The 576716-nt window shown below is 44.9% G+C and overlaps 2 protein-coding genes and 1 long non-coding RNA gene across 4 annotated transcripts; 2 read left to right on the top strand and 1 right to left on the bottom strand.

The window, feature by feature from the left end:
- Positions 1–107432: 107432 nt before the first annotated feature.
- Positions 107433–354764, bottom strand: SLC67A2 (solute carrier family 67 member 2). 2 transcript variants are annotated; one of them, XM_078656131.1, is made up of 6 exons: positions 354537–354764; positions 291109–291196; positions 210173–210216; positions 161112–161241; positions 148081–148290; positions 107433–108552 (listed from the first exon to the last, which is right to left on the bottom strand). In XM_078656131.1, the coding sequence occupies exons 1-6, from the start codon at positions 354621–354623 to the stop codon at positions 107744–107746; spliced, it is 1368 nt and encodes a 455-aa protein (XP_078512257.1). In that variant the 5' UTR covers positions 354624–354764; the 3' UTR covers positions 107433–107743. The 2 variants fall into 2 exon arrangements, with proteins under 2 accessions (XP_078512257.1, XP_078512258.1); XM_078656132.1 differs by having other exon boundaries at positions 148189–148290.
- LOC144771895 (uncharacterized) lies at positions 232645–233885 on the top strand. The gene is made up of 3 exons (XR_013599539.1): positions 232645–232697; positions 232835–232895; positions 233344–233885. It is a non-coding gene; the product is annotated as an uncharacterized LOC144771895 (long non-coding RNA).
- Positions 354765–465526: 110762 nt separating the features above from the next.
- Positions 465527–570884, top strand: TMEM182 (transmembrane protein 182). Its single transcript, XM_078658002.1, has 5 exons — positions 465527–465835; positions 468183–468291; positions 515811–515909; positions 546864–547001; positions 569944–570884. Exons 1-5 carry the CDS (start codon positions 465695–465697, stop codon positions 570165–570167), a joined length of 711 nt encoding a protein of 236 aa, XP_078514128.1. The 5' UTR covers positions 465527–465694; the 3' UTR covers positions 570168–570884.
- Positions 570885–576716: the final 5832 nt, after the last annotated feature.

The following is a 576716-nucleotide window of genomic DNA, read 5'->3' as shown; positions in this document are numbered from 1 at the left end:
CTGATTTACTACATTTTTGCAGGCAGGTGTTCAGAGGGCACGCCCCCTTTTTACAACACTCTGCAGCGCAGTTCCATGGCGCTTACTGGAGATACCTGTTGGACTAGTTCCCTCTAGGGGACCTCTAGATTAAACAGGAATTAATTCCCCAACTTAAACTGTGCAAACACGCCCTGTGGAGTGTTCTAAATTGGTGGATTAAGTTCCCTTGCATACTGGGGGTCCCTGGAGGCCAACTAGCCCACCATGAGCCTCCATTATGCGCCAGGGGGCTGCGTTGCTTTTCCCCGGGGGGTGGCGATCCCCGGGGCAGTGTGGGGGGGATTGGGGCCCCCCACACTTCTTTATCACTATTCTCCCGTGATTTTGTCCCCCCGGGGGTACTTTGAAAAAAAATAAACAGGTTTTAAAAAAAAAAACATGTGGCCTTGGGGGTCCTTGCGGGACCACCTGGGCAGGCCTAGGGGTCAGGGTGTTTCTACCATGCTGCCTTTTTGTGCTCTACACATTTTTTTTCTGCTTTCTTGTGCCTCGGTCTACCGATATAAACAGTAAAAGGCCTGTCCCACTGGACACGCTTGTTTTTATTTTAATATTTCAAGGATTATGGTGGTCTAAAATTTTTTATTACCACCAGCCAAGTATCTTCTGGCTATTCACACCCATACAAGTGTCAGAAACTAACATGGTACACACACAGTACAGATACAATTTGTCGTGATACCATCACCCACCAGACAATTTTTGTAGAAAAAGTGTGGAGAAGAGAGTGAGCCCCTCACGGAAGAACCGCCAATCGGGTTATCTGGCTAGCAATTGCCAGTATACCCAATTATCATCATCGGTGACTCACTCTCATAACAGTGGAAAATGAAGACGAACACCAGAAAAAGACCGACAACATATAACAGTGCTTCTTCTCAACATCAGCCCCACAATCTGCTGACTGTTCAAATCATAGCAAGTCAACATAAAACCTTGCTATTCTCATGTGCACGTATAACAAAGAAACCCCCTAGTGAGAAAAGAAAATGTGAATCTCACACAGTTAAAATAGAAGAGTTCACTGGCCACTCTGGATTTATTCTGGGCTGTGAAACCTTCCAATCTTAAAAATGACTCACACCGTGCAAAGTCTCAGGTGGGTCATAGTCGCCAACATGTTTCGTTGCACTTATTTTCCGCAACTTCTTCAGGGCAAATGGGGGTTACCCACTTCAATTGCCACTTTCTTTCAAAACACACCTGGGGTTAGCGTCTCTCACGCATACCTGCTACCCCTCTTAAGCTTTGTAAGAAACGAAACGCGTTGGGTTTTTGGTTGTTAATTAAACCGCTGTCATAATACTGAGACCTGGGGTTAGCGTCTCTCACGCATACCTGCTGCCCCTCTTAATCGGTATGCCCGTGTCCTCAAGGATCACGTGTTTCTTCCGAAGACCCGCTACCGATCTTGATCTCAAGAAGTGCCGGTGATCCAGTGTGGAATACCCGACAGTAGCAGGTCTTCGGAAGAAACACGTGATCCTTGAGGACATGGGCATACCGATAAGGAGGGGTAGCAGGTATGCGTGAGAGACGCTAACCCCAGGTCTCAGTATTATGACAACGGTTTAATTAACAACAAAAAACCCAACGCGTTTCGCTTCTTACAAAGCTTGCTCCCGTGAGCAAGCTTTGTAAGAAGCGAAACGCGTTGGGTTTTTGGTTGTTAATTAAACCGCTGTCATAATACTGAGACTGAGAGAGTGCGTTTTCATTTCCCCTCGGGGAACCCCTAGCAATATATATAAATATATATATATATATATATATATATATATATATATATATATATATTACCTACTGGCGGTCGCCAGTAGGTATATATAGTTAGGATTTTTTCTCTATGGGATTTTTGAAAATTCTATGTCTAATAACTTTGGCGTTTGTGGACGGAATTGGCTGAAATTTTTAGGAAAATGGCACATTTTGTTTCTGAGCAGCCCTTGAAAATTTGGGGGGGGTTCGTCAAGGGGGGGCCGAGAAAAAAGGGGGGTCCCAAAACGTGTTTTTAACATTGAGTTTTCCATAGGGCGGTTGGCCTCACTTTTAGCCCGAACGGCTGAATGGATTTGCACGAAACTTGGCAAAATTGTAGGGACTGGTAGCCCGATGTGCCTTTTGTAGGTCTCAATATATGTGCTCCAGTGGATTTTGAGAAATTAACGTTTAAAAAAAGATATATATCTGTAACAGCGGACCTGGCAGCGTCCCAGGACGCGTACTTTACGCGCAACGGAGCTTTGTGAAGCGAAGCTGATTGGTTCTCCGGCGTCTGTCAACATTCCAAAAAGTCCGTAGCGGCCGCCATCTTGTCTCTCGGTAGGATCGAGAGACAAGAGGAGGTCAAAACAAAGGGGGAAATAACTATAAGGGGGCATAGTAGATCCTCGCTGACCCCCTAGGTTTGATGTGGAGGTTTTAAAAGGGCCCCGCGGGGCAAAAAAAAAAAATAATAATAATAATCGAACGGCTGAATGGATTTGCACGAAACTTGGCAAAATATTAGGGACTGGTAGCCCGATGTGCCTTTGCTAGGTCTCAATATATGTGCTCCAGTGGATTTTGAGAAATTAACGTTCAAAAAAAGATATATATCTGTAACAGCGCTCCGCTTCGCGTAACGGAGGTTTGCGAAGCTGATTGGTCATTCTGTCACTGGGCTATAGTTGGGCTACATCTGGCTGATATTTGGGCTACATTTGTTTTTTTGTGTGTCTGGCGGCCATCTTTGGGCTACATTGGGCTACATTGGGCTTCATTGGGCTACATTGGGCTACATTTGGGCTCCAACATATATATAGGCCAATGTAGCCCAATATATATTTTTCAAAGTTAATTTTCGTAAAAACCACTGGAGCATATATCTTGAGACATAGCAAAGGCACATCGGGCTACCAGTCCCTACAATTTTGCCAAGTTTCGTGGAAATCCATTCAGCCGTTCGAGCTAAAAGTGAGTCCAACCGCCCTATGGAAATGAAGGAAATGAATGGGTAATTTGTAATTAGCAAATAGCTCATCGCAAACTAGGAATGGTAAAGAATCGCTATTTATTCCTTAAAGTTCGCTATTTAGGAAATGCAAAAAACTTTGATGATACATATGGCGGTTCATCTCTAACAAGATAAGAAGCATAGGGATACATTTATGATGACTGGCGCATCACCAGGGATGTGTTAGTCATTCTGTGCCGCTGTTCCGTCACCTATGGTGTGCTGCATTTACAATGCGGCGCATCATGGGGCAAAAACAGCACAGATGCGTGATGTATCTGTGCCGTAAAGGTGGCGCATTGCTGGAGTTGTATCGCAAGTGTGATGAAGCTCCAGCAAGGGTCGGGGGTGCCCCTGTCGCAGGGTTTCTGTTCTCACACAGAACTGTGGACAGAGGATTGGAACCTCGGCGAATTAGGGTGTCCCAAAACTCACGTTAGTAATCAAAAACTCCTTAGCAAGCTAGGTACAGTGTCACATTGGATATAACAAACTCTCAATGTTTAGACAATCCAGAATATGAACTTATAGTACCTCAGGATACGTGGAACTCATGAACAGTCGGTCGTTATATATTTCTTAGAAACCAGAACATGGAGTTAAGAAGAACACATGTGTATTTGAAATGTTTATTTACTAATGCCGTCTTCTCAGGCGTAGTATCTTAGATAATAGAAGTACACATATTATCAGTAGCAAAATTTCCAGCATAGTTACTAGTACATAAAAAGCGAATGGTGATAGTATGTTAACATGCTGTAAATGAATAAGAGTTAGCAACACTTATAAGCAGCCGCGGGCCGTGGAGGGAGTTACGGTGAGGCAGGGAGGCGGGGAGGGGGAGAAGCAGGGTGGAGAATACAAGTACACATATTATCAGTAGCAAAATTACCAGCATAGTTACTAGTACATAAAAAGCGAATGGTGACAGTATGTTAACATGCTGTAAATGAATAAGAGTTAGCAACACTTATAAGCAGCCGCGGGCCGTGGAGGGAGTTACGGTGGGGCAGGGAGGCGGGGAGGGGGAGGGGCAAGGTAGAGAGGGCTCCACCCTGCTTCTCCCCCTCCCCGCCTCCCTGCCTCACCGTAACTCCCTCCACGGCCCGCGGCTGCTTATATCTCACCCTCCCTAATACACATATTATATTATTTGCTAAGAAGGTCTCTTTGTGTTGGTTTAGGGCGTGCCCATACTTTAGTGTCTTAGATTTGAAGGAATCACATCAGCATACACCAGCTCTCTCTTCATGTGAACCGCATCAACTGTTGTGTATGTGTGTTCGGCAAAGCAATATAAAACCCGCCTCATGCCCAGAATTGGCAGAAGTTGCACTTATGTTATGAGTATGAAGTCGTGGAGATCAGACCTCATAACAATTCTGTATCGTGTTGTTCTTGAAACTTCAGCACTCGCTGTACAGATATAGTTTAACAAGCAAAGCAGATAGTAGAGCAATAACATATTATTCTCATGTAAACCACGATGAACTACTAGGTGGAAAGCTAAAGCAACAACTAAGTGTCGTGTGCAGAAGTTGCAAAAAAGGAAAAATGGCGTTTAAACCGGTAATGAGCCCATGCTAACTTAACACGGTGTAAAGATATCCAGGACCTAGATGACACCTCCCCATGATCCGGAAACGAACTGAATAAGATAATAGAAGTGCCATCTCATGAGAGCAGATTGCAAGTTTATATGTGGACGGTCCGCAAGGTAAAGCATTAAAAACTAGGAAAATGTAATGCTAAAGAAAAATAAAACAGCCAAGTACTTTATCGAGTCTTAAGCCAATAGGCAAGGTAAATAATAAAAACTTGACAAATAAGTCAATGAATTGTCAATGAAATGCTAGTACTCAGCATATCAAACATGAAAAAGGTCTATGACATAACTGTGTATGCAAAATAAGCTGCAACAGCCTCCAATAGGAAGTCACCGTCTTCATCCGAAAACAGTTCAGCCATCCAATTTAAAAGCGGAAAAGAACATACGTGCTCTCCCAGCACCGGATCCTCTATCACCATCAGAGGACAGCTCGGTGGGTTTTCAAGAAAGCTCTGTTCCAAGAAAGACTGTGCTGCCGCCAGTAAATTCCAGGGACCAAGTAGTCCATGCATCAATGCCACAGCCATAATCCTTTCGCCAGGACAAACCAACTCGTGAGTAATGATAGGAGTCATCAGCTGATTAAAGTCGACGTCAGGAGAAACCGGTCCGCAGAGACACAAATCAATGGCCCAATCGAAATCACAGGTCAGGCAGTGAAATACAGGCTGGACACAGGTGAAGTAGGAGAATCGAAAAGATAATCCATATGCCGTGCTTAATATCGCCAACGGCATTGTGCCATAATATTCTAGCATGCGATTGCGGAACAGTGTCAGCAGCTGCAGGGTGGGAGGTTGCATAGGAGGGACATCCATATTTAAAAATGTAAAAAAGCACAAGAGCGTCCGCTGGTAATGCAAGTAAAAATGCCAATCCACGAACCAGAGTGGAGAAAATAGAATGAAAGGAAGCAGGGATGACTCCAAAGATTTTCTCAAATGAAGTCACGAGACCACTGGTAACAACTTTAAAAAAGTGCGCCAGGGTCTTTGTGGAGGATGCGTTAAAGATAGTCGGAACCATCTTGCTGAAATTGAAAGGCAAATCTGAATTAAAAGTATTCCTTTTATCGTAACAGTAAGTGAACGGGTTATTTGCTGCAGAAATGTTCTATTTCCTCCCACACATGAACATAGGGAGTTTTCAATCTGGCCACAAATACCAACCTTGGGACAGATTTCAACGGCATGGCAAGAATAAGAGCTCTTTTGTCTCAGAGAGAGGTGGCCTTGAGTTCGGCCCGTGAAACTTTCGTGCTTCACATAGCGAACACCCGTACAGAGGTGCAGACCCTTTTCAATTAACTCAGAACAATCTTCATTATTGAGCATCAAATAACTACCATTTTCCAACAACTTGAACGTGGGGATGATAGCAGGAACTGGCGTGCCTTGCAACACGCAAGCCATATTTGGTCGGTGTTTGTTGCATGAACCGTGTAACTGTATGTGCCTACACATTAGTGAATGATCTGGCGTCTCAGTGCATTCCTCTCCATTCAGATAAACTTCTTGATCATCTTTGAAACATCTGTATGTGTATGGAAGCGACCAGACCTCATGAAGAAAAGCACTACCTAAAGGTTCATAACGACCTATTGGTATATATTTCATACAATTTGAAAACTTATATAAAGCAAAAGGCAGCGTTATTAAACCGTGGATAAGGCACGTTGCCAAAAAACCCGCAATCCTCTGCTGATGATGTCACTGAGCATGTCATGAATGATGTAATATGTGACATCATCAGCAGTGGATTACGGGTAATAGTATCTCTAGTTTACTCCCCTATAGCTGTCTTTCTTTTAACATAAGTGTCTGTTTCCTTCCCTTATACTTACTGTTTTTGGTTCGCTTCTAGTTCGCGTACCGGCGAGCGAACTGGGAAGCGAACTAAGAGAAATAGAGGTTGGCACAGTTCCAAATATTGTACCAATTTTTTAATAACGGGGAGGTAGTTCTGAAAAGAACTTTTTTTTTTATTGTTTTTGTTGTTTTATATTTTTTTATTATTTTTCGGAACATTTTTTTACTTTTTTTGAATTTTTCTGAAGTTTTATATTTTTTGGGGTTTTTCTTGGAGGGGGCAATGAAAACGATTCATTGTAAAGGGCTCAACAGGAGCAACAAAACAAAAAAAGAAGTATTTATTATTTTGGGCGTTTCGTACAAACTTGCATATGATAGTCAATAGCTCTGTTGATCAGAGTGATGCTTTTTTCTCCGTAGGAAATGAATCCATCGCAAAATACGCAGGTGTGTTTTACTTCACCAAATTTCATTTGTATATTTGGCACCATCTCCCTGCCCTCTGGTCCCGTTACTTCCGGTACAACAGATCTTCTGGCCATAATAGGGAGATTATCTAGGTCGTTCCGAAACTGTGCAGCACTGTAGTTGTTAGGATGCCACCTAGTCATATGGCGATGCATTGTGTAGTTTCCGAAACTGTATTTTTTCTCGGTTCCTCTGGACAGTCTATCTTGACATATAAGGCAAGTTACGTATCTTGCATTTACTTTTTTCTGACCTTTGGGAATTTTAAAAAATTGCCAAATGAAGTTTTCTTTCCGGTGAGACGTCCTGGGCTGCTCAGGCAAAAACTGCCTCTCTTCGTGCTCGTCGTCCTGTTCCTCTTCTTCTTCTTCTTGTTGAATTATAACTTGAGCAGGTGGTCCACTCTTCCTTGGATGTGGTGGAGGTGGTGGGGAAGCACCAGCTGAAGCTACTAAAGAAGCCATTGCTCAGTGATCACAAAGGGTCTTTCTCTCACAATGATGAAAGTCAGAGTGAGGAAAGAAGGAGGGATTTTCATCATTTGGGAAAAACAAGAGTTCTCAACCAATCAAAAGTGTTCATTTTAGATTATATGACCTAGTCTTACATCATTAGGAAACCAAAAGTGAAATGAACCAATGAAAAGTGTTATTACCAAGTCACATGACTTGCTGTGTTTACGTTAAGCGCTTTGCAGGGCCTCCCGGTTTGCTTCCAGAAACCTGCGCTTTGCGACTCGCTTCGCGTACCAGTTCGCTAACGTAGCACGTCATATGACGTATCACGCGACAACGTGAAACGTCATGCGGACGGGAGGCGTCACGATGTTGTTTTCTAACGCGGCACTTGCGGTAAAGAAACGTTTACCGGCTCGCGGTCTATTTCGCGGCATCAAGGTCAGCTAACGGGAAGCTTCCCGATTCGCGAAGCGGGAACGAAGAAAAAAAAATATGTAAAAAAAAAATTATTCATAAACATATAAAATATATTTTTGGATTTAAAGAAGAATACATTTTACAGCTACAGATATTAGCTGTTAAAAAACCAATGAAATTCACAGAAAAAACCATAGGTTATAGACCATATATAGTTAGGAATTAGCATTTACAAAACCTTGAAAATTCACTGAAAAAACCATAGGTTATAGACCATATATAGTTAGGAATTAGCATTTAGAAAACCTTATTTTACTCACACAAAACCATTGAAATTCCATATATAGTTAGTTGCACTAACTATATATCGCGCACCCGCAATCCACTGCTGATGATGTCACATATTACATCATTCATGACATGGTCAGTGACATCACTGATGACATCACTGATGACATCTCAAATGACATCACTGATGACATCACTGATGACATCTCATTTGACATCAATGACCACATCACTGATGATATCATTCATGTGACAATACAATGCATCTCCTCACATTTTAATATAACCTCTGTTTCACCCAGTGTTAAAAAGAGAGTATAATTTTTGAAACCATTGACACACCAATACTAGTTACTACATACGCACTCACTGATTGCTACGTCTACACACACCTTCACTCATTCACCCATACAATCATTCATACATACAATCACTCATCTTTACAACACTATCATATGCACTCATACACCTATACAGACACTCACAGTCTGCCACTCATCCATGGAGTTACTCACACACCTAGTCAGTCCTGTAAAGAATCAATGACACTTCCATTTTCTTGTCTATACAGTTAAACATAGAGCACCTTACATTTTCAAACATATATTAACACATACTTACCTTCTTATACAATCATTGATACAAGTACAGATTGATCTGCACAGAGTCACACACCTCCCAGCTAGCCACACACACACTCAGTCTCCCATACAAATACTTGGGCAATCAATCAATAACCCATATAGTTACTCATATAGCTACTGATCAACACATGCAGCAGTTTACAGAACAACAGACATAATGATGCACAAATTAAGACAGTTTAGTCACTAACCCATGCAGTCAGTGAGACACATTTAATCACTCACTCATACAGTCAGTCATGCACCTACTAAATCCTTCGTCCAGACACTTACACATCCACTCATTCTTCAATATGTAAGACATATTTAAACTTTATAGAAACAAAAAATCACTGGATGTTGTTATCAGTGATGTCACTGACCATGTCATGAATGATGTAATATGTGACATCATCAGCAGTGGATTGCGGGTGCGCGATATATAGTTAGTGCAACTAACTATATATGGAATTTCAATGGTTTTGTGTGAGTAAAATAAGGTTTTCTAAATGCTAATTCCTAACTATATATGGTCTATAACCTATGGTTTTTTCAGTGAATATATATATATATATATATATATATATATATATATATATATATATATATATATATATATATATATCAAACAAGTGCAATCACCCAGGCTCCGACCACAGCGACCCAGGAAATTACGCGGATCCAGTAAGTATGAAGCACAGATTTTTATTTAAAAGCTGAACCAAGCAATCTGACGCGTTTCGGGCATCCGCCCTTGCTCACAGACAGTCAGAGTTGGAAATGCTTGCGTTTTAAATAGTAACTGCCAAACAGTGAAAAAAGTGCATTTTTTTCTCTCTTTTTTTCATCATACACCTCGTGATAGTAGACAGCGAGGACAAACTACTTATAATGAGTAGCCTAGTCTGTTTTCCAAACAATTTTAAATGGCAACAGTTCGAAAAATTCATTAACTGGTTTAAATCCACATTTTAAATTTGACAAAAACGGAAACCCGTGAAATGTAAAAAGAACTTTTTTAACAGCTTAGAATGCAAATACCAAAAGGTTGTATATAGCAAATATATATACACACATAAAGCCCACGCCAACATTCAAAGTTGATAGTGCAAAATAGCAGAATAAAGTGCAAAGTGCAACATTTAAAAATTAATTGCTGTTCTTATAACAGATGCATTTAAAAAAAAAACACAGTAATACTGTTGGTTAAGTGCAAAATACGTTTGAATGTAAACAGTATAATGTTGCATCTATATTCATCAAAGTGCAAATCAGCGTAATATGTAAACATACGACTGTAGCAGCATAATTATGAGGCATGGGCTCATTGGTATAGTAATCAAGGGGATGTTATTGTCAAAATGCGAACTGTAGCAAAAACATATTAATCAGGGACTACAGAAAAAAACTGTTGTCTATGTCCTCAAATGAGTGTACCCAAAAAATTAAATACTAATACATAAGTAATGAACCACCGTAAAATAATATATACAGATAATACGTGCAATAACCCAACAAGGAGACAAAATATTTATCACATGGGGGAGGGCGGCAACCAAGAGAACCCTACCACCCAAAGTAATACAGAACGAAGTGGAAAAAGCAAGGCTTGATTTACAGAAACACATGTAGGTCCTCCGTGTTGTTAAGGCCATTTGGAGATCTGCTGTCTAGCTCAAGAATGAAGTGAGACTCCATTCTTCTCAGCAATTTGACCCTATCTCCGCCTCTTCTGGGTTTGTCTATTGCAGAGATAACAAAATAAGATAGGCACTCCAGATTGTTGTTGTGTATTGCCTTGAAGTGCCTAGCTACAGGGTAGGCTGGGTCGTTGTTAACGATGGCACGCAGATGCTGGAGGATCCTAACGTGTACCGGTAGTCGTGTGCTGCCGACATACCTGAGTGCACATGTGCAAGTTAAAACGTAAATGGCAAATTCAGTTTTACAGTTATATTGACCCTTGATTTGGATTGGGTCTGGACTGAACGGCGTGCTGTATTGCCTAGTGCTTTTGCCAAATTTACAAGCCCTGCAAGAGGTGCAGCGTATAAAACCTGATCTTGTTTTCATCCATTCCTGCTTTTTTCTAAGTTCAGGAAATTCATGGCAGATGTGAGACCTGAGTGAGGGACCTTTCCTAAAGGTGACAATAGGGACTTCCGCTAGTTCAGGTTTTAGTACAGGGTCTGTGGCAAGAACAGGCCATCTGTTAGACAAAATGGATTTTATTTGCCTGGCCTGTCTGCTGTATGGCGTGAGGAACCTGGGGTTCGTCGTATCTCCATCTGAAGTGCAAGATGTATCAGCACTGCTATTAATCTCAAGCAAAGAAGCACGAGATCTAGTTTTGGTTTTTAGCATTGCTGTTTTAAGCACTGATTCACGATAACCCCTAGCACGAAATCTAGTCAGGGCTTCATTAGTGCAAGATTCCAAATCAGAGTCTGTACTACAAATTCTCTTGATTCTTAAGAGTTCACCTAGAGGAATATTATCTACCACATGGCGCGGATGTGCACTGCTAGCATGCAAAATGCTGTTGCCCGCAGTACTTTTCCGATGAAGCTTAGTGGTGAGCTGGCCATTGCGGATAAGGATTTTAACATCCAAAAATTCTGCCTCACAATCACTGATGGAACTAGTGAATTTGAGGTTCACATTGTTAACATTGATAGAGTCAATGAACCGTTGTGCACTGTTCCTGTCACCCTGCCATAACAAAAAAACGTCATCAATATAACGAAGCCAAAGCAAAACATGATCAGAAAAGATTTGGGCGTGTTGCCGCCTGAGGACCTGCTCCTCCCACCAGCCCACGTGCAAGCACGCGTAGCTGGGAGAGAAACAGGCCCCCATTGCCACCCCACGCTTCTGCAGATATAAGTCACTCCCAAAAAGAAAGAAATTGTTATTGAGACACCATGATGTAAGCTCAATCAGTACTTTGTTATGCTGGTAACAATTAATAGGCCTTTTTCCTAGGAAAAAACCAAGTGCTTCTATACCACATATATGCTCTATGCTCGTATAGAGCGATTCAATGTCCAAAGTAATCATGAGCATTCCATCATTCCACTGGGTGTTTTGGATTTTAGCCAGAAAATCGCCTGTGTCTCTTACATACGTAGGTAGTTCTTGGACCAGACCTTGCAGGAAATAATCGATGTATTCTGTGACGTGTTCAGCCACTCCTGCAATAGCCGAAATGATTGGTCTGCCAGGCACTGGTCTTGATAGTTTATGTATCTTAGGGAGTAAGTAGAGTTTAGGCAAAACAGGGTACTCGACATGGAGGAATTCAAATTCTTGCGAGGAAATCATGCCTTCCCTTTTATATTTGAAAAGCAATTTTTTGAGTGATTCCTTGGAAGATTCAAAGTGTCTCATGGTGGTAATGGAATAGCAAGTACCATCACTGAGCTGCCGCTTTGCTTCCTTGATATATTCCTCCTGGGGCCAGATGACCACATTGCCCCCCTTGTCGGCCGTGGTTACTATGATGTTGTGGTCATTACTTAACTTTTTAACCAAAGCATGATATTCAGTTTCCTGTTTGCTTCTGTATCGCTTTTTATGCTTAATCTGATGATGTAACTGCTTCAGGTCTTCAATCACCACGTCCTGAAAAACATCAATGGAGTCTCTGGGCATGGTAGGATTAAATTTGGACGTTTGTTTGAACGGACTGGTATTGGCTCCAATTTGGGGAATGTCAGCTGCCCTCAGCTCATCCTGTGTGGATGCAAGATCGTTGGTGAGTGCGTCATTGCTCATAAGATTCAATACTGTAAGTGCTGTTCGGGTGTCACTGGCCGGAAGCATGGGCACAATTGAAAGAGCATTGGTGTTTGCTCCAATTCCTTGTGGTGTCTTGTTGTTCAGACCTTCCTTTATTGCAAAGAATTTTTTGAGCTTCCATTTTCTTATATACATGTAGACATCTATGCGGGTTTTGGCATAGTTGAAGTCAGTGACTGGACAATATGAGAGACCAAGGCTTAAAAGTTGTTGTTCAGCCTTGGTAAGGTCAACGGAAGATAGGTTTACTACAGTATTATCACTCACTTGTTTTTGCGCCAGTATTGCCGCTTTGGTTTTTTGGGCGCTTTTGTACTTTTTCCGGCGCTGGCCCCGTCTTCTGTTGTTCCTGGCACGCTTTGCTGCTGCTGCTGCCCCTTTGTCTGCTGTTTGTGCCGGGGCCTTAGTGACTGCAGTCTTTCGTTGGATAAAAAAATCCATTTCTTCCCCTAAGTCCAGGATAACTGAGCTTGCCTCCCAAGTACCACTGGCATCATCATCCGAGGTAGGGGCACTTGTCAATGACTCATTGTCGCTGTGCATTTGGTTTATTCCTGCTGTTGTGGGGCCCAGAGCTTGCCCAGAGGTCGGTGTTTGTCCATCTGGTTTACCCTGTTTAGCCAACTGCGTTTGTTGCGCAAATTTGGAGCGCTTCACATTATCGAATTTGCGCGCGAAAGTAAATATTCTTCCCTGTGCATAGTCTTCCTTATCGCGCGCAAATTTAAAAATCTTGCGGGCTTTGATTTTTTCTTCCTGCTTAGCTATGCGCTCATCAATTTCTTTTCTGCTTTTGGTTATTAGATCATGAGGTTCGAATTTAAGCAGCTCCTCATTAATTTCTGAAATCTCTTGCATGAGCTGTTCACGATCTATTACTGCGTATTTAACCAGAATTTTCAACAACTTAGCAGATGATTCCAAATTAGCTTGGCCCCACTCCTTAAGCATGTTGGGATTAGGCCTGTCGTAACTTGGTGCCAGTAAAATACGTAAGCCTCTGGGAACTCTATTCTCTTCCAGATACATAGTCAAAGATTTGTGCTCCCACCATTTGGACATTTCTGAATACATGCATTTTTCAAGTCTCTTTAATGCAGCACGTATTTGGGTTTCTGTCGTATTGGAGCTACCAGTTTGATCGGTTTTACTGCTGCCTCCTCCCACACCCGTTGTTACCTTGGGTAAGTTGGAGTACAGAGCGGCCGCCGCCGCTTCCCTGCCACGGAGGGTCTCCTCTGACATGGCGCCTGGTTCAAATTGCTTCAAGATGTTGAAAGCACTAAATTACCCGAGCTCGACAATCCTGCTCCCAGGGTAACGTGCAAGTGCTTAATATTCCTCTCCACCGTGCCGCCGAAATATTTGAGCGTTTTCCGTTGGATTCCGACTGGACAGGCGTTTTTGGCGCCTTCGTGTCTTTTCAGATTTACAAAAAACACCGCCGATATTTTCCAACTTGTAACCGATACCTCCGCAGGCACAGGGGCTGTCGTTGACGAATTTTCCTGACAGGAAAGGCTTTTGTGGATGATTGAACACGACAGCCGACTTTAGGAGAGTGGATCCACCTCAGAAGCAATCACCTTCCGAAATTAACATCAAACAAGTGCAATCACCCAGGCTCCGACCACAGCGACCCAGGAAATTACGCGGATCCAGTAAGTATGAAGCACAGATTTTTATTTAAAAGCTGAACCAAGCAATCTGACGCGTTTCGGGCATCCGCCCTTGCTCACAGACAGTCAGAGTTGGAAATGCTTGCGTTTTAAATAGTAACTGCCAAACAGTGAAAAAAGTGCATTTTTTTCTCTCTTTTTTTCATCATACACCTCGTGATAGTAGACAGCGAGGACAAACTACTTATAATGAGTAGCCTAGTCTGTTTTCCAAACAATTTTAAATGGCAACAGTTCGAAAAATTCATTAACTGGTTTAAATCCACATTTTAAATTTGACAAAAACGGAAACCCGTGATTAAAAAGTTAAAAATGTAAAAAGAACTTTTTTAACAGCTTAGAATGCAAATACCAAAAGGTTGTATATAGCAAATATATATACACACATAAAGCCCACGCCAACATTCAAAGTTGATAGTGCAAAATAGCAGAATAAAGTGCAAAGTGCAACATTTAAAAATTAATTGCTGTTCTTATAACAGATGCATTTAAAAAAAAAACACAGTAATACTGTTGGTTAAGTGCAAAATACGTTTGAATGTAAACAGTATAATGTTGCATCTATATTCATCAAAGTGCAAATCAGCGTAATATGTAAACATACGACTGTAGCAGCATAATTATGAGGCATGGGCTCATTGGTATAGTAATCAAGGGGATGTTATTGTCAAAATGCGAACTGTAGCAAAAACATATTAATCAGGGACTACAGAAAAAAACTGTTGTCTATGTCCTCAAATGAGTGTACCCAAAAAATTAAATACTAATACATAAGTAATGAACCACCGTAAAATAATATATACAGATAATACGTGCAATAACCCAACAAGGAGACAAAATATTTATCACATGGGGGAGGGCGGCAACCAAGAGAACCCTACCACCCAAAGTAATACAGAACGAAGTGGAAAAAGCAAGGCTTGATTTACAGAAACACATGTAGGTCCTCCGTGTTGTTAAGGCCATTTGGAGATCTGCTGTCTAGCTCAAGAATGAAGTGAGACTCCATTCTTCTCAGCAATTTGACCCTATCTCCGCCTCTTCTGGGTTTGTCTATTGCAGAGATAACAAAATAAGATAGGCACTCCAGATTGTTGTTGTGTATTGCCTTGAAGTGCCTAGCTACAGGGTAGGCTGGGTCGTTGTTAACGATGGCACGCAGATGCTGGAGGATCCTAACGTGTACCGGTAGTCGTGTGCTGCCGACATACCTGAGTGCACATGTGCAAGTTAAAACGTAAATGGCAAATTCAGTTTTACAGTTATATTGACCCTTGATTTGGATTGGGTCTGGACTGAACGGCGTGCTGTATTGCCTAGCGCTTTTGCCAAATTTACAAGCCCTGCAAGAGGTGCAGCGTATAAAACCTGATCTTGTTTTCATCCATTCCTGCTTTTTTCTAAGTTCAGGAAATTCATGGCAGATGTGAGACCTGAGTGAGGGACCTTTCCTAAAGGTGACAATAGGGACTTCCGCTAGTTCAGGTTTTAGTACAGGGTCTGTGGCAAGAACAGGCCATCTGTTAGACAAAATGGATTTTATTTGCCTGGCCTGTCTGCTGTATGGCGTGAGGAACCTGGGGTTCGTCGTATCTCCATCTGAAGTGCAAGATGTATCAGCACTGCTATTAATCTCAAGCAAAGAAGCACGAGATCTAGTTTTGGTTTTTAGCATTGCTGTTTTAAGCACTGATTCACGATAACCCCTAGCACGAAATCTAGTCAGGGCTTCATTAGTGCAAGATTCCAAATCAGAGTCTGTACTACAAATTCTCTTGATTCTTAAGAGTTCACCTAGAGGAATATTATCTACCACATGGCGCGGATGTGCACTGCTAGCATGCAAAATGCTGTTGCCCGCAGTACTTTTCCGATGAAGCTTAGTGGTGAGCTGGCCATTGCGGATAAGGATTTTAACATCCAAAAATTCTGCCTCACAATCACTGATGGAACTAGTGAATTTGAGGTTCACATTGTTAACATTGATAGAGTCAATGAACCGTTGTGCACTGTTCCTGTCACCCTGCCATAACAAAAAAACGTCATCAATATAACGAAGCCAAAGCAAAACATGATCAGAAAAGATTTGGGCGTGTTGCCGCCTGAGGACCTGCTCCTCCCACCAGCCCACGTGCAAGCACGCGTAGCTGGGAGAGAAACAGGCCCCCATTGCCACCCCACGCTTCTGCAGATATAAGTCACTCCCAAAAAGAAAGAAATTGTTATTGAGACACCATGATGTAAGCTCAATCAGTACTTTGTTATGCTGGTAACAATTAATAGGCCTTTTTCCTAGGAAAAAACCAAGTGCTTCTATACCACATATATGCTCTATGCTCGTATAGAGCGATTCTATGTCCAAAGTAATCATGAGCATTCCATCATCCACTGGGTGTTTTGGATTTTAGCCAGAAAATCGCCTGTGTCTCTTACATACGTAGGTAGTTCTTGGACCAGACCTTGCAGGAAATAATCGATGTATTCTGTGACGTGTTCAGCCACTCCTGCAATAGCCGAAATGATTGGTCTGCCAGGCACTGGTCTTGATAGTTTATGTATCTTAGGGAGTAAGTAGAGTTTAGGCAAAACAGGGTACTCGACATGGAGGAATTCAAATTCTTGCGACTATATATACCACGTGACTCTCCTTGAATCTCTCTCGGCGTCTCCGGCCCAGCCTGGCCTCGAGCACACACCAGCAAACAAAGGGAGACGGACCACAATGATTCAGCTTCGGCAGATTTTATTTGAAGCACAGAGCAGCTACGCGTTTCTGGCAAGTTATGCCCTTGCTCACGCCGCAACATGAATGCATAACACAAAGCTATTTTTAAATGCAAATCCACAAGGAAACACCCCTCACAGTGACGTCATGTGTCATGTGACATAATTTTTAGTGAAAAGACAAAACATACTGCCGTTATTTATTCCTTGGATCACAATTTGACTTCTATATATATATATATGTATATATATATATATATGAAAAAAGCAGCACTCCCCGCAGATAAGGAAGGAGAAGAGGCCACGCGAGGGAACAATGTAGGAGCCGTTTTTATTGACAGACAGCGTAGCAAGATGCATTTCGGCAATGAGCCTTCTTCGGTTGCTGTTGCTGACACGTGATGACCCCACCTGCATTTTCGAAATGTCCAGTACCACCCTCATTGGAAGGTAAGTAAGCCACCGCCCCCAAGTCACATGTTGATTCTACCATGGTGGCGCAAAATGAAACTTCAACTCCCAGAAGACAGTGCGACTGGAGAGTATTGCAGGGGACGGCAGACAGGATTAGAGGAAAAAATGCAGTGATGAAATGAGGAAAAAACGTAAAATAAAAGTCTTGTGCACTCCTACACGTCCCTCTCAGTTCAAGCCTCGAGCATAGTGCAGCCCAAAATTAAGCCAAAATGCAGAGCCGAACAAACAGTGCAGTCGACTCCTCGTTAAGTAACAAGCTGCCAGCTGGCAGAAGGCTGAGGCAAACACTAACTTGAGGCGGGCAGAAACTGGTCCGGGAAACGGTAATTATTGATGCTTGGAAAGCAGGCGCCAGCTGATTTCTGCCACTTGAAGAACCGGAGCCTCCAACGCACCTCTGACATGTGCGTGAATCTGAATGAAAAAAGCAGCACTCCCCGCAGATAAGGAAGGAGAAGAGGCCACGCGAGGGAACAATGTAGGAGCCGTTTTTATTGACAGACAGCGTAGCAAGATGCATTTCGGCAATGAGCCTTCTTCGGTTGCTGTTGCTGACACGTGATGACCCCACCTGCATTTTCGAAATGTCCAGTACCACCCTCATTGGAAGGTAAGTAAGCCACCGCCCCCAAGTCACATGTTGATTCTACCATGGTGGCGCAATATATATATATCCACACTCACAGGAACCCCTTTGAAATAGAGACACACGAGGGTAAGTATAAGGTCCACTTTTATTGGAAGGCAGGGTTCTTAAAACGTTCATCGGCGGCACACACGCAGGGTGGGCTCGCGCTGTATTTTCAGATGATTAGCTCCTCCAGGCAGCACAGCACTGCAGGCGGAGGCTTTCCTCCCCTCCTGGCCAGTATAGACAAGCGCTCACCAGGCGCTAGACAGCAGGCAGGGCACAGTCACTGCTAGAATAAAGTTGTAGCACTTCCCAGGTGCTAGGTCCCACCAAATAAAGCTGCAGCCTCCACAAGGCACTAGGGAGGCAGGCAAATATAGTCCCTTGAAATATAGCACTCACGGGGCGCTAGGGGCCAGTTAATGCAGGAAAAGATCCGCAGGCAGTAGGACAGCTCACCAGACCTGAAGCCGCAGTTCCTAGGAACCGTCATCCTCCATTGCGATGGCGATCCTGCTAGTGTAGCAGTCTCCATTCTAGCAGAGTCTCCCACTAGCCCTGTGGACAGTAGAGGGGTTCAGATGGGCACAGGGGCCAGCACGCAGGCTCTTGCGGCGGTACCTCCTGGTAGAGTGTCCCCTCTCAATCAAAGTCCACGCACAGTCTGAGCACATGGAGGCACAGCCCCCTATAAATATACCCCCCTCACCCCACCTACCAGCAAGGGCTAGAACCTTCTAGAAGGCTCCTGGCAGTTCCAGTCCCAACTGTCACTGTGGGGGAGGTGTAGGGCACCCTGTGACTTCGAATACTGGACCGCCAACCCACCGCAGGCAGGTGGCACAAAGCACACAGCAATGGCATCCATTTTAAAAGTGAAGGGCAATGGTGAAAATAAAGGTGTGTATACCATTGCACAGCATTTATTATTTTCCTCTCACACCACACATGGCATATACATTTCCTACCATGGAGGAGATGTCCCCTAAAGAGGGGGGTGATAATATAAGCCTATGTAGGGCAGAAAGCATACACACTTGGCAGTGCTAACCAGCGCTAAAGTGTCCAACGTCCTACAACCACTCAATCCACAACAGCAAAAAGGCTAGAGGGAAGGTAAAACAGTTCAGGATGACCCTGCAAGCAGGGCCAAGTCCAACACCCCCCCCTCCCAGCCAAAAGCCAGGGTAGACCAATCAATGCCTTGATGGGCTTCCCTGCTTGGGGCGAGAAAACATGGACGTGGGTCCGCAACTGCAGGGGCACTCGCAGGTTCTCCACCATTTTGGAACCCGTGGTTCCCTCTGTCAACACTACCTGGACCAACTAAACCACCCCACTGGTACTCTCTATTCAGTTGCGGCCAGAACTGGACCCTAGGCCATCCAGATGTCTCTGGCCCTTGCTGTTTCACAGAGTGGGGGGCAGTAGTCCCAGGCCCATAGTACCCGTTGGCCACCGTCCTCCGTGCAGTGCCAACCTGCCACTGGTCCTCCCACCTAGGGTCCGCACCCTCAGGCTGACCAGCAGTCTGGGGAAAGGCTCTCCTTCCCATACCCCTCCTGCTGGGCTGTGACCCTGCACCTGATCCACCAACCCAGGGTCTAAACCCTTAGGTTTAACCGGTGCCAGAGGCAAGTCCTCCCTCTGCAACCCCTCCATGAAGTTCTGCACCCTCCCAACTGGAGTAGTACCCCTGGAAGACAACTCCGGGGGGACACTGCTTACAGACGTCCCTCCCACCAGGTCAGGCAGTCCCCTGAACCTGGCTTCCCAGCCCAGTGTCTAAACCCTGTGACTGAGCAGCCACCCAAACCACTGGTGCTCAGTGTACAGACCCCCGGGTTCTCCTGACACTAGAGGCTCCCCTTCAATGGACGGCCTATCAGGACAGCCTAGGCTCCCCACCTGGGGCTCCCTTATAGAACTCTCCAGGCCCTGACACTGTGGTTGGGGCACCTCAGGACACCTCCCCGTCTCACTCCTTCTTGTAGATAGGATGTGAGGCTCTACAACCTTCTCACTACACAGGGACCTAGCTGGGCTATTCTGCACCTCTCCCATCTCTCTGGGCTGGGAGACCCCTGAGCCACTCCCTTCAGTATCACTCCCCAATGCTTCCCCGACTCTCTGGCACTCACCCAAAGGTCTGCCTCCCATGCAAGCTCCCTGGGATCGGAGAGCCCATGGTAAGACAGGTGGTGGCGCAACCTTGAGAAACAATTTCTGAGCATGTGCTCCCTGATAATTACATGGAACAGCCCTTCCCAATCATTCACCGCGCTACACACCATCCAATCCTCCAGTGCAGTCCAGCACACCTCCACAAACTCCTCCCAGGACTGGTGAGACAGTTTTCCACTGCCCTTGAACTCCAACCTGTCCCCCTTTTCCTGGGAATCACGCACCGTCTTCCGTGCCCTGGTAGTGGGACTCCCTACACTGGATTCACTCTCGCTGCCACTACTGGATCCCACCCTCACTGGCGAATCCAGACCACAGAAACCACTTTCAGGGGACAACCTACCCTCCTGAGCTAGTCTCTCCCTGGTGATGGCCCTTTAAGTCTCAGCCATCCTCTCCTGCGCTAGGACCTTTTCTATCTCTAACCTTTTTAGTTCAACCCTCAGCGGTGCTATCTCCTTGGTGTGCTCTAACCGAAGCTTCTCCAAAGCTAGCTGATGTTCCCTTTCTTCCCTTTTATCTACCCACTCTTCTGGGGACAGGGAAAGAGATGGGGCATTACCCCCGGACTGGACCCAGCAAGGGACTCCCTATCTATGGGGTCCTCACTACCTACTGGTGTCCCCGCCCTGACATTTTGTACCTCCTGTTCAGGATCCTTAGGCCCACCCTCCTGGCATACGGCCAGGGCCCTCTCTTGCTCATAGTGCTCGCGGTCCCACTCATCCTCTTGCCATTTAATCAGGAATCCCTGAAGGCCTGGCTTGGTGTCTGACCCACTTACTATTATATCTCTCTCCTCACAGAACCCCCTCAACTCCAACATACTGTACTTGAACAGATGGTCAAAATCAAAGGCAGATTCCATTTTGGCAAAACACCAAGACGCAGTGCAAGACAAAGGACCTAGGGCTGCTACAGGAGTGCACAATTCAAAATGCCACTTTCAGGGCGCAACAAAATCAGGAACAATAATCCCCAAAACCTGTTATTACTCTACGTGTAGAATTTGTAGTGCCACCAGTTGTTGCTATGTAACTGCGTGAACACAAGTCCTATCCCACTGCTCAACACCAATGTTAGAAACGGGGTAGCGTGGTGCAGAGCAGGTAGGCTAAACCAGGAGCATTGTGTAAAACATCTGCGCAGCACACTCACAAGCGACACACCAGGCACACTACAAAAAGAGACTTCACAACAGGTTAGGTAAAAAAAACAGCATATGTATTTGGCAGAACACGTTAGGATATTATCACAGGTATGAACACGGTGCCAACTGACACCCAGCAATCACTTACATGGGGTGATATACAGGGCAGGGCCAGCGGGCCACTGCCAGAACCATCACCAAAGTACAAAGATAGAGGTAGGACCGTCAGTAATAAATGTGAACCAGCCAGTACCTACTGACAGGCCCCTGAACTTAGCGATATTTCCTGATGGGCATGAACATAAAGCATATACCACATCGGCACTAGGCATCAACAGGTGGCCATAGAGGCAACATCATCAGGGCGAAGGCATAACCTTAGGCATAAGAGCGATAGGTATAAAACATGGGCAGCACATTAGGCATACCTCATTAGCGTGGATTCCTTGGACACCGAACCAGTAGGCGTAAATCATATTATGTATCACGTTAGGCATAACCATATTAACATTGAGGGAACAGCATTAGCATGCGGCATCTCCATAGCATGAAAACAGTAGGTCCAAAACCTGTATTAGCATGAACACATTAGCGGAGGCCTGGAATGAAGACATTAGGCCTAGAATCAGTGGGCACAAGATCTAAAGCATAACATTAGGCAAAATGGCATGAGGCATCTCTCTAGGCATAAATGCACAACACCATCGGCAGTGTGAGCATCTTATCAGCAATACTAGCATAAGTCCATTATGCCTAGCCTTAGCCACATTGCCATAAACCTAAAAGCATTATCATAGGCATAAACAACATGAACAGTGGGCATACACAGGTGAGCGTAGAGGCTTCATTAGGGGGTGAAAAAGCATTAGACATAAGCCTTAACAGCAGTGGTGAAGCCCTAAACCTCCTGGCATGAATACATTAGGCATTGGACTACATTAGGCCTATCCTATGACATTAGGCATATCATGGGGCATCTCCGTACTACATTATACCAGAAATCAGCAGGGCCATCCTAGGAACGCCACAGTTACTTGTCCTTGTCATGGTATCTATCCACGCTCTTGGGGTGCAGTTGTAGGGACAGGGACTAGCACTTCCGTGCCCTCTGGAGCACCCACTGGCCCCTACTCAAGTATGCGCGATGTTGCAGATGCTCGTTCTGCGGCGCAGCTGTGTCAGAGTCAGTCCCACAGAAAAAAGTCATTTCTGGCACCAATGTGCCCGTTGGAGCCCTCCCGCCCGGGGGCTCTAAAATGTTACGATGCCTAAAAGCAAAGAAAACGTTGCAGCGGCCCGCTACTGCGGCACCGCCGGGTAGCCCCCAGGGCAAGATGGCTCGGTTCGTGCTGGAGTCCCCCAGGGACTCCCTAAACCAATATGGCCCCCAAAGATGGAGCGGCCCGCTGTTCTCGTGGGGCCGATCAGGCATTCAGGCTCCGGTCCTGTGCCACAATCCCCCCTCCAGCTCCACTCACCAGGTCTCTTCTCCCTCACGCCGGGGAGGAATCCACGGCTCTCCCAGGAGGCGGCGGGAATCCTAGGCGGCGAGGGCAGGCACCGACAATGTGCCTCCGCCCCTCTCCGCCTCACTCCTGGGCAGCTGCACTTGTGGGGATCTTTTCATCTCACGAGAGCCCCGCCCACAGCAGCACCATTCAGGACTTCACCCGGAACCCCTCCTGGGACCTGGGGCTTCACTGGGCAGATGTGCGGGGCTCCCACCGGCACACCGGGACCCCGCCTTCCTTCCTCTGGTCCGCCTGGCTTCGGGGTTGCTCCTTCTCCTTCCGGGTCACTGCAGGCAGAGCGGGGGCCCTCAGTGGAACCTCGGGCCGTGGCGGTGATTCCGGAGATTTCGGCAGTGCAATGCGGGGTGGGCACCCGCTTTATGATGAAGTTCAAACGCGGGGTGGGCACCCGCTGGTACAAATAAGCATAAAGAGTGGGGCAGGCACCCGCGTAACTGCACATATGCGGCACGACAGCGGGGTAGGCTCCCGCCTTAGATTAGAAGGTGTCTACATGCGGAGTTGGCTCCCGCTGGTTCTTAAAACGTTCATCGGCGGCACACACGCGGGGTGGGCTCCCGCTTTATTTTCAGATGATCAGCTCCTCCAGGCAGCATGGCGCTGCAGGGGGCAGGCGTTCCTCACCTCCTGGCCAGTATAGACAAAGCACTCACCAGGCGCTAGACAGGAGGCAGGGCACAGTCACTGCTGGAATAAAGTTGTAGCGTTTCCCAGGTGCTAGGTCCCACCAAATAAAGCTGCAGCCCCCACCAGGCGCTAGGGAGACAGGCAAGTATAGTCCCTTGAAATATAGCGCTCACGGGGCGCTAGGGGCTAGGAGACAGTTAATGCAGGGCAAGATCCGAAGGCAGTAGGGCAGTTCAACAGACCTTTACTTCCAATTCCAGTAATGTCAAGATCGATTTCTTGGATCTCACTATCTTTCCACATAACGGTAGGTTGTCCACTAAATTGTTTACCAAGCCGACAGCCCGTAACACTCTATTGGAATATTCTAGCAATCATCCAAGAGGGCTTAGAGATGGCTTACCCTTCGGGCAGTTTCTGCGGATACGTAGAAATTGTTTTTTAAGGAAGATTATTTCTGTGAGGCAGAGATTTTGGCCAAGAAACTTCAACAACGTGGTTACCCATGGAAATTGATAAAAAGATCCATGAAACGAGCATGGTATAACCATTGTGAATTCCTGTTGACCCCTAAAGCTAAGAAACAGACTAAACGTATTCCGTGTGTAACCACATTTGGAACACGAAGTAATCAAAATTCCGGTATCATTAAAAAGCACTGGCCTTTGGTTATCTCTACCGGAATCACGCACGAACAGCCGTTATTCTCGTACAAAAGAGGAAGAAATCTTCGTGACCATTTGGTCCGAGCAGCTCTACCCCGTGCAGAGAGCCCCAATTTAACATCTTTGTGGGGCCTCAACAAACTAGTGGGACACTACAAATGTGGTGGTTGTCTCATGTGTGGGACAAGTATGAATACAAAACAGTTCACCCATCAGAACATTACCTATGATTTACGAGATTTTTCAAATTGCAACACAACAAATGTTGTGTATGCGATTTGGTGCCCATGTGATCTGATCTATATTGGTTAGACGACCCAGAAAATTACAACAAGGTTTGGGCAACACAAGAGTAGAATACGTTGCCAAACAGAGTACGCCCCCTCTGGTAGCTCACTATCTAGAGCTCAATCATGCACCCAGCGAAATGCGCTGGCAAGTGATTGAAGGGATACACATTTCGGCCAGGGGTGGTAGTATTGTGAATATCCTCAATAAGAGTGAATGCCTCTGGATACTTCGATGTGACAGTATAAATACAAACTTAACTCGATGGAGGAGTGTCACTCTGTTATAACCGGCTAAGATAATCTGTTTAAACATCTAAGTATTCATATAGATCGGATGGGTACCATAAGGCTTCATATTTGTCAATTATTGCTATGAATGTAATTTGTTTATAATTGCCAAGTGGTATATGTCTAACAATTGCAATTGCTGTTAATCATGGAGTATGCTGAACTCATGTTTTTGACTTTTTTTGCAATATGCCTAAAAATTGTAATAATTAGTCTTCTTGCAATACAATGGACTAATTTATTTATTTATTTGGCTACTTTTTGAAGTAGGTTTCATTGATTATGTGTCACTAGGCCTCATAGAATGAAAATGCTTTTTCTTTCCTGGAGCTCTTCACTTTTTTTCTTTCGAGAGGGGAAGTGACTATATTACCGCCGGTAATGAACCTAGTGTTACTATTGACATATTACAGCCGGAATTTTTCCCTTCTAACGTTGGATTTTAGAATTACCAAATACCTGGACCACTTTGGCTTTATAAGAACTTTTTAGCACATACTTGAATTTTCCCCATATAAGACCTGTTCGGTTCTATTCCAAGATGGCGCTCGACTATGTTGCATGGGCATTTATCGATATACATGATACGATATTGATTTAGAGTAATTGTGATTCGGCAATCATGTTGGTCGCACTTCGGCTTATTGGATTATTTCCTGGATGTTTTTTACGCCCATTACCAACTTGTTTACTTATATATGCCAACGGTATTCGTTACGTTCTATTTGTATTTAGTATTGTGTTAGATCTCTGTGCTTATGCACTTGGCTGGTACTTTCGCCCGAGTTGCGGCACAATGGCTGCATAGTTGTATTTATCGTACACTTTGCCCCACTCTAAGATGGCGCTTATTCGCCCTTCCGATTTAATCTATGGTCCGTTATCTATGTCTATGCTCTTAGAGAAGATTGATTTATTTACGGCAATATGGCCGGTGGGACTATAGCGGGTGGAATTCGCCGCTGCACTATCTCTGCTGATATCCTCTTGGAGTAGGTAAGTCTAACCTTCTCTATACATACAATCCGCACTTTATCTGACTGTGCAGTAACTGTGTCCTTTAGAGGTGTGCGTGGGAGTGTATTGGGCTAGCACAGTATTTACGAGCCCTCTTTTCGAAGTCTTTTGGCTTTGATTGCCTGCTTCATTTAGTGTTTGTTGATGCAACTTATACACCCGATATTTCTTATTTTCTGAATGTGACAATTGCATGTCCATTGCAGGCAATTTTCGTTCGTTTTCTACACTTATAATGGTGTATAAACGATGACGATCTGCCTTTGTTAAGTTGTACGCTAATTACATTGCGAAATGACGTGTTGGCCCTTGAGCCTTTCTGGGTCTACACCTATATATCATGACAGTAGCCGTATATTTGTCTGTCCAAACACGGTTGAAGAAAAGGATTAGTCAACTAAAATTGCGTGCAATGTGGTTTGTACTATCTCTAGCGTGGAAACATAAGGGTGTTTGTTTCCCTTTCTTTCATAGCCAATTAAATGGGCGTTCAGTTTGGTGGAAGTTTGATGCCACTGATAAGACTCCTCTAAGTTTTCATGACGCAGCGTGTCTCCACACGCCAGTGCCAGTAAGCTTCTCTACCTTGGTTTACTTTGAATTGAGCTCTTATTCAAGTCATCGATATTAAACTTGATTCTTTTTGTCGCAGTATTTTTTAGAATTCCTGTGGATGACCATAATGAGTGATTGGTCCTAACTATTTTATACAGGTGACCTTGCCCCGTTATTGTATATTTTGGTGATGGACTGGTATTTCTTTTTAGTCACATTGGGTTTGGTGCTGGCTTGCTTTACTCTTTTCTGACTGATTTGTCACTTGGTGCTTTAACCTTGTCTACTTTTGAAGCCTTTTCTTTCAAAGAAGTCTATTGAAATAGAAGTATATGTATAACAGAATAATACAATAAAAATGTATATTTTTTCACTGTACAGATATATAACGCTCAAGTAAACTGTGAGTCCTGAAGATGACCGCACAATAATATAGCAGTCGAAACTCCGTCGACGCTTCTTGGTGGCCCAAATTGAAATAAGGACACATTATTTTTGTTTGTGTTGTTCCTTTACCATAATATGTAATGGTTTTGTTTGCTACATGTCTGGTTTGTGATATGTTTTTTTGTACACAAGCACTTTCTCTTGAGCGTAATTGGTTTTAGAACCCTTTGTATTATGTATAATAAATAATGTCTTTTTGATACTAGAAACACTGTTTGAAGGGCTTCTTCAATTATCCTTTCTTATCCTTTATTTGATTAACTGCTTTTCTATACTGTTTGTAAACCTAAAGTTAATGTGTTGGATCACATATAGTTTTGGGTGATCCCTTCCCTGAACCTATTTTTAGATGTATTGATAGACTGTCCCGGGTTCGGGGTGTTGGACAGCCCCTGTGGTTGTTAATGATCACCAGACCTATAGCAGCAGTTCCTAGGAACAGTCATCCTCCATTACGATGGCAATCCTGCAAGCGCAGCAGTCTCCACTCCAGCAGGGTCTCCAACTAGCCCTGTGGACAGTAGAGGGGTTCAGATGGGCACAGGGGCCAGCACGCCGGCCCATGCGGCGGTACCTCCTTTCAGAGTGTCCCCTCTCAATCAAAGTCCACGGACAGTCTGAGCACATGGAGGCACTGCCCCCATATATATACAACCCCCTCACGCCACCTACCAGAAAGGGCTAGAACCTTCTAGAAGGCTCCTTGCAGTTCCAGTCCCAACTGTCACTGTGGGGGAGGTGTAGGGAACCCTGTCACTTTGAACACTAGACCGCCAACCCACCACAGGCAGGTGGCACAAAGCACACAGCAATGGCGTCCACTTAAAAGTGAAGTTACTGCAATGGTTAAAATAAAGGTGCGTATACCATTGCACAGCATTTATTATTTTCCTCTCACACCACACATGGCATATACATTTCCTACCATGGGGGAGATGTCCCTTAAAGAGGGAGGGGTTCCTAATATAAGCCTATGTAGGGCAGGAAGCACACACACTTGGCACTGCTAACCAGCGCTAAAGTGTCCAACGTCCTACAATCACTCATTCCACAACAGCAAAAAGGCTAGGGGGAAGGCAAAACAGTTCAGGATGACCCTGCAAGCAGGGCCAAGTCCAACATAAGGTTTATTCAAGAGGTCTTGAATGCTCGACCTAAAAAAAATTGTAACTCATAATCATTCCTGCAATTACATAAAGCTGTGGAAAAAATAAACATGTTGCCATAAATATCTGCTTTCAGCTTATCATTGTTCTAGAAAAACGAAGCAACATAAGGAAGAGCCATATTTCATTTTTGTGCCTTACCCTTTGTCTGCTGGCGCTGGCAGAAGGCATTGTGGCATCAGAACTCAAATCTAATAGGTTATTGCACTTGAGGAGCTATGTCATGTCTTTATTAAAGGCAACTAAGTGTGTCACATCTCACTTGTAACAAGGAAATTAGAAACTGTTTTTTTTACACAAGGAGTGCAGGCTTCCATGGTTTATAGTTTATATGCAGTAGATCTGGCAACCAAACTTAATAACAAGATCTCTCATTCGCCCAATCTATGTAAGGCAGTACACAATAGCTTTGCTGTATGCGGACAATATCGTCTTTTTAACATATACTGCATTTTGAAGGTTCATAACAACTTTAAAAACCTTTCGCGATACAGACTTGATGACAGTAAATGTACACAAGCCCAAACTAGTATTCTTTGGTAGGAAAGAAGAAAAATGGGCTCTTGGCATATAGGCAACAATAAAGCAGAGGAAGCATCATGCCATAAAGATCTTTGGGTTTAGTTTGAGGAAAGAGGTGGATTCCAACAGCACCTCTCATCAATAAAACCAAAAGCCAACTCTTTGCAGTGCCTGGAGCACCTTGGCAAAAATCACCGGTCCACAGAACAGAGGCATCGCCAGGAAAATTCACAAGATTCCCGGACCTCCGCCATTATAACTCACATAGATGCCTGTTCGGACCTCCACCATCGACCTTGCAGGCAGAGATTAGAATCGAGCATGGATCAGTAAAGCAATGATGTACAAGGAAAGCTTCTTGTGCAAAGACATACAGAATGCCCAATATATTGCTTTGTAACATTGTTTAATGGAAGAGATGGTTAAGGACAACAGACAGAATGGAAATCCATGGAGGAGTTACCTCCTCTATGGATGGTTGGATTAGGGCTCTTGGGCTCTGGGATACACCCTGCTGCTGCTGTATTTAATTGTAAGGTAAACAAAGCTTTGCAATAAACCTCCTTTATGGAAGATCAAATTGTCTTCAGCAAAGGAAGTCACATTTAGGCTGTAATTAACTCATACAAACAAGCAGTCAAAAATATCTTAGTGACTCATTTCCGGTGTTCTATAAGCAAAAGACATTGCACATAAGGTTTGGGCTTATTCCAAATGTATGTTATTTTACTAAGTTGGGCCTACTACGCATCTTCGGAAAATTGCCAACTCTGTGAAAACATTTCACATATTCTATCAATACCTGTCCAGCTTTTAGGATTGAACACAAGAGGTGGATTTATGAATCTTTTATTCCTTTTGAGATATGCAACAACCTTCAAGCCTTACTGTTCTGTTTAAAGGGTGTCAACAGCAAGTATAACAAGGTAATATATGGAATTCTTGAATTAATCGCAGCCACTGATAATTCTTCAGAGCTGCATTCCAGCTCATGTTTTTGCTCCCACCATTCCACAATAGACAAAGGCCCACTTTTTGTAAATAAGTACTGACCACGCTTCTCATGGGGACAGATCCTCCCAAAGTGCCAGGTGAGGCCCATTCCAGAAAGGACCACAAGCAACCCCAGACCAATTTCGACCAAGTTAGGTCTCATCAGTGAGACATAGCTTGAGTTTTGATGCACAGTGGGAACAGGACCTACGTTTGAGAATTCTCGTCAGACTTAGGAAGTCATAAACTCAGGGAGTCAACTATAACAAAAAGGTGATGGTAGGAATGCTTGAATGAATGTCAGCCACTGGCAATCGCTTGGGTCGCACTCCAATGCACTGTTTTCAACCCACCATGCCATGCTAGACAAAGCCCACCATTTGACAATCGGTATAGACCTTGTGTTCCTTTCGGGAAGGGGTCTTAGCTGTTAGATTGGGATGGGCTGTTCCCATGAGAGCTGGGTCGGAACTGATTTGCCTAAGGCGGGACTTTGCCTGGAGGGGTTTGGTGGATGGAAAATTATGACTCAAATGTGACATGGTGATTGCCAGTGGCTGAGATTAATTCAAGCATTCCATCCATCACCTTGTTTCTGTTGCTGTTAAAGGTTAAGCACCTGCAAGTTGTAACCAGATTTGTCAAGTTCAGGGAGATAGAAATTGCACTACTAAAATAACATGACATACTAGTAGCATTATTCTTTGGGTAAGCATGCATTGCCCGTGAATGACAGTCTTTTATTTTCTGTAAAGGCATACCCAGTATCACACTTTTCCTTTCGATGTCCTTTCTATGTCTTTTGATATTACACGACCAGGGTCCGTACTAGAGAAAGTGCCCGGGGGGGGGGGGGGGGGGGTCAACGGGTCTTTCCAAGGCTGGCGCACATATCACCAGTGCTATCACTAGAGTGTGTTCCCTCATTTGCATAGGGGTATGGCCCCATGCAAATGAGGAAATCTCTTGTCTCTGCATCTACGGCATATGGGTGCAGAGGCAAAGAAGCTCTAAGGAGGCACACTTACAGTGTGCCGCCTATAAAGTAGACTGTCAGTGCGCTCCCTGATAGCAGCCCTCTGGAAGGGGGAAGGAGATCCTATGGGCCACCCAAACATCCCCTTGCAGGCAGATGCAGTCACTCATCGCGCAAGAAATCACTGTCCACACTTCTTCAAGGAGCAAGAAAGGCCACTTTATTTTAAGACAGGTGCATAATACATTTCTTGAACACATTCATTATTTATTTATATCATAAAATTCCAATCTACACATTATGCCTAAACTCCCTACCTAACAGAACCCGAAACTAACTCTTGACTAATACCCCCAGGATTACCCAACGAGCTACCCTTCAGGATGGCCAACCCGCTCCAGGCTGCCCACCCCACTAGCAAAAACCGCCTCCTAAAAGAACAAAGACACCTGTCCTAAAAGTGGCAAGGCCTGAAGACCAGAGCAGCGCCTAGAGCACCGCCAAGTAAAACCTAACTAAAGGAATAAAGGGAGGGTGGGTGGGGCAAAAAGAACCTCCCTTCCCCTGCCTCCCGCTACGCAGTACCCAACCACCAGCCTGACTTCCCTTTATTACCTCCCCCTAATCACCCCCACCTGTTCCAGCTCCCTCGCGCGAACATACCCAGGGAAAGACCAGCTCGCGCCTGGCTCTCCCTGGGTCCCCCCTCGCGCAAGAAATCACTGTCCACACTTCTTCAAGGAGCAAGAAAGGCCACTTTATTTTAAGACAGGTGCATAATACATTTCTTGAACACATTCATTATTTATTTATATCATAAAATTCCAATCTACACATTATGCCTAAACTCCCTACCTAACAGAACCCGAAACTAACTCTTGACTAATACCCCCAGGATTACCCAACGAGCTACCCTTCAGGATGGCCAACCCGCTCCAGGCTGCCCACCCCACTAGCAAAAACCGCCACCCAGGAAAACCTTTAGCGTTTTCCTGCCCCACCCAAAGAAGGAAGGGAAGGAGCACACCACCACTGCACCTGAAGAACTGTGGCAATTAAATCTCTGAGCTCCAGAAGGTAAAAAGAAATGCCTAATGTAGACAGATGGACCCCGTCCTCACAGAATAAATGCTTCTCTGAAACTTTCAAATGATGATGAGCCAAACTGTATATACATAAATGGTTACAAAAAAGTCGCATTGTTCTATTCACTTTGCGTCTTGCCTTCTCGATGGCGGAATAGCTCCTTGCCCCAGTCCATTGCAATCGAGGCACGAACTCAGTCCATATCACCATGGTGCTCACCCATGTGGTCTTGATGACTTCGAGATCTTGTTTCATAAACTGTAGCAAAGTCAAACCTGATAGAGAAACTAAGTCATTTTCCCCAAGATGCAGCACCAGTAGATCCGAAGGGCCCCCCCAACCCTTTGAAACCATATAAGCCAAGGCGGGAAAAAGACCGCCCCAGCGCATGCCCCCTGTGCCATGCCAGGAGACTTCATGTGTCAGACTGCTTAAACCAAGAGTTCTCCCACAAAGCGGACGCGCAGCGGCTACAGCAGCCCGTTTAACAAAAGAGTGCCCCAGGATCCACACCCTCCTTTGGTATCCAGCGACTGAGGGCCAAGGACCTAGGAGAAAAAGAAATGTTAGGCAAAGCAAAGGCGGACTACTTTCTCACATACTTATCACAACATCTAGAACGCCAACGCCCAATACGACGAATTTGAGACCAATCCCACCCCAACCTGGCGGCCACGGTCGCCGCGCCAATCCTGAAGGAATGGGTGCCGAACTGAGAAGGATCCCTCCCCAGGCCCAACAAAACCTTGCGGAGGACAGCTAACAACTGAGAAACAAGGATGGGACTGCCATCAGCATGACAAAAAATTGCCCCCGGGATAAAATGAGAAGACACAAAAAACCTCCCATTCCCCCACAGGGCAGCATGCAGACACACCGCTTCTACCCAGAAACACCCACCTACCCCTCCCCATCTGATCAGTTTTGGACATCCTCAGCCACAGGCGTACCCTGTCATGTTCCACCACCACCTCGCTGCTGGTCATTCCCACTCTACCCCTCAAACCCAGCAGTTCAGAGGCCCGAAATGCCCCAAAGAATAACCACACAAAGCACAAACGACATTTGTGGCACTCCAAAGCATCATAGCAGCACACCTCCAAGTACGATAAAAGCAACTGAAGCAAAGCAAAGGTCACCGGCTGCCGTAGCTTCTGACCACCAGCCCGAAGCCTACCCAACCCTTTCAGAACTTACGAACCAACACCCCCCCAACCGGATCCCTCCCCCACCAAAGCTGACCATAAAAAGACACCCTGGCCTACTTGCCCGAAATGGTCGTGTGAGAGAGGCCTATGCCCGCTAAATGTAAAACAAACTGCAATAAGAATTGTTCATCAGATAACCCAGCCCTGACCAGACCTGCCATCTCCTCACCAAACTGCAAAAAACTCATGCCAGGCCTTCAAATAACTCCGCCGTGTAGAGGCAGCTACTGAATGTTCGACCAAATGGTGGACCCTCAATCCCCCAAGTCCCATACGTACTGTGGGATCGCCGTTGGTTCCAGGTCCGCCCCGGGAGCCAATTTGCGGAATTCGGACCACTGAAAGCGAGATAAAGAATCAGCGATACAACTAGTGGCTCCAGGAACATGCCGAGCTTTAAAGACAATATTCAGTTGTAAACACCGCAACATGAAGGCGCGCAGGAGCTTTAGTACCTGCAAATCGCGGGCCCTTTGTTGATTAACAAGGTCAACTACTGCCATATTGTCCACGTGAAACAATACGGAGCGATTCTGAAATTCCTCCCCCCAGATACACAGAGCAACCAACAACGGGAAGAGTTCCAAAAACGCAATGCTGCGACCCTGTTCTTTCCAGGGCACTGGCCAGCCAGCCGCGCACCAACGACCTTCCCAAAAGATGCCTAAGCCGTGAGCTCCTGATGCATCCGTGAAAAGCTGCACCTGCCACACCATGTCCTCATCTGCAAAAAACAAGGACACGCCATTGAAATCTTGCAGGAAACGCAACCAGATATTCAAATCAGCACGGACAGCAGTTGTAATGCGCACACGATGATGAGGAAGGCTGGCGCCGGACATCGAGAGGCCCAGACGTCGACAAACGTCCTACCCGCCCGAACAACCCGACAAGCAAAATTGAGGTACCCCAAAAGCTACTGGACTTTCCGGAGCTCCACTTTACGGTCTCCCAACACCAAGCGTATGAAATCAGTCATCTCCCGCACGGTAGCAGCAGGCAGCGCGCCATCATAGTCGTGGTATCAATTTCAATCCCTAAGAAAGTCAGGGATGTACAGGGACCTTTTATCTTATTCGGCGCCAGAGGAACGCCCAAATCCCTGGTCATAGCCTGAAAGATTGCCAAAGCCGCCTGACACTGCCCAGACTGACCCCCACCAATGAAAAGAAAGTCATCAAGGTAATGGCAGACCAGGACGTGGCCGCTGACAAAAGTGAAGCGCCACTGCAGAAATGGACTGAGGGTCTCAAAGAGGGAACATGACACCGAGCAGCCCATGGGTAATACTTTAACGACATAAAAACATCTCCCAAAATGCATGCCCAAGAGACCAAAATCCCACTGATGGATGGGAAGGAGCCGGAAAGCCGACTGAATGTCACTCTTTGCCAGCAAAGCCCCAACACCTGCCCTGCGAACGAGCCGTAAGGCGTCATCCACTGAAGCATATGGCACGGTTGAGTCAGCTGGGTCAATGAAATCGTTGACGGATGCACCCTCAGGCCAAGACAGATGATGGATGAGGCGAAACTCCCCCACCGCCTTTTTTGGGACCACCCCCAGCGGAGAGACGATCCAATCAGGGAGAGGACAACTCAGAAAAGGCCAGCAATCCGACCCGCTGCAAGCTCAGCATCCAACTTCTTCTGCACAACCTGAGGGCACTCCTTCGCAGACCACAGATTGTCAGACCACCGACCCACCCGGGGACCCTGATATCCAATCCGGAACCCAACCCTGAAACCCCAGGACAAAGTCGTAGCAGCCTCAAAGTCAGGATAGTCCACCAACCACCAATCCAGAATGTCCTGCTTAATAGGAGTAGGAGCCCTCATGTACAAAGTGCGGAGGTTGTCCCCTACCCCCTGAAACCCCTCCCCTGGTCTCCAACACGCTGTCGGGAAAAACACTGTGTGAGAGCATGCCGCCCCCCACACTGCGCACACTCATGGCAATCTTTTTGGCAGGATACTATCCTCCGTAACCAGTTTTGGAACAGCCACAAAATCCCCAACTGTAGAAAACTTCCCCTGTAGTTTGCATATTAGAAACATTCAAAACCACTGGCCGCTCAAGCCTCGGTGTCAGAGCGACTCGCTCACCAACAATCCCATTCCCCGTACCAATTGATCTTGTACTCTTAAGAGGGAGACTCTCCCTTGGTTTCCACACAGCCCACCATCCATCCTTACCTCTTGGCAACTGTGCCGACTGCTTCTGAAAATCAACATGATCCCCTTTAGAAGGTCTAGTCCTCGCTGCCTCACGTACCGCTGCGTGACAGGTGTTTCAGCAGCCACCCCATCCCCAACTGTAGAAACATCCCCTGTAGGTTGCACATCAGAAACATTCAAACTCACAGGCCGCTCAAGCCTCGGTGCCAGAGCGACTCGCTCACCAATAACCCCATCACCCGTACCGATTGATCTGGTACTCTTAACAGGGAGACTCTCCCTTAGTTTCCACACGGCCCACCAACCATCTTTACCTCCTGGCAACTGTGCCGACTTCTGCTGAACATCAACCTGATCCATTTTAGCTAGCCTACTCCTCGCTGTCTCACGTACCGCTGCGTGGTCCGCACATGACTCCCGCAAAATACGAGAAACAGGGGGTTGCCCCAGCCCACCCCTCTGGGCCCGTGCTGCCAAAAGCCCAACCTCCTTATCCCTCAACTCCCCTTCTTCCAAGTCATCATCTTGTACATCCAAAATAGAAAGCTTCCCCAGAAAATAAAACTTTTGCACTGCCACTTGGCAGCGCCCCATCACCAATTCCCCCATCATAAAACTGCCAGTCAACGTCATGAAAGCTCCGCGCGCGCAAAACTGCAGAAGAGAGATCCGCTCCAGATAACTCTCCCGTGATCCCACCACTGGAAACAGCCGTAGGGACAGTTCCCAAGCCCGAAGAACCAGGCAACAGCCGCCCAGCCGGAGGAACAACTTGAAAAAACTGCAGCCGCTCAAGCCAGACTGTGAAGAATCAGCAGAAAGACCCCCCCCCCCCACAGAGGCAAGGGAAACATCCCTTGAAGACCCAGCAACCGGCGCCAACCCAGAGACACCACCCGACCCGGTCGCCAAACCACCCTGAGAAGCACCCGGCTGGACCCGAGGGGCCGGGAACAGCACCTGGCTGGGGACAGAGGGCGCCCCCCCCCCGAGATCCATACCCAACCCACCAGAGGCCAGGGACTGATGGGAAACAGGGGGAGGAGGGACAAAACCAGGAGCCATGTACCTGGAGACCAGGGGGGTGGAGGGGGGGACGCCTCACCAAAATAAACAGAGTCAGTGGCCGGGGGGGTGGGGGGCCAGCTCTGGGCAGCCCTGAGCCAAATCACTGGGGAAGTGGGGGGGGGGCTTGACCCAACACAGGGGTGGCAGGAGACAGCAGGTATCACTGCCCATTTACCCATAAATAGGGCGAAGCCCCGTCTTGCAAACCATACACAGCAGGGGAGGGGCCCCCCGGGAACAGTAGCAGCAATATGGGCCCGGGCGGAGCACTTCGAATCAAGGCTCCGCCCACGCTTTGCCCCAGAAACCAAAGAAGGCTTCCTGGTATTGACAGGAGGAGGCCCTGTCGAGCGCAGGGCCTGCCGGCCCAAAGAGCGCCCCCGCCTCCCCCCGGGCGCCCCACGCAATCCAGCACTCTACAATGGTAAAAGACATACCTGCTGGTGGGCGCCCGGGTCAACCGGCGGGGGCCCCGAGTCTGTGGGAAACTGGGCCGGCAGCGGCAAGACCGCCGGAGTGGCAGCCTCTCCATCCTCGTCCACGTCCGGGTCGGGTGACAAGCAGGCAGTCACCGCCCGCGACACGCCCCCAGCAGCCTTACGAGGGGGGGGGCGGGCCAGCCCCACCCACGCCCCCGTCGTCACACCGGGCCGCAGAAGGTCCTCTCGTCCTGCAGTGCACAGCAGCTGCACCGCCCTCCGCACCTTGGCCGCCTCCTCCATGGCCCACTGAGGTAAACAATAACACAAGCCGGCAAAAAGAACCTCCCTTCCCCTGCCTCCCGCTACGCAGTACCCAACCGCCAGCCTGACTTCCCTTTATTACCTCCCCCTAATCACCCCCACCTGTTCCAGCTCCCTCGCGCGAACATACCCAGGGAAAGACCAGCTCGCGCCTGGCTCTCCCTGGGTCCCCCCCCTTAAACCCACCTTCAAGGGACTCTCTAATCCCCTTATAAGTTCAGGCGGGTTGCCACCTGCACTGAGAAACATGGAGCAGACTTTGAAGGAGCCGCTCTATATTTGGGGGCAGCACATGTTCGCTGCTGTCCGGGGGGCAGTGCATCCATGTAATTCGGCACACTCTCCTTGTTACTGCAGGAACGCACTTTTTGAAAGGTGCGCTCGGCCCTAACAAAGAAAATGCATCACAATGCATAATACATAGGCTGACCAGGTGTCCCGGATTTGCCAGGGCGGTCCCTGTTTTTCACCAGCTGTCCCGGTAGATTGAAAAAAATGTTGCTCATGTCCCGGTTTTTAGAGAGGGGTCGACTGAAAACGGCGGGATGTGTTTTTTATGTTTTACAAAGCAGGGAAAGTTGGCAGTTGTTTCAAGAAAGCAATTTAATTAACAGGCAAGCTACTGGGTATAAAAACTGCTTTTTATGTATGTTTTACTGCCTGTTCTGTAATTCTCTGCCGAGGAGCGCTGCTATTCTGTGCGCTCGCTTGAAGTAACATTGTAGTCTTTCGTCTATTTTTGTGAATTGTACCGGTTTTTGGCTTTAAAATTCTGATCCCCCTAATAATAGGGCCTCTGGTATGTTATTTTTAATCTACTATAAACAGCTTGTATTGCTAGCACATAATCACTTTCAAAGGCCACTCAGTGGAAGACGTATTAAACTTGCAGCTGGCTACAGCGACCAACTACTTTATGTAATACAGAATAAATTCACGCAGTGAATTTGCTATTTTAACCTTTGCTCTCCTTGTTTCCTTTTATTGTCTTGGATTTATAATGGTTTTAATTAACTGTACAAATAAAAAATATATCCTGAAACCGATTATTGTAGACCTCGCAAACAAGACGTTGCACACACAATTCTAGGGTTAATACATTTAACTTGTTGACAAAGGTTTTGCTGCGACCTGGTGGCAAGTCTATGCAGCTGCTCTATTAAACTAGAGTGAAGCTATAGGGAATTGTAACATTTATCACAGGAGTTTTACAAAGCTACTCTAGCGTAGCAAAATTGATAGATAGTGATGACGCGCGCAAGGATGTCTTTTTTGTACAATATCGGAACCGTCCAGAAGGTCTGTCATTGATATGAAAAAAGCATCCAATAATGGCCTTTTGTTCATTCGCGAAGTATATGTCCATATTTACTGAAATAATCTCTTCTGCTGGTAAATCAATAAAATGTAGATTTCTCGCACTCACAAGGCCCAATAAGGTAATTATTAATGGAGATGCGTGCAAGGGCAAGGAACGTGCAAGATTGCTGACGTTTTTCAATATATTCAATGAGCAATATATATGGCGCCGGAAACGGTTAGGGATTACAGCGACTGATATAATGTATATAATATGAGAATAGCTTTCAGCACACATGTTGGCAGCCATCGAGAATTTATCGTCATGAAGTCTGCACAAGTAATAAACAAACACTACAAAGATACTGTGCCAAAAAGGAAGGCACACCTTGTATGCAACATCATATTTGACCCATTTAACAAAAAAAAATCAGTGACGTAAAGCTGACCATCTCATTTTGGACTAATCTAGTCAAAGACTTACGAGGGTTAGCTGTCAGGTACGAAAATTTCTATAACCACAAGGCCATTAACAAACCTGCGTTAGACAAGTAAAAAAATGGCAGCTGAATTTGACTACAAACGTCTAATTAATGTCTGTGATGCTAAACCAAAGAGGAGGGGCGAGGGAAGGCGAGTTGTACACTCATTTTTCATACGTGGCAGTTCAACTGTACTTAATACATTTGGCCAGCCGGTAACCAAAACACTCACGTGTTCTAGATGTGTGAAATATGTCTTCAGTTACCGGAATCATAAAAGAACTTTATCAGACAAAAAAGAGACATTATTATTTTGGTGAACATAAAAACTTGGGCCCATATTTACTACAGATATACGTTAGAGCGACGCAAAGCCGCACATGCTATTTTCTATGCAGCACAAAAGGTGTTTTGCACTTGAAAGGTGTAATTTTATAGCATAATGTGCACAGGGGAGTGCTACTGGGAGCGATCAGTGCTTAACAGCCATGTTTTGACTAAGCACGGGCAGAGTTGGCAGAGTGCCACTACATGTATTTCCACAGAGTTGGAAAAAACTCAGTGGAACTCCGCTCCGCTCCCCTCTACTCCCCCTAAAATTAAAAAGCAGTAGAAAACAAGCATTTACAATGCAACGGTTTCGCCTTGGCAAAAGTTAGAGCTATTGGCATTGTAAAAGACAACATTTTTATTTATGTGTTGGTTTTGAAAACAGATAAATAAATGACATTGTCATTTACATTGCCAATAGCTTAATCTCTCGCAAATGTGAGACCTATTGTACCCTACTGGACGAGCTCAGCAGACAGCAATTACTACCACACACACACACCCAGAGCCACAGACACCCAGAGCCACACACACACAGCCAGCCACACACACCCAAAGCCACACACACACACACACACCCAAAGCCACACACACACACACACACCCAAAGCCACACACACACACACATCCAGAGCCACACACACACACCCAGAGCCACACACACACACCCAGAGCCACACACACCCAGAGCCACAGAGCCACACACACCCAGAGCCACACACACACACAGAGCCACACACACTCACACACACAGAGCCACACACACTCACACACCCAGAGCCACACACACCCACCCAGAGCCACACACACCCACCCAGAGCCACACACACCCACCCAGGAGAGCAAGCACAGCGAGGGGGCAGGGAAGCAAGCACAGCGAGGGGGCAGGGAAGCAAGCACAGCATGGGGGCAGGGAAGCAAACCAGGGGGCAGGGAAGCAAACCAGGGGGCAGGGAAGCAAACCAGGGGGCAGGGAAGCAAACCAGGGGGCAGGGAAGCAAGCACAGGCAGGTTGCAGGGGAGCAAGCACAGCCAGGGGCAGGGGAACCAGGGGGCGGGGGAGCAGCACAGCCAGGGGGCAGGGAAGCAAGCACAGGCAGGTTGCAGGGGAGCAAGCACAGCCAGGGGCAGGGGAACCAGGGGGCGGGGAAGCAAGCACAGCCAGGGGGCGGGGAAGCAAGCACGGGCAGGGAAGCAAGCACAGCCAGGGGGCAGGGAAGCAAACACACTAGTCACTAGTAGGTTTCAAAAGAGATCCTGGGCTGCACAATTTTGAGATCAAGTATTTGTGCAACAGCTGGCCGGAGATCCCTACTGGAATACTGGGAGAGGGCATGAACCCTCTGCCTACTCAGAAACGCAGATAAGGAGCAAGATTACACTTTCAAGCAGGATGAAACAGAAAGCATGATGATCAACGCATAACCAGTGCTGCTGCCACAGCCAGAGTTAAAAAGGTAGAATAAGGTACGAACAATTAACATCACTTTTTTACTGCTTATAAATAAAAATCACCTGGCTTTAAAACACACTGTACTCTAATACAACGATCATCAAACCATGTTTCCTCATGTAAGTAATGAGGAGTGCTTTTCATAATGAGGTTTACTGAGTTACTGAAGGGCACGTAGGTAAGCAGCCATTCATACTCTGTAGCACGCAAAATGTATTTAATTACTTTCATTCAAGTTAAGAGGGGTTCAGCATAAGCGAGTGCGTGCCAAACTCACGTTTTGATTCACGCGTTTAGTTTTTGTACCTTCCACAATGCCTCCTATTTGTTCATCCTTTTTCACAATAGTAAGCGGTTTTTACAGCACGTGTCCCATACAAATACTTAACAATGATATACCTTACACTGATCCCCACGCCCAGAATTCTTATATTTTCGCCTTGCCTGATAAGTATTATATGAGACACCCCAAACATTTTCTCCGTTAGTGGGCTAAAGGTAGAATATCTAGATTAATCCCCTCAACTGATTAAGAGCTACTACTGTAGTTCTTATTGGATGCATTCATAGTGGTGCAATTGATGCCAATGAATGCGTGTTTACAGCCTTCTCCCCATAGTGGGAATCTCAGGGTGTTGGTGCTGTATTTGTTACCAAGCGTATACTTGGCAGTAGGAAGTAAGCTACTGCTTGCCGAGTGCGCCAACCTTTGGGTGTATCATGCCACCTGGGTAGCTCCCGTTTAGTGCATCATAGGATACTCTTGATCAAGTTGCCCGTCTCTAATTACGTGCAAATGTAGATAGTTACTAATAGAGTCCCTTACTGTTCACGCTCATTGATTGCCCTCCATATGGATGGGAACTGTAGAGCGAGCAGACCAACCTCTCGCTCACTACACTCAATCTCCCACGATATTCACAAGGCGCATCCTATATGCTACAAAACATTGATTGCTCGAGGCATATAGGCTGGAGGTTCCTGTTGTACTATTTTTTCCTGAGATGGGGGGACACCATGCGTAGGACACACACACCATGATGCTCAGATGGGGTACCCTGCCCATGTCGGGTGTGGTCTCTCTAAACCTGCTGTCAGCTGCTTCCCCTCCTGGTTTCATTGCAAAATATGAAGTTTCCTTACTCTCCTTACCTCACTGTCCACTACTTCATGATAGGCCGGTGGAGGGTCGAAGCCTCCGCGCCCGCTGCGACTGCCCTCGCCACTGTCCCCACGAGGGCCGCCGCTATCCATGGGCTCATACCCGCCGTAGTCCAAGCCCGGCCGCTCGTTTGTGAGCAGCGCCACCGCTTCATTGATGTCATTTTTTGCCAAACGCAATGCTTTCCGGATGGCACCAGGGTCAGCGAATCCCATGCACAGCAGGGTCGTGGTATGCTGCTCTTCTTCGCTCTCCATGTCACCCGTGCGCACAATCTCCTGGCCACTCACTGAGCTCCGCACCTGACACTTACGCTCCTGCGCGCCGCCATCTTCCCGGCCCTCCCACTTCCTCCCACTACCTCCCTTTCGGTGAACAGAACGAAGCCACTGGAGATGCCAATCTCTTGTCACGTGACCCGACAAAAACTGATGGAGAGCAGGGAGTAACATCGTGATGAGAGACATAGAAGTAGGACACAAAATAAGCACGTTACCCAAGGGCTCAGAGACTGGAAAATGCACCCCGAGGCAAATGCTGTGCTTTGGATACTTAACTACGGATAGAAAAATAGGATATTCTATTTTTTTAAATGATGTGACCAGACACTGTTCGTGTTAAATTAATGTACATTTTTATCCGAAGAAACATCCCACTTCTTACTCATACCCTGCGGAGGACAGCCGGGTGGGGAAGGATGGGAGCGAGAGCACGAGACGGAGCAGGCAAGGTAGGACAGGAGAGATGAGAGAGAGGGACAGGGAAGCCAGAGAGGCGGGAGAAGCGAAGAAGTCCCGGGCCGCGCTGTGATTGGCTGACGTCACGGGGTGTCCCGGGCCGGCAGCCAATCACAGCGCGGCCCGGGAATGACGTCACGGGGGTGTCCCGGGCCGGCAGCCAATCGCAGCGCGGCCCGGGACAAAGGGGCGGGGCTTAAAAAAAGCACCTGAAACGCCCCCGAATCGCGTTTTCGTGAGAAAGCGCGATTGACAGCCTCTGCTTCCCAATGGCTAGCCTCCATTTATGGAGCTAGCCAATTGGAAACAGAGGCTGTCCTAACCTCACTACTAAAAACAATAGATTTCGACTGGGAGGGGCTTCGCCCCTCGCCAAAAGTCGAAACCTAAAAAAGTCACTTCACTGCTGTGCATGCGCAGTCCTCCCAAGACGTACATTGTAGAGATTTGTGTGGATGAGGACGGTGAGGAGGACGTGGAGGAGAGACCACGGCGAGGAGGAGGGCAGTCTGGACACGCCACAGCAGGTAAGTGACTTTTTTTTTACTGCTTTTTTGTTTTTTGGGCGTGGGCAGGGGCCGGCTAACTCCGCTCCACTGCGGAGTCGGAGTTTTGCCTGAACTCTGCGTTCCCAACAGAGCACGGAGTTGGCAAAACTGCAAACTCCACTGGCAGAGCGGAGTTCGCTGCCCAGGGTTAATTTTGACGCAAAATCCGACCTACTCAGATATACCAAACACTGTTACTTGAAGAAGATGTAGACAAGAGGGAATGTGTTAATTTCTCCAATTAGAAACGACACATTGCATGTGGGCTGCAGAGCACAGAACACAGTAAGTATCTGAGGCCCCTGAGAGTTTGTCTATTGTAAGAAAGTAGGATCTGCTTCTTATGGTTACCCCCACTTTTTGCTGGATGTAATGCTGTTTGTGACTAGTCTGACTGGGATCCTGCTAATCAGGACCCCACTCTATCTGCTTTCTCCCTAAACTGTTATGCATGTACTTGGGTACACCCCAGATTGGATAAGGGGTAACCTTCTCCGTCTCTAGCATATGGTACACATGTACCCAGGGCATCGATACCCCAGAGGTCTCCCATGGGCTGCAGCATGTATTATGCCACCCATGAGAGACCATTCAAAATGGAACTACAGGCCTGCCATTGCAGCCTGTGTAAGTCAATGAATGCACCACTTACTTAAGATATAGGCTTACTAAATCTTAGGGTCACTTAAAACCAATAAGTCACCCCTATAGCAGGCCTTTATAATCCTGAGGGCAGGGTGCTTGGTTCTAAGTGAGTGGGTGCCCCTGCATGAGCAGGACACCCCTGCAGCCTATGGAGTCAATTCTACCAGGTTGTCAGTGAAGCAGCAATTGACTAACATAGAGGGGCATTACGTGACCGTGTGATGACTATCTCGAAAACTGCTGCAACCAACCCTATCGTGTTTGGTGTCAAACATGTTGGAATCATACACCCACACAGGTCACCAGTGTGAAAGGTATGATTCTACTCACCTGGAAGGCCCTTCGTGGGGCCCTTGGTGTTTCCGGTACCAGCCTTCTAGCTCCGGACAGCACAAAAAGGTTGCTGCCGACCAGAGACACATTTCTGCCCTTCTGCTGCTAAGCCAAGCTCAAGCATGGGAAGGCAAAACAATAGGCATCCTGTCACAGGGAGCTGTGGCCACCTCCCAGACAGGAGTTAGTGTATTAGGGCTGGGAAGGTGCGCTTGCCAGAACCTGAAAACCTGTGGGAGGGGCACATTTGGTGTCCCTGTGCATAGTCCAGTTCAACCAGTCCAGGGAGCTGTTGGCTACCACTCTGCGGCAAAACTGGACTAAGGACTGAGGACATGGGAGTAACCTCCCCCCTGTCCAGACCCTCCCCTGGGAGGGTTCCGTGAATCTTTCCAACCCGCTCCCGTGGGTTCTTAAGGGCTTCAGAACTGAAACCACTCTGGACTTCGCTGGACATCATTTGGGCCTGACTTTGTCTCCCTCTCAGTCTGCTGCATCGTCTGTGCAAGTGCACCATACAGGATCCATGTAGGACTTGTGAGCATCCAAGACACCTGAAGATAATCTCCCTTGGAGTGAAGGAGTCACTCCTCTGCATTCGCAGGCACCACAGCACTGCTGACCAGTCTGCTGATCCCGAGCTCCTATGGACTCCGAAAGGCTCAGCAACACAGGAGGTAGGTTTCTACATCCCTCGAGGCCCGAGCTGTTCTCTCACTGAGTTTGAGGCCAGTATCCCTCGTGGGGGCTGCAATACCCGTACCCCTGTGCACCGCGTACTTTTGCAAGTGCATGTGCTTGTTGGCAATCCTGTGACAAGTGCATTGGGCTCTAAGTACCCCCAACCTCAGGCAACTTTTCCTACAAAGATCTTCAACCACCTCGCATGGTGTGCTCCATGGCCTGTTGTTTTGTGAAGCTGCTCGAGGTCTTCTAGCGACTCCTGTGCTTCCGGCCTGTGGGTCCAATTGTGGGTCATCTTTATGTTCCTTGGGCTCCCCTGATTGCTCTGGTCTTGCCTTGAATCCCCTGCTGGTGGTGAGTCTCCTGGACCTTCCTGGTCCGAACCATACGCTTCCTTGACTTTCTGCATGGGTTGCTTTTGCCAAGGGTTGTTGGTCCTCCCACTGGACACCGACCCCTCAGCACTCTACATCCTTTGTGGGACAGCTTGCATCCGGCTCCTGGTTGCCCTCATGGTCGCCTGGTCCCCGCAGTTTCAGAGTCAAGGTCACTGTCAACTATCCTGAAGCACCCAACATCGGTGGGCATTCGTCTACCGAGTCCCTGGCCACTCTCCAGTGACCCAGACTCTGTCCCCTCAGCTTTCAGGTACTCCTTGACAAGAACCCACATTTGGATTCCAATAAACACTTTCTCCTCTTCCAAAAGCGGTATTTTCCTGATGTTCTCCATTGGGTTTGACGACGGTTTCAGTTGCCACTTCACACCTGGCTTCCCTGGGATAGGTAACTTGGGTACCACGGTATCCATGGGTGGGGTGCCTCTCCAACCTTCGGTGTTCCACTGGGTTTCTTCAGGGTCCACTGTAAAGGGTCCTTAATCTTTAAAATTCCAAGCACGACTTGCACTTAGACTTGTACGGAGCACGTGGTCGTGTTCACACACTACACACGCACTCTGTGGGGTCTCTATCTACTCACCTTGGGTGGTTCCTTGGGGTCCCAGCAATTCTCGACACTGTCCTGACTTGAGTCGTGGTTCTTATACCACTTTCTTAGTATATGGTTTGGTCCCCCCCTGGGGCCCGCTGTGTATTAGTGCTATTTACTGTGAATTCTTTGCTAAAGTATTGTGTGCTTTGTGTCTATCTCTGTGTGGGAGATACTGTAACATACTAGATAGTGTTATATAATAAATACATATTATTATAACTACTGTGTGGTTTTCTTTTCATTTAATCTATACTGTTAGACCTGGCACCATTGGCGTGGGTCTCCCTTCCACTTTTTCTGTTGCCTCATGTGTTTTTCATGTGTTTTTCTGGTGTTAGATGCTTTGGGCACTGTGCCACTGCTGTCCAGTGCCACAGTGCGAGTGCTCCCTACTGTAATTTGATGTATTGATTAGTGGTTTCATGATTGGATATTTGGTTTACTTGTCAGACCCTAGTACAGTGCACTGAGTGTGCCCAGGGCGTGTAATTGCAAATGCTGCTAGTGGGCTTGCAGCACTGGTTGTGCCACCCACAGAAGCAGCCTTGCAAAATGTGTCTAAGGTACTGTCATGCTGACTGGGCAAGTGCACCCACTTGCCAGTCCCTAAACTTTCTCTTGTCTTCATATTAGTCAACCCTAAGGTAGGCCGAAGGGCAGGGTGCATTGTAAGTATAAGGTAGGACAAGCCCTGATGTGTGTGGCATGTCCTAATAGTGAATTTCAGCCATTTTCGTTTTTCACTATTGCAAAGTTACCTGTTCCCCGTAGGATAGAATGGGCTGCTGGATTGTTACATGTTTATAATCCTAGCAGACTCATGGAACATGCTAGAAATTCGAGTTTAGTATGCCTGGACTCAGAATAATAAAATACATTTTAGTAAAGTTTATTTTAATATTCTGTGTTTGCAAATACCACTTTTAGAAAGTAGCTATTTGTTTGCCTAACCGTTTGAGCCCGCCTCTGCTAGGTTGTGGATTCCTTGTCTGGGTTTGTGTGTGACAGGACTGAGGAATTCCAGGAGACATGGCTGGGGCTGCCCGGTGGTGAATAGGAAGATCTGCATCCAAGATGGGAGGGAGGAGTTGCACCTGGGACCTGAATAGGGCTGGGCCTTCCCTCTACAATGCTGGCTCCACCCCTTGTGGTGTGTCTGATGTCTCTGCCCTGCACACTGAAAGAAGAGAAGGAAGACTGTCAACAAAGTGCTCCTGGCCTGTACTTGCCTTCCACAATGCTGACTCCACCTCCTGTGGGGCGTCTGATGTGCCTGCCCTGTGCTGTGAAAGGAAAGGAGAAGTCTGGTAAACAGAGTGCTTCAGAACTGGCTTGAACTGGGAACCGGCCCCTCTCCCCTCGGAGAAGAAAGGATTTTGGGGTATAAGTATTGGGACCCTGAGCATATGAAATTAGATCACTCCTGGAACTGACAAGAAGAAACGTCTGCTGAGGAGAAGGAACCTGAAGAAACTGAGGAGAGACTGTTCCCAAGCTAAAGGGCTGCTTGGGGGATTGGCCTGCAGTGGTTGCCTAGCTGCCTAGAGAGGAGAAAGGACTTTGTGGAATTTACCTTTGCTTTTCAACTTGTGCTAAAAAGATCTCCAAGGGCTTGGAAGAGAGCTTGCCCCCTGACCGATGTCCCAGGACCAGTGGACTTCACCAGCCTTTGTGAATTGCAACTGTTCCAGTGGCTACAGAGGCAGGGAGCTGTGACCGACTCTCACGACCGGCCCGGTGTCATGTTGGCACCGCACAGAGCACCGTCCGCCTCGAACAACGCAAGCTCTGCGCTCACCGACTCCGTCTCGACGCCGTTAACGAACCGCAGCCTGCACCGCGATTGGAAGGACACCACAACGTGCAACGCCTTGCTACACCGAATCGAATTGGTCTGACCGACGCGGTCACTGCTGCTGACTTCGAGTCCTGTGACCGCACCAGAGTTGGACACCGCCTTGCAGACTTCGCGAAGCACCGCCCGACTCACACAGTTGTCCGGACTGAGTGACGCCAGCTCCCGAACTCCGGCTCAAACGCCGCACCATGAAGCAGGAAGCACCGCAACGAGCAACGTCCGCCCCGAACAATGCAATCTCCGAGCTCACCGACGCCGTCAATGAGCCGTAGCCTGCACCGCGACGGAAGGGACACCGTGACCTGTAACGCTTTCTTTTCCTGCACCGCGACGATCACCGGAACCGGCTCGCACATCCATGCCGGCCGCCCCAAGGAAAAGGTACTGTGTTTGAGTCTGTCGACATTTGAGTGGGCCCGGACCGCCGCGGTCCGCTGGATTTGTTAGACTCTGTGGGGCATATTATCAAGGGGGGCGATAGGCAATTTTCTCTCCTTTAGCGGCCGTTTTCGGCTACTAAGCGGAGATAATACTATCGCCCTTTTAGCAAGCTTCGCTAACAGCAGTTAGCGACAGCTTGTAGGCGATAGCGAGCGGTTTGGGGCCCGCTTTGCATGTCAGCGATATTTATCGCTAATGACATGCAAAGTGGGCGTACCCAACCTGTTAGCGACTGAAAGCAGTCGCTAACATCGCTATCACCTACTACCAACACAGGCGTAGCGATGGAAATATTCGCGCTAAGAGCGAATATCTCCAAAAACGAACACCTGCTCTGATCAGTTCTTAGCCATTATATGCAATGGGAGGTGGATATAATGGCTAAGACCCTGTTAGCGATAATTTGTGAATATTGCTGTATTCTCAGCGATATTCACGGATTTTGCCGCTATCGCCGGGAATTTTATCGCTTTTGAGATAAACGTTGCTAATAGCACGTTATCTCAGCGATAAAATCACATGATGCGCGGCGATAAAAAAATTGCCGCTAACACTACTTAGCGATAAATATCGCTTTTTGTTGATAATATGCCCCTGTGTTCTTTCAGCACGCTGTAGCCGGACAAGGCTACCGACTCGCACAGAACTTTGATTTACACCGTTTTAACCAGAACTCTTGAAATTTGATAGTACTGTGGATTCTTTTTGTCGTTTACTGGTCTTGTGGTAACTCTATATAAAGTATAAATTATTTTTTAAACAAAACCTTGTGTGGTGTCCATTTGTAGTGTTGTCACTGGGTAACTGTATGTGGTCACAAAGGCTTAACTTACATCGCCTCTGAACTAGCCTTTACTGCTCGCGCCACGCCGCCTAGAGGGTGAGCAAGGGTTATTTTAAGAGGGTAATTTCCTTGCCCTGACTAGAGGAGCGGGTCCCTGCTTGGCACAAGTACCTACCAGTGCCAACCAGAGACCCCCAATTCTAATATATTCTATAAGATTGCATTCTGGTAAAACAAGCTGCTTTACACTCCTTCAAGACTAAGCCTGAAGGCTGCTCTCCACAGCTACCACTTGGATAGCTTTCTGAGGTTGTCTGAGACCTTTAAATCACCATAAGGGTTGTCTGGACTGGTGCAAGTTGCCCACTTACATTAGTGGACATCATATACCAGGCCAGCTTCTCACATCTATGTAAAGGAATCTCGGCTAGAAGAGTAGGTCTCCAATGTTCTAGTGATGGTGTAAAGATGCAAAAAAAAAAAAAACCCGGTAGTATACTGCCCTTTTTCCTTTTGAGTAACTTCACTATGAAACAAACGACTGGGTTATCACTAAGTTATCATTGGGAGACTTTTTTTAAGAAGTTGTTATATGTCACAGCAATACCCTCACCGGCTTAGATTGCTGCATAAATTATGCAAAAAATGGAAGCAGGGAATTCTGGGTACTTTCCCAGCTTTCGGTGGAGAGCAACTCCTTAATGTTGAACATCTACAGCAGCACAGACATTCTAAAACTGCTCACCTCTTTATGACATAATTTTTAAGCATAAGATTGGCACAGTGCTATCCACACAATATAGGATTTTTATGATCATTGTTTGCCACTACTATGCTGTTCTTAAACCAGAGAGAACATGCCATTCTCTCACCACAAAAAATAACTCCTAAAAAACTGTTTGCAGTTGCTAACCATCCATGAACACCAGAAAATCAATGACAATAATAAACATAGATGACACAAGGAGTATGGGAGGAAGAAAAAGTTGTAAAAAATTTCACAGTCATGAGTCAAAGTAACCGGAAATCTATTTATCTCCAGGTTAAGTGTCAAGTTATGTCCTTGCCTCTCCAATTTGTCATCTCCACTTTCAGGAGAGAGACACATTAAGGCACTGGAGCTGAGAACAGTGGACTGATCCTAATCACTGTCTGCACCCTCATCCTCTGGCCTATAGCAAAAAGGGTGCACCTAGGACCACTTAGCGGACCTGACTTGTCCACAGGTCACCTAAATGAAGGACCTTTGCATAGCAGAGTTGGTTAGGGGGCTCAAAGCATGGCACAGGGACATTTCTTTTAGCACCAAGGATGTTGGCTGGATGTGCCTGTGCTCATACCATGTGGGGTGGAGGTTAGTGGGTACTGGTTGAGAACAAAATGATAAGGGGTCCCACAAAGGTGAACATAAGCACAAAAGACGCAGGGAGACAGTGCGCTTTCAGATTCATCACTGATCTCATTGAAACATGTAGTTGGTTGTTCAGTTCTCATTTGTTCTCCATTGAGGAAGAGAGGTCTTCTTGGTGCTTCGTCTGCGTCGCTACACTCCTGTGATCTTGCACGTATGTAGGGCGCGCCTGCAGGCAGCACGCATGCGCTGTCCCTTGGCGAACTATTGTGTCTAAAAAAAATCTAGAAATAGGCTTTAAGCCCACACCCTACTTACTATTCGTTAACATCATTATCACTCTGCTGCTTCTCATTCGGGAGCGCGTGCGAGGAGTCACTTCTTGGGTTGCTTAGTTTACTTTTTGTGGTGCACAGACCAAGTACAGATTGGTTACTCTTTATTACTGTACACCCTCTGCTCTCGCTGTGATTGAGGTACTATTTCTTCTTTTTTAAGTATTTTTATATAATGCAAACTCGACTCGATCCAAAGGTAGTAAGTAAAGCACTTTACATGAGCACCAGTTTGCATACATTTTTTTAGGCCCGGAGAGATTGTGATTTTTTTTTAACAGTTACCATGGATGAACCTTTAATTCCCTCCGTGAGATTTGTGGCGCAGCGGCCAGAGCGGCTGACTCCAGAGCGCACAGTGCTCAAAGTGCGATTGCCGGCAGCAGCTCAGCACCATTTGTCTCTCGGCAATAGCTGACTTAATCTCCCTGATGGCCCCAGCGCATTGAAACCCTTAAGGGGGTGATATATCCGTGCTTTACAGATAGGAATTATTATTATTATCTTCAATGGAACCTCTTTTGGAATAATAGCTTACTTGCTGTGTGCTGAATACCTTGTACATTGGCAACATTTGTCCAAGGGCAGTTAACTCCCTGCAGTACCGTACGCATGGCAGGCATGTGGACAGTTTTGCTTGTGGAAATGAGGGCCGTGCCTCACCTTACAAGCTTTGGTGCTTTCTTTTTTTCATTTCAAAAGTTTGGAGTATGTTCATACTCAATAGTTCGTTCTTTTCAGTTGAAGTGTGGCAGGGATTTGATTTGTCCAAGAGCACACGGAGTACCAGTAAAGAGATTGGACATTGCGCTATTGACTTCAAACCGGTGCGACAAGCACAATAACAATTCCTTGTCATTTAAAACAAAACAATCCACATAGCATGTCTTGGACCCCTTTTGGAGTTTTCCAGCTTCCCGTCTCATCGTTTCACTCTTATCTTAATAGCGGGTGAGGCCAGAGGGGCTGAAGCGTAATAGGCTGTAAATAATCTACTGCCTAAAGCCTACCCTGATTTGTCCAACGCAGCAATGGGAGGGGGGTTGTATTTTACAATTCCATGGAGACCGCCCACTAAAGAGGAGTTCTCGGCTGAACCCCTTTGTGGAAAAGTGAGCAGTTGTAAAAAGAACACACAAAAAAACGAACAACGAGCAAATACATTTGATTTGTTTTGTCTTGTTTTTAATGGCTTTATGATTTTAATTGGCACAACAGTGCCAAACATTATAACAGTTTCTCCCACGAGACCACCCTTTGCAATTTGCAAACCCCCCCCCAATATTGTGCATTATGTAGAAAGTAATGTGAGAGAGACTGTGCAAGAAATCCAGCATGCACCTCTTTAAATAACATTGCTCCAATCGTAAACCAGTTTATGGGAGGGAGTAGGATTCATAACTATCATTGCAAACAATGTTTATACAAGCCAAGGCCTTTTAGGTAAATGGCACTTTTTGCCCCATCTCGTTTATTGTTGCATTGCACATTAGGTTTTCTTTTTTGATTTCAAAGTATTTTATTACTTTTTTAATGCATACAGTTATCATCGCTTTACCATTACAGGGTGACAGCCCAAACTGGCTGTTCTTGTCAATGATAAAGGTGAGTGGTATATATATTTGGCTGCCCCCCCATTCCACTGTATTGCTAGAAGAATAAGAGTGGGTGAAAAGGGGAAAGATAGAGAATAGAAGAGAGAGAGGAGACAATAGTATACAAGAAGATTACTTCAGTCGTGTGTCTGTTCTGGGGATATGCTTGTGGGCAAAACGCCCTTCTCCAGCCGAGTTCACCTGGGATCATAGGGGTCCAGGTACTCGTCCAGTGAAGCCCACATTCCCCTGGTTGCTGGTCTCCAGGGTGAGTTCCGCAGGGCGATACTGTCCCCGCCTCTGAGGTACGTTACCCAGTTGAGCCAACCTTTGAATGTCGCTTTAGTTGTAGCCTTCCATTTGGAGAGTACCATTTTCACTGCCGCTGTCAAAAGGAGATCTAACAGGTCTCTGTTGTGTTGTGAGTCTAGTTCTGCAGTCATAAACGCAGTGGTAAGGGTAGAGAATTCTGGTTTTAGTGTGCACCCCAGCGCTTTTTTTATGAAGGTGAATACAATATGCTGGGCTTTAAGGCTACGCCAGAGATTGAAAACCTCTCATGCATAGGCCAATCAGATACAGCAGAATTGCAAGCTTTCCCTATCACTCATTCCCATATATCATTTCACTTCCCATTAGATCCGTGGCAACTCTGCTGACACTTTCAAAAAGTTAGATTAGTGGCAAATGTCAGAGACGTTTTAAGGTATGGGCAGAGTGGCTAATTGCCCAGAGTCCCCTTTGGAAAAGAAAATTTGGCCTCACCTCTGCCTACTTCTGTATGTCTACTTTTCTTCCCTCAGCCTACTTCTAACACTCTCTCTCTTTGACCAACGTCATCTTAATGATATTTTGGGCCCCTGGAAAGCATATTTCAACTATTTTTGAGTGACCTCCATTTCTGACATTGGTTGGCATCACGCAGGCATGAATCAGCCCAAAATGGTTACTACAATGGACAGATGTTCCGATCAGGGGACCCCAAAAAATATCATGCTCATCGCCCCAAAAATTCTTAAAACAAGACTGGAGTATGTAATGGGGATTTACATTGATATGGGCCTTAGTTCAACAGAATGTGTGTAGAGCACAGCACCACCTCATTTTACATGCACTGCCAAGCGCACCTCATATTTTAACGGGTTTATCGCATCACCAAGATGTGAGGCATTTAAATCAGCCAACTGATGTCTTGCTTTATTCCAACCTTAGTATGACCCCTTGCCAGTGCTTACTTTGTAAACAAAAAAAGTGCCAGGGTCCTAGTCAGCAGGTCACTTCTGCTTGCACCGCACATTGCTGCTGTCAATTACAGTAACTCCATAACTAATAACTATCACACTCCAACAAGTGTGACAATTCTGACAATCCCAGAACTGCAAAGTTTAAAGAATAGTTTCAGCAGCAGGTCATTCTTAATGTATATTGAATTAATACACAAAAATAAAAGAGCCAAAGTATACGAGATATTAAAAGCTATTAACCCAGACATAATCTGCATACAAGAGACAGACATTCCATGGTTCAATAAGGATGCTCTTCAGATAATGGGATACGAGCTAGCTACATGCTCTATCCTGCATTCTATAATTAGAGGGGTAGCCATACATATTAAGTCGGAGTAGTAAAGCGTACATTAGCCAATAAGTGGGAGCGCTGGGCAATAGCCGCACTAACTACCTGATTGACAATAGGGACAATATATGGATCAAACCAGGATGATCCCAAAATCGGGGAAGATCTGGAAATGGAGTTAGCCTCCTGGCCGAACCCTCTCACAATATGTGGTGACCTGAATATACCTGTCGGAGTCACTAACATTGGATCGTCAAAATACAATGGGAGGAAGCCCCGAGTATATAGAGTGCCTTTAAGGATAGTCATGGCTTGGCTGAAGTCTGGGCAGGTAAGAATTCTACTGATCCCGGGTACACCTACTTCTTTCACCCCACAAAAAGTACGCTTGGTTGGACAATTTTCTGGCTTCAATTAATATGCACAATGAGAAAGAGATTATGAAACTCCCCAAACCCTTTTCGGATCATAATCCGCTACTCCTGGAACTAACAGGTCAAGGAGTAGATTTGAGGCAGCGCAGCTGGTCATTCGATAGGAAGCTATTAGCTAATGAAGAATTTCTTGCTTATATAAAACATTGGGCAGTGGAATTCTTTGACATGAACCAATATAGCGCCTCACGTTGGATAGTGTAGTACTCCTTTAAAGCTGGACTGAGGGGGGATCATTAGCTATGTGGGCCAGCGCCGTAAGCAGCAGAAGGATGAGGTTAACTCATTGATAGTACGGTTGGCACAATTGGAGGTGGAACATCTGAATTTGATCAGCAAGGGGATGAGGAGGAGGAGGAAGAATTAATGGAGCACACAGCAAAACGAGCTATAATAAAGGCAGGGAACAATAGCTATTTTCAGGAAAAAGTGGCCCAAACCTACCAAGCACATAAAAGAGAGATGTACGAGTATGGAGAGTCAGTAGGAAGGTAGCTGCCCCATGCGCAAGGCAGGAAGCTGTCAGAAACAATATAACCAAAATTTTAAAAAGTGATGGGCAATATGACAAGAGGCCCGTCGAGATCATGTGGGTCTTGGAACAATTCTATAAGGAATTGCATCAAGCAGACCCTCTCAGATCTAGCCTAATGGGAGAAGAAGGTATACAGCCGGAACTCAAAAGAGTCCATGAAGCAGCATATTTCGATTTGGAAGAAGATTTTGCACCAGAAGAGATTCTGGATGCTTTAGGCTCCTTGCCTTCTGGAAAGGCTGCTGGTCCGGAAAAAAACCCTTTGGAGCTATATAATCTACTTCAACACAAACTAGCCCCGATAATGCACAATATTTTCTTAGATGTACAGCGTAAAGGCAGGGTACGGATATAGTAATATTTGTTAAAAAGGGGGAAACCACCAGAACTACCTCATATCGTCCTATCTCTCGGATAAACTCTGATGCCAACGTACATTCAAAGGTCTTAGCCAATCGGCTCCAGAGGATCATAGCCAAGCTGGTCTGACCGTGGCAATATGGCTTTGTACCGGGTAGGGGATCACAAACCACGTCAGAAGAGTTATATCACTACTGGATATAGCTGAGACAATAGGGCAGATATGGCTGTGATCCTCTTAAATGCCGAAAAAGCTTTCGACCGGTTATCATGGCAATATCTCTGGGAAGTCTTATCGGAGAGAGTGTTTGGCCCATGACTCATCACTGCTATCTGGGCAAAGTACCAAAAACCTTATGCATGACTGCAAATTATGGGTAATACATCAGGGAAGATCGAGGTAGCTAGAAGGACGTGGCAGGGTTGCCCATGCTCCCCAATTTTCTTCGCTATGCACATAGACCCTTTTATTAACCGGAACTTACAAAACCCCGCAATTAAACCCGTAACAATTAACGGACATAATACCAACGTCTTGTCATATGCGGACGATATTGCTGTCATTACAACAGAGCCAGAGAAGACAATTAAAGAAGTCGAAAGCATGGCGGTGGAATTTGGTAGCAAATCTGTGTATCTCCTGAATAAAGGAAAGACACAAATAGTCTGCTTGCGGCAATGTAATACTAAGATCAACATAAAGCTGAATCTGCCACATACCTCGGGGTTAAGATAAGCTCTAAATTGGACGCGATATGGCCCATTAATTTAGATCCGGTACTCGATAGTATAAGCGTAGAACTGAGGCGCTTAGATAAGCTGCATTTATCAATTATAGGGAGGTCCAATGTATTAAAAATGAAAATCTTCCCTAAATTGTTGTATCTGTTTCATTTAGTCCCCCTTGAACTAGCAGATACACCTATGAAAAAAAAGTTAATACAATATTTTCCAACTTTATATTAAACTACCAAAAAACAAGACTGGTGCTGAAAACTCTGAAGCTTCCCCGAGAAAGAGGGGGGGCTGTCCTGAATTTGTAGTTTACTATTGGGCAGCTGCACTACAACAGGTGGGTACCCTGCTCGTATCAGATAGCTTGAGAACTGGTGACCCAGATCTGCCCACTATTTATCACTTAGCTTTCGGAAAAGTGGCGGAGGGGCTTTTTCTTAGACAACTTGAACCTAATTATTATAAAAAGACACACTTTAAGTGTATAAAGGTGTCCTTGAAGATCTGGATAAAGGTCAGCAGACTGTTAAAAATCCCAAGGTATAATAGGTACACACCCATATGGCACCCTCCCTCTTTCCGGCTGTGCTGTACAATGCAATGTACAGAAACTGGGAACAGGCCGGAATTGGTAGGATAGCTAATTTGTACAATAATGCAGATATTATCTAATTTGCAGATTAGGGAATGTCTTATGTGTCTGCCCACTGGGTCCTTCAACTTGGCTAAAATTCCAATCTTGGAAACAGTAAGCCAAGGGGATAGTAGGATCAGGGACTTTTATAAATCTTTAATAGTAACTCTCCCTGATGACTTGGAAAAAACGGAGGTAAAATGGGCAGCAAAGCTGGCGGATGGGGAGGTAGACTAGGATAGGTTGATCAAAATGGGGATGAAGATCTTTCTATCAGCCAATTTGAAGGCCCTGCCCTAGATGCCAAACAGGTCCTGCTGACAGTATACGTATGTTCTATGCATGCAGTAAGCTGGTACCCTTAAAAACTGGAATAGTTGATGTGACTGGGTTGGGCCTGGAGTTGGTTGTGTGACTCGGGGGGGGGGGGGGGTGGTTGGGAGGGGATTGGGAGTTGGGGGGGGATGGGGGTTCGCGGTGGGAGGATCAGGAGGGGGGAGGTTGGTTAGGAGGGGTTGTTTCTTTATTTGCAAACATACGTTTATACTGTGAAAAGTCGATTGCCATTGATGCTGTCATGTTTATGCTGCAGTCATCCCTGGGGTACAGGGCCCTACTTTCCTGGTGCAATCTGACAATAAAATCGGTTAAAAAAAAAAATAGAGAACTTTTGGCAGCAAACATTCAACAAGGTAATTCCTATTAGCCCAGTTCTGATGTTATTAGGATATGACGGCCAGGTTAAGGTAGCTGTAGCACAAAGGGATTTTGTATTAATTACAATAGCTGTGGCTCGGCTACTGATTGTCACTGCATGGAAAGATGCTGAACCCCCCCCACATATCAGGCCTGGCTCCATCGCCCATTAAGCATTCATATGCAAGAAACAGCACTATGTAAAAGCAAAGGCCTACAGGCCGGAGAGAGGGGTCGAACCATCTGGGCACCTATGACAGTATGGCTCAACAGTAGGGTAGGATAAGTAGGGCAGCTCAAAGTTATGCTAACTGCAGAATAGAAGAAGAGCTATATGATCTGCTTCAGGACTCAGTATGATTTCATGTGTGTACGCCTAAAATGAGAGAGACTGCAAGTCCTACTCAATATGGTAACGCAGCTCCCCCGCTGCTGCAAACTAGAAATGCAGCATTATCCATGCTTCCGATGAACTAAGGAAACCCCATGAGAATATATATAGCTATTTAAGTATTTATGGAATTATGACTGAACTATGAATTATGTAACCTATTTATGGAAGAAACGATTTCTGATGTAACTGAATATCTTTTTTGTACCTTCCTGGTGATAATAAAAACATAAATACATAAAATATCAAATATGGGAATGAATTAATAAACAAACAGTGCTACCATGTGGCATACCGTCGTAGGTAACAGTGCTGGAAATTAAGTGCCGGTGCAGAGCACCGGAACACACTGGCTCAAATTAAGCACTGACCCCGGTAGATTTGCATTAAAGTTCCAATCGAAGCTTAGGGACGTGTACTTCCAGTGGGTAATAGTGGAGTTCACATTTGCAGGTGATGCTGTTTATAGGCAGTGATACTTTTGTGGCCAACAAACTAAATACAAAGACGCAATCTCGCAAGCTTCAATTGGTGCAGAACCAAGCCGCAAGACTTGTTTATGGCCAGCCTAAATCTCTCCATGTGAAACCATTACTTAAGAGCCTCCATTGGCTACCCGTGATTCAACGCTTCCTTTTTAAACTTGGCTGCATGACCTTCAAGGCCCTCCTGGATCAGGGTCAGGCTTTTATCTCCACCAAGATACAGCGTTATGCCTCTACTCGTGAGCTATGCTCATCTAATATGAACCTCTTGATTCCCTGTCCATTTAAACGCAAAAAACACGGCGGTCTTAGATTTTCGGCCTTAGTGCCACAATTTTGGAACTCCTTCCCTCTAGATCTTCATCTTGCTACCTCTTACCCCTCTTTCCGGAAATCTCTTAAAACATGGCTGTTTGTTCAGGCCTACAATTAGAGTATCCCTTGTGTTTGTTTGCATGTGGTCTGCTCAGCGCCAAGAAACCGCTGGTGAACGTGCGCTCAAGAAATATTTTTAACATAACATAACATGCAACATTTATCATTCAAAGTGAGTGCTTATATTGTCAGACATATAAAATACATAACTTACACAGTACAGGAATCTCATTTTAATGGTCAAAAGGATAAGGCACCTTTTATGGCTGGTGATGACTACATGTGGCAAGGCAGGGTATAGAGGGCTGATAGTATGGGAAGAGCCACCAATACATTTGTAATAATTTGCCCTCGACAGTCTTCCACACCTCGCCAAATCGGAACTGCAGGCATTACTAATGACTGCCGAGTTCAATGCCTGTGCCCATTCTCCCTGCACAGACGACCAGTGCAAATGGTTCTTTGCCTCCTGCTTTACTCGAGCTTTCCTTGCACCATAAACGTAAAACCACTGCTTTAGAGGTAAGCTCACTCGCCTGTCGATGAAAGGTTTTTAACCCCTTGGCTGTGGTGGTAATTCCGCAGCGGCTCCAGGGGGGGAGGAGGGCCGCGCGGCGCCGCCATGCTCGTGACGGAACCACTCCGTCACGAGCCGCGGAGGCGCTGTGCTTGTGACGGAATGGTTCCGTCACGGCCCCGCCCACCTAATAGAACGCTCAGCACAGGCGCGAAATCAGCGCCGTGCAGGCGAGGCGGCCGGGCCGTGACGGAACCATTCAGTCACCAGCACAGCACCACCGTGGCTCGTGATGGAATTGTTCCGTCACGAGCATGCAAGGGGTTAAATAATGACTCACAACATGGCTGAAAAATACTGACAAAGCGAATAAATCTAGCATAGGCAAGACCTACTGGCTTTGTCGATGCTTGTTCCCCAAGGGTGCTGTCAGTGAGTGTACAGGGTATCTTCTATGTAGACCACAGCAACTGCAGATGAGAACATGTGTTATGGGTTTGTGGGCAGTAAACTGATGCACCACACTCCTTGCTTACTCCAGGCTGTTGTGGAAGGAAAGGATGCAAAAGACACAAATATGAATAATATTATGGGGTGTGGACTAGAGGATGCTATACAGAATATAGGCTTTTTATTGGTGCATTTAAAGTCTGGCCTCGAGTCAACTTTTGCAGTCTCATGTAAACAAAAAAATTCATTAAAAATAATAAACATTACACATAAATAGAGGGGTTTTCAGTAAACCATCTACATTCATTGGAATGTTCACGTCATTCACATTTTATTTCCACCCACCACAGCTACCGACCGGAGCAATGGATCAGCATATTTTGCCAGTGGCTCTCTGGCATTGTGAGCGACGGTATTTTGTCCCATCATCACATGTGCACATCTGCCTAAATAGTAGAGTGCTTCAGTATCGAGGATGGTTATTTAAGTTTCTCCTTTCGAACCTGGGTTTTCCTTTTATTTTACAGTACTGGGTCAACCTTTTACTTTTCACAGTAGAAGTGTTAGCGTTCTGACCTCATTTGTGCCTTGTATTGTCTTGGTATTTGTTGCCCGTGTTAGCGTTTTCCTTCCTGGTTTCCCGCCTATCTCGCCGCCCTCCGTCTCCCCTCCCCGCTCCCCGCTCCCGCCACCACCGCTGACCCCGCCCCTTTTTCCTTCTGTTCCCTCCCCGCTCCCGCCTCCCAGCTGCTCCGCCCACCCGCGCACTTCGCCTTATATGGCGACCGTGCGAACGCGCAGCGTTGACGCGCAGCGGGCGCGCCGATTGTGCGCCGAAGGCGCGCCAAAGGTAAGCCCGTCTGCGCCCGTCCGCGACCGGACCGCGCCCAGCGCCAGGACCCCTGGCCCCCACCGACGGAAGCCGACCCGACGAACCTACAACGCCGCCGATCTCATCGCATTCAACACCGGCCGCATCCCAGGATGTCATCGAGCCACCCCGAAGCACACCCACGGACCCTTCAGCTGCCACGCCTGCAAGTTCACCTGCATCCGGACTCATCCTGCACCAGCACTCGCCAAGCCGAACATCAGCAGCAACCACCTCAAGTGCATCCTGCTCAACACCCGCTCCGTCCACAGACACGCCGTAGAACTCTGGAACCTCCTCGACACCACCGCCCCCGACGTTGCCTTCCTCACCGAGACCTGGATGAACGCCTCCTCTGCCCCAGACATCGCCATCGCCATCCCGGAGGGCTACAAGATCATCCGGAGGGACCGCACCGCCAACCTGACGGGAGGAGGCATCGCCATCATCCACAGAGACACCATCCGCATCACGACCAACACCGACGACACCCTAACCACCGCTGAACACCTGCACTTCCAGATCCACACCAACCCGAAGACCACCCTCAGAGGCACCCTGATCTACCGACCCCCGGGTCCACGCACACGATTCAGCGAGGACATCGCCGACTTCATCAGCCCGCATGCCCTCCCCTCCGCTGACTACATCCTCCTGGGGGACCTCAACTTCCACCTGGAGAACAACAGCGACCGCAACACCATCAGCCTGCTCGACAACCTCGCCAACCTCGGACTCAAGCAACTGGTGACCACCCCCACCCACCTCGCCGGACACACACTCGACGCCGTCTTCTCATCCAGCAAAGACGTCACCTTCAGCCACGCAACAGGACTCCACTGGACGGACCACAGCTGCGTCCACTTCACCTTCAAAAGAACGACGATCCACCACCACCAGCAACAGGTTGCCCGAAGAAGCTGGAACAAGATCACAGCCGACCAGCTCACCGCTTCCCTGAGCCAGCACCCCCCCGCCAGCTCAGCGAACCCCAGCCAGGCCGCCGACAACCTCACGAAGTGGATCAACAACTGCGCGGACGAACTCGCCCCTCTGAGAACCCCACCCAGCAGACCCTGCAGCAGAAAAACACCATGGTTCACCGACGAACTCAAGAGCTCCAAGAAGAACTGTCGAGCCCTCGAGAAAGTCTGGAGAAGGGAACCAACTACGGACAACAGGACTACCCTCAAGCTCGCCACCCGGAAACACCACCAACTGATCCGCGCCACCAAGAAAAATACATACAAGGACCGGCTGGGTAACAACGCACACAACTGCAAGGAACTCTTCAACATCGTGAAAGAGCTCTCCAACCCCAACGCCGGAAACAACGACATCACCCCGTCGCAAGACCTCTGCAACTCCCTCGCGTCCTACTTCCACAACAAGATCGCGGACATACACAACAGCTTCAGCAACCAACCAACGCAAGCCACAACCGCAACAACGCCACCCACCACCGCCCTCCGCACCTGGACTCCGATCAGCACCGAAGACACCATCCGCACAATGAACTCCATCCATTCCGGATCTCCGACTGACCCCTGCCCTCACCACGTCTTCAACAAGGCCGACGCTGTCATCGCACCCCACCTGCGGGACATCATCAACACCTCCTTCGACACCGCCACCTTCCCTGAGAGCTGGAAGCACGCCGAACTCAGCGCCCTTCTCAAGAAACCCACAGCAGACCCCACCGACCTCAAGAACTACCGCCCCATCTCGCTCCTCCCGTTCCCGGCCAAAGTCATCGAGAAGACCGTCAACAAACAGCTGGCCGCCTTCCTCGAGACTAATGGATCCCTCGACCCCTCACAGTCTGGCTTCCGAGCGAACCACAGCACCGAGACCGCCCTCATCGCTGCCACCGATGACATACGAACCCTGATGGACAACGGTGAAACAGCGGCCCTCATCCTCCTGGACCTCTCCGCGGCTTTCGACACTGTCTGCCACCGCACCCTAGTACAGCGCCTCGGCAACATCGGAATCCAGGACAAGGCACTGGATTGGATCACCTCCTTCCTCGACGGAAGAACACAGAGTCCGCCTACCACCGTACAAGTCAGAGGCCACCGAAGTCATCTGCGGCGTCCCTCAAGGATCCTCGTTGAGTCCCACCCTCTTCAACGTCTACATGAGCCCCCCTCGCGGCCATCGCACGCCAACACAACCTCAACATAATCTCCTACGCCGACGACACCCAGCTGATCCTCTCCCTGACCAACGACCCCGCCGCCGCCAGAGCCAACCTGCACGAAGGGATGAGAGATGTAGCCGAATGGATGACGACCAGCCGCCTGAAACTGAACTCAGACAAGACGGAGGTCCTCATCCTGGGCTCCTCGCCCTCCGCCTGGGACGACTCCTGGTGGCCCCCCGCCCTGGGCACCGCACCCAAACCGACGGACCACGCACGCAACCTGGGATTCATCCTGGACTCCTCCCTCTCCATGACCAGACAAGTCAACGCCGTCTCCTCGTCATGCTTCAACATCCTACGCATGCTACGTAAGATCTTCCGGTGGATCCCTTCCGAGACGAGGAAGACGGTCACCCAGGCCCTCGTCACCAGCCGACTGGACTACGGCAACGCCCTCTACGCCGGAACCACCGCCAACCTCCAGAAGAGACTCCAGCGGATCCAGAACGCCTCGGCCAGACGCATCCTCGACATCCCCCGACGCAGCCACATCTCCGGACACCTGAGAGATCTGCATTGGCTCCCGGTCAACAAGAGAATCACCTTCCGTCTCCTCACCCACGCGCACAAAGCCCTACACGACCAAGGCCCGAGCTACCTCAACAACCGGATCAACTTCTACACTCCCAAGCGCCTCCTCAGATCAACCAGCCACGCCCTCGCCGCCGTCCCCCGCATCCGAAGAGCGACAACAGGAGGAAGGTCCTTCTCCTACCTGGCCGCCAAGACCTGGAACTCACTCCCGACCGACCTGCGCCTGACCCAAGACCACCTCTCCTTCAGGAAGAAGCTCAAGACCTGGCTGTTCGAGCAGTAACGGCACCCCCCCCCCCCCAACCCAGCGCCTTGAGACCCTACGGGTGAGTAGTGCGCTCTATAAATGACCTGATTGATTGATTGAAGGCAGATTTAATTTCTGCCGACCGTCATATTTCCCGTGCATCCGTGCTCAGAGCTACAGGTTTGATTTAATTTTCATCAGATGTGGCAAAGTTATCCTCTCTTAAATTATTTTCTTAACTTGTCTCTTTAAAATGTGTTTTTCTATGGTAGCACTGAGAGACGCAAAGCCCTGATGCAATCTTTAAATTAAATATGAACTTTAAAGGAGGACAGAAGGAAACCGATTTTATAAGGAAGAGGAATCCTTGCGAAGCAAAATTATTGAGTTTTAGTCCAAAAATAACGAGAACTTAACCAGTTAGGGTCCTGAGGAGAACCCAAAAAGAAATAGGAGGTTTGACACCAATCAACGGAAAACCTGGGGAGTGTCTTCCTTGGTCGAGAAGGAATACAGTAGACCTCCAAAAAAGACTTAAGAACTCAAACCTCTACTGTAACAGAACTGATCTAGAACCCAGCAGGGACATTAATAGAAAGTGGGTAACTGCATATATATTAATAGCAATTGCAACCTCTGCATTTTGGATCTTATCAGAGTGGTCATAAGAGCAAGTTTTTGATTTTATGTTATCATGGTATTAGTAATGTAAATGTCATGAACAATCCTAATCGGAATCAAGTTTATTTGCATAGTTAATTAAAACCATTGCATACAGTAAAACCAAATCAAATGCTTCAAAATATAAAAAAAGTGTAAAAATGTAAAACGTCTCAAACCAGCTCTAAAAACTATTAGCATTTTTAACGTTAAGCAGTGCATTCTAAATTTGTGCAAAATATCCTGCGATTAAAAAAACCCTTGTACAAAAGATTCTGTACAGTAAAATTCGAAGTTATTGTGTGTTCTTAGGGGTAGCCCTCAATGGCTTGGTATTATAGCAGATCGGCCGCAACCCAGTTCTTAATCGGGGTTTAGTTCAAGATGTGTGTGCATCCTGCAGGGGTAGTTCCAGTGAGGTTAGGAGTGAGACCAAAAACGTGGTAATTGTTGGAACGTGTGCCCATAGATAGGTGGAATGCATTGGCAGATCCTTGTTTGTCTTACGTGTTTTTGGGCAGTTTTTGATCGACTATCATTAGGAATTTTACTAGCCGGCAATTTAGTTGGGTATTTTCTGGGTTTAGACAGGCTAACACGGCTTGCCTCCTAGTACGAATGCCCTTCAGATTAAACGTTTTTTTTTTTAGTTTCCACCGTGCTTGAAGCATTTCTTTGCATAGGCAGATTAGATGTAGTACATCGCCTTGCTTTGCATTGCACAGTCTGCAGGTGACTTGTGATGATGGCCTTTGCCATGGTGGAGGGTGCTAAATTCAAGGCAGAATTCCCAGTCCATGCCTCATAAAACTCATTTTGTTGCCTTGGGGTACCCCTGGTTGAAGTATGTTTGGGGAGCAAGTGCTTTGTATGTGTTATAGGTCATCCATGCATGAGCTCTGTTTGCAAAGGTTGCCTTCTCTTCCACCAATGAGATTTGTTTGATAGCCTTCCAGATCTGTTTTTTGAAGTTATGATAGCCAATTTGGGCATCCCATATCCCCTTGAGTTTGGTGTATTCCAGAGCTGACTGGAGATAGTCTCTGGCTTGGGAGATCTCCCTATGCTGTAGATCGTGCCACAGCAGATGATCATGAACAATCCAGTAATAAATACACAGGTTAAGACAATTCATTTACTTGACCCTGACTTTAAAGAGATTGCTTGAACAATTACATCTAGGGTAATTATATATGTGTTTTTCTATGAGACATGTTTAGTAAGCAGATCCCCAACTAACATTGCCATTTTAGAAAGGGCAAGTGCGCTGAAAACTGCGATTATCTTCCTCCCTCTAGTTTCATTTTATGCTTAACTCACAGATTTGTTCCTGTGGCTTGTATGAAAGTTACTTTTCCTATTAACCCGTTTGCTGCTTCCAACGTTCAGCGCCAGTGCTGAACGTTCAAAGAAACGGGTGCAGCCGCGTCGGCCGTTGGACGTGCGCAGCACCAGGGAGGTAGCTCATGTGAAAACCGATGGCAGCAGCGAAGGGGTTAAAAGCTGCAGCATTACACACACTTTTAGGCATTATTTCATATTGCTTTCATCCCCCGAAAAACACACAATGGGCACCTAAGCTTTATAAGAAACAGTGCTGTCCTTACGCAAAGGACGACACATTTCTTTATTAGAGTATGAGCATGTTTTATGGTGCTTGGGGTTTGTCTACCAGGGGCACATTATGGAAGTGCCCCAGGGGTGCAACGGGCGTGAGAGCCTGCTTTTCGTGACCCTGGGGCACTTTGGTAATATAGAAGGGGCCCCAGACGCGTGTACGGCCCCTTCTGTGATACTGAAAGCACTGGTACGCACACACCGCTTTCTCAAGAGGGCGCTACCTCATTTGCATGGGGGTATGGCCCCATGCAGTTGAGGGAACACATTTGCCTCTGCGCCCACACTGTATTATAGACGCAGGCTTAAAGGCAAAGAAGCTGTCAGGTGGTGCACTGACAGTGTGCCACCAAAAAAGTGGCGCACTGTCAGTGCGCCCCCCTGATAGCAGCCTGCTGGAGTGGGGAAAGAGGGTCCTATGGACAACCCCAGAAATCCCCCGGCAGGTGGATGCAGTTACTCACTACATCCGCCAGCATGGGGATCTCTAATCCCCTTTAAAAGTGCAGGCAGATTACAGCCTGCACATTGAAACACAGAAAGGCTGCTTCAAAACCACTCTATTTTTCACTTGAATGTGCTACCCCAGGGCAGCACGAGTTTGCAGCAGTCCTGGGGGCAGCGCATTCCCTGTGATAGGACGCACTTTCACTGTTTGCGTATGGGGCACCTGTTTCAAGGTGCACCCTAGCACAAACAGGGAATGTGGGGCCCCAGAACTTGACTGTCTGCATTTATTTCTGAAACATTTTCATAGCTATGTAGCTCAAGCTCTTGTAAAGAAGCATTTAAGTTATGCTCAAATAGAATCGGAAATCAAACCAAAGCTCTTTCATAGCTCATCAACAGACTGAATGTCTGTTGTAGAGTGCCACCCAGCCTCTCCCCTACATTGTAGCACACATACAGCCAGAGGGCCAGGCGTGGACCAATGGCATAAAGAAAGGCTGGGTGATAGCTCATGGCAACTCAGCAATACCCAGTATCTAGCGTGTCTGTCTCCTGTTATTATATGCCCGGCACTTTCAAAGTAAATAATATCCACATTCCCAGTTTTTTTTAATAATTCTTTTTATTATAAACAAATCGACATTACATACCATTGTGCGACATGAGCAAGAGATTATACATCCTCCAAATCTCCGATCTGGGTTACAGTGAATCAAACACAAATATACAATGTACGACAATTAGGGGGTTTCAAGAGTCTCATCGTCATTTAGTGATGCTGGTGGGATATAAATATTTCCTCTATACAAGTTTCAGGGCCTTAATACTTTACTCCACTTTCTGGGACTCCCTCTGGCTACATATACTGACTTTTCCCTGAACATGCACCAGTCCAAATCTTCCTTCCATTTGTCAAGCATTGGCAGTTAGTGGGCTCCCCAACTGTGTGCTATGTTTCTTTTAGCCACCATTAGTGCCAGGATCACCCATTACTTACTATGAAAGGTGAGGTCTGTCGGCTCCCAAATGTTTAGGAGGCACCTGCGGGCTTCGGGCTGCAGGTCAACTGCGAGCACATCTCGGAGAGTTTGGTATAGGACTCACCAGTACGATTGTATATACGCACATTCCCATATTATGTGGATGAAAGTACCCACATCCACGTCTGCACTCTCCATTGTCCATTCTACCCATCCGTACCAAATATGGCCCAGTGATGTATATTCTGTGTAGAATCTTTAGCGGTACCAAGCGCAGCCTTGCTTGGACTGCCACTTTCCTCGGGGAGGAGACCGATGTTTACCAGTCTTCGTCATCCAATTCAATGCCATCTTTAACCCATTTGTCCTTAAGTGACTGGAGGGGGTCTTCAATATTATTATACTTTTTATAGATCAGTGAGATAGACCTCTCGGGAAGATGGCCATCCAATATCCTTTCCTCGGGAGGGGATGCTTCGGGGGAAGGGGATCTACTAGTAAGATGAGTCTGAAGTGCGTGTCGGACCTACAGATATCTATAGTGCTCAGTACCAGTAGTTTATATTGCTGTTTGAGAGAGGCAAATGGGAGGACAGCGCCCTCGACCCAGAGGTCCTTGATCTGGGAAATGCCAATAAGATCCCACTTAGTTTGCCAGAGGCTCCCCAGCTTCTCGGAATTCCAGAAGGGAGTTGCCATTGTGAGCCTATGGTCCCACCCCAAATGTTTGGTCACTTCATGCCAAACTTGAACTGAGTGTGCGGTGGGACCCGTAAGGGGGTATCTACGGGGTTTGGAATAGAGTGCTCTACTGTAGTCCCCACCTGGGAGGAGCCACCTATCCATGGTATTCTGGATCATCTGGACGACCATACGTCCCCTGATTGATCGCAGCCAGCTGTGCTGCCCAATAATATTTCTTAATGTCGGGAAGACTGATGCTGCCATCATACCAGTTGAGGGTGAGGTTCGCTAATGCGATCCGAGGTTTCCCGTCCCATAAAAGAGTTCTTTGTAGAGTTTCTATTTCTTTAAAATATGATTTGGGGACTGGGTCCATTGAGTTCTGGAGGGCTTAAAGAAAACGTGGTAAAGCCATCACGTGGTAAAGCCATCATTTTAAAAACAACGGCCTTAACTAATAGGGAAAGAGGCAGGGCATTCCAGTGGCTAATATCACTCTTCATTCTCTGAATGGGTGGCAGGAGATTACGAGTGAACCGGAGCGTAGTGTTTAACGAAATGGAAATACCGAGGTACCAAAAGCCTTCTATGGCAATTTGTATCAGGCAGCCTTTCGGGAGAATTGCCTCTTTACCGTGCAAGATATAAATCACAGATTTAAACCAATTTATGGTAAATCCAGAATACCTGCCAAATATGGCAAGGATCTCAAGCAAGCATATCAAAGAGACCCTCGTGGAGGTCAAGTACAACATTACATCGTCTGCATATAATGATATTCTATCCTCCAAGTCTGGGGCCCGACACATACCACAGATCATCGGATCTCTGCAGATCCATGCTGCAAATGGCTGCAATGCCAGGGCAAAGAGGAGTAGTGGCAGTGGACACCCTTGACGCGTTCCACGGCCAAGCTCTAATACCCATGATTTTCGATTGTTCACTACAACTTGGGCCATCGGTGTAGTGTATAACAACCGGATCCAGCTCACGAACTGGGATCCAAATACCATCTTATTCAAAACTGCAAAGAGATACGGACACTCCACCATGTCAAACGCCATGCTGGTGTCCAGTGACACCAGGACTGCGGGTTCCAAGATCGTTGACACTCTACCCAAAACCCCATGGAGCCAACGCAAATTTAGGACGGTGTTACGGAGTGGCATGAAGCCGGACTGGTCAGGGTGCACCAGGGTATCAATAACTTTTACGAGACGTATAGCCAGCATTTTAGCTAGAATCTTAGGCTCAGCATTAAGAAGCGATATCGGTCTATTGGACATGCAAAGAGTTTTGGGTTTGCCTTCTTTACGTATGACCACTATTTTAGAAATTATCTGATCTATTGGAAATGTCCCTTTGTCCCTACTGTCCATGAACATTGAATGGAGGTAGGGAGCTATCTTATTCGGTCTCAACTTGTACAACTCGATCGGGATACCATTAGGACCCGAAGCTTTACCGACTTAATAGCTCGTATTGCCTGAGCCACCTCATCAATCGAAAAGGCGAACTCCAGGTACTCGCGATTCTTGTCAGCCAGGGTGGGGAGCAAAATATCTCGAAGTAGTGCAACATTATACTCCTCCGTGTACTGCCCCTCTGTTCTGTAAACTTCCTGATAGTAATCCGCAAACTGGTCTGCTATACGTTGCAGGTCTGTGATGGGCTCATCATCCTCACCGGTGAGTTCGGGTACCAGTCGCGAAGCCCATTCCTTCCTATCCAACCATGCAATCAATTTCCCCAGCCTTGTCCCCATGCTTATAGAGTCTATTCTGCAGTTCTCTCACCTGTGCCCTGGCCTTATCCATCGCTATGCTTCTGAATTCATCTTGTTTTAAGCTTAGCAAGTGTACTTTGTCAGGGGTCACTATATGTTCTAGTTCCTCCTCCAATGTAAGCACTGCATCCTCCGCCGCCTCCAAGTCTTTTTGCTTGTCCATTTTCCTACCCGTAATAATGGATACGGCTTCCCCACGGACAACTGATTCATAGGCTTCCCATAACTTCTGGGCTGAGTCTACTGATCCCTCATTTTCCCGGAAATAATGATACGTGGCCTGAATTAATTTCTTACGAATGTCAGGATCACGTAAATACCCAGGCTTAATGGGAGCAATTCTCCCTACACTAACTTGCCCCAAAACCAGTCGCATCCAGACAGGAGAGTCTGCTGCGCAATGTCTGATCAATGTTCCGAAAATCAAAAGATCACGATGGGGGAGGCAAGGGTTTCTCCCATCTGGCCTCAAGGTTATGGAACTCAGCCCCATTTCACCTTAGACAGATCACTAACCGCAGACTGTTTAGGAAGGAAATTAAGACATGGCTTTTCACTCAATGATGCACCGGTTAGCACCTGGTTTGTTACCTTGCTCAGCGCCAAGACGCCTCAGCATTAGTGCACTTTAGAAATACCATCAGTCAGTCAGTCAGTCAGTCAGTCAGTCAGTCAGAGTGGTCTGAGATGCTTCTTCCCAGATGGCGAACCTCTCGGATATCAAAGGCCTGCGCCGCCGTGACTAAAATATAATCTATGAGGGACAGACTCTGATGGGCGCCGGACCGGAAGGTGTATTGTACTCTGTCTGGGTTATGCATCCTCCATCCATCCACGAGCCCCACTGCCTCAAGAAAGTTGGAAAGCCACCGCTGCGCCGGCCTGATGTACCTTGGGCAGTAGCGATCCAGCTCACCGGACACCACTGCGTTAAAATCTCCCCCTACAATTAAGAGACCCGGCGGGAATGTCAGCAGCACTGCACCCAGATCTTTACACGTCTCACTTTGAAGGCCAGGGGGAACATATACTGAAACACAAATGATAGTTCAACCCTCCCAATGCCCTGATATTTCCACATATCTACCCCTGTTATCGGACCATGTAGATTGCGCAGTGAAAGGGAAAGATTTCCTGGCCAATATGCCCACCCCTCTGGAACCTGTTGTAAAGCCTGCGTGCGCCACCAATTTCTATCCCCCTCTATTCATCGCTTGGCATATGTTACCAATCAAATGAGTTTCTTGCAACAGGATAATATCTGGGGCTTGCCTTTTGAAATTCTGATGCACCATACTACGCTTAATCTTATCGCCCAGCCCGTTAATGTCCAGCTAAGGACTCTAACCCCTACATCCCACTGAGTACCCATCTGGGACCATGTGTGTACCCCACTCCCTCTCCGTCATCATTCTGCGTAGTCGATTTAACCGTACATTCAAGAAAAACAATTGCAAACAACATGACTATTCCCTCCCAACTGCCCTCCTCCCTGCTCCCCTGCACTCTGGGCTTTGAACTGCCCATGATTAAACTTGCAGAGTGCCTGTCGCCCGTACAATAACTAAAGGTAGAAACTCTTGGTACGTGGTGCCCCCCCTCCCCAACTCAAAAAAGACTACCCTAATCTCACGATCTTATATAGGTAAATCAGATCACCACTCAATAAGATGCACCAAGAAAGGCCCAAAATGTCTTGGGTCACTCGCTGGCTCGGTCTCTTTCAAGATCCCAGTCCCGGCCCACTTAGGTCTGCTTGAAGGACCACTATGGGACCCGCTCCACCCACCAGCCCCCACCCACCCCCCCACTGGTCTCACCACTGTGCCAAATGTTCCATATGTCAGCGATTCTCAAGCCACTCCGCCACTGATTCCGGATGCTCAAAAATCCAGGCTCTACCATCAGCCTCGACTCGAAGCCTGGCCGGGAACAGCATGGCATACTTGTAGCCTTTATCTTTCAATGCCTTTTTTATTCTCAGAAAGGAGCATCTCTTGTCTCTGGACTAGCTGGGTGTAGTCCGGGAAGAATGTAATGTTTGCATTTTCGTACTTCAAGGGTGGTCCCGTCCTGGCGTGTTGGAGTATGACATCTCGGTCACGGAAGTTGAGTACCCTGGCAAGAATCGGACGAGGGGGTCCCCGGGCTTAGGCCGAACGCCAGGAACTCTGTGGGCTCTCTTTATCACGAAAACATTTTCCAAGCCCTTGGGCTGCTGGTGCTTCAGAATGAGATCTTCCACAAAGAGATTTGTAGACTGCCCCTCAGATGTTTCCGGGACGCCCAGGATTCTAACGTTGTTGTGACGCAAGTGTCCCTCATAGTCATCCAGCTTGGATTCTGGCAATTTCTGGAAGGTTTGTAGGTATTTAATGACTTCTCATTGCAGTTTGGAGGCGTCTTCCACCAGACTCGCAGTCGTCAGCTCCCCCTACTTGACAAATTCATTGTTTTTGTTCATATCTGCCTGGAGTAGGTTAACTTCAATGGTGATGGTGTCCATCTTGTGCTCTAGGGAGGTTTTGATATCCGCAATCATTGCCAGGACGTCCTTCAGTTAGGGTTCGGGCGCTGCTTCTCCTTGCGCTGCGCTTCACTTGCCACCAAAGGAGGAATCAGGCATCGAGGTCTTGGGGAGAGTGTATCTATCCAGCCAGTTCTGTTGCACTGGTTTGCTGCCCCTTGATGAAGACATAGTACCACTGGGTTGTTCCCGGTGTGATAACAGTGAGATTTTGTTCCCCAAGATAGTAGGTCACTCTGTCACTCCACCCAATCCTTCCAGTGTTCTCGTGGGTTCCGGCCTATGAATCAGCGACCGGGCAGGGAAGTTCTGGTAATGCCAATGGCTTGCCCGCACTTTATTCTAGTGTGCCACTGAGTGTATGCCTGCTACAGTCCAGGGGGGGGGAGGGCTGATGTGCTTCAAAGTGGCAATGATTTATACTCCCTAAGGGGCAGCAGGGCCTATCAGGCGACTATGAACCATATCTGGCCCTTCCAGATGGGGGCCCAGGTCAAGCACGACACCAGTCACTACCTCTGTGGGGCAGGCAGCGCCAGGGAGTTAGTAAAGGCGGTCAATAAGCTTACTCTCAATGGAAGCGCCACAATACAGGGACAGAAGGCGCTACTGCAAGCGAACTGGTGATATGGCAGTTGCCGTTGGTCTATGCCAGCGAGTTTTGCGAGTGCCTTAGCCCTCAGGAAAGGCCTCCACAGTGTGATTCCCAAGGCCATCTGCGAATGCCGTAATTTTGCAGACGTGGGCTTGCTGTCGAGGCACTAGCAATTCCGCTCCCGGCTGATATCTGGCAATTCAAGCGCTGTTCAACCCCAATTCAGGCCGCCACTCTTCGTCTGGGCCTCTTTTGTCTCCCCGAGGTGCCGCAGCGGTGCCCAGCTCATCCGCTCCTGGAAGTTTTCTCAGCCCGGCATCATTGATGTAGGAAGGGGGGGGGGGACACCCTGGATGGAGCCTGGTCCGCTGATCTCGTTTCCCGGCCACGCACTAGCCGTCTCAGTAATCTAGGCCCCGGCGCCAGATCTTCCTCTAGGCCCTGGGTGCTTCCAGGTTCGTTCCAGGACTCCCGGCGATGCACTGTGTCAACCGCAGCCTGAGATACGCCTCCAGCAAACACCGGTACCAAACCCCTAGCCGGGGGTATTTCCGGAACAATCCTCGCTCTCCGCTCCGGCCGCCACGCGAGGCCCCGGTCTCTTCGTAACCACAAAGCCGCACAGCAAACACGCTCAAACTGCAGCCACTGGTAATTCTGTACGGTTTGTTATCCTGCCAGCGTGTACCGGATAGTTTCCCCTGCGAAGACCGTGAGATTAGACCACAGATGAATGTAGCTTATAGACAGGGGAGGAGAGGGATCGGCAGAGCTCCGCTAAGCTGTGGCCATCGCGATTCACGGCTTAGCCACACACCCCCACATTGCCTGTTTTTATGCAAAGTACACAGTCATCATGCAGCACTCTTTATTGATGGACTGCACGATTACTTAAAATCTTTACAGTATAAAAACTTAATGAACCCCCCCCCCGACGTGCAGCACTTTATAAGCACAAATCCATTAAACTTCACTGTTATATCCATTGTTTGCTTTCCACAAATGGTAGTCTGCATGTAGGTTCATTTGTTCCCTTCTCATACATTCAACATATAATCTAAAGCAACTGACAAGGGTGGAGCCTTGCCTTTCCCTTGAGGCATTACCTTTTCCGTCATACATTTTTCTACAGCACAATGTGGCTTTGTAGCCATGTTCACGCATTGTGAGTCCAGGACACTGCTTTGTTTAATGATGTTGAATTACCTTTTGGAGTTTTTACGGGAATATTTGACTAGATAGGCCCTATATATTTCTAAAATATTACAAACAAAACAGACAAAGCGTTAATACATTCCAAAAAAGTCTGCCATTCCCCTCTGTCTTTTCATACAGAGGCTCCCTTTCTGACATACCGGCCTGTCTACATTTCTGAAGGCCCATAATTGCATTGGCATGCCGTACTATGGTTTTCTTTTTGTGGGATAGCAAACAAATCATCACCCATTATGGTGCAATATCTGCCAGAGCCCAAGTGTTATGTCACTTTTAGAATGGGTGTGTCAGATGAGTAATCATCTGCTGGTACTAGACCTTTTTGCAGTGTTATCCCCAAACTTTTTGCCTTCCTCCTGTACTTTTTCTGACCTATTTTTGTTGGTTTTATGACTCTGGGCATTTTACCACTGCTGATCAGTGCTAAATAGCATGTGCTCTTGCCTGTAAACTTGGTAAGATTGGTCTACACCTGTTTAGCATATTTAATTTACCTATAAGTACCTTGTACAGTGGTTTCCTATATACCCATCGCCTGTAAATTAAATGCTACTAGAGGGCCTGCAGCACTGCTTGCAGCCCTCACAGAAGTATCCTTTCAAACCTGACTCAAGCTACTACCGACTGCAAGCACCGGGGACAATTAGTGTGGCCTGCGAGGCCACCCAGGTACTGGGGGCCTCCCGTGCTCTTAGCAGCTACATCGCAAGTTAACAGGTGGCCGCCCCTGATCTCCCTGTATACGGGGCGAGGTTTGCCCGCCAACTGCACTATGGGGAGAGTTTGTGCAGGCTGTGTTGGCCAGCAGCTGCACTGTGCGGACGCGGGCAGTTGGCTTCGGATTGATCTCCAGATGGGGGCTACCCACTGATGGGGGAAGGGTGTGTGTGTCCTCCCTCCTCCTTCTGGTGACATAACTGTGGGGAGGATTGAGACCTGGTTTTGCTTGCAGCTGCACCGCATGATAACAGGCAGCTGCCTTGTCACAAGCCTTCGGGCCATAGTGGGCCCCACTAGTTGGGGGAAAGGGAATCCTCCACGGAGGTACCGCTCGGTTCATTCTCCTGCTGGAATCCCCTTAGCCCTAAGAAAAGGTTTGCATGAGTTCTGGTGCCCTATGTGTTATTGGGGAGCACCAGATAAAATGTAGGAGTGCAGGGACACTGCCCCCTACCTGCTCATGGTGGTATCCAGCAATTTAGGTATCCTGATCCTAAACCAAAACTGCTTCATTTTCTTTATGGCCTGATCTCATGCTATGAGTCGTTTTATGCCTTACAGTGTCTGGCCAATGTGATTTATTTCAGGAGCGGCATAATATGTACAGCGGTGGTGTGAGGTGATGTTTTCCTCATATTTGTATAACGTGCGCAATCTATCTTATTGCACTATCTATGCTGCTATGACCACTGCCTAACGGCAAAGTGATTTTATGATCTATGGGAGGTTATGACAATTTGCTGGTTGGTGAAGTGATTTATGTGATTGTGTTCTAATGTGTTTTATGTAAAATACAAAGGATATTTTTATATAACCTTGTGTGGAGTCTCTTTTTAGGGTGTGCCTAGAGGGTTACTGGAGTGTGTGTTGTGCAAATGCTTTACACATTGCCTCTGGGATAAGCTTGACTGCTCTGCTAAGCTACCAAGGGGGTGAGCAGGGGTGATCTTGTGTGTGTAACTCACTTACCCTGACTAAAGTGGTGGGTTCTGCCAGGCTTAGGTGCAAACCCTAGCCAACCAGAAACCCTGTTAATAACATCATCCTTCTGTCTTTTGCCCATTATGAGAAATAATTCCTGCCTTTTTAAGTCTCGCCTGCCAACAGCACATGTGCTGTCCCCTTGGAGAGGTATTGTTTACAAGAAAGAGCTTGGACTCCGCCCATTGCTTTCCATTTGTTAGATTCATTGTCACTATTATTTGCTGTCTTCTAATTCACCGGACATCACTTCCTGTTTCTTCTGTGGAGCATGGACCAAGCACAGATAGATTCATCTTGATTAGTGTCTGTCCACTGCTCGAGCTGTGATTTAGCTACTAAGTCTTCTTCCTCTTACCCCCCCCCCATTGTCTGTGGTGCTTTTTCCCCCTCCCACCCACACCTTCTCAGTGTGTTCTCATTCATTTGAAAGAATTTAACTACCGTCCATAAAAATGCCCTAGTAAACTCGCCTGTCTTTTCACATTCCTAATGCTATGCTCATGCTCTACCTAATTCTCAAACTGGTATGGTGCTTCAATAATCAGAAGAAATTGTGGCTTTCTTAATATCTGAAGTGTGCAACTCGAATGTCCAGGACTTTGCATTTCATTGCTAGAATTTAATCTATATGCAAACATCCGACGTCTTTGAGGACATACACTATTTAACATCTACATATATATATATATAGACATGGTACAAGACACAGTTATACCTGAAAAGATAGAGCCTGAGTGCTTTAGGTTAATAACGGGGTTCACTAATCAACATCGACAAATCAGAAGAATAGTGAACAAACACTGGCCTACAGTGCTTAAAGACAATGTGATAGGCAGTACTTTGCCTAAACAAATTTCATTAACCTTTAGCAGAGCCCCCTCTTTAAGGGATCATATTGTTAAAACTAATCCTGATCCCTTTGTTAAAACAGAGTGGTGGCAAAAAAACAAAGGCTTCTATAACTGTAAGGTCTGCAAGGCATGTACACATGGCATTAACATGAAAACATTCAAGGATGGATTTACTGGAAAGAACCATGTGATAACCCAAGTCTTAACATGTAAGACAGAATACGCCATTTACGTCCTATGCTGCCCATGTGGATTACAATACGTGGGCAGCACGAGGAATGCTGTCCATAAACGTATATTGCAGCATTTGCGAGCAATAACGAATGAGGACAGCACTTATCCAGTGGCGCGTCACTTCAGAGATCAGCATCAAAGTAACAACAAGGGTCTCAAATATTGGGTTATCGACTCGGTGATTAACAACAGACGGGGTGGAGACAGGGAAACCAGGCTCAGGAAGCTTGAAACAAAATATATTCTTCTGCTGAATACTAAGGCGCCCTTTGGGCTCAATGTGACAGAGGATCTCCACACTTGCTTGCTCTAAATTAGAAAATAATTTTCTGGTGGTGGGCTCTCCCCCACGTGGGTAATGTCCAGGGCGATCATCCGGCTGGGTGATTGTTGTGACAGACCTCGTGGGGGCTGCGAGCACACACCAACTAATACTGAAGGAATTGCTGCTATAGGAAAATTATTCATTTAGATCAATTACATTTTTATCACGGTGCACAATTTTAACCAGGTTAGGAACCAATATAATGGAATACTATGGGGATCCTAACATTGGATATTTTATTGTTTTTTATTTAGGGCTGGGTTTTTGGGTCTTCAAGACCCGATTTACTTTTACTCACTTTTTTACACTTATATTTTTAGACATACTAACAATGGCACCCACATAATGAAGAAAGTTTACAAGTTATATGCAAACAGGATTGAATCGAAATGTGACTTAGGAATACATTATTAACAGTATGACAATGCAATATTTATGGCTATATTAGAGACAGTATTCGGTTAAGAACCTTTTTGAAATCCATACCACTTTTTACACCAGATGAAGTTAAAAATCCAATTTCTAAAAATATCCAAGTAGGGCCTAGGAATTGTAAAATATGCATATTTGCACAGTTTTGCTAGATTTGCACATTTGTTAGGATGATGATGCACTTTAGCACGAATTTGCACTTTATAATGTTGGCACATAGCACTTTATATTATTCTGCATTTTTTTAGGTCCACAAGCGATGTCGCTGATGTATATAGTTAAGTGGTAGACAAATGATATATGTTTTTAACAATAAGGTCCTTTTATACTATTTATCCGTTTTTACAGTCCATGGTATTTTACAATAACTGTTAGATGAACGAGTTTTGGATTCCTATCAGCATTGAAAACAACATTTTATTGCATTATACATGTTATTCTTTAAATTTATTCTACATTGTATAGAGGTTACGGATTCTGATTAGCATTGAGAACAGCATTTAATGTATTTCACATGTTATTCTTTAAATGTATTTTACATCTATTGAAAATACCGTATTAAGACTGTTGGGTGCCCTACCTAGTATGTCGTTTATGTTTATTCACGTATTTGCACAGGTGATTTCAGTTAAATCACACACTAGCACTTTAAAAGGTGTACCTTGCATTATAATCGCTGTCATGTGATCAAGGCTCCGCTGAGCCGAAACGTCTGTGACTCTTTCTGCGCAATAAATTTGTAAAGCACCTCGAGGTCCGTGTCCGGTGTCTACTTGCTGGCAGAGGAAGCTGCATGTGCTTGTGAGGAACGGAATTTAGGATATATATATATATATATATATATATATATATATATATTTATTAAACAAAGGCTCAGCATTCGGAAAAGCACACGACAGCAGGTGAAGTTTTCTTCATTTTTATTTGCATCAGAAAGTTACTTCCATCCGTCATTTATTCCTGTAGCCAACGCGTTTCGAAGCTGTCTGCTCCTTCTTCCTGGGCAATGGACTCGTGGCTAGTGAGGCTTGTCCCATGCTAGTGCTGGCTTTAGTAGTCGCAGGTGTGCTTGCTTAGTCATTTCTGCACCCTTTCAGTGTCTGCTGGGACATGTAGTTTAAATCCGCCGCATTTTTACCATTAGTGGGTTCCATCGGTCCATTTGATAGTTCAGGTTTACAGTGATTAAGTGCACATCACTGTATTGCTCCGGAAAAAAGTTCACTTTCGTAAATCTTGCAAACTGCTGTGCCATTACCAGCGTGAACAGTTCTTGCCGGCGGCCCCTTGCTCTCAGAGGTTCCCTCCACCTCTCTTCAGCAGGTGGTGCTCTCCCCACGACGAAGCTGTCGTGCAATTTGATTATTAAACAAAGGCTCAGCATTCGGAAAAGCACACGACAGCAGGTGAAGTTTTCTTCATTTTTATTTGCATCAGAAAGTTACTTCCATCCGTCATTTATTCCTGTAGCCAACGCGTTTCGAAGCTGTCTGCTCCTTCTTCCTGGGCAATGGACTCGTGGCTAGTGAGGCTTGTCCCATGCTAGTGCTGGCTTTAGTAGTCGCAGGTGTGCTTGCTTAGTCATTTCTGCACCCTTTCAGTGTCTGCTGGGACATGTAGTTTAAATCCGCCGCATTTTTACCATTAGTGGGTTCCATCGGTCCATTTGATAGTTCAGGTTTACAGTGATTAAGTGCACATCACTGTAATTTGAAAGCACTCCAGTGTGCTCCGGAAAAAAAGTTCACTTTCGTAAATCTTGCAAACTGCTGTGCCATTACCAGCGTGAATCACTGTAAACCTGAACTATCAAATGGACCGATGGAACCCACTAATGGTAAAAATGCGGCGGATTTAAACTACATGTCCCAGCAGACACTGAAAGGGTGCAGAAATGACTAAGCAAGCACACCTGCGACTACTAAAGCCAGCACTAGCATGGGACAAGCCTCACTAGCCACGAGTCCATTGCCCAGGAAGAAGGAGCAGACAGCTTCGAAACGCGTTGGCTACAGGAATAAATGACGGATGGAAGTAACTTTCTGATGCAAATAAAAATGAAGAAAACTTCACCTGCTGTCGTGTGCTTTTCCGAATGCTGAGCCTTTGTTTAATAATCAAATTGCACGACAGCTTCGTCGTGGGGAGAGCACCACCTGCTGAAGAGAGGTGGAGGGAACCTCTGAGAGCAAGGGGCCGCCGGCAAGAACTGTTCACGCTGGTAATGGCACAGCAGTTTGCAAGATTTACGAAAGTGAACTTTTTTTCCGGAGCACACTGGAGTGCTTTCAAATTACAGTGATGTGCACTTAATCACTGTAAACCTGAACTATCAAATGGACCGATGGAACCCACTAATGGTAAAAATGCGGCGGATTTAAACTACATGTCCCAGCAGACACTGAAAGGGTGCAGAAATGACTAAGCAAGCACACCTGCAACTACTAAAGCCAGCACTAGCATGGGACAAGCCTCACTAGCCACGAGTCCATTGCCCAGGAAGAAGGAGCAGACAGCTTCGAAACGCGTTGGCTACAGGAATAAATGACGGATGGAAGTAACTTTCTGATGCAAATAAAAATGAAGAAAACTTCACCTGCTGTCGTGTGCTTTTCCGAATGCTGAGCCTTTGTTTAATAATCAAATTGCACGACAGCTTCGTCGTGGGGAGAGCACCACCTGCTGAAGAGAGGTGGAGGGAACCTCTGAGAGCAAGGGGCCGCCGGCAAGAACTGTTCACGCTGGTAATGGCACAGCAGTTTGCAAGATTTACGAAAGTGAACTTTTTTTCCGGAGCACACTGGAGTGCTTTCAAATTACAGTGATGTGCACTTAATCACTGTAAACCTGAACTATCAAATGGACCGATGGAACCCACTAATGGTAAAAATGCGGCGGATTTAAACTACATGTCCCAGCAGACACTGAAAGGGTGCAGAAATGACTAAGCAAGCACACCTGCGACTACTAAAGCCAGCACTAGCATGGGACAAGCCTCACTAGCCACGAGTCCATTGCCCAGGAAGAAGGAGCAGACAGCTTCGAAACGCGTTGGCTACAGGAATAAATGACGGATGGAAGTAACTTTCTGATGCAAATAAAAATGAAGAAAACTTCACCTGCTGTCGTGTGCTTTTCCGAATGCTGAGCCTTTGTTTAATAATATATATATATATATATATTCACTGAAAAAACCATAGGTTTTACAGACGTTATAGTTAGGAATTAGCATTCAAAAACCTTTGAAATTCACTAAAAAACCATAGGTTTCAGGGACTTTATAGTTAGTTGGACATTTGACTCATATAAAATCAGAGAAATTCGCCTGTTATAGTTAGTTGAGCTAACTATAACTCGTGCGCCCGCAATGCACTGCTGATGATGTCACATATCACATCACTCATGACATGGTCTGTGACATCACTGATCACATCACTGATGACATCATCCAGTAAATGTGTGTTTCTGTAAAGTTTAAAAAATTTTCATATATATCTATGCCAAGGTGTGTTGAAGAATGAGTGGATTTACAAGTGCCTGAAGGAATTATTTAGTAGGTGCGTGACTGACTGTATAAGTGAATGATTGAACGTGTCTTACTGGATACATTGGTTAGTGACTAAACTGTGTGAAAGTCTGTATTAGTCTCTCAGTTGATGTGTAAGCGGCTGCATGGGTTGGTGAGTAGCTACATGAGTGTCTATATGGGTTATTGATTTGCTGTCTGAGTATCTGTATGGATGCCTGAGTGTCTGTGAGAGTGGGTCAGGGTGTGTGTGTCTGTGCATAGATGTCTAAGTGGGTGATTCACTGGTGTATGGATTCAAAAGTGCATCTGGGAAGGGTTGTATGGTTGAATTAGTGTGTTGGTGAGTGAATCAATGTCTCAGTAGTATATGTGTGAGTAACTACATATGTTTTAAGGCAGTATATGTGAGTGTTGGAGTATATAAATGACTATACGTGAGAGTAAGTTATTTGAAGAGTTGGTGTATAAATGAGTGTCTGCTTGTATCAGTGATTGCATAAGACAGTAAGTATGTGTTAGTCTCTGCATAAATAAGAGATGTGGTGTGTGTATAAATAACTGAGTTGGTGTGTATAACTGTATACATGAGTAAATGGATATGTGATTGATTCTTTGCATGACTGACTAGGTGTGTGAGTAACTCTATGAATGAGTGGCGGAGTGCGACTTTATGTATAGATGAAGGAGTGCATATTATAGTACTGTATTGATGAGTAACTGCATGTATAAGTGACTGGATGTGTGTGCAGACATAGGAAATAGTGGGCTGTATGAAGTATCTGGCATTGTTGCGTGTATGGTTTTAAAAATAGTAGCCTGTATTTTAGAGTGGGTGTATCAAAGTTTATATTAGGGCACCAGTATGTGCATCAGATTATCACATGGATGATGTCATCAGTGATGTCACTGACCATGTTATGAGTGGTGTAATATGTGACGTCATCAGCAGTGGATTGCGGGCGCGCGAGTTATAGTTAGCTCAACTAACTATAAAGGGCGAATTTCTCTGGTTTTATATGAGTCAAATGTCCAACTAACTATGGTTTTTTAGTGAATTTCAAAGGTTTTTTAAATGCTAATTCCTAACTATAACGTCTGTAAAACCTTTGGATTTTTCAGTGAATTTCGAAAGTTTTTTAAATGTTAATTTCATATTTTAATATTTATAAAACCTATATTTTCTCTATTTTTTTGTATTATTTTGGAACTCTATTTTTTTTAACTTGTAATGTAATGTTTTATATCTTAAAAAAAAAATATGTATATATTTTTTGGGGGGAGAAAACTGGAGTTCCGTACCGGTAGTGTACCAAGCTCTATCAGCACACGAATCCTATCCGCCATATTGCTAAACTCGTAAATGATGCACATTTCCTATCCAACGGGTTCGTGGCACCCCGTCAGGCGTAATATCATATACCTATGAGGTCCCGCCAGCTGCTACTTTGGTATGCGACGGGTACGCAGTACAAAGCCGCGCGTTACGTCATGTACGTATGGGTCCACGCCCGCTGCGCGTTGCATATGCGACAAGGGCACACTGCCAGGCCCTGTGTTAAGTCATAGACGAATGGTGTCACGCCGGGAACGTCATTCCCTCATTTTTTTTGATGTCTCAAAACTATAACTAAATAAGTTTAAAGTGTATATGAGAGCAAGCGATAATCTAAAATATTTTAAACATTTATATATTTGTAATTGTAATAAACTTATATTATGGTAAATATATTTTCCAAAATCGCGTCGGGTCCGCCCTTTTTGCGTCTTCGAGCGAATGCCATGTGACCTTAAAAAAAAAGCATTTGATTGGTTCCCATTGTAACAGTTGGAGGACCCCACCCATTTTAGTCATTCTTTCCACAGCGTTTGATAAGAGACACCTCTTCTGCTTGGAGAGCTTTTTTGAAAAGTTTTTTACTGTGTACACATATCTTATACTACACACAACATGCAACGATCATCTTATCAATATTCATGGTCTGTACAGTAGCCTTCCATGTGTGATGGCCATGCATCTGAAACGTTACATCAAAAAACAAATGTGTGTTACACGATGCCCCTGGTGTGTATGTGCGCATTATTGTGCTGCCTTTCAGCCTGGGTATTGGTGGCTCGAAGGGGTATCATTAGCCACAGGCAGAGTGCACATCCTACATCACATGTGACAAACAGTAAAGAGTAATGTGTAGATTTGTGTTGCTGTATGCTCTGTTGTCAGTCTTTACCAGTTTAGCAGTGTGTCATATGTGAGGCTTTCAGATTCACGTTTGACATGCATTGCTTGACTGTAATGAGCGTGATCAATGTGTATGACGTAGCCTCACTGCTGATCCTCTATCCGAGCACAGTCACATGTGTGCACTACGCGATAGCAACACTTTCAATAATACCGCACACCACTGACATGCGTGTCTACGCATATCCACAAACTTGACAACGACATGTGATGACCATTTAATGTTTTCGGACAGCATCTCATTAGCAATAGTTGCCGCCTTCCCGGTACATGCTACATTAATGTAAATTGCGGATTGTGTGACGTCAAAACTGCAACAGGAACACACACATAAGTACACTTCCTGGCCAGCCAGGAACTGAACAACGGCCAGGTCCCCGGAATAATAATTCACACCCCTACGCTGGCCTGGCATACGCAAGCCCAGCCCACTTTACGTACGTATAAATAGGATAACGACGACGCCACATGTTCCAGTTCTAATACACTGCGTCAGGTGATATGGCCGCATCCACCTCGCATATCACAATGCGCAATAATAAAAAGGAATCCATGAGGTGTACACCATCCTGGCAATCAAAACTCCATCTGAATTGTGAACTCTGGTGGCCGTAGTGTTTGGACACACAATAATGACAACAGGTGAGCTGTGCGGCCTGGGTGCACAGGGGCTGCAATTGAGCACGGTGCGGTGGGAGGGGTGGTGTGCATCAGCTTCGATGCGCAGGTGCAAACAAGCGATTTTGCCGTGCATAATGATGTGATCGCTGACCTCATTCAGTCACATCTCTATCTCATTTTAAGGACCTCCTGGACCGTACTGTAGGCCTGAGCCAACGGGCAACGCTGCCCTACAGACACATGGCGTTGGCTTTTGGGGCACTGTAGTGAGCTGATTACTAAGTGTACATGCACACAGGCTTCCGCCACTGCATTACACACATACATTATGCTTCTATCATGCACTCTGTTCCTTTGTATGTGAACGTTGGCATAACATATTATTATTTAACCTACTGTATTCTCATGCACTCCAACTCCTCTTTGAACCACGATTACCACTTACAGTTGGTAGATCGTACTTCAAGAAGGAAGGATCCACTCAACTGCTGTTCTCTATTAAGCTTGAAATATACCTTCATTTACCTCAAGACGTTTCCAGCATTTTATTATTTCTCCCTTTTCAGACACTGAGTTGGTTGCACCAATATGGGCAGAGTGGGTGCTCAGCCAATGATCATGCCCTGGGCATTCTGACGCCTTCCATCATGGTATCAAGACACCGTCCCCGACTGGAGACCTGATGTGCCACCCTGAGAGAGGCACCCCAGTGTCGGAGCTCGCATCAGCACGTCATTGGACACATCAGTGGTGGCAGTTGAGCAGTGAAGCCTTGGTGCGCAGGAGCTGCAATTGAGCACAGTGTGGGGGAAGGGGCTGGGGTGCAGCAGCCTGGCTGCACAGGTGCAGGCAAACAATGTTGCCGTAGATAATAATGTAATCTCTGGCCTCATTCATATCTCTGTTTCGTTTTAAGGACTTGCTGGAAGGCATTCTTTCTCGCGGACCCCAGCGTCCCAGACACATGGGTTACAGGAGGTGAACAGTGAGGGCTGGGTTCAGTATGCCGAAGCACTGTCTCCACCTCTCTCTGTTCTTTTGACTCTCCCTCCCCTTCTCCCTTCCACCCACTCGCTCTCCGTCCTATTCTCACTTTCTTCCTTTCATTCTGACTACCTTTCTTTTTCTCTTGGACATGGCACACATATTTATGTGTCTTTTTTGTCTTGCAGGTTTTGTACGCTGCTTCCGGAGGAGTCCCACCCACTTACTTCATGTTATACTGTTGTTTGTTCGAATAAAGTTGTGTTTCCATTTATTTGTGTTGTTTTAATAAAGGTAAATTTTTTTTACCAATAAATAAGTGAGTGTATGGGTCTTCTTTTTCTGACACGTGTCTGTAGCTTATTGTCAAATTCGGCGGTTGATAGGTTATGAGGGAAAACATTTGTAATTTTGCGGTGCATCTACCAAATATAAACCAACAGACTACTACATAAATGAAGCCTGGGTAATTTTACAACTGCAAGGGTTCTATGAGTGCATCACTTTATAACAGCATGAGTACTGCCCGTGTGATTACAGAACCAATAAGGCACTGCCTAGGGCCACCAAGGCTTCAGGGACTGGCGAGGCCCACCCTGCATATTTAAGTAAAGCCCCGGAGGGTGGTGATCCCCGGACTTGAGTTGGCCTCGAAGCCCTCCAAACAATTAGTAAACAATACCCGGGGACGTGGCGATCCCCTAGGCTGCAAAACGTCTCTGTGCCCTCCCGCGCCTAATTTACATGTGAGATTAAGGTCCCCAGTGCTGCAGAGACCCCGCAATATAAAAATAGGATTTCCCCCGGAACATTACCCACCAGGGGACTCATTTAAATGAAAGGGTGAGACCCTCCATTTTTTTTCCCATTTTCACCATCCGGATCCGCTTTATAGGTTTCCCAACTAGGCAAACAAGGATTTGCTATCACAGGGTGGAAGCCATGCTCCCGCCCTGTAATAGCAAACAAAAATGTCCCGCGGATGCACACCCCGGGACATTGTATGAGCTGTGCCTGGGAGGTGGCGCTCCATAGGGCCATGATGCATTGGTTACTGCATAACTACAGAATTAGTATAAACGCATACTAACACTACTTGCACGTGTAGTACAGCGACCAGAGTGTAGTGAAGAGGCAGAGGAAGCCCAAAATCAAAAAATATAAATCCTACCAGAGGTCGGATGACATAGTTTGATGAGCCGACGTCCCTGGGGTGAGGAGAAACAGCTTCACGAAGAAAACGGATCTTCATTAGAACGCACGGAAGCTCGAAATATTGATGAGTGCTGCCTTTTTACATTCTCAGGCTCGTCACCAAATTTATGTAGTGAAAAGGCAGTCAGCAGTGGATCCGATAAGTAGATTTATTGCAGGAAAAAAAGACAGCTTAAACAGCCACCAACAGGATGCAGACAGCAAGTCAACCGTCTTTTCCAGCACCGTGTACAAACTCCCCAAGATTCCCCTTATGACAGCCCTACATTCTAACATTACATACTTACATTCTAGTAGCATTACATACTAACATTCTACTATGACTTACATTGGAATACTACACAGACCACATGACTTTACAGCAATGAGCTCATGGTTTCATCCACGAGTCTTGAGACCGGTAGGGGTGAGTAGTTTGCTTCCCACTCCCTGTATTATATAAACGCAAACTAACTCTACTTCCACAGGTATACTACAACGCCCAGAGCACATCACTTTACAGCAATGAGCTCACAGTTTAGGCTCACGGTTTAATCCCTGAGTCTTCAGATCAGTAAGGGGGAGTAGTTTGCTTCCCACTCCCTGTATAAACGCATGCTAACAATACTTACACAGTTATACTATAGCGGCCAGTATGCTACAGCGCCGAGAGCCCATCACTTTATAGCAATCAGCTCGGTTTGCTCCCCGAGTCTTCACACTGGTAGGCGTGAGTACTTTGCTTCCCACTTCCGGTACAGTATAAATGCATGGTAGGGGTCAGTAGTTCGCTTTCCACTCCCTGTATGGTAGAAACGCCAACTAATACTACTTGTATACGTATGCTACAAAGACCAGAGCACATCACTTTACAGCAATGAGCCCACGATTTAGGCTCTCTGTTTCATACCCAAATGTAGCAGCATCTCATCTCAGCACCCATGTCACTCTGAGCAACACCGCACTTTCAGAACAGTAGGAGTGACTATTTCGCTTCGCACTCCCCCACAGAGGTTACAGTGCTCCTATCCTCCTGTTTCCTACTCTTTTCGCCCTTTTTTCCCCTTACTCGTTTCAACGAAATCACATAATGGCTGCCAACACTTCCTAGTTGCAACAGCTCGCAGCCAATAAGGAGCAACCTCGTGCTCATAACGCCTCTGCCAATCAGATGGCAGAATTCCCAAATATCGATATCTGTAAATTTAGATATTTCTCCAAAATTACTGAACGGATTTACACCACATAAACAAAAGCGTGCTTTCTAGGCCAAGACCCGAAAACATGTTTTGGGAACCCCCTTTTTTCTCTGCCCCCCTTGATGAATCACCCCAAAACTTGCTGATATGAACAAAGAATTAGTTTGTAACATTTCATCAAACGGCCCCAAAGTTATTAGCAAAACAAAAAATGCTCTTCCTATGGAAACTTGGTCCCAACTAGAACTTCCTACTGGCAACCGCCAGTAGGTAATATATGTTAATATAGGTCTTACTACTTCTGACGAGACATTGAAGGGCTTTGTGGCATGCCACTCCACATCAGTCAATGTCCCTCCACTGCATACAATGGCACTCCACTCAACATCACTCTACTGCACCCCACATAATGCCGCTCAACACTATTCCGCACCATTCCACACTGTCATTCTACTCCCCAGAATGCCACGCCATACACCACACCACTCCACCAACCACATCACTCCACTCCACTCAACACATCACTCCACTCCACTCCACACATCACTCCACTCCACTCCACACATCACTCCACTCCACACAATGCCACTCTAAACCACACAATGTCACTCCACACAATGTCACCCACTCCACACCAATCTACTCTACCAAAGCCAATAAATCACACATATGTGCGACTTATTGGTCTTTGCAATGCTTGTTCCAATTTTTATTTACGAAAAAGAAAGTATAGCAACCTATTTTTTTATTTGGAAGCACGTGAAATAGTGCTGTAACAGAAACAATGAAAAAAAGGGAAAACAAAATAAGCATATTTCTGTGCAAATACCACCAACGTATAATGTTATTGCATGGGGAGTGAACATTCCGTAGTGCCTTACAAAAGGTACCTCCAAGCGGTTACTGGTGTATTATTGTTATTTTTCTGCTTTTTATTGGTAATGGCAGGTTTCAAAAAAGAATGTAACCACGCCCTGAAACAAGCATTGCCAGTAGTGCGATGTTTAGTTTATAATTGTATTGTAAGCATACAACCACCAGGTTTAGGCATCCTCATTTTCTTAATATACATTTTTTTAAACTTTTCTTAGCGGTTGGTTGCCTATATAGGTAAACATTAGAAAATATTTCAATATGAATTTTGAAAAATGGTCAGTGACGTGGTGTGTCATGCTCAACACGCACGTCCTTTCTCTAGCTACTGGGAACCTCCAAACATAGCATGCACAGCCTTTATATTTACATTCTCACTAGTACAGAGATTCCTTTCAAATATGTGCACACTAACTCTGGAAGACACCAATGTTGCAAAAACACACAAAACAAATTGTTACAAAATTTATTGGCAAACTTTCATTTTGCATGGTCTACTTCAAATGCATATTCAAATATTGATATGAAAAAACATGCCCAAAAACCAAACGTTTCATTACACCCATTAACAACTCTTCCTCGTGAGATATTCCTACTGATGTTTTCAACCGTTATTTTCCCAGTGATAGAAGGTATTGCTAATGAAAGGTTTCGATTGCATAGGTTTTGGGTGAATACATTAATTTGTGCATAAAATATATCTTTGTGTGAGGCTCAGTAACTAGACAGCAATAATACACAGTGCAAAAAACACAAAACGAACATACAGGCAAGTGAACCGATCTAAACAGTTTTGCTACCATCACTAGATTAGCTACATAGTGGCAACAAGTTTCACTGAAACCATATCTTCAACTCTGTAAATAAATACATCTTTAACATGAGACACCATAAAATATTGTGCTTTTTGTTCCATCATTAACAAACTACCTTCAATAGCATACATTCAATAAAGCTGAAACGACCAAGTAATATATAGCCATATAGCCCAACACTGCGTGCAGGCTACTCTGGCCAGCAAAGGCGAGTTCCAGTGTTATTGATCCGAGTTGACTGTAAAAGCAAATAACACAGGAGCAGGTCATTAATGGCCGGTAGAGGCTGCTGCGGTAGGCTCCATGTCTACCAAGACATTATGCCCTAGGAAGGCAGAATGTTCTAATTTGAAAAAAAGCGTACCGATAGACAAGATATAAAATCTACAGTGGCTCTCTGGTTCTTTCCTCCTCCCTTTTTTCACAGCCACCGCTGTTGTTCTTGTTAGTTGCTGTTGGATCCTTGCATGCCACTGTGCGCATCCTCAACAGTACTGTCCTCAATGGAAGTCTTGACATTTCAATATTCCATAAAATATTTAAAAACACTGTCCACATGAATAACGTAATTGAAGGAGTAAGCTGTCACTATGTGGTGTCTCCAGAAAGGACATGCCACCAATTGCCATATTATTGCACATGTAACTTCATGAGCCCCTAAGTAAGGCTTCAAAAGTGGGCAGTCAGCAGTTTGTTCTAAGAGTATTGACTGTTTATGTAATGTTTGAAATCCTTAGATCTCAGCAATTTCAATATTTTCTTCAATAACCATACTATTTATATAACATTATATGTGTCTACAGCTATCATTATCTATTTACATATTTCTATACACATATAATTCAATCACCATCAAAATATATGGCCTATATCAGAACATCTGTGAAATTGCAGTTTACATTATACATTCATTCATTTAGCAGCCTACATTTTCTTTAGTACTACCCAAAACAAATGAAAAAAAGTAAAACAACGAAAGCAGTGTAGCCTAACTTACTGTAAGTTCTGACAATACCAAGCCTGCTTCAACTAGAACAAAACTAGTGAGCTAGTTTTGGATTCGATCATTTCCATATTCCTATTGAAATATCCTAACACCCCATCACATATTGTTTTTTCTTTGTCACTGAAAACTTACTCTCACAATTGTATTTGTTGTATTCTTTAACGTTGTTATAAATATAATGGGAAAAACACATTGTGTATGGATAATACCTATGCAGGACTAGGTGCACACAGTCACATTCTAAGCAGAACCAACAATGTGGCAGAGGACATACATTTATGACTGTACTGAAATACCCCAAACCAGTCAACAATAACAGTGAAGACTTGTTTTTTATGTAGTGTTTGTTATCACAATGTTGTTTTGTTTGCCTGAAATTACAGTGATCAGTATTACCTAATTTAACAATAATCAATGTATCAACACAGAATAAATGCAAGACTGAATCAGCCATGGCAAGATTCAAATCTGTTTCCTACATCCACATACAGATAGATCTCCGCAATGAGTCTTATCTCGCTGAACTAACCTAACAGCGAACATGTCGAAAAACCTTACACTTTGTTTGGGAACACATTATAACAAATCATTAAGTTAAATGTATATGTTATATGAATTTCTCGCATTCAACAAATGTATAATTCACTTATTGTGGAGGGCGTATTTATCTTCGGGCTCCTTTTTGCCGCTGATATACTTCTGTCCCCCCTGAATGGAAAGCTATACTCTAACCAAGATAGGGTTACACAATTCACACCTCATTCCTATAAGTATGTTTTGCTTGAATCTGCATTAGAGGTCTATACTTGGACAACTAGAGTTACACATGGAAGTGAAAATGAGGCAATTCTTTGAGGGTTTATGTAAAACAATGCAGCTGCATATATGACTAAAACCAGTGTCAAAGAAGAATTGATGTAACACAAAGAAAACATCAAAAGAACATTAGGAAAACATCTTCGTTTAGCATGTTTTCTACTTAAAACAATTCACAAATGTGTTTTTTATTGAGGTGGTGTAAGAAACTGTTGGTGTACAAGAACAAACGAGGAGGTAGCCAGGTTATGAAGGGTGCTCACGGAATATCAGGGACCAGTAATAGGTTTCTAAAGCAATTTGGTGGTGGTCTGGACCGTATTCCCTGGTATAGTTATGAACGTGCATCATTTTTGACATGAATCTGTTTACATGTGATGAAGGTATCTCTAGGTTTCGGGATTATTCCCTCACACCCTTTTCATTTTCACTGACACCTTTCTGATAGGGAATGGTGAGTGCTTTTGTAATGAACTAGTAGTTCATGTACAGGCTGTTTATGATTTCATATTTAAGCTCTGAGGAAGTCAAAGGCACATTTGCTGTGTTGACTAAACACATGTGGGCTTTTTTTGTGGTGTTATTCATGAATGCTTATCTTCTCACCAACATTTGATGAAATACTGGATGAAAATGGAATAAAGAAATCTTGATCTCACATACCTTTGAAAATTTGATAACTGACTGAGTGTTCAGGACCCTTCCTTCATAAGAAACTGTTTGCAGGGTCATCCCTAAACCTTTTGCCTTCCTCCTCCTATTTTTCTTGCCCTCTTTTTGTTGGCTTTAAGACTCTGGGCAATTTACAACTGCTAGTCAGTGCTAAAGTGCATGTGCTCTCCCCTCTTAACATGGTATGATTGGCTTACACTTGTTTGGCATATTTAATGTACATGTAAGTCCCTCGTAAAGTGGTATACCATATTCCCTGGGCCAGTAAATTAAATGCTACCTGCAGCCTGCAGCGCTGACTGTGCCACTCACAGGCGTAGCCTTTCAAATCTGTCTCAAGCCTGCCAATGCAGGTCCTGCATGTGCAGTTTACTGCCACGTTGACTTGGAATTTAAAACTACTTGCCAAGCCTTAAACTCCCCTTTTACTACATATAGATCACCCCTAAGGTGGCCCTAGGTAGCCCTATGGGCAGGGTGCTGAGTAAGTAAACAGTAGCACATGTGCCTTTAGGGTGTGGCATGTCCTGGTAGTGACAATTAGCCTATTTAGTTTCTCACTGCTGGGAGGCCTACTCCTCTCACAGTCTAGCATTGGCAATTCCCTTATATATACTTAAGCGGTAATTCCTGATCAGAAAGTAGTAATGTTGTTATGTTAGGAATAGTGGTAATAAATCCTGATAACTGGTTAAGTTGGATTTTACATCACTATTTTAGAAATGCTGCTTTGAAAAAGTGCCAAAAACAACTAGGGTTTTGACTCCAAATCAGTACGGCTGAGTCCCAACTCACCAATAAAGTAAGATATGTCAGTACTGATAAACAATTTTCCTTTTATACATACCACATTGAACTCAAACAATGTGACCACAAGACCTTTGGTCTCTGTTTGAATTAATCAAAATGTATTTATCCACATAGTCATTTATATGGATTATTGAAAATCATTAAAATTCATCCACATCCACAAATTTCCTTGGAAAAACACATATCAATATATCTCTCAAACCATCTGTAACTAATTTACACACTTACAGCTACACTTTTACACAATTCTGCAACCATACCATACTCAATCCAGCAAACTCACTGCCATACTCACTGAAACGTAGCAGTAAGTATGTAAATTAGTTACAGATGGTGGTTTGAAAGATATATTGATTTGTGTTTTTCCAAGGAAATTTGTTTATGTGAATGAATTTTTATGATTTTCAATAAAACATATAAATGACTACGTGGATAAATACATTTAGATTGATTCAAACAGAGACCAAAGGTCTTGTGGTCACATTGTTTGAGTTCAATGTGGTACGTATAAAAGGAAAATTGTTTATCAGTACTTTGAAAAAGTGGGCATTTCTATGTACGTATAACTCTTTGTGCTTTGCAGTCTGCCTCAAACCCAGGTTTGGGCCAGGTTGACAGCTACACTTTGTGCATACCTTCTGGACAGCCATCACACAGGAAGGGTTGGATGTGACAGGGTTACATCTGCATACTGATAGCTTTCCTGGGCTGGGAGAAAGGGAGGTGGACACACTTGCATTTGTACAGGCTGTGTCCTACCCTTACACAAAGGGCTGATTTTACCCCCTACATGCCTGGAGCCAGGACTGGGGTTGAAATGGGATGTTGTGCACTTTTAAGGTTTCTTTTGAAGTCACCACTTGAACAAATACATTTTGGAGTACAAGTACAGGGGCTCTGAATCCATATCTTTACACACTGCTTGGGACTTGTAACCAAACACTGCAGCTCTACATAATACACCAGAGGACTGTGGTGCCGCAAGGAGAAACTGTCATTTGGACAACTTGTTGGTTGTGTTGGTCTGCTGCCTGGTGGGCTGCAGAAGGGACTGCCCCCTTGCAAACCTGCCTTATGAGCTGGCCTGCTGCCTGTTCCCTGCTCGTGCCCCAAGTGTTCTTCCAGGAGCTCAGTGCATGGTGAGCGCTGTCCAGTGCTCCCGGCTCCTTTGTGCAACCTGCACTTATGCTAGGTGAGGAACAGTGCTTCAGGTGGCTTTTGCTTGCCCGTTACAGCTTTAGGGGGTGTTGGCCCACATCGAGCAGCACATGAGGAGCGGGTCACCCCTCACAGAGAGCAGCTGATGTTTCAGTGCCCCCAGGGGCCACATTCCATCTGCTTATGAACACGAAGTGCTAGGAAGAGAAGCTGTGCTTTCGCACAGCAGAACCCGGATCCAGCCTTGCGTCACTTTGAAGGGCTGCAGCCTTCCCCTATCTGTTATCAGGGCCAGCAATGACGCTTTGCCGCCTTTGCCGCCCGGCCGCTCTGGATCCGGCTACCGAAACCTTCACAGCAGCGTACATGGGGCGCATTTCTGGGGAGAGCAGCGCTGCGTCTTGTACCCCTGGGGACCAGCATGTGCTGGGCACTTTGTGTCTCTGTGTTTTGCAGCAGCGTGTGGTGAGCACTGTTTTGCTGCCCTGTGCTTCGTTTGTTTGTCAGGAATTGCCACTCTGGCAGGTGCCTCAGAAGCCAGCGGGTGTCCGTGTCCCCGTTCCTGGTGCCTTCCCCACTCAGGTGCTTGTTGTGGGACAGAGCGGCATGAGAGGCTTGGGCAGCGCTTCACGCTGCAAGAAGGAAAGATTTTCTTGGCTGCCCGTCACCGTGTTGGAAGCGGGGCTGCCATGACCAAGGCCAGCATCCACACAAGTGTTTCCATGAGAGTATGCTGCACACCCTGAGGAAGGCTCTGTTCGCTTGGGCATTTCTGCACAGCAGTCGGCACAGCCCTGGAGGGCTCCGGACACACTGCAACACCAGCAATTATTGCTGGAAGCTGTGTGATACCTACAGCAACATTGTGTGTTTAGCAGCTGTACTTACATACTCTGTATACAGAGGAAGGGGGTCCAGCAAGGTCCTCCTGTTGAATTAGACAGGGCGTGTTCCCCACCCCCGCCTCATTCACTTGGTGTGCTGGGGGAATTTGGCATGCATTTTGGGGTGAAACCTCTGGAAAGGACCCCGGGAACAAGGCAGGGCCGTATTTCAAAAACTAAGTGCACATGAAATTACATTATACTGTGTAGTAGGTGCGCACTATGTTCTGGGATTAGTTACCGTATAACACACTAAAGGAGCGTAGGTGAGATGTAAAGAAACAATCAGAGGGAGGTAGAGTATAGAGGTAGGATTCTTACTCCACGGGCACTGTTTCATAAACAAGAAGAATCCTACTCGCAGTGAGAGGGACAGTGAGTATACCACAAGTGTGGGGACACTCAGTGTTGTGTTAAATACCCCTCACACACCAACAGGCCCCTTGGTGTCATGCTTCATCATTGGGGTCTTCGCACCCCTCTAACGGGATGCGGCGTGCTGCGACCAACGACTACGCGGGAGCACTTGCAGTTGGACTATGTGTGGTGTGTGTGATGCAAGTGAAGGGGTAGTCAATGTGAGTGGTGGGGTTGGTGTGGGTTAAAAAGTACCTGGCTCGTGGGTATTGAGAAAACTTTATTCGTTACCCCGGGCTGGCACTATTAAAAAGGTGCAGGGTGAGGTAATTAGCTGTTGTCACTATGAACAGTACCTCTAGTGTGCGTCAACATGTTTCGGAGCTGGTGCTCCTTCTTCAGGACGGGGGCACAACTTCCCACCTTACTCACGTATTTCTAACAAAGTGTATTATACAAAAAAGTGCAGGACTATATACAGTGAATTAATATTAAATACAGGCTATAGTGTGCCTACAGCGGGTTTTGTTTGTGACCATGCACTTGCATGACCTACAAAGAAAATAAAAATAAAAATAAAATGAGTGTGGTGGCCCTATTAGGGTAGCTCAACATGGTGCAGTCACCTGGAGCACCACTTGGCGTAGTCGCCCTGTAAAAGAAGGGACAAACAACACAAAACACACAGACACATAGATAGTAGGTTTGAAACATTTGGTCATACTCAATTTGTGGTGATGGCTTGCTTCATGAGCATTTCTGGACGTCAGGGGGTGATTGCTAAATGTGCAATCTACAGGAACAAAAGAAAAAGGGGGGGAATTTTCAGTTTGTTTACTCACTTTTTTGCTAGGAAAAGGGTGTTTTCTGCAGACTCATACTCACTAACTCAGGACAGAGTTTGTCTCCGTGTTCCCCTCACCCTGCTCCGCTGATTTTGACTGCGAAATGGGAGCTGGGCGCTATATATACAGTGAATTTCCTAGGGATACTCTCTTGCTATTCGTTAATTGTCGGATCTCGTTAATGCCCATATTAGGCAAATCCGCTCCTTGTTACCGTCATACCATGTATGGCATGTCCGGTTACACGTGTGGTGCCAGGTGTGTTTCTAGCCGGTTAGAGAGTGCGTGTCTCTAAGCTCAATGGTAATCACCTGCGTATGCTAATGATAAGCCATGCGTGCGCATGCGCCAGGAGAATAGTAACATCGCGCCTGTGCAAACCAGCGAGTGTTAGTGATTAGCGGGTCGTGCTGGGCGCATGCGCGTCTCTTGTGGAGACGTTGACAACGCGCATGCGTTTAGGTCGGTCACCTGAAAGAAAGAGCTGTACATTGGTGTGATATTCCCCAAACACTGAAAGCGGTTAGCATTATTTTCGATCATTGGATATGTCTTGATCATAATGAGGCATATCCATAGTAGGAGACACAGAGACTGTATTAACCGCCTATATAGTGGTGGAATTGCAAAGCGTTGTTGGAAAATGGTTTCTTTATACACTACTCAATGGTATAGGGCAAATTAGGTGGTCACTTATGTTAGTTCCCACCGTGGGTGGAAAAGCAGGATTTGATTCGCGGGTTATCATGCAGATATCAACTGGTTAGTTGCCCCCAGGGCACATCATCATTCAATCCCTCGATATGTGTCCCTAGATGGAACACCCACCGTTGTTCCTTTTGGAAAAGACCCATTTCTGTTGGTAGGTGTTCAATAACTGTCCATTTCAGGTCATTCACACCATGTTGTTCAGTCAGATAGTGTGTTGCCATTTTCGTCGATGACTTTTTGCAACGGACATTGCTTTTATGTTCGCCTATCCTTGTTTTCACAGGTCTCGTGGTCATGCCCACATACTCTAGACCGCATGGACAGGTGATCATGTAGACTACGTTGTTGGTGTTACAATTTGTGAATTGTCTCTGTTCCCAATTAGTGCCATTTCTGAATGTTAGCTTGTTGCTTTTCTTCGTGAGGTGACAGCTGCTACAGTTCCCACAAGGAAAGTGTCCCTGTATTCCAATGTTGGTTTGTCTGATGGTGGTATTGGGCTTGGGTCTGGTGTGTACCAGTAGGTCTCTCAGATTCCTACCACGGCGATGTGCATACATTGGTTTGTCCAGATTGAGATTACCACAGTTCAATATCCTCCAGTGTTTATTTACAATTTTGGAGATTTCGTTTGACATGGTGGAGTACGTAGTGACACATATAGGTCTTTTTTTCTCATCAGGTGACGGTACTCTTTCCTCCAAGAGCGCATCCCTGTGGTTGTTTTTGGCCCTCTTCATGGCCTTCTCAATGATTTTAGGGGGGTATTTTCGCTGTAACAGTTTTGTTCTTAGTTCCCCAGCCTGAGACTTAAGTTGGTCAGTTCTGTGCAGTTGCGTCTCAACCTTAAGAATTGTCCATAAGGGAGATTTTCTCTGAGGTGCTTGGGATGGAAGCTATCATACCGCAGTAAGCAATTTCTCGCTGTGGGTTTAAAATGCGTGGTACTTTTAAGTCTGTTTCCCTCAGCATAGATATTGAGATCTAGAAACACCACGGATATGTTGGAGATGGTGCTGGTGAATTTTAGGTATTTGTTCTGGTTATTGAGCCAGTTGACGAATTCCACGGCTGTATCTGTCACCCCATCCCAGATGATCAAGATGTCGTCAATATACCTTTTCCAGGTATTGATGTGGGTTCTGTATGGGTTGGCGGTATGGAGTATCCTGTTCTGCTCAAGATGGTGGACGTAGAGCCCCGCCAGGCTAGGAGCAAAAGTACTGCCCATACTCGTCCCACGGCTCTGTACGTATATGGTTTTCTCGTATTGAAATAAGTTTTGTTGCAGTGCCAAGGAGATACATTCCAGAACCAGACCTCGAGGTGTTTGGTACTTCCATTGGCTAGAAAATAGTACTTCCTCTATTATTTGGAGTGTCTCGTCGTGGGGTAGACTAGTGTATAAACTTTCCACGTCTAGGCTCAGTAGCAGTTGTGTCGTTGGGTCGAAGCTTTTACTTTCCAACAGTTGGAGGACTGATTTGGTATCTCTTAGGTAGGTGTCGGTAGATTGTACCAGGGGTCGAAGGAAAGCGTCCGCAAATTTGGAAAGCGGCTCAAGGATGGAGCCGATCCCTGATACTATGGGTCTACCTGGTGGGTTGTCAATGTTTTTGTGTATTTTGGGGATACAGTAGAAGTATGGGATTCTTGGTGATGGCTGTTGTAAGAAATCCGCTTCTTTTTTACTGAGCCAATCGTGGGCTAGTGCCTCTTCCACCATGCCTCCAATTCTGATGCGTAGTTTCTCAGTCGGATCTTCCCGGAGGACTCTGTAGTTCCTTGTATCAGATAGTAATCTGGTGCATTCGTTGTTGTATGTCTCCAAGGTTTGTAGGACAATTGCTCCGCCCTTGTCCGCTGGTTTTATGATCAGTTCCTTGTTGTTGGATAGCTCTCTGATTGCCCTTTGTTCATCTCCACTGGTGTTGTGATAAATGTTGACATCTCTCATGTTGAGTTTGTTCACTTCTGTGATCACAGCTTTTTCAAAAGCTAGTAGTTCTATTGGCATGGCGGAGTCAGGAGGAGTAAAGGTTGACTTGAGTTTCAGGCCGGTGTCCGTCCTCTCCGTGGTTGGTGGTTTGTCTTGGAAGAATGCTTGTAATCTCAGCTTCCTAGTGAATTCTTGAAGTTCTATGTTCAATTTGTACACATCTGGTTTTTGAGTCGGTACAAAACCTAGTCCTTTATTAAGCACACTCCGTTGTGCATCTGTTAGTGGCCAGGGTGTAAGGTTGACTATTAGGTCCCCCTCTTGCTCGTTGACGGCTGGTTCGGGAGAAATCCGGTCATGCTTCTCGTGGTTCGTGAGTTGGCTTGATCTTGATCCTCCCATCCTACGTTGTTGCCTTTCCGGTTCCTTCCACGTGTTGTGGAACGCGTGCCTAAAAAAGGCTGCTGTTGGCCATAGTATCCGTCATTATAGTCCGGGTTCCATTGCTGGTAATTTTGGCCAATGGGCGGTGGTCCATATTGGAAGGGATTAAATGGTCGTGGGCCTAGGAATGGTTGTGGATATTGCTGAGGCTGGGGTTGATAACCTCTCCATCCTCGTTGTCTCGGGAACTGTTGTCTCCTTTGTCGCCACCCTCCTCTCCATTGTTTGGATCCTCTCTTGCCACTAGAGTTGGAGCCAGAGGATCCGTTGTCTGAAATGTCGCTGTCAGCATCACTATTAGTGTTAGTGGGAACGTGATCGGCTTTGGTATAAGGGTACGCACTTTCAGGTGTAAATTTAGCTTTATCTTTAGCCAGTTTGTTGGACTTGCTCTGTTTCAGTGTAAACTCAAAGTCCGTCATTTGTTGGTTTAGTTCATCTAGTCTTAATTTCAATTCTTCCGTTGACATATAGGTTTTTAATTGGACTGGAAAATGAGTGGTTCATTCTTAACTATTAATCCTGGCACCACCAGGATTCATAGTTAAGAATGAACCACTCATTTTCCAGAACGATTTAATTTTCAAAAAAGAGTGGTCGCTAATATCCTGGCATTGCTCAAGGGATTGGCTAGTCCTTATAATAAAAACAGCAGCGAGAATCACCCATGAGCTAAAAATAGAAATCAACAAAATAGAAGTCCAATTTAAAACCTATATGTCAACTAATAGTGATGCTGACAGCGACATTTCAGACAACGGATCCTCTGGCTCCAACTCTAGTGGCAAGAGAGGATCCAAACAATGGAGAGGAGGGTGGCGACAAAGGAGACAACAGTTCCCGAGACAACGAGGATGGAGAGGTTATCAACCCCAGCCTCAGCAATATCCACAACCATTCCTAGGCCCACCACCATTTAATCCCTTCCAATATGGACCACCGCCCATTGGCCAAAATTACCAGCAATGGAACCCGGACTATAATGACGGATACTATGGCCAACAGCAGCCTTTTTTAGGCACGCGTTCCACAACACGTGGAAGGAACCGGAAAGGCAACAACGTAGGATGGGAGGATCAAGCTCAAGCCAACTCACGAACCACGAGAAGCATGACCGGATCCCTCCCGAACCAGCCATCAACGAGCAAGAGGGGGACCTAATAGTCAACCTTACACCCTGGCCACTAACAGATGCACAACGGAGTGTGCTTAATAAAGGACTAGGTTTTGTACCGACTCAAAAACCAGATGTGTTCAAATTGAACATAGAACTTCAAGAATTCACTAGGAAGCTGAGATTACAAGCATTCTTCCAAGACAAACCACCAACCACGGAGAGGACGGACACCGGCCTGAAACTCAAGTCAACCTTTACTCCTCCTGACTCCGCCATGCCAATAGAACTACTAGCTTTTGAAAAAGCTGTGATCACAGAAGTGAACAAACTCAACATGAGAGATGTCAACATTTATCACAACACCAGTGGAGATGAACAAAGGGCAATCAGAGAGCTATCCAACAACAGGGAACTGATCATAAAACCAGCGGACAAGGGCGGAGCAATTGTCCTACAAACCTTGGAGACATACAACAACGAATGCACCAGATTACTATCTGATACAAGGAACTACAGAGTCCTCCGGGAAGATCCGACTGAGAAACTACGCATCAGAATTGGAGGCATGGTGGAAGAGGCACTAGCCCACGATTGGCTCAGTAAAAAAGAAGCGGATTTCTTACAACAGCCATCACCAAGAATCCCATACTTCTACTGTATCCCCAAAATACACAAAAACATTGACAACCCACCAGGTAGACCCATAGTATCAGGGATCGGCTCCATCCTTGAGCCGCTTTCCAAATTTGCGGACGCTTTCCTTCGACCCCTGGTACAATCTACCGACACCTACCTAAGAGATACCAAATCAGTCCTCCAACTGTTGGAAAGTAAAAGCTTCGACCCAACGACACAACTGCTACTGAGCCTAGATGTGGAAAGTTTATACACTAGTCTATCCCACGACGAGACACTCCAAATAATAGAGGAAGTACTATTTTCTAGCCAATGGAAGTACCAAACACCTCGAGGTCGGGTTCTGGAATGTATCTCCTTGGCACTGCAACAAAACTTTTTTCAATACGAGAAGACCATATACCTACAGAGCCATGGGGCGAGTATGGGCAGTACTTTTGCTCCTAGCCCGGCGGGGCTCTACGTCCACCATCTTGAGCAGAACAGGATACTCCATACCGCCAACCCATACAGAACCCACATCAATACCTGGAAAAGGTATATTGACGACATCTTGATCATCTGGGATGGGGTGACAGATACAGCCGTGGAATTCGTCAACTGGCTCAATAACCAGAACAAATACCTAAAATTCACCAGCACCATCTCCAACACATCCGTGGTGTTTCTAGATCTCAATATCTATGCTGAGGGAAACAGACTTAAAAGTACCACGCATTTTAAACCCACAGCGAGAAATTGCTTACTGCGGTATGATAGCTTCCATCCCAGGCACCTCAGAGAAAATCTCCCTTATGGACAATTCTTAAGGTTGAGACGCAACTGCACAGAACTGACCAACTTCAAGTCTCAGGCTGGGGAACTAAGAACAAAACTGTTACAGCGAAAATACCCCCCTAAAATCATTGAGAAGGCCATGAAGAGGGCCAAAAACAACCACAGGGATGCGCTCTTGGAGGAAAGAGTACCGTCACCTGATGAGAAAAAAAGACCTATATGTGTCACTACGTACTTCACCATGTCAAACGAAATCTCCAAAATTGTAAATAAACACTGGAGGATATTGAACTGTGGTAATCTCAATCTGGACAAACCAATGTATGCACATCGCCGTGGTAGGAATCTGAGAGACCTACTGGTACACACCAGACCCAAGCCCAATACCACCATCAGACAAACCAACATTGGAATACAGGGACACTTTCCTTGTGGGAACTGTAGCAGCTGTCACCTCACGAAGAAAAGCAACAAGCTAACATTCAGAAATGGCACTAATTGGGAACAGAGACAATTCACAAATTGTAACACCAACAACGTAGTCTACATGATCACCTGTCCATGCGGTCTGGAGTATGTGGGCATGACCACGAGACCTGTGAAAACAAGGATAGGCGAACATAAAAGCAATGTCCGTTGCAAAAAGTCATCGACGAAAATGGCAACACACTATCTGACTGAACAACATGGTGTGAATGACCTGAAATGGACAGTTATTGAACACCTACCAACAGAAATGGGTCTTTTCCAAAAGGAACAACGGTGGGTGTTCCGTCTAGGGACACATATCGAGGGATTGAATGATGATGTGCCCTGGGGGCAACTAACCAGTTGATATCTGCATGATAACCCGCGAATCAAAACCTGCTTTTCCACCCACGGTGGGAACTAACATAAGTGACCAATCTAATTTGCCCTATACAATTGAGTAGTGTATAAAGAAACCATTTTCCAACAATGCTTTGCAATTCCACCACTATATAGGCGGTTAATACAGTCTCTGTGTCTCCTACTATGGATATGCCTCATTATGATCAAGACATATCCAATGATCGAAAATAATGCTAACTGCTTTCAGTGTTTGGGGAATATCACACCAATGTACAGCTCTTTCTTTCAGGTGACCGACCTAAACGCATGCGCGTTGTCAACGTCTCCACAAGAGACGCGCATGCGCCCAGCACGACCCGCTAATCACTAACACTCGCTGGTTTGCACAGGCGCGATGTTACTATTCTCCTGGCGCATGGGCACGCATGGCTTATCATTAGCATACGCAGGTGATTACCATTGAGCTTAGAGACACGCACTCTCTAACCGGCTAGAAACACACCTGGCACCACACGTGTAACCGGACATGCCATACATGGTATGACGGTAACAAGGAGCGGATTTGCCTAATATGGGCATTAACGAGATCCGACAATTAACGAATAGCAAGAGAGTATCCCTAGGAAATTCACTGTATATATAGCGCCCAGCTTCCATTTCGCAGTCAAAATCAGCGGAGCAGCGTGAGGGGAACACGGAGACAAACTCTGTCCTGAGTTAGTGAGTATGAGTCTGCAGAAAACACCCTTTTCCTAGCAAAAAAGTGAGTAAACAAACTGAAAATTCCCCCCCTTTTTCTTTTGTTCCTGTAAATTGCACATTTAGCAATCACCCCCTGACGTCCAGAAATGCTCATGAAGCAAGCCATCACCACAAATTGAGTATGACCAAATGTTTCAAACCTACTATCTATGTGTCTGTGTGTTTTGTGTTGTTTGTCCCTTCTTTTACAGGGCGACTACGCCAAGTGGTGCTCCAGGTGACTGCACCATGTTGAGCTACCCTAATAGGGCCACCACACTCATTTTATTTTTATTTTTATTTTCTTTGTAGGTCATGCAAGTGCATGGTCACAAACAAAACCCGCTGTAGGCACACTATAGCCTGTATTTAATATTAATTCACTGTATATAGTCCTGCACTTTTTTGTATAATACACTTTGTTAGAAATACGTGAGTAAGGTGGGAAGTTGTGCCCCCGTCCTGAAGAAGGAGCACCAGCTCCGAAACATGTTGACGCACACTAGAGGTACTGTTCATAGTGACAACAGCTAATTACCTCACCCTGCACCTTTTTAATAGTGCCAGCCCGGGGTAACGAATAAAGTTTTCTCAATACCCACGAGCCAGGTACTTTTTAACCCACACCAACCCCACCACTCACATTGACTACCCCTTCACTTGCATCACACACACCACACATAGTCCAACTGCAAGTGCTCCCGCGTAGTCGTTGGTCGCAGCACGCCGCATCCCGTTAGAGGGGTGCGAAGACGCGTAGGTGAGATGTAGCCTTCACGTTTATGTTGATATTTGGTAATTCCTAAGATTCCTTCAGAATCTGATTTGCATTCGATAACCTAAGTATTTACTATGGTTACTGATGTGCTTATTTATGTGTTTAATTCCTTACATGCTGCATGACAAGCCCTAAATGTTATTGTATGTCGTTGTAGACTGTTCTGGATAACAAATGCTATATAATGTAATTGCATAGTAATGGTGTTTTCAAGAAGTGTGCAATATATAAGCTTTTCTCTTATTGCACTCATTGTGATGTTGACAATTGTCTAGTTGGCAAAGTAATTATTTGTTCATGTTGTTTTGGTCTCTGTTATATGCACAATATATGCTATATATTTTTCTATAATCCTGTATGGAGTCTCTTTTGTGGTGAATTAATTGTGTTACTGGTGAGTGTGTTGTGCAAACGCTTGACACATTGCCTCTGATGATAAGCCTGACTGCTCTGCGCCAAGCTACCAGAGGGTGAACACAGGTTAACTTTGGTGTGTAAATTACTTGCCTTCAGTCAAGTGGTGCGTTCTGCTTGGCTTAGGTGCATACCCTAGCCAACCAGAAACCCCATTTCTAACATTGGTGATTAGCTGTGAGGATAGAACTTGCATTTACATGATACCACAGTGACTCATTGTCACCCTACAACTCTTCATTTAGACCATTACGTGTTTTTTTCTCCTGTTCTCTCTTGGGTCATTTTTATTGTTTATCACTGCTTCTGCTCTTACGCCTGGGAATCTTGTTATTGCACTTGTGTTTTTGTACCTTACCAAAATGGAGTTAACCTTTAATCCTCATAACCTGGGGTGTTACACAAAGGGGGAGGTAAAGGATTTCTGTACGGAGAGGGGTCTAGCAATGCAAAAGGTAGATACTGCGTGGGTTCTACGAATAATCCTAGGTATGTGAAAGGAACCACAAGGAAGCAACCATAACAGAGAACCAGTGGGCAGTGTGGTTTTGAGGAAAACCCTGAGGAGGACCCCGAGATTAGTGAGAACTCTGAAAGGAATGTATTTAAAAAGCAGGACATTTAATTTTAAGTTTTACATGTCTCAAAATCTTTTTTTACTACTGCAAGGCCTATCTCTCTCATAGGGTAACATTGTAGTTACCTTATTGCATTTAATAAGCTGTAATTTCCAAATGGCAGCAGGTAACCAGTTCATGATTGGTGTTTTTGAAATGCTAACTTATGGTAAAGGCAGAAGTCTGAAAATGCCACTTTTAGGAAGTTGACATTTTCCAGATTTAGCCTTTTTTGATGCCTGCAATCTCTCTCTGGCCCACGTGACCAGGTGTAGTTGACTGTTGGCTTTGTATATTCCTCCTAGACATCCACACGCAAAAGGGAACTTAGATGTGCTTGGATGGGCCAACACTGGCAGGATCGGAGGGAGGAGCTGGTCACTTGAATAGGCTGTGTCCTGCATCCACACAAAGGATTGCATAACCCCAGTAGTTAGTCTGGTACCAGGACAAGGAAGGCAGGGCACCTGTGCATTTCGACGGCAAACTCTCTAGAAGCTTCTACCACTTCAAAGGCACAACTGGGTATAAATATTGGACCTCAGACACCAACTCTTCAGTGCACTTCTGGACCAGTGGATACTCTGCCAGGAAGAAGGACAGTTGTGCTGCTGGAAGGACTGTCCCTCTGCAGGACAGCTGATCTGAAGGATTCCTGCCCTGCTGTGCTGACCTGTTACCCTCTCGCCTGGGTGAGGATTGAACCTATATCTGTTGAACCCGGGACCCCCAGAGTGACTTCAAGAGCTAGTTGGATGGCTTCTTGACTTCAGCCTCAGGGGCAGAAGGCTCCAAAAACCACGAACACAGCACCTGGACACTGCCATCTGTGATTATACCCTGCAAAATGGTGCCACATTATTCCTGGACCCATGGAAGAGGGCTCAAGGTGCTCTGCCGATCTCTGTGGATCCAGCACAACTGACGCATTGCCTCTACTGCATGGGTCACCCTAGTCGCAAAGACTCGCATCGCAGCCTCATCGCAATCACTGCTGTGCAATGCATCCTCGGTGCAGGCCCTCGCATCCCTGATCGAGGGCAGCCTCAATGATGATGCCGACCTCCACATAGCAGCCTTGCAGCTCCTTGGAACCAACAAATCGCCCCGATTGCACGTCGCATCCTTGATGCCAGACTTTGTGTTTCAAGCCGTCGACGACTGAATCCTCGACGACGACCCATGCCCATGTCCCCACGCCCTAGCCTTGCCACAACTCGGAATTGATGCCTCACTTTGGCTGTGCAACGCACTTGTGACACAGACCCTCGCAACGTCCTGGAGACCAGGATTTAAGGTACTTTGTTCAGCGATCCTATCTGAGTCCCTGTAGCCGGCCTGTGATCCTTACAGTCGGCCTGAACTTGTGACTTTGTCCCGGTCCAGTGCGACCAGATATACACAGTTGGCAGTAAGTGCTTTTTGGTGCTATTTTCCCTGAAATCTTTAAACGTGCATATCTGCTTGGATTTTTGTTCTTTTGGTCTTATTTTATTTCTTAAAACTTACTCTATTTTTCTAATCTGGTGCAAGATTCTTTCTGTGTGGGGTTTTCACGATATTACTGTTTGAAGTGTTGCACAAATACTTTACATATTGCCTCTGAACCAAGCTACTAGAGAGACGAGCACAGATAAATTTAGGGTTAGCTTGTTCATCACCCTGACAAGGACAGCGGTAGCTGCTTGACCAGGGCTCACTAACTAGTCAACCAATAAGCCAATTTCTTACATATATGCACCTCACAATTGCATCCCACCAAATGGTACATTTTCAGCGTAAATAAAAGTGATTATAACATCCTCATAGCTCCCCCTCATTCGTCTGCCAGTTCTTTCGTTATCCCACAACTTTACCTCACATAGTAAACTCACCCTAATTTCCGAGCTGGGTAAACCCTAATGTGCTTTGCACAGACACTTTTGGCCTTCAAAGTATTTACACTTGAAAATATTTAATTAAGAGTTATTTAAACTCCTGCATTATTCAAGACAGCTTCACATATTCAACTGTCCTACTGACTGACTTGCATATTCAACTTGCCACTCACATGTGGGTTTCCCTAGTGCTTCAAAACAGTCATTGCCACCGCAGCACTAACAATGTATCCTCCTTGAAAGATATGAAAACTCTGTCTTCAATTGAGTCACCCAATAATGGACCACCAAGAAAATGTAAGATCCTCTGCAACATGTGTCCACTGTAAGCACTCCACTGTGACAGAGTTAACTCTTACTAAGTCAAATGTTGTAACCTTTTCTCATGTTCTACCATTTTTCCTCCATCCACTTTTTTCTCTGCTCTTCTGTTTACATTGCATCAGCATGACATACTCTTGATGTCTTTCTTAAAACAGACTATAGGAGGCATAGCTTTCTTGTGGCTCTCCACCTGTCTTGGTGAATAATCTTATGCGGCACAGTGGTAATACACCAGCTACACACCCACTTCACTCCTAGTTAGTGTCTGCCCTCTTCAAATTAAAAGCTTCTCAACATTACCTGCTTATCATCAGTTTTCCCCTGTTAATTTATTTCCACTGATAGGCAAATCTGGTTGTTCCACCATCCCATTAAAAAATTATTATAAATTAGTGCGACTGACTACCATGCTGTCATTTGATACTGGATGAGTTCATGCTGCTTGATTCTCTTTGGCATCGTTAACTGAGATAGTCTGCTGATCCATATGCACTGCTTTCAAAACCAGTCTCTCTTACCTAACCCCAACTTGGTGGTTTATTTCTTCAGCAAAATTATTTTCTTCACCATCATTACCTTTTCAAGCTACTGTCTACATTTCTCAACGCTTCCCACAACTTCAGTTTACAGTGAGCTTAGACCAGAATTAAATCTTAAATTCCCGTCAAACTGAACTATTGCAAGAGTATCCTCCTGTGTCTCTACTACCCCTCCTTATAGCACCTTGGCAACTACTGAAATTCATCATTTGCACACTGCTCACCATCCTAAGTCTAAACATACAGGAGAGGTCTCATTTATTATACCTAACTATGGATGTTAGGTTTCTCATTCATTTCCATATTGTTGTGGCCAATTCCAAAATGGCTTCACTGAAATTCTATCTTGCACACACTATCCCACAACATATACAGGACATCCTTTTGCCCCACAGTACTTCACAATATGTGAACCCTCTCCTCCACCTCCAGATTCAGTACATTTTCTAGCAGGTACTCTTCACTGAAACCTTTTTCCCAGGATTGGAGATCTGGCAACATTTAAAAACTTGATCATCAACTTCATTTAAGGTTTCCTACATTTCCGCTACATCACAAAGTTGACATAAAGTGCACAGAACACACCATGAATTCTCCCTGGACTTTACACTCATGGTAAATGCTCTTCTAATTTTGCAATACCTCACTCACCACATTCTCTACTAGACAATGTTTCTTTTCATGCAATTCACCACGGACTTCTTGCGTACTGCTAGGTGGCTACCTTTTAAAACCAGCGCTCAGCGAAAACAAGGAAAATGCGCCATATGTATGATAGTGCCCCTGGAATCATTGGTGCCAAGTACCTTTGGAGCCAAAAAATAAGACTGCTCATAATGCCTCTGGAAGTTTTTTAAATTTTACAAGGTGCACTTAAATATCTCTCAAATATTACCAAGCTTGATCTTGTATGTGAAAATCTTAGACAAAAATTGCGGCATTTCTTAAGGTTTCATAGAGGTATGTGGGATTCCCTTTACTCAAGCATCTCAGTGTTTTATGTGTATTACACAATGAGGTATAAAAGTCTAACTCCAGCATTGGTACTGGAATATGAGCTAATGAAACCTAAGGAAAAACCAGCTCTGGCTTACCTTGTTTCACTGTTTTGCCCATCAGCAACTATATGTTAGCTTATAGGAAAATCTCTATTGTCTTTTTAATTTGGAGTCTGTATGAACACAATAGCGTCGTTGATTTATGAACATCATCATTACAGCAGACAAAGCCAATAATGCACCGAGGAGTGGAGGTCCACAAGGGCTAATTTCTTGAGCAATTCCAGAAAGAAGAGGGGCAAATATTCGTGCAACTGAAGTTACGGACTGCCCAACGCCTAAAAGGGTGCCACTGGCCTGATTTCCACCTAAAGTCAGCTCAAGGTCAATGATGCAGGTCCTTCCAATAGTGGTTGAAAATTCCAAAAAAGTAGAAGATACAACAACCAGCCAGATGGTGGAGGCAGCAGAATGCAGCAAAATTAAGGAAAAAGTTAGAATGCTTGAATGGAGCAACATTCGGTATGTGTTGTACATGTAGAGTCTTGTTATTGGTCCAATAATGAAACCAGCGAGGGCACCAAGTATGCTGCTGTAGCTAAGGAGGTAGCCAGTGACCTTCGGTTTTATTCCAAATCTTTCTTCAATTCCAAGTACAAAATTGCTGTAATAAAGCATTAATGCAATAGCCATTAGCATACGTACCAAAAATATGTCCCATAACTCGGAGCATGCTATCTTCATCATCTTCCTCAAAACAGAAGCTACTTCAGTCCAGAGAGACGGGGGTGTTTTGTAATGTTGTGATCCATTAGCTATTGGCTTAGATTCTTGGTTCAACTGCATATTTTCTGGAATCATCTCCACAAATTCGTTGGAGTGGACAGCCGCTGCTCCAGTACTCAGACTGCCTTTGTTTAAACCCGAATTATCATTCCATGGTAGTATCCATACGAGACCTGAAACATAAAAAGTACAAGTTACACTACGTATTGACTCTTCTCCGAGGTCTGTATGCCTGTTCTCTCAAATCAAGTAATAATCTCGCCAGCAGTGGGAAGAAACCGGAATATGTTGAACAGTAATAAAAACAAGTTTGTGAAGCACTATCCATTGCCCATGCACAGACCAAAAATATGATTGTATTTACCTCAGATTGGCCTGTATTTTATTCGTCTACGTAGTGGTATTTACTGATAAGCAGTCAGTCAAGGGTGAGCTGAGGTTACATTTGAAACAGATGTACCCGGATTTCTCAGTTTAAAACCTTAAAAATACCTGAAAAAAGTATGCTTAGGTGGCATTAGGGTTATTGCTCGCACCTCTACTTTAAATAGACCAAGAAAGGCCCTCCAGTTCATTCCAAAACAATCCCGCCCATCAGTAATTGATGCTCCTATTCTATTTAGGCTGGGTAAGGACAATGCTATCTACCTAGGCTTGCTCATCTTAGCTGAAAAAGCTTCAACGTATTCAAGATGCAGCAGTAAAACGAATCTTTGGTCTTTGCAAATTTGACCAGCTGCGGTTCCTCCATAGGAGCGGAGGAGTACCCCCACACTCCTCCCCTCGCACACACACACAAACACACACACTGCTGCACAGAAAGCAGGAAAAATAAAATGGTAATAAAAAGGATTTTATCACCATTTTATTTTTCTAGCTTTCTTCTGAATGGGAAGGGCACAGGGGGCCAGTGCATCATTGCTGCTGATTGGCAGCAATGATGAGTGGCCTCTTCAGTATGAATTGCGCATGCCGGCTTGACTAACTACCTTGCTACGACCAAACTGCCAATGCGCAATTCAACTCTCCAACCCAGCTGTCTTTCACAGCTGGGTTGTAGAGCAGGCACAAGTCTCCAGTGCCTTTCAGAGAACCGAGACAGCCGGCCCCAGCCAATCCAGATGCTTCACAGCATGAGAGCAGCATCTGGTATTTGGCTCTGTGACGTCAACTTGCGCTCGGAGGAGTCTAGAGGCAGGGACTTGTTGAGCATTCAGGACGTGTTGCAGGAAAAGGTAAGTATATTTTATGTTTTGTTTCTTCTACTTTTATTTTAATGTGTTTTAATGTAGTTCTTTAATGTGTGTGTGTTATAATTTATGTAGCGATAGCACCCCACCGTATTTTTGTGTCACCAATCACCACTGAATATGCCCTGTAAGAAATTGGGTTATTAGTTGTGTAGAATGTGAGTCTGGCACAAGTAGTAAGTCTACAATTGGCTTTTTACTGAGAACCAAGTATCCCATTGTAGCACTACACAGGGTAGCACGGCGGAGCATTCAAAGCCTACTCACGAGAGGTGGTGTGGGCTAATAAACCACAGTCTGCTGGTATGCAACAAAACTCAATAAACAATTGTGTAATCAGTGCTTTTTCTTTTAAAAAGGAAAAGTACTTTTATTACACACACACTACTAAATACTAAGCATTAAATTACAAATATGGACATCCACTTGATGGAAATACCTTTGGTGTAATCTTTGTATCACAATATACCAATAGTTGGCCCTGGACGACATAGCCAGAATAACCCCCACCTATTCAGAAACAACACCTCAATATAAGGACTTATTCTTATCAATAAGGCAGGTAGAATGTCATCATATCAATATAGGAAACCCCACAAAGAATGCCAGTACTGATAAACAATCACTCAGCCTTCCATTCAAAGATCACATACACTAATTACTATGATCTAAAAACATGATATCATCTCTTAATTTGGATTTTTCTGTTTGTTTTAGATTCAAGTCCTTTTTGAATTCTTAATTTAGCACATACAAAACTTTTTAAATCATTGGATATACACTGAAATCACAATAAATAATAATAGAAATACATATTACATATTACATTTTCAATACACAAATACATAACATTGAAGATAAAGAAATGCAACACATAGATCGCTCAGATTCTGTATAAATTTTGCAACCACAATAATATCGAAAATACCTCTGGCTAAAGTCTTGCTCGGTTATATTTCTGAATGATTTCTGAGGTAGTTGCCAAATAGTGACCCTCCTTCTCTCACTCTAATAATTTTTTTAAAAGAAAAACTTGTATTTTGAGTGAAAGTGGTAACACAACAACATTAAGACCTATTTGGCCAATAAAAAACTGTTGACGCGTTTCAAACCCAAATAAGTTTCTTGAAGGGTTCTCCTCATGACACAGAACACTTGGAGGTGTTTTCTTCCACCTGGGCATCCTTTTGCCATAGTCATTCCCAGGTACAGTGTCTGCTCAACTGTCGCTCCCTTGTGAAAGGCTTTTAAGTGGGTTGGAAAGTTCTAGAACTCAGGCACCCCTGGCCAATCATAGGATGCCACATCATCCCTCCAACCATGTCCGAACCCTCCTGCACAGCATTCTGGGACAAACCAATATGGGGACTTCAAGTTGTCAATAGAAGAGCTCTGCCTCATCGAGGACACAGCTGCCCGATCGCTTCCCATGAAAAGTTAAAAGGTTAGTCCTTTCTGTGTTGGCTCCAGAGGTCTGGCCCTTCTCCTTTGCTTCAGTGGGCTTCAGCTGTACAACCCAGGTGCACTCTGAAAAGCTAATTAACAGATAAAGATTTCTTCCCCACTCCTTTATTTGTCAGAAACTAAGTCAAGCACTTCCTGAATTGAGAGGAGCACAATGAGAGCGCGCACATGGAGGGAGGGCGTATAGGTAGATTATTGGCTTGACTGACCTATCCACAGTATAGAGGAAACCCCATTACCCAAATTGTTGGACTAATGGGAGAAAGGATGTACTTTCAAACCATTGTCCATGAAGCCTTTACAAACCACTACCGGCTGCTTTACGGCACTGGGGACCCCATTGCTGCTGATCATTTGAGCACCTTTCTTGACAGGGTGCAGTTATGGCAGTTTCCGGGGGGGAGCTTTGAGGTACCCATAATGGAGCCAGAGATCAGGGAAGATGTCAAAGGCATGGCGAGGGACTGCCGAGCTGCCGGCTGAATGTTATCACACTTATGCCCCACAACGTATTCCTAGACTGGCTGAAATGTATGCTGGCACTTTTGCAAGCATCTGCTGGCCATGACTAGAGAGGTTCTGACTGTCTCAGTCCCTACACCCTTAAGCGACACCACTGATGTGATGGCATATTGTCCCCTCTCTATTCTGAGTTTGGACTATAAGATTTTTAAGTAAAATCATGGTGAATCGGCTGCAACCCCATTTGGCTGAGCTTGTTCATGAAGACCAAATTAGCTTCATCCACAGGCAGAACACATCCCATAACATCCAGCGCTTATACTGAGAACTAGATAAAATGGATAAGGCCCTGCTGCCCAAGGCTCGGATACTTTTCATAGGCATATGGAAGCCCTTCAATACCCTCTCATTGGACTATTTGAGGGTGGCTGACTAGAATGTCTTTGGGAGAAGGCTGGAATAAACAGATCGAGGGATTGTATAGAGGCGCAAGGGTGCGGAAACATTTCTTACCCTTTTGTGGTCTGCCGGGGCACGAGATAGGGGTGCCACTTCTCTCCCATGCTTTTTGCACTAGCAAGCTAGCCAATTGCCTGCTTCCTAAGACTGGACAGCCGTGGCATAGGTATCCTGCAGTGTGATGGGGAGCATATTTGCTCCCAACACACAGGGACATGTTGATCTTTTTGAGAAACCTCCGAACAGTAATCCCATGGAGTGTTACATTATTGGATAACTTTGGGCTGGTTTCCAGGCTCTGCATGACTTGGAAGAAACCATGTGCCTTGCCGGATTCTCTGGACTGCATGTGTGCCCGGGGACCGGTTGGAACCGAGAACCCTTAAGTACCTGGGGTTCAGAATATATGCCAAGCTGCGGGAGGGCAATCTTGGAGGTGTACTGGGCAGTGTCACATTCTGGACATCATTGCAACTCCCCTTCATAGCCCAAATAGCACTATTCAGATGGTGATCATGTCAAGCTTCCTTTTCTACTTTTAAGTCTGCCAATCTGGTATCCGGGAGCCTGGTTCCATTTCTTGAACACATTGCTCAGGGAGCTAATTTGGGATGGCCAGTGTGCTAGGGTATCAGTGCGCACACTCCAGAGACCCACATCCTTGTGTGACCTAGGAGTCTCTGATTATGAACTGTACTATCCTGCAGTGCAGCTACAAAGGATCGTCGATTGGCTGGAGGGGCTTTCACAGGCTGAGCTGGGAGAGTCTGGAGACCCAAGTAGGGAGGGCATGTTAGTTGTGAGTTAAACTTGACTCACCTTGTAGACCACACCTGCTTTGCATCGCACTCTGTTGCTGGAGAGGGGCACACCGATAGAACTACTCGACTCTACCCTGGTGGGACTGCCAAAAAGTCAGAGAGGGTTACGTCAGTGCTCGGCGCATCGTGCCTTGGACAGCTGTGCGGGTGGAGATGTTAGGGGACTGCTAGTTGGATAGTACTTTCCGCACCCTAGATGACCTGACGGCCGAGGATAACCTAACTGGGGCAAAGTTCCTGATCTATGGTGCACTGACTGGTGCCCTGCGCCACTTCCTGGCACCAGAACCTCCAGTCCATGACCTCCTACAATTCCTACTCACCTTTGGCTAGGGCAGACACCTGGTCTCCTGGTTGTATAAAAATGTACTACGGATGGGGACAAATGCCCTTCCAGCCTTAAGGCTTGGTAGATCCTACACACAGGGACGTAGTGGGATCGAACACTACAATATGCCTTCACCTACACAAGTATTATGAGTACAAGTATACTCAGTTCAACTACTTACACTATACATGCCTCACACCGCACAGATTAAATGTCATGCTAGGTACCATGGAGCAGAGCTGACCCAGATACGCTCCTCACCCACGCACACAAAGCACTCCACAACGACGGACCAGCCTACCTGAACAGCAGACTCAGCTTCCACACCCCCACCCGCCAGCTCCGCTCCGACAGCCTCACCCTCGCTGCTGTCCCCCGCAACCAACGTACGACCTCCGGCAGCAGATCCTTCTCCTACCTCGTCGCCAAGACCTGGAACACCCTCCCTGCCCACATACGGCATACCCAAGACCTACTCGCCTTCAGAAGACTCCTCGAGACCTGGCTCTTCGAGCAGTAGCAGCACCCCCTACCCCTCCCCCCATCCCCTCAGCGCCTTGGGACCCTCACGGGTAAGTAGTGCACTTTACAAGTACTCTGATTGATTGATTGATTGACAAAGGCTGGTTTCCTCCACATGGTGTGTAGCTGTCAAATAATTTATTGCTTCTTGTACATGGTTGCAAGTGATCTGGAGCGTATGCTTAGTTGCCTCCAACTTCACACAGTGGAAATTTACTTCTGGGGCTGTTCACTTGGAAACCATAGAAAAAAGTGGGGAATAGGTTTCTGGACCTTGAATTGGGAGGTGCCCGCCTGGACATTGCCCGCCACTGGAAATCGCCACATGGCTCCCACACAGCCGGTAGAGTCTGGAAGTAAGTAAATTGGCTGGTGCCAAGGAGCCCATGGGGGTACAAAAACAACCAATTGCGGACTTATGGGCTAAAGTAGCTTCCTTGAATATGACCCTTGATTACTGGTGTAACATCCTCAGGCCGAGGACTCCCCTGCAGATCTGGTATTGGTCCGGTGCGCTACGCCAGACCCTGACCTACCCTTGCGGTGGCCCTACCCTGTGAACCACTGGAATGAAATACCCAGAGAGAGTCCCCGCCTGAGCTGCTGCCTCGGAGTGTTCACAGTCTCCCCCGCCTCCCCTTCTGCTGGCAATTTGGGACACCTCAGCTGCTAACTACACTTGCTAGTCCCTTTTTTCTTTTTTTCCCATCTGTTTGTTGGAAGTTGTATATTGGTTAGAACAAATTTCTTAGTTGTTGAAGGGTGTCATTATTCTATACATATACATCTGTACCACAGATGATTAACAACATGGTGGAATACAAGCAGCAAAAGCAGTAACCTATGAACAAAAAAAGAAAATATCGAGACTGAATCATATTGTGATCGTAAGATGTATGCACTTATTACACTAATACTCCTGTCACAACAACCATGTACAAGAGGGTGGTAATTTATACATGTATACCTGGGATCGCTTGACATCAATAAAGAAACTTAAGAAGCCAGAAAAAAGTTCAGGTGAGACACGAGGGGACTCTTCCGGGGAGAAGGGTCTTTTTTTTTACCTTCCTTCTCTAGTAAGAAACAGAGAGAACTTCTTGGTACTGGATTTGTGTTTCTGCAGTCCTTATATTGGCTGTGGGCTTCCATGCAGGTACGAGTGATGCCCATCAACAGGAGTACCCTGCAGAGCTTAAGCAGGGCCTTTTAGCTTTTTGCCTGCAGAGAGGAATGGGAAGTGTTCTCAGCTCCACCCTCAGAAATCAAGATAGCACTAGTATCAATGCAGGTCATTATTAAACAAGCATTTACAATGCAATGGTTTCGCCTTTGGAAAAGTTAGAGCTATTGGCATTGTAAATGACAAAATTTGTATTTATGTGTTGGTTTTGAAAACGGATAAATAAATGGCATTGTCATTTACATTGCCGTTAGCTTAATCTCTCGCAAATGTGAGACCAATTGTACCCTACGGACGAGCTATTACATGGACACTAGACACCACTGCCCACTTTTAAGCGTTTTCCACCCACGTCTTCCGCCCTACCTGTTGCCTCCACTCCACTTCAGTGTTGGCTCCTGCCCCACCCTGCCTCCTGCCAGCAATAAAAAAAGCGCTATGACGTTGCCAGTACTGACTGCATCATAGTGGGGTTTTAAAATAAGTTCAGGTATTTCTGCAGAGCAACAATACTGCTGTACAACATGGCTAAAAAAACATTGACAAAAGCAATATCTCATATAGGTGAGACCTATTGGTTTTGCCAGCCAGCGCTTGTTTAAATTTAAACATACGTAATTATGCAAAAAAAAATGCAAATATATAAAAATAAAGAAGTGGCCCCAGCAGCTTGACTGCTCTGTACTTGTGATAAGAAAAAATGCTGTCACTCAAAGTGCAAGAGAGCCAATAGATGGTGTGGGCTGATGCATTGCTCCAAGCTGTATGCTATGCACCCCCCTCCGTTTATTGGTCTATTCAGTATCGATCACATTTTCTTTCTGCTCACCTACACCATACTGCATGAGGTGATGGATCGCCCACCTGAGCCATTATCTCTCTCCACGGTGAGTTTTACATAGAGTGTGCCTATGCCTAAAAAGTAGTTCACTTCTGTGTAGGGCTAGAAGGAGGTCAGAGTGACTGTCACAAATACTGTGTGTGGGGTTGGTCGCAGTCTATGTCACTGTACCATTATCCGGACTGGAAGAATCTCTCAGAGACATGATTGGCAAAAACAGGCGAGTGGGCATTTTCAGTTGTGGGTAGGGTTAGGAGGAGGTCACAATACCCGTCACAAAGGTTGTGGGAGCAGGCCACAGTGACCGCTCCAAGTGCTGCCTGTGTCCCTGTACCTTTATTCAGGTTCGAGGAATCTCTGAGGAACCGTGGGCGAAAGCATGCACTGTTGAAGCCCGGAGGTGATAGGGAGGGGCTTCGGGTAGAAACATTTAATTGGATCAGCATATTTGCTTTTTACATAATTAAATCAAACGTGGTTTACACTTTGTAAATCCATTAGGCATGTGTACAGTTCGAGGCAATCGGGAGCAGGTTATTTGCCCAGGATCACACGAGTTAGAACCTCTCCCACCCCAATCAGACCAGTCTGCGCCAGAACTGTGCGAATATTTTGGGGTGGTACCTAGCGTTGTATTTAGGGGTTTCTCCGATTTTTTACACCATGCAGATAGTGTGTTTTTTTAATTATTTTTCTTGCAGGTTGAAAGGAGGCCCGATTTGTAGTGTGTGTAGGTGTTAAGGTCACCCTGATTCACATAAGAGCGCTTTGTGACTCCGTCGGGATTCTGAACCACTATACAGATGGTACAGTGCACTATGAACTGCGGAACAAAGATCACCGTTTTATATTCCCAGTTTTTCTCGCGTAGTGTGATCCTCGGGAAATCGCTAAATCCCCACGTACTATCGTTACCTTCTCTAGTAAAAAATTATGAGTGCCTGTGTTGGAATCTACTACCAACAGATACGCATTTCACTGCTTTACTGCACATAGATTTAGGCGGGGCAGACCACTTACGTGCAAAATAATTCACCGAAGAGCTTTAGGGGCGGTGGGAAGAGAGAACTGAAACTTAGGAGGGAGAGAAGCAGTCTAGAAAGTGGGGGAGGGGCTGGGAAGAGGTGGGGATGGCTGGGAACAGGAGGGCGTGAGAAGTCCCCATAGCCACGGATGGGGTTACGGAGCACTGCACGCAGGATACAGGAAGGCCATGGGCTGACGTGCTGCAGTGGTCAGTCCTGGTGTGCGGCTGTCGTGCGGTGGCTGTAGCCTGGACACGGTTATTTACGCTGCACTAGTGGGTCGGGCGTCTTGCTAGCGCTCTTGATGCCGAGAACTTTGAAGCGCTAGTGGTCTGGACATGTTTGCATATTACTAGTGGCCTCGACGTCGCTGTGAACTGCGAAACACTAGTGACCCGGTCATCTTATGAACTGGGAAATGCTAGCGCGGATGGACCCCAAACTGGGAAGTACTGTTGCCCGGAAATCGTCAATTTCAAGACTCTGGTGGTCCTGCCATTGTACACTGTGACACCGTGTGAAACTGCAAGTTCGGACTTCGCGAACCTAGAAGCGCGGTTTGCGGGTCTGGACGTCACGAGCGAGAGACCCCAGAGACGACGGAATTGCCGAAGGATGGTGGACTCGTCACTGGATTTCCCCCACTCGAAAAAGACAAAAACATCACGGGAAAAAAAAAAACCCGCCCACAGCTGCATGACGTGAGAAAAGGGGCGGGATGAGAAAAACATCGCCGGAACGCCCATGAATCGCCTCGAACCATAACAGACAGATCTCACTTCCAATGGCTAGCCTCCATTTATGGAGCTAGCCAATGGAAGTGAGAGGCGGTGACCAAGCCACATACTCTTCTCAAAAGTTTTCGCCTGCGCCAAAAAGCTGCGCGGCGCAGCTTTCCATGAGGCGAAACCTAAAAAGACTCAGAAAAGGAGACAAAGGGGACCAGACAATACTGGAAGTAGCTCCCTTTACACCCCCAGACTAAATTAAATCTCTCATAAGCAGTCACTGGAAAAAAATGAATTTTGTACAGCAAAATCGCTGCTTCAAAACATGCCAACATAAGACATGTTAGAACAAGTGTGAACACACCATAAAAGGCACTGGGGGCTTAACTACAAAAGTATGGTATGGAGCTACAAAAGAACATCATAAACATGGTCTCACATCTACAATTCATACCAACCAAAAGCGTTTTGAAATACAAGTCCATTGGGAGGGTGAGTCATGCCCACATAGGATGCAGCATTATTTCCAAGACCGGTCTGAAATGAGTTCTAAGACAGTAAGTGCAGCTGTTTTTAACCACTGCTACCAACAGGGATTTGTGGGTAAACGTACAGTACTTCCCAGAAAAGTTAACTGAAGTTTTAATTTTCTTCAGTCAGAATTTCAGCACTCAAAAACAATGGTTTCATACACAGTAATTAATCAGAGACGTCAACGGTGCTATTAACACATGTTTATAAACAAAAACCTCCAGAAAGTCTAGAGTTTACTGAAAACCCTTGAAATAGCGTATATGAGTAGTCAAGTATAGCTGGAGGTACTTTGAGAAAACAAGTCAATGAACATACTCAGCTGACAGGAGGTGGGATAATGTTGTGTAACACTACAAACTAAATTAACAATCGTTATAAAGCACATTTTCTTTTAGACTGATTGTTCAAATTAAATAGTGAATTGCACAGTAACTTTGCACATGAAATAATTATCAGAAAATCAAATCGGTTGTTACGGAGCTCAACAGGCACGGTGCCTCCATAGGGGTTTCATGTATCAGTTTAAGAAATACGATGTTCTTAACGAGGGCTCGGCCATGAGCACAAAAAGACTGCAAATCATGTCAAGGGCCCTAAATTGGACGCATATTTCACAGGAGATCAGCATTTTAGTCTGAATAGGCTTTAGGTTCAACAATAAATTGTGTGCGATTCTCTCCGTCCAAAAACAGCAAATGTTTCCTTAAAAGTAACATTATACCACATGTGCTTGAAATGCATTAATAAAAGACACCAGACTGATACGGTAAAGTTACTATGCATGTGCATTGTGCACCATTTTTGTTTGTATAAAGTTCAACAAGAAACACGTCTACATAACTACTCATGAAAATAACTGTGCTGATGGCTGACAAACATCGCTCCACGTTTCCTCGTGTGCATGCAATCTGCAACTCCATCCCCCAGCCAAAGTTTAAAGTAACCATCGCAAAGCTAAAATGAATCAGTATGTACGATTAATTCGAACTAAACTCTTTATAGAATAAGGCACAATAACACAACTGTTGCGATTTTTCCATTTGCAAAGTACAAAAAACGGCATTTTCGGAAAAACACAAATTCTAAAGCACTGCCTTGGGGAGAAAAAACAGACAAACAGAATCTATGAAGCGTGTACAAAGGCGCTAACATTTGTATTTATAAAGTTGCCCATTAGAAATCGCTTCCTACCTGGGAAAGGTTTCCGTAAATCCTGTGTTTGCGGTGATGTGTATATTAAAAGAGGGAACTCCTCCCGTGGAGCTCTGCTTCCCTCACAAACCCGCAGCGATTACCGTCTTGGAGCTGCCAAGCCTGCTGCATCTGTGCACGCAGCCGTTCCCCGCGGACCCACGTGTGATGTAAACTAATACACTTTAATAGTCTCGGGAGAACTTGTTAAAATTTATAATTTGGCGCGACAAAGGGGGGGAAAAGACACCGCCTTTCTGCTTACAATTACTGCATTAGTTAAAAGAGACTTTTAAAGGGGGTTATTATTTTTTAATTTTTCCAGACACTACTTAGCATCACAATAGTTGTGGTACACATGGATAAACGGCTTGTGTTATATAAGACTTTAAACAGTAAGCGCAAATAACTACCTAATACATTTGTTAAATTCCGGTTGAACATATTTCTTTCTCGAAAATTCTGAGAATCCGTGACCAATAGAACGCTGGAGGATAAAGCTTTAAAAGTATCTTACACATTGCAGACAGCCCGGTGAACGTTAACTTATTCCCGCAATCTACCTATTTATTTTATGTCTGATGACTACCGCCCAGAGAAGTGTATGTGCCGCCCCAAGACCTATGTATATTTAATCCGAGGCAAGGGCTGCGTTTTAAATTAACGTTATTGTGGCTTTTGGAAACAAACATTTATTAGTAGAGCGGGTATTATTATTAAGAGAGATGTCGGCAAAGCAGTGACGCTAATAAATTAGCAACATGAAGTCGTGACTTTTTAAATGTACTTCCTCCGGACAATACTGAACCGCATTGTTTTAAGTTGACACTAGCTATAACAATAAACTACAACAAATGTCCATGTTTAAATTAACCAAATGAAAATGTGTTTCAGGTAAATTCTATCTTTCCGGCTAACGCGCTAAATAACAATTAGTGACAGGAACATACCGCAGGCGCTTGAAAACAGAAACGTGGAGCATGCCGACAATTGAGTGAAACAAGCCCCGTACACGCCGCATTTCCTCACCAGTGCCATTTCCCCGAGTGATTTTTGAGAAATTCAGTGCACGATTACTAAATGTAACCAGTTGCACCTTGACATTTAAACATTGAATGATACTAAATTGTGACTGCGTCGTTTTGAAGAGGAAGCTCTCATTTTATTCACACATAAGGCTGTTGCACTTCACGGAACGCAAGGGTCAGATATGTAAAAGTTTTACGCCGAGCGCTACAATCTGTTTAAAAAACACACTGAGCCCAGGCACTGTAGAGTGATAACCGCCCCCATAACGCTGGCAGGGATAACGCTTTGAAGAGAATGGCAGAATAACTCAAAGATTAAAACGAACAGTATATTTGCGGCAACTCAAGCGGCTAGAAAAGACAACGCCGAACCAACTTTAATTAGCCACACATCTGGTCGCAGATATTTGTTTGGTCGTAGAATAATATAGCCGACACTGCTCCCAAAAACAACGAGCCACTTTAGCGCACAACACACAGAAAACAAACACCGATTGTGAAGTGTAAGGCTTTTGGAAACAGAATATAGGGACCAGAACTAACGTACTAGCCAGGAATAAAAAACAAGTCTGGAACAGAGCAACAGGTCGATTCGGGGGCGTGTTTGCGTGCTCTCTCCTTCTCATTGGCTGGAAGGTAAAATTCCAGTCAATGGGAAGAGGAGAGGGCGGTACTTAAAAAAAAGACACGGAAACGCCCCCGAATCGCGTTTTCACGGGGAGAAAGTGACTGACGCTGATGTCTTCCAATGGCTAGCCTCCATTTATGGAGCTAGCCAATGAAAGACAGAGGCGGGACTAAGCCCCACACTGTAGGAACATAAGATTTCTCCTGGGCGGAGCTAGGAGCTCCGGCCCAGGCGAAACCTAAAAAGGAGTTTAACATGCTGGAGAGAAGCTCCAGCAAATATGTCCAAGTGCAGTCAGCTGGGTACATCACACTGCCTATCAGAGTCCATGCATCCTCCAAATTCAAAGAGTGAATTGCATCAGGATGGATCACAGGTTACCACGTCACAGTGGGACGTTCCTCTCCAAGAATGCAATTCAGTGATCACTACCTACATACGACTACTAGTTACACATTTAAAGGAGCTTCTCTGACTGGAAATCTTGTGAATTCCCCCAGGGCACGAGAGGACACAAAGAACAGAACATGAGGTAAACGTAGCATTTGGGCTTGACCGCTATGAAAAGTATCTACCCACAGCCGCATTATGCATGGGCAATATGGACAGCAGCCTAGGCACCTGAACTTAACCCACCAACATGGGCCCTGCGCTCCCCTCCCATGGGACTATGGTGATCAACCATCCCGTATTTTGCAGGTTTTTTCTGCAGTTGCAGCTCTTGTGCCACTGCCCACACTGAGGCACTGTGGGACACCCCTATGCCCAGTATTGTGGTATCCTGCCACTTTGAATCCTCTACAATGACAAGCAACTCTCACTCTTTCAGCCGTTAATCAGCTGTAAAACAGGTAGGTGCATAATAAAGACAGCTGTGGCCAACAACAAAAAAAGAGTAGCCTTCTATATGAGTCCAAAACTCAGGTGCTCATTTTCCCGGTAATCAGTAGCCACGAGTACCTCTGCAAATATGTGCAGAAGCAGTCCATAAATCCAACTGGAGGAGAGCAAACTCCTAAGTGTAATTAAATGACAAGTATTCCAAAGTATCAATTAAAATGTATTTCTTTATTCTTCATCGAAACAACATAACAGCCAAAGCATTTCATTCCTTTAACAACACACACCTTCTTCAGGTCAAAAAAGAATGCATTATTTTTCCCAGGCAGATTCAACCGTTAGAGCCGCAGGTGAAGTGCCACTGGACCCCAACGGTCTTAGCGGCCCAATGTACACAAAAGATGGCTGTATTTTACAGGACAACGGCTGCAGCGAGGCTCGGGGCCCTCTCGGGGTGTAGTTATCATTAGTGCGCAGGTACAGTGGCACCAGAGCCAAGGAGTGTTTTGGGCCCAATTTATCCAGTCAGTGGGCTGGAGAAATAGTGGTCATTTTACCTCGCTTTCACCCAGTCCGAGAAACTTCTGATATACCACTAAGGGCCAGATGTAGGTCACTTTCATTTAGCGAGTCCTTAATAGCGATTTTTACCGAATCGATATTAAGGACTCGCTAAATGGAATGTAGGTAGGAATTGCTAAAATATTAGCGATTCCTTAACATTCCTTAATAACGAATCAGTAATTGAGATCCGTTATTAAGGAATACTTAGCCATTCATTCCTATTGGCTAGGAGGCCCATAGAAAGGAATGGGAAGAGATTCACTATTAGCGATTCGGTATTACCGAATCGCTAATAGCGGGAGCTATTTCAAGGGTGCCAGGGTGTCCAAAGGACACCCTGTTGCACCCCTGAATGGTGCATGTGTGCACATGTGGCGCATATACATGCCCTAAGGGCACATATGTGTGCCACATGGCACATTTCAAAAAGCAAAAAAGTGCTTTTTGAAAGGAAATCGCTACTTACCACCAACTTGAAGTTGGTGGTAAATAGCGATTCCTTAAGACTGAAGTGCACTGTTTTTAGTGCTACGTACATTGAATTTAAGGAATCTGTATTTCCGATTCCTTAAATGCAACAGCAAAATAAGGAATTGCTATTTTGCGATTCCTTATTTTGCATGTAGGTTTAAAGTCACCTACATTGCACTCAGCCAAATACCGGTCAGTAACGCAGATATGTAACGAATTTCGGCGTTACCGACCAGTATTTAGCCGCCTAAATCTGGCCCGAACTCGTCTGATCCTTGCAGCCATGATCCAGTGCTGCAAGGATTAGGAGGACCCTCCCTGGGTTCATAGCAATGGTCCAGAATTGTGAGACCAGTGAAGCAGGGTGGCTGGCTAAAGGATTCTTTGTTAATTTAAATGTTTGTCCTGCATCCTGCAGTGAGCTCCCGCAGGACGCCACAACTTTTTTGCACGCAAAAGGACTAAAACAGATAAGCAGGCTAGTGAATAGCGGATATAAACTAAAAAGGTCAGCTGGAAAGCCTTAATAACCCAGCCCAGTTGGATATCCCAACACTGACTATGGGAGCAATCACTGTGCAGAGGTGCAAGGGGCCAGCATTTGTTAATGTGGTACCTGGGAGGAGTGTCATTTTGCAGAGGAGGCGACCTAAGCAGGCCTCTTTAATAAACTGCTTACCTTTAAAGATTCTAAAAAGGTGCATAGTAAAAACTGAACATGAAGGTGCCCTGAATGAGCCAGCAGCCACCCTAAAAATGTGACTAAAAGATAATGGCAAGTCTGCCCATGAGAAATGACAGCTAGGAAAAAAAGGCCCACAAAGAACATAATTTGCCCAAGATCAAACAATGTGGTCAAGAAGGATAACCACGATTGCCACAAAGGACTGCTTGTGTCAAGATACATAACTTTCCCACTATACAACATGCTTCATCTGTTAAAGAGAAGAGAGTTCTGATTTAGGAGACTGCGTAATAGTGGGAAATCCCCAAAATGAACAGCTTCTTAGTGAAACCACAAGCATGGAAAAGCGTCCTGTGAAGGGATAATGAAATGTTTGCTACTATACTGGGGAGCGAGCCCTAGGAAAGGAATGGGTAAGAGTGGATCCCATTATTCACTTTCGGTAGTTAGGGATTGATCCAGAACCGGAGGAGGATCTTTCTCTTACCTCGCTGCCAAGACCTGGAACACCCTGCCCCTCCACCTCAGGCAATCCGCGTTGTTGACCCAATTCAGGGAGGACCTCAAAATCTGTCTCTTCAACTAAACATCCAAACTGAGACAGATCAGCAGCCCCCTCTTGCCCCCCTCAGCACCTTGAGACACTCACGGGTGAGTACCCGCGCTATATAAACTCATGATGGATTGATTCTGGTAATCAAATGCCCCCTGCCATGCCCCAGCACTAAGAGCCCAGGGAGGAAGGGCCCTCCTCTAAACCCTGCAGTGTGGGATGATGGCTAGAAGCCCCGAGATGAGATTCTTCCTCTTTTGAGTCTCATATATATGGTCAAATGGTAGCCTGTGCAGAGTTTTTAGGAGTAATGATATTCTCCCATGTCTTGAGATGCCGAATAGGAGGTGGGCAGCGGCTTTTTTTTTAATGAGTTAAATTTGATAGAGGGGTTTTTCATGGCTGGCTAAATAAATGACATTATGGTTATCCAGTCTTGACTGAATGAATGAATACACTGACCACTGTTATATGTCAGTTGCTGAAGATGTAAGGTGAAAGTTTGCTCAAGACCTTGAGGTGGCCAAAGCACACCCGGAATACTTTAGTCACTTGTGTCTGGAGAGATGGTGTGGAAATGGTGTTGGGTTAGCATGTGGTTCTCGTGGAACCTGGAATGTGGGGGTGCAGGGATTCGTGGGTCGGCAGTTATGCCGTGGGATGGAAAGAAGAATAAAGGACTTTACCTGTAGTCCCGACTCTGCCGCATTTACATCCTTTCACCCGAGGAGTGCTGTGTTGTAGTCATCGGCATCCTTGTTAGTGGTTTCTGAGAATCCTAAGAAAAACACCGTTCTCGGATGCCACAAATTCCTTCAACGCTCCCAGCTTCCTGGCGAATCTATTGATTACTTTGTTGCCAGCCTCAGAATGCTTGCTGCCACATGCAACGATAGGGAATTCAGAGATGAGATTATCAGGGATCAATTAATAGAAAGGACGAATAACAAGAAGATTGAGGAGAAACTTTTGTCAACTGATGACCCGTGCTAAAGCTTGCGAGAAGTGTTGAACATTCACAAGCCTGCATGAAGGAAATTAATTAAGGTACCAAACATACGGAGGTTAGACACTTGAACACCAAATCCTGCCCCAGACAGGTCAAAGAAACCAATTTTAATTCTTCAAGTAGTAGTAATTACCCACACCCAAGTGTGAGAAGCCAGAAAAGTGTGAGAACTCATGTTTCCATTGTGGTAGCAGGTCCCATCTAGGGAATGCCAGAATCTACTCAGCATTATCTTAAACTTGCTAGTGCAGGAGGAAAGGCCACTGTGCGCGTATGTTCAGAGCTAGTCTTAACCAGCGTTCTGTTCCATCGCAGTCAGTCAAGAACATTAAGGAAGGTGTCTCCGATTCTGACGAAGAAAACAATGAGATCCTGATGTTGTCCTCATCTAATCTAGTGGAAAATGCAGTGGTAGAAATATCATCCATGGGTGGTTTACACTAGAGGAAGCCTCCATCTTGCACAGTTTCAGTAAACGAGAGAAGCGTAAAACTTTTAGCAGATTCTGGTTTGCCTTTCACTTTGTTGAATGAAAAGGACTTTAGTGAACTCAAGAACATTGTTGTGCATGAATCTCGTATTAAAATCTTTGCCTACGGGGGCAAGAGGGTAGAGGTCATGGGGAGATTTGATGCTAATTTGCAATTTGATGGCAAACATGCTGTGCGGCCTCTGTACGTTGTGAAAGATGGTGCAAATGTGTTGGGGTGGGATGAACAGGGTGAGTTGGGAATAATCTTAGACCCCAATTACCCCGACATGGTACTGTCTAAACAGAATGTGGACTATGCATTGTGTGGCCAACCATCAACCAATTTAGAGAATTCTTGCATGGTTAACCACATGGGAATGGAAGAATGGGCCAAACACTATCCCGAAATGTTTTCTGATGTTTGGGTAAACTCAAGGGTTTTTAACACCGCATAATTTTGAACCACAATGCGAAAGCTGTACCTCACAAGGTGCGCAAGGTACCACTAAGCTTACGGGGTGAATTAAAAATGGAGCTTGACAAACTATGTTCTGCTGGAATCATAGAGCCCATTGAAGGTTCAGAATGGTTGGCACCCATTGTCCTGGCGTGGAAGGGAGACAAGTCGATGAGACTTTGTGTGGATCTCAGGGACCTTAACTCCATTATCTGGGGCGACCAGGAACCCTTGCCCAACACAAATGAGATGCTATCGACTTTAGGCAAGGCCAGATACTTTACCTCTCTGGATGTATCTTCAGCATACCATCAAGTCGAATTAAGTAGAGATTCCAGGCACCTGACATCATTTGTTACGGCTGAAGGGGCATACATCCGAATGCCGTTCGGGTTGGCATCAGCATCTGCTGTATTCCAGCGGTTAAGGAATAAACTTTTCAAAGGCGTTAAAGGTGTCGTGCTCTTTCAGGAGAATATTCAAATTTTTCGTGAATCCATGGGCAAGCATGACACAGGGGGAGGACAGTTCTCGATATATCAAGGGGATTGGGTTGAACCTAAGAAAAGATGAATGCAAGTTTGCTCAGGAGGGCGTTGAATATTTAGGTCATCACGTGTCTGGGAGGGCAGTTGAGCCCAAGGTAAAAATACTTGATGCCATAAATCATGCACCTAAACCCACAAATAAGGACCAGCTATGTTCATTTCTCGGGCTGGTGGAATATTATTCTAAATTTATCAAGAACTTTTCTGACAAAACTTGTAGGTTACGTTGTCTCCTGAAGAAAACCAAAAAGTATGAGTGGGATGATGATTGCGACAAGGAATTTGAGTCCATCAAGATGGAAATTGTTAATGCTGGTCCACTCAAAGTGTTTGATATTAATCAAGCATGTGTTATAACCACTGGCGCTAGCAATGTGGGTCTGGGTGCATTACTTATGCAGGTGAGAGCTGATGGAAAGGAAGAGACAATTGCTTTTGCTTCCAGGACATTACGAGGTGCAGAATCATCTTACTCCATGATAGCTAAAGAATCACTGGCCGTGTGGTGGGGTGTCCAATACTTCAAAAATGTTGTATGGGGAAAATAATTTACCTTGAGGACACACCACAAACCCTTGTTGGATCTGTTTACCACCAAAGGCGGGGGTAGAGCAACTCTGCGCATCGCTAAATGGCAGTATAGACTACAGGGATATCAATACAAATGGGAATATGCGCTTGGAAATAAAAACGATGTTGCTGATTGTCTCTCGAGGTTGCCCTTGTTTGACAACGATGTAGATATGGACGATGCGGAGGAGCTAGAAATTGTATGTGCAGTGTGCTCTATCAGAGACTCTACGAATGGCGCGTTGTCGGAGCAAGAATGGTTGGATGCTGTATCTTGTGATGAAACTCTTCAGGAAGTGATGAGGAGTATGGCGAATGGTTGGCCTCCAGTCAGGAATATCCCTGCAGCGTTAGTTCCTTTCAGCAGAGTTGGAACAGAGTTGTCTATTGTAGGGTGCTTACTGTGCAGGAGTGGGCAATTAGTTGTCCCCAAGTGTGTTCGTGAGAGAGTTCTAGTGTTACCTCATGAAGGGCAACCTTGTATTTGGGCCATGAAAAGAAGGATAAGGGAGGATTTCTGGTGGCCTGGTGTTGACAGGGCGAGCGAGCATTACGTTAGAAACTGTTGTATGTGTGTTCTTAGTGACAAGTCACAGGTGACTTTTCCATCCCCCTTCAATCCCATTGTGGTAAAAAATACGCCCTGGTGTAAGGTGGCGTTTGATGTTGCTGGTCCTTTCGGGGTTGGGGGTAGGATTGTAAAAAACAAGGACCCCCTGGGTAGCAGCATAAGACAACTCCTAGGACAGGGAAAAGCAATGTGTGAAATAGAAGTTCCTAGGCAATTATATACTGGAAAAACAAGTGGCAAATAATGACAGCAAAGGAAGGACCCAAAAAATGTATATAAAAAAGGACCGAATTTTAATAAACACGTTTAAAAATCATAGTTAAACACAAGGAAAACACTATATGATAACAGACAAATAAATGTTTTTATATAAAAAATCATACATTTAATAAAAAGACACTAATCATAAAATCATGGACAACCAAACGAATTACATGAACGTTGTCCAAGAAAAGCAGTGGCGATTACACTCGACGCGCGTTTCGGCGTACACAACACCTTCTTCAGGAGCCACACAGTTTTAGTCTGAAACATATACATAAAAGAATTGTTTTAACAAAGAGAGTCCAATAGTATTCAGTCATCAATAATATCACAGTACACTTCATATATTTCATCATACAATAGAAATCTAAACACCGTCCTATTGTCATCATTACTTGATACCAGCCATAACTTGATTCCAAAGAGACATTTGATGATACATAATGCAATTCACAGAGTACCCACATATCAAGGAACGATGGGTAGTGGGGGGGGGGGGGAGAGAAGAAAAGGGATTTGATAAAGACATTATTACAACAGACACAGTGCATGAGCGCCACAAGGTAAGGGTGCTTTCTTTACACAAAACTCAAAAGGTTAATTCATCATAACCATGTCATTTAAAAACAAAGTGCAAACACGTCATAGTGTAAGAACAATTGTTTATACAAAATTCAAAAAATTGAAATAAAACTTCAATGTTATACACATCAGATTTAAGGAACATAGGACTTTAACTGGTTTCATATGTATGGTTAGATAAAGGAAACTCACTATAGGTACAAGGAGTCACTGGATTTGACGATATTTTCAATTTCAGTCCGTTGATAAAAAGGTTCAGGAAACGATATAGTCCTGACTCTATAATAACATAAATAATAACAGAAGTAATTATTGTAAATCCAAGCGATCTTCGGTGGTGGGTCAAAAAAAGTTCAGTCGTTTGATTCAATGAATATCACATAAATGCCGACTCTAAATGGTGTTTAATTTAAGTGAAAAGAAGAAGACAATTCCTCTATAATCACAGGGTCAAAGTGGGCTAAAGGAAGTAGGAGTAGTTTCTGTCCTGTAACTCCAGTTCTGTAGTAGGGGTATCTCTGTTATAGTCATAATCTAGTGAATAGTCCCGCTCATGTGCGTGGACCCCGGCAATCAAAAATAATCTCTTAAACTGTCAAAAAATTGCAGAACTGAAAAGACACTTAAGAGATAATTTAAAGACAAATACTGCAGCCTATATCCACAGGCTACACTGTCCAGTACTTCAACTAGAAATTCCACCAAGAACACACACAACAGCACAGCCTTCCCAGTTTCTTCCATAGAGAAACTTGCCTCTACCAGTAAAAGCCTCTGGAATGATAGAGAGGAAGGCATGGACAGACAAGCCCCATAGGCTGCCATTATGTGGCTTAAATAGGATACTGTGCCTTTAAGAGAACTTTCCAGAACTTCTCCCAGTATCCCAGAATGCACAGCAGGTCCCACTTACTTTCAGTTATTTTTGAAGGCGTACACGCCAGACCTGTAGCATTCCTTACATGAATATCTCTCCACCGGGGAGGAGGGCGGGCGCTTATGACTATAACAGAGATACCCCTACTACAGAACTGGAGTTACAGGACAGAAACTACTCCTTCTGTAGTAGGGGATCTCTGTGTATAGTCATAATCTAGTGAATAGAATGGCAAGCCCATCCCCACACCAAAGCGGCGGTGGAGAAAAGAGAAATAACCACTTATTGTGCGAACAGATTTCGCAGCGAAGCCTGCCCAACCTGAGCGTCTGCCCTGGCATCAGTGTCCAGGCAGTAATGCTTAGCAAAGGTATGAACCGACTTCCAAGTGGCCGCCTTGCAGATTTCTGCAATCGGAACATTACGGACCAAGGCTGTCGTGGCAGCTTTGCCCCTGGTGGAATGAGCCTTAGGTTTACCCCCTAAGGTCTTATTAGCTTTTTGGTAACACAACTGTATGCAGGACACAATCCACCTAGAGATGGACTGCTTAGAGGTCGCAAGACCTGTCCTAACTGATCCATAATTGATAAACAATTGGTCTGATCTACGAATATCTTTGGTTTTATCCAGATAGAATTTCAACACCCTCCTGACATCCAGGGAATGTAAAGACCTTTCCGCTGGAGATGAAGGATTCTGAAAAAACGTAGGCAAAGTTATGGTCTGGTTGACATGAAAATCAGAAATAACCTTGGGAAGAAATTTAGGGTGAATACGCATAACAACTGTAGCAGCATGAAATACAGTATAAGGTTCTTGGCAACACAACGCCTGAATTTCACTCACCCTGCGGGCCGATGTAATGGCCACGAGGAACGCCGCCTTCCAGGACAGATGCTGTAACGAAGCCTTATGAATAGGTTCAAAAGGCTCCTTCATCAACCTGGACAGCACCGCATTCAATTCCCATGAAAGCGAAGGGAGCCTGACAGGAGGTAATACTTTCTTCAAGCCTTCCAGAAAATCTTTGATCACAGGGATCTGGAAGAAGGAAGTCTGTGAAGGGCATTTCCTGTAGGCAGTCAATGCAGCGAGATGGACCTTAATGGAATGAACATTAAGGCCAGACTGCGCCAAATGTAGAAGGTAAGGAAGGAAGACATCCTCCTTGCACGTCGCCGGGTCAAAGTTCTTAGACTTGCACCAGATACAGAACCTCTTCCAATTGTAAGCATAGGAAGTCCGAGTGGAAGGTCGCTTAGACTCCTTCAGAATGTCCATGCAATCTTCGGGCAGATTCAAATGGCCATATTGCACTATCTCAGGAGCCATGCCGCCAAACTCAAAGACGATAGGTTGGGGTGTAACATCTGTCCCCCGAACTTCGTGAGAAGGTCCGGCCTGCACGGCAGCCGTATGTGCGGAAGGAGAGACCGGTGAAGCAGGTCCGTGAACCACCACTGCCTGGGCCATTCCGGAGCAATAAGTATCATCCGCGCCCTGCACCGGGCCAGCTTGATGAGCACTGCTGGAATCAGGGGAATGGGTGGAAAAGCGGACAGAAAGCTGTTCGACCAGGTGATCCATAGCGCATTCCCCAGCGTCCCCCGCTGGTAGTACCTGGAGGCGAAGTCTCGGCATTTGCTGTTTTCGGCGGTGGCGAACAGATCTACGTCTGGAGTTCCCCACCTTGCGAAGACTTCTCCTAGTACTTCGTCGTTTATGACCCATTCATGGTTTTCCTGAATCAGTCTGCTCAGTGCATCCGCCTGAACATTCTGCACACCTGGCAGATGGGTAGGCGTTATCGTCAGTCCTCTGGCCAGAAGCCAGCGCCAGATCGCCTGCGCCTCCTGCGACAGAGTGCGCGATCTCGAGCCCCCCTGCTTGTTGAGGTAATACATCGTGGTCGTATTGTCCGTCTGTACAAGCAGCGAGTTGGTCTGGAAGGACGGATGAAAGGCCTTCAGTGCCAAGTGAACAGCTCTGAGTTCCAGGAAATTGATGTGGTACGTGGACTCCGTCGGGGACCACGTCCCTTCAATCTGTAGGTCTCCGGAGTGCGCCCCCCAACTGTGGAGAGAAGCATCCGTCACGATAGTCTGTGTGGGAATGTCCTTGTGGAAGGGAACCCCTCTCAGGAGATTCTCCGCTGAACACCACCACTTCAGAGACTGAAGAGCATGCAGAGACAGTCGTATCCTGTCGTCCCAAGATCCTTTCCTCTGATCCCACTGGTCCTCCAAGCACTCCTGCAACGGTCTCATGTGCAGTCACGCGTGTGGCGTCAGGATGATACAAGAGGCCATCGATCTCAGTAGAGAAGACACCGTCCTCACTGTTGTAGATGGAGTGGTCATAAGAGCCTGAGCCTTCCGAAGGAGTGATAACCATCGCTCCTCCGAAGGAGACACGCTTGCTGACAGCGTATTGATGGAGGCTCCCAAGTACTGTATGCACTGGACTGAAGTCGGGACAGACTTGGACATGTTGATGTGCAACCCCAGCTTGTTCAAGAGAACGCACGTCCACTGTGCTTCCGAGAAGGAGGAGGCCTTGATCAACCAATCGTCCAGGTACGGGTAGACAAACACCTTGTTCTTTCTCAGGAGCGCCGCTACCACCGCCATGCACTTCCAGAATGCTCTCGGCGCAGACTTCAGTCCGAATGTGAGTACTGTGTATTGATAGTGATTGGCGCCGACTTGGAACCGCAGGAACTTCCTGTGTTTGTGTGCAATGGGCACATGGAAGTACGCATCCTGTAGGTCTATAGCACACAGCCAGTCCCCTTGTTGCAACTGAGGATAAATCTGATGCAACGACAGCATGCAAAACTTTTCCCTGCGAATCCACTTGTTTGCCTGTCGCAAGTCCAGAATGGGCCTGAACTCGTTCTTGTCCTTCTTGCGAACCAGGGAGAACCTGGAGTACAGACCTCTTCCTCTTTGAGACAGAGGTACGTCTTCTATCGCCCTTTTTCCTTAACAGGATATCGGCCTCTGCCTGGAGCTCGCGCAATTGATACTGCGAGCTGACCGGAGGGATCGATGGAGACGGGCTGGTGAACCGAAGACTGTATCCATTGCAAACAATATTCAGCACCCACTTGTCCTGAGTAAATTTTCTCCACTCTGCCAGAAAAAATTTAACGCTTCCCCCCACCGGAGTGGGTAACGGATGTAGGGAAAGTAAGCGCTCAGGGCCTAGACCCGGCCGGGCCTTTAGTCGCTGTTGCCGACTGGTGGCCTCCTCTGCCTTTCTGGCGCTTCTGGAACGGCCTTCAGAACTGCTGCTGTTGTTGCTGATGCTTTTGTTGTCCCGAAGACTGACCACGCCCTCTGCCCTGTCCACCAAACCTTCTCTGGAACGGGCGGTACGACTTCTTACTATCCTTGGGTTTTTCCAAACCCACAGCCGTGAGCGTCTCAGCCTCCGCCTTCATGCGGGCCATTTCGTTATCCGCATGTTTCCCAAACAGGGTTTCGCCAGAGAATGGGAGATTGGCAACCCTTTGTTGTGCGTCAGGTTTTAGCGGCGTGAGGCAGAGCCAGGCGTGTCTTCGCTGGTTAATCCCATGGCAGAAACCATGCGCCGCCAGCAGGCAAAGATTTGTTTAAGGCTCAAGCTCGATCTCAAGCCAAAATAAGGTTTTGTGTAATCATCAAATACCCTGACCCTTGACCCAAGCGCCATTACGTAAATAGAGGGCGACCACCAGCCATGCTTTCGAATCGAAACTAGAAGCTGGTTGGAAGCAGGGAGGCCGGTGTATACCGCGAAGGTAAGCGACTACAACGAGAACGCCACCAGATAGTTAAAGGGCTGTTTGTTTTTTGATAAAATACGTAGTGGTAAACAAACGGGCATATCCCTGCTACCCGTCGTTTATTATTATTATTATTTTTCATCGTTATCTTCATTTAGTCTGATTTTTCACCTAAAGTAGATGACAGTGGTGAGATAACATCTAGAGACTAAATGCACGGAGTCGAGAGGCATTTTATCTCAAAAGACATAGTGAAAGTATAGCCCTCCAAAACATCTAAAGGAAATGAAACCTTTTTTGGATCTACGGTAACTTGCTGGTAGAATTTCGAGTAAATTAATTAAGAAATCTATCAAAAGACGAGTCTACTTCGGTTAGATCTCTATTGTAAGCGATGAGAAATGGAAGTATAGTCATCAGTTGTCCGTTCTCTTTGCAGGTCCTGGCAAGAAGGCATTATCCGTCTGCCCTTTCCTGCATAAATATCTGAATCTTCACAGGATCAGGTGAATATAATAATATGTTGTACTTTATATTTAGGTCATTATCCGTGACTTTTCTGAAATATTTTCAATTGTCCCCCTTATACTAAATCTACATATAATATTAATTTAGATTCAGAACATCTCATGAAGATAACTCGTGATGGCATCTTGAGAGGTTAGCAGTATCCAAATGCGACCTGCACCTAGCCCGTATCTGGCTTCGTGATTTATTTGCCAATTTTAGGCAAGTCTTCAATCCATTATTCAGCTACCTTCTCTTTTATTCTCAAATTCTGGAGTCCAACATTTTAATTTTCATTTATGTTATTAGCTATTTGAAGAGATCGACATAACACGGTGGCTCCAACCAAGCTAATCAGAAGCACAATATTGTTTTTTATTGGTATGTATAAGAGATTGTTTTGTATATATGACAGAAACAAGGAGTGACTAAATGTATATGATCATGGTAAAATAGCGTTGTCTATTACCTCAAGACCTACCGCATGAAACAGCGTCTGAGAAATTAGACCGACCATCAATCTTTGATGTAACTTCATGTACATTAGAGTGACTTTGCGAGGTATGTGTACAATATAGTGATTAGCGCATTAGGGTATCATGTATTAATGTCAGGAATTTTAGGGCTGTGATTTTAATGCAAATATTCTCCATTATTCAGAAAACTGTCCTGAAGAAGGTGAACATCATCGAAATATCACCGAAACGCCGCGTCGACTGTAGTTTTCTGTTTTAACAAATAGTTTAATTGCTTCGTGATGTATAAAATATTTTAATGCTTTTATGAATTTGTATTTTTATTAAATTGTATAATTTTTTCAACATATGTGGAATAAAATTGTAAAACTTTTTTGACAAATTTTCTGGTGGATCTATTTGTATTATCTTTAAGCCTGCTGACAAAGATACATTGGTATGTGGTTAAATCTGTACATAAGTCTAGTGCTATATGTATATATGTTATATTAATTTTCTTTATAAGTTGTTGACATATGTGTGTCCTTCACATTGGGACATTGTACTTTCTTCTCTTGCTCACTTACCCAGTCCCTATCTTAAACTGTAGGGTATCTCCCTTCTTTTTAACCACAACCAGAAACCATGCGCCGCCAGCAGGCATGAATCGGCTGCAGCACTGATGACCTGATTCGCCACCAACATCCCCTCGTTCAACACTTCCTGGAAATCTTCCCTCTTCTCACGCGGCAGATGTTCCACAAACTGCTGGAGGGATTCCCAGAGGGCTCGATCATATCGCCCCAACAAGGCCGTGGCACTCGCAGCCTTTATGGAAGTTGCCGATGTCCCACAAACCTTTCTTCCAGACGAATCCAGCCACCTAGATTCTTTATCTGGCGGAACTGTGGACGATGGAGTAGTGGCATGCTGTTTGCACGCTGCCGTCACAATCACAGAATCCGGAGGAGGATCCATCCTCAGGAAGACCGGATCCGAGTCAGGAGCCTGGTATTTTTTCTGTAGTCTCGAGGGGGCAGCCTTGGTCACCGCCGGGGTGAGAAAAAGGTCCATGGCCGGTTCTTCCAGGCCCGGTACCAGTGGCAGCAATGGCCGGGACAGATGCTTCTGGTGCAGCGTCTCAAAGATCACCGACGTCTTGGGCATGGGCACCGTCAACGAGATGCCCAGTTTTGCTGCACCTCTTAAAAGGACATCCTGAAAAGACACCAGATCATCAATTGGTGAAACCCTTGTCTCTGGTGATTCCGACAACGTCGGAGAATAGTCCCTGGTCCCTGAGGACCTTGTCTGTGAACGAGACCTGTGCCTCCTGTGGCGCCGCCTCGACTGTGTGGAAGACCGGTGGCGCGATCTTTCCCTCCTCCTGGAACGTGATCGCGATCTCCCAGTACGTGGACGCTCCGTAGGTTTCTGTGGAGGCGTCTTCCGTGGTTTATCCTGGGGTCAAGGTTTTGGGGTCCCCTTAGGTGGTGTAGGTAGCCGAGGCAATGACACCGACCGTGGCGGAGGAACCGGAGGACTCTCCGACTGAGGGGCAGGCCCATGTTGTGGAAGTGGTGGCGGTGGTTGCCCCGCTGGAGGAAGTGGTGGTAGCGGGGGTTTATTGGGCGGATCCTCTGGAATAGTGCTACCTATCAAGTTTGATAGTCGAGTGTATACTGAACACCACCAGGATAAAGAATCCATTACAGTATTAATTCTACCCCTGGTATGTGTTTCATCACCCTACCCGTTTGTTTTTTCTTATCCCGTCCATCCAGAATTGGACGAATTGAATAGATAATACGAGACATCTTTAACGGTCCCCTCCTTATCTTATATGTAGGAACCATATGACCTTTACTGGTGGTGCGAGTGGGGCGTCCGCCGTGTGCGTCTTCCCTGTTCGTTTTTTTTTTAACAAGGTATTTACCCGAATTATGTTTGAAATTGGTATCCGTCCTACTAGATGTTATTTCTGAGATTGAAACAGTATCTTGTTGGAATGCAAATAGCTAGATACTATATTACTTCCTTTAGCCTACTTTGACCCTGTGATTATAGAGGAATTTTCTTCTTCTTTTCGCTTAAATTAAACACCATTTAGAGTCGGCATTTATGTGATATTCATTGAATGAAACGACTGAACTTTTTTTGACCCACCACCGAAGATCGCTTGGATTTACAATAATTACTTCTGTTATTATTTATGTTATTATAGAGTCAGGACTATATCGTTTCCTGAACCTTTTTATCAACGGACTGAAATTGAAAATATCGTCAAATCCAGTGACTCCTTGTACCTATAGTGAGTTTCCTTTATCTAACCATACATATGAAACCAGTTAAAGTCCTATGTTCCTTAAATCTGATGTGTATAACATTGAAGTTTTATTTCAATTTTTTGAATTTTGTATAAACAATTGTTCTACACTATGACGTGTTTGCACTTTTGTTTTTAAATTACATGATTATGATGAATTAACCTTTTGAGTTTTGTGTAAAGAAAGCGCCCTTACCTTGTGGCGCTCATGCACTGTGTCTGTTGTAATAATGTCTTTATCAAATCCTTTTTCTTCTCTTTCCCCCACTCCCCATCGTTCCTTGATATGTGGGTACTCTGTGATTTGCATTATGTATCATCAAATGTCTCTTCGGAATCAAGTTATGGCTGGTATCAAGTAATGATGACAATAGGAAGGTTTTTAGATTTCTATTGTATGATGAAATATATGAAGTGTACTGTGATAATATTGCTGACTGAATACTATTGGACTGTCTTTGTTAAAACAATTCTTTTATGTATATGTTTCAGACTAAAACTGTGTGGCTCCTGAAGAAGGCGTTGTGTACGCTGAAACGCGCGTCGAGTTTAATCGCCACTGCTTTTCTTGGACAACGTTCATGTAATTAGTTTGGTTGTCCATGATTTTATGATTAGTGTCTTTTTATTAAATGTATGATTTTTTATATAAAAAAATGTATTTGTCTGTTATCATATAGTGTTTTCCTGGTGTTTAACTGTATGATTTTTAAACGTGTTTATTAAAATTCGGTCCTTTTTTATATTAATTTTTTGGGTCCTTCCTTTGCTGTCATTATTTGCCACTTGTTTTTCCAGTATATAATTGCCTAGGAACTTCTATTTCACACACACGGGTTGGGGGTAGTACACCCAAGTACGCAAAAGTCTTGATTGATTATATGTCAAAATGGCCAGAAGTAAGATTTGTAGACAGTGTGAACTCAGATGCCATCATTACATTTTTCAAAGAGACATTTTCCAGGGTAGGTTTTCCTGAGGAGCTGATAACCAACAATGGAATCCAATTAACATCAAGGGAAATGCAGAATTTTCTTGTCAATTCTGGCATTAGGCACATTTTAACTTCTCTTTACCACCCTCATAGCAACGGTCTTGTTGAAAGGTTAAACCGTTGCATCGTAGACCAGTTGCAACTCGCACTCATCAATGGTCAACATTGGAAAGAAGCAATAGATATGTTGTGGGACATGAGAACCACCCCCCATAGAAGTACTAGAATGTCCCTATTTACCCTGTTAAGGGGAAGGATTGCTGGTTCCAACCTCAATAAGGAATGGATGTAAAGGAAAACTGTTGATGCTGCAAGGTTGGCTAAAGTAGAGGATGTGAGAGCTGCAGTGCAGGAGAAGTATGATTCCACGGATCGTTGTCACCGTGTTTTGTCGGTTCAAGTGGGTGATTGGGTGAGAGTTAAAAGACCGTGTTTTTTTCGCAAGGGTTGGTCACGTTTTTCTTTACCTGTAGTCCCAACTTTGCCGCATTTACTTCCTTTCAAATGGATAACGAGAAAATCATTTTCTCAGGACAATAACAAAATCAGCTTTCCATGAAGGATATCAATGCCCTGTTCCCAAACACTCTACACGGATGATAGCTGCGAAGCTAAGTGGAACTTTGCATCTGTGTATTGGAATGGGCTTCATTGTGGATTATAATCAACTATGACTAGAACATCAAACAAAAGCAAAACCCTCAGAGAAAAATACGCTTAAACAAATCAAGTGGATCTTAGTTTTTGATGAGCACTCAAAAGCTAATGTACCATTTAGACAGACACCTTACTAAGGATAATCTACACCACCATTTTGAAATGTGTATCACTCAGTTCGATTAGATTAGTACTCTCCAGGAGCTGGCGGCCCATACAGCAAACAACACTGACATTGGCAGTTTATTTTGTGCACAAAGGCACAGACACAGAAAAACACATCTTCAGGCATCAGCACACACAGACCAAGACACAAATGCACATATAGACCAGACCAGTGGTTTGATGTACATGACAGTGGGTCTGTGTGCACTTCCTTCTCCTATTATTTCTTGCTTTTCTTATTTCCACACTTCCTTACTCTTTAATGCTCAATGTTTGCACGCTCCTACTTTCTTCAGGGAGATGAGATGTAATGTGCAACAGTAGCTTAGATGAAAAAAAGACAAAGGTGTTGTGGAAGAAGACTACTAAGGAACAACGTTTATCTGCTGCCCAGATGCTGATAAATGTCACACCACTATCTTTTTAATGTTTCCTGCTGATTCTGAATCATGATAATAGTTGCCTAAATGACAGAATCAAGGTGGGAGCTAAGAGTTCAAACCCAGGTCTCGTGGAAGAGTAACAATAGCTAAACTAGGTCATGAATATCCATATAAGCCTTCATACACTACTGACATGAGCTAAAGTTCAACACCTTATCAGGTGGAACCAGCACTATTGTAAAATATTCTTAGAATGCAAGCTCTTGGTTGCTGAAGATGCAAAATGCTGAATTATTATTATTTGGGAAAGGTCTGGTGCAAAGGAGCAAGTGTTTCTAATTGGTATTCTTTGACACAATAGCCTTCCTCTTGCAGCTAGAAGGGGTCTGAGTGAAGACCATATTAGATCACCTCTTAAAGTTTCCACCCGAACCCTCTAAAAAAAATGATAAACCTTCTCAAGCTTCACAAACTCACATCAAAGACAGCAATGCTGTATTCCCCCATAGAGTGGATATTTTTTTTAATTTTTTTTTTTTTTACAGAGTTTTATATAGCGCGAACTTGACCTGAAGGTATCGGGTATCAGAACGCTTTACATAGCACCAGTTGCGTTACATGAGGACATTCATTTTTGTTAGGCACGGGGGGATACAGCTGAGCAAAGCAAGGTTTTCTCACACACAATTGATACATCAAGACAACAGGAGAGCAAGCTTTTGTCATCCATATGGAATTGGTATAGTACAATAATTATCAGTACAAGCTTCATCACACATAGACAGCTCTAGCACCAGCTACAGCAGTAAATCTTTCTTTCACCAGTAAGGTATAGCACAGACAGGAGCAATGTAAGCTTTTCCCAAACACAGGACTGATGCTAGCCTCAAAAACATCACAGGTTATTGAAGTACTGGAGGCACCAAGAGTGCAAGCTTCAAGATCACATGGAGACTCTGTTCTACGGCATGTTTCCACTAGGTCCATAGCCTGGACATAATAGGGAGTTAAATTCCAAGGTGCCTAGTCTGGTACACGTGTCATGGAATAGGTACAAACTCTGCTGCCTGACACTACTTTGTAGCACAGTATCAATGAAATGGGTTTACAGTGGGATGGAAAAGCCCCATTCTCTGAGCTGGATCTCTAGAACTGCTCCCCTCTATCTTGCAAGTGAGGTGAGCAGTACCGGCAGGTGTTTGCCACCCTATCCCAGGGGTTCCCATGGAACCCTGTGACAGCTGTGTGGATGGGTAAGGAGAGAAATGAGGATGGGTGGGCGACGTGAAACCCACCACTGCCAACAGGAGCAACAAATAAATACAGCCTGGAGCTGTGACATCACGGAGGTTCCCTTTTCCATCAGGTGGGAACACAGATCGAGAAGAAGAGAAACTATCCCTGGTCCTGGTTAATGCTCTGAACAGCAGCCACAAAGAGCTAGAGTTTTCCCTCATCCTGTGGGGGTAGGTGAGCGTGGTGCTGAATTAGAGTTCCCCACCTCAACCAAGCCCCTGCACTCGGACAGCCTGGAGCAAGGTCACCGACGCCACTTGCAGGATATTCAGGGCATATTTTAGCTGCCAGTATACATTTAGGATGCTGAGAAGCATGGAGTTAAACGCCAGATGTAATATTCTAGTCAGGGTGCTCTGTTTTAGTTTTCCTATAGGGTACCTGGTGAACCATAAAGATAGGTTTAAGAGATAAACCAGTGAGTGTCTGTAACCTGAGGCAAACCTGTAGGTGGAAATCCCTCCAACTTTATTGCAATTGAACTTGCACATTTGTACGTAAGCCAATTGTTCACCCAATTGTTCACGTCTTTGCTGCTCCAAAAAATATACCCAGGACTGGTCATCACTGGGGATGTACATATGCATGTATTACATACTTGTATGGTTGAAAGTAGTTCCTTTATAGCACCAAATCACAGAAAATAGGATCAAAAAGCATGACCCTGCATTTTGATTTAATCATTTATTTTTTAGGCGAACACATATAACAGAGTCTCTGATCCATGTTCTCCTGAAGGGAAGGCTGGTCACAGCTGTGGCTGTTGAAGGACCAAGGGAAGAGAATTGCTTTTAGGGCTGCTTTGAATCCAATGAGCCTGGACAGGCCCCTTGAGAATGGAACTAAGGAGTTCAATCGTCAGAGACACTGTCCTTTTGACAGTTGTATTCAAACATACCTACGTTTGACCCTAGTTGTATTCTAGCTGCTAGGAGCCATGTAATCAGCGCCTATGTAGATGATGAGCATTATGAAAACTTAACTTAAACTATTCAAAAGAACGAACTTAATTTAACAAAATTGTTAGAAGCACATATTTACAGTGATAATGTAGCGTACATTCTACACATTCTAACCTAATCAGTATTACCCAGACTTTAATGCAAAGGAAACTAAGGGGAGTAGTTCTGCAAATTGACTCACAAGAATGCCCCAAAGGTGCAGTGTACCTACTCCTCCACCTTCCATGTATTATATACTTGAAAAACTGGATGAGCTCTATAGAATTGTTTTCAGCCTCTAAATCTGAGGATGAACTCTTTTTATTTATTTATTCAGGACAATAGCTCAAATATTTTCATATAGCATTGCGTGAAAATTCGGATAAAACATTACCGTCAGGGCACTAAATGTATTTTAGTGATCGGGTTAGTTATGCATCGAGTTTGGATAGCAAGCTTGATGACTCAACATTCCTAATGTTCTGCTTTAGCGGGCATGATATCTACTTTGTAGGTTAAGCTTTGGTTTGCCGAGTCAGGAAAGCACCCGTATATGCCATTATCTGTAAACGATGAGAAACAACGTACATCGTTACTCTATGAAATGCAATACTTCTAGTTTGGTGCTGGTCTGGTATAACTTAATGTGCTAAATTCCAGTTCTATTGTGAGGTAGCATGTAAAATGCAGCTAGATGTATCAAACAACAAGCATTTGCAATGCAATAGGTCTCGTATTAGGAAAGTTTGAGCTATTGGTCTTGTAAATGACAATTTTTTTATTTAGGTTTTGTTTTTGAAAATAGCGAAATTAATAGCTTTGTCATTTACCATGCCAATAGTTATAACTTTCGCAAATGTGACACCTATAGCATTTGTAATGCAATATGTGTTGTATTTACGTGACTTACATGTATTGATATTACAAATAACAATGGTTTTTTAATTTTTTTTAATAATTAATACTTAAATAAAAGTTATTGTAATTTATAATGGCAATAGCTTAAACTTTTGTAAATAACATGTGTGAAGATTATGTTCAGTGTATTTTATTGTGATGAAAATCCAAGAACATATGTCAAATATTAACATCTTTTGTTACATTTGTAATAAAGCTTGAAACATTGAGATAACATATTTGAACCAGTTGTTGTTGAATGGTTGCACAGATTGATGCTGTGGTGGAGCTCAGTGATGTTGTGGTGCCACTGAGTGATGCTGTGGTGGTGCTGAGTGATGCTGTATGCTATGCTATGTTTTGATATCCTATGTTTTGTTTTGTTATGCTATGCTATGCTGTTTTGTTATGCTATGTTTTGTTATGCTATGCTATGTTTTGCTATGCTATGCTATGTTATGCTATGTTTTGTTATGCTATGCATTGTTATGCTATGTTTTGCTCTGCTATGCTATGTTATGCTATGCTATGTTTTGTTGTGTTTTATTATGCTATGCTTTGTTTTGCTATGCTATGCTTTGTTATGCTATGCTTTGTCTTGCTATGCTATGCTTTGTTATGCTATGCTATGTTTTGTTGTGTTGGTATGCTGTGCTGTGTTTTGCTATGCTATTATGTTTTGTTATGTTTTGTTCAGCCATGCTATGTTTTGTTAAGCTATGCTGTTTTGTTGTGTTTTGTTATGCTATGTTTTGTTATGCTATGCTATGTTTTGTTTTGCTATCCTATGCTTTGTTTTGTTATGCTATGCTATGTTTAGTTTTGCTATCCTATGCTTTGTTTTGTTATGCTATGCTATGTTTTGTTGTGTTTTGTTATGCTATGCTATGTTTTGTTGTGTTGTGTTTCGCTAGGCTATGCTTTGTTATGCTATGCTATGTTGTGTTATGCTATGCTATGTTTTGCTCTGCTATGCTTTGTTATGCTATGTTTTGTTATGCTATGTTTTGTTATGCCATGCTATGCTTTGTTATGCTATGCTATGTTTTGCTGTGTTTGGTATGCTATGCTGTGTTTTGCTATGCTATTATATGTTTTGTTATGTTTTGTTAAGCCATGCTATGTTTTGTTGTGTTTTGTTAAGCTATGCTGTTTTGTTGTGTTTTGTTATGCTATGTGTTGTTGTGTTTTGTTATGCTATGTTTTGTTATGTTATGCTATGTTTTGTTATGCTATGTTTTGTTATGCTATGCTATGTTTTGTTATGATATGCTATGTTGTGTTTTGTTATGCTATGCTATGTTTTGCTATGTATGCTATGTTTTGTTGTGTTTTGTTATGCTATGGCTTGTTGTGTTTTGCTATGGTTTGTTATGGTATGGTTTGTTGTGTTATGCTATGTTTTGTTATGCTATGTTTTGTTATGCTATGCTATGTTTTGCTATGCTATGCTTTGTTATGCTATGCTATGTTTTGCTATGCTATGCTATGCTATGCTATGTTTTGTTATGCTATGCTATGTTTTGCTCTGCTATGCTATGTTTTGCTCTGCTATGCTTTGCTATGCTATGCTATATTTTGTTATGCTATGTTTTGTTGTGTTTAATTATGCTATGCTTTGTTTAGTTATGCTATGTTTTGTTATGCTATGTTTTGTTATGCTATGCTAAGCTTTGTTTTGCTATGCTATGCTATGTTGTGTTTTGTTATGCTATGCTATGCTTTGTTGTGTTGCTTTGTTATGCTATGCTATATTTTGTTATGCTATGTTTTGTTGTGTTTAATTATGCTATGCTTTGTTTAGTTATGCTATGTTTTGTTATGCTATGTTTTGTTATGCTATGCTAAGCTTTGTTTTGCTATGCTATGCTATGTTGTGTTTTGTTATGCTATGCTTTGTTGTGTTTTGTTATGCTATGCTATGCTTTGTTATATATGCTATGGTTTGTTGTGTTTTGCTATGTTTTGTTTTGCTATGTTTTGTTTTGCTATGTTTTGATTTGCTATGTTTTGTTATGCTATGTTTTGTTATGCTATGCTTTGTTGTGTTTTGCTATGTTTTGTTTTGCTATGCTATGCTATGTTATACTATTCTATGTTTTGTTTTGCTATGCTTTGTTTTGTTATGCTATGTTTTGTTATGCTATGTTTTGTTATGCTATGGTATGTTTTGTTGTGTTTTGTTATGCTATGCTATGTTTTCCTATCCTATGCTTTGTTTTGTTATGCTATGCTATGTTTTGTTATGCTATGCTGGTGAGGGTGAGTGAGGGTGAGGGTGAGTGAGGGTGGGTGGGTGGGTGGGTGAGGGTGGGTGAGTGAGGGTGGGTGGGTGAGTGAGGGTGAGTGTGTTAGAGCGAGGGTGAGGGTGAGAGGTTGTGTATCCTATGCTTTTTTTGTTATGCCATGCTATGTTTTGTTATGCTATGCTGATGAGTGAGTGAGGGTGTGTGAGGGTGTGTGAGGGGGTGTGAGGGTGAGGGTGTGATGGTGTGTGAGGGTGAGAGGGTTGGGAGGGTGAGGGGGGGTGAGGGTGTGAGGGTGAGTGAGGGTGTGTGAGGGTGAGGGTGTGTGCGGGTGAGGGTGTGGGGGGGTGAGGGAGTGTGGGTGTGTGAGGGGGTGTGGGGGTGTGAGGATGTGGGGGGGTGAGGGTGAGGGGGTGTAAATCGCATAACTCCAGTTTCCTTCATATATATTCTGTGTGTGTAAAGAGATATTAAGTGCTCTGTCTACAATTAGAGGTTATACATTACCATTACACAATTAAACATGTTTTTAAAATTTGCACATATGCAAGTTTAACCGTTAAACACTATCCCCCTCCCCATTTGTACTGTTCGTGAGTTTTGTGTTAAGCAGGGTAAACAAAACACACAGTGTAAAGCTGCTGCCTCAATTAAAGAACTGGACCTTTATATTCTGCAAATTAGGCACTATGAAAGCGGCGGTAGCCACGTGTTTGTAGGGACACATATTTTTTGTTGTGGCGTAGCTCTTTAGGTGCACTTTTTTTGGTCATTTGTATTTTCTCCTTAGCGCTGTTAGTCCCTAAAAGAACACTTCAGTCATGTTTAACTTATTCAAGCTAGCTGGGCACAGATGCATTTGCACTCATTGGAAAGGCTAAGTAAATCGCTATGTTTTTCGTTATAGTTTGGTAAATAGCAAGGGTGGGGTAAAACAGGTCTATGGTCGTCTTTTTAGACAGGCTAACCTACAAAAATACTTGGTGTGAAGCTGCTGTATGTCCAAAGCCACAGCACATTTCCGCCTCAAAATAAACAGAGATCGCGCAATGCTGCATATAAACTGGTGAGTTGTGGCGCTCAGCAGCAGCAGATAATTGCTGTCTGATATTAGCCCGAGCACATGTTTCCTTTCAAATTAAGTAGTAGAAAAAAACACTGCAATTAATACAGTTTACATTTTTGGCTTATATGCTCTTTGTTCTGCTAATAAAAAAAAAATACAGTGTAAAGGTGCTGCCTCATAAAAGTACCGGCCTTGTATTCCTTGCAAGTTATGTACTAGAACAGCGGCTGTAGCCGAGTGTTTGTAGGTACACATAAATTGAGTTGGTATCGTAGCTCCACTAAAGGCGATATGTGTATTTTTTTACTAAGTACTGCTATTCCCTCACAGTAAGAAGCACACAAAAAACCTTTTTATTTAAGAAACAAAACAACAAATGTAGAGTTACATGCATGTTTGTAGTAAAATACATATACAATGTAAAGCTGCTGTCTATTTACAACACCAGCACTTCCTTTCTTAAAAGGAAGGCTGGAGCTACGTGTTTGCAACTAAACTCAAATTGTTTGGGGTAAAAAGGCAGACTAAAAGTATACTGGAGTGTGACTGTATGTGTAAATCCCTACACTTGAGAAAGGAAACCAGGCAGGCTAATTAAGGGCGAAGTAGATGAGCGAGAAAGATTGTAATCTTTCCTCTGCAACATCTGTGGTATGCAAATCAAGGACAGCAGGACGCTGAGGTTGTTAAACTTACAAAGGGCACCACTAAACTTAGGGAAAAAAAACAAAGTTTGCTCGCAGATTCACTAAATAAACTAGGTATGAGAACCCACACACCATAATTTTGAACGGTTTAACCTTAGACCAGCCCTCTCTGCATTAAATCACTTTCAACTTCAACATCACTGTTGTACCTTTAACAGAACGTTATGTTATTGATATTTAAAATTCATGCAGATGTTTCAAACTGAGAGGATGTGGCATTACGGTCAGACAAGCCGGCTTTGGAACTGGTGAACCTGGTTCGAGTTCTGGCGTCGGCTCAACATCCTGTGATTACGGGAAAATTACTTAATCTAAAAAAATGAATATGACCCTGTATAATATAACAGATGCTCGTGTACAGCGATGCAATATCTTCGGGTCGAGTTTACTCTACATACAGATACAAAAAAACACTGACCTGTGCATGATGTTAAAGAGTGTATGATGCTGGTGCAAGTCTAAATATGATTATAATATGAAAAATTCAAAACAGATTTTACATTGTGAAAGCTTATTTTTTCTATAGGCCTTTGTTGTGACCCCGTTCTTGTGTATGAACCCTCACACAATCATGACAGCGATCCAAACCCTCCCTCCGAGCACAGGCCGGCGGCGCGCATCATCCCTCCACATTTGCGAGGAAATGCCTATATTTTCTGCCGCGATATGCAACCGCGCATGCATGTAATGCCTCCCTGCCCTGGTTTCTCGGGTGTCAGCTCATGAAAGAAAAGCCTCACCGAATAAATCAGGTTTAAAAACCAATTGCTGACTCTCAGGCATTGGGCATTTGTGTGAATTGGGTTTAATTTGGGACTTCATTGTTGTCATTGTTTTCGTGCGATATGAAGTGATAAAAGGAATTTGTCAGGTAGTGTTGAGGAAGCGCGTCACATGGCATGAATTAGCAGCGATGCTGCGGTGGAGGTTTTTTTTTTTTAGCTGTGGAGAAGAGAACCGACAGCCTCACCTCGGAGGCAGGAACTTACTGCTTAGCTCTCCCTCCTTCAGACAAAGTTAGTGTGCAAGCACGTGGACACACATTTAACCCTCTCCACCATGGTGGGATTTTCAGCTGAACAACTGCAACTGGAATTTGCGCCCAGTTTGTGTTCCCTCATCTCCATTCTTACATTTTTAACATCAATCGTGTTCCTTTGGCAAGAAAAGAAGGTGATGTATGTATTACTTAAAGCTATTTGGCTACAGATGTCGAACTGATAAACACAATGTAGACATCTTCAGTGTTTATTACAATTGATGGCGGATTCGTGAAACATATGCTCGTGTAATACATTTTTTTTTTAATTTCAGCAACAGTACCTATCCTATTTTATTAAACCATTCATAGGACCAGTAATGATACACGATTAAACAATTACAAATGAACAAGTTACAAAAGCAAACGTTAAGTTACATGTTTGTAGAAGCGAGGCACGGCCTGCGGCCGTGAATAAGTGACGGCGGGAGGCGGGGCAGCTGAAGCCTTTGATGTGGCAAATGCTGCTGGCAGGGGGAAGCCTGTGGGGAAATGCAAGCTCGTGCACGAGGAGCTTGTGGTCACGTGATTTCACGTGAACTGTTGAAAATCCGGATCGTAAAAAGTCAGCTTTGTGGATGGACGGCAAAAGGTCTCTCTACGAGACCTAAAAATCCGCTCGCAAAGGGGCAGATTCTCAGAATCTGCCCCTTTGCGACCGGTATTTTTGCATTTGGGATGTATCATCCCAAATGCAAAAATCGCAAATTGAGAAATCGCTAAATTGCGATTATTTGCATTTAAGGAATCTCAACTCAAGTTTCATGTTGCGCATGCCCTAAGGGCATGTGTGTGCGCAACATATGTGCACAGATCAATTTCAGGGGGTGCAACAGGGTGTCCTTTGGACACCCCTGCACCTTTGAAATCGCAATCTCAATTTGCGATTCGCTAATTGCGATTCGCTAATTGAGATTGTCTTCCCATTCATTCCTATGGGCCTCTAGGCTGATAGGAATGAATGGGGAGGTATTCCTTAATTGCGAGTCGCAATTAAGGAATTCTAAGAAATCGATATTTTTTTTGTGAATTCTTGATGCATTCCATTTTGCTATTCCTTAAAAGCGAATCGGAATTTTTCGCTATTAAGGAATCGCAAAATGGGTTGTTGATGCATCTGGGGGTTGATTTTTATCTCACACAACAGACCAATTTTATTCATGGAAGTAAAGAGCAAACCATTCCCCTACCAACTCCAATTTCACAGTATATTCACGAGACAGAAAATGTAAACAGCAAGATGGTAGCTGTTCCAAACACGATAACAAAACCTACCTGCAAAATACCTACACCATGTGTTCATGAGAATGATGCAGAGCTTACCTGCATTCAAAACGAATATGGAAGCACAGAGGAAGGACGTAAGGTAAAAACCGCCCTCTAGTTCTGTAAGGTAGCCGCCAACCACTGGTCCAAGAATGAAGCCCATACCTGAGGCTGAATTAAATTGTCCAATCACAAGCGGGCGATCCCTCTCGGTCACGAGATCAGAGAGGAGTGCTTTAGAGATGGAAATTGAGTGTTTGAAAATACCTGCAAACGAATAAAAACAGACAGAGACAGAGCATTATTAGTATTTTTCCAATAGGTAAAGCAACAAAAAAAAAGTGCCCCCTGTGTTCGTTATGGTGTGCCCGTGCCCAGAAACATGAAGGACAAGCCCATAGGCATTTTAGAGTCCGTAAAGTAGTACTCCTGCAGTATTCTTTTACAAACTCTTACATGCCTTTGTTAATTGGCTCTAAAACATTAAAAATATGAATATTCAGCGACTATTTGTGCATAATTAGTACAATCAGAATGGACTTTGCCCTCCTTGCACTCTTACTAACAGGAAGTTGCATATTTTTGGGCCAATTCACAAAGGCATAAAGGAGTACGTTCCAGTACTACTTCCCTTAGTCCTAAATACTTTTGTGAAATGGACCCATGGCATTGACAAATAATATGTGTAGATTTCCAAGTGCAGGTATATGCCCGCACATCCCCTTAGAACTATGCTAACAGGTAGAGGGAAGACATACATCTAAATCTATTACTACCCATAACATTACAATTATAGTTTATCTATACCTTCAAGTACATGGTATTGATAGCATGAAGCACAGTATACATATTGTCTATGTATGAGGAGTGGTTGTGAACTTGTACACATGCCAAAGAAGAAAAGAAGGCTAACACCCACTCATGACACTAGTTTTCTACCATGCAATACAAAGCAGGGACAGAGCATCTACTATAGGGTCATTTCTATAGGGGCTTCACAAGGCTATGACTGGCATTTGTGTCACACTGAAGCAAACACCTTTCTCAGAATGTCTGGAGAGGATGGAGGTTTGTTCTACATTTTATTGACTCAAGAGGGTCATTTCACTGTGATACAACAAACAGACATGCAGCTTAGCTGAAAGGTGAATCTACAGATTAGTTACATAAATACAACCATTGACCTCAGGAGACTGGGTCCACTTGAGGACCTGGATTGAGAACCCTGGGTGTTGGTCTGTGTGACACTGTGAAAATTGTAACAAGCAACGCTGATCTTGAACAAGTACAACCCCCAATACCCCACATTCTGTGATCAAGGCATCTAAAGTGGAGGATGCCAAATGTATGCCCTATGATGCCTCAGGACAGTATGTGTGCTCCGTTTGATCTCTGTGAAGGTACAGTGAATGGCCATATGAAGCGGGTGAGGAGATGGGGAGAGGGCCATATGCAGCATCCTCTGGAAATAGCAATCCATAATTACATCACAGTTCCTCTAAAATCACATTTCTTGTCATTTCACTACATTTACTTCTTAAATCACAGGTTATGTAAAGAAGACCACTGTGACATGTTCCGGTCACTGTGATGTTACTGTCCAAGTCAACACACAAGTGCTACACGTGCTGCGGTATTGAGCAAGCAGCCACTTCTTTCCTGGATCCCAGGAATCAAGTGATGTGCCACTAGACAAATGGAATAAGCACCATTAACGTGCCTCCCCAGGAACCGTGGTGTGAACATGTCTCAAGAGGTCCTAGCAATAGACAGATTGGATATTGATGCAGTGCGAGTGGTGTCGACTGGAATAATGGTGTGATATCTTTTGGGGTGTCTGAAGCTTGCCAATGGTTCCGAACTTTTCAACTGCAACATACATTCTGAGGAGCAATTTTTTCATTTCTGGATCCCTTCCTAATTTATGCCCACATTTCCTGGTTGGTAGTCCTTTCCGGAATATTATGATGACTGTTCTGAAAAAGGAAGACAGGCTACCACTGCACATATGTGTTCTAAAGGTGGCTTTGTAGATAGCCATTGACTGTACACTGCAGATGTACACTTAAACTCTTAAAACACATTGCTGTAATGGATTTTTGGACCTGTATCCATGGTGTGTTAATTGTGCCATTGCTTTCTCTCTCGATCGAATAAAGCAAGTGGGTCCATACTCACAAATAAAGTTTAGAGAGGTTTGATATCACTGAATGAATAGATTTAATCCCATGGCTATGGCTCTGGTTACAGACATTTGTTCCTAACTTCACCACATACCATATATGCAGATTCCTGAAAATGAAGCGGATTGGCAGCATGAGCCACATGACACTATACCTCTAATGAGTTGAGGCTGCTCCAAAAATTAACAATGGAAATAAACATATTATTACACTAGCAGCCCGCCCCGGCGTTGCCCGGGGCAGAAGGGGCCTGGGGGCAGCATTTTCGGATTTTGTGCAGTCCCGGCCGGGCCCCCGCCCGCCCCGACATTGCGTAGACCGCCTCCCGCCCCCCGCCCGCCTGCCTTCCGCCTCCCGCCCGCCTCCCGCCTCCCGCCAGCCTCCCGCCCGCCTGCCTCTGCCTTACCTGAGCCGCGCTCCGGACTTCACCGCCACTCCCGGGCCCCCGCCCGCCCCGACATTGCCCAGACCGCCTCCCGCCTCGCCTTACCTGATGCGCCGCTCCTCTCCGAGCTCCGGACTTCACCGCCACTCCTCGCCGCTCGTCACCGCTCCTCCCCTGTCGTCATCACGCACGTCGAGGTTGCGGTCAGCACTACGTCGCGGCCGGCGCTAGTTTTAGGGGACTACTTTGTTTATAAATTAAAAATTTTTTATTTACGTTTTATTTTTATTTTATGTCACCTATGTCCATCTACACACCCTGAGGATTCCAACAATGTATTGGGTGTGTGGATTGGCGCTGAGGTTCCCGAGTTTACCTTGCCAAAAGGTTTCTGTTCTCTCTTTATAATAGTAGTATAGATTAAACTCACAAATCTCAGATATCTATACCGACATGACAGGATCGCCAGACCTAATCTCCAAAGAGAAATTTAGGCATTCTGATTATCTCCCTAATTTAAAAAAAATAAATAAAAGAACTCTCTCATTCCACCGCGTGATCCACATTCCTTACATTTGCAACTTTGACTCTTCTAAATTGTATGTGAGCTCCTGATCACGCCAGGATCTGAAACCGAGATCTGCATTGAAGATTTAGGCAATCTTCTTGACTTGTTATGTTTTATGGAGGAAGCTGGATTAGAAGACTCTTATTGGCTTACAGGGCTTAAATTAATATCAAATGCTCCAATGTGTGGGAGTGTGGACGAGAAGTTTAGGCTTATCAGAGGCCAGTGTTAATGGTTTTGTTGGACACACACAGTCAATAAAGGAGACATGCACTCAAGAATAAACTCTAAACCAATTTAGAAAAATAACACGTATTTTTATATTTATGTTAACACCAAGAACTTTGTAATATGGTAAGTATTTTTTGGAATAGCAATTTTTGCAGGTAAGTGCATGTATGCTGTAATGCTTTCCAACAGAGAAAAAAGCATATACTGCATACAGGTGTTTGCAAATAATTCTCAAGGTGCCTTTTAGGAAATAAGGGGCTAGGAGGTCAAGATCCAAAGTATCAACAGCCCTGCCCTGCCCTGGAGTGTCTGGGTGCAGAGGTGTGTGATGGGTTCATAGCCTTGCGCGCTTCACATCAGGCAAGGGGGGTGGCCACCTAGAAACAGGCTAAAGGGAAGAACTTGAGGACTAGATCAGGAGCTCCCAACAGGAGGCTCGGGTTGTGGGGGTCCTGGCAGCAGGGGAGCACTATCTATTGTTAAGGATCTGGGCCCAGGAGCTTGGGTGCAGGGGATTTTGGTCGGCTGATGCCCATGCGTCACAGGCACCCACGGTTCCTGGTTAGATCTGAAAGAAGGACAAATCAGGACAGTTGGGCAACTCTTGGTGCTGGCCTCTGGGATCCTGCTTGGCCTATATGGAGTTGAAGTCTGGATTGGACTCAAACAAGGTTTGGTTGCTACAAAAGGTCTGGTACCCCAGGTATTGGTGCAGGGGTGCTCCAGTTGTTCCTGGCGTCTGCTCACTTGGTGGGGAAGACTATTTGACCTCTTGGAGCACAGTGACCTCTTCCTGGGTGGCTGCTGCATTGGTGGACCCGGTGAACAGCAGAACGGTGACCCAGATGTTGCGGCTGGTGCCTGCACAAAAGCGACTTCTCCACTTCAAGGGAGATCTTGATGTTTTGGCTAAATGCTGGGGGTCATCCGAGAGTTTTGGAGGCTTCATACCTGCAGGATGAGTTGGGTTGTTGCAACTGTCGGGACAGGAGCAAGTAGGCAAGCAGGGTTAGGCGCCAAATTCCACGAGGAGTCAGAAGTTCTAGCTTCTTCGGCTCTTTGTCCCCTTCTTTCTTCAGTCCGACAAATATAAGTTCCTGGTGTCAGGGGGCTACCTAAATACTAAATTTAGGGGCATTAAGTGGAGTGAAGGGTAGTAGCCAATGGGCTACTTACCCGTGGGGTAACTACATCCCCCTTATTACTTACCCTTGGGGTAACTACATCCCCTTTATGAACAACTTGCTGTGGGGAGTGGGAATAACCCTGTCCTCAAATTCCTATTTCAACCAAAATCAAAATGGTGGAACCCTTCATTCGTGAAGCACATCAGGCAGTCCACCTTAGGGGTGTGACTGGCCTGGTAGTGCACCACACCTCCTAGTATAGATAATTCCAGCCTGTACTGGTGGCAACTGGGCCTCAGGGCAGGTGGTAGCATCTCCCAGGTCTGGGGGAAGCCAGGGTCACATATCAAAGGCAGCAGGAACTTTGAAGTCCCTGGCCCTGGTATGAAGATCCACTAGTCACCCTGTTGGAGGAGGTGTGAACACCTTCCTCAGGAGCAGGCATTGTTTCTGGCCTCAGAGTGCTGGCTCTCACCTGCAGGGAGTCAGAAGCATGTTTGTGGTGACAGGCTGGACAATACCACTCAGCCAGCACACTTAGAGGCTGTTACTCCAGGGGGCACCTCTAAGGGGCCCTCTCGGTGAATATATTAATAAATCCACTACTGGCATCAGGATGGATTTATTAAGACAAGGTGGTTTATACCAAACACCATAGGTTTCAGTGAAGCCATCATGTAGCTGGGGAACTCATAATGACCTGTGTCCAGTACATATACTAAAGATGGCCTCCAGATTCACAGGTACTATCTAGCAATCAAACTAGGCGGTACAGGGGCATATCTGCTCATGCAGATATTTCCTCACGTAGCACAAGTTACTACTTGTGTAACGATATATCTGTAAGAGACATTAGTTAGTGATAGATTCCTTACCTTAGAATATCCCCAGGCGTCAGACTGGATCCGGAAAGTTCTGCTAGCAGTACCCCTGCGTGTCAGTAGGTGGTGTTGTGCGGCTCTGCGTCCATCGCTGGCGTTGTATGGCCCAAGATGACGTCCCGGAGACTACTTAGGAGCCACCCCTGCATGCTGACCTCAGTTCTGCACACGACTTTCTGCGCCAGGAACGCAGAGCCATGCAAGAAACTGACCACTGGTGCCATGAAACTAGGGCCCTGAAAGGGATGTCCTTTACCCTAGTAATTAGTTCGCAGAAAGGGGAGGATGGGTGGGGCGGTAAGGAATCTATCACTAACTAATGTCTCGTACAGATATATTGTTACACAAGTAGTAAGTTGTGCATCTGAAAGAGGTGTGTTAGTGATAGATTCCTTACCTTAGAATAGATACCCCAGCAATACCAACCCCGGTGGTGGGTCTGCGAAAAAGATTACACCAGAAAGTCACAGAGAAGAGAACGGCCAAAGAAGCCATCTCTCCGAACTTGACTGTCAAGGCAGTAATGCTTGGTAAACGTGTGCAGCGAGGCCCACGTAGCTGCCTGACAAATGTCCTGCAAGGGAACGCTGCGTCCCTAGTCAGTAGTAACTTCAGTTGCCCTGGTGGCATGCGGCCCCACAGGAGGCTCCTTCTTAGCCAACGAGTAACAGGCTTTGATGGAGGGAAAGACTCACTGAGAGATGGTCCGTTTGTGCACGGCCCAACCTTTTTTTGGCACCTAAGTAGCCAACAAAGAGCTGGTCATCCACCCGGAACTGTAGTGTGCGGCTCAGCTAGAAGGAGAGCGCACGTTTTGGGTGCAGACGGTGGAGCCTCTCTTCCTCTCTGGAAGAATGCAGAGGCGGAAAGAAGGTGGGCAAAGTGATGGTCTGCCTGATGTGGAAGGGCGTGACAACTTTTGGCAAGAAAGAAGGATGGGTCCTCAGAACCACCTTGTTCGGATGAACAGAAAGGAAAGGAGGTTTAGAAGAAAGAGCCTGGAGCTCGCTCACTCTTGTGGTAGAGGTGATAGCTACCAAGAAAGCAGTCTTGACAGTGAGAAGATTCAAAGGACAGTTATGAAGGTGGCGAATAGATCTAACCAAGGCTGTTCCCACTGCTGAAAGAGACCTTGCGCCACACAGTTCAGACGCCATTCGTGATCCATCATGCACCGGCGTCTGAGTTCATCCGCCCTGGCGTTCAAAGCACCCACCAGGTGTTGAACCAACAAGGTAATGCCTTGATGTTCCAGCCATGCCCAGAGGCGCAGAGCCTCCTGACATAGGGTCCAGGACCCCACCCCGCCCAGTTTGTTGCAATACCACATGGCGGTGGTGTTGTCCGTGAACACCTGCACCACACTTCCCCAGATAGAGGGAAGGATGCCTTCAGTGCGAGTCAGATCGCCCAAAGCTCCATAAGATTGATATGGAGCCGGGACTCCGTCGTAGACCAGAGGCCTCTGATCTTCGCCTCCCCCAGGTGGCCTCCCCATCCCAGGAGGGACGCATCCATCACCACTGTGTACTCCGGGTGGGGAAGGAAGAGGGATCTGCCATTGACCCAATCGCGATTTGTGAGCCACCACTGCAATTGACGTGCAGTGCCCTCCGAGATCTGGACGTGATCGGACAGGTTGCCCTGATGCTGTGCCCACTGGAACTTCAGGTCCCACTGCAGAGCCTGCATATGCCACTGGCATGTTGCACTAGCAGGATGCAGGAGGCCATCAGGCCCAGGAGCCGGAGGGTCATACTGACCGAAACCCGGGATAGAGGCTGAAAGATTGGAATCATAGCCTGAATATCCCGGACTCGCTGCTCGGGAGGATAAACCCGAAACCACGTTGAAACCAGAACCGCTCTGAAGATGGGGAGCTTCTGAGAAGGACTCAGGTGCGACTTCAGCATGTTGATGGAAAACCCCAGCAAATTCAGGAGGTCAGTAGTAGTCTGGTAGTGGGTGACAACTAACTGGGGCGCCTTTAACAACCAGTCATCGAGGTAGGGGAAGAATGACACCCCTGACCTGCATAGGTGAGCTGCGACGACCACCATCACTTTCGTGAACACTCGGGGGAGCTGGTAAGGCCAAAGGGGAGTACGGCAAACTGAAAATGCTCCTGGCCTACCGTGAACTGCAGGTAACGCCAGCAGGTCGGCAGGATGGGGATGTGAAAATTTGGGTCCTGCATGTCCAACCCTACCATCCAGTCCCCAGGGTCGAGGGCAGCCAATACCTGAGCCAGAGTAAACATCTTGAACTTTTCCGCAGGAAGAAATTGACGTTCCTGAGGTCCAAGATGGGGCGCAAGCCCCCCTTGTCCTTCTTGGGGACCAGAAAGTAGTGGGAATAACAACCACATCCTATCTCTGGCCCAAGAACATTCTTGATGGCCCCACATGCGGTGGAACTGAGGTGGCATGGCGGGGGTAGCCTCGAAGGGGAGGGAGTAACCCCTCCGGACGAGTTGCAGCACCCACTTGTCGGAAGTGACAGAACGCCAATGGGGAAGATGATGTTGAATCTTGCCACCCACTTCGTAAGGTGCCTTCTGAAGCTCAGACTAGGAAGGCTTCAAGGCGGTTGACGTGGGGGCGGAGGTGGACTGACCCTCACGCCGGCCCCCGGAGCCGACACGGCGGCCTACACGCCCACGCCCACGCTGAGTTTGGTTCTGAGAAGGCTTTTGACTGAACGAGCGGTTGCCCCTCCCTTGGCCAAGAAAGGAGTGAAAAGTAGACGTGGCAGGGCACGTGGCGGAAAGGCCCAAGGACTTGGCTGTAGCACAAGAGTCCTTAAAACACCCCAGCGTACTGTTGGCCTGATCACCAAACAGGCAAGTGCCATCAAAGGGCATGTCCATGAGAGAGCTCTGAACATCTGGGGAGAACCTGGTAGATCTCAACCAGCCGTGGCGACGAAGCCCCACAGTCGTGGAAATCGCCTTACTGTGGGAGTCCGCGGTGTCTAAGCAACAACGAATGGCGAATTTAGCTGTGTCCTTACCCTCGGCCCCAGCCTGGAACAGCACAGCCTGGACCTCTTCGGGACACTGAGGCAGCACCTGAGCAACGGTATCCACACCGCATGGGAATAGCGGCCCAATAGACATGCGGTGTTCACCAATCGCAGCCCCAAGCGGGCCGAGGAGAACAACCGCTTGCCCAACTGCTCCAGCTTCTTAGAGTTCTTATCCGGCGGAGCCGTGGGAAAGGCATTCTGGGATGTCGAAGCTTGAATGACCAGGCTCTCGGGCATAGGATGAGTGGTCAGAAAGGCAGGATCACCCAGCGCCGAGCGATGACCCCTGGCAACGTTCTTATCCACAGGCGCCCCTGTCGCCAGGAAGTGACCAAGTGCCCAATAAGACGTTGGTGAGGGCCTCATTAAATGGCAGCAGTGGTTCCGATGAAGTGGACGCCAACTGGAGCACTTCAGTGAGGAGATTAGTCTTCAGGGCCACTGTATGGAGATCAAGGTTAAGGAACCCAGCTGCCTGACTGAGCACCACGTGTACGAGGCACCTTCTATAGAGCACGGGGGAGAGGCAAACCCCAGGTCAGAGGAGGCGTCGAGGCTGCTGGCCTCCTCTAAGTCGTCCGCCCAATCCTGCTCAGAGTCGCACTGACAAGCAAGAGGGTCCTTGAACCCCTACCAGTCGTCCTCAATCTCTGCCGTGTGCAGCGCAGACCACAGCGGCCGGCAGGGACCGGGGAGGAACATATGGCGTCGCAAACGGCGCCGGCTGGGGGCCAACCGGTGCCATGTCCCAATATGGATCGCAGGCGGGGACAAAACCGCCTGGGAACTGGGGCAGAGGCGGAACCAACGGCATCCACTGCGGCACCTCAGGGGGAACTGAGGGTGGCGCTGGGGTCGGAGCTGGAAGCGTAGGACCTCTTGGCGCCGTGGCCGGAGCCAATGGCAGCGCCGGAGCCGCTGGTGACGCAGGAGCTGGAGCCGCCGATGGAGTCGACGGCCCAGCAGGATCCTAACACAGGACCGCGGGGCCCAAAGGCACACCGGCAGGAGCCCGAGGCCTAAACAGGTGGTCCATGGCAGAGGGAATTCTTGCACCTGTGCGGGAGTCACCGGCAGACCAGGGAAAGGCGGGTAGGCCGTAGGGGCGGAACCCCTGTCCCCCTCGTCCATATTCGAGGACCGACGGGGGGACTTTGGAGAGCGACAACACTTCTTCGACTTCTTTTTGTGTCGTCTCTTACCCGAATCCGAGGGTGAAGAATTGGAAGCCGAGGAGCGGTAATGGTGGCCCCACGAGCATTCTCAAGAACAGCCCCTGGACCGTGAAAGGCGCTGGGACGAGTGCCAAGGCCCGACAGTCCAGACAGGACCAGAAGTCGTGGTCACGTTCCAGGCAGTAGAGACAGATGACGTTGGGGTCCGCCACCGACACATTGCGACAGCAGGTCCCACAGGACTTAAAACCAGGCATACCTACACGCACCAGAGAAGACCAACAAGATACAAATGTTCAAAAAAAGATAGTCAAACAGTGACTAAGGTGCGTGCTCTAACCGGATCTGAGCTTACAGGTGTGGAAAAAGAAAGAACTGACATCGGCGCGCATGGGTGGCGCCTAAGTTGTCTCCGTGACGTCATCCCGGCGCATACGATGCCAGAGTTGGATGCGGAGCCGCACGGCGCCTCCTACTGACACACAGGGGTACTGCTAGCAGAACCTTCCTGATCCAGTCTGACGCCTGGGGATATTCTAAGGTAAGGAATCTATCACTAACGTGTCTCTTTCAGATTTATAATGCACCCTGCCTTAGGGCTGCAAGGCCTGCTGCAGGTGGGACTTACATATATTGCATACAGTGTTTGAGGGCAAGGCACACAGGGTGTGTGCCTTGTTGTGTTTTCACTTTTGTCTGCACAACTTCACAAAACTGAAATTTCCCTTAGGGTGTAAAAATTCACGCTGCACCCCTTACAGACCCTTTTTAGTACCCATGCCTTAGATACCAAGGGTACCATTTACTAGTGACTTACAGGAGTGCTAAAGGTCTTGCCAATTGGGGAACAAATGCACAGTTACCTTATTTTCGGTAAAAAACACTGGCACTGGGGACCTACTTAGCAGGAGCCCTGTGCACTTCTGTCAAAATTGAATCAGGTAACAGGTAAAACATGGGGGTGACCATGTCAAAAAGGGGCATTTTTGTACATTTTCCAACTATGTACAAATCACTAAGAAAGAATTAGTAACTCGGATTTATTTACAGGCCCTAAGGAATATCAACAACTCAGGGTAATTCCTAGAGAGATTCAGAAAACAAATGAGCAGAGATTTTCCCAAGTGCATACACCAAATACACTGTTTAGCTGTGGAGTTCAGGTGGGTGGGGTCTTCAAATCAAAGCTTTAGAAAAGAATTTCAAGACAGTTCATTAATATTTTTTCCCTGCAGGAATATCCCAGTCTCTGATGGCAATCTCAAATGTTTACATTTATGCAGAAGCAAAACAGCTATAGCTTTTCTTAGAAAGCAAGCGTGAACACATTTCTCTCGGTCAGAATGTCATTCATAATCGGATAGTTGTCCTTTTCCGGGCTGGCTTTGGGCAGCGTGACTAGAATAGTGGGGGGCGCTGGGTTTAGAAATAACTTATGGATTTAAAAGTACCTGCTGCTGTTCCTTGAGTGTCCAGCAGTTTTCAGACAACAATAAAATGTCAAGATAACTCTGGTGATTAATGTTCCTACTGGAGAGATATTGGAGTTGTGTCTAATGGCAGTTTTAACTCATCATTAAGTAGTGTAGAGGATTAATATGCCTGCAGCAAAGAATGTGTAACATGCACATCACAGAACTGTATTTTATGTGTCTAGATCAGTGGGGTACAGCTTTTGTCACAGAGTTCATTTTCTTGCACGCCAAAGGCAAGCCCGTCTCCGCCTGTCAGTGTCCTGGAGGCTGCGGGGGCTGGATACTCTGCCGGTTTTGCTCTACAACAGACTAAGGGCTTAACCTACAGCAGGGAGGGTCTTATGGAGCTGGGCTTCTCTCCCAAATGCAAGAACGTTATTAATATATGGGAAGGCGATTTACTACCGCGGTGTCAGTACTGCAGCTGGGGAGCCACAAATTACACCCCGAATAGAAGGGTAGCGCCCAATTTACTGAGAAAGTACGCGCCATTTCCGGGATTAATGCCAAAGAAACAAGAAGACATTAATGCCATGCTCCTAAATTGCCGCTCGCTAAACAAACATGATCTACACATATATGACATGTTATGCAAGACCAAGCCGGATTTTCTGTTCTTGACTGAAACATGGCTATCTGATTCATTGAATCCGACTATAGCCACAGCCACCCCCCTGGGTTACTCGACTGTGAGGAAGGATCATGTTGGAAGCATGGAAGGTGGAGTTGCTTTTATTAGCAAATTAGATATTTGCCTTTAAAGCACAGGGGCACATTACATCCATAGATGAGTTTCTTACTACGTGCCTGGCAGATCCCTTAGATCAGCACACCAACACTTAATCGTTATCCCTAAGTGTCTTAGAGCCCGCTGCGGTGGACGTTCTTTTCAAGTGCTAGTGGCTAGATTCTAGAACAAGCTGCCTCTTTCGCTAAGACAGGCCACAAGCATAATGGTTTTCAGGAAACAATTGAAAACATGGCTGTTCCAACAAGCAGTATAATGGCCAACAGCCCTGAGACCATTGCTCCTTCTTTGTCCTCTGCATCTTTCTGTCTTAGCGTCGGGATACTCTTCTGAGTAGTTGTGCACTCTACAAATCCAGTCTTAACATATCATGACATTACTTGGAGTTCATAAGTTACAAGCGACCTATGAACCGTCAAAAAGCTGCATGCAAACTGCATGGAACAAGTTTGAATGTTATGTATTTAACCAGTCTTTTATTATGCTAATATTGAAACAAGGTCTCGCCTCTGGGACCTTATAAGTGTATTCCCATGCAGCATGTTATCCTGGGTGCTAGAATATCTACTGTTACTTCACTTGCCACTGGTGAACGGCCGCAGGCACCTCCGGTCAAGCTTTTGTGCTATTTAATGAACACTGGAAATGCAATTCATACCCAGATAGAGCAAGTATTCAGCCCTTCCTTCATCAACATCAGAACGCTCAATGGAGTCAGTGTAAACCCTTCTCTGAAACCTCGTTTGAGATGAGTCCCCCATTTGAGATGAAGTCCAAATAAAAAATTGCTGAAGACCCCACAACTCAAAGTAAGGCCTGATATTTTGACTGCCGTTGGGCAATGGGTCAAGGAAAATAAATATATGCTTGCCCTAGATAAGATTCTGCCCAAACCAAATTGGCTACTGTAGTCATATCGTCAAAGGTGACAACTGCCTTCATTTGGAACCAACTTGCTATTGCTGACCTCTCTGCATTTGGGGGTCCTCTTATTCCAGGAGAGGTTAAAACAGACTGCACTGACCAGTAGCATCTTCCTTCAAAGTCTTATTTACTAGACAGAAATTCTCACCCCTTTCACCTTACTCAACAGAGAAGGGCTGGAGAGAGCAGAGAAAAGTTTCTTCTCCATGATGTTAGGTTAGATTTTCCCTGTCACTTAGGGCAATTCTTTAACTTTCCATTGCATCAAAAATGGATGATGGCTTTCGAAAATGTCTGAAATGTGCCTCTCTTTTAAAATTAAAACACAATTTTATTTAGCCCCAGCAAAATATTAGTTACTCACCAACAGGAATTCTTGCAATAGCAAACAAATACATGTTTGTGGACAGACCAAGAAGACCATAACCAAGTGAGCTCAGCAAAATGCAGACAAGAAGGGAGTGTCTTCTTCCAACTACGTCGCTCCAACTGCCCTGTTGTGGATTAAAATATAGATTTATTTAAAAAAACACAAACCTATGCTGTCAATGCATGATAGAATGTAACTCAGAGAAAATGCTTGGTACAGTACAAATACTGTTTGGCCACTCTTAAACAACGACATTGTTATGACAAGCAATACCAAATTTGTATTTTTTTGCAGAACAAACTCATATATTTTATTGCAATAGTACAGACCATCTCACTCTGATGTAAGCTCTATCTAGAATATCCATCAGACATCTCCTAAAAACATGTCTTAGCCATGTGACACCTTCCAGGCAGTAGCTGTGCATCTGACTGACAGCGGTATTGGTCAAGTAACAGTCCACGTCCAGAATGAAGTTACCTATCAGATTTTCATGATAAGAAGATAGGCAACCATCAACGGATTCATTTGTTGTGGAGAGAGTGTGAAAGTCCACAGCTTTCAGGGCCATCACAAATAATCCTTCTCTTATCTTGGAAGAAGAACGAAAGATAAACACTAACAATGGACACCAGTAAGGTGCAGAGCTTGTCAGAAAAAAGTTCTTAAAAGTCTTAACAACTGGGAAGACAATGAGTGAACAAGGTAGGGGAATATATAGGAACACCTTGGAGGGAGGGCATGCTGTAGCGTGCCCAATTTACCACACCACAGATACATTGCCCCCTCAATAGAGTATTTGAAATTGGATAAATGTCATTGTTAAAGACAAATTGTGCTAATTTAATTTCAGATGGGGAGTAACTGAGGTAAAGAAAATAGGAGGAGGGGTGATTCTGAATGACGTTGACATTTTTGTAGAATTTCTGAGTGGTGCATTGCCACAGGTGACCTAAATGTCCACCAGATTATTGGATGGGCATACAGCACAGAATGCTCTTAGTTGTTCAAGATGTTATACATCTAGGGACTGAGAAACATAGGGATGGATTGATGTATTTTCAGTAAGACAAGTATATGAGCATATGCAGAATTATACTTGGGAGGCTAAGTGGTGTTGCTAATATTTGGCTAAAGTACACTATTCAGTGTATTCAGTGTAATAATACATCTCAAAATCTGAAGAATACTCTCTATTTGTGAAACACAGGTCTTGATACCAGTTCTATATATGTGGACTTGATTACCAGTCTAGGATAACCTTACTCCTGCTGAGCAGCAAAAGAGATGTGCAAGTGAGTAGTAAACACTTTGAACAATGGCATCAGCTTAGCTCCCTCAACATCCATCTTGATTAGACCACAAGTAAATATTGGCCCACATTTCAACTTAAGGTGTTTATCGCATTACCCCAGAAAAAAAAACATTTTAATTTCCTGTTACCAAGATGCTTCCAAGGGCCTTTGGTTGACGTAGTGCAGTTGCCCAGATAACAAGGCGAGTCAAACTATTCGTGTATATATGGAGTCCCACCCCCTTGTTGCCATCCAAGTAGTTTGTAAACATATAATATGGATTGCTAATAATCCAAATGTGGCTCTCAATTTTTCAGGTTAAGTTCTGTATTATGCCCATCTCCTTACCTTACTTTATCCAGGACAATTAAATTCCAGTTAGTGAGTTTATGCTCCTCCATGTGGAGCACTCGCCATGTCAATCATATGATAGGCTGTTATTAAAGAACGTAAGATTTATTGTGCAGTTCAGAAATGTAAAATAACCTTTGAACTACTTCCCTTGTGTACCTCTCTTGCAGATATGATAGTCCTCCATTACACTGTGGAGGATGGCAGGTCTAACCCAATTACATAAACAACAATACAAACAAGACCGGTGTGACACACAGTGAGATAGTCATCAAAATCAGGCCAAGGTTCAGTTGTTTAACTAGGTACTTCAGGAACTGCATGACTCACAATCTCTTGGGACATATCTCCCTTTTATCTCTACTCTGTATCTCCAACCTAAATTTGACAAGCTCTCATGTTAACCAATTTTAAGTGGGGGCCATTACTTTCTAAAGCTTTCCGTAGACTATTATTAGGATCTTGTCTCCATAGCCTTATTCTATGAATAACCCATCCGCTTTTGTTCTTCCTATCTGACCTATCACCCAGTCTCTAGTACACATTTCCCTTCTCTAACATCCAGACATTCTCCGCTGGAGTCCCTCTGCTTCAGCACCTCTGTGTCCACATCCTCCTAGGGCTTCAAGAATGCTTTAGCAAAATCAGGATACAACCAGATAGAGTTATCCACTCCCTTGTTGGATGACAAACAAAGACAGGAAAATATAGGTCAGATGAAAAGGCAATGGATCCCGCACCCTGAATCTTCTCCCTTTTGTCAGTATCACACAGGTGTGTGATCACCATGGACCCATTCTGCCCTTCTATCTAGTGATAATGTCTCCGGAAGCCATGCTCTGACAAAGATTAGCAAGTCATTGCTGTCTACGTCTGAAGAGAAACAGCCTTCTGCATATATTATTTTGCAATTTTCAAGCTAGATTAGTCCTTTGCACCAAGGTTTGGTAAAGGCATTTGTGGCCTTTAATTTCTTCCCAGTGCTTCATAGACTGAACCTCTAGTTGTCAAACCTCATCTTTGACTTGCTTCACTATGGAATCAAGCGTGTTTAATGCTTTATTGACCTTGTCCAACGTGTACTCATTTTAAAATTTCTTTCGATACTCTGAAGCATGGCAATAGGTGTATTTTTTGATGGGGAGTGGTTTTAGTATGATCGCCCAGAGATGTATCGCTGGTAGCACTTTGGTTTTGCCAATTGTTGGAGAAAATGTCAATGCGTAGGTACTTGATTTATGGCTTTGTCCAATGGCTGCTGGAGGTGCTGGGCCCCTAATCTTAATTAAAGCTCAAGCTAAGTAATGAAAGAAGAAAGATAAAGCCTTCAGCAACCACCACAAGGTATGTCCCATCAGCTGCAATGGAGTCTCCTGAAAGAGTTGGAAGGTGGATTTGAGAGCTGAGCTCTGACACCAGCCTTTGAAAACTGACTCTGTGAAAGGAGGAACCCTATTGGAAGTTATGAGGCTTTAATGTCATCTTTAATTTTCATCCGATTACAGAACTATACACAATGTACCAGAGGTGGCCTCCACAGCTGGACCAAATAAGATTTGGTATTTGTAATTGGATGTGGAATACAGATGAGCACTTTTAAACTAAACCTCCAGATAAGGCCGACAGAACTGGAAACAATATTCCAGAGGTAGATTCCATAACTGGTCGAAACACTCCTTATGCTGCAATATTCCAGAGGTGGTCTTGAGATTAACACCCAGTGCTACACAGGAGGCAACCAGAAGAAGGTATTTCAGAAGAGAGGTACCCATCCTCATTGTGAAAATGTTGCAAAAAAAATCCGGAAACAGAAGGTAGTTTTGCTGATTTATTCTTGCAGAACTGGCACAGGACAGGCAGCGACCGGCCGGCTCGGATCCCAGAGTGAACTCACCAAGTCCACTGGAATCCTTGCCAGCCGCTCCTTCTGCCAGCACGGGCCTCATTCGAACAACAACATGGTATATTTGAAAAAGAACAATAGGTACCTGAGTAAAGGAGGTGCAGCTCGTGCGTGGAACATATCGCACTAGCTGCATCACGCATAACAATACACTACACCATGGAAGTGTAAGGAGTACAATAGTAATCAAACGTACGGTGCTATCTGGCTTTCTCTTTTGCTGCAAAATGAAATTCCTTTTGCTCTCATTTGGGAGCTTGTCATGAGATCCACAAAATATCAAGGAAATCATGCATTGTTACTAGGCATGTCAGAAGGTTTCGTGGGGGCCCTGGTCAGCTAAATCAAGTGGGACCCCTATAGGACGAAGCCTTGATTCAAAGTTTAAAAAAAAGTATTGGATGCAAAGAAAAAATACAGGCGATCCAGGATCTGACACCAGATAGTGCTATTAGCCGTGGTAGCAGTCAAATCATTAATACATTGGGCAGGCTTGTTCAAACTCTATTATTGTGGCAGGAGCACAGGGCCTGGGCAATAATGCAATTTGTCTTGCAATTGGGTACATACAGTGGCGCAAACAGTTATGAAATCTGTTGAACCATACATCCATAAGAGGTCATGTGGTTTGTCATTGTAGGTGGTCTTTCAGGTGATTGCACCTTTAGTTGTGTGGTGATCATCTGGAAGGTCATGCAAGCATATATTTACCATCTTATAGTAAAGGCAGCAGTGAAATAAGATATTCAGTCATCCTAGAAGCGCCAGAGTTCCAGTTCATGGAGATATGCTAAAGCATCAGGAAGTACAATATTGATAATTTGTTGAAACCATGCTTCTACTGAAGTTACAGACATTATTTAATAGGCAATTTACTGGTCAATGGTTTGTTGTTGACCGAAACGTATTTTAAAAAAAGTCCATTGTAAGGTTTCTTATAAATCCTCATTATCTCCGCAGACGGTCATCAGTAAAGGGTGAATTTACTTTAAGTAGTTTACCTAGATAGTGGTTTTTATTAATTTGTAGCCTACGTTTCCAAGATGGCAATGTTTGAAGTCTCACAGCATATGTATGTGTGCTGTTTCCTAACATCCTACAGGTTTATATTTACACTTTGCTGTAAATAAGACTAAAGAGTGCACATATTGGAGGTCTACGTTTTGTGTACGAGGTGTCCATTTTTTTCACTATTATATCCTCTTGCATTAGTAAAATTCACTGACTCCTTTTGTATATGTATGTCTTATGAACAGGACATGTTCACTATTATTTTCACGATTAGTGTCCGCTTTAGAACTGATGGCGCAGGGTTTTGTGAAAATAAAACCTGCTAGGATTGAACCCTCAGTAACATTCATTAACAATATGCTGTGAAAAATATTATTAATAAAACGCTAAAATAAGGGGCAATGCTTTAGCGCATGCGTGAACTAATGCATGGAACTAGGCCACAGATACTTTTGGCTTTAAGGAAAATAAAAGACTAATGCTGCTTTTGTGCACGTTAATAACGATTGCTAGGAAAATAATAAGGGTTATGCATGGGTTAGTGCAATGCTGGGATGGTGTGCAATGACATTACATTTCATGAAAATAATAATGTTATGTCTTTGTTTTCTGTAGAAAATCAAACATGGGCATACTCTTCTGCATGCTGGTCTGGGGTTAATATTTGGTAGAGAAATTAAAATGACCAAAAGAGGGTTTCGAATGAGAAGGGAGAACGCAAAGGCATGAACGTGACCTTCGTAGTTTACTATATGACTGCCAAGCTACGGAAAAGAAAATATGATATCAGTGGAAGCGGACAACTTCCTTCTTGAGATGGCAGAGGCAAACAATGGAAGCACAGGAAATATATACTATGATTGTGTTCGAAGTTGTTTCCTGGGAAGAATCTGTCGTAATGCTGAAAGTTTAAGACAAAAGGACATTGAATAAAATAGTCATGCTGAGTGGTGTGACAGTACACCCCCATACTTAGCCAATGAGAGACAGAGTTTATTCTCAAATTGAAACAAATGTGGGTTGGACATTAGGGTTTTAGGGTTTAATTGAGGTCCCCGGAGGTTGGGGTTTTGTAGGTGTCGGTCAGCTAGCGGGAGATCGTCAATGTCGTCGGTTTGCTATTTCCAGATAGAGGCCTACCTGTTTTCTGTTTCCTGACTTAATCTTTGCCACTCAACTCTTCTTGAGGGGCCTTAATGCCATTTGGCCAGAGGGTAGATTTCCTGATTCTTACTTGGGTTAGCATAGATAATATCCTGAATTTGCATATTCATTTGCAAATGTATTTTGTCTCTGAAACTTTTCTCTCATCGCCTATTCACTCCTTCAATGCATTATTATTTGACATGAGTTTGGTTCTGTACATTGCGAATACTTTGTCTCCGTGACAGTCTATGATTTGCATTGTATAGTGGTCCTTGATGAGCATTTATTTCACATTATTTACGATAAATATTATACATTATACACTGAGACTGTTATTATTTTGTAGTATTGATAAGTACATATTATTGCTATCAACCTTTAAACTCCCAAATGTCTGTCGCCACAAACATATACATTTTATAAAGAGAAATGCAGGTTCAATTACGTATTTGGTAAAGTTGGGTGTAAACTTGCATCACACTGAACCCCAGCGTGAAGGGATTAGTTGGGTAGTGTAAATGGGCCTTTGTTTGTGAAAAAGTATCGATCTCTGATCACTGGATCAGTTTTGGTAGCAGAGGATGGTTAATTATGAATTAGTTTGGCAATCATTATTGATTATTGATTTATTGGGTATAAATATGAAAAGTTAGTGTCTTTGTTTTATGTTGTCTGGAAGTACGGGTACGGAGTTACCTAAGATCCTGGGATGGTGATGTTATTTTAGCCTATGTGGCAGATGAATAGTGTGGAAAAGGTATCACACTGCAGAAGTACTATGTCTGCTGTAGTAATATTGAACAGTGAAAGGCTGTTGATGTTATTTTAGGGACTATTCGATGGAAAGAAGATTGCATGAAATAGTGAAAGGTCCGCTTCCAAAACTTTGGCCTTACAACCCCGAAGGAGTACCAAGACCTCTTTCTGAAAGGGAAAGTCCCCTTCCAAAACTTTGGCTAGTGACCCCAGAGGAGTACCAATTCTTCCTTTAACTTGATTGATAGTAGAATAGCGTTGGTCGTTATTTTACTAGAAATGAAAGAATCTCTTTTTGAATAAATTAAACTATCTCTTTTACTAGTGGAGCAGACAAAGTAGCATTGTTTTGTGTTGTTTTTAACAAGAATTTAGTTGAGAAAAACCTAGAAATACATTGCTGTATTATTTTGTAAAGGGAGGGTCAGCAGCGGGAGTAATATGGACGTCACAAAAAGCAGCATTGACATTGGTCAGACAGCGGGCGCATAGAGAGCTGTGATTGGTTGGTTCTGTGAACTATGCTGGTATTGGTTAGAATAGTGGATATGTAGTGAGCCGTGATTGGTGTGAGTCGCGCTGGTATTAGACATGTGCTAGCAAATAGAATAAGCAGAATTACGGAAGGATTTTGTTTTTGTTTGCTGAAATGTTTAGCGTAAGAGAGTTGAAAAATGAAGATGGTAAAGAGAATAAAGGATTTCTTTAAAAAGGACAAGTCGATAGTTACTAGAGAGGGACTTCCTATACCTCCTCCAAGAACGCCCGATTCTTTTATGATGTTGGAGCATGGGTATCATACGTGTACATAGATAGAAAATTGGATGAGTAATACAGAAGATGATGGCGTTTTAGCCTTTACAGAGCATGGTACGTTTAACATAAGGATTTTGGAGAACTTCACCCTGCACAGACCTAATTGTTTCTACTTGGATTATATTCTTCCTAATGCTACTATGTTAACTGTCATATGACTAAATAGATATGCAATGTATAACTATGTATGAACCTATGCAATTCATGTATTGTAACTAACTTTTGGTTTAAACAGAAAATAAAAAAATATTTAAAAAATAAAAGGATTTTGGAAAACATGAGGGGAAAAATTAATTTTTTAAAACCAAATCCTAGACCTATGCAATATGAAGAGCTTGAGAAATGGGAACATGAGGCTTATAAACAGGAGAGAGACAGGAATGGAATAAAGTACAGGAATATAATATCAATCTCAATATCAATATCAATTTTATCTGCATGCTGGGCCAGACACGTAGCGGATAGTGGATCACCCTGGTCAGAGGTGCCACGCTGTTGCGCTGCAACTTTGCACATGTTTTAAAACTGCCTGTATTTTTAAAACACTATTAAAATTACTGTGTGCTCTATTACGGGGGAATACTTTTAAAATTAGTTTATTCCTTACTTTTGCCGCATTTTACCTGGGCATTCTTCCGCTTCTGTTCTCTGGCTTTGGGGGTCTGTAAAGGGTTTCGCTCCTTCCCTGGTCCACCACAGCTTGCCGATTGTGTGGAGGAATTGAGTACTTCACTCTTGCTCCTCCCCTCCACTTCCTGCTGTAGCTCTACGGGCGGTGCTCTAGTTGTTTCTGGCCCCAGCTAGCTGGGCCGGACGCGCAGAGGATAGTGGATCACCCTGGTCAGAGGTGCCCGCTATTGCTCAACTGCTTTGCACATGTTTTCAAACTGCATGTATTTTTTTTTTAATTATTAGAATTACTGTGTGCTCTGTTACGGGGGAATACTTTAAAAATTAGTTTATTCCTTACTTTTGCCGCATTTTACCTGGGCATTCTTCCGCTACTGTTCTCTGGCTTTGAGGGTCTGTAAAGGGTTTCGCTCCTTCCGTGGTCCACCACAGCTTACCGATTGTGTGGAGAAATTGAGTACTTCACTCTTGCTCCTCCCCTCCACTTCCTGCCGCAGCTCTACGGGCGGCGCTCTAGTTGTTCCAGGCCCCAGCTATTTAATCTGCATGCTGGGCCGGACGCGCAGGGGCATGTCGAAGGCGCACCAAAGGCAAGCCTGTCTCCTCCAAGTTTGCGCCTAGCGCCAGATATTCATTTTAGACTCCGGTCAGCCCCTGGTTTATTCCAGGGAACAGCTCCTGGAGCTTCAATCACAAAAGGGCTTGCACTGAAAGCCTATGAACCTTGAGCCTCTGGCCGGCTGTCAGATGTACGAGTGTGCCAACTGCAAGGCAGCTATCACGCTGGGTGCAGCCAAGAAATCCCATGATGTTCGCTGTCAACCCCATCCTTTGTCTCTGAAACAATCCTTTATGGGATATCTCCCGAATGCCAGATCTCTGATCAAACATACATCAGAATTTAGCGACTTTGTGTCCCTTTGAAAGTCTGATTGGGTTTTTATTACTAAAACCTGGGCCAGAGATTGCTCAGGGCCAGATTTGGTGGAGGCCATTCCCTCCGGGTATGCCCTGTCCAGACTCGATAGGGAAGGGAGGGTGGGAGGTTTAGGAGTACTCTATAAAAACATCTATTTGTGCTTCACTGAGGCCCTCACCTCTCCCTCAGATCTCTATCAGGCCTTATACTTCTCTTTGAAGGTCCTACCCATCGAAAGTTTCGTTGGAGTGGTCACCTACTGGCCTCCTGGACCCAGAGCAATGTTCAATCAGGACTTCAGTAATCGAATTGAGCCCTATCTGGCTAGATCTAATGTAACGCTCTAGGGTGATTTTAACTTTCATTTGGAGAAAACTCTGTGTTCTGAAACGCAGGTTTTCTTGGAAACTATGGACTCCTGTGGTGAGGAGCCCTCGCATATGGCAGGACACATCGTGGACGGGATCTTCTCTAATGACCCTGGGATAGAGGAGATGGATCCTATCCCACTCTCCTGGTCTGATCATTTTGCCATCCCATTCCTTATGGAAATGCTAGCATATCACCAAGATCCAAGAGTAATTTCCCGTGGCTGGGGCAAAATGGCGGCTGCGTGAGTCTTGCGGGTAGCTGCCTCCCAACCACGGCCCGACAACTGTCTTTGGAGAAAATTATGACTGCCTAAAAACCCGTAAAATACTGACAACTGGAGATATCGGACATCGGACACTGGAGCACTCATAAAAAAACAAAAAAACATTTCCTACCTGGCTTCAGACGGATGCGGCTACGACTCTCCCCAGCGGCGCTGACTCTCGCAACTCAAGTGCTGCGAGTGTGGAGAGCAGCAGCAACAGCTGCGGACAGAAGTGTGGAGCGGCGACGGGTCCGGCGATACTTTGTTGTGGATCCAGAGGACTTGGCCCATTCCGGCAAGATAACCTGCATCTGCGCAAGAATGCCCCTGAAAAGAAAGCCGGCGGTGAAAGACTCGGACGGTGCTGGTGTCAAGCAGGCATCCCTGACTGCATCCTCAACTCGGCGTGCCGGCGAAAGCAGATCCCTGGATTCCAGCACCGATGCTCGTCACTCTGGCCTGCTCAGAGAAGGTGCACAGGGGGGGGGGGGGGGGGGGGGAGAACAACGCCGAGTGAGCAGAAGGTGGAGAAAGAAGCCCGAGGCAAGGGTCCAACTGTGCCAGGGGTGTTCGCAGGCAAAGGAGTCAACATTATTGCCTCTTCGCAAGTGAACACAGGTCAAAATAAAGGTAAAACTGCTGCCAGCACAAATGGTAAACCGCTTAAGGATACGGGGGAAAAAAAGCAAGTAGCTGATAAAGGGGCTGATAAAGGGGCACAAGACAATGGGCTGATTACCACTGTGGGTTTGGTGTCTGGTGCGGAGGAGATTAATGGCCTTGCTGATGATTTGGCAAATATTTTCACTATGGCTCCCCCTAGCACAATCAGCGGGTCCGTAAATCAAAACACAGAGGAACCCATGGAGGACAGGGAGCATAATGCAGGACAGCTCAGGGGTACAGACTACAGGCCTCCACAAATCCCGGCTAAGGGATTATTGGACATGTCCTGTCAGGCACTAACGGAAGAAGCTGCTGCAGGAACCCCTGAGGTGGATAATTTTTACTCAATGACAGATGAATCTGAGGCCTCAGAGGATAGCTGGAAGAACAGTCCTGACGAGTTCTCATTAGACAGCGGAAGACCTGTTCGGAAGCCTGATACTCAGAAGCGCATACCCTTTCGCAGTAGAAAGAAAACCCTAAAAGACGTGGGGAAAGATCATGGTTTTACTTCCGATGTTAGTCCGTCTCACATCTAGAGGGTGCACTAGAGCCAGAAACCACACCTGGACAGGGTATAAAAATTGGTGCTGATAATGGAGCAGAGGCACAAGGATGCCCACCCTCGATGGAATTAATCTATGCTACCTTAAAACAAATGTAGACAGAAGCCCGATAACGCAGCTACCAGAAAACTCCAGGGCGCGGTCAGGAAGGTTAATAAGGCCTGTTCCGAGATCAACGATCGGACCACTGCACTGGAAGAGCGCATAGTTCATCTGGAGGCAAGTGTGGAGACTCCGACAAACAATCCACTTCTAATGAAAACAGAATGACCGATGTCCTCTGGAAGCTGGAGGACTTTGAAAATAGATAGCGCAAAACAATCTACGGCTACTAGGAATTGCGGAGAAAGAGGAAGGCGACGACATCCGAGGCTTTGTTTTGAGACTCTTTCGGGAGGCCTTCCCAGAGCTGTCTCACTGGAACTGGGACGCAGAAGTGCAAAGGGTGCGTAGGTTCCCCTTAATGCTTAAGAAAAGGCTAGGTCAGGAAGACAAACCTAGAGCCATATTAACATTCTTTGGCAATTTTCTTTTACGTCAAGCTATTTTTCGGAAAGCCAGGCCCGACGCAAAAAGAACAGCAGCAGGACACTCCTCTTTCGTCCGCCCTGACTTCTGTCACTCCACGATAGAGAGGAGATGGAGACTTCGCTCTCTGATCTCTCCCTTCCAGCAGCAGGGGTGTGAAGTTTTTTTGATGAATCTGGCTAGGCTTAAAGTTATTTGTAAAGGCATGACTAGAGTGTTTACCTCTGAAATCCAAGCACGGGAATACCTGAATGAGCTTAAGAACAGGGAAACTAGGAAATGAGGGTTAAATTGAAAGACAGGCAGTATCACTTAAGGGTTTGGTGTGGGATCAGGGCCGGGAGCGGCTGGGGGTGCAGCCACATGCAGGAGGCATCACAAGGGTCTCAGGACCTTTTTTGCCACTTTGAAGGGAGGGGGAGGGATGAGTTGGGGAGTGGGGGGGGCGGGACCACGGGAGAAGGAGTATGTTACAGTAGACAGGCGTGCACAATGTTGTATTATAAGTTGCCGGACCGCATTTTTCTGATATCACTTTATGTCGTAAATGGAGAGAAAAATTAGATTTGCCTCAGTTAATATTTGTGGATTAAATAACCCCCAAAAAAGGAGGCAGGTTAGTATTGATGTGCAAGCTTTAAGAGCTGATGTCCTATGCCTCCAGGAAACTCATATCGAGGGAAGCAGGAAAAGACTTCTGGAACTGTCCGGGTATTATATTGTAGCAAATACATCACAAGAAACTCGCACAAAGGGGGTGGCTATCTTGGCACCGAGTGGGACAAGGAGATTCCTTAGCTTCCCTCGATGTCAGGCTGACAGCTTGGGCAGGTGGGTGATCGAACAAGGGTGTATAGAAAATAAAACATTTACCCTATGTTCAGTATACGGTTCAGTATTGGATGACCCAGCTCCGCTGGATTGGCTTAGAACGGAATTAGTAGGCTGGACTTTACCTTTGATTTTCTGTGGAGACCTAAATATTCATTTGAATTGCCAAGTTGCCTCTAGGAAGGTCCCCTATCAGGGTAGAAAGCCCAAAGTGTTTAACTCATTATCTCAGCTGCAGGCACTACACGGGTTAGAAGATGTATGGGCCTTGAATAGGGGGGCAGATCTAGGATACGCATACTTCTCCGCTCCTCACAAGGTTTTTGCTAGGTTGGATTATTTTCTAGTTTCACAAGAATTAGCCTCAAAAAGTACAATTGACCTATTCCCAAAGTTTATGTCAGATCATAACCCCTTGGTGATCGAGTTAGATATCGAGCTTCCTCTTAGACAGACACAGTGGTCTTTCTACAGGGCTTATCTAAGCGATACAGAATATATCCAGCAGCTGGGCGAGTGGATCCCCAGGTTTATTGAAGATAACTACGGAAGTACTAACCTAAGCAATGTGTGGGACACGCTGAAAGCAGGGGTAAGGGGAGAAACAAACAGGTTTGGGTGGGAATCTCAGAGGGAGGAGAAAAACCTGTTACAAGTACTATATCAAGATCTAGGAGCAGCGGAGGCTCAGCTGATAGAGGCTCGCCCTGCTGGAATAGACTTAAAGGCTATGCAGATAAAAGTTACCACTGCAAGATCTGCAATCACACAAATCTCAGGGAAAAAGGCAGCTGGTAAATATCTGGCATGGAAAACACTGGCTTACGAGAGTAGTGAAAGAATTGGGCACCTACTTGCAACACGCACTAGGGAGAAAACAGTGCACGCCAGGATAAGAGAGATCAGGGCATAGGGCTGGTGACCGAGACAAAGGCAATTATCACGGCTTTTCAGAAATTTTACCAAAATCTGTACACCGAAGATACTAGGGGTGGGAGCCAGGAAATTCAGGATTATTTATCAGGGGTGGTTTTGGGTCAACTCTCGGTAGAAGAAAGAAATCGTCTAGAGGGACCAATCACCTGGGAAGAACTGTCAATAGCAATAGATCAGACCCCAATAGGCAAAGTCACAGGCCCAGACTTAATCCCAGGTGAATTGTATACAAAATGTAAAACACACATTATGGGATCGATGTTGGAAGTTTTCCAAAGGGCACAACAGGACCAGATCACGCCAGACTCGTGAAAAGGGGCGAATATCATAGTATTCCCGAAAAATGGCAAGCCAACTGAGGAACTAGGATCCTACAGGCCAATAACCCTGCTGAATAGTGATTTAAAGATATACTCTAACATTCTGGCAAATAGGCTTTCAGTAGTTACAGAAAAGCTAGCCTCTCCGTTCCAGCACGGATTTGTACCAGGCAGGGAAACTACAGATCACATAAGAAGCATAATTACGCTGTTTGATCTTGCTAGAGTGTCAGGGGACCCTATGGCGGCCATACTTCTGGAGGCTGAGAAGGCCTTCGATAGGGTCTCCTGGCCCTTTCTGTGGGCCACCATGGAAAAACAGGGATTGGGTAGAAACTATATTAATGCAATAAGCTGCATGTATCAAAACCCTGAGGCCAGGATTAATGTGATGGGCGCCTCATCGGACCCAATTAAAATCACACGCGGCTCTCGTCAAGGGTGTCCTTGTTCTCCACTATTATTTGCATTATATATAGACCCTTTTATTAGGATAATAGTGGAGAACAACGACATCTGGGCAGTTCAAACCTTGGGGGGAGAATTAAAGATCTTAGCATACGCAGACGATCTTGCTATAACAACTTCTAATCCTGCGGATGCAGTCAGGGAGGTAGAAAAAGAGGCCGAAAAATTCGGGAAAGTCTCAGGTTTCTTTCTGAACAGGGAGAAAACCATGATCATTAAAAATTCCCGGGCAGACTTGGTTGATAGCAGGGTCACAGAGAAGGCTAGATATCTAGGGGCTGAAATCACAGCAAATGTGGATGATGTAGTGCAATGTAACCTAGCGCCCTTGCTACTCAAGACCAAATCAGACTTCAATAGAATGAACAGCCTTCACCTGACACTACTTGGAAGGTGCAATGCTATCAAGATGCTGTTTTTGCCCAGAATTTATATATTTTTTTAGATCCATCCCACTGGAAGTAAACAAAACCTGGCTCTCTGCCTTTAACCAAGCCATCTCTAAGTTTTTATGGGCTGGGAAGCACCCACGGAGAGCTTTGAAGTACATGACTCTACCCAAGGGCCGGGGTGGGTGGTCTGTCCCAGATATTCAGATTTTTTATTGGGCTGCAAATTTCCAACAGATGTCCGAGCTGTTGGGTAAAGGATATTTTAACACCCAAGACGGATTTTACCCCCTCCATATACAAATTATTGTTTGGGGAAGTGGCCCACGGATGCTTGGTGCGGCACATCGATTTAGCCTCCTTCAAAAGAGTAAAATTCAAGGTTTTGCTGGGTGCTATTAAAATATGGACCTCAATCAGGAAAAAATTGAAATTAAATAGGATACATAGGTATACGCCTTTACAAAACAACCAACGCTTACCAGAAATTTTTCACGATGGTTATATGGAATCTTGGAGGGAGAAAGGGATAAGACATATTGGGGACTTAATAAGGGATAACACAATTCTGTTGTTTGCTTTAATTAAAGAAAAATTTGGTGTGGGAAATAATCACTTTTTTAAATATTTACAAATCAGGGACTTCCTTTTTAAAAAGATGATCCAGGGCCAGAAAATACCACTAATGGAGGCAGCCCTAGGAACTCAAGGGGCATCAATTTCTAAGCTGTACACACTACTTAATGATATAATGGAGGATGATCTTGTCAAGCACAAGGACTGGTGGCAAGAAAAGGTCCAAGCTGACCCGGGGGTCTGCGAGAACTCTTTAATGTTAAGCTCTACTGCAGCAATCTCAGCAAATATTCAGGTTCAATGCTATAAAACGTGGCTAAACTTGTATATTACTCCCGCGCGGATTTTTAAGTGGGGAGGTACCTCAGGTATTTACAGCTTGCGCTGTGGAGAGCTTCCCGCCGATAGTGTGCATATATTTGCTACATGCCCCTGCTTAATGAGTTTAATTGGAAAAATGGGCTATTGCGTTAAACAAATATCGGATAGTGATATTGAGCTGTCACCACAAGTTATCCTGTTGGGGGTAAGCAACCAGGGCTGTCAACACCCAAGAAGACACTGCTTTTTATTATGATGGCGGTGTTTAGGCTTACCATAGCGACAGTGTGGCTTGATAAAGAGACCCCTTCAGTTCACTGCTGGCTGGGAAAACTGCTAGCTACATATCGCTGGGAGAAAGAAATATACAAACGTAGAGGCTTAAGAGCTACAAAAAAAGGGGCTGATATTTGGGCTTCAATTAGCTCATGGATTAATGACTCTATGTTTTAAGCTTGCGGTCTGGTTAAGCGGTCCTATAGGTTAGGAAGAACTGGTAAGAACCAGAATCTGTTAGATTCTAATTTTAAGAGCAGGGTGGAGTTGAAGATAATCTTTAGCCGTATTAATAAGGAGGACCTTCATAATAAACTTGACAATTATTGTTGCCTCCCTTACTTGGATGTCAACTCTATCTGTGACGACTTCTCCAACTGGCTTTCGGCGGCCTTGGACTCTCTTGCCCCTCTTAAGGAGCACTATGTGGCTAGGAAACGCCCGTCGGCCCTATGGTGCTCTGAAAGGCTGAGAAAGCTTAGACAGGTTTGCAGACATCAGGAAAAAAAGTGGTGCTGCTTTTTACCTTCTTCTATAACAAAATTAAGGACAGACTGAGATGTCCAACACTGGATGATCTAAGTCAGATGTTCTATTGGATCCTCTGGCAGTTCCTCTGAAGGATTTCCGCTTGTGGTCCTTTCCTCTCCTACTTCAAGAGGACACTGAGCGGATGTTAAGTGGAATTTGATCTGGATCCCCCCTGGAGTGCTGCCCCTGAAGATCCTGAAATTAGGAAAGGAGGCCATTCCTCCACATTTGACCTCTATCCTTAATACTGTCATTACCTCTGGCCAAGTTCCCACCACATGGAAAACTGCAGTGGTTAAACCTCTCTTAAAGAAGCCCTCTCCGGACCCTGCGGAACTAAAGAACTACCGGCCTATTTCCCTGTTGCACGTCCCAGCCAACATTTTGGAAAAACACCTGAACCTCCATCTTAATACCTATTTGGAGGAACACCAACTGCTTGATGGCTCGCAGCATGGGTTCAGAAGTGAACACAGTATTGAGACAGCGTTAACCGTTGTTTTTAACAACATTGGACAACAGTTTGACGGTGGTCATACCACCTTACTGATCCTTCTGGACCTGACAGCAGCCTTCAACACGATCTCCCCCCTTAGACTGTCTGGGAGGCTCCGGCTGTCCTTAATCTGCTTACAGCCTTCCTCATGGACCGCTCACAAAGAGTCACAATGGGCCAATCCTTCTCCGCCCCTTTAACAATTGTTTTGTGGAGTTCCCCAGGGATCCTCATTGAGTCCTACCCTTTTTAGGTCTCGCGCCTGCGATGCATATGGCGAAGCCATATGCCATCGCGCAGGCGCGATACTATTGCTGCCGGGTCTGCTTCCCAGGAGACAGGAGATGTCACGCGCACGCTCTGGAAAGCGATCGGCGCCGGCCGCACGCGCGCGTTCCCAATCTCCTGTCTCTCTGGGAAGCACACAAACAAGCCCCGCGAAGGCACCACGAGTGAACGCAGTAAGAGTTGTGCAGCCCAGTTTGTGCACTAGTGACGTAATCTCTGCGCGTGGCCTCTGTCGTCCATCTACGCGAGATTTGTAGATATACCGACTGGAAATGACCTTCAAACAGAGATCGCGTCCTGCTTTAGCAGTATGAGTAAAACGCATTCGAGGTGTACTGCACGCAAACGATCCTGAAAATAAGGCATCGCCGGTGCTGTTTCAGAGATATGTGTTTATTTTATGGTAAAGACCAGTCAAGATAATACTTCTCTCCGGTAGGGGTTATGCAAACGGTCATTATTAGCGCACTTGGAACGGAGCTGCAGCGCCATCTGCAGACCTGCGGGGGTGTTCAGGGAGGGAGTCACCCCTGGCAGCGTTGGCATGGGTTAAGTGCAGTGCAAGCACTGAACGTTACCAAGCCTGGGCACGAGATATTGCCAGGCATTTGCGACCCCTGCACTTCAGCGAAAATACCAGAGTGATGTCACAGAGCCCATGCAGATGTGCCGTTGTCTTTCTCACTCAGCTGGCTGCGGTGTGTAATGGGGCCTGGCAGGGCTCGCGCGCGCATCTTTGCCTCTGTCCACTTTCCCCATAATTACACTTCCGAAGTGTTCCCCACCTGTGATCTGTGAAACATCAGATTCTGACAAACGCAGTGGGCCCGCTTTGTCGTTGTGCGTATGAGGGGGGTGAGCTGGGGGTGAGCTGGTGGTGCTGTGGCCGCACGTCTCGCAGCTCCTTCCAGCACTTACATCAAGCCAATTAGCGAAGCTCTCCACTGCTGGGGTTTGCAAATTGTTGAAAAGGGGAGTTAAATCCCAGGGCAGGCCTCGTTCTGTGCTCTGCCTCGCCTCCTTCCCTCTCGCTGTGTATGATTGGCTGTTGTGGTACGCAAACTGCAGAAATTAGCTAGGGTCAAACTGCAGTTCCAGTTGCGCTCATCAAAGCCTGCACCAGGGAAATGCTTTCAGTGTGCTTGAGACAAATTAATATTTGCGTCACTTCAGTAACAGTAGAAGCCTGGCCATTGGCGAAGTCTGGTCTGCTGCCACACCTGGTTATAGTTGCCAAGTATCTTTGACCAGCCCTAGTTTATTGTTTAGCCAACAGCAAATGTAATCTCTGTAAATACTTACAATGTTAAAAAATAAACTACAAGCCCCAGAATGCAGTATGTTCGACAAACGCCAGAGCTAGCTTAAGAAGTTATCATGGCATGCCACAATAGTTAAATTATGCTAGAATCAACTTCGTATTCCGGACTTTCCTTTCAGAATGTGCTTGCTTTCTTGCGCCTATACAAAGTGAGGACAGAGACCTACATGCACAGCTTATGGTAGAGAGGACCGGAGGTCTCAGCCATTGGCTTCTGTGTCATTCACATGTTAATCAGCACATGTAACGCTAATAGGATTCGGACCTACTGTCCCTTGACTGGAGGGAGCGGACCCAGTACTCGCGAGTGCTGGTTTACAACTCCATAGCATGAAACACGTGCATGTAATGGTGGGTAAGTGTGACGCATTGGGGGAGGGGGGTGTTCGGTGGTAGCGGCGTGGATGTGCTTTGTCGTCATTAGTTGAACAGTCCATGTAGGTGGCCCAACAAAACCCCCAAATTTGCTCATCCAATTTTTTAGTCTGGGCGAATGAATGCCCAAAGATCTCTTGCCTGGGACAAAGTTATGGCATATTATTTTCTTGGTAGAAATGAAAATGAGCATTTAGAAAATGATGACTGATAACAGGATTTAGAAGACTGAAAAGTTGGTACATTGCGAGTCGCATTGGTGCAAAGCCTGCACGGAGGTAAACTTGCTACATTCACCTTTCAGCACCTTGTAGTAGTTTGGCGGTGTATCCCTCCATGGAAAGGGCAGTTTGCAGAAAATTATGGCATCACTTTCTTGCAGTTGCAAGGATTAACACGCTATGAATAGATTATTATTGTTATTATTGCTCTGCTCTCTGTATATTTGTAAAGCGCTCCGATACCGGCAAGGGTCATGTTTGCGCTATATTAAAAAAAACATCAAAATAAAATAAAAATGAAGTAGGATGCAAAGGGAAACGGGTAGTTTGATGTCGGGGGCGCAGGCAGATGGGGCAGATCACGCTGCCATTAACAGAGTACACATGCCAGTGTGACATGCCGACATGACAGCATGCACCCGGACTGTGAAATCAGAGCACCAACACAATATAGTCATTGACGGGTTGGACTGTCTCGCGCTTTACTTGGCAGAGTGACATGTTTCTCTAGAAAACATGTCTCTCTGGTGCTGTTTGGACGTCTGAGGCCAATGGTCCATCTTTTGTGTAATCGTAATTAAAGCAGGACTGACACAGTCACTAGATATAGGTGTGTGTTCACAATGGAATGGTTCGTGTGAGGAGGTCGGCCCTGACTACATAATTCAGAACAACTAACCAAGGCATAAGAAGAACATAAACTGCATAATTCTGTAACTCAGATTCATGACGACGAATTGGGCGAGCTGAATATGTTTGCAGATTCACAGAATCCATTCGGAGTTTGCATGGAAATCTACACAAAGGGACGGTTTCCAGGCACACTCCCTGATACCAGGTGTCACCGCCGACTCTTTGCTCACTGAGACATGTGTATGACATCACAGCTCTCCCCATGATCTCACAGACAGTCTCGCCCCACACTCCATCCCTCGCCCCACACTCCATCCCTCGCCCCACACTCCATCCCTCGCCCCACACTCCATCCCTCGCCCCACACTCCATCCCTCGCCCACATTCCATCCCTGGCACACCCTCTATCTCTCTCTCGCCCTCCCTCTATCTATCTATCTTTCGCCCTCCCTCTATCTATCTTTCGCCCTCCCTCTATCTATCTATCTTTCGCCCTCCCTCTATCTATCTATCTCTCGCCCTCCCTCTATCTATCTTTCACCCTTCCTCTATCTATCTATCTTTCGCCCTCCCTCTATCTATCTATCTTTCGCCCTCCCTCTATCTATCTTTCGCCCTCCCTCTATCTATCTATCTCTCGCCCTCCCTCTATCTATCTTTCGCCCTTCCTCTATCTATCTATCTTTCGCCCTCCCTCTATCTATCTATCTTTCGCCCTCCCTCTATCTATCTATCTCTCGCCCTCCCTCTATCTATCTTTCGCCCTCCCTCTATCTATCTATCTCTCGCCCTCCCTCTATCTATCTTTCGCCCTCCCTCTATCTATCTATCTTTCGCCCTCCCTCTATCTATCTTTCGCCCTCCCTCTATCTATCTTTCGCCCTTCCTCTATCTATCTATCTTTCGCCCTCCCTCTATCTATCTATCTCTCGCCCTCCCTCTATCTATCTCTCGCCCTCCCTCTATCTATCTTTCGCCCTTCCTCTATCTATCTATCTTTCGCCCTCCCTCTATCTATCTATCTTTCGCCCTCCCTCTATCTATCTATCTTTCGCCCTTCCTCTATCTATCTATCTCTCGCCCTCCCTCTATCTATCTTTCGCCCTTCCTCTATCTATCTATCTTTCGCCCTCCCTCTATCTATCTATCTTTCGCCCTTCCTCTATCTATCTATCTTTCGCCCTCCCTCTATCTATCTATCTTTCGCCCTCCCTCTATCTATCTATCTCTCGCCCTCCCTCTATCTATCTTTCGCCCTCCCTCTATCTATCTTTCGCCCTCCCTCTATCTATCTATCTTTCGCCCTCCCTCTATCTATCTATCTTTCGCCCTCCCTCTATCTATCTATCTTTCGCCCTCCCTCTATCTATCTATCTTTCGCCCTCCCTCTATCTATCTATCTCTCGCCCTCCCTCTATCTATCTTTCGCCCTCCCTCTATCTATCTATCTCTCGCCCTCCCTCTATCTATCTTTCGCCCTTCCTCTATCTATCTTTCGCCCTCCCTCTATCTATCTATCTTTCGCCCTCCCTCTATCTATCTATCTCTCGCCCTCCCTCTATCTATCTTTCGCCCTTCCTCTATCTATCTATCTTTCGCCCTCCCTCTATCTATCTATCTTTCGCCCTCCCTCTATCTATCTTTCGCCCTCCCTCTATCTATCTATCTCTCGCCCTCCCTCTATCTATCTTTCACCCTTCCTCTATCTATCTATCTTTCGCCCTCCCTCTATCTATCTATCTTTCGCCCTCCCTCTATCTATCTTTCGCCCTCCCTCTATCTATCTATCTCTCGCCCTCCCTCTATCTATCTTTCGCCCTTCCTCTATCTATCTTTCGCCCTCCCTCTATCTATCTATCTTTCGCCCTCCCTCTATCTATCTATCTCTCGCCCTCCCTCTATCTATCTTTCGCCCTCCCTCTATCTATCTATCTCTCGCCCTCCCTCTATCTATCTTTCACCCTTCCTCTATCTATCTATCTTTCGCCCTCCCTCTATCTATCTATCTTTCGCCCTCCCTCTATCTATCTTTCGCCCTCCCTCTATCTATCTATCTCTCGCCCTCCCTCTATCTATCTTTCGCCCTTCCTCTATCTATCTATCTTTCGCCCTCCCTCTATCTATCTATCTCTCGCCCTCCCTCTATCTATCTTTCGCCCTTCCTCTATCTATCTATCTTTCGCCCTCCCTCTATCTATCTATCTTTCGCCCTCCCTCTATCTATCTATCTCTCGCCCTCCCTCTATCTATCTTTCGCCCTTCCTCTATCTATCTATCTTTCGCCCTCCCTCTATCTATCTTTCGCCCTCCCTCTATCTATCTATCTTTCGCCCTCCCTCTATCTATCTATCTCTCGCCCTCCCTCTATCTATCTCTCGCCCTCCCTCTATCTATCTATCTCTCGCCCTCCCTCTATCTATCTTTCGCCCTTCCTCTATCTATCTTTCGCCCTCCCTCTATCTATCTATCTTTCGCCCTCCCTCTATCTATCTATCTTTCGCCCTCCCTCTATCTATCTATCTTTCGCCCTCCCTCTATCTATCTATCTTTCGCCCTCCCTCTATCTATCTATCTTTCGCCCTCCCTCTATCTATCTATCTTTCGCCCTCCCTCTATCTATCTATCTTTCGCCCTCCCTCTATCTATCTATCTCTCGCCCTCCCTCTATCTATCTTTCGCCCTTCCTCTATCTATCTTTCGCCCTCCCTCTATCTATCTATCTTTCGCCCTCCCTCTATCTATCTTTCGCCCTCCCTCTATCTATTTATCGCCCTCACTATCTATCCTATCACCAGAGCATCACTCGGCACCACCACAGCATCACTCAGGGGCCCCACAATATCACTATGCGCTACCAAAATGCTTATAAGTACAACAGTAACTTACAATATTATTATAAAATAATATTATAGCCCACATTGCTTAATATTTTGCAACAGCTATCATCTTGCAAATCATCTTTACACCAATACAGACTTTGCTAAAAATTTAATGCAACACATTGTCATATACAATGCCAATAACTCAAACTTTAATGCTGCGAGACCTATTGCATTGCAAATGCTTGTTAATATTTATGTAGCCCGATAGCCAGGGTGGTAAGATCTTTTGGCCTAGAAGTATTATCCCACGCTGATGACACTCAAATCATGATTACCATCACTCAGAGTGTCGCAGCGTCAGCAGCAAATTTTACAATCGAGTGCTAGCGGTGGCTTCATGGATGGTTGACAATTATCTAAGACTCAATTTCAACTCTGGAAACACATTCCTCGTTCCATAAGGCCCTGAAGACCTGGCTCTTCACCTGCTCGAATCTGTAAGCCCTGTTACCTATGGACATCTCTGATCCTGATCCCTCTCCGTAGCGCTTTGATGCCCCTGGGCTAAGTTTGCGCTTTATAAAGCCTATATTCCTTCATTCATTCAAGGTATTCTGAGGCTTGTTGGGATGATCAAATGAAAAGATGGAGGAGAGATGTGAATGCAGATGGATTATATCCAGTAATAGTTGCTGAAGATCGGATCACTGACAAAATATCAACCTAGAAAATATCGACCTACAGGAATATCGATGCAGAAATATCAAAGGCAAGAATAGCCACATCCTATCTACAACATGGTAAGTACAAAAATATAGAAAAAAAATGTCGATGTTAAAAATATCGATGTTAAAAATATCGGGTTTTTCTCTGTAAAAATATAAATGTAAAATAAAGTAAATAACACTAATAAATAAAATAAACATAGTTAAAACTATCTAATAATCTTTAAAATTAATAAATAATATATATATAGTAATAATAATACATTAATTAAACATATACAGAAAACATATAATATATACGTACTTAACAATAAATTGTAATAATTATTTTAATAATTTATAAATTAATAAAAAATATTATAAATTACAAATACATTTACAAACAAAAAACAAAAACAAATAAAAAGTAAAGAATTATGTTTAATAAATGAAAAAATATATATAATTTTATGATTTTTAAAAATTAATTATATACTACATTATCTAAATTTATACAAAAAAACTTAAATATCTAAATAAATAAAAATACTAAAATGTTGGATAGCATAGAACTTAAAATTACCATTCCCACTCCAGAGAGCGCAACAGTAGAGAAACCGTTAAATAGTGTAGGGGTAAAATTACTATTCCAACTCCAGAGAGTGCAACAGTAGGGAAAGTGTTGGATAGCGTAGGGGTAAAAATTACTATTCCAACTCCAGAGAGTGCAACAGTAGGAAAAACGTTGGATAGCGTAGGGGTAAAAATTATTATTCCAACTCCAAAAAGTGCAACGGTAGGGAAAGCATTGGATAGCGTAGGGGTAAAAATTATTATTCCAACTCCAAAAAGTGCAACGGAAGGTAAAGCGTTGGATAGCGTAGGGGTAATAATTACTATTCCAACTCCAGAGAGTGCAACAGCAGGGAAAGCGATGGATAGCGTAGGGGTAAAAATTACTATTCCAACTCCAGAGAGTGCAACAGTAGGGAAAACGTTGGATAGCGTAGAGGTAAAAATTACTATTCCCACTCCAGAGAGTGCAACAGTACGGAAAGCGTTGGATAGCATAGGGGTAAAAATTACTATTCCAACTCCAGAGAGTGCAACAGTAGGGAAAGCGTTGGATAGCGTAGGGGAAAAAATTACTATTCCCACTCCAGAGAGCGCAACAGTAGGGTAAGCATTGGATAGCGTAGAAGTTAAATATAACATACTTATAAATAATTGTTGTAAAAAAAATAATTAAAAATTTACTTTTTAAATAACTCTACATTTTTTGCAAATACCCATTAATAATTACTAAAACATAATTACAATTGAATAATTAATTAACAATAAATACCAATAAATACCAATAAATATTAATTAATATTAATTACCAAATAATAAATATTGAACACTAAAATATATATTTTTAAACATATTAAGAATTAAAAATTGATTAATTAAAAAATGGTAAACAATAAATTTATTTTTGAATTAAAATATTTTTTATGAAGAATTAATTACCAATTAATAAAATACATTTCCAATAAAAATTAATTAACAATTAAAAGAGAGTGCAACAGTAGGGAAATCGTTGGAGAGCGTAGGGGTAAAAATTACTATTCCAACTCGAGAGAGTGCAACAGTAGGGAAAACGTTGGATAGCGTAGGGGTAAAAATTATTATTCCAACTCCAAAAAGTGCAACTTTAGGGAAAGCGTTGGATAGCGTAGGGGTAAAAATTACTATTCCAACTCCAGAGAGTGCAACAGTAGGGAAAGCGTTGGATAGCGTAGGGGTAAAAATTACTATTCCAACTCCAGAGAGTGCAACAGTAGGGAAACTGTTGGATAGCGTAGAGGTAAAAATTACTATTTCCACTCGATATTTTCAACTCGATATTACTGTAGGTCGATAATTAGGAATCGATATTTTGACTGTGCACCGGTGAAGATCAGAGAGGAGGAAAATGTAAAGAAAAAAAAGAATAACGTTGAGACTTCAGAACTAGAAATAGAATCGAATGAAATCGATGATAAGTTAATTGATGAAATACTATTAAAGAGACCTCCACCATATCAGGAGAGTTAAGGAGAAACAATTCCAAATGCACCACTAATTGAAATTCAGGTTCCTCAGGTTCCACAAGCTCTGCAAAAACTACACGCTTCACAAGTTTCATTAGGTATTCGAGTGTTACAGAAGAGTGAGATTGACATAAGGCGAGAGAGGAGTTAACTCAGAGAATTAGTCAGATGAATGTGAATGCAGAAGCATTATCGGTACCAGTAACAAGTGGTCCTATAGTTCCATTGTATAGTGAGAGCCAAAATATATCGAGAGTACATGCATTGACAATTCCCATTCATAATGCCAGGAATGCTAGTGGATCGGAACAAGCTGAGACGAGTACTTCATTGATTGATCTTCCAGTTAGTGAAAATGTGACTGAATCACCCAAGAAAGGTGTACAGATGGATCCTAGAAAAATAGTGCAGAATGTCAGAGGAACGACTCCAGTGTCAGGGAGTTCAGTAGGTCCTTCGCCAGAGGAGTTAGATGACTGGATAAGAGGAATAGAAAATAATAAGTCACAATCGAGTCTAAATGTAGGAAGACTGAGAGTGGATCTGGAAGAAATGATTATTGGTACAATAAGTCCAGAGAGATTGAGTAAGTACTGAGATGAGGAATTGATATTTTTGTGTAAGAATATTACATGGAAAGCAAAGAATTTGCATGAGAAATTGGCAGAAGCTTCACAAGAATATGCAGTGGATATAGAGAAGGCTAAGGTTTTGCAGAAAACGTATACACTGGATTTTACTGATAAAGATTTAGAGAGTTTGAATATGTCTGGCAAACGATTGCAAATAAAACAATGAATGAATACGTTGAAGAAATGGGGTGAGTTAGGAAGGTGGAACGGTAGATGGACGAAAAAGAAGGAAGAAATGCTTGCAAGTAAAAATGCGTCTTTTTTTCCATTAAGAGAAACAGGATAGGCTGAAATGGTATGTCCGATGAGAGAAGTTCCAGGTGATGGATATGTTCAAGTTCCTTGGTCAAAACAGGATATATTATCCTTTACGAATGATTTCCCCAGGTTGAGAGAGAAACCTGTTGAGTGGTATAAACAAGGTTAGTAGAGAGGTTTGTTAAAGTTTCAAAAATGATGTTGAAAGATTTAGATGGTTTGTTTGAGATTGTAGTTCCAGCTAATTTGTGTAAAATAACTGTTGATTGGCGTAAAGAAGAATATCCTAGAGATGTGAAAACAGTAGCACCTTCAGCAGAAGTGATGAGAAAATATAATCAAGTAATTACTTTCTTGAAAAGTAAGATTTCTAAGAAACAAACAGATAGGGTTAAAAATGACAGGACAACACAAGAACCCAAAGAGTCAGTACAGGCTTATTATGAGAGGTTGTTACAGCTGTTTAAACAGAATAGTGGTTTCGAGAGTATAGGTGACAAGAATATGGGACATTTTGTACATAATTTTGCTTTTGGATTAAAACCTGAAGTCTTCTAACATGATTCAGCAACATTTGATGTGTTGGCAGAGTGTAACAGTTTATGAGATTCTGAGATATGCTAAATATTGTAGTGATGATACTGAGTCAAGGCATAAAAAGCACAAAGAGAAAATTATGTGGGTCCAAGTGAAAATGGCAGAACAGAAAGATGGAAGCAATGGTTCTCAAACAGATTTTCAGATGAAAGGACAAAATCAAAACGGTCAGGTACCAAGTGGAGGTAGAGGCAGAGGTAAATTGAGTAGAAAAGGAATGGAAAATTAATTTCCTTGTAATGCGTGCAGAAAGTTAGGATATTGGAGGAATGAGTGTAGATCTTTAATAAAGAATAATGGACTGAATCAACAATTTAATCTGCAGATGCAGAATGAGGTGATTGTGAATAAATAACAGCAGCAGCAGGTAGTTACACCGCAGATACAACAAGTACAAGTGTCTAAAGCTCCTATGCCAAATAATGTGAATGCTAAGGTACAGAGATACAGTGTGAATACTGGATTTCATGCAGATGAACAAGTTGGTAAGAATCAAAATGTATAAGTAGTTTCACAATATGTGTTGTAATGTTCTGAAAGTGATTCAGACTCCTGTCAATGACGGTGCCTGAGGGGGGAAGAAGAGCACATGCTTGGCGCATCTCTAGAGGTAGATCAATCAGGTTCATTTATTGATGGAAAAGTGGAAGGTAATGATGTTACATTCCATGCGGACACTGGTGCTACCTGTTCTACTGAGAGAGCTGCAGAAATTCCAAACCTATCCTCTCGGGAGAAACTATCCAAGTAGTGGGATTCTCAAATATACATATTAAGACTCCAATAACGAGACCAATAGAAGTTCATATTGGAAAATTCAGACACATGCATCGGTTTGTGGTATGTGATACAAGTCCGGTGAACCTTTTAGGCAGGGACTTGCTATTCAAAATGAATTGCATCCTTTATTGTACACCAGATGGTATTGCTTTTCAGACACTAGATGAGGATGTTGCTTTTAAAATGATGCTAGCAAAGCAAGGGACAGAAGTGAATGATTTACATTAATTGATTACAGAAGAAGATTTACCTGCAGAGTTGAGAAATACAGTAAGATCAGATGTATGGGATTTTACAGGAAAGGACATTGGTTTAATGAAGGGTGTGGATCCTATTCAGATTACAGTTAAACCATGTGTAATATATCGCAACATACCTCAGTACAGGATGAGTCCTGAAATCACAGCAGGAGTGATTCCTGTAATTGATCAAATGATTGAGCAAGGCATTCAAAAATAAATACTTGGTAGTCCTTGTAATTCACCTATTATGGGGATTAAGAAATCAAGTGGAAAATACAGAAAAGTACAAGATTGGACAAAGATTAATAAGATTGTGGTACCCTGTTGTTCAATAGTGTCAAACCCAGCAGTGATTCTTTACCAGATTCCTTGTGATGCGGAATGGTACATAGTGATTTATCTGTGTCAAGCATATTTCTCAATACCTTTACATCCAGATAGCCAATATTTATTTGCATTCTGGTTCGGAGACCGTGTCTCGACATGGTGCCGAGTTCCTCAATGGTATACAGAAAGTCCATACATTTTTTATCAGATTTTGAAAATGTGTTTGGAGTCATTGATCATGCCAGAAAATTCAGTGTTAGTGCAGTACATTGGTGACCTGCTAGTGGCATCCAAAACACGAGGCCTGTGTGACAGATACAATTGCCTTACTGAATATTTGTCAAAAGGTGTGCATAAAGTATAACCAGAAAAATGACAGTTTTGAAAAAAGGGAAGTTCAATATTTGGGACACAAAATTAAGAAAGGAGTTAGAAAAGTAACGCAAGACCGAATTACTGTGATTTTGCAAATAGGCACTCCTAGGACTCAAAAGGAAGTTCGAATGTTTTTAGGAATGGTTGGATACTGTAGACAGTGGTTCTCGCTGATTGCAAAACCTTTACAAAGGTTGACACATAAAGATGTGGTTGATCCGATTGAGTTGGTTGAAGAGTGTATGAAAGCTTTTATTGAATTGCGAGATAGTCTAAGTTGAGCACCTGCATTAGGAATGCAAGAATACACGAAAGATTTTGCATTATTTGGTTGTGAAAGAGATGGAGGTGCACTTTCAGTCCTAACACAAAAACATGGAATGGCAAGTCGTACAGTGGCATATTTTTCTGCTACTTTGGATTCAGTGGCTGCAGCGTTACCAGGCTGTTTAAAAGCAGTAGCTGCTACTTGTGTGAGTCTTGAGCAGAGTGAAGCAAGTGTTATGGGCCATCCAGTGAAAGTATATGTGCTACATTCTGTTTAGATCCTTTTAACAAGGACCTGGACTTAGCATATGATGTATACTCGGCTGACTAGATATAAAAGAGTGATTTTGGGTGCTGAAAATGTTACAGTAACGAGATGTACAACATTGAATCCAGCAACTTTGTGGCCGAGTTCAAGTTGTGGAGAGGTGAAGGATGAAGCAGATTATGATTGTTTGGATGTGACAGAATTATGTGCGAAACCAAGACCTGACATAAAGAATACACCATTAGAAGAATCAGATAGTGTGATGTTTGTGGTTGGATCTTGTCTGGGAGATGAAAAAGATGTGTTTAGTGCTGCTTATGCAGTATGTACAGTGGCTATGGTTCTTGAAGCATCCTGTTTAAAGGGTATACATAGTGCTCACATTTCTGACTTGGTTGCTTTGACAAGAGCATGTATAATTGGCAAAAATCTGAGAATAACCATATTCACTGATAGTCAGTATGGTTTTGGGGTGGTGCATGATTTTGGTCAGTTGTGGATGCAACATGGATTCTTGACGTCTTCAGGATCCCCACTTCAGAACAGTAAAAATGTGAAGGATCTATTGAATGCATTACAAATGCCCAAAAAGATTTCTATGGTAAAATGTTCAGCACATAAGTCAGGAAATTATTATGTGACAAATGGAAACAGATAAGCCGACCAAGTGGCTCGTTTCTGTGCACAAAATTCAATTTCAATCAACAGAGGGCAGGAGAAAAAAGATACACTTGATGTTTTCTTCATTGGAAATATGGTAAAAAATTAGACAGTTACAGGAAAAGGACATTTGGATTCAATCAGGTTGTAAAAAGAGAGTAGAAGATGAAGTGTGGGTGTATGTCAATGAAAGACCAGTAAGGCCGGATTGTTTACTCTCTCAAATGGCAAGGATGTACCATGGAATTGCGCATGTTGGAAAAGATGCTATGATCAGACTCTTCCAGCAGTCATGGTATAATCCAAAGTTTAGGATCATTGCAGAGAGTCTATGCCAAAGGTGCACAGTATGCCAGCAGCAAAATCCAGGTAGAAAGACAGTTATTAGTTGGGGTCGAATTGGAAAAGCAGTAGGACCATTTATTAGGCTACAGTTAGATTTCATTGAACTTCCCCCTTGGACTAAAATATGTGTTGGTGGTTGTTTGTTTGTTTTCTCGTTGGGTAGAGGCTTATCCAACAAAAAGGAATGACAGCATGACAGCTGCTAAATTACTTTTAAGAGAGAGATAATTCACAGATTTGGATTTCCAGTCTCTTTATAAATCGTTAAAGGAACTAATTTTAAAAATGAGATAATTTGAATGATTTGTGCAGTATTACAAATTGAGCAAAAGCTGCATTGTGCCTAACAACCAGAAGCATCAAGAGTGGTCGAGTAAATTAAGTGCACTATTAAGTCCAGACTATGAAAAGTGTGTGCGTCTACAACACTGAAATGGCAAGATGCTTTACCCCTGGTATTGATGTGTCTTAGAAGCATTCCTATTGATGATCTAGTGCTTGATTATTGCAAAGGATTGGCTGATCTGGTGTGTTCTGTGTCCCACCAGGTTGGAGAAATTGCAACCACAACACAGCCGGATCAAGCACATGATTGGAGTCCAGAAGAGTGGGTTCTGATGAAGAAACACATGAGGAAGTCATGTTTACAACCCAGATGGCTTGGACCATATCAAGTAGTATTGGTACCAACGACAGCAGTAAAGTGTGATGGCTTGCCTAATTGGATTCATATGAGTTATACGAGAAGAGTCCCAAGTCCACTTGAAAAACAAGAAGACCAGCAACAGGTAAAAGAAAAAAAGGTACCGGAAGCTGAGGATCGTGAAGTTATAGAATCTAATGTTACAGATTCTGAAAAGGTTGAACATGAAGAAGAACCAAGCACAAATCGAATAAAGTGGGCACCAATTACTGGGTCTCAAAAGACTGTTGTTGAGAAAGAAAAAGAGAAAGTGATCGATGAAAATCAAGAGCAAGTACAACAAAGAAAAAAATGTAATATAAGAACTTGCAAAATTGACAGCAAAGGTGAAGAAGCTGTTCAAGTAAATAAAGCAAGAAAAAGTGATGTGTGGCCAAAAGGTGTGAAAAGACTGAAATACATTCTTGAAAGGAGAAAGCCAGATTTAATAGCTGAAATATAAAGTCAAACTGAACAAAGTGACTCAGAAGAAGAATTAGTATGAAAAACAAAGAGTATAAGAATTCCGATTAAGAAATACACAGCTCCAGAATAGACAGACGTGGTGTTAGAAGAAATTGAAAACACAAATCAAAACAAAGAAGCTGGTACTGATCAAAGTGCTGAAAGAAAATGAAAAGCACCTTTAAAAGAACTGTGAAAATTATGGTGCAATAATTTTATTAAATACTATTTTGAAAGTTTCAAAAGATTTGAAGAAGATATAAAAAGAAAAAAAGGGGGGAGAGGTCTAAAGTGAAAGGATACACTACTCTAGATGGTTTTTGGATAAGCTTTTAGAAATCTGAGAGTTTTTTCTTAGATTTCTAATTATTTCATATATAGTGTCTAAAATGACAAAGGTAACAGAGACTGATGTCAAAATCATAGTTTTAAACGTAGATGTATTAATGCTTGCTTATGTGGTGTTTTATTACTAATGTTGGTGTGGTTAACACTTATTGATATTGTGCCTGTTTTAATGGTGACTAATCACAACAATAATAATAATGATGTGGGAAGTGAGAGAATGGATTCTATTACTAAAGAACATGTAAATACTAAAATAGAAATGATAGAAGATGAAAGTATTTATCATCATGATAAATCAATTAATGATTTGTTATTACATTTCTTTACTAAATTGTTGTATGAATATGTTAACACAATGAATGCGACAGATTGTTATGTGTGTATGCAATTACCATTGTCTTTTTCAGAGGGGGTGACATACCATCACCTACCTTTAACTTATGGTGTATCTTGTAGTGTATTAACCAGTTTATTTTATGAGAAAGAAGGATTAGTGTATTATTACTCTTATTTTGATTTAATATTTTCAGAAATTCCTAATAGGAAGGATTTAAAAGTTGTTTATGGTCCTGTTTATGCAGCATACATGGGAGATTTTTTCATTAGTAACAAACCAATAGATGCACATAAAAATAATCTAATCTGTAAACTACAACATGAAGAAATAGAATTTATGAACATGGTAGAAGATACAAGATGAAATTTCAAAAAGAGAGCTGCTGAGCAAAAGCTTTGTGTACCTCCATGGGCTTTCAGAGAGGGTGATTACAAAAAGGGTGAGACTTACACTGCAATGACTCTAGATTTTCAAGACAGAGGAAAACGTTATGTGTTTATGGAAAAGACTGAACTTAATTAGTAGAGTTAATGAAATGAAACAAGGACTAACACGTAATAAGAGCGGAGTGAGTTATTCTGAAATAATTGTGGATATTTGTTGGAGCACTGGTGCCTTCAGTTGCAGTCATTTTGAATCCACATAAAATTACAAAATTGGCCATAGTGGTTGATCTTTTATCAACAGATACTGCTGGTGGGTTCTTGATGATTGATACTGAAATGGTTGTGATTAGATCAATGGATTTACAAAATCGACTTGCCCTTGATATATTATTGGCAAAAGAGGGTGGAGTCTGTAGCATGTTGAAAATACAACAATGCTATACTTATATTCCTGATAAAAATAAAAATCTTGAGGGGTATATTAAAAATATTACAGAACTTCATGAATTGAAGGTTGATGGTGCTTGGGAGAAACTTGGTAAGAGTTTTTCCTCAGTGGTAAATTGGTTTTCTACTTTAGGGAGTAGCCTATTAGGAAAGATATTAAAACCATTTTCATTTCATTTTATTAACTTTATTTCGGCCACTAGGGCCATAAAAGTGCAAGAACAAGAAACCGATTATGTACACTTGTAGTTAAAAATGTGGATAACTCCCAATCATCCTCTTGTACAGAGTTCATCCCAAAAGAGAGCAAAGAAAAAAACACACAGTGTATAAGAGTTACAGCAGAGATATAACATTATGTATACAACTATCTTCAACCCATTAAAAATGGAATAAAAGCAACCATCTGAAGATAAGCTGTAATCTAAAATGTTTACAAAGGCTAAAAATGTAGAACAGAGGTACAAATCCCCAAGCATTAGTACACAGATACTCGACCTGTGCAAATTCAGTGCAATTGTTCTTCCCCGTGGGATCTACTTTAGACAGGCCCGCCAGGTGCGCCACATGCAATTTAAAAATGGTGATACGGGGAAAAGAATTGGTGGATGGGTGTCATACTTTAAAACTCTGTAGGCCTCTGTGCAGCACACAAAGCCTAAATTCTTGCATAGTTGGAGTAACTAGCGCTTACGCGGCAGCCGATAGGCAGGACAGAGGAGCATAACATGTAGTTCAGACTCCTCCTTATAGTTGCATGCAAGGCATTCACCCCTTTGGTCTTTCACCCATTTGCTAGGGAATGCTAGTAGTGGAAGGGTCCCTAGTCTGAATTGTGCATACAATTTCCTGGCCAATGGGGGTTGGATGGAATCCAGGAAGTTTTCCTTGCCGTATACATCTTTTACTAGCAGGAATTCTGCAGGCAAACGACCACATGAGGTACTTTCTTGTATAGATGTTAATTTGGCTAGTCTACAGCTTTTGACTAGTTCCAACCTAGAAATCATGATACATGTTGTCGTGGGTGTTCTCCAGAGGTCCGACTTGCCTAACTTAGAGGCAAGGTCCCTTATGTGGCAAAGCCATGGAATTTTCTCGCTGATGCATATGGCTAAAAGGTCATTTAACTCGGCCCTGTATACAGACAACTCTGGGGTCACCCATAGCCTTTGCCAGAAGGTCAAGGGTCTCAGGGCAATCTCTTCATCAAGTGGCCTATTACTACCTACCTAATAATACCTATTACTTCTGAAGTTGCAGTGATATTAATGATTCTCATGATTTATAAATGTTGCAAATGTAGAAAGAAAAAGGTATCAGATCTTAAACGTAGAGCTAGAAAAAGAAAGAGAGAAGAGATAGAATTAGACACCATGAGAGGAAATTCAAGTCAAGTCAAGATGCTTTATCCGAGTTTTTTTCTCATGAAAGCAAATACAATCACAAATATATATAAAACATCGCTAAAAAGCACCAATACCTTCAGAAAACATTAATACATATATAAAATTGTCATGAAATATACAAATAACTAAAATACAGACGATCCCTGAGAACAATAAAAACAATCAGCTGCCTAAAGCCCTCTGTCTGATTGTCCATGCCCATCCAAGATATTTAGCTGTAGCTGTGACTAAGGGCAATAAAGTGCTAGTGCAAATGATTCTTAAGGCTACACCACTTCTAGTGGTACCTAGGTTTTTGCACACTGGTGTTAACCAAATGTGCCTTGGTTCAGCATAGGATTTACAAACAAATAGGATATGACCAATTGTTTCCTTATGTGCTCCACAGGCTGGACAGTTGCTATTGGATGAACCCCCCGCATGCCTGTTAAAGACCTAAGGGGGAGAGCACCAGCTCTAGTTTGGAAAAAGAGCTTCCTGTCCCTGGGTGAGGTTATAGTATCCCAATAAAGTTCTAAACTGGGATACAATTTAGCTTCTAAGAAGCCTTCTGTCATAGAACCAGCTTTGGTGACTCTCCAATTCCGGGTAGCCACGTGTTCCCAATAAATTTCCTTTAGGGCTTTTTTACTTGGGAATGGGACACCTACCGGGTCATCCCAGAGTGGTTGGAGACCAAGAACACCCAGCATTGTTCTAAGGACTTTTAGCCAGCCTATTTTATGGAACACATCCGCTTTAATTATAGCTTGAAATCCCTCGGCATAGTGGAGGAGCTCGGGAGTAGTCCAGAGCCTCCTCCAGTATAGAACTGGACGAAGCCTCGCTAGATCTACTACAGCCTTTCTACCCAGATCGTACCTAAGTGGGAGTAAAGGAGTACTTTTGGGGAAGCCTATAATTGCCCTGAGAAACTTATTTTCTGATGTTTGTAGCGGCTCAAGCTTCTCAAAGCCCCACAACTCGTCTCCATATAATGCAGAGCCGAGGGCCTTCGCCTCGTAGACCTCCAGAGCTGGCCTAATTGGTTTAGTCCTAGATTTTCTGTGCTCCGAGCCAAGAGCACTGGCTAGTTGTCTATGCCTTAGTACTGCAATATTTATGTGCTGAGACCATCTAAAATCATCTGTTATATAAATACCCAGATACATAAAAGCTTTGACTATCTCTAGAGGGTGATCATTCATACTCAACTTTGATCTAAATCTTCGATGGGGGTTAAAGGCCATTAGCTTAGTTTTCGCCACATTGACTTCTAAGCCATGCTCCCCACAAAAGTTGTCAAAGATAAGTAGTGCGCGCTGCAGGCCGCTCGGAGTCTTGGATAAAATCAGGGTATCATCTGCAAACATTAAAATCGGTATCTTAGTACCTGCCAAAGAGAGGGCATCCACGTTAGCAGTTAGCATGCGAGTCACTACACCGTTAATAAACAAGGAAAAAAGTGTGGGGCCATTGAGCATCCTTGCTGGACACCCAGCTCCACCGGGAAGTCAGTGGTGAATACTCCTTGCCCCCCCCCCCCCCCCCCACACTGGATCTTGGCAAAATTTGCTTCATGCAAACGCATTATCATTGTCAGTAGATCTTCTGGTAGACCCAGGTTCCTCAGTACCGACCACAGCTTCGTCCTTGGCACCAGGTCGAAGGCAGTCCGCAAGTCGACAAAAGCCGCGTACAAGCTGCCCTCGCCCAGCAACACAGTACTCCACTGCAGTAAGGTAAATCGGAATACCTGGTCCATCGTACTAGTGCACTTCCGAAACCCAGCTTGGAACGGAGACAGGGCATTGTTCTCCTCCACCAAAGTCAAAAGCTTATTGACAACCATCCTCCCCACCACCTTTTGGATGGTGTCAATTAAGCTTATGGGTCTATAGTTCCGGGGTTTGGATCGATCTCCCTTCTTGAATACAGGTATTATAATTGCACCATGCCAGGATACCGGTACGGGAGCACCCTGTGCCACTGCGTTAACAAGAAGAAAAATATATTTACACCACAGCTCTTTGTCATTGGTGAAGAGATCCGCCGGGACCCCGTCCAAGCCTGGGGCTCTGCCGCTAGTCACTGAGCTGAGGGCCAACATTACTTCATTCTTACTAAAGGAGGTGTCCTTAAAGTAAACCGGCCATCTCCCTACTGACCTGCGTTTCAGCGTACTGGGGCTTAAAGTAGTTGACCCAGTCCTCCTCTGAGACATTGTTATCGGTAGGTTCAGGAACTCCGCCCCTGCCCCATTTTACAATGTTCCAAAAAAGCCTGGAGTCTTTCTTCTCACTCGCATCCTTTAGCTCACTCCAGTGGAGCTCGTCCCACATTTTCTTGGCTATAAGTATGCTATCCTTGTAAACCTTCCTAGCAGTGCGAATAGCCATCAAATCTCTCCTCTTAATTGCGGAGCCTAAAGCCAAATGGGCTTTTCTACACTGCGAATTATACCACTTTGCTGGTTTAGTAATTACCCTACTGGTCCCCTTAACAGATTTCAAAAAATGGTTCCTAATTTCGGAAAAGCAATTAACGTGGGTTTCCGTGACTGTATTTAAACATGGAATGCTTGGATTGACCTGCTCCATGGCCATTATTGCTTTAGCCGCCTCAGCCTTGATGATATCCATAGACCGCTGAAAATACTATGCTTTCAGGTTTGGAACAGTCTGCTGCATGTTCTCACACAGAATTGTATGAATATTCAACTGATTATGATACAATGTTCTGTTACCAGCATTATGGTCATCACTTCTTGCATACAGCAAGTGTCCCACGCACTGCTAACACTTACCATCAATGGGAACATTGTACGACACCACCAAAGGGTAGTTCTACCACATTCGCTCAGAAATTCGCAGACTTTTAAGGCTTCTTTACATCAGACCCAGGATCGTTTTACTACATCTTGCACAGACTAATGCAACAACGAAGAAGATTATGCTGACTAATACTAAGCTGATATATTCAGCACCTTTTATCTCCCAACTGTCTATAAAGGGTTTTGACTAATGGAGAGACACCATAGACACAAAATCTATTTGAGGGACAACAGAGTGGTAAGTTCAGGGATGATTTTCCTGAACAGAACAGTGCAACAGACTACCTGTTATGGCTTTGCTAAAATGTAAGACCTGAGAACACAGAGCATCCCCTCACCCACATCTATTAAGCGTATCTTAAATAAGACACTTACAAGTGAGGGGACACATGGTATAAGTACATACAATTCATCTCCCGATTGGAAGGGTTGGTTGGTTTGGCCTCTAGACACGAATATGTGTAACTCAAGATTCAAGAGTACCACCGAAGGGTTTAGTATCCATAGACCCGCCCCACGCTATGTACACACAGACGACCCAGGGGTAGTGATTTCCTTTAGCGCCGGGAAGTTGTGCCTAGATTTGCTTAAGACCTCAACACTATCACAGGTGAAACAACACTTGTCCCTTCTGTCAGACAACATGGAACTTAGGGATTTCTTGCTAGGCCCCAAGAAACCACATAGGAAACACTTGTTATATACCATCTTCAATGAAGTCTGGAAATTCTCCCAACAGGAAGCTGCTGAGAGACTTCATGAATTCAATAGAATTAACTTAGAAAATGCCTTAGCTGTGGTAGACAATGGCATGACAAATAAACATGAAAGGGGGTTCCCAATGGTAAAGAGGAGGTATTCAAAACTCTCTAAATAAAGAAAAAGAGCCAAAAGCCCACAGAAGACCTAAAGTATATATCAAAATGTTTCTCTTTATTAACATAGAAAGATAATACAGTTATTGAAATTTAATATACAGTACATTTCTTTGTCTTAATTTTGTATGAGGTCATCATAAAAAGTACAAACAAGAGATAAAGACACAGCCTAAGGACAACAAGGAGAAATAAAAATTGGCACACAGCTCACCCACTCCTACAATCAACCCAAAAACATACCCATACCAGAACTCACACTCACATTCAAACACGAATCATCCAAGAAAAGCGCCGACGCGCGTTTCGGAACAGTGCCAATACAGGCTTCCTTCATCAGGGCGCAAGGTGCTGATGGGATGGATAAGCGAGGTCTTACAAGATCCAACAACCCAATCCTGGGAAGGAGTCCTAATAACATTCAAAGGCTGTCAAAAATTGTCATACAGAAAGTCTGCAAGCAGGGCCCTTAATAAGTCATGGGTATTCAAGGTGAGAGAAGTTCGCTCTCAGTCTTAACACAGATAGCCGGAAAAAACAAAACTTCAAATCCGGAGGAGCCACAAATAATAGATGAAGACGGTCAAGGCTTAGATATTAGTCCGAAGTCCTGAATGTGCAATCACTCAAAACTAAAAACAAAATGCAGAGAACGATAAGGTGGTAGCTGTACACAGTGGGGTTAAGGATTCGAGACCTGAGAGGCACCAGGGGTCAATGCGAGATCCAGACCATGTTAAATCAGTGTACCGGAAAGGAAAACAGCGTGACTGACGGACTTCGGGAGCTTTTAATTCAGGGCATCGTGTTGCAAATAGGAAGCCTTACACAAAGCAAATGTACAGCCCAATCAGAAATCCAGCCGCAAACGCCCCTCGACTGTGCAGACCGTTTCCGGGCGTTTCCGGTCTGCACAGTCGAGGGGCGTTTGCGGCTGGATTTCTGATCGGGCTGTACATTTGCTTTGTGTAAGGCTTCCTATTTGCAACACAATGCCCTGAATTAAAAGCTCCCGAAGTCCGTCAGTCACGCTGTTTTCCTTTCCGGTACACTGATTTAACATGGTCCGGATCTCGCATTGACCCCTGGTGCCTCTCAGGTCTCGAATCCTTAACCCCACTGTGTACAGCTACCACCTTATCGTTCTCTGCATTTTGTTTTTAGTTTTGAGTGATTGCACATTCAGGACTTCGGACTAATATCTAAGCCTTGACCGTCTTCATCTATTATTTGTGGCTCCTCCGGATTTGAAGTTTTGTTTTTTCCGGCTATCTGTGTTAAGACTGAGAGCGAACTTCTCTCACCTTGAATACCCATGACTTATTAAGGGCCCTGCTTGCAGACTTTCTGTATGACAATTTTTGACAGCCTTTGAATGTTATTAGGACTCCTTCCCAGGATTGGGTTGTTGGATCTTGTAAGACCTCGCTTATCCATCCCATCAGCACCTTGCGCCCTGATGAAGGAAGCCTGTATTGGCACTGTTCCGAAACGCGCGTCAGCGCTTTTCTTGGATGATTCGTGTTTGAATGTGAGTGTGAGTTCTGGTATGGGTATGTTTTTGGGTTGATTGTAAGAGTGGGTGAGCTGTGTGCCAATTTTTATTTCTCCTTGTTGTCCTTAGGCTGTGTCTTTATCTCTTGTTTGTACTTTTTATGATGACCTCATACAAAATTAAGACAAAGAAATGTACTGTATATTAAATTTCAATAACTATTATCTTTCTATGTTAATAAAAAGAAACATTTTGATATATACTTTAAGTCTTCTGTGGGCTTTTGGCTCTTTTTCTTTATTTAGAGAGTTTTGAATACCTCCTCTTTACCATTGGGAACCCCCCTTTCATGTTTATTTGTCATTTATCTCGCCCTGGCGGGTTGTTCCCCTCTTACCTTGCGTAGATATCAGGGCCCCTCTTCTGTTTTTTGCATTGTAGACAATGGCATGACCACACTCTTGTCTCGTATTTATTCACTGGGCAACATTGTGTCCTCGGCTATCAACATAACAGAACAAGATTCGTCTATTCTACAACATGGGCAATCGCAGCTGTGCACTATTATGCTTTTGAGCTGGACGCTTCAATCATTGCGTGTTGACCACATTCCATGGTGATACATTAAAGACACAAATCTGTTTTCGGCATACAATCTAACCGACAGACAAATAACCATGGCACGCAGAGATGCGAAGTACATCATGCTGCTCATTGAAAAACTAGAGAAGTTACCTTTTACTGTAGCAGAATCACATTCTAAGTAATGATTAATCCCTGGCTATATCACACTGCCTATCACAACATTTCAATTCCAATACTGCCTGAAATATTACCCATTCGGCAGATATGAAGTATTGGGCGAAGAGTGCATACAAGCAACCTGGGAGTCGCCATACACATAGGTGCAGGGACAAGGACAAGGAGGTTTTCTTGTGGTTCAAACAGCGAAAAGGCCTTAAGTGGGTCTTTAGTGTGTAAAGAAGTATCGCTTCACGGAGCATGTAATGTGTCAATAGCGAACTTGTCCTGCTACCTGAAGGGTTCCCAAGCTGCTGTAATTCATCCAATTTTTGAGTGGGAGGTACTTGATGCTGAATGACCAAGGCTGTTGTAGAATGACGCCAGACATCAAGTGACTGAGAACTACAGGATTATTTGTTGTAAGCAAGTATTGTTCCCCCAGCTCGCAAAGTTAAGGAGGCACCACTGTGGCCTTCACTGAATGTTTCCAACATAGGGATTCATTCTCTTAGCAGGCTGAAAGCCATGCTGTTTCAGCAAAAGTTGGCCTTAACTTCAGCCCGAGAGATCTTTGATCTCCAGGTTGCAAGGTCCTCAGCAGAGATGTAGGCTCTAGTCCGTACGAACTTCCCGCTCCATTTTGGAGAAATGGTCCATCGTATTTTTAACTTGTCTGATATGCTGGGGAATAGTACACCTTTCAAACCATTTTCGGAGTGATTCCATCATTCATACACGCCAAACTTGGAAGCATTTTTGGAGGGCTTCCTTTGGTCCAGCTTTCAGTGGCGGGCATCCTGGTTTTAATTCTATTGCTTCAAAATGGATTTCAGCTTCACACGAGACATGGAGACAACACTGCTGGAGGGACGTTGTCGTGAGCGATTGATGTTCTTTGTGGGTATACCTCTGCTACGAGAGCAGAGTAAGCATTGGTTCCTATCTTTCAGACCGGCCTGCCTTAACTGCATCCTGCCAGTATTCCGCTGCCTCTTTTGCAGATTCGGACGCGTGTTGGACCTCTGTCTGACCTTCCCATCGGTTGCGCCGCCGCACATAGAAATGTTCCTGGCACCTTTGCGGGCCCATGTGCACAGTTGTCCACAGCGTATTCCCATGTTGATGGTTGCGTTCCTGGAGCCACTACGGGACGCTTCAGCTCCTGCTGAAACGGAGATCGGCTCCACCACGGATGTGCAGGCATCAGTCTCAGGTTCACAGGCACCTAATTCTTCCCCGATGACTGCCGTGGGAACTAGAGATGACCACCTCTGCTCACTGGATATCATACTGGCAGTACTGGAGGGACTGCCTCCTGCAGATTCCATGTTCAATGATGTTGAGTCTTCAGTTCAGGATTCTTAAACAATCTGGCCTCTCCTGTGCTGGGAACCATTTGGCAACTTTTTAAACATGTACCAAATTGAAGGTTGCACTGACTTTGTTTTATTCTTCTCTGCTCTATCTGAACATAGTGGCTTTCAAGGTGCTGAGAAAAACAATGACAATATATTCAACCATATAAAGGATTTAAAAAACAAAAATGTAACACTTTTTTAGGGAAGAATGTTTTTACTAAAGACATTGCTTTTTTGGGACATTTTTAAAGACTGTTCAAGTGCTTTCAGTATGTTTTAAAATAGATGATCGTTATGCATTTGTTAGCTTTGACTATCATTACCTAGCTGACCTTGTTGACCTTGTTGACCTACAAATACATGTCCCAGGCACAGCAGATTTATTCTGAATAAGGGGCAGCACTTTTTTCATCCATGCCCAAACAGCCACCTATGCATGATAATTTGTTTAGAAAAGGGTTAGCAGAGGATTAGCGAATGTTTTCAAAACATATCGATTCTAGAAGAAACCTTGGAGTGACCACTTTAGTATAAAAGACCCTCACTCCCCTTACAGAGAGAGGAGAATTCTTTCCATGCTGGACAGAGGCATTGCAGGCTGATCCTTCCACAAGCAGAGACATGACATCCCTTGCAGGGTGTCATGCTCGACACAGAGTTGGGGTCCTTCATTCAGAACCATCAGGTGAGGGGTTAGCATTTCCCCAGGGGATTCTTGGCTCCATTAGGATATATCCTGGCACTTACATATACAGGCTTCACCTACATATCTATGCTAGGTACATTTAGGTAGGCTACGTATCATAAGAATACACCAATGCTATTGTTTTATATAATCTGCTTTTACTCCTCTTATTAGCACTATTGTAGAAATGGATCTACTTTTTACAATATTGGTACTAGCGATCACATGTGTCTGCTCCTGTCATTTGATTGTTGCAGCAAATATTTTTATACTAGACTGACGCTTGACTAATAAATAATTATCGAAACCGGTCTAATCGTCATTCTATGTCTATTCTGAGAAAAGTAAGAACGAGTGACTGGGTGAAAGATACTGTATTGTTTTCCAGGAGACCTGACGAATCAGGGTTGTGATGATCAGTCTTTGCCAAAAACTACCTATACCTCTGTAGAATACAGGGGGGTAGTGGTACTGTAGAGCTAGCTGGCCTAAGAGCTGACTCATCCTGTGCGGGTGTCCAGAGTCTGTCTGCCCACCAAGCTCTTGGTTTAGGTCATCCAAAATGCACAGGTCCGGGGGGGGGGGGGGGGGGAAGGTTGGGGGATGGGCCTGGTCCTAGAAACAACACAACACTATCATACGCACAAACAGATTTGCCCCTTTATCTGAAGATGAACCAGCAATGGTGATGGAGTCATTGGCTAGGATTGGGGAAGATACTCAGGGGCTCCAAATAAACACCCTGCTTGGAGAACTATTAGAACAGATTAAAGGGCTAAAGAATGAGGTACGTTATCAATAACGGGGTAACCCATTAAGTCAACCGTACCAGGGTGCAATATGGGAATATAACAATGGTTCGTGACCAATTCTTCAAGCAATATATTAATTTGCAATCCCCAGTCTGTAGTGTGTGAATCCACTACAATACCGATAATCAATATCCATTACCAAAACATACGCATTCAACATAAGTTTCAAGAGTGCACATATTTCTCTGTAACCAAGAAGGATAATGCGCCAATTGGATTTCAAAACATTCACAAATCATTTATTTACACATTTGGAAAGCGTGATTTGAAAAATACAGGTTGCGCGCAGGAAAAAAGAAGGGGAGGGTAGTGGTGGTGGTAGGTGATGAAAGTGTGAGTCAAATAATCTAGGCAAAGGTAACTATTTCAATATTTCAAGAAGACTGGTAATACAGTCCAGTCAAGGAGACCTGTCCAATGTACAATTAGTCATTTACATGCAATCTGTAAATTTTACAACATGCACTCAATGCATCTTCTGTGGTAGGAGTGGGGAGAGAGGTACAGGTCTCAGTGTTGGAAGGCGTCGACATTTCGACTCGACTAATGCTGTGAGGGAGTATGTAACCTCAGCGGCGAGTCTTCCTCAGGACGGGGTGTGGGCAACCTAGGGCTGGTGCCAGGTTGGCTACACAGGAGGGTGATACAATCAATGGGCAGCTCTGGGCTCCAAGTCGCCTCAGACGCTGCACCTGTAGGTGAGTGGTTAGTTGAGTTCCATGGCCTGCTTGTCATCAGCAAGGTACGTATGAATCAAGTACCTAGGCTGGAGGAGAGTCTCACGGCTCCAACGTGCTCCGTCAACAGTGGGCTCACTGTTGATTGTATCACCCTCATGTGTAGCCAACCTGGCACCAGCCCTGGGTTTTCTCAATCAACAGGACTAGACTATTTTTGTAGTAAGGGCACAGGAACTGGAAGGAAGGAGGATTTCCTAGAAGCTTGCCAAATTATAAAAAGTCTCCCATTGGACTGGGGTTAACTAATCAATTTATTTTATGGTTACTACTAGCAGCTTATTCATAGAAGAGATCAATGCAGAAGGCTGTAGAAACCTAAATTTGCTGCTAGAAAACATACCAAGATACAGGGAATATAAACATGATAATACTTTACCACAGACAGAGCACAGAGACATCCAAATGGCAAAATATACATCTATGAAACTTCTCTCATGGAATGTTGCTGGATTAGGATCCAAGCTAATGGATCAATAATGAGGATCCTTTATAGAAGGATGTGACTTATGTCTCCTCCAGGAAAAATGGGGTCTACTGATCATTTATGACATTGGGTTTACATGCTTCTAGAAAACAGCACTCCACTCAGAGAAGGAACGCCCTTCAAGGGGGCTAGCAATCTGGGTCAAAGTAACCCTCAACTGTAGAATTAAAGTTATCAATATGATTCTAATGATATTATGTACTTGAAGTTGCAGTTCCAAGTTATCCTGGGAAGTCTTGCAGTGCACAGGATTGTTTGCTAAATGATCTGCTCAAGTGACGAAAATCAATCTTTATATAACTTTCATTTCTTCCTTTATTTTACTCTTCAATAGTGATATTTTTCTTCACAAACATTAATTCATCATGTTGCCATTTCCATATTTGCGCAACCGTTTAAATCATAATCGGTCTGGATACTTTCTCAAGATATATTGGTTATTCCCAATGCATTTCGGCTTTTTTATGCCTTCATCAGGGGATGTCTAAATGAAAAATACTTGTTTTAGTTGCAGGAAACCTCCTACTGAATGTGCCGCCACCATTACCAATGTGGGTTTAGTATTCGTGAACACCATTACTTTCTCTCTTTGCATATCGGAGTATGTGCAATGTTAACAGCTGTTCGCATGTGTCTATGTCTAGTTTCAAAATCATCTTAATGTTTTATGTATCTAACACACTGGGTTTGTGAGTTAGTGACCATTATGGTGCCATTGCTTTAAGTCGTGATTCATTAATAATCACTGTGTCGATTCGCTGTGCGCTTGATATTGTGTTAGTTCTAATACCAAACTATTACTGGCTAACAATCGCCCTGTTATGTTTTACGGCACTTACCGGTTGCTCAGATGTGCATCTCTCCTCTGTTCACCGGCGTTACGCGTGTGTGGCTTGCAGAGAGTGAATTATCGACTGCTGTTGGTGTGTGACGTATATTTCCTGCACGCCTCATACGTTCGAGTTTTAAAGGCACAGAGTCCTTAATGTGTGTTGCGCCGTGTGTTCTAATAAAGCTTGTTGCAATCTTGCTCCCTTATGTTAACCACCGTGAATATCAATAAAGTGTATATCTATGATGATTCCTAACACTATATGACACAGGTTACATTACTAGAGTATAAAAGCATGGTATCCTTAATGTGTGTTTCGCTATTTGTTTATATGGAACATATTGCATTTTTTCATTGTAAATACAAGTAACGTAAATACCTCTGCTCACTATTGACATTTTATACCACAAGTTACATTGCTAAGAAGCGGAATTTAAAGTTATTTCGCTCTGATAATATTTTGTGCTGATATATATGAGCTTATAACAGTGTGTAGAAAACCTTGGTATTTCACAAGTAACACATAAATTCCACCCTTTCATTCCATCCGTATGGTTTTAAAGTATTTATATGAAAAATCCAATAATTTTCTCGCTGCAACAATGTCTTTTTGTTATCCCTTCCTTCTGTTCGTGTGATCACTTCCAAAATACAGGCTCTGAGTTGGCTTATCTGATGACTGGCTTCCACAAAATGAGAAGCGATAGTTGATTTCAACATCTTGGTTCTTATGTTACTTTTATGTTCATATAGTCTTGTTTTTAGTTTTCGTTCAGATTGTCCAACGTATGCCTTACCACAAGGGCATTTTAATAAGTATATAATGTTAGAAGTGACGCATGTAGCATTGACTTTCAAGTATATTTTCTGTCCTTTCATCGGATGGGTAATTACACTACCAGTGATGATATTGTGACAATTGCTGCAATTCCAGCATGGTTTTGTTCCCATGTATTTCGTGGTGTCTTCCTTTGTGTGAGTTTTTAATATTTCACCTATGTTCTTAGATCTAGTATATACAAACAATGGTTCTTCTGAAAGGTTGTTTTTAAAGTCTGGTTCTAGTCTTAGGATTTCCCAGTGTCGCTTGATGATTTGTCTGTACTTTTGGCTTGATTTTGAATATTTCATAACACATGTTGTTCTGTTGTCTTTCTTTGTTGTTTTGGTTTTAAGTAACGATAAGTAAATGATATTATGATATTATGGCAGTTGCACTCAAATGTCCAAGGGCCCACATCTTAAAGACTTCATAACTAAATTTTAGCTCTGGACCTGCCGGCTGGTAAATGGTCACAAAGGCCATTCATATGGTGGCAATAACACTAACTTGGGATCTAAGAGCATTTAATGGTAGGTGCAAGCCAGACAGCCTGGGTAAATGAACATACAATGGACCAGGCCATGACACCAGGGCTCGAAAAATCCGAAAAATGGTACTAGTCCTGCAGGTCTAGTACCTTGGAAAATCCCCTCGACCCAACTGCAACCTACTTGACTTCCGTCTCTGAAAACGGAGCAAAAGTGACAAGTTAACAAGATTTAAAGGCATCTTTATTGCTCATTCCCTTTGTGAGCAATAAAAATGCCTTTAAATCTTATCGTGTCACTTTTGCTCCGTTTTAAAAGACAGAGGACAAAAGTTAGTTTGTCTTCCTACTCGCCAGAAAGGGCGAGTAGGACCTAAAAATAGCTTGTCCTCATCAATTCTCCCTCGCAAATGCGAGCGGGCGAGTGGATTTGTCGAGCCCTGCATGACACACATTAGTTATATTTTAGTAGCCTTGGCCCTATGGGATATGCAGGATGATATGGTAATTTATAGACCGTAAGGACAGTGATCACAACACACTTGTAATGACAATCAGTGGAATGCTGATTCCTTGAGTAAAGGTTCCCTCTTTCAATTGTCCAGAATTCTGATGCCCCAACAATAGAAAGAATATAAGATGGAGATGTGTTCAAAGAAATCCTGGGATTCTGTTAAATATCCAAGTATTGGTAGGAGGCCCTGCCCTGTATGCAGAAGGGAGTCAATCTAGGATAATGGAACAGCACAAATCTTCTGAATAACATTAGATATTTATTCTTCCAATGCAATCAAAAGGCAAAAAAAAGCTATAATCACTTGGTATAACAAGACTTCTAGGAAAGTGAAGAGAATGCGAATTCATACTCTAAAAATAGAGCAGATACCCTACTCTCTTGTAAAGCATATATATATATATATAAAGCAAATATATAAAGGTACGCTCATAAGGGTTAAAAGAGAATGAGAGATTTCTATGTCGGAGGACTTGATGGCTGTGGATAAATCCAATAACAACAAATTGTTTGGGACAGTCCCGTGTTAATGCTCTACTGCAGTGCCACACAACTACATTTTTCCGTTCAGCCCCAAGAATAGTGTAACCATTACAGTAGTTCTTGTAAACTGCAAAACGGTATGACACAGGAGGAGTTCGATTTCAAACTGCAAAATATAATTGATAAAAGCCCCACATTAGTTGTCTCAATAAAAATGCACATGCTGCTATAAAGGTTCCAGGTCCGAACATTGTGAGATAGCAAGGTGTAGTAAGGGGGGAAGTGCTAGTGATACATTCAGAATGATTTGATCTAATGGTTCTAGCCATACATACTTCCTCTTGTTGTTTTTAATCCTAGCACAAGGCAGCCAGAATAAAGCAATGTAGTAAACCATGAAGCTAGTTTTAACCCACTCCACCACTAGCACTACACCCCTCACTACACCTTGCTATCTCACATTGGGTTTTGGTAATAACCCCTCTGAAAACTAAAACATCCCTGAGCTCCTCCCTCGCAGCGAGGAGGTCATAGCCCGCACCATGACTAGGCTTCATGGTGCGAGGAGGATTCCCGATGATGAAGCATGCCACCTCTGGTGGGTGAGGAAAACCGTCCTTTAAAGGGAAATTCCCCTCTCCATTTGGCCAGACTCTTTCTTTCTCTCTCACTCCTTTGATAGGTCCGAGGGCCCTTTTGCGACTGATGATAATATTGGGGAGTCCGCCCTCGTAGGTCTCTGAATCTCTTCTGCCCCCCCCCCCTCCCACCCCACCCTTGTGTGTATACAGCAAAGGGTAGAAGCCACAGGCAAGGGTTCTCATTAGTTCTCCGATGCCTCGCTGAAGCTGTGTTTTCAATGTATGTAATTTTAAAGTTTTCAAACAGAAAGCTTCATTGCTAGATTCTAAATGTATCCAATAACAAGCTGTTCATGCTTTTCATGTCCAGCTGTATGTTTGGTGTATGTTATACCACTGTTGAAAGGCCCAAAAAATTATGTAAGCAAAACTCCATAGTGAAGGCATTTTCTATATGGAAACAACAAGCCATCTCTGTATTATTGTGCATGGATGCAGCCAAATTATTTACAGAGAAATAATTTGAGCTGAAAATCTGTCTCACCAGAGGGTTGTACCATTGATTTGTCCACAACAAATGTCACTGCATTCGCGATTACAATGTAGAGAGATAGGAATTGAATGCTTGGTTTCAACTAATATATTTGTGGAGCAAACATGCTGCAGTGGAATTGTGCCACCTCGTGAATTTTATTAACAAGAATGATTATAAACAAAAACACCACAACAAGCCGCCATGGTCATTTCATGTTTGGCTGTAGATAATATATGTATGGGTGAAACATATCAGCCAGAGATGGGCAAATTCAATAGATTACTGGATCTAATGTGTTAACACAACGCAGGGATTATTTATACGTTCACGTTTATCAGTTCAACAGGTTTGTGGTGCTGCTGTCATGCAGGGCACAAAAGAATAGAGGAGGCACAGATCCTAGCTACTAACAGTCTGTGTGCATTTATGCATATCTGTTTTCACCCTTAGCCCAGGCCAGACCTAATGGCTTTGCCAATGCTTTTTCATTCTCCCAGCTTAATTAATTAAGAAGCTGGCAAAGTAAAAAAAAATTACAGCTAGTGATAAATTGTTATGCAAACTGTCAGACATAAGACATAGAAACGTCACATGTAAGAAAACTTGCAAATCCGAAAATGTCCCATATAAGCAGACTTGATACTTGACAGCTAGGATGTATCTGTACCAGCGCCGGACTGGGAACCAAAACCGGCCCTGGCAAAGAGCTCGGCTGACCCCGGGGAGGGGGTTGAGGGATGGAGGATGCTAGCTGAAAGCTTTTCTGCCCTTTTGTTGCTGGGGGCTGATATTGCAGCTATGCTGCAAAAACTGGCCCCTGGTAACAAAAACAGCCCCCCAGGGGTCTATGACCCGCCCACACCCTGGCGGTCCACAAGTGAAACACCCGGTGCCCGCTACTGCCAGTCCGGCCCTGATCTGTACAAGGCTTAATCAATGCGCATGTATTCAGCTGCCAATGAGAGCTGAACTTTTCTTCAGCCAGCAGTAAATAACTGAGGTAACGTCAACTCAATCAATGGTCGCCTACATTGAAAATTTAAGACATAGCTGTCTGCTTACAGATGTCTTTAGAAGTCCTCATTAGTCTCAATTCACCTAGTATCCCATTCATTTAAAGACAAAGCATAACTCAAATCACTGATAAATATACAAGAACTTACCACCAAGGTACTGGAGAAAAACTGCAAAATTCCATAAAGAGAACCTAAGGGAAAATTGGAAAAAGGGTACATCGATAAGACTGAAAAGTATTTGAGATTAGACGTTTATTTGAATTATACATGAAGTTCCTCAGGTTTTTAACAAAGTATAAAGGTCTGAACAATTAAAGAGAGGGCTGTTAAATTGTGACCAATGAAATGTGAGCTTTAAAATAGTATAAGGTTAGATCATAGCATTCAGGCTAAATCAAACACGGATTTCCCCCTAACTCTGTAAAATGTAGCCCTAGGGCAAATTTGATTAAACTATTGTACAGCATGCCATTGCTTCATAAAAGCCAACTGGTTAATTGTAATTAAGGTCACAGTCAACCTCGGTTTTGACATCAACAGCACAATGGATTACGGGACCAGGGATATTATGCTCAATGTACTAAAAGTCCCAGCATGCAGAGCACTGATGATTTTAAATAGGCACTGACAACGCCAATAGGTCTTGCCTATGCAAGAGCTACTGGCTTTACCAATGTCTTTTAGCCATGTTCTAGAGCAGCGTGGCTGTGCAGAATGGTTAAAAAAGCGTTATGATGCGCCCAGTGCAGGCTGTGCCACTGTGCATTTTATATTTCACCTAGACAGTGTATGTGCGATCTCTGCAAGACATTTTGTTTGCATACTGTGGGCTGCAGCTCACCCATAGCTTACCATTTGTTAGCTTCAGCATTGCTGTGATTTACTTCATTTCTGTTTGTCTTGGCATGCCTGTGTCATGTTTGGACCTCCCCTGGAGCATGGACCAAGTACTAATGTTCTTCCACTCTTCATTTTTTGAGCTATTCTTTTTTTTTTTGGGGGGGGGGGGGTTTGTTCAAGCTCACCATAGGTTTTCATTCCGTCTCACAGATCCCCATTCATCCAGCTTCTATTCTCTCCCACCCACCCCCTTCAATGTTGCTACTTTTTCCTGACACTCCCCTCTCCTCCTCCACAATGTAAGCAAATCAGCTCATCTATGACAGCAAATAGGTCTGTCTTTGTGGCACAGAAAACGCATATCCTAGTACTGTAAATTGTGACTGTGACTGTGTGCCTTCTAAATGAAGAATGGTGCAACATGATTTCTTGTCCACCAATTATCATTTACCATGTAAAATATGGTGTCAGCTGCATTTTTCTACTTTGTCCAAAATACAGGGCTCACACCTATGTGAAACATTGAAAAGAAATCATGAGTGCCTTCTCTTCAGAGATTAAGGACCCCGTAAAGGTTAAACTGAGGCTCCGACATAGGCCTCCGACTGCAATCCTCTAGGCCACTGCACTCAACGTCCATGCACTGTGCGCTCCTGCACTCTATGTGCCAATCTAGTCTACTCTGCACCACTCTACGCCACTGCACTGTATGCCACTCTGCACCACTTTACTCCACTCCAGTCTATGCCACTCCACATAGTGCCACTCATACCACTCTACCCCACTCCATGCCGCTCTAAGCCAATCTACTCCACTCTATGTATGACACGCTACTCTTCACCATTCTATGCCATGCCACTCTACAACATTCTATTCTATGCCACTTCAGTCTACCCTACACCAACCAACTCTACACCCCTCCACCCACCCCACACAGCTCCACTCTACGATAATGTTCCTGCTAATTATTCCTCCTCATGTGCTTCAACAGAATGTTTGAGTGAACACTTTTCTTGTGTGCGCAACCAAGTGATGTGACTCCTTAGTTACAGATTGGTTTAGGCTATGAATAAGTCAGTACTTTATGCTTCACTAACTTACTTGCTTATTTACTCACTTGTAAACTCAAACTCATCAAGCCAATATCATGTGCTCAGTCACTTACTCATTTGGTCACTCCTTCACGCACCCCAATCACTTGCATAATTGTTCAGTCACTTACTGACATTCACACTCTTTCATTTGCTTTTTCACTCATTTATTTGCTGCTCACCCTTTCACTGATTTTTTACTTGCGTGTTCACTCACTAATTTGCACACCTTCTATCCATTAGCAAGTGTGCAAATACCAATCACTCACTAACTGAGTGTCCAATCCCTCACTGTTTTATTCACATACTTCTCCATGTCCATATTCAACTGCTCACCCACTTGCTCATAACTTGGACACTGAGCAGTGGACGAAACCTCCACATTTCGCCTTGTTGTTCTCGGAGACTGGCTGAGCAGAGGGACATGGTAGACTGGACTCAGGCTGCGAGGAAAGCTTTTAGGATTCTCTCTTGCTGCTGCTACCCGACAGTCCTTCGGGTGTCTAAACCTCCTCTATTGGAATTTAAAAAGACAAACACACATCTTTAAAAATGCATTTAGCAGCGCAGCTTCATCACCATCAGCAGCACTTCAAAGGCTCAAATCAAGCATTTAATTAATGTAGTGGCGTCCTTTATAGTGAGCGCTGACTGTACTTCACTCGCAGACGGAAACCTAGCAGTGTGAACCCACTCCGGAACGCAGTTTAGATGGAATTATGCTCTAAGACACTCCACTCTTCTCTACCAGGCTGTACAACATGGCTAAAAGACATTGGCAAAGCCAATAGCTCTTGAATAGGCGAAACCTAATGATATTGCCAATGCTTCTTTTTCTTATGGTGGGTGTGGATGGGCAACACAGACAACAGGTGGGAGGGTAAGGGCAGTGGGACAACAAAGGCACTATGACAGAGGGCCAGCGCTGGCTGAGTCATAGCGTTTTTTGTTCTTATGGTGGGTGGTAGGTGGCAATCACGGACAACGTTAAGGAAATAACATGGACAAGACGGGTTGCAGGGGGAGGAAGCAACATGGAGAAGGGGATGTGTGAGGGGGAAGAAGCAGCACGAATGGGGGTGGGAGAGGGAAGAAGCAACATGGACAAGGGGGGTGGAAGAAGCAGCACTGAAAAGAGGGGGTGGGAGGGGAAGAAGAAACACTGACAAGGCAGGAGTGGGAGGGGAGGGGAGGGGTTGAAGCAACGCGGAAGCGGGAGATGGAAGAAGCAACACTGACCTGGGAGATTTGAGGAGGAAGAAGGAACACTGACAGAGGGTGCAAGAAGGAAGTAGCAACACAGACAATGGGGGTTGGGTAGTAGGTGAAGTAGCAACACGGACAAGGGGTGGTGGGAGGTGAAGAAGCAACATGGACAAGGGGTGGGAGGTGAAGAAGCAACATGGACAAGGTGAGTTGGGAGAAGAAGCAACAAGGGGGGCTGGGAGGGGAAGGGTATGTTAACACACATGTCCGAATATGGGGCATCTCTGCATTTCATGGGCTTTACTATTTAAACTCATTGGAGAAATACAGTCTTATCAAACAGAACAAGAACACAGCATGTCAACTGGAAAAAAAAGATCTTACATGAGAATAAAATGGGACTATTCAGTGTATATTTATTTACAATTAGTGCAAACAGAAAAGACTGTGCCCTTTTTGCATTTTTACTAATAAAGGAGTTGGATATTTCAGGACCGATTGACAAAGGCATATGAAATTTCACATGTAGCACAGCGTCCCGTACTCATTCATGATGCTGTTAATCAGCCCCATTATTCTTAGCAAATATATTCTATCACTGACTTGGTGAAGGTTTATAAAACCCCAGATTAAGATGCAGTCACAGAAGAAAGGTATGGAGTAACTAGAAAAAAACGTGCTTCGCAATTTAAAAAATCTATAATTTGAGCCATTATTACTTAGCGGATAGTGGCACACCGCTGAACAGTCTATTTTAGATAACACTGGTGGAGACCAATGGGTGCGGGCTGGTCAAGTGATGTGTGCCCTGGTACCAGCTAATACACAGAAGTACAAAAAGACAAATACGCACAAGTCAATTAATAGCACCCATTTTGGGTGCAGATAGGGATATTGAGCCAATGGTGAAATGCGGGTTTGTTAGATAAAAGTATTGTCTGAATGGGGAGTACCCTGTTATGTTGGATCTCTGGACTATCAATTAATCAATCAAACATACTTTATTTTGGTTTCCATTTAAATCTTCCCTAAGAATCTCATACAATGCATAAAATGTATTATAAAGTGCAGATACAAAAAGTCATTGTAAGTACAAAGGCAGAAAGGAGAAAGAACCCAGAGACCTTATCTTAACTATAAGTGTCATAAAAGTAACTAGTGTAGAACTATGCCTTTGAAGCCACTAATAATTAGTCCCAACAGGCTCTAAGCTACACTGCTGATTTCAAGAAGATAGGAACAAATAAAATAGAATATTCATGCAGTAGTTGTAGATAAATAAGGGCTGGTTGCACCTGTTTAAACCCTACCCTCTTAAAAATAGGGATAATAAACATTTGATAATGCTTACAAAATATAAAAAAATTAAGCATGTCCATGTCACTGTCGCAGCCACAGGGGTCTAAGAGCTGGCCTCTGCTACACCCCGCGGCTGGGCAACCAGGAGGTATAAAAGATCCAAGTGGAACCTAGACAGTAAAAACATTCATAGGTCCTAAAAGGCCCCAGGAGATATGGCTCTATCGATTGCGTTGTTTTCCAGATTAGAAACTTACTGACACTGGGTTTCCTTAGTTCCAAGTCTTCCCTCTCTAATCTCCTCAAACTACAGAAAGACTCCCTAGCCCACCCCGGATCCTTCTTAGTCACTGCTTCTGGATTTGTGAATAATTCAACTCTTCCTGATCTTTCAAAGCTTCTCTTTATGTATCTAAGCCAAGGAATGTGATGGGCGTAATCCAGAGCCATACACTCCTTCAGGATCAATTGACTCAAGGATGATCCTTCATTCAGCAAGATTTTCAACCAAAATGTTCGGGGGTGAAGGGACAATAAGTCAGAGAGATAGGGCGCCTCCAATTCTTCATGTACTACCATATTAGACATTCCTCGGGTCACATCTAACAGACGTTTCAAAAAGGTATTCTCTGCCACTTGTAACTCGTCCATAGTGACATGACCCAATATTTCGCTACCATAGGAGGCTTTAGCGACACATTTAGCCTGTTATATCTGTAAAAGTGCCGCAATCGGTCTCCTACCCAATTTGGAAGCAAAATGACAAACGGCTGTGTTAGCGCAGACTAGGTCTCCTCTCATTCTCTGTTTTAGTGGACCCCATTTAATTATCTCATCTATTAAGACCCCCAAGTACGAAAAGGCATCTGACGGGGACCCTGAATGATCCAACCATGAATTGATAGGGCTTTTTAGGATGGCGTCCCACCTGCATCACATAGGATTTGGAATAATTTATTGACAAGTCCAAATCCACCATAAAAGAGGGAAATTAACTAAGCAATGTTTGTAACCCTCTAGCGGTCCTAGACACGAGGACAGCATCATCCGCATATAATAAAACAGGCAGCTCACGCCAACCTACCTGGGGGTAATCTACCATTGTCTTCATTAAAACTTTTTCCAAATTATTAATGTACAAATTAAACAGAAAGGGGGCTAAAGTACATCCTTGAAGTACTCCTCTTTTTATTGAAAAGTGGCGGGAAACCCATAGATCTTGAGAGAATCTGACCTGAGGCTTTGTTGCTTGGTGGAGGTCTTCCAGAAAATAAACAATATTTTCATCCACCCAGATAGCCAACATGGTCTGCCAGAGTTTAGCTCTATTCACGAGAACAAACGCAGATGACAGATCCACGAAGACGAGATAGATAGAACCGGAGCGGGTGACTATATATTTATTAAAAATCATAAATAAACGAAGGCACTTGGCTACGGCTGACCTCCCGGGATGAAACCCACACTGGACGTCCAATAGAATATCGTGTTTCTCTGTCCAACTAGTCAACTTGCTGAGAAGAACTCGACCCACCACCTTAACCACAGAGTCCAGCAGTGAAATTGGTATATAACAGTGGGTGCAATCTCGGTTGCCCTTTTTAACAAGCATTTGCAATGCAATAGGTCTTGCAGTTGTGAGAGTTTGAGCTATTGGCATTGTAAGAATGGTGGAGTGGCCCTAAGGATGGTGGAGTGGGTCTAAGGATGATGGAGTGCCCTAGGGATGATGGAGTGGCCTTACGGATGAATGAGTGGCCCTAAGACGGTGGAGTGGCCCTAAGACGGTGGAGTGGCCCTAAGGATGGTGGAGTGGTTCTAAGGATGGTGGACTGGTTCTAAGGATGGTGGAGTGGGTGTAAGGATCGTGAAGTAGGCCCTAAGGATGGTGGAGTGGTTCGAAGGATGGTGGAGTGGCATGCCCTGGATCTGCCTCCTAGTCCCTTTTGTAGTTTGCAGCTGTAGCACACGGATGGGTAGTGCCACTGTCCTGACCTGAGATCAAGGACATGAGGTGCCACCAGAATAGTAGCTACAGAAGAGGGCTGACAGCTGTGCAGTTGCTTACCCCACAGCGGGTCCAAATAAGCTTGAGGACTCCGCCCAGAAGTGCAGCATAAGGACTATGACACATGGAAGTGGAGGACACATTTCCTTTGAGACATTCTAGTCGCCTGTCCCCTTTTACTCGCCAGAAACAATCCACCACTGTCCCAGCACATACATGTTAAACAAGGAGCAGAACTGGTGACTGTGCAGTTCCTATACAATAGTGTATATTTCTACATGATAAATGAGGACATATTTTATTTCAGCGTTGCTAACAATGGCAATATGTGCATAGTAAATACTTAAAAACTGCAAATAGAATATGTGTACACGTGAAACCGGAAACTTTGAAAGTCAAAGAAATGTTCAATATTGAGTGTATTTGTACACATACCTTTCTTTGGTGACCAGCGGGCGGTTCTGTGACTGTGTCACTCTCTCTCCCTGCTCCGTCATCCAAGCTTTTTTTTTGCTGATTTATATAGCGCAAACTCGACCCGAAGGTGTTGGAGCGCTTACATGTGCACCGGTTACGTTACAAAAGGACACATTCATTTTTTTTTTAATCTTTGGTAGGCGCGGGGAGATTAAGTGCTTTCGCTGTTCAAATTCTGAGTGAAAATAACCAATAACAAACTTGTGTTGCTCACTGGCTCGATGAAGGGGAGGGTGTGTCGGCAGCAGCAGCAGGAGATGTCTGCTCCTGGCACGGCTCCACAGTAGAGCCCCTGATCCATCACACCGTTGACCACATGAGCAGCATTTCCATAAAGATGATGGATGGCAGTCAGCAAGCTCATCCGACACTAGCTCTCTTTCTCCCCAAAGCTTTGAAATGGAAATGCTGGATGTTAGATTTGGGGGTCTCTAGTTGGCATAGGTAGGTACCTCTGACAAACAGGGACCCTTGCATCTAGTCAGGGTAAGGGGGTACACTCCAAAAATAACCCCTACTCACCCCCTTGGTAGCGTGGCACGAGCAGACAGGCTTATCTCAGAGGCAGTGTGTAAAGCATTTGTGAACACATACAGTAACCAAGTGACAACACTACAGATGGACACCACACAAGTTGTTTATTAAAAATAATTATTTTTTATATATTAAAAATAATTATCTTTTATATAGATTTAACACAAGACCACAAACGACAAAAGTCCACAATACTGTACTTAAAATGGTAGAATTGGCTTAGTTCTCTTTAGATCTTAAAATGCGACACTTTTGAGTCAATGTACCTGAAAATGCATAATGCGATACAACAAAAGTGTTGCAGGGAAGGTGATGCGTCGGTTCCTTGCATGCAAGAAGGGTGATGCGTTGGTTCCCTACTGCTGAATAGGGGACGGTGATGCGTCGGTTCTCTGTGAGGGAAGGTGGTGCGTCGGTTTCTTACTGCGCTTCCGTGGCGATGCAGCAAGCAACGCCGTGATGCGATGAAGTTTTGGTGCAAAGAAATAAAGATGTCGTCTTCTTCTTGATGTGGACTGCGACAGGCACTGCGACACGCTTCCCGGTGATACGGCGGCATCTGCTGCGACGTCGATCCTCTTCTCCAGCAATGCGTGGTGCTTTGACAACAATGCGAGCCGCGACAGGCCCTGCGACACGCGTCCCAGTGATGCGGCGGCATCTGCTGCGACATCGATCCTCTTCTCCGGCGATGCGCGGTACTTTGGCAACGATGAGAGCCGTGACAGGCCTTGGGACACGCTTCCTGGTGCTGCGGCGGCGTCTGCTGCGACGTCGATCCTCTTCTCCGGCTATGCGAGGTGTTTCGGGGGTCCTCCGATGACTCAGCGGTTCTTGAGGACCGTGACAGGCCCGGCTACACGCTTCCCGGTGATGCGGCGGCGTCTGCAGCTATGTCGAATCTCTTCTCCAGCGATGTGAGGAGCTTTCGTGTTGTGAAGCAGCAGCGGCAGTTCGGCGTCACGCTTCTTACTTGTGAGTCGCGCTTCCAGCTCCTTGAGATGCGCAATTCCTCAAAAGGTCCCGCACAACTGCAGACACTTACAAAGAACTCTTGGGGAGCTGGTGGGTGAAGTCTGCTGTCCCTAAGACTTCAGCAGGAGGCAAGCTCTTTTCTTAAGCCCTTGGAGATCCTTACAAGTTGATGAAAGTACACAAAGTTCCTCTCTTCTTTCTTTGGCAGTCAGGTAACCAAAGCAGGCCAATCCCCCAAGCAGCACTTCAGCTTAGGGATAGTCTCTCCTCAGTCTCTCTGGTTCCACTTCTCAGCAAAGGTTTCATCTTGTTGTCCAAAAGGGATCTAAAGTTCTGGGGTTTGCGTTCCCTCTTTTATACACAGTTTCTCTTTATTCTCTGAAGGCAGAGAGGCCTTTGCCTCGTCCAAACCAGTTCTGGTCAGTCTTGGAGCACTCTGTTTACATGACTCCTTTCCTTTCACAGTGCAGGGCAGAGACATCAGACGCAACACAGGAGGTGGAGCCAGCATTGTGGAGGGAAGGCACAGCCCTATTCAGGTCCCAGGTGCAACTCCTCCCTCCCATCTAGATGCAGATCTCTCTATTCAGCACTGGGCTGACTCATCCTGTCTCCTGGAATCCCCCAGCCCCTCTCAATCAAACTCCAGACAAGGAATACACAAGCAAGCAGATGAAGGCTTGGATACTTAGAGAAGAAAATACCTATTTTCTAACAGTGGTATTTTCAAACACAGAATGTTAAAACCAACTACACTAAAAGATGCATTTTATCATCCTGAATTCAGGCATACTAGATCCGAATTTCTAGCTAGTTCCCTGAGTCAGTTAGGATTAGAAAATGTAATAATCAAACTGCCCATTCTGGCCTATGGGGAATAAGTAGCCTTGCAATAGTGAAAAACGAAAATGGTTGTAATTCACTGTTAGGACATGCCACACACATCAGTGCTTGTCCTACCTTACACTTACAATGCACCCTGCCCTTGGGCCTACCATAGGGGTGTCTGATATGAAGAAAAGGGAAGGTTTAGGGACTGGCAAGTGGGTGCACGTGCCAAGTCAACATGGCAGTACCAGACTGCAAACAGGCTCTGCAATGGCAGACCTGAGACACACTTTTACAGACTGCTTCTGTGGGTGGCACAACCAGTGCTGCAAGCCCACTAGCAGCATTTAGTTTACAAGCCCTGGACACACAGTGTACTGTACTAGAGTATGACCAGTAAAATAAATCAGCCAATCATGGAATCACTAATCCATAAATCAATTTACAATAGGGAGCACTTGCACTGTGGCACTGGACAGCAGTGGCATAGTGCCCAAAGCATCTAACGCCAGCAGAAACACATGAGGCAACAGCAAAACTGGAAGGGAGACCGCCGCCAAGGTGCCAGGTCTAACACGTGTCGGACCTCTTCAAATGGGGCTTCAGGCGGTTGACATGCAGGACCCTGAAGGGCTTCCTGGGACACCGCAAGTCCACCAAGTAGGTAAAAGGACTTTTGCGCTCCACTGCCTCAAACGGTCCAGTCCACTTATCCTGGAGCGCGCAGGGCTCCACTGGGGCCATGACCCACACTTTCTGACCAGGCTGAAGCTCTACCAGAGTGGCGTTCTGATCATACCACCGCTTCATCTCCTCCTGGCTGGCTTCCAGATTCAATCAAAAGAACGGAGCCACTGCCTAGGTCTGATAAGTATACAGGCTCATATAGAATCCCAAATTTGTCCAATCAGTCAGAAGCTCACTGGAACAACGAAAATAATATAAAAAAGGCCAACAAAGCTATTGGAAAAAAAGATTTCATTTTTATTTCATTTTTCACACTGTCAGTTCAAACATAAAGTTACAAAAGTCATTATATATAAATGATAAATAAATAATCACCGCATTCAAACAAAGTCCCACTCATCCCTTCAAGCACTCATACAAAATCACACATACATCAACACAACTCAGTCAACCTTCTCACAACACAATCAAATCGCCAACTGGCGTAGATGACTCGTGTCCCATGGGGTCTCATTAACGGTATAGACCAGGTGAAACAAATATGGGACTATCTTCAAGCGCCAACGCGCGTTTCGGTGTTCGGCCTGGACTTGGGCCACACCTTCATCAGGGCACAGTGGGGAAGGGAGGGGGACAGCCGCACAACTCTAAGTACTCAGAATTGAGATTTTATCAAGAGGGGTATCTATTGCGCCTTTCCTCCGACTATTTCGCTACCATAGGAGGCTTTAACGACACATTTAGCCTGTTATATCTGTAAAAGTGCCGCAATCGGTCTCCTACCCAATTTGGAAGCAAAATTACAAACGGCTGTGTTAGCGCAGACTAGGTCTCCTCTCATTCTCTGTTTCAGTGGACCCCATTTAATTATCTCATCTATTAAGACCCCCAAGTACGAAAAGGCATCTGACGGGGAACCTGAATGATCCAACCATGAATTGATAGGGCTTTTTAGGATGGCGGCCCACCTGCATCACATAGGATTTGGAATAATTTATTGACAAGTCCAAATCCACCATAAAAGAGGGAAATTAACTAAGCAATGTTTGTAACCCTCTAGCGGTCCTAGACACGAGGACAGCATCATCCGCATATAATAAAACAGGCAGCTCACGCCAACCTACCTGGGGGTAATCTACCATTGTCTTCATTAAAACTTTTTCCAAATTATTAATGTACAAATTAAACAGAAAGGGGGCTAAAGTACATCCTTGAAGTACTCCTCTTTTTATTGAAAAGTGGCGGGAAACCCATAGATCTTGAGAGAATCTGACCTGAGGCTTTGTTGCTTGGTGGAGGTCTTCCAGAAAATAAACAATATTTTCATCCACCCAGATAGCCAACATGGTCTGCCAGAGTTTAGCTCTATTCACGAGAACAAACGCAGATGACAGATCCACGAAGACGAGATAGATAGAACCGGAGCGGGTGACTATATATTTATTAAAAATCATAAATAAACGAAGGCACTTGGCTACGGCTGACCTCCCGGGATGAAACCCACACTGGACGTCCAATAGAATATCGTGTTTCTCTGTCCAACTAGTCAACTTGCTGAGAAGAACTCGACCCACCACCTTAACCACAGAGTCCAGCAGTGAAATTGGTATATAACAGTGGGTGCAATCTCGGTTGCCCTTTTTAACAAGCATTTGCAATGCAATAGGTCTTGCAGTTGTGAGAGTTTGAGCTATTGGCATTGTAAGAATGGTGGAGTGGCCCTAAGGATGGTGGAGTGGGTCTAAGGATGATGGAGTGCCCTAGGGATGATGGAGTGGCCTTACGGATGAATGAGTGGCCCTAAGACGGTGGAGTGGCCCTAAGACGGTGGAGTGGCCCTAAGGATGGTGGAGTTGTTCTAAGGATGGTGGACTGGTTCTAAGGATGGTGGAGTGGGTGTAAGGATCGTGAAGTAGGCCCTAAGGATGGTGGAGTGGTTCGAAGGATGGTGGAGTGGCATGCCCTGGATCTGCCTCCTAGTCCCTTTTGTAGTTTGCAGCTGTAGCACACGGATGGGTAGTGCCACTGTCCTGACCTGAGATCAAGGACATGAGGTGCCACCAGAATAGTAGCTACAGAAGAGGGCTGACAGCTGTGCAGTTGCTTACCCCACAGCGGGTCCAAATAAGCTTGAGGACTCCGCCCAGAAGTGCAGCATAAGGACTATGACACATGGAAGTGGAGGACACATTTCCTTTGAGACATTCTAGTCGCCTGTCCCCTTTTACTCGCCAGAAACAATCCACCACTGTCCCAGCACATACATGTTAAACAAGGAGCAGAACTGGTGACTGTGCAGTTCCTATACAATAGTGTATATTTCTACATGATAAATGAGGACATATTTTATTTCAGCGTTGCTAACAATGGCAATATGTGCATAGTAAATACTTAAAAACTGCAAATAGAATATGTGTACACGTGAAACCGGAAACTTTGAAAGTCAAAGAAATGTTCAATATTGAGTGTATTTGTACACATACCTTTCTTTGGTGACCAGCGGGCGGTTCTGTGACTGTGTCACTCTCTCTCCCTGCTCCGTCATCCAAGCTTTTTTTTTGCTGATTTATATAGCGCAAACTCGACCCGAAGGTGTTGGAGCGCTTACATGTGCACCGGTTACGTTACAAAAGGACACATTAATTTTTTTTTTAATCTTTGGTAGGCGCGGGGCGATTAAGTGCTTTCGCCGTTCAAATTCTGAGTGAAAATAACCAATAACAAACTTGTGTTGCTCACTGGCTCGATGAAGGGGAGGGTGTGTCGGCAGCAGGAGATGTCTGCTCCTGGCACGGCTCCACAGCAGAGCCCCTGATCCATCACACCGTTGACCACATGAGCAGCATTTCCATAAAGATGATGGATGGCAGTCAGCAAGCTCATCCGACACTAGCTCTCTTTCTCCCCAAAGCTTTGAAATGGAAATGCTGGATGTTAGATTTGGGGGTCTCTAGTTGGCATAGGTAGGTACCTCTGACAAACAGGGACCCTTGCATCTAGTCAGGGTAAGGGGGTACACTCCAAAAATAACCCCTACTCACCCCCTTGGTAGCGTGGCACGAGCAGACAGGCTTATCTCAGAGGCAGTGTGTAAAGCATTTGTGAACACATACAGTAACCAAGTGACAACACTACAGATGGACACCACACAAGTTGTTTATTAAAAATAATTATTTTTTATATATTAAAAATAATTATCTTTTATATAGATTTAACACAAGACCACAAACGACAAAAGTCCACAATACTGTACTTAAAATGGTAGAATTGGCTTAGTTCTCTTTAGATCTTAAAATGCGACACTTTTGAGTCAATGTACCTGAAAATGCATAATGCGATACAACAAAAGTGTTGCAGGGAAGGTGATGCGTCGGTTCCTTGCATGCAAGAAGGGTGATGCGTTGGTTCCCTACTGCTGAATAGGGGACGGTGATGCGTCGGTTCTCTGCGAGGGAAGGTGGTGCGTCGGTTTCTTACTGCGCTTCCGTGGCGATGCAGCAAGCAACGCCGTGATGCGATGAAGTTTTGGTGCAAAGAAATAAAGATGTCGTCTTCTTCTTGATGTGGACTGAGACAGGCACTGCGACACGCTTCCCGGTGATACGGCGGCATCTGCTGCGACGTCGATCCTCTTCTCCAGCAATGCGTGGTGCTTTGACAACAATGCGAGCTGCGACAGGCCCTGCGACACGCGTCCCAGTGATGCGGCGGCATCTGCTGCGACGTCGATCCTCTTCTCCGGCGATGCGCGGTACTTTGGCAACGATGAGAGCCGTGACAGGCCTTGGGACACGCTTCCTGGTGCTGCGGCGGCGTCTGCTGCGACGTCGATTCTCTTCTCCGGCTATGCGAGGTGTTTCGGGGGTCCTCCGATGACTCAGCGGTTCTTGAGGACCGTGACAGGCCCGGCAACACGCTTCCCGGTGATGCGGCGGTGTCTGCAGCTATGTCGAATCTCTTCTCCAGCGATGTGAGGAGCTTTCGTGTTGTGAAGCAGCAGCGGCAGTTCGGCGTCACGCTTCTTGCTTGTGAGTCGCGCTTCCAGCTCCTTGAGATGCGCAGTTCCTCAAAAGGTCCCGCACAACTGCAGACACTTACAAAGAACTCTTGGGGAGCTGGTGGGTGAAGTCTGCTGTCCCTAAGACTTCAGCAGGAGGCAAGCTCTTTTCTTAAGCCCTTGGAGATCCTTACAAGTTGATGAAAGTACACAAAGTTCCTCTCTTCTTTCTTTGGCAGTCAGGTAACCAAAGCAGGCCAATCCCCCAAGCAGCACTTCAGCTTAGGGATAGTCTCTCCTCAGTCTCTCTGGTTCCACTTCTCAGCAAAGGTTTCATCTTGTTGTCCAAAAGGGATCTAAAGTTCTGGGTTTTGCGTCCCCTCTTTTATACACAGTTTCTCTTTATTCTCTGAAGGCAGAGAGGCCTTTGCCTCGTCCAAACCAGTTCTGGTCAGTCTTGGAGCACTCTGTTTACATGACTCCTTTCCTTTCACAGTGCAGGGCAGAGACATCAGACGCAACACAGGAGGTGGAGCCAGCATTGTGGAGGGAAGGCACAGCCCTATTCAGGTCCCAGGTGCAACTCCTCCCTCCCATCTAGATGCAGATCTCTCTATTCAGCACTGGGCTGACTCATCCTGTCTCCTGGAATCCCCCAGCCCCTCTCAATCAAACTCCAGACAAGGAATACACAACCAAGCAGATGAAGGCTTGGATACTTAGACAAGAAAATACCTATTTTCTAACAGTGGTATTTTCAAACACAGAATGTTAAAACCAACTACACTAAAAGATGCATTTTATCATCCTGAGTTCAGGCATACTAGATCCGAATTTCTAGCTAGTTCCCTGAGTCAGTTAGGATTAGAAAATGTAATAATCAAACTGCCCATTCTGGCCTATGGGGAATAAGTAGCCTTGCAATAGTGAAAAACGAAAATGGTTGTAATTCACTGTTAGGACATGCCACACACATCAGTGCTTGTCCTACCTTACACTTACAATGCACCCTGCCCTTGGGCCTACCATAGGGGTGTCTGATATGAAGAAAAGGGAAGGTTTAGGGACTGGCAAGTGGGTGCACGTGCCAAGTCAACATGGCAGTACCAGACTGCAAACAGGCTCTGCAATGGCAGACCTGAGACACACTTTTACAGACTGCTTCTGTGGGTGGCACAACCAGTGCTGCAAGCCCACTAGCAGCATTTAGTTTACAAGCCCTGGACACACAGTGTACTGTACTAGAGTATGACCATTAAAATAAATCAGCCAATCATGGAATCACTAATCCATAAATCAATTTACAATAGGGAGCACTTGCACTGTGGCACTGGACAGCAGTGGCATAGTGCCCAAAGCATCTAACGCCAGCAGAAACACATGAGGCAACAGCAAAAATGGAAGGGAGACCGCCGCCAAGGTGCCAGGTCTAACACGTGTCGGACCTCTTCAAATGGGGCTTCAGGCGGTTGACATGCAGGACCCTGAAGGGCTTCCTGGGACACCGCAAGTCCACCAAGTAGGTAAAAGGACTTTTGCGCTCCACTGCCTCAAACGGTCCAGTCCACTTATCCTGGAGCGCGCAGGGCTCCACTGGGGCCATGACCCACACTTTCTGACCAGGCTGAAGCTCTACCAGAGTGGCGTTCTGATCATACTACCGCTTCATCTCCTCCTGGCTGGCTTCCAGATTCAATCAAAAGAACGGAGCCACTGCCAAGGTCTGATAAGTATACAAGCTCATATAGAATCCCAAATTTGTCCAATCAGTCAGAAGCTCACTGGAACAACGAAAATAATATAAAAAAGGCCAACAAAGCTATTGGAAAAAAAGATTTAATTTTTATTTTATTTTTCACACTGTCAGTTCAAACATAAAGTTACAAAAGTCATTATATATAAATGATAAATAAATAATCACCGCATTCAAACAAAGTCCCACTCATCCCTTCAAGCACTCATACAAAATCACACATACATCAACACAACTCAGTCAACCTTCTCACAACACAATCAAATCGCCAACTGGCGTAGATGACTCGTGTCCCATGGGGTCTCATTAACGGTAGAGACCAGGTGAAACAAATATGGGACTATCTTCAAGCGCCAACGCGCGTTTCGGTGTTCGGCCTGGACTTGGGCCACACCTTCATCAGGGCACAGTGGGGAAGGGAGGGGGACAGCCGCACAACTCTAAGTACTCAGAATTGAGATTTTATCAAGAGGGGTATCTATTGCGCCTTTCCTCCGACTATTTCGCTACCATAGGAGGCTTTAACGACACATTTAGCCTGTTATATCTGTAAAAGTGCCGCAATCGGTCTCCTACCCAATTTGGAAGCAAAATTACAAACGGCTGTGTTAGCGCAGACTAGGTCTCCTCTCATTCTCTGTTTCAGTGGACCCCATTTAATTATCTCATCTATTAAGACCCCCAAGTACGAAAAGGCATCTGACGGGGAACCTGAATGATCCAACCATGAATTGATAGGGCTTTTTAGGATGGCGGCCCACCTGCATCACATAGGATTTGGAATAATTTATTGACAAGTCCAAATCCACCATAAAAGAGGGAAATTAACTAAGCAATGTTTGTAACCCTCTAGCGGTCCTAGACACGAGGACAGCATCATCCGCATATAATAAAACAGGCAGCTCACGCCAACCTACCTGGGGGTAATCTACCATTGTCTTCATTAAAACTTTTTCCAAATTATTAATGTACAAATTAAACAGAAAGGGGGCTAAAGTACATCCTTGAAGTACTCCTCTTTTTATTGAAAAGTGGCGGGAAACCCATAGATCTTGAGAGAATCTGACCTGAGGCTTTGTTGCTTGGTGGAGGTCTTCCAGAAAATAAACAATATTTTCATCCACCCAGATAGCCAACATGGTCTGCCAGAGTTTAGCTCTATTCACGAGAACAAACGCAGATGACAGATCCACGAAGACGAGATAGATAGAACCGGAGCGGGTGACTATATATTTATTAAAAATCATAAATAAACGAAGGCACTTGGCTACGGCTGACCTCCCGGGATGAAACCCACACTGGACGTCCAATAGAATATCGTGTTTCTCTGTCCAACTAGTCAACTTGCTGAGAAGAACTCGACCCACCACCTTAACCACAGAGTCCAGCAGTGAAATTGGTATATAACAGTGGGTGCAATCTCGGTTGCCCTTTTTAACAAGCATTTGCAATGCAATAGGTCTTGCAGTTGTGAGAGTTTGAGCTATTGGCATTGTAAGAATGGTGGAGTGGCCCTAAGGATGGTGGAGTGGGTCTAAGGATGATGGAGTGCCCTAGGGATGATGGAGTGGCCTTACGGATGAATGAGTGGCCCTAAGACGGTGGAGTGGCCCTAAGGATGGTGGAGTGGTTCTAAGGATGGTGGACTGGTTCTAAGGATGGTGGAGTGGGTGTAAGGATCGTGAAGTAGGCCCTAAGGATGGTGGAGTGGTTCGAAGGATGGTGGAGTGGCATGCCCTGGATCTGCCTCCTAGTCCCTTTTGTAGTTTGCAGCTGTAGCACACGGATGGGTAGTGCCACTGTCCTGACCTGAGATCAAGGACATGAGGTGCCACCAGAATAGTAGCTACAGAAGAGGGCTGACAGCTGTGCAGTTGCTTACCCCACAGCGGGTCCAAATAAGCTTGAGGACTCCGCCCAGAAGTGCAGCATAAGGACTATGACACATGGAAGTGGAGGACACATTTCCTTTGAGACATTCTAGTCGCCTGTCCCCTTTTACTCGCCAGAAACAATCCACCACTGTCCCAGCACATACATGTTAAACAAGGAGCAGAACTGGTGACTGTGCAGTTCCTATACAATAGTGTATATTTCTACATGATAAATGAGGACATATTTTATTTCAGCGTTGCTAACAATGGCAATATGTGCATAGTAAATACTTAAAAACTGCAAATAGAATATGTGTACACGTGAAACCGGAAACTTTGAAAGTCAAAGAAATGTTCAATATTGAGTGTATTTGTACACATACCTTTCTTTGGTGACCAGCGGGCGGTTCTGTGACTGTGTCACTCTCTCTCCCTGCTCCGTCATCCAAGCTTTTTTTTTGCTGATTTATATAGCGCAAACTCGACCCGAAGGTGTTGGAGCGCTTACATGTGCACCGGTTACGTTACAAAAGGACACATTAATTTTTTTTTTAATCTTTGGTAGGCGCGGGGCGATTAAGTGCTTTCGCCGTTCAAATTCTGAGTGAAAATAACCAATAACAAACTTGTGTTGCTCACTGGCTCGATGAAGGGGAGGGTGTGTCGGCAGCAGCAGCAGGAGATGTCTGCTCCTGGCACGGCTCCACAGCAGAGCCCCTGATCCATCACACCGTTGACCACATGAGCAGCATTTCCATAAAGATGATGGATGGCAGTCAGCAAGCTCATCCGACACTAGCTCTCTTTCTCCCCAAAGCTTTGAAATGGAAATGCTGGATGTTAGATTTGGGGGTCTCTAGTTGGCATAGGTAGGTACCTCTGACAAACAGGGACCCTTGCATCTAGTCAGGGTAAGGGGGTACACTCCAAAAATAACCCCTACTCACCCCCTTTGTAGCGTGGCACGAGCAGACAGGCTTATCTCAGAGGCAGTGTGTAAAGCATTTGTGAACACATACAGTAACCAAGTGACAACACTACAGATGGACACCACACAAGTTGTTTATTAAAAATAATTATTTTTTATATATTAAAAATAATTATCTTTTATATAGATTTAACACAAGACCACAAACGACAAAAGTCCACAATACTGTACTTAAAATGGTAGAATTGGCTTAGTTCTCTTTAGATCTTAAAATGCGACACTTTTGAGTCAATGTACCTGAAAATGCATAATGCGATACAACAAAAGTGTTGCAGGGAAGGTGATGCGTCAGTTCCTTGCATGCAAGAAGGGTGATGCGTTGGTTCCCTACTGCTGAATAGGGGACGGTGATGCGTCGGTTCTCTGCGAGGGAAGGTGGTGCGTCGGTTTCTTACTGCGCTTCCGTGGCGATGCAGCAAGCAACGCCGTGATGCGATGAAGTTTTGGTGCAAAGAAATAAAGATGTCGTCTTCTTCTTGATGTGGACTGCGACAGGCACTGCGACACGCTTCCCGGTGATACGGCGGCATCTGCTGCGACGTCGATCCTCTTCTCCAGCAATGCGTGGTGCTTTGACAACAATGCGAGCCGGGACAGGCCCTGCGACACGCGTCCCAGTGATGCGGCGGCATCTGCTGCGACGTCGATCCTCTTCTCCGGCGATGCGCGGTACTTTGGCAACGATGAGAGCCGTGACAGGCCTTGGGACACGCTTCCTGGTGCTGCGGCGGCGTCTGCTGCGACGTCGATCCTCTTCTCCGGCTATGCGAGGTGTTTCGGGAGTCCTCCGATGACTCAGCGGTTCTTGAGGACCGTGACAGGCCCGGCAACACGCTTCCCGGTGATGCGGCGGCGTCTGCAGCTATGTCGAATCTCTTCTCCAGCGATGTGAGGAGCTTTCGTGTTGTGAAGCAGCAGCGGCAGTTCGGCGTCACGCTTCTTGCTTGTGAGTCGCGCTTCCAGCTCCTTGAGATGCGCAGTTCCTCAAAAGGTCCCGCACAGGGAATGGAAACCAAAGACAAAGACAAAGAGGAGGATTTAGAGGACATTATCAATGGCCACAATACAACCAACCTCCTTTCCCGACACCATTCATGCCAGATCAATCATTCCCCATGTATGGATGGCAACCACCATTCCAACCGCACTTCTTTCCACCCAGCCAGTACCGCCCTCCTTTTCAGAACAGAGGCAGGCGCGGCAGAGGTCGGAAGAGAACCGGAAACAATGTACAGTGGGAAGACGAGGACCCAGTGGGCAACAATACGAGGAGCAGAGCAGGAGTGAGCAAACCAGGACCAAGCAACAAGACGAACTAGTCACCAACCTTTCCTCAAGGAGTCTCACTACAACTGAAACTAAAGTGCTGAACAAGGGCCTGGGCTTTGTACCCACGAGACATTTGGACAAATTCAAACTACATTGCGAACTGGCCAATTTCTTTCGGAAATTGAAACTCAAAGCATTCTTTGAAAAACACCCTAGCAGTGAAAATGACGAAACACCCAACGAAACAGGCCTTAAAATTAAGTCAAAGTTCACACCACCTCCACACACTATCCCTGTGGAAATCCACACATTTGAACAGGCCGTGTTCAAAGACATTGAAGAAATGAGGGAACCCAGACAATTTGAAAACAATAGCAGGGCAGAATGCGACGCAATTTTGCAATTGAAGAATGACGCCTCAGTCATAATAAAACCAGCTGACAAGGGCGGTGGCCTTGTTGTCATGAATAAGAGTGATTATGACACTGAATGCAGGAGGCTACTCAGTGACATCAAGAGCTACCAACCCCTATCAAGAGATCCGACTGAGGAATTGAGAGCAGAAATTTTGGAACTCGTTGAGACAACTGAGGCCTCTGGTGCAATCTCTAAACAGGAAGCGGACTACCTCTGTAAAACGGAAGGGAAAATCCCGTATTTCTATACTTTGCCAAAGATGCACAAAGGTAAAATCCCACCGCCAGGAAGACCGATCGTGTCAGGGATCGGTTCACTCTTGGAACCCCTCTCTCGGTTTTGCGACTTTTTTCTGAAACCGATCGTACAAACTACCCCGACGTACCTCAGAGATACAAAAAACCTGCTGACACTCCTGAACAATGTACAAGTAGACGATGAAACCATCCTACTCAGTTTTGACATTGAGAGCCTTTATACGAGTATTCCTCAAGATGCCACCCTGGATGTCCTTAAAAGCGTTCTGGAAAATAACAGTTGGGAACACCAGACACCAAAGGCGTTTATCCTACAGTGTGCCATGCTCGCACTCAAAAGGAACTATTTTGAGTACGAAGGCTCCCTGTACCTCCAAATCGGTGGTACGTCTATGGGCAGTGTCTTTGCTCCTAGTATAGCCGGGCTATATGTCCATAACTTTGAAGAAAGGCACATCCTTACACAAGAGAACCCCTACAGAGATCACATCAAGTTTTGGCGTCGTTATATCGACGACGTCATGGTAATCTGGCAAGGACCTGAGGAAACACTCAGAGACTTTACCATCTGGATTAATACTCGAGATCCACACCTCAAGTTCACTCACACGTTTGACAAACGACAGATGGTCTTTCTGGACATAGAAATTAAGAAAGAGGGGCAGGAATTAACAACCAAAACACATTTTAAGCCCACTGCCAAGAACAATCTACTGAGGTACGAGAGTTTCCATCCCCGTCCACTCAGAGAAAACCTGCCATATGGCCAATATCTGAGACTACGGCGAAATTGCAGCAAACTATCAGATTATAAACTTCAAGCTAAAGACCTCACGTGCAAACTGAAACAACGTGGGTATCCAAACAGAATAATTGAGAAGTGCCAAAAAAGAGCAAGGAATCAGCCTCGTGATTCTCTACTTGAAGAAAACATGTCCCGGAATGATTCTATTCCCCTCACTTGTGTTACAACGTACAATTCCGTTTCAAACAATGTGAGCAAGAGCATCAAAAAACATTGGCAGATCCTCAGCACAGGCGCATTGAAATGGGACAAACCACTTTTTTCTTATAAAAAAGCACCAAGTCTAAAAGACAGCCTTGTCAACACAAGACCAAAGAATGCAACGATCATCTCTAACCCTAGCATTACTGAAATGTGGAACTTGCCACCAATTATTGGGCACTACAAATGTGGGGATTGCAGTGTATGCCATCTGACAGAGAACACGAAAACACTGAATCTTGAAGAAGGCAGAGTGTGGGAACAGCGTAAACACACGAATTGTAATAGCACCAACGTTGTGTACATGATCACATGCATCTGCGGAAAGAACTACGTTGGTATGACGACCAGAAAGGTCAAACAACGTATTTGTGAGCATCGTAGCACAATACGCTGCAGAAAAAATGCCACCAAGTTGACTGACCATTTCCTGGATGCGAATCACACTCCTAATGACATGAGATGGACTGTCATTGAGCAGATTCCAAACGGACCCAACTCTCACAAGATCCTACATGAGAAAGAACAACGTTGGGTGTACCGACTTTCCACTCATATCACGGGCCTTAATGATAATGTCCCTTGGGCCTCAATACTGTAAGCCTACCCACTACCCTTTGAGCAATATTCAGCCTACTCCTAACCATCTAATGAGTTGTCCATAAACATGACTGTAGCACTCTTGTAATTTTAACTAGTCATGGTCCGTTCTGGTTAGTATGACCACGCCTAAATCATAACATTGGTCTTCTGTCGGGGTCTTCTGGTAATATACACCCCAGTTCTATCTCAGAACCCCCCTTTAATATGGCTATCTAGGATGCGATTACCAATATTTCATCAGCCATTCAGGTCTTTGTACACAATTTCTGAAATACTCCTTATGATCTTTTAAATTTTGGAATTTTGGAATATTGTACCTCCTAGCCTGGGATTTACCCCAACTACCCAACACGAGATTCGATCTCTCGCCTTAAATGCAACCATTTGAGGCTATGCGGCCGCCGTCCTAGTATCCCTGTCGGCCTTCCGCGCACGTGATCGCGGCTCAACCACGCCCATCACGGAAGCGCCGACACTCTATTTCACTCGCGCCTTCACCCAGCCCAGTACTAGCGGGGCGGTGCAGGCAGTAGGTTACAAACTGAATACCTCGGCAACTAACTGTGAGTAAAAGTACCCGTTTTTCTGCGGGCGTGTCTTTTTTTCAACTAGCGCCAAAAACGAACGCGCCCAGGACACGAGTTGGATGATATTCCTTACCCGCATTTATCTACCTCTTAATAATATCACTCTCTTTCAGAATACGTTTTAAAGAGGGTAACCTCCCCCGTCCCATGAAGTCCCTGAACACTCCATTGAGAGTGAGCCTTGGTTATATATACTTTCTGTCTGTCTTGTGTCTATGTTGTGTGTGTCTTACTTTGTGTTGTACAGTTTCTCTTTGACAATGCATGCACGATCGAATTGGATATAGTCTCGCACCAACTAGTCGGTATGCGAGGATGTAACACGCGGTGACCATTTTATGAACCACGTGTGAGTTGTGAATAGAGAAAATTACGATATTCCCTCTGTGTGAAAGTTGTGGGTAATCTACACTGTCCCACATTTCGCACCTGCACTTCCCTCCTCTAGAAGTATGCTGGAGTAGAGCCCAACACTGGTAACGCTAGACGTATGATGCTACCACTGAATTCACCATGTAACTGGGTGTGACAGCATGCTGACACAACATTGAAGCACTGCACTACGTTACAGGCTTGTAAATATGTTCAATACTTTGACAAATGTCGGTATTTTCTTTTACAGGTTTTTTGATTTTTTAGCTCACCCAGTGTGGAGCGAGCTTACACCACGGGCGCATTTTCGCCATCCAGTGGTCCCATGTGGTAGGATTGGGTGCGTCTTTTAGGGGACGCAGACCGTCCACCACTTGGTTGTATGGTCCTGACGAAAACCTGGTTAACCTTAACCATTAAGGTTGAAACATGTAGACCTAACACATAGACCCTATTAATTATAGAGATACACGGGCTCATTGTTGCCCTATTTTATCTCGCCACGATTTTAATATTGTCCAGTTGCTTGCCAATAAAAAATCTTTATTTTACAAGTTCAAACCAGGACAATTTTTAACTCACTGATTTTTTTCATTTTTCACGCACCACCACTCACAACCTGCTCCACTGCAATCAGGTGTTGAAGCACACCCTGATGACGCTAGGTCATTAGGGTGGACCCCGATGATGAAGCATGTCATCACTAGGTGATGAGTGAGGGGTTTTTAAGAAAAAGAGTTTTCCTCTATTTTGTGAAAACCATCCACCGACACAGTGACTTGTGAATTCTCACTGGTGGTACTCCTTCATTTTTTTTTTTTTTTTTCCCGCACAACTGCAGACACTTACAAAGAACTCTTGGGGAGCTGGTGGGTGAAGTCTGCTGTCCCTAAGACTTCAGCAGGAGGCAAGCTCTTTTCTTAAGCCCTTGGAGATCCTTACAAGTTGATGAAAGTACACAAAGTTCCTCTCTTCTTTCTTTGGCAGTCAGGTAACCAAAGCAGGCCAATCCCCCAAGCAGCACTTCAGCTTAGGGATAGTCTCTCCTCAGTCTCTCTGGTTCCACTTCTCAGCAAAGGTTTCATCTTGTTGTCCAAAAGGGATCTAAAGTTCTGGGGTTTGCGTCCCCTCTTTTATACACAGTTTCTCTTTATTCTCTGAAGGCAGAGAGGCCTTTGCCTCGTCCAAACCAGTTCTGGTCAGTCTTGGAGCACTCTGTTTACATGACTCCTTTCCTTTCACAGTGCAGGGCAGAGACATCAGACGCAACATAGGAGGTGGAGCCAGCATTGTGGAGGAAAGGCACAGCCCTAGTCAGGTCCCAGGTGCAACTCCTCCCTCCCATCTAGATGCAGATCTCTCTATTCAGCACTGGGCTGACTCATCCTGTCTCCTGGAATCCCCCAGCCCCTCTCAATCAAACTCCAGACAAGGAATACACAACCAAGCAGATGAAGGCTTGGATACTTAGACAAGAAAATACCTATTTTCTAACAGTGGTATTTTCAAACACAGAATGTTAAAACCAACTACACTAAAAGATGCATTTTATCATCCTGAGTTCAGGCATACTAGATCCGAATTTCTAGCTAGTTCCCTGAGTCAGTTAGGATTAGAAAATGTAATAATCAAACTGCCCATTCTGGCCTATGGGGAATAAGTAGCCTTGCAATAGTGAAAAACGAAAATGGTTGTAATTCACTGTTAGGACATGCCACACACATCAGTGCTTGTCCTACCTTACACTTACAATGCACCCTGCCCTTGGGCCTACCATAGGGGTGTCTGATATGAAGAAAAGGGAAGGTTTAGGGACTGGCAAGTGGGTGCACGTGCCAAGTCAACATGGCAGTACCAGACTGCAAACAGGCTCTGCAATGGCAGACCTGAGACACACTTTTACAGACTGCTTCTGTGGGTGGCACAACCAGTGCTGCAAGCCCACTAGCAGCATTTAGTTTACAAGCCCTGGACACACAGTGTACTGTACTAGAGTATGACCAGTAAAATAAATCAGCCAATCATGGAATCACTAATCCATAAATCAATTTACAATAGGGAGCACTAGCACTGTGGCACTGGACAGCAGTGGCATAGTGCCCAAAGCATCTAACGCCAGCAGAAACACATGAGGCAACAGCAAAAATGGAAGGGAGACCGCCGCCAAGGTGCCAGGTCTAACACGTGTCGGACCTCTTCAAATGGGGCTTCAGGCGGTTGACATGCAGGACACTGAAGGGCTTCCTGGGACACCGCAAGTCCACCAAGTAGGTAAAAGGACTTTTGCGCTCCACTGCCTCAAACGGTCCAGTCCACTTATCCTGGAGCGCGCAGGGCTCCACTGGGGCCATGACCCACACTTTCTGACCAGGCTGAAGCTCTACCAGAGTGGCGTTCTGATCATACCACCGCTTCATCTCCTCCTGGCTGGCTTCCAGATTCAATCAAAAGAACGGAGCCACTGCCTAGGTCTGATAAGTATACAGGCTCATATAGAATCCCAAATTTGTCCAATCAGTCAGAAGCTCACTGGAACAACGAAAATAATATAAAAAAGGCCAACAAAGCTATTGGAAAAAAAGATTTCATTTTTATTTTATTTTTCACACTGTCAGTTCAAACATAAAGTTACAAAAGTCATTATATATAAATGATAAATAAATAATCACTGCATTCAAACAAAGTCCCACTCATCCCTTCAAGCACTCATACAAAATCACACATACATCAACACAACTCAGTCAACCTTCTCACAACACAATCAAATCGCCAACTGGCGTAGATGACTCGTGTCCCATGGGGTCTCATTAACGGTAGAGACCAGGTGAAACAAATATGGGACTATCTTCAAGCGCCAACGCGCGTTTCGGTGTTCGGCCTGGACTTGGGCCACACCTTCATCAGGGCACAGTGGGGAAGGGAGGGGGACAGCCGCACAACTCTAAGTACTCAGAATTGAGATTTTATCAAGAGGGGTATTTATCGCGCCTTTCCTCCGACTGAGAGCCTGTTAATAAGTGGTGTCACCTCCAGTTTATTTGACCGGGGATAGCACTTAAGTTCCACCAGCGTTCGTTTGGCCCACCTGGGCTTGGAACAATGGAGGAGAGGGGCTATACGATGAAAGCCCATATACATAGATTTATCCCGGCACTGTCGTCGGGTAGGCGAGGTACTTTACGATGGTCCCAGGAACGGTAATGTTTTATTCTTGACAGCCGGTGAGTAAATACACTGTTGCTGCGGCCGAACAGGATAGTGCACACGCTCGAGGCTGATAGTTTAGAAGCTCGGTCGCGTAGAGGGCAGCATCACAGCTTACGGCACGATGGAACCAAACTAAAGGCTTCCAGATTCACCTCAGCGAGTTGTCTGATACGCCTAGTCTTGTTCCTGAAGGCCAGCATGCAGCTATATACATCCTGGAAAGGTTTCCTGGGAGATTGCTTCCAGCCTTCCTTGACCAGACTCAGAGGTCCTCTCACTGGGTGACCATAGAGAAGCTCAAAGGGACTGAACCCTAGAGATTTCTGTGGCACCTCACGGTGTGCAAACAACAGGCATGGTAAGAGGACATCACACTTATGCCTCATAGGTTCCTCAAGACCCATAATCCTGCCTTTCAGGGGTCGGTTGAATCTATCCCATTTACTTGGGGGTGGTAAGGAAGGAGTGGTAAACTTGTAGGTTACCTCACACTCAATCAATCAATCAATCAGTACACTTGTAAAGCGCGCTACTTGCCCGTGAGGGTCTCAAGGTGCTGGGGGAGGGGGGACGGGGGGCTGCTATTGATCGAAGAGCCAGGTCTTGAGAAGTCTTCTGAAAGCCAGCAGGTCTTGGGTCTGTTGTAGATTGGTAGGGAGGGTGTTCCAGGTTTTGGCGGCGAGGTAAAGGAAGGATCTGCCGCCGGCAGTTGTTTTCCGGTTGCGAGGGACTGTGGCGGGGGCAAAGCTGGCAGAGCGAAGGCTGCGGGTGGGGGTGTAGAAGCTGAGTCGGTCGTTGAGGTATGCTGGTCCGGCTTTGTGTAGGGCTTTGTGTGCGTGGATGAGGAGTTTGAAGGTGATCCTCTTGTTGACGGGGAGCCAGTGCAGGCCTCTCAGGTGGGGTGTGATGTGGCTGCATCGGGGGACGTCGAGGATCAGTCGTGCAGAGGAGTTCTGGATGCGTTGCAGCCTTCTCAGGAGCTTGGTTGTTGTTCCTGCGTAGAGGGCGTTCCCGTAGTCCAGTCTGCTGGTGATGAGGGCCTGGGTGACGGTTTTCCTCGTGTCGGAGGGGATCAATTTGAAGATTCTGCAGAGCATTCGGAGGGTGTTGAAGCAGGATGCGGAGATGGGGTGGACTTGTTTGGTCATGGAGAGGGCAGAGTCGAGGATGATCCCCAGGTTGCGTGCATGGTCGGTGGGTTCTGGGGCTGTTCCTAGCGCTGTTGGCCACCAGGAGTCGTCCCAGGCTGATGGAGTGGGGCCGAGGATGAGGACCTCCGTCTTGTCTGAGTTCAGCTTCAGCCTGCTGTCCTTCATCCATTCGGCCACGGCCTTCATTCCTCTGTGGAGGTTGGTTTTGGCGGTGTGGGGGTCTTCGGTGAGGGATATGATCAGCTGGGTGTCGCTGGCGTAGGAGATGATGTTGAGGTTAGGTTGCCGTGCGACGTGGACGAGTGGTGCCATGTAGATATTGAATAGCGTCGGGCTGAGGGAAGATCCTTGTGGGACACCGCAGATGACACAGGGACTGCATATACTTAAAAATGAAGTTTGTTCCTTAGTCAGAAACTACCACTCTAGGGAATCCCACTTGTGAGAAAATTCCCATCAGTTCCCATCCCATCCCACCATGGGGCCGTCACTGTCCTCAGAGGTATAGCTTCCGGGTACCTTGTGGCATGGTCCACCAAGACCAGGATGAACCTGTTGCCCATGGCTGTCTTGGGGTCCAGTGGCCCCATAATGTCAATACCCACCGGCTCAAAGTGGGTGATGACCACAGGGAATGGCTGGAGAGGAGCCTTCTGCTTCCTCCCACTCTTTCCACTGGCCTGGCAAGTCTGACATGTCTTGCAATGAGTGTCTGAACTCTTGTGCATTTGAGGCCAATGAAAGTGGGTGAAAAGTCTCTCAAAGGTCTTGTCCTGTCCCAAATGCCCTGCCAATGGCACATCATGAGCCAGCCCCGGTAGAAAGGCTCTCAAATGCTGGGGTACCACTAGCACACGGGCTGACCCAGGTTCAGCAACCTTAGACTCACTATACAAGAGACCATTCTCCCAGTATATCCAATGTGATCCAGACTGATCACCTGCTGCCTGGCTTGCAGCCTGTTGCCGCAACCCCACAAGAGAAGGGCATTCTCTCTGCTTCTTGAAGAATTCTTCCCTGGAGGGTCCTCCTTCCTGCTGCCAATGGGTCAGCTCAGGCAGGTCCCCCAGTTCAGCTACCTGTTCCCCTGTAGGCTCTATGTCATCCCCCTCAGGGTCTACCTCCTCCTGGACCGTGGGAACTTCGGGAGGCGGTTTCCCACGCCCCCTGCCTCTTCTCTCTAAGGCAGGTCCCTGGGCTTCCCTCTCATGCTCCAGGTCCTCCTGAGCACCCCTATGGGCTGCCATTGACCGCGTGGTCACACACGCCCAGTAAGGCAGACCCAACATCTCCAAGTGAGTACTCCGCTCCACTTTTCCCCAAGGTGAGCTCTCCAAAGTCAGTCTCTCTCTCTCTCTCTCTCTCTCTCTCTCTCTCTCTGTCAGTCAGTCTCTCTCTGTCAGTCAGTCTCTCTCGCTCTTAGTCAGTCAGTCTCAGTCATTCTCTCTCTCTTTCTCTCTCTCTCTCTCTCTCTCTCTCTCTTTTTCTCTCCACTCTCTCTCTCCACTCTCTCTCTCTGGAAGGCCATGGGAACATTACCTGCAAGGTCTGGTGGCCGCCAAGGAAGGCCTGCCGGGCTGCTGGCTGCCCGCGGGCCATACTATGAGAAACACGGCCCTACGGCATGTTCTGACTAGTGTGGGGTCTCTTGGTCTCTTGGTTAAAGCTTCCTCAACTTCTTGGCCGCAGAGGAGCAATAAGAATTGAAACATCTAGGAGGCTGAATGGCGGCTCTCTGTGCCAGGGCACTTAGAAAATCCCTTATTTTAGCGGAAATAGTCTTAAAAACACTGATGACCTCTCCCGGGGTCGTTATTGGGGAAGTGCATAATGCTAACCAATTAGCTCACGTGATGGTTACTGATTCATAAAAAACCTCTGGGGATATCTGGGTCCATTTTAGCCTTCTTTCACCATCAGTTGGTCTCACCACCCCACTCCGCCCGCCCCCCCTATGTGCCAATAGGGACCCACTAAAATAAACACACAAAGGATTATGGTCACTATGTACACTGGCCTGTATAGTGAATCCCGTAAATAGTTCAAGAAGAGGCGTTGATACCAGTATGAAATCAATAAATGACACCTCCCAGCCCATCGAAGGACGGTGCAAGGGCCTTACTACGGGGACCTATTGTGCACATAGGGAAAAATAGGTTAAATTCATGTCAAAAACCATTCAATATATCGCCTTGTGGAGTAGGTTCAAAATGAATTCCCCCTCACACGTGGGCAGCCCAAATCAATCAGACTAGAGGTCCCAGGATCTCCACATAGAGGAGTATTAAAATCTCCAGCAATCACAACGTTTTTAAAAATGACATCGAGATTTTCCCTTAGAAAAGACCCCAGCATAGAAATGTTACTTGTGGCTTTAGTGTTCAACAATAAGGGCCTCACCCACCTCACACCTAATCTCATAGACACTACTGGCGGAGATATGCAGTAATGTATACCCCTGTCCACAAATTGTGTTAATTAACACTATTCTGTTTAGGTCATGGTGTGTATATTTCTTTGTAATGAGATGTCACAGACAGGTCTTATCCCACTCTGAAATACGTAAAAATATAAATAAAGTGAGCAAAGAGAGCACCTCACGATAGCGACACCCGAGGGGGTTCCTCGCAGTCAATTGCCAGTTTACCCACTTCTCATCATCGGCAACTCTCTCTTTGTAGTGAGTGAAAACTGGAAGAACAAACAGAAAAAGGTGAATCCCTGAACTAATACTAGTGTAGTGCAGGAAACGTGGACTAACCCTGTACATCCACTACTTCCAAAAAGAAAGTGAGAATATGTGCACCTAAAACCCCTGTGATAGCCGAGAAAAATGGTTATCACTGCTAAAATGTGATAAGGCTTGCTAGCTTGGCAACTTTATTCTGGTGCTGCAAGACTTCACAATTTAAAAATGGTTACTACTATACCATATATTTTTTATTAAATGCCCATGTGCCATATGGCTTTTGCACAAGACATTGCGTTATAAAAGTTGGTTTTGCAGGACCCTTTACACAGTAGCAAGGACTGTGTAGCTGGAACAAAGAAGGACTTATAGCCCTCCAGTGGTAAGCTGCTCCCGGACAACCACGTTTCTTGCAGGCAAATCACACTGAGCTGTTTTATCAATGAAATCCACAAGGGGTCAAGAAACTTATTAGCTCCTTGTGATGGCCAATGCATATAGTGCAGATTCATATTTAGATTTTAATTTGTGGGCCTGGGGGGAGGATAGAGGGGCTTCTGCTTTTCGAAAGAGGCCCTAATGTTGTAAGGCATGTTATTCCACCCAAATGACTCAGGTTTGTAGAAGAATCCGAGAGGTAGGACCATAATGGACAACTGGGCCATATGGACAACGGGGGCCAAAAAGTTTGTTAGTCGAAGCTGCAGCCAGAATCTTTTCTGCAATGTGAAGTCTGTTAACGTTAATAACAACACAGTCTCCCTTGCGGGACTTATGAGAGCTTCCTACCCAACTGACCATTAGCACCATATTAATGTTTTTCTTCTCCCTTGTGCCTAGGGAAGTATTACAATATAACCAGTGCAGGACTTTGTTCTTTAATTGAGAGTATTCTTCCTTAAAACCCTGGGCAAGATGAGGCATGTTCCCCAGGATCACAACATACAGAGTTGATTTCCGTGGGAGATGTATATCAGCCAGATTCCGAGCGATGCCCCCCATCCCCCCTCCAATGGCTCCCCAGCCTTATTATTCTCAGGGATGGTTTGATCTCACGTGTGTGCCTTTATGCAGGTCCCTTACTTGAACCGGGACTTAAAACTGTGTGGTTCTGCAAAGAGGACGGGAACTGCTGGTTCTGTACTGGGCCCCTTAGTCGCTTTGAAGGGGAAGATGAATGCTCCCTGGTGTTTACATGTGAAGCTGCCAGAATGGGTCCTTCGGATGCCAGGGGACCCATTTGGGACCTCGGTTCCATATGGCAGCCTCCCCCCTCAAGGGCATGCAATATTTAAGATCAGGAAGTCCATTTTCAATTAAGGACAGACGTTGGAATAGTAGAACCAGTTTAGAGTCCAACATAACCTTTAAAGAGTCCTGTAAGGATTCTAGTACATTCGCCAAGTCTGCCTTTGTGATTACTTGATCAGTTGGTAACTTCTGGGTTGTCACCTCGGCTCTCGGACCTTTAGCCTTTCCCCCAGATATTTGGCCATATCTTTTCGTGCCTTAACATCGACTAACAGTCTACTCTTCCCGGTTTCTCTTGCGAGGTGAATCCAGAAGTTATTGACTGCTTAACAGGTGTGCCCATCACACACCCCCTGGTGTTATTGACCACGAAAGTGGGTGTAAGAGGTAAATGCTGGCCCCCCCATACAGCTGTCCAGTCCATCTGATTCTTGCACTCCAGGACTATTTAATAAACCGTCAACGCTATCCGTAATTATATGTGGCCTGGCCAGATTAGAAGGGGGCAATTGACAGGGGACTGGGAGAGACTCAGGACCACCAGCTCTATCTCTTTGTCAACCACTCCAGCTGCCCTATGTAGGAAAGAGTCCATAGTTACTACTGTGGCTGCCGCAGGCCCCCCAAGTATCTGGAGTCCCCTTGCATTTCCCCATGGCACACCCAGACCAGTACACTCCTGGCGCACTTCAACCGTGAACACCGATGTAACAAGGCTCGGGTACTACTCGCACATTCACCAGGAATAGTGGCCACACAAACCTGAGAACCTTGAAACCAAGACACAAAGTCCATAAGTGACCTGGACGCTGTAAAACCTATAACCAGCCACAGACAGAGGTTTTTACAGATGCCAATAATGAAATGTGAGAAAACGCTGCCCCCCTACCTGTTCCTCAGCCTCCAAAGGTGAAGTAATGGCCAGGGTATAAAGCCCACCTGAGACCTCCACCGTGCAATGAGATGGAGAAACCTTTTCTGACGAAGTCCTAATGATGATTAAAAAGAGAACCAAGAGGGTGGGTCCAGCCGCTTCTGATGGGCATGGACGGCCCCGTCCTTGGCCCAGGCCTGGGCTTTACCCGGGCGTGTCCCCAGGCGTGTCCTGTGCCGCTGTCGATGGATTTAAGAACCTCCAGGCACAAGAACATGCGAGAAGTAAAGTTTCCAGTGGCTTACTTCAGCAACGCAGTAAAGTGCCCAGCAGGTCTATGTATGGGTATCTTTCTAAGCAGATGGCACTCGTGAGGCTTTTTCTTTGGGGCCTGATGCAGCCAGTAATTACATGGCAATATCTGTGAGTGGTTTACCTTTGGTCTACCTGCCCTCAGGTACTACTAGACTTCAAATGAAAGCCAAGATGGTTACTTTGCACACTTGAATCTCCGAGGACTAATAGGTCAAACAAGGTTTCCTTCATGACGTGGTAGTTGGTCAGGAAATCTAACACAGTTTGGCACTCAAAACAGACTCAAACCCAATGCCCAGCCAGATCTAAATTGTTTAAAAATAATTTGTCTTTATTTACAAATGGGTTGGACAACATAAACCAGAAATAACACAAAAACCCAAAGAGTCCCTAAGCACCAGCACGGCTGAGCTACAACTACAGTTTTCTAGTGTTCAAATGGAAAGGAATGATATAGGACTCAGGTGGGCTGGAGGTCTTAGTAGTATATGGAATCCTTTAAATCCAATTACTTTACCACAGCAAGTGTTTCCTAATGAGTGAATGGATCAGACTGAACGTTAAAAATGTATGATGCATGTTATGGCTATGACTGCCCTTCGTCCTTGTTTCCGAACATCCCTGGGTGCAAAAGAGAATCGCTCTGTTGGTCTCACCTCAACACAAGGAGTTGTGAATATGAAAGATTTTGAGAAACCCAAAATTAACCACTGAAAGTGGACTGTGATGTAAACCCTAATTCACAAAAAGCATTGGCATAGCCAATAGGTTTCACCTATGTGAGATCTGTTTGCTTTCTGAATGCTTGTATTGCTATAGTTTTGGAGTATTCAGGAAACACTGACTTTAGGATTATGCGCTTAAGCCCTTTTCTATTACTTATGCATGTTTTTTTCTGTTTGGGGATGAGGCGTTGGTAAATCAACAATGCAGAAGGATGTGGTGTTCTAAAAGCAGGTTTGGTAAAGACAGTGGCAGTGGGCGGGGGTGGTGACTTAACATAATGAAGGCATGTGAAAGGCTGAGCTGCCGTTCTTGGAATTTGGGATGAAGGCTCAGCGTCTGATCAACATCTTGTGATCCTGGGCAAATGACTTAATTCTTGTGAGCAATCGAAGAAAAAATAAATAAAATAGAAATCATCTGTGTAATGTAAATGGTGCTCATGTAAAGCACCACAAAACCTTCAGGGACGCGACTGAGGGCGAAGGAGGTGCCCGAAGCAGGGTGGTACGTAAAATAACAGAGAGAAGGGAGTAGGACGTGGTGGGTAAAAGCAGCAGGAGGGGTGTTGTATGAAAATAAAAATGGTCTGCTGCTTGGTAGCAGGGACCTAGCTACATAAATATAATAAAAACATGCACACTGTCCGATAGTGTGGATGGTTTTGCAAAAACTGTAAGCATTTAGATATAAAAACTGCCACAACTAATGTAGGGTAGAGTTTGGATATAGGGTTTATATTCGTTTATGGTCTGTGCCCACCAACACGATTACAACCATGGACTGGGGTGGTAAAATATAACAAGTATTTAAAAGTTAAAATATCAATACGGTAAAGCGCGGCGGACCAATCTAAATGTGGAAGCTCTATTGCAGGCCTGAGCAACAAGTACAGGATGGAGCTACCGACTTCAAGGAACTGCGTTTTTAAGGTTATTCTTGTAAAGTGCATCTTTTGATTATTGTATGTTGTATTTTTATCGTTTTGGTCTTGTTTTACACAGATAAATATTGGATTTTTTTTTAACTCATGTGGTGTCCTTTTGTATTATTTTTTATTTATTCAACTTGTATTTATTTATTTATTCAACTTGTATAGCGCAATTATCACCGATAGGTCTCTAAGCGCTTATGGTGTAAACAGCCGAATCAGTACAGAGGAGAAGATCACCCAAATCATGCCAAGCCCCAGGCTTCTCGGAACAGAATCGTTTTTAACTTGCGCCTAAAAGGCAGTAAGTTTGGTTCTTTCCTCAAGCAGAGCGGTAGTTTATTCCAAGCTGCCGGTAGAGTAGTAGAAAGAGCACGCCCACCATAGGTGGTCGTGCGGTAGCGAGGACAGACTAGAAAAGACTCCTCAGATGAGCGTAGTGTTCTTTTGGGGAGGTAGTGTCTCAGCTTATCTTTGATGTATCTAGGAGCATTGCCATAAACTGCCTTATGCGCAATGCACATGCCCTTAAATAAAATCCTTTGCCTAATTGGAAGCCAATGTAGTTGGCATAGGAGAGGGGAAGCATGTTCTCTTCTAGCCTTTCCAAAGATCAACCTCGCAGCATCATTCATTACAATCTGTAATCTTGAGAGTTGCTGCTGAGGGAGTCCAACATAAAGGGAGTTTCCATAATCGAGGCGCCCTAAGATTGTTGCAGACACTACCGTTCTCAAGGTAGAGAAAGACAGCATCTGCGAGATTTTCCGCAATTGCCTAAGAAGGCCGACGCATGTACCCACCACCGACGACACCTGATTCTTCATTGACAGTTTCCCGTCAATGTGGATGCCCAGGCTTTTCACCACCGCAGCTGGTACCGGAGTCCTCCCCAGCTCCTTAGGCCAGAGGCAATCGTTCCAAGGGTTTCCCGAGATGGTTATGGGCAACACCTCAGTCTTCTCTGGGTTAATTTTTAAGGAGTTGGAGGACATCCAGTTGCTTGTGAACTTTAAGATGTTATGTAATCTATCCTGGGCTCCAGATGTATCTTCAATTTGTATAATGATCTGGGTGTCGTCGGCGTAGTTGTAGACTTGGCAATCCATATGGTTAAGAGCATAAATCAGAGGCTGGAGATATATATTAAAGAGGAGCGGTGAGAGAGCTGACCCCTGCGGAACTCCGCAGGTTAAGGCTGCTGCAGTGGAGACCAAGTCCGACAACTGGACCCTCTGCGATCTTCCCTGCAGGAAAGAGGTCAGCCAGCCTAACACAGTCCCCCCAATGCCCAGATCTCTCAGCCGCTTCAACAATAGTTTATGGCACACCGTGTCAAACGCGGCCGAGAGATCTAAGAGCACCAGGGCTCCAGGGATCTTCTTGTCAGCTCTACATCGTAGTTCATCCAAAATGGAAACCATCACCAGCTCAGTGCTGTGGTGTTTACGAAAACCAGCTTGATTTTGCTCTAGCAAGTCCCAGGTCTCCAGATGTTGTGACAGGAGTGCTAGGACGTGCTGCTCGATTACTTTAGCTAGGAAGGGAAGTTGGGAAATGGGCCTATAATTCTTTAAAGTTTTTACATCAGCCCCTGGCTTTTTTAAAAGCGGAATCAGCCGAGCTTCTTTAAAGGACGACGGCACCTGTCCAGTTTCCAGCGACTTGTTTAGGAGAGTAAGGACATCTCCTTCACAGCCTAAAATAGCGACCTTAAAGACGCTAGGGGGGCAGGGGTCTGCCTGGGAACCTGAATTAACTCTTTCCACCAGACTGGAGAGCCTCTCCTTAGTAATCAAGGGGAAGGTCTCGAGTTGTTGGCGCACGTCCTGAGTAGTTGGCAGAGTACAGGGTGGACAGTCAAAGATAGGGGTCCGTGCTATCTCATCCTGGAGATCCTCTATTTTACTTGTGAAGAAATCTTGGAAATTCTGACAGTCATCCTGGGAGAACTCCGGCTTTTGTTCTTTAACATTTTTCAGTTCATTAAGAACTTTGAAGATTTCTTTCTGTGGGATCCGGGCTGTCGCTATCCTAGTTTCAAAAAAGACTGCTTTACAAGACACGATAGCTTTTTTATACAATGCTAATTCTTGTACATAGCTTTTACGTGCCACCGAGCAATAATCCTTCCTCCACGCTCTCTCCAGTCTCCGAAGGGCTTGTTTCTTGGCTCTTAAGGTCTCATCAAACCAAGGTGCCCCTGGCCCTCTGTCCGCCCATTTCACCTTTTCTGCTGGAGCGACCACGTCCATGGCTCTCATTAATTTATCAGTAAGCTTTTGACTGCCCACCTCAACGTTTTCGTCGGTCATATTTAGGGCGGTGGCATTCGCTAGGTGTTCAATCAAATCTGTCTTATTGATGTGATTCCATCTCCTAACGGTTTTCCATTTCATTTTCTGCCTATATGTCCCCTTGCCAAGCTTCTTGTGACCTGTAATTAAAAAGTGGTCTGACCACACACACGGCACAGAGGTGGGTTGCCCTGATGCAGAGTCAGTGGTCCATACCAAGTCCAGAGTATGGCCTTTGGAATGCGTAGGGCCAATTACCAATTGCGACATTCCTATAGCCCCGAGGGCCTCTTCTAAAAGAAGAGCCTGCCCTTCCTTTGGGGAGAGCTCCCAATGGAAATTGAAATCTCCCATGATCAACAGATTTTTATAACGGGATCTAAGATCATGAGCAATTTCCAAAAAGGAATCCAGAAAAGTAGGTTTAGCCCAGGGAGGACGATATACTAATAAAACAATCCAGCAGGTAGCACCTATCTCGAATTTTACTCCCAGCACTTCTGCGCCTCCGCAATTTTCTGCGCACACCCTCTCAGTGCGCCGAAGGCCATTATAGAAGAGCGCCACCCCCCCTCCTCTCTTGGGGCCCTGGCGATTAAAGCAATAGCTGTATTACTGTATGTTATGTGCAAATACTTTACACACTGCCTCGGAGATACGCCTGACTGCTCCTGCCAAGCTACCAAGGGGGTGAGCAGTAGTTATTTTAGGAGGGTATCCTCCCTTATCCTGACTACGAAGAAGGTCCCTACTTGGACAGGGTAACAACCTGCTAACTAAAGACCCCCATTTCTAACAGTACCTTTAAAAAATTTCATAATACATTATCCATGTATTAATATTTTGATTATTTGCTTTCATTAGTAACTTTCATTTTGATTGCTTTCTTTTATTGCTGGTATCACTGGTATCTTAAGTGCATTTAAACCCCCTGGAGCATCCCTTACCGTCTTGCACGCTCTGTAAAGACCAATGTCAGTCTTTTTCTCTCTCAACGTGTGTGTTCAACGATAATTACTTCCTTAAGGAAGACATAGCCTGGTGTATCCGCTCCAGTCAAATCGAACAGACGCCCTCCTTACTTTATGCTCAGCAGTGAGGTGCGTCGGTTTTTCCCCACCTTTCCCCAGGCGGCGCTTGCAACTACTCTGATGCATTTATAAAAGAGGTGAGCAAATATGTGGTTAGTTTTGCAAAAAAAGCTCAATTCTATTTGAAACATTAAGAATTTGACATTTTTCGCAGGGCTGGGAAAGGAAGAACTGAAAAACTATATGCAAACATGCTTCTAGAACTGGAAGGAATATGTTCCACTTGGCTGCCAATATGGTTTGTCTTCCACTGCTTTAATGTTGATGGCAGTTTTTTTTCTGTGCAAGAGTAGATTTGTTTTTCCCATATGGAGAAAGTTAAAGTCTGTGCCCGCTCTAATTAAGAGCTTCACATTTTCTTTTAAGTTAGAGAATCATAGGTCATAGGGGTATGTCAGATGTATGGACAGGGTGCTGAGTTCTTGGGCTAATTGTTTTTTTCTATTCTCATGCCTTATACAGGTAACGACTAAGTAAATTAATGTTATCTTTCCTAACTTTTATGTGGCTTTACAGAGCGCAAACTCTCTCTAAGTGGTGGGAATGTACATTTGGTTAAGAGAGTGCGTGATTAACGGGTATATTACTTCCTGTCCAGCAAACTGTTGTACCTAACCGATTTCGTGAGGTCAGAGGAAGGGGCAGTTATCTTCTACGTTTGGCACACTCCAATGATTTCACTCTTCCGAACACCCTTTTAGGAGACTGCAGTCACAGCTTGAATGGTGAGGCACAATACAATTCTCTCGCCTACTGCTAAAGTCCATCTTTTTTGAAGGTGCTGGAAAAGTCAGAGCTGACAGACTTCTAGTTAAGGCTCTTACCGTCCAGGTTTCTCTCCAGCAAGTACTTCCGTAAAGTCCAGTGCAGCCTACTTCCAACTGCACAGATGGTTCTATCACACAGTATGGCATTATATTTTAGCCATTTGAATCCCCTAAGGCAGTAGAGAGGGCCAGCCAGCTGACCCCTGGGGGGAAAACATCCAGTCTCTCTGTCTAAAGGCAGACAGCAAGCAGACATTATCTTCTTTCCTTCCATTTCCCAAGGTCCTGAAATATTCTGAAGAGCTGGTGATGGGGTGCCACTATTGTTCTCTGCACTAGTCTGGGAGCGGCGACTTCCTAGACTCCATTACTCTAGATTTCTCACTCAACCCTCAATGTTATGGCTTTCTGGCTTGACTGTGAACCTTTCCAAAGAACTCCATTTAACAGGGCAGGAGCCAGGCTCCCCTCTCAGGAGCACCATGTTCTTTCACAGTGGAGATACCTCCTTCCTTAAATGGAAACACATTTCTCTCCTCTTGTGAGTAGAGATGAATACCTGTGAGGATTTTCTCAATGCAAGGCTTCTGTGACTATAGCCTACTTATTCTAAATTTTACAGGAGTGTAACCCATAGACCAGTTCAGGACAGGGTAAGTAAAGTGCATTAGAAAACAATGTCCTGATCGGTAAGAATGCGTAGACAATTAGTTGTGCATGCATACAGCATTACGTGCAAGGAAAGAAGGAGACACTACATCAATTTAGAAAAAAGATAGTTAATCATCTTTATATAGTAACATGTGTTATGGTCGGAGGATATACAGTTAGAAGCAGCACTGCATAAATAAATTAATGACAACCAAAAAACACTTGGTGCTTAAAGTGATTGTGATATGGGTGGCGACGCAAGTGAAGAAGTGAACAGCGAGAACGGCGCACTGTGACAGAGTGCAGATAATTTACAGTGAGTGGCTCCAAGGCAAGTGACAACGTGATATCACAATACATAAATTTTCGATTGGTTGTAGAGCCACAGCGGAAAAGTACGCCTATTATTATGCTGTTAGGTCGACGGCGTTTCGATCCATGTAAGTTTGGATCGTCATCAGGACTGGGTTGTCTGGATTGGGGCGTGCTGCAAGGAAGGGAGAGAGATTTTATCAGGGAAGGTTATGGGCTGGCCGCACCAGGATGGGACAAGGGGTTCCAATATATTTACCTTGATTCAAATCTGTTAAATGGGAAAGTCATAGGTACATTAGGCAATTCCCAAGGATCCAGTGTGGGCAGCCTGAAGAATAATGTGGATCGCCAAGCAAGGTGATCCAAGGTCTGCAAGGGTGCACTGTGGGGAGGAAGGGGGGGGGGGGAAGGATGTTAGGTAGGTGTGACACAGGGAAGCTATAGATTTAGGTAGGCGGACGATTTAATAAAAAATTGCAGTTTTCACAGAGTGGTCGTTTTAGGAACAAAGGCAGCTGTTGCCCACTTGGTTGCACGATCCGATCAGATGGTTCGCCAAACCAGACATACGGGCTACCAGTAACAGCTGCCTTTGTTCCTTCCCCAGATGGCTTGCTGACAACACGGCCGATCACTGACGGCCGCGCCAAATCCGACCTTGTCAGGTACGTCTCGCCACCACTTACCAAGTCCACACTGAATACACGTATACTCCAAACGGAATACGTATATATTTTGCTGTAACTGCGGTTGTATTAAAACGACCACTCTGTTAAAACTGCAATTTTTTATTAAATCGTCCGCCTACCTAAATCTATAGCTTCCCTGTGTCACACCTACCCAACACCCTTCCCCCCCTTCCTCCCCACAGTGCACCCTTGCAGACCTTGGATCACCTTGCTTGGCGATCCAGATTATTCTTCAGGCTGCCCACACTGGATCCTTGGGAATTGCCTAATGTACCTATGACTTTCCCATTGAACAGATTTGAATCAAGGTAAATATATTGGAACCCCTTGTCTCATCCTGGTGCGGCCAGCCCATAACCTTCCCTGATAAAATCTCTCTCCCTTCCTTGCAGCACGCCCCAATCCAGACAACCCAGTCCTGATGACGATCCAAACTTACATGGATCGAAACACCGTTGACCTAATAGCATAATAATAGGCGTACTTTTCCGCTGTGGCTCTACAATCAATTGAAAATGTATGTATTGTGATATCACGTTGTCACTTGCCTTGGAGCCACTCACTGTAAATTATCTGCACTCTGTCACAGTACGCCGTTCTCGCTGTTTCACTTCTTCACTTGCGTCGCCACCCTTATCACAATCACTTTAAGCACCAAGTGTTTTTTGGTTGTCATTAATTTATTTATGCAGTGCTGCTTCTAACTGTATATCCTCCGACCAGAACACATGTTACTATATAAAGATGATTAACTATCTTTTTTCTAAATTGATGTAGTGTGGAGAAGTGTGGCTCACTGGTTAGAGGAGGCAGACCTGGAAGCAGAGGTCAGCCCGGGACCAGGGTTCAATTCCCGGCTCGGCGGGGTCTAGAGTCCTAAATTGTCCATGTACTCGACAATTCTCGCTCCGGTGCCTACTCGATTCACGGGTTCACACTCTGCGACTCTGGGCAATAGCTTGCTTAATCTCCACAACGGCCCCTCGCGGCGGGATGCCTGGCTTTCACCTTGCGGATACCCTGCCGGGGTTATCTCACAGGGGAATACCAGGACGGGTTCCCTAAGCAAGTGCTTAGAAACCGCTTGGTGATTTGCGCTATATAAATTCCTGTACATTTACAGTGTCTCCTTCTTTCCTTGCAAGTAATGCTGTATGCATGCACAACTAATTGTCTACGCATTCTTACCGATCAGGACATTGTTTTCTAATGCACACTATAGCCTACTTATGGCATGGTCATGTCAAAGTCCATGGTCTGGTACTTTGTGATCCCATCAACTGCTGTCTGATTTGAAAAATGGCACATCCTAGCTAGATGTTCTGTGACGGCAATACATTAGCCTACCTGCCTTTAGAACTTGGTCTATTGTTTCTTGGCAGAGCACCTTTTCATAGCTCATCAGGACACTAATTCCTGCCAATGATATGTAAAGCCCACAGGACTGGTTTATTACTTCTGCTTCTAGATAGACCTAAGTTCTAAAGAATTTTGAAGATTGTCTTTATACTATACAATTTTCTATCATCGCCGCCAACCTTGACTTTTTACTAATGGTAAAAAGTAATTTTTAATCAAGTTTGTAATGTTCTCTTGGCTGAAACTGGAAAAATACCTTTAATCCTAACTAGGCTTTTTCACAGAAAATTGCATATTATTTATAGCTTTTCACTGTAGGGGCATGTTTAGTTTATCATCTAGCCTGTTCCACATTTGGGCAATATGGTACACTTAGGAATGGCTTAAATATGTGAAAAGTACTTTTTCCTACGTGGCGGAGAAATATATTCCGACATGTTACGGCAGGGTTTGAAGCTGCAGTCAGTCAGGCCACAATTGTGTATCTGATTCGTAGTTATACACTCACAGATATAAGTGTTGTAAATATATTATGCAGCCACATCCAACACTTCACTTATATGCCAATGGTGCATTTCAAGTACCAAATTACCATGGCCTTACTGGAAAAGTAAATAAGCTAAATTAATCTAGTAAATATTACCTCACATTATAGGTGCAGAGCAGAAACACTCGAAGACTGAATAAAAGTTTCTTGGTGCCCAGACCAGCAAAAAACAGTCTTAAAAAAAAAGAAATCTTGGGAGATCACACAAAAAAGGACACACGGCAAAAATTATGGACACTGCCTTAAAGGAGATTCAGTGTGAACTGAAAGGACACCACTGAAGTGTCAAGAGAGCCTCAGTAATACGTTCACAGCAGGGGCGGCCTTAGGCATGTGCAAGCTGTGCACCTGCACAGGGCCGCCAAACCCCAGGGGCCGCCACGCCAATATATATTCTTAATATAATAATCCTCTGAGGATGGATACATATTTGCATGGCGGCCCCTGGCAGGGATTTTGGAGGGCCTCCGGTTCTGTTGGGAGCAGCCGCAGGTACTGGTCATCTAAAGCCTTTTCTGGACGTTTTATTAAAACACCTTCCTGAGCTCTGGGGGGCTCCGCCCCGCCCAGACCCCCTCTTCCGGGGCCACCTACCTACGCTCCCTGCCCAGGGCCGCCATGAGCCTAGAGCCGCCCCTGATCACAGGGTTTAAGATGCAGCAGACTTACGGCCACTGAGCTTTACTGCAATTTGGTTCGGAGATATTTTGATGTACCTGTGAAAAGCCTATTCACATAGTCCAGGTAACAAGAGTGTAAGAGCAGCTGTGGCTTGAACTCCATGCGGAAAGTATTGTTAGCGTAAAATCCACTTTAGGATTCGGAGCATGTTCGTTGAAGATTTTACTACGGTCTGCATTTGGGATTCATAAATTAGATCAGAATCCAACAGGTATCCAAGACTTTTTACTGTGCCTTTTATGGGGGTGGCGGTCCTATATGTGAGAGTCTGGAGGTGATATCATGTTCAGGCAAACTTCAGCATGGAATTTGAGTTGGACATTGGCAATCCAGTTTTGGGCAGTAATTTAGCAGCATGTAAGTGTTGATGTATGTAGTCATTGGTGCTTGGAACGTATGTATTATCCACATATCATTGTGTAGTTGAAAAAAAGGTATCCTACCAAGCCTTGCAGAGGGCTAAAGTATATATTTAAAAAGAAGTTGGAAACAGACGAGCCCTGAGAAAATCCAGCATTCAGGTAGTACACGACAGAGAGTATTGACATAAGAAGGTAGTGTTGCCTCGGTTTGTCAGGAAGGATGCCAAACAATCAAATGGTTTAGAGGGAATACCCGCATTCAAGAATCGAAGATGAAGTGATGGGTGACAGACTGCACAGAGTATGGTACAGTGATACTCAAAGTACGGCCCGGGGCCGCATGCGGCCCTCCTGAACTTCACCTGAAGCCCCTGCTGAACGACCGCACTGGGCTGAATTTACTTGAGAGCGAATTAACATTTGGCAATATATTAAATAAACGGAGAAGCGTTTATTTACAAGCTAACTGTATTAAAAGAAAAGCAAATAAGGTATGCTACAGCACATTACTTTAGAAACATTAATTTTTTAAGACATCATGCAACAAACGTTTAAAAATGACAAATTCTCTTAAAAATGCAAAAAGGTACATTTCCTTAACATGCAGAAGCGTTTCGCCTTAGTAATCAGATTATATCAGTGCATTGAGAAGTATTTTATTTTTTTATTTTTTTAAATGAACAAACAAGCTATACATGCCTACTCCCACCATAAAACAATGTCAATAGTGAACTTAGAGGCAAATCAGTTGTCACTTCGAACCCTCCGAGTGCCCTGGGTTGTATTATACATGGAGACCATTATAGTTTCTTAAATCAAACACATTAGGTTTTGGTACCATGCATATCCTGAAGAATATAATTCAAGGTGGCCTTACATATGATAATGAGGAATAAAACAATTGTCAAGGATCACACAATTTGGCCAGATGGGGAAGCTAGGATAGATTCCACGTTTTCTGGTTTCACATTATGCAATTCTATTTTATTTCAATCAATAATGAAATTACTACTTACACTTGACTCTCCCAAGATAGTTCTAGCACGTAGAGAAGGCTTACCCGAAGTTGAAGTAGATGGATAGCAATTCAAATCAAGCATAACACAACACAGCTTACTTTAAAGGACGGGATGGAATGACAACCTCATAATAGCTCCATGACACACCGACCATGTCATTTTCATTCTTTCAATGCCAAAACTAAAATTCTTAATGAATGCACATTTAACTTCCTTTGGCATGGAATGAATACTGAAAGGAGCACTCATGATAATCTGCACTGCCTGTGTGATAGATTTTGCCTTTTTGCTCTACAATATCAGTTCTTTTAATACTGAGAAAAAGGAGAGAATTCCTCCTTTTATATGGGCACTTTGTCAGTTTGTACTGTAACTACACTTCTAGCTTATGAATCCTGACAAAAAGCAGGTCAATGTGCTTGGTTTACTGGCGGTTCCCACATGATTCCCTTCTTTACAGGAAGCTGGCATGCACCAGTTAGGGATGCCAATGATTGGCATACAAGTTGCATTATATGTCAATTACTCAGATCACCCAGTGAATGGTTCCTCAAGTGAAGTGTGAAATCGGAGGTGAAATGCTAGAACTCTTGATTCCAAAGTGAAACTCAAAGGTCTAGCTGAGGCGGGAGATCCATGCCGCTTTCTTGCAGGAGCTGCATCTAACAAATTCAGCCAATATGTCCCTTGTGAGAAACTAAGTCGCAGACTGTAATGTTCATCTAATGCTTCTCAAGCTCAAGGTTTGGGACTTTAGTTCACAAATAATAAACCTTCTATGTGATTGAGAAGGGACAACACTAATGGTAAGAGAGGTAGCAGTCACTGGTGCCTAAAAGGGACTGTTAATTGATTTTCTTCAACATCTACACATCCAACACAAAAACTAGAATTTTCCAATGAATCTGATTAGCATCTGGTAGTTTTATCGACAGGAAAGGTGATTTCAACACCATTCAGAATAGTGCTTTGGACAAGTCTGGACCTCTATACAGATTGTTGATGCAAGCTGTAAATGATTCGAGCTTATATTATTTTGTTGTAAAATTGAATCTTAAATATTGTCTAAAACAAGATGCAAGGACATACCTAAGCTTTAAGTATGAATAACATATTGGTCTAAACAGGGCATGAACATTCAATTGCTGGATGCAATTTTCATCCCTGCATGCACTCTATCCAATTACTCTCCTGTTACTTTATTCCTGGCCATAACTAAACATCTATACCACATTCTTACTAATGCTGTCTTTCAGAACTGGAATAGAGGACATTCAGGTCTTTTTTGACTTCATAGAGGTGTCAATGGAGCATGCATGCAGACTATAAGAGATTTTTGTGACATACACATGGATATATGTATCAGCATGCATTTCACTGATGGCGCTCACTGAGGCAAGAACTTGACAGCCTTATGTTTTTTAGGAACTAGGAGAAAGTCCATATGTGCACAATGGATGCAATTGCGTAATTCAAGCTATCTGCAACTCTAGAAGCAAAATTCCCACATGCAAAAACACAGCCTAGAAAGTTTGGTGAGGGCGAAGTGCCAGACCTTTACCAGGCTAATTCACGACAAATGCAGTTCTAATTCTCTTGATGTGTTGTCTAATGCCAATGGGATGATTGTTACTCACATGGGATCAGAAGGTTGCCAAGCCAGTATCATACTCAAAACGTCAGCAAAAATGGGTTACTTTTGTGAACAACTCATATTAGCAGCCATTGACTGACCATCAAAAGACGTATTAACACATTCGATGATCCATGACAAAATTGGGAAAATAATTAAAGGCTAACCTTCATTTAAAGCCCTAAGCCCACATTACCTACCAATATATATATCTTTAGAAGACCACATTGACTCTATGGCTATAAGACTTCTGAAAATGTATAATGAAGCCCCTGGTAAATGCAGAACTATGAAGAAGTCGAGCTGTCATAGATTTTAAACCTAATAAACCAATTAACATTTGGTTTCACATCGAACCCTTCCCTTAATAATTACTAAACAAGTAATTGTATTTAAGGTGGAAGGAATTTGGTTAATGCCTTGGATTCTATTTCACTAGTAAGATCGCATCCCCACTTGCTTTACACAACATAAACTAACCTGTATTTTGCTATAACACAATGAATAAATTGAGTCGGGTCCAATACCCCTGGCCCTCTGAATGCAAGTAACGTCTTTAGTTCTGTGTAGTGGCCCTTTCTTTTCTACGTTCTACTTAGGAGGTAGAAGCGATTTCCTATTATTGGTTAGTTTATAAGGTGATATGATGGCAAGTGTTATATCTGCCAGAGAGATGTCTGAACACTTTACATCCTACAGGTGACCTAAAGAGGCATTCACTCCACCACTTCTACTCCTGGCTCCAGTGACAAGGACTATGGCTTAACATCCAAAAAACATTCACCTGGGAATGCAGATCACTTGTCGCAAGTCTATAATATCTGTACATATGCTACTATATACATTAACAACCCTGACCTCCTAATACATCAATTTGTTGATGAGGACGATACCTTGCCGCTGGAGGTAAAATTTTCCTATTTTGAGGTCTTCACCCAAAAATGTAAAAAAAGCATGCAAATTCAGTGTTTATCACATCTACGAATAGTTGTGCCTTTTTACCGGGCATTCTCCCCTAAAATATTTCACCAGTTTTACCAGGCAAGCTATGAGGGTCTATACTTTACTGATAACTTGGAATTTACAACTGAACCCGTAATCAGAACTCTGTGGTCAGTTTGGATTATAGCACTTCGAAATGACAATATTTTATTTATTTAAAACAAATTAATCCGCAATGTGTTTTACTATACTTCAATGAGAGGAGCATAATGCTCTTGCATTAACTTAATGCACAAATACAAAACACTACATTCAGCTTTGAATATGTAAGTAAGTCCGTATTGTAAAGCGCAAACTACTCACCCTTACGGGTCTCAAGGCGCTGGGGGAAGTTGTGGAAGTTAAGTGAGCTATTGCCCAGAGTCACATGGTGCTGAGCTGAGCTGAGCTGAGCTGCTGCCGGAGCCAGGGATCGAACCGTGAGCCCTGTGCTCCGAAGTCAGCAATACTGCTGCAAACTTTAAAATGTAGGGAGAGGGGCCATTTTTTAAACTTTCTGTTCATATTTCTATTATTGAGAAAATAATCTACACAGTGTTTATACAGACAATTAAATGAATGGTCCATAAAATCTCCCTTTGGTAACCCCTCCCAGGTGCTCTGTGAAGACCTTGCCACTTTTTCCTCATCCAAAATCAAGTGCATCTAGGATGAGATTACCTTAGGTAGCACTAACAATCCGGCTCGATCAGCTGGTCCACCAAGCGATCACAGCCTATTTAGTAACTTACCCACATTTCAATTGCGGGGGTCCTTTCTGTCCTCCTTCAACTCGAATCGGACTCACTGATCGATCTACGTCCCTTGATGATTCTTAAGTCTCTGCCCCCTGCTCTCTGTCAGACTATATTAATGCCTCTTTTAACTATCATAGATGGAGCGGTACTACACTCCAATCCAGGTGCACAGCGGTTGTGATTATCACATAATCCTTTTCAATAGCTCTTTCATTTTCGAAAATAATTACTCCATGTACTCCAAAACTTTTACTTCATGCCATTTTATTTTCTTAGTTCTTATCAGACGTGATTTGCTTATATGTTTTAACAACTTCTCATGCACCGGATATGCCCATCCAGGCCTTTTTCCGTGCACGTCAAAAACATAAAACATCTTTGGTTGCAAGTTCATGTATTGCCCAATGCATTTCGGACTATATAAAGTCCTTTATCAGGGGTTCTCTGCAAAGTTAAAAAACTTGACTGTTAAAATCTAACTTCAAATCTTTTAACACTTTATATTTACATTCGAACAACATCATACTATGTTTCTATTTACAGCGCTTTACCTCTAAACCCAGAGCCAAATGCCTCCGTAATAAAACTCGAGGAATGCTCTAGCAAACCACTTTGGCTTGTGTTTTTAACCTTCCTTTACATTAAGTGACACCGCAAATCTTTACTCCAAGTTGCCTCCTCCCACCTCCTTCATATAACCGGCTTTTCATTCCCCAGATATCGTTCATAAAGCCTCGTACCTTCGCAACTTGAAATGGCATTCTTCCTTACTCCAACACATTTCTCTCTCTAACGGTGGTTAACAACACGCTGTATTTTTCAACTACTTTATCACCTGATCAGTTGCCCCACCTCTTAAAGCTGAGCCTATCTCAACCTTTCAATTAACACTGTTGTCATCGCTCCTGCCTACATTCCCCATAATTCACCTTTACATCAATCTATCAACCTTAGAGTTTATCGTAAAACCTTCATTTGTCACTTTTTTAATCTCGTCATTCCTCAGTTAAAACAATACTTTACCCCGCCCTCCCTTTTGATGTTTACTGTTGCGCCGTAACTCCAATAATAAACGTTCACTTCATGCTGATAATGCTTCATATAACACATAATGTACAATATTTGAAAGATGTTACGAAAATGATGTTTCAAAATATAAATCATGTCCATCAACTGATTGAAACCAGATATTCACACGCGCGTATCTTCAGTTCCTTGGGTGTGCATCTCACGTGTTTAACCATATCCATTATTGATCTGTTGTGCTTTAATCTTCTCTGTGGGTGCTACTCGCAGGTAGGGCAGTTAATCAAATGTCACTATAGGAAATTGCCGTGCACTCCTATTTACACTTATTTTAACCAGGTTTTTCCAAACTGTAAACTGCATGCGTGCTACCTGGAGTACGTGATTTGCCCCTTTTCACGTCGGTAATTCAACATCATAGATGGAGCAGTATTACACTCCAATCCAGGTGCACAGCTGTTGTGATTATCACATAATCCTTTTCAATAGCTCTTTCACTTTCGACATTAATTACTCCATGTAATCCAAAACTTTTACTTCATGCCATTTTATTTTCTTAGTTCTTATCACACGTGATTTGCTTATGTTTTAACAACTTCTCATGCATAAGTGAAAGAGCTATTGAAAAGGATTATGTGATAATCACAACAGCTGTGCACCTGGATTGGAGTGTAGTACCGCTCCATCTATGATGTTGAATTACCAACGAGACAAGGGGCAGATCACGTACTCCAGGTAGCACGCATGCAGTTTACAGTTTGGAAAAACCTGGTTAAAATAAGTGTAAATAGGAGTGCACGGCAATTTTTAATAGTGTCTTTTAACTATCGGCACATTCCTGATTTCTGTAAAAAAGGGTATTACTATTTCACTTCTTAAAAAGCCCAGACTGGAGTCCAAATATCTCAAGATCATTCTGTAAATCACAGTAGTTTAGGTTTTTGTTAAAAGTCTTGGAACACTTGCATACAGTCTTAAATCTCATAATTTCCTAGACTGCACTCAAGTAAGTCTCCGTACAGGACACACATTTAAGCTACTGACATTATGTATCAAACAACGGACTTGCCGTTGGACCGGTCTTCTTGTGATGCACTACACCATTCCATCTTACTCAATCGCCTCAAGACAACCAGATTTACAGAATCAGCCTTAAACAGATTAATGTCATTGTTATATGGGTGTATTCACACAGTCTCACTGCTCCCTTTCAGTTATATGTCTGGTCTCTGCTGAACAAAGTTCCATAGGGCTTCTAACTCTCACTTTGTCTTTATTTATGAGAGCGTTCATCTGCCCAGTTTCAAATGCAAAAAATAATAAAAAATCTAGGTGTCTGTTTCACTAGCACCTCTATTGTAACACTCATTTTCTGGCATTGAAATACCTCAGAAAAATCCTGTCCATCTTCCAGGGTTGAAGGGTCTGCAGCTCAATCAATAGAGCTGAGCTGGACTACAGCAATGCCCTACATCTCATTTGGATTTTCATAGCTGCAAAGGATACAAAACATGGTGCTATGCCCCGCAGCTGGTATTCACAAATGCGATCACTTATCTGAAGCACGCCAGTTGCTGCATTGGTTGCTAGTCAAGAAGGTCTTCCAGTTCAAAGTCCTCTGCCTGGTCTCTCAAGGCTATTATCTCAAGAGTCACTAAATACTACCTTCTTTGATTTCTCTCCATCATCCAGGAAGACTTCTCAGATCAAGTTCAATACCTCACTTACATAATGCCTGATCCAGTGGACAGTTCTTCAGAATCCTTGGGCCTAAACTCTGGAATGAGACCCATACACCTTCGCCTCACCTCCTCCCACCAGATATTTTGTAGAATGCTGAAACTTTTTGTTGGAAGGGGTGATCTCAGAGGGCCAGGTTATGCTCACCCGACCACCCCGTGACCCACCTCTCCCACAGATAAGGCCGAGTCTTGGTATGAGGTCCTCACCGGGGAGGACTTCGGGTCTAGGATCGTACACACTGAGCTCACACCACACTTACGAACGGACACCACACCGTAGGTTTTCAGTAACAAGTTCTTTATGAACAGTAAAAAGGGATCAGCACTCTAAATTTACAAGCGATCGAGGGATCGTAAAGTCTCAGGAACTCGGGAAGAGGGAAGCGGGACAGTCTCAGTCTTTAGGCCAATACCAGGCGTACCCTGCGCAAAGCTCTCAATCCTCGAGCCGGGGGATACGGAAGATGATGGCCGTACTGGCTGCTTCACTCCCTTCGAGTTGACTCAGGTCGTGTCGGTAGCGTCGATGGTCCAGCCGGACCAGAGTACTCCTCGTGCCGCGACGAGGTCAGCAGGGCTCGATCCGGAGGTCAGTTCTTGAGGAGCCGCGACCACGTCAGCAGGGCTCCGGATGTTCCACGAGGGTCTCTTCAGAGTTCAAGATCGAGCCGCGACGAGGTCAGCAGGGCTCCGAAGTTCTAGTTCCGTTCTTACGAGGACGAGCCGAGTCAGCGTCAGCAGGGCTCCGATGTTCCAGTTCCGTCTTTGCGAGGATGAGCCGCGACAGCGTCAGCAGGGCTCGAAGAGTTCAAAGGTTCAGTTTTCCCGAAGGTTCAGCCGCGATCAGATCAGCAGGGCTTTCTTGTCCAGGATACAACTGCCCGCTAGTTGTTGGGCGGGCCTTGATATAGTCCAGTGGCCCTTTGATGTCCGGACCTTCGCAGGCGGAGGTCTCGTGCCTTGGGGGCTGGTCGTTGGGGAGGTCCGCCGGTTGGCCCTTTGATCCTTTTGAAGATGCGTCCGGGAATTCCCAGATGCCCAGCAGGGTCTGGAGCCAGCACTCGGGGAGGCTAGAGGTGCGATCGAAACCGGCCCACGGGGGAAGGCCAGAGGTGTGATAGAAACCAGTATCTCGGGGGGAGGCCGGAGGTGCAATCGAAACTCCCTGTCTTATCTCACTCGGAGATCCCTTTACCCCCCAGCCGGGACTGGCGCGCCTTGGAGCCTAAGTTTCGTTGGGGCCGGGGTCATGCTAGGCCCAGGGAGTCAGGGACCTCGGGAAGGGAAAATGGCTGCCGTGCCCTGTGGGGTGATGCAGATTCTGGGCGCTCAGAGCCGGGAAGTAGGACGGGGGCATGCGGGGCTGGTCGTCGGTTACGGGGTCGTGCAGGGAGCTGGGCGTACAGGGACAGGATGACCAGGGGCTTCTGAGTGCAGGGCTAGGCTAACGGGGTGCTAAGGAACGGGGGGAACCACGCCACGAGGCCAGGTCCAACACGCCCCCCCCCCCCAGCTGAAAGGCAGAGAGAACTACCCATCCCCTTAGGGGTTCTCTTCACTGAGGCGGAAGAATCGGGACAGGCCGTCTGCGTTGGCGTGGTCAACACCAGGCCGGTGCTCAACAGTGAAATCCATTCCCTGGAGGGAGATGGACCATCGCAACAGTTTGGGGTTCTCCCCTCTCATTTGCATTAGCCACCAGAGGGTTCGGTGGTCGGTTTGGACTCGGAAGCGAGTACCGAACAGGTAGGGCCTCAGCTTCATCAGGTCTCAAACCACCGCGAAGGCCTCCCGCTCGATGGTGCTCCACCTTTGCTCTCGAGGGAGTATCCTCTGGCTAATGAATGCCACTGGCTGGTCTAGACCGCTCTCGTTCATCTGGGATAGGACCGCTCCGATGCCATGCTCAGACGCGTCCGTTTGGACCACGAACTCTCGGGAGTAGACGGGGGCCTGCAGTACGGGGGCAGTACACATGGCGTCTTTCAATGCTTCGAACGTCTCTTGGCAGGCGGAGGTCCAACTAACTTTCTTCGGCTGGTTTTTGGAGGTTAACTCCGTGAGGGGGACTACGATGCTGCCGTACCCCTTTATGAATCTCCGGTAGTACCCCGTGAGCCCCAGGAACAACCGCACTTCCGTCTGGGTTGTGGGGGCCTCCCAGGCCACGATCGCATCGATCTTGGGCTGAAGGGGTGCCACTAGGCCGCTCCCGACCTGGTGCCCCAGGTAGACCACTGACCCTTGTCCGATCTGACATTTACTGGCTTTGATGGTGAGGCCCGCCCGCTGCAGGGCCATCAACACCTCCCAGAGGTGTTGGAGGTGCTCAGTCCAGTGGGAGCTGAATACCGCAATATCGTCAAGATACGCGGCGCTGAATCCCTCCAACCCAGCCAGTACCTGGTTAACCAGCCTCTGGAAGGTGGCGGGGGCATTTTTCATTCCGAAGGGCATCACCCAGAAATGGTAGTGACCATCCGGGGTGGAGAAGGCGGATCTCTCTCTGGTCCCCTCGGTAAGGGCGATCTGCTATTATCCGCTGGTCAAGTCGAACGTACTGAGATAGCGAGCAGACCCTAGGCGGTCAATGAGCTTGTCTGCTCGGGGAATGGGGTGGCCGTCGGTCCTGCTGACGGCGTTGAGCCCGCGGTAGTCTACGCAGAACCTCAGCTCGGGAACAGCGCCGGGGGCGGCCGCCTTCGGAACCAGGACCACAGGGCTGGCCCATGGGCTGTCAGCGGCTTCGACCACTCCCAGGGCTAGCATCTTGGAGACTTCGGCCTTGATGCAGGCCCGGACTCTGTCAGGGACGCGGTAGGCTCGGTGCCGTACCGGAGGGCTGTCCCCGATGTCCACGTCGTGGACACACCAGCTGGTGACGCCGGGGATGAGAGAGAAAAGGCCAGCGAACTGTCCCAGTAACTGGCGACAGTCCTCGCGCTGCTTGGGGTTGAGGGAGGAGGAGAGACTCACTCCCTCTACGGAGCTATCTTTCTCTTTCGCACACAGGAGATCGGGGAGAGGCTCCGTGTCCTCTTCCGCCCCGTCGTCGGTGGCGAGGAGCAAACTCAACTCGGACCGCACGAAGTGGGGTTTGAGGCGGTTCACATGAAGGAACCGCAAGGGGTTCCTGGGGGACTGCACATCAATGAGATAGGTGACCTGGCTCTTGCGTTACACCACCTTAAAGGGCCCGGTCCACTTGTCCTGAAGGGCACAAGGTTCCACTGGGGCCGTCACCCAAACGTGCTGCCCGGGTTGAAACAGAGTGGCATTCTGATCATACCAACGTTTCATTTCTTCTTGACTGGCCTCGAGGTTGGCCTCGGCCAGTTCTCGGAACTTCCGAGTCTGGTTTCGGAGGGCCAGGATGTATTGCAACACATCTGGAGGGGGATCCTGGGCCGCCGTTTCCCAACCTTCCTTGACCAGGCTGAGGGGCCCCTGGACGGGGTGCCCATAGAGCAGCTCAAAGGGGCTAAACCCCAAGGATTTCTGGGGGACCTCTCGGTAAGCGAACAGGAGACAGGGAAGGAGAATGTCCCACTTGTGCCTCAGGGGCTCTTCGAGACCCATGATCATTCCCTTGAGAGTTCGGTTGAATCGCTCAACCAGGCCGTTACCTTGGGGGTGGTAGGGGGTGGTGAACTTGTACGTAACCCCACACTGTTGCCAGAGGGACTTCATGTACTTGGAGATGAAGTTCGTCCCTCGGTCGCTCACCACTTCTCGCGGGAATCCCACCCGGGAGAAGATCCCCATGAGGGCCCGTCCCACTACGGGAGCCGTCACCGTTCGGAGGGGAATGTCCTCGGGGTACCGGGTGGCGTGGTCCACCAGGACGAGGATGAACCGGTGGCCTAAGGAGGTCCGGGGGTCTAGGGGCCCCATGATATCTATTCCCACCCGTTCAAACGGGGTACTGACCACGGGGAAGGGTTGGAGAGGAGCTTTGCGCCTCCCTCTGCTCTTCCCGCTGGCCTGACACGTGGGGCAGGACTTGCAGTGGGCCTCCACATCGGAGCGCATGCGGGGCCAGTAAAAGTGAGTGACCAGGCGGTGGTAGGTTTTGTCTTGTCCCAGGTGTCCCGCCAGGGGCACATCATGGGCCAGGTTCAGGAGGAAGCCGCGGAAGCGTAGGGGTACCACCAGCACCCGGGCTGACCCTAGTTCGGCGGACTTCTGTTCACTGTACAAGAGGGATCACTGACATAATATCGACGACACAAATATCTAGATACACAAATATCGAGTCAAAAATATCGATTGACAAAATATCGACTCCCTATCTTCAAACAGGTAAGTACCAAAATATCGACTCCAAAATATCGACTTACAAAAATATAGACTGTCAAAATATCGATTTTTTTAAATGTCTTAAAATTAAGTTAAAACTAATATAGTAATAAATATATTTAATATAAACTTAGAAATAATTAATAAAAACATTTAATTTTAATAAATAATTTATATAATTAAAAAAATTATATCACCAAAAATTACACACATATATATATATATATATATACAAACATATTATTAAATAAACATATATAACATTTTAGAAAATGTTTAAAATGTATTGTTACAACTATAGTGAGTTCAACATTAGCAAAAGTGTTGGATAGCGTAGAGGTAAAATTTACTACTCCCACTCCAGTGGGTGCAACAGTAGGGAAAGCGCTGGATAGCGTAGAGGTTAAAATTACTATTCCCACTCCAGGGATGTATGACGTTACAACGCATACTTTTACAACGCCTACCATTACAACAAAACTTTTACAACGCAAAAACTTTTACAACGCATATACCTTTACAACGCATACCATTACAACGTAAGTATTGGTAAGTATATAATAATATTTTGAATATAAATTAATAAAAAATATTATAATATAATTTAATATAATTTAATTGTATTAAATAAATTTAATTTAAATGTAATTTTACTTTATTTTTACAAAGTACCCCTGTACCCCAAAAACCCAAAACTGACCCTGAACCCTAAAAATACCCCTTTACCCATAAGCTGAAAACTGACCCTGAACCCTAAAAATACCCCTTTACCCGAAAACTGACCCTGAACCCTAAAAATACCCCTTTACCCCAAAAACTGAAAACTGACCCTGAACCTTAAAAATACCCCTTTACCCAAAAACTGAAAACTGACCCTGAACCCTAAAAATACCCCTTTACCCCAAAAACTGAAAACTGACCCTGAACCCTAAAAATACCCCTTTACCCCAAAAACTGAAAACTGACCCTGAACCCTAAAAATACCCCTTTACCCCAAAAACTGAAAACTGACCCTGATCCCTAAAAATACCCCTTTACCCCAAAAACTGAAAACTAACCCTGAACCCTAAAAATACCCGTTTACCCAAAAACTGAAAACTGACCCTGAACCCTAAAAATACCCCTTTACCCCAAAAACTGAAAACTGACACTGAACCCTAAAAATACCCCTTTACCCCAAAAACTGAAAACTGACCCTGATCCCTAAAAATACCCCTTTACCCCAAAAACTGAAAACTGACACTGAACCCTAAAAATACCCCTTTACCCCAAAAACTGAAAACTGACCCTGAACCCTAAAAATACCCCTTTACCTAAAAACTGACCCTGAACCCTAAAAATACCCCTTTACCCAAAAACTGAAAACTGACCCTGAACCCTAAAAATACCCCTTTACCCCAGAAACTGAAAACTGACCCTGAACCCTAAAAATACCCCTTTACCCAAAAACTGAAAACTGACCCTGAACCCTAAAAATACCCCTTTACCCAAAGTCCCAAACATATAACCTTTTAAAAATAATTATATACTTACTAATACTTACATTGTAATAGTATGCGTTGTAAAGGTATCTGCGTTTTAAAAACATGCTTTGTAAATGTATGCGTTGTAAAAGTTTTTGCGATTTAAAAGTTTTGTTGTAATGGTAGTGCATAGTAAAAGTAGCGTTGTAAACGTTGCATACCCACTCCAGTGGGTGCAACAGTAGGGAAAGTGTTGGATAGCGTAGGGGTTAAAATTACTATTCCAACTTCAGAGAGTGCAATAGTAGGGAAAGTAAATACTTCACAAATAGATATAAATAACATAAATAGTAATACCAATTACAAATAATTAAAATATTAAAAAAGTGTATAAAAATATTAAATATTTATTTATAAATACAAAATAAAATTATTTAATTATAAAAATTGCCTACTCATACTAATTAATTACCTATTAACAATAAATTAATTTACAATTTAAAAATTAATAAATTAATTTCAATTACCAATTATATTTTAATAAATTACCAATTAATAATTAATTAACAATTAATTCTAAATAAATATCAATAAATAAATTAACATATTTAATAAATTATAATTAAATTACTTCCCACCCTATTCCCCTATAAACCCACAACCCGCTACAGAAAATAAATTACTAAAATTAAAATATTTATCAATTAATCAATTATAATTAATGACCAATTATATTTTAATTAATTACCAATTAATAATTAATTAACAATTAATTCTAAATAAATATCAATAAATAAATTAACATATTTAATTAATTCTAATTAAATTACTTCCCACCCTATTCCCCTATAAACCCACAACCCGCTACAGAAAATAAATTACTAAAATTTAAATATTTATCAATTAATCAATTATAATTAATGACCAATTATATTTTAATTAATTACCAATTAATAATTAATTAACAATTAATTCTAAATAAATATCAATAAATAAATTAACATATTTAATTAATTATAATTAAATTACTTCCCACCCTATTCCCCTATAAACCCACAACCCGCTACAGAAAATAAATTACTAAAATTAAAATATTTATCAATTAATCAATTATAATTAATTACCAATTATATTTTAATTAATTACCAATTAATAATTAATTAACAATTAATTCTAAATAAATATCAATAAATAAATTAACATATTTAATTAATTATAATTAAATTACTTCCCACCCTATTCCCCTATAAACCCACAACCCGCTACAGACTTATATTACACAAAAAATAAAAATTATTATTAACTTACCTTAAATTCGATATTTTTGTTGTCTATATTATGTCTAGTCGATATTATGTCCATTCTATATTTTTGATTCGATATTATGTCCATTCTATTCGATATTAATTTTCTCTAGTCGATATTTTTGTTGTCTATATTATGTCTAGTCGATATTATGTCCATTCTATATTTTTTACTCGATATTCTGTCCAGTCGAAATAAAAGACTCGATATTATGACTGCACACCGTACAAGAGGCCGTTTTCCCAATTGACAAGGTGGGAGCCGAACTGGTCACCGGCGGCCTGGGCGGCGGCCTGCTGCCGCAGCCCAACCAGGGAAGGACAGGAGGTCTGTTCCAGGCAGAATTCTTCTCGGGAAGGTCCTCCTTCCTGGCGCCACTGGGCTAACTCCGGAAGGTCGTCCAAATTCGGGGTCTGTTCAATGGCAGGGCCTAGGGGACCTGCGTCGGGGTCAATGCTTTCACCGGGGGAAAGCTCGGGGACTTCTGGTCTCCCGCTGCCCTCTGGGTCGTCAGAGACCGGGCGAAGGTTCACTGAATCCACCCCCTCGGGGGCGGACACTCGGGCAGTCATGGATCGAGTGCTCACGCAGGCCCACTCGGGTAGGCCCACCATCTCCAGGTGAGTCCTTCGCTCTACCTGCTTCCACGGGGAGCTCCTCAGGTCGTTACCCAGTAGGCAGTCCACGGGCATGTCGGTGCGGACCGCTACTCGTAATTCCCCGGAGACGCCCTCCCACTCGAATGGGACCTGAGCTATTCGGCAGGTGCGGACGGAATGTCAGCTGAGATCACCCTGCAGGAGGCGTGGGGTATAGTTTGGTCTTCGGTGACACCTTACTGCAGTAATGCTGGCCCCTGTGTCTCGGAGGGCCCCGATGCGGTGCCCGTTGACGGTCACCTGCTGTCGGTATTTTTCAGTGTTGTCTGGCAGGGGGGCTCCGGGGACCATTTCCCTATCACCCAGGGAAACTAATGACATGGCTGCTGGTTCCCACCCCTCTGGGTCCTCTATCTCTTCCTCTTCTAAGGCTACTGTGGCTAGCTGGCGCACTGGGGGGCCTGCAGCAGCGGGTTTCTTGAGCATGGGGCATTGGGGGCCATTGGCATAATGCCCTGTTTGCTGACACCTGTAGCAGGCTGTGCTGATTCGGGGTCCTTGTCTAGCTGGGGGGAACCCTGCTCTCGCTGCCGGAGGAGAGGTTCCGGACTGGTTTCTGGGGGGGCTTCGTTGGGGCCCTGCCTTGGACCCCCTTTGTCTACCCTGACCCCCCCCTCCCCTATGTCGGGAAGATCCGTGCTCGTTACCGCCATAGTCTCCCACGGGCCCCCGTGGGACTCTGGTGCTCACCCAGCGATCTACTTCAACAGCCAGCTTCCGGGGATCTGCCAACTTGCTGTCCAGAAGGTGCTGTCTCAGCTCCACAAAGCAGTTGGTGCGATAAGTGCTCATAGGCGATGAGATCAATGAGTCCTTCGAACGTGGTCACCTTGCTGCCTTTGATCCACCCTTCCAAGGCCCGGCTGTAGAAATTCACATATTCCACCCAGGTGGTGCTGGGGATTTTTTTGCAGTCTCTAAACCGTTGCCGGTACATCTCCGGGGTGAGCCCATATCGGAATAGCAGGGCGTCCTTCATATGGGTGTAGGAGTTCATGACTGAGAAAGGCAGGTCCAGCATGGCGTCTCTTCCCTCACTGAGGAAGCGGCCCCATAATCCGGCCCCCCAATCCTTTTCGGGCACTCGGTGGGAGGTCATGGCGACCTCATACGCCTTGAACCATTGCTGGATGTCGTCCCCTTTGTAATACTCCTTCACGACATCCTTGGGTATATGTACTTTGGCCTCCGCCGGGGAAGGGGCTTCTCTGTTCCCCGGGGGTCGGGTTTCTTCGCTTCTGGCTTTGAGTTCTAGTTCCTTCAAGCTGCGCTCATGTTCGAGCTGGAGTTTCTTCCCTTCATGCTCCCTCTGGAGCTTCTTCTCCTCCAGTTCTCCTTGTAGCCGTAACTGCTTGACGGCTATTTTCTTTTCGGCCAACTTGAGTTCTCCTTCCATTTTAAGGCGTGCCAGCTCTAGCTCGTGGCTTCGATTGCGTTCTCGGTCTGTCATCTCCTCCGGCGACAGACCTCTCTCCGTGCTAGGACTCTGCATCAGGGATATGGTTCTTTCACCTTCTTGGTCGCGCTCTTCGGTCTGTGGTCCTCCCTCTACGCCGTCTGCTTCTGGCGGGGGGAGGAGGGCCCGGCCTCTGCCCAGGCTGTCAGGGCTTTTTGGAAGTCTTCTTTGGTACTTAAACCAGTGGGAGCGATGTGGAAGTCTTTGCAGAATTGCTTCAGTTCTCGGTGGGTATACTCTTCCAGAAGGTCCTTCGGGAATGTGGTCTTTTCGCTTGTTCCAGTGAGACTCATGGTTGTTCTTCGTTCAGGTGTGTGTCAGTCGTTTTACTGTACGATCTCTAGACGTAGGCTCTTATCCCGTCGCTTGCCACCAATGTTGGAAGGGGCGATCTCAGAGGGCCAGGTAATGATCACCCGACCACCTCGTGACCCACCTCTCCCACAGATAATGCCGAGTCTTGGTATGAGGTCCTCACCGGGGAGGACTTCGGGTCCAGGATCATACACACTGAGCTCACACCACACTTACGAACGGACACCACACCGTAGGTTTTCAGAAACAAGTTCTTTATGAACAGTAAAAAGGGATCAGCACTCTTATTTACAAGCAATCGAGGGATTGTAAAGTCTCAGGAATTCGGGAAGAGGGAAGCGGGACAGTCTCAGTCTTTAGGCCAATACGAGGCGTACCCTGCGCACAGCTCTCAATCCTCGAGCCGGGGGATACGGAAGATGATGGTCGTACTGGCTGCTTCACTCCCTTCGAGTTGACTCAGGTCGTGTTGGTAGCGTCGATGGTCCAGCCGGACCAGAGTACTCCTCGAGCCGCGACGAGGTCAGCAGGGCTCGATCCGGAGGTCAGTTCTTGAGGAGCCGCGACCACGTCAGCAGGGCTCAGGATGTTCCACGAGGGTCTCTTCAGAGTTCAAGATCGAGCCGCGACGAGGTCAGCAGGGCTCCGAAGTTCTAGTTCCGTTCTTACGAGGACGAGCCGCGACAGCGTCAGCAGGGCTCCGATGTTCCAGTTCCGTCTTTGCGAGGATGAGCCGCGACAGCGTCAGCAGGGCTCGAAGAGTTCAAAGGTTCAGTTTTCCCCAAGCTTCAGCCGCGATCAGATCAGCAGGGCTTTCTTGTCCAGGATACAACTGCCCGCTAGTTGTTGGGCGGGCCTTGATATAGTCCAATGGCCCTTTGATGTCCGGACCTTCGTAGGCGGAGGTCTCATGCCTTGGGGGCTGGTCATTGGGGAGGTCCGCCGGTTGGCCCTTTGATCCTTTTGAAGATGCGTCTGGGAATTTCCAGACGCTGGGTCTGGAGCCAGCACTCGGGGAGGCCAGAGGTGCGGTCGAAACCGGCCCACAGGGGAAGGCCAGAGGTGTGATAGAAACCAGTCTCTCGGGGGAGGCCGGAGGTGCAATCGAAACTCCCTGTCTTATCTCACTCGGGGATCCCTTTACCCCCCAGCCGGGACTGGCGCTCCTTGGAGCCTAAGTTTCGTTGGGGCCGGGATCATGCTAGGCCCAGGGAGTCAGGGACCTCGGGAAGGGAAGGGAAAATGGCTGCCGGGCCCTGTGGGGTGATGCAGGTTCCGGGCGCTCGGAGCCGGGAAGTAGGACGGGGGCATGTGGGGCTGGTCGTCGGTTACGGGGTCGTGCAGGGAGCTGGGCGTACAGGGACAGGACGACCAGGGGCTTCTGGGTGCAGGGCTAGGCTAACGGGGTGCTGAGGAACGGGGGAACCACGCCACGAGGCCAGGTCCAACACTTTTCCTGTTTTGTTGAGGCCCCCACTGCTTTTCTTCCTTCTCCTGTTGCAGTCAATTTGTTTTTTGTGTTTTGCACTTCTGTCTCAATCTCGTGAATCGCTGCCTCTGAGTTTTAATTTCTCCCCTCCCTTTGTGTCTCTCTGCAATTATAGCTCCATGATGCCTGCAGGCAAAAGTTTGCACTCTACAAATAAATGAATAAACAGAAAGAAATTAAATTGAAAGGGTTATTTGACACATGTTCATGAGATATCCTATACAACACAATATATAACAGAACACAAATATCGGACACTGAACAAACCGCATGAGTCTCTCTCTTTTGGAGCCCCTCTGGTTATGTGTTGCTTTTATAGGAATTGAATGGACAACACTTCAAAAAGTCAGCTTCCTAAAAGTTCCTTTCCTCATCAACTCTTTGAAATCATTAACCTCTGTTAAAACAAAGCTAAGCTTAACAAGTGTGCTCAGTAAAAATCTTTTTTCATTTGGTGAGTTAGAAACAGAAAAATGAGAGCGCTTGTCCATGTAGTCAGGGTGGGTTTAACAGACCTGAATAATGTATACATTTTTCAAATTATCACTTTAAAACAAACAATTGAAGATAAGAAGTTTATGTTCTGTATTTAGCTTGACAGAAGAAAGCACCAACATGACATTGAAAGCTTTGTGTAAATGGTCAGTGGGATATATTGCGCCAGGCGTTAACAGAGATCCATGCCTTCCTCGACTTCTAAGCTTCTGATTAATGCAAAATGTTATTACTTGTTTGGAATTGATCGGCATCTGCAAATATAGGGGCATATGTATCAACCAAATTGTAGTCGCTAACGCTGCGAATCGCAAAAAACAGTGCTTGCGATTAAAAATTCGCAATTTCATATCTATGAGGCACAATCACATCGCAAAATAAGAAATCGCAAAAATAGCGATTTCTGACGTTGCGAAAATTTGAAATCTGCAAATAATCTTGTGATTTCCTATTTAGCGAAAGTTGCAGAGAGGAACAAAAATTCGCAAATTGCGATTTGGACAAAATCGCAAATTAAGAAATCGCAATTACCACCAAGTGCATGCAGGTGGTAACCAGGTGCCAGGTATTTAAAGCAGCCCACAATGCAACTGAAACTTCCACAATGGCAGCACTATATGTGATAGCCAGGAAGCTGCATATTCGTGCCCTTGCACAGAGGAGAATGAGACAGGAACGGATTTTCAGGCTGCGCATCACGCTGTTCCAGCAGACTGAAGAGGACATCCATGAGAAGTACTGACTGCACCCACAGACCATCTTGGACCTGATTGAGGAGCTGAAACCCTTTTTGGAACACCCAACACGCAGGACCCAAACAATTTCCACCCATGTGCAGGTCTTGTGCTCACTGCATCTCCTGGCCTCAGGGAGTTTCCAAGAAGTCAAGGCAGAGGTTGGCGGGGTGTCACAGAGAGCCCTATCTCGCTTTTTCCATGCCTTCCTGGATACAATGCTACAGAGGCTATCACATCATATATATTTCCCCAGCACCCATTACAGCAAACCAAACTTGACTTTTACCATATTGCATGTTTCCCCCATGTCATTGGCTGCATTGATGGGACCCATGTGGCCCTCACACCCCCAGCAGCAACTGAATATGTGTACAGGAACCACAAATGCTACCATTCCCTGAATGTACAGATTGTGTGCAATGCTAAGTACATTATCAATGATATTGTACCAAAATACCCTGGCAGCACACACAACTCTTTCATATTTAGACATAGTGGGATACACAGACGTCTGAGTGCTGGAGCATTTGGAGAGGGATACCTGCTAGGTAAATCAATGGCACACATACATACATCCGCTACATCTCTTGGGGGGGGGGGGGACACATTGACTTACCTATTATTTGTATCCCTGCAGGTGATAGTGCCTATGCAGTGAGAGACTTCATTCTGCCCCCGTATCTGGATCCAGCAAATGCAAGGGAGAGGAGGTACAACAGGGCACACAGATCTACGCGCAGCGTCATAGAGCGTACATTTGGAATCCTAAAGAGCCGTTTCCGATGCCTGCATAAAAGTGGAGGGGCACTGCAATACATCCCTGAGACATGCTGTAAAATCGTGGCAAGCTGTGCAATGCTCCATAACAAGGCTATGAGGAAAGGCACCACAATTGATGTGAGTGACACAGACACATCAGATGACGATTGCCCACCTCTCCCAGGCAGGGCAGCAGCAGGAGTAGGGGCAGCTGCCGGACCTCAGAGACGGACTGAGATCACACAAAACTACTTCTAGGTAAGAAATTAAGCTGATGAGCCAAAATGATTTTTTACATATGTGATGTGTTTATTCACACTTCACAAACATTAACTGTTGCTGTACCCAGCACATTATGTACACAGTGCAGGTACTCCACAATAATGTGCACAATCTGTTTTGGTGGGTTGCTTCACCCCTTGCCACAAATGTGTCAATGTGCAGTTCACCTCCTCCGGTGACGGATCGGTGCTGGTCTGTGCCCAGTCTGAGTGCCCTCCGTTGTGTGCACCTTGTCTGCCACTGCGATGTCGTGCATCAGGCAAAGTAGGAGTGTTGCTGCTCCTACTTGAGGTCTCTTTGCTCTCTCAGAGACCAAGAGTGTGCTGCCACCAGAGTTGGCGGTTTGCATTTGTTCCACTGCACTTGTGACCTGTTCCAGCTTTCTCGCTATGTCCTGGCAACTGTGTGACATTTGCAGCTGCTTTATAATGCTGCGACGGGTGAAGTTGCTGGTGGTGGTGCAGAGGCGGTTCACCGCCTTTGTGTAATTGTGCAGTTGTGCGTTGGCACGTTGGGCCCTGGCATCTTGGGTCCCTGGCATCTTCATTTTTGTTTTTAGAGTGTCACATAGGTCACGTATGGCACCTGCTGATGGAGCGAGATAGAAAACAAAATTTTGTTTAAACTCGCAAAGTCACATTTCCATAACATGAATAAAATTATTAATGATTTGTGATATGTCGTGCTAATATAACCTAGATTAAATTTTACACGTGGGGGGACTAACATGTGTGCTCATAAACGTGCATAAATGTTGCATCTTTTTGTTCGTGCAAAATAATAAAATAATTTATTGTTTTCGTTTTTGTCATTACTAACTGCTGCAAACTTAAAAGAAGCATGTGCTTGTTTTGCTTTTCCTTGTCTGTGTGATGTCATTTCTACTATTCTAGGTGCATATGGGTCTCATTGAAAAACGGAGACTGGTAAATATAAACGCTGCTTTATTTGTTTGCATTAGCTAGGTAACATTTTGATTAATCGGGTGGGTTAATTAATTAGTAAACCATGGGGTGGATACAGAATATACTTTATTTCTTACATTAATACTTTTCTTGTGTTTGTTTTATACTAGAAATCATAAGTTGCCTGCTTTTGAGGCCTAGTTATTTGAGCCGCAGAAAAAGAGCTGATCTATAATTCTGCAGAGAGTCACGAGACGCCCATTCTGAATTAAAACGTTTATTGAAGCTGCATTCACAAAGCAAAAACTGATGAGCTGACATCATTCTGTCGGACATGGCCAAGGTCGAAAGTGAACTTTTTGTCAGTCCTTAACTTGGCATCCGCGGAAGTTGCACTGAAAGACTATGGAAGCTGCGAGGATGACTTAATACAAAGTTGCAATCGCAGGAAGCTTTTGGCTTCACGTGGAAGAGACAATGGTCTTTGTAAGACATGATTTTGTGGAACTTTTTAAGAATCGGGTGACATGTCACTTGTCACTCTCAACCAATGGGACGTCGTAGATTTCTGAAAACTTTCCTTTGCTAGTTTAGTTAGCGTAGAAAGGTATAAAAAGTCATGCCCTTAGGGTTGGGCTGGCTGCTGCTTTCTGACTTTCCGATGAGGGTGATGTGCTGCTGGACTTTGCGTGGAGCACGTAAGAATCCTCAAAGATCTTTACTTTAATTTCTGTCTATTTAGCTCAGTTAGGGAAATAGGTTTTAGAAATGCTAAACTTTATATAATTTCTTTAAAATTGATTCAATTGCTTAAATTGTATTTTTCCATATTTCTTACCATCATGCTTGCTTTATTGCAAATAAATTTCATTTATAAAACTTACAACATATATACCATAATTTAGAAAATAAAATCTTACTTTTGACAAACAAGCTGGTCTTGATTATTTAGAAGTATAGGTTACCATTAGCTAGATCACGTCACCTATGGTGGTCGTTTAAATGGTTGGGTTTTATTCTAATGACAATATTCTTTCTGCGATTGTATAAATATGTATATAGAGTGTAGATAATGTGTATATAGATTTATTCTGACCACCTGATTCAGTAGGCCAAAAATATATCAAGTTTATAAATGGGTCCATATTTAGTATAGAATTTTGTTTATAGGTTATGAAGTTGGGTAGCGTAGTTTATGATATATTTTCTATAGCCCGCTGGATCAATTCTCTGGTAGCAGAAATTGATGGTTGCTAAGAGGTAACCAAGGTAATATGTTGGTTGCTAAGGGTTGCGTCATGGTATGGAAATAGGATCGATGTTTTAACACATGTTAAGTTCGTTTTTCGTGCCTATCTGTAAGCTATACCGGTATAGATTGTGTGGCGAGAAATTAGTCACGCAAGCCATCTGTTCAGTTTGTAGTGATATCGCCGAGTATCACAAGAGGTATCGCCGTGTACCATAGTGTTGTCGCCGAGCAGCACAGTTTTAGGGCTAGGTCCGAATCTTGTATAGTGAGGATTTTCTAAGAAATCAAAGCAGCATGAGAATAGGGACAAAGCGCCTTCCATAAAACTCACTGTGATGAGAGTATTAGTTATATCCGAGCTTGAGTGAAGGGTAAAATTAACGTCGGTACATGATTATCTATAAACAGGTTAGAGTCCTGTACGGGTACATGTTTCATATCTATAAACAGGTGAGAGCCCTGTACGGATAACGTCGTTATTTTGCTAACGGTGCATGAATTCTATAAACAGGTGAGAGTCCTGTACGGATTTCATGTGTGTTTGAATTTAGGGAATTTTCCGTGTAAAAGTGTGAGTTTGAATTGTATTTTATGTTCAAGTGGAACTCTTAGAACTTTCACTTCGCGGTGGGTTCAGAGCAAAGCGAGTTCATAATTATACGTGTTAGAAGGGTGGGGTAAGGTTACTCTACTGACAATTGAATATTATCCTTAGTGTGAATAGCGCCGTCTATTCCGAAGTGTGGATACTTGAATGTATGTAAACTATCCTAAATAGTGAAACGAACAGATATTGTCTTTATAGTCATTGTTAAGAATTAATTTACACTGAAAAGTGTCCTTAAAATGGCGCTGTGAAAAGATTTTGTGAAGGAGGGATAAGCGCAAGGAGTGAGAAGCGAGAAACCGCAGCTGCTGTGTACGTCACAGAGCCGCGCTGGGATTGGGTGACCTACGTCACAAGCTGTATTCTGATTGGCTCCTGAGTCTCTGACGGCCTGTGAGCTGATTGGTCTTTCGGAAAATCTCCAAATTTATTGGTCGAGCTGAAAAGTGACGCAGCTCAACTGCCATTGGCCTGTTGGTGTGTTTCGCGCACGGATTGGTTGTTTTGCGGAACATCCCGGAAATATTTTACGAACGATTTTGTGAATTAAATTTAACTCTTAAAAATGAGTTATCATTTTAAACATGTTGAGAAAAAGACAACATTATTTCAGAAATTTAAGAATTTATTTTCACCTGACAAGAAAATCGAAACGCGAGGTGGTAAACTACTTCATAAGTATAAAACACCTGCAGCGTACATGGAAGGTGAATACGGATATCATACTGTCTTATGGTTCGACAGTTGGAAACGTTATACTAAAAACGATGGTGTTTTAGCTTGGCCTGATGATGGTTCATTTAATGTAAGAGTTTTAAGAAACTTACGAGAGAAAATGAATGCTCTTGTTCCAAAACCGAGACCAACTCAATTTGAAGCTTTAGTTGAGTGGGAAGACGAGATGTATCAGTTACAAAGAGAAGCTAGTGGAATTAAAAGACCTTCTAAAAATCCATCATGGAAAAGAGAAACTCATGAAGATAGATTGCGAATGTGGAGACAGGGAAACATGAGTGAAGGATTATATTTAATTCATGAAATGGTAATGGGTTCTCCTACAGGGAAATCTATGGAAAGTGAATCTGAGGATGCAGTTATGGAAGAAATATATACAACTGCTAGAAAGAAACAGCCTAATCAGCCTTTGAGACCTCCTAGATCATGGTCTACTCCGGTGGTTTCTACTGAAACTTCACCGAGTGCACCTCCAATTAGTGAAGCTCCTAAACTTTATCCAAATAATAGTGAAATCACTGAAACTCCTAGAAGATCAGAATTTGAGAATGCTCGAAATGAAGGTAGACATTTTTCAATGACTCCAAGAGCAAGGGAACCTCCAAAAGATTATGCAAGAGAGACAAGAAATGTTGAGGATGTTGATTATAATGAATATTTAAGGTCTAAAGAAGAATTAATTAAAAGAATGACAAAAGGCATGGAAGCTGTCACAGTTCCAGTAACAATAGGTCCTGTTCAGCCTGTATTTGATCAAAGAGATACAAACAAAAATGGATTAACTATTCCTTTAAATACAGAAATTCAAAAGCCTGTTGAAAAAAATTATTCAGACTTGACTGAATTAAACACTTCTAGATCGAGAATGCCTGATTTAACCTTTAATGAGGATTTATCTCCAAAAACACCAATGGGTGCTATGTCAGATGTAGGAAGTCCTGAAGTTAGGGTAACCACACCAAAGCTTGATGTAGCCAAATTAAAAGCGAATATCGAAGAATTAATAATTGGAACAATTGGCCCAGATAGTTTAAATTACTATCGGGATGATGAACTACTATTCATTTGCAAAAGTATTCAGTGGAAAACGAAAAATAAATATGATCAATTAGAGGATCTAGCTGCAGAACTTGAAATCGATGTAAGTAAACAAAAGAATTTTGCAAAGCATTACAGATTAGATTTTTCAGAAAGTGACATTGAGAGTTTGAACTCAATGGGAAGAATAGTTCACATTAAAGATTTGATTGTCTATATCAAAAAGCTAGGAGAACTGAACAAATGGAGAGTGAAATGGACCAAAAGGAAGGAAGATGAAAGATTGGAAAAATTGTCAAAACAATTTCCAATGAGGGAAGTTGCAGGTGGAGGATATGTTCATGTCCCATGGTCAAGACAGGACATTCTGTTATTCACAAATGACTTTCCAAAATTAAGAGAGAAACCAGTTGAGTGGTACAGGCAAGTCGATAGATTTATCAAAGTGTCAAAGGTTCTGTGGATTGATTTAGATGGATTTTTTGACATTGTAGTCCCATCTGATCTTTGGACAGAATGTAAAATATCTATTAGTTGGCCAAAAGCAGAACCTGAACGAATCAAAGAAACAGGTGCCCCAAATCCACTTGTAATGGATTTTTACGAGAAAGTAATTGTTTGGATGAAAAACAAAATTCCACCCAAAGAAGTTGATTGGGTTAAAATAGAAAGAACAGAACAGGAAACAAAAGAATCAGTTCATTCTTTTTATGAAAGACTATTGTTAATCTTTAAACAATACAGTGGTTATGAAAAATTAGATGAAAAAGACATGAGTCATTTTATCTATAGATTTGTTTATGGACTAAAACCTGAAATTGGAGAAATGATCAGAACTAGTATTGTCGGATGGCAAGCACTATCTGTAGATGATATTCTAAGAAAAGCAAAATATTGTAGCGATGAATTAGAAGTAAAACAGAAGAAGCTGAAGGAGAAAGCCATGTGGGCTCAGGTAAAGGTGGCTGAGCAACAGATTGCCAGCATGGGAAACAAGAACACTAATTTTGTTCAAACTGGAAATACAAACCAGATACAAGGAAAGTTTAAAGGTAATAATTTCCCAAAGAAATTTAGCCCAAAGATAGAAGAGCTGAAACAAAGATTACCTTGTTTTAATTGTGGCGAAATTGGACATTGGAGGGACGAGTGTCCTCATCCTCCTAGAAACTCAAAGAATCCCTTATTGAATCCACAGATGCAGAATGGTGTTAACCTGCAGCAACAGCTACAGATGCAACAGGGGTTAAATGAATTTAATATTCAGCGACAGTTACAACAACAGCAACAACAACAGGTGAATAATCGTCAAGACCAATTGCCACAACCACCTTTTCCGAATTGTGGGGGAGTTCAAAAATATAATCCAAACGTGGGATTTCAGGGATGTGAACAGGTAATAAAACCACAAAAACAGCAAAAGCAGCAAAAGGTTCAAATGCAAAATGCTTCACAACAATTTTTATTAACAGAAAGTCAAGACAGTGATTCTGATGATTATTGCTGACGGTGCCCGAGAGAGGAGGAAGAGTGTGTTGTTGGAGCAACTCTTGAGGTTGACCAGTCTGGTCCTTATGTAAACGGGAAAGTTAATGATGTAGACATCACTTTTCTAGTGGACACTGGTGCTACCCGTTCTACTGTTAGATCAGTGGAAATTGAAAACCTACCTCTCTCTGGGGATACCATCCAAGTTGTGGGAGTAAGTAATCAGCAAATTAAAACAGACTTAACTGATCCAGTACCAGTTGAAATTGGAAATTACAGAGACAAACACAGATTTGTGGTTTGTAACAGTAGTCCAGTAAATCTATTAGGCAGAGACATCCTATGTAAAATGAATTGCAGAATATATTGTTCTCCTGAAGGAGTTGAATTACAAACAATGGAGGAAGATGGTTTGTACAGAATGACAATGATGATGATGGAAGCAGAAGAAACAAAATTGTTTCCTGCATTTGAAGAAAAGGATTTACCTGAAGAGCTAAAAGAAACAGTGAAATCTGAAATATGGGATTTTACTGGAAATGAGATGGGTCTAATGAAGAATGTAGATCCTGTAAAAATTGCATTGAAACAGGGAATAGAATTTCCAAATACTCCACAGTATAAAATGAAAACAGAAACAATTGAAGGTATTACACCTATAATTGAAAAGTTAATCAAGCAAGGTGTATTAAAGGAAATGAAGAGTAGCTCTTGTAATTCACCAATTATGGGAGTTAAAAAGTCTAACGGAACATTTAGGATCGTACAAGATTTGAGAAAGGTTAATCAAATTGTCATTCCATGTTGTCCTGTGGTTCCAAATCCAGCAGTAATTCTATTTCAGATTCCACATGATGCTGAATGGTACTCAGTCATTGACCTTTGCAATGCATTCTTTACTGTTCCCTTACACCCAGACAGTTATGAAATCTTTGCTTTCAGATTCCAAGGTAAAACCCTTGGATGGACAAGAATCCCTCAGGGCTATACAGAAAGTCCTTCAATCTTTAATGAATTGTTAAAAAGATCACTAGAAGATTTAGACTTACCAGGTAGGTCTACGATGGTGCAGTATATTGATGATTTGTTAATAGCTGCAAAGACAAGAGAAAATTGTGTAACAGACACAATAATTCTGTTAAATCGCCTTGCAGAAGAAGGACATAAAGTGTCCCCAGCAAAACTACAGTTTTGCAAACAAGAAGTAAAATATCTTGGTCACAGAATTGCAAAGGGAAAAAGACAAGTAACAATAGAAAGAATAAAAATGATTCAAGCAATGTTACCGCCAAGAACACAAAGACAGGTCAGAATGTTCTTGGGAATGGTAGGTTACTGTCGACAATGGATAAGTGGATTTTCAGTAATTGCAAAACCACTACAAAGACTGACCAAATCAGATGTAAAAGATCCAATTATTCTCAATGATGCTGAGATGGAATCTTTTGAGAACCTGAAAAAGAGCTTATGCCAAGCTCCTGCTTTGGGTATGCCAAATTATGAGAAAGATTTTGAACTGTATTGCAGTGAGAGAGAAGGATGTGCATTATCTGTATTAATACAGAGACATGGAAATTTAAAGAAACCTATTGCATACTTCTCTGCAGTTCTTGATCCAATTGCAAAAGCATTACCAGGTTGTTTGAAAGCAGTTGCAGCTACAAGTATCAGCCTTGAACAAAGTGAAGGAATCATTATGGGATTTCCTGTGAAAGTTTTTGTGCCTCATTCAGTTGAAATATTACTGACAAGAGGTAAGACTCAACATTTGACAAGTAGCAGATTGACAAAGTATGAGAAAATCATACTGGGAGCAGATAATGTTTCGATTTCAAGATGTTTGAATCTGAATCCTTCTACATTACTGCCTGATTCCGAAATTGTTGATGACATTGAGACAGAACATGAATGTTTAGATGTCATGGAATTCTGCACAAAACCAAGAAAAGACATCAAAGACAGACCTTTGTCTGAATCGGATTTTGTCTACTTTGTAGATGGCTCATGCTTAAGATCCGAAGGAGGTGTCTTGAAAGCTTCATACTCAGTTTGTACAGTCGAAGATGTTGAAGAAGCATCATGTCTTGAAGGAGTTCGTTCAGCACAAGTGGCTGAATTGATTGCTTTAATTCGTGCATGTGAAATATCAAAAGATATAAGAGTTACCATCATTACTGATAGTCAGTATGGGTACGGAGTTGTGCATGATTATGGACAACTCTGGTCACAGAGAGGATACATGACATCAACAGGATCACCAATTAAAAATGCAGTTTTCATTAGAAGATTAATTGAAGCAATACAATTGCCAAAAGAAATTGCCATAGTCAAGTGTGCAGCGCATACTAGAGGAACTGATTATATTTCCAAGGGAAATGCCTTCGCAGACGAAACAGCAAAGTACTGCGCAAGGAAAAATTATTCTTACAATCGGAATAGGAGTAAAGAAACTGATTCAAATTCATTAATGCTAACAACTGTTGTAGAAACATGGAATGAGATTAGAGATTTACAAAACGAAGCAGATGATGAAGAAAAAGACCTATGGTTAAGATCAGATTGTAGACCACGTGATGAAGATGGAGTGTGGGTTTACAAAGATGGCAGAATAGTTTTACCAAATTGCTTGATTTCTGACATGGCCAGATTATATCATGGTCCTGCACATTTAGGAAGAGATTCTATGGTCAGACATTTTAGAGAAACATGGTTCAATACAAAATTTAGAACCATTGCAGAATCTTTTTGTCAAAGGTGTTTGTCATGCCAACAAATGAATCCAAACAGAAAATCAGTGGTGGGGACAGGAATAATTGGTCGAGAAGGTGGTCCCTTTACCAGGTTACAAATAGATTTCATTGAAATGCCCTTACACAACTGTTTGAAATATGTACTTGTAATTGTATGCTTATTCTCAAGATGGGTAGAGGCTTTCCCTACACGACATTGTGATTCAATTACAGTGGCAAAACTAATGCTCAGAGAAATCATCCCAAGGTACGGTTTTCCAGTCACTATTGAGAGTGATGGAGGAAGCCATTTTGATAACAAACTGTTGAAGTTAATTTGTGAAGCTTTGAGCATTGAGCAGAAAATACACTGTGCATACAGACCAGAGGCATCAGGTGTAGTTGAACAAATAAATGGAACTATCAAAAACAGAATTGGAAAAATGTGTCTAGAGACAGGAGTTAAGTGGACTGATGCTCTTCCACTTGTTTTGATGTCATTAAGAAGTACACCAGATAAAAAGACAGGTCTGAGTCCTCATGAAATTTTAATGGGAAGAGTTATGAGGCAAGCTTTTGTACCTGTAGGTAAACTGTTGAGCATAAATGACAGTGCAATTTTGGATTACTGTAAAAGGTTATCTGATATGGTAACTTCTGTGTCTAATCAGGTGGGAACTGAAGCTCAATCAAATGAAAAAGTTTTGACTCATGATCTGAGACCTGGCGATTGGGTCAGAACGAAAGTACATCGGAGAAGGAATTGTCTATCTCCTAGATGGCAGAAACCTAGGCAGGTAATCTTGATCACTACTAATGCTGTAAAGTGCAGAGGATTGAAGCGCTGGATTCATCCAAGTCATACTATTCCAATACCAACTCCTGAGAATTCTGATGTTGAAAGTGATACTACAGATGATTCTGATTCTGAAGCAGAAGACAGAACAGAAGGTGAAGTAATTCCAGATTCTGAAGATCGACAAGAAAGTCGACATCTGGAAACTGTGCCAGTGAATGGAAATCTGACAAGAAAAGACTTAGAAATAATTGAAATAGATTCTGAAGGTGAAGAGAATCTGTTAAAAGGAAAGATAACTGAGGATTCAGTTGTCTATATTGAAGACAAAGAAGCTAAACCAAAAGAAGTTTCAGACCAGGAGAGTATCGAAAGGCAGAGAACAAGCTCTGAAGTAAGGAACAGAAATCCGAAATCTGGGAAGCTAGAGGTAATTGAGGAAGAGGAGGAGAACGAATTACCGAGTACCAGTGATGGAAGACAAAGTGAAGTTCCTGAAGGAGTAAAATTGCCGAATAGAGAAGTTCCTGAGTCAATTGAAATTTCAGACTACGAAACTGAAGAAAGTGACGTGGAAGGTGGAAGTGAAAACGGAAAGAAAAGGACTTGGAAGTCAGAATCAAATAATTCTGAACCAAAGAAGAAGTATGTGAGAAAAGCAGACTACTGGCCTGGTGGAAGACTAAGAGTCAGATTGATCAAAAAGCCAATAGAACAAGTTGAAGAAATAAGTAGTCAAAAGAGTCCAGGAAAAGAAATTGGAGTTGGAAGAAAAATTGAAGTGATATCGAGAAAAGGAAAGAGAATAATTAGACCAAACCAGAAATACAAGTCTCCTGAGTGGACTTACTTAGTAATTCCACCTGTTATTGACATATATGATAGTAGTGAAGAAGAAAACGAAATCCAAGAAATTAGTGACAATGATTGAAGTACAAAATTATTAATTTGGCAAAAGGCTGAAGAAATCCTGTTAGTTGACACAAGGTCGAAGAAAAACTGTTTAGTAGAAGAAAACTTATGTATGACATAAGGTCGAAGAAATCTTGTTCAGGGTTATAAAAGAAAAATATATTTTAAAAGGGGGGTGTATATAAATTTTAAAATTTATTTTTATTTTGAGGCTAAAACTAACCTAAAAATGCCTTACGTTAAGGAGAGTACTTCAAAATGTTCTGTTTTTAAAAGATGCTGTAAGATGACTCTGGTGTGTCTGCTCATTTTAGTTCTGCTCTGGTTGATACTAGCTGTGATTATACCTTTAGAAATGAATAGAGAATTACACAAAGTTAACATAACAAGCAAAGCTTTGGTTAGCCAAACTAAACATAGTACATCTGCAAAAGTAATTGATCATCAGCCTAACATTCATCAAGATAAATCAATAGGTGATTTTTCAAGCAATACATTCACAAAACTATTGAGTGAATATGTAAAGGTAATGGATGCAAAGGACTGTTATGTATGTGTTAAGTTACCCGCTTCTGTTTCTGAGGGAGTAACATATAATATGCTTCCTCTCACTTATGCTGTTACATGTAGTGTATTAACTAGTTTATTTTATCAAACTGGTCGTTTAGAATATTACTATTCAAATTATGATGAGATTTTTGCTAATATTAAAATTGATAATGTTTTAAATAAGCATAAGAAAGCTAAACAATTGAGAGAATATTTCCTTGTTACTAACGAACTCACTTATGAGTATGCTTATAAGAATAATCTAACATGTAAATTAAGTGCTGAAGGAAAGAAATTTTTGAATATGGTTGAGGAGAGAAGAGCAATTTATAAGAGAAATGAATTAGTCAAGCAGACTAAGTCATCCTTCTGGCAAAAAGAGGATGAGAAATTAAATGGCAAAATGCTTGAAAATATTGCAATTCACATAGACAAACCTGTTAGTGGAAAGCTTTGCATTAGAAGAGATAATACACTTTTTGATAATTATTTTGTAGGTGCAAGCAACTGTGAAGATACTTATCAGATTATGGGAGGTTGGGGATTTAAAGGTGGAAAAGATCCTATCTTCCCTGGAATTTATTTTGTTTGTGGTGACAAAGCTTACTATAACCTTCCAGACCATTGGTATGGAACTTGTTATGTGGGAATTGTTTTTCCTAAAGTGTTTCATGTTGACAGAGATTCAGAAGGATTGTTTAAAATTCATAATTATGTAAATAGAGCTAAAAGAGAAACTTTTACCGAAGTTCTGGGAGATATTTTCCAAGCTGTAATACCTTTTGTTGGTATAACCCTAAATGCAGGGAGAATTAGAAAATTGTCCACTATAGTTGATAGATTATCAACTGACACTGCTGATGGGTTTCAATTAGTGAATGTTGAAGTTATTGCTATTAGATCCATGGTAATTCAAGATCGTCTTGCTTTAGACATTCTCCTAGCAAAAGAGGGAGGAGTCTGTGGCATTTTACATGTTCAACATTGCTGTACATATATTCCTGATGAAAGTAAGAATATTGAAATGTATATTAAGAATATTACACAAATGCATTCAGAGATAATTCCTTTAGAAGAAGAAGATTTTACAGGGAAACTTTCAAAAAGGTTTCAAGCAATTAAAAACTGGTTTCATAATATCGGAAGTTCAATTCTTGGCAAGATTCTGGCACCTTTGATTATAATAGTATTCATTTTTATTTTGACTAAAGTAGGTTGTTTGTTACATAAAAGAAAGAAACATTTGAAGGAAAAGAAGAGAATCTATAAACTCAGAAAAGAAGAGGAAAGGGAGATCGAGTTACAGGAGTTACATAGAGAGCGTCATGTTAATTGCAAAGATTATGCTGAAACAGACTTTTAGGTTTACTAATACAAATGAATTTGAATCGATTTCTTAAAAATTTAATTTACCAAAATTTTGAGTGCTGGTGTGGTGATTTGTTAATCACCAGATGAGGGAGTTGATGGAGCGAGATAGAAAACAAAATTTTGTTTAAACTCGCAAAGTCACATTTCCATAACATGAATAAAATTATTAATGATTTGTGATATGTCGTGCTAATATAACCTAGATTAAATTTTACACGTGGGGGGACTAACATGTGTGCTCATAAACGTGCATAAATGTTGCATCTTTTTGTTCGTGCAAAATAATAAAATAATTTATTGTTTTCGTTTTTGTCATTACTAACTGCTGCAAACTTAAAAGAAGCATGTGCTTGTTTTGCTTTTCCTTGTCTGTGTGATGTCATTTCTACTATTCTAGGTGCATATGGGTCTCATTGAAAAACGGAGACTGGTAAATATAAACGCTGCTTTATTTGTTTGCATTAGCTAGGTAACATTTTGATTAATCGGGTGGGTTAATTAATTAGTAAACCATGGGGTGGATACAGAATATACTTTATTTCTTACATTAATACTTTTCTTGTGTTTGTTTTATACTAGAAATCATAAGTTGCCTGCTTTTGAGGCCTAGTTATTTGAGCCGCAGAAAAAGAGCTGATCTATAATTCTGCAGAGAGTCACGAGACGCCCATTCTGAATTAAAACGTTTATTGAAGCTGCATTCACAAAGCAAAAACTGATGAGCTGACATCATTCTGTCGGACATGGCCAAGGTCGAAAGTGAACTTTTTGTCAGTCCTTAACTTGGCATCCGCGGAAGTTGCACTGAAAGACTATGGAAGCTGCGAGGATGACTTAATACAAAGTTGCAATCGCAGGAAGCTTTTGGCTTCACGTGGAAGAGACAATGGTCTTTGTAAGACATGATTTTGTGGAACTTTTTAAGAATCGGGTGACATGTCACTTGTCACTCTCAACCAATGGGACGTCGTAGATTTCTGAAAACTTTCCTTTGCTAGTTTAGTTAGCGTAGAAAGGTATAAAAAGTCATGCCCTTAGGGTTGGGCTGGCTGCTGCTTTCTGACTTTCCGATGAGGGTGATGTGCTGCTGGACTTTGCGTGGAGCACGTAAGAATCCTCAAAGATCTTTACTTTAATTTCTGTCTATTTAGCTCAGTTAGGGAAATAGGTTTTAGAAATGCTAAACTTTATATAATTTCTTTAAAATTGATTCAATTGCTTAAATTGTATTTTTCCATATTTCTTACCATCATGCTTGCTTTATTGCAAATAAATTTCATTTATAAAACTTACAACATATATACCATAATTTAGAAAATAAAATCTTACTTTTGACAAACAAGCTGGTCTTGATTATTTAGAAGTATAGGTTACCATTAGCTAGATCACGTCACCTATGGTGGTCGTTTAAATGGTTGGGTTTTATTCTAATGACAATATTCTTTCTGCGATTGTATAAATATGTATATAGAGTGTAGATAATGTGTATATAGATTTATTCTGACCACCTGATTCAGTAGGCCAAAAATATATCAAGTTTATAAATGGGTCCATATTTAGTATAGAATTTTGTTTATAGGTTATGAAGTTGGGTAGCGTAGTTTATGATATATTTTCTATAGCCCGCTGGATCACTGCCATGGCCTTGATGCTCTCCCCCATGCACCGCGGATTTCGGTTGAGGGTTCTCAACTGCCTGTTAATGGAATGTAATGATTTTTGTTGTAGGCGCTGAACTTCAAGCATGTTGTTTTCAAGTCCTGCAAAAACAGTATGCTCCTCTTCGGTGGCAGTGCTGCTCCTGGGCCTTGATCTCCGTGCTTCCATTGCTGCCACACTGATTTGTGCCTTTTCATGTCTAAGGATGTCAGACACTCCCTGGCTTGCCTCTCTGTCCTCACTTGCCTCCCCAGTGGCATCGAAGTCATCCTCCAATGGAGATAGTGGGGGCACATATGTGAGCTTTCTGCGCGTTATTGGTGTGTGCTGTGAGTCATCACTGGAGTGCCCATCATCAGGGTGATCCAAAGTAATTGGGACATCATCTCCTTCTGCACTGTCCTCAAGTGCCCTGGATTGTGCTGTGGAGGTCAAGGGGAACACATGATTTTGGGTTTTTGTCTGCGTTTTGGACTCAATAAAGTTTCAAACTTTTCAGTTGTCTGACTTCTGATACGGTCTTTTTCCCTTATCTGTAACCCACATTTTAAACATGATTTCCTATTTGTCATTGACAGACTATCCTCCATCCAACTACAAATCCCATGATGCATTGCTGTGTGTGATTTAAGGAGTGGAACGGAGTGACATGTGTTGTTTCTATTTTACACATTCTAGACAGTGTGCATGCTATGGGAAGGAGTGCAAAAATATTTCCCATGCATCTTACCTTGCCTGCTGGATGCAGGGTCGGAGCTGTCAATGTCACCCACACCACGTACACTCTCAGGCAGGAGAGTGGACTCCACAAGCTCTTCATGGGGTGTTGGCTGTGCTGCTGTGGATGGTTCCTCCCCCAGTCCTGTTTGACTCCTTTAGTCTGGCTGTGACCCTCTCCTTAGACCTTTGGCGCATATCGTACCACCTCTTGCGAAGTTCTTCGATGATACGATGGGTTACACCAACTGCATTCTCTTTCTCGAGTATTTCCTTTTTCTTGCTTCTGGGACTTTCAAAGCTTTCTTCCCAAAGAGGAGCTCATGGCTGCAGACCATCTCCTCTATCAGCAACTCCTGCTCTTTGTCTGGGAATTTATATGACCTTTTCCTCTTCTCACCCTCCTTGCCCTCATGTGGCCTCTAAGACTCCATTGGGGTTCTTGCTGTGCTGTGCAGCCTCCTCACACACTCCAAACTGCCTCTAACTGTGGCTCAGGCAAACAGGTGCAGCTAATCACTCCCACTTCCTGGTTGTGATGTCATCAAGCTGCACCTGTATTGTAGATTCCCGATTTTGCGATGTCTTATTTTGCGAATTTCGCAATTAAGGAATCGCAAATCAATAGTCTGAGATTTGTTTGCGATGTATAAGATATCGCAAAACATTAGCGATTTTTAAATACATCCCATTTTGCGAATCTGAAATTGCGAATCGCAAAATCTCGCTATTTAAGTTTCGCAAAACGGGATATTGATACATATGCCCCATAGTGTTTAAATGTGGGTATAATTCACTACTCACACCATGCTAACTTTTACTTTTCACTTTCTTGGTATTTTCTTTTTTCACTTGATTTAATGGGCTTTCTTTCATTGGTGTCATTTGGGCATATATATTCTTTGTCCTATACTATTTTTGGGACTTGTATTTTGTATTAAACAAATCAGTGTTTATCACCCTAGGTAAGTATGAGTATATTTTGTATCTGTTTTATATAAAAAAAATCACTATTCTGTGGTGTATACAACTTGGGATTCATCTGCTCTAGTACGTCAATTTTTTCAACAAGTAAGTATAGATTTGTATTGTTTTATTGAGTCATTATAAGTGATTTTTATGTTTTTTCTTTAGGACCTTCCTCTGCGACATGCCTTAGCTCCTCCCTTTTTCAGTTGACTATTAACTATGTTGCGCCCTGAGGAAGGTGCAACTGAAATTTTGGTCTTCACTGAAACGCGCGTTAGCACATATTGAAAATTAAAATATGAGGACCAAAATATTTGAACACTATAACTCATGTAAACATATTGATCCATCAAGAAATATGAAAAACATATGATTTTTGTTTAATATATTTATGAAGAGCATCTATAAATATATGAGAGGAAGGATCGCTATTTTGATCCTGGTTAGCCTTAAAATTATTGTTTTTTAATTTTATTGCTGTCGGGTGTATATTTATAGAGGAAGGATGAATGTGGTTTGCATGATATGTATGTAGTTTGAGGAGGGGTATGATTGCTACGGTGCAGGATAATGTTTGGAAGTCTTCAGAGCGAAAGTGTACTTTCATTAGCGAAGTAAGCATTTAGTCTGTATCCTATCAGACATTGTTTGTATTTGTGCTCATTTAGAATAATTTATATGAAACACTGAAGATTCAGAACTAGAATAATATTTGTCTTATATTAAATGTTTGGAGTATTATGATGTGCATGTTTAGAATCACATGGCTCTACTGTGACTTTGAGCATTTCCAAATTTATGACGAGATATGCTGCCTGACTTTTAAATCAGGCAGATTGTTCTTGTTTACTGTATGTTCTTTTCACCCCTGCTTCCTTGCTTTTGCATTGATAAATACAGGGGCCCTCCTTTCTTTTGTAACGATCACAGGGATAGTAGCCTGCTGGGGGTCAGTAGACCATCATGCCTGTGAGTGCTTTTAAATAAAGGTTTGTTTTTTTCAAATGCAGCCCATTTTCTTTAAAGGAAAACTAGGTTTGTTAAAAAGAAAAAAAAGAAACTTGAAAAGTTTCACTTTTTAAAAGTAGACACAGTCGATCGGGCCACTGCCTACTCTTAAAAAAGGAAGAGTTCCATTCAGATTCAGTATATGGAACGAATGCCTAAAACATGCCCCTTCCAATTACCGAATCGCAAACACAAATTATGATTTGGTAACATGTTAACGAATCGCAATTTGTGCTTTGTACATGTGTAAAAGCATTTATGCGGTATGGACCCATTAGTGATGGAGTCAAAATAGTTACACATCATCAAACCACAAACTGGCGAAACCAATAGGTCGACCTCTGATTTAGCAGCACATTTACACCTCATCATGAAGAAATGTATTTCGATACCAGACCTTATTAACTCAAGACCTACTGGCTTTGGCTTGGTGGTGGTGATGCTCTATTGATTTTCTGTTGTTGGTATTTGTGGCATTGGTAGCATTGCTAATGACAGTGGGATTGCATGTATGAGATAAATAATTTAACATGACCAAAGGTATGATGATTGAGTCTAGTTTTTACATGCAGACCGACTAATTCTCCAAACAACCTTAAGTTGAGAGAGCATTACTCTTCTGAGAGGAGCCAGAACCCACATTAACTTTAAAGAGTACAGAAAAATAAAAACCCTGCACCCACTTGAACGAAACTGCTGATCACTTTCGTGACAGCAAGTATCTGTTTAGTAGCTGTGCTGAAGAGGTTTTTAATAAAGGCACCGATCAGAGAACAGTGTATTTCTCTGCACTGCGTGCAGAATTTGTAACCAAAACCAGGCATTTTTCAGGACAGATGCCTTATAGCTTATGAATCATGGCTTCTGCATGAGACCTGTAGTAACCAGATCTGCTCTTACAAGATCAAAATACAGAACATTCGCATATGTTATTCTATGAATCGTTCACACGCTCTACTCACCTATCACTCCAGCAGCTGTTGGGCTCACTCCAAGGGACTTTATATGATGGCTCAGTAAAGGGACCACCATGCTCACACCAAACAAATCCTGCAAGTGAAAAGATGGTACTGTGTGAAAACATATTTTCTTAACTGGATAGTTTCAGGAGTTAGTCTATGGTTGCCAAGTTAGTTTTCCACATTCTGAACTAAATGCAAATTTATTCTAATTTGCAATGAGAATTATGTCGGAATATCACCCCAAAATGTTTGATCTACGAAAACATTGATTCCAGAATGTCAATGGCAAATATATTAGCAAGGAATGGATACTCAATATATTCTTAATTCCACATTTTAGCACCGTGAAGATATGCATATCTTCATGGTACATACATGAGGAGTTAAGAATAATAGATTTACACCTACATATTTACTTACTTGGACTATTTAGTGGTAGTTTATTTTCTGGTAAATATTTTGGTAGGTTATTATTAAAAAAACTATATTCTGGTAGTAGATCAAGTTACTTTCCCATATTTATGAATTTTGGAGACACTCATTTTGATTTGTTTTCTGCATGCATCCGTTAATGGTGAAGGAGTCGCAAAACGTTGTAAGATGTGCAACTGTTTAACTAAATAAGTGCTGACAGTGCTAGTCTCACTAATTTAGCACATTGGTGCTATAAATTTGTGATTTTAAAAAGTTAGGCTCGTAGAGCTAAGAATGCACCTAGAGAACCAAGTACCACCCTTTAGTACAGAAACTACAGGCTTAAAATATAAGTCGTCAGATTCCAGAAAGGTCTTCCTGTTACAACGCACTCAGGGCCAGATGTAGGAACCCTAATACTGGTCGGTAACGGCCGAAATTACCGAATTTCGGCCGGTATTAGGCATTGGGGATGTAGGTGGCTACATTTCAGATTCGGTTACCGAATCGGTATTTAAAAATTCGGTAAATTACCGAATTCTTAAATACCGAATCGGTAAATTACCGATTCCGAAATGTAGGAAGTGCTCAAGTGAGTGCTTTTCATCTGTAAGGATTCGTTATTTACCACCAACTACAAGTTAAACAATTTTTTGCATTTAATAACAGTGCCATGTGGCAGACATACATGCCCTTAGGGCATGTATGTGTGCCACATGTGCACCCATGCACAATTCAGGGGTGCAACAGGGTGTCAAAGTGGCAGCCACCCTTGAATGTTTCCCCCCTTTTACCGAATCGGTTAATACCGATTCGGTAATTCCCATTCATTCCTTTGTGCCTACAGGCCCATAGGAATTAATGGGAATTACCGAATCGGTATTTACCTACCGAATCGCACCGATTCGGTAATACTTACCGAGTTATTACCTACATAGCATTTACTGATTCTAAAATACCGAATCGGTAAAATTCGGTATTTTAGAATCGGTAAATGTAGTTTACCTACCTACCTCTAGCCCTCAGTCTTTTAGCAGAAAAATGCACATTAATTGTATGTCTAAGAACAAAAAAGAATTTATGGCAAAATTCGAATCAGTGATAAGTTTTTGTTGCAAACTAGTGTGGACGCATAACTCCACCCCAAAATGCAAATTACCTCAAAATGTTACTCAGAAGTTTCTACCCGATTTGATCTTGCACATAAAGGCAGCCGTCCTAAAATGAATTTAGCAGAGTAGCAAAAACAATAACTGGGGCCAATGACAACTGAGTTCTAGATAAGATAGAAGTTAAAGGGTTTTAGCACCGAATTTCAAAATCAAGCAGTACGGGAAAATGTCATGAAGGCCTTAATGCAAGTTATGGAGAGCAGTCAAAATCAGAAATTTGTCATAGTCCCAATTACAACACAAAATCTAAACAAAATCAGGTAGCTTATCTGATAAGGGAAAATAATCAGACTCATCCCCAGAATCAATGGTTTCTTATACGAAACACTTGCATAACAAATTAGGAAAAACGCAGTCTCTTCATGGTGTGATGGCAAGTAAGAACTTATTTGGCAAATCAGAAGTTAATACGTTAACATGTCACTTTAAAGTACATAAGCAATAGCCCATTAAGAAAGCAGTTTCCGTGCCACCTCCATCCGGAGACCGTCTACCTAATATGAAACATTTTAATAATAACACCATTGCACCAATATATAGAAGCAGGCCCAGCAACCACACTACAGCGGAAGGGCCTTGAGAAACTTGCAACAGTTAGAAGCCCTAGAAAGTTCATTTAGGGCCTTATATTCAAACAGTAGGAAAAAAACATTAGACTAGTTTGCCTTGGCTACTGTAGGGCCTGTGGGAAGAATAGATGCATAAGGGGACGAGATGGGAAGGGAAGAATACAGGAGTAAAATTAATGTCAGAACAGCATCCATATTAATCCATAGTTTTCATAAAAATGTGGCTGTACTAAAATATGTAAATAAAGCCTTTTATACGTCATATTAAACTTGTTTCAACTAAAATAATGTTAATTCAGCCTTTGCGTTTTGGATCCAGCAATAAAATCATTATTCATTGGTATTACTTTTTGCACAAAAATAAAGCTTGAGAAGAAATGTTACCACACTAGTTTCTACAATACAGACTTTCTTCGGGATACAAAGGAAGTGTGGTTGGATAGCTCCACAATAGATGGGGACTTTCAACTTGCCATAATCAAATGGTCATCATGAAAGCACCAATTGAATTTTAATGAGCGAGTCTTTACCTCGTGAAAGCAAGAACTGTGTGCACCTTTTCTTGCTGGATCAGTTCTAAGTGACAGACTTGTGGTTGAAAAATATAGCGAGAATACCGAATTAACTTAAAGTTTAATGCATAATGATGCCAAACAGTCCATGGGTCATGGCAGCAGTAAGTTTGTGTGCAGAACTATCTAGACAAATGGATTTGTGATTCGAGTTGGCCGGTGTGTGAGACATATACATCCAATCAGACAGCAAGTGTTTTTAGAAAGTGGATTTTAAGGGAATGGTTGTGTCTAACAGTGGGTTTAGGTAGTGAGCGGGAGATTTCAGATGTGAAGACCTAAAGGAGACATTTTAGTCCTGTTCCCTCATCCCAATGAGACTGGCTTCTCTTAGGCCTCTCTGTCAAGACAGAAGTTCACACTTCGAATAATCTGAATTTTTTATATTTGGACAGGATCTTGGAGTGGGCCCACGAAGAGCTAAACACTTACTCTGATAGCAGCCAGCTACACTAGAAGAGTGTGATACAAGACTAGCCAGGATGTGCATAGTGAATATAATCAACATATATTCTCTCATTACAAAAGAAAAGGAGGCGAAGAGTCATGTACATTTTTTATAACAGCATTCAACATTTATTTGATGGCCAATTAGATCAATAAGTGGCTTTGTAAAGGAGCCTCAAATCATAGAGTTATTTGCATTTTAAAAAGGAACATTTTAGAAAGACTACCAGCCTTTGGGTTTATTAAGGTGACATATTTATTAAAAGCAGCAGGTGGTTGTAGTGCCACCTGGTTTTCCACATCGTGAGATTGTGCGGACCTTTGACTGTGTGTTTTAACTAACGGCATTTTGAATGTACACCATAATTTTTGTGCTCTTGCATGGTTTCATTTCTCCCTAGGTACTTTTCATCTTCACAGCTTCAGCTTTTACAGCTTCATTTTTACTTCTTGCAGCTTTAGAGTGGGAAGTTTACTTTCTTCTCAGCACAGAACAAAGCAGCCTTTCTGGAAGAGTTTGTGTGTGGGAGGTGCGTTTGGAAGTGTGAGAGAGGAATGTAATTCTCGGTCTCAGAATCAAAACACAGAGGGCTGGCCAGCTTCTGTCTTGACCCAGGAACAGACCAGTATGGTCAGCTTTGGTTTTGCAACAGATGAGGGGTGGGGGAATTTCTAGAAGTGTCTCTCAGTGTCAGTAAAAAGTATTAAAGACAAGATGTTTTGGAGCTCATACAGAAGCTCACTCATGAGGTGGATGCACCATCACAGGCAATTTTTGCTGCCGCATTGAGACTTCTGGATGACTGAAAGGGCTTCCCAGTCAAGCTGACCAGAATGTTATACTGTACTCAAACGGTGATGTACGAGCTATGAATTACATTGCTCTGTGATGTTTTCATGTTGTTCTCTTTCCTGGCATTTGACAGTGCTTGGTTCTTGAATTGGATGTCCATTATTATAATCTGCTTATGTTCTACTTCCTTGCATTTGACTTGTGAACGTTCCATTAATATTGGACTTGTGAGGGTTTCATTATTATTATTATTTGAGTGTGTTTTACCATTATTATCTGCTTGTGTTTTATCTCATGCATTTGACTACTTGTGAGTTATTTATTATTTGCTTGTACACACACACACACACACATATATTATATATATATTTGCATTTTGTTTTACCTGTTTCATTTGACATCTGGGAAAGTCTTTCTGTTAGGGAGTGTTGCTTTAGTAAAACCCCACGCCTAATTTTGAAAATGCCTTTTGATTTGCCCCATTTTGTGAGTGCTGAGCTTCCTTTCCAGGTGTTTCTTCTAGTTTTACTGTGTGTCTCCTCTTTGGAGTGCTGAATTTCTCTTATTTGGGTGTGTAAACTAAGACAGTAGTGCGCAACAAATGTTGTCCAAAATGGGAATCCTATCTTTCAAGCCTAACAAATTGCTGCCTACCCCGCTTGCATCACTTGACTAAGTTTTGAGATGACAATTCCAGTACCCTTAATGTGGGTCATCTACGTTAAAATGCTTATATCGGTTAAGCCTTTTTTACGCTTGTTGCATTAACAGGTTAGTTTAATTCAGGAAGTTTGTTTTGCAGAATCCGGCAATCTTGACTGTTTACGTAACCACTGTATGACTTAGGCCCTTATTGCTGTTTGTCGACCTTTTTTTCTTCTTTTTTTAAATAACGACTAATTAAGGGAATATTAAGGCTTTAGGCAACATAAAATGTTGAACAACACTGTCACTTTACCAACTGTGAATTTGCTCTTAAAGATCAAACGGAGCAGAAAGTTGGCTAATAGAGAAATTTCAGAAGTGAGATGTTTTGGTCAATTTTACCTGAAGAAAATACGTTTACTACAAACTTACAGTACTGCTATTTGGCTCGCAAGCAGGTTTACCCAAGGAGGATGTGCAAAAGCCGTAAGAGCAAATTGGTATGCCAGTCAAGTCATAGCTATGATACAATTTGCATAAATGCCGACATTTTAGAGCAGAAAAATGGAAGATTATGAAAAGAAAAAAAGAATAAAATAGGGGGAACTTATTTCCCCTTTGACTTCTATTGAAGCAGAAACAGTTTTAGGCAGGAGACAGCTAAAATGAAGCCATTTTTTTTAAACTTAAAAAATCATGAGTCGGGAGGTGCTTGGCTGGGTTCTTGGTTGGACTGTGTAATGGCCTCTCTTTAGAGGGGTTTCGGTGGCCGAGCCTATAATCCAGCGGTACATGTGCTGAGTACCCGCTTACTGTGCAAAAATAGTGGGCCTGAATTGATGCATATGCTGTGGGGGCGCTTTGGATGCCGCCGCAGGCTCCTGGCAGCTGACCTGGATGAGAGCGTGCGAGGGCCGGCTGATGACGTAGCTGGGCCCGTGCCGCGGGGCTGGTCCCCAGAGTTGCGTCGCTGTGGGGACAGAGAGGCCTTCACTGAGGGGCGGGTCGCTGGGTGGAACGGCTTTGGATCGGCCTGTCGTGACTTGCTACGATTGGGACAGACCCGGGGAGAGAAGGAGCCCTCTGGAGATTGCCACCATCATTTGCAGGCTGCGGCGTGCTGCCCCACTGGCTGACAGCTTGAGGTGAAAGTTGTGCCGGGCAGCGTTTGGGACCTCTGAAATTTGAGCCTTTGGTAGGCAGCCGGAAGGACACAGGCAGCTGCTGGAGGTCTATGCTGCAGGGGGTGAGCGCCACTGAAGCCTACCAGACCAAATACAGGGGTATTTAAGCCCTTTTGCAAAGCTGTAGTGGCTCTGCAGTAGTGGCGCTGCATGGTCTCCATTGGGCGTGAAGAGGCTAATGATGTTGCTACTCCCCACTGGACTGTACATGCCTTTTCAGGTGGAGCTTTGGATCAAGGCCTGCTTGTGCCCCCTTACTGCGAACCTGGCTCGGGTGTGGCGGGCCCATGAGTTAATACTGGGAGGTTCTAGGTCCCTATATCTAAAGCGGAGATCTCCAAAGAAAGAAATAAAGCACGAGGTGTGGATGGTTGGCAATCGGAGTTCTACGTGACGTATGTGGAATTGATAACATCCCACTGGTGTAACATTCATCTAGAGGCCTTTAATCGTGGCACACTCCCACCATCACTCCGGGAAGCAATATTGGTGGTGTTACCTAAGATGGGAAGAGATCCTTTATTATAGCCGTATAGCCCGCTACGACAGGCTATCAAAGGCCCTCTCCAGCGTTAAAGGCCGAAGGCGAGGGCTTTAAACAAGGGAGAGGGACTTTAATAGCCAGTATAGCCCAGCTACAAAGGGCTATAAGGCTATTGGAACATTCTGCCACTAGAGGGCAGAATGGTCTAACAAATAAAACAAAAGCTTCAGGGTGCGCGAGGGGATTCTAAATCCCCTCAGGCTCCCTGAAGCCTTTGTTCACAGCCAGAGCTGCGAACAAAGAAACATTGGAATGTTGGAGCTCCGGGCTTATACCAGCCATTATAAGCCCGGAGCACTCCATTGTTTTCAATGGAGCTACCAACATTCCAATGTTCAAATAATGGGTTCATACCACCCTATGTCATAATTGAACTCCTACTATAAGATTCTGGGTCAGATACTAGCTCACCGATTGACAGACGATGTGCAGCTGTTGGTCCATAGTGATCAGAATGGGTTCATACCAGGGAGAAATACTGGCCTAAACTTACGCCGGCTTGTTAAATTGTTGGAGTGGGCACAATACGAGACGGAAGCACCTGGATTGCCGCTTTGGATATTGAGAAAGCGGAACAATACAGGAATAATTACATTAGCCTGAACGTTGTTATTGTTTTTTATTAAAGATTGGCCCCTGACGAAGGGACGCAGGTCCTGAAATGCAAAGGGCGGGCAAGAAGAATGTGAACATGAAGATGTCGCAAGCAAGCATTCGTATATATTAAATTTGAAATTTGTATAACAGTGAATGTGTACTGTGTAATATTCATATGTGAGTTAATATGAATATATTGTGACACATTATGGAATACATTTATGAGAAATGTATTGAATGAAAATTAAGAATAACCAAAGCGACAACTGTTGTTTGTGAACTGTGCACATTAGCTCAATTACATGTACTTGTTTTCATGAGTTCAGACGATTTAGAAGCATATGAGACAGTATGCCTCCAAATGTAGCATACCAAGGTTAAGTGGATTATCTTGTTAATGTATATAGAAAAGAGCATTACACAACCCCTTTAGACTCCCCTCGATCTTCACGCAGCAGGCAAAAATATGTGGAGTGATAATTATTAATATCGTCCCCTCTTACAGTTTCCTGGCATGGCCTACCTAAAATTTGTTATATTCTCTATTCTGTTTTGAGTCCCATACTATTTCTAATTCAGATTTGTCGGCCAAGCCCGTTGTGCCCTCATATTTGCTATCAAATATGTTGCTTAAGGGGGCTCCACAACTTGTCATTTGCAAAATGTAGCCCAGTGACATAACGGGCTCGGCCACCCTGCCGTTCATGGTAGGGGTTATTCGCCTGGGTACCCTGAAAACTATTGCGTGCACAGACTAGACAGAATCAAAAGAAAGGGTGGCGGTCTAGCCATCATTTACAGGAATCGCTTCAAAGTCAAAATCACCGATCTTACATACAATGATTGTGAAGCCTTTTCCTTTTCCATCAGCCTCTCTGGCAACCAGTCTTTCGTAGGCATGCTACTCTACTGCCCGCCTGGGTCCAGATCTAAATTCCTCAACAACCTTAACAACTTAATCGAGGTTAATGCTGGAGCTCCACAATATACCATATTAGGAGACTTCAATTTCCACCTTGAATCCCTATGTGACACTGATACCATCGCTCTAATTAACGATCTATCAGCAGCCGGATTTCAGCAAATGGTCGCTCAGCCCACACACGAGGCAGGCCATACCCTAGATGGGATATTCACCAATAACCCTTACTTGCAGATTTCAGATGTGATCCCTCTTATCTGGATTGACCACTCAGCAGTCTGCTTCTACATAAAAATCAAATCCCCACTATCTCTAATCGGATTATCTCCTCCTATCTCCTCTAGAGATTGGAAAAACATCGATACTTCTCATCTTGCCTCTCATCTTGCCTCTATCATCACCACTGAACCAAATCCGTCACTAGCCTCCAGTAACTACCTCAATAGCTTAGACATGGCTTGTTCTAAACTAGCACCCTTAAAAACTTCCCAACGTAATAGAAAGTCTCCTTCTGCCCCATGGTTCTCGGAATCCCTACGTCTTCAGAGACAACACTGTAGAAATTTGGAAAGACACTGGCGCCGTTATTACAACCCCACTGACAAAATCTCATACAAAAGCGCCCTCTCCAAATATAAAAACCTCATCACGTCTTAAAAAACTATGTATTACACCTCCCAAATTAATCAGGCTAAAAATTCCGCAAGAAAACTGTTTCAAGTGGTCAATCAACTCTCAAACCCCCCTGCCCCCCCTTCTGACCTATCTCAATCCCTCTGTAACTCCCTTGCAAATTTTTTTAAGGACAAAGTCACCTCTATCTTCTCAGTTTTCACCCATAAATCTCCTTCCACTACCATAACCAATCAACCATCACCCACTAACGCTCCTTCCTTCTCTGTCTTTAAAGCAGTCACTGAGGAACAACTCCTCCGTTTCAAGCCTAACACCCTAATCAGCACTCTGGTTTTCGCCAAAACAGACTACTGTAACGCCCTCCTTCTTAATGCCCAGGAAAAAGTTCTTAATAGGCTTCAGCTAGTACAGAATGCCTCAGCCAGAATCCTACTGGGCATTCCCAAGTTCACCTCCAGCTCCCCGTATATCCAACAGCTTCACTGGCTCCCCGTTAGGAGCCGTACAAAATTCAAGGCATTGTGTATTGCCTATAAAGCTATCAACAACTTAGGCCCACAGTTTCTCAAGGAGGCCCTCTGCCCGCTAGAAAATCTAAGAACGCTACAAACTAAAAAGGCCAACTTGGGGTGACAGATGCTTCGTGATTTCCACAGCCAGACTTTGGAACGCACTCCCCCTCTCCATTAAAACGGCCCCAACGCTCATTAGCTTCAGGAAGAAATTAAAAACCTGGATTTTCCCACATTAAACTCTGCCATAGCCATCGTTCTGTTCACTGAGCGCCGAGACACCCCCGGGTAGTTGTGCGCTATAAAAATTGCCAAAAACATAAACATAAACACTGGAGCTGTGGCGTGTACGGTATGGGTGTGGGATGAGCTGAGGTGAAGGGCTGATGTAGAGGTCTTTTTTTGTTCCATCCGTGCCACTTATTGGACACCCCCTACTACCCATTACCTCCTCGTTAGTCTTCCTCGCCACATGACTAACAAAGTGAGCTTCAGCTCCACACCAGAACCCTCCAAAGCAAAAAGTCAGCCTCCCATGCCTCCCATCTCTTCCCAATATGGCCGACCCATTAGACCCTGACCTCTATAAGAGGCGGGCCGGCCCACCCCATCAGCCTGAAACTACCAAGCACAACATGAAGCCAATAGCCAGACAGGGAGTGAGGGATGGGAACTCATGTGGAGAGGAAGACTATACTCTGAGTAATGAAGGTTACCGGTAAGTAACCGAGGCATTACCTCCTCGTTAGTCTTCCTCGCCACATGACTAACAAAGTGAGCACATACCAAAGCCAAACGGCTTCATGGAAACTCACAAGAAACCAATGGACCAGGATGAGACCCCCACGGAAGAGGGCAAAAGTGGACGAACCCTCCTAGAGAGAGGCAACCACGAGCAGAAACACCAGCCCGGGACAGAAAGACACCGGGAGGGCTGAAAACCGGACCCCATAGACACGAAGTGCCAACAGAAAACGTGCCCCAACCAAAGAACAAAGGAGTTCAGAGAAGGCACGGCACCAGACCACACGGAGCCAAAAGCAACCGCAAACAGGCCCACAAACAGAAAGCGGCAAGCAGGACCAAACACGCCAAGACCGCCCAAAGGACTGCCCAAAGCGAGAGGAGAGCAAAAACCCAAACAGACCACGAGCCACCGGAGTACCACAGGAACAGAAGAAACAGAGGGCAACCCTACAACAGAGACCCAACAAAAAGGCCACAGCAACAAGAGACTCAGCCCGACCGAAGCCCAACCACACAGTGGACTACCAACAGCGAGAGTCTCGAACCACCCCCAAACCAAAGACCGGGGGGAGAAGAAAACAAAAACCACCAGATCCGGCGGCAATCAGGGGCAGAAGCAAAAGGAACCAGAGAGAACCCAGATCGGCAGGAGCCGTAAGAACGGACGGAGGTGCAGAAAGGAAACCAGCACCCCACCCCAACAACAAAAACAAAGGGCACCTAAGCCCCACCAGCAAGGAGAGGCAGGTAGAACACGGATCACAGCCGCCCAAAGGATCCCAGGACGGGAGCGAGACAGCAACAAGAGATCCCAGGCAGGTGCAAGGCAAAACAGACATCGGGGGCCGCAGGAAACCACAGTAAAGCGACACCAACAGCAGTAGCACTCAAAAGGACCAGGACCAAGGCCAAGCCCCAAACAGGAAGGCTAACACCCACCAGGGGACCCATGCACAAGAAAGCATAAAGAACCCGGAAGGAAGGGGAATGCAGAACGAACGAGCGAGACAGCCCAGCGCAGGGGACAAGAAAACTGCCCCCGCAACAATCCACATGCAACAAAGGAGCCGCCATGGCGAGCACCCAGGAGGCAAAAACCAACAAACCTCGGGACCTGAACCCATGTGGAAGAGCCTGCCAACATAAGCACTAGGCCACAGTGAATCAAGCCCACACCCAGGACCGAACCGGCCGAAAAACGGAGATCCTACAGGAACCGGAGTGAACACAGGGGCAAGGCCACAGGCAGCAACCCACCAAAGGCGAGAAAGACAGAACAGCCGGGCGTATTGAAACCTGATAAAGCCAACACCCCCAGGGAGAAAACCCGAGCCGGAAGGACCCAGTACCCCCACCAGGAAAAAAGAAGAGCAGGACCCAATCCGCACAAGGAGCGTCTGGCCCTGACCTGGGAAGAGAACTGGGAAAACCAGCAGCCCCAGACAATCACAAGCACAGCGTGAACCAAAAGCCCCAAGGGGTAAGAAACAACGTGGCAGGACACGAAACCCCAGAAGCTAGGGACCCAGAGCCCACAGAGGCCCAACACGGACCACGGAGCAAACCCAGAGCCACCATCCGCAGGAGCAGAATCGGGAAGCACCCAGGCTAGCCCCACCAACAGGACAAACATCCCGGCCAGGCCCACAAGCCTAGGCGCGAAGCAGGGAGCCCGGACAAGAAGGCATGAAAAACCAGCAACACAAACCGGAAGAGAGTGACTGAGGCAAGCCCGCAAACCCCACAGGGAACAAGGCAGAGCACAAACCGCCCAGGAGAGCAAGAAGAAGCCCCCACGAGGCAGGGGCAAAAACAAGCCAGGAAACGGCCAACAGAAGGCAGATGAGAAACTGCCAACAAACGCACCAACCGACCCAGCACAGACCCAAGCACACCCCATAGGCGTAGAGGACGCCAACCCCCAGGAAGGGGAGCCACAGAGTACCGGGACCAAGCAGACGGGGAAGACCCCCAACGGACAGATCATGCAAGCACCGCCAGTCACCCAGGCACAAGGAGCCCAAAACACACCCTACGGAAGGACACCACCAGGGAGGACAACCCAGCCAGTGGGCCACACAAAACCAGACGAAGGGGGACAGCCACCTAAGGCAGGAGATCAACCTCAAGACGGGAGGAGACCGAAGGAAGGACCCCAGCCTGCCCATGGGGCCAGCCGAGACAAAGGCGACCAAGAAAACCACCTTGAAGGCGAGGAATTCTGGATCCACCGACAGAAGAGGCACAAAGGGAGGACCCTGCAGAGCCCACAGGACCAAGGGAAGATCCCAAGCAGGAGCCAGGCACACAGCCCGAGGCCGTTGCAGAGAACAGCACCGCAGTATGGGACCAGACCCATGCAGCCAGGAATGCTGGAAACCAGTGGCAAGGAGAGCAGAGAAGATGGACAGAAAGCAGAAGAACATCATGCATTCACTCCAGTACAAGAGAACTGGGTCCAAATCCACCGGACACATATAAACACCATGCCATTCCAGCGAGGAACAGAAAAACACTACCAGGTAACACCAGCCACAACATGTGCACGGGAGCGTGTGGGGAATACAACATTGCACACCACTGGCAAACTGGCATTCCCAGAGCCCTCAGGAGGAAGCAGAAGCGAACACGCACCTTGTGCACCCGCTGAGAACCTTGAACCACACGAGGAAGAGGGCGCAAGGGACGCCGGCCGAGCTATGGAGCAGGAGGAGGAGGGGAAACCACCGCCACGGTCCATGGAAGAAAAGCCAGACTGCAGCAGGAGCAGAAGCCAAAAGCCAACCCGGAGACCACAGAAGGAGCCTGAGAAGGAAGAACAGGAGCAAACAGAGGACCGCCCCCATCAGACATGCAGGTGCCCACAGCCCCCGGAAACCCCCAATGCCACACCAACCAATCCAAAACTGGAGTGAAGCCCGGGAAAGGGAAACACTCCCCACCGGGCGAAAGGCCCAAGAATGCACTAACAGCCAGCACATATATGGCAAAAAACACAGCTCAACAAGAGGAACTTATAACCACCATGTTGACAGCATCAGAAAATCCCAGGCAGAGTCCCATCCAGGCACTAACCAGCCCTGAACATGCCTAACGTCTGAGAACATACGAGAATAGGTGCATACAGGGTGGTAAGGCCGAGGGGCCACGGCGGAAGACAGGCCGCCCGGAAGGGCCCAACACTGTGTCAAGAAGACCACGTAACACGGCATCAAACCCGGGAACCCGACGAACACGGACACCCAGATGGAAACTGGGCACCGAAGCACAGAAGACCACAGCAACCCAAAGGCCCACAATCAACATATTATTGGCAGGATTTGAACCCTGGCCTGTGAGGGCAGGACAGACCAAAGAAAAGCTGAGGGGCGCCAAGAGAAGAGCCCAAGAACGAAGAACACAGGCCTCCACAGAGGAACACTGGGAGAAAAAGTGAAGTGCACAGAGACACGGAACGTCGAGCGCTGGAACCGAGACAGGAACCCAGTCACTCAGCGACAAGGACACCCAATGCAGACATCACAGAAAAAGTATTATTATATAGCATTTTTCAATGTTTTTTTTGTTTTTTTTAAAATAAATATACAGTTCGAAAATGAACCACCTGGGGACATGTTTACAGCATTGGCAGGATACGAACCCTGGCCTGCGAGAACTGGCGCCACTAAAGGCACACGACTTCCCCTTGAGCCATAGCGCCTTCAAACGAGCGAGTTACTGTCGGTGTTAATGAGTGCAGTGAACCACAACCGGCCACCAGCCCCAAACAGCGCGAACTTGACCTGAAGGAAACAAGGCGCATAGCAGTAGCCCAGAATCATAAACACAAGGGGACGAGCAACACACAGAACACTCACCAGAGGAAGTGATCCTGCCGTCTAGCACAGGGCCAACACGACCCAAATAAACAACGTAAACGTTGGGCACTTGCACACCACCATCGCAGCCGCCAAAAAGGCAGGCCGGCTGCCGGATCCGCCACACTTGAAGGAAACAGCCCCGAGCGAAGCCGGGGGAGCCAGGCCCCACCCCCGGAGGCCGACCAGCGAAGAAAACCCCGCTGCCGAACCAGGAGGAGAAGCCAACCCACGGAGACATCAGGAAAAGGCACCCGCCGTGCCGCAGACCTCCGCCGCAAAAATGGAGGAGCTCCGTCGCCAACCGGAGCACTGCATGCAAGGGAAAACTCAGAACCGTCCGCCGAACGTGACCGAGCGGGAGAAATTGAGCGCCGCCACCCGCCCGTGCAGGAAGTCTGGGTGGACAGGGAGGGAAGCGATGTGCGGAATGGCGCGGGAACTGCCACCGTCCCGGACGCCGACTCAGGAGGTCCATGCACAAACACGGCCCCTCACAGCAATCTCCAACCAGCAGCAGAAAAAACAGCCCGCGAGCACTCAACCATAGCGAGTGCATCTGGGGGCCGGTTGATACCACGGCCACCGTGCGCGCCCTGCGTGCTAGTAGCCCATTGCTGGGCAGGACTAAACGCAGTCAACCCCAGACGGGGGAAAATGCAACCGTACCCCCGGAAATCAGGCAGGAAGCCTCCACGGCTGCAAGGGACAAGACGGGAAATCAGAGCCCAATGCCCCTGCGGCCACCCCCTATTAACTCGGGACTCGCTACAGCAGAGCCTAACCGCCCCCAAGCAAGTGGAAACAGGGGAAGGAAGGGGTGAGGATCCCCACGCCATTGGCCCGCTAGAGCAGGGCCTCCACCCAGGGACCCATGCTCCTTGCTAAAGCAAGAACACACTTACCTGACCGCGCCTCGGAGAGTCTGCGCAGAACTAAAAAAACAGGCTGATGGGGTGGGCCGGCCCGCCTCTTATAGAGGTCAGGGTGTAATGGGTCGGCCATATTGGGAAGAGATGGGAGGCTGACTTTTTGCTTTGGAGGGTTCTGGTGTGGAGCTGAAGCTCACTTTGTTAGTCATGTGGCGAGGAAGACTATACTCGGAGTAATGAAGGTTACCGGTAAGTAACCGGGGCATTATGAGCGACTCTGGGATGTGGGCTCGATTGCGTAAGCTAAGCTTCACAGCTATGCATGTGAAGTACCATGACTGCACCTTTCCTCCACCACAGGAGGCCGTGCAGGGCGGCAATATTACACTAATAGATACATTTACATACTATCAATTGCACGCCGTCATAAAAATGCTTCCTACCTCGTTTCCTGTGCCCTGCCTATTCTTCAAGCGCTACAAATGGTTCTGGCCGCCCCGTCGCCTCAGAGAATTGTTACGAAATCATATACTGCCATGTACACTTCAGAGCCTATATGCATTCCTTTGAGCAAAAGCATTTGGGATGCGGAAATTACGCCCCTGCTAACGGTTGAGCAGTGGCACTACTGTTGCGTCCAGTCGCGCACTTTATCCCCTATTGCCTCCATCCTATTCATTTTAAATTCATCCACCGACTGTATTATACCCCAGTGAGATTGTTTTAAATGGGCCAGGGCACAGACACATGATGTAACAGCTGCCACTTCCCAACAGTCGGGGTTTTTTTTACACCTTGCTTGGGACTGCCCAGGTATCTCCGATGATTAGGATGACATTTTGGCTACTCTTCTTGATATTATGGGTTGCTTCCTTGAACTTTCATCCCATGTTGCGCTATTGGGATATGTCCTGAGAGGAGCAAACTGGCGGCACTCCTCCTTTTGCTTGCCAGGTGCAGGGTAGCGTTGAGGTGAGGGCGACGTGTGTTACCGCTTGCAGCAAACTGGCTCAAGGATGCTACTTATTGTCAGCAGCAGTTTACCTCCTTTTGGGAACGCATGCCTGTACGATCCGGGCCTAAAGACATTTTGCTACAACTAGAGGACTATTTACGTGCCTGCTATTTTTTCCCCTTTTTCTTGTATTTACTATGCAGTGAACTGTGGAGAGTTATGTCTCCTTAACTGTACTGCGACATTATATGGTAAGCATAGGTATACTTTCCGTTATCGACTACTGTAACAAACGTATTGGTTTATAAACTCAATAAAAAATACTTACAAAAGTACAATTGTGAGTCTCTCAAACGAGTCAGGTCTGTTGGTATGTATGCATTTGGCGTGGTACTAAATTGCAGCCAGTGTCCCACGATGACACACCACTGTGGTCAATGCAATCTTCAACCCACGGGATAAGCGCAGCTGATAAAATACGTGACAATTTACGTACGCCACTGGCGCATGCTCAGTTAGGACAGGAATGGCTGGAACAGCAGGCAGAGGCAGCTGACACTAATGACATGAACAGCCGGTGCCAGCTCTGGATTAACTAATATTCCTTGTGACTCAAGGAACACTTACAAGTCACTTATTTCTGTAGAATGACTGTCTATTGAGACAGCTGTAACGTAAAGCTGTATATGCCTTGCACAAACCCATATGTTCTTCTGCCAGGATTTACTAAACCGGGAGATCAGTAATAATTGTGCTGTATGTTTTAGTGATTATAATGAGATTATGATTTAGCAAGTATAGCTTGATCATATACATGCACTTCCGTAACATAATACTACAAGTGCAAAGATTCTTGTTGTTGTGGACGCACCCCTGTGGTTATGATTTATAGCTCAAGTACAAGTGGCTAATATAGTTTACCACTTCTAATTTGAGTCTGAAGCAGCATGATTTTAAAAATCGTATTACACAACATGTTTCTACACAGAAGTCACGAAAGGTTGAAAGTACACATTGGACACAGTAACACATGATACAGACAAAAGTGTAGTAGAAGCATCGTAAAAGCGTGCTTTAAAATGTGAAGAGAAAGAAAACACTTTTATAAGACAACACTGATAAATATAAGCAAGTTGCAATAATGATCTTTAATGCATATGTTGCTTAATAACATATATTGATGAAAATTGTGATGCTAAATGAAGTGGCCTAGTGTTTTCCATGCTCTTTGCTGAAAATGCACCTTTTAGAAAGTCAGTGCAAAAATGTGTAGCAATGAAGTATAAGCTTGAGATTTGGTATTATGATACTAGAGATTCTATAGTTTATGAAATATTAAAAACAAACTTTGTCAGAGGAAATTAGAACTGATTTCATTTAATTTTATTTGAAGCAAAGTTAGAGCTCATTTCATTTAAACTTGCATTGCTAACTTAAAGGCCTTCATGAAAATTCCTTTTCTCTAGTTCTGACTTTTCCCCTAATTTAATACAATGGATCGTTCTTTGCAAGTAAAATAGTACTCGTGTGTCCCGTATATGTTCCTCCTGAGATTCCTGAAAGTTTCTTCGATGTTTACAGTGAAATATTCCTGAGGGAATAGAATTTCAGCTTCAGCTATGTTTCAATTTTGTATTTCTTTTCGATCGGTTAGGCCTGTGAGGACTCATTTCTCATGACTAGCTTGGGAAAGCAACTTGATGTTTCAACTATCTCAGGAGACATAATACATATATGGATATGTGGTAGTATTTCGATGGTAGTGTGATGCCGCGCCACTGGGCATTGCTAAAAACTCTATAAAAGAATAAACTGCAAAGGAGAGGCATAAAGGAAAAAACATAGATTTTTGTTTCTTGAGACCCGGATGCTATGGTGATCAATCTTCACTTTGGACGGTTTGTTGATGCTACTATGGTAGATTATGGACTGAGACCTTCTTTGCTGAAGAATTTTTATTATTTAGCCCCAACTTTAGCTTTGAATTAATAGACACGCGATCTAATGGACTTTCAGTCTGAAATCTCCCCCTTTTGTAGGACCTGGCTGTTAGAAATGTGAACCATCCTTCTGCCTTAAAGGGTATTGGGACTTTGTAACTTTGCAAACGGAATATAATTAATGACCATTCAATAAAGATTTGCCTACATGCGTATTGCCTTATTGCAAGCTGTGATATTCTTGACTGAAGTCCTTAAGAAATTGCTCATTTTAATGAAGATCCATTAATACAATAACCAAATTAATCTAAATCTTGTCTGAGTCTATTATTGAGCCCTGTTGGTTCTTTCATTTAAACTGTGCTACTGTACTGATGTTTTAAATGCGTTGTAGGGAGAATCAGCGAGCCTTTTCACAACATCAGATTTTACTTCTTTAGTTCTGTGTTGCAATTGCAGAACTTTTGGTTTGCATTATCTTCACTCAACTTAACTTCTTGAGGAGGTTGGATCTTCCAGTTGCAGAAATAAAGAATAGCACCTGGAAGACCCACCCTCATCAAGAAGTTAAGGCGAGTGAGGATAATGCAAACCAAAAGTTCTGCAAAGGGGTTGAACAGCTACTTAAGGCGAGCTAGGACAGGAGCTCGGGGCTTGACCAGGTAAACGCGCACTCGTTTTGAAAGCAGCGCTTTGGAATCAGGTTGCGCTCAGGTAGCGCCGAGACTTACAATTTACAATTTCTTAATTATTCGCGCTTAGGCTCGGATTTTTAAACACCCGTTTTGTATTTTAGTTTATATTGTTTAACCTTACCCTCGCTTTTAGCTTCAAGTCTTGGCCCTCACTTGCTCTGTAATTGTTATAACACCGCATTTGGCGGGTCCTGCTCACTTCCACGGAATACCAGCGCCATCTTGGGGGTAACTATTGCACGCTCGGCGGCGCCATTGTGGTTAGCGTGCTAGGGGTTGAACAGCTACTTAAGGCGAGCTAGGACAGGAGCTCGGGGCTTGACCAGGTAAACGTGCACTCGTTTTGAAAGCAGCGCTTTGGAATCAGGTTGCGCTCAGGTCGCGCTGAGACTTACAATTTACAATTTCTTAATTATTCGCGCTTAGGCTCGGATTTTTAAACACCCGTTTTGTATTTTAGTTTATATTGTTTAACCTTACCCTCGCTTTTAGCTTCAAGTCTTGGCCCTCACTTGCTCTGTAATTGTTATAACACCGCATTTGGCGGGTCCTGCTCACTTCCACGGAATACCAGCGCCATCTTGGGGGTAACTATTGCACGCTCGGCGGCGCCATTGTGGTTAGCGTGCTAGGGGTTCAACAGCTACTTAAGGCGGCCATGTTTACGCGCAGCGTTCGCGCGCAGCGTGAGCACGCCGGAGTCACGCCAGAGTCCAGCCCGTCTGTGCCCGTCCGTGCACGAACGGGCCCAGGGGCCAGGACTCATGGTCAAAACTACACCTATCATGCGGATCATTTACATCTGCTTAACGCAAATAATGTGAGGCTAGAGACGAATGTTATTGGGAGACTGAAGGAGTTGCATCTTTTGAGATCTCTTGATACTACGCCCTATCGCCGGAAACACCAACTGAAAGTGGTTAGTCTGAATACGAGATCTCTTCATAAACACCATCTTGATATCTTTACCCTCCTCCAAGATGGTGATATTGATATTCTAACCTTAACTGAGACGTGGCTAGATAATAACTCTGCCCCAGACATCGTGGCAGCCTTGCCCAGTGAATATGATGTCGTCTGGCAAAACTGAGCTAACAATCTGCGAGGTGGAGGAGTTGCAATCTTTTTCAAAAGGCAGTTGACAGTGGAAAAGTTGATGGCAGACTCGATTGACCTGGCGGATATACTTGGTGTCAAGTTTACTTTTGAAAATTCTTGCTGGGTGATCCTTACCATCTATCGTCCCCCTAACTCCTCGCCTGCTTTTAATGATCTCTTTTGTCCCATCATATCCGATATCTGTTCAAGATACCAAAAAGTGGTGGTTACAGGTGATTTTAACCTTCATTGGGAAAAATCCCCTAAAGTATCAGTATCTCGACAACTGGAGGAAGTCATGTCCTCAATTGGCCTGACACAGTTGGTGGAATGCCCTACTCATATTAAAGGACACACGCTTGATTTGATCTGGACCTCAGACCCTGTGGTTACTATAGACAGCGTCCTACCTTGTCTTTGGTCAGATCATTTCTTTATTTACTGTACTATCCCCATTAGTGGGAAACCCCCTTGTCAAGTTCCAAAACTGAAGCGAGTATGCCAATGGAGGAAGGTTAACTTACAAGCACTGTCGGACTTTCTCCCACAACACCTTGCTCCGCTCAGTGGTAACTTAGATGAGGACTATATGGGTTTAATTCAGACCATCTCCCAGGCAATTGATCAGATAGCCCCAGAGAAATTACAACGAGCAAAGGGTCTGGGGAAGGGGGCACCTTGGTATACCCCCCCCCCTCTGAGAGAACTTTAAAAAAAGCTTCGTAGTATGGAAAGGCGATGGAGGAAATCTAAGGAGGAATCTGACAGGGAACAATATAAAACCCTCTCAAAAGAATATAAGAAAAGTCTGTTAGGGGCTAAAGCTGAATACTTTGATATCCGCATTAAGCGGGCACATAATGTGCAGAAAGAAACCTTTAGTATTTTGTCAGAAGTGACAAAGAAACCAACAAATGCGGTTACAAAGATTGAGCGTAATACGTTCCAACATTACTTTTTAGAAAAAGTTGAGACTATCCTCTCGGAGATCAAGAGCAACACGGTGAGTGGCCTTTATGCACCGCAGTTGATCGAAGTACCGCAGGATTGTATTATTTCAACTTTTCCAGAGCTGGACGTCACGAGGCTTGAATATCTTATGTCCTCTATAAAATCAGGCTCGCCGGCAGATCCATGTCCTCCGACTATTTTCCGAGGAGCAGTAGCCTTGATGTCAGACCACATTGTCTCCTTTTTAAATAGCTCATTACAAACGGGCTATCTCCCAATGAAGCTTAAAGAAGCCCGGGTACGACCCTTGCTGAAAAAACCTGGAGCTGAACAAACAAATTTGAAAAATTATCGACCAATCTCTCAGCTGCCGTTCATGTCCAAAATTCTTGAGCAGCATGTGTTACAATCGATGTCTGCCTTCCTGGAATCACACAATCTTCTCCAGGGACGCCAAGCAGGTTTTCGGGCACATCACAGCACCGAGTTGGTGATGCTCTCGGTGTTGGATGAGCTCAGGGACATGGCTGACAGTAGGAAACCGAGTGCCCTGATACTTTTAGATCTGTCAGCGGCATTCGACACGGTCAGCCATGATCTGCTCCTGGACAGACTGGCGAATTTTGGAATTAAGGACACAGCCTATAAATGGCTAGAGTCCTTTTTGACAGGGAGGCAGCAGAGGATTCAATTGGGAGAGGAGATTTCTGAGTTGGGCAGGATGAATTGTGGGGTTCCGCAGGGATCCGCATTATCACCGTTACTTTTTAATCTTTACCTGCAACCCCTTATTGAGTCCTTGGTACAGATGGCAGCTACATACACAGGAGGTACTTAGGTACACAGTCAGCTGGATGAGTGACAATCTGCTGAAAATCAACCCCGAGAAGACGGAGGTTTTGGTGGTGTCAACCGGCATTTCACCTTGGGGAGATCTGTTTTGGCCAAAAGAACTTGGGCCCACCCCAACGCCAAAGCCCAATGTGAAAAGTCTGGGTATAAAGATTGACAAGGACTTGTCGATGGTTACCCAGATTTCGGCTGTTGTGGGTACCTGCACTGGCCTAATTAGGCAATTGCGTAGACTAGTCCCTCTTTTATCCGAATCTATGCTTCGGACAGTGGTTTCGGCCACCATATTATCAAGACTGGACTATGGCAATGTCCTGTATTTAGGTCTACCAAAGTATTTGATCAACAGACTGCAGGTCGTTTTGAACGACGCTGCACGCCTAATCTTTAAACTTCCGAGAAGATCACATGCATCCCCCTTACTGTCTAAACTCCACTGGCTTCCTATGAAGCAGAGGGTAGAATTCAAGAGCCTGTGTATCGCACACAAGGCAATCCATGGGCAAGCCCCTGTTTATATTAAGGATCGTCTAATGCCCTACAACCCGAAAAGAACCTTAAGATCATCTGATGCCTTACTGATGACCTGCTCCCGCTTTAATTTAGCCACAAAAGGTGGAAGGTCCTTTTCCATACTTACCCCACTGTTATGGAACAAGCTACCAGTGTCCCTGCGCAAGGAGTCGAATCTTCTTTGCTTCAGAAAACAGTTGAAAACGATCCTGTTTAGGGAGGCTTTTGGACTCACAGGCTAACCTTCTAATTTCCTGTAAAGTTCTGTGAGTAAGAATAAAGTGTGTTTTCTTTGGTCTGGAGCGCCTTGAGACCTGTCGGTGAGCTGGCGCTATATAAACCAAAGTAACATAACATAACATAACAATTGCATTTCAATACATTGAATCAGGGCCTCATGAGGCCATCTATTTCGGTCATTCACCGGCTAGGAAAAAACATCCTTCCTTCCTTTCTATAACACTGTACTGTCATTAAAAGTCTATTTTGTGACACGGGGAAATAATTGTCAGGTGGCTACTGTTGTTTGTCACTAATGTTCCAGGGCATAAGGCATTCTTTTATTGCAACCAAATAACTAATGCATTGGCACTTGCTTTTAAACTTTTGTTGTGGTTTTGTTTTTAAATTTGTTTTGGCTTGGGAAAAAGGCGTTTTATAAGCTGTTGAATAAAATATCCTGCTGCTTTGATTCTGATTATAGATTGCTGTTTGGGTGGAAAGTTCTGGACTTTAGCGCTACAATTGTCAGGGCCCAATTTAGTTGTGGCACATTCCTCGTAAATGGCTACACCCAAGAGCCATTGTAGAGTTAAGTGTGAAGAGAGATGGAGGGTTGTGCCCTCTCAATTAGTCAACGTCGGCATGGAATAAATGTCATACGTTTCACTGATGTTTATCACGTGCTTGGTTTTTATTTATATTTCCATAAATAAAGTGCCGACAGAAATGGTGAAGAGAAAAGCCAACACGTGTTTCGCCCTAGTGGCCCAATGGCCGTGGGCTTTTTCAAGGCAGAGCGTCGTTGTAACAATTAATCTTTCTATTCCTCTGAAAGTAAAGTGCTTCGTCTCTGCGGTCCCGGAACCGTTGATTTATGATTAGTTTGGTGTGATACCAGTTAAGAATTTGTCTAACACAAGATGTTAAACCACATGTATTAATTGTGCAGGCCATGCCTTATGTAAAGGATTCTCAAGCCATACACTTTAGGGCCTCACTACCTTTTTCATCCCATTTAAATTAATCAGATTAACAATACGGGTTTAAGGGGATACCTTCACAAGGAGTTGAGCATTTCAACATTTGAAAAGGGGAATAGTATGCCAAACAACTGAGTTCTTACACGGTTTTCCCCATTTTCTCAAATGTTGGCACTTTTCACAAGGCATAATTCCACCTAATTTTTGTAGTAGGTTTCTTTAGGAGTGGAAGAGCATTAGCTCTTAAATGCACATGGGCATACGAAAGAAGAAAATTAAAATGATAGTTAATGACAGACACAACTATGACAAGCTGAAGGAACCCTTCACATATAAATTTAGAATATTTTACATTTTGTTGGGAAAAGTAATAACAGATTTTAAAGGCAATGCAATCGGAAAAAGTGTGTTTCATCGCAAACTTCGCAAATTAGTTGCTCGGTGATGACAAAGATTACTTGTAGGAAACTGGATTAAATGTTAGGAAATAGAGAGGCTACAGTAAGTATTCAAGCACTGGCAGAATTTCCACACAACTAAATACCCTAATGCCTAAAAGTAAAATCCTGGAATCATTCCTGGTAGCTTGGTACCAGCAGAGAGATTTCCATCAGAGAAAACACATTTTATTTAACAGCATCAAAATATGTAAAACGAGGAACTAAATCAATCTGAAACTGTTAGACCTGGCATCTTTTGACATGGTTTCCCCTAACATTTTGCCTTCTAACCCATTTTTGACTGTGTGCTGAGCTTCCTTTTTGTTGACTTTAGGACTTTGTCCACTTTTTCACTGCTACCCAGTGCTAATGTGCATGTGATCTGTGTCTAAAATGTAATGGCATTTGATTTCTCCAAGATTGGCCTATTGGAATTACTGATAAGTCTCTAGCATAATTACCTATATGTGCTCAGGGCCTATAAGTCAAATGCTACCAGTGGGCCTGCAGCACTGATTGTGCCATCCACATGAGTATTACTTGAAACATGTCTTAGGCCTGCCACTGCAGAAGCTGTGTGTGCAGTTTTAAACTGCAATTTCAACCTGGCAAGTTCATCTATTTGCCAGGCTCAAACCATCCCTATTGTTACATGTATGTCACCCCTAAGGTAGGCCCTAGGTAGCCCCGTGGGCAGGGTGCAGTGTATTTAAAAGGTAGGGCATGTACTTTGGAGTTTTACATGTCCTGGTAGTGAAAAACAGCTAAATTCAGTTTTCCATACAGCAAGGCCTATATCTCCCATAGTTTATCATTTCAGCTGCCTTGTAACACTTTACAAGTATAACTTCCAATTGGGAAAGATAGGTAGAGTACGTTTGGTGTCTATAAACTCATAATTTTAAAACACATCTTTTTGTGAAGCTGGTTTTTACTTTAACTATTATGTGCCTCTGCCTGTTTTTGGAATACACATCTGGGTTTGGTGACAGCTGGGCTTTTTTCATTCTGTTGGACTTGGCCTTGTTGGCTAAAGTTCACTTAAACTTTTTGATTTTCCCCTAGACCGTTTTCCCGTAGGTACTTGCCACCGCTAATCAGTGTGCAAGTACAGATCTTCCCTGTATAATTTGTAGTTGTGTTTGGTTGTCTCTGATTGGTATGTTTGCCTTACTAGCAAGATCCCTAAGTGATGTGAACTGTGTGTGCCAGAGCAACTACTAAAGAAATGTGCAGAGAGGGAACATAGGTATTCAGTGTAGGGCCTACGCGCATTATGCTAAATAAGCATGTTGTCCTGACAAGTGCGACCACTTGTCAGGCCTTACTTTCCCTTTTTGCATACACATGGGGCACCCCTGTAGGACGTCCTGGGTAACCCTAGGCAGGGTGCAGTGTAGGTAAAACGCAGGACTGGTGCCAGTGTGGGTGCTAGGCCCTGACAGTGGAAAATACTCCCATTTCATTTTCCCTGGTTAAAGGCCATCCTGCCCATATGACAGAATGGGGAGGCTGGGTGTAGTATTGTTAGCCAAGTTTCCCAAGAATTGGAATTGGAACAGTGAAGTTTGGTATGTCAGAACTCACAGCGTCATAACGCATCTTTTTGGGTAGATGGTTTTGTTGGTGTGTCCAGAAACCGCTGTTTGAGAAAATGGCCGAGTTTGTGCTTTAGACCTTTTTGTGTGTGTCAGCAGAATGTGAATTGCCTGCCTGGATCTGGGAGAGGTGAGAAAGGCTGAGGGAGGTCGTGCCCCAGGGGAGGGGTGGAGACGGCGCCAGGCTGCCCTGCACCTGGAGCAGGGAGAAGGAGAGTCTTTGTGAGGTGACGAGGCCTGGTTCAGAGACATAAAACAATAGACCCATCTCCTTCTGAGTGATTAAAGATCCAGGCCCCCAATATCAAAGAGAGGACGGTGACACTGGGGGCAGGGGAGATACGCAAGACTGAGTTAGGGAGGGGTCAAAGACCCCTGAGCACAAGGAAACTTCAAAGACAATGAGGGGTATAATTGGAAGAACTGTAACCCCAAGACTTTGGTTATGTTGATGATGTCGTCAAGAATGGTATCAGTATCGTTCACAGAAGTGCGGGGAACGCTTTGAAGACACCTGGACTGGTGGAGTCTCTGGCAGCTTTGACCTGTCTGCGATCGAGAAGAAAACCTCTGCCTCAGGAAGAGTTGCTGAATTGGCTGCGGGAGACACTTGACCCTTGCCTAATAATCTGGGGCTTGTCAGGCAGTTTGTAGCTCTAGACCGAGGAGAGACTGAAGGGGCGCTGCAGTGGGTCGAGTCTCCCCGGCTTCCTGAGCAGGACTTTGCTGTGTGCTGTGTCTTGTACCCCAAAAGCCCGAGGTGAGCTGGCTCCCTATTCGGAAACACAGGAAGCATAAAAGTTTCCAGGAAGTCTCAAGTGGCGCGGTGGTGGGACTGTGTCGTGGAACCTGAGACCTCCGAAGAGGTGCCTAAGGTGATCATGGGCACCCGGAGCGAATCAAGACTCTGACGCGCAGGGTGCGTGTCTTGGTGCGGCTACAGGTGTTGGAGCGCCTGTGGATTGTGAGCATCGTGGAAGAGAGCCAAGATTTGGGACGCGTAGGGGGTGCGTGTCGCAGTGCAGTCCAGGCACTAGTGAAGAGTGCCGGGACATCGTGGGCACTAAGAAGGAGTGAGTCACGGACATGCGGGTCGGCGTGTGGTGGTGCAGCCAGGGCATTAGTGGAGAGCACCTGGTACCTTGTGTGCACCAGGAGGAGAGGTGAGACTCAGACACGCAGTGTGCGTGTCGTGGTGCAACTCAAGAGTTAGTGGAGAGCGCCTGAAGACCGTGTGTACCAGGAGATGGAGTGAGTCTTGGTCGCTCCAGGGGTGCGCGTCAAAGGTGCCACCGGGGGTGCTGGTGAGGAGTACCGGGGAGCGGTGAGCACCAGGGAGTGAAGGAGTCCTAACAGCGCTGGAGAGGAGGGCCAAGTGATCGGGCCCTCAAATGCAATGTGAGGTAGCACCAGCGTCGTGTGGAATGTTTCATGGAATAAGTTTGTGCTGAACGTTGGCGGCCCGGACCGGCAGCCCCGCAGGAGCTGAACTACCAGCCCGAGCGCGCCTTGCCAGTGGTGAGAAGGTTCTGGAGTGAGGCCAAGCCGCTGCGGTAGGAGAGGAGAGTGGGATTGTGCCCCCCCCTGGTAAAGTGGATTATCGCCTGGGGCGGGGTGCTGGCCCGGAGGGACACTCTCTGTGCGCCTGTATGCAAGGTCAAGCGCACACAACCTAAGTATGTTCAACGGTTGGTTGTGTATCTTTTGATGGAAGGATAAGATCAGACTTCACTTTAGTTGTTTCTTTCCTTGTTTATTATATCCATTGACAGTGTTTGTTTATACTTGAAAACCAGCCGACACGTGTTTCGTCAAAAAACGGGGTAGACCCGTGACTCTTCAGGGCTGTCGGATTTTGGGCTGCGGGCAGTATCGTCGTTGTTAGCTCAAACACTCCGAAGAACCGACAGACGACTCCATTCTAAATCGGCTTGGCAACAAGCCGAAATGATGGGCCAAGCGGATTTGCTTGCCCCTGTGTGACCGGCCACATACCCGACGGCGGCACAATCTTAACTTCATAGATCCACTGGACACAAAGGAAGTACTCCCTTCACGTCCACGTATATTATTTGACACCCGACTAGGACCGGGTTGGAATTATCACCGGTCCGACGATACTGCCCGCAGCCTAAAATCCGACAGCCCTGAAGAGTCACGGGTCTACCCCGTTTTTTGACGAAACACGTGTCGGCTGGTTTTCATGTATAAACAAACACTGTCAATGGATATAATAAACAAGGAAAGAAACAACTAAAGTGAAGTCTGATCTTATCCTTCCATCAAAAGATACACAACCAACCGTTGAACATACTTAGGTTGTGTGCGCTTGACCTTGCATACAGACATACAGAAGGCAGAGCTCCTCTCCCCCTTCTTTCCCAGAGAACAGGGTTATCTCTTTTCAAGCAGCACCAACAACTACTAGTTACAAAAACTACCTTATACCCACTATCTGTTGAACGCCGTGCTATTTCTGAATATTGTGATAACCCTACGCTGAACTTTGTACTCTCTGTGCGCCTGTTGCTTCGGCCGAGATCTCAGTCCATGCTGGTCCAGGACGGGGCAGTACAGGGGCCAGGGCCCAGAGTGGAACTTGGGTGTCATCGTTGATTCGTGTTAGGGGTAACGGGTCGCACAACTTCTAAAAACAGTTGTATAACACTTTGCATATTTGCTGCTAATGAACTATCGGACAACGTCTGACACACAGAGGTGCTTAACGAACTCAGGGGTTAGTGCACTACACACTACGGTATGTGTCTCTTGCAGGATACAGGATCATAGTGAAGTGCACTGCATTGGTTGTTTACTGCACTGTATTGAATTGCACTGTGACGCATTATCTTATTCCTTCCTTGCACAGGGCATGCTGGTGGTGATACGCATTGCATTGTTTCCCTATCGCACTGTACATAATTGCAGCGTGACGCATTGCTGTATTCCTTCTTTGAACAGGGCATGCTGGTAGCGAACCGAGTTGCATTATCTTGTGTTGACTCAGTACATGATCTTGACGCTACGCATTGCGTGGTTTCACTGTGGCACTGTACAGGAACCAATCGTTAAGTAGTGCAGTATTCCTTGTATTTTGCAACATGTGTGAATCTAGTGATACGACGTACCTAACCTGTGGTGAACGGTTAAAAGACAGCGTAACTGTTGGTTAGAAGCGGTGGTTGGGGATTAGGACCACCCAACCCACCGGAAACAATATTATCCAGTGTATATATGTGTGAGTTGTATTGTGTGGTCATTTCCTATATCTTTTTATATAATGTATACTCGTTTTATACAAACTCGTTTGGAGTCCAGTTGTGGTGACATCATTGGGATTGCTTTGGGCATGGTTGCACATACTGAACACTCGTGCCTTGGAGATAAGCCTGGCTGCTCGTGTCAAGCTACTAAGGTGGTGGGCAGGGCTGTCTCGGACGGAGTCCTTTCTTGGCCTAACGTGGGAATGGGGGGGGGGGTCCGGGTCGCGCACTTGACAACAACGGTGCGCGCTGAACCACCGGCTTCTAACACATTCCATCTAGACAGCCACACACAAAGGAAGCCGAGGTGTGCCCTGCATATCCCAATGGCCCATCACCAGGCTGATGGGTCTTCCTGAGCTAGAGTGAGAGGAAGCAGCTGACACTTGCACCTGAATAGGACTGTGCCTCTCCCCATACAAAGAGCTGCATACACCCCTGTAGTTTGTCTGGAATCAGGGCAGGAAACGGCAGGGACTTGTGCACTAAAAAGACCTTTCTTTTATTTCTCCCTACTTCAAAGGCTAAAATGGGTAGACGTAACCACTAAGAAGGGGGGCCCTGATGACAGATGATAGGCAGGTAGAACAGGGGAGAACAACCGGATTGTTACTAAGGAGATTAACCTGCCTATATATAAAATATACTGTGCCCATAAAGGGTCACTAAATAGTTAACAATACTGGGCTAACATATGAACATTTATCACAATAAATCCAAAGAAGCAATTTTTACAAAGTTTCTATATATTTATTTTCATTATTACCATTAATTTTATTTATCAAAATTAGCAAAAACAGAGATAAAGACAAATATATAATACACACCAGACATATAAATATAGATCTAAATCAGATACCACACATATGCACTCATAACCAGCACTCATTCAAGGTTCCAGAGACACATACACACTCAGACATCACTACCAATCAAAGACTTTCTAACAACCATGAAATCAATGTAGTTACAAGACAATCAAGGTACCTATACAGCCATATGATGTAGATATAAAGAGCTCTCGCGTATTTTCTCAATTGAAGATATTAGTTAAATCCAGACACACAAGGTTGTTGAGCGCCAACGCGCATTTCGGTGTCTAGCCCAATGCGGGCTACACCTTCATCAGGGCAACACAAATATATTGTGTGGGACACAAATGAAGCGACCTGATGGGATAGGGGCACAAGGGAATGAATAAATAAAAAAACAATCAATACATATATTATAATAAGTGATAATGAGCATGTTTATACATTGCTATTAATTGAAATAATTTTTCACAAAATAATGCCTCAGGGAGGTAGATATGTTAGCCACAGAACTAAGGATCATTTTGTGTTAGCTAAGGGTTCAAGATAAAAATTCAATAAATGAACAGGAGGAGAGTGCACCAAGATAGACAATAGGATAAATACAATAACCAAGGAAAAATAATGAGATTGGTGTAACCATTGAAGAAGGAACTCACCCAGACTTCTGTGTAGATAAAGAAAAACAAATAAGGTGATGTCCATAGACTCACGGCATGAATATATACATACATATACGTGAACAAAAAACTAAAAATACCTAGGTGTGGATTGTCCAACCAAATAGAGACACAAAGTGTTGAGACCAGCTCAACAGAAGGTATCTGTAAGGATAGGGGTAAGTTTAAATTTCGATCAGACATATAGGATGGAAGCATAGTATTTATTACTATCTAGTACGACACAGTAACTCATACACGGAGATAATCACAAAGCACACAATACGGTAGCACAGAAATGAAAGTAAATAGCACAAATACACAGTGGGCCCAGGGAGGGACCAAACGATGTACTAAAATAGTGGTATAAGAACCACGACTCGAGTCAAGACAGTGTTGAGAGGACGTAGAATCGCTGGGATCCTTATAAACCACCCAAGGTAAGTAAGTAGGGACCACACGGAGGACGGGTGCAGTGTGGGAACACGACTGAGTGCTCCGTACAATTTTATGTGAAAGTTGCACTTGAAGTTTTAGAGTTTAAGGACCCTTCCGAGTGAACTTTGAAGAAACCGTGTGGAAGACAGAAGGTTGGAAAGAGGCCCCACCCGTGGATACCGAGGTCCCTAAGTTACCTATGCCAGGGAAGCCAGGTGCATAGGTATGAGTGGTGTCAAAAACCGCTGTCTAACTCAATGGAGGAATTCGAGGAAGAGCTGCTGCTGGAAGGAAGAAAAGTGTCAGTTGGAATCCAAAGATGGATTCTTGTCGAGAAAAACCTGACAGCAGAGGGAACAGAGTCTGGGTCACTCAGGAGTGATCAAGGACTCGGTGGACGAATACCCACCGATGTCTGGTGCTTCAGGTGCATTGAGGAAATCCTGGACTCTGCAACTACGGGGACCAGGAGACGTTGAGGACGACCAGGAGCCGGATACAAACTGTCCCATGAAGGATGTCGAGTGCTAAGGGGTCTGTGTCCAGCGGGAGGCACCAACAAGCCTTGGCAAAGGCAACCAACGCAGAAGGTCTAAGATGGTTATGGTTCTGAACAGCAAGGTCCAGGAGAATCACCACAGCAAGGGGAGTCAGGGGAGACCTGGAGCAACCAGGAAAGCCCAAGGAAAGTAAAATTGACCCTCAAAATGGACTCACAGGCCTGAGTCCCAGAAGTCGCAAGAGGACCTCGAGCGATTTCATAAAAAAGCAGCCCACACAGCACTCGGTGCGAAGAGGCCAGAGTTCTTTGTAGGGAATGGTGCCGGAAGTTGGGGCTACTTGGAGCTCAATGCACTTGTTCGGTAAAAGCCAACAAGCATATCCAAATGTACGAGGTGCACACGGGTTCAGGTATTGCACCCCCCATGAGGGATTCTGACTTCAAACTTGGTGAGAGGGCAGCTCGGACCTGAGGGACGAAGAAACCCACCTCCTGTGTTGCTGAAGCCTTCAGAGTCCGTAGGAGCTTGGGGTCAGCAGACCGGACAGCAGTAAACCGGTGCCTGTGAATGCAGGGGAGTGACTCCTTCGCTCCAAGGGAGATATCTTCAGTTGTCCTTGATGTTCCACAGGTCCTACACGGATCCTGTACGGTGCACGGGCACCGACGATGCAGTGGGAGACAAAGTAGGGCCCACACAAAGCCCAGCAAAGTCCAGAGTATCCAGACGGTCGAAGTTTAGTGGCTTCTGGTTCAGAATCATGTCCATGTTGAATCTAGGGTCCTACAGTCAGGTAAGCCCTTTTGTACCCACAGGAGGGGTTGGACAGATTCAGTGGACCCTCCCAGGGGAGGGTCTGGACAGTGGGGCGGTTACTCCCACGTCCTATGTTCGGTTTCATGCCAGAGATGGAGCCAATGGCTCATAGGACTGATTTGAACAGGACTATGCATAGGGACACCAAAAGTGCCCCTCATGCAGACTTTCAGTTGCTGGCAAGCGCACCCACCCTTCCCTAATACACTAAATCCTGTCAGGGAGGTGGTCACACCTCCCTGTGACAGGACGCCTATTGATCTGCCTTCCCCTGCTCGAGCTTGGCTCAGCAGCAGGAGGGCAGAAATGAGTCTCTGGTCGGCAGCAACTATTTTGTGCTGTCTGGATCTAGAAGGCTGGACACAGGGAACACCAGGGACCCAACTAAGCTTCCTTCTGAGGGGTGGAATCATACCTCCCACACGGGTTACCGGTGTGTGAGTTTGACTCCACAATGTTTGACACCAAACACGATAGGGTTTGTTTCAGCCGTTTTATAGTTGGTCATCACGCGGTCGCATAATGGCACTCTATATGTCGTAAATGGCTGATGCACTGACAACCCGGCAGAATGGACTCCGTAGGCTGCAGGGGTGTTCTGCTAATGCAGTGGCACCCTCTCACTTAGAACCCTTAGATATAGTAAACCTATATCTTAACTAAGTGGTGCATGCACCAACTTACACAGGCTACAGTGGCAGGCCTGTAAGTTCTATTTTGCATAGCCTCTCATGGGTGGCATAATACATGCTTCAGCCCCCGGAAGGCCTCTGGGGGTACCAAAGCCCTGGGTACATGGGTACCATATACTAGGGACTGACAAGGGTATCCCAGTATCCAATCTGGAGTGTACCTAGTGCAATGCATTACAGTTTAAGGAGAAAGCAGATATCGGACCCCAGTCTTAGCAGGATCCCAGTCATACTAGTCAAAAACCAGCTGAGTAGCAGGTAAAAAGTGGGGGTAACTATGCAGAAAGATCCTACCTTCCTACAGTTAGCCTGCTGCTACTTGAATGGGAGTGAAAGGACTGGACTTTACTCTCTATATCGTGCTTCTCTAAAGGTTCTCCAAGGGCTTGTTGGGCATGCCACCTCTTTCTGAAGTCTCAGGCATATCAAAGACTTCACCTACATCTTGCTACCTCTGCTGTGAATCCTGCTTTGCCAAAGCGTGCCAGTGTTTGACGGTGCGGCGGCGGCAAATATTTAGGGCCCAATTCAGTGTTTGATGTGCAGTGGCGGGCCTGCCCACCGCTGCACCTCCAACCCAGCATGAGGACCTCCCACCCTATAACAACTTTTTTAGTCATTGTCAGGCATGTTCTTTGTTGTTCCCACGCTGGGAACGTCAGAGGATGTCCAAGCACAGCATGGGCTGAAAAGTCCATGCTGTGCTGGAACTTCTGTGCATTCACACGGGGGCACATAATGTGCCCCCTGTGGTAAATAAATAATTAATTACCGGTACTATTTTTTAATACAATGAATGAAACAGATAGCTCAATAAATAAGAGTCAGGATTCGAGGTATCTTGAGTCTACAGGCTTTAATCAGGCATAAAGGACAGGAACAGGACAGCCTGTACGGGAATGAAGGCAGCTGCCGGGGAAATGGGAAAAGGCTAGGCTAACTTTTAACATGGGTGCACAGTATATATATTAAAACAATTGCATTACATTCAATACAGTAGGCGTAGCAGTAGGCGTGACTCGTAGCAGTCGCGAAAGATAAGGGCAAAATGATGTAACAAGAAGGCGTGTACAAGGCGTATACATAGACATGGGATGTAAACGTAACAGAAGTGTCATAAACGGGGCGGAAACATGGAGGGGGCTACCTGAGCAGCTGGGACCTCTAACCTAGTGGTGCGCGCAAACAGGCAATGACGTGTTACCAGGGAGAACTGGGGGCTATGACTTCTGCACTAGAAGAGGAGACTACAGTCTGCAGTGTCAGAACGACATGTACCTAAGGCATATCTAGTATCTGGTGTTTGGAGTACATATTGATAGAATCCAAAAGTTATCAGGGCAAAAGCTAATAGACACTAAGACTGATGCATGCATAATTCTACATGTATTGCGTGTGCGAGGAATATTCTATGAATATTAATACAGTATTTCTCTTACATGGAGACAGTAAGGCTAGACTATGACGGAAACTATTGATGCGTTTCAGTAGCTTAGGAATGCAGAGAAGGAGGACTGGACTGATAACTAGAAGCATAACATACTCTTGGCAGACTGGCAGGCAGAGCCAGGCCGGGCCGGGCACTGCGAGGCAGTAAGTAAGCGAAGGGTCAGGGAATCAGGTGGGGGCTGTATCGCTCCTCGGAGAGGGTTCAGGAGACAGGAGCTGAATCTGGTGTCCGGGCCCTTTTGAGGCCTAGAAACGGGGACAATTCAATGAATTTAACGTACACATTGTAAAATGTGGCAACATAGGTTTACATAGGCCTAATATTCGTTGCTTTCACGAGGACTAGAAACTGGCATACTAGAGATGGACACAACTGTAATTGCGTTTTTAATCGATCATGGGAGGATACATGCATATCGATCATGCACATATTGCATAAGATGGGGAACACGTAGGCACATATAACATGGCAAAATTTACTTTTCCACATTCCCTCCTTGTGCCCTACGTTTCCATCAGGAAACATCAATATTCATAATACCATCTATCATTTCATATAGCATCATTTGCTCGTCTCGAATTGTCTTAGAGCGGGATTTAGGACTAGGAATACAAGAGGTAGCACACATGCCGCAAATCGCAGGGCCACATTGTATACAGAGGCAGCAACTGAAAATGATCATTACTGCAATACCTAGGAATGACAATACTTTCCATCCCCAGGCAGATATGATACTCCAGAGCCAACCGGACCATGTCCAGGTGCCTGGATTCTGGTGTAACTGATGGGCAATTTTATGAAGTCTGGTTATAGCTGAATAAACAGACGGCGCGTTATTAGGAATGAAAATGCAGCAACTAGATCCGATGACTCTACATGCTCCTCCTCTATCGGCCAGTATGACGTCAAGAACGAGACGATTTTGGAGCACGACAAATCTCATAGCAGATTGCTCTTCGGTTAAGTTACCTAGAGCAGAAGTAGTCTCATTCACTACTGCTTCAAGGGTTCTGGTTAACCTACGTATTAGCTTACTATTCTGGACAGGTCCTATAAAGAAAAAGAAACCTTTATTGAAGTCTTGATATTGTTCTAGAGTAGTTTCAGTTTGATCGACAATTGGGGACTCGATCTCTCTTCTATGTCTAACGTGTACTAGATGTGTGTTTCTGTGATAATCAGGTGGGGCTAGAAAAACTGGTGGCAGTAGGAAGGCAATATAACATGTTCCATCCCAATCGAGGGGCAGACGAACATATGCGGTCTGACCACAAACAAAATAAGAATGACGTGAGGCTTTGAAAATAGATTTCCCACTGTCACTATACTCGACAGTAGTAGTACAATCACTATGTCCTACATGTGCGGAACCATTCTTTCTGACACATAATTCGCCTTTGACTGGTAGTACTGAAATAGCAGGCAAATCTGAAGTAGTATCGGACTGAACATTCAGGACCATGAAATTCGAGGAATAATTACCTAAATCATATACTTCATTTTCTAGATCTAACCCTGTTCTATGGGAAAGACCTTGCTTGTCTGGAAAACATGTTCGATTCAGAAGGGACATATCAGTTGTGGATGACGTTAACGTGGACCATGCTCCACATGAACCATTATGTGAAAACGGATAAGGAAAGAGTGGCAGAACTCCCTTCGGTGTCTGGAAAGGGGGGAGTCGACCACACACCCAACAATTAGTGGCATTGCTGGTCTGGTGTGAATAGTGTAACATTCGGATGAATGTATTATTTCGCATGGCAAGACGATAGGATAGCTCGTGAGGAGGCAGATCACTAAATGTGTGCTCTACTGTAGCATTGGAAAACATATGTACATGTGAAATTGGAAAACATAAATGTAAAGCATAACTTGTGCAAGTAACCATAAGACTCAAAAATAACAAGAAAAACAGAACGATAATACATTTTTTGGAGTTTTGACTAACTCTCTCACTGTGTGGGTCTATCTCATACATGTCAGGAACCTGTCTAACCGTTTCACCCGCGAGGGACTTAGACAATTAAACTGGCTGACTTATTTTACTAGACCGGAGTTTCTCTTTATACTCCTGCTGCGGAGTTTTCTCTAACAGGGGAAGCTTGAGTTCAGAGTCTGTTTTTAGGCAGTCTTTAGGAATAAGGCAGTCCTTAGCAAAAGTCTTTTCTCGTAATCCATGGAATTTTTTAAAATGGCTGGTGTGGACCCAGCCCTTGCGGCCTTCAAGTTTCACGGCGGTCCTTGTAGTTAACAACACCATTCGAGGCTTTTGCCAACGGGGTTGCAGCGGACTTGAACGATCAAAATTTCGGACCAATACGTGTTCACCAGGAACGACTTCATGCGGTTTCACCTCGGTGTTGTCTGGAAATACAGCGGCAACCTGCGAACGACAAGAGTGTAGGGCAGACATCAAGGAAGCTAGGTAATCTGTCAGCATATTACTGGAAACGTCTGTAATACTACGGGGTCTAGGCGTACCCCACATGTTGGGAGGACGGCCGAATACGACCTCATAAGGGGACAGACCTGAATGTGCAACCATCCTCATATAAAACAGAGCAACTGGCAGGGCAACTAGCCAGTCTACACCTTTTTCTCTACACACTTTAGCAATGCGGATTTTCAAAGTCTGATTATGTCTCTCTACGAGACCGGCTGCTTCAGGATGGCGCACACAATGGAACTTCCACTGGTACCCTAACAGAAGGGAAACATGTTTCATAAGCTCGGATGAGAATGGCTGGCCGTTATCTGAATACACGACTCTAGGGAGTCCATAGCGGGGAAAGAACTCACAAACCAACTGCCTGGCAGTGGTCGCAGCTGTGTAATCTGGGACTGGATATGCTTCTGTCCACCTGGACAAAGCGCATACAACTACGAGGACATACTTGAAACCTCGACATCGCTCCATCTGAATATAATCCATCTGGAGGACTTTAAAAGGGTGGTCAGGAGGTTGGAATCCCCCTTGTTCCACCGGGACACTTTTACCTGGATTGAACTGACAACATATCATACAGGTACGGACTTTCTGCTTGGCTGCAGCTCGTAAATGCTTGTTGAACCAAAGGTTCTGAATACTGTCTAACATAGCTTTTTCTCCTAGATGTGCTGGACTATGTGCGGTATTGATAATGACTTGAACCATAGAGTCGGGGAGAAACCATGTGGCTTTTCCCTTCGTCAACCATCCTTGATCTGTCTGGACCCCTCCTTGCTCGGACCATTTCTTGATTTCTTCGGGAGTAGCATGTAACTGTATGTCTATGACATCTTGTGTAGGGTCCTTAATTGTCATACAAGTAGTCTGATCTGGAGTGGGTGTCTGTGTCGTGTTAACTGGAATGTCTGGAGTCTGAGCTGTAAGCTTGGCTGTTCGATCTGCTAGATCGTTACCTTGGGAAATAATGTCAGTGACTTTCGTATGTGCCTTGCACTTCATGATAGCAATAGCTGTCGGTAAATGTATTGCATCTAACAGAGCTTGAATGAGGAGACCATGCTGAATCTTGGTTCCATGAGAAGTCATGAAACCTCGTTCTTGCCAGAGCACTCCAAAGTCGTGTACGACTCCGAATGCATAACGTGAATCTGTGTATATGTTTACTTTCAGGTTCTTGGCACGTATGCAGGCTTGGGTCAGAGCGACTAGCTCTGCTGCTTGAGCAGACAGGGTGTCAATACGATGTGTTTCTATAACTTCGGTTTCAGTAGTCACTGCATACGCGGCTACTAGTTCTCCTGTACTTGTTCTCATACATGAACCATCCACATAAAGTGTCAGGTCTGGATTCGGTAATGCAATATCTGTCAGATCTTGTCTTGGCTTTGTCATAGTGTTAACAACTTCCACACAGTCATGTGTGGCAGGATTTGAAGTAACTGTCGGTAACAGTGTAGCAGGATTTAGAATGTTGCAGCGTCTGATTTCTATGTGTGGCTGGAACAGTGTAAGTTCATAACCTGTTAAACGTGCAATTGTCAAGTGCTGAGTCTGGGTTCTGTTTAAAAGAACTTCCACGGAGTGTGGAACTTGTACTGTCAGGGGATGTCCTAACACTATGGAATCACTTTGTCTGATCGCTAGAGCTGTGGCTGCAACTGACTTAAGGCACGCAGGCAGAGCCTGGGCCACTGGATCTAATGTGCTCGAGAAATAAGCACAGGGCTTGTATTGTCCTGCTTGATCTTGTGTAAGAACAGATAATGCAGTACCATCACGTTCTGTGACAAAAAGTGTAAAAGGCTTACTGTAGTTCGGTGTTGCTAGAACTGGTGCTTGGCATAAGGCTTTCTTTAACTCATTAAAAACAAGTGTATGTTCCTGGGTCCAAGGGAGGACAGTCGATACGGCTGCCTCCTGTGTCGTTAACCGTATCAGTGGCTTGGCTAGAAATGCATACTGAGGAATCCATTGTCTGCAGTAAGAAGTGAGGCCGATAAAAGCTCGTACCTCCTTCTGTGCCTTGGGCTGTGGAAGACTCGCTATTAACTGGATACGGTCAGGTGTCAACTGCCTACCCCACTTGGACAGTAAGTGTCCCAAGTAGACCACTTGCTGGACACAGAATTGTAATTTGGAAGGGGACACCTTGTGCCCCTGCTCGGCCAGAAAATACAGGACTGTAAGCGACGCTCGCTCGCAGTCACGTTCAGAACGGGCTGTGATCAATAGATCATCAACATACTGGAGCAGGGCAGTGTCAGTTGGCATGTGGATATTGTCTAGTTGTCTCTTAAGTGCTTGACTGTAAATGCTAGGACTTTCTGTGAAACCTTGAGGAGCTCGTGTGAATTTATAGCTTCTTCCATTTAAACAGAAACCGAAAAGGTACTGGCTATCTGGATGAATGGGGACACTGAAAAATGCGTTCTTGAGATCGATAACTGTGAAGAACGTAGCTTCAGAATCAATGGCTGTTAATAGGGATGAAATATCTGGGACTACTGGGTACTGAGGTATGATACATTTATTAAGCTCTCGAAGGTCAATCACTAAATCGATAAACTGGAGGTGCATTTGGATCAGTACGTTTCAGGACTGGAATGATAGGAGAATTACATATATTGGAGTCAGTTTCTACAACCACTCCTTGAGCAATAAGCTCGTCAATAATTTTGGATAAGGCTGCTACAGCCTCAGGTGGCAATTTGTACTGTCTGATTCGTGGCAAAACTATACCTTGTTTCAGAGTCACACGATGGGGTGTGATATGCATACAACCTACATCAGTTGGACCTTGCGCCCATAAATGCTGTGGTACATTCAATAATCTTGGATCAAAATCACGTAATACATAATGACCTTTAAAGTCTCTCAAAAACAATTGGACCCCCTCTGGGGAACAGCAAATTACTGCACCTAATTCTTTCAATGCCTAACAAATTTTCTGGACATGATTTCGTGAGTAACAAATCAGTAGTTCGGGACAATGGACCAACTTCTAGAGTAATTGGTTTCGAAATTTCATTAACAATCGGCTTTCCTGAAAATCCAAGGGAAACATTTTTAGAGCCTGAGAGCGGAGCCCCTGGAACCTCGTCATGACTGATGGTAGTCCTACTTGCCCCTGTATCAATCAGAAACTTTCTGTCTTTCCCTAATACTTGACTGTGTACATAGGGACCCTCTTGATCTACAGGTATCTCGATGAGAGGCAAGCCTACCTCCCTCTCTAGGCTGTTTCATGAATACGGCTGATAATCTGGATACTCTGTCTGGGCATACTGGTACATCTGCTGTGTAACATGCTGTGTTGCAGCGATAGGCTGCGGTGCTGGAACTGTCTGTTGTGCATTCTGTGGTGGCCGAGAGGTCTGTGAAACTTATTCTTGTCTAGGCGGACGTGGTCTTTCTTTAGTTTTACCAGTAGCTATGTTGTGTTTCAGAACTGCACACTCGTTTATAAAATGACCTGGCTGTTTACAGTAATTGCAAGTCCCTTTAACGGGAGCTGCAGGATGACTGGCTTGATTCGGACCCCTCTTCTGACTGTCTTGTGGAACAGATTGTGCAACTAATACTTTCATTTTCGTGTCTTTCATACGTCTTCTTCCGTGTTCTTGCTCTTCCCTGATTCTGTTCTGGTGATACTGGAGCATTTGTAACATCTGTGACGGAGTATTAGCTTGCCAGGTACTTTCGACTTTCAAAACTCGATTTTTAACTTGTGGACTTGAATTCTCGACTAGTTTGGTGACAAAAAGATGAGGGTACGATTCGCTACTTGTTTTCAGACCACTGTTAATAATAAAACATTTTTCAAATCTAGAATAAAAATCACTAGTGTCTTCATCCTGTTTCTGTTTACAAGCTGAGATTGCATCCCAATCTTCCTTTTTCGTGGCTAATAATCTTGGCAAAACTTGTATTAATAACTTGGGCAAATCTTTACATTTATCCCCAAGACCGGTACCTGGTACTCGTATATTATCTTCAGCTTCTAGAGCTGTCCAATCAATCTTTTTCTCTCCCACCTCCCATTCTTTTTCCTTGAGTTTTTCATATACCCCTGCGGGCAACAGGACCTTTAACATTTTAATGATATCAGGATACGTGTATTCTCCCATACGGAGCATGTCTATTAATTCTCGATGGAACCCTGCTGGATCTTTGTCGTGACAGGGAATTAACTTTTTCATCTCTAAGAGTTCCATCTTTGTGATAGGGGTGTAAACAAATACTCGTTCTAGTTCACCACCCGTTCCTCTAACTGGGTGTACTTCTCGTAACGGATGCTGTCTATCTATGTAAAACGATTTACTTTCTGGGGGTGAGACATAAGCAAAATGCGGATTCAGAAACGTTCGATATTTGTGGCGCTGTTCTAGAATGACACTTATTAAATCGGTACCTAGACCTCTCCATCTATACTGGAGTAACTCGTTCAAAACATCATGTAATGGACCTGGATCAGAATGCTGTCCCTCATACAGTGTAATGAGGTGCTGGATCATATACATACCCACCAGTCGCTGCTCGGCTGGGGGCAGTTTCAGAAACATTTGTGCCACTATTTCGTCTGGAAAAGTGGTAGAACCAGTAGTCCATCGGACTGCTGATCGGGCTAGTTCTTGTTCATGCATGGTACTAAGCTCACTATAGCCTATTCGTGATCTCAGAATGTGATCGGTAGCTTGGAATACTTGCTCAAGAGAACCTTGTTCTGGTGCTGGTGAAGGGAAAACTTTCTTGTGATCGGGACGTGAATGTCGGTCGGGGAGTCTAGTTCTACCTACATACGCTATTCTGGAAGGATTTTCGTCGTCTACCTCTTCATTATCAGAGTTGTCTTCTTTCTCGGTTACTTGTGCTGCTTCTCGTTTCTCGTGTAACTTTATTATTTCTCTACGGATTTTCTTGTACATACTCTCTATACAGTTCTGTGTCTTGTGTCTTCCCTCGGCTATATGGTCACTCCACCTAGTCAGGACTTTCATTTCTTCTAGATCTTTATCCGGATAATCTTGTTCCCTTATTAAACAATTAATTAGAAACTTTAAAAGCATGAGCTGAATCTCGACTTTTCTTTGAACCATGGCGTTGCCAATACTTTCTGGATCTGCTCCTGTACGGATAAAACGATATATTCTGTCTAGATATTCTTTCATATTGGGCAGGGTGTCCAAATATTCGGTCACCCGTCTTAAACGCAATGAATATATGACCATATCACCATCGCCTGAAACTGGATCATAACGGCATTCGGTAAGTGCTCGCTTGATATCTGCAAATGACTGAATTTTTGGCGAACGCTGTAACGCTCGTTCATGTAGCTCGAGTAACGTTAGACGTCTGTGTTGAGGCGGGGTTCCAGGAGGACTTCCCCCCGTGGCTCCTAAACTAGAATCGTCAGTGTGTACTGTACGTGCTGGGAGAGTGACTGATGTAGCGGGTACATGTACTGTGGGCTGGACCGGGGGTACTGTAGCAGGTGCTGCAACGGGTGCCCCGGTGGCTGGAGGAACAGGAATTACGTTATTTACAGGAGCAGGCGGAACAGGATTAGCATAGGCTGGGACTGTATCGTCCAAATAGGACGAGAGAAAAATATCAGCTGCGGTCGGTTTGTGACGTAGCTTAATCGGAACTAATGGTGGCGGAAAATTACATGGTGCTTCCGGGGTTGCTTTTGGCAAGCCCTCGGCAAGAAGAGGATACATACCCTTAATAAGGGCATTTCTCTGTCTGTCTGACTGTTCTGCTTTTACTCGTTCACCTACTTCGATTAATTCCCTTTCTTGGGCTCTTTCTGAAGATTCCCTACTTAATTCTGTTTTTCTGATTTCTTTTTCTGTTCTTCTATGGGATTCTTTGCGCCATAACTCGATGGCATCTTTCTGGGACTGTCTGGCTTTCTTTTTCCATAATGCTTCTTCTACTCGCATGATGCACTCGGCATCCCATGTACCTGACATGGGCCATCTATATTTCTCTTCTAATTCCTTGGTGTAATCCACCCATAAGTCTAGATATAATATGGCACTTAAGCCATGCTTATGATACATAAAATGACCTGGACTGTCCCTAGGCGGGACAGGAACTGCTTCCTCGAGCAATCCTTTTCTGGTTTTTAACTGACGTAACTTAGAGAATAGAGGCATTCTTTAGGCTGGAATCTGAACACAATACAATACACGATAAACACAATAATGACTGGAAAAACGAATCACTCATACCACGACATTGAAAACACATTGAATAACATTTAGAATAACAGTTCGGACAGAAATATTACCTGATATACTGAGAACAGAACACATGAATTTGTCGAGAACGGAACTTACTAGAATTACTAGATGCACTGCTAAAACAGTACGAAACATACCGGTCCCATAAAGAGACACGTCTGGACCCGCGTCCACCTAGGTGAACACTTCGTGTTGGATTTGCGTACCCAAACCCACGGACCAGAGACAAATTAATTGACCCTGTCTAGATACTACCCCAGCAACGGTACTCACCGGGCAGCAAGAACGGAAGGCCTCGGACTGGACGGGACTGCTACGACGACGGACTACGAACTTCGGACTTCAGTTACAGGTGGGCCTCCGGATACCTCGGACCTTGGACTCTCGGCTTGGGCTCTGGTCGGGACTCGCCGCGTTCCTCACCGCCTCGTCTGGATGCTGGACCGCAACCTCCGTCTCCTCCGTGGGCCTGAGGGATACTTGAAGCAGAAATATCTGCACGTGCACGGTATGGTTCCGTCACGGCTGCAGAGGATCAGGGGGCCTGCGTGGCTTCGCCGGCGCGTGGGGAAAGGGCAAGTCCCTGTTCGGGCGCCATTATGTGGTAAATAAATAATTAATTACCGGTACTATTTTTTAATACAATGAATGAAACAGATAGCTCAATAAATAAGAGTCAGGATTCGAGGTATCTTGAGTCTACAGGCTTTAATCAGGCATAAAGGACAGGAACAGGACAGCCTGTACGGGAATGAAGGCAGCTGCCGGGGAAATGGGAAAAGGCTAGGCTAACTTTTAACATGGGTGCACAGTATATATATTAAAACAATTGCATTACATTCAATACAGTAGGCGTAGCAGTAGGCGTGACTCGTAGCAGTCGCGAAAGATAAGGGCAAAATGATGTAACAAGAAGGCGTGTACAAGGCGTATACATAGACATGTGATGTAAACGTAACAGAAGTGTCATAAACGGGGCGGAAACATGGAGGGGGCTACCTGAGCAGCTGGGACCTCTAACCTAGTGGTGCGCGCAAACGGGCAATGACGTGTTACCAGGGAGAACTGGGGGCTATGACTTCTGCACTAGAAGAGGAGACTACAGTCTGCAGTGTCAGAACGACATGTACCTAAGGCATATCTAGTATCTGGTGTTTGGAGTACATATTGATAGAATCCAAAAGTTATCAGGGCAAAAGCTAATAGACACTAAGACTGATGCATGCATAATTCTACATGTATTGCGTGTGCGAGGAATATTCTATGAATATTAATACAGTATTTCTCTTACATGGAGACAGTAAGGCTAGACTATGACGGAAACTATTGATGCGTTTCAGTAGCTTAGGAATGCAGAGAAGGAGGACTGGACTGATAACTAGAAGCATAACATACTCTTGGCAGACTGGCAGGCAGAGCCAGGCCGGGCCGGGCACTGCGAGGCAGTAAGTAAGCGAAGGGTCAGGGATGCAGGTGGGGGCTGTATCGCTCCTCGGAGAGGGTTCAGGAGACAGGAGCTGAATCTGGTGTCCGGGCCCTTTTGAGGCCTAGAAACGGGGACAATTCAATGAATTTAACGTACACATTGTAAAATGTGGCAACATAGGTTTACATAGGCCTAATATTCGTTGCTTTCACGAGGACTAGAAACTGGCATACTAGAGATGGACACAACTGTAATTGCGTTTTTAATCGATCATGGGAGGATACATGCATATCGATCATGCACATATTGCATAAGATGGGGAACACGTAGGCACATATAACATGGCAAAATTTACTTTTCCACACTGTGTACATACACAAGGTGTTAGGCACAAAAGGGTCCCGCAGGGCCATCTTTCTTTCCTCACCACCACTGTTTTCATGGAGGGAAGACCTCCATGAAATCAGTGGCAGTGATGAAAGTCGTTATATATGCTTGTCTGAACCCCGACTGTCCCTCCAAGCATATTGATACCTCTGGACCGCCACTCCACCACCAAGGAATGGCAGTTCCATGGCAGAGTCTGTGGTCCCAGGGCAGCAGAACCACTATGGCCGCAATGTGGCGGTCACAAGAACGCCGCGCAACCACAAGTCTGGCAGTCCTTCCGCCGCCAGACTGGTAATCAGGTCCTTAGTGTCTACTACACCTAACCTGACTAGGTCTGGGATTCCTGCTTGGACAGGGTGTATACCTCTGCCAACCAGAAACCCAATTTCTAATGACAACCACCATAGCAAAAAGAAATCAAAAGTAATGATTAGAATGATTCCACAATGACAAATTTGTTAGTGGATTAGAAGTTATGATTTGTTTTTAAAAATTACAAAAAAACAGGGAAACCCATGAGTCAGGGCTTTCCTATGGGACCAAAGCAACTTTTCTGGCAGACCTCAATGTAGCAAGGATTTGGTATGGCCTAGAAATGCATTCACAGCTAAAAATCATTTGGTGTGGCAAAGCTGGATTCTGGAGCCAACAACAGTTCAGCAAGGTTGGATGTCTTCTTTTCGTGGTACTGCTGTAGCATCATCCTTCATTCTCAAAAGCTGTTTGCAGAACAACATGGAAAAAGAGAGCACTGATTTAAATTTTTTCCCTGGGTAAGCTTGTCCTTTAGAGGCTGTAAAATTTTAAAGTACCATCTTTATCAATAACTTCTTTCTCGATGCTCCAATTGTCTTAAAATTTCCGTGATCAGTTCTTAGTATACCAGCCGAGACAGTTCAATGAGAGACTTGCTTCTTAATCACTCTCTTCAGAACTACAGACAAACACACAGTTCATTCCATTCTGGTCTTGTTGGTGTTCTACAGGTCAGTGTAGAATACTGGTCCTTGGAACTTTCTCTTCTTCACATTCGTGCAAAAAGGTAGTACACATAAGTGGGTACTCCTGCCTGAGTTTCGAAAACACCTTTCTCCTTGTAGGGTACACTGGCCTTCAGAGTAGTTCTTTGAAAGTGATTCAAGAGAAAGCTTAAGTCAGTCACTTGACAGTCCTCTTCCAGGGATCCAGAATCCCTCGACGTAGGCTTTTTCTATCAGTCTCTGTACAAGAAGCATTCTGAGACTCTTAATTTATAGTTGTCACTCGCTAGTGACCGGTGTCTTACTCCACGTCTATCAAAGTAGAATTTTCAAAGTCTTCACTTAGCTTTGCAGTACTTCCTTATGGTAAAAAGCACTGTTCCTTGGTTTTCCAAGAAGGGTGCAAAAAAGAATAGTGAGGCTCCCCTCCTACAGCACTCTAAGCCCATCTCCAAGTTCACCCCTACTAATCAAGGGCAGGCCTCTCATGATCAAAGCCAAACACGTCACTCTAGTGTCACTTTTCAGCAATAATAATCACACAAAAGGGGGTCGGGGATATTTAAAGACCAACAGTGCTACAGCCCCAAAACATACAGAAAAACCAACTTAATGGTAGCACAGGGTCGAGACCTCATCAGAGGGATGCCTAGTGTGTGTGAACTGACAGCGAAATCCTTCACTGGGTACTCTCAGTGTTATAGAGGTTTCCCATCAGAATTCCAACCTGTACCGCCCTACATCATTTGAGAGTCTGGCAAAGGGCACACGGAGAGTGACCCAATGTACGATTTGGCAAAATCATACCTATCCGTCTTCTATGTCCCAATGTGTCTTGGTGTATATTGGGTATCAGGTGGTATCTGACAAGAAGTGCTAAATAGTGAATAATAAAGTGTAACTAAAGAATAAAAAGTGTGGGTAAAATTGGGTATAGGAAGGAAAAAAAGAGTTTAATTGAGACCTTCCATTCCCAACACTAATACCAGTGCAAAAGGTAGTGTCAACAAATAGCTACCTTGACAGGCGTAATGGTCATGGTCGACATGTTTCAGCAGTTTTACCTTGGGCCCATAGGTCACCTACTGCTTCATCAGGACCTTTTCTGCTACTGCTTCATTAAGTGAAAAAACATAAATGGGAAGAGGTCACCTCCCACAGACAGCCCAGAGGGACGTCTGGAGAACCGACGGACAGAGAGGGGCTCCGTCATACCTGCGCTGATGCCGGGTGAGGTGGGGCAACATTCTCCAGATCATTAGGAGATTTAAAAGTGATAAGTATTACTTCACTTCCCATTTATGTTTGTTCACTTAATGAAGCAGTAGCAGAGAAGGTCCTGATGAAGCAGTAGGTGACCTATGGGCCCAAGGTAAAACTGCAGAAACATGTCGACCATGACCATTACGCCTGTCAAGGTAGCTATTTGTTGACACTACCTTTTGCACTGGTTTTAGTGTTGGGAATGGAAGGTCTCAATTAAACTCTTTTTTCCTTCCTATACCCAATTTTACCCACACTTTTTATTCTTTAGTTACACTTTATTATTCACTATTTAGCACTTCTTGTCAGATACCACCTGATACCCAATATACACCAAGACACATTGGGACATAGAAGACGGATAGGTATGATTTTGCCAAATCGTACATTGGGCCACTCTCCGTGTGCCCTTTGCCAGACTCCCAAATGATGTAGGGCGGTACAGGTTGGAATTCTGATGGGAAACCTCTATAACACTGAGAGTACCCAGTGAAGGATTTCGCTGTCAGTTCACACACACTTTTCAGCAATAACCTCCTTGCAGTGAGGTATCAGCATAACTCTGGGAGGGACTTCTTCAAAGTGATTCCCAAATAAAAATGGGAGAGAGACACGTGATATTAAACATATGCATTGAACCCAATACCTCTAGCGTGGTTTTTCACCTACCTACTTTTTGCCTTCAATCCTCCTGTTTTTGCTGACCTTAGGACTCTGCGCACTTTACACCTGCTAACCACTGTGCTCGCTCCCTAAAGCATGGCAACATTGGCTTACACCTGACTGGCACATTTTATTTATCTTCAAGCCCCTAGTAAAGTGGTACTACACACGTCCAAGGCCTGTCAATTAAATCCTACTAGTGGGCATGCAGCACCGATTGTGCCACCCACCTATATAGCTCTTTCAACATGCATCCGGTCTGTCACTGCAGCCTGTGTGTACAGTTTTAAACTGCCATTTCGACCCGTCAAATAAGCCATTAGCCAGGTCCAAACCTTCCTTTTTATTACATATAAGTCACCCCTAGCCTAGGGTAGGCCCTAAACAGAGCATAGGGCAATGTGCAGTGTATTTAAAAAGTTGGACATCTACTTTTAAATGTCCAGGCAGTGAAAAACTAAAATGTGTTTCTCCACTACTGCAAGGACTGCCTCTCCCATAGCATAACATTGGATTACCTTATTACACTTAATAAGTGATACCTTTCAATTGGGAGCAGGTAGAATTGTCAAGTTTGGTATCTAAAGAATTGCAATTTAAAACCATCTTTAATGCTAAGTTGGATTTTAAGTCAGGATTCTGAAAAGGCCACTTTTAGGAAGTTATCATGTTTTTGTGTCAACCATTTGGTGCCGGCAGTCTGTATCCTGGGTAACATGACTAGGTGTAGCTGGCACTTGCTCTTCGTGCATTTTTTCCAGACGGCTATACTGTAATATTCAGTCCATTTTTGTAATCGCCTGCTTGCTTCCTAGCAGTGTCAACGTAGAATCAAAATACTACCAATGTGGCTAAATAAGTTCAGAAAAATGATTGCCCAAGTGCAAACAATTTGGCCAAATGGCAAGCCGGGATTACAAAACGTGTCTCCTGGCTCCATATTTCCAAATAGTTCTCTAGACCACAACTGGGGTGCCAGTGATTCTGATGGCAAGGCCAAGGGGAAAATGTCACTCTCTCATGGGCCCTGCCCAGCTATAGAACATAGTGTTTATTTCCATCATATTTAAGTGAAATATTAAAGCTGAGATTAGATGTCAAATATACTAGTTCCATGGCTAAAACATACCTACTGGACCAGGACCTGTGGCAGTGGGTACTTATTGGAAAGTATGCATGGTAGATACTGATATTTACTCCTGGTGTTTTAAAGCTTACAAGTGTCATTCCATTTTCACATCAGAATCCATTCTCTAAAACTGTTGTTCAAAATTTGCAATAGCGAGCAGTAGATGGTAAAGAGATTACAGCTCAAATATATTATGAATAGCAATCACAAACGATAAACTCATTGCCCTGCTGAGTTATATTTTAAGATGGCTTGCTTCAATTTAGAATGAAACACCCAAAAACTGCTACGCGACTCACAGTTCCTCTGCTCCCCAACAAACATCTTCTAATGTCTTTTGCCTTTGCAATGTGTCTCCACATATCCACTGTGTCTCCATAGGCACCAAGTAACCTGTGAAGTGATAATGCAAAGTCAGCCTTGCTGCACTAAATCATGGCTTTGAGCCAGGGAAGGGGGCACCCTCACCTGAATCCCACGTGATTAGTCATATTTGTGCGGCCCAGGGTAGGGGACTCTCCTCTCCTGGACCTTAATCAGCTAGACCATGGACCTGAGACCCAGGGCAATTGGACCCCCTCCCATGGACCTTGCAGCAATAGACCAGAGCTGTGAGGCCCAGGAGATGGGGCCACCCTACCCTGGGCCTCGCAGCACAATGACATGGCTAGAGGCACAGGGAAATAGGTTCACATACCCTGGGCCTCACAGCACTAGCCTATAATTATGAAGCCCAGGGGGGACTGCCTACCTCTACCCCAACCCTCGCAGATCTGGGTCATGATGGGAAGGTGCAGGGGAAGGAAGCCCCTTCACCTGTGCTTGCACCACTAAGCCACTGGTGCGAAGCTTGGGAAATTCTGCTCTCCTACCCTGGGGCCTGCTCTCCTAGGCCTCACAATTCTAGTCCATGGTTGTGACATCCAAGGTAGTGGCCTTGAAGTCATGGTCTAGTGCTATGAGGCCCAGGTAAGATGAGCTCCCTCTCCCACACCTAAGCCAAACCTTTCCACCCAGTGCGACTAACATGAATATATATATATATATATATATATATATATATATATATATATATATATATATATATATATATATATATATATATATATATATATAGGTAGTTAGAGTAAGGACCTAGTTTCCATAAGAAGAGGGTTTTTTGATTTGCCAAGAACTTTGGCGCCGCTTGATGAATCTTCACGAAATTTTCAGAACTTCTACTGTAGTCAATTCAGCTGTTGTGTTGAAAGTTTTGTGGTGATCTGTCAAGCAGGGGCCAAGAAAAAAGGGGGTCCCAAAACGTGTTTTCCCAATGTTAATTCCCATGGGACCTTTGAACTAACACAGGGTGGGTAACTCCGCTCCGCCAGCGGAGTTTGCAGAGATTTTCCTACTCCGCGCTCCGTTCCGAACACGGAGGTACGCAAAACTCTGACTCCATGGAGAAGTGGAGTTAACCAGCCCCTCCACCCTCCCAAATTGTTGAAAATTTTCAAAAGAAGGCACTTACCTGCCTGGCTGCCTCCTCCCCTGCCTGGCCACTCTCCTTCCTGCTCCTTGCATTCTTCTTCAATAAAAAAAAGCTACGTTGTACGTCTTGCGCATGCGCACGCACAAGACGTACAACGTAGGAGTTTTTTCATTGAAGGACTCAAGAAGCAGGAAGGAGAGCAGCCAGGCGGGGGAGGCGGTAGCCATGCAGGTAAGTGCTTTCTTTTTAACATTTTCAATAATTTGGGAGGGGGAGGGAGCGGAGCTCCACAGAATTTTTTTCAAACTCCGTGGAGCTCGGCGTAGAGGCACTACGCCAGCTCCGCCCACCCTTACTTTGAACACACCTACAACCCGAACTGCTGGACGGAATTACACCAAATTTGTCAGAAAATTTGATCTTGGGCCGCAGATCGTGTTTATTTTAATTTAGTGTAAATCCATTCAGTAGTTTTAAAGATATTAAAGGGGGACAAAATATAGATATCTGGGGACGTGGATCCAAAATTAAGGACTTGTAGATTCGAGGGGCAAATAAAGATTTGGATTGGCTGGACGCAAAGTGACAGAAAAGATGCTTCCCCTATTTTGTTTCCTCGCATCGGACCGGTGCGGGGAAAACACATCCAAAAACATATACAAGGCATCAGGATACAGGTATCCCGCCCCCAGAGGACAAATAGAGGGGTTCCTTAGAGACCCCTGATGGGCAAAAAATGCCCTTTTATTTTTTTTCAGGCCGATACGTGGATACGCAGGACTCAGCGTTGTCCCACCTTCTAAATTCATGGAGGATCCGCGGAGCCAGAGAAAAAAAACATGCATCTAACCCCATGCAGCATGCTTAAAAAAATAGAAACTCACCGAAAAAAAACATGCTGCGTGCTAAAAAAAACAATAGAAATTCACTAAAAAAAAAACATGTTGCGTGCAAAAAAAACATTGAAAAAAACTAAGGTTACAGGGATGTTATAGTTAGGTTCTGAAGAAACTATAACTCATGCCATTAAGTAACTTAAGGCAACGATTCATAGTTTTTTAACATAAGTATAAATATAAGTTATACTTAGTGTCTGCCTCTGACTAATGCCGAAGCAAAACCTATTGTCATCTAGGAGCACCTCATTGTCAGACCGTCTTCACCTCGGTTTTAGTCATAATACTAATGCTTTTACTTGAATCGCGCCAGTGAATCAGTCCTAACCTCTTTTCAACAAACAATACCGCAGTCTGGGAAGGCTGTAGGTTTGATTTTGTGGCAACCATTTCTCCTCTACAACAAGCTGGGGGACTTGTCTCTACTCTGCCAGGTTCTTACTTATCTAGCCCACAGAGTACGGGTGACCCCTACAATCCATCATACAGCTCTCATTCAAATCACCCTCCCATGAGAGAGACAGATGACTCCATATTAAAATCAGATCTCCACCGGTGGATGGCGCCCTCCTCCCACACCTATGGCCAGCAAAATAGGACCCACTAGGCAAGTGGAGGCCTTCTTGGAAAGGCTTCAACCCTCAACAATGCCCTCTCCAGACAAGTGAGGATATCAAAGAAACAGTGTAGGACAATTCTAAATATAACAGATAATGCTACCAGCGAACTGGTGAAGGAAGGAAGCAGAGAGGAAACCCCCGAGAGATAAGGAAATAAAGAAGTGAAGAAAGAGAGAGAAAGTAATACAAAATTTAAAATAATAATTATATAGATAAAAACCTAGAACCCTCAGGCCTCCATACTTTTATCATTACCTATCCTCCCAATCCCTCCAAAAATGCATCAAAGAAGTTCAAGCATAGGCTAATGAAATCTCACACTGAGACTCATTTCAGATCCCTACTTCTGCATCAGCAACGGCGTACTATCGAATGACCGCATCTTCCAAACACAAAAAAAGTGCTCAGTGGAGAAATATCTTCTACTCCATGCTCCGAATTTCCAATGTAAAAATGGTCGTTAGCCACCTCGGACTTCTGCTCTGCGAATGCTACCATCTCCATATACAACAACGGTAATATCCTCATACACGCCTCTAATTCCAAACTCGCTACCATAGACAAGATCTTCCCTAATATCAAGAAAGCAGTGAACAGCAAGAAAATCACACCCCCTCCACTACTCTTCCCGATTTTCCGGATGGCACCCCAACTCTACGACAAAATCCCAAAACAAATTCAATTGAACCAAAATCTCCCCACACCCCCAAAGAACACTACCCCTCCTTCACATTGCTCTCAACCACGCCTGGATCCCCTGGCCCAGGAGGGACAGGTTTACTCTTAGCTACCGGCCACCACATTGCAGACACACCACTGATATCCCTGATGCCCAAGGGAGAATCCACCAACCCGGACTCCACCCACGACATCCCTCTCTACCCATCTACAACTGAACTGGCATGCAAAGCTCCCCATGACCTACCACCTACCACAATATCTGAACGGCTCCTAACACCCCTGATACTCATTCCGCTCATCCAAACTCACCACTCAACGACCTTACCCCGATCTCATGCATCAGCCCCTATCATGCGGTCAAAACTCAAGGCCTTCCCCCCACATTGATTCGGACCTTCCAACAAACCCCCATGATCAACTAACCTCACCGACCCCTAATAACGTTATCCCCAGGCAACCAGATAACGAGATCCCCATGCATCCAGACCTTACTTGCCGACCTCCCCCTATAATAGACCACACATTTACACACACAACTAATTATCCCAATTCTGATTGGATCGCACAATTCAATGAGTTAGCCGGCTGCCTATCCCATCTCAAGGCCAAGATGCAAAATCTATCAACCATCACCAAAGAGAAGTATTGTTGTAGCACTATCAAATCCATTCAAACCAACCCCTTCAGAGAACCCACTCACAACCACAGATCTATTAATAGAGAAAACCTCAAAAATATCAACATAGTGCAGACTACTCTCCCCCATTCGACTAGAAAGATGAAGTGTACACTCATCAACTGCAGATCAGCTAGCAAATATGCCCCTGACTTTTACAACCTCATCCTCGCAAATGATCTTGACATTATCGCCCTTACCGTAACGTGGCTAAATAGTTCCTCCTCTCCCATCCTAGACCTACTGATACCTCCTAGTCACGACCTAATCCGCCTAGACAGAAACATGCCACCCGATAGCGGGCTAGCCTGCATTTATCGAAACACAATCGCAATCAATCAAGCAAATTCCATCTCTTTATCCACCTGCGAATATCTCTGGATCAACATCTCTGATGAGAAGCAAACTTACCACCCTCCGAGTGATAATCTGATGTTCATCGTTGAGCTAATGTAAGACATTACATTCAATGACAACTCACAAGTGCCACCGATTTTCCTGGAGAACTTCAACCTCCATTGGAATAACTCGAGCGATCATGGTGTAAGCGGTCTTAAATATTTTCTATCCAATCAGGATCTGTCCCAATTTTGTGTCAGTCCAACCCGCAACAAGGGAGAGACACTAGACCTCATCATAGCTAAAACGAACACGGTATCATTAGCTGTTTAGGAAGACCTCTACTATGAAGTCGGCCATTTTACACTGCCATCACCATAGTGTTATAGCCCTTAGTTTTTAGGGCTACTGACGGCTCTTCCCTCTCATTTCAGTTCAGACTTTCGTTACTTTCTTCCCTCAATGTATCTCCCTCTACTCTATCTCTATGCCCTGTGTCTTTTCTTCTCCTTTACCCCACATCCTACTCAGCACCTGGCACTCATGGTGCAACCGTCAGGACATCTGAGATCCAACCCCCGTCTCCCCTTCAGCCTATAATAAATGCGTCACAGCCGCAGTACCATACACCCATACACACTTTTGCGTCCTTTTCACCGCACCTACTTTTCTGCGCATAACATGGAACTCACAGGCATACATACTTACAACATCATTTATCCTCCCAACCTCTCAAAAAAGTCTGCCAAACGTTTCAAGCATAATTTTATAAAATTGAACCCTGAAACTCTCTTCGCTGATCGCTATTTCTCACGACACAACGGGAACAGAACCACTGATATCATTTTCCAAACGAAACGAAGAGCCCAATGGAGGAAAGCATTCCTAGTCTCATTTACGATATCTTCCAATAGGAAATCCGCGCATGGTCTAGTTATTACTATTGCCCCATCCCAGCTCTTCCAAGCGACAGCAACCATCACCATCTACAATAACGGAACAATCCTCATTCAATCCAAGGACAGTAGTTTAAATCTCCTGGATAACATCTTCCCCATTATTAAAGACCAAGTGTCTAATCCCCAAACTACTACCCAAGCTACTCCTACCTCCAGCACACAAGATGTCACATCTCCAACCCCCCTCTGTCAGCCTCCACCCTCTATTACCCCGTCCACTACGTGCAGCGGATCCATACGCTTCTTCCACCCTGACTACCCCTCCCACCAACACACCTCATCTCATTGCACCTAACCCACACACCTTACCTCCACCTAGCACGACTGAGACAACATACTCACCTCCAATAGAAACTGAACCCCCTCCGGGTACGATCATAGCTCCCACCCTCTAACATCACCCCTTCCATAATCACCTGTCCCCCACCTCATCCTTGCTTCAGAATGACACTCCTAACTCACACTCCCCCATTCCAGTACTGAGTCAACATACGCACCTACAATAGAAACTGACTCCCTCCGGATACGATCATAACTCCCCCCGCTAACATCACCCCTTCCTCAATCATCTCTCCCCCTACCTCATCCTTGCTTCAAAAATAACACTCCTAACAAATACTCCCCCCATTCCAGCAAACGCCCCCCCAGGTCAGTTGTTGGCACATAATAGGACACTCCATCACCATTTCGAAAACACGCCACCCTCAGATCACACACCGCTCCCATTCACACCTCCCACACATCAGCCAGCCACACCAGCAACTCAGCAATCTACATCTACATCAACTATTCTCCCATCCACACTCTACTCACGCCTGCACCAGATCACACACCTAACCAATCCACATCGCACCCACCCACTTTCATATCACAGCCACCTACCCCACTCATAACCGCTCCAGACACCAGACTGAATGAGATTATGTCTGCACTTCACCAATTCAAAGAGGAATTCATAGCTTTTAAAGAGATGATATAGAGACAACCATGGCGCACTAGATCTTCAAGAACCTCTTTATCAAGCGAGCTCCCAACTCACCTACCCTTCACCCCTAATCTTACTCTACCCAGCTGGAAATCAGTTCCCTCTAGTAATGTTTCTACCCGCCCAATGCGAAGCATCAATCCATTTTCAGAGAACGATCTACGCTCTCTTCTGCACTCCTTCAAACCCTCTCTAACGATCCACTTATCTCCCGCCCACATGGCCATCCCTACTATCCCCCCGAACCCTCACAGGTCCTCTACACACAACAATACAGGAATCATCAACAGTAATCTAACAAGAGTCCCACTCATTCAGGATCCCACTTCTTCCCTCATCACTCCCAGTCTTAAATGCACACTCCTAAATTGAAGATTGGCCTCTAAACACGCAGCGGACATAGCTGACCTCATTATCTCACATGATCTGGACCTGATAATGTTAACCGAAACCTGGCCAACAGAATCCTCTGCGCCACTCATCGACATTCTAGTACCACCAGATTACGATATCAGATTGGACAGGAGTGGCAAGATAGGGGAAGGAATCGCATGTATACACCGTAGCAACATCACCGTAAACAGGGCCATTTCCCCTGTATTCCCCTCTTGCGAATATATATGCCTCGACATCAACAGCAATGGCAAACCATTATACTCGTTACACATCATCTATCATCCACCCCGTGACAACCCCATCTTCACCGAACTCCTCATGGGCATGGTCACAATGAACATCGGACGACAAAACACCCAAATATTCCTTGGCGACTTCAATCTCCATTGGAACGACCACAACGATACTGTGGTCAATAATCTCAAAAACTTCCTCGGCGCCCTAGACCTCACCCAAATTTGCAACAGCCCTACACACAATAAAGGCTCAATCTTGGATTTAATAATCTCCAAAAGTGATAACATTCAGTTAGAGTCAATCCAACCCTGTGATTGGTCAGACCATCATATAATCACCTTCTTTATCAAGGAAACAGTGAAACTTAATTCGGTTCAATCCACAAAACCAAAGGTATGGAAAAGAGACTTTTTTAAAAACTCAACCCTAACACATTACCATCTTCTAGCTTCAATGTACTTCTGCCCCCTGCTGGCTCTTCCAACGTAAATGATCTCACCAACCACTACCTCAATTCAATGACCTCGATGTTTAACGAGGTAGCTCGCCTTCAACTAAAGAGAGTTTCCACGAAAGACTCTAAACCCTGGTACAGCGGTCTACTTAAGGAGGATAGACGTTCTCTTAGAACTTCGGAACGCAACTGGAGATCAGTCCCATCCGCTAAGCACCTCAAGACTAAGAAAAAAGATAAATGCATTCTAAAGAAAGATCAAGCGCACTAAAGCAGACTTCTTTAGCCACCAACTAGACCAAGCACAAAACCGTCCTCCAAAATCTTTTTGAATTAATCAAAACCCAATCTAAGGGTGCACCTCAACGGCTACAAGACATTGCCCGTCCACAACCACCCTTGTGAAGAATTTTCTGCCTTCTTTAATCTGAAGACTGACAACATCAAGAAAGATCTCCTCAATGACCTAATCTTACACTTGAGTCCTCATACCAAAACCTCCCCACTACTCCCAACTGCGTCACAACAAATCCCCTCAAAGTTTGACCTAAAAAAGACGCAGCTTTGTCATCCTTTGATACTTACACTGAAGAAGCTAAAGGCAAGATTCGCAGTGCCCTGAAACCTGCCAGTCACCTCACCAACCCTCTCCCCGCAAACGCTGTTAAAGACTTAACCCCATTGCTTCTACCTCTCTGGATCAAAATCATTAATAGTTGACTTCAACAAGGGTGCATCCCGGGCACCCTCAAAGTTGGACAGGTATCACCCATCCTAAAGAAACCCACAGCTGACCCTAGGGACCTAAACAACTATCGCCCTATTTCCAATATTCCTACCTTGGCCAAACTATTGGAAAAATGTGTACACCACCAACTGACAAAACATATTGATCACTTTGACCTTCTTAACAAACATCAATCAGGTTTCCGAGCAGGTCACAGCATGAGATCAGCTATGACAAACAAAATTGACGATGCGCTACAAATCCTTGATCAGAACGGTACATGCCTACTCATCCTACTAGACCTCTCCTCAGCCTTTGATACGGTCAAACACGAGAACTTGATAGATCTGCTCTGAATCACAGAATGGGTCTATCAAGGTCAGTGCTTAACTGGTTTACCTCTTTTCTCCAAAACTGGACTCGAAAATTCAAGTTCAATAACACCTTGTCCAAACCCATTCCAGTAACGTTTGGAGTCCCGCAAGGGTCCTCTCTATCCCTAGCACTGTTTAATTTACTCATGGAACCACTCACCGAATTACTACAAGCGTCTAACATACAATATCACATGTACGCAGACGATACCCAACTATACCTTAAGATGCACACCCTAGAAGACATTAAATTGCTTAACACAACGCTTAAGAACACCCAGACATGGCTGGCAGAGAACCACCTCAAATTGAACGCTCTAAAAAATGAATTCCTCCCAATAGCTCCACCTGCCAAAGTCCCCATAATGCATGACTGGTTCAAACATCTTACTGCATTCAATGCCCAACCAACCATTGTGGACTCAGCGAAATCTTTAGGTATAACACTTGACTGCAACCTCAATATGCAGAAACACATTAGCAACGCAAAAAAGGGAGCAAACTTCCAGATAAACACACTGAGGAAGTTGAAACCCTTCCTGCCAATCAATGACTTCAAGACGGCAGTTCAAGCTCTAGTTAACCCGCGTGTGGATTATGGAAGTGTCCCTCTCCGTGGCCTTCCTAAAGCTACAACAGCACAGCTAAGATCCTCTATCAATGCTGCAGCGAGACTCATCACTAGTTCGAAAAGAAGGTCCAACATCTCCCCAGGCTTAAAATCCTTGAATTGACTACCATTTGAAGCCAGATTTCACCTGAAAATAGCGTGCATGACGCATAAGGCCATACATCACAATGCACCCATCAACCTGGCACAGAAATTGACAATCTCTGGTGGTACAAGAGCCACAAGAAGTGCGGAAAACCTACTATTGAATCCACAAAGATTCAACAAAAAGAAAACATATAAACAATCCTTCTCAGGGATTGCGCCCAGGTTATGGAATGCGCTACCCCCAGAAACTAGATTGAATTCCTCCACTGCATCTTTCAAAAAGTAAGTAAAATCGATTCTCATGGCAAAATTCACCTGAACATAGACTAAGGAAATTCTGAGAACATTCTTACCCTCACCAGTATTCGTTATTATGACAAGGGTCCAACTAGACAACCTAGTCATTATATTGCCATTGTCATGACTCAACAGGACTTTCCTGCTTTGCACCCTATTGTGTTATGTTGCACAAGATGTTATGTATACTTGATTTACCTGCATTTATTTGCTGTATAATTAACCTCACTTACTGTAAAGCGCTCGGATATCCACAAGGGTCTTGTTCGCGCTCTATAAAAGTTTCAAAATAAATAAATAAATAAATCACCCCATGTGACTGGACGGACCATTTTAGTATTTTCTTCTCTATAGATATCGAGGTAACTTCAAAAAGGGGCCAAACCACAAAAACAAAACAATGGAAAAGGAATATACAAAATATCAACCCCATCGACCTGGTAAACAGATGTAACTCCGCCCTGATCCCAAGACAGACATGGCCTACGTCCATGACCTCACAGTCTTTTACAATTCCACTATGCTTGAAATTCTTGACTCTGCAGCACCCGTCCAAGAAAAAAAAGTTTCCTCAAAATATTTAAACCATGGTTCGATGAGAACCTGAACACGGATCGGCGCAAGCTAAGATCAGGTGAGCGACTATGGAAATCAGCACCCTCCTTTGATCACCTATATAAACTTAGAGTGCTGAGGAATTCATATACCAGGAAGATCCTAAAGGCTAAGGCAGACTTTTTCAAAACCCAGATGAAACAAGCCATCAACCACCTCAAAAAACTATTCGAAATCGTCAAACAACAAGCGCGCAACACGCCTAACTCCATGGAACCAAGCGATTTGGCTACTCCTAACTGAGATGAGCTTGCCAAGTTTTTCCTGGAAAAAACATAATCGATTGAACTCGACATCCAATCTAAGAAGGCCCTCCCACAAACTATTGCTCTGGATACTAAATTTCCCTCTCAGATCAAAGTCCATTTAAGTACTCCGACGGAAATCCCAAAAAACAATGCCTCTTGGCACACCTTCTCACCCATCCCTGAACAAGAAATCCTTATAGCACTCTTCTAGTGATTAACCCCTCCAATCACTTCTCGGACCCCTTACCTCCTTCTCCATTCAAAATGATAAAAACCTCTATTCTAACCCTGTGGTCAAAGATTATAAACGCCTCTCTGAGACAAGGATACATACCGGACTGTCTTAAAATAGGGCAGGTCACACCTATACTAAAGAAATCCGACTCCCTCCACTCAGATTTCAACAACTACTGCCCTATATCTAACATCCCCACTTTGGCAAAATTGCTCGAAAAATGTGTACAAATACAACTATGCAACCACATTGAGAATTACAACCTCCTAGACAAACACCATTACGGCTTCCGTCAAGGTCACAGCACTGAATCTGCACTCACCCACATAATGGAAGACATATTAAAAATGCTAGACCACAACGAATCATGCCTATTGATACTTCTTGACTTATCCTCCGCCTTTGATACAGTTAAGCATGACAACCTACTGTCCCTACTGGAACAAAGGATGGGCCCAACTTGCCCAGTGCTACAGAGGTTCACCTCCTTCCTAAATAACAGAACACAAAGAATTAAGACGAACCACTCACTCTATCAACCCTCCATGGTCACCATAGGGGTTCCACAGGGTTCAGCACTCTCACCCATTCTTTTCAACCTACTCATGGAACCCCTGGCAAATGCATTAAACTCTGTGAACGTTCTTTATCAACTGTATGCGGACAACACCCAACTGTATATGAAAATCTCCCAACCAGAAGACTTCATCTTCCTCAACGCTATTCTACATAATACTCAAAATTGGCTCACTGGCAACCACGTCATGCTTAACACCCATAAAATGAAATTCCTTCTCATCTCCCCTCCCAATCACACACCCAAGACAGACTTATGGTTGAAGCATCTAACTTCCTTTGACTGTGCTCCCCACATCATTGACTCCGCGAAATCCCTGGGAGTCACCATAAACAAACACTTGAACATGCAGGCACAAATCAATATTGCCACCAAGGAAGCTAATCATCAGATAAGCATACTAAGGAAACTTAAACCCTTCTTCCCACAGAACAACTTAAAAATGGCGGTACAAGCCCTGGTGCTACCAAGATTGGACTATGGAAGCACCACTCAATGCAGTCTCCCCAAATACAAACTGGCACCACTGAGGGCTTCGCTTAACACTGCGGCCCGACTGGTCTCAGGTACTAAAAGAAATAACCACATTTCTCCGACCTTGAAAGCTCTGAACTGGCTACCCTACGCAGCAAGCATACACCTAAAGATCGCCTGCATGAATGACCCACAAAGCCCTGCATAGCAATACCCCCAGTTACTTAGCACAAAACCTAGAACGATCAGGAGGATGCAGACAATTGCGAAGTGTGAGTTCACTACTACTGAAACCACAATCCTTCCACAAAAAGAGAACCGGTGGCAGAGCATTCTCAGGGATCGCTCCGAAGATTTGGAACTCTCTACCTCCAGTGGTAGGCGGAATCTCTTCCTTTACCTCATTCAAAAAAGGAAGTAAAACTGCTTCTAATGAACAAATTCACATCCTAAGACTTTAACGCTATGGTGACTACCAGTCACCTATGCTACCCTTATACTACGGTCTACCTCTTTTGTATTGAATAACGAATGTATGTATACTATCTCAACCACCTAATGTGTAATAACTGTGTATTGTAAAGCGCTCTGATTCCTTCATGGATCATTCCTTGATGACTACTAGTCCCCATGCTAACCATATAATGCTCAACAACTGTGTATTGTAAAGCGCTCTGAAACCCTCGTGGGTCATGTTCGCGCTATATAAAACTTTATAAATGAAATAAGTAAAACTATAACTTTGAATTTCTCTGGTTTTGTGCGCTTAAATTCAGAACCTAACTATAATTTCCCTGTAACCTTTGTTTTGATATGTACTTATTTTATTAGTGTTATTATTTATGTTTTAATTATTTTTATGATATCTGCACCAGAAAAGTTGATTCTTGCAAATTCACTTCAATAATAGTTAATTGATGACTCTTCCTTGGATGTTATTTTCTGTGATATCTTTGCCTGTGATGTTGTATGCAAACTAGAGACATATTCCCTTTCATCCTGGTTCCGCAAAAGTCCTAGAGCCGGCCCTGCATGATTTAGGTACTCTTCACACGATCACCAGGTGAACAGACAATATCAGACGGAGAACACAATGTGATTTGGAAACCTCTCCAAAATGTAGGTTTTCAGCCTGTGTGTCGAGATATGGTAGTTTTCTACCCTCCCAGGCCATAGCGGTAGACTCTTTCTGCATGTTTTGATGAAGGTTAGGACTAGTGGCTACTCAGGATGTGCTAGGGGAACAGCCCCACTAATCTGCCATGGCCTTGCCTGATACAAAGCTCTTCGGGCTGTAATGGATTCAAAGTGTCTCCCACTTATCCTGGCCCTGCCCCCTCTCTCCATCGGCTCACATAATACACAATTTTTTCAAGGTTGTCAGGTCTGATGATGCCCTGCTGAACAGGGGGAAGATAGGAGGGGACAGAGTGCCACCACTATTTTCTGAAAAGGGACCCTGTTCCCTTCACTTGTAGCTGAGAGATGTCACTTTGTGCCCCAGCACTGCAGCAGCTTGGATTTCCAAATACACTGCGTGTAATCTGATCTTGAATGTTTGTAAACATCCATCCCACTGGCAGCGACAACTTATTTTGTACAAATGGCCGAAGAAAGGGTTGTATTTAATCTCTTATCTGAGGAACCGAGATCCAATCCATTAACCAATGTATTGCTTAATGAACTTTAAATGTGTGACGCTTCTGTGCTTTGAAGCTGGATAAAGAACACCAGCATGAAAGAAAACGTGTATTGACAGCAAGTTTAATGTTTAAAAATATAAAAATAAAAATAAATCCTACACACACCAGCACATTTTGCTTACCTAATAAAAAGAGTTTAAATATGTAATAATCTATGGGAGCTCCAGCGGACAGCACAACTAGCTTTGCTTCACGTTATGGAGGGCATAGGGGGTAACATCTATAAAAGACACCTCATGCGGCTTGGCTTTACGCTGGCAAAGCGGGATATCGCTAGGGCGTGGAAGGCGCAGCAGGCCCAATCACTGACAGAATGGAAGAACGGATTTGATTTTTGTATGGGGCTGGAACAGCCTATATTTGTGGCCAGGGGCTGCCCAAGTAAGCATTTCAAGATATGGAAGAGATGGGTGGATTACAAGGGGCTGTGGCTAGAGCCGCCAGTGGCTGTGGAGGCTCGTCCACTAGGATAAGCCTGACTGCACGTAGAGAGATGGGGAGACGGGGTAGGAGGGTGGACCGGGGAGACGTGGGTTATTATGCTACAGATTTGTTGCTATACATCGGGGCTGAGGCAAAGACTGCGGACATCGTGCGACTTGGAGGGGTCGGGAGTGGGTGGTTGTATTGACTTCTGTATTTTTTTACTTTTCCTGGCTGCAACCTACGAAAGTCAGTTGCCTATGTGACAAGGTATGGTATGATCCAGCAGAGGACTCTGGTGTGCAGAACTCTGAGTTGTATTCGCAATTGACAGATAAAATATGTTTTAAAAAAAATATGTATCAAGTGTTTCTTTAAAAAAAAAAAATTGTCACTTTCAGCTATGAAGTTTAGATACACATTGAGATGTGGAAAAATGCATGTAATTTATAAAAAAGTACAACAAAAATGCTCTTTGTAATTATGCTCATTTATTACTTTGGTCAAATAACCCTTTGACATTTTAAGTCAGAATGATTACAAGGGCATGGCATCACTTATTGTAACTTCACTTCCTGTGATGCATTAAGAATTGCATATGATGCGTTTCTGAGGTGTAACCGATGACACCTGTTCCGATACATGTGGTACTGCATTAGCTTGAGGCAGGAAACAGAGCTGGGAAACTTACATCCTCACCGTTGATTAACAGTGGCACTCGTGAATGTCCTTTCTAAATAGTTAATAATACTTCTAAACAGCTTAATACTTCTAAACAGCTGCCTGCTCATTCCTTACTATTTGTGATTATTCGCTGTTCTCGCACCGAGTGAAAATTTTGCAAGGGTGGGAAGTCTGAATCCTTTACTGCCAACAATGCAGGATGAAGCCGGACATCATTGTGGTTGGGTAAAGCTACATAGAAATGGAAAGCAGACTGCGAGCGCGCTTTACAATCATTCAAGTAAACGTGGCCGCCATGGTGGAATTAGACAAGTTCGCGTCTCCTGTAACAATGAATATGAAGGTTGGGGTGATCTGAGTGATATCGGCCCCTCTTCCTGATTAAAAAGACATTGATTTTTACAAAGAACAAGATCCTGCCCTTTTCCAAAACCTGTCGACATCCAAAAATAAATACTACTTGAAAGATAAGTACTTGGAAATCGGCAACATTATTTAAAGATATGGCATAGTATAGAAAAAATAAAACTTTTGAATAACATTTTTATCTTTTGTGTCAATTTTTAAGCTTCAACAAGCTACATCGAATATTTCGGGTTAAAATATGGCTTCTGCAATAACGTGCAATTTATTGAGGGGTTACTTGCGGGTCATTCAGAACCCTTCTTCCATTTCAATGCAATTAAATAGGGTTACACAAAAGCAAACGGAAACATTACAACACTTACCAAAAACCCCACCGCATATAGACAGGTTATGAAACGGCTACGCTTTCCTGCTGGAGTGAAAACGATCGCTGACACCTTGGTATCCATTATAAAGAATGTGTGTTCTTTACAGCAACATCGACATTCTGCAGCTGTGCTTCAGTAGCCGGATATCAGCAATCCAAATGCCTTTGGCAATGGCAACACAAGCTGCCCATGACTTGGCTAGGAAGCAGCAGGGATGGACGCTTATTGTTCCGCCCACAAAGATCCTATAAACTAGACCACACCTGCTTTAACTATCTGTGGTCGGTGTGCTATTTAAAATAGGCTGCTTCGCATTCTAGTGTTTACCACTCTCCTAGCGCTTTTACAGTTCCAAGCCACAGTAGCACTGGCGCCAAAATACAGCAAAATTTGGGGGTTTTGGGAGAAAAGTTGCTGCAGAAGAAAGGGTCTAGGTTTTCACTGCAAATCATATCAACGAAGTGTTTGTGGTGTTAAAATCACAATCTTCCCAGCTTTCAGGAACAGGTAAACTTTTATCAGAAAATCAACATTTTCTACACAGTTTTGGCATTTTACTGGAACTGAAGCCTATTTTTCCTCTTTTTTTGTGCTTCCAACCTCCTTCCAGTTAGTGGTAAAATGGGTATAAAACCAATAATGGATCCCAGAAAGCTACACAAATCACTATTATCCACTGCACCAACCTGGATTTAGTTCTATGGCTTTCTAGTTAGACACATATCTCTGCAATGCATTAACTAACAGAGGTTTCATAATGTACCATAGTACATTATCCCACTGTTTAAATTAGCTGCATTTATTTTCATTTAATCTGTGCCTTTAATTTATATGTAGTTACCGGAAGGTGAAAGTTGGAAAAAAGTTGCCGAATATTTTGTTTTGTTAGCCACGCATTTGACTCTGCCCCAACGCTCATCAATCCCACCCTCTTTGCGCACAGCATCATCGTTCCCACCTGTTTTTTAATACACTTTGATCACTGCCCTTGATGGTATATAAATAAACCTGTAAATATAAAAAGAATTCACTTTAAATGTGTTCTAGAGCTGACTTAATGACCCCTGACTGATAAAATCAACAAAATCAGAAGGAAATGAAAACAGACGATGATAAATAAATGTCTATTTATGCATAAAAATGGCCGGTATTTTCTGTGGCAAAGGTAACCCCAGTGGTAGCCCATTAGCCGTGAGATGCTTACATCTACATTTGAAAGGCTATCTCTTCCCAGTTACTCACTGTGCTGTGTATCGTTTGATTGCCTGAGTCATGAAATATGATTCAGTCTACAGGGCATTATGGGGTGCTCCAGTCGGAGCAGTGAATATTATTACAGCGGGTCGTCCGCTGGGCTGGGAGACCATGTGTATTTTTATTTTTGTGTTTCCTTTTTTGTTAGGGTGGTGCCCAGTCCCACCTGGACACCCCAAGGCCTCCTTTGCATTAGGGGCAGTAGAGGGACCCCCTCCCCCCACTTGCTGCCTCACTGGCTCCTGCTCGGCCTGCAACTCCATTTGTGGCCATAAACTAGCAACGTCTCTCCCTGCCAACGTGCTGCTTTCAAATGTGGCTGCCCTGCTCCCCCCAGACACAGGCACGTGCGCAACTGCACTCCCCCTTCTTGTTTGGCCTTCGGGGGTCGAGTGGGGTCCCGCCCTTACGTAATAAATATGCCAAGGGGATAGGGGGCCCAGGTGATAGATTCTGGGGAGGAGGCCCCACACACTCTCCCTCCCTGGAATAAATGGATAAACAAATCCTGTACTGACTTCCGGGCCCTGGCCCACCCCAGGGTATTAATAGGACGATGCAGCAGAGCCACACACGCTACAACCTTTAACATGCCATATCTCAGCCCTGCTGGGTTGATTTTGATGGTCTTGGGTTCACTTTATTGCTAGTGCTGAGCTCAAGCCACCAGGGGCAGTTGCAACAGATCTCCTCACATACAAAGCAGGTGTAGTGCTCCAGAAGCTGGTTCTACTGTCTCCTTGGGTCAGCCTTTCTCCTGGTCTTGGTTTCTAGTCACAGAAATCCAGAGCATATCTCCCACTGGTGCTCATTGGGTGCTAGGGGGGCAGCCTTACTGGTCATTGGTAGACCCACTGGTCCATGGGTCAACTGGTCAGAGTTCTTAGTCATTTTTGGGCAACAGGGGTTTCCTCGTCCAGATCTCCATGGCGGCCTCAGTATCCAGCAGCGAAGCGCAGAAAGATCATCAGGCAAGCTGGTGTTTCTCCCTCGTGCAAGAGTTGTTAAAAGGGAGAGCAAGGTTACAGAAGCCAGGCACCCCTGGCCAATCCTAGGTGCCATGTCACCTCTCCACCTCTGTCCCAACCCTCCTGCAAAGCTAACTGGGACAGTTCAAAAGGGCATCATCCAGGAGTCACTTGTCACATCTTCTCTGGGGGCGTCAGCGCCACCCCTCGCTGCCATCACTGCCAAGATAGAGCTTGTAGCAAGTTACCACTCATGATGCTCCTTCCTGGACACATTACCATTCACAGTTCTCTAGGGTCCTCCCTGACTCCCATAGGAATTACCCTGGCCCTTAGCCTTCAGTTTGAAGCTAGTTTGTTGAAAGGCCCTCTCCTGCTTTGGCTTAAAACGGTGCTGTTCTTGTAGCCTAAGTGGAATAGAGCACACCTCCTTGAGTCACTCTGGCACCATCAAATGGTTAACGACCTGAAAGTCGTTGGCCTTCATCTCTCTTACCCACTAATTTCAGTCATGCAATGCACCATGAATCCAAGTTTCAAACGAAATACCATCCACTATCTTGCAGTCCCAGAACCTCGCAAGGTACTGATCTTGCTTTAGCCCACGCCGTCCAATTTCAGTCTCCTCTAATCACTTGTTGACCATCTGCCATGCCACAGACATCCTTCCAGGGTCTGGTGTCCCTTCCAACCGCTTGCACCCTGTTTGACCTGAACCCTTTTGACAGCTTAATCCCCAAACATTTTATCTTTTGCTTTCTATTTTTCGGACCCTGTTTTCGTTGCCTAGAGGATTCTAGGCACTTTACCACTGCTTATCAGTGCTGAAAGTACATATGCTGTCTGTATAATTTGTGACAATAATTTATGATCCATGATTGGCATATGTGATTTACTGGTAAGTCCCTAGTAAAGCGCACAGTGTGTGCTAGGGCCTTTAAATCAAATGCTACAAGTTGGCTTGCATTTTATCTAGAACATAGGTCCTGAGCTTAACAAATACTTCAAAAAGATAGCAAACATAGACTTAAATAAGAACTATGGCTTAGTTTCCAATGTCCAGCCGGACAAGGATTTATTTGAAAATTTTAGGAAATAGGCAAATAAGTCAGACACAACATGTATCAACAATACTGGGCACAAGCCTGTACCGAGTCAGGAAGAAAAAATGATAAGAGTAAAGGAAATTTAGACAGGCAAAAGAGTTGGAGCAAGTGGCGGCTTACAGTACAATGCAATCTTGCGTAAGCACGCACAAGCAGTTGCTGCACTTAAATATACGTTTATGAACATGCAGTTCTGTTACAACAGTCGACGTGACGTTTCGATCCCTAGCTCCTAATGTTAACTGGGATCATCTTCAGGACTAATGTATATACTATTGCCTGAGTTAGTTAAAAGCCTGTGGAAATAAAACAGGAGGGAAAAAGAAGAAAAGGGAATGTCAAGCATTTACAATCAGATATAGGCATGTCATCTACTTACACATTATTACATCACTCTTGGTGACAAAGTGCTCCCGGGCAAAGCAAGCAGTAATAACTGTGAATAATAAAATGCGAAGGAACGTGTTGGGTTGGGCGAATAGAATTATGGTAGTGGAGTGAGAAAATACTTAGCACGATCGATCAGTGTGCGAAAAGTGGGCCTCTAGCTCCGTGACTAGAGTGTTCGGTGGGCGAGTGTACTCCAGCTAGGAGCCAAAAGTCGCTAGTGCGGCAAGTGAGGGAGAGAATCGCCGAACTGTGAGAGACAATGTGGGGGGCTTCGCAAGTTCCGTCAGGAGATAATTGTAGTACTGACCGAGCCCGGTGAGCGAGGGAGCTTCAACCGGCATCTGAAACAGAGGTATAGACTGCAGAGTCGAGCACCTGTTGGAATTGAGGGGATGGTTAATTAAATAAAATAAAATAAAATAAAGCTGTCCTCAAGCCGTGTGCCTTGTAGACAAGCGCGAGGATTGGCATTACCTGAATCGGATATTCTATGGCTTGTGGAGTGGGACAGCAGAAGTCAAACTGCGGGGACCTCGTCCCAGGGCGTGTTGGCCTGTAAAAGGAGGCGGACAGTGAATAATTGTTCCCAATGGATTCGCCTCGCCGGGGGGTGGTGGGTGGTGGAGGGCGGTTGGGTTCAATTTACCTTAGGTTGGCTCTTAGGGTCGTTAATAGACGAGCCTGGGCGAGTTTTGGATTCACGGCTGTCACGATGAACAGTTCGAGACCATGATGATCTGTGGAGGCAAGGGTGGATGGGAGTAAGGCACAGGACAAAAAACGGACTGGGAAGCAGTTCGGCAGCTGAGAGCCAAGTTACCTTAATAGGAACGTGCGTTGCGCTGGGTCCCGTACTTCACATTCGGTGGTGGAAGAATGGGAGCAGAGCGGCGTCGCTCTTATTCCGGCGTTTGCATGTCGAGGCTAAACAGCGAGAAGGGACTGATGTCAATACGAGGGCTGGCATGTGGGCGCCATATTGGAGGGGGTTTTTATGCGGGCGCCATATCGGAGTGGTGACAGGGAGTGAAAGGGTGAGGGGATACTTAAAACCGAAGTGACAGGAGTGCTCTAAGTGGATTTAATGAACACAGAGTGTGATTACAGTATTGTTTGGTCAATAAGTACAGAAACTTTAAAAACAGCAGAATGGTTTACAGTATCTCATTAGAGTAGTGGAGAAATGCAAAATGACAGTAGTGTCATATCTGTTAGCACTCACTAGATATCTTGGCAATTTTAGGGCGACACGTTGGAGCAAAAAAAACCTTTTACAGTTTGCATTGTCATATTGGAGATATAACAAAGTACTTCACGATGGTAGTGCATTGTCTTTAGTATTCCCGGGGTGTCTTTTCAGTTTTTGGAACACATGTGAACAACAACAGTGGCGATGCAGAGACAATTGTTTTACAGCAGGTTCGTCCAATCTTCAGATCTGTTGAGTCCGTTTTGAATGGAATTGAACTGTATGATTGATTTAAGCTCCTCTCTGTTCAACAATAGTGCCATGTTACCACCCCGCGGTGGTAGTTTTAGCACCTTCAGGACAGTCCATTTGATGTTGTCCTCATTATGTCTCATGGCTGCATAATGTTCGACCAATGGGGCATTCAAGGTGCCACAACGAATGCGGCTTCTGTGTTGTTCAATCCTGGTGCGAATCCTTTGTGTAGTCTGTCCTATGTATATTTTAGGGCAGGGACATTGAATCAGATATATCACGTTTTGAGTATTGCAATTTGAGAAGGAGTGACTATGGACAGTAATATTGTCAAAAGTAAAGCTTTTACCTTCCATCGTCAAGTTGCAATTGTTACAGCCACCACATTTTGAATGACCAACAATGGGGGACAGACCCCATACAACATCAAGAGTTGAAGCTGTAGGTGTGCAGGGTAAAGCTGCCCTAACAAGATGATCTTTGAGGTTCTTGCTTTTTTTGAAGGCGAAGAGTGGTTTGTCAATCTCCAGGCTGCCAGAGTTAATAATTGTAAGCAAAAAACAATTCCCAACAGGTATTATTAAGAGACAGTTTCAATTGTGCATGCCTATAGGCATTACTCAGAACAGAAACAAGGAGTCAAATGGATTTTGAAGAGAGGTGGTATTATTCACCAAGGACAAGGGGCATTCAATGTACATTTACAGTTTGAGACAGCACTGTAAAGATTAGATCTTGTGACAACCCAGTGGCACTTGGTGCAAGGTGCTATATACAGTTAAAGTGAAGTGAGAGTGCAAGTGCTTTAAAAACAGCATTGGTGGCGCATAGAATATAGTATATACATCAATTACAGCTTCAATTACAAAACAAGTTACAATCACTTGGAAAAAGGTTATTTTCTTGTAAGAGCTTAAAGTGTCATATGCGTCATTTAATTCAGGCTGTGTGGTCGACGGCGTTTCGATCCCCTTTGGTCGGGATCGTCATCAGGACGGGGTTGTCGATAAGTACAGTGCTGTAGACAAAGGAAGGGTAGTAATGAGCGTGGCAGGTCGAGAGGGCGAGGAGGGGGGTGGGGGGTGAAGGAGCACTCAAGGCGACTAATTCGCAAAGGTTTACTGTGTTTAAGGAGGGGTGGAGGTGGTGGTGGCCGGAAAGGGAAGAAGAGTGATGTTTGGGGTGCCTAGTGTGGAGGGTAGGTCAGTTGTCAAAGTGGGGTTGTGTTCCACACAAGTGAATTGGAAGAACACTTACAGGAAGCCAAGCAGGGATGCGTGGCTTGCGGCATTCGGGGGAACTGTGCGCCGGTTGCTGGAGGAAAAGGCAATTATTAGTTTTAAGACGCATGGGTGACTGGTGATATCAAGACTGGCGCTGGGGGTATCAATACCTGGTAGCGACTTGTCCTGGGACTGCTCACGTAGTAGGGCAGCGTCTAGATGAGGGAGACAGAGAGCGCGCGGTCAGTAAGGGAAAATGCCACCGTGGTCGAGCAGGCGTGCACTTTAGGAGCGCGATCTAGGCGCGCAGCCTCTGACCGAGGGGGAAACTCTTACCTGAAGAAATGAAGGGCGCAGAAGGCAAGAGCTCGTCTGGCGTGGCTGTTCAGCAATTAATGCAGTAGCAGACCGCGTCTTCCCTGTGTCCTGGGAAATATACAGGTTACCGCGGGGTGGAGGCGGGGAAGGGGGCGTGTGCCAAGGGCGGGATCTGCGAGTGAATGCAGAGGTGTCGCGAGGCCATTGGTGTGGGTGTGAGCGGGGGGCGGGGTGAGGAAAGGGAGGTGGAGGGTTCCTAAGGAGACCAGAGTAAACAGGAAGTCTCAGAACCCGGGCGGACGCGCTGGAGAAAGCGTGTCGTAACGGGTCCCAGGGGTTGGAGACAAGTGCGTTTGTCACATACTCGAGAAAACGCAAAGAAGACCAAGTTGGGGTTCGTAGGGTGCAATGTAAGCATTACAAAGTACAGGCATTTACACATTAATAATAATCGTATATTCCTGAGAGGAAGCAGAATACAGCTGGCGTACAAAGGAACAATTAAGGATCGCATGGTGCAAAATCAGCACTACAAATTAAAGGCATTGCAAATACAGTGCTGGGCGGCAGCAGATCACAGTTGAGCAATTGGTTAACATAAACTCGGTCAAGGTATAAAACCGGGCGGTTAATTACAGAATTACATTACGTGTTGGGAGCCAATTAGAGAAAAGGCACTTTGTTATGGATTCTAGATCATTGGTGGATCAGACGGTTTTGGCGCAGTACTGGTATTATATTAGACCATTCGTGTTAGCAGTGGGGCGTGAATGCAGGAAAGGGAGAACCGGACAAGGAATTTAATTTAAATGGAAATAGTACTAGTCCATTCGTCAAGGGTGTTGAGCCCATGATTGACCGAGTCAACCCTGGCAATCCATTTGCATTCGGCTCTGTTGAGCAGGGCAGTCATGTTACCTCCTCTGAGGGGTAAGGTGGGTTTCTCAATGACCTGCCATCTGAGATCCGAGTCCGTGTGAGAGTGCTCAATGAAGTGTGAGACCAGGGGTGCTGTAAGTACCTTGCAGTTAATTCTGCTTTTGTGTTGTATGATCCGCTGTTTTACCATTTGGGTTGTCTGGCCGATGTAGATCAGGTCACACGGGCATCGGATAGCGTAAATAACGTTTTGAGTTTTGCAGTTGGATTGATGGGTAAGGTGGTGTGTCTGGCCCTTGAATATGAATTCTTTGGTGTTAAATGTCAACTCGCACACGCTACAGGATTGGCATTTGAAATGTCCGATGACCGGGGGCAAGCCCCATGCAGCTGTGATGGTGTTTTTCTCAGTACTGGAGGTTGGCCAAGTAATGGCACGAACGAGGTGGTTGGCAATGTTGTTACCTCTCTGGTATGAAAACAATGGTGGTGCATTGAATTGTTCTTCTGATCGTAGCACAGTCCAGTTCTTTTTAATTATTTTGGCTACTCTGTTACTGTCTGGGCTGAAAACTGAGACAAAGGGAATCCTCTTCAAAGTTTTTTTGTTTTGATTTGGCCTCAGTAAGTCCTCCCGGTGGTTGTACCAGGCCCGTTTCTTAGCCTGTTTGACCAGACGTCGTGGATATCCCCTGTTGATCAATTTAGAGACTAGGATGTCTGCTTCCCTAAAGTAGTCCTTTCGCCATTTGCAATTTCTCCGGATGCGGAGGAATTGGCCAAAGGGGAGACCATCGCGTAGACCTCTGGGGTGGTTGCTTGAGTAGTGCAGCAACGTGTTGCGTTCAGTAGGTTTGCGATAGAGCACAGTTCCAATTTTTCCTTCCTCCGCATGTATTGTAACATCAAGGAAGTGTAGGTCATTGGGTTTGGTTTCGTACGTGAATTTAAGGTGTTCCTGGGAAGAGTTTAGCCAATCAATGCACGGCTGTAGAGAGTTAGCTGAGCCATTCCAAAATAGTAAAATGTCATCGATATATCGACGCCACAGATGGATTTGGGGTCGATATGGATTGATTTGGTTGAGGAACAATGACTTCTCAAGGGCATGTACATATAGGATGGCAAAATTTGGAGCAAAGCAAGCGCCCATCGCTACTCCCTTGATTTGCAGATAGTAGGTATTCTTGTACATAAAGTAATTGTTTTGTAGTGCCACTCTTAAAAGGTCCATAATGAAATCAGTAGGAATCTTGGATGGCTGTGGTCTGGTGCTCAACAGATTTTTGATTACCTCGAGTCCTTCATAGTGGGGAATGTTCGTGTAGAGGGACTCGATGTCCAGACTCGCCATGATTTGATTGTCCATATCGAAAGGTTGATCTTCAATCGTGTTAATTAGATCCATAGTGTCACGGATATAGGTGTCTGTGATGGGTACAAACTCTTTAATCATCGAATCCACATATTTGCCAAGGGGTTCCAAGATGGAACCGCACCCTGATACGATCGGGCGTCCAGGTGGGTTTCTGGCATCCTTATGTATTTTGGGAAGTACGTAAAGGATAGGGGTCCTGGGGTGTGGATTGTTCAAGAACTCAAATTCTTTTTTGGTTATGATGTTGTTGTCTCTTGCTGCAGCTGTTATAGAGAGAATCTTCTGTCTTATGTCTGCTAGTGGATCTTTGGTTAGAGCACGGTAATGGTCGTGGTTCGTGAGTTGTCGTTCCACCTCTCGGTCATATTCGGTGTTGTCGAGGACAACAATCCCGCCTCCCTTATCCGCGGGTTTGATGACTATTTCCGGGTTATTTTGGAGGGTGGTAAGTGTTTCTTTCTCCTCCCAGGGCAGGTTGTAGGGGACGTAGCGTGGAGTGGTCTTAAGTTCCATAACTTCTTTGAGGACATGTTTTTCAAAGGTCAAAATTTCGGGTGGCATTTGGTGCGAAGGAGGGTTGAAGGTAGAGGGGGGCCGAAATGGGGAAACTTCCACCCAACTGGTATCTGGTTTGTCTGAAAAAAAGTATTTCAGTCTGATCCTCCTGAAGAATTTCAGGAGGTTGGACTGGAGATCCAGGAAATCAGTTCTAACCGTCGGCACGAAGGAGAGACCACGTGACAGAAGTTTGGTTTCTAATGGGGTCAGATTGTGGTCCGACAGGTTGAAAATCGGGATGGACGTTACTGCAGTTGTAGTTTCCTTGTCCATTATTGTGGTTGTCCCCACTGGTAGTACCGGTTGCGGGTTTGTCTGTTGCCTGGTACTGGAGGTTGGTATTGTTTGGCCCTCGTTTGACGATTCTGTGGTTGTGGATGTTGGCCGCGGCCTCGGCCTCGTCCTAAAAAACCGGGTGGGAGTAGTGGCTGTGGACCCGAGGTGCTGGCGTCTGTGTCTTCACCTGAGCTGTTTGAGGAGACAGAGAAGGTAACGCGCTGGTTGTTTCTATAACGGCCCCAGTTTTGTGATCTTGGCTGGTTCTGATGTGTGTTATAGAATTCCTCGTTTAGATAAGGATACGTATTCTCATTCTTGTAGTTCTTGATATCTTTCTCAATTTTATTAATCTTCTTGTTGACCTCGAAGGTGTTGAAAGTGGCAATAGAGTTGTGTATTTTTTCCAGGAGGTTTTTGGCGTCAATGATGGTAGAGTCTTCTAGGATGCGTTTTTCCAATTCTTCAATTTCTTGAAGTTCTTGGCGGCTATGTTCTATCGCTGTGTCTATTCCCAAGACCATCCAGTGGCGAGAGCAAGTCGTCGCTAGGTGGCTGAAGCTGACTCGAAATTTGGGGTCCTGTGTGAATATAGCCGGGGTGTTCCGGATTTGTAGGCCTAGAGGGATGACACCAGATCGTAGGTAATCTGTAAGCATACGGGCATGTAGATCCGTTCTGATCTGTTTTTTCTTCAGTTTCTCCAGTTGCTCCAAAAGGACTCGAGACGTGTTGGGGGTGGTGGAGGTCGACGTAGACTGTTGGGGGCCTGACAGTAATGAGGGCCCAGTAAGTCTGGATTGGATATATTCCTCTGAGTAAGTGAGGGACTCCTTGGACATCTTGTGCAGGCCCAATGCTGTTTTTAAAGCACTTGCACTCTCACTTCACTTTAACTGTATATAGCACCTTGCACCAAGTGCCACTGGGTTGTCACAAGATCTAATCTTTACAGTGCTGTCTCAAACTGTAAATGTACATTGAATGCCCCTTGTCCTTGGTGAATAATACCACCTCTCTTCAAAATCCATTTGACTCCTTGTTTCTGTTCTGAGTAATGCCTATAGGCATGCACAATTGAAACTGTCTCTTAATAATACCTGTTGGGAATTGTTTTTTGCTTACATAATATACCCATCCCAACATGGTTTATGGGTTTCCCCCTGTTTTTCCTATAACCATTAGGAGCAGCCTGCCCGCTGCGAGAGGAGTACCTCTGTGTACTCGATCTAATTTACCTCATTAATTTAGGTATACATCTGCCCAGGACCCCCGGGCCTGCACAAGATGTCCAAGGAGTCCCTCACTTACTCAGAGGAATATATCCAATCCAGACTTACTGGGCCCTCATTACTGTCAGGCCCCCAACAGTCTACGTCGACCTCCACCACCCCCAACACGTCTCGAGTCCTTTTGGAGCAACTGGAGAAACTGAAGAAAAAACAGATCAGAACGGATCTACATGCCCGTATGCTTACAGATTACCTACGATCTGGTGTCATCCCTCTAGGCCTACAAATCCGGAACACCCCGGCTATATTCACACAGGACCCCAAATTTCGAGTCAGCTTCAGCCACCTAGCGACGACTTGCTCTCGCCACTGGATGGTCTTGGGAATAGACACAGCGATAGAACATAGCCGCCAAGAACTTCAAGAAATTGAAGAATTGGAAAAACGCATCCTAGAAGACTCTACCATCATTGACGGCAAAAACCTCCTGGAAAAAATACACAACTCTATTGCCACTTTCAACACCTTCGAGGTCAACAAGAAGATTAATAAAATTGAGAAAGATATCAAGAACTACAAGAATGAGAATACGTATCCTTATCTAAACGAGGAATTCTATAACACACATCAGAACCAGCCAAGATCACAAAACTGGGGCCGTTATAGAAACAACCAGCGCGTTACCTTCTCTGTCTCCTCAAACAGCTCAGGTGAAGACACAGACGCCAGCACCTCGGGTCCACAGCCACTACTCCCACCTCGTTTTTTAGGACGAGGCCGAGGCCGCGGCCAACATCCACAACCACAGAATCGTCAAACGAGGGCCAAACAATACCAACCTCCAGTACCAGGCAACAGACAAACCCGCAACCGGTACTACCAGTGGGGACAACCACAATAATGGACAAGGAAACTACAACTGCAGTAACGTCCATCCCGATTTTCAACCTGTCGGACCACAATCTGACCCCATTAGAAACCAAACTTCTGTCACGTGGTCTCTCCTTTGTGCCGACGGTTAGAACTGATTTCCTGGATCTCCAGTCCAACCTCCTGAAATTCTTCAGGAGGATCAGACTGAAATACTTTTTTTCAGACAAACCAGATACCAGTTGGGTGGAAGTTTCCCCATTTCGGCCCCCCTCTACCTTCAACCCTCCTTCGCACCAAATGCCACCCGAAATTTTGACCTTTGAAAAACTTGTCCTCAAAGAAGTTATGGAACTTAAGACCACTCCACGCTACGTCCCCTACAACCTGCCCTGGGAGGAGAAAGAAGCACTTACCACCCTCCAAAATAACCCGGGAATAGTCATCAAACCCGCGGATAAGGGAGGCGGGATTGTTGTCCTCGACAACACCGAATATGACCGAGAGGTGGAACGACAACTCACGAACCACGACCATTACCGTGCTCTAACCAAAGATCCACTAGCAGACATAAGACAGAAGATTCTCTCTATAACAGCTGCAGCAAGAGACAACAACATCATCACCAAAAAAGAATTTGAGTTCTTGAACAATCCACACCCCAGGACCCCTATCCTTTACGTACTTCCCAAAATACATAAGGATGCCAGAAACCCACCTGGACGCCCGATCGTATCAGGGTGCGGTTCCATCTTGGAACCCCTTGGCAAATATGTGGATTCGATGATTAAAGAGTTTGTACCCATCACAGACACCTATATCCGTGACACTATGGATCTAATTAACACGATTGAAGATCAACCTTTCGATATGGACAATCAAATCATGGCGAGTCTGGACATCGAGTCCCTCTACACGAACATTCCCCACTATGAAGGACTCGAGGTAATCAAAAATCTGTTGAGCACCAGACCACAGCCATCCAAGATTCCTACTGATTTCATTATGGACCTTTTAAGAGTGGCACTACAAAACAATTACTTTATGTACAAGAATACCTACTATCTGCAAATCAAGGGAGTAGCGATGGGCGCTTTCTTTGCTCCAAATTTTGCCATCCTATATGTACATGCCCTTAAGAAGTCATTGTTCCTCAACCAAATCAATCCATATCGACCCCAAATCCATCTGTGGCGTCGATATATCGATGACATTTTACTATTTTGGAATGGCTCAGCTAACTCTCTACAGCCGTGCATTGATTGGCTAAACTCTTCCCAGGAACACCTTAAATTCACGTACGAAACCAAACCTAATGACCTACACTTCCTTGATGTTACAATACATGCGGAGGAAGGAAAAATTGGAACTGTGCTCTATCGCAAACCTACTGAACGCAACACGTTGCTGCACTACTCAAGCAACCACCCCAGAGGTCTACGCGATGGTCTCCCCTTTGGCCAATTCCTCCGCATCCGGAGAAATTGCAAATGGCGAAAGGACTACTTTAGGGAAGCAGACATCCTAGTCTCTAAATTGATCAACAGGGGATATCCACGACGTCTGGTCAAACAGGCTAAGAAACGGGCCTGGTACAACCACCGGGAGGACTTACTGAGGCCAAATCAAAACAAAAAAACTTTGAAGAGGATTCCCTTTGTCTCAGTTTTCAGCCCAGACAGTAACAGAGTAGCCAAAATAATTAAAAAGAACTGGACTGTGCTACGATCAGAAGAACAATTCAATGCACCACCATTGTTTTCATACCAGAGAGGTAACAACATTGCCAACCACCTCGTTCGTGCCATTACTTGGCCAACCTCCAGTACTGAGAAAAACACCATCACAGCTGCATGGGGCTTGCCCCCGGTCATCGGACATTTCAAATGCCAATCCTGTAGCGTGTGCGAGTTGACATTTAACACCAAAGAATTCATATTCAAGGGCCAGACACACCACCTTACCCATCAATCCAACTGCAAAACTCAAAACGTTATTTACGCTATCCGATGCCCGTGTGACCTGATCTACATCGGCCAGACAACCCAAATGGTAAAACAGCGGATCATACAACACAAAAGCAGAATTAACTGCAAGGTACTTACAGCACCCCTGGTCTCACACTTCATTGAGCACTCTCACACGGACTCGGATCTCAGATGGCAGGTCATTGAGAAACCCACCTTACCCCTCAGAGGAGGTAACATGACTGCCCTGCTCAACAGAGCCGAATGCAAATGGATTGCCAGGGTTGACTCGGTCAATCATGGGCTCAACACCCTTGACGAATGGACTAGTACTATTTCCATTTAAATTAAATTCCTTGTCCGGTTCTCCCTTTCCTGCATTCACGCCCCACTGCTAACACGAATGGTCTAATATAATACCAGTACTGCGCCAAAACCGTCTGATCCACCAATGATCTAGAATCCATAACAAAGTGCCTTTTCTCTAATTGGCTCCCAACACGTAATGTAATTCTGTAATTAACCGCCCGGTTTTATACCTTGACCGAGTTTATGTTAACCAATTGCTCAACTGTGATCTGCTGCCGCCCAGCACTGTATTTGCAATGCCTTTAATTTGTAGTGCTGATTTTGCACCATGCGATCCTTAATTGTTCCTTTGTACGCCAGCTGTATTCTGCTTCCTCTCAGGAATATACGATTATTATTAATGTGTAAATGCCTGTACTTTGTAATGCTTACATTGCACCCTACGAACCCCAACTTGGTCTTCTTTGCGTTTTCTCGAGTATGTGACAAACGCACTTGTCTCCAACCCCTGGGACCCATTACGACGCGCTTTCTCCAGCGCGTCCGCCCGGGTTCTGAGACTTCCTGTTTACTCTGGTCTCCTTAGGAACCCTCCACCTCCCTTTCCTCACCCCGCCCCCCGCTCACACCCACACCAATGGCCTTGCGACACCTCTGCATTCACTCGCAGATCCCGCCCTTGGCACACGCCCCCTTCCCCGCCTCCACCCCGCGGTAACCTGTATATTTCCCAGGACACAGGGAAGACGCGGTCTGCTACTGCATTAATTGCTGAACAGCCACGCCAGACGAGCTCTTGCCTTCTGCGCCCTTCATTTCTTCAGGTAAGAGTTTCCCCCTCGGTCAGAGGCTGCGCGCCTAGATCGCGCTCCTAAAGTGCACGCCTGCTCGACCACGGTGGCATTTTCCCTTACTGACCGCGCGCTCTCTGTCTCCCTCATCTAGACGCTGCCCAACTACGTGAGCAGTCCCAGGACAAGTCGCTACCAGGTATTGATACCCCCAGCGCCAGTCTTGATATCACCAGTCACCCATGCGTCTTAAAACTAATAATTGCCTTTTCCTCCAGCAACCGGCGCACAGTTCCCCCGAATGCCGCAAGCCACGCATCCCTGCTTGGCTTCCTGTAAGTGTTCTTCCAATTCACTTGTGTGGAACACGACCCCACTTTGACAACTGACCTACCCTCCACACTAGGCACCCCAAACATCACTCTTCTTCCCTTTCCGGCCACCACCACCTCCACCCCTCCTTAAACACAGTAAACCTTTGCGAATTAGTCGCCTTGAGTGCTCCTTCACCCCCCACCCCCCTCCTCGCCCTCTCGACCTGCCACGCTCATTACTACCCTTCCTTTGTCTACAGCACTGTACTTATCGACAACCCCGCCCTGATGACGATCCCGACCAAAGGGGATCGAAACGCCGTCGACCACACAGCCTGAATTAATTGACGCATATGACACTTTAAGCTCTTACAAGAAAATAACCTTTTTCCAAGTGATTGTAACTTGTTTTGTAATTGAAGCTGTAATTGATGTATATACTATATTCTATGCGCCACCAATGCTGTTTTTAAAGCACTTGCACTCTCACTTCACTTTAACTGTATATAGCACCTTGCACCAAGTGCCACTGGGTTGTCACAAGATCTAATCTTTACAGTGCTGTCTCAAACTGTAAATGTACATTGAATGCCCCTTGTCCTTGGTGAATAGTACCACCTCTCTTCAAAATCCATTTGACTCCTTGTTTCTGTTCTGAGTAATGCCTATAGGCATGCACAATTGAAACTGTCTCTTAATAATACCTGTTGGGAATTGTTTTTTGCTTACATAATATACCCATCCCAACGTGGTTTATGGGTTTCCTCCTGTTTTTCCTATAACCAAAGAGTTAATAATTGGCCATTGTTTGAGTATTGTTTTCCTTAGTCTGTGTGAGATGGGCGAAAATGTTGTCACACATGCAATACTTTCAGGTCTTTTTTTGGTTTGGGGGTGAGCAGGATCTCTCTCGGGCAGTACCATGCTCGTTTTGAGGCATTCTTTATAATTTTTTTGGGGTAACCTCGTTCTTTTAATTTGGAGGATAGTAATGCTGCTTCCTGGAAATAGTCATTTTTACATGAACAATTGCGTCTTATTCTCAGAAATTGAGAATAGGGCAAAGAGTCACGTAAGGCTCGAGGGTGATTACTGCTGTATGCCAACAGAGTGTTTTTCTCTGTTGGTTTGCGGTAAAGCCTCGTGAGAAGGTGACCGTCACAGTGAAAGATTGTGAGATCTAGAAAGGAGACAGAGTTATTGTCTGTAGTAATGGTAAAGGCCAAACCAGAGCAATTATTATTCAGCCAGTGAAGGAATTGGCGCAGGTAATTGACGTCCTGTTTCCAAATGATAAAAATATCGTCAATGTACCTGCGCCAAAAAACGATATTTGTGAAAAAGGGGTTGAAAGGAGTAAGGATCACATTGGACTCTAATTGGTCCATGAATAGTACCGCTAGATTCGGGGCAAAAATAGCCCCCATGGAGGTCCCTTTAATTTGCTCAAAAAAATCATTTTTGAACATAAAAAAGTTCTTGGTTAGGCATACCTCCAGGAGTTGAAGAATAAAGTTGGTTGGCACTGTGTGGGGTCGGGGTCTTGAGTCAAGGACTCTTTGGATTGCTAATAGTGCTGACGTCTGGGGTATGTTCGTGTAAAGGGACTCTACGTCCATGGTACATAGAATCTCTGTGGCAGGATCGAAAGGATGATATTCAATCAAATTGATCATATTCATAGAGTCCCTAACAAAACATTGGGTTTTAGGAACGAAGTCTTTGATGAAATAATCTACGTATGAACCTAGGGGCTCCAGTATGGAGCCACATGCAGAGACTATAGGTCTGCCAGGTGGGTTTACTACATTTTTGTGCACTTTGGGAAGTGTGTATATGACTGGGATGCGAGGGCTCTTTACATTAAGAAAATTAAATTCTTTTTTGGATAAAAAACCGGCGTCCAGTCCTTCATTAGTAATCTTGAGTATCATTGTTTGTATCTCTTTAGTGGGATTATGAGCAAGCCTTCTGTAATGTTCTTTGTTATTCAGTTGGCGCTCTATTTCTGTGGTGTAGACTGACTTTTCTTGAAGCACAATTCCTCCACCTTTGTCTGCGCTCTTGATGATCAAATTGTCATTGGCTCTAAGTTGGTTGATTGCCTGTTTTTCATTTAGGGTAATGTTGTAAGGCACAAATTTTCTCGACTTCTGGAGAGAAGATAGTTCTTTCATAATGACTTTCTCAAATGTCACAATTTCAGCTGGGATCATCCCGGCTGAGGGCAGAAAAGTAGAGGGTGGATGGAAAGGAGTCTTAGCATAATATTCAGGTGTTGGGTGTAGCTGGAAAAAGGCCTGTAGACGAATGCGTCTGAAAAAGCGCATAAGCTCAGTCTGCAGTTCCATAAAATTGGTAGGAATTGTAGGCACGAAGGATAAGCCTTTTTGAAGCAAAGAGAGTTCATTTTCAGCCAGGGTGTGAGTAGAGAGGTTAAAAATGGGAATGGTGTCAACTTTTTGTTGGGAAGGTATGCCCGACATTACCACTGGTAATAATTGTTGCGGGTCCGCCGCTCTCCCGGTTGGTTGTACCATCTTTGGGTCTTTTTTACTCTGCCTCGTTGTGGAGGATCCTGAGCTCCCCTGCCTCGACCTAAAAAAGTGTTCTGGGGTGCTCCACCTCTTCTAGGTGTGCTGATGCCCTCCCCTGGGTCTGAGCTTTCTGATGATTCAGCGGAAGTGTCCGAGAATCCAACTAGATTTTGTCGTTGATTATATCGCCCCCACGGGCGATTGTTTTGGTGCGATGAGTAAGATCTAATCGTGTAAAAATCTTTCTTCAGATAAGGATATACCTATGTTATAGGATTTTAAATCTTTCTTGATTTTATTGGATTTTTTATTTTGTTCAATCCTATGAAAATCTGCTACTGTTTTATCAATCTGTTCTAGCAGTTTATTGGAATCTGTTGTAGGATTTGAATCTTGTATCTGTTTAACCACATCGATGCTCGATGAGTTCCAGCCCTGTGCTGGAATATGCAAAAACCCATTATTCATGACGAGCTGGGCTCGTCATGAGCGTGCTGGGAGGCTACTGCATGACGAGCCCAGCTCGTCATGAGTGTGGAAGGGGTTAAGGATGTCAGCGATTTCTACTTCTAGGGCTTTCAGGGATTCCGTGGCGATTTCTATACCCAAAACCAACCAATGTCGTGAACAGGTTGTTCCTATGTAACTGAAATTCTGGATATACTTGGGATTATCCGTAAAGATCCCTGGGATGTTTCTGACCTGCAGGCCTAGGGGAATGACATCTGCTTTTAAATAGTCCGTCAGCATTAAGATCATTAATTCAAGTCTTACTTGTTTTTTCTTGAGTTTTTCTAGTTGGTCTGGAATCGAGGTGTTCTCAGGGGTGGGTGTTTCTGCAGTGTCTGATAATAATGAAGGGCGCGAACAAAGGTGTTTTATATAATCGTCTGTGTATAAAGGTGCGTAAGTTGACATGCTTTGTAGAGAATTTTTTTTTAAAACCAAGGTAGAGGAAAAGGCGGGGACAAAAATTGGTGCTAGGGTTGACCCGCCCCCAACTAGGGTGGGTGAAATGGAATATGTACCCTTGCAATCCAGCGATTGCGCTATGTAGTAGTATATTGAACAAGGGGACCCGTTATAAATGGCTTAGGACCTCGGGTGATTAGTATTTTATCTAGAACATAGGTCCTGAGCTTAACAAATACTTCAAAAAGATAGCAAACATAGACTTAAATAAGAACTATGGCTTAGTTTCCAATGTCCAGCCGGACAAGGATTTATTTGAAAATTTTAGGAAATAGGCAAATAAGTCAGACACAACATGTATCAACAATACTGGGCACAAGCCTGTACCGAGTCAGGAAGAAAAAATTATAAGAGTAAAGGAAATTTAGACAGGCAAAAGAGTTGGAGCAAGTGGCGGCTTACAGTACAATGCAATCTTGCGTAAGCACGCACAAACAGTTGCTGCACTTAAATATACGTTTATGAACATGCAGTTCTGTTACAACAGTCGACGTGACAATTCCATCCCTAGCTCCTAATGTTAACTGGGATCATCTTCAGGACTAATGTATATACTATTGCCTGAGTTAGTTAAAAGCCTGTGGAAATAAAACAGGAGGGAAAAAGAAGAAAAGGGAATGTCAAGCATTTACAATCAGATATAGGCATGTCATCTACTTACACAGTATTACATCACTCTTGGTGACAAAGTGCTCCCGTGCAAAGCAAGCAGTAATAACTGTGAATAGTAAAATGCGAAGGAACGTGTTGGGTTGGGCGAATAGAATTATGGTAGTGGAGTGAGAAAATACTTAGCACGATCGATCAGTGTGCGAAAAGTGGGCCTCTAGCTCCGTGACTAGAGTGTTCGGTGGGCGAGTGTACTCCAGCAAGGAGCCAAAAGTCGGTAGTGCGGCAAGTGAGGGAGAGAATCGCCGAACTGTGAGAGACAACGTGGGGGGCTTCGCAAGTTCCGTCAGGAGATAATTGTAGTACTGACCGAGCCCGGTGAGCGAGGGAGCTTCAACCGGCATCTGAAACAGAGGTATAGACTGTTTTATTTCCACAGGCTTTTAACTAACTCAGGCAATAGTATATACATTAGTCCTGAATATGATCCCAGTTAACATTAGGAGCTAGGGATCGAAACGTCACGTCGACTGTTGTAACAGAACTGCATGTTCATAAACGTATATTTAAGTGCAGCAACTGTTTGTGCGTGCTTACGCAAGATTGCATTGTACTGTAAGCCGCCACTTGCTCCAACTCTTTTGCCTGTCTAAATTTCCTTTACTCTTATAATTTTTTCTTCCTGACTCGGTACAGGCTTGTGCCCAGTATTGTTGATACATGTTGTGTCTGACTTATTTGCCTATTTCCTAAAATTTTCAAATAAATCCTTGTCCGGCTGGATATTGGAAACTAAGCCATAGTTCTTATTTAAGTCTATGTTTGCTACCTTTTTGAAGTATTTGTTAAGCTCAGGACCTATGTTCTAGATAAAATACTAATCACCCGAGGTCCTAAGCCATTTATAACGGGTCCCCTTGTTCAATATACTACTACATAGCGCAATCGCTGTATTGCAAGAGTACATATTCCCTTTCACCCACCCTTGTTGGGGGCGGGTCAACCCTAGCACCAATTTTTGTCCCCGCCTTTTCCTCTACCTTGGTTTTTAAAAAAAATTCTCTACAAAGCATGTCAACTCACGCACCTTTATACACAGACGATTATATAAAACACCTTTGTTGGCGCCCTTCTTTATTATCAGACACTGCAGAAACACCCACCCCGGAGAACACCTTGATTCCAGACCAACTAGAAAAACTCAAGAAAAAACAAGTAAGACTTGAATTAATGATCTTAATGCTGACGGACTACTTAAAAGCAGATGTCATTCCCCTAGGCCTGCAGGTCAGAAACATCCCAGGGATCTTTACGGATAATCCCAAGTATATCCAGAATTTCAGTTACATAGGAACAACCTGTTCACGACATTGGTTGGTTTTGGGTATAGACATCGCCACGGAAACCCTGAAAGCCCTAGAAGTAGAAATCGCTGACATCCTTAAACAGATACAAGATTCAAATCCTACAACAGATTCCAATAAACTGCTAGAACAGATTGATAAAACAGTAGCAGATTTTCATAGGATTGAACAAAATAAAAAATCCAATAAAATCAAGAAAGATTTAAAATCCTATAACATAGAGGCCGTATATCCTTATCTGAAGAAAGATTTTTACACAAATAGATCTTACTCATCGCACCAAAACAATCACCCGTGGGGGCGATATAATCAACGACAAAATCTAGTTGGATTCTCGGACACTTCCGCTGAATCATCAGAAAGCTCAGACCCAGGGGAGGGCAGCAGCACACCTAGAAGAGGTGGAGCACCCCAGAACACTTTTTTAGGTCGAGGCAGGGGAGCTCAGGATCCTCCACAACGAGGCAGAGTAAAAAAGACCCAAAGATGGTACAACCAAACGGGAGAGCGGTGGACCCGCAACAATTATTACCAGTGGTAATGTCGGGCATACCTTCCCAACAAAAAGTTGACACCATTCCCATTTTTAACCTCTCTACTCACACCCTGGCTGAAAATGAACTCTCTTTGCTTCAAAAAGGCTTATCCTTCGTGCCTACAATTCCTACCAATTTTATGGAACTGCAGACTGAGCTTATGCGCTTTTTAGACGCATTTGTCTACAGGCCTTCTTCCAGCTACACCCAACACCTGAATATTATGCTAAGACTCCTTTCCATCCACCCTCTACTTTTCTGCCCTCAGCCGGGATGATCCCAGCTGAAATTGTGACATTTGAGAAAGTCATTTTGAAAGAACTATCTTCTCTCCAGAAGTCGAGAAAATTTGTGCCTTACAACATTACCCTAAATGAAAAACAGGCAATCAACCAACTTAGAGCCAATGACAATTTGATAATCAAGAGCGCAGACAAAGGTGGAGGAATTGTGCTTCAAGTAAAGTCAGTCTACACCACAGAAATAGAGCGCCAACTGAATAACAAAGAACATTACAGAAGGCTTGCTCGTAATCCCACTAATGAGATACAAACAATGATACTCAAGATTACTAATTAAGGACTGGACGCCGGTTTTTATCCAAAAAAGATTTTAATTTTCTTAATGTAAAGAGCCCTCGTATCCCAGTCATATACACACTTCCCAAAGTGCACAAAAATGTAGTAAACCCACCTGGCAGACCTATAGTCTCTGCATGTGGCTCCATACTGGAGCCCCTAGGTTCATACGTAGATTATTTCATCAAAGACTTCGTTCCTAAAACCCAATGTTTTGTTAGGGACTCTATGAATATGATCAATTTGATTGAATATCATCCTTTCGATCCTGCCACAGAGATTCTATGTACCATGGACGTAGAGTCCCTTTACATGAACATACCCCAGACGTCAGCACTATTAGCAATCCAAAGAGTCCTTGACTCAAAACCCCGACCCCACACAGTGCCAACCAACTTTATTCTTCAACTCCTGGAGGTATGCCTAACCAAGAACTTTTTTATGTTCAAAAATGATTTTTTTGAGCAAATTAAAGGGACCTCCATGGGGGCTATTTTTGCCCCGAATCTAGCGGTACTATTCATGGACCAATTAGAGTCCAATGTGATCCTTACTCCTTCCAACTCCTTTTTCACAAATATCGTTTTTTGGCGCAGGTACATTGACGATATTTTTATCATTTGGAAACAGGACGTCAATTACCTGCGCCAATTCCTTCACTGGCTGAATAATAATTGCTCTGGTTTGGCCTTTACCATTACTACAGACAATAACTCTGTCTCCTTTCTAGATCTCACAATCTTTCACTGTGACGGTCACCTTCTCACGAGGCTTTACCGCAAACCAACAGAGAAAAACACTCTGTTGGCATACAGCAGTAATCACCCTCGAGCCTTACGTGACTCTTTGCCCTATTCTCAATTTTTGAGAATAAGACGTAATTGTTCATGTAAAAATGACTATTTCCAGGAAGCAGCAGTACTATCCTCCAAATTAAAAGAACGAGGTTACCCCAAAAAAATTATAAAGAATGCCTCAAAACGAGCATGGTACTGCCCGAGAGAGATCCTGCTCACCCCCAAACCAAAAAAAGACCTGAAACGTATTGCATGTGTGACCACATTTTCGCCCATCTCACACAGACTAAGGAAAACAATACTCAAATAATGGCCAATTATCAACTCTGGCAGCCTGGAGATTGACAAACCACTCTTCGCCTTCAAAAAAAGCAAGAACCTCAAAGATCATCTTGTTAGGGCAGCTTTACCCTGCACACCTACAGCTTCAACTCTTGATGTTGTATGGGGTCTGTCCCCCATTGTTGGTCATTCAAAATGTGGTGGCTGTAACAATTGTAACTCGACGATGGAAGGTAAAAGCTTTACTTTTGACAATATTACTGTCCATAGTCACTCCTTCTCAAATTGCAATACTCAAAACGTGATATATCTGATTCAATGTCCCTGCCCTAAAATACACATAGGACAGACTACACAAAGGATTCGCACCAGGATTGGACAACACAGAAGCCGCATTCGTTGTGGCACCTTGAATGCCCCGTTGGTCGAACATTATGCAGCCATGAGACATAATGAGGACGACATCAAATGGACTGTCCTGAAGGTGCTAAAACTACCACCGCGGGGTGGTAACATGGCACTATTGTTGAACAGAGAGGAGCTTAAATCAATCATACAGTTCAATTCCATTCAAAACGGACTCAACAGATCTGAAGATTGGACGAACCTGCTGTAAAACAACTGTCTCTGCATCGCCACTGTTGTTGTTCACATGTGTTCCAAAAAATGAAAAGACACCCCGGGAATACTAAAGACAATGCACTACCATCGTGAAGTACTTTGTTATATCTCCAATATGACAATGCAAACTGTAAAAGGTTTTCTTTGCTCCAACGTGTCGCCCTAAAATTGCCAAGATATCTCGTGAGTGCTAACAGATATGACACTACTGTCATTTTGCATTTCTCCACTACTCTAATGAGATACTGTAAACCATTCTGCTGTTTTTAAAGTTTCTGTACTTATTGACCAAACAATACTGTAATCACACTGTGTGTTCATTAAATCCACTTAGAGCACTCCTGTCACTTCGGTTTTAAGTATCCCCTCACCCTTTCACTCCCTGTCACTACTCCGATATGGCGCCCGCATAATTTAAGCCCCCTCCAATATGGCGCCCACATGCCAGCCCTCGTATTGACATCAGTCCCTTCTCGCTGTTTACCCTCGACATGCAAACGCCGGAATAAGAGCGACGCCGCTCTGCTCCCATTCTTCCACCACCGAGTGTGAAGTACGGGACCCAGCGCAACGCACGTTCCTATTAAGGTAACTTGGCTCTCAGCTGCCGAACTGCTTCCCAGTCCGTTTTTTGTCCTGTGCCTTACTCCCATCCACCCTTGCCTCCACAGGTCATCATGGTCTCGAACTGTTCATCGTGACAGCCGTGAATCCAAAACTCGCCCAGGCTCGTCTATTAACGACCCTAAGAGCCAACCTAAGGTAAATTGAACCCAACCGCCCTCCACCCCCCACCACCCCCCGGCGAGGCAAATCCATTGGGAACAATTATTCACTGTCCGCCTCCTTTTACAGGCCAACACGCCCTGGGACGAGGTCCCCGCAGTTTGACTTCTGCTGTCCCACCCCACCAGCCATAGAATATCCGATTCAGGTAATGCCAATCCTCGCGCTTGTCTACAAGGCACACGGCTTGAGGACAGCTTTATTTTATTTTATTTTATTTAATTAACCATCCCCTCAATTCCAACAGGTGCTCGACTCTGCAGTCTATACCTCTGTTTCAGATGCCGGTTGAAGCTCCCTCGCTCACCGGGCTCGGTCAGTACTACAATTATCTCCTGACGGAACTTGCGAAGCCCCCCACGTTGTCTCTCACAGTTCGGCGATTCTCTCCCTCACTTGCCGCACTACCGACTTTTGGCTCCTAGCTGGAGTACACTCGCCCACCGAACACTCTAGTCACGGAGCTAGAGGCCCACTTTTCGCACACTGATCGATCGTGCTAAGTATTTTCTCACTCCACTACCATAATTCTATTCGCCAAACCCAACACGTTCCTTCGCATTTTACTATTCACAGTTATTACTGCTTGCTTTGCACGGGAGCACTTTGTCACCAAGAGTGATGTAATAAAGTGTAAGTAGATGGCATGCCTATATCTGATTGTAAATGCTTGACATTCCCTTTTCTTCTTTTCCCTCCTGTTTTATTTCCACAGGCTTTTAACTAACTCAGGCAATAGTATATACATTAGTCCTGAAGATGATCCCATTTAACATTAGGAGCTAGGGATCGAAACGTCACGTCGACTGTTGTAACAGAACTGCATGTTCATAAACGTATATTTAAGTGCAGCAACTGTTTGTGCGTGCTTACGCAAGATTGCATTGTACTGTAAGCCGCCACTTGCTCCAACTCTTTTGCCTGTCTAAATTTCCTTTACTCTTATAATTTTTTCTTCCTGACTCGGTACAGGCTTGTGCCCAGTATTGTTGATACATGTTGTGTATGACTTATTTGCCTATTTCCTAAAATTTTCAAATAAATCCTTGTCCGGCTGGACATTGGAAACTAAGCCATAGTTCTTATTTAAGTCTATGTTTGCTATCTTTTTGAAGTATTTGTTAAGCTCAGGACCTATGTTCTAGATAAAATACTAATCACCCGAGGTCCTAAGCCATTTATAACGGGTCCCCTTGTTCAATATACTACTACAAGTTGGCTTGCAGCATTGCTTGTATCACCCACATGAGTAGCCCTGTAAATGTTTCTCAGACCTACCACTGTAGTGTCTGCTCACGCAGTTGTAAACTGCCATGCTGTCCTGGCAAGTGCACCCACTTGCCAGGCTCAAACCTTCCCTTTCCGTACATGTAGGTCACCCCTAAGGTAGACCCAAGGTACCCCCATGGGCAGGGTTTAGTGTATGTGAAAGGTAGGACATGTACTGGTGTGTGTGACAAGTCTTGATCGTGAAATACTGTGTAATTTGTTTTTCACTGTTGAAAGACTATCTGCCCCATAGGCTTATCATTGGGGTTGCACTGTAACAATTCACATGTTTAACTTGCAATAGGGACAAGATAGAAAAATGAAGTTTAGACTCTCTGAACTCAGAATTTATTAACACACCTTTTGTTGAAGGTGATTTTTTAAATCCCGTATTTCTTACTTTACCATTCTGTGTGCCTCTGGCTGTTTGTGAATGCAGCGTCTGGTTTATGAGTGACAGGAGCTTAGATGTGCATTTACTCCAGACAATCACTGGGGGTTGAGGTGTGCCCTGCCTTGCCTGGGTGACTCATCACACGGCTGAATAGACCTAGTCTGCATTTAGAGTGGTGGGAGAAATTTCGCTTGCACCTGAATAGGCTGTGTCTCCTTTTGCACAATGCTTTCTCCTCCATGTGGTCATGCTGCACGAGGGAGGACAGGACTGGGTTCAGAGACCCTTACACAAAGAAAACAATGACATTTTGGGATATAAGTATTACACCTAAAACCCCAGGACTTTATATTACTTCAAGAAACACGAGGACACTGCCAAGAAGAAGAGTGGAAGGACTTTGTGAGGAGTGCTGCCTTTTCTGTGTGAGGAGTGGGTTGGCCTGCAGTTGCTGCTTCTGTCTGTGGTGGAGGAAAAGACTGACTCTTTTGCCCTGCTGTGGTATCCTGCTTGTGAAGAATCTCCAAGGGTTTGTGTGTGCTGACTTCCTGTTAGAAGTCTCAGGGATAAGAAAGACGTTGTTAAAAGATCCTTGCTGGATCTCAAAGGAAACCTGCAGGGGAAGGACTGGACTGTTCTTCAACCCCTTATTTTAGGTAAAAGCACTAAAGAGTGCTTGTTTTTTCAAGCTCAGGCATGGAGAGCGCTGTTGGAGGGCCCCTTGTGTGTTAAGAAGCAGGAAAGGAGAGCTTGTCATTGAGGAAGTGCTCTCCCCCTCCCACCTGGCAGCCAGGGCGTGTGTGCACCCACAGTAAAAGCGAGTGGTGAGCGCTTATTGGTTTCTGCTATCTTAGCCCAAGGCATGGACTCACATTACATATGAGGCGGGCGCAGTGGAGAGACATCGTGCCATCTCAAGAAGCCGCCGCTATATTACTATCCTGAACATGGCCCCCCCAGGTTGCCATAGCGACGAAGGAGCTGCAGAGGAAACGAGGCCCGCCCGAGGGTTGCCGGAGCAACCCTAGCATTGTAGAGGCAGGTGTCAAGGGAGAAAGGCGGAGTCAGTGCGGGAAAAGGGCACACCAGGAGCAGTTACCGCAGCAACAGAGGAGTCGCCAGTAATGATGGCGGCGTACCTCTCTGTCACAACAATGCGTTGCCGGGTGCATCCGAGTCACCAGAAAGGGTCCCTGCAGAAGCGAAGACTGTTCCCTCCACCCCAGGAGCCCAGTGGGTGAGTTGGGCCCCTGAATGGATCTGCCGACAACCACAACACACTAGGCTCATTTTCCTGTTCTTTTTCCGGTTGCCTCATTTCTGCATTTCTGAGGCCGGCAGCAGGGACACCACGCATTTGTGGGCAGCTGCAGTCCCCCAAGGATTACACTCATAGAGGGAGACCAAGTGAGGTCTCCTGCCATCCCTGAAGTGGGGGCTTGCTTCACAGCCGCACCGCATGGACGTGGGCGGCTGCCTTGAAGCTTTGATCGCGCGGGGAAGACCGAGTGAGGTCTTCTCACATTTGTCCAGTATTTGGTGTTCTCCCCTTCGGCCGCTGGGAAGCACTTGGGGGGGGGGGGGTGAGCACCCAGGTGTCTTGGTGGGGGCTGGTACCAGTTGTTGTCGCAGAATGGGATAAACAATCCACGGAGGTCCTGATCCTGTTGAGTTGCAGAATTACCGTATTACCCATAGTAGGCGCACAGCTGCTTCGGTGACCTACAGGTTATAACTACATCACTTGCATTCCATGGTGATCTTTTGGGGGTATCTGTGTGGTTCTCCCCCTACCTAATTTCTGCATTTATGCCCTGATGTTGTGAGATATGGCGTTTTCTGCCTTGCAGTGGCAGGGTAACAAATGTTATTACAAGGTATACATATGATGTACAGTTGAATGTTTTATGACATATACCACCTACAATGATTTACTTTAATGCACTAGCTGTGGTGTTTATGACAACTGACTGATGGCAAAGTAATTTATGACTTATGTGACGTCATGACAAGTGCCTAGTGGCACAGTGAGTTATGTGATTGTGGTCTGAATGTGATTTACATATTACAAAGTGATTTATGGTATTTGTGTTTTATGTATGAATAGAAAGGCTATTATTATATAACCTTGTGTGGAGTCTCTTTTTGTGGTGTGCCTAGTGTGTCACTGGCATGTAGGTGTGTTGTGCAAATGCTTTACACATTGCTGGGATAAGCCTGACTGCTCTGCCAAGCTACCAAGGGGTGAGAAGGGATTATCTTGGGTGTGTAACTCCCTTACCCTGACAAGAGTGGTGGGTTCTGCCTGGCTTAGTTGTATAACCTAGCCAATCAGAAACCCCATTTCTAACACACTCCTTTAAAGCAGCTGCCTCAGACCGATCATTCAAGACCTGTGCCTTACAAGTGACCCCAAAGCTCACAAACCATTCCAAGATGTCTTGACCTTCCACATACATATGCACAAGGTCTTGTGGAACCTTAGCCACAACCTGGCCTGAACCGGATATGGAGTCACTGATCCCAGATGGGGTTGTCATTGCTGCCATCCTATGTTTCTCTCAAGGGCTATCATTTCCTTCTCCAGCTTTCCTTCCTTTGGTTTCTCCTCCCACTCTCTCTGTTTCTCCTTGATTTCTCGCTGTTTCTCTTTACATTTTTCTTCCAGGGCACATTCTTCCTGTCAGTCCTGCCTCCTCTCCTTTTGTTTCCTGTGAGCTAGTCTTAGCTTCTCCCTCTCAAACTCTCTGACCTTCTCCTCTTCATCAGCTTTATGTTTCTGAAATGCCAACTGCAAGCTCAGGGTCTCTGCTAGACTCAACCCATGCAAGGGATTTAGTACTGGAACTGGTGACCGTAGTGCCTTAGAAATTAGAGGTGGTGTGCATACCTGGTGCATTCTAGAAACTAAAAGTTGTATCTTTGTGAAACTCTGAAAAATGCTTTAGAGTTCACACTCTGCATGTGTGTTGAATAGATCTGTCCTAAGGGTATCCTAGAGACTTAATCCACAGCGTTCTCTTCCTGGGTTCCTACCATGGTTCCCTCCCCAGCGTCAATTACAGACTTGTCCCTTTCATCCGATCTCTCAAACTGGTCCCTAATAAAGATAATATGGACCTCTCTGTCCCTACTTTTGGGAACACTCCTCCCACTGTCCCTGCATAAGTCCTTCACCTGATCTGTGGACATTGTGCTGAGGTCTATTCCCAAACTGTGTTTTCCATTCTGCGTGTGTGCAGACTTTGTGCGTAAAACTGGACTTATTGTACTACTGGTGTAAATTAGAAATGGCCAATGCCACACCTGTATCCAAGGCTCATAAACATTAGGCGCCCCACTGCTTGCTGCCAGTTGTCAGAACCCCATTCATAGGGCCATGGGATAAGCAGGAACTACTGGGCTCAACCGTGGGGGTTGAGGCATTTGAAGCCTTATGTTCCGGGGCCCAACCTACTTTTTATCCCAAACAACCGGGCCAAGTACCCCTACAGCACTTGACTCTCAGTGGTAGCACAGGTCACGCAGTGCAAGGCTTCTCGGGGAGGGAGACAAAGGGGTTGAACACATGCTCAAAATTCAAAATACGGTAATCAGCAGCAATACGTGATTGTCCAGTTAAATGCCTGCTTTCATGGAGTATTTATATACAAACACAAAGTAAAATGCAATAGTCACAAACATTATATAGAGTCCCGTGATGTTCCAGTGTTTTATAGGGGGGGGGGGGGGGGGCCTGAGTCCCACTCCTCTCTGTTTAGCGGCAGTGGTTATCCCTCATTCATTATAGGCAAAATTTATTTTAAGCCCCACTAGTGGTCCGAGATCCAGGGGTCCCACTCCGACTCTTTATTAAAGTCGAAAATATTCCATTGCTAAATCACTATAGGGCAGTTGAGTTCCCACTGAGCCGTCTGGCCCATAAATGTGTGCTAACCTCACCAGCAAGATATGAGTGACCGGAGTCTTCGAGCGCTCGCTCTTCTCATTAACCTAAGAAAGGGAGAATGGAGAAAAGGTTTGCTTTAGAAAGACAATGAAAACCTTAGTAGCAAAAAGCTGCTAATTAGTTCTTCCTAAGCACTGCCATTTGTTGGAGGTGATGGGGGGACTGCAGTTTTTGTTGTCAGTGGCGAGGAATTTTTGAAATCTCAGGCCAAGTAACTTTAATATCTATGAGACCTTCTGTACCACATGATTTTCCATGAGTTTCAGGACTTATGTAGAAATGTCTATGAAGTTTAATAATGGGACCCCTGTTGCTCCATCAATCTTCAATCTTAACTTAAGAGTGGAGCTGTAATTTTTCCATATAACAGTTTTCTAGGTATAGACATCTATTTCTTTAATTTACCACATGACCTAATCAAATATAGCACAGCTTATGTAAAAGAAACACACCGGGGGGCACAACATAAAAGTGCCAGTGGGAGATTGTGGCTAACTGGTCAACATGGCAGCTCTTTAACTCTGAGTCTGTGCGACTCCTCATCTTCTGCCAGCATCTGTCTTAGCGTGCCCCCGCTGAGTTGACTTGCAGTGCTCCCTGTGCCCCTTGAGAGCTGCAGTGACGTGACAGAGCAGGAATATTGGTGCGGACGCAAAATCTGGCTGCTGAGAAAGTTGGCGACTGTGACCTGATGCGACTGTGCTCCTAAGCCCACGTGAGGCGCCTTGTGTGGCTGATTTGTTCTCCTGGCCCGCCATTCTCCTGGGGATTTGCAAAGCGAGAGTTAGTGATAGCTGGGACCCCCACTGTGTCCAGCCCTGGTGAGCCGTTACTGGGGACATGTGTGGTGGACGCTGGGCCAGGCTGCAGGTTCCAGTGGTGGCCTTGCAGACCCGCGGCCCTCTGAGACTGTGCCTGGCCATGGGGGTCTGCTGGTGTGCACGCAGGGCGCGGCTTGCCTTCGGGGCAAATAACCAGCTCGTTGGATTGGTTTCTCCATGCTGACCTTCACGTGAGCACCGCTTGAGGGGTGCCCCATGAGGCCTAATTACAAGACACTGTCCCAAAGCACTACCATCTGCTTGTGTCCTCCCTCCCTCGCTTTTGAACCTATGCTTGGGGGGAGTGTGAGGCGGGCCCGGTACCTGAAGGAACTGCAGATCACACACATGCTCCGGCCTGAACTATTGGATTAGCTTGTGGGGGGCACACTTAGAACACACCGGTGAAGCGGCACAGACCCTACTTTTTAGGTGCCCCTGGCTGCTTGTGCCTTCCCTCACCTTCTTTCTTGCTATCGGGGAGAAGCGATGTGGGCCAGTTGACAGTCCTTGAGATAGTGCATGTGATACCTACCTTCAGCTTCTGCTGCACCTTGTTGCATGCTGCACTCTGCTGCCCCTCCCGTTGGCACATTGCTGCAGATCCAGCCTTGATGGGTCTTAATAGGGGAACTGTTGGCCGCAAACTTCTTGTTACAAACATGGGATTAACAGACCCCGTGCCTGTGCCCAGTGGACAGTCGAGTTGGAACCTCCTGGACCTACCCTTCCAGTCCAGTAGCTCGACCAGGAACAAATTAGATCTGATCCTAATGGCTATTGTGGAAAGCTGTTCTGCTTTGAAAAGAAAGGTGGCTGCAGTGGTGCAGGATATGGGCATCCTGCATGAAATCAGACCACAAAATCAATGGACGATCTCCGAGGTGGGGAACTTGAAGCTTAGGGCCTCAAGGGCGAGCCAGCCTCCAATGTAATCCTGTTTCACACAAAGGCCACCCGCGTTTAGATTTTACAATCAATTATTGTTTCATCTGTATGAGTCTGTTTTTAAACAGAGAGAAAAAGTTTGACAGGATGTCCTCACATACCTACCAGATGTTATGATTCATCATAGGGCATCCCCATGCTCTCCAAAATCTTTGGTTTGATGGAGAGGGGGCCTGCACCCTGAAGTCAGGGAGGCACTTTTCTGGCCTAGGATCCATAAAATGAGTTAAAAAACAGTGCGGTGATGCAGTCTGGCTTTTACTTTGTAGGAGGGCATAACTTAGTAATAAAAACGATAGCAAGTGTTTCTATGTGTTACCCTTATATATCCAAAATTAATTTCACAGGTTCGTAATTCTCTTGAACTTATGGAAGCTGTGTCTTGATCTGTGGGTTTTTCTTAATGAGCAACTTATTCTGAGACCCTCCCCCTCAGCCTGGGACGACACCTGGTGGCCCGCCACACTAGGGACCCCTACCACACTAGGGACCCCTACCACACCTATGGACTACGCCCGCAACCTCTGCATCATAGTGGACTCATCGCACACAATGAACTGCCAAATCGACGCAGTATCCTCATCCTGCTTCCACACGCTCCGCCTGCTTCGAAAGACTTTCAAATGGATTCCCACAGAATCCAGAATGATGGGCACCCACACATTCATAACCAGCAGACTTGACTACGGCAACACACTCTATGCCGGTGTCACTCAGAAATAGCTCAGGAAACTGCAAAATGTCCAAAATGCAGCAACCAGACTGGTCCTCAAAATTCCAATCCGCATCCACATACCACAACACGTCCGACAACTTCGATGGCTCCCAATTAACAAGAGAATCGCCTTCAAGCTCCTCACAAATGCCTACACAGCTCTCTACGACGCAGGACCGGAATATCTGAACCACCGCCTCTCCTTCCACACACCTGCCAGACAACTCTGCTCCGCCCACCTCGCCCTAGCCTCCGTCTGACAGATCCACAAGACCAGAACCGAAGATCTTCCTCCTACCTCGCCACCAAGACCTGGAATACCCTGCCCCTCACCTCAGGCAATCAACGTTGTTGACCCAATTCAGGAAGGACTTCAAGACCTGGCTCTTCAACTGGACCTCCACACCCAGATGGATCAGCAGCACCCCCCTACCTCAGAGCTTTGAGACCCTCACAGGTGAGTAGCCGTACTATATAAACCCCTGATTAAATGATTGATTTATTTATTTAAAGAGTTTTATATAGGGGAACGTGACCCTTGGGTATCAGATTGCTTCACAGTTACATGAGGTAGGTTAGAGATACATCTTGTATAGCAGAACGTTTCACAATGATATGAGGTATGTTAGGTATGTTAGATATACAGCTTGTATAGCGGTATTAGCATAAATATATACAGCGCCATGAGGTAAGTTTAGGATACAGCTTGAATAACAGTATTAACATATATATATATATATATATATATATATATATATATATATATATATATATATATATATATATATATTCCTGTTCATGTCTATCTTAATGGTTACAAATAAAAGTTATTGGAACCGTGCATTCTACATCACCTCTAGTCTTGAGTACTATGGTATCGTAAAAGATTATTCCCAGCATAACTGGTGACTTTATCTTTACATGCACTGTTGTTCTGTTTTGGGAACACCTATATCACGGTTCTAGTGATGAACAGTCTTGCCTATGGAAGTCACTTGCTCATTAGAAAGATCTTCGCTTCCCTCTTGAATGTTGCCGTCTTTGGAATTTTCCTAATGTTTGGTGGGAGTGAGTTCCAGATTCTAGGGGCTGCTCCGGAGAAAGCTCTGTCATACGTTTTCTTCTTCTGGAAGATGGGTGGTTTCAGGAGCAGCTCCCTGGCACTCCTGGCTGGTCTGCTTCCACCTGATAGCTCAATTTTCTGGGCTAAGTACCTTGGTGTTTTGTAGTGGAGCGCTTTGTGGGCAATACCTGCCAGTTTCAGTTGAATTCTGGCTTCGTATGGTAACCAGTTTAACGCTTTCAGGTGTGGGGAGATATGGTCGAATTTCCTAGTTCCGGTGACGAGTCTTGCTGTCGCAATGAAACATGCTTTTAGTGGTGCTGTGGACATTTTTGATAGACCTGCTAAAGTTGTACATCCATATTCAATCCTTGAGATAACTAAGGACTGGACTGCCAATTTGAGGTCCGCCCTAGAAATGAATGGTTTCACTTTTGTAATGTGGTTCAAGTGAAATCGGGCACTTTTTGCCATTGATTTGATGTGGGCTTTCATGTCTAGGTTCTTATCCAGCGTTATTCCTAGCAATTTTGCTGAGTCCACTAGAATAGGGGTGCAGTTTAGTGCTGTGATCAGATTGGTCCATTCCTTCACTTCTGTGTGGTTCTTTGGTGGTGAAATTAATAGGAATTCCGTTTTTTGTGCATTTAGCTTCAGATGATTGCTAGTTAACCAGTGTAATGATGCTTTTAAAGCCTCATTCATCAACTTGATGTCTTCCAGAGACGCGATCTTGACGTATATCTGAGTGTCGTCCGCATACAAGTGATAGGATATGTTTGCGTCTCAGAGAATTTCTGTAAGGGGTTCGACATTCAGGTTGAAAAGTGATGGAGATAGTGTAGATCCTTGAGGGCTCCAGTTGAATTTAAAGTTACAAACAGTGAGCAACCCAGACTACCCTTGAGGGCTTGGGTGATTATGATAGAAGGGTGAGAGTGCCTTCAAGGGATTTTGTTTAGAAAAACTTGAGTTATTTAAACCAAATTTAGGGGATAAATTAATAATCCCTATGTGAATTCAATCTTTCTATAAATACATAAACTCACATGACAACATAAAACAATTCAAAACTACAATGACGTTAAACACAACTACAGACAAGGTGTATAGAAAAAGGTTTTTATCAGAAAATAATTGAATCAATATATACAGTAAAACATAGGTCTGAAGGTCTATAAATGATATGACAATATGCAACACAACAGAACCTAGGAACACCTATCCAATACAGTACAATAAATGATACAAAAGGAAGAGGTGAAGGTCGACGTTTCGGTCTCTTTAAAGGGTGCTTTTTGAGACCATCTTCAGGACTGGAGTCAATTAAAAAACTGTATAATGACCAAATGTACCCTGAAACAAAAATGTTTTCAGTTACATACAGTTCATAAATCAGTTACTTTTATCCATATCACCTTGAACGCTAGACAATTAATACTAATAACAATACACATACAACACATTATTCACATAACAAAAAAATACCCTGGAGTATTTACAGAAGCACTATGGCAAAGATCTAATCATCATTAGGTTGAATCCTCATCATTTTTCACGGTTGTACTGGTCACAGAGATCTACATTAGAAGTGTACATCCTCTCTGTTGTGACAACACTAACTCAAACCAAGCATCACCCTTTGCATGTTCTAAGTACAATAATGACCATACACATCTAGAAAATCAATTCAAAGACTTCATGCATTAAAAAACTAAATTGGTTCACATACTATCTAGTTAAGTAGACGTTTCAGAGGACCACATCAGCGAGTTTACCTTAATTGAAATCAGGAAGTTTGAAGTTAATTCAAAAGGACGAACATCAAATCTGTAAGGGATCTCAGAGTCCTGGATGTAAACATATCAAGATATTAAGGCACCGTTACTAAGATTATCAAAGGTGTCTAGTGTTTTAATGTAAGTATATACACTTACTTGAATAGACTAACGCAGCTAAACCACATGGAATGTACTACACGTGTATAGTTCGTGATCCGGCGTCAGGGAACGACAGGATGGACTACACGCGTCTTACGGTGTACTTTACTTTCTATAAAACGTGCCCGATCTAAAGAAATGTTAATTTAGTATCAGTTAACTGAATTAAGTCTCAAATTCAAATTAGCATCAATCGGTAACTGAATTACCTTAAAAAGCTGCAATATAGGGTAGCGAAGCAGCCGTCTACCAATGCGCGCAAGACTCCATTTTAGGCGGGCATTCAAATTACTTATTTCTAGTTTTAGAAAGAGAGATAACATTGTAATTTCTTAACAGAGGTCTATTTACAGAAACTTAGCGGTTATATAATGATCTCGACACGGGCTTACCCAGTGTAAAACTCACTCCAAGCTTGCATGTGGTCGAAACACTGTGGGCAAAGAGCAAAGCAAACCTCCTGTTAAAATTCTATCGCACCAACATTATTTGAAAACGGACGGGGGGCAACACTGACATTCAGCGCTTACCGTGATTATTTCAACGCAGATCCGCAACAAAGTCCTCTATGGGTCACAGAAACAACAAGGTTTCTTGTGCATACTCATTTTATAGCCGCCTCGTTTGGAGATCGAAATAGGACTGGTAATAGGTGCCATGTTTAAGTGGTCAAAGTTACAGAAATAGTATAAGCCCGACCGCATTTTTTAACAAAGTAAGGCATTCTAAAAAGTATTTCATGCGCATCTAAGGAGCTGTTATTGGTCCTCTAAAACGTCTGAAATGCGCCACATTTATTTTTTATATTACACAATGATGGTCAGTAATTACATTCAGGTCCACAGTATTCGAAGGACATTAACAGGCAACAACATAAAGGTCAATATATTGTGCAGCTGTACACAAATTCCAACATTAGCCTGTTTTTATATTCAACACGCTAATGTTGGAATTTGTGTATAGCTGCACAATATATTGATTTTTATGTTGTTGCATGATAATATGACACTTAGTCTATCATATGATTGTGAAAACTTAAACACTGTCTGTTTTTATATTCAACACACTAATGCTGTAATTTGTGCACAGCTGCACAATATATTGACCTTTATGTTGTTGCCTGTTAATGTCCTTCGAATACTGTGGACCTGAATGTAATTACTGACCATCATTGTGTAATATAAAAAATAAATGTGGCGCATTTCAGACGTTTTAGAGGACCAATAACAGCTCCTTAGATGCGCATGAAATACTTTTTAGAATGCCTTACTTTGTTAAAAAATGCGGTCGGGCTTATACTATTTCTGTAACTTTGACCACTTAAACATGGCGCCTATTACCAGTCCTATTTCGATCTCCAAACGAGGCGGCTATAAAATGAGTATGCACAAGAAACCTTGTTGTTTCTGTGACCCATAGAGGACTTTGTTGCGGATCTGCGTTGAAATAATCACGGTAAGCGCTGAATGTCAGTGTTGCCCCCCGTCCGTTTTCAAATAATGTTGGTGCGATAGAATTTTAACAGGAGGTTTGCTTTGCTCTTTGCCCACAGTGTTTCGACCACATGCAAGCTTGGAGTGAGTTTTACACTGGGTAAGCCCGTGTCGAGATCATTATATAACCGCTAAGTTTCTGTAAATAGACCTCTGTTAAGAAATTACAATGTTATCTCTCTTTCTAAAACTAGAAATAAGTAATTTGAATGCCCGCCTAAAACGGAGTCTTGCGCGCATTGGTAGACAGCTGCTTCGCTACCCTATATTGCAGCTTTTTAAGGTAATACAGTTACCGATTGATGCTAATTTGAATTTGAGACTTAATTCAGTTAACTGATACTAAACTTAACATTTCTTTAGATCGGGCACGTTTTATAGAAAGTAAAGTACACCGTAAGACACGTGTAGTCCATCCTGTCGTTCCCTGACGCCGGATCACGAACTATATACGTGTAGTACATTCCATGTGGTTTAGCTGCGTTAGTCTATTCAAGTAAGTGTATATACTTACATTAAAACACTAGACACCTTTGATAATCTTAGTAACGGTGCCTTAATATCTTGATATGTTTACATCCAGGACTCTGAGATCCCTTACAGATTTGATGTTCGTCCTTTTGAATTAACTTCAAACTTCCTGATTTCAATTAAGGTAAACTCGCTGATGTGGTCCTCTGAAAAGTCTACTTAACTAGATAGTATGTGAACCAATTTAGTTTTTTAATGCATGAAGTCTTTGAATTGATTTTCTAGATGTGTATGGCCATTATTGTACTTAGAACATGCAAAGGGTGATGCTTGGTTTGAGTTAGTGTTGTCACAACAGAGAGGATGTACACTTCTAATGTAGATCTCTGTGACCAGTACAACCGTGAAAAATGATGAGGATTCAACCTAATGATGATTAGATCTTTGCCATAGTGCTTCTGTAAATACTCCAGGGTATTTTTTTGTTATGTGAATAATGTGTTGTATGTGTATTGTTATTAGTATTAATTGTCTAGCGTTCAAGGTGATATGGATAAAAGTAACTGATTTATGAACTGTATGTAACTGAAAAAATTTTTGTTTCAGGGTACATTTGGTCATTATACAGTTTTTTAATTGACTCCAGTCCTGAAGATGGTCTCAAAAAGCACCCTTTAAAGAGACCGAAACGTCGACCTTCACCTCTTCCTTTTGTATCATTTATTGTACTGTATTGGATAGGTGTTCCTAGGTTCTGTTGTGTTGCATATTGTCATATCATTTATAGACCTTCAGACCTATGTTTTACTGTATATATTGATTCAATTATTTTCTGATAAAAACCTTTTTCTATACACCTTGTCTGTAGTTGTGTTTAACGTCATTGTAGTTTTGAATTGTTTTATGTTGTCATGTGAGTTTATGTATTTATAGAAAGATTGAATTCACATAGGGATTATTAATTTATCCCCTAAATTTGGTTTAAATAACTCAAGTTTTTCTAAACAAAATCCCTTGAAGGCACTCTCACCCTCCAGTTGAATTTAGGCATGATGGGGATAGTGACTGGTTGACCAGGAATCTTTGTGTTCTATTCTGAAGGAAGGATTCAAACCGTTTAAGCACATTTCCAGATAATCCCATCCTGTCATGAAGCCTGGCTAGTAGATTTTCATGATTTACCGTGTCAAATGCAGATGACAGGTCAAGAAGGACTAGTAGACATGTTCGATTGATATCTAGGACCTGTAGCGCATCATCCACTATATGTAGGATTGCTGTTTCCGTGCTGTGGCGACAGGTGCTGTTTCCCTTGCAGCGGGCTCTGGAGATATTACAGGTGGGAGCAGTACAGGTGTTTTTGTTAATGAGTGACACTGCTGTTTTCTTTGTAGTGCTGAAAGAATTTTCCAGGTGGGTGTGGTGAAGATAACCTGTGCATGCTCTATGTCTTGTGAAAGAGGAATATGTTAAGAGGAAAGAGGAATGTGTTACACAAAGGCAAGCGCAGTGCAAGAGTTACCCGCACAAGCTCAGATCACGTTATAGATGCTTCAGAAAATGTCATATTTGTGAGGCAGCCGCAGTCTTCCCACATGCTATTAGTGCAACCTGCTCCACAGTAGTGCCTGGGTGATGTAGTCTCGGGGATGTAATTTTTTCATACCGCTGATGGCTGCTAGGGGACCTAACATTTAAAATTTAAAACATTGTACAACATCCTTTAGTCTACTGATTTTACTGTTAGTTTCTATCTGCCATTGAAAGGGAAACGGCTGTGAGGGGAAAGAATTGTTATTGATTGATATGCTATATTTGCCTTTTGATATCAGGAGATGAGACTGCATCTCATTTCATGCTGAGATCAATGGTAATTTTATATACATATACTGTAGTTGTACGTACATGAATGATATATATATGTCATAATCATAGGTATATGTGCAACTCCCCCCCCCCCCCCCCCCCACCTAAGGTGACATGTTCTGTAACCCTGGTTAGTGCTAGCCCAGGAGGAAGGGAGGAACAACCTTTTCACATTTGCAGCCATGGTATCTTGTCATTAAGACCCATATGAGATGTTTTCAGATGATATATTCATCTCTGCTCGTGGGTGAACAATTTCTTTGCCATGTCTGGTACATTTGTCGCCATTTTCTCAAATATAACCTACAATGATTCTTTGTCAGTGTGGTTGGATTCCAGAAAGTGACGCATCAGTTTAGTGGTTGCCTTCTATATCATATTGTGCTGAAATGTTCATGAATTTTGATTTTTATTTTTCTCGTTGTCATTCCCACATAAAATAAGCTGCAAGGACAAGTGATAAGGTATATCACATCTCACTATTACAATTCATGAGTGATTTCAGTCCCCATAGTTTCCTAGTTTTAATATCCGCCACCTTGGTTTGATTGGTAAATGTGCCCAATATGCAGTTACTGCATGGGTAGTGTCAAACCAAGGCTTCGTAACCCCAGAGAGTGATCTGTTGCGATATTGGAGTGGCCCTGGCCTTGATGTGCACCAGCTTGTCTCATATACTGGTGTTACATTTGTAGGAAAACAGAGGGGATGGCAATTGTTTGTTCCCACTGTTCAGTATCCTCCAATGTTTTGTACTTTATTTGAGTTAAGGGTGTATGTGGTGCCACACGCTATTCTGTCTGTTTTTTAATTTGTCTCCAGAATGGAGTCTCTGTTATTGTTCTTGGCCTGTGTATGGGCTCTTAGTAAAGTCTTCCTAGGGTAATTGCGTGCAATCAATTTTGATTCCAGGATTGTTGCCTGTGTTTCAAAAGTTTCAAGAGTGGAGCAAATATGTCAGACTCTAAGGAATTGCCCCAACCGCAGATTCTAATGGAGGGAGCCTGGGTGAAAACTGCTCTTGTCCATAATTTTATGTACCTTAGTTTCTATGCCTGCATTATAAATGGCAAGGACCCCGTCTAGAAAGACTGCCTCATTCTTATTGATTACATTTGTGAAACTGAGGTACCTATCTCTGGTGTGTACCCACTGGGCGACTTTGCTGCTCGTCACTGCCATGCCATATTACCAATACGTCATCAATATACAGGCAACAGCGTTTAATGTTGTCTTTATATGGGTTATTGGGGACAAAGATATGGTCAGCCTCCAATTGGTGTACATAGAGGCAGGCCACACTCAGAACAAATGTACTGCCCATTGAGGTGCCCTGTGTCTGATGGTAAAGTACATCCTCAAATTTGAAAAAGTTCTCAATGAGGGTTAGTTCAGCCCATTCTATCACAAACGGTCTACGGGTCATGAAATCCCCCTCTGTGTGTTGAAGGATCCCTTCAGTCACCTCAATTCTGAGTCTTTGCTGGATGCTTGTGTAAAGTGCCTCGATGTCCATAGTTAAAATCATGATCTCTGCGCCATTGATCTCCAAATCATTCAATAAAAATAAGACATTTTTTAAGTCATGCAAGTATGATGTTGATTTCTGGACTGTTAGGAACCTGTCACAGAACTGTGATAATGTTTTGAGCAGTGACCCAATACCTGAGTCTAAAGGTCTCCTCGGGGAGGGGAATGTGATCTCAGTGTGTGTATCTTTGGTAAAGTGTAGAGCCTAGGGGTTATTGGTTTTTCTGCTATGAGAAAATCTGACCCCTGTTTTGTAATCCAGTTGTGAAGTGGCATCTTCCACGATTCTTTTGATTTTATTGCTTAACCGTATGGTGGGATACTTTTGCATTATTTCATAACTGCCTTTGTCAGCTAAGAGATGGTGACACTCAGTGTCATACATGATTTTGTCCATAACTACAATTGCCCCTCCCTTGTCGGCAGGTTTTATCACCAAGTTACCGTTGTTTCTCAAGGTTGTCAGTGCCTGGGATTTACTTTTTGTTAGATTCCAGAAGGTATGCCTTTCCTTGTGGTCAATCTCCTCAATTTCCCTCAGGGCCGCCTGCTCAAATGCAAGGACTTCACATGTTAATGATTGTGTCATAGGCTGGAAAGTGGACTTTTTTCTGAAGCCCATGTTTGGGTCGCACTCTGGGCCTGGCTAGTGTTCACCAAAAAATGCTTCAGTGCGGAGTGTGACCATATCAGCATTGGGGTTGGGGACAGATCCTAGTCCTTTAGATAAGACTTAATGTTCTTCAATTGTAAGGATGACACTGCTCAGATTTACTATGATGTTGTATCCCTGCTTGTTGATGGGTTGCATTCCATCCCCTTGCTCCCTGTGACCATTTGTGCTGGTTGTTCATCTTCCCATTGTACCTTGGGTGCCTTCTTTTGTTGTGGCATTGGTTTTCCTCTGCCCTGGCCTCTGCCTCTGTATGAAAAAGGGGGCCATCCTTACGTGAAAGCCAACATAAGCTTTGTGAGAGGATACAAATTATCAGTGCCCTCATCTAAACCCTCCACTCGATTCGATTCATAAAACTTTATTCGATTCAACAACAGAATCATAAAAGTAGACAATTTTTTTTTTTTTTTAAACACATTAGACACCATTACATAAATTAAAAATCATCATGTTAGCATTTTCACATAATTCGGACATACACATTTCCCAAATAATCAATTATAAAAAATGTTTTGTAAAGATAAAAACAGCCAATAATACAATACTTATACTGGTTAGTTACCATCCTACCATATATCAGGATAACATTTCCAAGTCCCATAAATTTAATAATGCGACAATGCAACAAGGAAGACAACCCCAGTTTTTCAATAACGTTTTCTTATATTAAGTGACAGTCTAATAAAACTGAGGATGGCCCTACACACAACATCAGAGGACAATGATAGCAAATGTTCATAGCCCTCCTTGTAAGTGCATGGTTGAAGATCCAATAAAACAGGTTTGATAAACCTAGTTCTCGGCTCTCTATACAAGGAACAGAATAAAACAAGATGCAGGGTACACTGTTGGGTTTTGTTATCACAAGGAAAATGGGGAAGCCTCTCACACCACCCCCCTTGTTTAGGAAAGGCGAAAAGAAAATGCAGTGTGTTTAATCAGGATCTGGTCAGATAGAAACGCCATTGTGTATGCACGGTGAATGTTAGATAAAATTGATGCTGCAATTTATCTCTATAATCTAATTGTTCTTTATTTAGCATACCAATGGTGTTACGATAGGCCGTTTTAATTACAGTCTTTATGTCCCCCTGAATAATTTCTGGCTTCTCATAAATATTGCCCAAGCCAATTCTCTGAAGGGTTTCACTCACATAGGATAACCATGGGATCTTCATGGCATAATCTAAATTTTTACAATACTGGAGGATTTCCTTTGAAAGCTGGAGGTCTTCAGACAGCCATATTCTCCCCCATAAAAGTAAAGGGGAGACGCGGATAATATCGCTCACGTTTTCCATGCCCACTTCTGTATGGCAAAATTTATTCGATGAGCCTGATGGAATTGATAATAAGCCTTTTAAAAATGTATTTTCCATGACCTGGATCTTAATGGGGCTTTCTGTCCCCCATACCCCTGCTCCATAGGTGGCCACAGACAAGCATTTTGCTTTATACAAGGTTTTTAGCTCAACTATCGGTTTTTGCCCTAATTTGCTGGCAAAACAAAAAAGGCCCTCTATTGATCGGGTAGTTTTTTGTACACGTGCCACTATCAATGGGGCCCAGCTCAGATTTGTATTAAATAAGTTTCCTAGGTAATTAAAATATCTACTTTTTCAATGGTAGTACCACATATCTACGTGTTTTTGTCCCTTTGGGACCACATACCATCATAAAGGACTTGGTAAAATGAACCTTAAGGTCTAGGTCCAGCATAAAATTATTAAATGTATCTTAGCAGGTCTGCATGCTGTTAGCAGTTAAGGTCATCAACACTGTATCGTCGGCATAAGATAACATAGGTATCTGTTTGCCGCTTACCGTAGGAAAATCTGAGCAATTCACCATCAAAAACCCTTCTAAACCATTAGTATAAACCAAGAACAAAAAATGGGCCAATATGCAGCCCTGGCGAACTCCCTCAGTTGAGGGAATAGATCTTGTCTTTTCTCCCTCAGGGCCAAACCTAATAGCTACCGTAGTAGCTGCATGTAATCTGCGGAGCAAGGTGACCAAGGATTCTTCAAAACCCATCCCCTCCATCATCCGCCACAGCTTGTCTCTGCAAACAGTGTCAAAGGCGCTTGTTAAGTCCATGAAGGCCAGGTGGATCGAAGCACCCCTGGCCTTCAGGTACTTTCCCATAATTAAAGCGAGATTTAAACACTGCTCCGTCGTCCCCTTACCTCTCCTAAACCCATATTGTGAACTTACAATAATACCCATGCTGTCTGCCCATGTCTCCAGTCTGGCTAATATTATCCTCCCCATCAACTTGCATGAGGCATCTATTAAAGATATTGGCCGATAACAACGTGGGTCACATTTATCAACCTTCTTGAAAATCGACACAACCACCGCCTCTTTCCAAGATAAGGGGATGCGCCCAACTATAACTGCTTTAAATACGTTAAGTAATAAAGGTGCCCACACCGCAACATTGTGCTTGAAAAAGTCCAAAGGCCCCGCGTCTGGACCAGGGGCTTTTAATGGGACTCCTTTCCTCAATGCCTCCTCTACTTCAAAGAGAGAAAGCGAGGAGCTGAGCAAATAGGCCGAGTCGGAAATAGCGAGATCACTGTCCCCCACCTCATTATCTGGCAAACATGCACAATTTGGGTTAAAAATGTTTCCATAATGGGCTTCCCACATCTCCCCCGTTATATGCATTACCATGTTACCTTTTTCGTCACTATTGAGGAAAGGGCGAGTTATCACTTCCCAAAATAGTCTGCTATCTTTTAAGTCTGACGCTTTTTCTAAATCCTCCCAAGCTTTCTTTTTAAGGTCTATCTTCCGCTTAGAGATAGCATCCCTGTAGGTTATTCTTGCTTTTTTGACCTGCTCCTTGACTCAGGGGATTTGATGTAAGGCCTTCCTTAATAGTGTTTGAGATCCCGAACAGGTAGCATCAAACCATTTATATTCCCTCGAGTCACGTTTTCCTGCTGGTTTTTTAAGGTGCGTTGCCACGTATCTACAAAGAGTTTCGAAATTTTTAATTTCCATTTCAGGCTCTGTAGTGGACGTTAGACAGGCCTCTATTTCTAGGCTATTTGCTTTAAAAACCTCTACCTCTAACTCATTTACAGCCACCCTATCCCACTTCAGGGTCACTCCTTGGTTCCCGCAATATTTTATAGGTTGAACCCCTAACAGCTGGTTCCTCACAATAACAGAGCATAAATTCAAAACTAAGGGATTATGGTCACTCACGGGGTTTACCTCTATCTGGAATTTTTCAACAAAATGAGTTTAGCTACTGGAGACAATAGCAAAATCAATTACACTCATATTACCCCCTGTTCCTTGAAAAGTTGGTATGGGCAGTGAGTTTGGGGTGGCTAACATGTCCAATATACAGAGATCATTTATAACAATAATATTATTCAAAGCATCACCGTGGGGTGAATGCTTGAAATGTGTCATTGGTTGCTCCATAGAGTCAACCAGCCCACAAACTTTTGACCCACTGAATTTGCATATGGAACTGTTGAAGTCACCTATCCATATAATAAACAATGCAGGTGAATCACTACGCACCTTAGCTATCTCCTCCTGCAGTTTACCAATAACAAATGTATTAGTAGGATCAAAAATATTATAATACCAGTTAATTAACAATAGAGGAACTGGGAACAAAGATACTATCAAAAGCAATTGGTACCAAGGGGAATCTACCAACTTACGCACTTTCAGAGTATTATGCTTAACCGAAAAGGCAGTCATTATCCCACCCTTTGGCCTTCCTGCTTTAGACGGCTCAGCCAAAACATTAAAGGCTTGGTAACCATCCAAAACTTGGTCCTTTCTGCTCCAAGTCTCCTGGAGACAAATGATATCAAAACTTCCTATATAGTGTCTCCATGTCTCATCTTGTAGCCTACTGGAAAGACCTGCTATATTCCATGAGATCAGGCGGAAGGCAAAACCCTCTTCCTGATCGCATGATAATTCCAAATTAGTGGCCAGATCCAAACTGTGAGTAATCAATTCTGCCGAGGGACTTTCAGTGTCATGGCCTTGGGCTTCAACAGTATGGTGATCCAGTGGGATGCCCTGTGCAACATGGACAGATGCATCCACTGCTAAACCTCCAGTTTTTGGTACCATCAATAACTCTATTGGGCTATCAAGAGGAGGACCACCTTCATCTTCCCACAAGTTGTTATTCTTACTACCCATCCGGAGTCAATCTACCCCCTCCAGCCCTATTAGTGGCTCAAAGCGATTTCTTAAAGGGATATAGTTTGTCACCCAGCCAGGAATTTTCTCACCAGTCATTCGCATGCTACCCTGATTAAAAAAAGTGCGAGATACTCCATGATTTACGTGTGGATAAAAGTATTCTAAGCCTATTGATTGGATATCCCCCACCCTGCCAAACCTTGGTTCACAACGAATGTAATCCACAACCCACGAGTCCTTAAAATTCACACTAAGACAATCCCCCTCCAAATCTTTATTGCTTGGACCAACCCAGGGGACCCTTCTAACATTCAAAATGTGTGTCTTAGAGGAAGGGGGGAGGGCTCTGTTGTTATTGAGCCAAAAGGTGACTTTATTTCTCAGGTCCTTATTTGATTCCAATTGATCAGGTCTGATCTCAGGGACTCCCGTCAATATGATTGTGAATGGTGCGGATTCCGCTGGGAGATTAACACAAAGCGCCCGCTTGGCTAGGACTTTTCCCCCCAATTGAGCAGGCCCCTTTTGGGATGTATCTTCTGGCTTTGTGATAAGTGACGACTTAGAAACCGCCACACTAGGCGCACTAACCCCCCCCGCATTTGTACTTATTACAAGATTATTTGTAACTGTTTGGGCGGTTGTGCCTACAGAGCTGGCAGCTATAACCTGTTTAGTAGGCTTGGTTGGTTTCTTTGGCCCTTGAACCGTCATGGTCGCGACTTTGTCCCCCTGGCTATTAGTACCTTTTGCCATGGCATCAAGTGAGTGGGTATTTATGGTTACAAGATGTTCTAATTAATCAAGCTTTAGATTTATTATTTTTGTTCTTTCCAATATTGGCATCATAAGTGATTTTATCAGTTTCCCAATATCAACCAGTAGCTCTTCATATGAGTGACCTTGGGTGGGTAACTTTTTAGCTTCAGAAGAGGCCCCTGTTAAAGAATGAGGCTGTGCCACAACCAACGGAGTCTCAGTCGTTTTTTGTGTTTTTGACAGTTTCGCACGACAACCCTTCGTATGGCCACCCCCTCTTTTCCTTTTCATTGTCTCAACGGGGTTTTTATTCCCCCCTGACACCTTACTTTGGACTTTTATAGGCGACGTTTGTGATGTTATTAAATCAATTGTATTGTGGTATATTTATATAGCGCAAGCCTGTCACCACCAAGGGCATCCTGGCGCTTTGAACATTGATCCAGCGAATTCAGCAGCTAGCCTGTCCTAGGGAAGAGGTAAGTTTTCAATGCCTTTCTGAAGGCTGAGAGATCTTCAAGACTCCTTAAGGATATTGGCAAGGAGTTCCAGAGTTTGGCCGCCGCTACTCTGAACGAACGACCACCCATTCTCACTCTCTGGAACCGCAGGACTACTAGTAGCCTGGATGAAGAGGACCGAAGAGCTCGAGATGGAAGATACCAGGCAAACATTCTTTGCAAAGGGATCGGGCCCAAGCCGTGGATAGCTCTAAACACAATGCATGCTGCTTTATAACGAACACGTAGATGGACCGGAAGCCAATGGAGTACCTGTAACGCGGCCGTAGAGGAACTGTGGTAGGGGCGGGATAAGGCAAGTTTGGCAGCAAGGTTTTGTACCCTTTGGAGCTTGCCCAGAAGTGTTACCGGGGCTTCCAGAAGTAGTGCGTTGCAGTAGTCGAGTCGACTCAAGATGGTGCTCCGCACTACTTCAGGTCTGGCTTGCTCAGGGAGGAGGGGTAAAACCTTGCGCAGCATGTGGATAAGCATCATGCACGTTGACGTAGTCTTGTTTACGTGCAGATCTAACTGCAAGTTGGGCCCGAAAATGACACCCAAATTACGCGCCGATGGTGCGGCTGACACTGTATCTGAGAATGACTGGGGCCAGAAGTCGTTTGGGAAATCTCTGGGAACTCAATCGTTAGAGCAGTGCAGGACCTCTGTCTTAGTTCCATTGAACTGTAACGAGTTCAAGCGGAGCCATTCCGCTGTAGCCTGCATGCACCGATGGAAGGTCTCTAGCGGGACTGCATCCTGTCCCTCGAGTGAAAAGACCAGCTGGGTATCATCCGCATAATTGAATGCGGAGATCCCAAAAGATTTAATGAGCTGGACTAAGGGGCGGAGGTAAATATTAAAGAGTATCGGGCTGATGGCTGAGCCCTGAGGTACTCCTTGTCCTACCCTCCGCTCCTCTGAGCTAAAGGGAGGGAGCGAGACCCGTTGCTGACGGTCGTCCAAGTAGGAAATTAGCCAGTCCCTGGCCTTATCTTTGACCCCGCACTCTTCCAGCCTCGATATTAAGGTAGGATGGCTGACCGTGTCGAACGCGGCCGACATGTCGAGCAGCACCAAAAAGGCTGCTCGACCACTATCGACTCGCGCCCGCAGATTGTCTAACACGGTCACTAACGCGGATTCCGTCCCATGAGCTGGGCGGAAGCAGAATTGCGTCTCATCCAGCCAGGCGTTCCCTTCTAAGAAGCCGGACAGAGTGCAGGTGACCAATTTTTCCATGATTTTGACTGGAAAAGGAAGCAGGGAAATTGGCCGGTAATTGGAAAGACAAGCAGGGTCAAGCGTAGATTTTTTTAAGAGCGGGGATACCACTGCTTTCTTCCAACAACCCGGTACAGTTCCTGTTTCGAACGACTGGCAGCAGATGGAGTGCAAAGGCTGAAAAAGTTCCTCCTGAAACAACCTCCAAAATTTTGGAGGGAGAGGATCGAGAGGCGAGCCAGATGAGATCGTAAGGGCTAGGCTGCCAAACTCCTCCAAGGAGGGAAGGGGAAAGCTCCTCAGCTGGGGTCGACTGGCCTCACTCGCCGGAGCTCCCAGACTGAAGGCCTGGTCCGAGGAGGGAAGGAAAGAGCTACTCAGCTGGGGTCGACTGGCCTCAATCGCCGGAGCTCCCAGACTGAAGGCCTGATCCAAGGAGGGAGGGGAAGAGCTACTCAGCTGGGGTCGACTGGCCTCAATCGCCGGAGCTCCCAGACTGAGGGCCTGGTCCAGAGCGGGAAGGGGAGAGCCACTCAGCTGGGGTCGACTGGCCTTAGTCACCGGAGCTCCCAAGCTGAGGGCCTGGTCCAAAGCGGGAAGGGGGGAGCCACTCAGCTGGGGTTGACTGGCCTTAGTCACCGGAGCTCCCAAGCTGAGGGCAAAGTCCAAAGCGGGGAAGGGAGAGCCACTCTGTTGGGGTCGACTGGCCTCACTCACCGGAGCTCCCAAGCTGAGGGCCCGGCTCTCTGGACGGGGTCGACTGGAAGGCGTGGCCGGAGCTTCCAAACAGAGGTGAATAACCCTCTGCGGGGGTCGACTGGCCATCACTTCCGGAGCTCCCAAACCAGGGGGGGAGTTAGCTGGGTCCTGCAGACCCTCCAGGATTCTGCAGATTTTCTCCTCAAAAGCATCAGCAAGTGAGTCACAAAGAGCTTGCGATGAGGGGACGGAGCTGGCCACACACGTAGGGTGGGCAAGGTCCCTAACGATTTTGAAAAGGGCCTGTGCCTTATTTGAGGCCTGATTCAAGGTGGCTTCAAGATGGGTCGCTTTAGCCATCTTGATCTGGGCCTTGTATTTTTGTATGGCGGCCCGGAACACAGTTTTCTCCGACTCTAAATACTGTTTTCTCCACGCCCTTTCTGCACGTTTACAGTCGAGTTTAAGCTGGCGTAGTTCACTCGTATACCAAGGGCTAGCTCGATTCACCCTCCCTCGTGACTTCCGGAGGGGTGCCAACTGATCCAGCGAGCTCGAGATAGACTGGCAGAAGAGAGTATAGCTCTCTTCAGCTGTATTGCCAAGCTTAAAGTCCCTACCTAAGATATTTGGTAGTGGAGAGGTTTTAAGGATTCGGGACCAAGGTCTCTCTAGCTTAGCTTGCGGTAATCCTACCTCACGCGAGGTGTGATCCTCTGAACAAAGAGAGAACAAAATCAGAGAGTGGTCTGTCCAGCACTGGCACTTAATATCCTCCATTGAAACCCATTGAGGGTCCGCAAATATTAAGTCCAGGATATGACCCTTCCGATGCGTGGAGGCATTCACCAGCTGTTCCAACTTAATGTCCAAGCAGGCTTGACTAAGGGAGAGAAGTGCATTGTCCAGTGAACCACCTGCCCACAAATTAAAATCACCAAGAATCAATAGTTTGGAATGGGAACTAGAGAGTTCGTAGATCAGATCAATAAGGAGCGATATGGAAGGTGCCGGTCCCGGGGGACGATAGCACAGGACACCCGAACAAAGCATCAACTCCTGCTGTTTGACTGTAAAACCCATCAGTTCGAATCCAGGTACCTCTCGGATCTTTAGCTGGGAGAGGGTCAGCGAGTCTTTGTAAATGAACCCGATTCCCCCTCCCCGATGGAGTGGGCGAGGGGTATGGCTGATTTTATAGCCTGAGGGGCAGGCTAAGCCCAACTCAACCTCACAGTCCTCCCGGGTCTACGTTTCTGTGTGAAACAGGACATCGAGTTTTTCTGATTCGATTAGGAAGGCGATTTCCGTGTAGTGCTTGCAGAGGGATCTGACATTAAGCAACCCACAGGAAATTCGCCTGTTAGTCGGCTGCCTAGCCGGGTTCTGGCAAGGTCTGAGCCTGAGTAGCTCCGCTCGAGAGTAGGCGATACGAAGTGGGCCGGAGGGGCCAGAGGCAGCGGCCCTAAGCGCGTCCGTAGCGCGAACGGGCGCAAACGGGCTTACCTCTGGCGCACCTCCGGCGCGCCTACGACGCGCCCGCTGCGCGCGAGCGCTGCGCGTCGATCTATCCATCCTAAAGTACTATTACGCTGAGCGGAGGACCGCCTACTAGCCTCTTGCCTTACGCAAGATGGCCGCGGAGTGCCTCGCCTCACTACCCAACCCAAGATGGCGGACCCGACTAAGTCTGTCTAACCCCGCCGAATGCGAGGAAGTGAGCAATTATGTGCCGGTATGCCTCAAAAGATTCCCCGGCCTACGGACGCCGACAGAATAAAGAATGGTAAGGGAGATCTGACCAAGAGGGTGAGCGCTAACAAGGTGAGCGTTAAAGCGCCGCGGGATCTAAAATGCAGATACAGATAGACTTAAAATTATAGCGAGTACTAGCAGGTAAAAAGCGCGGCAGCTAAATGCGCTGGTAGCAGGTTCTGACTGACCTTGCTTCAAGGTTCCTTTAGTAGCACCCCAGAGTGCGGAGGACCGCCTACTAGCCTCTTGCCTTACGCAAGATGGCCGCGGAGTGCCTCGCCTCACTACCCAACCCAAGATGGCGGACCCGACTAAGTCTGTCTAACCCCGCCGAATGCGAGGAAGTGAGCAATTATGTGCCGGTATGCCTCAAAAGATTCCCCGGCCTACGGACGCCGACAGAATAAAGAATGGTAAGGGAGATCTGACCAAGAGGGTGAGCGCTAACAAGGTGAGCGTTAAAGCGCCGCGGGATCTAAAATGCAGATATGGATAGACTTAAAATTATAGCGAGTACTAGCAGGTAAAAAGCGCGGCAGCTAAATGCGCTGGTAGCAGGTTCTGACTGACCTTGCTTCAAGGTTCCTTTAGTAGCACCCCAGAGTGCGGAGGACCGCCTACTAGCCCCTTGCCTTACGCAAGATGGCCGCGGAGTGCCTCGCCTCACTACCCAACCCAAGATGGCGGACCCGACTAAGTCTGTCTAACCCCGCCGAATGCGAGGAAGTGAGCAATTATGTGCCGGTATGCCTCAAAAGATTCCCCGGCCTACGGACGCCGACAGAATAAAGAATGGTAAGGGAGATCTGACCAAGAGGGTGAGCGCTAACAAGGTGAGCGTTAAAGCGCCGCGGGATCTAAAATGCAGATACAGATAGACTTAAAATTATAGCGAGTACTAGCAGGTAAAAAGCGCGGCAGCTAAATGCGCTGGTAGCAGGTTCTGACTGACCTTGCTTCAAGGTTCCTTTAGTAGCACCCCAGAGTGCGGAGGACCGCCTACTAGCCTCTTGCCTTACGCAAGATTTCTACTATCAAGATTTCTACTACTTCGTCCACTAGAAGTAGTACTTATTAATGTAGTGTCTATAGTTGGACAAGCCACTAGATCGTCGGTCCCCACCAGGAGGGAAACAGAACTGGCAGAGAGATCAATTTCTACCCTTTGGTCTGGTGTTACTACTGTACCAATCGTACCCAGGGACGATCGCTTCCCGGTTACTAAATCCAATGACAATCGTTTCTCTGTGAAAGCTATCTCTTTCTCTAAAATCCCCGTTGCTCGGATAATGAAGTCATCTAATGTCCCAGTAGCAGAACCACTTGTAGTTTTCAGAGTGACCTTCCTATCTTTACCTGACCGTAATGCCATCATAAATCAACTCAGGGAAATGCAAAATAACAAATCTCTGTTAACACAAAAGATAAATATCAAACGCGATATGATCTAGTGCTGGATAACATCAAATGGATAGTATATAAATACCACAAGTCAAAGAGAGGTGGCCCAGCCCGGCCTCGTACGTCCTAGGACGGCCTCAGACGGCCCACCCTTTGCACGGGCTTCGCCTGGCGGCCGCCCGCATTCTTCCCGCGGTAGCGTGGGGGGGGGGGCGTTCCTAATATAGGAGGAGGAGGGGGCGGGAAGAGGCACCAGGTGCGCAAGGTTGGGAAAGCGCAGTGACCTCTGGGCCTCGCAGTCCCGCTCCCCCGTTATCACCCAGGTGAACACAAATTGGCAGACCCAGCAGTAGCAGCTCCAAGAGTCGTGACAAAGTCCAGCCTTCAATTCTGCAGCAGTCCCGGTCCAGTGACAGCAAAGTTTTCAAGATAAACACCAGTTACAGCAAAGGCAGATTTCCACGACTGCGAGCGGCTCCCGCCGAGCGGGGGCCGCGAGTCTTATTTAAGGTGATCAGGGAACAGCAGGGAGGAGGGGCGGGAAGAGGCACCAGGTGCGCAAGGTTGGGAAAGCGCAGTGACCTCTGGGCCTCGCAGTCCCGCTCCCCCGTTATCACCCAGGTGAAGACAAATTGGCAGACCCAGCAGTAGCAGCTCCCAGAGTCGTGACAAAGTCCAGCCTTCAATTCTGCAGCAGTCCCGGTCCAGTGACAGCAAAGTTTTCAAGATAAACACCAGTTACAGCAAAGGCAGATTTCCACGACTGCGAGCGGCACCCCACTCCCAAGTTGAGGACCAGGCCAAGATCATGTCTAGCATTTCAGAACATGTGCGGTGCCTTGAAGGCAAAGCTGAAGATGATGAAGGGCATGCGCGCTGCAAAAACTTGCACAGGGTGGGCTTGCCAGAAGGCGTTGAAGGGTGAGACCTGATGACATACATTGAAAATTGTCTCTAAAAAGAAGTCTCCCAACAGGGCTTCTCGCCCTTCTTTGCATCGGAGTACGCTCACAGAGTCCCTGAGTGTGTGCCTCCTCCTGGTAGCACACCCTGACCAATGGTGGCATGTATTCTAAATTATAGAGATCGTGGTATGGTGCTGCAAGCTGCAAGCAGTGTGAGTTGATTCGAGATAGAGAAAGTTAGCATAATCATATTTTCAGTTTGCACTTTGGCGGTGCAACATAAATGCTCTTTATACATCCAGGTTAAAAAGAAGCTCAGAGAAATAGGTCTCCGGTACGTCCTTCTGTTCCCTGCTAAACTGCGCATAACAGCTGAGCAGTGCTCACACTTCATCCTGGATCTTGAAGCTTCCTGGGATTGGATTGAACAGTACCACGCCTGTTGCTGGGCTGAGGAGGCAGAATGCTCACCACATGCACTGGGATAGGATCACGATGGAGCTGCAGGGCATTGTCAACCAGGTACCCCACAAGGCATGGACTCATGGCACATGCCTGCGGTCATCGACAAGCTCTTGAAGTGACTTAGTCTATGACCGGATTGCAGCTTCCCTGGTCACTGCTGAAATCCTCATCCTTGGAGGGCATGCCAACAGATTATTGGGATGACCTCTATGGGTCTCCATGCCTTCCCCTGGAACTGTCATAAAAAATTCTGATGACCTATCTTGACCCTTGGCATTAGGGCTACTTACCGACTGGGACACTGGTTTATATCTTTGTGACGCTGTGGCTGGAGTCCCTGTGGCAAGGGCGCTAACAGTTTGGGCCTGCCGACCATTGCAAGGGAGAGGTTGGAGAAGAGTCTTGGGCTTGGGGGGATGTAGCTCTCGGACTACCATCACCATAAAGGAGCGCATTGTGGCATATGATGAGCGATTGGAACTTTCATGACTGCACGGTTACTTATGGGCTGAACAGGCAGGACGGAGCAGGGCTTGCTTTTGTGGCTGGTGGCCTGCTTCCATACACCTGCTTACTCACTACAGGCCCCTGATGCGAGTGTGTAGACTTTACTGCTTGTTGCAAACTAGTGATCGCACAGCCAGAGAGTTGAGGAAGTCTGTCCTGAGAAGGGTGGTCAGCTGTTCTTTGTTTTGGGTGTGTTTATGTTGTGATACATCTGTACCTCACATACCATTGACTGTGGGTGGTAGGTGCGGTGTGGGGAGTGGGCTGAGCACCCGGGCCCTCGACCCTTGGTGGTGATTGCTTTTTGCAGATAAATAGCGCACTATAAGTGTGTCCCCTGGAACATTAGTGGCTTAATGCACCCATCAAATGCTCTAATTGTAATCCTTACTGAGCTGGGGGAGGCACAGATTGTGTTCATATAAGAGACTCACCATACACACGAGGAAGGAGCCTAATTGCTGCAACACTGGAGGAGCCACGACTACTCCACTACATATTCTTCTTTTGCCTGGGGGACTCTGGTATGGGTGAGGGCTGGAGTCCCTTTAACGGTAATGGACTTCTTGATTGATCCTGATGGCAGATGTATTTTCCTCTATGGTAAACTTGAAGGGTTGTAATTACTGCTCAGTGGCATCTATGTGCCAAAACGGTTCATTATAGATTCTGAACGCTCTTACCAAAGCCCTGGCCCAATGGCATGGCGTGCCATGGATATTGGGAAGGAACTCTAATAGTGTTCTCAATACATCATTGGACAGATCTGTGCCACCACAGCCACATGCTTTGCCAGTGCAGAATGCTGGTGAGCTCCACAGATGGCTTGGCAGCTGAGTGTTGGTGGATGTCTGGTGGAAGCATTACCTTCTTAGCAGGACTATTCTGTTTACTCCCCGATGTCATGCACTCTCCTGGTCCCAACCACAGAGACAATTCTGGAGCTGATGCTGGACCTTCTATCCCTCCAGAGAACAGCAAATGCCTAGGAACTGAAACATCAGAACACATATTGTCCCCTAGACGTAAGGATGGTTGGGATAAAATAAGAAAAGAGAGACTTGAGGTATTGGATCTGCTCTGCGGATGTGCGACACTGCGCAACAGGATAAGGCACTTCTGAGACATTTCTGCATTTGTAAGGTAGATGCACACTGGACCAGAACCTCTGGTTTTGCGATGATGCAATGCACTGGAAATATCAAGCGGAGGCAGTTACCATCTGTACACTAACAGGTCTCTGAATACAATGACCATACATTGACTTCAGTAATATGCACTTACAGGTTTCATCAGCAGCACGACATGTGAGAAGAATAACCAAAATCACAGTTTGGAGTTTGGGACACTCCCTAGGATTAAACTCAGAACACAGATTTCGGTACAAGTTTCATACATATATCAAAGACTCTGAAGTGCTTTCTCTAGGCACTACTGTTCATCAGAGAAAAGCAGAGCTCAAGTCTTTAATCCTTGTGAGATAAGAGTTCTAGCACCAAGGTTGCAGGAAGGGTCTGGAGTATAAGCAAACAAGAAGCACTGGAGAAAATCAGAGAGAGTGCATGGAGGAAAAGTCTTTAGTCTTTGAAGACGTGGATACTCTGTCCTACTTATTACTATAGGAGATTTAGTGCAAACGTACCTGATATCAAGTACTTAGCCTAGCTCTTCAACTTGACTGAAATTTGAAGAAGATCTCAAGGCTTTGTCTCAGGGAGTCATTGGGGGTCCAGAATAGCTGTGTAGGAGGGAGAGAGGAGTAAGATGTCATGGGACCTGGGGGCAATGGAACCACAGGTTCAGATGGACTTGAAGGAAACTGGAGCCCTTCTTGGTTCCGGCAGGATTCTTCAGGTGAGTGGGAAGGGGGAAGCTTGTTCTGCATGGAGCATGGCCAAGTCACGATTCGGGATTGGAGGAGGGTTAAATACCCTCTCAAATTCCCAACGGATAAAGCTGTATCACGTGGGGCGCTTTGCCATCTGGAAGGTTCTCGAACCTTGGAGAAAACATGTGTTAGTACACTCTTTTTGACTTTACAGAATGGGCAGGTGCAACTTGTTGATCGGAAACAAATAACAGGAAATAAATGTATCTTTTTTGCTCGAACGTACATAATAGAAAACAACACCAAGGCTCCAGTAACAGTAGAAACAAGGCTTGCCATTGGTTCACGGGATTCGGCGCAAAGCTTGCAGGGATTCAATGGAAAACCACACCAAGGCCCTAGTAGCAGTGGGTGCAGATAATCTATTGGTTCATTGGTTCTTGGGGGCGCCTGCAGGGATACAATCGCAAAGGAATTACAGGCTTTGGGGAGTATCAGTTATGGTATCATAGATCACCATAAAGGGCCCCAGTGATAAAGCAAAATGAGCCCTGTGTGCTAGGCCCACCACACATGAGGAAGTCAGACACCAACACATAATATTTCACACTCTGTTCCAGACTGTGGTACATGCATCAATGTATATAGCTGACCACAACCATGTCAAGGCCACTATACAATAGGGTAGACTCCTCTCACCCAATCCTACATGGCACATGCAAACTACGATGCTCGACTATCTCCCATTTAGACATGACACAAAGACACTCATTGAGCAGTTCTTCTCAGAGAATTAGAATACAGCTTCCTCAAAGTATGATAGAGAAGGGAGGTATTTAAGTTCTGAGTTAGAGGAATTTGTATCCAGATAACCTTATTGGACCCATTACACAACATACAGACTAAGCTTTACACCACAGAGATACACAGTGCGGTAGGACGCGTGTGGTAGGACGCAAGCCCTTGGAACACTAATCGCAATTACTACAACAACACGCAGAAGGCATGGAAATGCTACAGTGCCTAGACCATGCTGCATATCTGGCCAAAACACACAAAGAAGGCAATAAGGTGGGAAAACTCTTGGCACAACTGTGCACTCCCTTTCCAGGACTCTCTGCGATCACTTCCATTGGTGATCAACATAGGCGGCTTCTCCACACATTGGACATTAAGACAGCGTTTTATCAATACTACTGGAATTTCAATAAGTGCATTGCCCTGTACCCCACAGCTAATATTGATGATGTCTTACTGCCTATCAAACGCTGGACTAATGGATGCCCATAGGGGCATCTATTACTGAGCAAAATATCAAAGGGGGCTTACAGGATGACGGGCAAGGTTGCTGGCACAGATGGGATCCCCTCCGAGTTCTATTCTATGTTTTCGCCAGTGGCGGCTGCTGTGGCATTTAAGTGGGGAGGCAGTGAGGGGGACAGCACAGGGGAGGGCAGTGAGGGGGGCATGTGCGGGGAAAAAGAATTAAAAAATATATAATGTTTACCTGTATTTTCCTGGGTCGATGCTTTTCTGGGCTCTGCTCCTCCTCGACCACGGCTCCAGGCAAGCCACTGGGTCCCCTACACCAATCCATATGTGGCTCTCATGCTGGTATTACCAAGCATGAGAGCAGCACCGTGGTTGGTGTCTGTGAGTGCCTTAGTTAGGCTCTCACTGAGGCCCTACGACCCTCTGCTTGTTCTCCATCCGAGTCGTAAAACACAGCTAGGTTGGAGAGATAGAAGTCTGCATGATGGTTTGGCTGACCTGAGAAGGCTGGCTAAAGTGTCATGTGCATTTGAATCAGTGCCACTACTCCTCCTCCTTCCTGCTCCTGTGTCGATGTGTGGGAATGGACGGCCCTGCCCTCGGCTCAGCTGCAGGAAGTAGGTGAGGAAAAATAAAATGATAATAACTTTTGTTATAATCATTTTATTTTTCATGTTTCACTGCTCAAAAGCAGTGGGGCACCGCCGCCTCCGCCAGTTTTAGCTCCAGTCCGCCCCTCTCCTGATGAAGGTTTTTAACAGCGTACTAGCATAGTGTAGTCCCCCTCCCTGTGTCAGTGAAGCCTTGATTGCTTCCATATTGAAGCCTGGCTTTGAAGCTAAGGCCATGGCTGCCTCTCGCCCCCTTTCTATTCTCAATGTGGACTATAAGACCATCGGTAAGCTGCTGGCAACAAGGATATTGCCTGAGCTCCCATCCTTAATCCACCCGGATCAAAGTGGTTTATTTTTGGGCCACCAAACCTCCTTGACTATTTAGAGACTGTTTTCGATGTTAGGCTATGCACCCTTACTCGACTTGCCTCGTCTTTGACTTGGAAAAGGTGTTTAAGTCCCTTGACTGGACACATATGCACTTGGTTCTTGGGTTCTCCATATAAATGGGCTTGGGGATCGCATCGCTGCTTGGGTGCAGATCTTGTATGATGCGCCCACAGCCAGAGTGATGACCGGTCTATGTATCTCCACCTCCTTCAGGATATATAGAGGTACATGGCAGGGATGCCTACTTTCCCACTTACTATTTGCACTTGCTATTGATCAACTAGTGCAGCGTCTCCGGCAGGTAGTGGCAGAGCTGGGTATTCCTATAGCCGGATCTAATCACATGGTTTTGGTTTACATGGATAACTTACTAGTCAATGTACGGGCGGACCTGACTGGGGTTGAGAAGGGTTTGTGTAGGTTCTACTCAGTGTCCAGACTGAAGGTCAACTGGGGCAAATCATGCATCTTCCCACTGTGGAAGGTCACTCCTCCTAGAGTGCTACCTAAGGGATTGGGGACCTTACACGGATGTAAATAATATTGACAGTAACCTGGGGGCAGCAGTGCCTCCCCTAAATGCTGAATTCAAATTCTGGATCACCTTACCCCTATCAATGATGAGCAGAGCAGCAATAGTGATAATGGTCGTGTTGCCCAGACTTTTTGTATTATTTCATTAATGTCCTTGTAATCTTGCCCAGATCCTTTTTCTGCAAACTAGATGTGCTCCTGTTGCAGCTACCATGGGGCACAGGGTGGAGACGGACCGCTCTTTAAATGATATAGCTACCTGTTGAAAGGGGAGGGCTGGGAGATTCCAGCTTTGACAAGTACTATGTGGTGGCTCAGCTAAAATGGCCCACCAGATGGCTTGCAGGTCACTCCCTTGAGGACACAGCTTTGTCCCAATCGGAATTAGAAGCAGAGGTGCTGGAACCCCTGCTGTTCCAGACCTCTGGCAGCACAGCTGGAGTATCCAAGTTAATGGCAGTTGCTACTGGTGTATTGAAGAGACGCAGGCATGCAATGTCCATAGGGTTCAAAGGGCTTCAGCCCCCCATCGTGTGTGTCAGTCCAGGCTGACACAGCTTCCCGAGCACACACACAGACAGTTTTTGAGCTTATCTAATTCGCAACTGAATACTTCACAGGTCTTTAAAAGACCTTTTACGTGTCAACAAGGTTTGTTGTTTTTTCACCCCTTCAACACCATTCTGCCTATTGCTGGAAGAATTAGGCTCACCAGCCCCCCCGCCCCCGCCCCCCCCCCGAAATTGTAGTAGACTTCCCCCGAAATTTGGCTCTAGTTGAGCCTCTGAAGAGAGGCTTATTGCTCACCTGGCCTCACCCTCCGGATGCCCTGGCATTATCTCTCTCCTGCATCCCTGTACAAGTTACAGATGGAAACCTAAATCCTTGACACAATGGTCATCTAGCTCAATTACTCAAATAGGTGAATTCTGCAATGCAGGATCTTTAATGAGTTTCCAGGAACTCCAAGAACAGTACAACCTGCACGAAGGACAATCATGCAATATGAATGCATAAAAGCAGCAGTGGCAAGCTGTCCCTACTGAACCTCCCACACATGAGTTTTTGCATCCCTTGAACACCTTGCTCTTTGGTTGTAGGCTTGACCGCTAGTAGAATTGTGTTCAATTACAGCCAGTTGAGACAGAGTTGCATCTACTTTGGGAACATTGGGAGATGGATATAGGAACAGCATTTAATGATTAGGAATAGCACAAATTGGTTAGATACCCCCACAGACTATCACATAACTCCAGCTTCCAAGTAATGCAGTTCTATATTCTCTACAGAGGCACAGACCGGCCAGGTTAGGGACATCTTTCCTGAATATCTCTACATTGCCCCGAATGTGCAACATCGGATGCTGACTTTTTCTAGATGCTGTGGGCATGCCCGTGGATTGGCCAATATTGGTATCGGAAGAGTGGTGTGTTGACTACCGTGTTTGGGGCGCCCAACCTATACACTCCTGAGATTTGGACATTGGGTCCATTTAAGAGATCCCAGACCGACAGAGCAAAGTCTAGGGTCTGGACTAACTCACTTGGCTCCCTTGTTAGCCTGAAGCACGTAACCATGACATGGAAAAGTGCCATGTCCCTCTTCTTAACCAAACAGCAGAATGCATTGCAATGATGGTTGACTGCAGAACAGCAGGCATTAAATATGGAAGAGTTGAGAAGGCTGCACAAATTTTCCATTGCGCACAGGTGCAGGCTCACTATAAAAACAGCAATAAATCTCCAAAAGTGCCTAGCACAAACGAAATGCCAAGAAATGTAACATACTCACATGTCTCCCGCCCCCATCCACCCTCCTCCCGGCAACTGCCCCCTCTGCTGTTGCAGCAGACATTGACGGTAGCAGCGAAGAGCTCTTAGCTGGATGTGAAGGGGGGTAAATGACTTGCAAGTTGTTATCCTGTCACATGGGACTGCATTGAAAATAACCCCTGCATGTGACTTCCTACCCCGTCCCTACTGTTATTCCTCCCTCCTGATAAATGGTTTCTCCCTTCCTCCCGTCAAGCTTTAGGTGTGGAACCTAATGACAGTGTATATCTCCACTACTGTACAGAAGTGAGATCCGATGACGTTTTCTTTAACTGTTACTTTTTATATAGTGGGGCCCTGATTGGTGGGCCTGGTTTTGGTCATTGCTATTGTTTGTTCCTACTGAATATGTTATTATAATAAAGGTGACATATTATTTAGTAGATTATACTTTTGCACTGCCATGTCTGTAGATCATCAATGTGTACTGTCAATACAGTGCCAGACTCTATATAACCTGAAGCCAATAAAATATTGGTTCCCTGATGAAATATCAATGTGATAAATATCCACATACACAAATATTGAATACAAAAATATCGACTTCCTATACTTAAACAGGTAAGTACAAGAATTTCAAATCAAACAATTTGAAGTAAAAATATATATTTATAAAAAATATTGACTTAAAATATATATAACTTAAATAAAATATATTAAATATTGTTAATATCTTTAAGAAAATGAATTACATTTAATATATTTTAACTAAATATAACAAATAAACTTAATTAAAAAAATATAAACACAAACATAAAAATGAATACATATACATATATTTACCTAAATAGTTTTTTTTTAACTATTATCTTTATTTAACTTTTAAAACATTAAATTATATAAAAATTAAATATATACATATATCAATAATTTAAAAATAGGAAAATATTCATGAATTCAAACATTTAACCATTAAAAAAATGTAAAACGTACATTTCGCAATACAATAAATACAACAGTAGGGAAATAGTTGGAAAGCAGAAGAGTAAAAATTACTATTCCCACTCCAGTGAGTGCAACAGTAGAGAACATATTGGGTAGCGGAGGAATGAAAATTACTATTCCCACTGCAGTAAATACAACAGTAGGGAAAATGAAGGATAGCGGAGGGGTAAAAATGACTATTCCCACTCCAGTGAGTGCAACAGTAGGGAAAGTATTTGATGGTAGAGGGGTAAAACTTAGTATTCCCACTCCAGTGACTACAACAGTAGGAAAAGTGTTGAATAGCGGAGAGGTAAAAATTACTATTCCCACTCCAGTGAAAGCAACAGTAGAAAAAGTGCTGGGTAGCGTAAGGTAAAAAATACTATTCCCACTCCAGGCTGTGCGACAGTAGAGAAAGTGTTGGATAGCGGAGCGGTAAAAATTACTATTCCAACTCCAAAGAGTGCAACAGTTGAGATCATTTTGGATGGCGGAGGGGTAAAAATGACTATTCCTAATCCAATGAGTGCAACAGTAGGGAAAGTGTTGGATAGCTGAGGAGTAAAAATTAATATTCTCACACCAGTCAGTGCAACAGTAGGGAAGGTGTTGGATAGCGGAAGGGTAAAAATTACTATTCCCACTCCAGTTAGTGCAACAGTAGGTAAAGTGTTGGATAGCGGAAGGGTAAAAATTACTATTCCCACTCCAGTTAGTGCAACAGTAGGGAACGTTTTGGATGGCGGAGGGGTAAAAATTACTATTCCCACTCCAGTGAATGCAACAGTAGGAAAAGTGCTGGATAGTGTTAGGGTACAAATTACTATTCCCACTCCAGTGAGTGCAACAGTAGGGAAAGTGCTGGATAGCGGAGGAGTAAAAATTACCATTCCCACTGCAGTGAGTGCAACAGTAGAGAAAGTGCTGGATAGCAGATGGGTAAAAATTACTATTCCCACTCCAGTGAATGCAACAGTAGGGAAAGTGCTGGATAGCGGAGGGGTAAAAATTACTATTCGCACTCCAATGAGTGCAACAGTAGGAAAAGGGCTCGATGGCAGAGAAGTAAAAATTACTATTCCCACTCCAGTGAGTGCAACACTAGGGAAAGTTCTGGATGGCGGAGAGGTAAAATCTACTATTCCCACTCCAGTGATAGCAACAGTAGGGAAAGTGTTGGATAGCAGAGAAACAAAAATTAATAATAACATTTAAACAATCAAAAATATAAAAAATATAAAAAATAAATAAACAATAATTTTAAAATATCAGATTAAATATATCAAACATTAACATTAAATATATTATTTACATATAACAAAAAGGTACAACTATTATGTATAACAAAATATACATTTATAAACAATATTTATTTAAAAGAAGCAAATATTAACAAACACAAATATTTTTTAAACATAAATGTATTTCTTTTAATACCTACCCTATAACACCACACTAATAAATAAAACCTTCAACATTTTTATTTTTATTTATTTCCATAATTAACATAATTAATAATAATTTTAACAATTATTATTAAAAATAATTAATAAACGTTGATTGAATACGCATTCTTGAACACTATAATATGCACAACACACACCTAAAATGAAGTGCATAATTACCATACTTAATTACTAATTAATTAATTTTAATTAATTAACAACTTATTATTAATTCATCAATTAAAATAAATTACTTCCCACCCTTCCCACCATTTTCTCCTATAAACACCACAACACACACCTAAAATAAAAACACAATTAACATAAATAATTACCAATTAATTAATTAAAATTAACAACTTATTATTAATTCACCAATTAAAAACTAAATTCTTTCCCACTATTTTCACCGATAAACAGCACAACACACACATAAAATAATGACAAAAATAACATAATAAATAGCCAAATAATTAATTAACAACTAATTATTCCATAATTGATAAAAAGTAATGTACACATTTAACATTATAACATCTCAATTCAATAAGTATTAATATATAAAAAATATTCTATACATTTACTATAATTAAATTGCTTCCCACCCTATTCCCCTATAAACCCACAACACACTATGGTTCTAAAAACGCAAAATTCAAATAAATAAAATAAATAACTACTCAAAACATTCAATACATTTTATATACATAAATTGCATCCCACCCCATTCCCCTATAAACCCACAACCTGTTACGGAACTAAAAATGAACAATTAAGAAAAATACGGATAACTACTAAATATATTAATTACATTTTATATAATTAAATTACTTACCACCCTATTAACCCACAGCCCGCTACACAACTAAAAATGCAAAATTCAAACAAAGATTTTAACACATATAATAAAAATACAAACATTCTTATACAAAAAAAAGTGCATCACACACATAAAATATATACTAACAAACATAACATTAATACAAAATCGATATTTTTTACATTTATATTTTTGCAAACGATATTAAACACTTCGATATTTTTTACATCGATATTACTTACCCAAAGTCGATATTCTTCACCATGATATTTTGGCTGTCGATATTCTTTACCCACAATTTTTTGCATCGATATTAGTGTAAGTTGATATTTGGGCATCGATATTCTATCTCTGCACCAAAAAATATTGTATTAAAAAAACATAAACATGCAGGTGCAAAAAGGAAATGTTTGTCTGTGTCTGAATACAATCACACTGTCTGCACCCCATCCTAAAACAAAGGAACTCTCTGAGTTAGTGCATACGTTACAAACTGCAAAGCTCAGAAAAACAGCACCAACTAGAGCTGTCTTTGCAAGATGTGCTATTGGCAGCCCATTCACTTATATAGTTGCAAAGTTACTGCATGTATCCAGACCAATATTTCTTCTATGCAGTGCACCGAACTACACCAGGGTACAGGGTTTATGATACAGACCCTGGTTTCTAAAAAGGGCCTTTGTTTATTAGAATCTAGCCATCTGCAAATCCCCGTACTGTGTTTGCTGTCAGGTGAAGAGCTCCTCATTGCAGATGTAGTTCCACAACCCTTTGCGTATTGTAATAACAGTAGCAACAATGACCAGCACGGATCGGAGGAGGGGGGGGGGGGCAGGGGTGGGAGGTGGGACTTGGACATGAGGTAAGCGGGCAGCAAAAAATTAACCTTCTCGCCGCTTCCTCGCCATGTCTATCCTTCCTAGTCCTCCCTACTGACCTTAAAACCAGGACGCCCGAGAGGGCCGGCCAAACAGTCATTACACATTTAGGGCCTCATTAGGATAGCGGGCGGAAAACCACCCGACCGCCATGGAGGCGGGAAACAACCGCCTGCCGGGCCGCGGATAAACCGGCGGCCAAATTAGGATCAACCGCCAACAAAGTCCGACCGCGGCGGTAGCGGCCCAAGCAAAACCGTCCGACGCGGGCGGTGAAGGCAAAAAAACGACCGCGGCGGTCGGAAAAGCAGCGGAAAAGCACCAACCCGCCGCAAGGAAAGACACCGCACGGGAAATTAGGATATCCCCGAGGGTGTTGCGGTCGGAACCGCTGTTACCGACCGCCGCGGTCGCACACAGGAGTGAATGGGAGAGATAGCGGAAGAGCGGCAGCATAGCCACCGCAGCGGACGCAACATGAAAAACATGGCGGACGATTCCAAAACACCGCAGTGATGCCAAACATTGCACAAATCATAGTAGCCATGCCCCACAAATACATAAACCACATACAAATATTGCAAATACAAATATAAAAACACAGGACATCTCCCACAACACACCTGACAACCAAATTCCACTTGGACACACCCACACAGCTGAGTATAAAACTACCACCTTCACTGACCACAATCCTTTGCAACACTCCAGAAGAGAAGGCCACACACCACATCTGACAGGAGAGGCAAAAGAGCACAGCACACACACACATCCACCACCACCAACACTACCACCATCACACCAGCACCAACAATCCCCCAGCACTAAACACACCTCACACACCAACACCACAACCGCCACCCACACACCTGCACCCACAAACACTTCAACCACCACACACCATGACATCACTGAAAATGCCCAAATTCACAGAGAGTGAGTCGACAGTCATGGTCAATGAGATAGTCAGAGTAGAGGCACAACTGTTTGGTAGCCTGGTCCAACAGACACCATTAGCCACGAGGACACAAATGTGGGAAAGGATAGTACAAAGGGTCAATGCAGTAGGGACCACCCCAAGATCCAAGAAGGAGATCATGAAGCGGTGGCATGATCTCAAGAGGGTTGTCAAAGAGAGGAGAAGCAAGAACCGGGAGCTGGCTGAGAGGACTGGCGGTGTTCCTCACATTCCACCAAAAACATTCACACCATGGGAGGAGAAGGTGCTTGCCATACTGCATCCTGAGAGTCTCACTGGAGTAGCCGGGGGAACGGAGGCTGGTAAGTACAAACAAATGGCAAACAACACACTGAGAAGTACTTCCTTGCACAACCCAAACAACATTACACTGTCCACCCTCACCCTACAGGTAGCTAGCCATCTTGCTTAGGAGGCCTGTATAGGGGAGGGAGGTTTGTACAACAATTCACACCATACCCCCTGTTGCACAGCCTACCAAGATGGATCCCCCTAAGACCACCCAGAAGCTTGTTTCAGCTATTACACTGTTTACCCTCACCTAACAGGTAGGTAGCTATCTTGCTTGTGATATCTGTCTGTTGGAGGGAGGCCTGCACTACCACTCCCAGCATGCCCCCTGTCCCACACTCCAGCAGCATGGAGGCCTCCCCCACCCAGGAGCATGTGTCAGCCCTTGCACTGTTCAACAAACATACTTACAGGTAGGTAGCCATCTTGTATTGGAGCACAGTTTGGGGGTGGAGGCCAGTATCACAACTCCCAGAATGCCCCCTGTCCCACACTCCGGCAGCATGGAGGCCTCCCCCACCCAGAAGCATGTGTCAGCCCTTGCACTGTTCAACAAACAGACTTACAGGTAGGTAGCCATCTTAACTCTTCCTGATGTGTGTGTGTGTGTGAGACCTGCAATCCCTAAACACAGCAACAATTGCATGCAATGCATTCACACCTGGCATGTATGACTAAATGATGTTCCTCTTCACCATGAAATTACACACAGTGTTGCAATCAATAATACTAGTGGAGACTTCATAATTGTGTAGTGTACAGACAGTCGATGATATGCAGATGATACAATACTTGCACAGTGACCACACTGACCATTCCCTATCTAATCCACAGGTGATGAAGAACTCACTGCTGAGGACCACAAAACCGACCAGCAGAGCCAGTCTCCACCCCGGGTACATGGACTCTCAGATGTTGACTCCAAGGACAGTTTGGACGATGAGCTCCAGGCCGGCCCATCTGGTGTGCCACAGACCCACAGGTCCCAAGACCCCATCCTCACCACCACCACGTCTGCTGCAACAACAACAGCACAGCAGACCCCTGAAGTCACGGCCTGTGCCTCCACCACCGCCACCACCACCACCACCACCAGTACCACCAGTACCACCTGCAGCACCCTCCCTGTCCCAGGGGATGACCAGGCCACACCAACAACTGTGGAGGGTAGGGAGAGTGTGCGTGGACCCACAGTGGCGAGGCAACAGGTCCGTGGCAGCAGGGCAGATAGGAGGGCCAGGCTCACCACCAGACCTCGGGAGGAGTGGACACCATCCCTGGATCACTTCACCAGAGTTGTGGAGGCAAACCAAGAGGTCCAGGGACAAAGTGGCCGGTCTGATGAACTATTAAGGGAGCTCATCCTGCTGATGAGGTCCATCGACAACTGCCTTGGACAGATGGTGGACCTCAAGGGCCAGCAAGTGGCGTTGCAGAGGGACAGGCCTGTGTCCCAAACAACACCTACGCCCCCTCCTGTTGTGCCGCATGATGACAGTGCACCATCCTCCCCTGCGCCAACAGAGAGGGGCGAGTCCCCTGACGCCGCTGGCCAGTCAGCAGACCCCCCACCACCAAAAAGATCAAGGGGGCATCCAAAGAAGAGCCTGGGAGTCTCCGGAGGCAAAGCACCTGCCACACGCCAGTCACGGAGCCAACCCTGATGGCAACCCCCACTGCATTGACTGTTTGGACTGTCTTTCCCCACATTTCCTTGGCAATGGCACATGTCTGTTGGACTGGGTCACCACATCCATGTGGTGTCTACTCTTGCATCGCATCGACTATGACTGTCAACTCACTGCTCATTCCCCACCTTCATGTAAATATTCACGCACAAATCACATGTCCACTTTACAAATAAAATACCTTAAACACCAGATTTTGTGCAGTATCATTTTTATTGCAATATTTACAGTGCTGACAATGTCCATGATGTGTCCAAATGATGTACTATATGTAGGGCAGGATTATTCTGAAGCACATAGGGAGACACAACAGAACAACAGTCACTGGTGTCATTGTGGCATCACAGACAGAACACTACACAAAACATACACAAGACACTACTGGCATACAAGACAATGGGCTGCAGGTGTGAACAAATAGAGTCCAGCATACGTCCCCATATGGAACGTCAATGTCACATTTACCACACACAGGTGACTGAACGTGTGCCTGTCTGTTACATCCGCGCATAGCCCTTCACAACAACAGCAACCACACCAGACAATGTACACATCGTATCTCGTCACCCACCTTCAAGTGAAGTAGCGGTCGATGAGCTGTTGGCGCAGGTCAACTCCTTCCTCCTCTCCACTGTCCTCATCACTGGACTCAGGTCCTTGAGCAGGTGGTGGCCTTGGTTCCTCACCATGGTCCAGGAGCAGGGGGATCCCCTTGTGGATGGCCAGGTTGTGCAGCATACAGAATGCCACAACGATCTTGCAGACCTTCCCAGGCGAGTATGCCAGTGCACCTCCTGTCCTGTCAAGGCAGCGGAATCTTGACTTAAGCACGCCAAATGTCCGCTCTATTACACGTCGGGTCCTGCCATGGGCCTCATTGTACCGGATGTCAGCCGGGGTCCTGGGAGTCCTTGGCGGGTTCAACAGCCATGGCCTACTGGGATATGCAGAGTCACCTGTGAATGACAAACACCCATTGCAATGTTGCACAGCCAGAGTGCAGCAGGTAACACACAGCACGCCATATCAGTAGGCATACTCACCCACAATCCAAGCACGCTCGGGATGCAGATTTTCCATCATCTGTGGCACTATGCTGTTCCTCATGATGTACAAATCATGTGCAGAGCCAGGAAATCTTGCACACACATGGGAAATGGTCATGTCCGCAAAGCACACCACCTGCACATTGATAGAATGATAATGTTTACGGTTTCTATAAATGTGCTCTGTTGCATGTGGTGGCACCAGACCTACATGGGTGCAATCGATGGCACCAACAACATGTTGGATGCGCCCAAGGGGATAGAAGTCACCCTTCACACCGTCCAATTCTGCTCCCCTAAGGAAATGAATGTAGCGATTCCTATAGAGCATCATGGCTGCAAGAACATCCCTCAGCACATGGCTGAACATGGGCTGCGACATCCCTCCAGCGCTAGCCACGGTCTCCTGGAAGGAACCAGTTGCAAAAAAGTGGAGGGCTGCCATCACCTTGTATGTAGGTGTGAATGCAGTTGGATAGTGACGGCGAGGCTGCAGGTGGGGCTCCAAAAGATCACACAGGATCTTCAGTGTTGGTCTGTCCAGGCGGAATTTCCGAATTATTGCAACATTCTCCATGTCCTCCAGCACTGTCAGGTGATGTAGGAGATTTAGCCTCTTCCTAGTTGAGATGTAAATTTGAAAATGTCAGTGACAACCATCATGAGATGGCCACAGCTCATGCCATCAACGATGTCATGGAAAAACAAAGACTGCCTGAGAGATGCATGGCACACCAGGTTACATGGGTGGCCTTTTGATACACACAGAGGGCACACCTCTTCAATAACAATACACAAGTGCCACAAACACATCGGTGAATGTGAATGCACACATACTGAACCAGACATTTTACATGTGCACGCCAGGTGCTGTAACATCTGCAAATGTGTCTGAAATTACCATGAATGTATCATACCCATCTGCTGTACCTGTCACACCTCAATGCATCATGTAAAGTCTCCACACATCCATCAACACAATGATCACAGTAGCAGCAAAACTGCCAGTTGTGTGCATGAGCTGATGTGAAATCCCCAGTCTGGTACCATAACACACAGTGACACAAGCCTTGTCAAGGTCAGCACTGACCCACAACACATTGATTTCTTCAACATCATTAACACCAGCTCAAGAGTGTCAAGCATCATCAACCATCAAATGCATAACTGACATTGCAGGGACCACAGACCAAAGTGTGTCACACAGAACGTGCGTCCACCTGTGGATGACATGGAAGAATGGCATTGTGTGTACAATGATGTGCCCTTCACCATGTTGCTGCTGGGTACTGATACAATGTTCACGATGGACATAGCCATTAAATGTTACGAAAATGGCGGTACCTACCGCCTGGCCCCGGCGGCGTGACACCAGCACCACCCCCTTGACAAGTGCGTTAGCCATTGGCATATGGACATGTGTAGATGGCGGTGGGCATGCTCCGCCGCTTGAATCGCGGTACCTACCGCCTGGCCCCAGCGGTGTGACACCAGCACCTCCCCCTTGACAAGTGCGTTAGCCATTGGCATATGGACATGTGTGGATGGCGGTGGGCATGCTCCGCCGCTTGAATCGCGGTACCTACCGCCTGGCCCCGGCGGTGTGACACCAGCACCACCCCCTTGACAAGTGCGGTAGCCATTGGCATATGGACATGTGTAGATGGCGGTGGGCGTGCTCCGCCGCTTGAATCGCGGTACCTACCGCCTGGCCCCGGCGGTGTGACACCAGTACCACCCCCTTGACAAGTGCGGTAGCCATTGGCATATGGACATGTATAGATGGCGGTGGGCATGCTCCTCCGCTTGAATCACGGTACCTACCGCCTGGCACCGGCGGTGTGACACCAGCACCACCCCCTTGACAAGTTTGGTAGCCATTGGCATATGGACATGAATAGATGGCGGTGGGCATGCTCCTCCGTTTGAATCATGGTACCTACCACCTGGCCCCGGCGGTGTGACACCAGCACCACCCCCTTGACAAGTGCGGTAGCCATTGGCATATGGACATGTGTAGATGACGGTGGGCATGCTCCTCCGCTTGAATTGCGGTACCTACCGCCTGGCCCCGGTGGTGTGACACCAGCACCATCCCCTTGACAAGTGCAGTAGCCATTGGCATATGGACATGTGTAGATGGCGGTGGGCATTCTCCTCCGATTGAATCGCGGTACCTACCGCCTGGCCCCGGCGGTGTGACACCCGCACCACCCCCTTGAGAAGTGCGTTAGCCATTGGCATATGGACATGTGTGGATGGCGGTGGGCATGCTCCGCCGCTTGAATCGCGGTACCTACCGCCTGGCTCCGGCGGTGTGACACCAGCACCACCCCCTTGACAAGTGCGGTAGCCATTGGGATATGGACATGTGTAGATGGCGGTGGGCATGCTCCGCCGCTTGAATCGCGGTACCTACCGCCTGGCCCCGGCGGTGTGACACCAGCACCACCCCCTTGACAAGTGCGGTAGCCATTGGCATATGGACATGTGTAGATGGCAGTGGGCATTCTCCTCCAATTGAATCGCGGTACCTACCGCCTGGCCCCGGCGGTGTGACACCCGCACCACCCCCTTGACAAGTGCGGTAGGCATTGGCATATGGACATGTGTAGATGGCGGTGGGCATGCTCAGCCACCGCGGAGGCGGTCATTGTATACTTTTGAATGATGCACTATCGTGGTAGCGCACCCCGGGCACCCGCGGTACATCACCGCCATGGAGCATTGCCTACAGCCAATGGGAGCGATGATCGCGGTGGCATGATGCAGATTTGAAAATCACAGAAGGTGTGCTCCGCCACCGCGGAGGCGGTCATTGGATACTTTTGAATGATGCACCATCGCGGTAGCGCACCCCGGGCACCCACGGTGCATCACCGCCATGGAGCATTGCCTACAGCCCATGGGAGCGATGATCGCGGTGGCATGATGCAGATTTCAAAATCGCGGAAGGTGTGCTCCGCCACCGCGGAGGCGGTCATTGGATACTTTTGAAAGAGGCAGACCTGGACAACCAATTGTTGCTGCTTTGCAGCTTCCTAACGACCCCAGGGGGCTATAAATCTGTGGGAGTGAGCCTCACATTTCCACTGCTCACAGAGCCTGCTGCATGGGACCCTCTCCTGCTGCTGCCTGAAGAGCCTGCTGCCTGGGACCCTCTCCTGCTGCTGCCTGAAGAGCCTACTGCCTGGGACCCTCTCCTGCTGCTGCCTGAAGAGCCTGCTGCCTGGGACCCCTCACCACTCACTTCCACCACAGGTGTTCCATGTCCACAGGGATAGCAAGGACAGAGAAGATCCGTGCCAGTCCATTCAGAAGTGAGGAGCCGGAGGTCCTTGTGGACGAGGTGCTGGCACAGTACCCAAGGCTGTTTGGTGGTCCCAATGTAGTGGTAAGTCTCCATGAAGGTAGCTGTAGGGCAGGCGGGTGTCAGACGTGTAGTTGTGCAGCTGCAGTATATTATTGAATCAAAGGAGAGAGTGAGGACTAGGTAAGCTAGTCCGGATCCCCACTTTTATATGTCAAAATCAAAGAGGACTAGCTAAGTTACATAAGAGGGGACTCAATGGAGTACGTGTGTCAAGCAAACCAGTAGGTTTTTTAGAAAGCCCCGCATGCTTCATCATCGGGCCCACCACAGTGACACCTAACGTGCCCCGGGTGTGCTTCAACGCCAGATTACTGCGGAGCTGGTATACTTGCTGAGTGTGCAGTGTAGTGAGTGTGAAGGTGAAAATTAAAAAACCATACAGATGGTCCCAGTACCCGAGGGTAAAACAATATTTTAATTTACTGGGCCTCTGTTGGTATATTAAAAGGCAGACGGACGCGTTGGAGTATGGATTATGACCTCCAGTGTCCTGTGTGGTCTACATGTTTCAGCCTGGCCTTTCTTAATTTAAAACAGGCTTTCCTCAGGACCAAGTGAGTATGTGAAAAAGGTGAATTAAATAAATAGACTAAATTATAGTGAGTGTGTTTATTTTGCTATGTGTAGCACTCCCTAAGGTGCTATATGGGTGAGAGGGGGGATCCCTCTCGCTTTGCTACATATAACATGAAGGGGACACAGACAGACGTACAAGGTAGAGTCACATTAGCATTATATTGCAAGTTTAGCCGTCATTCAGCCGTCTTATAAGGTGAGTGAACGAACTATGTATGGCTAAAGTGTGGTCTTGTCAGTGACAGGACTCATGTGGTTTTTATCTAGAAGCCGGTTGTTGTGGTGAGCTAGAAAACGAAAATTACCAATGTGAGGTTCAGGTAAGTAAAAGAGCATTATCCTCACACAGTATTTTTCTGTACAAAGCCTCCTTGGGTCGCCTGGCAGAGAAAAAGACCCTAAAAGAAGGTTGTGACAGCTTTGAAAATCATCCGACCTGTAAGGGAAGACCTCAACACCTTACCCCAGTAGTAGCTGTAGTGCGCAGTCCCGTTACTCACGAAATTGTCGGCCTGGTTCCTCCTTGGACCTGTCGTCCTTCTGCGGCGCCCGGTTGTGAAAAGAGGGCCTGGCCGGTCATGTTTATAAAGCCTCCGTTATTGTTTGCACCTGTGTAAGTGTAGAAACAAAGGGAGGGGTGCAGTCGCGCAAAGCGCCATGTCATCGTAGCTGCGCTCATGCGCGAAGGAGTAGTGGCACTCGCCGGGCGCATGCGCATCAGTATACTGGCTTCCGCGCATGCGCGAGGGAGTAATGAGAGCGCCCGCTGGTCTGTCCATGCGCTAAGGGGCAGACAGTGCTTGGAATTGCACGTTTTTACTACACGTGTAGAGTAGGGGAATGTACAAGCTTGGAAGATGCTTCTGGGTTATGAAAAGTTAAAAATTACAGTTTGGAGGGGCACTACTAATTGGTAATTGTTCAGTTACAATGGTAGCACACTCAGATGCACAGGGATATACGCTATAACTTGTTGAGAAGGGAGAAGACAAAGGAACATGTTGCTTAGGCTAATTCTCAATTCAATTTGTCAATGAATTCCAGGGTATGGAATCATTCAGCCCCCCAATATGTGTGGACAATCTGTATATCCAACGTTGTTCCTTTTGGAGGAGGTGCCTGTCGTTGTTTTCTGTTATGTCAAATTGTTCAATGACAGTCCAAGTAAAATCATTTGGGGTGTGGTGATGGGACAAGAAATGGTCTGTCAATTTACTTATGTTTTTGCCACATCGGATGGTGCTCCGGTGTTCTGTCATTCTGGTTCGTACCTTGCGGGTAGTCATCCCAACATATCGTAGGCCACATATGCATGTTATTAGATACACCAGGTTGGAAGAGTTGCAATTGGTGAACTGACGTTGTGTCCATGTTTTGCCTGGTTCCAGGTCCAGGGTTTTGGATGGAGATGTTAAATGGCATACACTGCAGTTATTGCACGGTTGGTGTCCTGTCAGTTTTGGTAAGCCCCATGCGTTGAGAACGGTGTTGTCTCTCGGGGTATTGTTAGGTCGGGGTCTAGTGTGGACTAGGGAGTCTTTTAGATTTTTTGCTCTTTTGTAGGCAAACCTTGGTTTTTCCCAATTTCTGCTGCCTGAGTTTATGATCCTCCAATTCCTATTGATGATGTTGGAGACCTGGTTTGATACAGTGTTATACGTGGTAACGCAGGTGAGGGTGGGTTCCTCAGGTGGTCTTGTTGTTGCCTCGAGTAGGGCCTCCCTATTTTGGTTCCGCGCCCGTTTGCAGGTGGTTTTCAAAATCCTGGTGGGATATCCCCTGTCTTCCAGTTTGTGGATTAGGGTGGTTGATTGTTGTTTGAACCTGCGTTACCACGTATAACACTGTATCAAACCAGGTCTCCAACATCATCAATAGGAATTGGAGGATCATAAACTCAGGCAGCAGAAATTGGGGAAAACCAAGGTTTGCCTACAAAAGAGCAAAAAATCTAAAAGACTCCCTAGTCCACACTAGACCCCGACCTAACAATACCCCGAGAGACAACACCGTTCTCAACGCATGGGGCTTACCAAAACTGACAGGACACCAACCGTGCAATAACTGCAGTGTATGCCATTTAACATCTCCATCCAAAACCCTGGACCTGGAACCAGGCAAAACATGGACACAACGTCAGTTCACCAATTGCAACCCTTCCAACCTGGTGTATCTAATAACATGCAGATGTGGCCTACGATATGTTGGGATGACTACCCGCAAGGTACGAACCAGAATGACAGAACACCGGAGCACCATCCGATGTGGCAAAAACATAAGTAAATTGACAGACCATTTCTTTTCCCATCACCACACCCCAAATGATTTTACTTGGACTGTCATTGAACAATTTGACATAACAGAAAACAACGACAGGCACCTCCTCCAAAAGGAACAACGTTGGATATACAGATTGTCCACACATATTGGGGGGCTGAATGATTCCATACCCTGGAATTCATTGACAAATTGAATTGAGAATTAGCCTAAGCAACATGTTCCTTTGTCTTCTCCCTTCTCAACAAGTTATAGCGTATATCCCTGTGCATCTGAGTGTGCTACCATTGTAACTGAACAATTACCAATTAGTAGTGCCCCTCCAAACTGTAATTTTTAACTTTTCATAACCCAGAAGCATCTTCCAAGCTTGTACATTCCCCTACTCTACACGTGTAGTAAAAACGTGCAATTCCAAGCACTGTCTGCCCCTTAGCGCATGGACAGACCAGCGGGCGCTCTCATTACTCCCTCGCGCATGCGCGGAAGCCAGTATACTGATGCGCATGCGCCCGGCGAGTGCCACTACTCCTTCGCGCATGCGCGCAGCTACGATGACATGGCGCTTTGCGCGACTGCACCCCTCCCTTTGTTTCTACACTTACACAGGTGCAAACAATAACGGAGGCTTTATAAACATGACCGGCCAGGCCCTCTTTTCACAACCGGGCGCCGCAGAAGGACGACAGGTCCAAGGAGGAACCAGGCCGACAATTTCATGAGTAACGGGACTGCGCACTACAGCTACTACTGGGGTAAGGTGTTGAGGTCTTCCCTTACAGGTCGGATGATTTTCAAAGCTGTCACAACCTTCTTTTAGGGTCTTTTTCTCTGCCAGGCGACCCAAGGAGGCTTTGTACAGAAAAATACTGTGTGAGGATAATGCTCTTTTACTTACCTGAACCTCACATTGGTAATTTTCGTTTTCTAGCTCACCACAACAACCGGCTTCTAGATAAAAACCACATGAGTCCTGTCACTGACAAGACCACACTTTAGCCATACATAGTTCGTTCACTCACCTTATAAGACGGCTGAATGACGGCTAAACTTGCAATATAATGCTAATGTGACTCTACCTTGTACGTCTGTCTGTGTCCCCTTCATGTTATATGTAGCAAAGCGAGAGGGATCCCCCCTCTCACCCATATAGCACCTTAGGGAGTGCTACACATAGCAAAATAAACACACTCACTATAATTTAGTCTATTTATTTAATTCACCTTTTTCACATACTCACTTGGTCCTGAGGAAAGCCTGTTTTAAATTAAGAAAGGCCAGGCTGAAACATGTAGACCACACAGGACACTGGAGGTCATAATCCATACTCCAACGCGTCCGTCTGCCTTTTAATATACCAACAGAGGCCCAGAAAATTAAAATATTGTTTTACCCTCGGGTACTGGGACCATCTGTATGGTTTTTTAATTTTCACCTTCACACTCACTACACTGCACACTCAGCAAGTATACCAGCTCCGCAGTAATCTGGCGTTGAAGCACACCCGGGGCACGTTAGGTGTCACTGTGGTGGGCCCGATGATGAAGCATGCCACCAACTAGGTTGGTGGGTGAGGGCTTTCTAAAAAACGTACTGGTTTGCTTGACACACGTACTCCATTGAGTCCCCTCTTATGTAACTTAGCTAGTCCTCTTTGATTTTGACAGCTGCAGTATATGCCTGAGGGTGTGGGGTTGTGTCAAACACTGACAGACAAGCTGTCTCCAGGGCGAAGGAGTGTGTGTCCTAATGTCACTCTTTTCCATGCCTGTACTTTTATGTCTGAGTGGGGTGTGTTACATTGTCAGCCATACAGAGCCAACGGATGTTAGCCATGTAGGTGCCAGGACAGTAATTGCTTGTGTGAATATTTCAGTGTGCCCCTGTAGTCTGAGTCAGTGTGACCCAGAGAATAGGTTCAGTGCCTGCCGACCCAAATGATATAACATCACCAGACTTACATGCTCCTTGCTTCTGTTCCTTCACACTGAATAGTAGATATGCCCCATCTGTGCCCTGTATAATTTCAGACTTACACACTTCTGTCGATGCATATTGTGTTGAGGCATCCTGCATTTGTGAGATTATCATGGAGCCTATACACCCCAATTTTTGCATGCAATCACAAATGTTTGGGCCAGGCAGAGTGCCCTTGTGAGGGGTCCCCCAGTTTTGGAGGAAGGGAGGTTACAATTAGTCTGGAGTCTGTGTCTTGCTACTGTACTGATAGATGTTGGTATCTGACAATGTGTAACTGGTCATTTACCCTTCTTTTCTCTCATACCTGCAGCTCAAGGTACACCAGCGTAAGGCCCTGTTGGAGGGCCATTGCAGAAAAGGTGCGAGCCCTGGGGGTTTCCAACAGACAACGCACCCACTGTCACAAGAGGTGGGACGAAATCAGCCGACTGGCAAAGCAAGTTGCAGAGATGACCTTGGGAATGCTACCACGCACAGGGCGTTTGGCACGGCGCAGCATGACTCCACTGATGGGACGCATCTTGGCAGTGACTCATCGAGACCTGGATGCACGTCTGAAGGAGCATCGGCAGCAAGGCAGGGTTGGTGAGTATCTGGGGAGGGTGACTTTTGCTGGGAGTGAATGCATGTGTACAGGTCCTGTGGCACCAGTGACCCATGTGATGTGCGTGTGTTGATGTGCTGTGCTGTGTAATGTGAGTATCTGCCGTGGTGTGTGGTTGTATCAGGCATTGCCCCACCCTGGCCTTACTAAGCTGAAACTCCCTGCTGTACTTACACATTGCCAGATGGGTTAGGCTCCACATGGTCAGTCATCATTGGGATAGTGTGGGCAATCTATTATGGGGTGAACTGCAGTGTCAACTTTCTGAGTGTGACTCCATGTATGCCTACTTTGCATGCACGATGATCGTTGAGGCCCACACATCTAAGAACAATGTGCCCCAGATTACCACATGGTGCTTGCTATGGCCTACTATTCAGAAAAGGGGGTGGTGATGAACAGAGTGTCTGAATTAAGCAGACCACTCTTACTCAGTCCAAAGATCAGGGCTTGATCCATCACCGTTATTTAGCTCACTGCCCCATCCCAGCTCAGAACCTGGCTATATGCAAATTAGTCTGTCCCTGGCCCAGTGCATCATGGGAACAGGGCAGACCAAACTACCAAGCCAATTCTTCACCAGAAAGGAGACAAGCTACCGGGGACCGGTTTCTGGCATTTCAGCCTCGTCGGCCCGGCTTGCTTGAATCCTGATGGAGCAGTGAGCAAGAGACTCATGTCTGAGTATACCCTGCCACACCTATAGTGGCCAAAAACGATTCAGAAAAGGGGGTGGTGATGAACAGAGTGTCTGAATTAAGCAGACCACTCTTACCCAGTCCAAAGATCAGGGCTTGATCCATCACCGTTATTTAGCTCACTGCCCCATCCCAGCTCAGAACCTGGCTATATGCAAATTAGTCTGTCCCTGGCCCAGTGCATCATGGGAACAGGGCAGACCAAACTACCTAGCCAATTCTTCACCAGAAAGGAGACAAGCTACCGGGGACCGGTTTCTGGCATTTCAGCCTCGTCGGCCCGGCTTGCTTGAATCCTGATGGAGCAGTGAGCAAGGGACTCATGTCTGAGTATACCCTGCCACACCTATAGTGGCCAAAAACGATTCAGAAAAGGGGGTGGTGATGAACAGAGTGTCTGAATTAAGCAGACCACTCTTACCCAGTCCAAAGATCAGGGCTTGATCCATCACCGTTATTTAGCTCACTGCCCCATCCCAGCTCAGAACCTGGCTATATGCAAATTAGTCTGTCCCTGGCCCAGTGCATCATGGGAACAGGGCAGACCAAACTACCAAGCCAATTCTTCACCAGAAAGGAGACAAGCTACCGGGGACCGGTTTCTGGCATTTCAGCCTCGTCGGCCCGGCTTGCTTGAATCCTGATGGAGCAGTGAGCAAGGGACTCATGTCTGAGTATACCCTGCCACACCTATAATGGCCAAAAACGATTCAGAAAAGGGGGTGTGATGAACAGAGTGTCTGAATTAAGCAGACCACTCTTACCCAGTCCAAAGATCAGGGCTTGATCCATCACCGTTATTTAGCTCACTGCCCCATCCCAGCTCAGAACCTGGCTATATGCAAATTAGTCTGTCCCTGGCCCAGTGCATCATGGGAACAGGGCAGACCAAACTACCAAGCCAATTCTTCACCAGAAAGGAGATAAGCTACCGGGGACCGGTTTCTGGCATTTCAGCCTCGTCGGCCCGGCTTGCTTGAATCCTGATGGAGCAGTGAGCAAGGGACTCATGTCTGAGTATACCCTGCCACACCTATAGTGGCCAAAAACGATTCAGAAAAGGGGGTGGTGATGAACAGAGTGTCTGAATTAAGCAGACCACGCTTACCCAGTCCAAAGATCAGGGCTTGATCCATCACCGTTATTTAGCTCACTGCCCCATCCCAGCTCAGAACCTGGCTATATGCAAATTAGTCTGTCCCTGGCCCAGTGCATCATGGGAACAGGGCAGACCAAACTACCAAGCCAATTCTTCACCAGAAAGGAGACAAGCTACCGGGGACCGGTTTCTGGCATTTCAGCCTCGTCGGCCCGGCTTGCTTGAATCCTGATGGAGCAGTGAGCAAGGGACTCATGTCTGAGTATACCCTGCCACACCTATAATGGCCAAAAACGATTCAGAAAAGGGGGTGGTGATGAACAGAGTGTCTGAATTAAACAGACCAGTCTTACCCAGTCCAAAGATCAGGGCTTGATCCATCACCGTTATTTAGCTCACTGCCCCATCCCAGCTCAGAACCTGGCTATATGCAAATTAGTCTGTCCCTGGCCCAGTGCATCATGGGAACAGGGCAGACCAAACTACCAAGCCAATTCTTCACCAGAAAGGAGACAAGCTACCGGGGACCGGTTTCTGGCATTTCAGCCTCGTCGGCCCGGCTTGCTTGAATCCTGATGGAGCAGTGAGCAAGGGACTCATGTCTGAGTATACCCTGCCACACCTATAGTGGCCAAAAACGATTCAGAAAAGGGGGTGGTGATGAACAGAGTGTCTGAATTAAGCAGACCACTCTTACCCAGTCCAAAGATCAGGGCTTGATCCATCACCGTTATTTAGCTCACTGCCCCATCCCAGCTCAGAACCTGGCTATATGCAAATTAGTCTGTCCCTGGCCCAGTGCATCATGGGAACAGGGCAGACCAAACTACCAAGCCAATTCTTCACCAGAAAGGAGACAAGCTACCGGGGACCGGTTTCTGGCATTTCAGCCTCGTCGGCCCGGCTTGCTTGAATCCTGATGGAGCAGTGAGCAAGGGACTCATGTCTGAGTATACCCTGCCACACCTATAGTGGCCAAAAACGATTCAGAAAAGGGGGTGGTGATGAACAGAGTGTCTAAATTAAGCAGACCACTCTTACCCAGTCCAAAGATCAGGGCTTGATCCATCACCGTTATTTAGCTCACTGCCCCATCCCAGCTCAGTACCTGGCTATATGCAAATTAGTCTGTCCCTGGCCCAGTGCATCATGGGAACAGGGCAGACCAAACTACCAAGCCAATTCTTCACCAGAAAGGAGACAAGCTACCGGGGACCGGTTTCTGGCATTTCAGCCTCGTCGGCCCGGCTTGCTTGAATCCTGATGGAGCAGTGAGCAAGGGACTCATGTCTGAGTATACCCTGCCACACCTATAGTGGCCAAAAACGATTCAGAAAAGGGGGTGGTGATGAACAGAGTGTCTGAATTAAGCAGACCACTCTTACCCAGTCCAAAGATCAGGGCTTGATCCATCACCGTTATTTAGCTCACTGCCCCATCCCAGCTCAGAACCTGGCTATATGCAAATTAGTCTGTCCCTGGCCCAGTGCATCATGGGAACAGGGCAGACCAAACTACCAAGCCAATTCTTCACCAGAAAGGAGACAAGCTACCGGGGACCGGTTTCTGGCATTTCAGCCTCGTCGGCCCGGCTTGCGTGAATCCTGATGGAGCAGTGAGCAAGGGACTCATGTCTGAGTATACCCTGCCACACCTATAGTGGCCAAAAATGATTCAGAAAAGGGGGTGGTGATGAACAGAGTGTCTGAATTAAGCAGACCACTCTTACCCAGTCCAAAGATCAGGGCTTGATCCATCACCGTTATTTAGCTCACTGCCCCATCCCAGCTCAGAACCTGGCTATATGCAAATTAGTCTGTCCCTGAGCCAGTGCATCATGGGAACAGGGCAGACGAAACTACCAAGCCAATTCTTCACCAGAAAGGAGACAAGCTACCGGGGACCGGTTTCTGGCATTTCAGCCTCGTCGGCCCGGCTTGCTTGAATCCTGATGGAGCAGTGAGCAAGGGACTCATGTCTGAGTATACCCTGCCACACCTATAGTGGCCAAAAACGATTCAGAAAAGGGGGTGGTGATGAACAGAGTGTCTGAATTAAGCAGACCACTCTTACCCAGTCCAAAGATCAGGGCTTGATCCATCACCGTTATTTAGCTCACTGCCCCATCCCAGCTCAGAACCTGGCTATATGCAAATTAGTCTGTCCCTGGCCCAGTGCATCATGGGAACAGGGCAGACCAAACTACCAAGCCAATTCTTCACCAGAAAGGAGACAAGCTACCGGGGACCGGTTTCTGGCATTTCAGCCTCGTCGGCCCGGCTTGCTTGAATCCTGATGCGTGAAAGGGTATACTCAGATGTGAGTCCCTTGCTCATTGCACCATCAGGATTCAAGCAAGCCGGGCCGACGACGGCTGAAATGCCAGAAACCGGTCCCCGGAAGCTTGTTTCCTTCCCAGTGTAAGAATTGGCTTGGTAGTTTGGTTTGCCCTGTTCCCATCATGCACTGGGACAGGAACAGACTAATTTGCATATAGCCAGGTTCTGAACTGGGATGGTGCAGTGAGCTAAAAAACGGTGTTGGATCTAGCCCTGATCTCTTGACTGGGTGAGAGTATTCTGCTTAATTCAGAAACTCTGTCTATCACCACCCCTTGTTGTTAAATATTTTGTCCACCCTAAGCGTGGAAGGGTATACTCAGATGTGAGTCCCTTGCTCATTGCACCATCAGGATTCAAGCAAGCCGGGCCGATGACGGCTGAAATGCCAGAAGCCGGTCCCCGGAAGCTTGTTTCCTTCCCAGTGTAAGAATTGGCTTGGTAGTTTGGTTTGCCCTGTTCCCATCATGCACTGGGACAGGAACAGACTAATTTGCATATAGCCAGGTTCTGAACTGGGATGGTGCAGTGAGCTAAAAAACGGTGTTGGATCTAGCCCTGATCTCTTGACTGGGTGAGAGTATTCTGCTTAATTCAGAAACTCTGTCCATCACCACCCCTTGTTGTTAAATATTTTGTCCACCCTAAGCGTGGAAGGGTATACTCAGATGTGAGTCCCTTGCTCATTGCACCATCAGGATTCAAGCAAGCCGGGCCGACAACGGCTGAAATGCCAGAAACCGGTCCCCGGAAGCTTGTTTCCTTCCCAGTGTAAGAATTGGCTTGGTAGTTTGGTTTGCCCTGTTCCCATCATGCACTGGGACAGGAACAGACTAATTTGCATATAGCCAGGTTCTGAACTGGGATGGTGCAGTGAGCTAAAAAACGGGGTTGGATCTAGCCCTGATCTCTTGACTGGGTGAGAGTATTCTGCTTAATTCAGAAACTCTGTCCATCACCACCCCTTGTTGTTAAATAAATGCTATGGCCTACTAGGCATTGTGGCATGTAATATCATAATAGGTGTGTGTGTTGTCCCCTCCTGTTCCCTGAAGGTCTGTCAGTGGTAATAAGTGTTGTGCCCACATCATGTCCCTAGGGCAGGGCAAGTTGTGGGGGGCACTTCATCTACGGGCAGGGTGTAGTGCCGTGTGGCATCAACATGGCTCATTCATGGCAGTTATTCTGCGTTACAGGCACTGTTGTGGTCTATGTAGTGTGTTGCTGCACAGTGATTGCAGGGTGTGGTGGTTACCATGTTGGTTTGGGGCTCTCCTGTACTGCATTTATTTGAAATCGTGTGACCAGATGATGACACTTACACAACCCTGTATCTCTCTCTCATGCAGATTCGCAAGAGACCACGGAGGGACATGAGCCAGAAACCAGTGGTGGCGAGAGTAGCACTACAGCTGCAGTGGAGGCCAGTGACACAGAGCCCACCAGCGCATCTGAGGGGTACAGAAGTATGCGTTAGGAATGCGTGGCTGAGACACAGAGTACCACATCATCTGATGCCAGCGGGGATGCATCCATGTTGGCAGGCCCAGGGGATGGGGAGTCTGCAGCATCATCTACCACCCAGCGGCCAGTGCCCAGCCTCCCATCCACTTCCTCTGGGGCTGCCCGTATCCATGTCACTAAGAGGGGACGAGTCACATTCACACCTGGCACCGCTGCCCCTGCCCCCCTGCCCCCCTGCTGCCCTCAGTGCAGAGTGTGTAGAGCTCCTGCGCCAGCTTTGTGTTGGCCAGACTGCCCTGCTCAATGCCTTCAGTGACCATGACAAGAAATTAGGCCAGGTGATTGCATACATGGAGGGCATACACTCTGACGTGGGTGGACAACACCGTACAGTCCAGGCGTTGTCATCCACAGTCACGTCAGCCCTTCAACAGGCACATGCTCCCATTGCAGCTCAGGTGCCTTTGTCCACCCCCAGTCAGTGGCCACATCAGATGATAGTGTGCACGGTTCGCCTGTGTCAACGAAAAGGTACAGCACAAGGAGCACACAACAGACACAAGCCAAACACTCCCGCCCACAGACACCATCCCCACTGAAGAGCATGGCCACCCCAGAATGCACAGACAAGAGCCAGTCAGGGAAGAGCAAGGCCAGAGGAGCAATCAGGCAGACATCAGGCACACATGCCGCAGAGGCGTCACCAGAAAAAGACTCTCCTGTCACTAAAACATCACACAAACCTACCCAGGCAGTGTCTGTGCCCACTGAAAAGGTGTTGCATATCAGGGGTACACCTAGGTAGAGCACAGGAACACATCCACCCACCACATCTACCCCAATTCCACGACTATTGATGCAGGTGGAGGAGGGCACTTTAGAGACCACCCCTGGCAAGAAGGCAAAGGAGAGCACTGTAGGGGGTACACCTGGCAAGAAGGCAAAGGAGGGCACTGTGGAGACCACCCCTGGCAAGAAGGCAAAGTAGGGCACTGTAGGGGATACACCTGGCAAGAAGGCAAAGGAGGGCACTGTAGTGACCACCCCTGGCAAGAAGTCAAAGGAGGGCACTGTAGGTGGTACACCTGGCAAAGAGGGGAAGGTGGTCCAGAGACGTAGCCAGACCAAGTGTTCCGCGGGATCCAGCATATCTCCAGAGGTAGTGCCAGTGTCTGCACCTGATGTGGGACAGTTGGGGTGTGTGCCTGTTGTGTCATCACCACTTCCCATCAACCCCAAGACAGGGAAGCCATTTCATATTCCCAAAAAGTTGAAGGGCACCCCTCCAACCTCTCCCACCCACACTGTGTCAGAGGTCTGCATGACTCCACCTCCACGTGCCACTATGCCAGCTGGTCCACACAGCCCTCCAGCTTGCCAAGACACTGTTAGCCCCACATAACCTGGGGCTCTGTCACCACAGTCAAGTGGGCCTGCTGTCCCCCACACACAGCCAGGTACAATTCCGCATGACAGCCAGGAGTGAGTTGACATCACCCTCATACGCCTGTGCCTCATACAGGTGTGCTAGTCCTGAACATTGTTTAGAACATGGGTGTGTTGCTGGCCCTGTTGCTCTGCTGTCTTGGCCTCTCACGTGCCATGGACACTGGCCCTGTTGCTCTGCTGTGTTGGCCTCTCCCCTGCCATGGACATTGGCCCTGTTGCTCTGCTGTACTCTCCCCTGTGCAGCCTGTCATGTACTTGCTGTCTCCCCTGCCATGGACACTGGCCCTGTTGCTCTGCTCTGCTGTACTCTCCCCTGTGCAGCCTCTCATGTACTTGCTGTCTCCCCTGCCATGGACACTGGCCCTGTTGCTCTGCTGTGCTGTTCTCTCCCCTGTGCAGCCTCTCATGTACTTGCTGTCTCACCTGCCATGGACACTGGCCCTGTTGCTCTGCTGTGCTGTACTCTCCCCTGTGCAGCCTCTCATGTACTTGTTGTCTCCCGTGCCATGGACACTGGCCCTGTTGCTCTGCTGTGCTGTACCCACCCCTGTGCAGCCTCTCATGTACTTGCTGTCTCAACTGCCATGGACACTCGCCCTGTTGCTCTGCTGTGTTGGCCTCTCCCCTGCAATGGACACTGGCCCTGTTGCTCTGCTGTGCTGTACTCTCCCCTGTGCAGCCTCTCATGTACTTGCTGTCTTCCCTGCCATGGACACTGGCCCTGTTGCTCTGCTGTGCTGTACTCTTCCCTGTGCAGCCTCTCATCTACTTGCTGTCTCACCTGCCATGGACACTGGCCCTGTTGCTCTGCTGTGCTGTACTCTCCCCTGTGCAGCCTCTCATGTACTTGCTGTCTCCCTTGCCATGGACACTGGCCCTGTTGCTCTGCTGTGCTGTACTCTCCCCTGTGTAGCCTCTCATGTACTTGCTGTCTCACCTGCCATGGACACTGGCCCTGTTGCTCTGCTGTGTTGGCCTCTCCCCTGCCATGGACACTGGCCCTGTTGCTCTGCTGTGTTGGGCTCTCACCTGTGCTATGGACACAGGCCTTCCTGTTTGTGTTTCACCTGTGCATATTATCTTGCATTTGTACATCATTTTGTGCCTTGCTGTTGTCTATTATTGTTCTACTGCTACATCTGTGCAATATGTGAATAAATACAGTTACTTATGTTGTGTGTTTTGTCAGTGTCCTTGCTGATTAAAGTTCTTTTTCTGTTTGCATTTGATTGCCTGTGCCCCATGCTCTATGTATCACTTCAACATTGCACGGCTCTTTGCAGGCATCAGATATTTAGACAGGGGTGACAGGGTTTTCAGTCCATTCTGACCCTGATAATAGTGTAATCTGTGATGGCTATTTTACCTGCCATGCAGTTATCTTCTTAGTGATTTGCTATTGTTGGCTACACTGTTCACATGTCCGGTTGGGGGACACTGCCAGCATAGGGTGTGATGCTGTGCAGAGGTTTTGAAGCAGGCTGGGATATGTCATGATGTGTGTGTGTGGATTCCTTTATATGTGCCCAGCCGTGTATGTGTATGGTCATCTTGTGTTGGCCCCTAGTCCTGGTACCATGGCCTACATGAGATGCGTAGTCTTGGGTGTAGCAGAGGTGTGCAGTGTGAAGGGTGTAAGTTTGTAGTGGATGAATGTATGCCCCTGTATTGTGAGAGACACACATGTGTCACCCAGGAGCTGTATGCCTGTTGTTTGTTTTGTCTTGCCCTGTGTAGAAGGTTGTATGCACTTGTGTGAACTGGTTGTAGTGCACTGTGCTGTGTGTTGGTGTGTCCATGCTGTTGTGTGTGACTTCTCCTTGTTGTGTTGGTAAGTTTGAAGTGTGCAAAGTGTGTGAGTTGCACATCAGTGTTGTGTTTGATTGATCATCAATATGTCTTGGGTGTGTTTGTGTAGACTGTGTGGCCCTGCTGCTCCACACTGGCATTGTGTTTGTGTTTGTCATGCATTGCAGGCACATGGTGGTTTTTCTCCTCCTGTATGGCCTGGTGTGTGTGGTGTTACGCCATCCTCTATGTGTGCCACTTGTGCCTTGCCATTGTGGGTCTTCCCTCCCTCTATTTGTGTGTGGTACACCCCTTACATGTCTGCTACTGACATGCAGGCTATTTCACTTTGATGTCAGCTGTCCCCTTGGTTTCCATGTGTGTGTGCCTCCCCATCACTTCATTTGTGAGCTTGTGCTTTGTAGTGCAGTTCTTGGGCCATAAGTGTTTTTCCACTCTGGACATTGCCACAATGGTTTATGTGTGCTGTCCTTGTGCTATTAGTCATTCTGTAGTGGTCATGTGCACTTCAGCTGTGTGTGCTGCCCAGTGCTCTGGTGGAGATGGCTTGGCTCTTGTATCCCAGAGTGGTGCATGTGTAGTTGTTGTGTTGGATGTGTGGGTGTTGGCTGTGGTATTGCTTCAGTTCCTGGGTGTACTGTTGCATTTGTGCAGTGCTGATTTGTGGTGTGTGTGATGAGGTTGTGTCAATCATGTGTGTGTGTGGCTGTTGTGCTTGTTATGCACACACTGCTTATTGAGCATGCAGTGCTGTGTGTATGTGGCCTTGGCTCTGCCTGATGTGCATCCCCTGATGCCTTGTCGTTTTTGTTGATTAGGGTTTCATGTGCATCTGTGGTCGGTTTGATGTGGCAGTGTGTGTTTGTCCAGATGCACTTCTTGTTTGATTTGTGTTATGGTGTGTGTGTTTTGTTCCTGAGTGATGATGTTGTGTACTCCTGTTGTGTCTGTGCTCCCATTGCTTTTCCCCAGTTTGGCTGACAGGGTATGTCTGTTTCTGTTGGAGTTAAGTAAGTGTTCCTGTAGTGTTTATGTGTTGTTCTTGTGCAGGCATTTGTTGAGGCATCCCTGTTTGTGTGTTGTGTTTGTGGCTACACCCAGGGTGTGTGTTTGTTTGTGTATGTGCTGGCAAGGATTGTGAGCCTTCAGTGTGTGTGGCACTGGTGTTGTGTGTTCCTTGTCAGCCACTCCTGCAGTGGCTGTATCCCTGGTTGTGTGTTGTGTGGTGCAGAGAGTGTGTATTGTGCTTGTTGTTGCAGTGCTTGATGGTGTGCATGGGGGTGCACGGGATGGGCACCTGGCCTGTGACTTGATGGGGTGTGTTGATGTGTGGTTGGTGGTGGTGTGTCCCTATGCTGTTTGTGCCCTGCCCATGCCTTGGAGTGGCCCTGCCTTTTGCATTGTGCACATGTGTTGACCAGGGCGGTGACATGACCGGGACCCGGACGTTGCTGCTAGTTGGCGGACAGTGTGTGTCCCGGATGCTGAGGGGTGCCTTGGTGTCAGGTGGATCATATGTGGGGGCCCTTGTGGATGTGTTGTGACCCCCAGCAGGGTGTCTGTGTGGTGATTGGACCCTGTGTCGGCCTGTGTGTTGTGTGTTGCATTTGTGTAGTTGCATACCTGCGGCGGCATCCGCGGCGGCCCATCTGACGATAGAGTTGTAGGAGGTACATCACCGGATGCATGTGGAGGGCTGGGTCCATGGCGTTCATGACCGGGTCTTGGCTATGTTGCTCCACTGTCGAGTTTCCGCCTGCTCAAGCTGGGTGGTGTCTCCGGTGCGGTGCGTCTGCTTGTTTAGGCCATACTAATTTGTCGAGCGGGGTGGACGTCATTCGGCACGGCGGTGAGTCTCGATTGGCTCCCACCGCCGCGGTGGCGGGCGCACTTTGATGGCGGTGGGCGGCGCTCCGCGGCGGACGGGAAATGACCTATGTTTTACTATACTAATATGGCAGACGTGTGTACCGCTGCTCGCGGGCGGAAAATGCTGTTTTTCCGCCCCGCCACCACCGCGGTGGTGCCACCGCCCGACATCCTATTGGGCCCCTTAGCAGGGTGCTACCATTCCTCTCCTGCCCGCACCCCGTCCCAGTTTTGGGTGACAGAGGAGGGTGTATGGGACAGGAAGCTTTAGTATTTGAATCATGTTTAATTCAAGTTGGGGTCACGGAGGGCTTTATGAGTTTCTGCAAATAATGTTTTTTTAACACCTGAATATTGTTTTCAATGAAATGTGTGGTAAAGCTGTTCATTTTATTTGTTTTAGTAAACCCCTGACAAAGAGCCAAGAAGGATCGAAATGCATTGGGTATTTCCATAATGGGTCAACTTCAAATTGTGATTGATTTGCCCGTACCATTGTATAAAGCCTGGAATGGCATGCAACTGGTATTGGAAAAGTTAAATAAAGATTGCAGATCTAATTAATGAAATATATTTGCGGGACTGATTCCCACTTTTTGCAGTGCGACAGTGAGGGCGCGAGAGGAGTTCTCTTTTCTGAAAACTTTCCTAAAGTGACATTTTCAAAATTGTGACTTAAAATCGGACTTTACAATTAAAGAGGGGTTTAAATTAAAATTAATTTGAGTGTAAACATGACATTCCTACCTGCTCCCAATTAAAGGTTATCAGTTATCAAATGTAATGAGGTAGCCTGGTGTTACCAATGGGAGAGATAGGCCTTGCAGTAGTGAAAGGTGAATTGCACTACCAGGACAGGTAAAACTTAAAAGCACATGTTGAACTTTTTTAATACAATACATCTTGCCCTATGGACTTTTAAGGGCCTACCCTAGGGGTGACTTATATGTATTAAAAAAGAAGGCTTAGACCTGCCAAAACGTTTATTTTGCCAGGTCGAAATGGCAGTTTAAAACTTCACACAGGCTGCAATGGTAGGCCTGAGACATGTTTGAAGAGGCTACCTAAGTGAGTGGCACAAAAAGTGCTCCAGGCCCACTAGTAGCATTAACGTTACAGGCCCTGGGTACACGTAGTACCACTTTACCAGAGTCTTAAAAGTAAATTAAGTGTGCCAATTGGGTGTAAACAATTTGTACCATGTTTAGCACAAGCACTTTAGCACTTGTAAGCAGTGGTAAAGTGTGCAGAGTCCTGAGGCCAACAAAAACAAATTCACCAAAACAGGAGGAGGGAAGGCAAAATGTTTGGGGGAAAACCACACCAAGGATGTCAGACCTAACACGTGTTGTGGCAATGTGTGCTTTTTGAGACTCAAAAAATATTTTTGCTTTCAGCCATTGTTTTTTTCAGATTGATGAATACTCAAGGCCTGATTTAGTTCTTGGCGGGATTCTCGTCGTCCCTTTGTGGCGGTGGTTACAAGTACTCCTTCGAGTTGACGGATTCCTGCCCGCCATATTTAGATGTGGGCTGGCTGAACCGCCATCTGCATTAACAGACTGCTTTCCCTCGTGTAAGTGGCACACCTTCGTCGAAGCGGTAGGCTCCTCTGCTGGTAAACAGTACTCCATCACCATCAGGCCGGCGGGTTTGTGCTGAGCCAATTTAGATTTCCCTGTTGTGCTGCTCTTGCCCTAGCCTAACGGAGTGAGTATCTAGTGAAGTGGAGACTGGTAGGTACTACTTATTAATGTGTCCCTCTACATATATGTTATGTTTGTTTCAAAACTATATGTAGGTAATATTATGCCCCTTTTTTTACATTTAGTATACCACACAAACAACATTCACACACTATTAAATACACACCGACAGGCTCCAGAAGCACAACACACATTGACTAAGTGTCAATACAAGTGTGTTCATTTTACCTTGATATGTAGTCAAATTAACACTAATGCATTACACATAAGAAAAGAATTGCATATAAGAGCAAATAAAAAATGCACAAGGCCAAAGCAGTTTTTAACACACGATTCATAGTAAGACAAGTGTAAAAGAAGCTTGCCTTAGATACCATCAACAACGGAGTTGATTAGCATTGTGGTCGAATATAAGCAGCAACGGAAGGACCTGGACAATGGTGTTCAAGATTCAAATGCAAGTGGGAAACAGAAAAAAGGTATGTTTCTACCTCATTTCCTTTGATTCCGCCAACTCAAGTTAGGAGGTATCTCCTCCTAAGTTTCCTCAATGGAAAGGCACATCGTGATTGGCCCTCCCGTAACCTTAACTGGACTCCCTCTAACAGTCACTGGAGAAATATTCTGGTGGAGACGGGGGCACTTGGACGGACTTTCATCCATAGACCCACCAACATCTAAATAGAGCAGGCGGACTGCCAAGTAGAGAGGTGGTCAAACCGTCAGAAAGTGACGGTGGTAGCATATCCGCCAATATCTAAAGCATGCCCGAAGTAGCTTCCCCAACAATATAATTTTGCCAAACAATGACAAAGCAAGCATGGACAAAACCAATGCCAGACCTATTGGCTTTGTCATGGGTAGATTCTTACTGTGGAAGTGACATCAAGGGGATATAATAACACTAAAAGGCAGTTACCTGGGAACAATCTGTAATGATTTCCAGACAGGTTCCGCAGGAGAGTCAGGAATCCGAAGATTAATCCTCAGCCTTCCCCTACGGCCTTCCGACTCTATCAAACACTAGAGTATCGAGAGGCACGCCAGGGGAAAACAGTGAGACAAAACAAGGAAAGGTTGGGAAGAAAAAGGCTTGACTGTAATCTTCTGCGTGAAGGTGTAACAACACTGTAAGGACTTCTGGTGGACGTGGGGCTGAAAGAAATATACAAGCTATCTAACAACAGTTACAATACACATATAAATGTCTCTTATATTCTGTAAATAACCATTACATACCAGGAATGTTTTGTCTAAGCCGCAGAACAGATGTGTAGGAGTTGTAGGGGTATGGCTTGAGCTATTACTGGAGTAACAAACAAAACAATAGTGACTACTCTTCTATTACCATGAATATATAATAATAATGGCCTAAGGTGCTAATGCTCTCACTCAGTCTGCTGTAGAAGGCTCCTAGATGCATGTATTAACCAAATGAACTGGACAATAATCCAACGCCAACACCACTGCCTTGCATGGAAGTCTATGATACAAAACACATGTTTAGGACTCAATATTTTTTAATCACAAGTAAAACAAGTATGCAGCGCACAGCGCTGTTACCGTGATTCTTGGTTGAGAAGATGGAAATCTGCACCCCACTCGAGTCCACGCAAGTATCCCCAAACACAATTTGAGGCTGGCCCGGAATGGATAAATGGAGGGGCTAGCCGATTTACAGCCAAGTAACAAAATAAGGGAAAAAAATTGGGTCACCGCCGGATGGCGGAGAACAAGCCCGGCCGCCGGGCGGTGTGCACAGGAAAAAAACCTAAGTACCTAAAAGGGACAACACGCTGCCCGCCCGGACGGCGGAGACCAGGCCCGGCCGACTGGCGGAGCAAGGACGTGTAAGGGACGGTAGCAAGGAAACGCTGCCCGGCCCGGACGGCGGAGACCAAGCCCGGCCGTCGGGCGGAGCAAGGAAGTGAAAGGGAAGGTTGCAGGGAAACGCTGCCCTGCCGGACGGCGGAGAACAAGCCCGGCCGTCGGGCGGAGCAAGGATGTGAAAGAGATCAAGGAACAGAGCACAAGTATCGGGACAGAAGGAGAGCCCTGAAAAGCGCAAAAAGCACGAAGGGCGATGGTCTACCGACTTCAACTAAAACCGGAAGGACCAACAGGAAGTCAGGCACACAGGTACAGGACGGAACTGCTAACCACGGAGCTAGACGCAAGAACGTAAAGCGTCGCTCCAAAGGCTCTGGTAACATTTATAGTGGTTTTCTTTAAAGGGACAGTACGTCGGGAATCTCGGGGCATGACACAATCTCTTGGAATTTGAGGGAATTATTTCCCGTCTCCCAGCATGAAGGATGGCTTTCATCTCTTGCATTGTTAAACATAATCAAACTACCTGGGTATAAAGCTGTTGAAATTCTCTTAGCAGTGCACCATCCTAGGTGTAGCATTGAGATGTGCGTTTAGGATAAACGTAGGTCATTGTTCTGCTTGAGAGGTGCATGGACGGTATGTATCAAATAGTACCAAATCCCCTTACATTCTCATGTGCATGGCTTGCTCAGATTACATTTTTAGTTAAAACACACAAATCCACACTCCAGCGAATGACTTTGAATCACCATAAAATCCAATGTGCCACACAGTTCATCTAGTTTTACATCATGCAAATAATTCATTATAAATGTTGCTTCATATTATGATCACCTGTCACATGATAGAATGTGACGCTTTTATTGAGCGCAGAAAAATAATGCTCTGATTGAAACCTAAATAGAAATACATTTCAATTGTTCATTGTTTATTCATTCAGTCCCTAATATTTGTACCTTTTTACTGGGCATGGTGGGTTGTTTTTTCCTGAATCTATACTAGTTTTTGTACTGGGGCTTTGCTCTGCATATCAATGTCCATTTAAATCTTACATTTTACTTTTGACTAATACAGGTTTCATGTATGGGCCACTTCTCCTTATTTGGTGTGGCTAGGGGCAGCTTTATCTGTTTCGCAAGAGCCTTTATTACACAAAATAATCTAGACAAAGAGAGGGGAAAAGAGTCCATCCCATTTGATGATGGTTATTGTAGAGGTTATTAATATCTGGATCATTCTACATTTGTTACCTGTATTTCCTCTTTACCTAGGGTGACCAGATCTTGAGAATCAAAAACCTGGACCTTTTGCAAAAATAGAAGAAGGACTACAATTTTACATCAACTGGTGCTGCGCAGAATGACAACTCTTATCAACATAAGAACACAGAAGAAGCACTAAGAAAATAAAGTGTTATTTCTAAAAACCAGCATCACATCTGTTAATTAAATTGATTCCATTTAATAGCTGCTTACTAGCACAACATTTAGAAAAAAAACAAGTGCCTTTCTCTGGTTTCAGTTGAACCCTTCTAAAAACCAGGACATGAGCCAAAATTGCCAAAATCTGCTGTGACGGCTGGTGAAAACCCAGGACTGTCCGGGTAAATCCGGGATGCCTGGTCACCCTATCTTTACCATGCAGATTATGACTCCAGTTAGAGATAGACAAGCACCACGAAGCAAAGAAACCGATCGCAAGAAATACATTTTCATCTCTACAACTTTTTGGGAAAGTCAAGGACTTCCAAATAGGCACAATGTCAGCCAGCGACCATCAGCCGCAAGAATTTACCCTAAACTTCCAGGGGGCTGTGCTATCCACGCAAGCAACAAATTTAGGATGCTCGCTTTTGGTGGTACAGAAAAAAATAAAATGTAACGCAAACAATTTGGAAGGCTTCATAAATGACGCAAAAAGACGGTGGGAAAAAAGCATTGCAAACCAGACTGACTATCTAAGTGCCTGGGAGCAATTTACGAGCAGTCTTGGACGGGCACACACAAGGAAAGCTAAGATCCGCACAACGCCGGATGTCCGAAGCCGCCAAAGACAAACAAAGCGTCCAGAAGCAATGGGCAACTATGATAAGGCCACAAACCAAAATACCAACATAAAGCTCCTTAAAAGAAACATTAACAAACTACTGCGGAAACTACATTGAGACGGACTGGACATCGCGGCACATAAGGAACTGCAAAAACTAAAACAGAGGAAAAAGAGAATAATTTGGCATAAAAAAAGGGAAGCAGAGGAAGAGATATAGGCTAAGCTTCTTCATGACGCAAAAGGAAACAACACAAGCGGAAGATTCTGGAAATCAGTCAACACACTCCAGAATTCTAGAAGCCCCAGCATTGATTCTTACTTAACCGAGGACGCCTGGACCAATTACCTCCAGCCCCATTTCAATACAGTGCCAAAGACTGCCATAACTAGGCGACCAGAAAATGACAGAAAAATTCAAGCTTGCACCCCACAACTGGCCATTACTTCATTGGCGCCCACCGAAAAACAAATCATAGGTAGGATTGCGAAAGGGAAGCCGGAGGGGGCTCCAGGTCCCAACGGGATCCCTCCCATTTTGTACAAACAAAACCCGGAATACGGAGCAGCAGCCTTATTACCACTTTTCAAACAGATTTCAGACACCGCAACAATTCCAGCATCATGGAAAGGCTCTTTAATAGCGCCAATCCACAAGAAAGGCAACGTAAAGGACCCCAAAAACTACAGACTCGTAGCCTTAATTGACAATGAGGCCAAATATTACGCTGGTCTTCTTCTAGAGGAGCTCTCAGAATGGTCGAATGAAAAAGCTGTAATCCCCATCACCCAGACAGGCTTCCGTAAACAAATGAGAATAACATCAAACATTCTGGCTCTATCACTCCTTATTGACGCCATAAAGACAGCCAATCTGCGCCTGTACGTATGTTTTATCGATTTTACCTCAGCGTTCGACAACATCAATAGAAATTTACTATGGTCGAAGCTGGAAGAAAGGAAAATTCCACCCGGGTTACTAACACAGCTGATTTCACTACACACGGATACATGGGTCCAAGTCAAGTTGGGACCAGGAGACTGCCCGTCAAGGAAAATAAGGACATCAAAGGGCCTTAAACAAGGGTGCGTGTTAGCGCCGACATTATTTAACATCTTTATGTCTGACCTTGCACAGCAGCTGGATGAAAGTAATTCTCACGCCCCAAGCATAGGTGGTCTCACCCTCTCTAATCTAATGTATGCAGACGACATTGTGCTAATCAGTAGAACACCGATAGGGCTACAACATCTAATCAACACAACTTTCAATTATTCAACAGTGAAAAGCCTAAGCATCAATTTCACAAAAACAAAAATAATGAGGATAAATGCTAAGACATCATCAGCAAGGTTCTGCTGGCACATGGGATGGCTCACACTGGAAACAGTGGAGGAATATAAGTACCTGGGCGTAATTGTGGACAGAAAGGGCTCATTTCAACAACAAAAGGAAGCAATAAAACAGAGGGGACCCAGCATAGCGATTGCACTAAGGAGCCTCAAAACGAAAGCAGTCGGCCGCAGTTTTACCCCCTGCTTCAAGTGACTCATGCAAAATTACCCCCGGCCATAACTTATAGGAGCAAATGCCTCCGTGGGAGGGACGCTCAGCTATTGAACAGCACAATAGCGAAGGCCATGAGAATGATTTTCAGCCTGCCCAATTGCACCTCGCAAGCACAAATAAGGCTGGAATTCGGCCTGAGAAATCAAACGCTGGAGCGAATGGGTGCATATGCTAAAACATGGCACAAAATCCAGGGAGGAGAGGAAGCAAGTCTGAATCATTACCTATGGAAAGAGATAGAAAGTAAGAGCAACGGCGCAGCCGCAAATTATTTAAAGTACTCAATAAACTCCTTGTGCCTACAAGAAGCCTGGAAGTGTAGCGGGTCCCACAACACCTTCAAACAGGTAGTTAACAAATCAGTAAGATCAATCTCGTTAATAGAGGACAAAGCAAGCCTAGCCAACCGGGCTCATGGCTGGATAGTTATCCAAAGCTACAGAAGCAGCTTCTGTCAAAGCTATTTAGGAGTTGGGTTTACCAGGCGCACAAAGGAGACGTTCTTACGCTTACGGCTGGGCTTACTTCCATCACAAAATCATCTCCCCCCATGGAAAAGGCCCCTAGCCACAATGAACTGCCGAATATGTGGGAACGCAAAAGAAGACATCTTGCAGTTAATATGCACCTGCAAAGGTCTGGACAAAGAGCGCAGATATCATCTAAAAACATCACTTAATAACCTAGGAATAAGAACATGCCGGCAAGCGGTCAAGGCTTGCTTGGACGGAAAAAAATCAACTAGCAAGCCACCTTGTCAAATTCTTGGAGGAAGCAGAAAAGAAACAAGAATGACAGAAGGCAGGCAATGGACGAAGCAAATCCAAAGGGACAAAGAACATCGAACTAACCTCTCAGTATGGGCAAGGCACAGCTACCCAAACGCAAGCCAGCATACAACAAAATAGCAGAAGCTGATCGCCACAAGCTAATCGACTTTTTATGTACCTAGCCTATATTACAGCGCAGCTTAAACCCAGGAGCAAGACTTTTTAATATAGCCACCTTAGGCTAAATAAGGGACTTACTCTATTTTTTAATCCATGCCCAGTGCGAAAGAAGTGTAAATCTCTGTAGAAAGTTTTATTGTCACATGAAGCTATTATCATTTTATATCTTTTTCTAATAATTGTATTTAAATAATGTATTATATGCTACTCTTTGCAACGGTTTTAAATAACTGAGCAATAAAGATTTACTTAGTGACTTACGATCGCCAGCAAGTCAGCGGATGTGTGTTCCGATTTCTGTTTTTAGAAACAATGCATGCCAGGGGGTTGGCTGTAGAGAGGGGGTTGGGGATATGGGAACAATGAAGAAGAGAGTGGAAGGGATGATAGAAGGATGAAAGGAGAAGGTGAAAGAATGGGGAGGATTGCAGGAAAAGGTGAAAGAAAGGCAGAAGGAAATAAGGTTGAGCGAGAAAGAGAAAAGAGATAAGGATGAGTAAAGTGGCGTGGGAAAAGGAAACAAAAGAAGCCAAAAATAAGGAGTGAAGGGGAAGAGGATCAGTGAGAGACAAAAGAAGGAGACACGAGAAATTCCGGAAGGGGATAGAGGAGAGGAGAGTGGAAGTGAGATAGAGAGGAGAGAAGGTAATACTATCAGAATGAGGAAATTGGAGACCTGTAAATTACATTAGTGTAGCAGGTGCAGTGACACCATGGTTCAGGTGTGTGATGGGCAATCTGCACCTCTTTTATGGCAGCATTTTAATACCAGATGGGGGGTCTAGTTTGATTACTTGCACTATGGCCTATGACCCGCAGGGTACACCACTGACTGGACACAGCCACTTCGACCCGCACACAGGCTCTCAATGGTAGGTGTAGCATCTGTGTTGCTCTCCAGCCCTAAGCACCGTACATCCTCCACATACATCACAAAGGCAGCACACGTCAGAGCTGGTTCTTTGACAATGTTTAGGAACTAGCTAAAGCCTTCCCTCCAATGCAGGATCCCTTTGTTGAGAAATCTGAACGGGATACCCTGAGTCCAAAAAGCACACTCCATTCCATGCTGACTCAGACAACGACAAGGAACAGATTTTATATTAGAGCAATAGAGAAGAAAATGACTGATGGCCAGATTTACAGAACTTTTTCTATATGTTGTATCTTACTCCTGTCTTAAACGTGAATTTACGTCTACAGTTTTTTGGAGTACAATCATAGTGTATTTCTTTCTATTCAAAGCATTGACCTTTTTGGCAAAGCTTAAGTAGCCCCCAGTATGTATAAACATATTTTGCGGCAACATCTGTTTCCAAAAGTGAGATCATGTATTTTTGCATATTGCATATCAGTCTTGTTACCAGTTAAATGGATTTTAATTCAGAAATGAAAACTTCAATTTTTTTTTGATTTGTCTTTATTTTCTACTTTAATAACAGTGTTTAAAACTACCCTTTAAAATGACAAGAAGATGTGTTGACATCAGCAAAAGCTTTGGGACCCAAGTCCAATTTCAGTGACTCTTGCCTCGTGCTTCCACTTTTGAACGTGCCGTGGACATAGTACAGGGTTCGAGTAACATCTCATTGTTACAAATATCAATCGCTGTGAAATAGACATGTGGAGAGCCACTTATTGAGACAGCGTATTTAATCAAATGCAGTGTGTACATTTGCAGAACACACCAATGCCTTCCTCCTTGTAGAGGTCAGCCTCTTAAGAGACTAAAGAGGTGGGTGGAAAGAGGAGAGGAGTGTGATAATCACAAGCTCAAAGTTCCAAACTATACTTCTTTTTGAGACAGACACACTTAAAAAATATCAAACTGTATTGTGTATTATGACACTAAAGACACCAGCATTCGCATTTGTAAAGAACAAAGGGCTAAGTGTACTCAGAACTGATTGGCAAAAACCAGCCAAAAACGCACACTGACTGTTTGCAAATAAGGAATTATGGTTAGTGACAGATCAAATTGCAATGTGGACGGGAGTCCCAGTACACGCCCCTTCTAAACTGCGATTAGTAATCCATTTCTAAACCCATATACTAATTCAGAAATACTTTTCTGAATTGGTAAATTTGGTTAAAATGTTTGCAGTCACAAACACTGTGATTTAGCGATTCAAAAGGATTGCAGCCATTAAGTAGATTCATACATCTGTTCCAAAGTTACTTGTCAGTGTCAGCTCTCAAAATATACTGGTTATTTCAGCACTGCAGTGTTCTAAAGTAATTATGATGAGATATACAAACATTGAACATTCAATAGTTCTGATTAACTTGTTGTGTTGCTCTTTTTTGAAGGTGATGGCAATAAACAGTGAATGAATGAATGAATGGATGAAAATGAATGAAAATATTTGTAAAGCGTGCGATGGCCAAAACGGCTTCCTGCCAGTAGCTCCATCTCAGCCATTTCTATGTATGTGGGTGACATAAAGTAAGACAGATATGGACAGCTCTTGACATTGAAGACAAAGTTCATATATTTAAATATTTCAGGGATGGAGCTATAATTGAGAATGTGAAAAGGTAGCATCTTTGTACAATGTGGGGGAGGTGTCCTCCTCCTCTTCACTTCCCATGTGCTCTGACCCCCGAGGAGACAGAGGTGCCCCGGTCTAGGAGCAGTGCTCCTCGGTAGGCCGAAGGCCAAGCCCTTACCCGTCAGTAGCTTAGTGTATCTATCTGTTATTTATCGCCATTTCTTAGAGCGCCGCATACGCTCTCACAGAGTCTCTGGGCGCTGTTGAAATATGACAGGGAGGTTAATGCCCCGGTTACTTACCGGTAATCTTCATTACTCCGAGTATAGCCTTCCTCGCCACATGACTTACAAAGTGAGTTCCAGCTCCACACCAGAACACTCCAAAGCAAGAAGTCAGCCTCCCATGCCTCCCATCCCTTCCCAATATGGCCGACCCATTAAACCCTTGACCTCTACAAGAGGCGGGCCTGCCCAACCCTTCAGCCTGAAACTTTCAAGCCTAAACATGAAGCCGATAGCAAGACAGGGAGGGAGGGATGGGAACTCATGTGGCGAGGAAGACTTTACTCAGAGTAATGAAGATTACCGGTAGGTAACCGGGCATTACCTCCTCGTTAGTCTTCCTCGCCACATGACTTACAAAGTGAGCACACACAAAAGCCAAGCGGCTTCATGGAAACTCACAAGAAACCAACGGACCAGAAAGAGACGCCCACAAAAGAGGGCAAACCGAACAGACCAGACGAGTGGAAGGACCACCCAAGAGAGAGGCAACCACGAGCAGGAAGAACCGGCCCAGGACAAAAAATTACCGGGAAGACCGAAAACCCAGACCCCCAAGACACGAAGTGCTGCCAGAAATCAGCCCCAACCAAAGGCCAAAGAAGGTCAGAGAAAGCACAGAACCAGACTGCACAGAGCCAGAAGCAACAGCAAACAGGCCCCAGAACAGAAAGCAGCAAGCGGGGCCAAACACACCAAGACTGCCCAACGGACAGTCAAGCAAAAGGGGAACAAAAGACCAGAAGACGGACCTCTGCCAAGAGCCACAGCAGAAAAGAGACAGTCTGACCGAGACACAGCCCGGCAGACTCCCAACAGTGCGAGAGCCAAAACCACCCAGGGACCGAAGCATCGGAACCAGACGGAATAAAACAGACAGGCAGTAGCCGCAAGAACGGAAGGAGGCGCAGAATGGATCCCAGTATGCCAACCGAACAACAAAAACAGGAAGGCACCAAAACCCCACCAGCAAGGAGAAAAACAAGTAGGACACGTACCCCAGTCGCACAAAGGACCCCCCGGAAGAGAGAGAGACACCAACGAGAAAATCCAGGCAGGCACAAGGCCAAAAAAGGCCCAGGAAGCTGCCGGAAAGACCCGTCCCCAAGGGAACCCAACCGGCCAACCGCGAAATACGGAAAACCCAGAAGGCTGCCCATGGAGCTCAAAGAGCGGAAGGAAACCCGGCCCAGCCACCAGAAAGGAAGCGAAAGCCCACCAGGGGCCCCCAAGAAACCAAGAAAACCCGGTAGGGAGGGGAACGCAGCACAGGGGAGCGAGACCGCCCCACCCAGAGGCCAAGAAAAATGTCCCAGAAACTGACCACCAGCAGAAGATGAGCCGCAGGAGTGAGCACCCAAGAGGCCAAACATGCAGCCAACAACCAGGCCCGACCCAACCGAACAAGGAAGAGCCGAAAGGAACAGGAGCGGACAGGGATGGAAGGCCACAGACAGCAACACACCCAATCCGAGAATAACAGAAGAGCTGGGCGAAATGAGCCCGAGCCAAGTCAACCACACCAGAGAGCAACTCTGAGCCAGCAGGCCCCAGTACCGAAAGGGACGCCCCAGAAACCAGTGAAACACCAGAAGGACATCACACACAACCTCTCAGGGCAATAGGCAAAGACCCAAACCACCAAACCACAGTGACTCATACAACACTAGGGACAAAGAAGAAAAAGGCTGCAAAGCCAGCACAGGAATCAAAAGGACCTGCCTCCAAAAAAGAAACATAACAAGTGTAATTGTAAAGTGCATGTACACCCACAGGAGTTTTTGCGCAGAAAAACAGATGATCATTGTTACTCAACCCAACTGTACTCAAACTATGTAGCACAGATGATGAAAGGTTGAGTGGACCCGCCAGGATCTGAACCTGTGACCATGAGGCCGAAAACAGGCCCCCGTAGAGTGTGCATTAGCCACCTAGCCACCAGACCCAGCAGCACACACCAACGTGGGAGAAGGCAAAAGACTGTGGCAGGAGGAAACCTTAGCCCCAAGCAAGCCACGCCCCCAGAAGCGCAATACACACCGATGAGCCAAAGCACCATGGTCCAACACTCGCAGTAGCAGAAGAACAAGAGAAGCACCCCGGAGGGTACCACCAACAAGACAAAAGCCCGGCCAGGCTAGACAAGCCCAGACCCCTGTAAGCAAAGGGACCAGAGGAAATTGCAAATCCGGAAGAGCGAGCCACCACCCGGGACCCAAACTGAAACCGACACAGAAACCAACCAGTCAAGGACAGCACAACCGCGCCAAGAGGCGACAAGGGGCCAACCCAGCAACCCTCCCCAGTAGAACGAAGTAGGTGAGAAACTGCCCAGAAGAGAAACCAGAAGCCCCTGCAGGGCAGGGGCAAAACCCCAGACAAGCCAAGGAACGGCCATCAGAAAGCAGATGAGGAACCCGCCAGCAGGGGGGACCAATCAATCCTGCACCGACCAGGAACCCAAGCATGCCCCACAGGCAGGAAAAGGGACGCACCCACCCGGCAGGGGGTACAGAGCGCCCGACCCAAGACGAAATAGGCAGGGGAAAAGAACGGACACCACCAACCCAGAACGGATCGAAACCGTGGAGCCACAACACCGGCCAAACGGAACTGAAAGCGGGACAAGAGAAAGCCCCCATAAGGGAAAAGTTGAAGAGTAACATGAACCAGACCCAGGACAGCCCATCTGTACGCGGGAACCACCGGAGGTTCGAGCCCCCCAAAAGAAAGACAGGGCAAAGCACACCAGCCCACAAGACACGAGGATGCCCGAAACACACTCCGAGGAGGACCCCGACCCCAACCCAAGGGAGGGGGCCCGAGGAAAAACCAAGGAGGATCTTTCCCTGGATCCCCTTTTCAGCAAGAAAAAACCTCATCCAGTCGCTCCTGGTGAGCAGACTGGACTATGGTAACTCATTGATGGTGGGAGTAAGGGAAGACCTCCTATCAAGGCTACAGGTGGTACAGAACACAGCAGCCCGTTTTGCCCTCAACAAGCCGGCGCGGACCCCTTCCGCCCCTCTATTGAACCAGCTTCACTGGCTCCCAGTCAGAAAACGAGCTATTTTCAAGATGCTCTCTGTGGTCCTCAGAACACTTCAGGGGAAAGGCCCCTCCTATCTTAGAAACAAACTCATATGGTATCAACCAGCCCGACAACTGAGATCAAGCAATGGTAACCACTGGAATAACCTGCCACAGAACATTAGGGCCTGTGGCGAACTATCCAGCTTCAAGAAACCTTTAAAGACATGGATATTTTAGAGGTGCACACTCACCAGTACCTGCTGTCTCAAAGCGCCGAGAGATCCCCCCCGGGATGATTCACCTGCGCTCTATAAATTAATAATAATAATAATAATAATAATAATAATAATAATAATAACAGGAAAAACCCCAGCACCCCACCGGAACAGCGCCCCCCGCCCCCCCACCCCCCCCAAGTAGCACCAGGAAGACAGCCAAGACCGACAACCGAGAGGCACGGCAGTGGGCGGACAAGGGCCAGGAGACCAGGGGAATCAGGACACGGACAAGAGCAGACGCCGGCAGAGCCAGGAAACCGGACCGGAGAGAGGGCAAGCCCAAAGGAGCAGAAGGAGAACCAAAAAAAAAAAACATTCGGGACCAATCAGGCCAGACCCCGCACCCCATAGGAGTGCAGGCGGGAACAGGAGCATACAGGATGAATGATCGTAGGCCCAAAACCCGGAAGGGAAGAAGCAAGAGACAGGGACAACACACAGCCAACAAGACGAAGCCACGGCTCCGCAATACACCAGGAAATGTCCCAGGAGAACACCAGGACCGGAACACAACGTAAAACGAAACGCAGGAAAAAGGACCAGCAAGCAATAGCCGGGGAACAACCCTAGCCCTGTGGAGCCTATGTAACAGAGACACAAGACGAACCAGTGAGCAAAAGCACCCTGACAGACAAACAGCCGGAAGGACCCAATACGGCACGCAGCAGTGCCCGTGACAGTGCACACCAGGCCCCTGGATGCTACCACAATTAAAAAACGAGGAACATAGAGGACCCCAGTTGACAGGGAGAGGGAAAGAGCCACAGGAACATGAGCGTCGTAGCCGAGACTGGAACTAGCCACCTCGGCCCCTGGGCTGACTGCTAAAGCCACAAGGGCACAACCAGGCCCATAAAAGCACAGCATCAGAAGCAGGTCCTTAAATAAGGCCAAACGGGAGAACCAACGCACCCCGAACGGAAAAGTATGCCCAAATCAATGAAAGTAGTAAGGCACAACAGACACACAACAGGAAAAGGAGGCAGAAAACGAACCACCAAAACCATACAAAAACCGATGGAAGCCACTCACCCACAATACATTACAGGGCCACCGGGAACTATCCATGCAGGTACGAGAGCACAACAAGGCTCACCCACTCCCACCGACCGTCGGAAATCAGGGAACCAACCAGCCGTGGGAGACCAACAAGGAGCGCATGCGCGCGCGCAAGGCACCGACAAGAAAAGTAAAATTGACGGGAACACGCAGCAAGGCACATGACAAAGTCAGTAACCACAGAACTGCAACTTGCAAAACAAAATTTGAGGCACAACCCTAATGTCGGAGGTCAGCCACCAAACAAGTGAAAATGTAACAGAAGACTACAATGTGCCCCCTAGATGAGGCAGTAGAACACCGTAATAATGAGGCATGAGAAAAACAAAGAACGCACAAGCGTGGGACCAGGAAACAATTACCCTGACCCACGAACTCCCGTAAAGCCACGAGGAGTACAGCATACAGCTTGCAATTAATTATAATCGCAAGCATACCGTCACACAACACGTACTGACGGCAAGGTGAAGCCGACAATGGGCCCAGATCCACGATTACGGCAACGCGCAGCAAAGACCTCAGGCTGCCCGGAGCTGCGTGCGGCTATTCAACCCGGGAGAGGGAGCAGCCCCAAAGCAAACCCTGGCCATCGAGACGCCAGGGAAGATTCCGCCGTGGCAAACATGCACACGCCTGCCGTCTCCACAACCCCCAAAAAGCCGCAAGCCAAGGCAGCCAGGCAACCCCAATATGCAGGCCACAGAACTGCAGCCACGACCCCAGCCAACCAGTGCCCCCACACCCGGACCCAGTAAGTAACAAAGGTGGGGGGCGGGGACGGATGCGAGGTCGGTGACACACCGGAGCAGCCAGGACAAGCCCAGGGAGCCCCAACCAGGAGAGCCCGCTAGAGCAGGGCCTGACAAACACCCAGAGCCCCCAACCTCAAAACTTGCTAGAGCAGAGCAGGATAAATCAAGGGGGCAAGAGCAGAGCAGGATAAATCAAGGGGGCAAGGTGCGGGCCAAAAGTCACAAAAGGGGGTGGGGGGCCCCAGAGCAGGAGCCCGTTAGAGCAGGGCCTCGTCCCTCGGGCCGTAAGACCTGTTAGAGCAGGCCCTGGCCCCAACTTACCTGAAACAAGCTCTGGAGAATCTGCAGCGCAGAACCAAAAAAACAGGCTGAAGGGTTGGGCTGGCCCGCCTCTTATAGAGGTCAAGGGTGTAATGGGTCGCCCATATTGGGGAGGCATGGGAGGCTGACTTTTTGCTTTGGAGGGTTCTGGTGTGAAGCTGAAGCTCACTTTGTAAGTCATGTGGCGAGGAAGACTAACGAGGAGGTAATGCACGAGACGCACAGCAGCTGAGGGTAAACAGCCAAGTGCGAAGGTGTCTCTGGAATGGGATCTATGCAGGGATGGGGGATTGGGGGGCAGTGTGGGGGTGGGCTCTCCGCGAGTGAGCTCAAGGTGAATAGAAAGGCATCGATGCAGACTGTGCCCCCTTTCAATCCAGGCCTTCAGCACCTGCACTGCTTGGCAAGGGTGAGTTTCTGAGTGAGTTTCGAGGGTCAGCGGTGAGTAGAGGGTGACAAGGGATGTAAAGGGTAGCGCAGAAGCAGTTTAAAGTGTAAGGGAGAGATTGACTGACACAATCAGTGAGTGGGCGAGTGAATGAGTGCTGTGTATCTGTAGGAGTGTCTGCCAGAGAAAGGTAAAGGACACATGGGTCTGGGAAGAGGAGCACAGAGAAGCATGAAACACTATCACTTCCCTACTGTTCTCCGACTCGCCTGTTGCTATCCGGCGTCCGGCTCTGCAGCCTGGGGTGGGGGTTAGTGTCAGCTGGGAGTCTGGGAAGCCCCTTGCAATGGTTTGTCATCTGCTTTGCCACTACAACTACCACTGAACCTGTCCCTGTCTCCTTGCGCATCTCTCCCTCTCTCTGTACCCTACTGCTACTGCCCATTGCCTCCTTGTATCAGTGCCTGTGTCTTTTGTGGCACCGTCTGTGTCTCCTTCTATCAGTGACTGTGTCTCCTTGAATCAGTGTCTGTGTCTCCCCGTGGCACTGTAAGTGTCTCCATGTATCAGTGTCTTCTGTCTCCTTGTTTCAGTGTCCGTGTCTCCCTGTGGCCCTGTATGTGTCTCCATGTATCAGTGTCTCCCTATGTCAGTGGCTGTGTCTCCCAGTACCAGTAAGTGTCTCTCTGTAGCATTGTCTGTGTCCCCCTGTATCAGTGTCTCCCTGTATTAATATCTGTATCTCCCTTGAACACTGTCTGTGTCTCCTTCTGTCACTGTCTGTGTTCCTCTAAGATCCTGTCTGTGTTTCCCTGAATCAGCGTCTGTGTCTCCCCGTGGCAAGAGCGTATGGATAGGGAAGGGGAGGGGGTGTTTCTTTCAGGTGGGGTGACAAGAAATTTTCCGCACCGGGTACCAACTGACCTTGCTACGCAGCATTGTTTCTGAATATATGTCTGTGAACGAGTATGGCACAAATGTATTAGGAAAGCTGCCCACCCTGCTCCAAAGTACACTTCTTAATTTAGGCATACATATGTAAAACAAAATTGATTCTATAAATAATTTTTTTTCTAGATGATCATAAGACTTTATCTTACACATTTTAGGTGAGGCTCAATAAAGCTTATGAAGTATATTCACAAGAAAGTGTGATAACTACCGCAAGAGTAGCATAACGCAACTTTCAACATCGCAGCCCATCGCGGGAAAACAACCCTCTGACAACGTGGAATTCACAACATGGCGGTAGCATTCGATAGTTTGCAGAAAACGCGGCCAATGCTCGCCATACAACCACCTTGACGGAGATAAAAACACAAACCCCAATGCGAAAAAACCTGCGATGGGCCAAAGCGCAATGAGGAAATCAGCAGTAAGCAGCGCCAGGCCTGCAACACACACCAGGCAGGTGGGAAAATCACCATAAATGTAGAAAAAACACCCAAACACAAACTGACCAACACCCAAGCACCAGGGAGGCAGCTGGAGCAGGCGCATAGGACGAGCGCAACCCCACAAGCACCTCGGGGACAGGGAAGGGCAAGGACAAGAAAAAGAGGAAGACGAAGTTCAGTTTGCAGGCAAACAGGATCATAGTGACGGAGGTAATGGAACACAATCAACAACTGTTTGTCACCTCCAACGTGTCTTTGGGCACCAAAAATGGAATATGGTGGGACATCGTGGACAAGGTGAATGCCATTGGAGAGCACAAGAGAACAATCAATGAGGTCAAGAGGCGATGGAGAAACTCTCTGGCAACTAGAAAGCAGCAACGCAGACTGGAGGTGGGGGCCAAGCGCCAGAGCTCGTGCTGGATGACATGGAGGAGCTAGTGACGACAGTCATCAGTGTGGAGACTGTGGCCGGAGTCGGGGGATCGGAAACTGCTCGACAGGACACAACCCAACCGCAACAGGGTGAGTGACCACCAGGTACTGGGGGAACGGGTAGAGATGGGCACAATGGCAAACATGCACCATCAAGCAGAGCACAGTGCACACGCACAATGACTTTGGGTCCTCGCCCAGATCTAAAGACTGTCACAATGTACAATACCATGCTGTCTGAATGTCAACATGTACCATGCAACTACATACATGTGGACACATTGTAATACACCATCTCCCCTTCACATCGCAGGGGAACTGCCAACACCTCAGTCCCAGCCAGTCTTCACTGATGATGAGGAGGACAACACCACCATCGACAACCAAGCCCTCCAAGACATCATTGACCTCATTTGCCACTCACCTCCAGGATCAGGGCAGCCCAGCTGCATCAAGGAGACCCCATCCACTACTTAACCCACCCAGCAGGAGGCACCCACAGCCTGGCACTCTCCCAAAACCCCCTGGAACAACACATGGCCTTCCAAGGCCATGTGTTGGAGGGCAAGAGGGAGATGGCTGAGCAGGTGCGTGTGGGGTTCGGCCTCATGGCTATCAAACTGGACGCCATCCATGGGTGTCTAGGTCCCATCAGGGACCAGCTCCAGTCCCTAACGGACACCCACGACCCGCTCCACATTCTCCAACGAGCCATGGAGGACTTGTTTCGGATGGAGGCGGAAAGGGTGGCAGCCACCGCTGCACATCAGCGGAATATAGCTTGGATCTACCATGCCCTGCAAATCCTCATCATGGCATTGCTGCCACAAGGTGTGGCAATGATGAATGCTGCTGGCCCCACACCATCCACATCTCAGCCCCCTGGTGTGTCAGTGCCTCCCAGTGGAGCAGGACTATCCACTCCAGCACCTGATGTGTCACTGCTACACAGTGCGGCCGACAATCCTCCTCTGGCCCCTGAGGTGTCTGTGGCACACAGTGCCTCAGCAGGTACAGCAACACCCACAGGTGGGGCAGAGCACGCATCCGGGGATGAGGACGTAGATGGGCCTTTGGTCAGAAGGACTCCGTAGCATTCATTTCCACCAAATGGCTTGTTTCTGCTTGGTCCTGCATATGGCCTCATGACCTTCCACTGACCCCCGATACACTCAGATGCACTCACCTTGGACAAAGACATGGACTTCCATATCCTGTTTGATGACCAATGACACAGCGACCAGACAGCCGACTATACCCTTCCTCCTCTGCAGTACTTGTCATCCCCGGATGGACTCTGGCCGGCCCTCCACGTGCCCATATTGTGTATTGTGCTTGGCATTGCCCTGTACCACTCCAGCTGCAGAACTGCACTGGATGTGTAATAAACATCCAGTGACACACTGCTGTGTCATGTCTTTCATCATTCATGTATGTATGTGTGGATGAATGTAGGGACAGCAATTTCACAGTGGGATGCCAATCAGAGGGTGCAACATAGCAATTTGTGTAACAGGTCCCGTGGACACCACAACAGGGACACACGCATCAGCCACTTTTTTGTCCGGACATGGACTGAACCCAGTTCAGTTTTATTTTCTTTACAAAACTGAATTAACATATCCTGCTGGGGCAACAAACCCAAGTCAGGTGACGTGCTAGACCTATGAGAAGAGACTCAGGAGAAACCTAAAACTAGAGGAGACATAGTCCTGACCCCAAGGAGGCAGCCACAATGCTGGCCAGAAGTGGATTGTTCAAATGGTGATCCGTAACCTGGAAGAAAAGGTGCTGCACCGCATAGCATCAAACGAAAAGCAACAAATAAGGGCAGCTGCTCTTTGCCACTATTCATCCAAGGCAATGTAAGCATGGAAAAGGAGACCCTGTGCAGACCCAGCCGATGGAAATAGCTTCTGAATCTTAAAGCCCTAAAATGACAGTCTACATCCTTCCCTCCCTGTGCACATTGATTAGGGTATTGAACCAGGGGAGTAATTGCAACGAGGAACACCAGCCCGACAAAAGACAACATATAGTACCAAGAGAATAGAAGCCACACAAATGAAAGGGCCATTATTGATCCCCCAATGCATGATGAAGAGTGATCAAATCAAAAAAAGTAGTGAGAAATCAAGGCCTACCCTGCAGAACCAAACAGATCAGGAAATGTACTGAGGAGACCACACCAAAAGGAGATATCTCCAGGCAGGAACGACCAGACTCCTTGAGTACACAGATGCAGCCTGTGGGAACCAGAGCCAAGAAGAGAGAGTGGAAGGAAGTCTAGGTCCCAGGATAAATGGAATATCCTGATGAAGGGGCACACCAGAAGGGATAAGGCCATGTTAGAAGATGAGACCGGTCCTGCAAAACTTGATGAAACACAAGACAACAAGACAAAGTGCCCAAACCTGCTGCTGACACCACCAGCCCAGCAAAGCAACCAAGAAGTCAGGAGCAACAGTGATGAACTGCTAAAGCAAGCAGCCTGTTACATATCAGGCTGAGGGCAAACTGTGCAACCCACCACTATAACCGCCAGGGAACGGTAGACATGCCAGTGGGCTTAGGAAGCCCTTGTCAAAATTCTCTACGAGCATACTCAACAGAGCCCTTCATCTAAGAAAAAATGGAAAGGGAAGGATGGAAGGAGTAAGTGAAGGTTGGTGGCTGCTTGGAAACCCTCAGTACACAAGGCCTGTCCTGTCCCAGCTACAGCTATGCCATATAGCCTCAAAGGGCCATGAAGTGCTAAACAGCTACTTGCTGAAGTGGAGAAACCTTGAATCAAAGATAATACCTCAGAACCCAAGCTCCATAGCCAACAAACTGAGGAAGCAAACATGTCTGAAACTGGAGAGATGACACAGAAGAAGGGGATGAACCATCTAGTAAAGCACTTTTTTTCAGGTGCAGCAAGGAAGCTGCATACCTCCATGGTGAGGCGCCTCCTCATAACGCAAGGACTGGGACGAGGAAGATGCATAAGAAGGTAATATTAGTTTTCTCTGTTGCATCAGTCCTTATTGACATACCGGGCACCATAATAAACCTAAAATGTGCCACACAGTATATAGTGATGTGGCAACATGGGACAAGCTGCGATGGAAGGAGCTATGGAGCACTGGTACAGTGAGAGTGGGTAGTAAAATAGGATTATGATAGTGAACACAATTTCAGTTCAACAAAATGTTTTTTAGCTAAAAATCTTTTCTTGTGCACATCTTCCATCAAAGGAAAGTAATTTTCCCTACAAAATTTCCAGTCTTCACCAGGGCTTTAAGTGGGCAGGGTCCTGATGGAGCTCAGCACCAGCAGTTCTTACAAGCAGGTGCTGAGACAGGTTCCTAGCGGGCTCTCCATTTTTACCTTCAGGGTGGGGAAAAAAAAGCTTAACTCTGCAATAGTACCACTCATCACTGCTTTTGGCGTAACTCCAAAGTGACTCATTTTTCAGTTTTATATAGGGCAAACTCGGAGCAAACATGAGCACCAGTTACATTACACAAGGGCATGTTCTGAATCACAGGATAAGCAATCGCAATGGAGCGCACGCCGCTAGCCCCTCAGGATGTTAAGCCCAAGTAAGGCTCGCACCTGCTTTATCAGCTCGTAATTCTGTAACTCTAGCCATAGCCATCACCTCTCCCAAAACAACGGAAACATTTTCAATATTATTTACAAGGAAGTCATAGTTGTTGCTTACTTACCTTATGCAATTTACAACCATTGACAAAGCGAATAGTCCTGGCTTGTTGTAGGTGTGATGTTAATTGTTGTGTTAAATATCTGGATAAATGGACAGAAGCTGCAAAACACCAGTGGGGCAGCACACTATGCTAAGTACAGATTTTTAGCTTGTGTTATAAGCCACGCCCTTAATTACATCGGCCACTATTAGAGACCCCCCCCCCCACCCTGTTTTTTTCATCCCAGTAAAAGCTCTGGTCTTCACCCTATTATTTCTTCACTTGCTTTCCCTCTTTTCCCTTTTTCCGCAGTCCAAATTCTTTGGCGAATTTTACATCCTTTACTCTTGTACAAGTTAGCTCAGTGATGAAACTGCAACAACGAAATAAAAGTGAAACAATGAATGCAAGTTTAACATTCTAACACGTTTTTCGTACAACAGCTGCACGTCAGAGATACCGCTACATGTGTGCTTGGCAGCTTCCTAGAACGTAAAGAGAGAGAGAATTCTAGCCAGTGTGTTCCTCAGGAAACATAGCATAGTATAATGCAGGGAAGCTGGTGCGCAGTATTGGGGCGACCATGTCGTAAGAAGTGTAAATAGAAACACTCCACGCCAGCCCCACTGGATGCTTGGGGTAAGGTCAGTTATTTCGGACTGGACACTCCCTGAAAGAGAAAGAGTGATAGAAAGAGGGAGGGACAGCTGGTCGCCTAAACTAGCGTCCTAAAATAGAAAGGCAGTCCCGGGCCTGACACTGCAAGTTGGCAAGCACAGAGGGCAGGACACGGACGGAGCCAAGCCTTGAGAGGCACGAGACAGGAGGCGGCGGAGAACTCCGAGAAGACAACTTCCAGTCGTCTTCCGAGCTGCATTTTGAGTTTAAGGATTGGATTTGGGGGTTTCCGTGGGGAACAGAAGAATACCTCAGCAATGAAATTGAGCGTGGGCATTTTCTTTGGCGGGCTGTTTGGTGCCCTGGGAATTTTGATCTTTTTGGTGGCCTTCGGAACAGACTACTGGCTGCTTGCAACTGAGACTGGGAAATGCCCGGACAATGAAAACACAACTTGGGTTGGTATGAGTACTTATAATATGAGCAGAGTGATAGCGTGGCCCCCGATGCCGCTTGGCGTTGGCACTTCTACATTCCATACTGAGGAGTAAAAACATTTAAGGGTGTAGCCCCTTTCCTAAGTCAAAGAATGGGGAATGCCCGACTTGTATCCTTACATATGTGATCCGCTAATAGATTATGTGATTTATGCTGGAATGTACTCACATTAAGGGTTAGATGATGGTTGTGTGCAGTGGCGCTGGAACAATTTTCAGAGTGGGGGTGCTGCCATCTGTGTTACATCACTGAAGTCGTGGGGTTTGTAAAAAATCCAAGATTCTCACAAAGAAGCCATGTAGCAAATGAGCCTCACCCATTCAGCAGGAGGATAGTAAGGGTGTGGTATGTAGCAAGTGCAGTATTCTGGACCACACAGTTGCAATTCTATTAATATAGCATGGTATGGTAGCACACTGTCATTTACAGACACATTTCCATTAAATTGGCCCCTAAATTTTCACAGACATTCTGCTTTATGATAAAATTATATAGCACACTCACAGCAATGAATGAAAGTTGAGGGTCAGTGACTATCATGTGTACATCATTACTTAGTTAGGTGTCTTGAGTTGTTTTGATCCTAATTAATATCTTTGCTTCCACCACACATCAGAGTTACAGTGCTTAATTTGTGCTTTCTTAACTGCTGGTGTATTTTGAAATATTTGTACATACAATACATTACATTTTATTGTGTTAGACAAAAGTAAAACCCCACAGCGTTTTCTTTAACACTCCTCATGCTCAGTAAGTTTGCCACAAAATTAACTTTGTAGTCAGAAAAAGAAAAGTTAACACCAAGCTCCATGTTAAATGAATAAGCAGCAATTTGTCAGAAGACATAGCCTGACATTTGACCTCTGGTTTTGAACATACAGCAAATGTAACAAAATAAAGACAACATTTCAAGGCCTCTTTATTGTTCATTCGCCCTCAAACGCTAGCATGATTATTTCTGGGGGTGCTGCAGCACACCCACAACCCTCCCTACTTCCAGTGCTTATGGTTGTGTGGGTATATATGGGTTGATGTTAATTATAGAGTCGCTGAACCACCACAGACTTGCACATTTCTGGGTATTCACCAAGCACTGTAGGTGGTTTCTGTTGTGGTGACACAAATCAAATGGTTTTTATCAAGCGCAATTTGAGGCTTGGAATGAGGAGTGGTCACTCCCAAAATTTACAGTAGCTTAGGAAGAGGGTTTCTCTTTGGGGATTTTATTCTCCATGGAAAAAAGAGAGTTACATTTTCAAATTCACATTCTAGTGCTACAAGTAGAATTGAATATCTGTTACTTATAATTACTGTCACATAACCATTTGAGTACTCACTGACATATATGACTGACAGAGATTATTTTAACCACTCAAAAAGTATTTGAGTATTCTAACAGAATCAGGCATTTGATCCAGGTATAGCAGTAACAACTTTAGGTGAAGATGGCTGATTTCTAGCTGAACTTCTGTGAATAGGGCACTTTATACTAAACAATAGAGAGAATCTAAAAAAGAGCAAAACGAACTGATCAGTTAGTTTTGGATCTACGCAAACATACAGCTTGAGGTTGTTGTTTAATTACAGCATTTATAAGTATGGAAAGTGGTACTTCAGGGGAAAATATTTATATACTCTTATATGCTTTTTTAATTCGGCTTCGAAACGTCAAACTTCTTATCATTAAAAGTTGAATGTGGGCACAGTCTTTTCTATTTGTACTAATTGTGTATTAATGTTCCCAGAATATTGCCAGTTTATTCCAGTTTTAGATTTTTTGGAACGAATTCACAGAGGCAGCGTACGCAAAAGAGTACTATAGGAGTTTATTTTCTCTAAAATCCCCTTGTGAGTAGGCCCCATATTTCCAGCAGGACTGTTAATTCTCATGTTGACAAGACGAGGAACTCTAGCAACTACTGAAATAATTTTTTTAAAAAAATACATCAAAATACTGATGTTGATAAACTAGGCATGTGAGGATGACCAGGTCTATCCTTGAAGGGACCTCCATTCAGCGCAAGGTACTTGAATATCCATGAGATATGGGTGACCCAGGGCCTTTCATCGCATTTGGGAAGCTGGCATCATTTTGCATTACACCACAGTCGTAACCCATACATGTTTGCACAAGAACAAAGCTCCTCTAAAGGTGATTTGTTTTTGTACGTGGACCTCAAGAAATAAAAGACAATACTGTGCAACAAGACTCATTCAGACTAGGGCTAGCGGTACTGTGTTTTACCAAATGATGCTCCACTTTCACCATTTTATTCTAAATATGCATTTATTTCTTTTTTTATGCAGAATGAAGGAATTCAGGGGGTCATTCACCACCATGAAGGCTTTTTCTGGAGGTGCTGGTTTGAAGGAGAGGCTGGAAACGGTGCAAACAGAATGTCGACGTTTTGGTTCAGTAAGTGAACGTCCCCTGTGATCAGACTTTCAAAGTTCATGGGTACAGACCATCTGCATAGTTATCCAGCCGCGGCCTGTGCGGGTAAGAGCGGTGGGTGGTGAGGGCGGGTTGGAGTTTGGGCGGGGGGAGGGGGGGATGGTGGCATTTGACAGACGACCACCAGGGAAAATGAAATGATTCATTTTCTCTCATCGTCGTCTGTCGACCCCCCCCCCCCCCACCACCCAGCCCCGCCGCTCTTACCTGCACAGCCCGGGTCTGTATTTATCCAACACGAATGTGTCCTACTGTCATTATTTCCAGGCTTTAATATAATATCAACAGCTGTTAGGCAGCCACGGCCGGCAGTGGGAGTACCTGCAGGGCAGTGACGTGGGGAGGGGGAGGGGCATGGTGGGGGGTAGTAATGTATGGATTACGGAGTTTTACAGGTAAGTAAACATTTAAATAAATAAAACAAATTCTGTTGCACGCACTGCATCGCATTTGGTGTTGCAGTGCACGCAACGAAATTTGTTTATTCATTTATATGTTTACTTACCTGGGAAGCTCCATAATCCATACATTACTACCCACCCACCCTGCCCCTCCCCCTCCCCACGTCACCGCCCTACAGGTACTCCCACTGCTGGCCACGGCTGCTGTAAGGGTGCGCCGTTCAAGTGACTTGACTTGGTAAAAGCTCATTATTATCAGAGTGAGTATCTCACATTTTATAAACAGAAAAAAATAAAGACCGGCGGAAATACATTTATGTTCATGTATGTTCAACATATGCACTACATATCTCTGTATGAAGGAAGAATGCACATTTTGTAGATATTATTGTGGTTTAGATATTGTTACAGCGTACATGACTTTGCTGACTTTCAGACCTACAAAGAAAGTTTGTGGCAAGTGGTGTCTAAACTAGCCACCAGAGTTGAAAGAGAAAGTGACTGGGTATGAAACAGGAATTTGCAGCTGCTCTGTAACATTGAAAATTTAAAGTTTATAAGGTTAATCCTTTTTACAAAAATGTTTAGCACCAAAAACAGCTGGGGTTTGCAGTGGACCTCATAAACAAAAGCCATTTTGGAGAACTAAAATATTTATACTTAACGTACTATTAAATACAATTCACAAACTTCTCACTGGAGATCTCCGCCTCTTCTAAATTTTTTGAGCCGAGAACTACACCTTCACCTCTCCTGTCTTTTCTGCATGGAGATATGGGTCCCAGTGGTGGGGATCTCCACAGATATTAGTCTAAAATTTAGTAATACATGTGGAAGGGACACAGGTGAGTGGTACATGGGAGAAATGGGAAACAATTACTACAAAAATGATGCGGTTTAATGAAATTTAAGGAACGGTTTAGAGAGGAACATGCATATACAAAAATACATTCTAGAAAAAATATATTCACAAAATATCCTTTCAATTCTATTTCAACTCTACAACTGACATGCTCAAATGAAATTCAATCAAGCCTTGTAGTAAAGTAATCACCACGCATGGAATAAGGTAATCACCACACATGGGAGTAAGGAAATCAGTACACATTGCCAGTCACTAGTACTGCAACACACTCTAATAAAAATACACGGAGGCAAGAAATGACCATAGCAAAAGAAAGGGAAACATTTTTGAAATTACTTTATCTTTTTACAAATATATTAATATATTTGTATTATTTATACATCAACAGTTAGCATAACATTAATGTACAAGGAACTTCCATAAAAATATATCACAACAAAGTTCACTTCATGCATTATACCTGCTAATACAAGGAAAAAGGGAGTGAATATTTGGGACTGCACCACTCATCTACAGGTGCAAGTCATTGCAACATAAACTAATCACCTTACAGGCTGGCTCAAAAAGAAATGAAATTGCACACCAAAATATCTTTTTGTGTGTTGTAGCTTTGCTCCTCTTTTTGCGGTACAATTAATTGTGGAGGAGAGAGAAGGTTTATAAAGGATGAATACATTTGGCAGTCATTGACAAATACTGCTTCTCAACTGAAGTGGTCCTTGACATGATTGCAGACTGAAAGCAGGACCTTGGAGCACCTAGAGCCCACTTCTAGTCAATTACAGCCCATGTGAAAATACTAGCTGCACTCCTTTTCATGGCTGCTGGGGTCTTCCAGATAGTTCTAGAAGACACTGTGCTCATCTCACTGACAAGTCAATCTCGCTCCTTGTGAGAGGTCCTGAGATGCATCACCGGTGTACACGTTTATCACTATGCCACACTCACTAACGGAAAGACAACGGGTGGCAAGGAAAATGCATTGCATTGCATAAAAGCTCAGGTATTTGGTGCATTGATTGCACCCGCGTGGCACTTCAGCCACAATGTCACAGGAAAAAACAAGGAAAACAATTCTGTATCAGACGTCACTTACACTCCAACAAAGTGCAAATTGTTTATGATGCCATGGGCTGCTTCACTGATATGTGTGCTGTGTCATGGAAGCACAAACAAGACCTACATCTTCTCATTTCATGCATGTTAGATGGTTGCTGGGGATTTCAATGACACATGGCTAATTGGTAAGTTATAATAACAGACTAAGGCATAGATGCATCAAGCTAAAAACCGGTCGCAAACGGGCAGATGCTCAGAATCTGCCCCTTTGCCACCGGTATTTTTGCATTAAGGGCTGTGTGGAACTGCATATCTGGAACAAGCGTCATGGCATCCATGGTGTGTTAGGTGGTGGCAGGGGACAAGCAATCCTTAGGAGACATAGCAGAGAAAAAATTATGGGCGGCCATGAGTTGGTCTCTAAAGGTTTCTGAGTGGGCCAACAATGTCCTCCATTCCTCTCCCTCTTTTTCCTCGGCAGTGGTGGTGACTGAGATAGCTTCTTGGCTGTGTATAGGATTTTCACCTGGTATTCCCCCCTTATCCTCTCGTACACAGTTCAGCTTGATTGTCTATCTCACTGTCACAGTCACTTAACAGCATAATAAAACATATGAATGTGATGGTTGATCTGTACATGAAATTAATACTGATATACATTGGCACCTCATCTTCTAATGCCATGATTGCTTGCTTTGTGGATTAACCCCTTAATATCAGATGCGGACTAAGTGTTCTTGATTACATTAATGGTTATGCCTTCCCACATCTAGCAGATACAGAGAAGAGTAATGTGAAAGTCATAGTTGAAAAAAGAAAGTCAATACAGATAGATGGACATGAAACATGTTGCGTTTTACATTTAAGTGTATTAAAAGGTCTAACAATATACATTGTAAAGACATTTTAACTGATACGGAGGAAGGGAAAGTGAGAACATAGAGCGTTGTAAGTAAATTGATCAAAAACGTATCCGACGATGAATGGCAGAGGATTGAATTGTTGCTGTCATGATGTCTCCTGAAGTCATCTGTGGTGTTGGTTGCAAAGTGGACACCAGGGGCTGTTGCCATACTGCAGCTGACAATAGAGGCATAAGCAGAGTAATTAGATATCCAAACACCAACATTATGAAGGTCCAGTGACTTGTTAGAAACACAGGACATCAACAAAAAATGCCCATGTTTCGTATGTTAGCAGCTGGATGTAATATGACAATACTGTACTGATTTTGAAGTAAACATGTCAAAGGGTTTGATACAGTGATAAAGCATAACACATTCAGTGTTTGAGTACATTAAGAATATGACTTGATGTTGTGACAGGAGACATAAACATATATTTGCACATGAAGTAATACAAAGTATGGAATCATATGCTGTCATGAATACACAGACATGTGGCTTAATAGTTTATCCTTAAACCTGTTATTAAAATATGAAGATATTCTTGTGTAAATTAAGTTACATCAATATTATCAATGCATATCATGTCATATATAGCAAGATATGTTTAAACCAAACACAGACGAGCGCATAGTAAACTTTCTTGTCTCTACCATCAATTTCTGGTGTCCAATTTGGCACTGTTCTTGGAGTAACATCATGAAGGATGGTAGTGGATGGAAGCACAACACAGAACCTAGAAAGTAGAGTAGGCAAAATATAAAAAAATAGTTTTAGTTCCCTTACTTAACCTTTTAAGTTCAACTTGAATAGTTTGTGAAAGCTAAGTATCATCCATGAGGCATTCTGAAATCTTATTTTACAAGTAACAAAAATAAAAAATAAACATTTTTGTATGGACATATAGCATTAAAACGTAACCAACCGTGTGTGTATTACTCCAATGTGGATAGAACTACTCCTGCCCCAGCTCTAACAACCAAAGCAACAGAGCTACATAAAGGAAAGTATGAGTGAAGATTAATATACACAGATTACTGTTTTAAGGTAAGGGATTTTTGTGCCTGTGTAAATAGGATATGTGTGTGATATGTGCTTATCTGTTTAGAGTAGGGCATAACAAAGTAGCTTGAGTGGTTATTATTATTATTATTATTATTATTATTATTAATGAGTTTTATATCGCGCCTGGTTACCCTTGGGCATCCCCGCGCTCGTCCAGAGAGAGACACCATAGCAAGAGACAGAAGCATTAGGCAGGGAACAAATGAGTCTTTAAGAGTTTGCGAAAACGTAAGGTGCTCGTTTCGGAGCGCAGGTACAGCGGAAGGGAATTCCACGATGTTGCCACATTTATGGAAAATCTTCTGCCGCCAGTCCTGGCCTTCCTTACTCTCGCAACTTGCAGCAGATGTTGGTGATCTGAGCGAAGGGCACGGGGGGCCTTGTAGGATTGAACCATATCCCGTAGGATAGGAGGTCCTTTCCCCTGCAAGATTTTGTGGGCCATACAAAGTGCTTTGAATTTCACCCTCTCTCTAACAGGGAGCCAATGCAGCGCCTTCAGCGCAGGGCGGGCTGATTGACGCCTGGGAAGGTCCATCAGAAGCCTGGCAGCAGCATTTTGTACTCGCTGCAGTTTGTTAAGGGTAGATTCTGGAGCCCCCAGGAACAACGCATTGCTGAAGTCTAGTCGTGAAATGATAAGCCCCTGGATTAGTAACCTCCTGGAAGCTGTTGGGAGGAGGGGTAAGATCTTCCGGGCTGACCGGAGCAGACCAAAACACACGCCTGCGGTCTTTTTAGCGTGTGTCTTAAAAGAAAGGTCCTGCTCCAGCCACATCCCCAAGCTATTAATCTCTTGTTTGGGGGTGGGTGCCGCTCCCAAACAGCTAGGCCAGCTACTAGGGGACAGAGAGGGAGGGGAGTTCCCCAGCATCATCAGTTCAGTTTTTGAACCGCTTAGTTTTAGTGCTGAGCTGCACATCCAAGAGAAGATCTTAGCTAAACATGTGTGCAGCCAGTCGGGTTGGTTTGCCGACTGGGGAAGCCCTACCACCAACTGGGTATCATCAGCATAGCTGATGATCTTGATACCCAGTGGCAGCACCACCCTCTCCAGTGGGGCCATATAGATGTTAAACAATGTGGGGCTCAACGATGAGCCCTGTGGCACACCACACTGGAGAGGGACCGATGTTGACTTCTCATGGCCTTCCCAAACCTCAAACGTCCGGCCTTCCAGAAAGGACGCGAACCATTTCAGGACCATCCCAGAAACCCCCACCCCTGACAGCCGTTGGAGTAACACCTGATGGTCTACGGTGTCAAATGCCGCGCTGAGGTCCAGGAGGATCACTGCCACCGATCCCCCTGAATCTAAAATGTTCCTGGCATTCTCCACGACTGCCAGCAGAGCTGTGTCCGTCCCCTGGCCGGGGCGAAATCCCGTTTGGGAATCACCCAGGAGGGAGTTGGATTCCAGGAAATCCGAAAGGCGACTATTCACAAGCTTCTCCGCCACCTTGCTAAGGCCGGGGAGCAGGGAAATAGGCCTAAAGTTAGCAAGGTCGACGGAGTCCAGGCCGGGCTTCTTCAGGAGGGCCTTGACAACCGCTCCCTTCCAACTGGGGGGCACCACTCCTTGGGTGAAAGATAGATTTATGAGGTCCGTCACTGGGCCGCCGATGGTGGGGGCTACCTGCTTCAGATATTTCATCGGTGCAGGGTCTTTAGGGGACCCACTCTTCACGGTCGCCAGGACCCCAAGAACTTCTTCCACAGTGACTGGGCCGAAGGAGTCCAACTCCACTGACCGCACCCTGGGCTGAGACCCTGGGTTACCACCAGAGGGATCCTCCTGTGCTAGCCGGGGTAGGGATGCCAAGATGTTTTCTATTTTGGTTTTAAAGAAAGAGGCAAGGTCTGAGCATTTCTCATGGGGGTTGTCGTGAATGACCGGCGGTTCGGGGGTTTTCAAGAGTTCTCTGATGACCCTGAATGATTCTTTCGAAGAATTGGAAGAGAGACCTATTCTCTCCTCGAAGAACTCAGATTTCGCTACCCGGATGGCGGATTTATAGGTACTAAGAGCCACCCGATATTCTCTCCGGCTCATTTCATTCCAGTCCCTCCTCCAGATCCGCTCCAGCCTCTTGCAGCCCTTCCTCAGTGCTCTCAATTCTAACGCATACCAGGGAGCGGATCCCACTCTCCTACCCCTAGTGAGTAATCTTTTCATAGGGAGGATGGCGTCAAGCGAGTTGGTCAGCCAGGTGTTTAAATTCTCGCCAGCAACTGACGGAATGGGCCCAGAGGAAGGCCGGGACGCCTCCAAGTGTACCGCCCAGGTGTCCACTGGGAGCCTGGACCAGGCTCTCGCCACCGTATATACCCTGGGAGTTGTTACCACTGGAACGTCAAGCTGCCACCGGGCCGGCACCATGAAATGGTCTGTCCAAGGCAAAGCCAGTGCGGGCAGTACTTTGAGGCGGTCCGAGTTTGAAAATATGAGAGCTAGATGGAACACAGGTATGTAGGTTCCCTTGCTGGCCTGTCTTTTGGGTTCTGAGGAGCAGGCAGCCAGCCCATATATTGGATCAAAATGTATGGTGGAGAGGACAATGAGATAGAAACATGATCCATGTTCACCTCCAGGAATGTCATGGAAGAAGAGCTATCTGCTTCCCAAAACCTTGTGATCCCAATGAAATCTTTTAAACCTAAGCGAGAGGAAGCATTTTCTCCTTGGTTCAATGAATATCTAAAAAGTGAAGAAAAGAGATAGGAAAGCATGTGGTGAAAATACTATACACTTTAAGGCAAACAAGCATATTCTGCTCATGTACATCAATATCACAAAACCATAAAAAAATGTAAAGCCAGATTTTTCTATAAACAAATTTTAGAATCCAAAAACCCTCTCAGAGAAACCTTCCAGTTGTTTAAAAAGATATCTTACCAAGAAACAAACAACATTCCAAAAGCATCTCAATTTCTTTTCAATAACCTCCCTTACTTTTGTTATAACAAATATTGATCTAGTTGGAAACATATGGCCTGACGTTGTGGAGAAGGTCATGGTCCACAAACCCAGCAAGGAAACCAGCTTGACAGTGTTCTCTCCTATCTCAGAATATCGGTCCCTAAAACTTGTTAATAAAATACATTCAACTCTATCACAAAACATTCTGTCTAGCAACTAAAGAAAATGACCAACACTATTTTGACATACCTTACCAGAACATGTGCTTCTTACCTCTCCTCAGGAAAAATTCTGGATAAGTGGAGGGCAGTGATGCCCCACCCTCCCCATTGTTAAAGAAACGATTGCTTGATCCAACTATTGCTGCACATTTTCGTACTATCTCCCTCTTACCTCTTTGCAAAGATGATGGAAATGGAAGTACTCCCAGCTCTCAAGTCATTTCAAGTCACATAGGTTGTTGCACAAAGCCCATTGGGATTTCCGGAAAGAACTCTCAATGGAGGTGGTGGCAGTAAAAGCTCTGGAGGACTTTAGGTCGACTTTCATATGCTAATGGAGTGACTACCTTGATATCGTTGGACCTATCAGCAACCTTTAACACCATCTCCCATACCATCCTATTATAGATGCTTTGGATGCCGGGGTTTCAGAGACAGTTCTAGAATGGTTCATGTAGTTTTTCCAGACTCTCTTCAGACACAAATCGTCACTATAGGAAACTTTAAATCTTTGCCCAAACCCATCATGTGTCTGGTCTACCAGGGTTCTGTACTGAGCCCCAAACTTGTTAACCTTTATATAACACATTTTGCAGCTGTCAGTGAGTCTTTTGGAATAGTCTTTCACACCTATGCTGACAACACCCAATTGATTATCAGACTTGATCAAAGACCATCTAAGGCTGCGTCTAATCTCCTAAAACACCTCAGTGGCATTGCCAAATGAACAAACTCGAAATCTTTTGTCCTTAATGGTAATACGACAGAATCAGTCCTTTTTGGCTCTTCGGGGTAATGTTCCTCTGACTGGTGTCCCAGTAAACTTAGGAGAGAACCTCTTCTTTGTCTTTAGAAGCGTGAAATCCCTGGGTCATAATTGATTCAAATCTATCCTTCATGGCCCATATTAATAAACTATGCTCAACTGTTTTTGGTCCCCTGAGAATCATCAGAAAGATCTTTTCTTGTATTGTGACCAAGGTCTAGAAAAGTCCAGATCCTGTCAAGGATAGACTATTGCAACTATATGCTGTTGGTTCTCCCTAAATATCTTATCTGAAAGATTCAAGTCTTACAAAATATGGCAGCCAGACTGGTTCTAGGACTGGGCAAAGCCTTCACTGTTTCACCGAAGTTAAAAGTATTACATTAGCTTCCAGTTTACAAAAGATGTCTTTTCAAAGCAGTATGCCTCTCTCATAAATCCATTTAAAACAAGAAGTCACATTTCTTCATGTAATCCTTCTCATTATGCCGGCTGACTGGGACCTTGAGATCACAAGATGTCTGCTGGGTGAAAGGCCGAACCTTCAGGAAAGGGATAACGAGGGTGTACCATTGCTAGATCCTGGAATAAACTCCCGCTAGAGCTACAATTACAGAAAAAAATGATTGCCTTTAGACATCAATAAAAAACATTCCTTACTTTTATTTTTCTTCAATATCCACCACCTGCATCATGATTGGCTTTTTCCCTAGTGCCGGGGCACTTACTTCTGGATGTAACTGAGTTTGCACTTCAAAAAAGCATTAATCAATCAGTCACTCAGGAATAATCTTTGCCATCTAAATCCTGGAGAACTATGTCTTCAACCACCTCCTCTCATACTGCCTTTCTTTTTGTCTGCCATGGTGCCTGCCTCCTCCGCCATTGCATAAAATGAGTCAGTAACTTTGTGCCACAAGGATATCTTCACTGCTTCACTGAGGTTGAATGGAAGCAGACCGTGTAGTTGCCTGTAGTGATTTTCTACAAAAATGATCTTCAAGGCATGTCTCCTGGTCAATGGAGTTCCTCTTTCTTTTGATTAAGGCTGGCTACATCATAGAGTGTGGGGTTCTGGAAAGGGAGGCAGTCCACTAGTAAAAGGCAGAGCATAGGGTGTAGGTTCTATTCATGTGCTTGCTGTGTGAATGTGTGTCAAATGTGTGATGTACTCCAGGTGCAGACTATTTCCCTGTTCACATCCATTCGGAGGTGCCACCTAGTGGTGTAGATTTCCCCAGGTGGATATGAAAGGTGAGTGTGTAGCTACTAATAGCAATTCTACAGTTGTAAATACAGTTGTAAGATACTCTGCCCCACATTGAGGGGGTGGAGACCTTTAAGTCTACATCTCATTGCAAATGTAATGTGTACAAGGAAATCAGTGAGATTTACACCTAAGTGTAGAACTACACCTGAGGAGATCTACACATTCAAACTTACCTTTGTGAATATGGCCAAATAGTGTAGCTGATTCACAAGCCTATTTTCACAAGTAAGTCAGACATAGTTTCAGAAAAAGTCCCTTTGTCCAAATCTGATTTTAACTGAAAAAGGCTCAATTAGAATATTTTTCCGTGCTCAGATGCCACTTGCAAGTTCAGAATTTCCACAACGTAAGCAGATCTTTCTCCAGTCCAAGTGGTTCTTCAGGTAGCATCATTGGGTCTTCCCATTGAAACTCAAGAGAATTGATAGTAATAATAATAATAATAATAATAATAATAATAATAATAATAATAATAATAATAATAATAATAATAATAATAATAATAATAATACGATTATTTGTAAAGGACTATTCAACTCAAAAGAGCATCTTTGCGCTAATCATCAGAAAGGAAACCATTAAGGAAAAGAGAAAGTCTTGCCACAACAAAATGCAACATAATATTAGGGATTTCATTGCCTTTTTAAAGGGCAGATGCTCTTGTATATAATGTAGATGAAAATGTAGACTGTTCCCCTTTCTGCTTGCCTAATCGGAGGGACACTAAGCAGTAGGGAAAAACTGGATTGCAGAACCTTCCCAACTGCTTGTTGAATCTTTCACTGTCTGAAAAGTTTCAGCGCTCCGTCCATCATCTCCTTGTGTTTGCTATGTTCACCCTAAGCTGGCAGGGTCCCTTGCTCACTTTGCTTCTGCATTCAAGCTAGCCTGGCTGATGAGGGGTGTTACCCAGAAACCAGTCCCAGGATGCTTGTTTCTGGTCCAGGGAAAACCTGGCTTGGCAGTTCGGGCTGGAACATGAGGAACAGGGTCATGACTGATTTGCATATGGGTGGGTCTGAACTAGGGTGGCGAAGTGAGCTAAAAAATTATGATGGATTTAACCCAGATCTGTGACTGGGGGTGAGTTTCAGCGCTCTGTCCATCATCTCCTTGTGTTTGGTTTGAATCTTTCATTAAAGCATAAGTTACCTCGATTGTGGAAGACTTAGTGCATAGGTGGCGCAGTATTGAATATAAGGAAATGAACATCCTTAAATTCATTATATTAAATTTGATATTTGTAACATCTTTTGAAAGTGATATGTACTTTAAAACTTACGAATACATGGACCAGGCATATGCCAAATGTAAAAGTGGGAAAATGTACAAAACAAAAAAAATTTTCAAAAGTGTCTGAAGAAATAAAAGGATTCATTTAGAAATATCCCCATGAGTATTTTCTGCAATATACAGAAGTCACATGTGTTAATAAAAAAAGTACGCGGGCAAGGGTGTTTTAAAGATTTTGAAGATGGGCAGAATTTGCAACAGATCCTGTGAAGAGGGCAGGAGTTGCTCACAAAGTTTCCATACAAAAAAGGACTGATAGCAACCACATTGCATCGGTTTGATGTAGTTTTTTTTAATCGCAGAGCCAAATTCACTAAGAACTAACATTTCTTCAATATCTTAGTAAAACACACTTCATATTTAGTGTTCAGCAATCTCATAATTAGAAAGCTTTGCCCAAAGGTGCTCTGACAATTTGTGTTCTACTGTGCCCTCCACAGCATTGTCACTGAACATCACTCTTTTCTTATTTAATTCCATATTATTTGTGTCAGCCTTGAGACAATATTTAAAGATATGTAGTTGGGAGTTAATACATGTTTATTGGGTTTCAGTGCATACATTTAATTTTAGAGCAATTTAATATTTTATAGAAGCAATTGCCTGTTAATGTATAAGCAGTGTGGAAAATGGCACAACTACATCACTAATAACTGACATTTATTCCAAATTTAGAAGTTTTTTTATATCATTGTCTATATGCACATTTATTTGTCCATTTGTAGGGTTGGGCTTGAAACAGTTTTAGTTGCTTCATCTGCCTTATGTAGTCAAACGTCCTTAAAGTAGAATAAAACATAAATCTGTACATACATATAGGAGCTTGAGTCATCCCTCTTCATCCATTGGCCTGCTCACGTAATCGGCATTTCACTTCTGCACACTACATCATACAGAATAGGGTAGTAGGTCATCCCACTTCAACCACTAAATTGCTTGCATTGCGAGTGATAGAATTTTTCTTTATTACATGTGCACATCTGCCTAAAAAGAAGTGCACTTCATGCCAGGGCTGGTGGCCGATAATTTACTTTTTCTTTCCATTGTGCATTGTCCTTTTTTGTTTTTATTTATTTTATGCTTTGAAAACAGTTCTTCAGCGTGCAGTAATTCAAACCAATATTATCATTTGTCTGCACCAAGAAGAATCATATTTTCCTATGATGTGCTTTAAAGCTCCAAATGTTTTTTGTGCTTGTTTTAATTAAATCTGAGTGCAAGGAAGCACCTTTCAAAATTCTATTAAGATTGTATGCCATAGATTTTTTTAAATTACATTTTTTATTGCAAGTGTAGGAAAATGCCTCTTTTTCCAAGACCACCACCCCCTTTATTTGGACAGATTCTGCTGGGGTTTTGACTCTGGGCACTGGGATTCTGCTAACCAGGCCTCCGTGCATATGCTCTGACCCCTAAAATATGTTGAAATTGGCTATACACGGTATTGACAAATTTAATGTACCTAAATGAGCTAAGACACGCTGGTGTTTGATGGGGTTTACAAGCCCCTTAACATTTCATGAAATTGTCCTAAGATGCATCATATTGATGATACATAATCAATTGCTGACACATAAAAATAAATAAAAAACAAGGCATATCAGACCAGTAGAAGCGAAGGGGACGAAAAGTTAGAAAAAAGAAGAAAAGGGTGTGGGGAGAAAGATGGAGGTATGCAACCTCTGAAAGATGGATATGCATAAATATGGTATCTTTAGTACAAATGTCCACAAATGGTAAGGAAGAAGAAAAATGCAGAGGAAATACCCTGTAGGTTATAGGGACAGCAGAGCACATAAGAGAGACAGGCAAAGCACCTTCCATTTAAGCAGGTGATCAGGATATGTAGATGTGTGGAAGCGAGCTGAGAAAAGAAAGAGAAATGTATAGGATGTATGATGGACCATTTAAAGATAAGCAACAATTTTGACATATATACATGAGGCACAGGAACTTAGAGGGAAACCAGACATACAATGGAAACATGAAGGAATACTGTGGGGTTTGGTGAACAGAACGTGATGGAATGAACTATACAGGGATTCCAAAAGAGGATCCTGTATAAACAAACGGAGGAACTCATTAATTGGTAATAATTTGCAATGATCATTAAACTGAATAAAAAGTATAAACATTGGAAGAGTGATATATTATAACAGTCATGTGATAGAGGATGCCCATAAGTCCATGGCTTCTGTTTTGCGTTGGTTAATGAAGGTCTGTAAGTCAGCAGGCTCTTCGAAGGAGTAGGATTTGTCTTTCAAAGTGAGTTTAAAAAGGCATGTGTGGAGTAGACCATATCTGAAATTCACAGATTTTGGTTGAGGACATAGGTCTAGGAATTGCTTCCGGCAAGCTGCTGTAGCTGGAGATAAATCCAATGTGAAAAACACATTGCAGCCTGACCATTGAAGAGATCTCACCTTTTTGGCCGCAGATAATATTTGCATCAGTTCAGTAAATGGAAGGGAGGGGATAGTGATTCCTCTGGGGCTAGAGTTAGATCATGATTCATACCGGCGACCAAGACAATGTGCCTATTGGATAAACATAGGAGAAGTGGAAAGCAGGTGTAAGATTGAAGGTATCACAATTTGCAAGGAGACAATAATTTTGGATGCTTCTGCACCTTCTGGAAAAACCAAAAAGATGAATGTTACTCCTCCCATTCCTGTTTTACAAGTGTTCTGTGAGACATTTAAGTTGAGCAATGTCTTTATCTATTTGAGAGGTGTCAGGACTTAAGTCCTCAATGTTGCTCGCTCTTTATTCCAATGTAGATATGCGTTGGTCATGTGAGGACCATTTTTTCTCAATGCCTTGTAATGAGGCATTAGTGTAAGCCATAAAGGGTTTCAAGGCTCTTAATTCCTCCATGACGTCCTTCAGAATTATATGGGTAGGTGATTTGAAGGGAGAGTCAAGGTCTTTTTTTGGGCTGTTTGACTGAGGTGTTATTTATGGATGTTTTTGGTATGGTGCCAATGGCATGAAAAGGGGTAGAGCTCTATCTGATAAATACCTAAGCGTTCTCCTTTGTGATAGACGATGGTAGGATAGTTTTGGATGACTGAGTGCACAATGAATTAAGAGAATGTGCTGCTTTAGAAAACGAGGATAGCATACTACCACTTTGCAAGATCTCCCCATATAGGTCCGTGAGGCCAGAGTAATAAAGAAGAAATAGCAGGTAAGACAATCAGAGTTAAAATGAAAATAGCAGGAACTAAATTCAAAGAAAGTAACAAAGTTTGATTTGCCTCATATGAAGTTGAGCACAGCGATATGGAGCCTCAGCAAAGAAAGTCACATGTAATAGCGCATAGGTGACAGAAAACACGTAGGCAGTAATTATGTTTTAATATTGCCCTCACATTTAAATAAAGACAGTGTGCCAACATTCACCAGCATTAAAAAAGATTCAGAGCTCTGGAAGAGGTTGAAAATTAAGTGTCAAATAGTGTAGAAATTCACCTAAGGTGCATTGACTCGATAGAAAATGGCAGTCATAAATTAAGGCATGTCACGTTGAGATGCCGGTATTTTGTTGAAAAGTATTTCCACTGGTCTTCCTGCTGTGGGAGCGCGGGTCCACCATCTTGGACAGTCTTGAGGTTGGCGGGCTAGTCTTTTTTGACAAAGAGTATGCTTAAAGACGGAATGGCGCGAGCTCGCCGGCGGTGCGCCAAAGGCAAGTCAGTCTGCGCCCGTCCGTGATCGTTTCGTGCTCAGGGCCAGCCCCCCTGTTCAGGGAACTGCAGGTAAACCCTCTAAACTGCAGTATGACAGTACGTTTAAAAAAAATATTATCTAAATTACGAGGGCCCACTCCTGCCTCTGTATCAGTCCCGAATGTCAGCTCTTGGAGCATTTTAAGGTTTGCACAGGGTGCGTGATTGAAATTCCAGAGTTTTTATTTCAAACTATAGATTCTTCTAGAACTTATGCAAAGATAAATAGGGAGATGAGCACTTCAATTTGGAAATGTGTCCTCCTGAATGTGAGGTCACTGATCAAACATAGTTTGTAGTGTGCTTCATTTATTGAGGATGAAAGCGTAAAGATTGCTTTTATCACAGAATCCTGGACTGAAAAAGCATCAGGTCCGGACTTAGTTAAGGCCACGCCCTCTAACTATGTATGCTATACTTTGATTAGGCCTACTGGAAGAGGAGGTGGATTAGCTATCATCTACCATTTCTCGCTAGTTGCTACATTTAGCCCGGGAGGGGTGGAAGGTTGTGAGGTTTTGGACTTCTCCTTTCGCCTATCTCCTCAGTACACCTTTAAAGGCTCACTTATCTAAAGACCACATGGCCCTAGATTTACTTTTTGCGACCAGGCAGGACGATTTGTGGAAAGTAGTATCACCGCTTGCTCTTACACCGTTTTAGGCGATTCCAATTTCCATTTGGAAGTCTCCTCAGATACGGACACAGCCAAATTGTTAGATTTGATGAAGGGCAATAACTTAGAGCAACTTGTGACTGGGGTGACCCATCAGGCAGGACATACATTTGATGGTATTTTTTCTAACAATCCACAATTACAAGTCAAGACTATCCTCCCGCTACTCTGGTCTGATCATAAGGGGGTTCTATTTAATCTTACTATCCCCGACCGCCATTCTCAGAAGCCATTAAATAAAAAACTGATGAAAAGAGCGTGGAACAAAGTAACGGCTGAAGATCTCTCCCAGGTCCTCAATAAGACCTTAATCATGCCCCCTAGTGATATTAAAGAGGCTACATGATCCTACTCTAGCTGGTTAAAAAAAGCAGGCCATAAATTAGCTCCCAGTAAAATGTGCCATTAAGGGATCAAAAATTGACTTGTAAACATTTGGAGAGAAAATGGAGAAAGAAATATATGGATTGTGATAAGGAGGAATATAAACGTGGACTTGCTCAGTATAAGCAGCTGATTCATAACTCAAAGGTAACATTTTTCTCCATTAAGATTAATAATGCAAAAAAACTCAGCAAGGGAACTATTTAACACAGTCACCAGTCTGGCAACCCAGTGGCTATTACTACCATACCGAGTCAGGAACTCTGTGATAAATTGGCTAAATTCTTCTATGAGAAAGTGAATGGCATCTTTTCCAATTTCTCTAATGCTAAATCTAAGAGACGTTGGGCAATCCTTAGGACCTAATTTCAGAAAAGAAATCTCATCTGGATAAACTTGTCCAGCTCATAGTTAATGACACTTTTAATCTTCTTATGCGGGTTAAATCTGGCGCCCCGTCTGACCCTTGTCCGACACCTATAAAAAAATTAGTGGCAGAACCAATCTCCCGAGTTTTGACCCCCATTTTTAATACTATGTATGCAGAAGGATACTTCCAGCTAGAATGGAAAAAAAATTCTATCCTGCCTCTTTTAAAAAAAAAACGAATCTTGATGTAAAAGACCCCAATAGTTTTAGGCCTATATCTAGACTTCCGTTACCAGAAAAAATTGTTGAGAGGAATTTAAACATGCAACTTAGGAATTTTCTGGAGTTGACGCTAGCATTGGACCCAACCCAGCATGGATTCAGAGGGGGCCATAGCACTGAATCGGCTCTTTTGAAATCTACTAAAGAGATCCGGACTATTTTAGATAAAGGGGGCAAGGCTGTAATTTGTCCTTGGGTTTCTCCCCAGGGGGGGACATATTGCCTCAGATGTATATGAATCACAACTCCAAGTGAGGAAAATGTGGCCACATAGATGTATAGATATTCCTAGTGCTGAAATTGAAACAACTGAACTTTGACAAGGAAGCATGAGATACACAGACAAGACCAAGGAAAATATAACATTTGAGAACAAAATTAATCGAATTGATATAAAAGACAAGAAATAACCGCTTATATGGAAGGGAAAATAGAGGAACAGAAAAAATGTTATGTTTTGAAGTGGAGACCTTCCAGAACTCACACATGAGTACTAAATAGGGTCATTAGGATTAATTCTACATTTGTGTTCTGTTTTAAAATTCTAAAATTCCAAATTTTAATACTATCCTAGAGAAATTTGATGACACCTGTGATTAAATTGGGTACATAGGTACATCTGAAAGGAAGAAAATGAATTTGTTAACAGTCATAGGTTTTTGTGATATGTTGATGGAGGCACTGAGTTAAGAGCTGGAACTATGTGTACAAGGTTTATCATTTTTATAAAAGTATGGGACAAGACTGAGAGAAAAAAACACATTACGTGGAAAGAACAGGGTAATAAAAAAAAGGCAATAAATAATATATAAATTAGACCACTTGTGTAATTGGATAACTTGGTTTGATTTAGATGCATGTCTGTGTCAGTTCATTTTAATTATATTGTGAAATGTAAATATCAAAGATGTAAAATATATAAATAATATGAAACACGTTTTCTTAGATGTGTAATGTATAAAACAATTGTACATGACAATAAAATTGATCTATATTTTCAGAAACAAGCATTTTTTTAATCAACATGTTCTTTTTAACTTTAATATTTTCTTTGGTCAACTAGGAATCACTAAGGTTGTAAAGGTACAGTTTCTGAGATTAGGGAAACATATGTATACAGGGGGAAAAAGCTAGAGCGCCCCATTCACAAGTATGGGAGCGAAATACATGTCACATGCTCTATTTGACAGACAAAGTTGGTAAATAACTAGGGGGCTGATTATGAGTTTGACGGTGCGGCGGCGGGATCGGCCTGACACCATACCACCAAACCCATGTGAGAACCACCCACTATAATGTCTAGTCATTGGCGAGGGATGCTTTGGAATTCCCACTGCGGTGCCTATAAATCGGCACCACAATGGGAACATCAAAGAAAGTTCCAGCACCACATGGACTGTAAAGTCCATGAGCTGCTGGAACTGGGGGGCATGCACACAGGGGGTCACATGTTGTGCCTCCCTGTGTTCATCCACTTAGACTGAGTCAAAAAGGGGCACTGAAGGTCCCCTTCCTTTCCTTACCGCCACAGTGTTCATGGAAAAATGACCCCCATGAAATCAGTGGCAGTGAGGAAAGTCGCAAAATACTTTTGAGTGACCACGGCAGTCCTGCCAAGCATATTGATGCCTCTTAACCGTCGCGCGAAGTTGGCGGTCCTAGGTTGGCACGACCACCAAGGTCGTAATGTGGCGATCGGAAGACCACCCCCGCCACCCCACCACGAGTCTGGCGGTCCGACGACCACCAGACTCATAATCAGGCCCTGAGTGATCACAGTGATTGACTCGCTACATTACGCTCTTTTATTGTAGAGGTAATTGTATACCTCACATGTCAGTAATTGTATAGCTGCCAAGCAGATGGGTATTTGTAAGAGGTAATTGGGAATAATGAGTTTTGGTGAATGCTGAAACAACCAGCCAGTGTCATTTTTGGACTAAATTGGATTTTTGTTATAAATTATGTTTTAAAGTTTTCTGTTGTGGAAAATACCAGTGAACATGTGTTTGTGGTTATGGTAAAATGCAACTCTATTTTATATCAATGCTGTGTTGGATGAGTGTGCAATGCGCTGTCTAACATGTCCTCTTGAGTGGTTATGTATGGTTTTTCTTTTTGGTTAGTGCTGTTGGTTGATCAAGAAGGGGTTTGGTGTAACATTACTTTCCAAAGGGGGTCATTGCGATGGCGGCAAGACTGCCACCGACAGGCTGCTGGTGGCGGTCTCATCGCCATCGGGACCAACTTGGCCTCCTACCACATTAGGATGGCGATAGTAAACACCGACGGCGGTCATAAACACCGACCGCCATGCATTCGACGGGCTCCTTGAGGGACTCGCAATCCCTTCATTGGTGGCCGTACCTACCAACCTACGATGTCACTTCCATGTCGGTTCACCCACCATGGAAAAGCTGGCAGAAAGGTACATTGGGGGCCCGTAGCGGGCCCCCCTTGTCCTTTGGGCCTAGGCTGTGGGTACTGGGGGGCACTAGGCTGTGGCCTAGGCCTAGGCTGTGGGCCCCCTACTTGTCCCTGCACCATGTGGCAGGCACCCCATGGTGCCTGCCACGTAGTCTAGGGATATGTGTGGTGATCCCTTTTTGTCTTGCGGCTTATGCTGCGGCCAGCAGCACCTACCGCAATACAAAATATAGGTAATGCGACCGGCTTGGTGGCGGTCGCATCGTAATACCTACTGCCTTGTAGGCTTGTGGTCACAAATAGTGGACAGACTGAAGTTCATCCGCCATCGTGATCATGCTCAAAGTTGTGACACATATATGTATATATAAATTAGTTACACTTTGTATTGAAATTGCATTTGCAGCAATATCCAGAGGAAGGTCATTCTTTGGAAACTATAGATAACAAATGTGTATTGTCTGCTTTCAAATATGCCGTCAAATATGCACTGTATTACAATTTGATATTTTGATAGCTTTGCTAGGCGTTCTTCTAATTTGTTACTTTAGGTTATTTTATCACATTTTGACAAAGAGGTTAAATGAAAGGTCTTTATCAGTGCATCATCATAGTTTCATGCGTACAAGTATTGGCTTCTCTTTCAAATGTTAAATAAAGTACTGATACACATATTATGTTTGTTGCATCACTGAACTTTGAATGGTTTTAAGCATTTAGTGGTGGGTGTAGGCTATGCTCCCTTGGATTTGGTGTGTCTTACGGTGGAAGGTTATATGAGCATTGAAAATTCTTTGTTTAAGACAAATGGAATTTTGCAGATATTCACCATTATAGGAGTCGTCTGGTATATTCTGTCACAACAACAAAGTCAGTATAGACAGGTAACATAAATAGTTCTTAGAACAAATTTTGTGACGTCAATGTAAATGTAATATATAGTAATTCAGGGAGATAATCAACTCCTGGGCAGAGAGTTACATTTATAGAAAAGTAAAGAGTTACTCATTTTCCACATGAGATTTTCAGAAAAATACACAGGTTTTCAGTTTTTAGGGGGGCAAATAAAGAATCTATTTTCTTGTGGTTTACTGCAAAATAGCAAATTGCATATTTCACAGAAAAAAAGCATGTATTTCTGGGTTTGATTTTTATTTAGTATGCCTGATTGTGAATTTCATGAACATAAGTAGTTAGCTATTTTCTTGTTTCTTGTGAGGTATGCTGTGGTGTGATTTAAAAGGGATGTAAAAAGTTGCTCTATTCCTAGGATAAAATATTAGTGAGGTCCACAGAGCTGCGAGTACTCTGGAAATGCATTGTGAGTTACTGTCTTTCTAAGAATGCTTTTATGAGATCCTTTCAGATGCAACTAAGGATCTTCAAGAACTCTGTTTCTAGAAAGATACATGAAACTTAATTGATGTTAAAATAAACTTTAGATACATCCTTTCTTGTGCCATCAGCTGTGAAAGGCAAGTGAGCTGAGTTCATATTTAGTTGTATTTAAATGGTTAGACTTAAGCTATTATGCTTCTCACCAGCTGTTTGTGGCCCAGTGTTAAAATCAGTAATGTAGAAGCAGTACTTTTTCAGCCCCCCAAAAGCGCAAAGGTCTGTTGATGCTCACCATACGTTTAGCAGTGACCGCCTTCTGAGTGGGAGTGCCAGCTAAATGGTCAGCAGATTGATGGAGGATGCAGCAACACACAGTAAAAAATCATTTTATTCTTACTAAATGTTAGAAAAAACATTGGGCCCGATTCACTAAGGTAAACTGAGACGAAAATCTAACTTTACGGCTTTCGTTATTCACAAATGCATTTATGAGTAGTAAAGTTAGACTTTTGTCTCAGTTAAACTTAAGTTTTGGTCTTGAGTTTCACTGAGACCAAAACTGAGACAAAAGTCTAACCTTACTACTTGTAAATTCCCTTTGTGAATACCAAAAGTTGTAAAGTTAGACTTTCCTCTCAGTTTACCTTTGTGAATCGGGCCCACAGTTTTCCATTTGGCCCACAGGCCTTGAGACAAAAACTTGCTTGCCATTATGTTAATTTTTCGTGGTTTTTAGTAGAGGTCTTTGAGAAACCTCTTCTCTTCACATCAGGAGGGGACAAATGAGACAAATTATTGGTAGGTTTTGAAGTAGAACTGTCTTCTAGTCTTCTTACTGTGGGTGCCTTGGCAAGAGCAGGAATACTGGCTGACGGTTTGCCTAGAAGCTGCAAACCTATAATAGCTGCATCGTAACTGCTATGTGATTCTTTAGCCGCATTTTCCATTGGCAGTCTTCTTACAATTCAAAACATGTTTATACGTATGACTTCTAATATAGATGGGCTAATTGGGATACTTGTTAAAAATCCACTTCTTGAATCAAAACCAACAGCCACTAATTCAGTTTATGAGACAATGTACTTGACCAAATCTGGATCTCCTAGTCCTTTCCGTATTTTTAACCTTGTTGCTCTATATTAAGATTTCTCGTCAGATAAGTAATTTCATACAGCCATTCTTTGGGGAGGCCTCAGTGCCTAGAGTACCTCCATTCTGTAAAAAAGCAATAATGATCACCTTGCTGAAAAAAACGACAGAACTTATTTTATACATAAAGCAACAGTTGGCTAACTGCAGATGTATTTTATAGAGCATTAGGCATAAACATTATATTTATCAAAGTTTGTTTCAATTTCTAAAACTCATTCCAGGAAGGTGATACTAAAGACAAGTCCAGCCTTAGAAAGGAAATCAGAAGTCTAGCTCAGCTCTAGCTCAATCAATCAATCAGGGGTTTTAAAAGCACACTACTCACCCGTGAGGTTCTTAAGGTGCTGGGGAAGGGGGGGAGGTGCAGCTCCGGGTTTAGCAGAAAAGCCAGGTCTTTAGGCACTTCCTGATGATGTGCAGGGTGGGGAGCGTCTGACCTCGATAAGGAGGTTGTTCCAGGCCTTGACAGTGACGTAGGAGAAGGCTCTTCCACCCTCTCTGGCTCTGCGGATTGGCCAAGTTTCTGCCAGGGCGAGAACAGCTGAGCGAAGACTTCTTTTGGGTACATGGAAACAGACTCTGTCGTTGAGGTATTTGGGTCCGATGTTGTGGAGTGATTTGTAGGCCTGGGTGAATAGTTTGAAGGTTACTCTCCTCTCGACAGGGAGCCAGTGGAGGTCTCACAGGTGTTGGGTCAAGTGCTCCTGACGGGGGTGCAAAGGATGAGTTTGGCAGCGCTTTTCTGGATGGACCAGAGTATGAAGTAGGGATTTGTTGATTCTTGCATGGAGGGTGTTCCCGTAGTCCAGTCTGCTGGTTATGAGTGTGTGGGTGACGGTCTTTCTGGCTTCAGCGTGGATCCACTGGAAGGTCTTCCGGAGGATGCAGAAAAAGTTGAAGCAGGTGGAGGTGACGGCATTGATCTGGCGAGTTATGGAGAGGGAGGAGTTGAGAATGATGCTGAGGTTTCGGGCGTGGTCCTTAGTGGTGGGAGGGTTTCCGAGGGTGGGTGGGCACCAGGTGTTGTCCCAAGTCATGGGGGGTGGTCCTAGGACGAGTACCTCAGTCTTGTCTGAGTTGAGCTTTAGGCAGCTGCTGCTCATCCAGGCTGCAACGTCCTTTATTCCTTCCTGGAAACTGAGTTTGCTTGCTTCAGAGTTCTTTGTGAGGGAGAGGATGAGCTGGGTGTCATCTGTGTAGGATATTATGCTGAGTCTGTGCTGTCTGATGATAGCATTGAGGGGGGCCATGTAGATATTGAAGTGTGTGGGGCTGAGCGATGATCCCTGGGGTACTCTGCATTTGACCTCTGTGAGTTCGGATAGGAAGGGGGGAGTCTGATCCTTTGGGTTCTGCCGGTGAGAAAGGAGTGGATCCAGTTGAGGGCGATTCCCCTTTTGCCAGCGTCGTGGAGTCTGGCTGCAAGAGTGCGGTGGGAGACGATGTCGATAGCAGCTGAGATGTCTAGCAGGATGAGGGCTGTGGTGTGGCCCTGGTTGAGGAGCACGGGGATGTCGTCGGTGGCTGCCAGGAGGGCGGTCTCGGTGCTGTGGTTACTTAGGAATCCAGACTGAGAAGAGTCAAGGATGTTGTTCTCTTCGATGGATGTGGTAAGCTGGGCATTGACGATTTTCTCAATGACCTTGGCTGTGAAGGGGAGGAGAGCGATGGGGCAGTAGTTCTTCAGGTCAGTCAGGTAAGCTGAGGGTTTCTTAAGGAGGGGCTTAACCTCGGCTTGCTTCCAGTCATCGGGAAAAAGGCCGGATTCCAAGGTGGTGTTGATGGTGTGGTGTAGTTCGGGCACTAGGGTAATGGCATCTCTGTGGAAGATATGCGGTGGGCAGGGTCCGTGGGGGTTCCTAAGTGGGTGCTCCTCATGGTAGTGTGGTCTTGTCGGTGGTGACCGGGGTCCTGGGGGTGATGGTGGGCGGGCCGCCCTTGCTGGAGGGTGAAGGGGCTTCCTGGGGTTTGCTCTCTGAAGTTGAGTAGAGGGTCTTGATCTTTATGTGGAAGTAGGAGCTGAGCTTGTCGCAGAGGTCCTGGGAGGTTGTGACATCCGAGGCTTCACTGGGAGGTTGGTGAGTTGCTGGATGATGTTGAAGACTTCCTTTGGGTTGCTGGGATTGGTGAGGATTTTGTTCTGGATGACGGTCCTCTTGGTGGCTCTTATGTGTTGGTGGTATTCTGTCATGGCGTTCTTTTAGGTGGTCTGGTCTTCAGTGGCTTTGCTGATCCTCCATTGTTGCTCGAGGCGCCTGCAGGAACCTATGGCTTCTTGGAGGTTAGTGGTGAACCAGGTGGCCTTCAGGGGACGTTGTTTGTCGGGGTTGCGGAGGGGTGCAAGCTTGTCAGCGCATCTAGAGATCCAGTGGTGAAGCTCCTTGGCTGCGGCGTTGGCGTCGGTCGTGGCGGAGGGGGGGTCGTGGATGAGGGCAGAGTAGAGGTGTTCTTCTGTGACCTTGCCCCAGGCCCTTCATGGTGCGTGCGGCATGGGCAGGTGCACAGTGGTGGTGTTGAAGGAGAAGTGTATGCAGTGGTGGTCCATCGGTCTAAACAACAAAGCTTCAAAAATCTACTTTGTTGATGGGCCCTCTTGCTGCACCACATATTTTCTCTCAACCATTATATTTGGAATAAGGGAGCCCCAGTTCTTCGTGATAAGGATAATGCAATACAAAGAGAAGTTCAATTATTACACTGAAACTTAAGACTGATGGCAGAGTGCCTTTAATAGGGAATGATACCCCAAGTATTTGAAGGATGACGGGATAGGTAAAATTAAATAAAGAAATTAATAAAACCAATTACTTTGAGCTCGCTGCATCGCTGAGTCGGCGATGCCGCGAGTGCACGGTAAGTGGCTTTATTTATTTTTTATTTAATTTTACCTATTGCGTAATCTGCCAACTTCTCCCGCACCCTGCCTCGTCCCCACCCCATCGCTCTTACCTGTGCCACTGATGTAAACTCATGTAACCTAGGTTTGCTCATGTTCACGGATTCAGATCGAGATAGAAAAGTGAGTTAATAAGACATAGGGGAAACTATATTGTAATACATTCTAATTGTACATTTTTCAGTACCTGGAATAGTACACTATGGTATGACGAATGATCAGTAAATATACCTGCATTGTAATGTGTAATAATTGTGCCAATATATGTACCCAATTGTGATTCCATTTATATTCACTTTAGTTTTCAACTGTTCATTGTCCTTATACATAAAATGTAATAAAATGTTTCCAGAAAAGAATGGGAAAATGTAATGTTTGCACTAGTGATGACAGACTGCATAAATTGTTAGGAGAGAAAGCCGCAGTGTTCATGAGCATCAGCTAAATGAATTTTTTAGCCTTAGCGAGATCAATGCCAAATGTTTACGAGGTCTAATTAGAATGGATGGCTTCCTTCAAATACCAATTCTGTAAAACAATGTTATGGAGAGATCACTCTCACACTTTCAATTTATCATTCGGTACATTACCGAAGGGATATTTCAAAGAGGTGTATCAAGGTAGGACTCAGAGACAGGAGGAGGTGGAGATTAGTGGGTCAATTGAACAGCTTGTAGGGGTGACAATTGTTAACATGATTTTGGAAGGTTTTGCGTGCAGGTTTTTACCTACATTGCTTCTCTTTTCATAAAACAAATTGAAAATGTGATCTGTTTTGTGGTGCTATTTATTCATGTTATATAAAAAAAGAAAAGCTTTTGAAAAGAGTTTTCCTGAGATGTTTAAGTAGTTCATGTACTATTGCAAATGTTCAAGGCTGTTGCTGTGTGCTGCAACAAACATTTTTTTAAATTTATTTTAATAACTTCATGGTTCAATCATGTAATGCCATTTTGTTTTGTATGTAGGTTAGAGCTTCTCATTGTGTATTCATTTTGGGAGGGTTTCTATAGCAGCCTCTAATGTAATAACATTTATTTAACAATGGTTTCTGTCATGTAACTTTATTAGTGCAGTCCATCTTACCACCTCATGCTATATGGATGGTATGATTCTCTACTGCTAAGAAACTATGAAAAGTGCCTTGTTTGGGATGTGTGCCAGACTTATTCTTGCTATCTTTGGAGGCAGACTCCATATTGGTCCTCTTTTTGACATTGTTTAAAAAAAGTTTTACAGGCTTTTCTTGCCTTTAAAAATGTCCACTCCTTATGACAGTTTGTTATTTTACCCTATACTTAGAATATTTTTGGGAGGTTGATGTATGTTATCCTCTTGTTGATTATGAATGATTGAATTGCGTAACCAATTACCTTTTTTCCTTCTGTACTGATTTTGAAGTCTAAATAAACCTTCATGGTTTTGACTTTGAGCTTTTCTGGTGTGTTTGATTTGATTTGGTTTAATGAATACAGCTTCATAAGCCAACTTTGTGTATTTATAGGGCAGACACTGGGTCTTTTATGGTTTATTCAATTGCTACATTTTTAGAAGCAGTCAGGCCTGTTCGTGCTTGGATACTCATGCATACATTGAGTATAGACATTGACCTTAACAACGATACCTACAAGTGCACACTTTGGTCCTGGTAACAATCAAATACAACCTCCCAAGAAAGCATTTATTTTTAGCAAAATATTGATTTCATGTAGTTCTGCTTTTAAAATTGTGGTTTAAACCATGAAACTGACTTTTTTTGTATAGATTTTATTCAATTTAAAAAACGTAATACTGTGGCTCCCTTTTGGTAATTTTAGCTGTATTCTTGTGTTTCATATATAATGTGTTTCTTATTTTGTGCTGCTTTTATGGTTATCGACGAAAATAAAGTATTTAATGGAAACAACTTGGTTGAATGCTTTTTTGCCGTCATCATCCTTTAAGTGACACAAGGCCCCTGTGGCTGCAAATTAGCATTTAAGAATATGATTTATAGAGACTATAGCTCTAACACTATCATAAAGAATAGTGTGTTTTAATTAATTGATGGCATGGTGAAAGTAGACTGGGGCCTCTAAAAGCACATTGGGCACATGGTAAACTTTGGAAATTAGGGTCTCGTGTTCAGTATTGAAACAGAAGTAGAACATTTGCTCAAGGAGACTTCGGCAAAGTAGAAAAAACTGCAGTTTTGTACTAGAGTAAGTCGGATAGGAAATGGTGTGCCTAATGTGCCTCTCTTGAGCCAGTGTACATGTTGTGTGTGATTGGGCTCACATTACAAAGATTTACCTGCATTGCAAGTGGAGGGGTGCATGATATAAGCTGGAACCAAGTACACAGTAGTTGATATTGTTTAGCTTGTTTGGAAAAAAACATAGAAGTGGAAGGCAAGGGAGGATCATTGCACTGAAAACCTGGAATGGACTCCCACAGCATATCTGAGCCTCCTCCTAACCTGCGGAAGCTGAGAAACTGGATTTTCGAATAACCATGCCTGGATTACACACCTGCTCAAGAGTCTGGAAACCCTAATGGGTGATTAGCGTGCTCTATAAATCAACATAACATAACTGTTGGACCTGGCCTTCTCTGTAGAGTCACCACCAAACCTTTTCACCTTTACCCTCCTCTTCTTTGTTTAATTTGTGTTTGCTGTCCTTAGGACTCTGTGTACTTTACCACTGCTAACCAGTGTTAACGTGTTTGTGTTCTCTCCTCTAAACACTGTAGAATTGGCTTACACCCAATTTGCTTATTTAATTTACTTGTAAGTCCCTAGTAAAGTGGTACTACATGTACCCAGGGCCTGTAAATTAAATATTATTAGTGGGCGTGCAGTACTTGCTGTGCCACCCACTTAAGTACCCTTGCAAACCTGACTTAGGGCTGCCATTGCAACCTTTGTGTGCAGATTTAAACTGCCATTTTGACCTGGCAAAAAAAACGTTTTGCCAGGCCCAATCCTTCATTCTAATACATATAAGTAACCCCTAGGGTAGGCCTTAGACAGCCCAGAGGGCAAGGTGCAGTGTATTTAAAGTTGGACATTTGATTTTTAAGTTTTGCATGTCCCTATAGTGAAAAACTCTTAAATTTGTATTTCTCCATTGCAAGGCCTACCTCTCCTGTAGGATAACGTTGGAGTTATCTTATTACATTTATTACGGTGTCATTTCCAAATGGGAACCGGTAACCAGTTCATGTTTGGTGTCTTTAGAACTGTAATGAAAAATGCTCTCTTGTGGTTTTTAAATTACAATTTTGAAGATGCCACTGTAGGAAGGTGGATACCTGACTATGGTTACCCCAGATTTTTTGCCTAGTGTTTAGCAGGTTTTCGAATTAGTTGGCCTGGGATCCTGCTAATCAGGGCCCCCGGCTATCTGCTCTCATTGTAAAATGGACTCCATGTACCTTAGGTACATACATAATTGGATGTTGGGTCACCTTATGAGCCCCTGTATAGTGTACCATAGGTACCCAGCGCATAGTTGCACCCAAGGCCTACCAGGGGCTGCAGCATATCTTTTGCCACCCCAGGCTGGCCATCCAAACTGACACAACTGGCTGATCACTCAGCTGGGGCAAGGTCGTGTAATCACCCCTTGCTTAGGTATAGTATTCCTATACCTACCATTATATATAGACACATATATACCTATAAGTCACTCCTATTGCAGGCCTTAACAATCCTGTAGGCAGCGTGCTTGGTTTTATGTGAGATGAGGCTCTAGCATGAACTGAGCCTGTCTACAGCTTTCGGAACCATGTCGTTATAGCTGTTCTATGATATAGCCATGCCATATACTCTTAAGTGCATTATAATCCTCCCGGTTAAATGCTAACTCTGGTTTGGCTTTATCAAAACATGTAATGTAAGGTGTCATATGCTTTGGAATACTACCCCCTCACCAGTTCTGGCGACGGGGGTAGCATTCCACCCTTCTAGAGGGAGAAGACATGTTGTTCCTGTTAATCTCGGTTAAAGTTAACCAGAGCCTCAGCATCACAAAATGGATGCTGCTGCCACAGACACAAGTCTGACCTCCTGCTGCTGGGAGTCCTTCCAGCGAGGGAGGCTTGGACAATAGGTTTCCTGTCTTGGGAGGTGCTAGCACCACCCCAGACAGGCCATAGTGTATTGGGGCAGGCAGGGCTGAATGAAATGAGACACTGCCTAGGGCACACAAGGTGTCCCAGGCATAGCCCGGTTCAAACCAGTTACTGGGGCCTTCCAGCCCCAGCTCTGGCGCCAAACTGGACAAAGGGAAAGGGGTGTAACCACCCCCTTCCCTGGTCCCACCCATAGGAGGGACCTAGCAGGTAATCCAGCCCCTCAGATTAGTATATAGGTAGGAGCTGGGTCAAGAGACTTTAGATTTATCCTGAACTGAAACTTGAAATGAAATTCTGGACCTTTGACGATCTACTTCACAGAAGACGACTGAAGAATCTCTCTTGTGGTCAAGGAGTGACCACCCTGTGCAAACCGGCACCATCCAGCGACCTGCGGTTTACTTTGTCGATGCTCCTGCCGGAGCCCGAGCACAGAGTCCGACAAGAGCAAGACTTCCAGACTTCTCTGACGCCAATCCACAGTCCCTGCAAAGCTGAGACCCGTGGAGGCGACAAGATACATGGGACCGGCCATCTTGAAAAGCCTGCTCTTTGCTTCTTGTGCAGCTTCTGAGGCACACTCGAAATTGCGCATTGGGTATTGAGAAGCCCCAGCCCCGAGCATCATCTGCACCGAAGATCAGCCCTCCACACTGCACGAGTTCTGCGTGGGGCCCTTCTGCATTTTCCTGCTTGACGCATCTGTCCGGTTACTTGCCCGTTGGCTAGTGGCCTCTGTGACAATGAACCTTTGAATCTACACCACCTGCCTGGTTGCTCCAAGTGGGCCCCTGCTTTACTGTAAAGGAGAAGCCCCATAGACCTTGCTGGTCTAACCCGAAGCGAATATTTGATTCCTGCGTGGGTTGCATTTGCCAAGGCCTGTTGACTCCAATCCGGAAGCCGATGCTGCCAACAGCGAGATTTTTTGTGGGACAGTCCGTATCCAGCTCTTGGTTGTCGTTGACATCTCCTGGTCCACGTGGCTGCAGAGTCAAGCTTCACGACATCACCTGATTGCATCCCAACATCGCCTGGTTCCTTCCTGGTCACTGGCTAGTGACCCAGACTCTGTCCCCTCTGCTTTCAGGTACTCTTCATCCTTGATCCACCCTTGGATCCAACCGGACACTTCTCTCCTGGTCACCTGCAGCATCTTTCTCTAAGGCTCCATAGGATTCTTTTTTTTTTTATATATTTTTTTATTGAGGGTTAAAGTGCAATAGAAGAGTTATACAATTAAATAGACACATATAGAGCAATAAAATTTGATACAATGATATGATGGCGAAGGTAAAAACAATTCAAGATAAATAGAAACAGATAAAAACAGATGTACAATTCATGATGTGGGGATAAATTCATTAAGGAAAATACTATACAGATAAAGAATACTAACTTCAAATCATATTCTGGTTCTAGCCTCCCTCCATTTCAAAACAGGAGCCCAAAGGCGTTTCCCCATCTCCCGCTTTTTAACTCCTTTGAATTCATATAAACAGGACTCAATGATATGAATACCCAGGAGTCTCGAGAGCCACATCTGAAAGGAGGGTGCGTTTGCATCTTTCCAACCGGCTGAAATCAGTATTTGCAGCACAGCTACTGACATAAAAACAAGGGCTTCCTCATCCTCTTCCAGAGCCAATTTTGAATCTGTACCCATTAATACTAGCGTAGGGGATAGATCGATCTTATGACCTAGCAGCCCCTCCCAGAATTTCATTATCTCATCATTAAGTGAGTCCAGCCTATCACATGTGGCAAACATATGTACTATGTCTGCTTGAGGTGAGTTACATCTGGGGCAGCAATCATCGGACCTAACACCCCATGCAAATAATTTGGCCGGAGTATGATACAGATTAAAAACTGTTTTATAGTGGTGGGCGCGTAGATTAGAAGCCCGGAAAAGCTTTTTATTCAAATCAAGAGCGAGGTCTAGATCGACATCGGGGTCGGCCAGTTTAATAGCCCAGGCACTTTCCATTTTCCCGATGTCATCCGGAATCCTCTTTACCAGGTGATTATAAATTACTTTAATCTTTCTACACCCTCTAACCAGGGCCTCAACAACAGGAATATCTACTTTGGGCTTTAATTTAGGTCTTATGCTCCTTAACGTGCGAGCGATTCGTTCATATAGCAACCAATGAGTAGCTGGGATGCCAAACAACTTTTGCAGCTCCTCAAACCCTATGATCTGATCCCCCTCCATAACGTCTTCAATGGTCTTAACCCCTATTTGCTTCCAATCCTGAAGATTCCTATCCGTCCTCAATTGTGGCAACAAACAAGAATTAGCTAAATGAAGATAAGAATTTACTTTTGGGGCTTGGAAATATTTCAGGATACTTTTCCAAACGGACCAGGCCCCATATAGAGTCTTATAACGTGCCTTTTTATAGAACCTACGTTCGACTTCACGGAGCAAAAGACCAGTGGCATTCCTGCCCAGCAACATTTTATAGATTGGGGGTGGTCCCTGGATCCCAAAGGTTGAATTTCCCCCAACAGGTCTAGCATCAGTTTGAAACAGGATAGACATTTGAATTAGGAGGCAGGACCAATGATACAATCTAAGATTAGGAAGTGCCATACCACCCCTTTCCCTTGGCAGTGACATGAAACTAGTGGAGCGTCTAATCTTGCCGTATTGCCATATAAACTTTATAAAGACTGAGTCCATCTTATTCATTGTTTTATCATCTATGCAAAGGGGGATAGCCCTAAAGAGGTACAAGACTCTGGGGAACATTACCATTTTTAAGGCATTGACCCTGCCTACCAAGGAAAGATGCAATACATCTATTCTTTTCAGTTCGGCCTCTATAGATTTGATTAAAGGGAGGTAGTTCTCTTCTACTATTCTTTCAACTGATGCATTACTTTTTACACCCAAATAAACTGCTGAGTCCACAAATCTAGAATCAGATTTCACAATATTTTTTGAACAAATTATTTGAGTTTTCGATTCATTTAGGAGGTACCCAGAACCCAGACCAAAGACCTTCGCCATCTGTACCAAAACCGGTAATGACTGCTGGGGGTTCGTTGTGAGTATAGCCAGGCCATCAGCATACGCTAGAAGCTTATTAACATGTCCATTAAAAATCACCGGAGGAATATTCGGGTTCTCCCATTTTTTTTTTGGATGAAGGGGTCTATATATAAAGAGAAAAGGATAGGAGAACAGGGACAACCCTGACGTGTCCCTCTCTTTATATAAAATTTATCAGACTTTTCCCCCATAACCGTGACTCTCGCCGTCGGATCCAAATACATGGCCTTGAGCGCTCTGATGATTTTCTCCCCGAAACCTCTTCCTGCCAATATCCGCCAGAGAAAGCCCCAATCAACGCGATCGAACGCTTTCTCTGCGTCTAGCAGGATCATGGCGATCTCCCCCCCCGTGACATCATGGGCGTCAAATAGAGTTATAGCTCTGCATGTATGGTCAGTTGTGCCCCGTCCTGGGACAAACCCATGCTGCCACGGGGAGACAAGATCACCTATGATCCTGCCCAACTGCTTGGCCCAGATCTTTGACTAAAGCTTTGTGTCGGTATTGACCAGAGATATTGGCCGATAGGATCCTGGCTTCTCTGCTGGTTCCCCTTTTTGTGAAAGATAATGATGTTAGTTTCCTTCCACGAATCAGGTACAACCCCTGAGTACACAATACCGTTAAATAGGTCGACCAACATTGGAACGATCTCACGTTCCAATGCTTTGTACACATCCAAGGGGATCCCATCTGGGCCAGCGGCTTTTCCTGGCGCTAGCTCCCGCAATGCAGTCAGGACCTCCTCATATGATATATCTTTATCAAGGTCCGCTCTGGATATCCCATTCAAACAAGGGCCGTTATCTGGGTACTTCTGCTCCTGGTTACTCTCAGTCATTCCCACATCATACAATTTTTTATAAAAATTCTCAACATCCCTCACAACATCCTTAATTTCCGTATAAGTATTTCCCTCTTCCTCAAAGCTCCATAGGATTCAGCGACGAAACCCGACACACTTTGACACCTATGCACCCGCTTCCTGTGGGTGAGGTAACGCGAGTACTCCGGTGCTCCTGTGGGTATTAACTATCCTACTGTCCTAGTATTCAGTGGCTTTCTCCTAGTACATCCGGAAGTGTCCTAAAAGAACTAGTTTCTAACTCTTACGTTCCCATTGTTTCCCTATGGTAACTCGCATGTGTGAATAGACACTGCACATGCATCCCGTGGGCCTCCTGCTCCCTAACTCTCATTATTACAGCATAGCCCCGGCGATTCCCTAGGCCCTAGGCCTATCCTGTGTTCGTGACGTGGTTCTTATACCACTATTTTAGTATATAGTTTTACGTGCCCCTAGGGCCCTACTGTATATTGTGCAACTTATTGTATGATAATTGAGTAACTTGTTATGTGCTTTAACCTCTGACCTCATAAAGAGTTCAGAGGGGTTGTGTTTATAATAAATACATATATATTTTATATATAACCTCTGTGGTGTCCTTTCATTTGGTATTCAAGGGGTTACATATGGTAAAACAGCTGGCTTCACATGCTCTCTGAAGTTTTAGCCTAAGACGGCTTTGTCCATGCTACCACCAGGATAGCTGGTCTATAAGGTTGACTTTACAACCATCACCATAAGGGTTGTTTGGACTGATACAGGGTGCCCACTAGAATAGTGGACATCACATATCAGGCCAACTTCTCACAGCCACTTTTAGAAAGTTGGCATTTTCCTTCCTTTTCTATTTAGTGCCTGTAGCCTCCCTGTAGGTCACATGTCTAGGTGTAGCTGACAGTTGGGCTTGTGTATTTATCCTCAACAGCCAGATTCAAAGGAGAGCTTCGGTGTGGCTGGATGTGCCATTACTGGCAGGATAGGGAGATGGAGCTGGGCACAGCCCTACTTCCACTCCTGCCTTCACAGAAAAGGCTGTATACCCCGTGTAGTTAGTATGGAGCTAAGCCTGGGAAGGCAGGATGCCTGAGGACGTCAAAGGGAAACCTCTAGAAGCTTCTCCCACTTCAAAGTCAGAACTGGGTATAAATATTGAACCTCATACCCCGTTGCTTCAGTACATTTCTGGACCTTAAGGATACTCTGCCAAGGAGAAGGACCTCTGTGCTGCTGAAAGGACTTCCACCCTGCTGGACTGCTGCTCTGCTGGACAACTACTTTGCAGGACTTCTGCCTTTTTGTGTTGATCAGCTGCCATCTTGCCGGGGTGAGAAGGACTGGACCAGCATCTGTTGAAGCCAGGACCCAAGAGTGACTCCAAGTGCTAGTTGGCTGGCATCCTGACTAGAGCTCAGGGACAGGTGGCCCCAAAAACCTTGAACCCAGCACCCATCTGTGAGTCTCTCCTTGCCAAGAGGTGCCGCCCCAGTTTTGGACCCTTGGACTTTGTCCTCAAGGTGCTCTGCCAGACCATCTGTGGACTCAGCAGAGCCGACGCATCGCCTCTGCTGAGCGGCGCAATCCTGAGCAGAACTAATGCATCGCCTCTATTGTGAGGGTTCATTAGAAGCAAGCACTCCTCATCGACCTCATAGCCCACCTCAGAACCGAGGCCTGTGCAAAGCTTTCCCGATGCAGGCCTCTGTATAACAAATTTCTAGTTGACTGCATCCTCGAAGTGGATACAGGTTCTCCCATCGCAGCCTCACAGCTCCTTGGAACTGATACTTCGCCTCGACAGTGCGTCAGATCTTTGACGCTGGACTTCACATTGCAAGCCCTCATCTTCGGGATCCTCAGCAATGACACAAGAATTCACATCCCAGCCTCGCAGCACCTGAGAACCGATGCAAAGCCTGGCTGCACGACACATTCTCGGCCATGGACCTCACAATGCTTTTCAAACAGTATTTAAGGTACCTAACTGGGTACATTTAGCCGGCCCGTGGTGGAGCGCGGTCAGCCTGAACTTAAGTCTAAAGGGTGTTATACAAGGGGATCTCTATTGGCAGAGGTAGGTACCTTTGTCCAAAGAGGGACCCTTGCTTCTAGTCGGGGTAAGGGGGATACACACTTTAGATAACCCCTGCTCACCCCCTTGGTAGCTTGGCATGAGCCGACAGACTTATCGTATAGGCAATGTGTACAGTATTTTTACTCAAAACACACAGTAATAAAGTGATAACACCACAAATGGACACCACGCCAGTTTAGAAAAATAAAGTATCTTTATCTAACTCAACAAGATCCAACATACATGTAATAAGAATATGACTTTAAAAAGGTTTCAAATAACTTGGCCTATAGAAAACTATAGATGCGTGATTTCTCTCAAAGTTCCTGCAGTTGTGACAAAATTTACAAGGCCAAACAGCCGCAGAGATGGGAAGCGTCGGAAAACAAAGGAGTTCTGCTGCACGCAGGAGAAGTAATGTGTTGAATCTGAGACGGTTCTGGTCCGCAGGTGATGCGCTGGGAAAACTTGCCACACAGGTACGATGCTTGGAAATCCGGGTTGCGTCGGCGATCAATGCAGCCGTGTCAAGCGGCGCTGCATCGGTTACTTCAGCCGTGATCCCTCGATGCGTCAGTTCTTGCACCGCTGCGTGAGATTCTTCTCACACAGCGGTGCTGGGTCCGAAAAACTTTGCAAGAAGAGCGAATTGTCAATTTTCTTGTAGTTGAGTAGCTTTTACAGCTCTCAACAGCAGGAACAACCTCCAGAGGCCCATCACAGTCACAGGTACCACTTGGCAGGTCAGAACTCCCAGCAAGCAAGTTCAGGGGAGCTGGGGCTGAGGTCTTTCTGTCCCTGAGACTTTAGAACAGGAGGCCAGCACACACAGGCCCTTGGAGATCCTCCTCAAGCAGGGGACACAGCACACAGCAAAGTACCTATCCTTTCCTTGGCAGAGTCAGCGACACAGCACACAGCAGATAGCATACAGCACACAGCACACAGCAAAGGGGCAGAACTTCTCCTTCAGTTTCTTCAGCTCTTCTCCTTGGCCAAGGTTCCTCTTGAATTCCAGAAATGATCTAATGTTCTGGGATTTTAGGTCTAATACTTATACCTCAAAATTTCTTTGCTCTCCCCGTGTAAGGGTATCTGAGCCCAGTCCAGATCAGTAATGTCCTCACTGGTGTGGTATGACCACAGGGGGTGGGAACAGCATTATGCTAGGGAGACAGATCTTATTCACGTGCAAAGAAATCTCCTCCCACTACTCTAAATTCAGCCAAGGTCTATTCAGCTCAGCTCTGAGTCATCCAGGAAGTGTCAGGCACACATCACCCCCCAGTGACTGTCTACTGTGAATGCACATCCCCAGCCCCTGTCACTCAAAAACCAGACAGTCAATACACAAACAGGCAGAAGCACACAGAATGGTTAAATAAGAAAAAAACCACTTTCTAAAAGTGGCATTTTCAAACACACAATTTAAAAACCATCTTTACTAAAAGATGTCTTATTAGATTTTGAGTTCAGAGAGCCTAAACGTTATTTCTCTATCTTGCTCCAATGGGGTTATACCTGTAAGATGTTACAAAGCATTTTCGACTCCATCCTATGGGGCAAGACAGCCTTTCAATAGTAAATAACAAAATTGGGAGTATTTCACTATCAGGACATGTCACACACATCAGTACATGTCCTACCTTTCACATACATTGCACCCTACCCATGGGGGGCCTTGGGCCTCCCATGGGGGTGTCTTACATGTAAGTAAAGGGAAAGTGGGTGCACTTGCCTAGTTGACATGGCAGTTAACAAACTGCACACAGACACTACAGTAGCACGTCTGAGATAACTTTAAAGGACCACCCATGTGGGTGGCACAATCAGTGCTGCAGCCCATTAGTAGCATTTAATTTACAGGCCCTGGCACACTCAGTGCACCTTACTAGAGGCTTACCAGTAAATCAAAAATGATAATCAGGGAGAACCAATAGTAACAATTTACAGAGGCAGCACTTGCACGTTGACACTGATCGGCAGTGGCAAAGCGCCCAAAGTATCTAAGCCAGCAAAAGCAAAATCTAGCACAGCATCAAAAATACAGGAGGTAGAGGCAAAAAGGCAGGGTAAACCAGACCAAAGATGGCAAGTCTAACAGTGGGCCTGAGAATTTGTCATGGTTACGCTCCGGCGCTACCAGATTCCCAAAGTTGGGCTTTGTGCTTTTTAGTGCTATTTTCACATACATCTTTTTTAAACCTGCAAATGTCTTATTCTACTGTGTGTATTTTTGTTGTTTTGGTCTTGTTTTATTTATTAAAATGTACTCTGTATTTCAAATCTGGTGTAGGATCATTTGGTGGTTTGTTTTCATAGTGGTGCTGTTTAAATTGGTTCACAAAAACTTTACACATTGCCTCTGAGTTAAGCCTGTCTGCTCTGTGACAACCTACCCAGGAGTTTAACACAGGTTGATTTAGGGCTTGCTCGTGAATACCCCCGACAAGGATTAAGGTTCCAACTTGAGTAGGGTCTCATCCCACTCAACCAGTAACTCAATGTCTTAATATGACATACCATAACTTAACATACCCGACATGTATGTTTTTATAAAATATGTTCAATGTTTCTATCTGTGTGGTCTCAAAAGACATTTCTGACTGTTCATTTTAGCGAAGAAAAGTGGGTTATAGAAGATGAATGTTAGTATGCTGTTATGCAAGTGAAGGAAATATAAATGCTGAAGCATAAGACTGAAAGACAAATTTGAATGCAGATATTGGTATGAGATAGTGATGAATAAGAGACAATTTCTAAATGGGTTGTTTTACACTTAAATAATGTTCTGTGTATTCTGTATTGACATTGATGAACACTAACAAGTTATTGTAAAGGACATTAAATATGTGGAGAATATAATCTTTTGAATTATTAATTGTTAGAAATGGGGGTCTCTAGTTGGCAGGGGTAGGTACCACTGTCCAAATAGGGACCCTTGCTTCTAGTCAGGGTATGGAGGAAACCCTCTGAGATAACCCCTGCTCACCCTCTAGGTAGCTTGGCACGAGCAGTCTAGGCTAACCAGAGGCAATGTGTAAAGTATTTGTACCAACACTCACAGTAACACAGTGAAAACACCACAAACTGACTCCACAACAGTTTAGAAAAATAAAGGTATTTAATCTAAACTTCACAAGACCAAAACAACAAAAATCCAACATACACAGTTCAAGAATATGGTTTCAAAAGAGTTCTTAAGGTTGCGATAAAGTTCTTTAAGTTGCGATAAAAATAATCCAGTTACGTGAAAAGTTCACAGTTTCGTCAAGTTTAGCTCACAGTACCTTTAGTTGCGACAAAGTTCCAAAAGCAGAAGCTGGTGCGGTGGAAAACAAGCGATGCGTTGCTCCTGAGACCCTGGGGAGGCGATGCGACAGCCCCGCTGCAGCAGCGGGCGTGTTGCGATGAATCCGGTCTGTTTGGGGAGGAAGGCCACTTGTATGGATTCCGGTGCGTAGGTTCCGTAGAAAGTTTGTTCTCGCAGAGGCACGATGCGACGATCTTTGGAGGTGCAACGATCTCCGGGGCGACGATGCGCGGACCAGCGGTGATCTTCTCTCTCGCAGCTCCTCGATGCGTTGGCTTCGGCGATGACTCTCGCAGTGACGTGATGCGGTTCGCAAGCAGGCGGTGCGGCGATCTCACCCAGCGATGACAGGCTCTGCGACGACACTCGCAGCGTTGTTAGGGTTCCCGCACCGATCGGGTGCGTCCCGCAAGCGAAGGATGCGACGGCTCTGACAGTGGCAACAGGCGCTGCGACGATCTCGACCTTCGTAGCGGCGGGAATTTCCTCGCACTGTCGGGGATGCGCTCCGCAGCGAGCGATGCGTTAACTTTTCTGTAGCAAAGTCTCTCAAGCTTAGTTTCCAGCTTCCCAACACAGATACAACTTCCAAAGGCCCCGCACATGGGCCAAGCACTCCAGGAAGGACAGAACCCTCTCAGTAGAGCTCAGGGGAAGCTGGGGGTGAAGTCCTTTTGTTCCTGGGACTTCAGAACAGGGAGCCAGCTCTTCTCAGGCCCTTTGAGATTCCTTCAAGCAAGGGGACACAGCACAAAGCAAAGTCCTTCCCCTCTCCTTGGCAGCAAAGCAACAGCAGGGCAATCCAGCAGAGCAACAGCTGGACAATCTTCCTTCTTTAGTTTCAGCTTTCTCCTTGGCAGAGGTTCCTTCTTGATTCCAGGATGATCTAATTTTCTGTAGTCAGGGGTCCTGTACTTATACCCCTAAACGTCTTTGTTCCCTTTGTGCAGGAGGGCTCTGAGCCCGGTCTGAACCAGTTCTGGGTGTTCCTTGAGCACTTTGTTTTCCTGGCCTCTCCTTTCCTTTCAGAGAGAGGGGCAGGGTCGTCAGCCGCCCAGCAGGAGGTGGAGCCAGCATTGTGGAGGGAAAGCACAGCCCTGGAGCTTTTTGTTGACATGATTCCTTCTCTCCTTTCACAGTGCAGGGCAGAGACATCAGACGCACCACAGGGGGTGGAGCCAGCACTGTGGGGGGCGGGCACAGTCCTATTCAGGCCCAGGTGCTAACTCCTCCCACCACTCAAGTTGTAAATGTAGTCATTCAGCCTAGGGCTGACTCAGTCAGCCTCCTGGGGAATCCCCAGCCCCTGTCACTCTCAAATCAGACAGTCAATTCACAAACAGGCCAAGGCACACAGAAAGGTCCGACAAGAGAACAGCAACTTTCTAAAAGTGCTATTCTCAAACACAGGAGTTAAAAACCGCCTTTCCTAAAAGATGTGTTATTAAATTCTGAGTTCAGGGATACCAGACTTTTATGTCCTATCTTGTTCCTATGGGAAGAAATGCTGGAAGCCACTGTAGCCAGCATCCCCCATGATAGCCTATGGAGCAAGATAGCCTTGCAGCAGTGAAAAACGAAAATGGCTGTAATTCTCTACCAGAGCATGCACCAGTATATGCTCTACCTTTCACATACACTGCACCCTGCCCAAGGGGGTGCCTTGGGCCTTCCATAGGGGTGACAAATGTGCACAAAAAGGGAAGGGTTAGGCCTGGTCAGTGGGGACACTGGCCAGGAGGACATGGCAGTTCACATACTGCACACAGGCACTGCAGTGGCAGGCCTGAGACACCATTTTAGGGCTACTCATGTAGGTGGCACAATCAGTGCTGCAGGCCCTCTAGTAGCATTTGTCGTCACCAGCCCTGGCACACCCAGTGCACTTTACTAGGGACTTCATGGTGATACAAATATGCCAATCGTGTATATCCAATTACAATACAATTTACACAGAGAGCATATGCACTTTAGCACTGATCAGCAGTGGTAAAGTGCGCAGAGTCCTATTGCCAACAGCCACGGGTCAGGAAAAATAAGGGAGGAAGAAGAAAAAAGTTTGAGGATGACCCTGCAAGAAGGGCCAGTCCCAACATTAATGTTATGTTCCAAGTTCTGTGGGTGATTTGCTTTTACCATTCTGACTTTTTTACTGTTTTACTTTGGATTAGACTGCATGATTGTTCAGCACAAAATTGAAATAATTATATTTCTAATCATTTTCTTTATAGTCAAAAGTCAAGTTTATTTGCATAGTTAATTAAAACCATTACATAACATTACTATAAAAATGAAAAAAAACCAATTCTACTACATTTGTTTAAAATACAAAGAAAACAATTCTAAAACCTTTACTTTAATGAGAAAAACCTCAGCTAAAGATATCCACTATTCCACAGTGAACCTCATTACTATATAATTTGGCCAGCAATTAATTGATGCAGATTCAATAATATGCAAGTAGCTGAACCTGGATCTTTCATGTTCCCAATATTGCACCTGTCCTTGCTCAGTTCACAGGTAAAGTGCAAGGGCCTTGTGCAAACCAATGATCTAACAAGTTGCTAGTCCTTGTTGCTTCATTTGCCTCCTAGCAGCCGATTGTTGGCCCAATATTATGCCTGTCCTTGCTCAGTTCGCAGGTGAAGTGCAAGTGCCTTGTGAAAACTAGTGATCTTTCAAGAAGCCAGTCCTTGCGTCTTCATTTGGCCCCTAGCAGCAGACTGCTTGTGCAGTTAGTTGTCCCAAAGAATATCAGGGCTTGCTCGTTCACTGGAAAGATGCTAATGACTTGTGCAAACCAGCGTTCTTAAAAATAGCCAAACTTCGCCGCTTCGTTGGCCGTCTTGGAGTAGGAAACAAAGTACCGGTGACTTGTGCTGTTGGGTGCTCCTGAGAATTGCATTACCTTTGGAAGTATGTGCTGGTAAAATGCTCCTAGGTGGGCCTGACCATGCTCATTCACTTGTCCAATGCTTATAGGAGTGTTTTTTGGAATTTGACTCCCTGGCAGGCAGGGTCAGACTGGGAACAAAAACCGACCCTGGCAAAGTGCTCGGCCGCCCCGCCCCACCCCCCAGGGGGGTTCGGGGTGCGACTGCGCTCTTTGCCAGGGCTGGTTTTCGGACGCTTTTGTTACAGGGCCGTTTTTGCAGCAACCAGCCCGAACCCTTGCAGCGCACCGGGGGATTGCCCGGTGCCCGCAACGGCCAGTCCGGGTCTGCTGGCAGGCTAGGGAAATTGAAGCTCCACTTAACAAAGTAATTACAGCTTGCCTGCAGAAGCGAATTTGCAGGTTTACAAATATTGGTTCCAACAGTTTTTTGTTTGAGCCACAGGCACCGGGAATAGGCAATAAATGTGAACTAACAACTCTTCCTTGTAGCCAGAAAGCCGGCAATTTTGATTTTTCCAGGCTGGATGGAATGAGTTCTTTGGTATCTATGATCCAGAAACGAAGTAGCATAAACTGATGCTTTAAGGCATGAGAAAAGTGCGCTGAGGAATATTCCTGTGTACTCAAGTTTTTATATGAGTTGATTATGACCCAGGCATCTCATCTTCATGCGAAGGCATTTTTGTCTGTTAAATGGGACAAGATCCGAGTTGAGGAGTCTTGTATCCCTAATTCATGAATGGCCTGGCTTAAGTGTTTTCCACGTAAGCATTTTAAGTTACTGTGAAGATGCTCCTCGATTTCCAGACAACATAAATTGTTGATAGAGCCCCTCTCGGCAGCGTGCAGTCTACAGCACAATTTGATAAAAGCACTTTTGCTTTGAAATGATAGATTTTTTAAGACATCTAGGTGTATTTGGGCTGGTGAGGCAGATTTTAGAAAGCAAAGCAAAGTTTTTTATACTTTCGTTTGGATTTTATTAAGAGTGGCTATTTCACGATCCTGCATCATTTCCTTGCCATAGGTCAGCATTGGCATTAACTATGCAGACATTGCGGTAAGAAGATGGACAACTCAATTTCTTCTTTAATAGTTTGAACCCAAAAGTTAACGACTGTGCTTTAGCCTGAGTTGCAGCTAGATGTTGATTAATTGTCATTTGATGTTCCAAGTTGACGCCTAGGTATTTATATGTGGTAGCCACCTCAACCTTTTTGCCTTCCAGAAACCAGGTGAATGACTTTGGATTTGGCATCAACCAACCGGACCACTTTAGTTTTGTTCAAGTTTTGCTCTAGTCCTTGCTCGTCCGTATAGTTTTTTAGGGCATTCATGCTACATTGTAGGCATATTGGTATTTGACTCAATAGGATAATGCCATCTGCATATTGCAGGCATCCTAATTTTTCTGAAGCCAGGATTAGAGACTGGCTGTTGTCCTGTGTGAGGGCTCTTACGAGATCTGCAGGGTAGACGTTAAACAGACTTGGGACCATAACACATCCCTGTTTGAGGCAATTCATTGTGGTGATTTTGTTAGTGACTTGGCTGCCATCTTCTATTTTAACTTGTGCCCAGGTTTCTGTGTACAATGCTGTGATTGCCCTCAACAAGCTTCTTGGGATGCCCCATTCTTCCAAGTTCGCCCTCGGGTATCCATGAGGAACCCAAACAAAAGCAGACTTGAGGTCTACAAACATGTGAATAGCCGTGATTTATGTTTGGCCTTCTCCATTAGGAGACATAGTGCTGTTAGATTCGTTAGTGTCCCCATGCCAGCTCTGAACCCTGTTTGTATTTGTGGTATCAGATTTTTTCTTCTGTCCAATATTGTAAGTGCTGGAATATACGTGGCACATAGAGCTTCATTTCTACATCAGTTAAAGTGATACGCCTGCATTTGGTTGGTATGGCTGGGTTTCCACTCTTAGAGATAGATTGAAAGAGGTTACCTTTCCATCAATCAGGCCACAGTTGGAATGGTAAAGGTCATTAAAAAGAGGTGCAAAGTAATGGGCCCAGTAAGTTACATCTCCTTTGAAGGAGGCATTGGGGAGTCCGTTGGTGCCCGCTTCCCATTCTGGCTTCAGTTTCTATAATATTTCTAGTAGTTGTTCTGTGTCCACAACTGAAGCCTTGTTGTCTTGATGATAAATTGTGGACGTGTCATGGTTATCATGACTCACCTGGTCGTCATAAATTGTGGTGACTGGTTGTGCCTTTTGGTGCTCCAAGATTTTTGCTTTAACGAGCTGACTTTCCCCCTCACCGTCTATTACTGATCTTGCATGCATGTCACGAATATGGGTTTCCAAGAGACTGCATTAATTCCTGCATTATGCTGCCTGGCCTTTCTGGATAACAACCCTTTCACCAACTGCCAGAATTTTCTGCTGTTTGACTGTTTGCTGGACAGTAGAAGCTTGTTCTACAGATCCTCGTGGTAACTTCTTTTTTCTGTCAAGCAGTTTTTCTGGTATTGCGCTCTCAAATTTCGTAGTGTGGTTTTGTTCGCCATCATCCCTTGGTTTATCTCCTTTGCCACTTTTCTCGTTTCTCTTGCTATGTAAGATTTTTGTTTGCATAGCCCTCTACTAACACCAGTTTTTCCTTCCAGAACTCCTTTTTGTTAGTTATGTTTATGTTTTTACTGGAAATGTTGTCAAAAGAGTCGCAGTAGGTTTACCCATGCTTTTTGTTGATCGCCTGCTTCATATTTGTTTTTATCTGACTGTCTGATTCTCTTTTTCTGTCCTCGATGGTTTCAGCACAGTGGTAAACCTCTGCCATCTGCCTATCTGTCCCTGGGCCGTGCCAATTTAGACTTTTTAGATTGTAAGTGACTGGGGCAGAGATTATACCATTTGTTGGACACAGCTTGTTGGTCTAACACACTATCCTGATGGATTGAGGGAAATGATCACTCTCTGTACGGGCAGAACTTGAAACTGACACACCTGAGGCAAGAGTGATTCAATTATCAATGTGTGATTTTTTGTTGTGCATTTTTTGCCACTGTGGTGGTTGCCCCTTTTTTTGCTGACATTACTTAGCTCTGTATTAAAATCCCAAGAGATAGTAAAGGTGGCTTGCTTATATTGCTTTTGCACTGTTTTGTTATTTTGAACACATATTCTATATTTTTCCATGTGTTTGCTTTACAGGGTGAATATATACATTTATAAACAGCACTGCCATGTGAATGGGACAGGCCTTCGTGGGTTATAGCTTAGTTACTTGATTCCAGTTTACCCCAAGGTCGATTAATTCTGTGACCAAGTTAAATCTGGTGGAGCAAAACGTAAAGAGGCCACCCTTCGGGATTTCCGAATTTCAAAGACTTTGTGTCAGGTACAAGGTACTCTACGTATCCTACAATTGGTATTGGTTCTAGACACCAAGGGCCATATGTATCAGAAGTCATTTTGCGATTCTCAAATAGCGATTTTTTGCGAATCGCTATTTGAGAATCGCAAAATGCTATGTATGTAGGATTTGCAATACATTTTGCGAATCCTACATATTCCTTAATTGCGAATCGCAAATTGGGATTTGCAATTAAGGAATACCTCCCCATTCATTCCTATGGGCCTAGAGGCCCATAGGAATGACTGGGAAGACATTCTCAATTTGTGATTAGCAATTAGCGAATCGCAAATTGAGAATGCAATTTCAAGGGTGCAGGGGTGTCAAAAGGACACCCTGTTGCACCCCTGAAATAAGCATGGCTGCACATGTGGCACACATTGCACTTTGAAAAATGCAAAAAAGTGCATTTTTCAAAGAAATCGCAAATTACCACCAACTTGAAGTTGGTGGTAATTTGCGATTCCTTAGGGCCAAATTGCACTTTTTTGGTGCTTCTTACATTGCATTTAAGGAATCGCAAAATTTGCAATTCCTTAAATGCAATCGCAAAATAAGGAATAGCAAATTTTGCGATTCCTTATTTTGCCTTAATACATATCATTTGGCAAAATTGCATTCGCAAACGCCGAAATTCTGTGAATTTCGGCGTTTGCGAATGCAATTTTGCTTGATACATATGGCACCTAAGTCAACATAATATCAAAGTTCTGGAGAAATTACCTCGGGTCTCCCACTTGTAACAGGTTTTTATAAAACTATAACTTCAAGCTAATGTCATTAAGTTTCTGATTGCCATTTGGTGTATCGGTATACTCCCACTATATCCTTTACTCTGACAGACCAGTAACTGTAAATAAAAGAGTGGGACTCAATTTCACACAGAAGTGAGAATTAGGAAACTGAAATCTTTCTGTACCATGGGCAGGTTTGAGGTGTTAGGGCGGCTGAATACCAAAGAGCAACCTTCTGGGTTCCCATCCTTTACATATTTATTATACTCGGCACAAACTGTGATTTTTTTTGCCTGAAGCACCTCTTACAAGTAAAGCCCCACTCCTTCTCTATCTTAAACTAAACAGAGAATGGGCAATGTTCCTCCCTGCCACCTTGATAACAACATTTTCTCATTGAAAAATGTCCACACACCAAGGTTTAGATGTACACTTTGCTTTGTTAATTTGGAAACACAACTCAAGTACCTTAAATGTTCTTCACCCATTTGGTAGATTCTTCAAAGGAAAGGCTTTGCCCATTAGTCCACATTACATGTTTTATGCCAGGGTTTCTCTATCCACTATTTATCTGTGGTTACCTCCCACCTTAAGGAAGTATTCTTTCTCTCTGAAGTTCAGCTGTGACCCCTTCACATTCTAGTGCAAAGGAAACATAGCCATGCACTCTTTAGGATAGTTTATTTTGCTCTGGGCAGACTTTATCACTGGCAGAGTTCTAATAGCAAGGGGTCCTTCTACCAATGGTCCTAAGCTCCTCACTTTTCGGTCCTTTAGGGACCCACTTTTCTGCAGATATTTTCTTAAGTAGAATTAGTATGGTATGTTTCCTGAACCTTTTCTTAACTTTACAGTTCGAAACTCGTTTGAGCTTTTGACTCACTGACCTATATGGGCTAATACACACCTATCATATCCTACTTTTCCCTGTGGCCAATGATTGACACTTTTTGTTACCCTGAACCCTACGAGTGTCTGTAAGTCTCATACTATAAATGGTTAGCATGTCCTTGGGATCATATATATATATATATATATATATATATATATATATATATTTTTTTTTTTTTTTGCAGATTTGTATAGCTTGAACTCGACCCGAAGGTATTGGAGCGCTTTACATGAGCACAAGTTACTGTTACAAAAGGACACATTCATTTAAAAAAAAAAAAATGTAGGGTAGGTACGGGGAGATTAAGTGATTTGCCCAGAATCACAGGATGTGGAGTTGACCCCAAGGCTCGAACCTTGGTTTACCAGCTCCACAGTCGTCAGTCTAGCCGTGAGACCACATCCTCTCTGTGTGAAACCCTTCTCTGCCCTTGGCACTTCCCAATTGAGGAATGTGAGGACATAATGGATTTCTACATATCTGATCTCCTGGGTAAACAGCAATGCATCTAAGCACTCGATGAAAAGCACGTCTTGCAGCATTAAACTTGGATTAAGGTACCATGCACTCTCCCTCTGCACAGTGAGTCTGCATTCAATCATCATCCTCACAAGTTATCGGCAAACGATCATCAATTAGCAACCAGCGAACCCTCCAAGTAGAGGGATATAGTAGGCTCCTCAGGCTTTCACTGAGGCCTAGAACCCCGGAGTCGTCTTCTCTCTTATAGAGCTTCACTACTATTAGCAGGCGGCTTACCTGCATTGGGCTTTCTCAGTAGCCTGGGTCCCCACGAATACAAAACTTTTTTCTTTTTTTTTTACAGAGTTTTATATAGCGCGAACTTGACCCGAAGGTATTGGGTATCAGAGCGCTTTACATAGCACCAGTTGCATTACTTGAGGACACATTCATTTTTGTTAGGAGCGGGAAGATTACGTGATTTGCCCAGAATCACAGGATGTTGAGAGTCGTTGCCGAGACTCAAACTGGTTCCCCCAATTCGAGGTTAACCTCCCTAGCCGTTAGGGCCGCAGCAGTGCTATAAAGCTAATGTACGCTGGACTTAGTGTAGCTTGTGCTGGCTTTAATGTTCATCTTTGGACATGACCTAATGTCTTGTCACTTCATTCCAGTCCCTCTCACAAAATACCTGGCTTCCTGTATATAAACCAGATAAAACCATTCTGAACATTCCATGTATCATGTCATAGGAGCTGCTATGTGTTGAGAGGTATCAGAATCAGTCACACCACACACAACCTTCAGCACGGGCACCAAAAAAGTAAATAAATAAAATGCCCAGACCTGCTGTTGCCCATACAATTTCATCGCTAACACATATCTAGGGATTAAAACATATTGTGTAGCTTTAATTTATATAGAAAGTGACTAAAGACATTTTATGATTGTATATATATTTGACTGGATTTTAATAAGTGAGAATATAACTATAAAGCAATCACTGTACATGAAAGGGGCAAGGGTGCAAATAAAATGACAGTGTGTGCAGTACTCATTCGGACTATGACACTTCTGGAGGAGGGGCTATGAGATGTGTAGAATTGTGATATGTGGATACCTGTGCATAATGGACGGGAATGGGGTTTCCAGATCGAAAGGAGACAGGGTAGACTTAACAATGTTGGAGATAGATATGGGTTGCAGAACCGAGAGGACTAAGCGGTGCTGTGTGAAGAGGTGAGTTGTACATTGATGAGCTCAGGTTTGAAGATATACATTTTCATTTTTTTCCAGAATTTGAGAAGGGAAGGGAACTGGCTTATTTGGACTCAGATGGTGGTCCCATCCCTAGAAACCTTAACAAGAGAACGCTCAATGTCTTGTCTTTGCTGCAATCATTTTTTTTACAGTTCGACTATTCTGCTACTGCAAATCTTCTGCTTTCTCCCAGATGTTTTGTTCTCAAGATACCATTGGGTAAAGCAGTTACTACTTTGTAGACAATGCTCTAGATGTGTGAGCTAATAACTGGAGCCAACAGAGTTGTATAATTTTCAGTATGATTCTGTTGTACATTTAAGACCTGTGATGAGATGGGCTGCTGCATACAGGTTGCTTTGTTTCTGCATGAAATTTAAATGTTTATCACATATCAATTGCTGTATGTAAGATTGTCTCTTTTATTTTCTAGCCAACCAGTCACCTACAAAGAACTGCACACATGCCTACCTCTCACCGTTTCCTTTGAACCGGGATGCCAACAATACTGCAGCTTATGATTCTGCTATTAGTAAGTGCTTTTTCTTATTCCAAGAATGTACATCAAGAAAAAGTGTGTAAATTCAATGGCTAGTGGAAGGTGATACTGACGATTAGAACTAAAAGAGAGTTGGGGGTTCTACAGCATTCTTTTCTAAATAGAATAGTCTACTAAAGTATTACATCTACAATCCTGACTACGCTATATCGTCGCAGTAAGCAGATGTAGATGTAGAACAGTAAATGTATATTTCCATACACTTACGTTAACTATATAGTATATAATGGATGCAACATTGTTCTTGGTTAATATTTTGACTACAATATTGTAGCATACAACAGTCGGTAGCCATTTTGAATATTTGCATTAATGTTTAGACGTAACCATGTCTTGAAAGATATTATGAAATGTAAGATTTGTCTTAATTACCAGTAGGAGTACAACAGTATCAAAGTCCATAAACTGGATAAATTAGAGTAATAGAGGCCACTGCAATTACTCTGTGAAGCTGGGGTACTGGTTAGGCTTTTGTCAGTTAAAGCCATCAGTTTACAAATAATACCCATGAGCCAAACGCCTATATTCTTGAACCTGATGCCTAAGGCTGAATTGCAGGGTCCCTTTGGATATCACCGACATCCAGATATCCATATTGTCACCAGGTGACTCGTTAGTTTTGCCTAACTCTCCTGGTTGTAGGAAACAAACCTTGCAGCCAAGTATGGTGCTGTTCTACAGGTGGATGGCCTGTTCTGCGGGACACTATGACTGCTCATTAAATCAGACCATTGACATTCCCATGTAGAACAGAGCACCAGAAGGCCAGTGTGCAGCAGTGATGTATAGTGCCTGGTGTGTGTGACGTCAGCATGCTGCTGCCTATAGCGGGCATGCTGCCGCCGGAGCAATGCAAGAATTGAATAATATATTGTACAGCACCCCAAGCTGTAGGGTGTACCAAGTGGGGGACATGTTTTTATTGCAGACCTTTACAGCCCTTGTGGAAAGACCCCTTTTCACCAAGGTTATGCCTCTGCGCTCCCTCCTGATGCCGGAATGTATTGCTTCATTTGCTAAATGAATGTCTTTCAAAACGTCCAGCTTTTTTTTCATCTAGCAAATGCCATCAAACCAGTGATTGAAATTGAGAAATAGAAGTGCAGGTACCCTGTACTAAAGTACATGCTTAGTTTATGAGACGTGCCGGCACTCTCCAATGAAGTGCAGGTACTGTCCTTCTCAAAATAAATTTAAAAAGTGCCGGTACTCAATACCCGCACATTCAAAGCACTGCATCAAAAACAATTTCTTGATCACAGTATTTTCCTTGTGTTTCCGAATATTCTCAAAATAGCGTTTCATCTGCTCCTTGGCTGACCCGTATACATGGCAATCTCCAGTGTTGCGGAGAATACAGAAAAAAGAGACGAGTAAATTTAGCGTAGAAATTGTATTTGCTGTGTATTGTGTAAGTACAGTACACGGTTACTCATCAATCACAACATTTTCGTTAATCTGCCCAACGTATCAATTGCAACAGTATAATACATTTATTGTGGAGATCTAGCTTTTTTTTTTTTTTAGAATATACATGAATGTATAAGTCAGAACACAGCTGTTCCTACCCACTCTCTGGCGGCTGCACAAAACCAGCCTCTTCGCCTATCGAGAAACAGGTGCTGGCACGAGCCGACCAGAATGGCATACAGTAATGGAAAAGGGATCAGCCGCGGCAAGCAACTGACATGACTCTTCCAGAGAGCCTGAAGTGGTACATGCTTTAAAGTGCTGTGGGAAGTCTTCGGTCTTTGTGTATTCTGCTCCTTAGCATAATGAGGCACATTGTCGCACGATTCGTCAGGGGCGTGGGTGCGTGTCGCGGCTCGCAAGATTCGTCACCCGCATTCTTGGTCGAGTAGCTGGTGTCGTGTTACACCGGGGGCCCATGTGTCCTAGGCTGCGTGTTGACTCTTTATATATATTGCACTGGGAATCATATGCAGACTGACCAGTCCACGACGCCTCAAACATTAATCCATTAACAGGCCAAACCCCGCTACTGCTCCTCTTCTGATGAAAAAACACACACTAAATAAAATCCAGAAAAATCTATTCTCACGAATATCTCTTGTCATCTAGTATATGTTTAAAAAAGACATCAACCAAAAGACAATGCTCATGAAAAATGCATAGGAAATATAGCATGGTGCACATTTTAGAACATGGTCGGAATTGGGTAATTGGGGTATTTTCTCGGGATTAAACGTTTTGATGTGAAATTCTTTATGTTTTCATTTTCTACCCGGCTCATTAACAGTAAAGTAGCCTTAATCGTGACAACATGTGAAGGGATCTGGTCTAATGACTAACTTCCCGACTATAGCACCAGGAGACCTGGCACCGAAATATGAACCTAGAAATGACACCAAATGTGAACTAACCAGTGGCGACTGGTGTCCGGGAAAAGTGGTGGAGGGGTGGCAGAAGGAAACCGGGCACTAACAAAAAAAAAAAACGAAAATTACCTGCCGCTCGCCTCTCTTCTGCTCCTCTGGGGCAGGAGGGGGGTCGAGTCTGAGGCTCCTGTAAAGATGGGGCCCTAGGCCCTCATGCTAATGTAATGAGGTGACACGGACACTCAGTTGAGGGTAGTAAGAATGGCCCCGAGCACGTGCGCTCGGTCTCTTTATTGGCAGCGTCATGTGACACCATTGTAGTGTTGTGCGTGTGTGTGTCCCTGAAAGGGCCTAGGCATCCCTCGGTCGCGTGCGCAGGGGCAGGTCGCGCACCAACAGCTACTCAGGCACACACTCCGCGATAGTCGGAAGTGACGTGCACGAGCGCACGCCCCCCTTTTATTTAGCCCCGCAGGCCACGCCTGGCCTGCGGATGTAGGGATGCGTGGTACGTGCGTAGGCTAGACCGTAAACAGCATTACATCCCTATCCAACTATATAACATTTTCACAGTGTCCAAACATCATGGGACCAGTAGGCTTAAAGTTCAAAATAACCGCATCTGTACTTGCATGTCCTTTGGTGGCATCTCAGGGCCTCAGCAGACAGGCATAGTCCTTTAATTTCTGACTTGGCAGTGGATTAGGCCGCAGGTTGTACCTCGGGACGTTACCTCTGCCGCGTTACGCGGGGCGGGGTGTGTCTATGATAGTATTCGACCTGGTTGGGGATCCACACTCCAGCTCAGGCCTCTCCGTCGGTGTCCCTGCTGATGGGTTGACTTCCACTTCATGGGTCATGGCCCCTTGTGATTCACAGTTGTCGTCCGTGGTTTCTAGATTTGGTCTTGGCTCAGGGGATATCATTTGAAACCAGGAGGTGTTCCTCGATACTTCCTCTTCTCCCTTCCTCGCAGTGATCATGGTGCCTTTGGTGGCCGTGACAGTCCATGGGCCTGGTTCGTAGGGAGTCTGGAACTTTCCTCCCGGGCGTCTATTTCGTATGACCACTTGAGCTCCCTGGCACAGCCGCCTTGGTGTTGCTCTCCGGCGTCGGCTCGCTCGCTGGTTATTTTGTCGTCTCCGTTCTTGAGTATCATCTGTGTTATCCAGGCCCTGCGGTGTCCCCGGGGCAATGGGGAGGAGGTCTCTGCGTTGTCCTTGGAACATGAGGGTCCAGGGGCTTCTCTGTGTGGTGCAGTGAGGGGTTCCCCGATATTCTCGTAGGAAGTCATGCAGTCTCTGTTCATGGGTCGGCTTGCTCTACCACTGCTATCCGGAACATCTTATTGAGGGTCCGCATAAATCGTTCTACTTCCCCATTGGCCTGGGGCCACTGGGGTGTGATGCGTCGGTGTGTGATGCCTCTGGCTTTAAGGAATGTAGCAAATTCCGCTCCCTGGAATGGCGGTCCGTTGTCGCTCCGTATTTCCTCAGGGTATCCGAACATGGAGAATATCTTTTCTAGTGCCGGTCCTACATGTGTGAAGGCCGTGGAGATTACTCTCTCAACTAGCGGGTACTTGGAGTGCGAATCGATGGCCACCAACGCATGTCCTTCCCCCGGGAAACTCCCAAAATCTATGCTGACCTTGGCCCATGGAGTCGTACATGCGTCTTCCGTGATTATCGGAGCTGGCCTCTCAGGATCACTTGTCAGTTGGCAAGACATGCAGCTCTTCACGTAGTCCTCCACCATGGTTTCTAGTTCGGGAAACCACACCTTCTCCCTCATGCGCGCCTTCATTTTCGTTGTGCCTTGGTGGCCACCATGGGCAAGTTGCGTGGCCCGGTACCTGAGGCTCTGTGGTATCACCAGGCGTGATCCTCTTAATAGGACTCCTTCGTTGGTGGCGCTGAGCTCGTGGCGGACATGCCAGATTTTCGTGAGAGCCTCTTTATCTGCAGCGGTCCAGGAGCTAGGTGGGTGTAGGCAGTTGGCCCAGGAACCTTCCTGAACAGCTCGAAGTGACCTCGTGTAGATGTTGTCATCGGCGGCAGCTTCCTTGATTTCCGTAATCGTCAGGCATTGTGGACACGATGTGAGAGCTACCCATTGAGCGTACTCCTCGCAGTCATCATCTGTAGGTGCCGGCTCTTGTGGCAAGAGGTGGCGCGACAGGTAATCAGCAGGATTTTTGGCCCCTGGGCGATATACCACCTCCATTCCATATGATTGAAGTTGAATCACCCATCTTTCAATGCGTGGTGGTGGGTGCGGCGCAGTTCCTTTGAAGAGGGGCACTTGGGGCTGGTGATCTGTGACCATGACGAATGGGTGACCTTGTAGGTATAAGTGAAAATGGCCACAGGCCCACTTGATGGCGAGGGCCTCTCGCTCTATTTGGGCGTACCTGGTCTCGGTTGGGGTCAGGGCCTTACTGGCGAATGCTAGCGCTGTCCATTGTCCAGGCTCGTGTTCTTGGGTCAGGACCGCTCCTAGACCTACCGGGCTGGCATCAATGATCACTTCGGTGCGTTTCGCAGGGTCGAAATACGATAGTGTTGCATTTTCCAGGAGGGCCTCCTTGATTCCCTGGAATGCGTCGTTTTCTTTCGGGCCCCACTGCCACGTGACATCCGTTTTGGTTAGTGCTCGCAGAGGTTCGCTTCGGGTGGCTAAGCCCGGTATGAACCGGCCACAGTAGGTGGCCATCCCGAGAAAACTCCTCACCTCCGTCGGGGACCGTGGTGCTGGGGCGTCCTTGATGGATTTGGACTTCCTGGGTTCGATCTGAATTCCCTCCTGGTTGAACACATAACCAAAGAACTCAATGGAGAGTTGAAAAAACTGACATTTGTCCCTATGGAGCGTCGCTCCATGCGTGCTCAGTCTCTTCAGGACATCCCCAAGGTGTTTGTAGTGCTCTGATGCAGTGGCAGAATGGATCAAGATGTCGTCGCTGACATTCATTACCCCGGGCAACTCAGATAGGAGTTCCCTGATTGTGTTTTGGAACACCTCCGCCGCTGAAGAGATGCCGAAGTTGAGGCGTTTGTAGCGCCGGAGGCCAAGATGAGTACTGAAGGTGGTGATGAATCGGCTCTCCTCTGCAAGTGGTAACTGATGGTATCTGGCATTGAGGTCAAGTTTGGAAAACCACTTTGATCCATTTACATCGGCCACTATGTCGTCCATTGTGGGAGTGAGGTGTCTCTCCCTCCGGATGACTGTGTTTGGCAGCCGCATGTCGATACACAGGCGAATTTCGCCCGGCTGCTTAGGCTTTTCTACAATGACCATAGGCGAGACCCACGGGGTAGGTCCCGTTACTTTCTCAATGACGTCTAGGTTCTCTAGTTTTTCGAGTTCCTTTTCCACCAGCGGGCGAAGGTGAAATGGTATCCGGCGGTGGTGTAGTGCTGTGGGAGAGACGGATTTGTCAATGTGGAGCTTGATAGGGTCACACTTTATGCATCCAAGGCCTCTGAATAATTCAGGAAATCGTTCCAGTAGTTCATCCACTTGGTGGGCTCGGATGCGATTGGCAAACGCTATCAGTTTTAAGTCCTCCGCAGTGTGCTTAGCAGTGTGTCAGCTTCCCGGTCGATGATGTGGACGGTTGCCATTATTTCCGACTCGTCAGCCTGGATGGGTATTATGATTTTTCCCTTGAGTGGTAACGGTGTGTCCGCTCCATAGGCGAAGATTCTCGTCTTGGATGGTAGTACCTCAGGCCGAGGGCGTAGTTTGTTGAATTGTTGCAGTCCCATGACATTGACGGTGGCGCCTGTGTCGATGACCGCCTTCACCTCGTTTTGCCCCATTTGCACCACGCATGTGGGTTGTGGCCGTCGTCTTCGTTTGAGTTCCCGCGCGAAGGAGATGACGTAGGCCTCTTCATCCTCCGAGTCCGAATCATCATATATCGTGGGTAAGTGTTTTTCTGCCTGCGCCTGGGGCGGATCAGCTAGTGACAGCTGGCGGACGGCCTTGGTAGGCGTCCATGACTTCTTGGGATTCTTGGGCTGATTTTTCCTGCGGCAGACCGACGCGAAGTGGTTTGGGATTCCACAGTTCGCGCATGTTTGTCCCTGGGCCGGGCAGTCTTTGGCTGCGTGTGGTTCATGGCCGCAGTACCCACATCGGGCTTGCGGTGAGTTTCTCCGGGATCCCTTTTGCATCGGGCCACGTGGTCGGGGTCGCACGGCGTCTGCGCGTTCTACCTTGATTGTTTCAGTCTTAGATAGGGGCTTTGTGTAGGGCCTGTTCCATGGCCGTCGCTCTGACGTTTGAGAGCTTTTGGGATCTTGCCAGGATGAGGATGTCTTCTAGTGAGATCCCTGGCTTGCGTAAGATTAGTCCTCTCAGTGTCTTATCCCGGCACCCTTGAATAATCTGTCTTCTTATGGCCCTCGGTTGGTCCTCATCAGTGGAGCTGGCTAGCTCTCTGATGCGGGTGTGGAATTGGTCCATTGACTCCCCGTTCCGTTGGCGTGCTTGCCCCAATTTGAACACCTCGAAGTCCACGTTCAACTGGGAGTCAAAATGGGCGGCAACAGCGGCATCATAGCTGTCGGCTGCACCCGTGTTGGGGAGGTGTTTGAAGAGTCGAAAGATTTCCTCCCCCGCGTAGTGGAGCAGTAGTGATCTTTTCACGGCGTTGTCTGTCTCTCTCGTGACCACGAAGTAGTTTTCCAGTCTCTTGAGCCAGATTTTCCACCGTGGTGACGCTGTGGGCGGGTCAATTGCCTCAATGAAAGGCGGCAGCACCCCGGTTGCGGCGTGCTGGAATGGAATGTTAATGACAGGCGCTGGCGGCTCGCCGTCCCCCATGACGAATAAGTCTCTATGGGTGGTGAGAGTGTGTTCGGAGCTTGATCAGTCCCCTCACAGGCCGCAGTGACGTGCGTATCTCTCCTGGGCCCCACCCTTCTTTCCCGCCAATTTGCGGTACCCACGTGGCAGCAGCGCGGCTTACTTCAGTGGAAGCGCGGGTCCAGCGGGCGGTCGGTGGCGTGAAAGACGTGGTCCCCCTCGACCAACTGCAAGGACCACCTGCGCGTCGAAGACCACCAGACCAGGCGCACAACAGGAGTCTCCAGGGCAGTGCAGGACAGAAACGCGTTGCACGCGAAATGCGTGAGATATGGCAGGTCGTTTTCTGTATCCCACGCGGAATGCGTGAGAAACGGCAGGGCGCGGTAGGAACCGCGGACCACGCGAGATGCGTGAGAATCGGCAATCTGTCGCATGCGGCGGAGCAGCCGATGCAGCGGCCAGCGGCAACGATGTCTTCTCCTCCCGTGGGGCAGCAGGGGGGGCGAAGGATCAGGCCCAGGCAATGGGGGCGAGGGGAGCGCGCCGGCTCTGAGGAGGCAGGACCACCAGTCAGCGACCACGCGGGTAGCACCGCGGACAGGAGCGGATAGCTCCGACAAGGCTCCGGTGGACGGGCGAGGGTTGGGCCCCCTCCGCTCGTCGCCAATGTAGTGTTGTGCATGTGTGTGTCCCTGAAAGGGCCTAGGCATCCCTCGGTCGCGTGCGCAGGGGCAGGTCGCGCACCAACAGCGACTCAGGCACACACTCCGCGATAGTCGGAAGTGACGTGCACGAGCGCACGCCCCCCTTTTATTTAGCCCCGCAGGCCACGCCTGGCCTGCGGATGTAGGGATGCGTGGTACGTGCGTAGGCTAGACCGTAAACAGCATTACAACCATGACGTCTGTGGTGGGTGGGTGTAAAGTATAGTACATCACTCCTGAACACTAGAACGTGTCCATGCTAGGACTCTACATCCCTCCCAATTTTTAATAACAAAAAACCAACGCCAAAGTTCAACCTGTGGGAAAAACACAACGGTATATCCGGATGCAGTACAGTGTTCAACTTCTGCAGAGTCTCTTTATCCGCCGCTACTTGAAGTCACAGACGATGTTCAGTCTGCTGCGGTGGCTCCGGCCATGGGTGCTCGATGGATCCAGTCTGCTGAAGACTCTGCCATGAAGTTGTCCTCACAGTCTTTCATTATCTTCCTTCTGTGGTGACAAACTCAGTTGGAGTTCTTGTGGTTCGCCGCTAGACGTTGGTGTGCGTTATCCAGTCCTGGCTTTGTCTTCATCAGCGGCATGCATCCTACTTGGCAAAAACGGGTTTGTTGCAAGGCATCCCTCTCACCAGAATTGCCCCTCTCGAAGGTGTTCCCCTGCCACGGGATATCCTTGAGGCCCTCTTTTCCAGATTTGCACTGGGCTGGGTGTACCGCATCATGTTGCTCTAACGCTGCCATCAGTGGGGGTATCGGGTATGGAGGAGATGATGGGTCTCACCTCAGGGTCCACAGCCTCCTCCAGAGGGTAGCTGTTGGCTCCTGTCTTTGCTTGCGATCTCTTCGCCCTCCCCGGACCTTTGCAGACGGGTGGCTGATGACCATCTCTCGTCATGGGGACTGTCGTCCCGGAGGCCTCTGCCCCTGGGCCACCACGGCTGGCATTGTCCAGTGTCCGTGTGACCCCAAAGGTGGATGTCACAAACGGTCTCGCCTGCTCATCTCCGCAGATCCTGGGTGTGCGGAAGCATCGTGGATTAGCCGGTCTTCTCGCGGTGCCACGGTGTTCACCAGGACTTGTGCTCCGGTGTCCTGGCGCTTGTCGCCTTCCTTATCCTCGGGAGTGTGAGTTGTCTTCCTACACTCCTCTCTCTTTTCCTCAGTTGGTTCGCTGTGGGGACAACGCGTCACACTGACTTCTCCTTTTACTCTTAACAGTGGCAACAGGCCACTCGGATATACTTCCTTCCATTCTGGCAGTGGCAGACGTGCCACTCAGATCTCTCCTTTTCTTCTTTCCTTTTGGCAGTGGCAGACTTGCCACTCAGATCTCTCCTTTTCTTCTTTCCTTTTGGCAGTGGCAGACGTGCCACTCAGATCTCTCCTCTTCTTTTCTTTTGGCAGTGGCAGACGTGCCACTCAGATTTCTCCTTTTCTTCTTTCCTTTTGGCAGTGGCAGACGTGCCACTCAGATCTTTCCTGTTCTTTCGCTTCGCGACATAACTTGAACCGATCTAGTTTCCTCTTGCCTGGCCAGGCTTCTCCATGCAGCGCACGCACTCTGCATGTGTCTCCCTGGTCTTGTCCTTGTCGGAGGACACTCTCTCCTTCTTCCTCAGCAGCCACAGTTAATGTCGCGAACCTTCCTTTATCTATTTTCTTCTGGGTGACGTTCGTGGGTCTACGTCGGTAGACCTCTTCGTGGTTGAACGTCCTGGACCACTTGCCGGTCCACTTCTACCGATCTCTGTCAGGTTGCCTTCAGTCCTCCTGTCGGACCTTGTGCTGCAACGATTCTTGTGGACCCTTGCATCGGTCCCCTCCTGTCGAGACTCCCCTGATGGGCTGGCTTCTGTGATCGACGACCTGGCTGGTCGGCGTCGCGGTGCGACCATCTGACTGGTTGGCATTGGGGATGAGTCATGTCGTGTGACCGTCCGGGATACCTCCCCGCGCAATGGCACTCCATGCGCTCTTCTTCCTCCTTGCGGTGGCGTCATGTCGCCACGTGGCGCGTGGTCTGCGCACTTGCTCTTCGGTGTGCTTGAACACCTGCTGCGCACACCATGTGGTTCCTTGTGTGCGGCTTCTTTGCTCTCCGGCGCGGATTGGTACCTTTGTAGAGCTTCTTCGGCGCAGTTGCTCCGTGCGCTCTTATACCTGGTCGCGGTGGCGTCGACAGCCACTGGGCGTGCACTCTGCGCCCTTGTTCGTCCGTGTCGTTGGGTACTTGCTGCTTTGGATCATTGGCGGGAGTAGTTGATGCTGTGGTGAGCGCCTGTGGCCACAAGGCGTCACTGCTCTCTCCGTCGTCTGATTATGGCAGTCTTTTCCCTAGGAATTCTTCCAGTGCTTCCTTGCTACTTGAGGCGCTAGTGCGTCACCTTGTCTCACCGTCCTCCTTGCGTTTGCTTTCTTTAGCACGTCGCGCTGGAAGTGGCAGCCGCAGATTCCTTGCTGTGTGCGGGTGTCTCCTGCTCTGCTGCGTACTTGCTTGCGGAGTGTGTTTAAATGCTTTACTGGAGTGGCGCTACTTAGTCTGTTGCCCCGTTGACACACTCAGTCCTGTAGCTAAGTTCAGCTTTTGATGGCAGGTGCACTTTCCCCTGTCAGCCACTAGATGGCAGCGAGGCTGTAGGCTTCCATCCGGCAGCAGTCTGCTTTGGCTCGAGTCTCTCCCCTTGTTGTGTTCATCCTCTACTGTCCCTGCTACTCTTGGGCTGCACAGGGGGCTGGAGTCACTGCTGACCCCGGGCAACGGGAGTAAGACCTCACCTCTTCCCTCGGTGAGTGTTTGATTCTTTTCCCTTTGTTCCTGGGAGGCAGAAGGGCCTATGCGTGAGAGTGAGGCACTGCTGCGTGTCTGCGCACAGGGGGGGGAAATGCTCCGTGTCCTGCCGGGTTCACCGGCAAATTTTGCTTTCTCCTGTTTGGGAGTGTTCTGGCAGCCAGTGTCCTTGGGCACACAGTTATAGTTAATTTCGGCGGCGCTGGCCGCTGACAGGCGCTTCATTCCTCCGCCAGGGAGCCCAGGAGGTGGGGGCAAACTTCTCTTGCCGGCGGCCGTCCTGCCTTCACTTCTCTTCGCCCTCCCTGCCCGCGGCAGCCTTCTGCAGTCCTTGGGCAGGGGTGGTGTGTGCTGGGCGATGTGTGGTCGTGCGGGGGCAGGGCGTGTTCTGTGCAGAGCGGGTGGGCTCCGCTTCAGCAATTTCTTGGCGGGTGTGTCATGCTCGACTCAGGGCACCGAGAGGCGGTGCATTTGCGGCATGCTGATATGCGGGGTAGTTACCCGCCTTAGGGGATGGTGATGAGTGCGGTCCGCTGCGGGTCGCGTCACACCCGTCATGGCGCCATTACTTTGCGGGTGGGCTCCGCTTTTAAACACGCTTTACTCTCGTCGCGAGGGGGTCGGGAGGTGGTTAGCTACGCCACTCCCTCCCCTCATTGTTCAATGAGAGTCACGGAGGCGGGGTGGACTCCCGCAAACCTACGGTCAGTCTCTGGTGATTACGGGTAGCCTACAGGCTCACCTCAAGTCCGGCTGGCGTCGCGGGTGGGCTCCGCTGAGTCGCGACGTCCCGCTGCTTCTCTGCTGGGCACCTTGATGCGGGTAGGCACCGCTGGATGCTCACTCTGCCTTCTGTCGCGACCGATGCGGGTGGGCTCCGCTCAGGTCGCTTATCTTCCCCCAGGTACTCTCGGGCAGGGGCGACTCACTGTGGGCCTCCGAGGTGTAGGGTGTGCTCCCGGTCACTGCGGGCTGTGTCGCAGGGCTCTGACTTGCCCAAAGGCTTCTCGGCATGTTGCGCCGTGTTCCAGGGGGTGCCCTCTAGGCGGGCAGCTCTCTCCCCCTTTTCATCGAATTTGGGCAGTGGCACGCATGGTCGCACGTACCGACCACGTCGCCAGTGTAAAGATGGGGCCCTAGGCCCTCATGCTAATGTAATGAGGTGACACGGACACTCAGTTGAGGGTAGTAAGAATGGCCCCGAGCACGTGCGCTCGGTCTCTTTATTGGCAGCGTCATGTGACACCATGACGTCTGTGGTGGGTGGGTGTAAAGTATAGTACATCACTCCTGAACACTAGAACGTGTCCATGCTAGGACACTACAGCTCCCAGACGCCCGTACCGCCAATCCAGACGCCGCTCTCATGGTGATAATACCTATGAGAGCAGCGTCAGTATTGGCATGTCGGTTAGCTTCCCTAAGGCGGCCGGCCAAACCGACATGCGCACTGAAACTCGTGCCCACCAATCCTTCGCCTCCTCCTCCATGCTGTTGTCATCTTGATGTCCCCACCACCAAGACCCAGCACTGTGAAGAAAAATAAAATGATAATCAAACTTTTTTATTATTTTATTTTTTGTTTTCCTCTGCGGGCAGGAGAGCGACGTTCCTCCACCTTAGCTGAGGAGCCATCGCTGGAAGTAACTTTGTCCTCTTACTGGGTGGCTTGCAAATAGTGCTTACTCCTCTACCCATGATGTAATTTGGAATGCGTGGAATGGTTTTCTCGTATACTAAGCAAACAAAGGAACCCCTCGTGGCTGTGTGCAAAGCGTGCTAACATGGGGCCTGATTCAGAAAGGTGAACTTACACATTTGTGTAACTTTATGCTTTTTGGTATTGGAGTTTTACAACTCCACACTCCTGATACTTCTGTGTGTAGAGTTGTCCGCACCTAGAGACTCCGTAATAGGGTCGCAGAACCCTGCACACATATGTATAGGGAGTGCAGAAAAATAAAACTCAACACATATTTTGTGAATAAGGAATTGCATTTTTTTTTACGTTTTCAAGGACTACAAAATGTATTACAAAGTGCAGATTGTGAATCAGGCTCAATACGTTTTATAAATCGGTCGCACAAGCGCCTGCAACACAATATATTCCCTTGCAAGTTGCAAGTGTGTGTGTAGGGGTACACCTGTACCTCTCCCTTTGCCTTGTGGCTCTGAGTTGTAATGTTGACATTGGTAGTCACAAAGAAATTTGCTGCCCCAATCACAAAGCTTATTACCATGGCCCTGTAAACCGGCATAATCACATACTTTGTCTCAATCCTCCTAAAACATGTATCATAAGTGGTTTACGAACATGGAGGACATGTTGAGAGCTTTTGTTGAGCTATGCTGTTTAATACCAATCCACGTAATCTGTCATCCTACCACTGTGCCTATGATTGTTCTGCCTTTACCCTTGGCACTGGATCTGAGTTGCCCTTCTAGAACCACATCTTCCTGAGATCTTTTAGGCCCATCAGTTTTAGCAGCTCTATTTTTTAATGAACCCAGAGGAGTCATCAAACCATCAACACTCGGTGGGTGGTATCGATGGAGCATGATCAATGCTAGATAACTTTGTAGCCAGGTTTTGAAAAGTGTTAATTATGGGTGGAGGACCAGCAGACTTCATCATACGTCTTAATTTGTTCATAAGTCAATGTGACTATACATTAGTGGTCTCAGTGAGTCTGCAGATTCTCACATTACTTCTTCTCTGATTAATGATGAGCACTCCCACAGACAATGAATGGCAGTTGCTAGACATTGAACGAGGGCACATGCTAAGGGTGGCTCTAATTGCTTGTGATAACACTTTGTGATGAATTACAGCTGTAACAAATTGGGTTATTTGCTGAAGGGGATGAGAACCCACTTGAAGAAATAATCACAACCCTTGTCGGTGTGAACCACAAATTTCAATAAATAAAACTGTGCTTAACCCTCTGGCAGCTTGACACACAGCAGTCGGGTTTAACTTAACCCTTTCTCTGCTAGGCCTTCCACCTCCTGTGCTAAGCCTTTTTGTGGCTATTTGGGGTAGGTATTGTTTAGGACCCTTTTACTTTTTGTCCACGTTAGATATCCACGCCGAATCTGCATCCTTTTTGTCCAACATCATGGGGATTTTAAAGGTACCCTGGGTTTGGGGATTCCCCTGGAGGGGACCCATAAATTAGATAAGATACAGCTAATTTTAGTTTTTTGGGGAAAAATGCGGAAAAAGTGTTGCAGAAAAAAGCATATTTGTTCCCCTGCAAATGGTATCAACAAAGGGTTTGTGGTGCTGAAGTTATCACCTTCCCAGCTTTCGGGAACAAGCAGACTTTTGTCAAAAAATCAACATTTTTTATACAGTTTTGGCATTTTACTGGGACATAGACGATTTTTGCTACTTTTTGTGATTGCAACCTCCTTCCAGCTAGTGGTAGAAATGGGTATGAAAGGAATAATGGATCCTGGAAAGTTATACATTTCTGAAAAGTGGATACAATTCTAAATTCAGCAAGGGGTTATTTGTGTAGAGCCTTGAAGTTTTTTTAATAGAAACTAACAATTGAAAATCAGAAAAATTGAAAATGAGTTGAAAAAACAGCCATCTGTGCCAACATTTTCACCTGTAACTTATTCTAAGTATGACAGATTTTTTAAAGCAACATATTGTTTCATTTGTTGGACCCTTCTGGTTGTAGGAATATATAGGACTTGTAGGTTCACCAAGAACCAGAGGAACACAGAGTCGATAATAGAGCAGTGTCTTGCAATGGTTTTTCATTGTGAATCGTGTATATAGCAATTCATTTGGTAAAACGTAAAGAGTGAAAAATAGGTATCAAAGACACCTATGTATTTACAAAATGGGATCAAAATATTGAGTTTAGAAACAGTAGCTAGCTATTTGCACATCTTTGAAATTGTGGGTACCCATACTAGCATGTGAATTTTAGGAAATTTTTCAAAGTGACTTCTTTTTTACACATTGTCGTACACTTGGAAGGCAAAAATGCATAGAAAGTCAATAGGTAATAACAGTTGCTCTACAATTCTGTATTTCCCTAAGTCTCCTGATAAAAAATGGTACTTCACTTGTGTGGGTAGGCCTAGTGCCTGTGACAGGAAATGGCCCAAAACACAACATGGACATACAAGATTTTTACAGTGAAAACAGACACTTTTTCTGCAAAGTGCCTAGCTGTGGATTTTGAACCCTTGCTCAGCCGGCACCTAGGAAAACCTAGCAAACCTATACATTTTTTTAAAACTAGACACACAGACAAATACAGGATGGGGTGAATTGAGTGGATCTCACCAGGTTCTGTTACCCAGAATGCCTTGCAAAGCTTAAACTTTGTAAAACAAAAAAAACATTTTCCTCACATTTCTGTGCTGGAAAGTTCTGGAAGTTCTGGAATCTGCGTGGATTCACAAAATTCCATCCACCCCATATTCCTCAAAGCATACTGATAAAAATGGTACCTCACTTGTGTGGGTAGTCCTAGTGCCCGCACCTGGAAATGGCCCAAAACACACCGCGGGCACACCACATTTTTACAGTGAAAACTGACCCTTATATTGCAAAGTGCCTAGCTGTGGATTTTGAACCCTAGCTCTGCCGGCACCCAGGGAAACCTAGCAAGGCTATATATTTGTGAAAACTAGACAGGAGGGGGTGACTTGTGTGGCTCCCACCAGGTTCTATTACCCAGAATCCCTTGCAAACCTCAAACTGTAAAAAAAATAAAAAATCTCCGATAACTGTGATGGAAAGTTATGGAATCTGTGTGGATCCAAAACAACTCCACCCACCCTGAATTCCCCAACATCTCCTGAAAAAAGCAGAACCTCACTTGTGTGGGTAGGCCTAGTGCCCGCAGCAGCAAAAAGTCCAATGCGCAACATGAACACACCACATTTTTACAGTGAAAACTGACCATTTTTTGCAAAGTGCCTAGCTGTGGATTTTGAACACTAGGTCTACCGGCACCTAGGGAAACCTAGCAAACTTATACATTTTTGAAAACAAGACACCCAGGGAAATACAGGAGGGGGTAAAATATGTGGCTCACACCAGGTTCTGTTACTCAGATTCCTTTGTAAAGGGAGACATCCTTTACAACGCAACTTTTACCACGCAGTGCTTTTACGATGAAACTATTACAACGCATGTTATTACAACACATAGCGCTGGGGGGCACTCTAGGATTAGGGAATAGATTTAATTTACTATCCAACACCTTCCCTACTATCCACGGGGACTGGAGTTGGAATAGTAAATAAACTATTCACTATCCAGCACCCCTTAACGCTATGCGTTGTAACAGCATGCATTGTAAAAACTGCGATGTAAAGGCATGCGTGGTAAAACCATGCGTTGTAATGTCATACATCCCTTTGTAAACCTTAAACCTTATACTTCCTTCAGGCTTCAGGTGGCAGGGCACCCCTGATTCTGAGTTTTCAGAGGTCCAGGATTGTTCAGATTTCAGGTCCTGGGATTGCTACTTTAATGCCTAGTGCAAGCCTGTGAGTGGGTGGCAATCCTTTGTCTAGCCCCAAAACTAGTACTGGTCAGTTCCATTCTGTTTCCTGGTTTGCTTCAGTTAAGTTAGTGAAACAAAAGGTGGGGGCAAGCGTGGTGTTATGTTTCTTTTGTGTGACGGGGCAAATCCTATCGAAATGTGATAAGATCAGGCCACTGCTTCTCTCTAGCCATCCTGTCAGGAAGACCAACTCCCCTCTACACCTAAGCCCTTTGTCCACTGTCTGGCTTCATACGAATTGGGTTGTTGGTTGGACTGGGGTGTGAGCCCTGTTCAAGCAGCAACCACAATCCTTGACAGGGTGAGGCATAAACCAACCTTAAATAAACCTGTGCTCAACCTCTGGAGGCAAGTGAAAGTGTTTTTGCAACACTTCAAACAGTAATAAAGTGGCAAACACCACACAAAAAAGGATTCCATCCCATGTTTAATGAATAGAGTTTTCTTTAATAAATAAAACAAGACCAAAATGACAAAAATCCAATCAGTAGAACCGGAGAGATGCAGTTTGAAAGATTTTTGGAAAAATACACCAAAAAGTACAAACCGCCAACTTTAGGGATCTGGCCGCACTGGACAACAAAGTCAAAACTTTACGCCGACTGCGACGGAGGGTGGGCTGGCTACAGGGACCCAGTTAGGCCTGCTAAACAAAATACCTTAAATCCTGGTTTGCAGAACGTTGCAGTTATCTGTGTCAAAGATCATCACGCAGCCGAACCAATGCATCAGATCCAAAATTTGGCGAGACTGTGATGCAAGGGCCTGCGTTGTCATCGAGGCTGCTGTTGACGATGAATGTGATGGTCAGCTCCAAGGATGCGTCGCTCAGTGGTGCTTAAAAATGCGTTGCGGCCTGTGGCTGCGATTCGTGTCTTTGTGACTGATTCCATCCACGTAGCAGCAGAGATGCATCGGTTCTTCTCAGGGCTGCAAACTCACTTCCAAGTGTCCAGGACTGGGTTGGCACCACTTGGCAGGGTAGACTCACAGATGGCAGAGTCCAGGCACATGTACAAGGATGTTGGAAGCCTGTTGTATCCCTGAGCCTTCAGATGAGGATGCCAGCCAACAAGCCTTTCTAGTCACTGTAGGTTCTGTGCTCAAGAGATGCAGGTCAAGTCGTTCTCACTAGGCAAGAGGGCAGCAGGTCAGCACAGCAGGGCAGCAGTTCCTTCAGTGCAGCAGTCCAGCAGAATGGCAGTCCTTTCAGCAGGACTGCAGCCCATCTCCTGTTTCAAAAGGGACCTGAAACTCCATCTCCTTAACAAATACTTTCCTGACCAACGTCATCTAACCTAGACATCAATATCTGAGTTGACTCCTCTCTCTCTTGACATTCAAGGATAGTTGGTGACGGGAAAATGTTGAATTCACCTTTTATTTTTGACTTTTATCCCCCCCTAGGATACACTGTTTATTTTTTCATTTCTGCTGCTGTATTTTTTATCTCTGGTTTGTTTCCTTACTGCCGGCCTACTTTGTAATGTAATGTCCTTCTGTGTTTTTACAGTGTGTATGTAAAGCGCTCTGATACCTACGGGTCAAGCTAGCGCTACATAAAACTTTTAAAATAAAATACATAAAATCAACAGGTATAGAAGTGTACTGAAGTGGTGGTGTCTGCGGTCCAGAATATATTTCAAGCTATACCTTTGAAGCAGGAGAAGCTTATAGAGGTATGCCTTTTAAGTGCACAGGTACCCTGCCTTCCAAACCCTGACTCCAGACTAAATACTGGGGGTGGGCAGCCCTTTGTGTGGAGACAGGACACAGACTATTCAAGTGTAAGTGGGGCTGGGCTCAGCTTCTCCCTCCCATCCTGCCAGTCATGGCCAATACAGTCACACCTATGCTCCCCATTATGTGTGGCTATCTAGAAGTAGTAAACAAAGCCCAACTGTCACCCACACTCAGTCATGTGACCAGAGACAGGCGGCATTCACCAAATGGCTAAAGAAAGAAAATGTAACTTTCTAAAAGTGGCATTTTCAGAATTTTAATTAAAAATCCAACTTCACCATACATTAGGATTTAATATTGGGATCCTAGATACACTAAACATGAACTGGTTTCCCATTCCCTTTTGGAAATTACACTTATAAAATGAAATAGGTTAACTCCAACATTATTCTATGGGAGAGGTAGGCTTTTCGGTACTGAAAAACTAATTTAAGAGTCTTTCACTACCAGGACTTGTAAAACATAAAAGTACATGTCCTGCTTTTTAAATACATTGCACCCTGCCCTAAGGGCTGTTCAGGGCCCACCTTAGGCTTGACTTATATATATTAAATAGGAAGCTTTTGGCAGACAAAGGGTTTACTTTACAATGTCAACATGGGAGTTTAACACTGCACACATGCAGGCTGCAATGGCAGGTCTGAAACATGTTTAAAGGGCTACATGAGTGGGTGGCACAATCAGTGCTGCAATACCATTTAATTGGCAAGGCAGCGGGCCCAGGTAGTTCTACTATACAAGGGACTTAAAAGTAAAGTAAACATGGCAATTGATTATAAGCCAATTTAACATGTTTAGGAGAGAGTAGAAGCCCTTTAACACAGGTTAGCTGTGGTAATGTGTGCACCGTCCTAAATTCAGCAAAAACAGAAGGTCTGAAAGTAAAAAGATAGGGAAAAACACGCCAAGGATGCCAGGTCTAATAGAGTCCAATACACATTTTCCTGTGAGGGAACCATCAACAGTCCAAGCCAACTGGCCTCTTATAAAAAGGTCCATGAGGCAGGTAAATGTCAACATTCTAAAAGTGCATTTCCCAAAAAATAATTTAAAATAAGACTTTCCCATTAAAGATAATTCCAAATTAGAATTAAAATGAGTGGAAGAAGTATTTTTCTAGCTGTTCCCAAACTGAAATTAGCAGTTATATAAAGTTATATGGTAAACCAGTGTGAGTCTCTGGGAGGCCAGTCTTACCGTAGTGAAAAAACAACTTTGGGGATTGTTCACTGTCAGAACATGTAAAACATTAAATATAAACATCCTACTTAATAGCAGGCATCTTGCCCTGTGAGCACTTAGGGCCTTCCTTAGCGGTTATTAAAAAGGAAGGGTAGGCAAAGGGGTTATCTTGCCATGTTGAAATGCAAGTTTATTACTGCCCTACAGGCTCTAATGGCATGCCTGAGACATGTTGTAGGGAGCTACTATAGTGGGTGGCCCAGTGATTGCTGCAGTCCACTAGGAGCATTTACTCACTGGCTTTTGGCACAGGTAATACCGTATGCTAGGGACCTATAAGTACAATAAATATGCAAATCATGTATATGCCAGTTTTACCATGTTTTGTTGCAATTTGGTTTTTATTTTGGGATACATATGGCAACATTATACAGCATAAGCATTTTTCTCATAGGTTTAATGTACAATTATGCTTCTCTGTTTACGACTGTTCCCTTGGCAGTGTTATGCTAAAAAATATGTAACACAGGCATAATATAGGAAAGGTTGCACATCCCTATTTTTTTCATGAATAACAACAATTCAACTTATTAATAAAACACTGAACTTTTGAAAAGAAAACAGAAAAAAAAGAACTGGGCTGCAATTAACAAAGCACCATTCCTGCATATCTCCTGGCGTCAGGGACAGTTGTGATGGGTAAAGCTCACTTAGAGTCTCATACTCCTGACATTGAACCTGAGTTGTATTAAGTAACGGAAGAAAATGTTGGGCCGCCATACCCTGCGTGCCCCCCTTAAAAAAACCTTAATGTGGGGCTGTTCTAGCTGTAAGAAGCCTGCCTGTTCCCCACAAAGCCAAGATTCTAGGATTCTACACACGATGAGTGGCACATCACCCCAATCTGCCACAGGGTCCAGAGACTACTGTGTTAAGTGTTGTTACCAGGCCCATTAGGTGTACCTCCGCCACTTCTCGGCTGCGTGAATTGGGTACCTGTCTGTGGATGGGTAACGGATCCCACTGCTGCCTGTCCCTGAGGATGTAAGTTACTCAGCAGCAACGCCCACGTCTCCAAGTCCTGCTGGGCATTTTCATCTTTACAAACTATCCACAAGCATCTCTCCTCTGCGACTCCCCATTTACGCATACCTGCTTTCAATCTGGGTAATGTGGGTGGCTCAGACTGTGCCAGTGTATCTCTATACGACACCTAGCAAGTACCAGTCCTAAGTTTGCAAACCTATGTTGCATTCTATTACTTGTCTTTGGGGTCAGCAATACCCCTAAGAGGCAGTGCTTAATGGTTCCCTCATCCCAAAGGCCCATCGGTGCTCAAAGCGTCTCCAACACCCTCAACCAATACTGACGAAGTCGAGGACAATTGCACATCATATGGATGAATGTGGGCGGCCCAGAACCACAGCGGGGATACTCTGCAGAGCGAGTCGCATTGATACCTGCTAGTACGAAAGGGTTCATCAAAGTACAATGCAAATAATGAAATTGTATAAGCTTGAAGCTTGCATTGATGGCCCTTTCTCGTACCTGTGTGAATGCTCTCTTCCATTCACTATCTGTGAGGGGAGTCGGTAGATCTGTCAACCATCTGTTTCGAATGTTGGAGACATCAATGCTACGGTCAGCTTTGAGTGCTCTGTATAGAAGGGAGATCAATACCCTGTAGGTACCTGGATCTAGAGGCCAGACTTACGACCCTAAATTGCAGTCGCAAGCGGGAAATCAGCCCATTTCGGGACCACTGTCTGCCCTTAAAAAATTAAACTGAAAAGTTTCATTTTTCTTTTTTTTAAATGCATCCCGTTTTCCTTTAAGGAAAACGGGCGAAAACGGGCTGCTAAAACAAAAAATAACAGCATATTTAAAAGCAGTCACAGACATGGTGGTCTGTTGACCCCAGCAGGCCACCATCCCTGTCAGTGCCAGCCATTCCTAATGGGGTCGCAAGTTGTGTCTGCCTCATTAATAGTAATGAGGCATGTAATTTGTGACCCCATTAGAAATCATAAACAGTGTCTGAGACACTGTTGTACATCCTAATTTGCGAGTCGCAAATGTGACACACTTCACAAGTCGCAAGTTGGTGGGTTGTACATCTGGCAGCAAAATAGCCATCAATGTGTGGGACTCTTTTGGTACCTCAGGAATGAGATCCATATCTCTCGCGTAGTGCAGGAAAGTTTTGCATATTGCAAAAAATGCCCTCATGGGATTCCGAAGCACTCCTGTGCTTCAGTAAATGTAAGGAATGACTCATTACAATATAGGTCACCCACAGTGAGGCACTCCACCTCGAACCATCTCGTTAAATCCTTGACATTTTGGATATGGCAAAATTATGCAGCCATTGCAACAGTAGCATTTATGCATAAGGCGCCCTACGCAGCGCTAATGTGACTCCTGCTTCCATGCTCCCGCGACCTGACGTACCATAAATGGGTATTCTGGGGGCGTCCGAGATCCCATCATGAGGCATCCCGGTAAGCTATTGTCCCGTCCCCAATTTGCCATGAGCTCTTCCTCTACATCTGGGCCCTCGGCACACCAGAGTGCGGCATATTGGAGGAGGGTGACCATGTAATAAAGCTGCAGGTCAGGAAGACCCAGCCCCCCCCGTTCGGTGTCCAATTTCAGAGCCTCCAATTTAATCTTGCTTCTTTTTCTAGCCCAGACCAGCGATATCAAGAAGATGTTAAGGGTATCAAATGTAGATCTAGGGATAATGCAGAATAAATTCTGCAGGGTGCACAGGCAACGCAGTAGAAGCACTGCCTGGGCAAAGGCCACTTCACCCATGAAAGATAGATGGAGGCGATTTCAGAAGTTAATGGAGGACCGTAATCCAGTGATCACCACCTCCATATTCAATGCATATTGCGCCTCCTTCCTATGTGCTACCTGGATCCGCAAATAGCGAAAATGGGTACATTTCCATTGAAACTCCATTGGGAGGAGGTCGGCTGCATCCGTATTTGTTAACATGGCAAGTGGAAATTGGGTTGATTTTCGTTTATTGACTCTCAGTCCAGGCTCTGAACTGAAACACGATAGAATATTCAGGATAATGGGCATTTACTCCTCTGCATGAGTTAAATACAGCAAGGTGTTGTCTGCATATAGGGATATAACATGCATCCTGCCATCCACCTGGATTCTCCAGCAGTCCATGTCTCTACGTAATCTGATCGCTAATAGTTCCACTGCCAAGGCAAACATGATCAGGGATAGAGGGCATCCCTGCTTCATGCCCCATTTAATTGGGAGCATTTCAGAAATCACCCCACAGTTGCGCAAATGTGCAGGTGCCAAATTATATAGAAGACGTCCCCAAGAGGTATATTCTCGTGAGCACTTCTCAGCGGTAGTCCCACCGTAAGGTGTTGAAGGCCTTTTTAATATCCAAAGCAAGTACTGCGGCCTTGAGGTCCATGTTAGCCTGGCATAAAGCTGCACTGATCTGTATGGACTAGGTGCGTGATAACCCTACTCAATCATATGGCAAGAGCCTTAGCTAATATTTTCATGTCTACTCCCATCATTTATAGTGGTTGATATGATCCCAGCATATGTGGATCCCCACCCAGTTTAGGGAGCATAACTGTGTGGGCCCCTCTCATCGATGTAGGTAAGAGACCTTCTCTCTTGGTCTCTTGTGGGGTTTCTAGGAGTCGAGGGAGCAGAATGTCTGTGTTAGATTTAGGGGTCTCTAGTTGGCAGAGGTAGGTACCTTTGACCAAATAAGAAGCCTTGTGTCTAGTCAGGGTAAGGGGGTGCACTCCTAAAATAACCCCTGCTCACCCCCTTGGTAGCTTGGCACGAGCAGGCATTCTTAACTCAGAGGCAGTGTGTAAAGCATTTGTGAACACATACAGTAACCCAGTGACAGCACTACAGATGGACACCACACAAGTTGTAGTATAACAATAAGTATTTTATATAGACTTAACACAAGACCACAAAGAACAAACAATCCACAAGACTGTACTTTAAAAATGGTAAAATGAGCTTAGTTCTCTTAAGATGTAAAATGCGTCACTTTGACTTCAATGTACCTTTGCATGCGTAATGCTATACACCGAAAGTAATGCAGGGAAGGTGATGCGTTGGTTCCTTACACGCAAGAACGGTGATGCGTTGGGTACCTACTGATGCGTAGGGGATGCTTCGGTTCTTCTCGGCGTGGGAAGGTGATGCGTCGGTTTCTTACTGCGCTTCTGTGGCGATGCGGCTCGAGACGCCGTGATGCGATGAAGATCCGGTGCAATGAAACAAAAATGGCATCTTCTCCTTGATGCACAGTGATATGTGCACTCCCGACGGCCGTGCGGCGACTCAACGACTCTTCTGAGCCGCAACAGGCCCTGCGACACGCTTCCCGGTGATGCGGCGGCATCTAATGCGACGTCGATCCTCTTCTCCGGTGATGCGAAGCGCTTCGGCAACGATGCGACAGCTGCAGCGGCGAAACGCTTTCCTAGCGATGCAACAACATCGGCAGTTCGTCAACACGCTTCTCCTTCGTGCATCGCGCTTCCAGCTCCTTGTGACATGCAGTCCCTCAGAAAGCCCAGCACAACTGCAGGCACTTCCAAAGAACTCTTGGGGAACTGGTGGGTGAAGTCTGTTGTCCCTGAGATTTCAGCAGGAGGCAAGCTCTATCTCAAGCCCTTGGAGATAATTCACAAGTTGAATGAAAGTAGCACAAAAGTTTTTTCTCCTCTCTTTAGCAGTCAGGCAACCACTGCAGGCCAATCCCTCACGCTTAGGGATAGCCTCTCCGCAGTCTCTCTGGTTTCTCTCCTCAGCAAAGGTTTCTTCTTGTTTCCCAAAAGTGATCTAAAGTTCTGGGGTTTGGGTCCCCTGTTTTATACTCATTTTCCCTTTGTTCTCTGAAGGCAGAGAGGCCTTTGTCTAGTCCAGACCAGTTCTGTTCAGTCTTGGAGCACTTTGTTGACAAGACTCCTTCTTCCCTCTAACCGTGTAGGCCATGGACATCAGATACACCACAGTAGGTGGAGCCAGGATTGTGGAGATAAGGCACAGCGCATTTCAGGTCCCAGGTGCAACTCCTCCCACTCATCTACATGCAGATCTCTCCATTCAACCCTGTGCTGACTCACCCTGTCTCCTGGAATCCCCCAGCCCCTTTCACTCAAACTCCAGACAAGGAATACACAACTTAGCAGAGGCAGGCTTGGATAGTTAGGCTAGAAAATACCTACTTTCTAAAAGTGGTATTTTCAAACACAGAATGTTAAAACCAACTTCACTAAAAGATGCATTTTATCATTCTGAGTTCAGGCATACTAAACTCGAATTTCAACCTAGTTTCCTTAGTCAGTTAGGATTAAGAGATGTAAAAATCAAACTGCCCATTCTGGCCTATGGGGAACATGTAGCCTTGCAATAGTTTAAAAAACGAAAATGGCTGTAATTCATTATTAGGACATGCCACACACATCAGGGCATGCCCTACTTTTTACCTACAATGCACCCTGCCCTTGGGCCTATTATAGGGGTGACTAATATGCAGAAAAAGAAAGGTTTAGAGACTGGCAAGTGGGTGCACTTGCTTAGTTAACATGGCAGTACCAGACTGCACACAGGCTCCACAATGGCAGACTTGAGACACACTTTACAGGCTGCTTCTGTGGGTGGCACAACCAGTGCTGCAAGCCCACCAGCAGCATTTGATTTACAAAGCCCTGGGCACACTCAGTGCACTGAACTGGGGTCTGACGAGTAAACCAAACCAGCCAATAATGGAGTCACTCATCCATACATCAATTTACCATTGGGAGAGCATATGCACTTTAGCACTGATCAGCAGTGCTAAACTGCCCAGAGTCATAAAACAGCCAACAGGTCAGAAAAAATACAGGAGGAAGGCAAAATGTTCAGGGATGACCCTGCAAAAAGGGCCAAGTCCAACAGTCTGCATACGTTTGAAAGTATTTTACAGGGAGACCATTAGGGCTAAGGGTTTTAGAGCAGGCCATTGCGGCCAGTGCTTCTTGCATGTCTTCCAGTTTGACCTCTGCATTGAGTCTCTCATGCTGGTCATTAATTAGACTAGGGAGTATGAGGTCACTCAGAAAATGGTGTCAGGGGTCAGCCCCTCATCCTCTTTGTATACGGAGGACATGTGGGCATGTAAGAGGGAGTTAATACAGTTTTGCGTGGAGGTATAGCTGCCGGCTGGTTTTTGGAGCATGAGTATGATTAGAGGGGGGGCGCTCGCGTTTAAGTAACCATGCTAGTAAACGACTTGACTTGTCTCCCTCCTGATGGAGCAATTCACAGTATTCGTGGTGGACCAAGCAATCTAGTTTGTCCCAGATCTCTCCTACGCTACGCTGGGCGTTTAGCAACAAATCCAATGCCAAGGTTCCACCAGGCTTTGTCCTTTCCAGCCTCGCTAGGTTACTTTCTGCCTGTGTTAGCTCTTTGTCTAGTTTTCCCCTTAGGTTACCTACACTCTTGCAGCATTCCCCGCATATCACGACTTTCAGGGCTTCCTATTCTGTCTCCCTTTTACCAGTGGATCCCCAATTAATATCAAAATAGCTGCTCAGTGCACCTCTTATTTCCCCTTTGAAAGCATTATCTTTTAATGTGTACAGTTTTAGTTTCCAAAGCGGAAATCTAGGGCGGCGGCATCAGGGCCCCCACTCCAGGAGTACCGGAGCATGGTTCGAAAGATATCGTCCCAGCAACTGCTTGTGGTGTGCCATCACCGCAGCTTCACCCAAGAGCAGGATGTGGTCCAGTCTTCTAAAAACTGTATGTGCTGGAGTGTAACAGGTGTAACCCCTATCACCCGGGTGCATCGTGCATTACATGTCCGTGTAACCTAATCAGTCTATGATACTCCGGAGGGTGTCAGTCATGTTTGGTTTAGAGGGGATCCTAGGGGGATGTCTAACCAAAGTATTATCGCAAACACAGTTAAAATTCCCAGCCCACACCACGGTGTGCCTACAAATGGCAGAAGGATGGCTTCTAATTGCAGAAAAAAGTTGAGATTGTCTATGTTGGGAGCGTAAATATTCAGCAGGCATATCTCTCTACCATCTAGTTCTGCATGCATCTGGAAATACCTTCCGTCAATGTCCGCCTCACTGCTAAGGAGTTTGAACGATATCTGTGGGGCCGTCCACGTAACTACCCCTAGGGAATATGTAGAGTATGTTGCAGCAAACATTTGACCCATCCATTTTTTGTGGAGCTTATTTACCTCTGACTCGGAAAGATGTGTTTCCTGTAGCATTGCTATATGTATGCCATGGCGCCAAAGGTAAGTGTGTATCATTTAATGGAAGAGTTAAGGCCCTGTACATTCCATGTTACAATTTTAAACTGTGCCATCTGTCCAGTAGTAACAAACGCCATTTCATTTCTCATGTGCTGCCATTGTTGCCAACAATTGTTCCTATAACAATAACACTCCACTTTCCCCACCACCGGGTAAACACTGTGTAAACAATTTGTGCCCCCCCAATCATGTGACTAACCCCAGAGGTTCTACATGGAAATCAGACTACTATTAAAAGCACATTCAATTGTGAACCACTAATACCAAGCAACAAACTCAATTAGGTGCAGGATGGAAGAGAGCACCCGGCGCAGCACCAAGTAAAACCCCGCCCGTACCCTCCTCCCCTGCCACGCAAACAGGCACACACTCACACAATTACACTCATACCAATGAAGGAAAAGAGAAGGAAAAATAGAAGGGAGAGCAGAGGAATGAAAAAGGGGGAGGAGTTGGCCCATTCACACATTGCATTGCTGCTCCTCCCAACATGCCCCGTGAAAGTCCTGGTACCCTCCGGCCTAAATGCGCCACTTGCAACCACAGCCAAGCATTTACGCGCACGCAGTCCGAACCTCACGCCTTGTGCATTGTCATTATTGTCCATTCAAAGCCAAGATGATGGGGCTACAATGAGTCAAGGAGCAACTGTCTGTGGCATGTCTTCTACCACCTCTACGGTGCAATTGTCTGAGCTAGTTGCAGTCACTACCTCCACCAGTGCCCTGACCTCCTCTTCCTCGATTTGCATCTATTTTAGGTCAATGTGGGCCAGGCGCCCCTCATCTTTGTCCGAGTTGGCTCTCTCCAGGTCAGGGGATCCATCCTGCGATATCACTCTTCTCTGAGATAAGCGTGGGGTTGTTTGGTGTTTTGTCTGTGCCTGCTGGGCCTTTGGGAGCGCTGCGTGCCCCGGGCCGAGGTATTTGTACTTCTTGAAGGCAAGAGGCGCCCCTGTCCCCACACCTCCAGCCAGTCCCACACTTCCTCGGGGGTAGTGAAGAAATGAGATCTGCCTTTGTGGATTGCTTTTAGCTTGGCTGAGTAGAGCAACATGTACTGTAGTTGCATAGCCCTCAGTTTCTGTTTTACTCCAGTGAATGACATCCTCTGTTGCTGGACTAGCCTTGTGGAATATACGTATAGTATAGTTCTCAAAGTGGGGATCTCCCACCCGCCTGATCTCCCGGAGGATGCAATCATGGTCTCTGTAATTTAGATTTTTGGCTATGAGGATGTGGGGTGCAGCACTAGCCAGAGGAGTCAGGGTCAATGCACGATGCTCCCTCTCGATTATAAATAGTTTGGGCATGGAGGCCTCTGGTAGCAATTTTTTAATCCAGTGTGCTAGGAACTGTTCCAGGGTTCTTCCTTCAGCCCCCTCCGGAAAACCAACGAATCACAGATTACATCTCCTCGAGTGCCCCTCTGTATCTTCAGCTCTGTGCTCCAGGGTCGCGGTCTTTGCTGTAAGGTCCAAGAAGGCTGTTTTCTAGGTCGCTGTTTCAGCCTGCAATTCTGTGACGGTCTGCTTCATGGCTATAGAGTGCTCTACAACTGTCTGAAGATCCACTCTCAGTAGGCCAAGATCCAAAGAAGCCACCTCTATTACTATATACTACTGCGCTTGAGGCCTCGATGGCTGCGAGAATGTGTGCACTTGTGGGGTTGGTCTGAAGCACGTCTGCTGGCTGCAGGGGGTCCTGGGGCCCCTCCATTAAAGGGGGGACACCTTGCGCAGTGTATTGAATAACCTTAGTTTGTTGTGCCCATCTCTGTGGACTGTCCTTCCCCATTGCTCCTTCCGAGTGGGTCCACGGTGTTAGTCAGAGTGTGGCACAGTTTTGCACATGCCACACCTACGGTCTCTGGGCTGCGTGCTCCCTGCGAGGCTCGAACAGACAGTTGAAGGTCTTTCACTCAATGTCACCAATGCGAGTTCTAAGTGGAAGGTATGGGTTGCTGCCGTGGGTCCGAGGAGGTGATCTCTCATGGCCTGCACTCGCTAGGGGAGGTTCTAAATAATTATTGACGGTGATGCATGGGTAGTCAGGTGTACTGGTTCAGTGAGTCACTCAACCCAGTGTGGGTCAGTGGTGTCAGCGTATTCACATGTGTACAGCCGGTGGTGCTGGAGAGGATCCACAGAGCCCACCACACAAAACCTGAGACTGATCCAGCAGCCGCATTCAAAATTGAGGGACGTGCAGCTACGTCTTTCACTGTTCCTTTCAACAACTGGTTACAGGATGGGTCCCCTTACGCCGGAACTGTGGAAGGGAGACCCAGCAGCCGTGAGGAGCAGGCATGGCCACAGCGCAGTCCCCTGCAGGGTTGTCCTAGATTGGCCCTCCTCAGTGTCGTACGCCATGCGTCGCAATCTTCCCTGCACAAGCCGCCTGGATGAACTCTGCCCTCCTAGCGATCAGCCATGTGTGCACAAAATGCTTTTAATATAATTCCTTAGGGCTCTTGCTATGTGTTGATTAGGCGGTGTAGACAAATTGCGGTTACGGCCCTCCCTGCCCAGTCACTGAGCTCCGGTGACCTGGGTGGAAGATGCCACCCTCCCAATGACTTAAGTGCCTATCCTGCCACTCCTGATGTGACACTGATCTCTGTAGGCTTCGAGACTCAGGCCTTTTTATTGCTGGGTGCTCCCCCAGCAGACCTAGGACTGTACGTGATAGCCGCCACTGTGACCTCCAGGTCGCCAGTCCAGCAGCTCCAACCACACCACTCGTTGGGGGCGGGTGCGTTTTGAGACGTTCTCCCAGTGGCAGCCTGGGCCCCTTGCTTGACGATGACCCCAGCTGGTGGGTGACGGCCACGCCCCATTCAGAGACCTCCTGCCTCGCAGCCAGCTTCAGGGTCCAGCTCCGGGCTCCTCGTGCTATGGCCAGGCACTCAGGAGGCAGGCTCCACCTCTCCAGACACCCCAACCAATTGGTTGCTCACGGCCTCCCACCAAGCAGCCTCCACAGTGCAGCCGGCCAGTCTCCAGGCACTTGAGGTCAGGGATCTTCATTTGCGCCATGCCGCAAACAGACGGATGGGCCGTAGAGATGCGGTCCACACAGGGCTGGACTGGCTAACGGGCGTTTTGGTGTGCTGCCGAGCAAATCGTTTCCCATACCTTGCAGAATACCTATAGAGCGTGTCTTTACAAGTTCAAAACTAGCCTGATTTGCAAATGTGGGACACTTTTTTTAGCTATCTCCTTTGCTAATGGGGGCCACTTTTATTTGGGTGCCTGGACCTATTTCTCCACCCATTCAGCCCTGGGTGGAATATGAGGACAGTGTTTAAGTATCGGGCAGAAGGTAGGACTGAGGTGGGATGTATGTTAGAACTTAAAATGGGGAATTTCAAAAGGCTAAAACAGAGGTCTACCTCTTTCCGCATGGGGCAGTGTTCTGGGGCTTGACTCGGTACAGTACTAAATAGAATTTAAATTAACTTGCGTCGTCAGTGCCTTAAGAGCAGTCCACTAGGCCTGGAACTTACCTGTATGTCCTTAGCTCGACTGAGGAAAGGTGAGCATCTATTTTTGTGCAGGAGCAGGGGAAAAAATGCAGAATTCTGTGAGATCAGGCAGCGCAGGCCTGCTGTAGAAGCCAATGAATGCTTGGTGGTCCCGGATGGATGACATGGAGTTTCAATGATACACCTGTGTCACAGCAGTAAGAATTTGTTTAACTCAATCTCTGAAGCACCTACAGCAGCATTACTCAAGTAATACTTGTTCACACTACCCTCACACTTAATTTCATCCTCATTGGTCAATGTCTGATTCTCTCTGATGGTTTCTGTTCAAGCTTTGTGGATAGGGTGGTGATAGCTCTGGGAAAGCCGAGCAGTACAGCCTGGCTAAACCCCTCAGTTGGCAGCTCCCAAAAAGACATTTAGCACACGTGGAGCCAGGCACTGAGTGCAGTGGTCTGTTCTTACGGCTGTAGATCATGCAGTGGGTGGGACCTCACAACAGAGGGGGCTGGGGGGGGGGGGAAGAAAAGCATGGCAAGGCATAGCAAGACTTATTTCCAATATTTATTTACCTTTTAGTCGGACCGTGCTGCATTTAGAACGTCAGTGCTTGACTTACACATGGAAATAAGGACACATGTTTATTTACACTGCCACATCCATGAGAGAAGGAAATGCCTTTTGCTAATAGTGTAACAGATAATCTCAAGACATCATGCCTGTTGCTTGCATGTGTCCCAAATCACCAGCCACAGAGTTTAATAGACACCCTACCAAAGCCTTGCGTCAAATATTTATTTTATTTTTGGATTACAATAGCCCTGAGAGAACTCCCGAACTCTTTTTATACAGGCATAAAACAGGGGATAGAAGATTATGTTCTCCCCTATGCTTTGACTTAACCTTTGGTATCCACAATATTATACGTTTTAGAAATCTAACCCAAACATATTTTTCTTTTACAGTTTATCGTGGTTTCTGGACGGTTTTCGTGTTGCTCGGTGTGGTTACTATTGTGGCTGGAGGATTCTTCATCATCTGTGCGGCCCCTTTTTCGAGTCATGGGCTTTATAAAGCAGGAGGAGGTCTCTTCATTACAGCTGGTAGGAGGAAATTAATCCCATATACTTTTTATGCGTTTCACAAGTAGGTACACCCATTCAAAGATTATGTTGATGGACAATATTAACGAGTTTGATGATGTTTGTTTCAAATGCAGATTTAAATTCACTATAAAGCTTAATATTACAGAAGAATCAACACAGTCAAGCATTTTACATTTTGTATGAAAAGGTTTTTACTAAGCTTCACTAACATACTGGCACATTTACAGCATGGGCAGCAGTCCTGTACTTCCTCATACAGAGCAATTGTATAACACAGGCAGCAGCAGCAAACTCTTCACACACACACACACACACACACACACACACACACACACACACACACCCGCAGACACACACATGCATATACACACACACACACACATGCATACACACACACACACCCCCCACACACAAAACCACACACACACATGCATACACAAACATGCATACGTGCATACACATGCATACGCACACATACACACGTATACACACCCATACACACATACACATGTGCATAAACATACACACATACACATGTACACACACACAAACACACATACACCAACATGCATACACATGCATGCATGCATACACACGCATACACACGCACACACATTTCCCCCTATGGCTTAACTACATATATTAGGACCTATTCTAACTCCATGCATGCCGTGTTACTGGGTGTGCTATCCAGCAGACCAAAGCAATTATACCTGTGCTTTTGGCATTTGATGTACTTTCTTAGAAAGACTTACAGACACTGTGGAAACATGTGCCTCACCGCGATGCGGTTGTGGGTATTTCTTTTTGAAATTGCCTTTGTTTTGGTTTTACATTGTTTTAATACTAATTATGTCGGCACCGCCTTATATTTTATGTGAGAAAGGGAAGTTGTGAACCATTGCCCACGTTACACTGTTTTAGTCTGTGGCATCATGTGCTAGAACCCAATTTTAACTTAACCGCCTACCCACTGCGCCATTCTCTTAATAATTTTAATGACCTTCACCGTTCTCTGGTCCGCTGCGGCTGCTGTGACATTTGCTGCAGAGAGAGTCGGGGTCCATTGCAGTCCTCATTTCCTATGTGAAAATAGACTGCCACCATCTTGGGCAGGTTGTCAGTCTAGTCTTCAGTGTTTTCTTGCACATTGACGCTTAAAAGCAGCTGCAGGGCGTGGATGTGGGCGTACCGCAGGCGCACCGAAGACAAGCCCGTCTGTGCCCATCCACGCCAGGACGACACCAGACGCCAGGACCCCTGCCCGTCCTTTTACTTCAGATGCCATTATTTGTCCTGGCAGTGCTACCAATATGGCGAGGAAATGCTCTTCTAAAGAACTAAAGCAAATCCAGCTGGCTAGCACCAAACTTTGCAATTCCTCTCTGAGCTGTATCAAGAGCTTTACTGAAACCTGGCTCTGTGATGCCGCTGTTTCCTGCATTTCATTATCCATACCTGAACATTACTCACTGGTTAGATCTGACAGGACTGAACGCTCCAAGGAGGTATCACCATTGCCTTTTATGATTCCCTAAAGGTCGAGCTAATTGACACCCTATGCACTGATTGGCTAGAGATAGGCAACTTCAAGTTATTGTTATCTGCAACAGAAGCCGGGAAAAGGGCATAACTGTATCGCCCTTCAGGCACTAAGAGGGATTTTACGCAGGCGCTAATCAATTATATTGCACCTTATGTTTTGGCCTTCGAAAAGTTCCTAGTATTGGTCAACTTTTAACTACCATGGCTAAAATACCAATGATCTAGGTGGGACTCAACTCTTAGCTGACTTGGAATAACTAGGGCTTAAACACATATTGTCAGGCCCTACACATAGTGCAGGACATATGTCGGATCTCACTTTTATAAATGTTGAGGATGTATCATGCGATTCTCCGCTTCCTGTTACTTGGTCAGATCATCATCTGATCAAGTTGTCCATTCCACGTAACAACGCTGACGGAAAATGGTCAATAAAACTTGTCGCAACTTTAAAATATTTACTCCGGCCACCTTTATGGAGGTTTTTAATACCCCTCCGCTTTCATCATATCCGGATGTGGACTCAGACTATCTATTTACCATTACTCCTTAATATCCTCCTTCGATCACATAGCACCTCTCAGGATATCCTCATCCGTTTCTTCTAGAAGTCCAGCTCCATGGTATACCGACAAGCTGCACCAAGAGAAACCAATTTGTAAACGCCTTGAACGTAGATGGCAGACCACAAAATCCACTAAGGATAAAATAGAATGTCGATCCAGGCTTGGAGTTTATCATAATCCTATTAGGGCTGCACAGAAATCATATCTAGCCTCCGCTATTGGGAAAGCAGGCAATCGCACTAAAGAGTTATACAAAGCGCTAAGTAGCTTTGTGGAACACTGAGCCTGTGCCTCTACAATTTTGACTTTCCATGAACTGTGTAACGATCTCACCAACTTCTTTGCAGGTAAAATAGTGAACATTTACAATAAGTTTTCAGTTATTCCTGAATGCTTTGATAATGAGTTTGACCTTAACTTCCCACATCCTACAGCCACATGCAGTTTGAGTGACTTTGAACTCTACTCGGAGGACCAGGTGTCGGAAAAGCTTTCCCATGTCAGGTCTGGTTCACCTCAAGACCCCTGCCCCCCTAGGACAACTCCTAGTTTAGTAATATGCGTGGAGCTTGCAGTCAAGGACTTATACAATCTTCCATTGACTACGGCTACAGTGCCTAAGGAATTGAAGTGTGCTTTAGTATCTCTGTTACTTTAAAAACCCACAGCAAATTCTCATTTTCTCTCTAACTATTGACCAATTTCGATGTTACCGTCACTTGCCATAGCTCTAGAAAGGTATATTAATAAACAACTTTCAGCCTTTCTAGAAGAAAACTACAACTTGGGTTCCTCACAATCAAGTGTTTGAGAGCTCCACAGCACTGAAACAGCCTGCTGGCCTTAGCTGATAATATCAGGCTCTCCCTAGATGTTGGAACCCCGGTCATGTTGGTACTGCTGGATTTGACAGCAGCGTTTGACATGGTCTTCCATTCTATTCTAATCCGTAGGCTTCACGAGGCAGGGCTGTACGACAGAGCACTACACTGACTCAGGAACTTCCTTTGCAGTCAAATTAAACGAGTCTACATGGACTCTTTTGAGTCTCAACTGATGCATATAAACAAGGGAGTGCCTCAGGGATCGTACCTGAGCCTAACTCTGTATAACATCTATGTAGCCCTGCTGATCCAAATCGTGAGAGCCTGTGGTGTGGAAATCATGTTGTATGCCGATGACACTCAAACTTCTTATCTCCTTTGGACTTGACCCAGACAAAGTGAAAAGTACATTTGCAAATTGCATGAGAGAAATTGCTGCTTGGGTGAGTAACAACTGCCTCCAAATAAACATTGATAATACAGAGATCATGTTATTTGGCAAAGCGACCGAGAAATGGTCAGCAGAATTGTGGCCTTCAGAACTTGGTCCCACTCCCTCTCCTAAGCAGGTAGTGAAAAATCTTGGCGTGAAGTTAAACCAATCTCATCCTATGAAAGACCAAGTGAATGCCAACTTTGGCCTCTGTTTTGTCACTGTGATGCTTTAAAAAAAAGCTCTCCTGTGGCTTCCTGACACTGCCAGGAAGACTCTTGTCCAGGCTCTTATCACCTGCCGCCTTGACTATGGTGACGCTTTGTTGACATCAGTAAACGACAGCTTGCTGTCCAAACTGCAGGTGGTCCAGAAAACTGCGGCACAACTAATATGCAATCTACCTCAACACTCATCTTCCTCTCCAGTTCTCAGGATGCGTCACTGGCTTCCGATTAATAACTGTGTCATTTTCAAACTATGATGTCTGTCACATAAGGCCCTCCACAAGTCTCAAACTGTCTATTTGTCCACTCAATTATACCCCTACCTGCCTCCGAGATGTTTAAGATCTTCAGATAAGGCACTTCTGGTGATCCCACACATTTGTACTTTAAGATATGGGGCAGATCTTTCTCTTACACAGCCCCTTATCACTGGAATACATTCCCTCTCAGTCTTTGCTCTTGCTAAGCTTTCACCTCCTTGAAGAAAGGTTTGAAGACTTGGCTGTTTTAGAATGTTTTATCTTCTTTTGAGCAGCACAGCACTGAGATACTCCTCTTGGAGTGAGTCGTGTGCGATACCAAATGTTCAGATAAAATAATACATGGTGTTTGTCTGATTTTGTCAGGGTTCATCAACATTGGGAGGACTGGTCTGGTTCCCACAGTATGTACTCACGCACACATTTATAGCATAGACAAAAGCAGTGCAAACTTTCGAACATGCCGAGGAGGCACAGCATGAGCAGAAGCAGTACAATCGTCCCTCTGACAAAATGCTTCCATTGTGCTGGTGGTTACACTAATTTTGCTGACTGTGACTCTTTCTGGATTACCCGCAGGTGGCAGTTCCAAGTCTAAAAATTTACGTTTTTGTGGGACATAGTCCATGTGAAGTGCCAGTCCAGGACTGTGTTGGCTCCACAGATCTTAGATCTGATAATTGTGGTGTTGTTTTTCCCCGAACCTTTTTCCTTCACTAATCCTGTTTTTCTAAATTTGTTTTTCTTGCCTCTAGGACTCTGCACACTTTGCCACTGCTAAACAGAGCTAAAGTGGTTGTGCACACAAATGTAAACATGGTAAAATTGGCCTACACACAAATAGCATATTTAATTTACTTGTAAATTCCTATTAAAGTGGCATACCATATACCAACGGCTGGTAAATATAGCCCTTTAAAACCTGTCTCAGGCCTGCCATTGCAGTCTGTGTGTGCAGTTTTAAATTGCCTTTTCGACATGGTAAAGTAAACCTTTCATCAAGAGTAAACCTTCCTTTTCAAAACATATAAGTCACTCCTAGGGTAGGCCCTAAAAAGCCCATAGGGCAGGGGGCGTTGTATTTAAAAAGTTGGACATGTACTCTTAAGTTTTACATGTCCTGGTAGCGAAAACCTCTCCATTTTGTTTTTAACTCCTGCATGGCCTACCTCTTCCATATGACAACATTGGAGAATCTTATTGCATATAATGAGTGATTACCTTTGATTAGGAGCAAGTAGGAGCACTATGTTTGGTGTCCGAGAATTGTAATTTATAACCCTCTTTAAAGGTAAAGTTGGATTTTAAGTCACAAAATGAAAATGCCACTTTTATAAAGTTCAAATTTTCATGTCCTAACCTTTTGAGGCATGCAGCCTATTACTGGGTCAGATGGCTAAGTGCAGTTAGCTGTTGGTCTTTGTGTATTCCTTTCTGAGGGTAGTATTACAATTAAGGGTCTAGGGGTCGGCAGGATGAGCAATCCTAATTTGATGAGGGGCACCTACCACACTTGCACTTCAAGGACACTGGCCCAGCTCACACATAAAGGACTTCATACTGGCCAGTTGTGCACCTAGGAAGACTGGAACCAGGCAGAGAGGAAGGAAATTCTAGATACATCTATGGAGGAAAAACCACAGTAGCTTCTCTCACTTCAATGGAGGCACCGGGTATAAAAATGGGACACTCAGATCTAATTTTCAGTACTATCCTGGTCCTGTAGATACAACTGAAGGATTGACCTTCTGCCAGATTCCAGCCCTGCTGCTTGAGGCCTGACCTGCTGTATGAGAAGGAAGACTGAACCTGCACCCATCATCCCTGGCTGAAGTGACACTAAGTGACAAGACCGACTCTCCTCCTGTTCTAAGGTTAAGGGGCACAACAAGCTCCAGAGACTGTTCTGCAACTGCCCAGCTGACCTGCTGTAAGTGGACCTGCCTGGATCTGCCATAGCTCTGCTGCTCTCTGCTGGAGTGAGTTCCTGATCCTCAAGAGATGTCTCCCAGGTTTTGGACCCTTGGTTTGCCATTAGTTGATCCCTCCTTAAAAGAAAGGAGACATCCTGAAGTTTTGTGCTCTATGTGACTGAGAACAGGCCTGTTTGTGCCAAGATATTGTCACCTGCAGCCGACCGTGAATGCTAAACTTTGATGACCCTGACTCTTTGCACTACAGCGACCACCAGCGATGACCGGCACCATGACCTGCTCTTCGCGCTACAGCATCAACTGCCCCTGTGATTGCTAATGCAAATCTCCAGCAATGCCCATCCACGATGCCCAACAGGATCTTCGCACTATAGCGACTACCAACTGTGATGCCAGGCCTGCTCTTTGGGTTACAGCGACGACCCTCTGCAACACTTTCTCTGCTCCTCGAGGCCCCCTCCTCCGTCAATGGAGCTCTTCATGCTGCACTTTAGAAGGTAAGTATTTAGTAGGACTAACCTGGTCCCTATATTGGGCCTGTGCTCCATTGTAGTAGGTCTGAACTTGTGAGTTTCACCCAGTCTTGCACGACCTGATAACCATGAGTGGTGCTTTGTCCTTTTAGGCACTATACTTACCTGAAAACTTTAAAACCAGATATGTCCAGTTCTACCAATTTATTACATTTTACCCTATTTTTCTAAATTAGTGTAGAATATTTCTTGTGTTGTGCTTATTACAGTTTGTGTGATGCAGAAATGCTGTACCTGTTGATTCTAAGTTAAGTCTGGCTGCTTTTGTGTTCAGTGGTGGGATTCAGCAATTATGCTTGTGCAGTGCCATAGAGTGATTTGTGTGACACAAAAATCCTATTATAAATAATTTTATACTATTTAGAATTTTTTAATTCTACTCAAATTCGCATTTTTGCTTTTTCTAAATTCACTTCCATTCTACTTGGCTGTCTATGCCTGTGACCTTACCTGCAAGTATAGAGCTGGGGCTCAGCAACTTTCGACCATATAACAGAAAGTGCACCAGGGACATGTACACCCGCTTTGTGCACCCCTGGGGCACTTTGGTGTCAGAAGGGGCTGACGCACAAGTAGCGATATCTCAAGAGGGCATTCCCTCATTTGCATGAGGCCATGAATCTCTTTATCTCTGCGCTGTATTGTGGACGCTGGTGGAAAGGCAAAAAAGCTGCATGGAGGCACACTGAAAGAGCACCTCACAAAGGTGGCACAGTGTGCCACCAGATGGCAACCCTCTGGAGGGGAGAAAGGAGGTCCTACAGGCCCCCAAGATATCCCCTTGCAGGCAGGTGCAGTTAGTCATTGCACCCGGCTGCAAAGCATCTCTAATCACTCAGGTGTCTGCCTGCGCAGTGAAACACAAAGTGTCTTTGAAGGTGACGCTTCATATTTCACTTGAATGCAGGGCAGTATGAGTGTGTGACTGCCCTCGGGGCAGCACATTTACTGTAATAGGGCGCAATTGCCCTGTTTGCACACAGCACACCTATTTAAAGGTGGCTATGGTGCAAACAGGAAAAGTGTGCCCTATGTGTACCAGGGCCCCTGAAGAGTTACACTGCAGCTGAGCTCAGAGGGTTCTGCCAGTAAAAGACCCTCCAAAAAGGAGAACCTTCAGATGGCCCTCAGGCCTGTGAGGTGGACTACCATTTACTAGACACAGCAGAGGAGTAGGCTATGGGAGAGCAAGAATAGGACCTGAGAACACATACTGAGCTGCAGTAACCTGGAGAGGAGGTGCTCCCTGTCAGGGCAGAGAGCTTTGAGCCTTCCAATGGTCTGTCCATAGTGGGGCTGGAGGACAGAAGGGCAGATAAAGAATTTCAGTTGCAACTGGGCAAACAAAAATTGGAGGTAGCTAAGGAGGAGGTTGCTCCCAAGAAGGATGCAGCCAAGGGGAAGGCAGCTGCCTAGAGAGTCCTTGAGGAAAGGAGAATGCCCATGAGCTGAGTCTCAGAGAGTTGGACATCAGGGCCAAACAAGTAGAGTCCAGCAACAATGGTGGCAGCATACCCTCAGTGTCCTCTGTAGAAGTGAGAGTTCGCATACCGCAAGACCTTGTGCTCAGCTATGTCGAGATCAATCTTATAGATAAATGGTTTTCAGAATATTAGGTAGCCCTGAGGAGGCACAGGGTCCCAGAAGGGGTTTTGTAGCAAGTTTGTAAAAACCCATGCCTTCAGTGGGGAGGGATACCCGTCTAACACAAGAGGTGAGGGGACAGATGTAGTACGCTCCCATAAAGACCCTTTTACTTGCTAAATTTGGGATGACTCATGAAAAGTACTGCCAGTGTACTGATTGCTACAAGTATGGGCATGAGAAGGAGACACCAAATTTCCCTTCACTGGTCGGGGGCCAGTGTAGCACTTGGGGAGGAGGTGGTCCCAGTCAGCAAGGGAGAAACAGCAAAGGTGACCTTTGTATCCCTGGGTGATAAGGAGATGGCACCCAAAGCCAACATGCCTTCCAATTCTTCAAAGTGCAGGCAGTGGGTCACCATCAACAGGCAGAAGGTCGAGGCTCAGAGGGACACAGGAGCCAGCATGACTACTGTACGGTGTTATCTTTTGTCCTCAGAGCAGGTGGGACCCAATGCATTCCACCAAGACATAGTAGCAGACAACTTCAAGAGTCACTACCAATGGTTCTGATTCTCTTTGAGTAGTGAGGGTTCTCAGGTTCTCTAAGTGTAGCTGTGAGCCCTGACGTGCCTATAGAGTGCCTGCTAGGCGATGATCTAGAGCACACTTTCTGGAAGGACGTGGAAGTCAGGTCACACCTGGAGATGTTAGAGTGGCTCACAATATACCCCTGGCAGGATTTCTGGGCCAAGACAAGCCCTTTTCCAGGCTTGTCACCCACCATTATTGGCCTTGGATGAAGGAAGCCTCAGATACAATCTGTAGCTCATGCCCCACCTGCCAGGTCAGTGGCACACTCTTTGAAAGGGTGGGCATCAACATTGTTGGGCCTCTGGACCCACAAACTGCCTTAGGCAACAGGTTTATCCTGCTTTAGGTGGAACATGCCACTAGATACCCAGAGGCTATACCTCTGAGATCTGTAACTGCATTTGCAGTGGCTAGGACCTTGGTGGGGATTTTAACCCAGGTGGGGTTCACCAAGGAAGTGGTTTCTGACAATGGCACCAACTTCATGTCCTTATACACAAAGTGCATGTGGGAATGAGTGTTGGTTAACCTATCAGTTCTCTACGCTCTATTACCCTCAGACAAACAGGCTTGTTGAGAGACTCCCTACCTAATCCAATGAGGCGGAAGTAGGATATCCTCATACCATGCCTACTGTGTGCCAGCAGGGAGATGCCACAGAATGGAGTTGGTTTTTGCCCCTTGGAGCTCCTCTATGGCCACCCTGTTAGGGGACCTCTGATTTTTGTGAAGGAGGGATGGGAGCAAGCTGCCAAAAAGCCCACCCAGGATGTAGTCAGCTACATGCTGGCTCACCAAAACCAGATTCAGAGCTTCTGGAAGAAGGCTAAAGGGAACCTGGAGTACAGCCAGGATGTAATGAAACTATGGCATGACCGGAAGACCACTTTGGTAGAGTTTCAGCCTGTACAGAAAGTGTGGGTAAGGGAGCCCATGGTGCCTAGGATCCTCCAGGACCGTTGGTCAGGACTGACAGTCTATTCCCTGTCCCGCTTGGGATAGTGGGATGCACAAACTAGCAGTCAGCAAGGCTGCTGAGGCATTGGCAGGCCAATGTGCATTATTAAGACCTCACCCTGAGGTGGCAGGCCTGCCAATGTAACTGCCTGTGATCCTCTCCCTGGGGCCTGACTGGAGAATGCCATTGGTGCCTTCTCCCTCTGTTGGTATCCTAACACTGCCAGAATACTCCTGGAAGGATTCTGCTATTTGAAATAACCCAATCCAAGATGGAGAGCATATTGTACTTTTTCCCATAGTAATTCCCAAACCATCATGAACTTACCATATTTGTGAGGTAATTTCCTGTTTTAGAGTATAAAATGAGATAATTCTTCTTCCTCCTTGCCTTGCAACATTTTATTGCTCATGTTGGTGTGTTTCCTCCTTCCTGCTGGTGTTTTTCCTTACAAGCTCATGTTTTCCCTCCCTCCAGCCATCTCCAGGATTCTATCACCTTGTTCTGTGGTTCTAGTTGATTCATTGCAGTCTCCCACAGGCTTCTGGGCTTTTCTTCTTCCCACCTAGACATCGTGGAGTCACGCTACAATCTTGGAGATTTTTTTCATCCTTTGGGCTTTTTCTAGGATGCGCCCAAGTGCTGACGGCATTGTGGGTTCTGGAAGGGGTCGCACTTATCTCTGGAAGACCAAGGACATCAAGAACAGGGATCAAAGATCTTCCAGCCATCCAAGGTTAACGGTTCAAAGTTCTCCTTCGAAGGGACTTGATAAGGTTGGTCAACAGGGTCCTCGCTGGGATGGAAGCATTCTGTGCCACCTCCCTGGACAACATATCTGTATTTAGCCCCAGCTGGGAGGAACACCTGCCTAACCTCCAGAAAGTTCTCCAGGCTCTGCATCGGGCAGGCCCGACTATTAAGGCCAGCAAGTGCTGGATAAGGCAGGATACAGTGGTGTATCTGTGACACCTGGTGGGTGAGGGCAATGTGCAGCCCCCTCCAAGAAAGAACTTTCCTGGCATGGGAGAACCCTAAAACTCAGACCGAAGAGGAGGTCTTCCTGGGCCTCACTGGATATTATAAGAGGTTTGTTAAGGGGATTGGCACTATTGTTGTCCCCTTTACTGAGTTGACTTACTAGAAGCCGCCCAAGAAGTTGATCTGAACAGAGGCCTACCAGAAATCTTTTGACACCCTCAAGGAGGCCATGTGCACGACACCTATGCTAATGGCCCCTCACTTCTCCCAGTAGTTTATAGTGTAGTTGGCAGCTTCAGAACATGGCATAGTGGCTGTACTAGCACAGTTAAATTAGGAGGGCCAAGACCTACCCGTAGCCTCTATTAGCAGAAGGTTTCTCCCTAGGGAACAGAGGTGGCGTGCTATTGAGGGAGAAGCATTTTATGTGGTCTGTGCACTGGAGAAGCTGAAACAATACCTGTTTGGGACTCACTTCTGGGATCAGACAGACCACCGGTCCCTCAGATGGCTCATGCAGATGAGGGGTGAAAATCCCAACTTGTTGAGGTGGTCCATCTCCCTACTGGGAACGGACCTCCCAGTGGATCATCGCCCTGGAACTGACCATGCCAATGTTGATGTTCTTTCCAGGTTCTTCTGCCTTAGTGATGAGAACTCTTATGAGGGTGGGTAGTTCTCCTGCACTTTCCGTCAAACATTTTGCCTTCACTACTTCTGTTTTGCTGTATCCTCTATAACTCTGCTCAATTAACCACTGGTAACTAGTGCTAAAGTGCTTGTGTCCTCTCCTGTAAGCATGGTAAAATTGGATTACACCCAATCCGCAAATATAATTTACTTATAATTCCCTAATAAAGTTGTATACCATATACCCAAGGCTGGTAAATCAAATGTTTCAAGTGGGCATGCAGCACTTATTGTGCAATCCACTTAAGTACCTCTGCAAAAACCTATCTCAGGCCTGCCTTTGTAGACTGTATGTGCAGTTTTAAAATGCCATTTCAGCCTGTCAAAATAAGCCTTTCACCAGGACTAAACCTTTCTTTCTGTAATACATATATGCCACCCCCACGGAGGCCCTAGGGCAAAGTGCATTGTATTTAAAAAGTTGGACATGTACTTTTAGGTTTTACATGTCCAAGGCCTACCTCCCCCTCAGGATAACATTGAGTTACCTTATTGCTTTTGATAAGTGAAAGCTTTTGATTGGAAGCACGTAGAAAATTAATATTTGGTGTCTGAGGAATTGTAATTTAAAGCACTCTTTATTGGTAAGGTAGGATTTTAAGTCATAATTCTGAAAATTGCACTTAGAGAAAGTTGCCACTTCCTTGTCCTAACCATTGGTGCCTGCAACCTGATCCTTGGTCACATGATTAGGTGTCGTTGGCAGTGGCCTTTGTGTATTTCTTCCAATAAGGGTCTGGGGTTGGCAGGATGAGCCATCCTGGCTTGATGGGGGCAAGGGGGCAGAGCTGTCACCTACCTCACTTGCACTTCAAGGGCACTGGCCCAGCTATAAAAAGGACTTCACATTAGCTGATTTTTACCCCAAACAGAGAGGGACCATGGAGGCAGTAAATTCCAGACACTTCTGGGGAGGGGACTCCAAAAGCTTCTCCAACTTCAAAGGAGGCACCAGGTATAAAACTGGGATACTAAGACCCACTCGTCTGTGCACTCCTAAACCTGTGAATACTACAGAAGATGGACTGCCTTGCTGCCAGAGGCCTTCCCTGCTGTCTGAGAAGGAAGACTAGACCTATACCCTTCACCCAAGTCTGAATAGACTCCGAGGGTCAGCTGACTGACTTCCTGTTCTGAGCTACAGGGACACAGCAAACTCCAGAGGCCTCTCTGCAACTGCCCAGCTGACCTGCTTCAACTGGACCTGCCTGGGCCTGCAACTGGATGTCCCTGAGCACTGCTAGCCTCTGCTGGAGTGAGTTCCTAATCCTCAAAAGGTGCTTCCCAGGTCCTAGACCCTTGGTGTGGCCTTAGTTGAGATCCTCCTTGAAGAAAGGGAAGAATCCTGAAGTTTTGAGCTCTTTGCTACCACAAACAGGCTGATTCGCACCAAGATCTTACCGTCTAAACCGACTGTAAAGCTCTTGTGACCATGACTCTTCATGCTATAGCGACAGTGAGTGACGCTGCACCTGCTCTTTGCGCTACAGCATTAACCCACCACAGTGTCTGCTAATGAGAATCTCAAGCAACGAGCATCCATGATGCCCAGCAGGGTCTTCATGCAACAGCGACAGCCATTGACATGGCCAGCTTGCTCTTCATACTACAGGGCCAACCATCCACAAAGCTCTGCCTGCTCCTCGCAGCCTCCTCCACCGCGAACGAAACTCTTCGTGCTAGACTTTAGAAGGTAACTTTTTCAGTGGGACTTACCTGGTCTCTGTATCCGACCCATACTCCATCACGGTTGGTCTCACACTACCAGATAACCATACTTACTTGAAATCTTTACATTTGTACATCTCTGGTTCTACTGATTGGATTTTTGTTGTTTTGATATCAAATTATTTATGAACCTTTACTCTATTTTATCTAAATTGGTGTGGGAATTTTCTTTTGGTGTGTTTTCACTTTATTACTGTTTGTGTGCTGCATAAATGCTTTACACATTGCCTCTGCGTTTAGCCTGACTGCTTTTGTGCCAAAATACAAGAGGGTTAAGCAAAGGTTAACTTAGTGTATGTTTGTGGTTCACTCTAACAAGCATTGTGGCTGTTCGTTAAGAAGGGCTCTCACCCCACCTCAACCAGCAACCCAATTTCTCAAAACATACATGATTTCACTGCAGATATTTCTCCCTAAAGAGGTTTTGTTCAGTTTAAAGCTCAGGGGTGCAGCATCAATAAAATGGCGTATTGTCAGATGATGTCATATAGAAAGTAGCATAGCAATTTGTAAGTGGTTTGAGACAAGTGACATGCGTGCAGCTTTTCTGTGTGTGAGTGAGTGACTCTGACAAGCATTCTGGAGATATATGGGGCTGTTCATTTAGGCTTAGATCCGAATCACACTCTGGGGCAGGACTTCATGACCTCAAAGAAAACAACAGAGCAGTGTTCTCCCACCAAGCTTGAATGAGCAACTCGAGATGAGGGTCTACAGAATTCTATATTTCCACCAGCAGAGCAAGCAGGGGCTCCACCAGTAAAAACATGATGGAAAACCCTTTCTGACAAATTCTAAATAAGGCCTTTGATACTTAAATCAAGAATGGCTAGACAGATACACAAAAAATGGACAATGGTCTCCTGTGCTAATGAACAGAGATGACAGATGGTTTGACTGGCAACGCTTGAGTTCCAAAAGCCATCAAATTGTAATCTTGATGAATGTTGCATTCTAAAATAAAAAAGTGTACATTTTAAAGTCAAAGTGGCACTCAAATCAATGTACTCCTGTCTACTTTGTGTTAGTGTTTTACTGTGAGTTTTGTTTCAGCTTCAGTAATTCAAATCATCCTTAAAAGGACTTGTGCCTGATTTAGAGTTTGGCTGTAGCTACTCTGTCACAAACGCCTGCCTATTTGCATCAGGATATAATGCACTTGTAAGAAGGCAGATGGGATATCCATCAGGTTTGTGTTGGAGTGCCCATCTGCCAAACTTTACATCAGGCCCTTATTCAATGATGACTTCAATCAAATGTATCTCAATCAAGGTTATAATGTGTCCTATGCTTCAGGCAGTAAGACTTATTGTGTAGTCAAATGAATATCTGACATTTTAGGGCCAAAATAATTGGTATTGGCCCTAAAATAGAATAACATATAATTTTAAAATGTCTTCTCCATTGGGCATAAGATAGGAGAGAATTGCATGGATTCTGCACATACACAGAACTATGCACAGGAATATGGGACCTTGGTGAATAGGGGCTAAGCCTTCCTACCGCCTTAGTACCCACGTGACCAGGACCGACTAGCTATAGTGTCTCACTCGCTCTCCTACCCAAACACGGAGAAGCAAATGATTAGACAACCCAGAACACAGCACTCCCTCATCACTCAGGAATCCTGGTAACAAGACAGACCTTTTTGCTCACACTCATGCACCTGTCCACAATAAGATCTGACCAAGACACAAATACAGTTTAAAATGTTTATTTTAACTGGTTCTAACATGCAGTATACGTGCCGCAGCAAGCAGAAAAATCCTTAACATAAATACAGTTAGCTGCGCAGCCAGTCCATACATTATGAAGGGAGATGTCATATTATAAAGACAATGGAGAAAGGATTATAGTGCCTAACCCCCCCCCCCCCCCACTCCTGGCTAGAATGTGTATTATTGTATATTAGAAGATCTCTGGGTTTTGTTTGCAGACTCCATACCTTGGAGCATAGATGGGATTTCTACATTGAAGGTGGATATTGCTCATCTCCCAGGAAGGGTCCCTCTCCAAGTGTGTTTCAACTAAAACCTGCAACTTTGTAATATCAAAGCATGAGTCTCCAGCTACAGCTGCAGTGGTATGTTTTGTCTAGGTGCTAGGGCCTGACCAGAACAGAATAAGAATAAGAAGGGGCATTGTCCAGGAACAGGTAAATAATTCACACAGCAGACAGTTCTAATGTGAAAGGCATAAACAGAGTCTTGCAACAATAAATTATGTAGTAACATGCGCAAAAGTAGCATCATGACTGCACTAGCCATGCTAACTTAATGATGTCGACATTGTCCCTATCGGCCACCTGACAAGAGAGCCGAGACTTTACACTTATTTGATGTTGTGGCAATAAATGCTGGAGTGTTAATAACTTTATGACACAATTAATAGTGAGGTAGTCGGAGCTTCCTTAAATTTTCTTTAAAATGCGGATGATCAATAAAGTATGGTTGTTGTCAAGTTTGGCCTTGAGTGTGCTTATGGCGGCCACAATGGATTGTCTCTGGTGATGATTTAGAAACATTTTAAGAGCAAAAGTAATGCTGAGGCATTGTTGTCCGAAGCTGTTCTCATATGCATCCCCATTCATATTGGAAGAAGAAATAACACGTAAAGTTATTAGGTAAAAACTTGACTTATTTTGGTGCTATTGATGGACTAATTCAACCCAGACATTTTTCTTTTGAAGGCCTACATTTTACTTTGGAGACAGTAGAGAAGTGTGGCTCAATGGTTAGAGCGGCAGACCCTGATGCAGAGGTCTGGCCCGGGACCAGGGTTCAATTCCTGCCTCGGCTGGTCTCGGCGGATCTTGGGCTCATAATTCCTCGGACCTGATTTCTCGCCTCGGTTCCTACTCTAAGCATGGGTCCCACACTGCAACTCTGGGCAATAGCTTGCTTAGTCTCCACAACGGCCCCCAACAGCGCTAGGGATGCCTGGTTGCACCCTGGGGATGCCCAGGAGTGGACATTTCATGGGGAAAAACCAGGAAGGGTTCCCTAGCGGTATGAGTACAGCGCCAGGACACTCTGGAGTAGCAGTGCGCTTTACAAATACGCCTACATTTACATTTACTTTTCTCAGGGTTAAGAGTGAGAACATTCCCCTGGTTGAACTTTTACAGACACTTTCATAGTCTGTGATAGGCCAATAGGATTGGATGCTAACAACACTTACGTTGTCAGCCTTAGATAAGCTGGTGATATTTGAGCCATCCAACTTTGCAAATTCAACTTTTAGAAAGTAGCCATTTTTTTTACTTAAACCATTTGATCTGTCTTTGGAATACATGTCTGGGGTGGGTGCACGTTGGCTTGCTGCATTCCCTCTGAACAGCCACACAGAAAGGAAGGGTAGGTGTGGCTAAGTAGCCATCTATACATTGACGGGTTATCCTTAGCAGGAAGAAAGGGAGGAGCTGACACTTTACACCTGAAAGGACTGTTCCCTGTCCCAACACAAAGGGTTGCATACCCTCCTGTAGTGTGTCTGGATCCAGGACAAGAAATGCAGGGTCTTATGCACTTCAAAGCATCTCTTTGAAGTCTCCCTACTTCAAAAACCCAACTGGATACAAGTACTGGACCTCTGAAACCATGAATACAGAACACTTTTGGAACTGAGTACATTATACCAGGAAGAAAAAGGACTGCTGTGTTTCCAGGAAGGACTGCTACTTTACTGAACTGCTAAGTTTGCTGCCTGCTGATTTTTGCCTGGTAGTGAGAAGGTCTGAACCTGCATCTCTGCGTGCCAGAGCCTAAGTCCTCTCCAAGGACTTGTTGTCTTGCCTCCTGTTGCTGAAATCTCAGGGATATCAAAGACTTTACTTTCCATCTTCACCTTAGCACCTAGATTTTACTAGCTGTAAGTTTTGCACTGCCAAGTGGTGCCAATCCAGTCTAGGGCCCTTGGAAGTGAGTTTAAAGCAGTGCATCTGACAAGAACCTGTTCATCGCCACCGCTGTGCCAATCGGAACTGGTGCATCGCCTGCTGCGAGATCTAGATCGATGTATCACCGCTGCTGCAGGAACTGGGACCGGCGTATCGTACTCAGAACCATCGCATCTCCTCTGGAATTACCACATTGGAACCAACACATCACCACCACTGCATGGAGAAGATCCACTCATCGCCCCTTCAGCATTGATTAACCTGGTGCATCGCATTCAGAACCGCTGCACTCTGGAATTAGAGAGTCATCCACAGAACTGATGCATCGCCACTACTACGTGGAGAAATCCAGAGCAACCTCTAAACTGCAGGAGGATCATTGATGCATTGCTTGAATGCACCCCGCATTTCATGCTGCAGCTGAAGAACTGTAATCTTCATTCTCAGGGAATACTTACTAATAAAAAAGAACTTGGCACAGAAGCTGAAAATATGAAAAGACATCTTTATTAAATTTAATAAGTGAGGCCACGTCACACAGAAGCCGTAGCAACTGAATGAGGTATTCTGAAGAACACAGAAAACAGAGGCCTTTTATATGCTTAGGGTTACAAACTTCAGCATACAAGTAAGGGGCAGTACTAGCATTTGCAAGCATGCAAAATACCTAACATTCCTTCTTACACAAGCCGGACAAACCCATAATAAAAGGATCACAACCCATATCATAAACAGACCATAAAAGAAGGAACAGAAAACAGATAAGGGGTGTGTGTGTGCATACCAAACTCTACAATGTCCTGTGCTTTGATCCTCAATCTTGATCAGCTAAAGGGCAGGAACTGGTTTAACAAGGTCAGCTTCAGGCAACAGGGTCAGTTCACTCAGGTCAAACAGGAGTCAGCATGAACTCGAGCTAAGGTCTACATGTCCTTAAAAGACTGGTTCAGCCACAATCATGGCATATGTGAGGGCAACCACAAAATGGCTGCCATACACAAAATGGAACCCACGGGTTCAGAATTCACAGAACCTCACAGCAAGGCTTAAGGTACTTTTGCTCAGCGGTACCTGGATGCTTGAGCCAGACTGAGCTCCATTTCGGCTTGCCTGACTCTTGACTTTGTGCCGGCCAGCGCAACCAATTAACTCTTTGAGCGCTTTTTGCTTCTAGGCGCTATTTTTACATTTATCTTTTAAAATTCATATCTCGACTTCTACTGATTGGATTTTTGTCGTTTTGCCCTGACTGCTCTATGTTAAGCTACCAGAGGCTGAGCACAGTTTAATTTAGAGTGTGTTACTCACTTACCCTGAATAGGATTGTGGTTCCTACTTGTACAGGATACATATATCTGCCAACCAGAAACCCAATTCTAACAGTGCTTAGCTAATGATAAATGTTGCAGGCCTGATTTGGTTCCTTTGAAGAAGTTATGTTTGATTTCATAGATCTGATCAGGTTATTATGAAAAGGTAGAAGAACGACAGTAGGCCTGACTTATTAACTGTGAAAAGAAAATGTTATAGCTATGGTTGCCACCTTTGTTTTGCTGACCTTCATACAAACACACTGCGAAGCCAATAGAAAATGGCCAAGGTGACAACCCTAGTTATACCCAATGGTCCTTTAAGGGTGAATTGTTATTACATTGGCTGAAAGCCTATAGGAAGATATTTTATTACATAGAAGCTCACAGATTACTGAATTTGACAAGGGTCTTGTTGGTGGTTAGCAGCGGTGGCCCATACAAGTAAGATCGGTGGGGCGGTGAGGCCGGATGGGGGAGGGATTTGGACAGACGTGGGCGAGGGCAAATTAAATCAATAATTAATTTGCCCTCATCGTCATCTGTCGAAATCCCCCCACCTGGCCCCACCACTCTTATCTGCACGGGCCGTGGCTGCTGGTTACCGTATTGACACACCCTGAGACTAAAAGCTCCGCATAGTGAAATCCTTGTTAGGTTGTCTTAGGAGGGACACTCATGGGAGAGCCTGTGTGTTGTGTACATGGGTGCGACAGATGACATTTTGTACATATGGGTAATTTTTTAAGCTGGGTGCCATACAGCAGACTTATGGGAAAGCTTATGCTCATTATAGTAGACTTCAGTTGGTTATAAGGACAATCTACTGATAAAGGCAATATGCCTAAATGGTTCATTAGGAAAAGTTATGAGAGGTGCCATAGGTCTGATCTGGTTATTATGGAAATTACAAAAAAGACAATAAGGGGATATATTTATTGCTAAAAGCGTATGTGAAAGACAATAGACCTTTAAGCGGGCCTTCTGGTGCTTGAAGTCACAATAGTTTTGAAAACCCAAGCAGACGTCCTTGAATAAAAGAACATTCTGCAGTTCCAATTGCTGGTGATTTTTAGTGATGGATGACTGAGTAAAGATAACAGTTTTTCTGTACTCTGGATGGTCCTGTTAATGGTTGATTGCGCTGTGTATACACTATACACAATACGATTCCAGGATGCCTGACTGCTGCTATGTTTATTTTTTCTACTTTTTTTTATTTATTTATCCTACAGGTGTATGTGTGTGTATTTTATTGTGGATACATGAGAGCAGGAATGCAAGAATGAGTCACTGCATAGGTGACATGCAAAGAGTTATTGAGTGCCTAAACTCCAGTGACTGAAGGAGCACTTCAGCTGTAAGCCAGATCTTTCGGCATGGTTATGGAACAGCTGTAAAATAGATTCTCTCTCTATGAAGGAGTGATAAAAAATTATCCAATATCTTTTTAAACATAGGGGTCAACATCTTTACCCATCTTACATGACACTGTTTAAAGACATCCGTTGGAAGCCCATTATTGCCAGTAGCTCTGGATGGTTTAAAAATGTTTATAACAAGGACAGTCTCTTTCACCGTGAGAACCTCCCATGATTTACTACTGTTATACGAATGTATAATGTGATCAAACCATAAAGTGTAGAATATATGAAAATCAGAGTCATGCCTATACTCATCAACCCCACTGTTCACTAGTCTCAAAGATTCCCGCATATCATTCTAAAAGGTAGTTTGAGAATTTGCCTTAATGTTCTCCTATATGTTGTTATGCTTTTTTGTAAAGTATTTTCTATGTGGTAGATCAGCTAAACTAATTCAAATGAATATAATTAGATTTTCTTAACACTATATCTTCTGCATGGTTATCAGTAAATTATTCAAGACTGGCAGAGCTTTGAAAATGTTTATAATTTTCCGATATTTTGTAAAAATGGTCTAAATTCCCAATTAGAATCTTTTGAACCTTTACTTATCGAGCAGTCTCCCTATCTGCCTCCTGCTTTATGGCTACAATCAGTGAGCAAGACACTGTATACAACTTTGGAAAATGATTGCTTTCCTTTTATATGATGATCTCAAAATGTGTTAAGTTAAGTGGCCTAACATTTTGCTATGCTTAAAAGTGATGTGTATTTTGTGCAGAGTTATCAGCCACAAAATGGCCTTATAATTCCTTGAAACGTCATGAATCACTGACTTGAAGAATGAACTGGTAAGTTACCTTTCTCAGATGCAAAGGATGTTGCCACAGCATTTGATAGCAGTTAGTTCCAAACCTGGTAGGTCAGTCAGTCAGATAGTTGGTGTTAAAATCGTCTGTTTACATAATAAAACACTGTACACGTTGAGTGACCAAAAATTCCAGGCCATTGAGTACTGATATTATTTTATTCCTGTTCCTAATTCTGCCTGGAGATAAATATATGTTATCAATGAATAGGTGTTTAGCATCTGCTACTATCAGTTTAAGTGCCAGGAGGTGTTCAGGGAGAGCGTCTTGCTGCTTTAATGCAATCCTATAGTGACCATAATACCTAATGCTTTGATAGGTCTGCCACTTCTGCCCTTGAACACTAATTTCTCAAAGGTAAAGTAATTCTGTGCTCAATTTATACACAATCCAAGGAAACAATTGCACTCTCTCAGGATAGTTTAACAAGGTGCTTTAGTCTTTGCTATCCAATGCACAATCCTTTTCGGATGAGGATCAGCCTTGTTCACTTGAGCAAGGCTGATCCTCATCCGAAACGCATGCCACTCCCAGCTTTGCATGATCAAAAGCCAGGCTCAGCAGGGACTTGGCTAAACATGATAAATAAACACAGAAATCCACTGAAAAGCACATAGATTGAAGTGATGTTATAGCTGGGTATGGTAAAAAGATCTTACCTTATATTTAAAAAAATCTGAAATTCACTAAAAAAAGCAAAGGTTACAGTGACATTAAAATATGTGTTGAAATAACACAAAACTCATATCTAAAAAACAAAGAACCTCTAAAATTCACTAGTGATATTTTATTGAGCTAAGTATAACTTTCACCCCCACCATGCACTGCTTATGATCTCACATATTAAATGACATGTTAAATGTCAGCATTGACGACATAACTGCTGCCACCTCAAATTACATTATTGATGACATCACAGCTGACACCTCAAACTGTATAATTGATGACATAATTCAATGAATGTGAAAGTTTGCTATACACTTTTCAAACTGGAATGCATTCTGCAAACTATACCTAGACCAAATTATCTATCCTCTCTGTAGTACTAATGAGGGCAACCTTTTGCAATATGCAAGGCATGAAGCATGTTTGTGAACACACCCACATTTCGTAAATAATATGGTCTATTTTATTTGTATTCAGGAGAGTAAAAATAACTCCGTAGACGTTAAAGTGATCAGTAACTTATAAACTTTGAATTCCTCACCTGAGACAGAATTTGAAGTTAATAACTTCACATCTACACGTTAGCTAATGATAAGGCATTCGCAACTAGGCACTAAGGACAACCATTTGTAGTATGTAACAGTACCCAGTACATATTCCTGTAATAATCATAATCGCATACACCGTTTTAACATTGCTTAGTCATAGAGTGACTTCAACCATCAGTGAGTGAGTCAACCATACATTATACATTACAATGTATACTGTCTTAGAATTCTTATTGAACATATGGAAATAAACATCTTCACTTTCTACATCTCCAGTTTATGAAGTAACTGTTGATTGCACAGCATGAGAAAACTTTAAAAAAAGTATGTACACTGAAATGCAAAGGTGAAAGATGTATTTTAAAGAGAAGATTTATGTTTTGCATGTTTTGGCAACAGGCCTTTGAGTTAAGCCACAACATATTTGAAACATATGTGTGCAACTCACATTAGTTGCGCACACTCTCTACTTTGTTTAAATGAAGTACTGCTTGCAATTAAAACTTCACGGGTGGCAAAAGTGTGCACCATACACCTTTTGTCATACTGAATCAGACTTGTCTCCAACATTACAGTGTTTCTATTTTGTACATGGACATATTGTACATAAAGCTAATCTACGCTATATTTGCTTGTGGGTCCTTTACTACCTAGTGGTTTATAGAATCATTTGATGAACAGTAGGTTGCATAATGTAATCTGTGATGTCAACAATTATGTAATTTGGGATGTCATCATTAACGTAATATATCATTTTATGAGTGATGTACTATATGAGGTCATAAGCAGTCCATGGTGGGGCAAACAATTTAGTTAGCTCATCAAACTATAATTAGTGAGTTTCAGTGTTTTTATGTTGTTAGTGAACACTTGTTTTTGTGTTATTTCACCTAAATACCGCATCAATATTATGTATATATTAAATACTGCCAGATATAACCCCAGTATAAATATGGTTAATGCTGAGTTTCCAAAGGAAATGCATTCATTTTATTCTTAATAAATAAAAGTGAAAAAAATAAGGTATTTATACCCCACAGCTACACATTGGCTGGACAGTCAATTAGGGTGGGACCAAGGCCTGACTGCAGTCCCAGCAATTTGGCCAAACCCCCTACAGGGCATGGTCAAAGGCCGTGCACCACGTGAGTTCTCCACACATGTAGGCAAGAGAGTAGAGCCTGACCAGATGCCAGACTCTGTGAACAACCCTGCTGTGCACGGTCAATAAATAACAACACTTGAAAGACAAATGTAATTAAACAACACATTACAATCTCACTAATTAATGACCCCGCATTCATGGTCATCTCTGTCAAAGTGGTATGGGTAATGTGATATGCAATCTTATCTGTAAGATGATTTGCAACATCTGTAATTGCCTCTATTTCATTACGGGTGAGTTCAAGTCTGATCTTTGTCTTTCAGGTATTTTCTTCTCGCTGGTTGTTGTGATGTATGTAATTTGGGTGCAAGCAATGTCCAACCTGGACAACTACAAGAAATCAAGGCAAGAAGTGTGTACCGATTTCAGCGTGTACGTCCGCTACGGCTGGTCATTTATGTTGGCTCCGGTGGGCATTTTCTTCTCTCTGTTTGCTGGAATGCTTTTCCTACTTGTTGGACGTACTATTCAGCTGCACACCAAATAATCATGGAAGAGGAAAGCTTGTAATCCCAGTGGAAAAAGTTTGGACTTGGTCTTCATTTTCATAGACTTCCAAAATAGTACCTGATTTCTTATAACCACAGATTTGTTTGAATGGTGCATTTTGCCTCTCAGTGACTTAAAAAAACATAGACCACCTTTAATTAGGGATATACTGTCAGTGTTCCTCATTGTTGTACTGTCCTGCAGTTTATGTAATCAATTTTTGTAGATTCTAACCTTTGTCATCATAACAATGCTAACAATGACAAACATGGAGAACAAGCAGTCTGCTGGAGGAATGTCTACAGTAACACACTCTAAGCATGTCCCTACTATAACCTAGGCTGTAGGTTTCGTGCCAACAAACACGCCTGTACATAAAAATAGAGTGCAGTTGTTCATGTTGTATCAATGTCGTCTGAGCACTAAAGTATCAACGAAGATTCTACCATTGCTCATTTGGAACTTGTGTGTACACGCAGCAGCTTTATGTCTGCTAAAAATAGTTTGTAGTTTGCCATATGGAATATGCATTTAATCACATCAATGATTTTGTAATGTAAATGTGTGTTGTTGGCTTTACGTTCTATATTATGTAACTATTTCTTTAGCAATGAAAATCGAAAGAAGACAATATGAATAACTGTAATACATTCATGAACTTGGAACCAAATAAATGTGTAAAACAATAATGGTTTTAAAAGTCAGAGGTAAACAATCATTGTATTGTGATAGAGTACTGTCAAATATTTGGGAATGAATGAGTTGTATAAGCACTGCATTTAGTTCTGAGGGCTTGGCAAAAAATTCGAATCATCTGTGCAACAAAATTACTTAAATGACAGCAGATTACCCTATCGGCTAGGACATCACATAATGTACGATAGGTCCAGATCAACAAACAGCAAGCGCTGCATGGAAACCAGCAGTGACGCATTGCACACAAGACAAAAATTGACTTGCGCCTTATTGAGTAAGGGTCAAGCACTAATGATTCCAAGCTAAATTGACAGGCGCCATATTTGGGAGAGGATGTAGACTTATGGCTATACCTTCGAGTATGGAGCTGAAGAACCAGGTTCGAGTCTCTGCGTCAACTCAGCATCCTCTGATTCTGGGCAAATCACTTAGGGCCATATGTATCAAGATACCCTTTTGCGATTCTCAAATAGAGATTTTTAAGAAATCGCTATTTGAGAATCGCAAATAGGTATGTATGTACAAAATCATATTTTTTTTGCGATTTCTTAAAATTCCTTAATTGCGATTAGCAAATTGCGAATCGCAATTAAGGAATACCTTCCCATTTATTTCTATGGGCCACGAGGCCCATAGGAATGAATGAATGGGAAGTTATTCTCAATTTGCGATTCGCAATTTGCTAATCGCAAATTGAGAATAATTTCAAGGGTGGTAATTTGCGATTCCTTGAGGACATTTTGCACATTTTTTTGCTTCATACATTGCCTTTCAGGAATTGCAAAATTTGCGATTCCTTAAATGCAATTGCAAAATAAAGAATCGCAAATTTTGCGATTCCTTATTTTGCACCAGATTTTGCTTAATACATACCATTTAGCAAATTCACATTCGCAAAGGCCTAAATTCTGCGAATATTGGCCTTCGCGAATGCGAATTTGCTTGATATATATGGCCCTTAATTTCCTCGTGCCTACCAAAAATGAATGTGTCAATTTTGCAACTGGTGCTCATGTAAAGCGCTCTGATACCTTTTGGTCGAGTTTGGCTACATACATTTGCAAACAAAATAAAATTGAGTAAGAGTCACACGCTAATGATGTCAAGCTATTTCAGCGCAACACTAGGCTTTACACAACAGCACAGGGGCGAGCCAGCGGTGTGTAGAGTGAGATTTGTACTTCAGGTACGGCCTTCATTACAAACTTCAGCAATATGCATTGAATGTTTCATGTTGCTGCTATTGCACGTTTTAAGTGTGAGAATATCACACAATTTTCTACTTATATTTGTATTCACATTACACACGGTTTCCTTTGGCATTAGGATTTAATACAAAGACCGGTCGTGGTCATGTTAACTTACCAGGTCTGGCTGCCCTTTGCTTACATGCTGGACTTGTGAGAGCTATTGGCATCATAACTCTTTAGCATCAGAAAGTTAATGAACACTCCTGTGTTCGCTACATTTCATCACTAAACGTCACTTACTATTGCCCAAGCGCCCATGCAAAGGAATAGTACCTATGGGTCCTTATTTAAAATAATGTGGCAGAGAGCACATACAACCTCCAAGTATTAAAGATGTACAAATAGAGATGGTTTTCTGAAATATCAGTTGCAAGTTGTCAAAATGAGTTTTTATGTCTGAAGTTGCAGAACGGAGGACTTTTTTTAACCTCCCAATGACTGAAATTTTAATTTTTTTTGCGCTTGAAGGAGTGTCTTGTTCATTCTGTTGATCTAGAAACATTGATTCAGGGTCGGCCTTCTGACCCCTTTACTCTGATTTAGTGATAGGTTTAAAACATGTATTCAACACAATTGATTCTTTAGGTAAACCATTCAGTAATTCTGTTTTACAGAGTTCGTATCTGTCCCTAAAAGTGCAATAAGTGTGTCAATGTTTCATATAATCTGATGCTACAGTAATGCTGATTACCAGATGACACTTTGAGGTACAATTATTTTTTTTTCTTTTTTTCTTTTGTCCTCATATATGCCACCAGATATTATGACTCTAGATGGGATCTCTCAAAGCCGCTAGCACAAATCATTACTATGCGCCCTGGGATTTTATGCATAGCGGTATAAGATCACCCAGAGGTAGGCTGTCTACTAGTCCAACTCCTGTTCTCGATGTAGGTAAACCTTGCCCCTTGGGAGGACCAGACCACAAACCCCTGGCATAATCATTGGACTTTTCATCGTTTATCTGTCCGACCATTTTACTCTCAACAATACGTCCTCTAAAAAACTGCGAACCTGCTGCCAGTAGCTTTTGATTTCTGAGCAGTCCACAAAAATATGTAAGTCGTCTGCTGCTTAAAGCTTGCATCTTGAACAGTAATAAGATTCTCCGGAGATTTTTGTCAACTTTGAAGGAGTTCAATAAACCCTGTGTGCTGTATAAAGATGGTTCCTTCTAAGATTAGCAGGCTTTATTGTCTTTTGGGATATTATAAATGAATCTTTCCAAACCTCCAGCTTCCCTACTGAACTATCTGCAAGGAGGTGACCCCAGAGTTTGGAAATTTCTGCCTCCTGCTGATCCTTTGCCCCCACTAATAAAATGTACCATGCAGAGACCTCCCCCTTCCAGCCTTCCTGTCTACTGGCTAGTTCTAGAAAGCCATTTCCCATTTCCTCCAGCTCCCAATGTTGGCTTCCCCACCAAGATAATTGATAGTATTTAAACCTTGTAATGGACCCTCCTGTTATGTTAAATAGGGATGTCCAATCGAGGAGTCCTAGATTGTTGCTCATGTCTCCCCATCTTACAAAACCAGCATCCCTCAGAGGGAGCGACAGACGGTCTAATAAACATGCAGGTGTTCCCGGGGAGTCCCAGATTGGGGCTAAAGGATTATAATAGGGAATTCCCCTTGTTTTACAGGCTACTTGCCACAAATTAAGTGCTGTTAATAAGATTTTTAAACAAACTTTCTTGTAAAACTTCTGGGCGCCAAATTTTAACAAGAAAAATTCAAGGCCCTGGGTTAGGTCAGATAACAACGCCCGAAACAAACGGCCGTGCGAGGATGAGTCCAACTTATTGGCCAGGAGTCTAAAGTTCTTTAACTGAAACGCGTAACAATATAAGAGCAAGTCTGGGAGGGCCAAGCCGCCTATTTTTAAACCCCTTCTCAGCTTCCTCCAAGCAATTCTTGGTGATTTAGTAGCCCAAATAAAGGAACCTATCTTGCCCTGGAGGTTAAAGATATCTTTATTATGGAAAGTCAATGGGATACTGTTAAATAAAAAGGTTACTTTTGGCAGTACCACCATTTTAATTAGGTTAACTCTGCCATATATACTAAGAGGTAGACCGGCCCATCTGAGTAAAAGTTTGCTTATTTCTTTAACCACTATTTGCCAGCTTATTCTGGGGACATCCATTAGCTTTTGCGTGAGGTGAATACCGAAGTACCTGATCTTACTTTTGGCTCCTGGTATAGGGATAGGACTGTTCCAGCTCATGATGTCCGTTTTGCTCTTGTTAATACTATAACCTGAAACTACACCGAATTCCTCCGCTAGTTGAAGTAACTTTGGAATGGCCTCTAGTGGATTGGTGGTATATAGCAATAAATCATCTGCGTATAATGCAGTCTTAAGCTCCAGACCTCCCATTTTAAAAGGAATGATCGTTGGATCCAATCTCAGCAAAGAAACAAAGGGCTCGATATAAAGATCGAAAAGGAGAGGAGACAGGGGACAACCCTGTCTCGTCCCCCTTGAAATCATAAACCAATCAGTCAGGGTACCATTAATCAGGACTTTTGCCCGTGGGTTCCCATACAATGTTTTAACACCTTGGATAAAAGGGAGTGGGAAGCCAAACCTAGTCAAAGTGTCCCAGAGAAACAGCCAATTAACCTGATCAAAGGCCTTCGCGGCATCTATTGCCACGATGGCCAGCGGCAATCCCCTTTCTTCTGCGTAATCTATCGCTCCAATAGCATGGAATGTCAGCTCGTTTAGCTGCCACCCTGGCACAAAGCCCCTCTGGTCAGTGTGAATGATGGATTTAATAACTTTCGCTTATCTTCCAGCCAAAATCCCAGAAAATATTTTTAGGTCGGAGTTAAGAAGGGAAATGGGTCTATAGGACTCTATTTTCATTGGATCCTTATTTGGTTTCGCTATTAGGGTGATGGTAGCCTCTGACCATGAGGGTGGAATACCTCCCCCTTGCTGATATATGTTGTTAAAAAGAGACAGCAAGTGGGGAAGAAGCTCCTCTAGGTTATCCTTATATATCTCTGTTGGTAAACCGTCGGGGCCTGGAGCCTTGCTTCTACTCATCTTTTTTAACTGCGCCCTAATCTCCCCTTCGGTGATCCCCCTCGATAGAGTGCTTTTATCTGCTTTGCTCAATTGGGGCAGGGCCCTATTGCTCCACCACTTCTCCAATTCCTCTGCTCCCCCACTTATATTCTCCTGGTATAGCTCTTCCATGAATCCCCTAGCTTCGGCCTTGATCTCTTCTTCGTCAGTTAACAATTTTCCCGAACTCCTTTGGGACAGGGAATTGATATTATTCCTGGTCCTGTCGGATCTAGCTTTCTACGCCAAGAGTGCACCACATTTCTCCCCATACTCAAAGTTCTTAAGTTTGCTGGCTTCCCACCTATCATGGATCAGCTTATCTGCCTTAGCTTTAACGTTTGCTTGTAGCTCCATGAGCTCCTTTTCAAGTACTGAGATCTTATCTCAGTCTCCCAATGCTGCGAACTGTAATTCCTGCTCCTTCCTCTTAATAGAGTCCAGGTCTTTAGCTTCTCTTTCTTTTAAGTCTTTTCTTTTTTGTCTCATCTGGTACCCCAAAAAGCCTCTTATAAACGCCTTAAACGACCCCCAAACAATTTGTTCTGTGGTCGATCCCACATTAAATAAAAAGAACTCCAATACACTGTTCTTAATTTTGACTCTGATGCCTTCCTCCAAAAGAATAGTTCTATCGAGAGTCCATCTGCGTTCGCATACGTGGGTCGAAAAATTAATAATTAATATTACCACCGAGTGGTCTGAGAGTCCCACTGGGGTATGGGAAACTGAGATCAAAACCGACTTAAGTATATGGTCTACCAGAAACAAATCTATTCTTGAGAATTGCCTGTACTTTTTAATGTAGAAGTAGTACTCTCTTAGATCCCCATTCTTCGCTCTCCAGGTGTTAGAAACGGGACCCCCGGCCGGCCAAGGCTCACGCCAAAGTCAGTCAGGGATCCTCATTTCTAAGTCAGGGCAAGGGAGTCACACACCAAGACAACCCCTGCTCACCCTCTAGATAACGTGACGCGAGCAGCAAGGCTAATCTCGGAGGCGATGTGTAAAGTGTTTGCGCGCGCACCCCAGCGACAACACCCTAGGCCCACCACAAAGGAAACTCCACACAAGGTTATATCAAAAATAGCCTTTGTATTATAATAAAAACACATTAGATAAGACACACACTTTACAATGTGCCAACAGGCACGGGCAAGATTTACAAGGGATTATGTACAGGACAGGGCCACCTGGACCACTGTCAGGGGTATGCACTTTTTAGAAATAATACTTGTAGGTAGCACATAAACATATAATGAATGTAGCACACAAAATAGTAAATGTAGCACACAACCAGGACTACTGGTAAAGGGTAAATACCTCCTACGCAACCCTAAATACTGTAGGAAAATCACGCAGGGCACTAGGACCTTATCATCAGGACCTATGGAAGGAAAACCATCACCTAAGCAAGTCACATTTAGCAAAGGGAAGGAAACCTAAAATAATCACCTAAGCAAGTCACTTTTAGCAAAGGTAATAACAAACAATCCTCTAAGCAGGTCACTTTTAGCAAAGGG

Source organism: Lissotriton helveticus, chromosome 8, assembly GCF_964261635.1.
Source record: "Lissotriton helveticus chromosome 8, aLisHel1.1, whole genome shotgun sequence".
NCBI lineage: Eukaryota > Metazoa > Chordata > Amphibia > Caudata > Salamandridae > Lissotriton > Lissotriton helveticus.
This window is presented reverse-complemented; position numbering and strand designations above follow the sequence as displayed.

Bases quoted from the DNA above. Each gene is read 5' to 3' on its own strand.
- TMEM182 (XM_078658002.1), top strand. From the start codon at position 465,695: ATGAAATTGAGCGTGGGCATTTTCTTTGGCGGGCTGTTTGGTGCCCTG. The intron at 468,292-515,810 runs GTAAGTGAACGT...TTTATTTTCTAG, and splicing joins AATGTCGACGTTTTGGTTCA to CCAACCAGTCACCTACAAAG. The intron at 515,910-546,863 runs GTAAGTGCTTTT...TTTCTTTTACAG, and splicing joins AGCTTATGATTCTGCTATTA to TTTATCGTGGTTTCTGGACG.
- SLC67A2 (XM_078656131.1), bottom strand. From the start codon at position 354,623: ATGGATACCAAGGTGTCAGCGATCGTTTTCACTCCAGCAGGAAAGCGT. The intron at 210,217-291,108 runs GTGAGTAGAGCG...ATTTTCCCTTAG, and splicing joins AACAGCTGCTGGAGTGATAG to GTTCTCTTTATGGAATTTTG. The intron at 148,291-161,111 runs GTGAGTAACTAA...ATTCGTTTGCAG, and splicing joins TATTGCAAGAATTCCTGTTG to GTATTTTCAAACACTCAATT.